This window comes from Spinacia oleracea, chromosome 1, assembly GCF_020520425.1.
Source record: "Spinacia oleracea cultivar Varoflay chromosome 1, BTI_SOV_V1, whole genome shotgun sequence".
Taxonomy (NCBI): Eukaryota; Viridiplantae; Streptophyta; class Magnoliopsida; order Caryophyllales; family Amaranthaceae; genus Spinacia; species Spinacia oleracea.
In genome coordinates, this window is record NC_079487.1 from 128,369,009 (window position 1) to 128,830,580 (window position 461,572).

General features: G+C 35.5%; 44 protein-coding genes, 4 long non-coding RNA genes, 5 other non-coding genes and 2 pseudogenes across 71 annotated transcripts; 29 read left to right on the top strand and 26 right to left on the bottom strand.

The window, feature by feature from the left end:
* Positions 1-658: 658 nt before the first annotated feature.
* Positions 659-2,961, bottom strand: LOC110780256 (uncharacterized). Of its 2 annotated transcripts, none has more exons than XM_021984682.2 (2): positions 2,665-2,961; positions 659-2,218 (listed from the first exon to the last, which is right to left on the bottom strand). In XM_021984682.2, the coding sequence occupies exon 2, from the start codon at positions 2,178-2,180 to the stop codon at positions 1,158-1,160; it is 1,023 nt and encodes a 340-aa protein (XP_021840374.1). In that variant the 5' UTR covers positions 2,181-2,218; positions 2,665-2,961; the 3' UTR covers positions 659-1,157. The 2 variants fall into 2 exon arrangements, with proteins under 2 accessions (XP_021840374.1, XP_021840375.1); XM_021984683.2 differs by having other exon boundaries at positions 659-2,212; positions 2,665-2,925.
* Positions 2,962-12,819: 9,858 nt separating this feature from the next.
* LOC110797549 (phosphoinositide phospholipase C 6) lies at positions 12,820-16,701 on the top strand. Its single transcript, XM_022002671.2, has 9 exons — positions 12,820-13,582; positions 13,697-13,893; positions 14,015-14,150; positions 14,229-14,444; positions 14,550-14,782; positions 15,480-15,597; positions 15,786-15,938; positions 16,034-16,120; positions 16,236-16,701. Exons 1-9 carry the CDS (start codon positions 13,253-13,255, stop codon positions 16,527-16,529), a joined length of 1,764 nt encoding a protein of 587 aa, XP_021858363.2. The 5' UTR covers positions 12,820-13,252; the 3' UTR covers positions 16,530-16,701.
* Positions 16,702-16,840: 139 nt separating this feature from the next.
* On the top strand, positions 16,841-20,055 carry LOC110797550 (phosphoinositide phospholipase C 2). Of its 2 annotated transcripts, none has more exons than XM_056827740.1 (9): positions 16,841-17,238; positions 17,368-17,567; positions 17,695-17,827; positions 17,921-18,166; positions 18,254-18,444; positions 18,669-18,786; positions 18,876-19,016; positions 19,098-19,184; positions 19,595-20,055. In XM_056827740.1, exons 1-9 carry the CDS (start codon positions 16,888-16,890, stop codon positions 19,898-19,900), a joined length of 1,773 nt encoding a protein of 590 aa, XP_056683718.1. In that variant the 5' UTR covers positions 16,841-16,887; the 3' UTR covers positions 19,901-20,055. The 2 variants fall into 2 exon arrangements, with proteins under 2 accessions (XP_056683718.1, XP_056683714.1); XM_056827736.1 differs by having other exon boundaries at positions 18,251-18,444; positions 19,595-19,938.
* On the top strand, positions 19,868-23,760 carry LOC110797551 (phosphoinositide phospholipase C 2). Of its 2 annotated transcripts, XM_056827748.1 has the most exons (10): positions 19,868-19,979; positions 20,478-20,852; positions 21,056-21,252; positions 21,540-21,672; positions 21,763-22,008; positions 22,084-22,283; positions 22,581-22,698; positions 22,823-22,975; positions 23,071-23,157; positions 23,283-23,760. In XM_056827748.1, exons 2-10 carry the CDS (start codon positions 20,547-20,549, stop codon positions 23,580-23,582), a joined length of 1,740 nt encoding a protein of 579 aa, XP_056683726.1. In that variant the 5' UTR covers positions 19,868-19,979; positions 20,478-20,546; the 3' UTR covers positions 23,583-23,760. The 2 variants fall into 2 exon arrangements, with proteins under 2 accessions (XP_056683726.1, XP_056683725.1); XM_056827747.1 differs by lacking the exon at positions 19,868-19,979 and having other exon boundaries at positions 20,296-20,852.
* A 788-nt stretch (positions 23,761-24,548) lies between these two features.
* On the bottom strand, positions 24,549-28,063 carry LOC110797552 (putative serine/threonine-protein kinase-like protein CCR3). Its single transcript, XM_022002673.2, has one exon. The coding sequence runs from the start codon at positions 27,496-27,498 to the stop codon at positions 25,009-25,011; it is 2,490 nt and encodes an 829-aa protein (XP_021858365.1). The 5' UTR covers positions 27,499-28,063; the 3' UTR covers positions 24,549-25,008.
* Positions 28,064-28,216: 153 nt separating this feature from the next.
* LOC110797553 (uncharacterized) lies at positions 28,217-31,452 on the bottom strand. 2 transcript variants are annotated; one of them, XM_022002674.2, is made up of 7 exons: positions 31,263-31,452; positions 30,719-30,898; positions 30,383-30,503; positions 29,488-29,795; positions 29,016-29,111; positions 28,826-28,885; positions 28,217-28,735 (listed from the first exon to the last, which is right to left on the bottom strand). In XM_022002674.2, the coding sequence occupies exons 3-7, from the start codon at positions 30,492-30,494 to the stop codon at positions 28,535-28,537; spliced, it is 777 nt and encodes a 258-aa protein (XP_021858366.1). In that variant the 5' UTR covers positions 30,495-30,503; positions 30,719-30,898; positions 31,263-31,452; the 3' UTR covers positions 28,217-28,534. The 2 variants fall into 2 exon arrangements, with proteins under 2 accessions (XP_021858366.1, XP_021858367.1); XM_022002675.2 differs by lacking the exon at positions 30,719-30,898.
* A 17,133-nt stretch (positions 31,453-48,585) lies between these two features.
* Positions 48,586-53,549, top strand: LOC110777415 (protein SMAX1-LIKE 7). The gene is made up of 3 exons (XM_021982018.2): positions 48,586-50,202; positions 51,102-51,351; positions 51,495-53,549. Exons 1-3 carry the CDS (start codon positions 48,953-48,955, stop codon positions 53,292-53,294), a joined length of 3,300 nt encoding a protein of 1,099 aa, XP_021837710.2. The 5' UTR covers positions 48,586-48,952; the 3' UTR covers positions 53,295-53,549.
* A 1,003-nt stretch (positions 53,550-54,552) lies between these two features.
* LOC130466211 (uncharacterized) lies at positions 54,553-56,889 on the top strand. The gene is made up of 2 exons (XR_008926221.1): positions 54,553-54,764; positions 56,604-56,889. It is a non-coding gene; the product is annotated as an uncharacterized lncRNA (long non-coding RNA).
* Positions 56,890-64,119: 7,230 nt separating this feature from the next.
* Positions 64,120-66,197, bottom strand: LOC110777414 (uncharacterized). 2 transcript variants are annotated; one of them, XM_056834912.1, is made up of 2 exons: positions 64,820-66,197; positions 64,120-64,706 (listed from the first exon to the last, which is right to left on the bottom strand). In XM_056834912.1, the coding sequence occupies exons 1-2, from the start codon at positions 65,703-65,705 to the stop codon at positions 64,375-64,377; spliced, it is 1,218 nt and encodes a 405-aa protein (XP_056690890.1). In that variant the 5' UTR covers positions 65,706-66,197; the 3' UTR covers positions 64,120-64,374. The 2 variants fall into 2 exon arrangements, with proteins under 2 accessions (XP_056690890.1, XP_021837709.2); XM_021982017.2 differs by having other exon boundaries at positions 64,120-64,709; positions 64,820-66,190.
* Positions 66,198-68,762: 2,565 nt separating this feature from the next.
* LOC110777413 (nucleolar complex-associated protein 2-like) lies at positions 68,763-73,618 on the top strand. 2 transcript variants are annotated; one of them, XM_056827768.1, is made up of 13 exons: positions 68,776-68,966; positions 69,095-69,131; positions 69,259-69,350; positions 69,456-69,527; positions 69,608-70,228; positions 70,547-70,849; positions 71,032-71,361; positions 71,442-71,648; positions 71,846-71,932; positions 72,339-72,433; positions 72,518-72,646; positions 72,781-73,018; positions 73,393-73,618. In XM_056827768.1, the coding sequence occupies exons 2-13, from the start codon at positions 69,113-69,115 to the stop codon at positions 73,438-73,440; spliced, it is 2,241 nt and encodes a 746-aa protein (XP_056683746.1). In that variant the 5' UTR covers positions 68,776-68,966; positions 69,095-69,112; the 3' UTR covers positions 73,441-73,618. The 2 variants fall into 2 exon arrangements, with proteins under 2 accessions (XP_021837708.1, XP_056683746.1); XM_021982016.2 differs by lacking the exon at positions 73,393-73,618 and having other exon boundaries at positions 68,763-68,966; positions 72,781-73,292.
* A 15,572-nt stretch (positions 73,619-89,190) lies between these two features.
* LOC130465670 (uncharacterized) lies at positions 89,191-89,952 on the bottom strand. The gene has a single exon (XM_056834528.1). It carries the CDS (start codon positions 89,950-89,952, stop codon positions 89,191-89,193), a length of 762 nt encoding a protein of 253 aa, XP_056690506.1.
* A 1,102-nt stretch (positions 89,953-91,054) lies between these two features.
* Positions 91,055-96,579, bottom strand: LOC110777412 (U-box domain-containing protein 44). The gene is made up of 5 exons (XM_021982015.2): positions 95,940-96,579; positions 94,232-95,023; positions 93,483-93,789; positions 92,657-93,121; positions 91,055-92,326 (listed from the first exon to the last, which is right to left on the bottom strand). The coding sequence occupies exons 1-5, from the start codon at positions 96,369-96,371 to the stop codon at positions 91,212-91,214; spliced, it is 3,111 nt and encodes a 1,036-aa protein (XP_021837707.1). The 5' UTR covers positions 96,372-96,579; the 3' UTR covers positions 91,055-91,211.
* A 2,790-nt stretch (positions 96,580-99,369) lies between these two features.
* On the bottom strand, positions 99,370-105,012 carry LOC110777418 (internal alternative NAD(P)H-ubiquinone oxidoreductase A1, mitochondrial). The gene is made up of 9 exons (XM_021982020.2): positions 104,338-105,012; positions 103,263-103,476; positions 102,998-103,158; positions 102,721-102,786; positions 101,940-102,103; positions 101,577-101,691; positions 100,323-100,502; positions 100,052-100,229; positions 99,370-99,703 (listed from the first exon to the last, which is right to left on the bottom strand). Exons 1-8 carry the CDS (start codon positions 104,782-104,784, stop codon positions 100,077-100,079), a joined length of 1,500 nt encoding a protein of 499 aa, XP_021837712.1. The 5' UTR covers positions 104,785-105,012; the 3' UTR covers positions 99,370-99,703; positions 100,052-100,076.
* A 5,115-nt stretch (positions 105,013-110,127) lies between these two features.
* On the bottom strand, positions 110,128-115,910 carry LOC110777416 (PHD finger-like domain-containing protein 5A). 2 transcript variants are annotated; one of them, XM_056827783.1, is made up of 2 exons: positions 115,788-115,910; positions 110,128-110,753 (listed from the first exon to the last, which is right to left on the bottom strand). In XM_056827783.1, the coding sequence occupies exon 2, from the start codon at positions 110,717-110,719 to the stop codon at positions 110,387-110,389; it is 333 nt and encodes a 110-aa protein (XP_056683761.1). In that variant the 5' UTR covers positions 110,720-110,753; positions 115,788-115,910; the 3' UTR covers positions 110,128-110,386. The 2 variants fall into 2 exon arrangements, with proteins under 2 accessions (XP_056683761.1, XP_021837711.1); XM_021982019.2 differs by lacking the exon at positions 115,788-115,910 and adding an exon at positions 114,726-114,883.
* Positions 115,911-118,040: 2,130 nt separating this feature from the next.
* On the top strand, positions 118,041-122,100 carry LOC110794517 (gibberellin 2-beta-dioxygenase 8). The gene is made up of 3 exons (XM_021999492.2): positions 118,041-118,738; positions 120,934-121,255; positions 121,686-122,100. The coding sequence occupies exons 1-3, from the start codon at positions 118,056-118,058 to the stop codon at positions 121,923-121,925; spliced, it is 1,245 nt and encodes a 414-aa protein (XP_021855184.2). The 5' UTR covers positions 118,041-118,055; the 3' UTR covers positions 121,926-122,100.
* A 2,943-nt stretch (positions 122,101-125,043) lies between these two features.
* Positions 125,044-133,011, top strand: LOC110794519 (uncharacterized). Of its 4 annotated transcripts, XR_008920066.1 has the most exons (12): positions 125,044-125,647; positions 126,707-129,142; positions 129,246-129,375; positions 129,477-129,565; positions 130,590-130,834; positions 130,967-131,053; positions 131,149-131,248; positions 131,358-131,574; positions 131,668-131,785; positions 131,946-132,249; positions 132,333-132,393; positions 132,481-132,556. XR_008920066.1 is itself a non-coding variant. In XM_021999493.2 (11 exons), exons 1-11 carry the CDS (start codon positions 125,570-125,572, stop codon positions 132,658-132,660), a joined length of 3,741 nt encoding a protein of 1,246 aa, XP_021855185.1. In that variant the 5' UTR covers positions 125,046-125,569; the 3' UTR covers positions 132,661-133,011. The 4 variants fall into 4 exon arrangements, 1 of the variants encoding a protein (XP_021855185.1); XR_008920065.1 differs by having other exon boundaries at positions 131,946-132,393; positions 132,481-132,568; XR_008920067.1 differs by lacking the exon at positions 132,481-132,556 and having other exon boundaries at positions 131,946-132,073; positions 132,333-132,385.
* Positions 133,012-134,098: 1,087 nt separating this feature from the next.
* Positions 134,099-156,387, top strand: LOC110794521 (protein PMR5-like). Its single transcript, XM_021999497.2, has 5 exons — positions 134,099-134,567; positions 134,652-134,826; positions 136,061-136,239; positions 155,754-155,912; positions 156,030-156,387. The coding sequence occupies exons 1-5, from the start codon at positions 134,230-134,232 to the stop codon at positions 156,376-156,378; spliced, it is 1,200 nt and encodes a 399-aa protein (XP_021855189.1). The 5' UTR covers positions 134,099-134,229; the 3' UTR covers positions 156,379-156,387.
* Positions 136,628-155,743, bottom strand: LOC130460124 (uncharacterized). 2 transcript variants are annotated; one of them, XM_056827807.1, is made up of 13 exons: positions 155,072-155,743; positions 154,874-154,970; positions 154,680-154,775; positions 153,959-154,023; positions 147,018-151,007; positions 146,820-146,916; positions 146,626-146,721; positions 145,905-145,969; positions 138,967-142,956; positions 138,769-138,865; positions 138,575-138,670; positions 137,854-137,918; positions 136,628-136,862 (listed from the first exon to the last, which is right to left on the bottom strand). In XM_056827807.1, exon 5 carries the CDS (start codon positions 150,992-150,994, stop codon positions 149,783-149,785), a length of 1,212 nt encoding a protein of 403 aa, XP_056683785.1. In that variant the 5' UTR covers positions 150,995-151,007; positions 153,959-154,023; positions 154,680-154,775; positions 154,874-154,970; positions 155,072-155,743; the 3' UTR covers positions 136,628-136,862; positions 137,854-137,918; positions 138,575-138,670; positions 138,769-138,865; positions 138,967-142,956; positions 145,905-145,969; positions 146,626-146,721; positions 146,820-146,916; positions 147,018-149,782. The 2 variants fall into 2 exon arrangements, with proteins under 2 accessions (XP_056683785.1, XP_056683786.1); XM_056827808.1 differs by lacking the exons at positions 136,628-136,862; positions 137,854-137,918; positions 138,575-138,670; positions 138,769-138,865; positions 138,967-142,956 and adding an exon at positions 144,679-144,913.
* LOC130460134 (uncharacterized) lies at positions 136,911-153,944 on the bottom strand. The gene is made up of 3 exons (XR_008920080.1): positions 153,067-153,944; positions 145,013-145,904; positions 136,911-137,853 (listed from the first exon to the last, which is right to left on the bottom strand). It is a non-coding gene; the product is annotated as an uncharacterized lncRNA (long non-coding RNA).
* Positions 156,388-156,486: 99 nt separating the features above from the next.
* Positions 156,487-168,868, bottom strand: LOC110794520 (potassium transporter 7). Its single transcript, XM_021999495.2, has 10 exons — positions 168,323-168,868; positions 165,176-165,404; positions 164,797-165,045; positions 164,660-164,710; positions 164,009-164,269; positions 162,214-162,266; positions 161,996-162,110; positions 160,915-161,169; positions 157,585-158,107; positions 156,487-157,446 (listed from the first exon to the last, which is right to left on the bottom strand). Exons 1-10 carry the CDS (start codon positions 168,590-168,592, stop codon positions 156,912-156,914), a joined length of 2,541 nt encoding a protein of 846 aa, XP_021855187.1. The 5' UTR covers positions 168,593-168,868; the 3' UTR covers positions 156,487-156,911.
* Positions 168,869-170,038: 1,170 nt separating this feature from the next.
* On the bottom strand, positions 170,039-175,090 carry LOC110794522 (asparagine synthetase [glutamine-hydrolyzing]). Its single transcript, XM_021999498.2, has 12 exons — positions 174,800-175,090; positions 173,161-173,299; positions 172,645-172,740; positions 172,383-172,524; positions 172,087-172,277; positions 171,762-172,004; positions 171,438-171,659; positions 171,204-171,338; positions 171,008-171,088; positions 170,832-170,918; positions 170,629-170,736; positions 170,039-170,541 (listed from the first exon to the last, which is right to left on the bottom strand). The coding sequence occupies exons 1-12, from the start codon at positions 174,877-174,879 to the stop codon at positions 170,299-170,301; spliced, it is 1,767 nt and encodes a 588-aa protein (XP_021855190.2). The 5' UTR covers positions 174,880-175,090; the 3' UTR covers positions 170,039-170,298.
* Positions 175,091-184,050: 8,960 nt separating this feature from the next.
* LOC110794523 (multiple organellar RNA editing factor 8, chloroplastic/mitochondrial-like) lies at positions 184,051-188,323 on the top strand. The gene is made up of 4 exons (XM_021999499.2): positions 184,051-184,960; positions 185,042-185,139; positions 185,501-185,566; positions 186,270-188,323. The coding sequence occupies exons 1-4, from the start codon at positions 184,554-184,556 to the stop codon at positions 187,736-187,738; spliced, it is 2,040 nt and encodes a 679-aa protein (XP_021855191.1). The 5' UTR covers positions 184,051-184,553; the 3' UTR covers positions 187,739-188,323.
* Positions 187,787-189,917, bottom strand: LOC130465671 (uncharacterized). The gene is made up of 2 exons (XM_056834529.1): positions 189,396-189,917; positions 187,787-187,930 (listed from the first exon to the last, which is right to left on the bottom strand). Exons 1-2 carry the CDS (start codon positions 189,915-189,917, stop codon positions 187,787-187,789), a joined length of 666 nt encoding a protein of 221 aa, XP_056690507.1.
* Positions 189,918-189,979: 62 nt separating this feature from the next.
* LOC110794524 (60S ribosomal protein L12-1) lies at positions 189,980-190,709 on the top strand. The gene has a single exon (XM_021999500.2). It carries the CDS (start codon positions 190,145-190,147, stop codon positions 190,643-190,645), a length of 501 nt encoding a protein of 166 aa, XP_021855192.1. The 5' UTR covers positions 189,980-190,144; the 3' UTR covers positions 190,646-190,709.
* A 498-nt stretch (positions 190,710-191,207) lies between these two features.
* On the top strand, positions 191,208-191,299 carry LOC130466446 (small nucleolar RNA SNORD25). The gene has a single exon (XR_008926673.1). It is a non-coding gene; the product is annotated as a small nucleolar RNA SNORD25 (small nucleolar RNA).
* Positions 191,300-194,525: 3,226 nt separating this feature from the next.
* On the top strand, positions 194,526-195,907 carry LOC130466212 (uncharacterized). Its single transcript, XR_008926222.1, has 4 exons — positions 194,526-194,892; positions 194,993-195,029; positions 195,130-195,231; positions 195,866-195,907. It is a non-coding gene; the product is annotated as an uncharacterized lncRNA (long non-coding RNA).
* A 5,810-nt stretch (positions 195,908-201,717) lies between these two features.
* LOC130466213 (uncharacterized) lies at positions 201,718-203,352 on the top strand. Its single transcript, XR_008926223.1, has 4 exons — positions 201,718-202,337; positions 202,438-202,474; positions 202,575-202,676; positions 203,311-203,352. It is a non-coding gene; the product is annotated as an uncharacterized lncRNA (long non-coding RNA).
* A 2,765-nt stretch (positions 203,353-206,117) lies between these two features.
* Positions 206,118-206,209, top strand: LOC130466447 (small nucleolar RNA SNORD25). Its single transcript, XR_008926674.1, has one exon. It is a non-coding gene; the product is annotated as a small nucleolar RNA SNORD25 (small nucleolar RNA).
* Positions 206,210-206,281: 72 nt separating this feature from the next.
* On the top strand, positions 206,282-206,423 carry LOC130466693 (small nucleolar RNA snoR136). Its single transcript, XR_008926861.1, has one exon. It is a non-coding gene; the product is annotated as a small nucleolar RNA snoR136 (small nucleolar RNA).
* Positions 206,424-210,761: 4,338 nt separating this feature from the next.
* On the top strand, positions 210,762-210,853 carry LOC130466445 (small nucleolar RNA SNORD25). The gene has a single exon (XR_008926672.1). It is a non-coding gene; the product is annotated as a small nucleolar RNA SNORD25 (small nucleolar RNA).
* A 67-nt stretch (positions 210,854-210,920) lies between these two features.
* On the top strand, positions 210,921-211,069 carry LOC130466694 (small nucleolar RNA snoR136). The gene has a single exon (XR_008926862.1). It is a non-coding gene; the product is annotated as a small nucleolar RNA snoR136 (small nucleolar RNA).
* Positions 211,070-215,679: 4,610 nt separating this feature from the next.
* On the top strand, positions 215,680-217,850 carry LOC110794525 (probable protein phosphatase 2C 25). Its single transcript, XM_021999501.2, has 4 exons — positions 215,680-216,155; positions 216,678-217,016; positions 217,117-217,296; positions 217,395-217,850. The coding sequence occupies exons 1-4, from the start codon at positions 215,775-215,777 to the stop codon at positions 217,560-217,562; spliced, it is 1,068 nt and encodes a 355-aa protein (XP_021855193.1). The 5' UTR covers positions 215,680-215,774; the 3' UTR covers positions 217,563-217,850.
* Positions 217,851-235,041: 17,191 nt separating this feature from the next.
* LOC110794512 (mitogen-activated protein kinase kinase kinase 18-like) lies at positions 235,042-236,832 on the top strand. Its single transcript, XM_021999487.2, has one exon. The coding sequence runs from the start codon at positions 235,164-235,166 to the stop codon at positions 236,805-236,807; it is 1,644 nt and encodes a 547-aa protein (XP_021855179.2). The 5' UTR covers positions 235,042-235,163; the 3' UTR covers positions 236,808-236,832.
* Positions 236,833-242,990: 6,158 nt separating this feature from the next.
* On the top strand, positions 242,991-255,180 carry LOC110794526 (clathrin heavy chain 1). The gene is made up of 30 exons (XM_021999502.2): positions 242,991-243,245; positions 243,883-244,087; positions 244,523-244,611; positions 244,685-244,763; positions 244,852-244,979; positions 245,734-245,832; positions 245,946-246,054; positions 246,390-246,469; positions 246,554-246,781; positions 246,865-246,930; positions 248,152-248,268; positions 248,507-248,704; positions 248,816-248,932; positions 249,178-249,237; positions 249,323-249,409; positions 249,619-249,702; positions 249,789-249,923; positions 250,005-250,067; positions 250,145-250,249; positions 250,327-250,439; positions 250,529-250,781; positions 250,881-251,017; positions 251,100-251,378; positions 251,508-252,510; positions 252,957-253,442; positions 253,528-253,698; positions 253,789-253,974; positions 254,095-254,217; positions 254,319-254,429; positions 254,560-255,180. The coding sequence occupies exons 1-30, from the start codon at positions 243,198-243,200 to the stop codon at positions 254,716-254,718; spliced, it is 5,118 nt and encodes a 1,705-aa protein (XP_021855194.1). The 5' UTR covers positions 242,991-243,197; the 3' UTR covers positions 254,719-255,180.
* Positions 255,181-256,658: 1,478 nt separating this feature from the next.
* On the bottom strand, positions 256,659-260,221 carry LOC110794527 (DNA-directed RNA polymerases I, II, and III subunit RPABC5). The gene is made up of 4 exons (XM_021999503.2): positions 259,979-260,221; positions 259,837-259,895; positions 258,144-258,238; positions 256,659-256,957 (listed from the first exon to the last, which is right to left on the bottom strand). Exons 1-4 carry the CDS (start codon positions 260,012-260,014, stop codon positions 256,932-256,934), a joined length of 216 nt encoding a protein of 71 aa, XP_021855195.1. The 5' UTR covers positions 260,015-260,221; the 3' UTR covers positions 256,659-256,931.
* A 2,679-nt stretch (positions 260,222-262,900) lies between these two features.
* LOC110794582 (uncharacterized) lies at positions 262,901-266,520 on the bottom strand. The gene is made up of 6 exons (XM_021999557.2): positions 266,217-266,520; positions 265,908-266,104; positions 264,755-264,835; positions 263,888-264,124; positions 263,570-263,647; positions 262,901-263,484 (listed from the first exon to the last, which is right to left on the bottom strand). Exons 1-6 carry the CDS (start codon positions 266,329-266,331, stop codon positions 263,233-263,235), a joined length of 960 nt encoding a protein of 319 aa, XP_021855249.1. The 5' UTR covers positions 266,332-266,520; the 3' UTR covers positions 262,901-263,232.
* Positions 266,521-268,907: 2,387 nt separating this feature from the next.
* Positions 268,908-275,063, top strand: LOC110794529 (uncharacterized). The gene is made up of 3 exons (XM_021999504.2): positions 268,908-269,220; positions 273,411-273,738; positions 274,610-275,063. Exons 1-3 carry the CDS (start codon positions 269,067-269,069, stop codon positions 274,836-274,838), a joined length of 711 nt encoding a protein of 236 aa, XP_021855196.1. The 5' UTR covers positions 268,908-269,066; the 3' UTR covers positions 274,839-275,063.
* A 397-nt stretch (positions 275,064-275,460) lies between these two features.
* Positions 275,461-289,397, bottom strand: LOC110794513 (serine carboxypeptidase 1-like; annotated as a pseudogene).
* A 9,030-nt stretch (positions 289,398-298,427) lies between these two features.
* LOC110794530 (uncharacterized) lies at positions 298,428-304,792 on the bottom strand. Its single transcript, XM_021999505.2, has 12 exons — positions 304,428-304,792; positions 304,017-304,145; positions 303,407-303,601; positions 302,369-302,416; positions 302,169-302,297; positions 301,066-301,190; positions 300,138-300,248; positions 299,791-299,899; positions 299,549-299,667; positions 299,231-299,384; positions 298,936-299,080; positions 298,428-298,800 (listed from the first exon to the last, which is right to left on the bottom strand). Exons 1-12 carry the CDS (start codon positions 304,548-304,550, stop codon positions 298,736-298,738), a joined length of 1,452 nt encoding a protein of 483 aa, XP_021855197.1. The 5' UTR covers positions 304,551-304,792; the 3' UTR covers positions 298,428-298,735.
* Positions 304,793-305,839: 1,047 nt separating this feature from the next.
* On the bottom strand, positions 305,840-328,781 carry LOC110794514 (ankyrin repeat-containing protein At5g02620-like; annotated as a pseudogene).
* A 2,315-nt stretch (positions 328,782-331,096) lies between these two features.
* LOC110794531 (chaperonin 60 subunit beta 4, chloroplastic) lies at positions 331,097-336,443 on the top strand. Of its 2 annotated transcripts, none has more exons than XM_021999508.2 (14): positions 331,097-331,404; positions 331,507-331,632; positions 332,307-332,444; positions 332,563-332,658; positions 332,752-332,994; positions 333,075-333,309; positions 333,633-333,802; positions 334,106-334,183; positions 334,261-334,332; positions 335,035-335,139; positions 335,344-335,436; positions 335,537-335,629; positions 335,723-335,858; positions 335,986-336,443. In XM_021999508.2, the coding sequence occupies exons 1-14, from the start codon at positions 331,261-331,263 to the stop codon at positions 336,006-336,008; spliced, it is 1,752 nt and encodes a 583-aa protein (XP_021855200.1). In that variant the 5' UTR covers positions 331,097-331,260; the 3' UTR covers positions 336,009-336,443. The 2 variants fall into 2 exon arrangements, with proteins under 2 accessions (XP_021855200.1, XP_021855201.1); XM_021999509.2 differs by having other exon boundaries at positions 331,098-331,404; positions 331,507-331,612.
* A 339-nt stretch (positions 336,444-336,782) lies between these two features.
* Positions 336,783-343,166, bottom strand: LOC110794532 (26S proteasome non-ATPase regulatory subunit 6 homolog). Its single transcript, XM_021999510.2, has 8 exons — positions 342,902-343,166; positions 342,697-342,811; positions 338,552-338,642; positions 338,286-338,431; positions 337,953-338,172; positions 337,743-337,851; positions 337,250-337,418; positions 336,783-337,087 (listed from the first exon to the last, which is right to left on the bottom strand). Exons 1-8 carry the CDS (start codon positions 343,035-343,037, stop codon positions 336,913-336,915), a joined length of 1,161 nt encoding a protein of 386 aa, XP_021855202.2. The 5' UTR covers positions 343,038-343,166; the 3' UTR covers positions 336,783-336,912.
* A 1,634-nt stretch (positions 343,167-344,800) lies between these two features.
* Positions 344,801-347,903, bottom strand: LOC110794583 (30S ribosomal protein S21, chloroplastic-like). The gene is made up of 2 exons (XM_021999558.2): positions 347,281-347,903; positions 344,801-345,184 (listed from the first exon to the last, which is right to left on the bottom strand). Exons 1-2 carry the CDS (start codon positions 347,643-347,645, stop codon positions 345,073-345,075), a joined length of 477 nt encoding a protein of 158 aa, XP_021855250.2. The 5' UTR covers positions 347,646-347,903; the 3' UTR covers positions 344,801-345,072.
* A 1,207-nt stretch (positions 347,904-349,110) lies between these two features.
* Positions 349,111-358,235, bottom strand: LOC110794533 (uncharacterized). The gene is made up of 14 exons (XM_021999512.2): positions 358,129-358,235; positions 357,865-358,047; positions 357,526-357,554; positions 357,007-357,112; positions 356,105-356,258; positions 355,746-355,931; positions 355,274-355,434; positions 353,853-354,129; positions 353,099-353,313; positions 352,229-352,327; positions 351,622-352,148; positions 350,013-350,785; positions 349,644-349,842; positions 349,111-349,547 (listed from the first exon to the last, which is right to left on the bottom strand). The coding sequence occupies exons 2-14, from the start codon at positions 358,031-358,033 to the stop codon at positions 349,386-349,388; spliced, it is 3,057 nt and encodes a 1,018-aa protein (XP_021855204.2). The 5' UTR covers positions 358,034-358,047; positions 358,129-358,235; the 3' UTR covers positions 349,111-349,385.
* A 3,219-nt stretch (positions 358,236-361,454) lies between these two features.
* On the top strand, positions 361,455-367,646 carry LOC110794534 (elongator complex protein 3). Its single transcript, XM_021999514.2, has 8 exons — positions 361,455-362,033; positions 363,845-364,087; positions 364,345-364,519; positions 364,903-365,069; positions 366,261-366,480; positions 366,566-366,670; positions 367,013-367,165; positions 367,275-367,646. The coding sequence occupies exons 1-8, from the start codon at positions 361,558-361,560 to the stop codon at positions 367,431-367,433; spliced, it is 1,698 nt and encodes a 565-aa protein (XP_021855206.1). The 5' UTR covers positions 361,455-361,557; the 3' UTR covers positions 367,434-367,646.
* An 893-nt stretch (positions 367,647-368,539) lies between these two features.
* LOC110794535 (uncharacterized) lies at positions 368,540-370,470 on the top strand. The gene is made up of 2 exons (XM_021999515.2): positions 368,540-369,588; positions 369,687-370,470. The coding sequence occupies exons 1-2, from the start codon at positions 368,801-368,803 to the stop codon at positions 370,312-370,314; spliced, it is 1,416 nt and encodes a 471-aa protein (XP_021855207.1). The 5' UTR covers positions 368,540-368,800; the 3' UTR covers positions 370,315-370,470.
* Positions 370,471-370,839: 369 nt separating this feature from the next.
* Positions 370,840-374,741, bottom strand: LOC110794537 (uncharacterized). The gene is made up of 10 exons (XM_021999516.2): positions 374,504-374,741; positions 374,151-374,176; positions 373,929-374,013; positions 373,623-373,832; positions 372,931-373,053; positions 372,504-372,561; positions 372,208-372,281; positions 371,606-371,694; positions 371,436-371,518; positions 370,840-371,327 (listed from the first exon to the last, which is right to left on the bottom strand). The coding sequence occupies exons 1-9, from the start codon at positions 374,621-374,623 to the stop codon at positions 371,449-371,451; spliced, it is 855 nt and encodes a 284-aa protein (XP_021855208.2). The 5' UTR covers positions 374,624-374,741; the 3' UTR covers positions 370,840-371,327; positions 371,436-371,448.
* Positions 374,742-376,958: 2,217 nt separating this feature from the next.
* Positions 376,959-391,119, top strand: LOC110794538 (uncharacterized). Its single transcript, XM_021999517.2, has 20 exons — positions 376,959-377,238; positions 377,611-377,697; positions 377,788-377,856; positions 377,950-378,082; positions 378,187-378,233; positions 378,320-378,406; positions 379,071-379,132; positions 381,277-381,319; positions 381,408-381,488; positions 382,649-382,765; positions 383,905-384,010; positions 384,454-384,517; positions 385,407-385,449; positions 386,457-386,720; positions 386,802-386,963; positions 387,302-387,436; positions 388,043-388,195; positions 388,417-388,503; positions 390,538-390,606; positions 390,728-391,119. Exons 1-20 carry the CDS (start codon positions 377,107-377,109, stop codon positions 390,833-390,835), a joined length of 2,049 nt encoding a protein of 682 aa, XP_021855209.1. The 5' UTR covers positions 376,959-377,106; the 3' UTR covers positions 390,836-391,119.
* An 8,671-nt stretch (positions 391,120-399,790) lies between these two features.
* Positions 399,791-401,679, top strand: LOC110794585 (adenine/guanine permease AZG2). The gene has a single exon (XM_021999559.2). It carries the CDS (start codon positions 399,869-399,871, stop codon positions 401,474-401,476), a length of 1,608 nt encoding a protein of 535 aa, XP_021855251.2. The 5' UTR covers positions 399,791-399,868; the 3' UTR covers positions 401,477-401,679.
* A 12,658-nt stretch (positions 401,680-414,337) lies between these two features.
* LOC110794539 (uncharacterized) lies at positions 414,338-419,399 on the bottom strand. Of its 3 annotated transcripts, none has more exons than XM_056827837.1 (7): positions 419,220-419,399; positions 417,161-417,318; positions 416,309-417,026; positions 415,981-416,139; positions 415,331-415,492; positions 414,988-415,241; positions 414,338-414,776 (listed from the first exon to the last, which is right to left on the bottom strand). In XM_056827837.1, the coding sequence occupies exons 2-7, from the start codon at positions 417,293-417,295 to the stop codon at positions 414,534-414,536; spliced, it is 1,671 nt and encodes a 556-aa protein (XP_056683815.1). In that variant the 5' UTR covers positions 417,296-417,318; positions 419,220-419,399; the 3' UTR covers positions 414,338-414,533. The 3 variants fall into 3 exon arrangements, with proteins under 3 accessions (XP_056683815.1, XP_021855210.1, XP_056683814.1); XM_021999518.2 differs by having other exon boundaries at positions 416,225-417,026; positions 419,220-419,396; XM_056827836.1 differs by lacking the exon at positions 419,220-419,399 and adding an exon at positions 419,058-419,201 and having other exon boundaries at positions 416,225-417,026.
* Positions 419,400-420,957: 1,558 nt separating this feature from the next.
* Positions 420,958-425,140, bottom strand: LOC110794586 (B3 domain-containing protein Os01g0905400). 4 transcript variants are annotated; one of them, XM_021999561.2, is made up of 6 exons: positions 424,870-425,140; positions 423,540-423,713; positions 422,681-423,428; positions 422,439-422,591; positions 422,051-422,328; positions 420,958-421,445 (listed from the first exon to the last, which is right to left on the bottom strand). In XM_021999561.2, exons 2-6 carry the CDS (start codon positions 423,672-423,674, stop codon positions 421,185-421,187), a joined length of 1,575 nt encoding a protein of 524 aa, XP_021855253.1. In that variant the 5' UTR covers positions 423,675-423,713; positions 424,870-425,140; the 3' UTR covers positions 420,958-421,184. The 4 variants fall into 4 exon arrangements, with proteins under 4 accessions (XP_021855253.1, XP_056683816.1, XP_021855252.1 ...); XM_056827838.1 differs by lacking the exon at positions 424,870-425,140 and adding an exon at positions 423,822-424,066 and having other exon boundaries at positions 423,540-423,691; XM_021999560.2 differs by lacking the exon at positions 424,870-425,140 and adding an exon at positions 423,822-424,065.
* A 5,436-nt stretch (positions 425,141-430,576) lies between these two features.
* On the top strand, positions 430,577-434,797 carry LOC110794540 (E3 ubiquitin-protein ligase AIRP2). Its single transcript, XM_021999519.2, has 5 exons — positions 430,577-431,034; positions 431,827-431,989; positions 432,094-432,160; positions 434,065-434,299; positions 434,414-434,797. The coding sequence occupies exons 1-5, from the start codon at positions 430,949-430,951 to the stop codon at positions 434,622-434,624; spliced, it is 762 nt and encodes a 253-aa protein (XP_021855211.2). The 5' UTR covers positions 430,577-430,948; the 3' UTR covers positions 434,625-434,797.
* A 921-nt stretch (positions 434,798-435,718) lies between these two features.
* On the bottom strand, positions 435,719-437,799 carry LOC110794541 (GDSL esterase/lipase At3g48460). Its single transcript, XM_021999520.2, has 2 exons — positions 436,974-437,799; positions 435,719-436,371 (listed from the first exon to the last, which is right to left on the bottom strand). Exons 1-2 carry the CDS (start codon positions 437,652-437,654, stop codon positions 435,868-435,870), a joined length of 1,185 nt encoding a protein of 394 aa, XP_021855212.1. The 5' UTR covers positions 437,655-437,799; the 3' UTR covers positions 435,719-435,867.
* A 3,316-nt stretch (positions 437,800-441,115) lies between these two features.
* Positions 441,116-442,329, bottom strand: LOC110794587 (uncharacterized). The gene is made up of 3 exons (XM_021999562.2): positions 442,202-442,329; positions 441,876-442,031; positions 441,116-441,511 (listed from the first exon to the last, which is right to left on the bottom strand). The coding sequence occupies exons 1-3, from the start codon at positions 442,260-442,262 to the stop codon at positions 441,378-441,380; spliced, it is 351 nt and encodes a 116-aa protein (XP_021855254.1). The 5' UTR covers positions 442,263-442,329; the 3' UTR covers positions 441,116-441,377.
* A 4,902-nt stretch (positions 442,330-447,231) lies between these two features.
* Positions 447,232-448,518, top strand: LOC130460477 (uncharacterized mitochondrial protein AtMg00810-like). 2 transcript variants are annotated; one of them, XM_056827840.1, is made up of 2 exons: positions 447,232-447,608; positions 447,689-448,518. In XM_056827840.1, the coding sequence occupies exons 1-2, from the start codon at positions 447,338-447,340 to the stop codon at positions 447,802-447,804; spliced, it is 387 nt and encodes a 128-aa protein (XP_056683818.1). In that variant the 5' UTR covers positions 447,232-447,337; the 3' UTR covers positions 447,805-448,518. The 2 variants fall into 2 exon arrangements, with proteins under 2 accessions (XP_056683818.1, XP_056683819.1); XM_056827841.1 differs by having other exon boundaries at positions 447,801-448,518.
* Positions 448,519-461,572: the final 13,054 nt, after the last annotated feature.

Here is a 461,572-nt window from a genome sequence, read left to right on the forward strand (position 1 = left end):
ACTCTGAATTGCATAGAAATAATAAGATTTATAATAAGAGATCAAGAGCCAAATCAAGTATGGCAGAGTTTGGCTGTCCATTCAAACCAATTTTTCAGGGGTGTGACCGAAGGTGATAGCATATTTCACCGTTCTTAGGCCAGCCTGCCTGAATTCCTCAGGCCTAATTAGTTCTACTTATCCCTAGCTTGAAACCTACTAAAATCTAATGCTGAAAAAGCAGGAGCATGATGTGAAAGCTTTACTCGCGCATTATTTTGTGTACACAAAGCCATTTTTCCTAGTTGAAACAGAAAGTAACCCGAAATCATATCAGATTTACTGCAAAGGGGTTTAAAGATCACTGGCAATAACACATCAGATGAAAAGAAGCAGAATACAACATCACATTAATTGAGAAGGCCTTGAAGTATGGCTTCAGAGTTATTGAATTGGATTCGTGCCTAAGCTCAGATAAATTAGATACTGATGTTTCTCATCTGGGTTGGTTTTTAGTTCTCTTGTATTTAACTAGAATTTAAGCACAAACAACATATGACAGGACAGTATGCCAATCACATCCTTAAGTTAACACTCAGAAAAGTCTCAAGTCTTCAGAAAAGGATAAAACAGGTGAGTGGTTTATTCAGGAGAAAAGGATAGCACAACTCGATCCCAATGGAGTAGTAAATTGAACAATTGATGAAACCTCGATTCATGAAAGTTCGGATATTGTAGAATCTAAACAGATTGTCTTACATTAATTTGCATCCTTAGAAAAAACTTAGGTATACAAACAACTCACACTCAGGCAAATGTTCCCTTCCATAATCAAACTCATCTAACAGCATAATAGACTAAGAAGGGAATTAAACACTAAATCAAAATGACAAAAACAAGGTACACAAAAACAAAATCAACCAATATTGGTAGAAACTAGAGAAGTAAGCGTAGGAAATATTTGTTGCAGAGAGGGCGTTTCGTTTCAACTGAAAGAATAGAAGTTGGGGGGAGAGAAGGTACCAGAGCTTCCTTTACAAAGAGTTAAAGCCCTCTCCAAATTGGAAACTACATCAGACATTGTTGGTCTCTCTTTCCCTTCCAAGTTAACACACATCATCGCGGTATAATCCAGGAGCTCAACAGCCTCAGACTCGTTCATCACTGGATCTCTACCATTAAAATGACGAGTATTTGGGAACCTGGGATCCATACGTCCAGCTAACTATCACCCGAATACCAAAGTTAGCATCTCCCCTAATATAACCAGCACTATAACCATCATTATAAGCTGCCAATTCCACCTTACCTTTAGCAATTTTGAAACCAGAAGTATCCCACAAGTCTGCCTCAATTATCAATGAACTATACGCGGGCACAGCAATGATGGATCTTGATAGTTGAAGTTCTGCGCAACGCTTAGATTTCAATAGTTGTAAATCACCAGATTTCAAAAGTGTTATTTTACAGTAATCCTTGATCGCAGAATCATTGCCACACCAAAAGTTACCATATCTGGCAGATATACTCCCCCGAAAATTGAATTCAGCAACAGGCGCGGTACCAAGATCAACAATTTCAATTTGAATCTGTGCTTGTACAGCATGATAGAATATGGAATAATACATGGTGATGCAACACCCATTAGGACTTTCAAAGACGGCAGAAAGTGGTTGCTCATATCCAGCTGATTGATTTTTGACACTCGCTTGAGATAATAACAGCTTAGGGTCATCAGAGAAGTCTATCAAGAACGGGCCTCTAGCGATTTTGGCAATTTCAGGTTTGTAAACATTCCATGACAATTGCCATTTGCTAAGTACAATATCCTCTAAATCACCGCATAGTCGGAGATCAACATTAATAGAAAAGCCAGTGGTAAAGGGGATAGCACAAGGGGGGCTTGTTAAAGTTACGTTGCAATTAGCACGTATATGTTCCGGGTTTGCCCTATCTCGATGGTACAGGGTAATAGGACCATCTAAATCAACCACCTCAATATTTCCATATAGTTCTCCTCGTCTCTCCACGTCATCAAACTTATCCACACAAACTTGGAACACCTCAATCAAGCGACGTGTACTTACGTAATCTGGACAAATAGTTGTAGTACTCCATGGAGGAAACGTTTGCATTTTATGAAATTCTCTAGCTTTTTTCCGTCTCGTAGTAGGACAAGGTTTTAGTGGAAATGTTGACATAGTTGATTCTCAAAACCTCGAGAGTGTATAAGCTGGAACTAGCAATATAATCAAAAGAACATAATTACATAACTGACATCATATGGACAAACACTAAGTTACAGAATCTACAATCCTGGTATAATTTCTTTGCTAATTATTTCCCCAATTTAAGAACCCTAATTTTCGAAAAATCCCCATTTTTCGACTCAATTACCAGAAATATTGAATAATCCCCAATCGAAAACCCTAATTTTCGAAAAATCCCCAATTTTCGACTCAATTGCCAGAAATATTGAATAATCCCCAATCGAAGAACCCTAATTTTCGCAAAAGCCCCAATATAAAACCCTAATTTTCAAGAACCATACATTTCGAAGAACCTAATTTTTGAAAAAGCCCATTTGAAGAACCATAAATATCGATAAAACCCCCAATTTCAGCGTCGATTTTTTTAGAAACTCCCAATTCAACGATAGGAGGAGTTAAGGAGAGGGATTATTACCTGTTATCACGTTGAAGCTTCCAATCTTCAACCGCGCCCGATGTTCACGTAATATAGAGAGCACACTGAAAGAGAATAGAGGGAACCGATTTATTAAAGAGAATCAAACTAATAATCTCAGCATTGAAGTTTGGTAGTCAGGAGATGAGTTATTAAGGAGGGAGGGGAGTTGAGCAGAGATTAAAGATTTAAAGGGAGGAGGACGTTGTGAACTTGTAATCGAAAAATGGGTAGGGTGAAAGGAAAAAGTACGTATTTGAGATTTTGGGGATTCCTTGTTTTAATTTATGACTATGTTATTTATTTATTTTTGGAATTATTAATTAGCTTTAAAATATATTTATGATATCATAATTCGATCGTTTTCACTGGAATACGATCTCGGGTTCCAATTTAAAGTACGGGATTAAGTTTGAAGTTGCGTTGTAATTTGTAAAAATGAAAGTTTGAAATTGTAATCGGTAAAGTGCAAATTTTTTTGGGTTGTATTGGCAAATATTTCTATTATATTTATAGTTATGCAAAACAAACATGATACACATGTTAATTGTTCCTCTCAAACTTGTAAATAAAATTAATTGCAAGGAGAGCTCGTGAGATTTCATTCAATCCAACGATAAATAAAAATAAAAAGTGCGCACAACAAACCCGAACCCTAATTGATATGTACAACGATTCAACTAATTAGTCATCAATTCTAAACAACACTAACCCCAAATCATGATTCATAAAGATAGTCATTTTAATGTCGTCTACTAGTTACTACTACTACTATCATGATTCATAAAGATAGTCATGCTAATGTTTACTCGCACAATATCAGAAAGACCAAACTCCGAGGAAAATTTAAACATTTTAGTGATAAAACTTAGGAAAAATGGATTCTAAAAATACAACCTTTAAGCGATCTGCTTAAAAGGGGCTGACTTTATGTTTATCTAATAATAACACAACCTTTTAGACCTATCTTCTTTTAAAAGGCTCCACTCTATAATAAATTGCTAATATAGGTAATATGCTACCATATTTTTTAATCTCATTGTCGATTATATAAAGAAAAAATGTTTAATTTGTGAGGTTGGTTTTCATATTACCTATTGTAGCAAGTCATTTATGAGGGGAGCCCTTTAAAAGAAGATATATCTAAAAGGTTGTGTTATTCTTAATTAAACGGAAAGTCAGCCCTTTTCTGACTGTTTATTGTAACTTAGACACTTTTTTTTACTGATTTCATATCATTTTTGTCATGATTTTTCTTTCAAAATCATCCACACCCTATGAATCCACATATGTAACGAGATCTCCGTAGATCAAGTCCACGTCTTACCCGCAAAAATAATCCTTTTTTTCCCGGAAGATTAGAGGTTTAAGATATTAGATAGTCGATACTCGTTAGTATTGACGTTAATCAACTAACATAGAAAACAATGTAACATCGGTCAGTCTATACAAGAAACTTCTAACATGAAACTGCAATAAAACAAGAAAACTAACGGCGAATACAATGTATATGTAACACCAGCATAGAAGTCAAGTAACATCAGTCTATACAAATAACCTCTAACATGAAATTGAAGAACTGCAATAACTAAAAGTAACACCAGCATAGAAAATCAAGTAACTTCAGTCTATACCAGGAATCTCTAACATGGAATTGAAGAACCATCGATAATACAAGAAAAGTAACAATGAATACAATATATTAGTAACACCAACATAGAAAGTCAAGTAATACCAATATATACAAGGAACCTCTAACATGAAAATGGATAAACTACAATAAACCAAGATAAGTAATTGCGAATACAATGTATAAATAACACCAGGATAGAAAGTCAAGTAACACCAGTTTATACAAGGAAACTCTAACATGAAATTGCAATAAAACAAGAACAGTAACAACGAATACAATGTATAAGTAACACCATCATTAGATATTCAAGTAACACCAGTCTACAAGGAACCTCTAACATGAAATTAAGAAGTTGCAGTAAAACAAAAAAAGTAACAACGAGTAAATGTACAAGTAACACCAGTATAGAAAATCAAGTAACACCAGTCAATAGCCTTCTCTGTAGCAGATGTGCTCGAGGGAATTGCACACACACACGTTGCAGCATCAAGTTGATAGTGTTGTTAGTTATACAGAAGACGCGATCTTTTCCATGATTTAACAAGTTATTATGTGTTAATTGAGAATTGTGGAATATAGCATTGATGACGAGATGTTATGGCGGTCTTTACCCCGTGTATGATTTGTTTTGAAATTTTTTACTCCGGAAATTATTTTTTATAGTTTTAGAAACCAACAATGCTCTCAATTTTTTATATAATATATTTTATGCAAAGTAAGAAAACTCTTAGTGGTTTGTACGTGTATATGACACAAAGCAATCACAAATTCTTATTTACACGGGCTGTACAATAAATATTATACACAGAAGTAAAAGTTAATCCAAAATGCTTAAATGTTAAGCTATATGTAAAAGTTATCTATTTTTTAATGATAATTTTTTTTATTTTAATAAAACTTATTTCTTCAAAATCACTAATAATGTATAAAATTAATCATTTAACTATTTAAAATGTTTATCTTTCAACTTTTTTTACTAATATAAAAGTTAATCAAAACTAGGTTAAAGTTACAAAAAAAATGGGTAAAAGTTATTGTACACCTGGTGCGCGAAAGACCTTTTGCAAAACAATAAGATAATTCACCAGGTAATACCCCCGAGGTTTAAGATATTTCACCAGGTATCCTCGTTGTTTCAGTAATCTACCAGGTACCCCTCAGGTTTCATTTTCTCGCATGACTTAACCCTGCCGTTAAGTGGCCGTTAGAAACTTTTTTTCACCAGGTACCCTCGTAATTTATTTCACCAGGTACCCCTGAGGTTTTTTAGATTTTCACCAGGTGCTCTTGTGCTTTATGGTAATTTCACCAGATACCCCTACTCACCAACGGCTAGTTTCACCAGGTTTTGTTCTGTAACAGTTGCTGGGGGAGGGGAATATGAAGTGAAAGAGGGGGCTGTCAAATACCCTATTAAGTTTGATGCAAGGACTTGTGGTTGTGGAGTATGGCAAATATCTGGCATACCTTGCAGACATGGCCTTAGGGTTATTTACCACCAAAGACTTGAGGCTACTGATTTTGTGTCTCACTACTTCAAAGGGCAAGCATACAAGTTAACTTACTCAGAGCACATACACCCCATGCCTGACCCAACCCAATGGCCTTCTTTTGACCTTTCTATTATCCTCCCACCACCCATGAAGAGAGCATCAGGTAGACCCCCTAAACTGAGAAAAAGAGGTAAACATGATCCAAAAAGGGGAAAGAGAAATAGCACTGTGAGGTGTGGTAAGTGCAAGGAGGTGGGACACAATGCAAGGACATGCAGAGGTGGGGCCACTGCAAAGCAAAAGAAGGATGCTGCTGCTGCTGCTGCTGCTGCTGCTGGTGCTGGTGCTTCTGGTTCTGCTGGTGCAGCTGGTGCAGCTGGTTCTGGTGCAACTGGTTCACAGCAAGGGGGAGATCAAGGTGCTTCCAGTTCACAGCAACAACGTAATGCATCAAGTAAGGGAAAAAGGAAGCATACTTGATTTTGTGATTTATGCATAACTTTTTGCTAAACTTATCATGTATATCTTTTGCCAATGGGAGCAAGTTTTTGTAGAGCTGCACTTAAAGTTTTTGCGTGTCGGGGACACACTTTTGTAAAGCTACTTAATTCGGAAATGAAATATCATATTATTGATGAAATGTCATCATTCACTTTCTCATTACAAATACTAGAATAAAAAACATTACAATGCCAATATTGATAGTTCCATGCATTAATTTCTTTTGCTGCTTGAGTTTCTTCTTCATTTGGTGAATTTCTTCATCCAAGCTTCTGTTTTCTTCAATTTCTCCTTCCTTTGTGCTACCTCAGTTGTTTCTGATTGGCAGTGGTTGCTCAATGCTTCCCTTGCACCACTTGAAGTTGTCACATAAGTCACACTTGTAATATAGTCTTTGAGGATTTTTCATTGTTTCAGAACTTCTTATTGCAAATTTTTTCCCACATATGTTGCATGTTTTGTTTGGAACTACAACGTATGAGGATTCATACGTTGTAGAAGAAGATTGGGATTGAGAATATGAGCTCATTTGAAGGTGAGTTGGGAATTAGGGAAAATATGAGTTGGTTAAGGGGAAGAACAGAAATTTGTAGTGAAGAGTTGCAGCGGCTCCCCCTTTAAATAGAGAAGGCTTACCAGCGGCTAGTTTTTTTTAAAAAAAATTAGTCGTTGGTGAGCAGGGGTATATGGTGAAATTACTATAAAGCACAAGGGCACCTGGTGAAAATCTAAAAAACCTCAGGGGTACCTGGTGAAATAAATTACGAGGGTACCTGGTGAAAAAAAGTTTCTAACGGCCACTTAACGGCAGGGTTAAGTCATGCGAGAAAATGAAACCTGAGGGGTACCTGGTACATTACTGAAACAACGAGGGTACCTGGTGAATTAACATAAACCTCGGGGGTATTTCATGAAATATCCGAATCGCAAATTATAATGACTTAATGAGAAACAACGTACCACAAGTATGAAATCAAAACTTTAATAAAGACACTAATTACATCATCATTAATTGGGAGATTACTTGAGCATGTCCAACATTAGAAACATAATAATAAGTTGGTGGTCGGGCATATTCTTTGATAATAATAACTAGTGCATATAATGCCAAATCCACCATTGTGGCATTAACTTTTATATAAATCACCACTTGTTAAATTAATCTTTGTCCTTGTTTATCATCATCGTCATTTTTAATTAAAACAAGATTACAACAATTGGGATAAGACCTATAAGGGATTAACGAGACCTTATTATGTACACATATGAAACAATTCTTAATAGAAAACTAATTGAGTTAAGATAGATGGTGAATAATTTGTGAAGGTGATAGACTTAACTTTCACATAGTTACACTTTTTACTTAATTTTAAAACGTTATTTGGGAACAACGAACATTAATGACCTATCGAATATTGTACACAATCCAGTCCATTGTCTTTGTCACTAGACCAACACCTTATTGCCAAGCACTTTTTTTTTTACTAATGGTTAAGGCTGAAACAGTTTAGTGTTAGATTGAGGTCAATTGTTAAAATAGTAAGTAGGGAAGTATAAATATTTAGGAAATTAACAAGGTATTATATATGTTTAGGTGTATTTATTCAAGGGTATTTTTTTTTTTTTTTGCAAATGAGCCACGAAGGCAATGTAAATTACAAATGGGGGTGGGGGAATCAAACCTGAGACCTATTGTACACAGATCCGGTCTTAACCTACCACTAGGCTAAGACATCATTTGTATTTATCCAAGAGTAATCACTGGCTACCAAGACTTTGCATCTATGCATAATAAACTGATTAGGTAACTAATACTAAACTCCTAAAGACATCAAACTACCTAAAATATAATATCTTGTCAATTCCTAAACACTTACGGAGTACTCCGTAATATCTTAACATCAATACTGTAGTAGAACATACTCCTCCGATTTTTTTTAGTTGCAAAATTTTGCTTTTCACGCTTGTCATTGCAAATCTTGAACAATTAATATATTTAATTATCGTTAAGTAAAAATTAAAAATAAATGATTTTCGCAAAACATACATTAAAACGATCTAATAAGATCCCACATGAATTTTTCTTTTTTTTTTCTAAAGTATAGATCATCAAAAATAAACGAAGTAGATTTTATGAATAGTACAAAACCCAAAATATTGCAACTATTTTGAACCGGAGGAAGTATTACATACATCCAGGTGTACGTCGTACGATACACCCTCTCACATTTCTCCTTACATGTGAAGAGAAAAATGTTATAGAAACTACTAGCTAGATGACATAAAAAAACCATTAGGTGCTTGATGCACCCAGATGCACCTACTAATTTTCAACTAAGTAGAGCATTAGTATTTGAAAGATGCTTATTTTTATTTTAAAGGTACATGTAAAAATCCAAAGTGAATTTATATACTTACTTATTTTAGACATAAGTTCATCATGCACTAACTTAAAAGGAATTTACAAAATACTTGGTACAACATAACCAAACAAAAATAACATAAGTTATTATTACTTTTGGCTATTACAACAAGTGACACCATAAGTATAACACAAATTAGGGCCAACAATGGCCATTGACTTTAGGCTATTACAAGTGACACTATAGTTTACAGTAGAATGCTCGATCAAGGGAGTTGAAAACTCGATCCCCAAAAGATACGAAGTTTTAAGTTGTAACCTTAGCAGGACAAAAGCAAGTTTAACAACGGTATGATAAAAACTTGAAGTTATTCATAGAATTAATTGGCTATATCTATACTAATATTTTAAAACACAAAAACTTACATGCCACTTGTAATCTTTTAAAAACTCCATTTATTTTCATTTTTTTTTTAAAATAATAAAGATAATAATTATCTCTTCTTAAATTTTAATTAAAGCTCTTTGTATTCATAACCTCTCTTAATTCATTATCTTTAATTTTTCATTAACATTTTTGTTACTCTTTCAGATTATTTTTTGAGGGGAAGATAAAGCCGGAAATTTTATTAATTGTTAAATTTTCAGATAAATGTTGAATGAGTTGGTTTTCGAGTACCAAATCCATATAAACATAATTGTAAAAAAAATATGTACTGTAACCTGTGCGTCGCACGGGCTAAAAACTAGTTATACTTCATTTTGTCATTTTCTATGGTAATAACGAAGTACTTGGTATATAAATATATAATCTACACGGAAAGAGTGGATTTTAGACAACTTCATAAATTAGATTGGAAAAATGGAGTGGGTTACAACTGAATTTGTCGTCTCATACTCCCATAGATATAAAACTCTTAGACAATGTTTGGTTGCAAACAATTATCTTAAGAAGTGGATATTTATCATGTTGTGTTACTTGTGTGGTTGATATAAAATATGTAAAATGAGAGAAGTGAAACTTCCTTGTTAATTTAAACTTCTTATGGATATGGAAAGTGAAACCTCCTCTTAGTCAATTCATAGGAAGAAAAAATGTTTGGTGCCAATCAAACGAGTATAACTGTATAAGTCATTTCCTAGAATTTTACAAGGGAATTACTTCCTATGAAAATAAATATTTCACGAGAATTTAATTCCAATATGAACCAAAACAAAAAAGTCGAGTATTGCAAAATAGCACATGTTTGATTTATCTTGAATACTCCGTAGAAAGATACTATTACTCCCATATTAATTCCACAAAGTCCATGAACACCGTCTTCTTCACGAACACAAAATTGGGTGTCTAGTGTACTTGTTAAATGTGAGATTGTGAAAGGAAGAAAATAGATTTTTGCACAAAAGTAGGTTGACAAGTCAGCAGTTGAAAATTAATTATGAAGTACTTGTATCTGTTTTAGCCTCTCTCAGTTGGACAAGTGGGCAGTGTTTTAGAGTACACGTCTCAAGTTTGCAACACAACTCCACAACACAACGCTTATCACATGGATGATGGACTACTGTATTATCTCCCGTGCATTACGGTGATTATTAACGTCAAGTATTATTTTTACGAATATTAGATTTTTATAAGGAGTATCAACTTTATTTTTTGTTGTTGTTGTTTCGACAGCAATAGTGATTAGTGAGTGATCATATTCGCCTAGCTGGCATTTCCTCGCCATTAAAAAAGAACGAATTATGTAGGGTTAATTTGTAACATTAATGAAAGTATGTATCCAATATAGGCTGGTGGAGTTGGTGGGAAACTCATCTTGTGACTTGGAGATCACACGGTTGAGTACCATCAACTATGAAATGTTTGGGAGTGGTTCAAGTGAATACCTGTATAGTTGAGCTGGTTAACATGTGATCGATATTGGTTCAGTAGGGTCTCATGTAGACCGGCTTACTCAAAGTGATCGTTTGATTGAAAGTAGAAAATTCAAATATCTAGGAAGTATTTGTAGTTTTTTTCCACATAAATAACTTTCCTAAAAAGTGTTTAATGTTGTTTGATTGAACATGAGAAAGTTCAACTTATCTAGATAAACCCATATAAACAACTTCCCATATTTGTGGGAAGTGAAATTTATACGATTTGTCAACCAAACAATTTCACTTCCTCTCAAATCTCAATTTCTAAGAAGTTACTTTCCTAATTTCTGTTTACTTTTCCTCCTTAAAAAAATAAAAAATAAAAAATAAAAAATTCTAAGAAGTTAAACTACCCATGATTTTAGATGTCCACTACATCATATTAACTTTATAACTTATGAAGTTATGATCAATGTGTGTAGTAAAGACTAACTTGTGCAATTGTGCCTAATTAAAAACAGAACTTATGGATTAATGGTTGATTTGTGGGAATGAGAATTTGAATTGGTGATTAGAGAATGAGATTGAGAATGCGAATTTGCGAGTGTGAGTTTATTGAATATTTGCTCATGGACTTGTTAGGCTAATGAGAAAATAGGTTGAGAATACATTTTGAAATTATTTCATATTTCCTTTTTTGTTAATGGCAATTTGGACAATTTGTTCCTTTCTCAATTCCCTCCTTAATCCATGGGAGTTGAGGCAACATCCCACTCTCACCTATAGAGTATCAAACATTAATTTTGTTTCAAGTTATGATATACTTCGTACGTAGTAGTTCCCATTTTCAACGACATTTTTCACCAAATAAACACCCTATTGAATAACATAGCAACTAGCAAGGAGTGTCATTGTATTTTATAGCTTTCAAACTTTGATCTTCAATAACGGAGTATTTTCAAGCAATTAAGCCTGTACGCAAATATTTACATACTCATATACTTCGTACTACGGAGTACTATGTTGGAAATAATGCAAAGAAAGAGTTTTACCATATTGTAAAAATGTCCCACATTGGTAGAAATGAAAATTAGGTTTTTCAAGTGAATTTAAAGAAAAGGGTTTTGTCCCACATGGAAAGAAATCAAACTTTTCCCTTTGTTTAAATATAGGGAAGTCATGTTTATACTTTGAAGTACTTCCCCAAGTGATGTGGGCTAGAAGTAGGTATCCCTACACGCGCAAATTAAACTTTAGTTGTGGTACACCGGAACAATCATTCTCCTCTTCATCTCTGTTTTATAACACGTCACAGCTTTACATACATCAAATATTCGGCCCACATTTTATTCTCATTTTCGGATTTTACAGTATTCTTTCCTACATACTATACTTATGAGTTATGAGGTTATGATAATACTTTGTAATAAGGACCAACTTCTCTACTTGTACCTATTTAATTTTACGGATGTTTACCGGTATGTAGGAATGAAAATTTGGTGATTAGAGGGAGGGAATTGTTTAACTTGTGTTGTGAAATGGATTGAGAAAACATTTTAAAATTACTCAAATACCCTTAATATTATCCGGCTTTCGTTTCCTTTTTTGTTAATGCCAATTTGGAGATATTGTTTCTTTCTAAATTCTCGTCCCTCTTGTGCCATTAACTAAGACAACATTTCCCATTCCCATCTACAGAGTAACAAATATTGGAAATTGTTTCAAATTTGAATATACGAAGTATATTTCTATTTTCAACAATATTTTGCACCAAACAAGCATTATGTTATTAGATTCGGAGTAACATGAATTAAAGAAAAAGAAACTAGTCGTATAAGTTACGAAGTATAACATTTCAATTTACAAGGAAGATCAAACCCGAACCAGATCCAAATCCAAATAACTCAAATGAGCGAAACCTGATCCAAGTGAGCTATAAATAGTTCCAACACGAGTTACACGATAATAGACCCACAAAACATCATGTCTTACTTAGCCTTGGTTAATGGTCACAGCCTCACAAGAGTGCGACGTTTCTGGCTTTATGGATTAATTGGCAATCACCACATGCCATGTGAGTATGTGACCATTAAATATCAAACTAATCAATCAATTACCACTCAAGGTTTAATACTTATAAAATTAAACCACCAAGCAATTAAATGCCAACAACTACATATGAGTGAGACCTACCCTTAATTTCAACTTCTTGTCTAGTCAACCTATTTTTTATATTATCATTTAACTGTAATTCAATGTTACATGTCATTTTTATTACTTCGTGGATGTGGAGGTGGAGGTGGAGGTGGAGGTGGATGGAGTTTCCTAGTTCCTACATCTTGTATTGTTTGCCACATTTTATTAACCATTTAGGGTGAGTTTATCCCTTGTATTTAATCTTAATTTTCAAATTCTATCATATAAGTTTTCGACTAATTTTTACCTACTTTTTTTTTAATTATTCAGAATCACAAAAAAATCTTCTTATTTTTACACATTATCACAAAAAAATCTTCTTCAGAATCGCAAATAGGAGTAGCTCATTTTATTTAGCTCTGCCTACCCTGCGAATTGTCCCTGCCTCAACACAGAGTATTGACTTGTCCTTGTGATTTGTGAAAACACATACTCTGACTTGTAATACTTCTATCTTCTGCTTCCCCTGCTTTCAAAACAGAGAAAATAACAAGGCATTTCATTTCACTTGAGCCTTTATTTTTCTGGGTCAAGAAATCAACAATGGAGAATTACATGATTTGTGGATGCTTTGCAAGAAAATTCGAAAAGGCCGAGCTACAGCCACCGTCAGACATCAAACAACTTTTCGACAAATACGCCGAATGTGGTCCCCACATGACGGCGGAACACCTCCAGAAGTTCATCGTCGAAGTGCAAGGTGATCCTAACGCGACGGTTGCCGAGGCGGAGAGGATTATAGAGGATATCAAGTCAAGAAGAAAGCATCCTCACATGCCTTTGTTTAGTACTACTGCTAGAAAGACTTCTAATCTCGATGAGTTTTTCTCTTACCTCTTCTCCATCGATCTTAATCCGCCCATAAATCCTAAGGTAAGGTTAATTAATGCATTGTTTAATGTTTAACCACTTTCAATTTACCATTTTCGAGTTTGTTAATTTAGTGAAAGTTTGAAATCAAACCTTTTTTTATTTTGGGTATTGAAGGTTCATCAAGACATGACAGCCCCGTTATCCCATTATTTCATATACACCGGTCACAATTCATACCTGACCGGAAATCAACTCAGTAGCGATTGCAGCGATGTTCCGATCATCCAAGCATTGAAGAAAGGTGTTCGAGTTATAGAGCTTGATCTTTGGCCAACTGCGAACAAACAAGATGTTCATGTTTTGCATGGAAAGTATGCAATCATTATCATAACTTGATATACAAACTTCTTTTGCCAGTTTCCTTTTTTGGATTTATATCGTTTTACATGAGAAAATAAAACATTTGTTCTTTTGTTTGTTCTGTTTTTTTAGGACTCTTACAACTCCAGTAGAGCTAATGAAATGCCTTAAATCCATCAAAGAATACGCCTTTTGCGCGTCTCCTTATCCTGTGATTTTGACTCTTGAAGATCACCTCAATCCAACTCTACAAGCCAAAGTCGCTCAAGTATGTATAGTTACTCAATGATCGTAGTTTTGATTAATGAATTAATTCTTATGATAATTTGTTGTTCGATATTTGAAGATGATCACAGAAGTTTACGGGGATATGATCTTCTACCCCGAATCGGAGATTTTGAACTACTTTCCTTCACCGGAAGAATTGAAGTATAAGGTCATCATCTCAACAAAGCCACCCAAGGAGTATCTTGCAGGTGAAAATGGGATTAAAAATGAAGGTAGTGGATCACAAAAGGAGCAACTTCCTAGAGAAGAACAACTATCAATAGAGGATAATAAGGTAATTTTTAGTGTTTTTTTGTTTATGGTTTTAAAGTTTCAATGAATTATTTTAACTAGGTACTGTAGTTGTTGACATTTTTGTATTTTTTAAAAAAATTAACAGACTAATGGTGACAAAGTTGATGATGGAAGTGTTGATAAAGAAGTATGCAATGGTGATGAGGCGTCTTCACCCGAAAGACCGGTGGAGTATAAGAAAATGATATCGATTCCGGGTGTGAAAAGGGGTGAATTGAAGGAGTCACTTAAGATAGATCCTAATAAGGTCAGCCGTCTTAGTTGGAGTGAACAACTTCTTGCTAAGGCAGCCACTTCTCATGAAAGTGATATTATAAGGTACGGAATACCTCATTATTTCACTATTATTATTAGAGCAACTCCACTTGGTTTTGGAGTAGATGTAGTTGTGTTCTACTGGTCCAGGCAGGGTTGGTTTGAGATTGGGATGGGCCTTAATGGGCCGGTTCATGCCTGTGCTGGATTCTAGATATACTTTGTCCATGCCTCGAGAGTCGAGTAATAAAGCTGGGGCATGTGCCGGGACACATAGCCCACGTGTGGGCCCCCTTGTGCCCTAACATGCCTAGAACGAGCCAAGAAAAAGTCGTGTCGTGTTGGAATCGTGCCTCTCTTCCGTAAATGAGGCTCATGCAAGGCCTAACCTATGTGCTGTGTCGGGCCGGATTGTGCCGTGCTAGCAAGCTTCCATATTAATTTAAAGATTTTATGGGAATTGCTTAAAAAATAAGCGTGCTGACGTGCTGTCGGCCTCGTGTCAAATTTCTAAAAGCCCATGCAAAACCCATGGCCCATTGTGTGCCGTGTCGGGTTTGCAACTGGCTCGAGCAGCCCGCACGCATGTTGGTCAGGCCCATGCCTAGCTCTAATTGCCAATGAAGATGACTTGGCTAATGGTTTCTTTAGTAACCTTTGATTTTGTAACCTTTCCCAACAATAAACCTCTTATTGTTATTCCCCTTATAGTGTAATGGTTCTATAAAACTTGTAATGAATGTTGTTCATTAATTTGCAGGTATACCCAGAAAAATATCCTGAGGATATTTCCAAAGGTTACGCGGATCGACTCTTCCAACTACGAGCCTATTCTTGGTTGGATGCATGGAGCTCAAATGGTTGCTTTTAACATGCAGGTTAGTTGCCCTAAACAATATAGTCATATGTAATTTATGATAAATTGATAATACTATGTATGTATCATGTATGTATTTAGCTTATTTTCTGAGTACTGACTAGTCAATTTTATTTATATACAAGGAGCTAGTATTTTTAACTAACATCAAATACATAATGTTTAATCAATCTCTTATTATTATGACAGGGTCATGGGAAACCACTTTGGTTGATGCATGGGATGTTTAGAGCCAATGGAAACTGTGGTTACATTAAAAAGCCTGATTATCTCTTGAATTCGGGTCCTGATAACCAGAATTCTGATCCAAAAGCAGATTTAACAATCAAGACAACATTAAAGGTGACTAAATCTCAAAACATGATTTAGTTTTTCCATCTCTTAAATATAGTTGATCCAAGAAAGAAATCAAATACAATCATATCTGGATTGTGTAGGTGAAAGTGTACATTGGGGATGGATGGCGCGAAGATTTCAGACAAACTCATTTTGACACATTTTCTCCACCAGATTTCTATGTTAAGGTAACTACTAAACTATAATCAATCTTAACACTTTTATGTTCTGTACTTCTGGCTTCTGATAAACTTAAGCTTAACATGAAAATTCGAGTAATAATATTGTACGATGAATTGACAGGTGGGGATAGCAGGAGTACCAGCAGACAAACTGATGAAGAAAACAAAGGTGATAGAGGATCACTGGAGACCTTCTTGGAACGAAGAATTCAGCTTCCCGTTAACAATCCCTGAATTAGCTTTGCTGAGGGTTGAAGTTCATGAATATGACAAAACTGAGAAGGATGATTTTGCTGGACAAACTTGCTTACCTGTCCGTGAACTTCTACCAGGAATTCATGCAGTCCCTCTTTATGATTTTAAAGGAGAAAAATATGCTTCGGTTAAGCTTCTTATGCAGTTTATATTCGCCTAAATTTTCTTATACTGTCAAAATCTTGTGCATGTTACCTCTTCTTTCCTTGAAGTTCTGTTATATGTGCAAAATTTTGGCTTCATTTTGCGGTTTAATATGAGATTGATTTACTATTGTAAAGAACAATGAGAACACCTTGTTTGTCAACCAAGATTGGATTGTTTTCACTTGACTCGTTTGAGATTAACCGGTATTGTTAGTACACAAAAAAAGAAGTACGTATATATTCTCACTTTAGGAAGAGGCAATACCAAAGCACAATATTTAACTAACCAACAAGTAACCTTTTCACTTTCTTTATATTTACCTAAATCATGAAGTATGTAAGAAAGAAACACCAATCTGTTAATAAAAAGAAATGGAAGAAATAAAACGATTTCTTACATTAAAAGGTGACCAGGGAAGAAAATCTAAGCAGGCATATAAGTTCTGTTTCTGTTTCCGGCGTATTTTCAAGCTGAAAATGGCAGAGCCTCCGCAAGATATAGTGGATTTGTTCAATGATTACTCTGACAATGGTGTGATGACAGTTGAAAATCTGCACAAGTTTTTGACAGAATTTCAAGGTGAAAATCATACCATTGAGAGTGCTCAAGATTTATTCAATCGTATTAAGCATCTTCCCGTCTTCCTCAGGAGAGGTCTAAACCTTGACGCCTTTTTCCTATATCTTCTCGGGGAACAGAATCCTCCTCTTGATCCTCCTATGGTATTTCTCCAATCTTTCAAATGATTAATAATATATGATACTATATTTGCTGTAATATCAGTTTTAAGCATACTTATTTGGACAAAGCATGCTTAATTTAATCTTGTTACATATATATTTGGCTTATAGGTGCACCATAACATGAATAAACCTCTGGCTCATTACTTCATGTACACTGGCCATAATTCCTACTTGACCGGTAATCAACTCAGCAGCGCAAGCAGCATTGAGCCGATCATTAAGGCCTTAAAAAGCGGTGTCAAGGTCATCGAGCTAGATTTGTGGCCTAGCAAGAGAAACAAAAATGATATTGTAGTTTGTCATGGAGGGTATGCTAATCCATTCTATGATTCACATTATCACTTTTGTGATTAAAGTAAAGGTTATATGGGATTGTATAGCCCTTGTGCTAGTTCTGTGTAATTGTCAAAATGATTGAAGTTTTCAGACTTACAGGACTATGACTTCTCCAGTGGAACTCAACAAATGTTTGGAAGCAATCAAGGAAAATGCTTTCGATGTATCGGAGTACCCTGTCATCATTACTTTTGAAGATCACTTGGATCATTTGCTTCAAGCTAAAGTTGCCCAGGAGAGTTGTTAGAATATATATGTACTCTTATGTTTTTTTAATCTGTCATTAGAATTATTCTATATTCCTGAGATTAACTTTTCTTTGATTCAGATGGTCAGTGATATATTTGGAGAAATGTTGTATCCTGGAGTGGAATTTGTTGAATTCCCTTCACCTGAAGAGTTGAAAAGAAGGATTCTGATATCAACTAAGCCACCAAAAGAATCACTTGATAGTTTCAACGAACAAGAAAACCAGGAACAGAAGATTAAGAATTCAACTGATAGATCAGGAGCAGTATTGGGAAATGTCAGTGGATACAGGAATTATGATGAAGTTGATATACCTATTAAGGTTTATCTTTATGTTCATCCCAAAATTTATTTTAATTACTATGTATGATAAAGATGTTGATATATATCTGCAAGAAAACACTAGCAGGACAATGAGGAAGCCGAGGAGGAGGCTGCGGCTCCTGAGTATAAGCACTTGATTGCAATTCATGCTCACAAATTGGAACATGGTCTGGATAACTTGCTGAATGACAACAATTCTAGGAGAGTTGCTCGGTTGAGTATGAGCGAGGAGAAGCTGAAAAACTCTGTAAAAACTCATGCAACTGATATTGTCAGGTTAGTAAGACGGCCAAATAAAGGGCTTTGTATACCATTGTTACTGGTGTAAAGGCATTCAGAGTTTCAGACTTCAGGTTCTTTGAAAACTGAAACAAGATTTTGGAAATCGTCTGTTGTCAGTTTTCAAAATTAACACGGTCATGTATAGCTGTATAAGTATGACTCATTATGAGTCCACTGCTAAAGTATATGTTCACTCACCAAAATCCTCTTTCCTCCAGGTTTACTCAGAAGAACCTACTGAGGGTATATCCGAAGGGAACACGCATTTTGTCTTCAAATTACAATCCTCTAATTGGTTGGACACACGGGGCTCAAATGGTAGCATTCAACATGCAGGTTTGACATGGAAATCTATGGTTTCTGCAGTCGAAGCTAGAGATAATGATTCTGCTAGATGCTGATTTTAATCCTCTGGGTCTTGACAGGGTTACGAGAAAAACACTTGGATCATGCAAGGGATGTTTAGAGCCAATGGTGGTTGTGGTTATGTTAAAAAGCCAGATTTCTTGTTAAGTAATAAGGCCTTTGATCCCAGTATAAAAAGACCAGTCAAGAAAACTTTGAAGGTCTTTCTTCTAGCATTGGTCTACTAAAACTAAGGATCAGATACAACACTTCAGCTAAGCCTTGTGATTTTTATTGCACAGGTAACACTTTATATGGGGGATGGATGGCATTTGGAATTTCGCCGAACACATTTTGATCCATTTTCTCCACCAGATTTCTTTACCAAGGTCAGCTAATATACACTTGCTTTTTCATAATTTGAGCAAGTTCCAAGATTCTTCAGTTGAGCAACCTGAGATTCTGAGAACTTGAATCTGCTTCACCAGAGTTTGACTGTCTTGCCACATTGTCTGAAACTTTCTGTAATTTCCTTCCCTCCCATATCAAATACATAACAGAAATGCTCAACACGTACCATCTTATAAACCTGATGATAGCCAACATTGTTCTGTAAACAGCTTGAACAATCTGAATCCCGGACTGACAATACCAAGCCAAATTCTGTGAACACCAAGCCAGGAAGTTTTCTGACAGACAACACCGTGTTTCCTACTCTTTCTTGCAAAAAGCAAATTGTTTCTGACAGACAACACCGTGTTTCAACATGTTATCACAAGTTTGTGTTTTTGCTGTGTAGGTTGAAATCTGCGGAGTTCCAGCAGACATAAAGAAGGAGCAAACAGTGCCTATTGAGGATCAGTGGGTGCCAATGTGGAACAAGAAGTTTGAGTTCCCCTTGACAGCACCTGATATTGCTCTCCTAAGAATTGAAGTTTGTGAATTTGATTTAGACAGAAGGCATGGCTTTGGAGGCCAGACTTGCTTGCCAGTCTCCGAGCTAAAGAGTGGCATCCGAGCTGTTCCATTGTTTGGTAAAAAAGGAGAGAAATTTGAGCATGTCAAACTTCTGATGCGATTTCAGTTGTTACCAGGAGTTTACTGATTGTAACCTTTTCATCATTACTACAACTTCCTGCTATATGTATGCTGTCTGAAGTCTGAACTGCATCTGATGTGAATTTGTAATACTCAAATAACTCAGTAAAAGATTCTCTTTCCACTTATTAGCACATGCAGATTCTAAGTATTTAACTTGAATCAGCAGTTTTCACAACGCCGAAAATAAACAAAGTTTGTATATAAACAAATATACTTGGCTTGGTTGTTTTGGCAAGATTTAAGGAAAGATTGATTAAATTACCAAAAGAGTGAGAAAAGATGGTCTTAACACTTTTGCAACTGGTAAACTACTCACACGTTAACTGGAAACATTCCTTTGCTTTCTTATTAAACTTTATTTTGAAGGGAAACGTGAATACTGATAGTGATAAACAATACAGAAAGAAATGAAAACAACAAGAGAATTTATTCCCACTTTGGAAAAAGGCAAATTCCATAAGAAAATAATTTTGCAGCAGTATAACAAAAGAGCAAAATTCTTTCAGAATATCAGCAACAAATCTTTCTTCTTTATTCAATGAAAAGCAACTAATCTCTGTCACTCCTTTAATACATGATAGGCAACTTCTTGGATCAAGGATCAAGAAATTGCGCAGTTTCTACCGTGACAAAAAATCTATCAGACAAAAATGACTAAACAGGCATATGAGTTCTGTTTCTGTTACCGGCGCATGTTCAAGCTGAGAATGGCGGAGCCACCAGAGGATATTGTGAGCTTGTTCAACGAGTACTCTGACAACGGAGTGATGACTGTCGAAAGACTGCACAAATTTTTGGTAGAATTTCAAGGCGAAGATAAGGCTACACTTGAATATGCTCAAGCTATTTTCAACAGTCTCAAACATCACCATGTCTTCCACAGGAGGGGCCTTCACCTTGACGCCTTCTTCAGATATCTATTTGGGGACCTAAATCCTCCTCTTGCACCTGTTGGGGTAAGTGTAACACTTTCACCTTTTACAAATACTGGAAATTAGAAGATTTGATGGATTTGATAAAATTCTCTGTGAAAGCTGATTTGACACTCTTCCTTTAGATAAAGTTCTGTTTCCATAATTTTGTCAAAATTCTTCGACATAGTACTACTGTGGCTTGTTCTGAATTTCTGAGCATCTAGTAACATTTTGGTTCCTATCAGGTGCACCATGACATGAAAGCCCCTTTGGCTCACTATTTCCTGTACACAGGCCACAATTCTTACTTGACAGGGAATCAGCTCAGCAGTGCAAGTAGTATTGATCCGATCATTAAAGCCTTAAGAAGCGGTGTCAGGGTCATTGAGCTAGATTTGTGGCCTAATTCGAAAAAGAATGATGTGGAAGTTTACCATGGAGGGTATGTACACTTGACAAAGTCTATCCAGATTAAGTTGAGTTATATGTTAGCTTGATTAAGCCTTTTGATTAGTTCAGAATTTCACAAATTCTAATATGAGACCGAAAATGTCATCCCATAGTCCCTAGTTATTTATAGAAGTCACCTTTATTTTACCATGCACCCATCCCACACAAGAATTATTCTATGATTATAAGGACTAATTGGATGGTCAGAAAACATATAAAACGCGTGTATATGAGCTTGTGCTACTTCCTGGTGAACTAAAACTTTGTTGAAACCAACAGGACAATGACTTCTCCAGTTGAACTTATCAAGTGTCTGGAAGCAATCAAGGAAAATGCATTTTATGCTTCAGACTACCCTGTCATTATTACATTTGAAGATCACTTAGACTCTTTTCTTCAGGCTAAAGTCGCCCAGGAAAGTTTGCCCAAATAGACCAACTTTTTCATTAAATTGTAAAATCAGTTGTGTTGATCATAAAATGACCTCTTTTTTTCTTTAATTCAGATGGTCAATACAACATTTGGAAATATACTCTTTCCAGGCACAGATTTTATAGAATTCCCTTCACCGGAATCTTTGAAAAGAAAGATTCTGATATCGACCAAACCACCAAAAGAATCTGGTGACAATATCAGGGAAGAAGAAACAAATGAACAAAAGGTTAAGGATTTTACCGACATTTCAGCACTTACATTAGGAGATAAAAGTGAATCCAGAAACATGATCAAAGACGATGAACAAATTCAGGTTAGTAATTGTTTTTACTGTGCCCTTGTAATGCTTAAACTTTAGTCTAAATGATTACAGTAACCAATGTTGCAGGAAAATGGGATGGAAGAAGAAGAGGAAGAGGAGGAAGCAGTAATTCCTGAATATAAGAAGCTGATTTCAATTCATGCTGTGAAGCAGAAAGGTGGTCTGGAAAGCTTACTCAAAGGTGATTCCAAGAGGGTTGCACGTTTGAGTCTGAAAGAGCAGAAGCTGGAAACTGCAGTAAGGACTCGTGCAACTGATATCATCAGGTTAGTCATAAACTAGAACATATTCTTTTCCTGGACTGATCTTTAGTGATATTTTCTTATACCGAATGAAGAAATTTGCCTCTAAACATAGAAAGTTGGCTACAAACTATGATCAAAGACCACTACTTCAGACCAAACAGAAGCATTTAGAATATAATTGGTCATTGCTTTACTGTCTGTAATATACTAATATCAGTTATGTAAAAAACAGAATGATCCGAAACAGGTTATGCTGTTCTTAAAGAATTTTTTAACTCCAATCAGTAAAAAGAAATACGTAACAATTTTTCACTTCAGATTTACCCAGAAGAATCTTCTAAGAGTATATCCAAAAGGTACGCGGATATTATCCTCAAACTACGATCCTTTCATTGGCTGGACACACGGAGCTCAAATGGTTGCATTCAATATGCAGGTTTGTATCTCAAATTTTTGTCACCTTCACTTTCTGCTAGTTCAAATTATTACATTTAGCAAGCAAAGGGAATAAAAGGAACGGATAACTGTCTTATATTTATTTCTAACTTTTCGGTTGAAAGGGATACGGAAGGTACCTATGGATGATGCAAGGAATGTTTAGAGCAAATGGTGGTTGTGGCTATCTGAAAAAGCCAGATTTCCTTTTGAAAAATGGTCCAAATAATGAGGTTTTTGATCCCAGCATAAAAGGGAAAGTCAAGAAAACTTTAAAGGTTTGTGGTTTCATGTAACAGTCTCAAATATTAATAGGACAAATGTTCTTTATTTCACAAGTATCATCCTCATCTATAAAAACTCTAATGAACAGATAAAGTTATACATGGGGGATGGATGGCATTTGGAATTCCACCACACACATTTTAACCAATATTCGCCGCCAGATTTCTTCACTAAGGTCAGCTGATACCAAATATCCACTCAGAATCATTTACAGTCAAGGAAAGAAGAAGAAATCTATTGCCTACTATTTTGCCAAAATGAACTGATTTAAGATTTTTTGTGTTTCATTTATGGTTGTAGCTTCAAATATTGGGAGTACCAGTCGATAGGAGGAAGGTGAAGACGGTGCCTATAGAAGATCAGTGGGTCCCCCTATGGAACGAGGAGTTTGAGTTCCAATTAACGGTTCCTGAACTAGCCCTCTTAAGAATTGAAGTTCGTGATTATAACATGAGCAGAAGGCATGACTTTGGTGGGCAGACTTGCTTGCCTATCTCAGAGCTTCAGGGTGGCATCCGAGCAATTCCATTGTATAACAAGAAGGGGGAGAAATACAAGTATGTAAAACTTCTTATGTGTATTCAGTTAATAGGAAAGTAGGGAACTAACTTACAATAATTTGTAGTTTTTTCGCCATAGTCCATAGTTGAGATGGGGATCACAGTGTCCTGAGATGTGTTATGTGAACCCAGGAATATAGAAAGTATATGATTGTTGTATCCAATGATGCTTCCATTGCTGAGAACCTCCTTTTATCTTATATAGGGAAGTTATCTTATACGGAGTACTTCGAATTGATGTATAATTGCTAAGAAAAACATAAAAAGGCCAGTTCTAGGAAAAGACAGTCCTATTCAAACCAGTTTCAAGGGAAAACAGCATTTTACTCTGATAATAAGAATTAAAATAAGAGATCAAGTTGCAAAACAAGTATGGCCGAGTTTGGCACTTTGGCTGTACATTCAGACCATTTCTTCAGGGGTGTGACCGAAGGTGATAGCATATTTCACCGTTCTTAGGCCAGCCAGCCTGAATTCCTCGGGCAGGCCTCTTAATTTTTGGCTGCGCCCCTGACCATGATTATAAGGAAGAAAACTAGAAAAGTGATTCATGAAAATTGAAAAATAAGACATTGCCTCAAGTATTATAAGCGGTTTCTTTCAGTAAGTTCTCAGTCACCTAAACCATCCCTTAGTTAAAATGGTATATTTACTTTGGTTAGCTAATTAGTTCTACTTATCCCTAGCTTGAAACCTACTAAAATCTAATGCTGAAAAGGCAGGAGCATGATGTGAAAGCTTTACTCGCGCATTATTTTGTGTACACAAAGCTCGTTTTTCCTACTTGGGACAGAAAGTAGCCCAAAATCTTATCAGATTTACTGGAAAGGGTTTTAAAGATCACTAGCAATAACACATCAGATGAAAAGGAGCAGAAGACAGCATCACCAGCAATTGAGAAGGCCTTGAAGAATGGCTTCAGAGTTATTGAATTGGATTCGTGCCTAAGCTCAGATAAATTAGATATTGATGTTTCTCATCGGGGTTGGTTTTTAGTTAGTTCTCTTGTATTTAACTGGATTTTAAGCACAAACAACATATGACAGGACAGTATGCCAATCACATCCTTAAGTTAACACTCAGAAAAGTCTCAAGTCTTCAGAAAAGGATCAAACAGGTGAGTGGTTTATTCAGAAGAAAAGGATAGCACAACTCGATCCCAATGGAGTAGTAAATTGAACAATTGATGAAACCCCGATTCACGAAAGTTCCGATATTGTAGAATCTAAACAGATTGTCTTAAATTTATTTCATCTTAGAAAAAAACTTAGGTATACAAACAACTCACACTCAGGCAAAAGTTCCCTTCCAAAATCAAACTCAGCTAACATTTCTTCATTTACACTAATTTAGTATAATAAGCACTAAATCAAATGACAAAAAAAGTTAAACAAAAACAAAATCAACCAATATTGGTAGAAACTAGAGAAGTAACCGTAGGAAATATTTGTTGCAGAGAGGGCATTTCAACTGAAAGAATAGAAGTTGGGGGGAGAGAAGGTACCAGAGCTTCCTTTACAAAGAGTTAAAGCCCTCTCCAAATTGGAAACTACATCAGACATTGTTGGTCTCTCTTTCCCTTCCAAGTTAACACACATCATCGCGGTGTAAGCCAGCAGCTCAACAGCCTCAGACTCATTCATCACTGGAATCTCTACCCGTTTATCCAACACCTTCCACACTTCCCCGGATACAATGAAAGGACCTGCGTACTCTACCACCCCGGTGGGCCCACTTTTCTCACCCTCCTTGAATACCGCCTTCTTTCCTGTCAAAAGTTCCAACAAAACCACCCCGAAACCATACACATCACTCTTGGTTGTCAAAACCTTTAAAACATAGTACTCAGGATCGATATACCCAACTGTCCCAACTGGTTTTATTGACATGCTCCCTTCCTGATTCTCCGGACCCTTTAATGACAAACCAAAGTCAGAGACTCTACCGACCCAATTTGCATCGAGAAGGATGTTTGAGCTTTTAATATCCCGGTGAATAATGGGTGGGACTGCGTAGTTATGAAGGTACTCAATCCCTCTTGCAGCATCTAAAGCAATATTAATCCTAATCTTCCAGGAGTTCACGGATCCGTTACTTTTATGAGTGTTCTTGGTATGCAAATGATCATGTAGCGCTCCATTACTCATATACTCGTAAACCAAAAGCCTCTCGTTCTGTTCTTCACAAAACCCAACTAAACTCACCAAGTGCTTGTGGTGAACCCGAGTTAAGAGCACCAATTCTGACTCAAAAGCATTTCCTCTTTCCTTTCTTGTGCAGATTTCTTCCCTCTTAATGGCAACTTCACAACCAATATTAGAGAGTTTTCCTTTATACACGGTTCCGAAACTCCCTCTCCCAATCCTGTTCTCTAAGGAGAAATTCTTTGTAGCAGCAGCAAGCTCAAATAGGGTGAACACCTCTGATTTCTCCACGTGTTTTGAAGAATAGTCCCAACTCCTAGCACGCCCCAAGGTCATAGAACTAAGCTGTGTGATCGACGATGATCTTGACTGAGGTGCACTTGAAGCATTACTTGCTATAAAAGCTGAATCACCAGTATTGCTACTACCAACAGAATCATGCTGTTTATCCCTCGCAACATCCAGAACCTTCTTCCCGTCTTTTGAGGAACCTGGTCTTTTAAGGTATATGAAGTAAGCAAAGGCAAACATTCCAGAAAGGATACCAACAAACCCAAATACCTCATACGCCCAGAGAGGCCGGAGTGTTTCCTTCTTCGATGGTGGTGATGAAATTGGATATGATGATGGTGAAATTGCCGTTGGTGATGGTATAGGCTCAGGAACATTTCCTGCCTCTAGTTTTATTTTAGGCTTTAATGGAAGTGGAAGCTCAATTACACATGATCTGCAAATAACTGTATCACCACTACAGAGTGACTCTGAATCCGGAAGCACACCACAAAGTTGACAAGATTCACGGACACATCTACCAGGTACCATACTTGGCAGTGAAACTGAAGTATTAAGCTTACCAGACAAACCAGGACCCCAGCAAATCACAGTAAAATCGTCAGTTCTCAGACCACAGATATAATCTACACCAGAAATGATTGACTGAAATGAGAGATTCTGAACTTTTTGATCGGTGGTGATAACTGATGTATTAATATTTCCTCTATTGCCCCAGCAGATGAGCGAGCCATTGCTCCTTTGCAAGGCACAGGAGTAGGTCCTACCAAGAGCAAGCTCTGAAAAATGGAAAGGTCTTTCTAAAGGGACATTAAGTTGGCCTGAATCATTGATTCCTTTACATATTAATAACCCAGAAAAAGCAATCCCACAAACATGAGATTTCCCAGCAACTAAACTCAGCATTGACATATTACCAAACTCTCTCTCAATAAAGTCTCCTATCCCACTTTCACCCCAACACAAGACATTCCTCTCATCCTTAACTATCCCGCACGAAAACCCTTTACCTGATGTGAGGGCAAGGAAAGCAGTTTCTTCCACACGAGGTAAAGTTGGGGTGAGTAGACCGAGTCTTGCTTCCCTTTCCCAACATCGGATGTTTCCTGTTCTGGCCTGCACTGCACAAACTTGATCATCTCCAACTGTTAGATCAGTCAACGGGAAACGAGTATTATGGTAAATTCTCTTGCCATGGAAATTGAAACTGGGAAATATCGTGTCCCAGCAGAAGAGATCGAAACCACCAGAACTCAGTCCACAGAAGAAGTCCTGCCCGCCAGAAATGGCTTCGTAAGAGATGTTTGGCAGAACTGAAAATGTTTTACCCTGTTGAAAACATTGGATACCCTGATATTTTCCCGCAAGAATGCCACACACGGTGTTAGAACCATGGCTGGCAGCAATAGTCGAAGAGGAGCCAAAGCCGCTGACCATGGTTATAAAGAAAAAGAGAGTTAAGAGAACAAGAAAGAACTGACATCTTTCAAGAGGAGAAAAACAGCTGGCTTTCTTCTTCATGGGAAGAGTTTCAAGGAAAAACAGATTGCAGGCATGGTAGCAAGTAGAAGAAGAATGATCGGACAAGGAAGACAGAAAATGAAAGGGATGAATGCAGACCCATTGAAAAAAAAACAAAAAAAATAGGGTCTACGATGAATTCTGAAATCAAGAAGAAGAATACAAGACAGCAATATGTCAAAATTCCGACCTTTTTTTTGTAAGTTGATGGGTGTTTGCAGATTCAATTAGGACTAAAGTTATAGAGGCAACCTTCGATAAACAACCATTGGAGTTGACCGGAAATTATCAGGTAGCTGGACATAATATGGCAAAGAACTGAGTTTGAGAGAGGGAGAGTTTATAATGGCCTGCACGAATTCTTCTTTTATTATTATCTTAACATAATATAACTACCATTGTTGGAATACCATGTCGTGCTCAGATATGAGCTTGATTTTATAGTTATTTAATAAAAAGAAGAACAAGTTTACTTGGAAACGTCACAGGCAGGATGCGGGAGACAGCTACTAAAATTTCCCTATCTAACCAGCCCAAGGCAATAATAGGCATTGACTAGTAAACTGCCAATATTTGGCAACAACAAATGAGTGCTAATACAAATGGAAATGTGGGTGATTTAATTTCATTAGATGACTTAAAGATGAGTGCTACAAATATAAACAGCAATACCAAGAAACTAAAGCAAAATGAAGATCATAACAAAAGAAGGCAGAGGTAGCAGAAGAAAGAAATAGTATAGATCATTGAACTTGTATAACAAGAGCAAGTTTAATGACATAGTTCTGCATCTCATCTTCATTATCAGACGATGTGAATAAATATTCTACAGACATCTAGAACCACAAGTAACCCACCAAGCAATCCATAATGGAGAAATCAAAACGAAAAGCAAGTAATGATGCATCATAACGGCCATATAATTTCACTAGCTTGCCTGAATACAAAAGACTACACACCGTCAAGCTTGTTGAATTGGGGTCATGTGCTGACTTAAATACTCTGAAATTTAACAGTTATCATAGGCGAGCAGCTATCATTCAACAGGATCCTGAACCAAGTCAGCAGCTCGGGTGTCATACTCCTCTTCCAACCGAAAATCCTCATCAAGATCCTCCATCGTTCGCCCAAATGCAAATTGTTTTGTCCCCATTGTTGTGAAAGGCAACAATCCAAAAGCACGGGCTGTCTTGATCTCCCTTGCAACTTTCCTTTGGGCTTTCGCACTAATTCCAGTCTTCATAGTAGATTAAGGTATACTAGTGTTCAGAATTCACATTCCAGGGGAGAAAATATTTCAGCCAAGATAGAGATGATATGTGTTTACCTTGCTCCTCTTGTTGAGTATTCCAGCATCAGTCAAAAAGTTCGCAAGGAATCTCACATTCTGCACAATATAAATTGATTTGAGCACCAGTTCTATTCAAGATTTGAAGAGACAGGTTTAACCAGTAGGAAATACTTATTCCATTACTCGAAACAAACAAAAGAATATACTGAAGATCATCCATGCTTACCCGGAAATCTGCTTGCCTTAGAACCTCCTCTGTAGTTACTTGAAACTCAGGCCGTTTGCTAGGTTTCCAAACTCCTGGTTTTCTAAGATCAAGATCCTACAGTGAAGAATATCACAGCAAATTCACAAAGATATAAATTTAGTTTGTACGCCAAAACAAATAGCACAAAGACAAAAACTGTTTTAAGCAGGCAGTCAAAACTCAAGATGAAGGGCAAAAATGGGTACTTGTCCAAGTTTCAAATTCGGCTATTCATCAAATTTTTGTACACTTTGGTCCAAAATGAAGTGTTAAGTATCCAAAACAGGTTCTAAGGTGTGTTTTAAGCAACGATAAAGTACAGATCTAAGGAAGATAAATGAGCTAAGTAGCATGAAGTTTTAAATTTCTGGAGGTATGCATGACACGTTTGATAGAATCAATAACCAGCAGATAGCTTAACACCTTAACTGCCGTACATTCAGATACATACCTCGGGGTTATATGTCACACCAGGCTTAAAATTCATGTCTGTTCTAAAGGTATAATCTTCTTGGTTAATCTCATCCGGATTGAATTCAAAGTATTTAGCTGCATCATTCAGTTTCTTCTCCATCCCATCAAGCAACGTACTGTAATCACCTCCGAATTCAGTAGAACCCGTCCCCATTCCAAACCGAGCCTTCTCAATACTGTCAAGATTCTGAATGAAGGCATTATCCTCAGAGATCCCACCAAAAATGCGACGCACAACATTGGACTCAGATGAATTGGTATCCTTGTTCTCATCATTCCCTTGACCTATTACAAAGTTCAGGGCAATCCAAAAGCATTACAACATGGAAGATAAGGCCTCTCAAACTTACATTGTATGTACAACGTCAGAAGAATAGGTAAAACCCAATATCAATATACTACTATGAACTACATAAAAGGTAAACATGTAACTATGTAAGCAATCTCTTTACAGTTTACACTAAACTGAAATACTATTAACTCGTGCAATTCCAGAATGCAATTTTCCACAATCTACAAAACCCGCCAGAATGGCCTTAAAACTCTAATGTAACATCTACGAAGTACTAGATTAGTTAGTTAAAAAAAAAAAATCAACTGTCATGTTCTCAACTTAGAATTTCGACTATCTCACTATTCATCTGTTCCTTGAATACATGCAAAACTAATATGATCTACAATCATCACAAACTGTGATTCCATATCAATTCTCTATCATAGTACAATACCAACCTAAATTCCAACTTCCCTGCAATAATTTATAGACTTACAGCAAGAATTTTTCAATAGGAACTGGGAAATAAAGTACTCCGTAATAAAAATGCCGAAATAAATAAACAAATAAAGATAAAACATCACAAAATAAAAATTACCATGATTTAAATCGGTGGAAAGGGTTCGGGCAGTGATGGACCGATGAAATTGATGATGATGATGATAGAATCCATCACTTAGAGATCGTATTGCTACCCGAATAAGCTTCATTTCTGGCTCCTGAAATTATTACAGAAGAAAAAGGATATTCAATCAAACTGATTAATGAGAAAACCCCATAAATTATAAGTTCAATTTTTTTTTAGGGTCATTAATCAAAACAACATCTCCCATATTTTATAAGGAAATTCCCAAAAAAAATCAAATTTAAGAATCGCAAAGAACTTGAAGATTTGAAGCTACGAAGCACGGAAACGCCAAAAATCACGACGTACCGTTTCCGAAACGTCCTGAAACGGGGAAACCGGGAAACGCGATTCGGAACGCGCCGAAACCCTTTCAGAAAAATAGAGACGTGTTTGAAACTGAATTTATCCCGGAAACGAAATTTCAATCTAATATTCACGTTTCCCAAGAAAACTTGCTGATTGTATGAAAGTTTTTCCGCCAGAAAACTGAAATTAGGTTGAAGAAGATAGGTTGAAGAAGATATCAATTACTCTGTATTTCACACTTGCATAGCCTATATTCGAAACCGTGCTACAAATTTGGGCCTGGCCCAAGTAGACAAATGGAAATTAAATCATAAAGGGTGTATTTGGTTCAGCATAATTTAGAATCAGGTATGGGTTTGAAATTATCAAACCCTATACTTATGTTTGGTACTTTGGTTAACTATTTTTGTAAATTTTAAAATTTGGAGACTCACCTCCAAAATCCCTACGGTATCAAAACAACATCTCCCATATTTTATCAGGAAATTCCCAAAATAATCAAATTTAAGAATCGCAAAGAACTTGAAGATTTGAAGTCACTAACCCACTAGTTGAAGTTCCTTTCTTCTTGTTCCACTGATCTATACGCAACTGGTGATCACCATGTACGACGAAGTTAGCGGAACGTCGACGTTTTGAACGAGCAATGAGCTGATAAAAATGGCGGATAAACGAAGCGAAGATCGAAAGGGATTTTGATCTTTGAGTAGGGTTTTAGACTGCCATTGCAAAATGATCAAACCGTAAATTTGGGCTTGTTGTGGATTTAGCCCATTTATTATTTTGGCCATTTACCTAATTTTGGAGCCCGCCTTACATGAATCTGCTATTTCTTTCTTGGTTTCCAACTTTTAATTTTGAAATATAGACCTTGTTTGACAATTGGCGGTTGGTTGTTGGCTGTTGGATGATTTACTTGACTTATTTGACTGGTTGTTAGTGTTGGATTTTTTTTGTTGGATGTTTGACTATATATTTTCTAAAAATGTGTTTGGTAAAGTTGGTTTTTTACTACTGGTTGTTTCATAAAATGTACTTAGTAAAATGAAAAGCCAACAGCCAATGTTAAGAAGCTACTCTTCCTAACTTTTGGGTTTTGGCGGAAAATCCGGCTTTTTAGCCAAGGAACTAAGCAACTTACCAAACATCTATATTGGTTGTTTGAACACATAAAAAAGCCAAAAAGTCAAAAGCCAATGAAAAAGTAAACAAAAGGCCAATTACCAAACAAGTCAAAAGTTTCATTATAAAGTACTCTTCTAAAAGTAACGGTTTGATCATAACTAATTCGATCGTATATACCAATGAATTCTTGACCAAGTGATTAATACTAAAGTTTTATGTAAGATAGGTCACTGGTTCAAGCAGGAAACTATTTGATGACACTGCTAGTGTATTTTCTTTGACCTACTTGTGCTTGTTGTTCACTGGCCTTTGTCTCTCAATCTTGTCGTCAATAAAAAAAAGTGCTTCCTTTTAAAAATCTTCACTCGCGCATGATCCACGAGTCATTTAACTCAGTTTAGCAGAAGACTTGCATCCTTACCACCAAATTAACAAGTGCAAACCATGATACATGGTGTCCTAGGTGCCCTTCATTAATTGTCAGATAACAATATACTACGTGCTAGTAATATGTGTTGGAAGTAAAGCGTGGAAAAGTGCTTCGCGATGTAGTACCAGGCGCGAGTGCTAAGGGCAAAACTGGAAAGATTAAGTCGACCGATCAGACAGGGTTCGCCTGGGCGAGCGAATATACATGTTGTTTTGTTGTTGCACGCATGCCCGACCGGGCGGAGGCCAATTGTTGGTTTTCCTTGTGTTTGTTTGCTTCCTCTAGATTCTTGTGTAACAACTTGTTTAGTGGTCTTAATTGGCATTAATTCTTTGATGATTATAATCATAAGTGATTCCCTTTTATTGTTTGGGGGTTACATGTCTTTCATGTTCTTGAGTTAAAGATCTCATTACACTCTCTTAATAGCATTAATCTCTTATAGCCTTTGGTCATCTTTGGTTGTTACAAATTGATGTTTCCCCTTCTCCTTCCTTTGTAATTTTGGTGAGTGGGTTTGGTGGTTATTCTCCCTGTTTAATTAATCATGCACTATTATGAGTTATTACTCTTGATTGTCATTGATTGCTCTTGGTCTTTGGAGTTCTTTAAGTGTTTGATTTCCCCCCCCCCCCCCCCTCATTCTTTATATATATTCTCTCACTTCTTTGAGTAGAGATATAGAAAATCAATTTTGGATTCTTCTTGTAATTACACATATCCCTTCAAGCTTTTTTGTTTCCTTGTTCTTTTGGGTATAAGTTTATGTGCCACCTCATCAAGAAAACGTGTCTTTGTGATGAGAGTCGTGCAAAACTTAGGAAACGAATCGGTGAATACAATTGTGCACCCCGGTTGCACCAGACTCGTTTTCAAGGCAATAGTTTGGTTACCACCGTGCAACAATTTTCTAAACACGTCCTTTTTCGTATTTTAGTATTTTGGCTTGAAAACTCAATTATTAGAACAATACTTCCTCCGTCTTTTAATACTCGCAACGTTTAGACTTTTGTCACTATTCATATAATCTACTTTGACTATTCGTAGTGTTTTTTATATAAGATAAAACGCAGTCATATGGGATCTTGTTAGATTCGTCTCAATGTGTATTTTCAAAATATCAACTTTTTATAATTTTTGCATAAAGAGAATTTAAGATATAAATGATCAAAGTTGTGCATCGGCATGCGTGAAACTAACAAACGTTGCGAGTATTAAAAGACGGAGGAAGTATGTTATCTTGAAGGTATGTTCTGCTTAATTACAGTCCATGGAGCATGCTTCTTCAGTTCCTTGGTAGCCGGAAAGGAAGGTGTGATTGAGCCATACCGATCAAGTCATTGTTAACCACCATTGATCAAAGATAAGGCAACTTATTAAAGTAAATAAAAAGGAGGTTATGCCTATGATATGTCATATATCAATTGCGTGTTAGTTATTCGAATCATAACTATAGTCTATATAGCTTAAATCTCAAAGATTCTAATTAGTGGTGAATCTTGTGATCAATAACTATCAACTAGAAAATCAGAATCTATTTGGAAAAAAAAAATTATTAGGAGTGACACGTGTCATTTATTGGTGTAAAAAAAACACCAAAAACTTTTTTCCTAAAAATTCCCTATTTCATTCATTTTTAAAATTTTCTATCTCTTTCTATTTACTATTTATATAAGAGAAAATATGTGTACATATATTATGAAAATAATATATGCTATATATAATAATAATAATAATAATAATAATAATAATAATAATAATAATAATAATTTGCTCAAAATGATTTTTTGTAATATTTTAGTCAAATCGTATATTAATAATGGATAATATATTTACTCAAAATTTTGATTAAATAATGCGGAGTATTATTTTGGTCAAATTAGCACATCAATAAGCATATAAAATATGTAATACGTAGCAGCACGAAAGTTGCATATATAATATGTATTAGATGATTAAATGAGTACGTTCAAGATTTACTAATTATGAGGTAACTTTAAGGAGAGATATATTTTCGTCATACTTCGTACATGTAGAGGACCTAATCTATAATGTTAATATCCTCTCCATTTTGTTCATCCATTTCTAAATTGAGATGATTAGGCTTAACCTACCCCCAAAAAAAAAAAAATAACCCTACCCCCTTAATTTCCTATTCATTTATAACCACTAGATAGAGATGATTAACATGGGCCCGGCCCGCTTGCGTGATCCGGCTCGACCCGAAAATAACCGAGTTTTGGGCAGAATAGTTTGGCCCGATTTTCGGGTTCGGCCCGACCCGACCCAAATTTTTTGAAAAAAGTGCAGGCTTTGGGCAACATAGAACAACATTTTTAGTTATAAATTTGGCCCGACCCGCAATTGGCCCGAAAAACCCGCTATTTTTGGCCTGAAATAGTGGGTTTTGGGCATACAAAATTGGCCCGAAGCTTGGCCCGGACCGGCCCGACATTATAGGCAGATTTTTATGTCCTCGACCCAGCCTGGCCCGCCTTTTGATCAGGTCTACCACTGGTAAAGAAATGTTAGATCTTATTTCTCTTGTAAATATCGTATCACTCTTTATTAATGAATTAATTTTTTTTAAAAAAACCATCGATTAACAAATGGGCCATACATTTCTTTTAAGTAAAGATGATCCCCTCCAATACAGAAATGCTAACAAAAATCCTCCTTGGGATTTGCTTTTGCTTCCTAAAGTAATTCAAGATATACTTATGTTTTTGCTTTCATATTTTTCAGGAGTCACATGTTGATCGGCACAAGTATTAAGTAAATATAGTTGACTTTGATATAATAAAGATATAAGTGGGTTAGTCGACAATAAATAAATATATAAAAAGAAACAAGTGGGATGCAAAAGTTATCAAAAATGAAATTATTTATGATTTAAGTGGGCTCATAGAAAGTAAAAAATAGTAAATAATTGGGAAGTGGGTGTAAAAGTTTCCAAAAATGAAATTGTGACTCTTAAAAAAAATACGGTTGAAATTAGTAATTGTGACTTATAAAAAGAATATGGAGAGAGTACATGAATTCAAGAAGTTACTAACTTGCTACTCCCTCCGTCCCTTAATACTCGCACCGTTTTGACTGGACATGTTTGCCAATACACATCTTTGGCCACCAATATCTTCAACTACATATTATAAAAACTTATTTTTTTTCAATATTATGAAAATATATATTAAGATGAAGCCAACAATATACTATATACTAACATTTATTTCCATATACTAAAAATAAAATAGGGTCAAAGTGAATTATGTGAATAGTGCAAAAAGTCAAAACGGTGCGAGTATTAAGGGACAGAGGGAGTATATGCTAGTTGACAAATACATTGGAAAATATTGTAAAAAACATAGTAATAATAAATCTTGAATACAAAATTATTGTAAAAAATCTCCTATTGATGAGTAAATTGTCATACTAAATTTTATGTCAAGCACCTACTATCCAACTAACAAATATTGAGAATCATTTGATAGTTAAGTACTCCGTAGCAAATAGTCTGATATATATAACTCATCTTCTACCCACATCTTAACCTCTTTTTTTTTGATAATTACCCACATCTTAACCTCTTATTTGTTCTTTTCTTGATTTACAATTATTGTTGAATATTTTTATATGTATGTTTACTCTTACTGGAAAAATCTTTTATAGTAACAAGCGTTTTGTTAGGAAAGAGATGTGTCTTAAACACTTAATCGTCATAGAAAAAAGTACGAAGTACTCCGTAAGTCAATTAAAAGATTAGGTTTTCAATAAGTTAATTAGTGGGAGGTTGAATATATTCGTGCACAAGGAATATGTATAAAAAAGAATTAGAGAAGCCAATGGCAAGGTGTCACAATATCATTCTAAAGTTGTTGGTCCTCCTCGAGGGTCACATTTGACATCTTATCTTTTCATATTTATAGGAGTCTAAATTCGTTTAATCCCTATTATTTTCACCTAGAAGGAAAAAAAATAGTTATGGATAATAAATAATAGAATTAGTATGTAGCAACAAAAACTAACATACTCCGATACAAAAGTGGGATGATATCACCAAAGAGAAACATACAAGTACAAAGTATATGGTTGAAGTAGAATTGACTTACCTGATATTGACAAAAAAAAAATTGACTAGTTAATACTAACATGTTAAATCGGCCCCAACATTCATAATAATTAATTAATTAAGACACCCTAACCCGAGGATTTGAGTGAAAGAGTCCAAAATCAAATGGTCTTAATTTTATCGAGTAATTGCATAAACCTAAATTATAAGGGTACTAGCATCTAGCAAGTGTTAAATTCCACAAAACATTGAGGAGCTATGATGATTCTATCTCCAAATAGCAAGACTAAAAGCCATGTTGTGCCCTCTTATAGTAACCCAAATAAAGCAAAGGCAGAGGTAGGTCTATTTTCCTCTTCGTCTGCCAACAAAAGTGCAAATCATTTGAGCAAGAAATTGTTTTTTTCTTTGATGACCAAATATTGTGGACGGGAAAAGCCTAAAAGGGTATAAAAAAATTATAAAAAAAATAAATTAAAAAAATTAAAAACATCATTTAAAAAAAAAAAAAAGGAGAAATTGATATTAGGCTATTAGCAAGTTGAACAATTTTTTTTTTTAAAATATCACAATTTTTTTTTAACTGGGGTCAATCCCAACTTTTAGGGGTATCAGTCAAAAGATTCTCATTCATAATTAACATGCTCAACCGTTAATATACCTATCAAAATCCGGCACTACCAACCTTATTTATTTATTTATTTATGTGGCTATATTAACCGAATGAAGAGACCGTTTTGAGATGATACCTCGAAATGTTAGGAATGGCAAACTGGCAAAAATCAAAGATTAAGATATTTTAAGGCGAACTGTCTATGAAACTAATGAAGAAGAAAAAAAATTGCAACTTTTAGTAGAAAGTAAGGTTCATTGATAAGCTATTATCAAAGACAGTTACACCCTTCACCACTAAAAGCCTTTAATTTGATGGTGGACATTTAGACAAGAACAATCCCTTCAATTGTACGGTGTGTGTATGACTCACTGCTTATGACGCAGATTTATGGCGCGTGGGTTTTGTCTTCCTCTTCTTGTTGATGGCACCGTGGACCTTGTTCTCCTTTCTAAAGATCTTCAAATCTCTAAAATTTGCCCATAGCTTTATGCTTGATTATGACCCTTCGGCCTTCGCCCTTCATGTCATTGCCCTCCATTTCTTTTTAATGTATCCATTTGAAATCTGGTGTGATTTTTAAGAAAATTGGAATCTTGATTTGTATGGGTATAAGTGTAATGATTGGGTGTAAGAGAAATGATTGGGTGTAAGATATTATAATAAATAAAGGAGTGAAAAAATAATAAAGAAATAAGGTAAGAGAGAAGAGTGATAGTGATGGGTGATAAAGGAGGTGAGAGAGTGGGTATATGGGGAAGGGAAAAGAATTAAATATTATGGGTGGGGAAAATTAGGTGGAAATATGGGTAGAATCTTTAGGTATTTTGGTAATTAGATAGAAATGTAAGGGTATTTTAGATAAAATGTATGTCCAAAAATAGAATAGATTCTAAATGGATACAACAATATGAAACGCTTAAAATGGAAACGGATACAACAAAAAGAAACGGAGGGAGTACCATATTGGAGAATAATTATTACTCTCTGTATTTTAATTCTAAAAGTTGTTGCACGTATAAAGTTTTTACAAAATTAAAATAATTTTTACTTAATATCTTTTATAACTTTTACCTAGTTTTGCAATTTTTAATATATTTTGATTAACTTTTATGTTATATAAAAAAAGTTGAAAGATAAACATTTTAAAGGGTTAAATGAATTAATTATACATTATTAGTAAGTCTGAATAAATTTTTTATTAAAATGAAAAAATTTACCACTAAACAATAAATTATTTTTACCTATATAGCCGTAGCTTTTAACTATTTTGACATAACTTTTACTTAAGAATTTGTGTTTTCATACTCTGTATGATTCCCCCCCCCCCCTTTTTTTTTCTTCGTATGTTTCCCCGTATGAAATATTTTATTATTTCTTCCTTACCTTAATCTTTCTATCTCTTTCATGATCTCTACACTTATTCACACCAATTTTTTCCAAAATAAATAATTCACCCACTATTGATTTCTTACAAAATATAGTTAGCCCACTACCCCATTTGAAATTAGTTTATTAAATTCAACCAAAACTCATAAAACTTTGTGTCGATCAAAGTATTAAAATATGGAGTGAGTATAAGTCCCTCTGTTCTTGATTATTTGTCACTTTGCAATCTTGTCACTATTTACAATTGAAGAGAATCTTCTAATTAATTGTCAATACGTATTTCAAAATATATTCATGTTCGATCTTGTTTTGTCATTCTCAATGTGTAGTTTAATAATATCAAATATTTATATTTCTTTAACGTACGTATTTGGAGATATTTACTTTTAAATATTGAGTTGAAACAGATTAAAAAGTCAAAACGGAACTAATATTTAAGAACGAAGGGAGTATAGTACTTCGTATTAAGTACCAAAATACATCACTAAATGTTCCTTGCCTCGTTGGCTATTTCTAGTGTATTAACTCATGTGGTCTCTTTGATCAAGAGTTCGAATCTTTTACTCTTTCTGTCCCTTAATATTCGCACCGCTTTTCTCGGGCCGTCCCTTAATACTTGCACAGCTTCTATAAATGAAAAAATTTACCAATATTATATTATTTCTCACACTCACCACACCCCACCCCACCCACCCCTTACACATTTTCCACTAACTATATTGAAAAAATACCCCACTATTAACTATAATAAGTCAATTCAAATATGTTAAACTCGGTACCGATCAAACCGATATAAATATTAAAGAAGGAACGGATTATACTACCATTATAACTATGCCTTTTTTATTTCTCTAGAGGTAAAGGAGATAAGATTTTTTTGCACACTTGCACAGGCCCTGAAGAATTTATACTTTTAGATCTTTTTACAGTTTTACATCCATCAATGTCGTACAAAATCTGCACTTACCATACAGGCCCTGGAGTATTTTCATAATTGCCCCCACAAATCCAATACGGAGTACTCCATATTCCATAATCCATATTCATAATGTTTTTTTTTGGTGCAAATGAGCCACAAGAGCGGGGATGGGAATCGATCCTAGCCTCCCAGGATCACCTGGAATCGGGATGGAAGCTCTAACCAACTGAGCTATCCATCACTCTCGTCCATATTCATAATGTCATATGCATGGAAGAAAAAAATATAAGTTACCCCGTAAAAACTGAACTATAAGGGCCCGCCTGATTTAGAGTATTGATTAAGGGATAATGATTAGGCTGCAACAGTTACTTGGGTACTACCTCCGTTCCGCAATAGATGTATCATTTCTTTTTTCACGTATCACAGCATGCTTCTTTGAACATTAATATCTCTAATTGTGTGTAAGTAAAAATTATAAAAAAAATTGATATTAATTATAAAAAATCAATTTTGAACATTGATATTCTTTCACATTATCCGTTATATTTTTTGCCGTATCTTGTCAAGGGTATTTTATGATTTTTTTATTTGAGAAGTAAAAGAGACTTTAATTATCCCAGGGAATGCCACATGTACCTTGCTAATTTTCTGTAAAAACTTGATCCTTAGGTGATGTTTGGTTGACATGAAAAAATATAGGAAGTATGACTTAATCGGAAGTGAAATATTAAAGTATTGTTTGTTTGACAAAACATGAGAAGTCACACTTCATACAAAATGGAAGAAATTTCTTACCTAGGTTCCCCTGGATAAGTGAAACTTCCCATGGAATTTTACTTCTCATGCTTAACCAAACAATGTCACCCACTTCTTAGGAAATGTTTATACTCCCTCCGTCCCGGAATACTCGACCCGGTTTGACCGGCACAGAGTTTAAGAGACTTTAATTGACTTATTTATTTTAATAGGTAGTAGTTGATAGTGGGGTATTATTTTAATGTTTTAGTGGGAGTTGGGTTAAGAGGTGGGGTTGGGTGAGAGTAGGGGTTGAATTTTTAATTATTTTTTGTATGGAGTAGGGGGTAGGTGGGTTAATAGGGGTGGAGTGAGAAACAATATAATATTGTTAGAATATTTCCATTTTTAGAAACAGGTCAAGTATTAAGGGACGGCCCGATAAGGAAAACAGGTCAAGTATTCCGGGACGGAGGGAGGACATGATAAAAGATTTTTCCTAGCAAGTTCTACTTCTCACGATCAACCAAACGACCCTTATTATACTCAATGAGAACATTGACACCAATATTAATTTGGATGTTTCCCTGAAACTTACTCAAAACTAAATAGTGTAGATCAACGGAATTCAACACCAAATCTTAAATATTCCTTTAAAATTTGCTGACTAGTCATGCCAAATCTTATACTTACTCCGTTTCGAAAATAACGCACTTTGGTTGACTTTTACTATTCTAACCATTACTTTATTTGACTCTTAATATCTCAAAGCGTGTGCAAATAAAAATTATAAAAATTAATATTTAGAAAATATATATCGATACGAATCTAACATGACCTCACATGACTAATATTTCCTTACATAAAAAAAAATGGCAAAAGTACATGGTAGTGTGAATAGTGTAAAAAACAAGTGGTGCGATATTTCCAAAACGGATGAAATATACATTTCCTTTAAAATTTGCTAACTAAGAAAACATCGGTTCTTGGCTTTTGTTAATTAATTCAAGATTTAATTTCTTTCAATAATTGATTTCAAGTATTATCTTCTTTTCTCTCAATCTCTTTAATTATTCATCTCTCTTTTTATAATCTATTTTGTTTATTCAATTACCATGTGTGAGTCATTGTTATTAGAATCGCGGTCCGGATTGTACGATCCTACAATCCATTTTTTTTGCAAAACAATCCAGATCGCAAGCAGAATCGCATGGATGGTGGGATCGTAGCAGGATCGGCCAGAATCAGTAGGATCGTATAGGATCGGTAGGATTTGAATAGGATCGTAAGATCCTACTTTTCACTTAGATTGGTGCAAGATCGGTCAGGATTGGAGCAGGATCGTGCAGAATCGTTTAGGATCGACCGACCTAACTTCTTTACGTATTAAAATGATCCCTAAAGCAACTAACTTTCTCTTCAAGCCTAACAATTGATAACCCAACTTCATAAACGAAAATATTTATCTTCTCTAATCTATATAACTATTACGAAGCCATATCAACTTTAAGATATCAATACTATGTGAGAAAAAAAATGTATTTAGCTTTCATATTGTTTCAAATATATGTATTTATTCATGTAAGATCCTACCATCCGATTCTACCGATTTGATCATACCCTCATCACCGATCCAAGGTAGGTTACGATCCTAACAACTTTGGTGTGAGTAGTTCTTTATTCTAGGGTTAGGTTGAACCCTAACATGGATTGATGCACAAGTAGTTTCCTTATCCCTAAGGCATGTTCGGTATCCTTTTTTGTTTCCAATTTTCTGTTTTTCATAAAACTAAAAAACAAAATATGAAAACAACAAAATCTAATTTCCATTTTGTTGTTGTAAGTTTTCAAAATCAACATGATTACTATATATATGAATATTTTTTAATTTATAATTTAATCTAAATCACATGACTTACAAAAATAAAAAAACTAAAAACTGGCAGTGACACCGAACTAAATAAACCATATGAGTTATTTGTTAGTGTTTCTTTGGGGTTGACAAAATAAAACGCGGGAATTAAAATAATGGCCTTATTAGGCCAAAACCTTTTTAGTGGAATGGTTCAGATTAACGGACTAAACATGAAAGAAGGGCCTAGGGTGTCAGTGGGGTGGGTTTCGCGGGAGACCCACCCCGTATCCGTCCCAAGTAGGCGGGGATGGAGGTAGGTTTGGCGGGTGATGGGGCGGGGATGGGTATAAAAATTGTACCCGCCACGGGTGATGGGGCGGGTGTAGGTTTTGTGTTGAACCCGCCCCATCCCCGCCCGCCCCGTCCCATCCCCACCCGCCCCGTCCCATCCCCACTCGCCCCGCTTCATACCCGCCATGGGTGATGGATTTATTTGCATCTTTAGGTGATAATATAAATTTAGTTGAGATTTTTATGTTTTTTGTTTGGATTTTTATTGTTATGACGAGCATTTTTTCTGATTATATAGGTTACTTTAGTCATAAGGTATTTTTTTTTCTATAGTTAACTTTGATTACTCCGTATATATGACAAATGTTTGTTAAATAAGAAAAATTAGGCGGGTATTAGCGCGGGTATGAAGCGGGGATAAGACGAGGATGGATATCCAGTTGGGTGGCGGGACGGGAATGAATTTTAGCTTACACCCGTTAGGGCGGGGATGGAGATGAATTTTGTACCCGCCATGGGTGATGGGACGGGGATGGGGATGAAAATTTTAGGTGGGGATGGAGATGGAGGGACCTACATCCGCATCCGCATCCGCATCCGCTCTACCCCGCCCCATTGACATCCCTTGCCGATCTAATGTCTATTAAACCAATTTTGTTTGCAACTAAGAGCATCTCCAATGGTTACATATAAGGACTAGCTTGCAATTTTCATAAAGTTTCTAGCTACTAGCCAACCATTGGAGTACATATGAACAATTAGCCAAGTTAAGCAAATTAGCTCTATAAAGCTAATTAGCTTGGAAAAAAAAAAGAACGGACAAATTTGTTTATTTGATAAACATGTGAATTGAATAATAAAAATAAATTAAAAAAAATTGTTAAAAGATTTCAAGCAACTTGTTTACCATTGGAGCAAAATACACATGAAAAAAGAGTAGTTTGAAAATCTGATGTGGCATATGAAAGCAACTTACCAATTTGCTCACCATTAGAGATGCTCTAATGTTGCGTCTTGCGTCTATTACGGAGTTACCTCCGTGTTACGGGGTACTCCATATATGAATTTTCAAGTAAAAATACGAGTAGGTACCAGAGAGTAGAAAGAAAAAGACAAGTCATAGATAGGGACATAAAGGTGTACTAAAATGATAAGAAGCATGTCAAATCAAACACCTTTTACTTGTCCATAGTAATAAAGGATGTCCTACGCAAATTAATTGAAGTTGCCACGGACATTAACGTCTACTTTTGTTGATTGCAAAAATGCTACAGTAAATAATACTGCTTGTGTTCCTTATTACTCCCTCCGTCCCTTAATATTTGCACCGTTTTTTTTTACGGGTCGTCCCTTAATACTTGCAGTGTTTCTATAAATGGAAATTTTTACCAATATTATATTATTTCTCATACTTACATACTAACCCACCTACACCACTATTCCTTACCAAAAATCATTTAAAAATTCACATACCCCACTCACCGGTCACCACTCCCCACCCCTTACACATTTCCCACTAACCATATTAAAATAATACTCCACTACCAACTAACCCTATTAAATTAATAAGTCAATTCAAATATCTTAAACTCCCACCAGTGCGAGTATCAAGGGGAGGGAGTAGTTTTCTGTTTGTAGAAAGACACGAGTATTATGAAATAAGAAGAGTGTATAAGAAAGAAAGACACGGGTATTAAGAAATTGGAAGAGTGCATAAGAAAAACAACGATTGAGAGTTTTTTAAAACAATTTTTTACCACTTTTTTTTAGGTGTTATCATCCGGTTTACCCTTATAGTTAATCCAGATTCGGGACGAGTTTTGGGTGAATATGTTTCAATCTCCTTCCAATTGTTAATGCGGGACATCGAATACGCGATCCTCCCTAACAAGTTCAATCCCAATCACCACTAAACCAATAGTAAATTGATAAACTTTTACCATTATGGCACAATAAAAAAAGAGCATAATGTCATGTTCTTGGCCACAATGAGAGACCGAAAGACCATCTAGATGCACAACCGGGCCCAAAATGAATGATGTACCAGTGTACCACTGTGGCACTATGGAAAATATCGAAATCAAGATTTGTTATCAAATCAAACGTAGATATCGGTTTGGCATTTTAGAAAGTCGATGGCTATGCTAACAGTTCATTTTCACCAACTTTTCATTTTTTTTTTTATTTTTTTTTTTTTTTACATCAACAATGGAGTACTCCATACTAACCAACACAAACTTTTGTTGAAACATAGGATATGTTTTCTAATTTTTATTTAATGTAGTCTATTTACAAGGCTTAGATAAGCATTTGGATTTCATGACGAATAATTATAGTTAAAAAATTATACAAGTATTCCAATTGAATTTTGTATTAATTTGACGGCTCGTCTCCTATTAGATTATATGACACTTATTTAATTGGCGACTATGTTTAATAGTTTCTCTTACTATTAACTAAGTGGATGGTGTGATATGTGTCAAACTTACGCTTAGGGGTGTCTAGTATGAAGAAAAAAGAGTTTTTGAGGCGTATTAAAGACTTGCCAATTACAAAAAATTAATGAAAGTGTTTGATTAGAAAAGGTTTGGACAAGATTTTTTTGATAAAAAAAGCTAATTTTGCAAAAGTTCAATAGAATAGGTTTTTGCATTGGAGGTTATAAGAAATGAGTGTAAAATGACTACTTTGTCATAATATTGGTTAAAGTTGTAATCCTTATCAACCTAAATTATTTGTTGTCAATGTCATTAATGATCATTTTACGCATACTAACTTATGGAGTTGTAGCTAGTGATAATTCAACTAGATAGTCGGATCAAATAAGACGGACAACTAACAACTAGTCAAACCAATTAATAGCTACTCCCTCCGTATTTTTTTAAGGGGATACACTTGCCTTTTCCGGCCGTATTTATTTAAGAGATACACTTGCTATTTTTAGTAACTTATCAACCCCACCATCTAATTAAATAATACATCTAATATATCCTATCACCCACCATCATATTAAACAAATAATTTCATAAACCCACCCCACCCTCCACCCACCAAAATGACTTGGTCCCCACATGTTTAATTATTAAAATATCTATCCAACCCCACTTGCTTTATTATTTTATTTCATTCAATTATTCTTCTTAATATCCATGCCCGGCCAAGTGTATCTCTTAAAAAAATACGGAGGGAGTAGTTGTCAAACAACGCCTTATTCTCTATACATTTATAGCTCTCGCGGAAGAGGAAATAATCAAAAAATTGACTCGAGTTACTTAGGTACATACTACAATATACTCGGATATGTATACTCCTTTTGTCTCTTAAAGATTATCCTAATATAAATATCTCTAATTTTACATGCATAAAAATAATCTAAAAATTGATATTTTAAAATATATATTGAAACAAATCTAATAAAATACTCCGTATCACATCTTTTAAGAATGGAGAGAGTAGAACAGTAAAATTAGAGCGGGATGAAAGAGATGAAAGCTACCGAAAAAACAAGAGTGGGGAAGACGGGAATAAGTGGTGGTGGAAAGCGGAGCCAAGGTTGCTAAGTGCTAACCCTTCCCTTATCAGCATGCAATAAAAACCTTTTAGTCTTTACAAATTGATGATTTGATTTGATAGCTTTTATGAGAAAGGGGGTGTTTCATTTTCACGCCCAAAAGGTAGACAACGACTCAAGTGCCTTCCATGGCCCACCCCTCCCTACTAGTCCGTATTTAAGTGGACACGGCATCTGCCATCTACTTCTTCTATTTATTTTACCCCCACCCTTGCATTTCCATTTGAATTATTGCGGATTAATGGATTATACATAGGTCGGTAATTTAATTAATTATTATAAAATTATTGTGGATTAAAATTATTATGAATAGGCCATCCTTTTATTTTTCTCAGGAATTGTGTGTTTTTTTACTCCGTCCTAACTTATGCTATATTTTTTTAATGAAAAATATCTTTACATCTACGGAATACTAGTATTTTATGCACCTTATGCGTGTATGGATTTCAGAATGCATGTAAACCAGCATTAATAAATCAGTATTTATTATCGTAGAATGACTACCTTTTTTATTTTTCTTCAGAAAATATTTTAACCATTGGTTTAATATCTATTGGAAGATTTAATCACAAATGCATGGTCGAAAACTTAAGAATTTTTTTAAAAGTATCTATACAATCCAATTTATACGTGTTTTTTGTTGTCAAATAAAAGTTATACATGTTATTCATCACGGTTTCGATTTTAATTTTTAATTTTTTATGAAAAGCGTAATTTCTTTGGTCATTTTTTTTTTCTGGTTTTATAGTTGACAGATTACCACTATCAAAGGAAAAGAAAAAAAAATCCAGATTGTCAGTATCTTTTTAAAGGCGTTTCTTGTAATAATGAGTCATAATCAATTTAGTATTACGGAGTACACGTTTTTTTTTAAAGAAAAACGATTCAGACATTGTGATTGATGAGAATGATAGAATCTCCGTTGAATCAGTGCTTTAACAATAACATATAATTAAAAAAATGTAGTAGAAAAGCGATTATAATGTGAAAAATGTTGTACAAACCAGAGTAACAAATGACATATGAAAATCATTTTCATCTACCTCTTTAGTTTCTACAAAAAAATTGTAACAGAAAAATAAAGAACTTGATTAGTAATTACGGAATAATAATCAATTTGAAAATATTAAGCAATAACAGGGTTTCGTTGAAAACTTTAAAATAAAATGATAGATCGAAACCCACTAAGTGTGTGATAATTGTAAGATCTTAACTATAAAAGAAAGTGATATTGTATTTGTATAATTAATAGCTATTCAACTACAACCAATATCAATAATAATGCTTTAACATGGTCATACATTAGAGATCACATAAAGGGAGATCGAAATATATATTAGAGATCACATAATACATAGTACTTTCTTCCGCTTCTTGAGAGGAGATTGACGCAAAATATGTGTTAATTATCGTTATCCTCAAATTAGCTTAATCATAATTTACAATTGCAACAATCATAAAGATGATTGAATTTATTTAATTTATTTTCAAATTGGCAATTACTTCATTTGTTCTTATTTACATGACACAATTGGATTATGGACAATATTCATACAAACTCCTTTGACTTCATTTTGTGATTTATAATTAAGAAAAAATATAGTTGAGTGAGGTCTTATTAAATTCGTCTCAATAAATATTATTTAAATATCAACTTTTTATAATTTTTTCTTATCCATAATCGAAGATATTAGTGTTTGAAATCGTGCGTTGGCAAACATGCCTAAATAATTGTGTCATTTAAATAAGAACGGAGGAAGTATGTTATAATTATTCTTGATTTAATTTAAGTAACAGTTGTTATTAATTCTATTGTGAGAGGGGGTATAATAGATTGTTATATAAGGGGGACACCAAAAGTGCAATTTCTAAATTGATCTCAAAAGTTCCCTTATATAATAGAGATAAATTTAGTATCAAAATCAAAATTTAAATCTTCATTTTTGTGGAAGAGGAAGAGTTTACTTTTAAAAGGTTTGATTCCATATAATGGTAGAGCATAAGAATTTTATGGGGGGAAAAGCATGGAATTTAATAAGAATTTTGACTTTTACAATCAAGTTACAAATACTTGGCTTTTATTAGTTAGCAAAAATGACAAAGGAAAGCTACTCATAAATTTACTCATATGAACTTAACAATTTTCTTATGCTCACACTGACTACGAATTACATGATTAAATCTCATGCGCAATTTCAGTTATATTATCAATAAACTCTGAAAAAATTCTCTTTGCAATTTTAGCACAAACAAAAACACATACCGACATATAAGTTGCATTAGAATTGCAATTGCAATTGTTTTTTTTTTAAACAATTCCAATTATGTAATATCGTAACTAATAGAGTATTGTCGGTTCAATCAATTATACTTCCATTTCCTAGCCTATCAAAATCACTAGTGAAAGAAAATACAAGTATGATAGAATTAGTACTTGCAAATATCTTAATTACTTATATAACAAATTGAGTGTCATTTTCAAACTAAAATGATAAATTTGTTTAAATTAATACTTTTAAGTATATTGAGGCAAAACATTTACAATCTATGAAGTACAACATTAGTAAACAACATAAATTTGTCACTTAGAGCGAAAATTTTCAATTTGACCTTTATAAAACATGTGAAAATGTAACTTAAAGTTGTTACCGTATAAGTTTAAATGAGTCTAGTTCAGATAAGTCTAATCTAGTTTTTTTTACAGACAATTTACACATATATAAGATTTTCCCACAAAAATAAATCCAGATAAGTTAATTTTAGTTGATTTTTATTGAACTAAAACATAGCCTTATGAAAGGGGAAAAAAGAATTAAACATTTTAACCTTAAGAAAGTGAAACAATAGTATGCAAAGTCAACTTAAACACAACCCACGAAATGAACCAATTTCAATCAAAATCAAACCCCCAAATAAAAATGTTCCATCAACCAAAAAGTTATGGTGGGGAACAAAACAAAAACAAAAACAATTAAAATAAAAAATAAAAGATCTTTTACACAGTAAAGAAGGATCTAATACTCACCAAGCGTTTTTTGTTCACTGGACAATTTCATATTTCTCTCTCCACCCATCTCATTTTTTTTAATGCTACTCCATTTTTTTTTACTATTATCTTACAATTTTTAATTCCCTCTCTAACTTGATTGATTTCAAGAATTTTCATTTTTAATTTGAAAAAACTTAATTATATTCCGGTGAAGAATTCTCGCCGGAGAGCCACCGTAGGAGGGGATGCCGACGGCGGTGACAACGGCGAGACAATGTTTAACAGAGGAAGCAGCAAAAGCGTTAGACGACGCAGTATCAGTAGCCAAACGAAGGAACCACGCACAAACGACGTCGCTTCATGCAGTATCAGCTTTACTCTCTCCATCTTTCTCTCTCGTCCGAGAATCTCTGACACGTTGTCGGAGCTCCGCTTACTCGCCACGTCTGCAATTCCGAGCACTGGAGCTCTGTGTGGGCGTCTCACTGGATCGTCTCCCTTCTTCCAAAATTACCCCTCAAGAGAATGACGATTTTGCCCCTCCTATCTCCAACTCTCTCATGGCTGCCATCAAACGGTCGCAGGCGAATCAACGGCGGCAACCTGAGATGTATCACTTTAATCCGTTACACGTCAGCAACATCCATGGAAGTTGTAGTACTAGCTCCAGCAACAACAACAATAATAATATAAACAATAATACTTTTAATAACAATAATATTTCAATTTCTTCGATAAAAGTGGAGTTGAAGCATTTCGTGCTATCGATTTTGGATGATCCAATTGTGAGTCGGGTATTCGGGGAAGCGGGTTTTCGGAGCTCCGAGATAAAGCTATCGATACTTCACCCACCGAGATGGGCCCCAAGCCCAAGCTTAAGCCCAGGTTCGAGATGTCCTCCATTGTTTCTCTGTAATTTGATGGATTTTCCGGGGTACTTCGGGGAGATTGATGAGAATTGTAAGAGGATAGGGGAGGTGATGGTGAAGAAGAAGGAAAAGAATCCTCTGCTTGTGGGTGTATGCGCTAAGGATGCACTCGCAAAGTTTAAAGAGTGTGTTTGGAAGCAGAAGTTTGATGGGTTTCCAGTGGGAATTCATGGGTTGAAGTTGTTTTGCTTGGAAAAGGAGATTAAGGAGTTTGTTCTTGGGAAGAGTGAGAAAAATGAAGTGCTGGATTTGAGGATTAAGGAAGTTAGATCAATGGTGGAGAATTGTAGTTTGGTTGGACCTGGAATTGTGATTAATTTGGGAGAATTGAAGGTTTTGGTTGATGATGAAAATGAAAATGATATGATGAATCAAGTGGTTTTGAAGTTGAGTAATTTGGTTGAAGTTCATGGGAAGAAGATTTGGTTGATTGGTTTTGCTGCTAATTATGAAACTTACTCTAATTTTGTGGCTAAGTTTCCAACTCTCGAGAAAGATTGGGATCTTCATCCTCTGCCTATTACTTCCTCTAGATCTTCATTCGACGGATTTAATTCTAAATCCAGGTCAGTCATTTTATTATTATTGTTTCATTTTTGTTTGGCTGCGTAGATGTACACGGATTGATCAGGTCATGACTCATGAAGTCATGAGTCATGAGTACGAGCCTCGAGTTTTAAACATGTGACTTGTGTATTTTATAATATGGTTGTGGATTTCCTATGTACGGAGTAATATGAAGTGGTGCTTATTATACTAGTAAAATAAAATAGTACTGCTGTCACATTTTCTTGATGGAAATTGAATTGAATATTAACTCCAACTTACAAATAATTTTTGTCACTATATTTATTGATAATTATATAATATCAGTATGACAGTGTGACATGGGGAGGATTATAAAAATGAAGAGAAGAATGGTAAACCGGGAAAGTGTTGATTATGGCTGTGTTACTTATGCAAGTTGATGACAATTTTGCTGGTCTTTCATTTGAGTAAAGATAAATAAGTTTCCCTGGGAGTGGAAGAAATGGTCTCTCTTAGGGGTATTTTGGTAATTTTCTTGGTTAAAGATCCGATGGACTAACAATTTTCGAAATAGCAATTTAACATTTCTTTAAAAAATAAATAGCAATTCAAGTAAATACCTTGGAAAGTTGATCATTTTATCAAATCTTTTAAAATAGTCCACAGTTCCTGCTTTCATTCTTGCCAAACCATAAGTTATGAATCAGGCCATAACACTGTGAGTCTGTATTAAGTTCCTTGCTTCATGATTTATGCGTTTATATCATTATGATCACCCAATTGTGAGTATGATGCAGAAGTTATTGGCTTACTGTAATTGTAAATGATTGTGCGCTGGAACATGTAACCACTAACCAATGTGTTATGTGTGCATGTTTGAGCACCTGACTCATTTTCTACTGAATCTGACAGTCGCATGTACATGATATACTTACAGCTTGATGGGGTCCTTTGTTCCCTTTGGTGGTTTCTTTCCAACACCTTCTGACTACAGACCTCCGATAACTGCTGTTCAACACTCATTTACTCGTTGTAATGCATGTAATGACAAGTATGAGCAAGAGCTTGACACTATCCTGAGAGAAGGATCATCTATTTCATCTGCTGATCAGGACTCTGTAACTTTGCCTTCCTGGTTGCAGAGATCAAAATCAGACTTGGGTAAGGGAGGAGATATCGTCACACAGGTGTGTAACTCCTTTTCGATTTTTCTACTTCTTTTTACCATTACATATATGGATAAATCCGCGTAGTATTTGGACTAATTTTAGTATTGGTCATGAATTTGTTGGTAGTAGTTTTATATGAACTGCTCGTCCATTCAGTGCAGGTCAAGGATGTGAAAACAGCATCAAATGAAAAAACTAAACAGCTGCAGAAAAAATGGGATGATCATTGTCGGCATGTTCATCAAAGTCCCATGTTTCCTTCTCCAGGAGTTTCTTTAGCCAGGTTGCAATCGGGCTTCCCATTTACACCAGATAATAGGCAGGGTGGCAGCTGCAGCAGTGGAGATTCTTCTCTGAATGAGAGAGCATGCTCCAATTCCAGTTCCGGAATGCAGAATGTGTCTCCTCATCAGCAGTCTACAAAACCCGACTTCCCAAAACCAGCCGTAGTAGAAGTACCACAATGCCAATCAGCTGAGAGAGAGCGCATAGCTCCCCCGGTGTATCCCATTGATAAATCAAGACTGCCTCCAAACCAAATCACAGCTATTTCTGTCACTACTGATTTAGGTTTGGGGACAATCTATGCATCTAAATGCGAGTTAAAGAAGCCGTTCTTGCAAGCTCATTTGCAGCCTTCTCCAGGCCCCATTTCAACTAATCAAGGGATCTTTAACAAGAAAGATTCTTCACAAACTGCTCAATCTTCCTTCTATGGACTGGACCCTGATTACAAACCACTTCTGAAAAAATTGAGTGAGGCAGTTGCATGGCAAGGTGAAGCCATCAGCAGAATTACTGAAATAGTGTCTTGTTGTAAAAGTGGAAACGGACGTCAACGGGCTGCAAACATCAGAGGGAATAATATGTGGCTCAGTTTTCTTGGACCTGATAAAATTGGAAAAAAGAGGATAGCTGAAGCACTTGCTGATTCAATTTTTGCTGGAAGCAGAGACCGCCTGATATCTGTGGATTTGAGTGCCCAAGATAAGATTGACAAGGTTAACTCCCTCTTTCATTGTCAAGGATCACAAGATTTTGACATAAATATGAGCAGAATAACAGTTGTGGATCATATAGCCCAGGAATTGTGTAAGAAGCCACATTCTGTTGTCTTCCTTGAAAATATAGATGAGGCAGATTTAGTGGTGCAAAATAGCTTGTCCCATGCCATTCAGACAGGTAAATTTCAGGATTCACGTGGCAGAGAAATCGGGATAAATAATGTGATATTTGTTACAACTTCTTCCATTACCAAGGATGAGAGAAGTCTCTCTCCAAGGAAGGAATTCATCAAATTTCAGGAGGAAAAGATTTTGGAAGCTAAAAACTGGCAAATGCAGCTAGCTACCAGAAGTGTGTTAGCTGATACAAATAGAAGTAACGAGGCAACTGTTTCACTTTTGCCCTCAAAATGTTCCTCAAACCAAGAGTTCTCAGCTAAGAGGAAGCTTTCCCACATCATCAATGACAGCTCGGAGAACTTAGAGGTATCAAAACGTGCCCAGAAAACCCCGAAAAGTTCTCTTGATTTGAATTTGCCATTGGAAGATACAGAAGAGGGTGATGAGATGGACATTTGTGGAAGAGCTTGGCTGGAAGGTTTCTTTGGCCAAGTGGATGGAAATGTAATATTTAAGCCCTTTGATTTTGATGCTGTTGCAGACAAGTTATTAAGGAAGGTGCGGTCGAAGTTTGAGGACACATATAGAGGGGAAAGAATATCACTAGAAATTGAACATGAAGTGATGGTTCAGATTCTAGCAGCAGCCTGGTTTTCAGACAAGGAGGGCCTTGAGCATTGGATTGAACAGGTTCTATACACAAGTTTCTCGGAAGCCCGGGAAAAATACGGTTTATCAGCTGATTCAGTTGTAAGATTAAGCTGTGTTGAAGGTGTTCCTGTAAAAGAATGGGTTTCTGGCATTCGTCTTCCCAAGAGAATAAATATCGGTATCTGAGTTTCGTCCATTCGATCTCCTAGCTTTTTGGTTTAGTGTAATCCCCAGATTACAGCCATGATTTGGCTAAGTGATCTGATATATATATTTTTTTCCTGGGTGGTTTTTGCATGTATGTATTATATGTGCTGCACTTTTGACCACAGTTTAGAAAAAGAAAAGATGTATAAAGCTATGCTAGTCTTTAGATATACTGTATGTATATTTCTAAGTCCCCTTCTTTGACTTAAATTTAGCTGATACAGCTTGCTCCAATGTCGTATAGTGCAATACTTGAAGGTTGTGTTCGTCAAGAATAACCGAACAGATGAAGCTATAATCTAATCCAAGAGTCAGGTAGTAATAACATTTGAATAAGAATTGTTTTAGTAGTGGTTATAATATTAAACAATTAGTCTAGAAATAATGATCATAATCAACTAGACCCGATTAAATCAGTTAGAAAAACATGTTCAAAACAGATAAAGAGATCAACCCTTGCGCCGGAAAAATGCAAAACAAGACAGAATCGCAGATATTACAGACGAAGCGAAACCGTTGTTTTTGTCATTGCAACACTGAACACTAGTAAGTTGGTGAAATTTGTACGTTTACCTTTAACTTTCTCTTGTAATTGAATCCAAAACTTCGATTTCCTAATGATTTCTGCCTCATATTTCTCGAATATATATACTATTATTTGGATTCATTCTGAAATTGCAGCAGTTGGGATTTGTCAGTTGAGAACAAACCCTATGGAAGCCCTCCCCGGTTATACTTTGTGAAATGACCAACTAAAATTCACCAAACTGGGTTCATCCCGTATAGTGAATTAGTGATTGTGGACTCGTACAAGGGCAATTTTCCTACCATCCTTGACCACTGGAGCCAAAAAAAATGCAGAGTTGTACCTTTTGAAGCTAGTTTAGCTCCCATTTTCGGGTTGATTCAACTCAAATAATCCAAAAAAGTCGCTTCCTTCTCTACTCTACATAGGGCGAATCTCTTTTTTTACGGGGAAAAACAATATCATTAATAATAGGCAAAATTCACATAAACAGTCCCAACTATTAACATCCTTCTTTAAACGATCCCAACTATCGATTAACTATGATTGGACCGAATTATATATCCTATTTTATAACAATGGGCTTTAATAAAAACATGACCTGCTATAGCAGGTAAAAACTCCTGTGATGTTTAATGAAACAAAAAATTTATTTTTATTTTTATTTTTTCTCCTTCACTTTTCTTTTCCACTTTTTTTTCTCTCCTTCCTTTCCCTTATTATGCTGTTGTTAACTTTTCATTTCTTCGTACCAAATACCAGTGAGTCATAAATAACTCCCTCTTCTTCTTTCTAATGTTAGACACCATTACCCCATTAACACAGAGGTTTTTCTTTTTCTTTTTCAAAATTCGAATGTGTGTGTGTGAAGCTGTGCAAAGGTCCATTTATGCGGGAATTAAATGGAATTTCGGCAAACAATGGTAATTTAAGTAACTCAGTACTCTTGTTTTCTGGGTTAAAGATTGAGAATTCAAAACCAATATTTTGGGATAGATAATTTGTTGTTTTGATTAGATTAGTTTTGTTTGATTACACGATATAGTGGGCAAGCATGGTTTGATTATTTGATTGACCTTTGCAAGGTTGTCACTTGTCAGGACTCACTCAGGTGTTAGACATTGATCTAGTGGGTAAGCTTAATTAGTCTAGTTAATTGGTTTAATTTATTATCACAATTACATAATTGGAATTAAACTTTGAAGCCATAGCCATGGAGGCTATGAATAATTTTGAAGAGAAAAAGACCCAATATATATACCAAAACCAATGAGGTGAAAGAATTAAAGAGGGGGAGAAAAGAGGGTTTCTAAACCTCAAGTGACTTGTGTCCACATGGACACAAGTGATCCAAATACAATCATCTTGAGTATTAACACATAATATATCAGTACCAAAATGCAAAATTGCTTAGAAATACCACCAATATAAGTCATATGTGTTATTATTAATATTCCCATGATTTGTATTGGTACTAACATATTCTGTATTGGTACTCCAAATTCTGTATTGGTACTCACTTGTGTCCAATATGGACACAAGTCACTTGTGACAAAGACTTCCTCGGGGAGAAAAATAAAATACAGAAGAAAAATGGAAAAGGAAAGGGAAAGACAAAAGTTAAAAATAAAAAGATATTTTTGTTTCATTAAACATCACGTGCTATGCACGTGTATAGGTTTTTACCTGCTACAACAGGTCGTTTTTTTATTAAGGCCCATTGTTATAAAATAGAATAAATAGTTCAGCCCAGTCACAATTAATCGATACTTGGGACTGTTTAAAGAAGAATGTTGATAGTTGGGACTGTTTACGTGAATTTTGCCTTAATAATAAGCCATACGACATCTACAATGATAACATACATCTGCATACTACAGATTCAAAGAATATACATAACTGTTACAATCAAAGCAATTACTATTCTGCATCCTAAAGCACATCTCGTATTCCACCGCTTCTAGCTTGACACGAGCAGTGATTTTCGATGATTTCACATATTTTCAAGTAGAGCCCTTCGCAATCTGCACACGAATTGTTCTGATTGACGAGTTGATGATAAACTCTAAACCTGTATGAATCCATCCTTCCCAATTATTGAAACCCTAAAAAAATTCTCATCCATGAATGAGAATCAAGAACCTAGAAAACTCTAGGAAAACCCCAAATAAATTGGGAACAACCCAAAAATCAGGCCCGCACGATAGGGCGAATCTGTATTCCTCAGTTATCGTTATCTAAGGGCCTGCAATTCAAAAGTTAGGCCCGCACGATATAATGCTCCATAACCCCTAATTGTTATACCTGGGTACAACTATCTCTTGCTATAGGAACCCCCCAAAACGACGCGTCTGTGTTGTTTGCTCTTTCTCGTTGTATCGTTTGTTCTTTCATGTTGTTTTTTTAATTTATCATAAAATTGTTCACAATTGTTGTATTGTTTGTTCTTTCTTCTGAAATTTTATGTTCTTTTTTATATTGTTTGTTCTTTTTTGTTGAATTGTTTGTTCTTTTTTGTTTGTTCATAATAATTATCCGTTTAATGTTCATAATGAAATCGTTCATACTTTTTGTTTTATTTGTTAATACCTTTTGTATTGTTTGTTCTTTCTTGTTCTATTCCTGAGCATCTTTTATACCCTTGTTCTTTCTTTTTAACCTATTTGTTTTCTTTACATGCTCATCATTTTCAAATCAATAAATGTTCATTTTTAAGTTACTTGTGATCATCATATCAAATTACTTACTATTTTCATTTTCAGCCTACAACAATGAGGAAATTGAAACCGCGAAAGTCAAATATTATGTTCAAATCACACTTCATACACACATTCAAAAATATAAGAACTCGAGACTACATCAAAAGCAAGATTCAAGATTGAAGATATAGAAAAATAAGTGAATGATTTCTACCAATATCCTGTAATTCAAGTACAATTTTACATAGGCAATGCCTAAAATGTTCAATTTTTTTTTAGTAAAATATGTTATTTGACATGTTTTAATTGCTCAATATATGTTCAAAGTAAAAACATAGTAATGCAATAACTAAGTTCATTTTAAAATTAGTAAATACTCATTTCACAATCAGTAGATAAATGTTCATTTCTAAATTAGTTGAATAAATGAAGCTTGACAAATAATTAGATAAACGTTCATATTTGAATGAGTAGATAATTCATTTTCAAATAAATCAATAAATAACCATTTCCAAAATAGTAAATATTCATTTCCAAAATAATAAATATTCATTTTGGATGGGGGTACAATCAGCTCTGACTGTAGACGAATCCAACCAAAAATTTGCAAATCTATACTATTAAGTATTAACACATCTGGCCCATGATTAGAGAGAATCCATAGACAAAAAAGTCCAACAGCAACAAATAGGTGTTGATGGGCTTTAACGAGATCATGCACCATAAAAGTGCGCACAACCACATGTTGAATTGTTGAAATACGGGGAGTACTATCGCAGTCTGATTTTACTTGGCGCAATCCTTTTTACTTTTATTTTTTTCATTCTAAAAAAAATTCCACCCTAACTTTTATTATTTTCTCTCAACCTTTTTTATATTATTTTGGTTTAATAAAATTTGATTTTTTTTAGTTTCATGTGTATCTAATCGAATTATAGAATAAATATTTAGATTGCAATGGACCATATTTTTGACTTGGAATTGAGGTAATTTTCGTTTTTTTCCTGTTTTGTCGAGGCTTTTCATACAACTTGTATGACATTAACACTTCTATTTTGTACATATTGAACAAAATGTAGTTAACTATTTCGTCCAGATTGAACAAAATATAATTAACCATTTTGTACAGATTCAACATAACAGAACTAAGTATTTCGTATAAATTGAACAAAACATAAATCCGTTCAAAATTGAACATAACATAAATAAGTTTTATCATCACTATTAATGTATAAAAAACAATCACTACATGACCAGTCGACAACTCTTTCATGGTAGACAGTTGAAATAACTAGTATCATCATTTTGTTCAACTTGTAGGGAATACTTAGTTCTGTTATGTTCAATCTGTATGGAATAGTTGATTATATTTTGTTCAATGTATAAGAAATAGTTAATTATATTATGTTCAATATGTACAAAATGGAAGTACTTATTTCATACCAATTGCATGAAAAGACTCAAAGAATAGGAAAAAAAACGAAAATTACCACAATTCCAAGGTCTTCCAAGTCAAAATTATCGTACATTGCAATCAAATTATGTATTCTAATTTGATTAGCTATTGTGACCTTAATAAAAAAAAAATCAAATGCATTTAAACCAAAATAATATCAAAAAAGTAGAGAGAAAATAGTAAAAGTGGGAGTTAGAGTTTTTTTAGAATGAAAAAAATGAAAGTAAAAAGGTTTGCGTCGAGTAAAATCAGGTTGCATTTAGCAACGGTGTTAATAAGTAGTATTATTTGCCAAATTTTTTAGGGGTTTTATTGGGTTTATTTTGTTCGTCTTTAGATTTGAGTTAATTGGTACAATACTTGTTAATTTTGTGAGTTTTTGTTCCCCTCAAAAAAATAATTGTGATTTTTTGTGAGATTAATGATTGAATTGGTTAATTGTGTGATTTTGTATGATATTAATGCTGCTAAATTTTATTGTTTTTGTGTTGATTTTGATCTATTTGTTATTGTTTGATTTTTTATTTTTTATGTATACTTCGTGATGACCTTAATCACTTAAGGATAGCAAAAATTTTGCATACTTTATAAATTGATTGAAAGTAAAATGAGGTTCGACCGTTGTTTCAAATGAAGATGCCTTTTAAAGGGGTGACATACAGTGAGAAGTATGATAGATTGATACAGACAACGAAGTATTTTTAGGATGTGACTCGTATACTCATTTTCTTTTAAAAAATCATGGGTCTGGACGGGCTGGGCTATGCTAAATAGGTCACTTTTTTTTTTGGTTAACTACGTTACCCAAACATGCTAAATAGGTCACTTGAACTAACTAAATATGACTTGTTTATGACCCGAACAGACCAATTTCATTAAGTTTGGGCCGTAGCCGCCCTTGACATGACCCATTTTATAGCTCTATGTTAAAACATTCAAGGGAACATTTTGGTTTTGTTGGTTTCGAAGTAAAATTATGTAAATATTAGAAATTAGTTACTTAACATTTGTTTTATCAATTTATTGTTGGACTGTGAACTATAAATCTATAATGGACGAACTTCATTGATAAAGAAAATAGAAATTAATGTGGTGTTGGTAGTTTCAGATGATGTTTGTTTAAGAGGGGGATATTGGAGGTGTAAGAATAACAATTAATTAATCAAATTAGTTTTGTATTTTTGCAAAAATAAAATGTTATAATTATATTGAGTTAAGCCTATGATTGGGGGTCTAAGTTTTGCAAAAAATCACCAATTGAGACCTCACTTTTTTTTGATCAATAATTGGGACCTAAGGTTAGATTTGTGGTAGTTTAACTCACCTTTAATTCAAGGTTGACTATTCAAACTAATAAAATAAATCAAAAATAAATTATAAGAGTTATGAGTTAATAAGTAATATTATTTGCCAATTTTTTAAGGGTTTTATTGGGTTTATTTTGTTCGTCTTTAGATTTGAGTACATTGGTACTTGTTAATTTTGTGATATTTTGTTCCCCTAAAAAAATGTGATTTTTTGTGAGATTAGTGATTGAAATTGGTTAATTTTGTGATTTTGTATGATATTAATGCTGCTAAGTTTTATTGTTCTTGTGTTGATTTTGATCGATTTGTTATGGTTATTTGATTTTTTTTATTTTTTTATTTTTTATGTTCACTTTGTGATTTTATACCTTACTCACATAAGAAGAGCAAACTTTTTGCATGGTTTCTAAATTGATTGAAAGTAAAATGACATTCGGCCATTGTTTCGAATGAAGATGTTTTTTAAAGGGGTGACATGCAGTGAGAAATATGATAGATTGATACACTTTCTTTCGTTTTCTTTACTGCTTCACTAGAGTACGAAGTATTTTAAGTTGTGACTCGTATACTAATTTTCTTTTTTAAAAAAATGGGTCGGAGCGGGTTGGGTTATGTTAAATGGGTCACTTGAACTGACTAAATATGACCCGAATAGACCAACTTCATAAAGTATGGGCCCGACCCGTCCGTGACATGACCCATTTTATAGTTCTATGTTAAAACATTCCGGCGAACATTTTGGTTTTGTTGGGTTTCTATGTAAAATTATGTGAATATTAGAAATTAGTTACTTAACATTTTTTGATCAATTTATCGTTAACCTGTTAACTACAATGGACGAACTTCATTAATAAAAAATAAATTAATGTGGTGTTGATAGTTTCCGTTGATGTTTGTTCAAGAGGGGGATATTGGAGGTGTAAGAATTACAATTAATTAATTTAATTAGTTTTGTATTTTTGAAAATAAAATGTTATTATTATATTTCTTCTTTCTTAACCCAAGGACTAAACATTTTTTTAACCACCATAGTTAACTTTGGCTAGAAAAGTAAGATGAGGTCCCAATTATTGACCAAAAAAAAGTGAGGTCCCAATTGGTGATTTTTTGTAAAACTTGAACCCCAATCATGGGGTTAACTCTAATTATATTTCTTATTTCTTAACCCAAGGACTTAACATTTTTTTAACCACCATAGTTAACTTTGGCTAAAAAAGTAAGATGAGGTACCAATTATTGACCAAAAAAAAGTGAGGTCCCAATTGGTGATTTTTTGTAAAACTTGGACCCCAATCATGGGGTAACTCTAAAAATAGATGATTTAGAATTAGCACCTAAGGAAAACTTATTATATACTCCCCCCGTCCCTTAATACTTGCACCGCTTTCCTTTTCGGGTCGTCCCTTAATACTTGCACCGCTTCTATAAATGGAAATCTTTACTAATATTATATTATTTCTCACACTTACCTACTACCCCACCTACACCCCTATTACCTACAAAAAATCATTTAAAAATCAACACCCCTCACTCACCACTCCCACCCCTTACACATTTCCCACTAACTATATTAAAAAAAATACTCCACTATCAACAAACACCCATTAAATTAATAAGTCAATTCAAATGTCTTAAACTCCGCACCGTTCAAACCGGTACGAGTATTAAGGGACGGAGGGAGTAGACTTTAACTTTGCATGCCCAGTTTTTCTGATAGTGGGATGAGCACTAATTGCACAACTGTTTGGTTGAGAAGAACTAATAAGTAATAACACCACATTTAGTGATTTAGATCACTCAAAACCCTTTTTCTTTTCTTTGATGATGTAATTATGTGGACCAGTAGTTATCTCGTTACAAAAAAAAGACTAACCAAAGTCTTAAAGTTCTGTGATCAATGAATTAATTTTAGAAAAAAAATATGTTATACAAAATTCTTTGGCTAATGGTCTTAGTTTATTGTGGATGGATATATACAAAATTGTGATTTGTAACCTACAAAGCATAAAGCAATTTTTTATATAATTGTGGTTTTGTTCCTTTGGCAACCATTTCTACCCTTTTTTTTTCTTTGTACAACACACAGCTGAGTTTGATGGTACTTTAATGAGTATGATTTTCCAAATTATATACTCCCTCTTTTTTTTTTTTTTTTTCTTCGATGGTCTTTTTTTTCTTTACATTTGGTATTTTGCACGTTTATTAACGACTGATTAATGTGCATTGAGATTGCTCTATTTTTTTTATTTAAACAAGAAAAATTACGTTTATTTATAACGTTTTCACTTTTATCAAAAGTCTGTTATTGGGAATATGAGAAATTTTAATGTCCTAATAGAAATGTGTGAGAAATTAAATAACCCAATGTATTTAATTGGCTAAAATAATCATTTGACACAAATTTTGATAGAATATTAACGAATTTATGTGATGATATAAAAGAAAATGTAAAGAACATTTTGAGACACCAAAAAAAAAAAAACGTAAAAAACAAAAAGAGACAGAGGGAGTAGTACAGAGTAGATCGATTAAGTTGAACTTCAGTCATGTTCGGATTTTAAATTAGTACATGGTACGTGGGTTACAAAATAACGATTAAAGTTGGACATTAATTAGCGACACTCTAGTTTATACGAGTAATGTGAAATCACTTTGGCAATTAAGCATCGGGAGAAATGTGAATTTAACCATTACTTATGTAGTCATGTTCTTAATCGCGGATTTTGACAACCCAGTTAGAAGTCCTAAATCATAAGTTAAGAACAAAACATAAACATAGAAAATAATAACGGTTTTTTCATGAAATGCCCCTGAGGTTTCACGAAATTCACCAAATACCCCTGCGTGTTTCAAAATACATAATATACCCCTATTTTTTTCATACTGTTCACCAAATACCCTTATTTTGACTTTCCGTTAGTCCTCCGTTAAGTCATGTTTATAATTCACCAATTGCACATATTTATAAACTTTTTGCACAATATACACTTATTTGTAAATTTGTTTGCACCAAATACCCAAATAGTGAAGAGCATAGGTTAAGGCTGGGTGAGGAGGCTCCGATATATCTTCAGTAACAACAGCCATATCGATACTCATCCCGCAAATATCATCTTCCCTGTTGAAGCTGTCATTACCAGTACCAAACTCAACACCATCCAAGGGACAATTGAAACAGACACCTCCATCATTCACCATATGTCCAAATTCTACCTCTTGAAGGTACCCATCATCTTTAGTAATCTTACAATGACAATCAATCTTGTAAATGCTATCATTATCTGCAGAACCAATGGTAGGACGCCAAAATTCCTCTGCAGGGAAATAACTATTATCCCAGGCATCTTTTAGTATCCTATCATCACACTTATTTTTTTTTTGGGAACTTCTGGAATTCCATAGGCGTGTTATTCCACCAGAAATTCCATCCAGCGAAAAGAGGGTAATCCCCTTTACAATAAGCACCATAATCAGCTCCTAGATCTTCAAGCCACCCCGTAATGGCGGTTAATGTGGAGCTAATATCCATCCCAAAAGGATCAGCAGGCAACAATTCACGAATGTCCCTATCCTCTGAACCACCATGAACCATATTCTCTTTAGGAAGATGGACCGGAAAGATCCGATGCAAAAAATTCAAAGCCATCCCCAAAATAACAACAAATCAACAAACTCTCTCCTCCAACAATCAACCCGAGCAAATATACGATGTAGCCGCCTCCCAAATATGGTTCTGAACATTATGAATCGAAACCCTAGAAACTGTAGCTGACAATGGCGGTGGCGAAATCAATGGAGATGGCGGTGGCGGCAACATTACCAGATTAGACCCAGGACTCGGAGGAGGATATGGGTTTAAGGTTGGATTCGAATCAGGAGGCGGGTACGGATTCGTGTTGGGGTTAGTGCTAATCAATGGGCTAGACATATTATTGTTTTTTAACAGAGCAAAAATGGCAGGAGTGAGAAAATGGAGTGAAGAAGATGATGAAATAGGAAATTGGGAATCTGGGATGAAGATGAATGGGTCTAGGAACAGGAGAGGAGAGAAGAGAAGAAGTGTTTTTTTATTTTTTTTTATTTTTAAGTGAATTGTAGAATATTGGATGAGTAAGGGTATAAAGGTAAAATAACACTAACGGAACATTAACGGTCGTTAAGTTCAAGGGTATTTGGTGCAAAATAAGTTTAAATAGGGGTATATTATGTATTTTGAAACACGTAGGGGTATTTGGTGAATTTCGTGAAACCTCATGGGCATATCATGAAAAAACCGAAATAATAACGCATGCTAGTTTGAGAATGAATCATCATCAGTAGCTCAAAATTAGTTATAAATGACGTACAAGAAATTAGACAACTTTTAGTTCTTATGATTTGATGCATCACAATCACAACAAACACTTGTAACAACATCAAGCTAGATTTTCCACCATCATGTTGTCTGATTATTATTTGTTTTTAAGGAAATGTTTTTCTACCTAATTTTCAACCATGCTGAATTTTTGTCTGATAATTAAAATTTATGTGACTGTTGATTAAGAATTTCTGAGATGAAGTTGATTCAGATTTCATATGAATATTCGACATCCCGTCTAGTTACAATTTAGTGATTTCGACGGGAATACAGGTGAGTACTTAAAGTACCGTCATTTATATAGGAGTACCCCTAAATGATGCGTAGTAACTTCTGTCACTTCTCTTGTAACGATGATGCTACTCCGTAGTACTCCCTCTTTCTTGTATCTTGAGAAGATTAATTTGCCAAGTTACTTCGTGAAAATGAGAATTACAGTACAAAATTTGACCAGAAAACTTAAAATTCAAAATTGAAATCACATCGACCTAGTCAAATTATTAAAAGTTACGGAGTACTACTCTACAAGACTACAACCAAATACCAATTAAATTCATTTTTCTTTCTTCAGTGTTACTATAACCAATTAACCACTTCTATGATATATTTATATACACGATAATGAAAGGGATCGTGCTCCCCACATCAGAGTCTCGTACCTAGTACAACAAAGATTTCTCCCTTCTACTCCACCCACCTAACAAAAATTTAAAATCAAATTTGTTGGCATTCAAGTCCAACAAGTTGATCTATCAACTCAGTAACCAACTGGTCAAAAATCCTTTGACTAAAATCTAATGCAGTATCTTCCAACTCATCAGCCTTCAACAATCTCCTGTATTTCCAATTTGAATTATGTACTTCAGACTCAGCCATTCTGCATATTCTCCTCAACATTTCTGCATTTTCATGTATTTTGTAATCTCTTCTTTTTAACCCAACATTTCTCTCTCCATTTCCATCTGTTTCCCTTTTACAGTTTTCATTACTTTGAGATGTTGTGCAATTTCTGCTCACTGACTCACACCCTTCCAATCTTGCATCTTCTTCTGTGAGAAAAGCGAAAAAAAGGCGAAAATTTTAGGAAAAAGTTGCACAAAACATGAACATATGCTAAAATTCAAATTCAAATTCAAATTCATGAATATAAGAATAATACCTGATGTTGTAACTTCAGGATCACTGATGATGAAGTCGGTAATATGATCAAGAACAGAAACTGGGCTAGAATTATCTGAATCACATTCTGCTTCATCTGTACTCGAAAAAATCTCTTTCTTTTTCTTTCTTCTTGCTTTAATTCCATCCAATTCTTCCTTTTTGCGACTAATATTATCTTTAATTGGAGAAAGATGATAACTTTGCTTTTGAGCATCAAAAAAGGCATCAATTTTTGGAGGATTTTGAGGTGATAATTTCAAAGTAAGCCTCTCTTCATTTGAAAATACTCTGTCTTTGCTCTGTTCATCTCTGTTTCTCCTCTGTTTTCTCCCACATTTATCTCTCCTCCTCCTCCTACGTGTATTCCCTTTAATACCCACTTCAGAATACCCAAAATTGGATCCATTGATCTGATTTTTGCCTCTTTTTTCAAAGTTGAGAACAAAGAAATCGCCGTCTTCGAGCTCAAAAAAATCCGGTGTCTCCCTAAATGAAACAGAAGTCTTGACTCTCCTGTGCTGCATCTCCTCTGTTTTCTCTCTGAAATCATCTGAATCCATTGATTTGCTCCTTGTAATCGGAATCGGAACCGGAAAAATCTGGGATAAATTAGAGCTCATTTCCGGCATAGAATCCAAACCCATTAGCCTTGCTACTACATTAGGGGTTGCAGAACCATCTACACCAATTTTATCAATCTTCGAGAAATGCTGGTTGATATCAGTCTCAATTGGATCAGAAGGGTGAGTTGGTAGGCTTTTAGAACAGAGAATTCTGCTCAAAACAGCTGAAAAACACCCAAAGACATTGCCTTTACTTTTACACAAGTTTTCATTGAAAGAAGAAGATGAAGAAGACGAAGCAGAGGAAGGAGTGAACTTCATTTCAGTAGAGAGAGAAAATGAAGAGAGAGAGAGAGTGAGAAGGGTAATTAGTTTAATTTTGGCTTTTGGTGTTGAAATTCAAGCAAAAGGAATGGGAACATGCAGAAGAAGAAAAAAAAGGGAAAGATTAGAGGAGGGAAAAAGGGAAAAGAAAAGAGAAATTTGAATGAGATAGTCATCATATAAAAAGGAGGCAAAGGGTGAAAAAAAAGTAAAGATCATGTTTTGGATCAGTAAAAGAATGGTCAAAGGAAGTTAGGGATTGTTGTTTAATTTTTTTGTAAAGTTGTTACTAGGGTTGGCAAAAGAATAGTGATAAACAATAGTATAGGTTAACAAAAGTAAAGAGAGTTGTATAATAAATGATGTAAATTCTAGACGGGATTCGATTTCGAGATATGGATATAGATCATAAACTTAATCAATTAAGTTATTTAACATCATAAATTAGAGCAAATGATGTAAATGAGATTCGATTTTGAGTCGTGAGTACGACCCTGTGATTTTTATCTAAGTCAAACTGATGTAGATAACATGTAGATTTGTATTACTCTTATAGATCATTTCCACCATTGATAAGTAAAATGTTCCAATTAATGGTTAAGTGAGTTTACATGTTTGGGTGTGAAAGAAAGATGGCGGGTTGAAGATTTGAAAAAAGTGGGTTATTATGGAAACGCCCTTTGAAGTGTCATTTTATTGGTGAAGAATTTGTCTAAAATGGTGAGAATGCAGGGAGTGTTCTGTAATTTTCAGATTAAATAGTATAAATCCAAATAAGAAGAATTGTGGAACAGGAAGTTGTCCCCTTATCTTTATTGGTAGGACCTGGACCAAATTTTATTCTTCAACTTTTTTTTTGCAAGGTTTATTCTTCAACTTACCAACAATATTTCAAATGGGTCTAGGCTACTGGCTAAGTAGATTGGGGTTTAAGTATGTCGACTGGCATGCGCATGTTATTAGAATTTTTTTTTTTGATAAATAAGAAAGAAGATTTAGGTCCTGTTTAGTTTAGTTCAGATCAGATCTGATAAGATTAGATCTAATTTTTTCTGATCTAATCTGACTTGAACTTATTTTTTCTGATCTGATATGATCTGATCTGATATGATCTGATTCTTTATAATTAAATTTAAACAAAAATTTACATTTATTAATATTAAACGACTTACATGTGAAATAAATGTTACACAAATTTATAATATTGTCATTATATATTTGACTTTGCTCATGATTTAACTATTCCTTATATTAGATAGACCTAGACATGATCTAGATAGATCGGTTATGATCTAGACATATAAGTTCTGATCTGGATATGATCTGTATAGATCGGTTTTGATCTGGACATGATTTGTACATATTTGTTCTGTTCTGGATATGATCAGTTCTGATCTGGACATGATCTGTACATACCAGTTCTGATCTGGACATGATCTGTACATATTAGTTCTGATCTAGACATAATTTTTACAGATCAGTTCTAATCTGGAAAGATCAGTTCTGATCTAGACAGATCTATCTGGACAAATCAATTCTGCTCTAGACATGATCTATACAGATTATTTCTAATCTGGACAGATCAGTTCTGATCTAGACAGATCTATCTGGACAAATCAATTCTGCTCTGGACATGATATGTACATATCATTTCTAATCTGGACATGATTTGTACAAATTAGTTCTGATCTGGTTCTGATCTGTACAAACCCGTTCTAATCTAGTCATGATCAGTACAAATCAATTCTGATATGGACATGATTTTTGCAGATAAATTATGATCTGAGCATAATCTGTACAGAGTCGATATCTACACCCGTTATAATATGGACATATCGATCTGATTTGGACATGATCTGTACAAATCAGTTTTGATCTGAACATATTGGTTATGTAAGGATCGATTTTGATGTAGACAAGAACTTTGCAAATTTGAACATGGTCTGGATATGATATGTACAGATCAGTTATGATATGGTATTATCTGATCCTATCAGTTCTAGTCTAGATTTATAATGGTTATGATCTATAAAAATCAGTTTTGATATGGACATGACCTGATCATATCGTTTCTGATCTGAACTTAATGGTTTTAATTTGGACATAATAAATTTAAATGTTCTGTTAATGGTTTTTTATGCCTTAAGTAATACCCCCTCCCTAATTTTATGTGTTTCTACAATTCCACTTTACTAACCGCTCCTTAAATGCAAGATGTTTACTCAAAAAAATAAAATAAAATGGAAGATGTGAGGTTCGAGGAAATTACATTGGTTAGACCATGTGCATCCTTGACCTTCGGTCAAATGGAAAATAATTTCTCTCTCATCCTTCTCCTTCTTCCACCTCATATTCCACTAACTTGACATACCACTTACTTAAATCTCTCCTTTTGCTTCTACAATCTTGACTCAAGGTCATTAATTTCTCTTACCTACTTTTTTTACTTTTACATATATAATCCACTCTAAATTCACCTTCAAACACAATTATAAATTTTAACAAAGGAATACATATGAAATTAAATTAACATTACATATAAATAAAAAATGTAACGTATAATCTTAAACATAAATATATAGCACAATGAAGTAAAATTGATACATAACTAACTATTAATTTTTTTTTATTAAGTATCAATAGTCAGTCAAAAATAAAATTAATTACATGCTTGCATGCTGGCAGGTTCACATGAGCCCAACAACTTGATATATTTGTTGCATGCATACAATCACGGTACAAATTGCGTTAAATATTTGCATGCAAACACCCAAAGCAACTGCAAGTAGAGTTGATGTCGGTCCCACCTCCAATTTTTATGCATTTGACATTGGGTCACATATGTGACCCGGGTTAAGGAAATTAATTTTTAACCCTTGTACACTGTCAACATTATAGTCATTTTGTCATATCAATTATCACTTGACCCAATCTATATGTCAAGGTTGTGCGTTCTCTTAGCAACTTAAGCATGTAAAATGTTTGGAATATCAAATTATCGGTACTTTGTGACAATTAAATTTTGGACCGGGCCTGCGTTGTATATTTGTGTGTCTCTTTCTCTCACCTCAATTAAAAGCCCACTAATGGAATCGTGACTACTCTCTGACCTCCTCGTCGTGCTCCACAGCATTACTGTTCTTGTTTCAGTCTGATAAACCCTAAATTTGAGGGTTTAAGCTTATTTCTCCATCTTCGTTCTTGTTAGCTCTCTAAAAGTTCATATCTTTAGTGCTCCCTTTCCCATATTTCTCTCAGGTATACTACTCAATCCAGCTCTTTAATTACCAATTCGTCGAAATCAATTGTCACCCTTCTATTTCTTTTTGGGGGATATTATTCATCAATTAGTAAGTTCCTGAGAACTGTTTGAATTGTTTATGCAGTTAATTGATTCGAAGATCATGGGTTCAAAGAAAAAAGGTAATTTCACCTTCCAATTCTATATACTTTTAGGATTTTATCCATTTTTATTTATGCCCAATTAGCTAGTTTAGCTGATTATGATGTTTTTAAAGGTGGTTTTTTTTTGTTTGAATTTGAATTGCAGTAAAGAAATCAACTAATGTTGTATCAGATGAAGTGGGGGATAAGATGGAAGCTAAAGAACATAAGAAAGAGTTGGAAAGTCTTAAGGAATCGGTTAGACCTTTTACTATTTTTTTGGTTAATCATAGATTTTGTCTAGATGAGCATGATACAATTTGGGGGGTTTTGAAGGTTAATTGATCATTAATTTTGGTGCAGCAACCGGAATTTTATGAGTATTTGAAAGAGGTGGACAAGGAGCTCCTAGAGTTTGATGATGAGGGCAATGAAGTAAGTTTTACTGCCTGTTGGATATATTAGCTTGTATTTCATGATTGGTTGTAGTTATTCAAGTATTGTCTTTTGGGTAGGATGATGATGATGCTGAAATTGATGGGGAGGATGATGAAATTGATGGAGATGATGATGAAATTGATGGGGATGATGACGCCGGGATTGAAGATGGGGAGGATTTCGACGATAGTGATGTTGAAGAAGAGGAGGCGGTTGTTAGGTCAAAAAAGGAAGAAAGCTCGGGTAGAACTATTATCACTATGGAAATGGTTGAATCCTGGTGTAAGGGTATTCAGGAAAATGAAAAAATTGCTCCTGTACGCTCTCTGCTGAAAGCCTATAGGGTAGCTTGTCATCTTGCAGAAGAAAGTGATGAAAAATCCTCAGAAAAGTTAACTACAATGTCTAAAGCTGTTATGAACAAAGTTATGGTAGAAACTTTGACTAATATCGATGGGATTCTTCGCAATTTGATGAATCTTCCTGCTTATGGAGGAAAGAAAGAGAAGTTAATTGAGGTAAAGAACACAAAAAGTTGGAAGAAGTATCAGCATTTGGTGAAGTCATATCTTGGAAATTCGTTGCATGCTTTGAACCAAATGACAGACGCAAAGGATATCTCGTTTACTTTGAAGCACTTAACTAAGTCATCCTTGTTCTTGGCTGCTTTCCCAGCCTTTTTGAGGAAGTATATTAAGGTATGCCCCAATTCTTTCATCATTTTCCTTTTTACTTTTATGGTAAAATTTTCCTTATCAGAAACCACTCTTGCATTGGTTCACGTTTCTCTTGACAAGTTTATGTATGACAGTGCAAATTACAACTCTGTTGCTTATCATGACGAAGCATGCTTATTTTGCTTAATATAGAGTACTCTTCTAAATGCTATAATCATTTCCTTGTCATCTGATTCAACTATTTCCTTACTTAACAATTAACATAGTAAGATTTACAGTCTTCTATTGATTGTTCAATGACAAATGAATTTGTGAATGCGATCTTTGTGATTTTGTCAGGTTGTTCTGCACTTTTGGGGTACCGGAAGCCGAGACCTTTCATTTGCAGCATTTTGGTTCCTAAGAACTCTATGTGTCCAACTTGGCACTGATTGTTTGGATGAGTGCTTTAAAGGGTTGTACAAAGCTTATGTCATGAACTGTCAGTTTGTAAATGCAACTAAGTTGCAGCATATCCAATTTCTTAGGCAATTGTTTGTTGAATTTATGTTGGTGGACCTTCCAACCGCTTACCAACATGCCTTCGTCTTCATTCGACAATTAGCAATGATTTTGCGGGAGGCGTTGAACACAAAGACAAAGGTTAGTCTTTTTGTGCAAAATCACTCTTGATTCGGAAGTATTTGTTTTGGTTTTACATGCCTCGTTATTTTCGAATGGAGTTGTATACCAGTCGTCTTTCTTGAACATAGTTTGAAGCATTTGGCCCTAAAAATTTAAGATGGATGCTTACACTTCTGTTATTTCTGCTGTCATTTTTTTAGGAATCATTCAGGAAGGTTTATGAGTGGAAGTTTATCAATTGTATTGAGCTTTGGACTGTAGCAATCCGTAAATATGGTCTGGAACCTGACTTTCAACCCCTTGCTTATCCATTGACTCAAATAATTTCTGGAGTAGCCCGTTTAGTTCCAACTGCTCGTTACTTTCCTCTTCGAATGCGTTGTGTTAGAATGCTCAACTGTATTGCTGCTGCAACTGACACTTTCATACCAGTTTCCATGCTACTTTTGGATATGTTAGAGATGAAAGAACTGAACTGTCCACCTAGTGGAGGTGTTGGCAAAGCTGTTGACTTGCGGACAATACTCAAGGTACAACTTTCTCTTATCGGGGTACTCCAAGCGTGTGATCACTTTTTCCTCTCTCTTAACTCATGACTTCCTTTTTATAGGTCAGCAAACAAGCACTTAAGACTCGGTCATTTCAGGAAGCATGTGTGTCTTCTGTGATTGACGAATTGGGTGAACATTTGGCTCAATGGAGCTATTCTGTTGCTTTCTTCGAATTATCTTTTATACCAGCTGTTAGATTGCGTAATTTTTGCAAATGCACCAAAGTTGAGAGGTTCCGTAAAGACATGAAAGAACTTATTCGACAGGTATAACAATGTCTGTGATGAATAGTAATTGTACCTTCATAAACAGAACTCGGAACACAACATATAGCATCATAGAACATTTATTTGTTTTTTTTTTCTTTTTTTTTTCTGTTTCTTCTTTTTCCTTTTATCCCTTGCTTATAACATTTATTTGCTTATACTGATGATGTGCAAACTGCTAACTGTAATGCCTGCAGATTGAGGCCAACTCAGAATTTGCAAACAAAAAACGTGCAACAATCTCTTTCTTGCCAAGTGATCCAGCTATTTCGTCTTTCCTCGAGGTTTGCTATTCATATGTATTCTTTATCTGCCAGTAGCCAAATTCATGCATACATCAAATGTAATCTACGGATGTTTACTTGTATCAAAGGGTAAATTCGACAGATACTCCTATGCTTAATTGTTTTTCATACTTGGGTTGGCACAAAGATTCAAAATATTGGGTAGAGAGAGAAACATAAGAGAAAGTGTAGAGATGGAGAGAGATTAATTAAGTGAGAAAAAGAGTAAGACTCCTTGAAAAGACGAGTATTATTTTTTACCATGGGACACCCGTGTTTAAGGGTAGTGTATAATCTATTAGGGACGCAGGGTTATTTGTTTTCTATTGTTTCCCTTTCCCTTTCCCTTTCTACTATGAGTTTCCCATGTAATACGAAGTATAAACAAATTTCATGGTTCTTTCAGGAGGAGAAGCAGTCTGGTGCTAGTCCCTTGTCGAAGTATGTTGCTACATTACGCCAAAAAGCTCAACAGAGGAACGTCTCTGTATCAGAATCCAGGTTCACTACTGTGCTTCTTCTTATATACATTTGTGGATATATGTTTATTCTGTAAGAACACTAAATTTTATCATTATCATCCAGTGTCCTTTATGGTGCGGAGCCACCCATTTCCGATAAAATGCTCGCAGAAAGTGATGATGAAGATGAAGATGAAGGAGACAAAGGTGAAGCAGTCTTTAATTCCTTCTGGACACAACAGAAAGAAACCAGGTATGACATTGTCAGAGTTTAGTATTATATTTTACATGCCACGTTTTACAGGACTATACAGCCTTTTCAGGTTGAATATAGTAAGCCTTTGGTTTTCTACTTTCTGATCCTACGTGACTTGTTTGCAATTGCAGGGATAAGCCTCCCCCCGAGGATGAAAAAACACAGAAAAACAAGAAGAAATCGAAGAGCTCGCCAAAGGACGCAATAGATGAAGATATTGTAGAGGATTTGGTGCTAAGTTCAGATGAAGAAGGCGAACCCATGGATGACTCTCCTCTGCCTGAAGAAACTGTTAAAACAGAAAAGGGGACCCCGAAAAGACGGAACAAGCGAAAGCCTACTATAGATGGTTCAGTGAAGAATGAACGGGTAAGTAAGAAGGGGGGAAAGAAGAGAAAGCGAAGTCACTAGCCATACGCAGAGTATAATTTGGAAATTTGGATTTTTTTTTGGGAGGCTTGATTAATAGAGGGATGTTATTAAGCATGTTCTTAAGGATCAAAGGTACTTTTTGCACGTTAGAAGAAGCACATCACCAGAAAATGTAAAAATAATAGAATATCATAATTCTTTTTTGGTCTAAGGTCTGTTAATGGATTGATTTGGTATTATTTCTAGTTTTGATCATGAGTTTAAGCATTGATCATTCCGGTTCTTGGTTATTTTCTGAGAATAAAGGCCATTGGAGAAGATTATATGTGGAGTTTTAATTGTTTTTTTCTTTTTTCTTTTTTTGGTGTTAGCACCGGTTCATCCTTAGGTATAATCCGGATTCAGGGCAAGGTGGTTAGGTTCCAGTCCCCTCTCAATTGTTGCGAGGGATCGAACACGAGTTCTCCTTATCAAGTTTAGCCCCAATCACCATTGAACCAACTAGTAATTGGTTGGAGTTTTAATTGTACGAAGGGAAAGATGATTGATGGTGGTCAAGTGCTCCGTAATCCGTATTATTATTCTTGAAGTGTTAAATTCACCTTTTTACGTTATTTTTGTTTGGTAATCAATGTTGGTATGATTATTGAATGAGACCCCTCCTAAAAGTGAATTTTTTTGCAACATTCAACTAACAAAACGATTTGCGTGTAATCATCTCACTGCTTAATAATCCTCTTAGCTACTGAATTCAAATTTGTATTAGATAGTATTAGTTAATTAGTTAAGCAATATTCAAATTTGCAAACCTAAATACCAAGAACAAATTACAAAATTAAGTTGTTGGAAAGGGCTTACCTTCTAGGAAGGGCCTCCCTACCAAAAACTTACGCGTTACAATCAAATTAAACTACTATACCGATTGAATATCTATCTATCTATCTATCTATCTATGTATCATTGTATCTGTAGCTGAAATTAACTTGCAATTTTCTCCAACCGCGTCTGCAAGCGTAGCTGGCGCTGGTACCACCGCTGCAAGTGAACTTGTGATCTTGATTCATGATCAATATCTGCCACCGTATCTGGTAATTCACGAACCATCCCATTAAAGACTTCAACCATACGACCGTTACGTATCATATAACCACCAAAAACAGGAACCCAATTAACAATATCATGTATCTGTATCTGTATCTGTTGTTGTTGATGTTGGTCAAGCCCTGCTCTAGACGGGCCAGGCCCGACTTCATCAAAGTGATGTTGGTCGAGCCCTGCTCTAGACGGGCCAGGCCCGACTTTATCAAAGTGATCACGCTTCGTGTGTTTGCACAACTCATCATAGTTACCTACAAACGTGCAATATTCTTTTGCACAGTCTCGAGTCTTGGAATTCATGTAATTTTTAGCAGCCTCTTCGACATCCCTCACCTCTAAAACATCTCCCCTACACAGAGGACATCTTTTATTGATGTTGAGTTCCTGAAATTGACGGAGGCAATTGGAATGCCAGTGAGTTGGATTGCAGATGTAAGGTTTACAGCCTTTAGCATGGGAACTACATATTAGAAGAGCTGCATTATGAGGATGTTCTAAGCAGATTGTGCACAATTCAACATCCCATTCTTTTTCTTTTTCTTTTTCTTTTTCTTTTTCTTTTTGCAGGCGAGTTGTGTCCTCCATAGCTGATCGATTAAGAGTTTGTGATTAAAATCTCTGAAGAATTACTTTTATATATATAGAACAAATATTAATAAAACCAACTTCAACTCGGTGTTGAATTTAGTAATCTAGACGGAGTAGGATCATAATAATGTACGTTTTAACAATTTTACTTTCCTAAACCGGCCTACTACTAAGTACTCCGTGTTGAGATAGTGAGTATTTGTTTAGTATATAATTAGTTAATTACTGCATGTTTAGGAAACTACGGAATTACGTTTGCTTTTTATGGGTGGCTGGCAGAGTCTTGGTGCTCAAGACTTGTTTTCAACTCCTTGAATAATAAACCCGTTATGTAACAATTTTACTTTCCTAAACCTAGTAAATTACTTGCTGAATAACAATTTTACTCCGTCTTCAAATAGTAATTACTATAGAATTTCAAGAACACACGTTTTAATAAGAATACCTCTCTTATTATCTTTAAGGTAAAATTACTCAAAAACCTTAAACTCACAAATCTCATAAGTTGTGCTACAACCTAGCACCTCCTTATATAAGAAAACCCAACTTATTCCTAATCCTATTAGGTCTCTATTTATATTTAGATAACTCCTAAATACAATCCTATTAGATACCTCTTATATTTAGATAACTCCTAAATATACATAGCTTGATCCTCCAGCTATTTCAAGTTTACAACAACATTCTCCCCCTTAAGCTTGAAATAATCTTCTTTCACATCTCGAATTCCAACAAGACTCCCCATTTCCTTGAATTTATTGTTTCCAAGTGCCTTTGTCAAGATGTCAGCCTTTTGCATATTACCTGGAACGTGCTCAACTTCCACTTGTTCATTCTCAACACATTCACGGATAAAATGATATCTCGTGTGTATATGTTTACTGCGTTCATGGAAAACTGGATTCTTGGTAAGGGCTATTGCAGATTTGTTGTCAACTCGAATTGTCACCTTTTCACATTCTCTACCAGTTACTTCAGCAAAGAGTTCTTGAAGCCAAATAGCTTGTTTTGCAGCTTCCGTGGCTGCCATGAATTCTGCTTCACAAGAGGAGAGTGCTACTGTTTCTTGCTTTTGCGAACACCACGTGATAGGACACTCATCAAAGTAGAAAACATGGCCAGTTGTGCTCTTCCCATCATCCACGTCAACATTGTGGCTGCTGTCACTATACCCTACTAGTCCCGTACCATTGGATCGCTTAAAAGTAAGTCCAAAAGACAATGTTCCTCGTAAGTACCTTAGAACTTGTTTTAGGGCTGCTCCATGAGACTCCTTTGGTTCTTGCATGTATCGACTAAGAACACCAACACTGAAAGAGAGATCAGGTCTTGTGTGAAGTAAGTATCGGAGACACCCAATACTCCTTCTATAATCCTTTTCATCAATGCAACGTTCTTCAAGTCTCTTTGATAGCTTTATATTTTGATCCATTGGTACTTGAGATGTATTGCACTCATTCATTCCAGCTTCTTCCAGAATTTTAGACGCATACCTTTCCTGGTTTAGTGTTATACCATCCTTGTGTTGGAGTACTTCAATACCAAGATAATACGTTAGCTTTCCAAGATCACTCATCTCAAACTTTGTTGCCATTTCTTTCTTAAACTCGAGTATCATATCAAGATTTGAACCCGTAACTAAGAGATCATCTACATATACGGCTACAACCAAAAGGTGTCCTTTCTCCTCCTTTCTATACAGTGATGGTTCCTTGGAACACTTATTAAAGCCTAACTCTTTAAGAATATTGTTCAATTTCTCATTCCACGCCCTAGGTGCTTGCTTTAATCCGTAAAGTGCTTTGTTCAGTTTGTACACCTTATCTTCACTTCCTTTGATCTCGAACCCTTCTGGTTGGGTGACATATACTACTTCCTTCAATTCTCCATGTAGAAACGCGGTTTTTACATCCAGATGATGTATCTCCCAACCATTTGAGGCAGCTAGAGCAATGATGAATCGAATTGTCTCAATGCGTGCTACCGGGGCAAAGACTTCATCAAAATCAATACCAAATCTTTGTACATACCCTTTCGCAACTAATCTTGCTTTATGTTTGTTGATACTTTTGTCAGGATTACGTTTTGTCTTGAAAACCCATTTCAGCCCAATTGCCTTGGCTCCAACTGGTAGATCAACCAAGTTCCATGTCTTATTCTTGGTTATCGATGAGAGCTCATCTTCACAAGCCTTTACCCAATGCTTTGTTTTCTTTGCTTCATTAAAGTCCCAAGGTTCCTCATTAATCAAGATTAGAAGACGTTCACACTCAACTTCCGCAAGACAAACATAATCATTCAAATATGCCGGTTTCACACTCGGTCTTGATGATCTTCTTACAGGAGCTTGGTCATCAGCTAAGTCTTCACTGATTTCACGATCGGAGCTTTCTGTTTCATAGTTTGGAGCTCTTTCTGGGTTGTCCTCGTTATCACTCATAATTCGAGTGTTACAATCCCCTCCTTCATTATGATCAACTCCTTCAATTTCTATGGTGCTTACATCTTCACTTATACCTCTATTACCAAATTCTCCTAAGTCAATAATGAACGTTCCTGAGTCTTTACTTGCTTCTCCTTCAATGTTGTTCCAGCTCCAACTTTTATCTTCATCGAATATTACATCACGACTCACTATTATTTTTGAGGTTGAAGGATCAAATAGACGATAGGCCTTTGACCCCGGTTCTGTCCCTAAGTGTACCAATTTTCTTGATCTATCATCTAGCTTCTTCCTTCCTATAGCTTCTGTCCTTGTATACCCGATACAACCAAATACTCTAAGGTGTTCAATGTTAGGTTTCTTCCCCTTAAGCACTTCGTATGGAGTTTGTGTAGCTAAAGATCTAGTTGCAACTCTATTGATTAGGTAAGTAGCATGCCTCACAGCCTCTCCCCATAGATAGTTTGGTAAACTCTTGTGTTTTAAGATACACCTAGTCATCTCTAAGAGTGTTCGATTGCGTCTTTCGACTACCCCGTTTTGTTGAGGTGAATAGGGTGCAGTCAAGTGTCTTTTTATGCCATTTTTATCACAGTAAGCTTGAAACTCGTGTGACATAAACTCTCCACCCCTATCAGTTCGGAACGTTTTGATTACAGTTCTCGTTTCCTGTTCAGCAAGCATCTTGAAGTTCTTGAATTTATCAAGAGCTTCACTCTTCTCCTTTAACAAAATAGTCCACATGTAGCGTGAGTAATCATCAATGAGTACGAATACATACCTCTTATGAGCTGGTGTACAGGGTGTGATAGGGCCACATAGATCCCCATGAATAAGTTCAAGAATTTGAGTAGCTCGATAAGAGGTGGCTTGTGGAAAGGGCTGCCTTGTTTGTTTCCCACGAAGACATGATTCACACGTTTCCTTTTCTACTACGACTTTTGGTATACCAGTTACTAACTCTTTGTTGATCATTAGTTTCATTGTCTCCAAGTTAACGTGACCTAGTCGTGCGTGCCACTTTGATGATTCACTTGATGTTGTTAACTGCAAACACTTGATGTTTTCTACCTCCAATATGACCTTGTAAAGACGATTCTTTGATCTGGTTGTCTTCACCAATAATTGACCTAATCGATTATAGAGCATCAATTGATCTTCTTTCATACTTACTTCACATCCTGCTTCTGTCGCTTGACCAAGGCTTATGATATTACTTCTCAAATCTGGTATATAGTATATGTTGCTCAAGACCTTCTTTTCACCGGTTTTGAACAAGAATCGAATAGAACCTTTACCTTTTATATCGATACGGGAATCATCTCCAAATCTCACTTTTCCCTTGACTGTTTCATCAAGATCCAGGAAGAACTTACGATTTCCACACATATGATTGCTTGCACCATTATCGAGGTACCATATATCCTTTGTGTCTAGTTCACCTTCAAACTTGCTTGGTTGCACCTTTTGCTCATTGAGATACACCACCTCGTGCATCATCAATCCATCGGCTTCTTGAGTGTCATCATCTTTCTTCTCCATGGCTTCTTGGAGTTTAAGCAGTCTATCAGGGCATTCAGAAGCATAGTGACCTTTCTTATCACAACGATAGCATGTTATAGATTCTTTGTCTCGTTTTTGATAATTCCCATATCGTCCACGTGAAGGAAATAATGCCCTTGGTCCAAGTATGCATTTTATGTTAAGTCTAATAAATGCGGTTCAGTATTAATTAACAAGTTAATAATTCAGTGAGATCAAGTGAGCTGAATGCCTAGCTAGAGGCCGCTTCAGTTCAAGTGGAATTAATGATATTAATCCACAGCTTACTCTTGACTGAACCCGTAGGGTCACACAAATAGTACGTAAACGGATCAAGTATTTAATGGCATTAAATACTCCATCTATGAATATTCGGAACCGACGGATCTTGGTTTCAGTGGGAGCTAAGATCGTCACAGGCAAGAAATGAATACTCCGGAAACGATGATATTGCCGGAAACGGAAATATGGATCGTATCGGAAATATGAATATTATCCAAGTCGTAGATGTTGCCGGAAACGGAAACATGGTACGTATCGGAAAATATTATTGGAAATGGAAATATTACCAGAATCGGAAATATTGCCGGAAACGGAAATATTGTCAGAATCGGAAATATTACCGGAATCGGAAAATAATTCCGGAAACGGAAATATTAAATATTTGTTCGAAACGGAAATTAATTCCGGAATCGGAAATATTAAATATTGTTCGTATCGGAAATAGATTCCGGAAATGGAAATTTAATCGGAAGCGTATCGTACGAATTAGCATCGGACGAGGCCTGCCGGACGAAGGCCCAGCACGAAGCCAGGCCATCGCCCAGCAAGCACGCACGCCACAGCCCAGCGCGCACAAGGCCGCGCATGCGTGGGCCGCGCTGCGTGGGCTGCTGCTCGCATGCATGGGCAGCCCTTGTGGCTGCCGTGTGTGTGTGAGTTTCAGCTCATGCGAGATTCCTGAATCTGCAAGAGTCAGTGTGTGATTAAATGTCTATTCCTATTGGATAAATTGATTAAGTAGAATTCATGTAGAATTCTAATTCCAATTAATTCGCATCCTACTAGGATTACGATTCCTTTTCCATAACTCTATAAATAAAGGCCTAGGGGTCATAATTTATACACAAGTTTTCAAGTATTCAAAAGTGAGTTTTTGAGAGAAAATCAAACACACATCTTGCTCAAAAGTGCCGAATTTTCTGAGTACCTTAAGGGCGATTCTAGTTGGTCAATCTTAAGGCGGATCCGGACGTGCTGTGGACTTTCTACGGAGGGACGACACTTGGAGTCCTAAAAGACTTGTTCTTGTTCGGTTCGGGCGCAGCTAGGGAAGGCACGCAACAAAGAGTATGCATCTAATTATGCTATATGATTATGTGTAAATAATATGTTTCCTGGGTTAATGGTTGTTTCCGCATGATCCATGTATATGTCATATGTATCATAACCTAACAGTGGTATCACGAGCCCCTTATTATTTTCATAATCTAAATTGCATGAACATGGTTAAATATTACAAATTTGCAAGAATTAAAAGGGGTGATTAATTTTCGTAATTGTTAATTAATTGCAAATTGCGTTTATTTAATTATATGTACGCAGTTTTTCGGCAGTTTCTTCATTACTCATCCGAATTGAGTGATTTTTGTGTCAATTCCGCATGTAAAAGGCATTCTAAAATTTTGACAAAAATAGTATTTTTCTGCCGAACCCAGAATTCTCAAATTCGAAGCCTAACTATGACTTTTCGAAGGTTTTAGTTTTTCGGATGCAAAATTTCGTAAATTTAAGATGTTAAATTAAATATTTGCGATTCCTGTTGATAAATCTTGAATTTTTGATTGACCTACTGCATATGTTTAACAAGTTTGAATGCCTAGTCTTGTTAATTATGCAATCTAATTTGTAATTATGATTAATTTGTTGAAAATTAGAATAATTTAGAATTAATTTGATTTTCATAATTAATTGTAATTTAATTAGAAACCTATGATTAAAAACCACCATAAAAATTGTAAATTTACGATAAATTTTAAATTTTTATGACCTAGACTTGAATCCATATCAATCGGAAATCAATTGGATAATAAATTTTCGATTTTTTCGCCCTAAAATTATGAAATTAATATTATTTATTAATTTGTCATTAATTTTAAATATAAATTTTAAATTTTTATGCGATTCGTTCAAATAACTTGCACGCACGAAGCAATGGACGCTTCGTGTTACCCTTAAGGGGTGTTGTATAATGCGGGCATGCGACGACGAGCAAGGGAGCTCGTCGCCCGTGCGGCACGAATGCAATGAGCAAGGGCGTAGTGCACGAGCACAAGGCAGCAGCCCTGCCTTGTGTCGTGTGCCACGAGCAATGAACGGATGGGCATGGGCGAAGGGCGAGCCAAGGCAGTCGCGTGTGGGCAGCAAGCGAGCTGCGCCACAACGCGCGCTGCCTCGCACAAGTGCGCGCAGCCTCGCGCGCAGCGAGCGCAAGCTCGCGTGCCACGAGCGCTGCGCCCAGCACTGCTTGCGCGCGCAGCGCGCGATGTCGCTCGCCCAGCGAGCGATGTCGCGCACCAGCGAGCGATCTCGCGCGCGCGCAGCGAGCGATCTCGCGCGCCAGCGAGCGATGGCTCGCGCGCACCAGCGCGCGATCTCGCGCGCCAGCGAGCGATGGCTCGCGCGCACCAGCGAGCGATCTCGCGCACCAGCGAGCGCGGTAACGCGCGCGCGCTGCGAGCGATAGCTCGCGTGCGGTGGGCGCTGTGCGGAGGCTTGCGTATGGGACAGCAGCAGCTATGCAACGAGCGCATGGGCTGCGCGCACATGGCCAGCAATGGCTGTGTGCGTACGGCCCATGGGCGTGCAACGCGTAGGGTGTTTGCGTTTCGATTAGATCGTTTTGAATGTTTAATTTGAAAATTTCAGTTCACGTAATTTTAATTAATTTTAAAATTAATAATTTGAATTAATTTCTTGGATTTTAATTTTGAATATTATAATTATAATAAATAGAATTTATTCTAATTATTTTACTAAAATTAAAATCATGAATTAATTTAAATACGACTGAAATTAAATTAAATTTTGGATTCAATTATAAATTTATATGAGCTTTAAATTTTAATTAAATTTGTATGTTTCCGGTTAGACTAGAAATACAATTTTATGTTTAAAATTAGTAAAGCATATGAATTTATTGGTTTGAGTGGGAGCACTTTTTAGTCATAAACTCTTGATTGGGTCTACAAATCCTTAAGGTTAAAACAACTCGATTAGAATTAATAAGGACTGAATAATTGGTAGATTATTGGTGCCCTTGATTAATTGCTGCAAATGTTTACGTGATGCATAATGTGTTTTACTAACCAGCTATGTGGGCCATTCATGATAATGAATGGGTGAATGGTATATATTGTATATGTACTGTTTTGCAGGTTATGAAGTGACTAGTATGGCCCAAATAGGATAGAAAATATGGTCTGCGTACCATTAATTTGAATGTAATTGGTCTAAAGTACCAAAGTTGTTTTTCAATTCAAATATGGTCTGCGTACCATCAAATAGTTGTAATTAGTTATAACTTATCCTATTTGAAGAAAATGGTGCCTCCCACGGAGATTTTCAAGACGGACTTTGAAGTCAAAGCTTCAAGATGAAGTCGGGCCATACTAGATCACAAATATCTTATGCATGTTTTAAGTTATTTATTGCTTTAAATATGTCTTAAAATGCATGAGATCAAAAGCTTGATTATGTTGCATGATTAAGGATTTTAGTTCACTTAAAATCTAACCAACATAGTAAGAGCCTTAAGTTCCAAACTTAAAAATTGAGTTAAAAGGTGCCATGCCAAAATATACACTTGCTTGGATATCCTTTACATCAATCTAGTAATAGTTTTCGCTCAGCGAGGTGTTACTTATTGGTCCTAAAGGGGCAAGGTACACAAATAATTGTGAGTACATGTTAGTTTTGGTGAAACTCAACGATATAAGTAAGGAGTCCTTTTATGTCGTGGAAAATTCGATAGGTTTACCTAATAAGTTCTTAGACGTACCTATCAACCAAGAATAGTTTCTAGACTATTAGCAAAAGGCTTTTGCTTACCTAAGATGTTCTAGGATTAAGTCGACAAACTGTGCTTAGTTCTTCAATGATTTTAGGATCTTGGAATCATTTTATTCACACCTGCCGGAACACATAACTTGAATAAAATGCTTAATAAACATTGAATTATGCATGAATGCTAGAATTTAAGTTTATTAAGAGAAACTGTGAATGGTTATTTATTTGTTTATTCTTTTCAATTGTAGTTTTAATATGGCAAACAACAATCAAAACATCATCATGGGTTCTGAGCTTATGGTCAAGCTGAACCTGACAAATTTTCTTGAATGGGAAGCTAAGCTAGTTGAAATAGTCAAACTCAATGGACTTGAGTATGTACTATCACATCCCATGCCAAGCTACTATGCCAGAGACATGACCCCTGAGAGATTTTACGCCTGGGATGCGGATCTCAAAAAGGTTATGAGTCTCATGCTGAACAATATCCCTGATGATTGGGCTAGAAGGTTTGTAGCCTATGAACCTTTTACGCTCATCAAGAATCTGAGGGATATCTGTCGTGGAAGTACGGAGGACAGGGACCTGAACGTCCATGAGTTGATTGAATCAATGTCTGGGCTAAAGGTTAGTTCTCCCAACAGGTGTTATAGGATGGAGGTCCAAGAAACACATGTTCAGCTCCTTCGCACTAAACAGAGGGTAGGCGTCCCACTGAGGTTCCATGTGGATCTTATGTGTTCATATTTTGATCGCCTAAGTCTACTAGGAACACCAATAAGCGAAAGGATGGCAGTCTCTGTCTTGCTCAATTCACTACACAGTGGGTTTGGTCGCTTCAAGCAACAATACCTAAGTGAACCAAGAGAAGAAACAGTTGCAGAATTTATTCACCTTGTCAGAAAGGCTGAAATAGTACTGGACTGTGAAGCCAAAGATTTACTCAAGGCTAGAAAGAGACCATTCAAGAAAGGTGGAAAGTCCAAGGGCAATGCTAAATCAAAGCAGGACAAGTCCACATCAAGCTGTCTTTATTGTGATGGAATAGGCCATTACAAAAGAGAATGTCCAAAGCTAAAGGAAGATCAGAAGAACGGAACAGTCGTTCCATCTTCAGGTATTTTCGTTATAGACTGTATACTTGCTAATTCAACTTCTTGGGTATTAGATACTGGTTGTGGCTCACACTTATGTTCCAATCCACAGGGACTAAGAAGAAGTAGAAAGTTAAGCAAGGGAGAAGTCGACCTACGAGTGGGAAATGGAGCACGGATTGCTGCATTAGCCGTAGGAACTTACTATTTGTCGTTGCCCTCCGGGCTAGTTTTGGAACTGGAAGAATGTTTCCATGTTCCAAGTCTTACTAAAAACATCATTTCAGTTTCTTGCTTGGATGCTAAGGGATTTTCCTTTATAATAAAAGACAATAGTTGTTCGTTTTATTTTAAAGAGATGTTTTATGGATCTGCTAGATTAGTCAATGGACTTTATTTATTAGATCACGACAAACAAGTATATAACATAAATACCAAAAGGGCCAAAAAGGATGATTCAGATCTCACCTATCTGTGGCATTGTCGATTAGGCCATATAAACTTGAAACGCTTAGAAAGACTTCAAAGGGAAGGAATTCTAGAACCATTTGACTTAGAGGATTATGGTAAATGCGAATCATGTTTACTTGGCAAAATGACAAAGCAACCTTTCTCTAAAGTTGGAGAAAGAGCAAATGAACTATTGGGTTTAATCCATACAGATGTATGTGGACCAATGAGTACAAATGCTAGAGGTGGTTTCAGCTACTTTATCACTTTCACTAATGACTTCAGTAGGTATGGTTATGTCTACCTAATGAAGCATAAGTCTGAATCCTTTGACAAATTCAAGGAATTTCAGAGTGAAGTAGAGAATCAATTAGGCAAGAAGATCAAGGCACTGCGGTCTGATAGAGGCGGTGAATATCTGAGCTATGAATTTGATGACCATCTGAAAGAATGTGGAATTCTATCAGAATTGACTCCTCCTGGAACACCACAATGGAACGGTGTGTCAGAACGGAGGAACAGAACCTTGCTAGACATGGTCAGGTCAATGATGGGTCAGGCCGAACTTCCATTAGAATTTTGGGGACATGCACTAAATACAGCTGCACTCACTATAAATAGAGCTCCGTCTAAAGCTGTCGAAAAGACTCCATACGAATTATGGTTTGGAAAGCCTCCAAATGTGTCTTTTCTTAAGATTTGGGGATGTGAAGTATACGTCAAACGATTAATTTCAGACAAACTTCATCCAAAATCTGACAAATGTATCCTTGTGGGCTATCCAAAGGAAACAAAGGGGTATTACTTCTACAATACATCTGAGAACAAAGTGTTTGTTGCTCGAGATGGTGTCTTTTTGGAGAAAGATCACATTTCCAAAATGACAAGTGGGAGAAAAGTAGACCTCGAAGAAATTCGAGTCGAACAACAAACTCTAGAGAATGCTCAAGATGACATTCAGGATGAAACTCAGAGACCTTTAGAAGAATCTGGTGAGAATCATGGTCAATCTAGAAATGTTACCCCGCGTAGATCGCAAAGATATAGATCTCAACCGGAAAGGTACTTAGGTATTTTGACGAACGAGAGCTATGACGTTCTATTACTTGAAAGTGATGAACCTGCGACTTACAAGCAAGCTATGACGAGCCCTAGCTCCAAGCAATGGCAAGAAGCCATGCAATCTGAATTAGACTCCATGTCTGAAAACCAAGTATGGGATTTGGTCGATTTGCCAGATGGCTACCAAGCCATTGGAAGCAAATGGGTTTTCAAACTGAAAAAGGACAAGGATGGGAAACTTGAAGTTTTCAAAGCTAGATTGGTTGCGAAAGGTTACAGGCAAGTCCACGGTGTGGATTACGATGAAACCTTTTCACCAGTTGCAATGCTAAAGTCTATTCGAATAATGTTAGCAATCGCTGCATATTACGATTACGAAATATGGCAGATGGATGTCAAAACTGCTTTCTTAAACGGCATTTTAACAGAAACCGTGTTTATGACACAGCCTGAAGGTTTTGAGGATCCAAAGAATGCTAAAAAGGTATGCAAGCTAAAGAAGTCAATCTACGGATTGAAGCAGGCATCCAGGAGCTGGAATATACGTTTTGATGAAGCAGTCAGTGACTTTGGTTTCATCAAGAACGCAGACGAATCTTGTGTATACAAGAAGGTCAGTGGGAGCAAAATTGCTTTCCTAGTATTATATGTCGACGACATATTGCTTATCGGAAATGACATTCCTATGTTGAACTCTGTCAAGATTTGGCTTGGGAAATGTTTTTCGATGAAGGATCTAGGGGAAGCACAGTACATATTGGGCATCAAGATTTACAGAGATAGATCTAAAAAGATGATTGGACTTAGTCAAAGCACTTATATCAATAAGGTGCTTGATAGGTTCAAGATGGCGGACTCCAAGCGAGGCTACCTACCCATGTCTCATGGAATGACTCTAAGCAAGACTCAGTGCCCAAAAACACTTGATGAGCGTAGACGAATGAATGGGATTCCATATGCATCATTGATTGGTTCAATAATGTATGCTATGATATGTACACGCCCGGATGTTGCGTACGCACTCAGTGCTACGAGCAGATACCAGTCAGACCCAGGAGAGGCGCATTGGACTGCTGCCAAGAATATTCTGAAGTACCTGAAAAGGCACAAAGATGACTTCCTGGTCTATGGTGGAGATGATGAATTAATTGTTAAAGGCTATACGGACGCAAGTTTCCAAACCGACAAAGATGATTTCAGATCACAGTCTGGGTTTGTCTTCTGCCTCAACGGAGGAGCAGTAAGCTGGAAAAGTGCTAAGCAAAGCACCATTGCGGATTCTACAACTGAAGCGGAGTACATTGCTGCACATGAAGCAGCAAAGGAAGCTATATGGCTAAGGAAGTTCATAGGAGAACTTGGTGTAGTCCCCTCCATTAAAGGACCAATAGCCCTGTATTGTGATAATAACGGAGCTATTGCACAGGCAAAAGAGCCTAGACACCACCAGAGAGTCAAGCATGTACTTCGTAGATTTCACCTTCTACGAGAGTTCGTTGAAAGAAAAGAAGTCGAGATAAGCAAAATTGGAACTGATGACAACATATCAGATCCATTAACTAAACCTCTGCCGCAAGCGAAGCACAACTCGCACACTGCAGCTATGGGAATCAAGCATATTGGAGAATGGCTTTGATGTCTCTGTTTAATGTTTTAAAGTTTTAGAGTTTAAATCTTTGTAAAACATTATTGGTTAATCATTCACAATAAATGAAAGAAATTCATTTTTCCATTTAATTTGTGGTTTATTAAATGATGAGTCCCTTCAACTTGACGATATATTCAAGATAGACTGTCAGGACCAGTCCTGTGACTAAGAAATGTCTATCAAGTGAACTTGAATGTCAAAGGTTGAAAATGGTCCCTAATTGGAGTTTTCTATAAAATTGGACGCATAGAAAACGTTAGACGATTAGAGTGCAAGATGACTAGTAGTTCTGTTTCTTGAACTATGTGGACATGGCAATGTCATAATCATTTGCATAGATACTTACTTTGGGAAGACTAGTATCGGACAAGACCTATGAAACTTTACTGTAAGAGATGAAAGTCTGTCATAAGTAAATTTCATTAAATTATTAGACACTAAATCCTCAATACCTGAGTGATTTGAGATTACTTGTTTGAGAACTGGTTGCTTTGACGTTGACCAACCGTCGCACCGTAAAAGGAGGCTATAAAGGCAACGCTCAGGTAATCACCTATCAAACGAAGTCTAATCTCAAGATCGCAAGATTGGGATTGTCCTCCCATAAATCGGGATGAGATGCTTAAAAGTTGTACAAGGCCACTCGGAGAGCTAGAAACTGTGAAATGCATGGCCGTGCTCGGATGAATCATAGGCTATGATTATCTGTTTATTTGATCAGTTGAACTCTGAAACCGAGGAACACCTCTGGACATAATAAGGATGACAACTCTTACCTTATGTTCAAGAGCAAGCATCGAGCGACAAAGGAATTAGGAAATGCACACTTGTCCCTAAGGACAAGTGGGAGACTGAAGGAAATAATGCCCTTGGTCCAAGTATGCATTCTATGTTAAGTCTAATAAATGCGGTTCAGTATTAATTAACAAGTTAATAATTCAGTGAGATCAAGTGAGCTGAATGCCTAGCTAGAGGCCGCTTCAGTTCAAGTGGAATTAATGATATTAATCCACAGCTTACTCTTGACTGAACCCGTAGGGTCACACAAATAGTACGTAAACGGATCAAGTATTTAATGGCATTAAATACTCCATCTATGAATATTCGGAACCGACGGATCTTGGTTTCAGTGGGAGCTAAGATCGTCACAGGCAAGAAATGAATACTCCGGAAACGATGATATTGCCGGAAACGGAAATATGGATCGTATCGGAAATATGAATATTATCCAAGTCGTAGATGTTGCCGGAAACGGAAACATGGTACGTATCGGAAAATATTATTGGAAATGGAAATATTACCAGAATCGGAAATATTGCCGGAAACGGAAATATTGTCAGAATCGGAAATATTACCGGAATCGGAAAATAATTCCGGAAACGGAAATATTAAATATTTGTTCGAAACGGAAATTAATTCCGGAATCGGAAATATTAAATATTGTTCGTATCGGAAATAGATTCCGGAAATGGAAATTTAATCGGAAGCGTATCGTACGAATTAGCATCGGACGAGGCCTGCCGGACGAAGGCCCAGCACGAAGCCAGGCCATCGCCCAGCAAGCACGCACGCCACAGCCCAGCGCGCACAAGGCCGCGCATGCGTGGGCCGCGCTGCGTGGGCTGCTGCTCGCATGCATGGGCAGCCCTTGTGGCTGCCGTGTGTGTGTGAGTTTCAGCTCATGCGAGATTCCTGAATCTGCAAGAGTCAGTGTGTGATTAAATGTCTATTCCTATTGGATAAATTGATTAAGTAGAATTCATGTAGAATTCTAATTCCAATTAATTCGCATCCTACTAGGATTACGATTCCTTTTCCATAACTCTATAAATAAAGGCCTAGGGGTCATAATTTATACACAAGTTTTCAAGTATTCAAAAGTGAGTTTTTGAGAGAAAATCAAACACACATCTTGCTCAAAAGTGCCGAATTTTCTGAGTACCTTAAGGGCGATTCTAGTTGGTCAATCTTAAGGCGGATCCGGACGTGCTGTGGACTTTCTACGGAGGGACGACACTTGGAGTCCTAAAAGACTTGTTCTTGTTCGGTTCGGGCGCAGCTAGGGAAGGCACGCAACAAAGAGTATGCATCTAATTATGCTATATGATTATGTGTAAATAATATGTTTCCTGGGTTAATGGTTGTTTCCGCATGATCCATGTATATGTCATATGTATCATAACCTAACACCACGACCTCTTCCTCTCCATTGAAAGCTACCCCCTCGTCCTCTTCCTCTATTGCCTCCATAGTTATCTTGATTATATTGTGGAGAATTAGTGTTGACATACATGAGTTTGCCTTGATCATTGTACTCAGTTTGATCTTCTTCTTCTACTTTCTCACTGATTCTTTCTTCATAGGCCTTTAGTCTCCCAACAATATCCTCAAAGCTTGTGGTATTGAGGTCAAGAACTTGTTCGAGAGAGGCAACAATGTGTATGTATCTCTTTCTTGGTAGACTCTTAAGAAATTTCTTAACCAGTTTTGGTTCCTCAATGGTTTGTCCCAAAGCAACAGATTTTGAGGAAAGTTCTGAGATCTTACCGACAAAGTCATCAATCTTGTCAGTTTCTTTCATCTTTAATCTATCGAACTCGGCCATTAGGGTTTGTAGTCTGGCTTCTTTCACTCGATCAGCTCCAACATGCCTAGCCTTTATAGCATCCCAGACTCCTTTTGAAGTGTCAAGATCTCCAACTTGTAAAATCAGTGCCTCGGGTATAGATTGGAACAGTAAGGCTATGGCCATGTTGTTCTTGTCATCATCCTTTGTTCCCGGGTCAATGGTTTCCCATACTTTGTGAACCTTGAGTGCCACCTTCATACGTATAGACCAAACTGTGTAGTTTGTGTTATTGAGCATTGGACACTTAATGGATGAAGGTCCGATTTCTTTGGCTTTGATTGCCGCATCCTTTTCTTCGTCGTCTCCCATGGTTGTTTCTCCTTGGATCTTACTGTGGTCGACTTCTTTGGCTCTGATACCAAGTATAGAATTTCAAGAACACACGTTTTAATAAGAATACCTCTCTTATTATCTTTAAGGTAAAATTACTCAAAAACCTTAAACTCACAAATCTCATAAGTTGTGCTACAACCTAGCACCTCCTTATATAAGAAAACCCAACTTATTCCTAATCCTATTAGGTCTCTATTTATATTTAGATAACTCCTAAATACAATCCTATTAGATACCTCTTATATTTAGATAACTCCTAAATATACATAGCTTGATCCTCCAGCTATTTCAAGTTTACAACAACAATTACTTGCTGATTAAGGGTTTCAGATTAAAATCTTGAGTTAGAAATTTAGAAATTTCGATTTTTTTAGGAGGCATGTTTAATAGAGGGATGTTATGGTAGTGGATTTTTTTTTTCTTTTTTTCTTTTTTTCTAATTTTTTTTTTTTTTGCGTATACTCTTACTACTTAATAATCCTCTTAGCTACATAATTCAAATTTGTATGTCCTCATACTCAAGTTTTTTGGAATTTGACTTTGGAAAACAAATTGCAATATAACATGGAAACTGAACTCAGAAAAGGGTTTGATCCTTATAAAAACACTACTTAATAATCTTTATACTACCATTAAAAAGTTGTACGATGGAGTACTATCTTATTCTAATCCAACAGGATTTCATAATCGAGCTATATTTCCATATTAGCGATATCAATTATTGTACGTTCTTTTTACAAGTAGATACATGACATAAACAGCTCTATATTAGACGGATTTAGACCAAATGGTGAAGTTGAACGCATTTAAAAAACACGTAATATGGAATAACTTTTTGTTGTTTCATAATAACGTTGTACATAGTAGTTAATTAGTTACTTATATGACACCAAATTTTATCTCATCATCCCCGTGTTATTAAGATAGTACTCCGTATTTTGTTATATCTCACTCGAAGTTACACTTTACTTATTTCAACAAGTGCTTTTACAAGAAATAGTGTGTCAAGTACCAAACACTGATAGTTGGCTGGTTTAAGGAATCATAAAATAAAAATCAAACCACATTGAAGCAGCAATTAACCATACTACAGTAAACGAACTGATTTCTAGGATTACAGTACAATTTACATTGTGTATAGACACCAATTCATTATACAAAGCTGTGGATTTCAAAAATACATCCACTACCTAATGTGAAAAATTACAACAGAATATAACCATGAAGAAAATAAATTACCTCCAAGGACGTATCGGACCTGAAATCTTGCCACTAGCACCAGATAACTGCTTCAAGTTAGTAAGTGTGTCTTGAGCAAGTTTTCTTGTGTTGGCATTTCCGAGCTTTAAGGCTTCCCCTAATGCCCTAACTAAAGTCTGGTTAAGAGCATATGTGTGACTTGCGCTTTCCCCTCGTAAGAGCCTCTCCACCATCCATATTGCTTTTTCTTGAAGCTCTCCAGGCCTCACTTCAATGAAAAGGTTAACTACACCATCTACAACACCAAGCCGATCAAGTTCATCAGCAGCACGCCTGAAATTATAAAGAGTATCTGGGACGAGCGTTGAAAGTGCCTCTACAGCAGCTATTTGAACTTCAGTCTGGTCATCTAGGAGGAGATTAACCAAGGGTTTGATGCAGTTGCTCTTGAGCAAGCACAGTTCACTATCTTCCTCGCAAGGAGCATTGTGCAGTGGACATGAGGAGAACTCGGGTGAAAATCTTCCGCACATGAACACCATCGAGGAGCAGAATCCTTGTGGAGGTAATGGTTCTGATTCTCCATCGGAAACAATAACTCTTCCAGATTCTGACAAGTGTTTTAATCCAAGGACTGCCAGCTGTTTACATCTAGGTTGTGAAAGGAAACTCAGCTGCTCACGGAAGATTGCAATCAGGTGATGCTCCTTGACCCAAGCAAGCGTCTGTGTGTCTGTACTCCTGGCAAAGTGGAGTAAAAGACCAAGGAGCCCTTCTAGCATACTTGATGATGACCTTGAACTTCTTCCACTGGAAACCCCTTGATGTTCTTTCAGGGTCATAACTGTCCATTTCAGGAAACCAGCTCCTAGAACAGTCCTCACTTCGTCTTCTGACAGGGGAATGTTTGCAATTATGCAAGCAACATCAGACCGTTCGCTATTTGTTGTCTGGTTGTCTAGTAATTTCTCTTTTAAAAGGACGAGTTTGTTCAGATGTCTGAGCTCGTCAAAAAATTCTCCACCTGGACTTTCTGATAGTATTCTCATAAGTTTGAGAGCATATATTCTAAGTTCAGTTTCAGGATGTTCAAGATATTCCATAATGCTTTTGATGCCATCCCCCGATTTTATGTCAGTTGCTACCTGTTCTGATACAAGAGTAGAAAACTAAAATGTTAGGGTATGTGTGTCAATCGAAGTACAGACATGATAACATGTAAAACATGTCCAGGGAATGAGACTTAATTTGTAGTACAATGTGCAGAAGATAGTGCACAAGACTTGGAAATACCCTTGAGAATTTCAAACTACCAAATATTGAAGTTTCGAGAAGTGTGGGAACTCAATTTGCTTTACGAACACAAGTAATGATGCTAAATCGGCAGATGACCATGATGCTAAATAGGAACAAGAATCAAGTTGAGCGGAAATTTGAAACAATTCACAACTTTGTACACGAGAAGTCGGGGAGAACTTACCAGATGCCTTAGGAGAAGAAGCAATTCCACAGAGGATACGAAGAATAGACACTTGGCACTGAGGGGTCACTTGAGATATGAGTAGCATCAGGTGAGAGACAAAGAAGGACGAAAGCATTGAATGTCCTTCCTTGTTTATCTCTGCCAATTCCCAGTGCCCTGGATTTGACACAATGTTGGCAATTATTGCAGCAGACAGCTCCTTCTGCTCAGGAAGGGCATCCTGAGATTCAAGGAAAATGTATGTGACGGCTGGAAGTACAGAGGCTTCAACAAGAATAGTAGCATTGTCATCCAAAGATGAAAGGTTGCACAATGCATGAAGACTTGCTGTTCGAGTTTCTGGTATATGAAGCATTTCCCCAAGAACTTTTGCACTTCGCTTTGCAATTTTTTCTTTACTGCAATTGGTCAAAGTCATCTTCCCCAACAATGATGCCATCTGTATTTGGATGTTATAAGAACCTGCTTACCATCAAAACAATATCTGATAACATGAGCAGGCAAGCATAATAGATCTGGTAAAGAATAGGCATATTAGCCTTACGGAAAATTAACAGGTTGATCAAACATGTACACTGTCATACAATGAGAGTGTTTTAAGTAAATATTAAAAGCACTCAGGAAATGTACAAGAAGATCAATTCCAATAAATAGTGTAGACCAGGAGAAAACACAACTCCCAGTAAATATTAAAAGCACTCAGGAAATGCACGAGGTTAAGCCATTCCAATAAATAGTAGACCAGGAGAAAACATGACCCCAAGTAGTAAATACAGTAGTATGTAATGGAAAATGATGAATGGGATCTTACAACCATACCCACCTTCACAAAGCCGAGAAAGTAGAGGTTCAAATCGTCCGGCTGCAGCTAAATGTTCAACATTTTCGTCAATCACTTCCAGACGTTTCAGCACATCCTCTGCTAAGTTGGACAAAGTGGGGTACTCCAAATTCTCTGCCGTGCTTGAAAGAAGAAGAAAAGCACCTTTCTCAGATGCAATTTTTGCACAATAAGCTTCATTGTCTGAAAGATTAATCAGCAACCTCAGGGCATTTTCTTTTTCTTTCTCTGTGCTCCCCACGAGACTTTTTATTGCCAATTTTGTAATGCCTTCCCCAATCAAAATTGTCTACAAGTATACACAGATTAGTTAGAAGATCAAGCCATCAGAAAGAAATGGCACAGAGCTACTATAAATGTTTAAAGAAGAAAGTGGTTAATCTAGTTTTACAGTGAACAGAATGCCAGAACTTGAGTTCAAACTGAGAAAGAGTAAACGCCCAAGAAACATCTCATCTTCACTAGAAAAAAAGTGCAAGCACCCCACAAACAGGAGTACAAAAATAAAAATACTCAAGGATGTCATTCATTCATCTAAGAATATGAAAATTCGCTACAATAACATAGAAGGATTAATAACATTTAATAAAATTCCTTTCAAATTCACAATTGCCAAATGTTTCCCTCACCAACCCAGCCAACCAAAATCCTCCAAACAACCCTCCCTCTTCATGAAAAATAATGTGGCGTGATCCATAGGAACTTTTTAAAATAGAACAGTAAGCACTAACCTTGCTATCTTCATCCTTTGCCATACTAAGTAAAGCCATAAGAGCTTTGGATTTCAAAGCAGAACTGATGCTCTTGGAGGAGCAATTCTTTAGAAAAGAAACGATCTGAACGACTACACCAGCATTCCTAACTTTGTATCGGCTTGATGGATGCTCTTCTGATATCTTATAAATGGTATCCAAAACCCGTTCAACACAATCTACAGATGGTGCATCCTCACTAAGATGTTTCACAGCTGACTTAATATGAATGTCAACATTTCTATTAACCCACTCTTCAATCGCCCCAGATAAACCAATGTTTGGCTTCTGCTCCAACGAGCACAGCACCTGGCCTGTGACAGGGCAAGTAGGATCTCGACCATCCTCCAAGCAACGCTGAAACCAGTAATCAATTGCAGCCCTCTCATAAGTCTGCCCTGACTCCAGCACCACAGGCTCCTTCATAACTTCCTTGGTTAATGGACATAGAAAATTTTTGAAAGGCAAAATCTGAGATTCATCTTCCAGATCAAAATCTAAACTGAGAGCTGATATGTTTGGCTCAGCAGACCAGCTGTCAATAATTCTCTGCAAAGACATAAGAATTCGCCTCTCAGACACTGAATTTGAACGAGCAAGGTCATTTTTCAAGAGCTTAACATGTCCCAATAACTCGGCATGGTTAGTGTGGTCAATCCCAAGAGCTCGAGCCAAATCCATAATTATAGCACTCTGAACTGGTTTGGTAGTTGGCTTCCCTTGCCCTTCTTTTTGTAAAGTGCAGTACACTCTCGCTTCGTTCTCTGTCACCTAATCCAAATTTTTATGCCTCAAAAGTTAGGTATGGAACCCGTAAAAAATAAACTAGTAGAAGCACACAGAAAACAAAATCTCAACCACAAGAAATGATCAAAGGGTGATGTATGAATAGTGTAAAAACACAATTGCTGCAATAAATAAAGAATGGAGGAAGTATCTTTATTTTCTAATTTTATGGGATAGGCAAGATCAAGATTCATTCATAAAGAGAACCCTCCAAAACTTTTACAATCCACTCTCCCTTCCTCATAACTGCCTAGGGGCTACCATATTCTTCTTCAATTTTACTTGAGAAAGTGAGCATGAGCTAACATTAACTACAAGCCTAAGGATATCTGAGACGACGCTACCAAAACTGGAAGCTTCTTTCACATTCCTCTTGATATGATTTTAGAAAAAGATATCTTGACCCCCCAGTGCCCAATTCCCCCCAACCCACCTTCCCCTCCACACGCACACAATAATACTCCGTGTAACAAAATCATGTATGGATAAAAAAAACCTCCAATTAAATAATCTTTCCATCAACCGAAAAGGAATTAAATGAGCTCAAAAACAATTTTCTCCATAGAAAAATTTAAAAGAAGAAAAAAACATTGTGCAACAACCTCGGAGTTACTAAATACGGAGAATAGAAACTCAGTATTAAATTCTGAACAACTATTTTAGCAACAAATAATACACCAAAAATACAGCCAAAAACAGTAAACAAGTACTCCAATGATCCAATCTAAACTATAAAATTTCCATAGAATTGACAGTTAACCTAATTTTTAAATTTCTGTAGACTGCATAACCTAAAAACGAAAGAAAAATAATAATCAAGCTCAATAACGTGGTGAAATTAACAAAATAAATCCAACAAAAATAATTAATCAAAAAATTAAATTGTAGAGAGAGAATTTACAGAGAACTGAGCTTGCTTCATGTCTCTAGAAAGATCCGAAACCTTCTTCCGAACATCCGGAACATCTTTCAGTCCAGTCTCAAGCAACGCAAGCCATCCGCCAATCCCAGCCGTTCGATCCTGGAGAGAAGAGCACAACGAGCGGCAATTGATGAGGACGTAAATCTTACTTCTCTCCCTATAAACCGAGATTATTTCAGCAGATTTAACAAGGTCACCGGAAATTCCTTTAAGAGCAGTATGAACCGAAGGAGAAGAGAGAATCTCCGGCTGAAGACGGAGAATGTTACTGGTAATGCGGTGAAGGCGACCGGCGTAGGAGGTAAAGCGGCGAGGAGTATCCCATGGTATTGATTCTTCGGAGTTACAGAGGTGTGCCAGCTGCCGGTTGATCGTCTCCGCTGGCGACGGCAGTGGTGGCTTATCCTCCATTTTACCATTTACATTGACGGAAATTCTCTCTCCTAGGGTTTTAGAGGTCTTTGGCGTAATTGGCAAAATTTACAGGTTACTCTCTCCTTTGGAATTTGTTCGTGAGAGTGAAAATGCCGCGTTTTTTAGTTCGTCTGAAAAAAAAAAATGGGGGCGTTTTTGGAGGAGAGAGAAAGAGGAGGAAACAAGCAGATGAGTTACTTATGAGGAGAGGAGAGGAGAGGGAGTCAAACGTTGACTGAGCAAGTCCTTTATCTTTTACCGTTGCGATTTTCGGTAAATTTGACGGTGCAAATTATACTCCGTAGTCCGTACCCCGTACGTGCTAAGTCAATTTTCATCGTCAACTATCGACAAATCATCCATATTTCCAAAAGCTCAATTGTGATACATCGTTTCTGAAAATTGGGGAAAATGCTAGTGTTGCCGGAATTTTTAGAGATGCATATGGTGAATAGGTGCTCAGTTTTTACCAGAAATGTAAACTCCAATCTGTTTTGATGGGTGACATTCTAGCAATTTGTGTGGGCTTTGTAGGTTATCAAAAGGAAAAATTGGCAAAGGATGATCATCAATACGGACTCACATCAAGCCGTTCAAAATTTGGCTAATTAACATATTAACCTTATAATTGCAAAACAATGCACGGACCTCTTGAAGGAAATTCCTAAAATTGAGATTGTGTATGCCTCGATGTACCAACAAGGTGGCGATATGATAGCTAAAATGTGTCGTTCGCATGTAATAGCTAGTTTTAATTTAGAGTATTTCAAACAATATTCTTATGTTTGTTGCGGATATAATTTTGGAGGACGAACCTCCTTAAACCCTCTCTTATAACTCTCTTAACTTTTTAATCTAATGTTCCATGCTTGTACCAAGAAAAAAAAAAAATCAACAATCCTCCCCTCATTGTTACTCCGTGCTAAAGCAACTAATGAACATTCGCAACTCAAACTACAAATGAAACTTTGGTACTATTAGTCTAACTTTTGACCGATTATCTTTTATTAAGCCTTACATATGAGAATTTTTTGAAGTTCAATGGCTCAAAAGTCAAAACTGTAGATAAAGTTATCAACTCTTACCATTTTCTTAAGTTCAAGTATTTCGGTTTCCTTAAAATTTTCTCTGCCTTCTCTCTTCTTCCACCGCTCAACTCCACCGCCTACTTTCCTTTTGCTTCCTCGCCGGCGATCGGTGATTTATCGTCAATTCGCCATCGCCGGCGAGCGATTCGTGTTAATTTAGTTTTGTTTCCTTGTTTTCTAGGTCTCTTTTGCTTTTTAGTGGCCGATCGGTGCTCTCGAAGGTTCTCACGCCCGGTTTCACCCTCCGTTTGCGGCGGCCAGTTGTTTTCTTTGCGGTGGTTGGGTTGTCTCGTCGGCGGCGCGGTGGTCTCAGTTGGGTACCGTGAATCATACACCGCCTGGTTCGGTGGTGTCTGGGTTGCTTGGGCCGCCTAGTTTCTTCACCGTCTCCTCCGTCCTTTATGTCGGGTTGCCCGTTTTGCAGCCTTCCAGGAGGTTTTTCCGGCCGCTTTTTTGGTGCAGATGGGTTAGTTCTTTTAATGTCCTCTTTTTTCTTGTTGTTAATTAGTGTTTGTGTCTGGGTTAGGTTTAGTTTGCTTTGGTGTATGGAGGGTTTAAGAGGATGTCAAAATTTTGATTGCCTGTGGTCATGTGACCTTGTTGGTTTGTTCCTGTTATGGGTATTCCCTCAGTTTGGGGAAGTTTGGTTTAATTGGTTGTTACATGTGAGAGAAGAGATTAAAGAGGTTAAGGTTTTGGGGGTTCGAGTGTCGAATTTGGAGGTTATGTTGCAGGTTCCAATAATTGTATTTTGGTTCCTTGGTTGGTTTGTGCCGCTAGTGGATGTTCAAGGCAGTATTCTAATTCGGTTGGCTGTCTTAGATGTGGGTGTCTGTTCTTCAGTTCAGGTTGCCAAGTTCGATTGGGGGTGTTCAAGGAAACCCTCAACTTTGTGTCTGGTGATGGCCAGTCCAGCCATCGTTGTTAATCAAATCTTGAAGGAGGCTCCTCAATTGGATAAGTTGAGGGAAGCAAGTTTCCCTCGGTCAGGCATTCTCGTAATCCGGGGATGTCAAGTGTTGAGTTGCTAGGGAAAGTAACTCACGTTCAAAGATCCCAAGATGTTCGCTCGTTAGGGCCTTGGGATAATGTTTTAGGCGAGTGTCAGTTCTCGCCTAGTGAGTCATGGCAATTTGGGGTTGAAGGCGTCTCTTGCTTGCATCGTCGTCCATTGTTAGGGTCTTCTAGCTTTCTGGTTATGTTCCTTCGCTGTATTCGGCTTCAGTTCTCCCGTTTTTCTCGGTCTCTTCCGTTCTCCAACGGATGGTCGCATTTGCTGGTTCATGTTGTCAACGTTAGTTGATAACAAGCAGGTAAGTTCTAACGGGGTTTGTGTCGCAGGTTTTAGTTCATATAAGGTGGGATGTTGGTGGCTTGCTCTCCTCCGTAGTTGTTGTATAACCGAAGCTTGTAAATTTAGTTTGCGGCATGTTATACTGCTTTCTAGTTTAGGTTGTAATCGTTATTTCATTTATAGAATCCTTTGTCAAAAAAAAAAGAAAAAGTATACCGGTTCAAACTCTCCTCAATATAAGGGCTAGTACGCTGGTAAACTTGTTGCTTCACCATGCTAACATATCAACTTTGCTCGAGCAGTTCTGTCAAGGATGCAGTCATGACCATCTGGCATTACCATGGAGGTTGCCAGGTTGGAAGAGTGGTGGATTCTGATGATCCATTTAACACACACACACCGACACACTGTAGGAGGTTGATGACCTCAAATGCACGTCTACAAACTACAGAGTATTCAGAAGAGAGATACATACGAAGTATCTAAGAAGAATCAATCCTTAACCAAATAAGTATGAATTCAAACAACATAATCACAAGAAAAGGCCAGGTGCATGGAAAAGAAGACTGAATGATACACAGAGGGAAGAAATAGAAACGCCAAGATGCAAACATGAAGCTAAAAATGAAAAAGCTGATTTCAAACATTTAAAACCTTGAACTAAAGCTTTTGTGCATCTTCCTAAAATCCAATGGAAAAAATGTGAAGAAATTTACAATTACACCAAAAATCAGAGTATTAACTTAACTACATACAGAAACCATGTCTATCCTTCCTCAGTTGCTCTTCATTATTGTCAGTCTATAAGTGGAAATTTAAAGCTGAACACTAACAAAAAATACAACCAAAAAGTGGTAGTAATTTTCAGTATTTATTTGGTTTTGCATTTCTGTATTCACTGCTGATCGATTGCTGAAAGTCTGAAACCCGGGTGTAATATGAGAGTCCTGAGATCAATGCATGAAAGAAATCAGATAATTAACATTGAGAGAACCATGCATTACACAATAATCATGTTCTTCCTCGGTCTACAATTAGTAGTCATGTTTTCTCAACTTCTCATGACTAAGGCTATAGAAGATTTTACCAGAATACCATTTTTAATCGCATTTATTTTTATTTTTTTATGATCTTCAATCACTTGAATTTGAGTGAGAGCATGCCATTGCCAATCTTCACTATGATCATCTGAGTTAATATTGACTAATCCTAGCAAATGTCAGGTGTTTACTGAAGTATCATAAAACATCTAAAGGCACAAAAAAGTTTGATACAGGAAAAAAGAAGACTCTTACAGTGGCAGGTGGCAGGTGGCAGTTTCTATATTCGGCTTATGTCACGACCAAAAAGAAGAGTAGTCAACCAGTTTATGGCCACGTAAAATCGATTCCTCCAACTTATAACACGAGTAAGATATGCAGATCGCCAGATAAACCAACTAGGGAAACCTTTCAGTGATAAGCCCTTTGCATCCTGAATAAAATGAAGTAAAATGTGAATATTGTGTTTTTATAGAAGGAATTAACCCTAGGTTTTTATATACCAATAGCATATCCACTAGATCACCTTGCTCTGCCGAAGGTCCACAAGTGCCTTGTATCTACCAATAGTTGCCATTGATCCTAAATGTCTGTACACAAAAGGTTTCCCCATATCAACATCCAGTGCATTGTTGGCATGCCCTCCACCAGCTTTACCGATCCTGTTCAAAAACTTGGCTAAATATTTTCCTTGCCGCTCGGCTACCTGTTGCAACAAGGTGCAATCACGAATTTCATTAGGTGAATTATCATGACCAAAAGATGAAGGAGAAAGCTAGAAAAAAAAAATCCTTCCAATAATTCAGTCAAGCTACATAGGCAAAGCAAGAAAATGGTTCAACTTAAAGAAGTGATACCACTTCTTGGTAATTTTGGCGATTTGTCAAATTTTATGTTCAATCTACCCAGATAATATCACTGTTATTAGGGATTGAGGAGTGTACTGTCTTCCAGTAAGAATTTCTCTTCTCTTAACAGAAGTAATAAGGGATGTAGTTTCTGGATTGATTTAACTGGATATGGTCTTCTATGACATGCTGAATCTCTTTGGCAAGAAAGCTTTTTATTTCAAAGTTCAAACAAAAATGCAAATCTACTTTCTTGAAAGCAGCACCAACAAACAACAAACTAGTGGAAGGATGAGCGTTAAACAGGTAAGCAATTACCTTGGCGGAGCAAAGAATGCATTGCATATAAACAAATGAAATTTGATTTTCCATTACAGCCGACTTATGATATACGAAGTATATGATATGAATTTAAACGATATTAAGAACTGATTCAAAACGTGTCATCTAACTCCCACCAAACACATCAAGATTCATGAGATAGGACAATCTTCAGTCAGAAGTCAGAACAGAACTTACAATGTGAAGCCTCACCGTCTCCTAGGTTGCCTATGATTGAGGTATAGTACCTTGGAGTAACCTGATGTTTTGTAGACGCTTTGCAAGTTCTCATTACGTACCCACATAAGTTGCTCATCATTTTGGCATAGCACACTTACACTTTTTAATCTAAACTAAAAGGATAAAAAAAGATAGCCGACTATGACAGGTAGACACACACTCAAATACTCAATCAATCATGTTGGATGTAGGTTGTAGCTAAGGCCAAGTCCTTAGATATTATGAACTTAGATGCCACTAGATAATGCCTACATATATAGTCACATCCTTCATTTAATCCAATGCATAACTTCTTAAAAATCTACCCAGATAGTCTAAAAGATAAACAAAAATTAACTTTTTCGCACATGAATTCAACTTTTGCATTATACCTGCGCCAAAGCAGGGAGAACCGGTTTTCCTGTGCTTTCAAGAAACCCTGCACAATCACCAATTGCATACATATCTTGAACAGAAGGAATGCGAAGCCAATCATCAACACCAATCCTGTAAAAACAGGCAAATATTATCTGCATTTAGTAAATTTTTTGTAATTCAACACAAACCAAGAAAGTTAAGACATAATATGAGATTGAAATCGGAGATAAATAGATTGACCTGGTATCTGTGGAGATCTAATAGTGATAACTTAGATTTTTTTTTTTTACTTTAGCTAAAATTTTAAAATAGACTTTGGAATAAATAAGAAGTACGTGAGATACACAAGAAGAAATTCAAGGGTAAATAAGACTCACCTTCCACCAGGTGACTTTTCCAATTCAAGTTTTTTCACAAACGGCGAAGGACCAACACCTGTAGACCATACTAAAAGGCCATAAGGAACTTCTGAACCATCGCTAAGAATTATCTTATCAGGTTGTACGTCTTTGACAATTCCACGGACTAGTCGAACTCCTGACTGAGAAATTTTGCAATTAATTAAAACCAGAGAGTGATGAAGTGAAAATTGCTTCAGTAACATCTATGCTCTGCACTCGTGCATAAGGACTATAGTACTCTGTTTTTTTATTTAATTTAAGATATTCCACCTGCCAAAGCATAAAATAGTTGACTTTCTTTGCGACTGACATTAAAGAGATTGGACAACAGAATCAGTAAAGCTCTAATATGCTCCAAATCATTACATCTTGTTGCTGCGGTTCTGTTATATATGAACCTAATAACAAGTAACAACCATTCGATAATAATAATCCAGACTGGAGCTCAATAGTCACAAAACAAAATAACTTTGTTCAAAGAGAACCATGTAGGCAGTAAGTCAGTAACCAGTGCCATAATGTCTTTCTCCATTTTTCTAGAGCTAGGTGAGGAATTCTGTTGCAGAAATTTCCAGAGAAATTTACACAGGAGGTAATTATCTGATGAAAAGACCCAATAAATGGTGTTAACTTAGTTTTAACTAGAGAATGTGACAATATAACCATGGGGATGACATGAACACATGATTAACATCTTCCAGAGAATATGAATGCAAGGAAGCAAGCACTTAGATTCAAAGAAAGGAGTTGATCTCACCTTAGTAAGCTGTTTCGCAGCATAGTGTCTGAGGCGGTCATCGAAGGAAGATAGAATTTCATTTGCCTGCAAAGAAAGGGAAACTTTGCTCAGTAAATCATCATATAAGGAATGAAATTGATGAAAATTGCAGGACCTCTAAAGAAACAGTCCCAGACCAACAGTTTTACAGATATAGGTTAAACTAAAGCTTCGATAAAACACCGAAATGAGCTAGGAAATAGTTTCTCTAGTAAAATATTAAAATTATTACTCCGCGGATATCTAATGTTCAGACCTCAATTAAGGTGACATGGATGTAATCTTTGACATGTGAATATCTTTGGCGGACATCCTTCATAATGAAATCACTAAGCTCGCCACTGAACTCAACACCAGTAGGACCACCACCCACAACAACACAGTGAAGGAGTCTTTTTTTCTCCTCCTCGGAAACACCTAGTAGCAGGTCAAGAAAGCCAGACAAAAGATCAGCTGTCTCATGCAGTGAGCTTAAAACCTAGTCCGAGAAGATGACAACATGTTTTATTGTTTTTCCATACCAGGTATATCAGATAACATCAGATTCAACAGTAATTTTCTACGGATCTCCTGAGCATGATGAACTTCACGGAGAAAAATTGCATGCTCGTGCACCCCATGGATTCCAAATGTTGAGGCTTCAGCCCCAGATGCAACAACCAATTTGTCATATGATATTTTGAACTTCCACGGGTCCAATGACTGCGCCCCATCTGTAACAGTTTGACAATGTACCTAACATACATATCACCAAGCCTGAATTAGCCAATTAGATATCAGCGTAGAAAAACAAGAACACCTTGATTGAGCTCCTAAGCCAATATGCCATTAACTGTACAGCTTCAAAGTAACACATGTGCAGTTCATAACTTTAAGCTAGCAATTCACAAGCTATTTCATTCCCTTGCTATCCAACTCAATTTTGGAATTGTTCAAACTTCAAAATCATCCAAATGAGATATATTTCGTAATTTTCAACAATGACCATAAGATTTTTCCAACTTTCACAAACTTAGCTACATCATTACTCAATAATGACACAGAAATGAAAGATTTTGTTCCTGATTCGCATCCGAAATTCCATTAAACAAAATAGTAACAACCCAATAGAATGCTCTCAATTAAATCAAACAATATAATTACTTTCTTTGGAAATGTAAAACACAAAATGACCCAGAATTCCAAAATGATACTCCATTTTCTATCAATATAATTAATGTTTAATACTCCGTATTATCAAAAATATCATTACCGCTTAATAAATAGACATACGGAGTATTTATGATCTAAAAATTATCAAAATCCATAAATTAAATGCTCAAAATCCTCAAAAAATTATTGACAGATGTTTGAATGTCCCAATCACATAATCCTACACTATATGGGCACCACCTAACTTACTTAGTAAAATCTTGAAGGGTGATACAAATGACAATACCCACTACCCAAAACCTGGGATCAAATCTAGTCTACATCATTGTCCCTCCTACATTATCAATTTATTCACTTAACGGTCACACCCATGACCTATAAACTAAAACTTCCCGAATTCATTGGCAATCAAACAACAAATTAGCAGAGAAATTAACAACATACCACATGATCATCGGTATCAACAGAAGTGCAATTGGCAAGAAAATAGTAAGATCCAGGTTCCCTATTTATCGCGGGTTGAATTCTCCCAATAGGTTCAGCAACAGACCGAAACTCAAGAGTTCCAACACAAGTTGACGCTAACAATGGAGTAAACACCATATGATTCCTCGGTGACACACAAACGATGTCGTATATCTTTGTATCAATCTCCTTGATGAGCCTACACCCGGCCCATCCAGAGCCCAGCACAACCACTCTGGGTTTCTCATTGGGTTTAGTGGGTTCAAGCCCAGCATACATCTTCGTGTTCCCAGCATCTGCAGAGGTGGAGTAGTGGTGGGAAGCAGAGAAGAGAGAATTGTAGAGTGTTGAAGATGATGATGGAAATGGAAAGTGGGTTTTTGATTTCAGGATTGAGGGTTTTAGAATGTTTCTCAAAAATGACATCTTCCTTTCTATTTTTAGAAAGTGTTGATCTGAATTCGTTGTTCATGATGAAATGAAAATCTGGGGTTTTATTGATTTATTTTTCATTTTTAAATTATAAAATTAAACTAGTCCGTAAGAAAATTGGATTTTTTTCTTGCTTTATTTATTTGTACGTTTTCTCCCTTTTTTGTGGGAGGATAATTGGTAAAGAAAAAACAAAACAAACATAGTTAGGGATGAATATGCTGCGTGATGTAAGACGTGACTACATATGTGGCGGCTATATAGATATACCAGCTGGCCTCAGCCATTCATTTGCTTTCCTGGATTTTTTATTTTTTTGGTTCTGAGTTTTTCCTAGAAATTAATTTTACAAACTTGGTTGATTTTTGGGTAAGATCCAAGTTCCCGGGTTATTTTGGTTCATTCACATATTATCTCTAATTTTTATTCAATCTGTCATTTTAAAAGGTCATGATACATATATGATATATATTTAGTGTATTTAGTGAAGTGAAATAAAATATTCAAATAACGTATTGATAATTTTCTTTAAAATATTTTCCGTATTTGAGATCTGGGTTTGAATGTGACGGTCAACCCCTTACCTCACTCTCTTTAAACTTTAAGATCGTAAGAGGGTAAGAGTCGTAAGACTATCTCATGAAAATGTTAATGGTTATGAATTTATGATTAGTTACTTGTTACAACCATTTTCGAATTTATACTTAGTTGCTTATTACGAGGTAGTTATTACATCCATTTATATAAAACTTTGTAAATTGATCGTCAGGAAAATCGATGTTACATAGTTTGAGTAGAAACATGTTTATTATTCTAACTAAAAAATAAAAAATAAAAATATTACTTTGTATACGAAATATCAATGTATTAATAATAAGTTTTTTATTCTGAATTTCTAGCATTCTACCTGTAATTTTCTGGTTCCACCTATAAACATATGAAGTGAGAATGTGAAAAAGATTTACGTGGACAACAGAAAGGGTGAGATCCCCTTGTAGAGTTGTAGTACTGATGTATGCTAATACGCTATACAATAAAAGATCCAATCGATCAATCAATTTCGTTAATTATGTAACATATTGAAATAGTAACACATGATCAAAACCACGAACGCGCTGCAAGCTAGTTATTTGATCAGTATATCATTATTTGTAAATAATTAAGATTATACAGTTCTCTGCAATATACTTATATAAATATATATAAATTCCGACTGCCACATCACGTCATGCATGCATGAAGTAACAACTATTTGAGTAATACAAGTATATATTCCGTATAATATACCAAATAGTAAATACTCCATAGTTTAGGTTTAGTCAACGAGATACATACATACTACGCACTACATAGTTAATTAAACAAACATTAAATTAATCAAACAAAGAGCTTAATTTAAGATCAAAATTAATTAATAACACGCCTAATGTCGATGTTTACCGCCACCCCCACGACCACCCTTACGGCTAGGAGGATTATGCACAGAGTTTGCGGACGGCTTATCATAATCATCAAGGAAATACGTCCTCAAAATTCTTGACTTGACGACCACCCTCTCTTCTGTTCGTACCACCAAAAACACAACAATGTTAACTCAGATGCTCTAAAATTATGTAATAAAGTACTTCGTATTAAAGATAAGATAACCTATATAACACACAACTTTATAGTCATACCTCTTTTATATAATTAAGTGCCTTTTAACCTAACCTAACCTAACCTACAAAGTTTAAAGCTATATAGTTGTACAGCTAAATAACAAGTGTACATCATGAATTTGAGTAAGAGCCGTATAAAAAGTGTAGTAAATTAAATTAAATTAAAAATAGATACAAGGCCTACATGGGAATTGTGATTTTGTTACGATATGATTGTTAACAAAACTTGTCTTAATTTTATCTCCCCTAAATTCAGTAATTTATGTGGATTTCAGTTCCATTATCTCGGTACTTTTAAACTCCCTAGAAGAATCAAAGACGGTGTTAAATTTTTTTTTTTTTTAGTGATAATAACAAATACTCAGTACTCGTAAGGCTTAGATTTATATTTAGTTTCTTACTAAAGTTTTTAAATCTGTGCGTGAGTAATCTTAAAAGACCGACTTTAGTTTGTGACAAATTCTAATTTGTCACACAAACCATAAGTTGAACATATGTAAATCAGAAATGATGAAATAAAATAGTTTCTTATTTGGTTTAGTGTTTTTTTTTTCCTTTTTCTAAACAATTAATGCAACTTCATTCAATAATACTATCATGAATTTATGATCATATAGATCAACATGTTGGAATTAATTTTAACTTTGTTCCTCCAAACGATGGCTCGATTTTGTTTGTACATCTAAAAAAAATACAACAATCTTTAAAGGGATCGAGCTGACTTCAGTATGTAGTAGGATCATAGAGTAGAAAAATACCTGAAGAGAGGAAGAAAGTGGGACGAGCAGAAGCCGAAAGAACGAAAGAGACGATGACCAACAACAACAAAAACAAACACTTCTTTCCAACTTCAACCATCATTCTCCAATGGGCCTACTTCAATACTTTAGGTCCAGAACGAGTATTAATGAAGGAACAATTAATTACTGGTAAAGTGTAAAGAACATTTAGAAACAAACGGAAGGAGTATGAGATTGAAAGTTGAAATTATAAATGAGTATATTTAGTAGAGTTTGTACGTAGTGGTATATATAAGCAGGGGAGAAGGGGTGCGTTGACTTGATAGTATTATAAGTGAGAGATATGAACCGTTGGATCTTATTTTCACATAAGTCAACGCTTTCTCTTATTGCCTTGTTTAGGTTTTTCCTTGTAATTTTGGTTTTACTCTTTTCTTTATTTTTCAGGTTTCAATTGTCATACAAGCTTTTAGTAGTTGCTACTCTGTTGAATTGAAAGCTTCGATTAATAATGTCAACGCCTCAAAAGGTTGCTCCCTCTTCTTACTTCTTAGCTAGCTTTTTCCTTGTAAACCAAATATAATATTTCTATAAGTAATCATGCATTAATGTTCCCGATATGAAATAAGCAGTATCGGATGAGGCTGATTCGTTGGATAAAGAAGACCTTGCTTGAATGTGTATGGGGTCGAATGTACCTGTATATGAGTAAGTCACTGGCCTGTGAGGTGTTCTGACTTCTGAGAAAAGCCCTTCCGATGTAATAGTATTAGTTTTTAAAAATGTTTCAATGTTTTAAAATATGTATAAAAATGTATATTACTTAAGTTCCAAAAATGAATTGTGACTAATAATGGCATTATATAGCATATTCATCAATCCATCGATCATCATATGGGAGATATATATGGCTGTCAATTTGTCAAAAAACTCGTGAGATGTTGAGAGCTGACCTATATGGAGAATTATAGAAATTAAATGCAAAATCTCAAGTATGATTTCATTCTATGAACATAGACCAAAACCTTCTTCACTTGATATGTTAGAATAACAAGTATAAAATCTCAAGTATGATTTCATTCTATGAACATACTACGACGGAGTATGTATATACCATTAAGAATTTGTTACACACCCTCTAACATTTACGGAGTATTAACTATCGCACTGACTCACACCCTACTTAGTTACTTTGTATTGAGAATTATGTCAAGATCGATCAATATATGATTTGCCATTTAAATAAGTGTCCTACTATCTTTTTATTTGAGAATTTTTTTAATTTATGATGCTATGACTCTATTAGTTTATGAGCCAAAAAATAAATATTTGTTTGAAGGAACAAGAAATAAATTATGATCCTCATTAAAACCATGTCAGACAAGGAGATGTATTATGACCCAAATATCATTAAGTAGTTGACTTTATCAATATAAATCAAACTAGAGTCGATCCATTATTACTTACTACGTATTTCGTCTTACAGAAAATTTTGACGCAAATTGTGTATCGGCATATGACTGAGTTTCTAGTTCTTAGTAAAATTCTTTTCTTAATTTCTGTTGGGATTAGCCCTTCATTTGCATCAAAAAAACAAACGAACTATGAGTTACGGAGTACTCTTGAATGTCCGTCTAAAACTCTTAATTTTATGACTAATAGGTATAATTGCAGCAGAAAATTAAACATATACTGATATACAATACGTAGTACTCCGTACTTAGGCCCTGTTTTGTTCGACTTATTTTTACTTATTTCAGACAAAATAAGTTCAGATAAGTTCAAATAAGTTCAAATAAATTCAAATAAATTCAGATAAGTTCAGATAAGTTCAAATAAGTTCAGTTACGTTCAGATAAGATAAGTTCAACAAAAATAAGTTTTTTTCAGACATTTTCACACATAAATAAATTTATTTCAGATAAAATAAGTTCAGATAATTCAGTTAAGTTCAGATAATATAAGTTCAATCAAAATAAGTCCAATAGAACGGAGTCTTACTTACAGAAATATCACACTTGTGTTGAAAGAGATAGCGTAAAACAAATATTCTACATAATTTAACATACAGAAATTAAATATGACATTCCTTTTATAACGTGAACGTTGTATTGTATATTTGTATGGTATGTGACGTCCAAGTGAATTTCATTATCAACTTCAACTTGTTTTGTTTTTACATGAAACTTTATTTTTAAATTCTACATCCCACTTGCACCAGGTTTCAGCTGGGGGTACAACAAAGTCAACATACCCTTTAATTATAATTAGTGCCACCAAATAACTTGATGACTTCTTTTTAACATGTTTTTAGTTCAATAGATGCCATGTTTTTAGGATTGTTGTTAAACTAAATTGATACTCACCCATTTGTTTGCTTGTGTTCAAATCGTTACTTTAAAGTTTGAACTTGTAACCTCTCCATTATAATTAAACAAGTTCTATTGTATGTTAGCTATTTGAGACTCATTACATATAAAGTCTTGACAAAAAGAGTATAAAATATTGTATTCATTTGCAGGTTAGTATAAAGCCAATAAAAGGGACGAAGATAAGCTGAAGTAATCTAGAATGTCATCTTCCTTGAAAAAAGATAAAGAAGTATAAGTGTATCTTAATTTAGTTGAATTGGAATGCATGCATGCAGTTGAATATTTTTCTTTTGGTGAAAAATGAAAATGAGTTGAATATTTCCAGTCCAGCAAAGTTTGCGGCTCCACCAACTCAACTTCCTTACAGCTTTTCAAACAAGTATAATATGTTTACACAAGATTACTCAGCTAATTTCATGGGTAAGCCAATATTTCTGAGTAATTTTAATGCTTATTTAACTATTGAAAGAAGTAATCAACCAGATAATACATGTTCACATACAAAGAGAAGCAATTAATCATCAACTAATACAATCTGTCCTCGTCTAAGGCGCGGAAATACCAAAATGCTTCGAGGAGGAAATCGAATTCCATAACCCAGCAAAATGTGCGGCTCAATCATCTGAGCTTTCTTAAAACAGTACATTAAACAGCAATATATCTAACTCTCATCCACATTCATAAGTTTAGTCAGCTAATTTCATGGGTAAGCCAAAGTTACATATACCACAAGTATCAGAAATAATAACCAGATAATACAAACTTGTACTACAGTTTAATCTTCAATAGCAGTCTGAAACAAGTAAAGTGATACATCTTCTTATCATCATCGTTTCTTAAAACCGTATTTCTTCCGTTCATAGAAAAGATCTGTTTTTGCACTTCCCAGATTCACAATTTTCGGACACCCATCTCTATCCTTCTCCTGTTGAGTACATTCCTTGCAGTAATAAGCATCTGAAATTCCAACACCTCCACAGATAACACATCTCCCCTGAAATGATCCGTAATTGCATTCATCACAAACTCGCACCAGTGTGCATGGACGCACATATGAATCACATATTACGCATTTTCCATCGCACTTCTCACAAAGTCGTCCGATAGCAATGCCTGGCTGCTTCCTGCACATGATAAGATCCGGATGATGCTTTGCCATGGCTTCTGGAAAGACCTTAGTATCTTAACTAGTACTGCAACAACCGTATCCAAGTGTCAATAATAGAACTGAAACCTAACACAAAAAATTGCTGATACCACTGAAAATTGGAGGTGCTGTAAGTGTGATTCAAGAAATGGGCAATGCATTTATCTATTGGGTACTTCAGTTCTTACGGTAAACACAATTACGAGATTACTATAGACTATAATGGAACAATCAATCACCACGTGTACAGTTACCAACAAGTAAATGAAATATTGAAATGTCTCTCCAACTCTCAGGCCTCTGCCAAAGAACAGCCCCTTATATACATACTAACTAGAAGAAGAATAAAACCAAGCATTTGGCAATTGGTTTAGACTTTAGAGTACCGTAATGATAGAAGAGAGCTCATCAAACCAGGAGCAAAGAAAGGGGAAGGCTAAGTAATTTCTTTTTCAAGTTAAAATCCAGAGACTTCAGAAGATGATTATTATACTCACGAAGTCACAATTGGGAAAGAAGTCACAGAAACAGCAATTCATAGCAGAAAACTTAAAAAATAGTGTCTTAACGAGACGATTGATTGAACAACAGGATCCCTTAAACTTTGTGATACTTCTTGTTCCATGGAAACATACATGGGAAGAGAAGGGAACTAAATCAATGAGAGCTACGGGCTCCAACAATGATATTTTGGTTTGGCAGCCATGTATTATTCATTTATTCCTATGGTTAGTGATGGTCTTTATGGTGGGTTAGAGTAATGTCCTACGCCATGTTGTTGGGCCTGTGGCTACAACCGATGTTCACCCATATTCAAACTTTAAACGAATTAAAAGAACAGAAAGGAGAAAATTGAATGAACCAAAACACTTGGGACTACTCTTGTCCAATCCCCATACTTGGGAGCATAAAGCAGAGCAATTGAAGGCATCAGGCATTCCTAATAGAAAAGTGAAACACAGATAAAAATCAGAACCAAGATGACACTAATTGTCAGGTGCAATAAATGATCAAAGCCAGTGAAACTTACGACTCTCCTTACATGCGCCTCATTTGTTTCAACTGTTGCATATACTATGCATGAATTGACTACCACTTACACCTGACTTATATAAGAGAAAACAATAATCTCACTGTAATTTTTTGTAATCGTTCAACTCTGAGGTACTTGTACCCAAGATATTGACTTTAGGGCCAAAATGTGAAAGAGGTGTGATGACTAGGACGGAGAAACCTCGTGTTCAATGTATTCACTCAAGGAGAAGTCATTTCTCAAGAGATGACCAGTTTAGTAGTCCAAGCTTTTGAAAGAAGGGGCGAAGGATTAAAGGGAAAACCTTATCCAACACGTGCCCAAAGTTACTGATAAATGAAGAAAGTGGTGTGACTGTGTGAGTGAGTAACTGGGTACTGAGTAGGTTTGCCTGAAGGTCCTAGAGCTTGAGTCAACCACCAGTCATTATACAGCTTTATAAAGCTGGAGAAACCAATGATGGTTGATTATTCAAAAAATTATGATCCAATTCCATTGCATCCATCCGACTTATATTATTTACTGAAAAATGACTTGAACCTTTCACAGGCTAACCCTCTGATGATGTACAGTCTCAGGAAGGTAGTAACAAATCCATCTAACTAGTATCGAGTTTCAGGTCAATCATTCACAAAACCTACCACAAGAGCCCTAAGCACAAATTACTCATCACAATTCCGCATATATGATGATTCTAACAATATGGTTATGGTCTATCCTAACTTGAGATTTCTAAACAAAAGCTAGTATTAGGATAAATGAACCGGGTTGGTACCGGGTAGCATAGTTGATAACTTGATATATGATCGGGTCAGACCACTAAAAATGGGTCCAGCCATGGTCAGCCCAAACGATATTTCTTGCAGTCTCTACTCTTTAGGCCCACATTAAATGATGCATCATACCCAGTGTTACCTAATTCCCTAATCACCCCACGAACCGGAAAGGCAAATTATAACATCAAAATGGTAGTTTTTGGTCTAATTTAGCAAATTATGGAGCGAATTGCAGACCCGTACCCAATCTCATACTAGCAAATCAGGTAACAATGATCATACCTACATGTATTGCTTGATGATAGAAATATGCACCATTTGATGAAGTTATAGAAAAATTATTTATGACGGGAAATATGTTGTTCACTTTATGATTAATGCGATACATCTGTAGCTAATGCCTATTACACTGTAGGTTGATTTGGCTAGACCACCCGTTGAAGTTTTTAATCTCATTATTTGATTCCAGAATTTCCCATTTCCAATTATGACAGAAGTTGCATTTTTTCGAGCACCTTAAATGGGACTTGGTGAGCAAATGAGAAGAGGAAAGAACAGTGGAGAGGAAAAGTCGAGTCAAACAAGAAATTGAAATCCCACTTGGGACAGAATTCACAGAAACAGCAACTCGTGAAGCTTGTGGATTTTTTCACAAGACAATTATACTCATAATTGGGAAAGAAGTCACAGAACGAGCAATTCATAGCAGCAAACTAAAAAAAATGAGTCTTAACGAGACAATTGATTGAAAAGAGGATCCCTAACTTTTTTATATTTCCTGTTTCATGGAAGCATACATGGGAAGAGAAGGGAACAAAACCAAAGAGAGCTTCCAGCTACAACAACGAGATTGCTGTTTGGCACCCATCTACTATTCCTGTGGTTAGTGATGGTGTTTATGATGGGTTGGAAAAGTGGTCTACGCCATGTTGTTGATCCTGTTGGCTACAGCTGATATCCGCCCCCTCAACCCTAGAAAGAATTAAAAGAAATAGAAAGAAGAAAAAAAGGAATTCCTTTTATAAAGAAGGATGCCACATTTTCCACTATATTTCCTTCATGTTTTCCCTTGAAAATCATTTTCCTTTGAAAATGTTTTCGTTGAAACATACGAAGACTAAAAAACACCATATATTTCCACTACAAGAATTGGTCACTCAACCAAAATGCAAAACAGATTCAGTTTATCGAGAACTGTAAAATTATCCTCATTACAAACCCTTCGGGATGTGCCCTAGATTACAATTCCCTCCACATAATAACTTACCTTTGTTTCTTTAGACGCTTTAATACACTAGATGAAAATATTTACTTGTTTTAATTACTATTAGTTAAGCTCCATAACCTGCTCTTCAGTCTTCAACTCAACCACCCCCCAAAACAACAGACTGACATGATAGTTCCCTTACCTAGAATACTAACAACAAACTCTAATCACCTCATGGGCCAAAGGAACGAATTATGATTATATCTTCATAGAAATTGCAGAAAACGTGAGACAACCCACACAATTATGATCTTCTCATCCTTGAAAGAGTACCAGTAAGCTAGATTACTAGAGTTCAAACAACATTTTAAAATTTTACTTCCAGAAACAACACAAGAAGCAAGACAATGTCACAAATTATGTAGAACTTCATAAAACTACCCATTGAAGTTTTAATAAGCCAAGGAATTGGCTGCTCAAAGCCTCAAACGACTAGAAATTTGTAAGTCGAACACGTCCTAGTCTTATTTCATTGGATTGAACAACGGAATTCAGGGCTTACTCCGCCAAACACAATGGTCACAAATATATCAGAATGGCAATGCCCAAAACAAATCTTCCAATTAAACCTACAACACCATAAAATTTTCTAAATACTGACAGCGCTCAAATGGAGTCTAATCTACAAAGCCCTCCTAGACATTTAAATAGTCAATTACAATTTAAGGAAAACCCAGAAATTATAACCTAACTAAGTGTTTGAGCTCAAAGTGGCCCATAAACCAAACCCAACCCTAAATTACTGTAGAAGTAATTAAGCAAAAATCAAGAAATCCCAGTATAAATTACAAGAAATCGAGAACAAATACTTGAAACATATCACTAACAGAAAACTAAAATGTCTTCAATACCATAACCATAAAGTAGCACTCAATTAACGAAATCACGATGAATTAACAGTATGTCATAATATCAAATGAAGGAGTTCTTGAAGGAAATTACCTCGACGGAGTAAGAAACGGCGATCGTTGCCGCTCCGGAGGGGAGAGGAGAGAGAAAACGAGGAGGCTTTTGTTGAAGAATGCAGAGAGCAGAAGAGAAATACTAGAAATAATGAAGATTTTAATTTTTAAGCCCATATGAAAATTTTAAACCTCTATGTGGGCTTCTAACACATAAAGCCCCTAGGTAAAGTCAATCAGGGGTCGGGTCTAATTAGTTCGGTTATTAACTATACGGTTTGACTATATTAAACTAGCCATATATGCACGCATTGTGTAAGGGATGGCAAACGGGCGGGGCGGATGCGGGTACCCCTCCCCCGTACCCGCCAAAATATTTTTCACCTGTCACCTACCTGCCACCCGCAGCGGGTATAATTTTCACATCTATGCGGGTATAATTTTCACATCGCACCCGCTCCACCACCCAAGTGGATATCCATTGTCCACCTGTACCCGCCTGCCGCCCTGCCCCATAATATAAACAAATCATCTTTTAAGCTACTAATATGCGCAAGATGACAATACACAACCAATTTTAAAAAATCCATCATATTTCTCAAGTAAAAATAAATCAGTATTACAAGTTAAAAATCTGAATACTTAGAGAAATAAACAAAGCTCAATAGATACAATGCAACATTTGCTCCATATCCAATCTTGTATCATCTTCATCATCGTCGTCCTCTAATTATACAATTAGAGTGTTACCGTAGTGATTAATTTATTTCAAAGTTAACACGAAGTCCAACTTTAAACTGTCACATGTCATCTATTTATCAAACAAACAAACAAATCAACCCAACATAGTATGAAATAATAATCAAAACACCCACCTAGTTCCTGTTACAAGAACAAAAACTAGAAAATAAACAAAACCCTAACTCATGTTTTAACTTCAATTAACAACAAGAAACTAATGTGAATTACCAAGAAATTCAACCAAACACTAAAACCATCAAGTTAATCTGTTAATATTAATAAATTTATTCAAATTACCAAATGGTGTTCAAACTTAAACGAAAAGGCAAGAGAAAAGGGATTTCTATACGTATTAAATTACCTACGATTTTGCGATCGATGACACCTCTATCATCCGCGGTGGCCGGCTGCAAAAACAGAGATTGAGAATAGATAGGTCGGGGGCGGCAGTGTCCGACGATAATGGTGGTGGGACGGTGGTGGGACGGTGAGGGAGAGGGGGAGGCGTGAACAACAGGGAGTCAGGGGCTTGTAATGGGCTTGTAATATTTGGGCTTTAGGTAAAACGTAAATACTTCCTCCGTTTTTTTAATACTCGCAACGTTTGTTACATTCACGCATGTCAATGCACAACTTTGGTCATTTATATCAAAAAGTTGATATTTTGAAAATACACGTTGAAACGAATTTAACAATATCTCACATGACTATGTTTTATCTTATATAAAAAACAACAAGAATAGTCAAAGTAAATTATAGAATAGTGTAAAAAGTCCATTGCGAGTATTAAAAGACGGAGAAAGTATAAAGTTTCATTTTGCGGGTACAATACAGGCGGGTGGGGCGGGCGGGTGGATGCGGGGCGGGGTAGGCGGGTATGTCCTCATATCCACCACCTACTCGTCACCTATGGCGGGTATGACTATTCATATCCATACCCGCCCACTACCCACCAAAGTCATATCCATACCCGCTCCAATTGGAGCGGGTGCGGTACGAAACCCACGAAATTGTACCCACTTGCCATCCCTAATTGTGTTAGTCAATCTATTACTATATACTAAAAGAGACACCAGGAATGACACATGTTAATTCCTGGTGCGATTTTTTCCAGCCAAAAATCACTTTCCCAAAAAGTGAATCTGTTTTCTTTTATTTTTATTCTCTACCTTTTTTATAAACTATTTTTGTATGAAAACAAAATTTAGTTTATAAATTATGGAAATAATAGATACGACGTAATAATATTTATTCTAGATTGGTAATATTTTAGTCAAATCGCTATAAAATATATCACTCAATATTTTGGTTAAATTACCATATTAGCATTTTAAATATACATATTAGATGAATTAATTTAAATGAATATGTTAAAAATGTTATAACTATGCAGTAGTTTGCGGGATATTCAGTTAAATATTTTGTGAAAAAATTATCAAAATCCGTGCATGTACGGGATCTAATCTAGTTAAATAATAAATTTTACTTGGTATTTAATATTGATTAATAATGAAGGATAATAAGAAAATTCACCATTTGTTTGGAGTCACTTGTAAACAAAGATTTTTTGATAATCAAAACACATAGATTATTTTTTTTGTATAAAAGAAATTATATTTCATACTTTGTATAAGTTAGTTTTTTGTTTACGAAATAAAAGATTGATTTTTAATATTAAAAAAAGAATTTAAATGAAAGGTAAAAACGGCATTTCACAAAATACGCCGCCTCAAGCGTACCTTTATAATAGAGATTTTTATTGGGTCATTTCTTTTTTGTCGACTTGCTGCCAAAATCAGGTCAGGTTTTTTTTAGCTCTAGTTGATTTTTTATGGATTGATTGTTATTCGGGTGATTTTTTTTCCCGATTAAGTCTAATTAGTTAATAGACTGTTGTCAATGAGTTTATTTGGAGGAGAAATCGGTTTCAACACTCTACGACAACGTATAAGTTTGACGCTATTCATGACACAACTTTCTTAGCATCCCCGAAATCACGACTTGAGTTGAATCGTGTCAATTCAATATACTATCCACCACTAAATTCAGTTGATCAAATAATATCTAAATTAACTACGCTCCTACAATACAAAGAAGTTTGGTAGTGTTGTCAATCAACACCTAGTTTCTTACACCACTACGACAATCTAGCCTATGCAATGTTGTGAGTCATTAGATATGTTATTTATTGAGTTTCCTTGCATAGAAAATTCATCACTATTTTTATACTCATAATTATCAAGATATAGAGTGTTCAGTGCGGTGGACAACACATATCACCTCCTAATATAGTTATTGCATCACCCTCCACGAGCAGACAAACTATTGTGTGCATGTGTTACTTCAAGAGAGTTATATGTGTCATTTTACACATCATTTTATCTCCTTATCAAAGAAAATAACACTTTAATCATTACTTATCACGCAAACATAGATGTCTAAGCCTCAACTCCATTACTTATTTTGTGATCAAAATTACTTAAAATGATTGTAGTTGAGCATTGTGTCACATTAAATTCATGTAAATTTCAAAGAAGTAGCAAAATATCAAAACAGAGACATTAGGTCCCAAAAACCTAAATAGTTGGCCCCACCCTTGATCTCATGTTCCTATCTCCCAAGCCCATATATGGACCCAAACATTATTGCTGCCTCTTCAACCTCAAATATCCAATCTTTCTCAATACAATTTCATATTTTCAACTTGTTAAGTCTGTCAAATACCAACCCACTTTACAACATCACCAGAGCAACAAACAGTGAGAATCCCTCATCAATCAAACCCTTCTCCATAATATTCCCTCAAAAAGTCATGTCAGAATCCAATATTATTGAAAATCATTCTTACCCACCTATATTTCGCTCACCATTCAATGACACGACCAGAAAACTCGACCTGAAAGACGAGCAGGGAGAAGGGGCAGAGAGTACAGGGACCTTAGACCCTCTGCCCCTACCCCTGCCCTTAATTGATTTCCAGTGTTTGGACGATGAAAAACTCGACACGGCATGCAAGGAATGGGGAATATTTAGGTTGGAGAATCATGGGGTTCCAAGTAGTCTATTGAGGCAGCTACAGGAGCATGCCAAAACGTTGTTTCGGCTACCCTTTGAAGCCAAACAAGGCCTTGCTAAAAGATGCCCTATAAAATACTTTTGGGGTACCCCTGCCCTTACTTCTTCAGGGGTAGCCCTTCTAAGAACAAGTGATGCCCTTAATATGGATTGGGTTGAAGGTCTTAATGTTCCTGTTTCTCAACTTCATCAACATCTCCAACACATTCATCATGATCCCTTGATTAATGATTTCAGGTATTTAGTTTAATACTAATCCTTTTATTTTCCCATTATTATGTTGTTAAATGTTTTGTTTGGATATGTAAGATAAAAAAATAATACGGGGAGGTGGATTCAAACATATGATTTATCGTACACAGTTCTTGCTCTAACCATTAAGTTAAGTTATCATTAATAATGTTATGCTAAATGTTATTATAAAGTCAGTCATCATAGTACTAGTTTGTGTCAGCATAAAATATAAATTAGTCAAAATATTTTATTAGTATGATGTAATGTAATGTAATGTAATGCATTAATCTGCACGTAAATCTCCACCATTTTTGCTTACAACTTTGTCACTTAGTCACCTACTACAATTTATGTTTCCATGGTCATCAATTGTTTCAAGTTACTAGATTTAATTTTTTATTATTATTATTATTATTATTATTATTATTATTATTATTATTATTTATTATTATTATTACTATATTTATTTTAAGAAGGATTAAGAAGACTCCATAATCATCATGCAAATTGCCTTACGTCTCATCCGCACAAAAGATTGTAATATTGAAAATCCAAAACTACGGATTAGGTGTTTGTGAAGATGGATGTGGGCCGGCCCGGCCCAAAGCCCGATCCGACCCGACACGAAAAAAGTCCGGCGGCACGGCACGAGCACGAAAAAAGCACGATCCGGCACGGGCACGAAGTCGTGGGCCGGGCCTGGGCCTTAATTTTTTGGAAAAAGCACGACAAGGCACGGCACGACAAAGCACACTAAATTTAGTAAAATTAGCCTTAGGCACGACGGGCCGGCCCGGCCTGACACGAAAGCCCGTGGCTTGGGCCGCGCCGGGCCTTGGGCCCTTTTTTAACTTTTCGGCCCAACTCGGCACGACACGAAACAACGTAGGCCTGGCGTGGGCCCGGCCCAATTAGACACACGGTATGTGGGCTCGACCCGAAGCCCAACCCGACCCACGGCCATCTTTAGGTGTTTGTAGTCTCAAATGTATTCTGAAAAGAATGTACCGGTCAAGGATGCAATTTGAGGTTGTGCATAAATCAAATTCAATCTACTGAATTGCAAATATTGGAATCGCATGTGACACTCATTTAGGCCCTGTTCGACAAAATTAGCGGTAGTGGATAGCGGGTAGCGGTTAGCTGTTAAAGTAGCGGCTAACTGATATGTGTTCGGTTAAAGTAGTGGTTGATATTTTAAAATAAAATAAAAGGTAAAATGTTGTTTAAAAATTTATTATAAATATGTCAAAAGCTACCCGTTACCTTAAAAGTTACTAATTTTAACGTTTGACAAAAGCTACCAAAACGCTACCTTTACCGCCAACCGCTACCTAAACCGCCACCTTGCCAAACACTTACAAATTTTACCAGTAGCGTCTTGACTAGGCCAACGCTACCCGCTACCTCAAACGCTACCGCCGAACACGCCCTTAGTAGTATCCGATCTGAACAATATTCTCCATCAAAACCCAATTTAAAAGTTGAACTTTAAGGTTTATTATGTGGAATATGTTGATCATGGTGCGTTCTATTAACCTGATTTTCACATATCTTATCTTATCTGAACTTATTTTAGTTATAAATTGTACTTGGTCAACCTTATTTTTCCTGAACTTATCTTATCTGAACTTATTTTACTGAAATAAGTAGAAATAAGGTGAACAGAACAGAGACTAAGACTTGCTTTTGAATCCATATAAAAAGGAGAAGGGGAGACGTGTCTCCATTTTGGGATACTTTTAGAATAATTATTTTGAGGCGGAGTAAGTAATATTACGTACAAAATAGCATACTTAATTAATGTTACATGCTCAAAATAATTGCAAAATGCATTAAGAAATGAAATTAATCATCTAATTTTGTTATAGAAACTAGAAAGCAAATTGCAAATTGCAAATTGCAAATTGCAAATGATCTAATACAAACAAAAACAAGACTCGGAGTACTCGTGTAATCGTGAAATATTTTAGGCCCCTACCTATTTTTATTGGGGACCAAACTATGATCTTTGGAATGTACGTTACATACAATTCATTTACCTTATTAGTTTGTTTTGATTGAAAATAATTGGTCACTAAAATCGTGAAGGTTGAGATCTGGTTTCGAGTCAAATGTTTTACACCGAATTGTCCAAGTCCAATTTATTAATTTTTTGTAATGCAAATGTACCTAAATTCATATTGTTGCTTCCACAGAGACTTATTGGAAGACTATAGAGGACATCTAACGAGAATAGCCTCCACATTATTTGAAGCCATGATTAACAACCTCAAACTTGATTTACAACAAGTTAAACCATGTTTAGACGAATCAACGGGGTTAATTCGAGTTTACCGGTACCCTCGTCATACAATTAACGAGCATGTTAAGGGTTTGCATGAACACACAGACAGTTCTATTATCTCAATATTGAGTGAAGATCAAGTAGGAGGCCTCCAACTTTTGAAGGATGATAAGTGGCTCAAAGTTGAGCCTATCCCAAACACATTGGTTGTTAATCTCGGAGATATGATGCAGGTATATTATATACATGTGCACAGTACTCACTGCAAATTTAAAAATAATAACGTAAATTTGTAAAAAACTATCTTATAAAATTGATCTTTATGAAAAACTATCTTATAAAAAAATGATGTAATTAACTAACTTTTAAAAAATTTATGTTGTAAATACTACATTTCGTAGGATTGCGAACGTTAATTCAAGAATCCGGGATTGACTTTATTAGATGTATCTCACGTGGTATCTAACGGGAAAAAGAGTAATTAAGTGACACATAAGATGCATATGGTAAAGTCAATCCCGAAATTTTGAGTCAACTTTCATAATTCGGAAAAATGTAGTATCTTTCAACATAATTTTTTTATAATCATATGCACGACATTTTGATAAAAGAATATGAGAATTATTTACTTAATTCGTTTTCGGTTTTAATTATGATGTGCAGGTTTTGAGTGATGACGAGTATAAGAGCGTGAAGCACAAGGTAGAGCTAAACAAAAACAAGGAAAGAGTGTCAATAGGCTATTTTGTGTTCCCAGAAGAGAACACTTTGATAAATAGCTCAAAATACAAGCCTTTTAGTTACAACCAATTTCGAGCTCAAGTTCAACAAGATATCAAATTACATGGTACTAAAATTGGGCTCCAAAACTTCAAGCTTCCCCATACAAGTCAGACTGTATAATCCTTGATTAACTGTCATACGACTCATACCATGCTCAGTAAATTGTTAACTAGATATGAGATGTGGACTATTGTAATTTGTAAGTAATGCTCAATCCGGACAAGATAATAATGTTATAATTTCCAAATATAGTTTTTTTTCCCCAGTGGAAGTTTACCTTTTCCCGTAAACTAAAGTTTAGATTTTATACCATAACATGAATAAATTAAGTTTAGTGTAAATGTGATTGTATTATTAAGGACAAATATGTTTTTTTTTACTATAACGTTAATCACAAATTCACAATGGGTAACCAATTGAGGTTGGCATGAGTGGTTAAGGGTCTCTTGCTCCTTAACCAAGGTCTCGAGTTCGAGCCTTAGGTATGGAAAAAATCTCAACTGGGAGGGATGCTGCCCATCGAGGTACCCATGCAAACTCCTGCGGGAGATTAATCCACTCGCCGAATGCGATAGGAACTCCTCGTAGTAGAACCAAAAAAAAAAAATCACAATGGGTTCAATCATATTCCCGGTAAGGGCACTTTGGGGTCGGGGTTCCTTATCCTTCATGCCACTTTTAAAAGGCCTTGCCCGCAAACACAAGTGAGTCCTCGTGCGAGGTTCGAACTTCCAACCCAATATAGATGTTCTTAATCTTCTTACTTAACAAAACAATCTACTTATTATACATATATAGGGCATGTTCGGCAGTAGCGTTTGAGATAGCGGATGACCTAATCAAGACGCTACTTAACCGCTACCCGCTACCGCTAATTTTTCCAAACAAGACAATCGTATCATTCGTAATAACTCTTTACTCAAGACGACACAAATTCTTCTCAAATACTTGAACAGTCGCATGTTTATGCCGGCCTAACGTTTCCCTCAAAAAATAATTTAAAAGCTCTTCAATCTTCACTCACCTTCAATCTTCAGACTCTGCCACATCAGCTTTTCACTAACTTTTTCATTATCCAGACTCACACAAAACTCACCCTATTTTTACACATTATCCCCAGACTCACCTCAGACTCACCTAACTCTTAAAATAATATTTTATGTATATATCTTTTTTTTGGTACATTTGCTAAATAATGTTGAAACTATGTTTTCTTATATATAAACAAAGTAGACCCGATCAAAAGGCGGGTCGGGTCGAGGACATAAAAATTTGTCCATTATGTCGGGGCGGGGCAGACCGGGCCAAGCTTTGGGCCAATTTGTATACCCAGAACCCGCTATTTCGGGCTAAAAATAGTGGGCTTTTCAGGCCAATTTTGGGACGGGCCAAATTTATAACGAAAATGGTTGTTTTGCGTTGTCCAAAGGCCGTAATTTTTTTTAAAAAAAATCGGGTCGGGCCTTCTGCCCAACATCCGGTAATTTTCGAACCGGGTCAGGTCGGGCCAGCGGGCTAGGCCCATGTTGATCAGCTCTAAAACAAAGTAATTTATAATTCGAGAAAAAATGAAAAAAAACATAAAATGTTAATTTTGAAGTTGACATATATTCCGTACAAATTAGAAACAATGATACAACATATTAAATTCAAAAGATCTAGAATATAAATTTAAAGGCAAATGAAACAAAATAATACATAAACCATCAATAATTTAGTTGGGTGAAATAAGATAAATTAAGTTTGATGATGTGACATGATTTGGTTGGAGGAATAAAAAAGTGGAGTCTTAAGTGAGTCTTGAGTGAGTCTTGGATTTTCAAACTCACTTCAAGACTTAGGATAAACTCACCCTAATACACATACGTGCCCGATGTACAATGCAGGAGCATGATAATAGTAACTAATAAGGGTCATGCCTTTGAAATCGGGCTAAGAAAGTTCAATCAAAATGATGAAACAAATGAATAAGTAAACAATTGGAGAATGAGGGTCTGCATTTTTTGCTTCGTTCTTCCACTGCTGCCATTTGGGAAATGGTTTAACTCTTAAAATGAATGTACACAATTGGAGAAATTAGGGTTTATCAATACAGGAATACAGGATTAAATGAAGTATATATTAACTCCCAATTTCTCTGTATATAATTGGCATGGTTGTTTACGAAACAAACTTTGTAATTGAAAGTGGTGGTTCAAATATCTTAATCTCTCTATACTATCTCCCCAAATGACAATATACTTGTACCACGTAATAATTGTGTGGCCACCTTAAATAATTAAGTTAGTGAGATTGAGAAGATTCATAGTTGATGTCCTCAAAAAAAAATAAAAAATTAGTTGTTGAATGAAAATATTTTATCCTCGTTGAACCTAATTGATTTTCATTATAATTACCTTTTATCGACTAATTAAAAGTTATTTTTATATTTGCATTGATTTAAATGAATATTACTAAGGTCCTGTTCTGTTCGACTTATTTTGACTTATTTCAGACAAAATAAGTTCAGATAAGTTCAGTTAAGTTCAGATAAGTTCAGATAATATAAGTTCAGCAAAAATAAGTTTTTTTCAGACATTTTCACACGCAAATAAGTCTATTTTAGACAAAATCTTCTAGATAAAATAAGTTCAGATAAGTTCATTTAAATTCAGATAAGTTCAGTTAAGTTCAGATAATATAAGTTCAGTCAAAATAAGTCCAATAAAACAGAGCCTTACTAAGTAGTTCTTTGAGTGGGTATACACTTACACTGTTCTATTATATATATAGTTTTTTTTTTTTTCTTTTCTTGAATGGTGAAACAATGATTATGAATTATATCGGAATTTAAATTAGAAATTACTTTAGTATGAAATGCAATTCAGGATTCAACATCAAATTTTCAATTTTGTTTGATTTATATTGCCAAAACACATTAACCATTAATTTATAGTAACAATTTATAAAATTATCTGAAACCTACCTTATACTCCATATATGGGAAGTTTTATCTTTTAACTATTGAAACTCGAGATTTTCTGCCATATAAAGATGCATTCGGCGAAATCTATTACAACCTTACAAGTAACAAAAAGAACCAGACCTTTTAAAACATAAATTATATTATTATTCTTTTAAAAAGTAGTTATTTTGCTTTCAAAAACGATTCTCTAACACCGCTCTCTTTCGCCGATAAAATATTTATTTATTGATAATCCGCCATAGCTCAACCAGCTCCATTCAACAATTCTTACGCGAACTCGAGCCTTCTCTCAACTATCCAACAATCCTCTAGTATCGAATTTTAACATCCTAAAAAACTCCCAAACACATGAAATTCCTATAAATAGACAAACAAATGTTTATTTAATTAACTAATCATACAACATAACAATATTAGAGTAGGACACCGATTTCCCATGTATTTTTTTTGATAAAAAAGTAATGAGAATCAATGTATCATAATTTTACCAACACATGTAAAAATCTTAGCTAAGAACAAGGACGTTTAGTAACAAAATTCAAGAAATTTAACAAAAAATAAAAAAGGGAAAGAAAAAAAGAGTATCCCAAAGCAAGAAAGCTAAAGAATAGTTCAGCTTGGGGCACAAGGACTAAAAATAATAAAAATAAAAATAAAAATAAAAATAATAAGAATAAAATGAATAATTAACTAACCCTTGGGAAGCTGAGACTGTTGTTGTTTTTGTTGTTGTATTTCTCTATTTTCATGTTTTCTCTCTCCTCTGTTGCTGACTGAAAAGAGCCGTACATACACTTCAATGGCGGAGTCTGGGAACCACAGAAAGAGACGGCGATTACTTTGCACAGAAAAGTTTCTTTTGGATGATTTGGTTGAGGTATTTTCCACTCTCAATTTCTCTTTAATTTCGTTTCTCTAGTTTTTAACAATTTTGGGTAATTCTTGGTTTCTTCTTTCCTCTGTTTTGTTTAATCGACATTATGGAGATTAAATCTTCGATTTTTAATGTGTTTTTTGAAGTTTTGTAATGAGAATCGAATACCCTCTTGTCTCTTGTTTGATGGGGTTTTCTCTGATTTTTTTTTTTTTTGATAATCTGATCAGATTTTCAATTTTGGCGTCAAATTCTCATGCAATGCTTGAAATTGGGGTTTCGTGTGTGTGGGTATTGATCAGTATTGTTGCATTGGTGATCAGAATATCTTTATTGTCATTTTAATTTTACATGCATTAGCCAATTTGAGCTATATTGTCTATATTGGCGTACTCCAATTTTGTTCTTTTGGGGTTTGATTTTAATGTTCCTGTTCTTGCAATTGATGACTAGGGTTTGTGATTAATTCTGTTTTTCTTAATTTTCCTTTTTGAAATATTTTTAAAAATTTATGATTTTTGTAAAAATATCCCGTTGGATCAGAGAATACTGTTATTTGGTTAATATTTCTGGGTTCAATTTTTATTTGTCTGATTGCTTGTTCAAATTTCGGCATTGTACAGTTTTGATTTTGTCGAAAACGATCACACTTTGCATGTTTGTGTTGCTGGCACTCTTCTTGATTAAGAGTTCATAGAAATTATTACGGAGTATGTATCTTGGGTTGGTTTAATATATTATTTGGGCTGTTATCTCCAGTATTAAAGTTTTTGATCAGGAATATTAACTGAAATTTTAGCTTAGAATTAATATAGATAATTCTCTCAAGAGTATCAACTGTAAATGATAGAAGTAATGGCGTTTGTTCAGTGCAATCTGAGGTGAATTGGAATTTATATTATGTCTTTTCTGATTTTGGGTTGTTGCCAGTAATACGGATTACATCAGCACAAGAAAGGGGAGATCTTGTTGATTATGGTAGAAATTTGCTTGAATATTCCTGTTTAACTGCTTTAGTGGAGTTCATTTTTTACCTGTAAAATGAATGTGTAATTGGTGCAGGTTAGAAGTGTTGAAGATGGATTCCAAGGGTCATGGCATGCTGGATCTATCATTGGTGTTGATGGTAGATATAGAGAAATAAAATATACAAATCTTCTTCATGATGCTGATGATGATTATGACTTTTTAACTGATACTGTGGAAGTTCCTAGTTCAATTGACGGAACCTCCACCTCCACCTCCACCTCATCAAAAACATGTAACCGAGGCAGGATTAGACCAAACCCTACATTTGGGGATATGGCAATAGAGAATCTCCCTTATGGCCTCTGTGTTGATTGTTGGGTCAACGAAGCATGGTGGGAAGGTGTGGTTTTTGACAATGATTGTGATGCCAGTAAAAGGAAGATTTTCTTTCCCGATTTAGGCGATGAAGTGATAGTTGATCTTAAAAGCTTGCGATTAACTCACGACTGGGATGAGGTTACAGGAGAGTGGAATTGTAGAGGAAATTGGATGTTTCTGGAGATCATCGATAAGCTTGGGTTGGATACTTATATTCCTGTTTCCCTAAAGCAAATATGGTATGATGTGAGAGGGAAAAAAGATTTTGTTAATACTGGGGAGTGGCCTTTCCCTGTCAAGGATAAGTTGGAAAACCTGGTGGCGCAGGTCATCCAGGAGAATTTACGGATTACTTTAGATTCATTTCTGAAAGGATGTTTCTCTTCCGAAACCATGTCAGAAAATCATGAAGTCGTATCCGGTAATGATGTTCCTCCTAAAGATATTGACTTTCAAGATGTTGATTTAATGAGAGAGAATGATGCTGCCGTTACAACCATTGGCGACTTGTGCGGAACTGCTGAACTGGCAACAGAGTTGCAGGATTCTGCTCTCACCAACAATCAAGTGGTTCCTGTACAACCCATGGCCCTGTCAATTATATGTTCAGGTCAGACAGGGTTTGGTGTTAACACGAGACCTTCTGCTGCAGAGTCCCAGTTTTGTAACAATTCTAAACCTGATGAGAAAAAACAGCTTAGAAAAAGTAAGCGGAAGTTGCAGTTTGATGATCATAATGAATTGAGCATTGAATCTGAGTACTGCCCGCAGTCCATGTATGATTATGCTCAACAAGACAGGCCTGCAAATAGTTTGACTAGAAAAGTCAGGCGTCATCTCCGTTATTTGGGTTATCAAATAGAACAATGTGATAATCTGAAAACGGTACGTTATACCTCTCCTGAAGGAAGAACCTACTATAATCTTCGCCTTTGTGTAAACTATGAGAAGAAAGAGGCAGAGAAATCCTCCTTAGCAGCAGAAGATGTTCGGAGTGGAGACCTTTCATTTCCTTCTAAGTTGAAGCGTACTCTAAAGCTTAAGGTATCAAATAGGGGGAAAGTGCTGAACCTAAATATTGAACCTAAATATTGCCCAGAAGCTGTATCCAAATATGTGAGAGCATCGGAGACAAAGTGCACCTTGAAGGCTCGTAATGAGATGCAGGATGAAGCTAGGGGACACTTGTCAGCTATGGGGTGGAAATTCTGGCCTCAAGCGAAGAAAGACAAGAAGGACGAGTGGCGCTATGATTCCCCTACTTCTAACAAGACATATAATTCACTATTGTCCGCTTGTAGGGCGATTGTAAAAGGTGCGGAGATGCATAGTTCTGGCCCAATTGTAGATGCAAAAAGTCAAAACCCCGAAGGGCTCTCAGGTGAACATTCATTATCTGATAATGAGGATCGTCGACATTGCTTAACTCAAAAATACCCTCGGGCTCTCATGAAGTGTAAGACAGGGAAAGTTCAGAGGAGGAAGCGGAATGGTTTTGTACCCTCGATGCCTTCTCTACTTGAAAGCAGAAGAGCAGAACATGAAGTTGAAGATAATGGGCTTGCAAAGCGTCGCTCTTTCAAGAAATTGAGCACTAGTTTCTTACCCAAGAAAAGGAAAGCCTTGGGTAAAGTAAAGACCAGTTCGGACAGCAGTAACTTGTCTCGAGTTCTGCGGTCAAGCAAAAGAGTTCGGCAGGTTGGGACTTCTAGTTCATCACAGGCACCTCGGACAGTACTTTCGTGGCTGATGGACAATGGTGTGGTGTTAGGAAGGGAAAAAATTTATTACTACAGACAAGGAGATAATAAGCCTTCAGCTGAAGGGCGGATTACTCTAAATGGGATAAGCTGCAGTTGTTGCACAGAGGTTTTTAGTGTTAGTAGCTTTGAAGCACATGCTGAAAGAAACTCCAACCGACCAACTGGAAATATAATTTTTCACAGTGATAAGAAATCTTTGGTGGAACGTCAAGTGTTATTTATGAATACAAAGTTGGAGAGCTTCTCTAAAGTACCACTGGAAAGGCCTAGAGGGAAACGGCATAAAAGCTGGAATGACCACATATGTTCAGTTTGTCATTATGGAGGTGAATTAATTTTATGTGATCGGTGTCCATCATCATTCCATGCACAATGCCTTAATTTGCAGGTTGGCACCCCCCTAACACCAACCTCAATCCATTTACCTCATATAATACTTTGGATGTTTCATCATTTATCATTTTGGTTATAATTTTCATTTTTCTTTCCAGGACATTCCTAAAGGTGATTGGTTCTGTCCATCATGCTGTTGTGGTATTTGTGGTGAAATATACTTTGATACGAATACAGAATGCTCTACTGACAAAAGCATGCTATCTTGTCACCAATGCGAGCGGCAATGTAAGTTTTGTTGTTGTCTTCTCTTTCCCACTCATCTTGTCTATTTCTATAGTTAAATGGAAACACTTTGGTTCTTAATTAATTAACTGCACTCCCTGCAGATCATGCTTGCTGTATAAGAGAAAGAGATATGGTTAAAGTCGATGTTCATCTTACAGAAAATTGGTTTTGCTGTAAAATATGTGAAAAGGTACTTGCCATTTTACATTTTAGTTCACATATACCTGTCAATACAAGGTTTTAAAGGCATAAACCTTTAAAATTATTTTCAGTTAAATTTCTCCATCCAAGCTTTCATGCTTTACTACTTTGCCGATGAATTCTGATTTAGCGGGAGTTTCATGATTCAGGAGATTACAAGTCCTGTAATTTGAAAAGAGATGTTTTACTTATTTATTTATGTTCCGGTGCGATGAAAATGTAATTTGATTTAAGGACATCCAAAATGTTGAAGGCTACAACAGATCGGTATATGTTATACTATCCCCATCCCCCGCTCCCGACTGTGAGCAGAAATACCAATGGATTGACATTGGACTAATATCTAATACGAAGTAGTAAATATGGAGTTATTCATTGCTTAATTTGCTTGTTCTATCTCTGTTTGAAATGCTATGGATTTTGTTTTAAAAATATCCATAATCGTTGAGCATAAATATATATTACCTTTTAAATTTTTATTTAGTTATAATTTCCTTGTGTTATATATTTATTCAGATCTTCTATCAAAATTCTTTTACAATGTTTCTGGATAAGAGGATTTTAAGGACAGTTTAAGGGGTTGGAGGAGACTGTTGGATTTAAAAAACTTCTTTGTTTGGATATGGATCGGGGTAAGGGGGGAAGGGAAGGGGAAAAAATGATAGGATCCAATTTCCTTTCCCTTTCAATAAGCCGGTAAACACATGCCCACTTTCTCTTCCCTCTCTTTCTTTCCCCTCCCTTTCCATCCATGTTTGATGTCAAAACGCTCTGTTAATCTTTGTAATAAGTCTTGTAAATGTGTGCACAATCAGATTAAAATTTTCTTATTTTGTCCCTATGTTTTAATCCTGACCCCTTTGCTTAGACAGTCTTCTAATAAATAATTTTCTATAGCTAGTTTAAAATTCATTTTGTGGATCAAGTGAGTAAAGGTAACAATATAAGGGTGGGTTTGAAATAAAAGTGATCTTGGTTGTCTTTTCTGGTTCTGATTACATGCTATCTTTTAGGTGTACTGGGGTCTCCAGCAGCTTCTCGACAATCCCATTCGTGTTGGTCATAATGATTTAACTTGGACATTGATCAAACCCATGGACTACCTGGCTAATGACTCTGCTGATTACGATGCCGTTGCCACGGCACAGAATTACAGCAAGCTTAGTGTGGCTCTTGAAGTGATGCATGAGTGCTTTGAGCCTGTGAAAGAACCTAGAACCAAACGAGATCTTGTTGAAGATGTTATTTTCTGCAGAGGGTGAGATGCTTTAATCTATTTCTCTACTTAGAGTAGAATAAGTGAATCACTGAAAAAAGAACTCTTGTTTTATACTTTCTCATCTTTTAGTATGTATCCACTTGTAATGCCAGTGTTTAATTTTATGTCCAGGTCTCAACTGAATAGACTTAACTTCAGAGGATTCTACACAGTGCTTCTGGAAAGAAATGATGAGCTGATTACTGTGGCCATTTTGAGGTATGTATTGCTTTTATTGACTCCAAATCAATCATATTTTGTATCTTGAATTTTCAACACTTTCTTGAGCCTGAACTCAATTTTCTCTCGTGGAGGGTGTATGGTGACAAAGTGGCAGAAATTCCACTCATTGGTACCCGCTTTAAGCATCGCCGGCTTGGAATGTGTCGAATTGTTATGCAAGAGATTGAGAAGGTATCCTTGCCTCCTTGTATGTTGTTTTCTTTTAAAATGAGATACTTGGTATATCATGCATTTCCAAACTGTCACAAGTTATTCACCCATTTACTTTTTTTTTACTCAGAACTTGATCAAACTAGGAGTAACAAGGCTGGTTCTTCCTGCCGCAGCAAGTGTATTAAACACTTGGACTAGTGCGTTTGGTTTTACTCCAGTTTCCAATACCGAAAGACTTGAGTTTCTGAGTTACAGCTTCTTGGATTTTCAAGATACTGTTATGTGCCAAAAACGTTTGGGAAAGCTTCCTTTCCCTCTACCACACTTGTCAAGGGATACATCTGGTATGCAATTAATTTCATTCTGATTGATAAAACAAGATTCGGATTAATCATTCATTCATTTGAAATGTATAATTATCTTTTGGCTTGCTACAGGTGTCCATCTTCAAGTTTATCGCAACATAGAAGGAAACAGTATCAGTGACGACCCTGAAGGGAACAGTCCCATATCTGAAGTTTCTCAAGAAGATCAAATTGAAAGAGAATTAGTGGAGTATGCCCTTCCTTTCTTGCTTGATATAGACAAATTGTAGATCTCTGCATCTAAAACCTGGTTATAAAAATGAGTGTTGGATTTTTAAATTTTGATAACCTAGTCAGCTATACACGACCCTTTAATATGTGTAGAATTGTAATTTAAATATTACTTCCAGGGAAAACTCGGGCATACGTGGATAGTAAAATCTCGGAAAAAGTTCACCTTCACCTTCCTGTCCCATCCAAAGAGAAACATCAGCAAAAATGAAAACGATCTTGCATTTACTCATCATGAATTATGAAGGCATGTAGACTCCTTATGGAATGTTCTTCAAACAAAACTCAACATGAAGGATATAAACTAGCATCAGTACATAATCCTGTGAAGCAGCAAGATTTTTATATCTTTAAAACGAGGCAACATCTTGACTTTTATTTATTTATTTTCCAGATGGGAAGCATAATCATTATCCTAATTAGGTTATTGAGCCCCCAAAGTTTCTGTTTCTTTGGTTTCTGAAGTCTGATTATGCTGTTAATCATTGTTCTTTTTATATTGCTAGTGGCTCGTGTGAAAAATCAAATGGTGGTATCAATGATCAAGACACCACCATTGCTATTATGGTATTAAGCTTCTTTTTCCCAGAGTAGTTAAACTTAAACCTTTGCGTATGTGAAATGTGATGTTTTGACAAAGTTTCGTGTGTATAGGTGACTGATCCAACCAATCAAGAATATGAAGCATGCAACTCATTGTCGTTAAAGGAGCAGAAGATAGAACGCGATAAATGTGATGAAAATTTAAAGTTTTACACGAGAAAGAAGGCTGTGGAGTTGAGACCTCCTGTTCCTCAAGCGAACATTCCTAAAGTAGAAGTAAGTTGTAGATAGTTATAGTTATGGCTTCTGGAAGAGTAGAGACTGTTATTCCTCGTATGCTTGTGTCTTATACAGGATTCGATAAAATTTTATCAAGCGTAATCTGTTAAGAGTCGGTATTGTAACGCCAGGATTTCTGTGCAGAAATCCAATTTTGTAACTTCCCTATGCATTAGGATAGTTTTAAGGTGAAGCTGAAACAGAATTTTAGGTTTCTGTTACTGGTGCACCCCTTTTTTTTTAGTTTCTGTATAGTTTCTGACATAAACCCATGAGAGCTTATTTTGGGTTAATCTTCTGTCTGTAAATGCTCTCAAGTGGAAATGAATGTTATCTATAATATTTACTGGTAATTTTTCACCACATTTTGTTAGCCGTCCCGGACGCCCCCTCCTCCTCCCCTCTCTTTCTTGAGCAGGTACCATGTTTGAGGAAATGATTGCAGCATTTGCAAGTAATCACAAACAAAGCAAAAACAAGATGAACTAATTCAAAGTGACTAGAGAGATGAAAGTATGAACAACTGAACAAGTAAGAAATTCTACAATTATGGCTCTTTGATATACAAAGGGGTAAAAAACCAATGATGCCCTATGCATGAAGGTGAAGGAAAGCAAAGAACATTTGTAATTAAATCTTTTATGTCACAAAAGTAATCCATTGCTTTCTACAAGAACCATGCAGTTGTTCCTCTCTTCACATTTTGTGCTGATGTTAAGATTCTTATCATAAGCACATAGAAGTACTTTTCCCATGTATAAAAACCGGAATAATATTATACTCCCTGCTGTGAGCTGTCTGCCTGTCTTTGAGCAATTCATATTTTCCTTTTTTTATCCTTTCGTTTTAAAATTGCAACAATTGTCTAAAAAGAATGTTCGAAAACAATTGCAATATTTGACATCAAATTGTAATAAACTAACTTTATAGTAGCGCAAAAGGCCTCAAGGCTCTCAATCAGGGTGCGCTCTCCTTAACTTATATTGTAGCCCCGTCTTGCAATTTATCCCTCTTCTCCTCGTGTGAGAGGGTGTTAACGGGCCGAGTTGAGATCCTATTAAATATTAATTAATAAACATGTTTAACAAACTTTCCAGGTTTTATATGTTAAAAACAAAATTTCTACAGTATTTATGTACAAAAACTATTTTATACGGAGTAAAAAATATCAGTACTATAAAACTCGCGTTCATCCATGACTTTTCGAGCCGAGCTTTTTGATAGTTTAGGCTTGGCTTTGTAAGATCTCGAGTAGAATCCGAACTCGAGTCAAGTCTGCTCGAGTTGTAGACTTAAATCAAGCTTTATCCGACCCTAACTCGAATAGTTCACGAGCAAGATCGGCTCGATCACACTCATACTCACGTGTGCCTTTTACATTGTGACATGCACAAACATATTCTTTCCTTTCATAACAGTATAACACTCACTTAACACCAAATTCTCTCCCATATTTATTTTCCAAAGTATCTTTTTCTTTCTTTCTCTCTCTCTCACTTTTTTCCCCCTTCCAAAAACCTGTTTTCCAACTCTAAAAAAAGCCCTCCACAAATCCCATCAAACAAGAAAAAGCCTCTTAAAATGGCTTTTTCTTCATCATCTTCATACTCTGTATTTTTGTGCACAATTCTAACACTTAGCTTACATTTTAGACCAAATTCATCAGCTTTGTTAGTGAAATTAAGTCACCATTATAGAAATCACCACAAACTACAAAGCGAAAACCCAATAGTTCAAACTAACCAAACATATTCATGCAATCTTTTTGTAGGAAGTTGGGTTTATGATATTTCTTACCCTATTTATCAATTTTCTCATTGCCCTTTCATTGACCCTGAATTTAATTGCAAATTATATGGCCGTCCTGACTCTAATTACCTCAAGTACCGCTGGAAACCCGCCACTTGTGACCTTCCTAGGTAAGTCCAGATTGATTTTATTTGAACTAGTAATGACACCTGAATCAATTTTTTTATTAACTTATTGTTTACTGGGGATTTCAGGTTTAATGGGGTTGAGTTTTTGGAGAGGATGAGAGAAAGAACAGTGATGTTTGTAGGAGATTCATTAGGGAGAAATCAATGGGAGTCTTTGATTTGTATGATTTCATCTGCATTGCCAAGATCATCTCCTACCCACATTATCAAAGGGGACCCACTTACCACCTTTAAGTTCCTGGTAAGCATTTTTATTAACAAATTCAATTACTCCTATATTTTTGTTGTGTTTTTGTTTTTATTTTCTGCTTGAATGAGGCACAAGGGCATAATTTATTGTGTTTATGATTGTTGTTATAATACCAAGGAGTTGGCTCAAGTGATAAGCAGCTTGATGCCGCTTAAGGGAGGTCTCGGGTTCGAGCCTCGCCGTATGCAGAAATTCTTGTTGGGAGACTCACCCACCATAAGCAAGGTGTGCGACCCAGGTCGGACCCAGATGTAGTCGGAGCTAAGGTCCGGTGAACCGGGTATGCTATGCATAAAAAAAAATGATTGTTGTTGTTATAATGTTATGTGATGAATGAAAATATACTGGAAAGCAAAAAACACTCCTTTAAGTTAAAAGTGGAAACATTAACTTTATTTGAACGTTAATTACACCGATCAATGCATAATTTTCACACGATTTCAACTTAGAAAATACGGTTAAATGCTTATTTTGCTACCCTTGTTTCATACCGAAGATTTGGATGTATAGTTTTAAAATTTATTTTTGTATTGCATTATTGCAACATGAAGTGTAATTGAAATTATTATGTACAAATTTGGAACAAACTTCAAAAAATTTGTATGCTGGATGGAATGGAAGTCAAATATTTCTGAGAACAGTTGGGTCCAGTTTGAGAGTTCTGTTTTATGGAGGCTTGTGAAATCTGATCATGAAAAGAACAAGATTTTAAACTTTTTGACGTGATGCTTCTTCAATTATCAAATTTTCTTCATTTTAAGGCCCCACTACACTGATAACCTATTTGTTTTTTTGGCATGGATTACGAAAAGGTTATGGAGGAATAATTTAAAATACGGACTACTTCGTATTATCTTAACTAAATCTTTTTCATGTTATTGGTCATTTAAAATATCAGAGCATTATTAATCAAAAATATGTTGTACATAACTCCATAGTCTAAAAAGTTGCATGCCAAAATCAACTGACTGGAATAAACTTAAAAAATGAAGAAAATAGGATGGTTGAGCTTTGTGCAATTGTGCTACGAGTCAAACATGGAACATTGGAGTAACATGTTCTTTCTCCAAGGTTTATGTTGGAAGTCCCACAATTCAAACATATTCCATAAATTATCCAATCTTCTAATATTGTTTATTTTATGGGTTTGCTTAATTTAAGGAGACAGTAATTTTAAGATTATAAATATAAAAGTTAATTAGAAATGGGGGTGTTTTTGATGCAGGATTATGGAGTGACAATATCATATTATAAAGCAACATATTTAGTGGACATAGATATTGTTCAAGGCAAACGAATATTAAAGCTTGATGAGATTTCAGGCAATGGCAATGCTTGGCGTGGTGTTGATGTCCTCATTTTTAATACTGGTCATTGGTGGACCCACAAAGGATCTCTCCAAGGGTTAGTTCTTACTACTTCTATCCTAACTTTAAATAATACTCCTTCCTCGCACACCCTTGTCTAGTTGTCCACCATCTAAATTACGCTCCTCATCAACTTATGTTGTCGTGCATTCACACACATAAGCGCGCATGGTGCACTCGTTGGTATAAACTAAGGAGTAGAGCTGTCAAATCGGCTCATCAGTCGATTACGGATCGGGTATAATCGGATAACATAGTTGTACGAGGTCATTGTGCTTATTCAGATTGAAGAATGCGTGATTTTTTTTTTCTGGGTGTAACACCCCAACAATTCCCATTTTCTAAAATAACCCCTTTTTAAATATAACTGTAGGGAATTATCAAAGTATTATCGCCCGTGTGAAAACGTTACGGCTTATTCAGAATTTTGCAGCGGAAAACATAAAACTAACTTTTAGGTTCATAAATAATCTATTACATATTAGGTCCAAACCAATTAACTGAATTAAGGAAATACGAATAGTACGACAAATTTCAAATCCAAGTTAACAAATTAAATCACTTAATTAAACGAATAGAACTACAAGCTCTCTAATCCCGATCCCAATGATGCATCATCTTCAAACCTGTAGATGGGCAACGCTTATTGATCCTTAGAGACTGCTCACCAAAGATGGGTCATCACAGGATCAATAAGGCATAGCCATGATCAACACACACAAACAAAGCACGTAATCAGCAAAGCTGAGTACTACATACTAAAACAACAACAATCCTAGCATGATACTATCAAACCAACAACCCTAACATGATACTAATAAATATAAGTAAGGACAGACAAAACATAATAATTTGACGACCATACTCGACTAGGCTAAGCTAGACTTAATGACAATGATATTATTTTAGTTGAAATAGACAATGGACCGAGTTGTCCAACCAAAAGTCTTCCCCAAGGAAGACGAGGTACGGGCGCGACTCCGTAACCTCAGTGACCTGCGATATCGAGGAACGTTTGAATAAAAATAGAACACGGTGATCAATCCGGTCCCAGAAAAGGCCATGGGCTACCACCATGAACCCCAACTCCTGTTTGTCCGTCACTTCAGACGTGCACAGTCTAAAGCTATTGCTATTCGGTTTCACTTTACATGATTTACAAATTGAGATTCCGTTATGACTCAACCATTACATAAGACATACAATTCACATTTGTTCACAACTGTTTTTATCTTGGAATTAAGTAAGTGATCATAAAAGCATCAATCAAGACTCATTCCAATTTATCCAACCTTTCCTTTAACCATGAGCAACCCTGTATATGGGCATAAAGTTTCAACTTACTAAACAAGGTCCTCCGCCCTCATAAAGTAGTGAAAAGATAGAAAGGGAACAACAACCAATCGATCCAAACCAATCATATAGAATAATCTAGTGTTCCCAACCAACATGTTTGTATCAATCATCCATACTAACATGTTACAGTTCTCATAGTGCAAAATAAGTTCAATAAGTTTGTCCAACAGTATTAAACATGCACATTCAATATAACCCAGTTCGTCCATAATATCAACATAACCAAGTTCAACAACAAGATTCAACATGGTTTCAACAATTAGCACACATTCCAAGCACACAGGTATGTACGTACCTTGTGTAAACAAACTGATAGGCCACTTTAACACTTTCAAAAGTCGCCTAAAGAGAATTCTCCGCCTAAAACAACCAACAAATAATCCCAATAAATTCCTAATCATTGACAACCATAAGAAAGCATTCTAAATGCATCCTAAACATATTTAGAACTTTCCCCAATATCAAAACTTAAACATTTGATTTCCTAGAATCATGATTATTGAATTAGTGATTGAAATTCGTTGAAAACTTTTGCAAACATCGTACTTTAAATTTTCAGCAATATAATTTCATTTAAAAGCTTCACCATGGTCAATCTACGTTCCTAGTATCTCAACACAACCAATTCAATGATCCATACTCAACCCATCATGATTAATAATCATAAAAACCTTGAATTTCATACTTTAAATAATCAAAAATCAATATTTCAATGTAATTAGATAATCTGAAAATTAATAACTTTATTATAAAATCCATATAATCTCAAATTTATAATTTAAATCACAAAACCCATAACTTTAATTCAAGAAAACATAATTCAAGTTAATAAATTATGATTAAGCCCTAATCTTAATTTTAATTAATCAAAACTGAAAATTAATTCGTTTTTAATCTCAACATCAAATCTGAAAATCATATTTACCATAAAAATTATAAATTTAATTTAAGAACATAATCTAAATTAACAAACTTTAATTTAAAATAATTAGTTACTTAGGGTTTAAGAAAGTTACCAATTCAAGAAGGAGGAGAGAGAGTTGGCTGGCGGACAGAGGTGGCTTGCGGCAGGGCTGAGAGACGGCGGCACACGGTGGTGCTACTTGCGGTGGCTGCGCGAACGAGTGGTGGTCATCCACAATCAGTTGAATACACAACCACAACAAAAGAATAAAAGAGAAAAGAGAAAGGGAGGAGGAAAGAGAACTACCGGCGAGCAGGGACAAGGCAGCGGCGGCGCAGGCTGGGTGGCGACGCGGGGGCTGCGCGAGCAAGGTGGTGGTGAGAGCTGGTGGTCAGCGACGTGGCTGTTGGCTCGGGCAACAAAGAACGAGTGAGAAAGAGAGTCACACAAAAAGGAGAACGGAAGAGAAAGAAAGAAGGAGAAGGGGATGAAGCGGTGGCTTACCGGCGAGGTGGTCTGGCGGCCTTGGTGGCGTGCTCGTGGTGGTCGGCGGCTGGGCAGAGGGAGGAAGAGGAAGCAGGAAAGGAGAGAGATGGGTTTTGCCCTTTTTGGTTTTTACGTGAAGTAGGAATAGAGGGGTTTGGTGTTTTGTGTTTTGTGTTTTACATGGAGTAGAAGTATGGGGTTATGGGTTTATAATATTGGGCTTTATTCAATTGGGCTAGACTTAGGAATTTAGTTTTAGGATTCGAATCCAAAATCGGATAGGATCGTTTTCTAAATTTAATCGATTTTCGTAATTCGAATTCGTTTTAACGTAAAATTCGAAAATACATTTTGATTTCGTAAGTCATTAAAGTATTCAAAATGAGATAAAATAATTATATTTTAATTACATATTCATTTCTAAAATCCGCAAATTGTACTTAAATATATTAAATATACGTAAAAAATATAAACAATGTATAAAATTACGGGGGATTACAATCTACCCCTCTTAAAAGAAGTTTCGTCCCGAAACTTGACACGAAAATTCACCTATCTTTCCAAACTTTTCAACTCATTCTCATTGGAGAAATACTTGTGGCATTTATGTACACTCTTTTGCCAACTTAAAGTTTCTTGAATTACTCATGAACACCTATTTGTTACGCGAAGAATCTATTTACTTGCATCGACATGAATAATTTGCTAAAATAAGCATAAAAATGCATAAAAACACCATAAAATTAGGTAAAAAGCGCGAATTTATATCGTATTCTACCCCTCTTAAAGAAAACGAGTTACGCCCTCGTAACTCATCTCAGGGAATAACTTTGGGTATTTCCTTTCTTCAACGAATTCTGCCCCCAATACTATATTTTCACTAAAATCATCCCAACAAGTGGAACCTCTACACTTCTTTCCCATACAATGCCTCAACATGTGACATCTTACTGTTCGTATGGTAACTATCTTTCAAGAAATCCAATCGAATCTAGGTGGTTCCCCAGTTACTCTTAAAGTCAATAACACGGGCTCTCAACATATATTCCGTAGTTTGGTTAGTCCTCCCAGGCTGACCATCAATTGCAGGGTGGAAAGCAGTATATTTTTCGATGTTGTCCCCAAGATTCAACTGGGCCTTATTGCCAAAGTTTCAGACTTTTGTGCTCGGTAAGGATCTTACGTGTTGCCCTATAAAGGTAATGTCTCCAAATATTCGCAGGTAACACAATAGCAGCTAACTTTAGGTCATGGGTTTGGTAATTAGGCTTACAAGGTTTCAATTGACGCGACAACAGTTGCGGAGGTCAAATTCTCTTTTAAAATCTAGAAGCTTCCTCACTTTTCTCACTTCACTCAAATTTTGATTCCTTTTTCAACAAGTTTGCCATTGGTTTTGCTCTCTTCTAAAGTCTTCACAACCTCTTATAACAGTCAAATAGGCCTAGGAAACTTCAAATATTAGACACGTTCTTTGGAGTAGGTCACTCACTCACAGCTCGAACCTTAGCAGGATCTACAGACACTCCTTCTGCTCAACTTTCCTTTTCTACTGAACCTCATTACGCCTTTCATGGATTTATAACTCTTGGGCTTAAATCCTAGTATTTCACCAATTCATATATTCCCCTCTTTTCAAGACAACAAATTTCTAACAATCCTGGACCACTCGAATCTTCTCTTAATTTTACTCCCTTACGTAACGTGGTTTTCGATCAATATAGTCCTTCACTTTTCCACCGGTGTCACTTATACGCACATGACTTCAAGATTTGTGTACTTCATTCACATAAAACTAGATTCTATCTAAGCGTCTCCAAAGTAATCCTCAAGATTTCATTATGCTCTTTTCATTCCTTGAATAAATCAGGATACCATCAGTAACATAATAACGAACTTAATTCGGGATTCGTAGAAAATCTTATTCATCAAATCCATAATTATGGCAGGTGCATTGGTTAACCCAAAAGACATTACTCTAAACCCATAATGACAATAACGAGTCCTAATGAGGTCTTAGGTATATCTTTATCAGCTATCCTCAATTGGTGATACTTCAAACACAAATCATTCTTCGATAACACACTCGCCCAGTTCAATTGATCCAATAGATACTTGCTCTTGATGATGTTTAGCTCCCTAAAATCGATGCATAATTCCATACTCTTATCTTTCTCCTTAACAAACAACACAGGAGCTCCCCACGGTGATGCACTAGGCCTAATATATTCCTTGACCAAACAACTCTTGCAACTTTTTCTTAATTAGCTCATTTCAGGAGGTGTCATTCTATATGGTGCTCTAGATATATGCGTCATTCTAGGAACTAAGTCTATAGGGGACTCAACGGCTCTTAGCAAGTGGCATACCTGCAATCTCACTAGGAAACACATCCATGAATTCATTCACAGTTGGAACATCCTCGATCTTCATTCCGACTTCTTAACTCACATCTAGCTCCTACAGAAAAATAGTTCACACTCCTTATCATCAATTTCCTCACTTGCATTGCAGAAATAACCCCAAGGTTCTTGGTCTTCCCAAAACGTTTATATGAGGTCAAATTTCCAATAGGGTTCCTTATACTTAGTTTCTGAATTACAAACTCTAACTTGGCCCTGAACAAACTTAGCCAATCCATCCCCAAAATTACATATAGGTTTCCCAGATTAAACTCTATCAAATCGGAAAGAAAACGCAATCTTTTATCTTAAAAGGCGGATTCTTAAACAACTTGGTACACCTTATGGTTACACTAGTAGGTATACTAACAGGTAAATCAATTACTCAAAATCTACCAAATTCAGACTCTTAACAACAGATGACGAAACAAAAGAATAAGTTGCTCCCGAATCACATAATGTTTTAACTAGCACAGAGTTAATAGAAAAAGTACCATGAACTACGTCTGCAGAATATTCAGCTTCATTTCTAGACATCAAGAACGGTTTGCCCGGAGTCTTATTCTGGTTGTTGTTATCATTTGCGGGCTTATTATAGTTTCCTTGATTGTTTTGTGCCCCTCCAGGCTTTGAATCTTGTCTTCCAGACTGGTTAAACCTCACTTGATTTTCACTTCCATTACCATTTTGTTCCTTTTTCTGCTTGGTGAAGCACTCATACTCCCTATGGCCCCTTTTCTGACAATAGTTGCATGTCACTAATTCTCCCTTGCAGTTTTTACCAGGATGGTTGTTGTTGCATCTCTTACAGTGATGCACTCTCTCAGATTGGTTGCTATTGTTGTGCCCCTGATTGTTCCTCTGTTGAAAATTTCCATTTCCACCCTCATTCCTGTTCACTTTCGTACTTTTCTTGAAATTCCCTTGGTTTTTCCCAGCATTAAACTCTTTTCTTTTCTCCCCAACCACATTTTTCTTGTCCCTTCTAGACTGCAATTCATAAATATGGGTGGTTTTCTCACGCACATTATCTAGGGATGTAAAGGTTTCTCCATCTAATCCCAACTGAATCTCATCGGTCAACCCTTGCTCAAACCTCTGAGCCTTTAGCTCCTCAGTAGCTACCACCTCAGGTGCAAACCTCGACAAAGTTATAAACTTACTATAGTATTCAGCGATAGTCATACTCCCCATCCCAAGGTTTATGAATTCTTGCGCTTTTCGTTTTGTTATGAAAGGAGGATAAAACTTTTCCCTCAATGCAACAACAAATGAGTCCCAATTAAATCCTTCAACAACACTTAGCCTAGTTCCATTCTCTTTCCAGCATAGATCGGCCTCATCTTTTAGGTAAAGGACAGCTTGACCTATTTTCATATTTTCAGGACAGTTTACCACCCAAAATAGTTTTTCAAACTCCCTAATCCAGTTTTCTAGGAAGGTCGGGTCTGCTTGCCCCTTGAAGTATGGTGGCTTAACTTTCGCAAGCCTTTCAAACATGTCTCCTGCAGAATTGGGGCGCTCAGTTCTTTCCTGGGCTAGTTTTTCCGCCAAGAGGCGAAAGACAGCAGCTAGGTCATTACTGTTGGTCATCCTAGAACGCGACCTGAAATTAATATACTCTAATTCAGGTTCAAAACTTTACTTATATTATCCTCTAGCAATGTAATATCACACCAACATCCAAAATTCACATAAAATGAACAATCATCTACGAATGATATTTGCATGCAGAACATTCAGCTGAGAAACAAGGAATAACTTCAATCATCACGAATAATAAGGTTGAATAAAGAAGAAAACATTCCCCTTGCGTGCCCGTAATAAACTTTGATCCTTTGGATAATCCATAATCTAACTTTTATTCCTCAAAAGAATGTCGATAACAATCCTAAATATTAACACACACCTGTTCTCAAAATAAAGTAAAAAGGTTCTACGATATAAACATAAACTATGGTTGGGCGAATTGTCCAACATTTTCTCACACGCAACTAAATATGTAAGCAAAGTTAAAGGGAGACATCATCGGACTTGTCCTTTGATTCGTTATAATCGTCTAGGGTGAACAACTCATACTTAAGTTCATCATCATCATCCATATCACAATAATAAGCTTCTTTTCTTGGCCTTGAGGATCTTCGTAGACCTTGAAGTTGATGATTATTTTCCTCTAGCTCAGGCTCGGGCTCGGGCTCAGGTTCAGGCTCAAACTCAAACTCAATCTCAGGCTCAGAATCAGATTCAACCCTCAGAAAGGCTTTGTAGATATCCATTTTTGTTTGACCCACAGCACGGTCATACTCACGAATTGCCTCATCATCACTACCATATGCACTTGTTTTCATTACTTCGCGACAAATGTGCTATAGACTACGAATTCTACTGTCAGGTTCATAATTCATCACCTTTTCATCATCACTCATAATAAGATTGGAGTCACCATCACTTAGAACGATAGGGCTGGAGTCATCATCACTCAGAACGATAGGGTTAGAGTTGCTCCCTACTCTATTCTCTTCTATGTCAGACATGATTAGTGATCTATGACGATTAAACATAGTTTCTATGTTAGTAATTAGTACTCTCACTTACCGTACGATCCCACAATACACCATAAGTAAGAATAAATAGCAATCGCAAAGCATAGGAAGGACACAAACAGTTAGTAGGCAGATAAAGTACAATCATGTTGATATAATGCAAACACAATGCTTCTATTCTATATGCCCTTTCCTATACTACCCATCTCTCATAATAAATCATAGTAAAACACTGAAATGTTTAAAGAATAAAACAAGAATGAATAATAAAAACGATTTTTTTTATATATATATATATATATATATATATATATATATATATATATATATATATATATATATATATATATATATATATATATATATATATATATATATTTCGAATATATTTAATTAAATTTCGAAAAGAAAAGGAACGTACTTAATTCGAATAAATGAAAAGTTTCAAATTAATAAGTTAATTTCGAATTTAAATAAGAAATATAAATATGCTTTCAAACAAAATTAAAATGAATTTGGTCCCCCAAAAAAAAAGTACGCATTTTTTGAATGATATAATAAGTAGAAGCTCAATTCTAGGAAATTTGTTTTAGGAACCTAGCTAGTTTAGGCGCCTAATAATTTGAAAAGCAGACACGAAAATTCAGTAAAACCTTTAGCTCAAAAATACCACTTTGTAACACCCCAACAATTCCCATTTTCTAAAATAACCCCTTTTTAAATATAACTGTAGGGAATTATCAAAGTATTATCGCCCGTGTGAAAACGTTACGGCTTATTCAGAATTTTGCAGCGGAAAACATAAAACTAACTTTTAGGTTCATAAATAATCTATTACATATTAGGTCCAAACCAATTAACTGAATTAAGGAAATACGAATAGTACGACAAATTTCAAATCCAAGTTAACAAATTAAATCACTTAATTAAACGAATAGAACTACAAGCTCTCTAATCCCGATCCCAATGATGCATCATCTTCAAACCTGTAGATGGGCAACGCTTATTGATCCTTAGAGACTGCTCACCAAAGATGGGTCATCACAGGATCAATAAGGCATAGCCATGATCAACACACACAAACAAAGCACGTAATCAGCAAAGCTGAGTACTACATACTAAAACAACAACAATCCTAGCATGATACTATCAAACCAACAACCCTAACATGATACTAATAAATATAAGTAAGGACAGACAAAACATAATAATTTGACGACCATACTCGACTAGGCTAAGCTAGACTTAATGACAATGATATTATTTTAGTTGAAATAGACAATGGACCGAGTTGTCCAACCAAAAGTCTTCCCCAAGGAAGACGAGGTACGGGCGCGACTCCGTAACCTCAGTGACCTGCGATATCGAGGAACGTTTGAATAAAAATAGAACACGGTGATCAATCCGGTCCCAGAAAAGGCCATGGGCTACCACCATGAACCCCAACTCCTGTTTGTCCGTCACTTCAGACGTGCACAGTCTAAAGCTATTGCTATTCGGTTTCACTTTACATGATTTACAAATTGAGATTCCGTTATGACTCAACCATTACATAAGACATACAATTCACATTTGTTCACAACTGTTTTTATCTTGGAATTAAGTAAGTGATCATAAAAGCATCAATCAAGACTCATTCCAATTTATCCAACCTTTCCTTTAACCATGAGCAACCCTGTATATGGGCATAAAGTTTCAACTTACTAAACAAGGTCCTCCGCCCTCATAAAGTAGTGAAAAGATAGAAAGGGAACAACAACCAATCGATCCAAACCAATCATATAGAATAATCTAGTGTTCCCAACCAACATGTTTGTATCAATCATCCATACTAACATGTTACAGTTCTCATAGTGCAAAATAAGTTCAATAAGTTTGTCCAACAGTATTAAACATGCACATTCAATATAACCCAGTTCGTCCATAATATCAACATAACCAAGTTCAACAACAAGATTCAACATGGTTTCAACAATTAGCACACATTCCAAGCACACAGGTATGTACGTACCTTGTGTAAACAAACTGATAGGCCACTTTAACACTTTCAAAAGTCGCCTAAAGAGAATTCTCCGCCTAAAACAACCAACAAATAATCCCAATAAATTCCTAATCATTGACAACCATAAGAAAGCATTCTAAATGCATCCTAAACATATTTAGAACTTTCCCCAATATCAAAACTTAAACATTTGATTTCCTAGAATCATGATTATTGAATTAGTGATTGAAATTCGTTGAAAACTTTTGCAAACATCGTACTTTAAATTTTCAGCAATATAATTTCATTTAAAAGCTTCACCATGGTCAATCTACGTTCCTAGTATCTCAACACAACCAATTCAATGATCCATACTCAACCCATCATGATTAATAATCATAAAAACCTTGAATTTCATACTTTAAATAATCAAAAATCAATATTTCAATGTAATTAGATAATCTGAAAATTAATAACTTTATTATAAAATCCATATAATCTCAAATTTATAATTTAAATCACAAAACCCATAACTTTAATTCAAGAAAACATAATTCAAGTTAATAAATTATGATTAAGCCCTAATCTTAATTTTAATTAATCAAAACTGAAAATTAATTCGTTTTTAATCTCAACATCAAATCTGAAAATCATATTTACCATAAAAATTATAAATTTAATTTAAGAACATAATCTAAATTAACAAACTTTAATTTAAAATAATTAGTTACTTAGGGTTTAAGAAAGTTACCAATTCAAGAAGGAGGAGAGAGAGTTGGCTGGCGGACAGAGGTGGCTTGCGGCAGGGCTGAGAGACGGCGGCACACGGTGGTGCTACTTGCGGTGGCTGCGCGAACGAGTGGTGGTCATCCACAATCAGTTGAATACACAACCACAACAAAAGAATAAAAGAGAAAAGAGAAAGGGAGGAGGAAAGAGAACTACCGGCGAGCAGGGACAAGGCAGCGGCGGCGCAGGCTGGGTGGCGACGCGGGGGCTGCGCGAGCAAGGTGGTGGTGAGAGCTGGTGGTCAGCGACGTGGCTGTTGGCTCGGGCAACAAAGAACGAGTGAGAAAGAGAGTCACACAAAAAGGAGAACGGAAGAGAAAGAAAGAAGGAGAAGGGGATGAAGCGGTGGCTTACCGGCGAGGTGGTCTGGCGGCCTTGGTGGCGTGCTCGTGGTGGTCGGCGGCTGGGCAGAGGGAGGAAGAGGAAGCAGGAAAGGAGAGAGATGGGTTTTGCCCTTTTTGGTTTTTACGTGAAGTAGGAATAGAGGGGTTTGGTGTTTTGTGTTTTGTGTTTTACATGGAGTAGAAGTATGGGGTTATGGGTTTATAATATTGGGCTTTATTCAATTGGGCTAGACTTAGGAATTTAGTTTTAGGATTCGAATCCAAAATCGGATAGGATCGTTTTCTAAATTTAATCGATTTTCGTAATTCGAATTCGTTTTAACGTAAAATTCGAAAATACATTTTGATTTCGTAAGTCATTAAAGTATTCAAAATGAGATAAAATAATTATATTTTAATTACATATTCATTTCTAAAATCCGCAAATTGTACTTAAATATATTAAATATACGTAAAAAATATAAACAATGTATAAAATTACGGGGGATTACAATCTACCCCTCTTAAAAGAAGTTTCGTCCCGAAACTTGACACGAAAATTCACCTATCTTTCCAAACTTTTCAACTCATTCTCATTGGAGAAATACTTGTGGCATTTATGTACACTCTTTTGCCAACTTAAAGTTTCTTGAATTACTCATGAACACCTATTTGTTACGCGAAGAATCTATTTACTTGCATCGACATGAATAATTTGCTAAAATAAGCATAAAAATGCATAAAAACACCATAAAATTAGGTAAAAAGCGCGAATTTATATCGTATTCTACCCCTCTTAAAGAAAACGAGTTACGCCCTCGTAACTCATCTCAGGGAATAACTTTGGGTATTTCCTTTCTTCAACGAATTCTGCCCCCAATACTATATTTTCACTAAAATCATCCCAACAAGTGGAACCTCTACACTTCTTTCCCATACAATGCCTCAACATGTGACATCTTACTGTTCGTATGGTAACTATCTTTCAAGAAATCCAATCGAATCTAGGTGGTTCCCCAGTTACTCTTAAAGTCAATAACACGGGCTCTCAACATATATTCCGTAGTTTGGTTAGTCCTCCCAGGCTGACCATCAATTGCAGGGTGGAAAGCAGTATATTTTTCGATGTTGTCCCCAAGATTCAACTGGGCCTTATTGCCAAAGTTTCAGACTTTTGTGCTCGGTAAGGATCTTACGTGTTGCCCTATAAAGGTAATGTCTCCAAATATTCGCAGGTAACACAATAGCAGCTAACTTTAGGTCATGGGTTTGGTAATTAGGCTTACAAGGTTTCAATTGACGCGACAACAGTTGCGGAGGTCAAATTCTCTTTTAAAATCTAGAAGCTTCCTCACTTTTCTCACTTCACTCAAATTTTGATTCCTTTTTCAACAAGTTTGCCATTGGTTTTGCTCTCTTCTAAAGTCTTCACAACCTCTTATAACAGTCAAATAGGCCTAGGAAACTTCAAATATTAGACACGTTCTTTGGAGTAGGTCACTCACTCACAGCTCGAACCTTAGCAGGATCTACAGACACTCCTTCTGCTCAACTTTCCTTTTCTACTGAACCTCATTACGCCTTTCATGGATTTATAACTCTTGGGCTTAAATCCTAGTATTTCACCAATTCATATATTCCCCTCTTTTCAAGACAACAAATTTCTAACAATCCTGGACCACTCGAATCTTCTCTTAATTTTACTCCCTTACGTAACGTGGTTTTCGATCAATATAGTCCTTCACTTTTCCACCGGTGTCACTTATACGCACATGACTTCAAGATTTGTGTACTTCATTCACATAAAACTAGATTCTATCTAAGCGTCTCCAAAGTAATCCTCAAGATTTCATTATGCTCTTTTCATTCCTTGAATAAATCAGGATACCATCAGTAACATAATAACGAACTTAATTCGGGATTCGTAGAAAATCTTATTCATCAAATCCATAATTATGGCAGGTGCATTGGTTAACCCAAAAGACATTACTCTAAACCCATAATGACAATAACGAGTCCTAATGAGGTCTTAGGTATATCTTTATCAGCTATCCTCAATTGGTGATACTTCAAACACAAATCATTCTTCGATAACACACTCGCCCAGTTCAATTGATCCAATAGATACTTGCTCTTGATGATGTTTAGCTCCCTAAAATCGATGCATAATTCCATACTCTTATCTTTCTCCTTAACAAACAACACAGGAGCTCCCCACGGTGATGCACTAGGCCTAATATATTCCTTGACCAAACAACTCTTGCAACTTTTTCTTAATTAGCTCATTTCAGGAGGTGTCATTCTATATGGTGCTCTAGATATATGCGTCATTCTAGGAACTAAGTCTATAGGGGACTCAACGGCTCTTAGCAAGTGGCATACCTGCAATCTCACTAGGAAACACATCCATGAATTCATTCACAGTTGGAACATCCTCGATCTTCATTCCGACTTCTTAACTCACATCTAGCTCCTACAGAAAAATAGTTCACACTCCTTATCATCAATTTCCTCACTTGCATTGCAGAAATAACCCCAAGGTTCTTGGTCTTCCCAAAACGTTTATATGAGGTCAAATTTCCAATAGGGTTCCTTATACTTAGTTTCTGAATTACAAACTCTAACTTGGCCCTGAACAAACTTAGCCAATCCATCCCCAAAATTACATATAGGTTTCCCAGATTAAACTCTATCAAATCGGAAAGAAAACGCAATCTTTTATCTTAAAAGGCGGATTCTTAAACAACTTGGTACACCTTATGGTTACACTAGTAGGTATACTAACAGGTAAATCAATTACTCAAAATCTACCAAATTCAGACTCTTAACAACAGATGACGAAACAAAAGAATAAGTTGCTCCCGAATCACATAATGTTTTAACTAGCACAGAGTTAATAGAAAAAGTACCATGAACTACGTCTGCAGAATATTCAGCTTCATTTCTAGACATCAAGAACGGTTTGCCCGGAGTCTTATTCTGGTTGTTGTTATCATTTGCGGGCTTATTATAGTTTCCTTGATTGTTTTGTGCCCCTCCAGGCTTTGAATCTTGTCTTCCAGACTGGTTAAACCTCACTTGATTTTCACTTCCATTACCATTTTGTTCCTTTTTCTGCTTGGTGAAGCACTCATACTCCCTATGGCCCCTTTTCTGACAATAGTTGCATGTCACTAATTCTCCCTTGCAGTTTTTACCAGGATGGTTGTTGTTGCATCTCTTACAGTGATGCACTCTCTCAGATTGGTTGCTATTGTTGTGCCCCTGATTGTTCCTCTGTTGAAAATTTCCATTTCCACCCTCATTCCTGTTCACTTTCGTACTTTTCTTGAAATTCCCTTGGTTTTTCCCAGCATTAAACTCTTTTCTTTTCTCCCCAACCACATTTTTCTTGTCCCTTCTAGACTGCAATTCATAAATATGGGTGGTTTTCTCACGCACATTATCTAGGGATGTAAAGGTTTCTCCATCTAATCCCAACTGAATCTCATCGGTCAACCCTTGCTCAAACCTCTGAGCCTTTAGCTCCTCAGTAGCTACCACCTCAGGTGCAAACCTCGACAAAGTTATAAACTTACTATAGTATTCAGCGATAGTCATACTCCCCATCCCAAGGTTTATGAATTCTTGCGCTTTTCGTTTTGTTATGAAAGGAGGATAAAACTTTTCCCTCAATGCAACAACAAATGAGTCCCAATTAAATCCTTCAACAACACTTAGCCTAGTTCCATTCTCTTTCCAGCATAGATCGGCCTCATCTTTTAGGTAAAGGACAGCTTGACCTATTTTCATATTTTCAGGACAGTTTACCACCCAAAATAGTTTTTCAAACTCCCTAATCCAGTTTTCTAGGAAGGTCGGGTCTGCTTGCCCCTTGAAGTATGGTGGCTTAACTTTCGCAAGCCTTTCAAACATGTCTCCTGCAGAATTGGGGCGCTCAGTTCTTTCCTGGGCTAGTTTTTCCGCCAAGAGGCGAAAGACAGCAGCTAGGTCATTACTGTTGGTCATCCTAGAACGCGACCTGAAATTAATATACTCTAATTCAGGTTCAAAACTTTACTTATATTATCCTCTAGCAATGTAATATCACACCAACATCCAAAATTCACATAAAATGAACAATCATCTACGAATGATATTTGCATGCAGAACATTCAGCTGAGAAACAAGGAATAACTTCAATCATCACGAATAATAAGGTTGAATAAAGAAGAAAACATTCCCCTTGCGTGCCCGTAATAAACTTTGATCCTTTGGATAATCCATAATCTAACTTTTATTCCTCAAAAGAATGTCGATAACAATCCTAAATATTAACACACACCTGTTCTCAAAATAAAGTAAAAAGGTTCTACGATATAAACATAAACTATGGTTGGGCGAATTGTCCAACATTTTCTCACACGCAACTAAATATGTAAGCAAAGTTAAAGGGAGACATCATCGGACTTGTCCTTTGATTCGTTATAATCGTCTAGGGTGAACAACTCATACTTAAGTTCATCATCATCATCCATATCACAATAATAAGCTTCTTTTCTTGGCCTTGAGGATCTTCGTAGACCTTGAAGTTGATGATTATTTTCCTCTAGCTCAGGCTCGGGCTCGGGCTCAGGTTCAGGCTCAAACTCAAACTCAATCTCAGGCTCAGAATCAGATTCAACCCTCAGAAAGGCTTTGTAGATATCCATTTTTGTTTGACCCACAGCACGGTCATACTCACGAATTGCCTCATCATCACTACCATATGCACTTGTTTTCATTACTTCGCGACAAATGTGCTATAGACTACGAATTCTACTGTCAGGTTCATAATTCATCACCTTTTCATCATCACTCATAATAAGATTGGAGTCACCATCACTTAGAACGATAGGGCTGGAGTCATCATCACTCAGAACGATAGGGTTAGAGTTGCTCCCTACTCTATTCTCTTCTATGTCAGACATGATTAGTGATCTATGACGATTAAACATAGTTTCTATGTTAGTAATTAGTACTCTCACTTACCGTACGATCCCACAATACACCATAAGTAAGAATAAATAGCAATCGCAAAGCATAGGAAGGACACAAACAGTTAGTAGGCAGATAAAGTACAATCATGTTGATATAATGCAAACACAATGCTTCTATTCTATATGCCCTTTCCTATACTACCCATCTCTCATAATAAATCATAGTAAAACACTGAAATGTTTAAAGAATAAAACAAGAATGAATAATAAAAACGATTTTTTTTTATATATATATATATATATATATATATATATATATATATATATATATATATATATATATATATATATATATATATATATATATATATATATATATATTTCGAATATATTTAATTAAATTTCGAAAAGAAAAGGAACGTACTTAATTCGAATAAATGAAAAGTTTCAAATTAATAAGTTAATTTCGAATTTAAATAAGAAATATAAATATGCTTTCAAACAAAATTAAAATGAATTTGGTCCCCCAAAAAAAAAGTACGCATTTTTTGAATGATATAATAAGTAGAAGCTCAATTCTAGGAAATTTGTTTTAGGAACCTAGCTAGTTTAGGCGCCTAATAATTTGAAAAGCAGACACGAAAATTCAGTAAAACCTTTAGCTCAAAAATACCACTTTGTAACACCCCAACAATTCCCATTTTCTAAAATAACCCCTTTTTAAATATAACTGTAGGGAATTATCAAAGTATTATCGCCCGTGTGAAAACGTTACGGCTTATTCAGAATTTTGCAGCGGAAAACATAAAACTAACTTTTAGGTTCATAAATAATCTATTACATATTAGGTCCAAACCAATTAACTGAATTAAGGAAATACGAATAGTACGACAAATTTCAAATCCAAGTTAACAAATTAAATCACTTAATTAAACGAATAGAACTACAAGCTCTCTAATCCCGATCCCAATGATGCATCATCTTCAAACCTGTAGATGGGCAACGCTTATTGATCCTTAGAGACTGCTCACCAAAGATGGGTCATCACAGGATCAATAAGGCATAGCCATGATCAACACACACAAACAAAGCACGTAATCAGCAAAGCTGAGTACTACATACTAAAACAACAACAATCCTAGCATGATACTATCAAACCAACAACCCTAACATGATACTAATAAATATAAGTAAGGACAGACAAAACATAATAATTTGACGACCATACTCGACTAGGCTAAGCTAGACTTAATGACAATGATATTATTTTAGTTGAAATAGACAATGGACCGAGTTGTCCAACCAAAAGTCTTCCCCAAGGAAGACGAGGTACGGGCGCGACTCCGTAACCTCAGTGACCTGCGATATCGAGGAACGTTTGAATAAAAATAGAACACGGTGATCAATCCGGTCCCAGAAAAGGCCATGGGCTACCACCATGAACCCCAACTCCTGTTTGTCCGTCACTTCAGACGTGCACAGTCTAAAGCTATTGCTATTCGGTTTCACTTTACATGATTTACAAATTGAGATTCCGTTATGACTCAACCATTACATAAGACATACAATTCACATTTGTTCACAACTGTTTTTATCTTGGAATTAAGTAAGTGATCATAAAAGCATCAATCAAGACTCATTCCAATTTATCCAACCTTTCCTTTAACCATGAGCAACCCTGTATATGGGCATAAAGTTTCAACTTACTAAACAAGGTCCTCCGCCCTCATAAAGTAGTGAAAAGATAGAAAGGGAACAACAACCAATCGATCCAAACCAATCATATAGAATAATCTAGTGTTCCCAACCAACATGTTTGTATCAATCATCCATACTAACATGTTACAGTTCTCATAGTGCAAAATAAGTTCAATAAGTTTGTCCAACAGTATTAAACATGCACATTCAATATAACCCAGTTCGTCCATAATATCAACATAACCAAGTTCAACAACAAGATTCAACATGGTTTCAACAATTAGCACACATTCCAAGCACACAGGTATGTACGTACCTTGTGTAAACAAACTGATAGGCCACTTTAACACTTTCAAAAGTCGCCTAAAGAGAATTCTCCGCCTAAAACAACCAACAAATAATCCCAATAAATTCCTAATCATTGACAACCATAAGAAAGCATTCTAAATGCATCCTAAACATATTTAGAACTTTCCCCAATATCAAAACTTAAACATTTGATTTCCTAGAATCATGATTATTGAATTAGTGATTGAAATTCGTTGAAAACTTTTGCAAACATCGTACTTTAAATTTTCAGCAATATAATTTCATTTAAAAGCTTCACCATGGTCAATCTACGTTCCTAGTATCTCAACACAACCAATTCAATGATCCATACTCAACCCATCATGATTAATAATCATAAAAACCTTGAATTTCATACTTTAAATAATCAAAAATCAATATTTCAATGTAATTAGATAATCTGAAAATTAATAACTTTATTATAAAATCCATATAATCTCAAATTTATAATTTAAATCACAAAACCCATAACTTTAATTCAAGAAAACATAATTCAAGTTAATAAATTATGATTAAGCCCTAATCTTAATTTTAATTAATCAAAACTGAAAATTAATTCGTTTTTAATCTCAACATCAAATCTGAAAATCATATTTACCATAAAAATTATAAATTTAATTTAAGAACATAATCTAAATTAACAAACTTTAATTTAAAATAATTAGTTACTTAGGGTTTAAGAAAGTTACCAATTCAAGAAGGAGGAGAGAGAGTTGGCTGGCGGACAGAGGTGGCTTGCGGCAGGGCTGAGAGACGGCGGCACACGGTGGTGCTACTTGCGGTGGCTGCGCGAACGAGTGGTGGTCATCCACAATCAGTTGAATACACAACCACAACAAAAGAATAAAAGAGAAAAGAGAAAGGGAGGAGGAAAGAGAACTACCGGCGAGCAGGGACAAGGCAGCGGCGGCGCAGGCTGGGTGGCGACGCGGGGGCTGCGCGAGCAAGGTGGTGGTGAGAGCTGGTGGTCAGCGACGTGGCTGTTGGCTCGGGCAACAAAGAACGAGTGAGAAAGAGAGTCACACAAAAAGGAGAACGGAAGAGAAAGAAAGAAGGAGAAGGGGATGAAGCGGTGGCTTACCGGCGAGGTGGTCTGGCGGCCTTGGTGGCGTGCTCGTGGTGGTCGGCGGCTGGGCAGAGGGAGGAAGAGGAAGCAGGAAAGGAGAGAGATGGGTTTTGCCCTTTTTGGTTTTTACGTGAAGTAGGAATAGAGGGGTTTGGTGTTTTGTGTTTTGTGTTTTACATGGAGTAGAAGTATGGGGTTATGGGTTTATAATATTGGGCTTTATTCAATTGGGCTAGACTTAGGAATTTAGTTTTAGGATTCGAATCCAAAATCGGATAGGATCGTTTTCTAAATTTAATCGATTTTCGTAATTCGAATTCGTTTTAACGTAAAATTCGAAAATACATTTTGATTTCGTAAGTCATTAAAGTATTCAAAATGAGATAAAATAATTATATTTTAATTACATATTCATTTCTAAAATCCGCAAATTGTACTTAAATATATTAAATATACGTAAAAAATATAAACAATGTATAAAATTACGGGGGATTACACTGGGTCACTTCGATTTTTGTCAGAACGATTGGATTGGGCCAGTTTTTTTACAGCCCTACTAGGGAGCATCATTTGAGGGTACTCCTCGATTAGCAAAATGCCCTTAACTATATGGGAAGAAGACAATTAGTAAAAAAAAATATAGTCCGTGAGGTTGAATAAGTATAGGTTTTGAATGTGAAAATGTGATTTCTGGCAGATGGGATTATATGGAATCAGGAAGAATGCTGTATAAGGACATGGATCGTTTGACAGCCTTAGATCAAGGCCTGACGACGTGGGCCAGATGGGTTGACGCCAATGTCGACAGCACCCGAACCCGGGTGTTCTTTCAGTCCATCTCTCCCACACATTTCAAGTAAATTCTCCATCATCCCTCTCTCTTTCCCACTTGAACCCCAAAACAAATGATACTTAACTCTTCTACAGTATATAAGAGTACTGAATGATTTTTGTATATACTGTACTGTGGCAGCCCATCAGAATGGAGTTCTTCTGCAGCACTATCAATGACGAAAAACTGTTACGGCGAGACATCACCGGTCAGCGGAATGGTGTACGCCACTGATGGTTATCCTGCAGAGGATGCAGATAAAATGAGAGTAGTTGATACAGTACTTCAAGAAATGAGCTTCCCTATATATCTGCTTGACATTACACAGCTCTCGGCTATGAGAAAGGATGCACATCCTTCCATTTACAGCGGCGATCTAACCCCGCAACAAAGGGCTAACCCTCAAAGGTCTGCTGATTGTAGCCACTGGTGCCTCCCTGGCTTGCCTGATACTTGGAATCAAATTTTTTACACTGCATTGTTATATTAATCAAACCCCAGAAACCGGGAATGAAATTTATTGTCTAATTGTAATTTGTACAGTAGCAATACAACAAACTATCTTTGACTATACAAGAAATGTAGTATTAGAATTAACTCTAGCAAAGGCACAGCAGAAAGGCCACATATATTGATCAAACTCGACTTTACAAACTGTTAGAGCATATATAAATTACATTCTCAGACAACAAGAAAAATTCCTCTATGGGTGAAAGAATATTGCATGTTACAAGTAGCTACTGAGTAGTATATGCCTCGTTTAATACATTCGAAATCATGTAAGTTGAACCTTGTTGGAGTGTGTATGACAGTTGAAACCTTCCAAAATTTGACATGTTCAAAACTAGGAAGAGAGAACCAAGTAGAAAGGAGCAGTTACTCGAGTCTGGTAGGCGTAGACTCTTTTAGAAAACTGAAAAACCCGCTTTTGGAAAAACGAAAGCCTGTTTTTGAGCTCCAACCCCCTTTGGTCCAGTCTTGATGATATACAAAAAAAAACTCACTTTTTTTCCTACAGCATATTCAAACCATGTATGTCATGCCTACCTGCATCAAATGTGAATGAGGCACACTCAAGTTTGCAGTTCCTCTGCGGCTGTTTTTCCGTAAGAAGGCGTAGAAATAATTTACGACAAGCTTTTTGAGGAACCAAGACTCTTTTCTTGCCCTAATATCACCGTGACCTAAAAGATAAACAACCCCGGATTCCTTAGCCTGTCGAATGAAGGACAGCTCCCTCTCAAGACTTTGGTCCGGGTCAAATGTATCTGATGCAGTGTCTGACCTTACCTCTCTTGAAGTACTTGGCTCTGAAATGCGCATATGTGTGTCGTTGAAATCTGCTAGAAGAGGAACACCAAGTGAAAAGGCACTTCCATTTGGGGCAATAAGGAAATTTGAAAAAGATTCATCATCTGTATCTGTATGCTCATCCCCATCACCATCACTTTCTAGTGACCGTTCTTGTGCTTCTCTGCGAATAAATTTCTCAAGACTCTCAATAAGTAACTGCTCGAATATCTGATGAGTCTCTTTGCGAACATCTTTATACCCATACCTGTCCATTATCAAACCAGTTTGACTCAAAACACTACATTTCCTTATTAAAATTTTACCATTTCTATCTCCCCGGAATCTGCACGTCATACTTTGATAAATGAAACAAGCACTGTTTTCAACAAAAGAGGCATCTTACCGGGCAATGCAACGAAACATGTGATAGCCCTTAGAGCACACACGTCGGAAGAGGAATCTTTCATTTTGTGGGACCATCGGGACCGGAACATACTTGATGCAGACAAAAATAATCATGGAGTGAATAGCAGGAAGGGTGGTTATAAAATGACCAAATATGGCTGGTATTCCCCTTACTAGCTCATTGTAAACCAAACCTATACCTGGAGCCCTAATAGTCCCAAGATTTGGCCCCAACTGCCGGAGAAGTTCCATTGACATCTTTTGCTTGACTTCAGTCTCGTATTTCAGTTTACTCCCGTAGTTCCATATCAACATTATAAGAAACATAACTACAGCAAATAGCAGTATAATCCAACTTCCATCACCCACAAAACATAAAAGTGAGGAGAAGAAAGTTAATTCTATCCCCATGAAGAGAACAAGAAAGCCCACAACAGTGATGATATTTATCTGCCATATAAGAAGCATAACAAGGGTTACCAATATTGTTGTCATCATCATTACTCCCAGCTCAGCAATGCCTGCCAAACAAAAACACTATTAGAGTAGAATTTGTAAATTAAGTTCGAAAAGTAGTGACAACATAACACAGGCAGGACAGCGTCAACTTGAACACTCAGATTGAAATCACAGAAAGATATGGTTCATCCTCATCATTTGTTAAAACCAAGATGAAAAGGAAATTCCTAAGGGATTGAAGTGAACGTAAGAAATAACAGAATAAACGACCATCAAAGTTCTAGTTTATGACAGTAAACCATAACTCTGCTCCATCGACAAGAAATTATAGAGATGCCACATGTCACACTACTTGTAACATATTCTGCTGAATTTATTTTCAGGGGAATGGAATTTCAGAAGTCACCTGTTTCCAACAACCAAGTTAAAATAAAGCAAGTGAAAGCTTCGCTACAAATCTACAACAACTATTTGTTGCACAATAATGATCATTATTAATCCGGAATCATTGGCAAAGCAAACGATACAACAAAATTTAAATCGGTAGTCCATTCTGAAGGATAGGAAACCACACTCTTCAACTCACTGTGTAATGAACTAAACTTAATGAGACCTAAAAGAACAGCCACAACAGCAGACAGCAGACTGCAACCCAAAGCAGACAACAACACCAACAACACCACCAACAAGTGAAGCTGTTGCCACTTCTTGACAAATAAAAGCAGCAGCAGCAATTAATGTTGTACTTGCAAGAAGGAGAGAGCACAATAGTATAAGTAAAGTAGGAGAGGAAAGAGAAAGGGTGTGGAAAAATTAGTAAAGCTTAGGCTTTGGAGAGTGGTGACCTCAAGTCACTAACCCTTGGAGATTGGTGGCCTCAAGTCACTACTTTGGTATCTCAGTTTGGTGTTCTTCATCTTTCAATCAAATTAAACATATTTCTGTCATTATTTTTCTGCCCAAAATATTCAGTTCTTTACACACTGTTCTCCCATGTCCTATCCTCACTCAAATCTAGAAAGCTTATTCCTCAGTATACTTTGGACTGCGGGCGACTAAAAAACTTAGTATTAGGTCAAGAACTAAGATCAGGACTTTCTTTTAGCTGTTTATTTTGGATTTGGCAAGAGAGCTTTAGGGATGTTTCAAAGAACGTTAATCGGGCCAGAGCTAGAGAACTAAAGGTTTTAGGGCTTTCTTCCTTTACAGGAGATCCCCTTTCTACTTCCTCCATCCCTACAAGATCGCCCCAAATCACATTTTTCACTTTATTAAGAAATAAGGCAAAGGAAAAACAAGTGGGTTGGTAGTTTTGTCTTTTTGCTAATTTAAATACTTCGTAATAGAATGTGAGAGGTGACATGTGAGGACCACATACTATAAATGATATGAGGCAAACTCAAAGGGACGAACCGAAAAGGAAAATGGGGCAATCTTTTAGGGACGGAGGGAGTAGTCGTTATCATTTTGATGGTAAAAGAAAATTGTGAACATAGAAGCAAAGGTAATTGCTAGCCGTAGAGGTAGAGCTAGAAGCAAACACCTATCTCCTCTTAGCCTACCAGCATAATCTCCCAAAACATCTCTGCTCCACATAATCTTGGCCTGGAGGGATGTTCATACTCCAGATATTTTTCCTCTTCATAACAACCAAAAGAGCTTTGCTGTTGCAGCTTTGTTCCAAGTGCTTAACTCCTTCAAATTGAGCCCACCAGCTGTTTTTGGCTTGCACATTTGATCCCAGGATATAGGACCTTTTTTAGAAGGGTTATCAGACCCTTTCCAAAGGAACAACCTACAGCATCTTTGAATCTCTCTTAAGACTTTCTTAGGCAAAAGGAAAAGCTGGCTCCAGTAGGCTATTAGATGTAAAAAGGAAAATATAGTTTCAGGCCTTTCGGCAATACACCATCAAAGCAAGGAGTGCAAGATAGAAGTATATGAATTTTGCATTTCTCCTCTCCATAATCAATAGCATAGCACTGTGCAGAATTTTCCGAACCAGCTTTTACCATTCGATTCAAGCAATGATGGAAAAGACTGGCTTCATCCCAGACCAAATCGTATATGGAACAACTAATCTTCATGAGAACCACGAACTAACAAGCTTACTCTTGTTGCAGTGTCTACTCAAGCAAAATAAGCTAGAAAATAAAGCATCAAACCATAAATCTACCAAAGAAATGCCTCACTCACCAAATTACCAAGACCTAGACCCCTCAGTGGCCCACCCATCAGTAGGCAGTGGCATATCTTCGTTGTATAATTGTGTAAATCTCATACTATATTGCTTAATTCGTCTATTGCCCCCCCCCCCCCAGTATTAAACGGTTGAAGATCAGCCACTGTCAGTAGGTGGACTCCCAATATTCATGATCCACCCACTGCATCACCTTCTGAATACCAGGATAACTCACATGACCGCTTACCAACATTAGTTACCACAACACTTTTTTCAGTTGAAGAATCATTAGGCATATAACAGACTTAATATTAAGACACCTCACTCAGTCACTCTCAGTTCAGCTCTTTGTAAGCGTACCTCCATGGCTCTACTGTTCTACAATGGATATATTCAGAATACTTAAATATTCGAATATCCAAACTATTTTGGGCATCACTTGCATTTCATTTTTCATATGTTTCGCCTTACTTGATCCCAGATAATTTAATTTGGGTACTTAATCAATATGTAGACCATGTAACCAGCAAAAACATCTTCATTTCTACATTTCTTTATAGTGACAGAGAAATTAAGTATTGCACGTCCTAATGCTTGTAGATGTTTTGTCACTCTTTCAGCTCAAAGATTCACTAACAAAAACAGGAAAGCAATTTGAGAGACCAGCACCAGAGAATAAGAAATTACCATAAGAATTCCCAATCTCTGTAATACTTGGAACAGAGCATACCAACACCACACATGCCGCAAGCAAAAACCAGTTCAGAACAGGAATATAGATCTGGCCCATGAATTTTCGAGAGGTATGGATGATTTTAAGTCGGGGAAAACAGCCAAGTGCGGTTGATTGCTTTATACACGAAAAAGTAGCAGTAGTCATTGCTCGACTAGCAATCAGTGCAGCAATATTAGCAATGATGAAAACTGGCCAGAAAACCCCACCTGGAGAAAGAAAATGAACATTTTTTTGTTAGTGTTTAAGTTTTCCTGGAACTGAAGTGCTGTATTTTTGTTCTATCAGATTAGGGCCTAATCCTTCATCTGACCCCGAGTAGAGTAAAAGGAGAACCTATGTTCCTCCAACTAGCCCATGCTAGAAAATAAATAGGCTGTAAGCTACCTAGTGTCCTAGTGAAGGAATATCGAGTTGCTAAATAGTTACAAAGAAGTAAGAAAGGAAAGCACAACCAAGGGACAAAGGACGGTTCGAAACACACACACACACACACATAAAAAGCACAATAAGCTGAGAGGGGTGTAAGGCCAACAACAGCTTATCTGTCCATAATCTATATAGCTCATCACTATTGAAAATTTACCATTAAGCTGTTTAGCTATCAAAGACCATAATGTTTGAATCATTCACATTGAAGCTGATTGAGCAGGTCCAGGGCTCCAGACAAACCTAACTTTATAACAAACAGAATACCCATCCTCCCTGAAGATAAGACTGAAAGGAAAAGAGCCCTAGTGGAATCTATTTTACCAATGCTTAATCAAAGGTAAGAAAAGGAAATGCCAGAACATGCACATGACCAAAGTATTATAGCACTAGAATTTAGAAAAGATAAGAAAAAGCTCCTTTCACATCTCTCAAACTTCCATTCTAGTACAGAAAGTGTTGAAGTATGACTGAAAAAGAAGCCAGAGGTGAAATGGCTAATGATACGATGACTAGATTATGACATTATGCCAACACGTATGATGATGAACAGTAGGTTTATGGGGAACTCAGAAATCTCTGATAAAAGCAGAGGATAAAACTCACTGGGTACTGAGGAGTAAAATGCTCGGGCGGAGTCCCCTTGATTCTGCATGAGGTAAGCTGCCTGGCCAAAATAACCCAAAAGGAGGCAAGGAAAGACAAGAAGCACAAAAGTGAACTGCAAACAACCAACATAAGATCAGTGACATATTACATGATTCTGTCTTAAGTTTTCTTAAATCTAATAGAACAAAAAGAGGTTATAGCCCTATCCACTTTACCTGAACTGATCTCACTGAAAAGTAGCAAAGGTCAGCAAACATAGCTTCAGAACCTGGACAACAATAGTAAATAATAAATAAAAGAAAAATAAGCAAATAAAATGATTTTGAACAAATAATCAATGCCACTGCAAATTTAGCTACTTCTTATAAGGTTCCTAGCAAAAAAAAAAGCACCTGATAGTCTGCTACCACTATCGGCATCTTATATGACATACCGAAACTAGACTGTCAACCCAGTGGCTCCCACAGGGCTACTACTTACGGTGACACCTAGATTGAAGATCAACAGCGTTAATCTTGGTCTGTAGCAGGGAAACGGGAATGGGAAACGGAAATTCTCAGAAACTGGGAAAAGCATACCGCCATTAGAGCATGAATAAGGGGAGTCTCTTAGATGACTCTTAAGGAGAGACAAAAAATAAGAGCTAGCTCTTAGGTGTGTAATGAGAGTCTCTAATTTGGAGATTGTAAGAGAAATTTCTGAAATAAGAGCTAGCTCTTATAAATAAGAGCTAGTGCCACATCATTGCTTTTGTATAAAATTAAAATAAAAAAAGAGGGTAAGAGAGTATAAGAGCTAGTGTTAAGAGTTGGTCCATTTCCACAATTTTTGGGAGGGGCTCTTATTTAGAGTTGAAGCTTATGTGGACATAGGAGAGAGACTAAGAGTCACCAAAATAAGAGTCTCCCCTTATTGATGCTCTTATAAGTTTATAACCAGTGCCACTGGCCCACTATTGACATGTAAAAAAAAAGCTATTCCTTGCGGTCCAATTACCATCAAGCTCAATTAATAGAAAGGTACAAACACCTAACTCTTTACACATGTGGACCACATAGACATAGGTACAGAGAAAATCCAGACAAAGAAAAAAGAGAGAGAAGTCCACCCAAGGGCCGAGGAGAGAGGGCTACAGAGTGTCAGAGACTGAGTAGCAGAGAGTTCCGGCGAGTTCCGCACCATAGTCAGGCAACAGAGAGAATCACAGACAGAGTAGAGGGAGTCGGTGGGTGTAGTTCAACAGCATATCGCCACAAGAAGGTGCTGAAAGAAGATCAGCACCTGTGACCAGCATGATAGGGACAGAGATCAAAGAAGTCAAAAGAAATTAGAGGCTTGGATCAGCTCAGGTATATAGTTTTTTAAGCTTAAAATAGGGATAAAAGTGAAGCATGGTTGTACACATGTTTCGAAAAGTTACGCCATAAACATTTTTGAATATTTCAAACAGCTGAAACATTCTCCTAAAGAATGCTGTTGGGGATACAATCTGATCAATTTTTAAGCAACTTACAATGTTTCCCGTTTGGGGAACATCTACCTTTACCCTGTGGACGTTTCTAAGCTGCAGAGTTCCAAGCCCCTGGAAGTGCAGACCATTGAAGGATCAGAAATGCTATGCGCGGGTTCTATAAATATAAGTAGAGGTTATTAGTTCCATTAGAATCCGAATCTGAAGCTTTCCACATTTATACCTCCTCCACTTCTATCTAACAGCAGGCCACTCCAGATACTGGAATTCAAAGTGGGTTAGGTTTTCTGAAGTCCAACGTTCTACAAATACGTTCTACAAATAAAAGGTCGTAATCCATATAATTACGTAAGATTGCAACTTAAAACCTTTCTAAAGTGTGTGGTACTCCAACCGAGCAACAGTAATTGCTGACAAACAAATAAAGGAGCAAGTGCAACAAATTAGCAGTACAATCATCTGCCATGATTTGGGAAATTTTTAAAAGATCCACCACAAAATAGCAATAGTCATCATCAATGTTTTACTGATGTGCATACCTGTTACACATAGGAGACAACCCCCGAGAGCATACCAAGCCTCTATTTTGTTTCTTTTGAAGTAGTAGTAGATGTAGATAGGGTTAAAAGCCTTCCAGACACCTCGATCATACTTCAGGATGTTGTGGATTCCAATGCCAGCCAAACAGCAAAACCATATAAATAACGCAGGGCCAACTATAAATCCCATTTTACTTGTACCATATCGCTGTACACTGAACAGTAATATGAGAAATGCCACTGCAACCATCAACACTTCCTCTGCAAACAGAAAGATTATAGATGATTATAGCAAGCTGTAAGGTTGGACTAAGCATAAAATGCACCAGTCAACTAGTCAAGTTGAACAGATGTAACAACATGAAGGAAAGGATCCAAGCAATGTAACGATGATAAGTGTTCTACATTACAGTATGAATGCAACAGAACATGGATAAAGAGGAAAATGCTTGCAATTTGCAGAAAAGAACATCTCATCAATATTGGCGATAACAAGGAAGACACAGAAAACATAAGGACCAAATAGACACCAACAAAAGTGACTATTCAAAATACAGGTGTAGACTACAAAAATGTAGCAGAAAAAGGGGCAAATATGGTATACAAAGGTTCCAAGAAAAAAAAAACAGAGTATTAAGTAACATGATATACCGTGCTTTATGCCAGATATTCCAACCTTCAAACCTTCAACAGCTGACATCACTGCAATGAGGGAATGAAACAAAAATAAGTATAACTACTTGAACATAAACAAGCACAAAGGGTAGCACAAGGAGCAGCATAAGCACCTGACATTGCTGGGGTAACAACCCCATCAGCTATGACCATGGAGGTACCAGCAAGAACCAACATCAACAGAAACTTCTTCAGACCTAAGGAATTCTCCAGACGCTCCTTGATCTTAAGTGATCTCTCAAGCTCTGGAGATGGCACCTTTAGCCTGAAGCTTGATATACGGGCATCTGATGGAAGTTGATTAGGAACGACACTAACCTTTGCGTGCCTACAGATCAGTGAATATAAAGCAAATGTACCACCTGCAGCATTACAAGTCAGAAAGGGGGGAAACTCGATATCAGTCAATTGAAAAAACAGCACAGAGAAGTCTGAAACAAAGTCAAAAAAGAAATCCAAGAAGATTTGGCTAGTAAAATAAATAAAAAATACCTTCACCATCATCATTTGCCCATAAAACAACAAGTATATACTTGACTAGCGAAATTAGGATTAAGGTGTACAGAACAAGGGATAAAGCGCCAAGCACATCCTCCTTTTCTTTGATAGGGGCCTTGTCAAACATTACACTGAAGGTGTATAATTGACTTGTTCCAACATCACCAAATACAACCCCAAGTGTCTGGAAAACAAGTACAATATACCTCCAAGGACCAAATTCCTGCAAATAAAACTTTCAGATATCAATTTCACTTTCTGACAATCTGACCAATTGACCATGAGTTCGGTGTTAATAATCACTCAGGGGTTGTTTTCATCGTACTGTATTTACAGAAGGCATGATTTCACCCTAGGAATAACTGTCAAACCGTCACACCTGATAATAGACCAGTTAACAAGTATCCTAGAGCCTCAATAAGGCACCTGCCTACAGTGGAATAAGGGTGAGGGACAAGTGCTTCCTCACAGCTTTGGTGAACCGGCTGGTACTCTGTACTCTGTAGCCTACATTACCCTATACTCTTCTACAGAAGGACACAATAAAAAGTAAGATATAAGCATAAAGTGCATGCCAAAGTTGAAAATCTAGACAGGTGCCTCCATTGTCGATATCACGTCAGAATTAACATTCCCAAACTCCACTAATTCTCTAATCTCTATAAGCATCATATCATGAGGTGACTATGATTAGCCTCCCAAATAGCATCAAGCTCATAATTTCCCATCAATTTCAGGCTTTCAGCGGCAGACAGTCTTGCGACTCAAGATATGTTAAGATCGTTTAATAAACTATAATACATAACATAATTTCCCCTTAAAACTTGGAAGTGAAAAAACGAAGAACAAATAACAATGGGTTTAAACCTACGACATTGTTGGAGATTTACACTCTAACGAGTACAACTAAGAATGACATTCTTATCACAATAGATAAGAGACACATAATAATTGGATTCTCTTGTTACTTTGCACCACCAAATGTAGAAAATCGACACAGCAGTTCCATCAAAACCCCAAAATTATTATGACTTAGTTCTGTGCTTTACTCATTTTGGGAGTCCTGAAATCAATTAGCAGAAATCTCAGTTTGATTCAATTCCTCCATGTTATCAGGAAAATATATATTCTAACATTAGCGTGAAAACAAGTCATCTGTTGCAGTCTAATTGTATCTTTGTAAGATTATGGAATAGCAATACTATGAGTGTTTCAGCTGCTTCTCTAACTTGGGTGTAGCAAAAGAGTGGAATAAATAATCAATTAACTTGATGAGTCCTATTTCTTGATGCTCTATGGTAGGGGATCAGACAGTGGAGGGTAGAACAACTTCAGTTCAAGTTAATCGCCTGCAATGATCGGCGTGATGTGAAATTTGAAATCAGCTAAAGGGTGTAAATCATAGAATTGATTAACAATTCTTGTATGCTAACTTTGAGATGTAGACGCATGCATATCCTAGCAGCACTGATTCACACACACCCAACGCAACCCCAAAACACACACACACACACACACACAATAGGAAAGTTAAAAAATAAAGAAACCCGGAAATGACCTTCCAGTTACTATTCCTTCATTCCTGTTCTTTTATTGCTATTGCTATTGCTATTGCTATTGCTTAAAAAAAAAGATTTTACCAATAAATAAAATTATGATTGTATTCTTCTTTACCACTCTCCCTTCCTCAACGGCCTTCAACTATTTATTTCACTACCCTATTCTGATTCTTGCAACAATTTTCAATAGCCCTCTTGAAACAGGCTATGTACAAGTTGAATAACAGCCAGGGATCATGGATGTATATATCTAGACCCTCCCAAAGATTTCTGTTGATATTTTGTTACATGAGGTAGAATGTATTAGTAATTGTTATTGACCTTACTGTCCTCAATCTAACTTGTCAGGAAGCAGCACACCAAAAATTGTTTTCCAATCTATGTTCTAGCAGCAACAGCCTTACTGCAATAGCTTGTGAAATTGAGGAGCTAATGCTACTTTTCTTTTGTTTTATTTGAATAGTTGGACAGCATACCTCTTTACAAGAAAGAACCTCATGAAAGACATTGAGTACGGTAACACATCAGATGATTATTTCAACAATAGTCTTACAGTGTGTTTAGTTGGGAGATGGTGAAAGGAAAAGGGACTTTCCAATTTCCTTCGTCGTTAATCAACAACCAATACCTTCCAAAGTTGGACAATCAATTCTTAGAAGATACATTCTATTGCCTTCATTGATAATAGGAAAAAATATCGGTCGTATATTATTATTATTCCAACTTCATGAGTGGTCGGAATTTTGAGAAAAAAATGTGGTCCTACATGGCTACTTCTCCTTTCACCACACCTTTCTTCCCCTCCTCCCGTCCCCTCCCTTATTTTCCTTGCTGCTATCCAAACATATTCAAAAAGATGATCTTTGCTATCAGATGAGCAGAAATGTACTGCCGTGAACAAACAATTTAGCTTTACCAAAAATTATTATCCTAAATAAACTATGTGCACATCTTTAAAGGGAAGGTGTTTTAACTCTTCATCCACACCAAGATCATCTTCCTCTGTTCAGCAATCTAATTCTAATTTTGCTTTAAATGCCAGATTGAAGCAAGTCCTAATTCAATCCCAAAGCACAATTCTGTAGCAAATACAACCACACCTTCCATGGGGAAAGAAAACGCATTTCCAAATATATACATCAGTCTTCAATAACAGCCCCTTACTTTACCCTAGTAGGGCTTCCGCCCTGTAGGTAAGTAAGCAACCTCACCCCTATGCGCGTATGACAACAAAGGTTTCAATTGAACCTTAACGAAACAAGCAACAACAGTAACATCGCTTCACTCACAATAAAAGCCATTCCTTTTAATCATAGTAATTCCGGCGTGGTAGCTAATGAATAGTGGTGGATGCAATTTACCCTCCTATCACTTCACTTAGTAGGGGATTTGAATCATAAATACAACGCAGGTGTTCAAAATATTCAGAATCCATCCAATTTCATTTCATTTAATCCACATTTCCCCAACCAGAAACAGTGCTAATCCTATCAATTACAATAAAACACTAAACACGGAATCGAAAAATCACGAGAAACTGAAACAATTAACGAGTGAGAAAGAGAGAGAGAAAGTGACGAACCTCAAAGTCATGTCGATGAGTACCAGGAACTTCAAGAGCCTCAACATCAAAAGAATCAACCCTAGGACCAGTACGAATCAACCTATGCGCAACAACATCTTCATCCTCGGAATCTATGCCAATCTTCGATTCCGATTCTATCCCATCACCTTCTTCATCGTCGTCTTCATATTCGATCTCCGAATCGTCGTCGGGTTGGTACACCCAACGAGACTCCATTGAATCAGTTTTCACCAGGCTTTCTCTCTCCTCCCCATCTTCCTCAGCCATTGAACGACGAACCGAATCAATTCCCGATTCTAAAATCGGTGTAAGAGTGCAAACCCTGCGAAATTGGGGATCGAGAAATTGCGCAAATGATGTTTAATTTAACGAAAAGGTTTGATTTTTGAAGAACTGAGCTGAAAATAGAGTACGATGATGGTCGGAATTGCTGCGAAATGTGTGTTTTCTAATATTTTAACTGTTCTAACATCGACAGGTCCAAGATTTGTGTTTGGATTTCAACATGGACAGGTGGTTGTTGTTACACCTTTGTCTTTGATTACTTCTTCTCACACTAGTACCAGAGTTCACTGTAACTACTGCCCTAGTACCTGCTAAAGATGGTTGTGGGCGGGTTGGGTTGAGCCCGTGTGCTGTGGGTCGGGTCGAGCCCATGGGTCATGGATCTAACCGGGCCGTGTACACGTTGTATTGTGTTGGGCCGAAAAGTTCGAAATATGGCTCAGGCCCGGCCCAAGCTCACGGGATTTCGTGTCGAGACGAGTTAGGTCGTCGTGCCTAAAGCTAATTCTACTAAATTTAGCGTGTTTTGCCGTGCCGGGTCGAGTCGTGTCGTGTTTTACCGTGTTTTTTTCCAAAAAATTAAGGCCTGGGCTCGGTCCACGACTGCGTGCCCGTGTGGAGCCGTGCTTTTTCGTGCTCTGGCCGGGCCGGACTTTTTTCGTGTCGGTTTGGGCTTTCGAGTTGGCCCTGCCCACAACCATCTTTAGTGCCTACTAGTGCTCGGCAATGTGTGGGGTTTGGAGTTCCGAGTTTGACTAGTTTGAATAGAGAATTGGGAGATGCGGACTTATAAGTTGATGGATTTGGATCATGTTCATGATAATTAAATGTTAAAATGAAATGTATGTATGCGTTACCCGCTAGACATGATTTCATGCCTTATTTACAGATTGTGGTTATCAGAAATCGAAGAAGGGGGGTTTTCGTGTTATAGTTACTTAGACATACTAGGGTCTTGAATTGCAAACTCTTATTAAGTCCAAATGCTTTAATCGTATTTAATACAAAAACAAAAACAAACATAATTGTGGAACTAAACGGTTATTTGGTTTGACTAAATATATTGACTAAGCGGTCTAAACAAGACATCCTACTCATTTTGGATGGAAAACAATTCAAGTACCACATCTGTTACAATACGTACAACCATGGTGTGATGTATCGTCATTATTAAAAAGGACTACCACACAGCGAAGTCTTGTGCCGAATTGAATAAGTTTTTTTTTTTTTTCGAAAAAGATTGGATAAGATCACCAATTCAGCATCAAATGTTAGCATTTGACATTATTGATTTGGTTTGTAAAATGTCTCGACTTTTAAAGGACAATATTACAAACATGTTTTTAGATCTTTCAACTTTAAGGACAACGTGGTACTTGAGTGAGTAATACATAAGACTTCTGCAAATATACATTTTCCATCCACAAATAAGAAATTGAAGTAGGATAATTTGATATCTAAACTTTATTTGCTCCACATACTTAAACACAAACATCTACATCCTTCATACATTCACACCTAAAACCACTACTATTAATATCATAAATCTTCAGATTCGCCACCTGTCTGACGTTTCTCGCTTCGTACATTTTCATAGTGCAATATTTATAGGACTAATTAATACCAAAAGGCAAAGATTATGTTACATATTACTATTAATTATTGTATAGGTTTAACCATCAGCTTAACTAGCTCTTAATAACAAGTTCTGGAGCAGAAACTCCAATCATCCGAGGCATGTCACCGATAATCTTAGCTGGGATATTTATGTTTGAGCCACTAGGTTGTCGTTCATAGGCCGAGTTGTGGACTCCGTGGGCAGCCCTACCCGATGGATCAAGGTTCGTCGACCAAGATTGGTCCCACTCAATAGCCTTGGCTGTGCTACATGCCACACTAGGGCCTCCAGGAACTGTCAGCCTAGCAGAGTTCTGCAACAGTATAACATAACACACTTTAGTGAATCATATTTCACAATTAGAAATGGAGTAAAACACCAAAAGTCATCATCATATCACCTGTGGGAATAACCTCTCAAAGATCATCCTGTAGTAGCAGGCTTCTTTAGTCTTTGGAGTGTTATGTGGGAAGATATGTTCAGCTTGCTGCATCATCTTATCTGTCACCTGCAACAACAATTTTCCCAAAGTAAATTTAAGCACAACTAATTAATAGATTATGGAGTATGTATTTTGGTGTTCTAAAGAAGTTCATTAATTACCTGTTGTTCAGCATGTGCTTTGAGTCCGTCAATCCAACTGTATCCTACACCATCACTGAATTGCTCCTTCTGCCTGTACAATATGTGCTGCACCAGAAAGACCTCAGGTTACAGATCGATGTTAAACAGAAACTATTCTTTTTTAACAAATTTCGGAGTTGAATGAAACTGGTTACCTTTGGCAAGTAAGGCTGCTTCTCATCATCAAAAGCCTTCCTAAGAATCCATTTCTCCAGACGCCTTTCTTCCGGTTTAATCTACAACAAGTTCATCAAATTTCAGTAGAAGTACCAAATGTGGCTTAATCAAGCCATGTTCTCACATCTTATAATCAGATTATGTTAGGTGTTTAGACTAAGATTGTTTTAGTACCATCTTCCACTCGGGATCAATAGACATGGCAACATCGATGAACTCCTTATCAAGGAAAGGAACCCGAGCCTCCAAACCCCAAGCAGAAGTTGACTTGTTTGCTCTTAAGCAATCATATAAATGAAGGGCTTTTATCTGCAAAGATTATACATTGGACTATTAATTAAGATAACCATGTACTCAAATTTATATGTTAAGCTAACTCTTAAAGGGAAAGGGTGAAATGATAATTACCTTGCGGCATGTTTCTTGGTGAAACTCTTCCTTGTTAGGTGCCTTATGAAAGTAGAGGTACCCACCAAAGATCTCATCGGCCCCTTCTCCTGACATGACCATTTTGACCCCAAGCGACTTGATTTTCCGTGACATGAGGAACATAGGTGTGCTAGCTCTAATGGTTGTGACATCATAAGTCTCAATGTGGTAGATTACATCATCAATAGCATCAATACCATCCTGTCCAAATAGCCAAATTGTTAACTATACTTTACTCTGTATCACTGTATGTACATGAAAGTTGATTACTGCATAAACTAACAGATTTTACACTAATTTTACCTGAACAGTGAAGTTAAATTCATGGTGGACAGTACCCAAATAGTCAGCCACCTCTCGAGCAGCCACCAGATCGGGTGATCCCTCAAGTCCAACACAGAAGGAATGGAGTTGTGATCCCCATTGCCTAGCAGCCTTCGTGCCAGCCAAGTGACGTGAAGTAATCGAGGCAACCAACGATGAATCTAAGCCTCCGGATAAAAGTACTCCAAAGGGAACGTCAGTCATCAGCCTCTTGATTACAGCCTGCATTGCATACATAGTAATATATGTGAGAAAACATTATAAATTGAGTACTATTAAGAGTTTTAAATTAGCTAAAACTTACATCTTCAAAGGCTTTTCTTAAGATTAGAGGGTCATATGTGACAGAAGGAATAGCCTCAGAGAACCAAAGAGGGTTGTACCAACGGCGAAAACTACCAGTTTTGCTTGAGTACAGATGACCAGGAGGAAAGGATTCAAAATGTTCACAGTCATCATGTAAACCTTTTAGCTCTGATGAGATCCAAACTGAACCTGAATTCCAACAACAAACTCAAATACATCAGTGTTATTACAGGATGAATGAAAAACCACTTCTATATTTACTGTAGTAAAAAGGGAGAGAAAACAATGCATTACCATCAAGACCCCAACCAATATAAAGGGAGGTAATGCCAATAGCATCCCGAGCTGCAATATAACTGTTGTCTCGTGTGTCCAACAACACGAAAGAGAACACTCCATCCAGCATATCAATGAAGTTTTCTCCATGCTCCTCGTACTGATTATTTTGGCGAAAAATTAGCAAGTTGTGAAAGTACTTAATAGGATCATTATTATATCATATTCATGCAAAAGAAGGAACATTATGAAGCAAATATGTAGTGCTTCTTAGACTCACAAGATGCGCGATAACATCACAGTCACTCCCAGTTCGGAACTTGTGATTAGGAAGACTCTTCCTTAGTACCTCATGATTGTAAATTTCACCATTAACCTGTTCAATGTAATAAATCAATATGTAAACTGTCTACGAAAATGATAAAGGTCGCAACAGCCGTGTCATGTGGCATGCTTATGTGTCATAATTTAAATTGGAAATTAAAATATTTAACTTGTATTTTTTATTATACATGTTATAAAAAAAGGTAGGAAAATCTTAATATTCTAATTTTTTTCCTTTTTTATATCGACTACCTTATTTACATATTTTCGTAGTAGAAATATTGAATTAATAGTAAAAATATTATGATGACGCGTAGCCTACGTGGCGCTTATATGTACCAATTAAACTGCGACACGTAAGATTGCGATAACTAAATGTTGTCGCAACTTGCGACCTTTATCATCGTCCAACTGTCTATCTTTGGTAGGACTTGATGATCATAAGAATGAATGAATGAATGAATGGACTTACAGTGACAACAATAGTTTTGCTCTCATTGTAAAGAGGTTGATCACCGGAAGCAGGGTCAATAATAGCTAGGCGTTGGTGAGACAAATAACAATCTCCATTTTGATAGATCCCACTCCAGTCAGGACCACGGTGCTTCAATCTTCAACACGTACATTTTCATACAAAGTTAGCAACCATAATCATATATACAAATACACTAGTATTAGTTGTTAAATTTGCATGAGCATATGAATTTAGTTGCCTAACTAAATTTGGGCCAACATTTAGCAACGTAATTATTCGGGGACCTATACTCGAAAAATGTCTATTGAACAGCTCAAATGTCATTATCTGATTGTAAATAAAATGAGTACTCCGTACAAGTCTAAAATGTATTGAAATTAAATGATTAGGCGATTACGAATGTGATTGTTCTACTCTAACACAAGTTATTATCTTAAGAAGATGCAAATGTCTCAATCAATGAACTTCTTTTATCCATCAATGTCATCCTAATTAACTTCTAAAAACTGATATAGAAATCAAACTGGTCTCCATCCCAGGCTAGCAGATTTTTAGTGGTTGAAAAACCTCTAATTCAGTGATGTCATATTGTCATGCGTTCGTGTTATAAATTTTGAGGTCTTAACCGTAACAAGAAACTTCAACTTAGTTCCACCACCCCCAATGTACGTCTCTAAAATAAATTCTCGTGCACACAATATGACAATACACATTGTTAGAGTATATCCGCATATTCTATGTCTTGACTTGACTCGACTCGACTCGACTCAGCTCAAAGATTAGAACTCCGCCTAGATATCAAGTAGGTAATACGTACTACTCCATTTTAATAATTACGCATTAACTTTCCACGAGTTCATATTAACCATTTAATATAAAAAATTAGTATTTTATAGTACGTATTTATTTTGACGAACACACTAACGTATCTAATAATGAGATACCAATGTTGAATTTATTAGTATGAATATATAAAAGGTCAAGTTAAGTTCAAAATGTTTGACCTCGAACAAGTTGAACAATTAAAAGAGGAACTAGTTTTATAATATTAATACTGACAAATTTAATTTAATACATGAGAATTTGAGATTCAGTTTGATCTTAGATGGTGATTGACTCCTTTCTTTACGGGTCTCCTCGTCTAAGAATCTAAAGATCCATATAGAGTATCGTTAATTTAGCAGTTTGCTAGCAGAATCTCCGACCACAAATAACGAGGCGAATGTAAGGCTTCGTTTGGGATATCGTAAAAATACTTTTCCATTCGAAATGGAAGGAAATCATTTTTCCTTCTTTCCTCTTTACCTCTCTCCTTTCTTCCCCTTAATTTTCACCATCTTTTCCCATTTTCCTTTAAAGTACCAAACAAATTAAAACTAAGTTGAAATTAGGTTTTTCCTTAAAAAATATTTTCCATGAAAAATCATTTTACAATGAAAACGTTTTACGCTCTACCAAACAGGGCCTAAAATAATGAAATGTTAACTTGGATTATTTCATCAAAAATTGTCCTATTTATTCGAAACAATGTGACAATTAATTAGTTTTATAGGCACATATATAAACGCCGAAAACAAAATAAAGTAGTCGGTAAAAAATTAGGATGGTATTCAAACATAATAAAGAAGATGATTACCGGCGAGAAAGCTCAAGAACACGGGTTCTTTTGGCCTGAGAATCATCAGAACAACCCAGAACAGCGAGAATTCCACACATTTTGATAGAATGTTAAATGGATATTGATACGAGTAGGTTTCTGGTATGACAAATGTTTATAAATTCGGATTAATTTGTGGGTAGCCGTTACATAAGATTTTATTGGGAATGAGATAATTGATGGAAATAGACACGTATTTATAAGCACTTGGTTGTTATTGGGGAGTTAAGCATTTCGCACGACGACGGAGATCACTATCACCATTCACCGACCAGGTCACCGAATAACAAGTTAACGGCGTCGTTTTATTCATCTTTTATTATGGATAAAGTCATGTCCGTGAATCCCACCACTTTACTGGCCATCCTAACTCTCTCCTACTGCCACGTGAAGCTTATTTATTGACTTTGGATTATGGTTTTTTCATCGTTTACTTATTTGTCTTATCTAAATTTAAACCAAATAATTTTATCTAAATTTATCTTAATTTATCTTAACTAATTTTATCCAGAAAAAAATTATAGACGAAAATATTTGTAAAAAAATTTATTGCTTGACATACATTTATATGTGGGATTTTTCGAAAAACTTATTTGTTCTCAAAGTATTTTATTTAATAAGTCGGATAGAATAGACATGGGCGGATTTTAGTTAGGTTTGGGGTGGGCCCAACCCTTCTGAACGATAAATTTTATAGTGTATTTTTAGTTACGTCACTCTTAAAATTTGTGTATAATTGTATAATTACATACTACATAGTATATTGCTTAACTTTTTTCTACTAGTGCCTCATTAAAACTCATTTATCTTATAATACGTTACCGGTGTACTTACTTCAACACAAGAAGCGTGGGCCTCTTCGATAGAAGCACTTTCCAAAAGCATAGCTTTAGATATTACAAATCCGAAAGCTTCACTTAAGCTCAAAACCTCGAAGAAGGTTATTTAAATGCTTAAACTTCGCTCCGATCGCTTAAGCGACTACGTTCCTTTGTCTTGGTCCCAATTTAAATCCGCTATAGCATTTCAAAAAATTATTGAGTTCGCGGAACACAAACTTCATCTTCAAGTTCAGATAGCAGGACGGTGAACAAGAGGTCAAAATTCGATTCTCTTTGGTATTCATCATTGTTAGATTTCATTCAATCGATTGTGGTTTTGCCAAATTAGAATTTCGTTTGATCCAAATTATTTTGTATTTTCTAGTTATGTTTTCTATCAGATATGTTGTATGACTATTTTATTAATGAAATAATTTTACCATCAAAAAGAAAAACTTCAACTTGATCTTTTTACCAACTTCTTTTTAAAATGTTATCATATACTACACGTAGTAATATGTTGTTAGATTAGTCACATTATTATTTTCATAGTATCAACCTTTTATAACCTTTTATACCTCCGTTCATAATATATGCAACATTTCTCATTTTTGACACTATTTATCAACCAATTTTGACAATCTTTCTTTCACTATTATGTAAGAAAAAACGTGATCAAATAAGATGTTGTTAAATTCGTATCAATGCGATGATTCCAAATACGGAGTATTAATTAACTTTTTATAACCTTTTAACTATATGCAATTAGAGATATTAATGACCAAGCGAAACTTATTAGAATACGTGGAAAAAAAATGTTGCATGTATTGCGAAACAGAAATAGTAAACAATTAGATATATTAATACTTAAATTATGACAATTTTGACGGTCAAACTTATCATAACTGGACGAAGAATTGTAGTATTAGCTTAATTGAAATTGCATGAGTTGAATAGTAAACGGGATATGTTATGGTCTTATTCTAATCTTAGGAGTTTAAATTGGTGACTCATCAGCTGGTCATTCGATACGGTGATTGTGCAATGTGCATGTCTTTAACAGAGTACTCCGTAATGTACATCCGTTTTCTTGAATTTGGTAAATAGTCTTGTGATAATATCTAGCACATGTATAAAATGTGGTCCCGCCTTTATTTTTATTGAAGTAACACGTCGGTATTGATTTTTTTTTTTTTTTTTGTGTTAGCATTCGATTCACCCTTAACGCTAATCTGGTTTCGGGTGAGTTCTAGGTGTATAGGTTCGTTATTGTTGCAGGGGATCAAACATGAGTTCTCTCTACCAATTTCAGCCCCAATCATCATTGCAGAATACTTAATGGCCTCACATTTGGGGAATACTTAATTCGCCCGGGGTTGTATTGTTTCATTATTTTTACGGATTTTTCATGAAATACCCCTGAGTTTTTACGAAATTCACCAAATGCCCCTCGACTTTCAGAAATTCACCAAATGCCCCTCACTTTTAACTTAATACCCAAACTACCCTTACACTTAACGGACGTTAAGTCGCCGTTAGCTGCCTTTTACTATTTTACCCTTATTTTTCTTGTAGGCGCTATAACCCTTCCCTATCACCTCCTTCCTTTCTACAGTTATAAAAAAAACACTACTCCAACAGTCCAACTACCCCTCTCTCTCTCTCCCCTGTTCTTCCTCATTCATCCACCATAACTGCATCCTTCAATCACCCAAAAGCTTCAGAATTTCGTGTTCTTAGGTTCACGCATCGTGTAAGGTATGTAATGATAATTGCACTGATTTTTTTTTCGATTTTTCAAACATCTGTTGCGCAAATTTTGAGGTTTAGGGTTTCTGGAACTTTGATGTTGGAGATGACTTGTTTGTTTGCATTTTCATGAAATTAAGTATTGCATTTTCATGAAATAAAGTATGAATTAGTTGTTCCTCACGTTGAATTGGATCATCAATTTCCCCATTTCCCCCCAAATGTTTTGTCCTGCCTTCTTCGATTTAATCGCCTTTTTTTCCCCTAATTCATCTTTTTCCGCATTGTTAGATTGATCCTCATGTTTTTTCTGATCAATTTCTAGTTATAATCGAGGGTTTTGATTATGAGAAAATTGCTTGAATTTTTCAGCATTTGGCAATTTTTTTATTCCATTAAGTTCAAAGATGATGAGTATTGAATTGAACTGAGGAATTAATTGGACTGATAAATTAGGAGTGAGAAATGAGCTCATAGGCAATTGGTGATTGCTCGTGAGTTATTGATTTTCATTTTATTGTTTTTCATTTTCTTAAATTTATTTGAGTTATTGTCCCTTTGAATTCAAGCTCAATCTACCACGGAGAACCATCCTTACAAACTATGCAAGACCTGAAATTGACGCACCTTCAGTGCTTCTTACAACAAGGTAACTGATAGAATATTTATTAATGCCGCATATACCTTGGAACATTACATTAACAAGATACACGTATGGGAAGAGAAAATTTGCGAATGTTACTCAGAAAAAATAAGTATTCCTAGCAATGAATTCATTGAAATGATATTGGTTGATGCTGCATTTATCATTTACCTATTTATGCTGTCGAGTTCTCAATTTTTGTTAATTTTTGTTAGAAGATGATCATATAGGAAACAAGGTAGTAGGACTGTTGTTCTATTTAGAAAGAGTCTTGTAATTACAAGAGAACCAACTCCCTTTCTTTTTTCTGCAAACTCTATACAACGAAGCATTTGGTACATCTTACCCCAATATCACATTCATTGAGGTCGCTAGTATTGTTATAAACAATGGTTTGTTTCCTGGAAGAGAGCCTTCAACTACAACTGTTCTTGATAAAATAACAAGCTCTCCAAAATTAACCATTTCGTCGATATGTTGAGGATCTGTTGTTTACCTTCCAACCTCCGAAGACAAGTTCTGCTTGATTTGTGCAGACTGGTTGCTCTGTAAGAGGTGGTTGTAGGCTGTTTTTGTGCTGTGTGATGCTATTTTGTTCTCTTGCTGCAGTCTGTTGTTGTGGTGTTGTTGTTGGTTGTTTATTGCAGCTTATGTTTATGTTGGTTTGTGTAGTGTGTGGTTGTTACAGCCGTTGTGTATCTCTGCAGGTTGTTTCAAGTACACTGTCTGCTGCCGTGTTTCTTTCTGGCTGTTGGTTCTGTTGTGACATGTGCTGCTGTTTTTATGCTTCCGGCTGCTCCCCCTTGTAGTTGCTAGTTGTGTTTTTTTGGTTTGGGTTGCGGCCTGTGCACCCTTTTCTGTAGATTGTTGTTTCTTTGTTTGGTTTCAACTGAAAGTAAAACTTCTAAATCTTGCAACATCTGCTTTTTAAAAAATTTCTCCCCTACCTGATGATGCAATTTAACTTTAAGCTATACAGAAATAGAGGCAGCTAGCCATGCAGCAGGCTCCTATTAATACTAAAACATGAATCATTAATCATGAATTAATATCGCTAAACAAGTGTATTAATTTAGCAACTTCCTTAAATAATCTCTAGTTTTTTTCCCCTTCAAGTGCTGCTTACAATCCCTTCATCACTTCCGTTAACCAAGAAAAGCTTGATGGGGTTATGAGTTTTCTTAAATGGGTAAGATGGATGCATCACTATCCCACATTTTCCAGTGAGCTTATGGACGTTATGGCAAAGCCTAATGTATCCCACATTCCCATTTGTATGACAATTTTGAATGAAAGCTCACGACAAAAATGACATGAAACTATAACAAAACAATTTCTAAGCTACAATAAACACTTTGATCATGGTTATTTATAACCCTATAATAAGCAACAACTACTTTTCAAACCCAAAAACTAGCCGTTGGGCTTTTAAATGCTAATTTTCAGTTTTGGGTATTTGGTGAATTATGTTTACATTTAGGGGTATTTGGTGAATTAATTTAAATTTTAGGGGCATTTGGTGAATTTGAAACTAGGCTAACGGAGGACTAACGGCGCGTCATTAGTAGGGGTAGTTTGGGTATTAAGTTAAAAGTGAGGGGCATTTGGTGAATTTCTGAAAGTCGAGGGGCATTTGGTGAATTTCGTAAAAACTCGGGGGTATTTCATGAAAAATCCGTTATTTTTAATTTTCTAAATCTATCCTCCATGCATAATCTCATGATAAACTCCAAATTTAATAACATGGATGGATCATTAGTCATAGGGAGCATTTAAATAAAATATAAACTGTACACATTATATTTTAAATAAGTCTTAAAATGAATGGAGCTTTCATCTAAAATCATAAAAGAATGAGAAACATATAACAAAATCAACGCCAAATAGCTACATTTCTAAAATGTTTAAAGCACGAAAAGCCCACTAAAGTGAATGGTTTAAACTTAAAATGTGTTAATCAAATACAGGCTATAAATTAAGATAAAATGTATAAATCGATGTACTTATTTTAGAAACAGAGAGCGTATAAAAAATATTTTAAAAGGAGGAAGTATCAATGTAGCACACAACCGTCCCATAATCGTTACTAACTGAAGTGTTTATAGACATTCATATACTCATGTAAATAAACAAATTGTAATTAAATCAAGTACAGAGTAACATTTTTTTAGTATTCAAAAAAGGAAATAAAGTGTGATAATCTAAAATACTACGGAGTATTACCAGTGTTTCTGCGAAGAAATTGCTAAGTGTGAAAATAAGGGAATTCTCGTCAACCAGGGCTGTTGTTTTTCTCCAATCGGCTGTCGTTTTCCTTCAAAAGGGCAAACGTAAACTGGCTCGGGGGGTTCCCGAGAAAACTCCCTCCGACGCTCAAGTCAGTTCTCGTAGAGAGAGAAAGTAGTGAGAGAGTCAGTGTGAGAATAACTGCATACCTGAGTAATGATTAGGTGAGACATATTTATAGTAATGCAGGATGGCATTATTAGTAAATATGGGCAAGTGTAGGGGTATGAAATCTTGGACCTGTAGGAGGTTGAGATATAGGCCCCTAAGTTCTGGTTTGAGCCCATATCTCTTGATGGGTAATTTGGTAATTTGGTAAAAAGATGGGTCCCACAGGAGTGCCTGAACAAATCCACCGCACATTAACCATGATGAAAAAATGTGGATTACCTTCACCATTCACTCCGAACTTGTCACACACTTTCGCCTCTTCCACTGTCATTGCTTCAACTTTTTTTTTTTTTTTTTTTGTGTATGAGCCACGAAGATAATATGATTAATAAATGTAGGAGAATCTAAAACCTACCATATGCATACACTCAAGTTTAAAACACCATTGGTACGTACTTCCTCTGTCCCTTAATACTCGCACCGTTTTGACTTTTTGCACTATTCACATAATTCACTTTGACCCTATTTTATTTCTAGTATATGAAAACAAATGTTAGTATATAATATATTGTTGGGTTCATCTTAATATATATTTTCAAAATATTAATATTTTTATAAGTTTTTGTAATATGTAGTTGAAGATATTGGTGGTCAAAGTTGTGCATTGGCAAACGTGTCCAGTCAAAATGGTGTGAGTATTAAGGGACGGAGGGAGTAGTACTTTCCTTGCCTCGTAGTTCGGATTACAAATGATCCATCGCACCAATAATTTGTTGATATGCAGATTATTAACAACAACAATTGATCAACACGTTGGAAGTGATGACACGCAAGCAAGTCTTATCTTGACCATCTTATGTGATAAGGCATGTGACTCATAAATCATAATACATACTCCACTCCACTTCGTACATCGATACTTAATTGGACCATTCAATTCGTAACTTAATTTCCTGCCATTAACGTATGCGAATTCATCACTGCAGCCAATTACAGAGTACTCCCTACTGGAAGTCCAATTCAATGCATCTTGTACGGGGACTAAGAAGCTATTATAATGGTGCCAAAGTTTAATCAATAATAATAGATTAATAGTTCATAGTCGACCTCCACATTCCATGCTCTACTGTTAGTTCGTTGCATACCCATATAGGAAAGAAGGACCTACTTTGTAATGCTTATCAACTTATCACTTATCACTTATCGTCTAATTTGATGCGCTAGCTGCATCACATCGATTTCAAATTTTCATACTACTTTTATTCACTTTATTTCCACTTAGCTGTATTTGGTGCATTATTGCAAACCTCAGGGGCATTTCATGAACTTAGTTAATTTCATATAAGATAAATTTTTTTAAAAAAAGGCTACCAAGCATGGCCGTATAAGGCAATTTGGAGGCCCTGTGCTAAAATACAGATGTTGGACCCCTATAAATTTTTACGGACAATTATTTAATGTGAAACACTGAAACACATAATTATTATATTAATATTATTTTATTTATACAAAATATAGAGTCAAATTGGGAACATGTTGCAACAAGTTATGATTCGTTTTTCAGTATTTTGGAACGGGTACCTGTAAACACCAATTCTAAAATCGAGTACCCAAATTATGGAACCGAAACCTAATAAATACGTTACATGAGCCCAAAATATAAAACAGTTCAAGCCCAAACTACAAAACAATCAAAACCCAAACCAAAAATTAGATTTAATTTAATAAAGTGACAATAATTTATTTAAACTTTAAAATGTAACATGAACTGGAACTTGTTGCAACATATCGTGTTCGGTTCTCATTTTTTGGAACTTGTTGCAACAAGTTTCGGTTTCAGTTTTAATTTCCATGAACCTGTTGCAATATGTTTTGGTTCCAGTTCTTAAAATTTCAGCAGGGTACCCAGTTGTGTTCACTCACTTATATATTTTAATTGTTATTAGCTTATATATTTTTCAAAATATTTATTTTCATGAAGTTTATCACAAATTTTTCATGAATACCCCGAGCTTTAACTTAATTCACCAAATATCCTCATATTTTCAATAATTCACCATATACCCCATGAGGTTTTAAAAAAATTCACGACTTACCCTTGCCGTTAAGTCATCGTTAGAATATAGGAGTTGCATCTTCTTCGTCCCTCATTCTTCATCTTCGCTCTCCACCTTCTTCATAGTTTCACTCCTACTTCTCTATAATGACATTTTATACTCTAAAGAACAAACCCAATAATCTCTAACGATCTAATTCAATTAAGTTGTCCCAAAAGAAAAAGAAAAAAAAGAACAAGTAAGCATGAAATCAAAATTTAATTAGCATAAAATATGAAAAAATCACGAAAACAAATAAATTGGTAAACCCATATTGAATAATCAACCTTAGCTTCAAATTCGATAAACGATTTGCTGGAAAACTCAATAGCTTCAAAACCTCCCTCCAAAATCCACATAAAAAAGGAAAGAAAAGAAGACGTTAAAACCAAACCCATCCAAAACCCACACAACCAGACCGTCCTTCCCTTTTGTCTTCTTCGCTGCTACCAATGGAGCTTTTGCTCCCTCCTTAGCATATCTTCATCATCTCATCGTCCATCATGATCAATTCTCCACCGTCAACCAATCATCAGCGCCCATCAACATCTTTAATCATATTTAATGTTGGTGGAAACTCATTTAACACACAAAATTGACGATTCAACGAATACCCATTTTCATTTATCAACCTTAGCTTTGGATTCGAATGCTACAGCACTCCCGCCGATGCGGCTCTTACTGTGGAGGAGAAGACGGAGTTTGATGTTTCAATTGATGAAGTTCGAGCAATGTTATGATATCAGTGGTTAAGGCCGTTTCAATTGAGGAAGTTTGATTGCAAGTGGAGAGAGAATATGGAGAACGAGTGATTTGGTGGGTTGTAACTTTAAAATTGTGAAATCATGAAATACGGGTTTTAATTGATTTTATATTTTAATTTGTTGAAATTACTTGTTTAATTGCTCCATTAAAATTTGAAGAAGGTGGAGCTTTGGAGCCGTGGAGGTCTATGGGATATGATGAACACAATAATAACGGGGCGAAGGATCTGGTTTTATGGTGCTTGAGGTGTGAATCAAGGAGGGAGAAACAAGATGGTGTAAACTAACAGAAAATTTGACGACGTTAGAGAAAACAGGCAAATTGTGATTTTTTTAGAAACCTCAAGGGTATATGGTGAATTATTGAAAATAAGGAGGTATTTGGTGAATTAAGTTAAGCATTGGGGATATTTCATGAAAATTCCGATTTTATTAAAACATTCATGCGGTTTCGATTTTCAAGAACTTGTTACAAATAGGTTCTGGTACCGTGTTGTGTTCATCCCCACTTATATATTATAATTTTTATTAGCTTATATATTTTCAAAATATTATTTTTATAAAATTTTATTAATATGTATTTAAAACATTCGTGCGGTTCCGATTTTCAGGAACTTGTTACAACAGGTTCTGGTGCCGGAAATTTCACCAAGGTACCTTGTTGTGGTCACCCTTAGTTATCTATTTTAATTGTTATTGGCTTACATTTTCAAAATTATTTTTATAAATTTTATTAATATTGTAATTAAAAATATTGGTGTCGTTCCCCTTGTCCTTGTGGATAAGTTGGGTTTAGTTGAAATATAATCAAGCGAGCTTTCTCGTGAAAAAAACAACATTGATGTCTTGTATGTATTTCCGAAAGATTTTTTTTGTCATTTAACAGCTTTTAAAAAATAATTTTAAAATTTAACACCTTATTTAATTTTTTATTTTTAAAATATTTAAATACAATAGAATTAAGTAATGTGTTAAATTACAAAAGTTGGTTTTTTTTAAGGGTGTTAAATGTCAAATAAATCAATTTCCGAATGTACAATGGGAATTAGATTTTATTGGATTGGGCCTTTTATGTTCTTTCCTCAAATCAGCCCAATACTACTCATGAACTCCCAAATAAAAATGACCAATCCCAAACCCGTAAACCATCGATTCCTTCTTCAGTTCTTCCTCAACCTCCAGGTTTATGCAGGGTTTTAGCCGGGTGACGAGAGGGAGAGAACGTGAGAAGTAGAGGACTAGAGGGAGAAGGAAGAAGCAACAATGGCGATTTACGCTCACAGACGACTTATTTTCTCTCTTCGTCAACCATTTCAATCCAATTTCAATTATATTTACTCAATTTATCGCCCCTATTCACCTTCTCTTCATTTTCGATCATCTTCATTTTCTTCAACCTCAGCTCTTCGGAAATCCCTGTCATCTTTCAATTTGTCTCAATTGAAACATGACTTTAACTTCAGAGGCAGCTTCAATGGAGGCGTTCGAAGCTTCGCTACTCGATTATCTGAGTCATCTTCTAGAAACAATGGACCGCCTAAAGAGACGATTATGCTGGAAGGTTGCGATTTCGAGCATTGGCTTGTTGTTGTAGAAAATCCTGATCCGCAGCTCACTCGCGATGATATCATTGATGGTTATATCAAAACCCTAGCTCAGATTATTGGAAGGTATCTCCTTTTATCTGTCTTCTTTGATTATTGCGTTAAATTTAGGGTTTTGATCTTTGAATGATTTCTGGATTGGTGCAGTGAAGAAGAAGCCAGAATGAAGATTTATGCCGTTTCTACACGCCATTACTTTGCTTTTAGTGCTTTAATTTCAGAGGAGCTCAGTTATAAGCTCAAAGGTATGCCAAATTATAAATTCAACAAAGTATTAATTTTGTAAATGCATTATCTTTTTATTGGAAAATTTTCTTTTATACTAATGTTATATCATGTTAAATAATTAGTACTTTATGTTTGGAATTGTAATAACTTGCTGAATTTTGGTTATTAGATTGCATAATTACCAGAAACCAGCTTATATCATTATCATTATCATTTTCTATCCGGTAGTTTTAATTTGGGATGTTAAGTAAAAGTTATCTTTCCTAAAAATAATAATCATTCTCAATTTACTGGTGTTCGATTGTGATGATGCTCTACATCATTTATGTTTAGGAAACTGCTAGATGCTAATCATTTTTCTATTTTTATTTGGATCAGAGCTGCCAAATGTTAAATGGGTTCTCCCAGATTCTTACATGGATGTTAAGAACAAAACCTATGCTGGTAAGATCAAAAAAATTCATTGTTGAGTTTTATGTCATAAGAGTATGTTGTTTGAATTTGTCATACGAGTATGATGTTTTTACTTGTTGCACCTTTGTCACTGGATTATTGTATTGTGCTCTGATTGTTGTCTTCTATTATATCACGATAGTATCGTATTTCTGGTTTTCTTTGTTTCTGTCGTTATGCCCCTTTGGTTGTTGTTTTGAGTATGTAACTACATATATTTCCCTTGGAAACTTAACTCATACTCCGTGTGTATCCATTGTGGTCGCAATTGCATTTTGTGTTGTTACTCACTCTTTGCCTAGAGGCTGGAAGTGCTGGGACCTTGGACGGTTATTTGGTCCCGGACCATGTATCAGTTTCTCCTTGGAAGGGCTTTGTTTCCTATTTGTAATTTGTACATGCTTCCTGTGGACACTCTCAGTTTTTAATTTCCCGGGTGCCTAGTTAAATGCCTTGCTAAACATACTTGTGATTCCACTTGTTTTGAAAACTGTACACGAGTAAGCATTGCAATAACTTTCCCTAACCCCGTTGTGCCTGTTCTGGACAAAACCAAAGAGACCAAATTAAAAGACAATTAAGGGGAAGCAGAGGAGATTGCTCTAGAGATGTAGAAGTTTTGGTTTAATTTCGAATTTATTGTCTGACTTCATATATATCTGTTCCTTTCTCGTTTAATTTGCTTAAATTACAGGAGAGCCTTTCATCAATGGGCAGCCAGTTCCATATGACCCAAAATATCATGAGATATGGGTTCGAAACCATGCTGAATCCCAGAGAAATAAAAACAGAAGTTCGAGAAGGCCAAGGGATCCAAACTCGCGATCAAGATCACCCACATCTGTATCTGCACGTGACAATTCGAATCAAAACTGGATATCTGAGCCTAATCCTCAAAATCAGGCCCTACAGACACAGACATCAAACAGGCATAACCAGACTTCTCAGCCTTCATCTTTATCAGGTCCTGGTAATCACCAGCAGAACCAGATATCTTCTGTTGATTCTTTAAATGAAGCTGCACGTTCATCTCAATTGCAGATGCCTCCCCGCTGGCAAAGCCAAGTTCAGAATCAAGCTCCGCCAACCTATTCACAAAACCAGGCCCCTCCAACCTATTCTCAGAATCAGGCTCCTCTAGCATATTCTCAGAATCAGGCTCCTCCAACCTATGCCCAGAATAAAGCTCCTCTTACTTATGCTCAGAATCATCAAGCTCCTTCAACCTATGCTCAGAATCATCAAGCTCCTCCAACCTATGCTCAGAATCAGCAAGCTCCTCCGACCTATTTTCAGAATCAGCAAGCTCCTCCAACCTATTCTCAGAACCATCAAACTCCTTCAATCTACCCTCAGAACCAGGCTCTTCAACCTTCCCTCGTGCATAACCATTCTATGCCCACGACCCCACCTCCTCCACTTCAGCATTCTGGTTCAATGAATCGAAACTCACACGGCTGGGGCGGCCAAAGCCATAGCTGGGCACCTCCAGAAGGATCTACAAATCAAGCCCGTCATCCATCTCACATGCTGAACCAAACACCTCCAAGGTCGTCCGCATCGAACTCGTATGATCCAGCAAATGTTCAGAGCCAGAGTCAGAAGACTGCCACTAGATACCAAAGTCACCCTCCACAACCCCCAAGCCCAGAACCTTCAAATCTTGCAAGTAAAAATCCGTATCTAGTGGCATTGAAGGGGTTATGTGTTGAAGGAGAATACCAAAGTCGGTCATCCCAACCCCAAACTTCGAACAGTTACATGAACGACAATATCTCACCTTCAGCTCCAGCTGGCGACATGCCGAACACAAACTTCTATGGAGGAAGCATGCCATCAAATGTTCAACAGAACAATTACCCATTCAGGGATATTCCGCGTCATGCTCAAAGTGTCGGTTCCTCAAACGGTCATCCTTCACAGTCTTTGCAACAGCAACAATATCAGGACAGTCACAGAACTTACAGAGACATGCCAAGTTCGACGTCAATGGTTCCTCCAGCTCCTGCAAGGGACATGCCCTCTCACATGTGGAACCCGAATCTCCCTAGATGGGATGTTCCAGCTGATGTTCAGCAGAATGGTTACTCCGGAAATATATCACATGTGCAAAATGGCGGAGCACATACTGGCCGCTATCCACCACATACATTTCAAGATTAGCAGTACGAGAACACCTCTAGAGACCTCCAATATACAAACGAGACAGCATCACCTCAAAAATGGAACCACCTGAGCATAACCCCATCGATGCAGAACAGCGTCCTCCAATATGTAAGTGTGACAGCATGACCTCAAAAATGGAACCAGCTGAGCATAACCCCTTTGACGAAGAACAGTGTCAGCCCTAACATCCTGGTGCAGAGTCATCAGTACCATGGTAAAGATATACCAGGGCAATTTCAACATAACATGGGACTATGGAGACCATGCAGACAAAAGACCACCAGGAGCGCGAGAGTCCTACCGGTATGCATCAAAATGATGGATAATTTTGTGACAAATACAAAGTCATATAAATACTTGCATATGATATGAAGTTTTGTATAAAAGGTGTATCTCCATTGATGCTTTACTAATTAAGCTGCTTTGGTTATCACTCATAACAGTCATAAATACTGTTACATCTTAGAAGTAGGGGAAAAGGGGGGAGGGAAACCTGTCAAGAATGCGGAATTAGACAGAATGACCGAAAGACATAATGCCTTCAAGTTGGCGATTTTCTGTAGTAAAGTTTACTTCCTATGATTGTAGTGAGTGTCTATTGAATTGGTGGCGCGGAGGTGACCTAGCTCACGAGTTAACCACTATTAATGACTTAGCTAATGGTACATAGCAGTATAGCACGACATTGGATTCTTTAATTTTAGTTTGTAAAGGATGTAAATAATACATTTATCCGAGGCATAATGAGAACTTGATAAGCTACACACGGTTGCTGAATATGGTGATTAAAAGAATGAAGAATCCAAGCAATAAACACTCGGGTGCATGTTATATGTAATACAAATTAATAACCCAGGACTTCAAAAACATCAACGATTAACTTGCATAGAATGAAATGTAGAACACCCAGAAACATAAAAGCAATAGACACTTGGGTGCATGTTATATGTAATACAATTAATAATCCAGAACTTCAAAAACAACTCATTCAAAAAAATTGAAAAAAATACCAAAATTGAGCCGAGCCAAAATTAGACTACAATTTCAGGGGGAATTCCAACTTTTTTGTGTGTGTGGAGTACAAGAGTGTTAACAGTCGACCATTTTAGGCTAGACTCTTTGAGAGCGGGGGTGGAAAGGGGATTCCTCTCCCTAAGTGTCCCTAGTGGGATTGAATCCCCTAACTTTTTGGTTGGAAGGTGAAATCCTTTCCACTAGGCCAAGACATAGTTAAAAAGTTCCAATATACAAAGTAAATCATTTACGTATTTTTTAGTGAAATCTTCTACAGTACTTTGTACGTAGGTACTCCGTAATAAAAGTAATTGTACTCCGTATATGAAGTATTTGTATTTGAGTCATTTTTTTTTTTAAGGTAAGGAAAAAGTACTTAGGTTCCCCTTCGCACAAGGGTGAAACCTAAGCAATCAGTTTGGACAATATTATCTAAATTGGGGCTGGAGTTCGGGGTGATACACATGGGATCAATGATAAGATGACCAACATTAGCTATCCAATCTGCTGCTCTATTTGCTTCTCGGAAAATATGCTTGATATGCGTAAAGCTGAAGTGTTGAAGTAGCAACTTACTATCTTGAATAATGTTCTGGAGTTTCCAAGGGGGCTTCTAGGTACCAGACAAGGAGTTGATAACCAGTAAATTGTCACCCTCAATGTAAATATCTTTAATGCCAAGGTTGATCGCCTCTTGAATGCCCTTGTGCAGTGCAAGGACTTCTGCCATGTAGACTTGAGAATCACCAAAATTGAAGGATTTTGCAATGATTGCTTTCCCTGTGCTGTCTCTGATGATGATGCCGCCAGCTGCTGACGAAGCTTTACGTGAACCGTCGAAATTGAGTTTGAAGGCGCCCGGCGGGGGCGGAAACCACCTCACAAGGATGGGTTGCGAGGTGGTAGGAGGAGAGGAAGGGGAAGAAGGGAAACCTTTAAATTGTTGATCATCTATCCGGAGCCTGAGCTCCCGTTCTTTGAAGGTGTTAAGGGCTCGGTAGTAGTAGCGACAAGGGGATACTTTGGTGTTTGAGAAAACCATGACATTCCTTTCCTTCCAAATTGTCCAGCATAAGGTAATGAACTTTCGCAAAGCTACCTGGTTACGTCTAAGATAGTCCAGGGTTTTAAAAAAGTCTGTCATTGAGAAGGAGAAACCCATCCAGTTCTTAGTTAATATATGTAACACAGGTTTAGCATTCTTCCAAGGGTTGGCTAAATGGTTACAAACAATAAAGCCCAAAAAATACAGAGGGGCCTTCGTTCAACCTCTGTAAAACCCTAGTTTTATATCATTCCATACCCCCTCCCTCAGTCGCCTCTTCTCTCCCTTATTTTTGCCCTCTCTCTCATTTTCTCTCTCTCCTCCGTCGAATCCACCACACAAAGATGCCGCCAAAGCTCGACCCCTCCCAAGTTGTCGAAGTCTACGTCCGAGTGACCGGTGGCGAAGTCGGCGCCGCCTCCTCACTCGCTCCCAAGATCGGTCCACTCGGTCTCTCCCCCAAGAAGATAGGAGAAGACATCGCCAAGGAAACCGCCAAGGACTGGAAGGGTCTCCGTGTCACCGTCAAGCTTACCGTTCAAAACCGTCAGGCTAAAGTCAGCGTTGTTCCTTCCGCCGCTGCTCTGGTTATCAAGGCATTGAAAGAGCCGGAGCGCGACCGCAAGAAGGTGAAGAATATCAAGCACACTGGTAACATCTCCATTGAGGACGTCATCGAGATTGCTAAGATTATGAAGCCGAGATCTATGGCGAAGGAATTGAAGGGCACTGTGAAGGAGATTCTGGGTACTTGTGTATCTGTTGGTTGTACTGTTGATGGCAAGGATCCTAAGGATTTGCAGCAAGAGATTGCTGATGATGAGGTTGAAATTCCTGAGAACTAAATTTTATAGTTTGTAATGTTATGTTTTTTAATGAAAATTTTAACCACATTTTGTGTGTTCTTAATGTTTGTTTAATTTTGGTGAATTTCTGAAATCGGAGTATCGGTTTAGGTGATTTGGAGACATAGTTGTGGATGAGACTGGTTATACGACGAAATCACGGTAGTTTTTAACTCGGTATTCCTGCTTTAAATGTTAGTTGGATTAAGGAAAAAAAATCAATCATCCGCCGTATTTCTCAGGCCTCCCGATCTAGGGTTTCTGCTATTCTTTCTTATGTTTTCTCATGATTTTGTTTAGTTCCAGAAAATTAATTCTTTCTGTTTTTGAAAATCTCTCTTTTTATACAATTGAAAAACAAATCAGATTCCATGGAAAATAGAGCTTCATTTGTTGGTTGATATGGAGAATATATATTCCTATTGACTCGTTCCCTTGAAGCTACATTAATTCGTGTTGTTTTCTTTTATTTTCTTCCTTGCATTTTTAATGGCGACGAAGATAATCGAAAGCAGCTAAATTTCAGATTTAGTTTACTTTGTTTTTTGAATTGGCAAGAAAATGAAACGATGATGAGTCAATTACAGTACACAGACCTGTAATGATTAGCGGATATGATCGCAATTCATTGAACATCTAAGGGACTGAGTTCCATTTTTCTTGCTTTTTTAATAATATATTTTCAAAATTAATTTTCTATTATTTTTGTTAAAAAAAATGAAATGTTTAAATAGTTTCTTAGAAACCTGTAAATTGGACAATATTGGTAAGTTAATGGATAAAAGTTAAAAGTCGCGGTTTCAATGACTGTTAAAAAAATGCAAATGTTAATGATACAGGACTCTCTTACTCTTAATAAACGTATAAGTTACTGTTGCAATTAAGGAAACTGCATGAACAAATTTGATATGCCTAATTGTAAACGACTTTGTTAATCAAATATTTTACCAAGAATTTGATATGCTTAGGACAATGACAACGGCTCATTTGTATCCAAACGGAATTGGAGTACATACAAGGAAATATGGCGCTTATCGTTTTGGTCCCTTGTTTACATAAGGCATTACCGTATCAAGGCCACTTGTGGTAGTGATTTGAGCAACCAATTTCTATAAATAAAAGAATTTTTGCACGAGAATATACTTACGAGTTAACCAATATTAGTGACTTGGCTAATGATAGCGCACGACATTGAATTCTTTAATTTTAGTTTCTAAAGAATATAAATGTACACCAGATTGCTTAATATAGTGAATCTTTCGGCTATTCCGTACGATATTTTGAGGGAAAAAAGAGACATCCAGACACAAATCCTATTTGAATTCTACTTGTTCTTGTAACTTGGAGGAGGGGAGCGAAGCTTCGCTCCTCGGCCGCCGGATATAGTCACGAGGGAAAAAGAACACATTAATTGTTGAACTCCTTTTAACCCAAAAATAAATAAATAACAATAAAGATTCACATATAACAGGACAACCAAAGGCATATACTACCTCCGTCAAAATAAAATTTAGTGGGAAGAGAGACAATATAATAATTGAGGAGTATTTTCTAATTTAGAAATGTAACAACTAATCTGGGACGGACGAAAAAAAAAGTGTAACAACTAATCTGGGACAGATGGAGTACAAGTTTTAGGGAAGCGGCGCCATCATCTTCATAGTGGTTTTCGGAAGCAAAGAAAATTATCTTAACTTCAATGGAATGGGAGGAAAGGGAAGAAATAATTCCTAAGGGAGAATTAGTTGTTCAGTTTGACAAGATCACACTAAGGCTGAGATCGCTCTGAAAGTGAACGTTAATGGGTTAATGTATGGGAATTAATACTAAATCAAGTTTCTTGGAAGCTAGAGTAGGAGCGATGTGGAAAATTAAAGGATCGTTAGAGGTGATTGATTGATTTATTTTTTTTTATTTTTATTTTGACACTGGCAAAAAACACTTATTCTATTACTAAACATGAGACCTTCTTTCTTGCATTTGTTTGCGATGTTGTGCGCATCTCCAACGTTATTCCTGTTTGTTTTCAAGAGTACACGTGTTAAACCTTAAAGCTATCTCCCTAATTCCTTGTAGAATCCAGTGGATGTCAGTTGTGTTCCCGTTTTTCCCTTTCAAGTTTGTAATCAAATTGGAAGAGTCCGTAAGGGCCATAATGTCCCTAATTCCCTGATCCTCGGCCCATTGCAACAATATTTATTTATTTCGCTTTGTTCAAACTGATGATTATGAAAGAGCGTTGTTTTGGGGGTCTTTGGCTTATTGTAGATCATTACTTGATGTTAACTATGTGAAAACCAAATTTCAGACCTTCGGGTAATAGCTATACTACATTAGTTTGGGTTCGAATTGAAGAACTTCCAGTTGAATATTATGATGAGGATGTGTTGTTTGAAATTGCTAATCAATTAGGGTTGATTATGCTACAGATAAGTTAACCCGAGCAAGATACGCTAAAGTAGCGTGTTAAAATATATTTAACCAAGCCTTTAATAACCAAGGTATGGGTAGGGGCCTAGGGGGTATTGGCAATCTATAGTTTATGAAAGCATAAGTTTGTTGTGTTGTACGTCCGGAAGAATAGGTCACGAGAAGCAAGCTTGTAAAGAGGTTGTACACGATGAGTCTTGGGCCAGTAGTGTGGATAAAGATTGTACGAGCAAAGTTGGGTTTGATAATCAAACTTCAGAAGTAATGGGCCACATTGAAAAAGTTGGTGAGGTCGAGGTGGGAAGTCCATCTGATTACGGACCTTGAACTTTGGTGAATAATAAAAGAAATACGAGGCAATGCGTACGGTAACTTTTGTGTAAGATCGCCTTATCGGAAAGACCAATTTGACTGTTTAACTAATTGGTTCTATTGGTTAACTAATTAGTTCTAGTGATTAACTAATTATTTTTATTGTTTAACTAATTGGTTTCAATCCTTAACTAATTAGTTCAAGTGTTTAACTAATTGATTTCATTGCTTAACTTATATGACATCAATGTGGTCTTTTGTGTTAGACCGCCTTATATAAAAGTTTGCACAACGCTTATTACATCAGAAAGAAAATTCGAAGATAAATCAGTACAAAAGGAGTACTTCTTGAAAAATTGGAAATGGGAAGCAAATTGCATGTCCAGCAGAAAACCTATCAAAGAAAGACGAGGCAAGATTGGGTTCAATGAGGGCTTAGGAACTTTAAGGGCAAGAGAAATCGATCGAACCAGTTGGAGAAACAACAATCGCAGGAGAGGAAAGTCCAGTCTCCGTTATTGACTATTTTTCCAAAGATACTAACAATGAGTGCATGCATGACGCTGAAGGAGCAAATACCCACTCGTGGCATATGGTGTCCACCAAGGGAGTTGTTGGTAAATTTGAAACGGAGAAAAGGGATGGAGATGGGACAATCAATGTCTCAACCGAGGTTGGAATGGGGAGAAATTCGGTGGAATGAGTTATTGGGTTTCCAGCAAAATGAATAAAGGTGACACGTGGTAGCAAGACGATTGAAGGTATAATTCTCTCACACTATTGATAAGAATAAAACAAGAAAAATTAAGGTACCAAGTGAGGGCAGAATAATAAGTGCATTATTGGGTGAATAGTAATAGATGTTCAAGGCTTTATATAAGTGTTAGGATTTGAATTTTTCAAAACGTATTTATTGATGTATAAACTATACAATTATCATTTTATTATGAAATGTCTCTAGGTCCTGTAAGGTTTAACAAAATGCACTGAATACAATCAAGTTTTTCCAAATACCCACGAGGTTTTAAATTGTAATCCCCCGTAATTTTATATATTTCATTTATATATTTTAACGTATATTTAATATATTTAAATAAGAATTTATGAATTTTGGAAATAAATATATAGTTAACGTATATTTATTTATTACATTTTAATATTTTCAACGATTTACGAAATCGAAAATGATTTTAGAATTTTAAGTTGAAAAGAATTTGAATTACGAAAATTGATTGAATTTAGAAAACGATCCTATTCAGTTTTGGACTCGAATCATTAAAGCTAAATCCTAAGTCTAGCCCACTTGAAAAGCCCAACATTAAAACCCAAACTCAAACCCTCCCCTTCTTTCTTCTAATTCACGTGAAAGCTAGGAAGAGAAAAACAAAACCCTCCTTCACTATTCACGTAAGTTTTCAAACCCTCAAGAACTCATCCTCTCTCTCTCCTCGTCGCTGCTCTCCTCCTTCACGCCGTTGCTCCAGCCGCCGGTCTCCTCGCCGTCGGTAAGTATCCTTCGACCTTCTCCTTCGTCGTCCTTTTTTCCCCTGTTTTCGTTCTTCCTTGCGTTTCCTCTCCTCCTTAATGCTTTGTCTTCTTGAACAGCCACCAAGGCCGCCGGACCGCGTCGCTGTCCTCGCCGGTAAGCCACCGCTTCATCTCCTCGTCGTTCCCTTCTTTTCTTTCGATTCACTGCTGTTCATCCTCCCTCACTCCCCTCCTCTTGTTCGACTTGCGCACAGCACCACCCGCGACAGCAACCACCGCTGCCGCCACGTCAACAACCCAGCCGGCCGCCGCTGACCGCGTCGTGCACCGCCCAGCTTTTCCTCTCCTCTTTCTTGGTTATTTCTTAAACCCTAAGTAACTAATTATTTTAATTATAGTTTGTTAATTTAAATGATGTTCTTGGATTAAATTTATAATTTTGTTGTTGAATATGATTTCCAGATTTGGGTGTTGATATTATAAACCAATTATTTTCAGTTTTGGTTAATTAAAAATAAGTTAGGGCTTAATGAGGTTTTATTAATTTGAATTACGTTTTCGTGAATTAAAGTTATGGTTTTTGTGATTAAATTATAAATTTCAGATTATGCAAATTATATAATAAAGTTATTAATTTTCAGATTATCAAATTACTTTGAAATATTAATTTTGATTGTTTAAAGTATGAAATTCAAGGTTTTTATGATTATTAATCATGGTAAGTTGAGTATGGATTATTGAATTCGTCGTTTTGAGATACTAGGAACATAGATTGACCTCGGTGAAGCTTTTAAATGAATTTATATTGCTGAAAATTTAAAGTACGATGTTTGCAAAAAGTTTTCAACGAATTTCAATGATGCTAGGAAATCAAATGTCTAAGTTTAGATATTGGGGAAAGTTCTAAATATGTTTAGGATGCATTTAGAATGCTTTATTATGGTTGCCAATGATTAGAAATTGATTGGGATTACTTGCTGGTTATTTTAGGCGGAGAATTCTCTTTAGGCGACTTTTGAAAGTGTTAAAGTGGCCTATCAATTTGTTTACACAAGGTACGTACATACCTGCGTGCTTGGAATGTGTGCTAATTGTTGAAATCATGTTGATATTATTGTTGAACTTGGTGATGTTGATATTATAGACAAACTTGGTTATATGGAATGTGCATGTTTAATACTGTTGGACAAACTTATTGAACTTATTTTGCACTATAAGAACTGTAACATGTTAGTATGGATGTTTGATACAAACATGTTGGTTGGGGACACTAGATTATTCTATATGATTGGGTTGGATCAATTGGTTGTTGTTCCCTTTCTATCTTTTCACTACTTTATAAGGGCGGAGGACCTTGTTTAGTAAGTTGAAACTTTATGCCCATATAAAGGGTTGCTCATGGTTAAAGGAAAGGTTGGTTAAGTTGGAATGAGTCTTGATTGATGCTGTTATGATCACTTACTTAATTCCAAGATAAAAAAAACAGTTGTGAACAAATGTGAATTGTCTGTCTTATGTAATGGTTGAGTCATAACGGGATCTCAATTTGTAAATCATGTAAAGTGAAACTGAATAGCAATAGCTTTAGACTGTGCACGTCTGAAGTGACGGACAAACAGGAGTTGGGGTTCATGGTGGTAGCCCATGGCCTTTAATTCGGACCGGATTGATCACCGTGTCCTATTTTTATTTAAACGTTCCTCGATATCGCAGGTCACTGAGGTTACGGAGTCGCGCCCGTACCTCGTCTTCCTTAGTGAAGACTTCTGGATGGTCAACTCGGTCCATTGTCTATTTCAACTAAAATAATATTATTGCTAAAAGTCTAGCCTAGTCTAGTCTGGTCAAGTATGGTCGTCAAACTATCATGTTTTGTCTACCCTTGTTTGTGTTCATTAGTATCATGTTAGGGTGTTTCGTTTAATAGAATCATGTTAGGATTATTATTGATTTAGTATGTAGTACTCAGCTTTGCTGATTACGTGCTTTTGCTTGTGCATGTTGATCATGGCTATGCCTTATTGATCCTGTGATGACCCAATCTTTGGTGAGCAGTCTCTAAGGATCAATAAGCATTGTCCATCTGCAGGTTTGAAGATGTTGCATCATTGGGATCGGGAATAGAGAGCTTGTATTTAGTTTTGATTTGCTAAGTTGACTTGGGTTTGTTTAAATGGACTTTAAACTTGTCATACTATTTATATTTCCTTATTTTCGTTGGTTGATTTTTGAGACTAAACCTGTAATCGATTATTTATAAACCTAAAGTTAGTTTTATGTTTTCCGCTGCAAAATTCTGAATAAGCCGTTACGTTTTCACACGGGCGATAATGCCTTGATAATTCTCTATGTTTTATATTAAAAGGTTATTTTAGAAAAGAGAGAATTGTCGGGGTGTTACAAAGTGGTATCTAGAAGCTAAGGTTTTACTTTAATAAATTTTTAGGCGCCTAACTATCTAGTTATTTAAAATAAATTTCTTAAAAATCGAGATTCTACGTATTATAGTGTTCAAAAATTGGTACTTTTTTTTTGGGGGGGCAGATCTCCTTTTATCTTGTTTGAAAGTATATAATATTTCTTATTTAAGTTCGAAATCAAATTATTTATTCGAATTAAATTGACTTTCGAAATTTTTATTCTTTTTCTTATTAATTATTATTCAAAAAAAGGAGTACAATTTTTTTTTTAGAAGTTCAATTTTTTTTTTTAAATTGTTTCAAGAGTTAGAATTCGTTATTTAAAAAAAAAAATATATATATATAAATCTTCTTCGAATTAATAACTTTATTTTCGAATTTATTCGCTACGCATTTCCTTAATTTATTTTACTTTATTTATTTTATATTTTTATTCTATGTTATAATTTTATTATATTATCGTCCTTTTAATTTGTTATTTAAACTATTTCAATGCTTTAGTTTATGAGAGATGGGTAGTATAAGAAGGGCATATAAGATAGAATTATATGTGCATTAGTAGCTAGTCAATGCTAGCATAAGAAATTGATTGTTATGTACGTGCGTATGCTAATTGTTTAATGTTACATTTAAATGTGCATAAAGAATTGTTTGCTTCCACCAAACTTATTGCATTATTGAACTTTGTTTATGATTTGGCTGGAAAATCGTTAGTGAGACCTTGAATTGTTTATTTCAGGAATAAAATGTTTCTTTCCAAGTATACCAACATAGGATCCTTCGAGAAACTTGATATAGAAACCCCTGATATTTACGTGAAGAAAATTGTGTTTGGATGTGAATATTATGCTAAAGTTCAAGGGCAACCTATCTTAATGAGAAAGGATATCATAGCAGCCACTATCATTAATTGTTTACCTAACCAAAATGCCATACCTAGAACTCAAATATAGGTTTAAAGACATGCATTCTGATGATGGAACACCAAAGTTGATTAAGTATGGGACTAGGGATGGTAGGTAGAGATATGACGTAGAGATCCTGACCACCATTATTGAGGTCGTAGAAAATGGGTTCAAGGAGGGTAGAAACTCATGGAGTCATGCTTGGGATGCAGTTATAGAAGAACCTATTAGAGTTGTAAATATCTAGAGGGAAATGATGTAACCGTGGAGAATGAGAATGTAGTGGTTGAGGCAAATAACCCTAACCCAGTGGCCCATGAGCCTACCATTGAGATTCCTAGTGAGTCGGATGTGGAACCTAAAGGTGATGGTGAGGTGGCAAGTGAGTCTCATCAAGATAAAGACATGAAAGAAGACTCATACTCGGAAGAAGAATTCGACGAATATTGAAGATCTAGATCTTACTCCACAAGTTTCCAAGGAAAGAATAGGTAGGCAAGATGCCTTAAACATTTGAAGTTGTAATAGTTAGTTAGTTCTTTTATGTTTTAAAGAATAAGTGGCATATCAGCAACGGTTTAAAGTTAAAGCAATAAGAGTTTGAGTTATTCTTTATTCTCTTCAAGGATATAATAAGCCTTTATAGAGTTAGCAATAGAAGTTAAAGTATTCATTTCCAGTTTGAGAGTTTCGTTATTCAACAACAATAGTTTATGTTTGTGTCGTAGAACCTTTATGTTAATTTGAGGACAAGTGCGTTATTATGGTTTAGAAATTGTTATTAACATTCTTTTGAGGAATAGAGTTAGATTATTGATAATCCAAATGATCAAAAGTTTATTTTGGGCACGCGAATGGGAATATTATTACTTATTTGTTGTGATTGAACTTCCATTCATTGGTTTTCAAATTTTATGTCCTTGATAGGGATATTTTCTTGAATGAGTGACAATGATTGCTCTATTATTGGTGTACATTCTTGAATAAGTGTTTGTTGATGCGATCTCTATGATCAAATCTAAAATTCTTTCGTAGAGGGGACATATGAGTTATGTATCGTAGAGTAATTAATTTTAGGTCGCACACTAGAATGTCAAGCAATAGTGAGTTAGTTGCTACTATTCGCCTTTTGGCGGGAAGACTGGCTGAAGAGAGAACTGAGCGTCCTGATTCTACTGGGGACATGTTTGAGAGACTAACCAAAGTTAAGCCATCATACTTTAAGAAGCAAGCTGATCCTACCTTTCTAGAGAACTGGGTTAGAGAGTTTGAGAAACTGTTTGGGGATGTGAACTGTCTTGAGAACATGAGAGTGGGTCAAGTTGCACTGTACTTGGAAGATGAAGCTGATTTGTGGTGGAGAGAAAATGGGGTTAGACTTAGCGTTGTTGAGAGATTCAATTGGGATTCATTTGTTACCGTCTTAAGGAAAAAGTTTTATCCTCTTTTTATGAGAAAACAAAAGGCACAAGAATTCATAAACCTTAGGATGGGATTGGCTAAGTTTGTACAACGCTAAGATAGACGTACTGTGAAATTCAGAAAGTAAATTTAAGGAACCATATTGGAAGATTGACCTCGTATAGATGTTTTGAGAAGTCCAAGAACCTTTAGTTATTTCTGTAATGCAAGTGAGGACTTGGTGAACAAGAAGTGTGAACTATTTTTCGATAGTGTGTTAGAGGTTAGTAAAGAAGTTAGAGTGAAAATCGAGGATGTTACCTTTGTGAATGGATTCATTGATGTGTTTCCGAGTGAAATTGCGAGTATGTCACCTGCTAGAGCCTTTGAGTTCATTATAGAGTTAAATCCTGAAACGACACCTATATCTAAGGAACCTTATAGCATGACACCTCCTGAAATGAGCTAATTAGGACACAGTTGTAAGAATTGTTTGGTCAAGGAATATATTAGGCCTAGTGCATCACCGTGGGGAGCTCCTGTGTTGTTTGTTAAGGAGAAAAACAAGAGTATGGAATTATGCATCGATTTCAGGGAGCTAAACACCATCCATAACAAGTATCCCTTGCCTAGGATAGATGACATATTGGATCAATTGAATTGGGCGAGTGTGTTCTCGAAGACTGATTTGCGTTTGAAGTACCACCAATTGGGAATAGCTGATAAGGGTCTAAGACCTCATTAGGATTCGTCATTGTCATTATGGGTCTTAGAGTAACGTCTTTTGGGTTAACCAATGCACCTGCATTAATTATGGATTTGATGAATGAGATTTTCTACGAATTCCGAATTAAGTTCGTTATTATGTTACTGATGGTATCCTGATTTATTCAAGGAATGAAAAGAGCATAATGAAATCTTGAGGATTACTTTGGAGACGCTTAAAAAGAATCTAGTTTTATTAAATGAAGTATACAAATCTTGAAGTCATATGTGTATAAGTGACATTGACGGAAAAGTGAAGGGCTAAATTGATTGAGAACTATGTTACGTAAGGGAATAAATTTAAGAGAAGATTTGAGTGGTCCAGGATCGTTAGAAATTATTTGTTGTCTGGAAAAGATGAAAAGAAATACATGAATTGGTGAAAGAGCTAAGAGTTAAGCCCAAAAGTTATACATCCGTGAAAGACATAAGGAGGTTTGGTAAAAAGGAAAAGTTGACCAGAAGGAGTCTCTGTAGATCCTGCTAAGACTCAAGCTGTAAGTGAGTGACCTATTCCAAGAACGTGTCTGGTATCTAAAGTTTTCTAGGCCTAGATGACCATTATAGGAGGTTGTGAAAGACTTTTGGAAGAAAGAAAAACCAATGAGCAACTTGTTGAAAAAGGAATCGAAATTCAAGAGTGAGAAATGTGAAGAAGCTTTCCAGATCTTAAAAGAGAGTTTGACATCCGCACCTGTTGTCGCGTCAGTTGAAACCTTGTGAGACAAATAACCCTACCCATAACCTAGAGCTAATTGTTATTGCATTCGCTGTGAAGATTTGAAGACATTACCTTTATATGAAAACGTTTGAGATCCTTACCGACCATAAAAGTCAAAAATTTTTGCAAAAAGTTCCAATTGAACCTTGGGAACAACATTGAAAATGAGTATTGCCTTTCACCCTGCGACTGATGGATAGACTGAGGGGATTAACTAAACCATGGAAGATACGTTGAGAGCCTGTACTAGTGACTTTAAAAGACAGTTGGGAACACCATATAGATTTGATTGAATTTTCGTGCAACAATAGTTATCATGCGAGCATTAAGATGTCACATTTTGAAGCATTTTATGGAAAGAAGTGCAAAAGCCCCACTTGCGGGAATAATTTTCGTAAAAATATTGTATTGGGGACAGACTTCGTTGAAGGTGAAATATCCAAAGTTATTCCCTGAGATGAGTTACGAGGGCGTAACTCGTTTTCTTTAAGGGGGGTAGAATGCGATAGAAATTCGCGCTTTTTTTACCTATTTTTATGGTATTTTATGCATTTTATGCTCATTTTTAGCAACTTATACATGTTGATGTAAAGGAAATAGATTCTCCGCATAAGAAAATGTGTTCTTGAATATTACAAGTAACTCTTAGTTGGCAAAAGAGTGCACAAGAGTGGCACAAAGTACTTCTACAATAAGAATAAGTTGAAAAGTTTGGAAAAATATGTGAATTTTCGTGTCAAGTTTCGGGACGAAACTTCTTTTAAGAGGGGTAGATTGTAATCCCCCGTAATTTTATATATTTCATTTATATATTTTAACGTATATTTAATATATTTAAATAAGAATTTATGAATTTTGGAAATAAATATATAGTTAACGTATATTTATTTATTACATTTTAATATTTTCAACGATTTACGAAATCGAAAATGATTTTAGAATTTTAAGTTGAAAAGAATTTGAATTACGAAAATTGATTGAATTTAGAAAACGATCCTATTCAGTTTTGGACTCGAATCATTAAAGCTAAATCCTAAGTCTAGCCCACTTGAAAAGCCCAACATTAAAACCCAAACTCAAACCCTCCCCTTCTTTCTTCTAATTCACGTGAAAGCTAGGAAGAGAAAAACAAAACCCTCCTTCACTATTCACGTAAGTTTTCAAACCCTCAAGAACTCATCCTCTCTCTCTCCTCGTCGCTGCTCTCCTCCTTCACGCCGTTGCTCCAGCCGCCGGTCTCCTCGCCGTCGGTAAGTATCCTTCGACCTTCTCCTTCGTCGTCCTTTTTTCCCCTGTTTTCGTTCTTCCTTGCGTTTCCTCTCCTCCTTAATGCTTTGTCTTCTTGAACAGCCACCAAGGCCGCCGGACCGCGTCGCTGTCCTCGCCGGTAAGCCACCGCTTCATCTCCTCGTCGTTCCCTTCTTTTCTTTCGATTCACTGCTGTTCATCCTCCCTCACTCCCCTCCTCTTGTTCGACTTGCGCACAGCACCACCCGCGACAGCAACCACCGCTGCCGCCACGTCAACAACCCAGCCGGCCGCCGCTGACCGCGTCGTGCACCGCCCAGCTTTTCCTCTCCTCTTTCTTGGTTATTTCTTAAACCCTAAGTAACTAATTATTTTAATTATAGTTTGTTAATTTAAATGATGTTCTTGGATTAAATTTATAATTTTGTTGTTGAATATGATTTCCAGATTTGGGTGTTGATATTATAAACCAATTATTTTCAGTTTTGGTTAATTAAAAATAAGTTAGGGCTTAATGAGGTTTTATTAATTTGAATTACGTTTTCGTGAATTAAAGTTATGGTTTTTGTGATTAAATTATAAATTTCAGATTATGCAAATTATATAATAAAGTTATTAATTTTCAGATTATCAAATTACTTTGAAATATTAATTTTGATTGTTTAAAGTATGAAATTCAAGGTTTTTATGATTATTAATCATGGTAAGTTGAGTATGGATTATTGAATTCGTCGTTTTGAGATACTAGGAACATAGATTGACCTCGGTGAAGCTTTTAAATGAATTTATATTGCTGAAAATTTAAAGTACGATGTTTGCAAAAAGTTTTCAACGAATTTCAATGATGCTAGGAAATCAAATGTCTAAGTTTAGATATTGGGGAAAGTTCTAAATATGTTTAGGATGCATTTAGAATGCTTTATTATGGTTGCCAATGATTAGAAATTGATTGGGATTACTTGCTGGTTATTTTAGGCGGAGAATTCTCTTTAGGCGACTTTTGAAAGTGTTAAAGTGGCCTATCAATTTGTTTACACAAGGTACGTACATACCTGCGTGCTTGGAATGTGTGCTAATTGTTGAAATCATGTTGATATTATTGTTGAACTTGGTGATGTTGATATTATAGACAAACTTGGTTATATGGAATGTGCATGTTTAATACTGTTGGACAAACTTATTGAACTTATTTTGCACTATAAGAACTGTAACATGTTAGTATGGATGTTTGATACAAACATGTTGGTTGGGGACACTAGATTATTCTATATGATTGGGTTGGATCAATTGGTTGTTGTTCCCTTTCTATCTTTTCACTACTTTATAAGGGCGGAGGACCTTGTTTAGTAAGTTGAAACTTTATGCCCATATAAAGGGTTGCTCATGGTTAAAGGAAAGGTTGGTTAAGTTGGAATGAGTCTTGATTGATGCTGTTATGATCACTTACTTAATTCCAAGATAAAAAAAACAGTTGTGAACAAATGTGAATTGTCTGTCTTATGTAATGGTTGAGTCATAACGGGATCTCAATTTGTAAATCATGTAAAGTGAAACTGAATAGCAATAGCTTTAGACTGTGCACGTCTGAAGTGACGGACAAACAGGAGTTGGGGTTCATGGTGGTAGCCCATGGCCTTTAATTCGGACCGGATTGATCACCGTGTCCTATTTTTATTTAAACGTTCCTCGATATCGCAGGTCACTGAGGTTACGGAGTCGCGCCCGTACCTCGTCTTCCTTAGTGAAGACTTCTGGATGGTCAACTCGGTCCATTGTCTATTTCAACTAAAATAATATTATTGCTAAAAGTCTAGCCTAGTCTAGTCTGGTCAAGTATGGTCGTCAAACTATCATGTTTTGTCTACCCTTGTTTGTGTTCATTAGTATCATGTTAGGGTGTTTCGTTTAATAGAATCATGTTAGGATTATTATTGATTTAGTATGTAGTACTCAGCTTTGCTGATTACGTGCTTTTGCTTGTGCATGTTGATCATGGCTATGCCTTATTGATCCTGTGATGACCCAATCTTTGGTGAGCAGTCTCTAAGGATCAATAAGCATTGTCCATCTGCAGGTTTGAAGATGTTGCATCATTGGGATCGGGAATAGAGAGCTTGTATTTAGTTTTGATTTGCTAAGTTGACTTGGGTTTGTTTAAATGGACTTTAAACTTGTCATACTATTTATATTTCCTTATTTTCGTTGGTTGATTTTTGAGACTAAACCTGTAATCGATTATTTATAAACCTAAAGTTAGTTTTATGTTTTCCGCTGCAAAATTCTGAATAAGCCGTTACGTTTTCACACGGGCGATAATGCCTTGATAATTCTCTATGTTTTATATTAAAAGGTTATTTTAGAAAAGAGAGAATTGTCGGGGTGTTACATAAATAATATTAAAAAATGCTTTAAAAGCTAACAGATGTATTCCCGGTTGGTTGTTGAAACCTTTTGCACCAAATACCTTATGATACAATATAATGGACCAAATTAAGTACCCCTATTAATTAAAACGACTAAAAATGCCAGATTTTGAAAAAACTAGTCGTTCAACACATCATTTCCCTTCTAAATAAACCCAACTCTTTATCTCTATCTCTCTAACATTCTCTCACACACTCTCACACTCTTTCTCAAAATTGATTTTTTGTTGTGAATTGGGACCTTTACCCAATTTTCAGTGGTTGACTCGCGCGTGCCTCGAACGTGTTTATTTAAAAAAAAGGGTTTTCCCCTTCGGTCCCCCCTGTACTACCCTAAAAACCAAAAAATAAATATAATTAACCCTTTACTTTGGACAGATTTGACGAATAAGAAGAAAAAAACATTTTTTTCAATAAACACATGTCCGACACGCGCGAGTTAATCACCGGGAAATTGAAGTCCATCTTCGAAAAATTGGAGTCAACTATCGGGAATTGGATAAAGGTCCCAATTCAAAACAAAACGTTAATTTTAGGTCTCATTTCACAATAACTTTTTTTATAAGGTTCTTTGTCACAATTTTTGGACTTTAAACGGTCCTTTTTCGACAAAAAATCCGTTTTTTATAATGTTATCACTTTCATCCAAAATATAACATTGAGAAAATGTGAATGATCTAATGCCATAGTGGGAAAATGCAAGAAATTAAATTCCCCAACAAATTTGATTGGTTAAAAGATTACCAATGTGAAGAATAAAATAAAAATCCTAAACATAATAGATAAATAACAAAAAGGGACTGAAAGAGTAGATTAAAATAGATTAGGGCCCAATTTGTTAAAATTAGGAAATAAACAACCCAAATAGCAGGAACGGGTCTGCGTAGCACAACCCATAACTTTTAACAATAACGTGTTCATAAAGCGCCGCAAACACTCGGGTCATCAAAACCCCTAATTTCCCAAATTCCCCCACCTTATATAATCTCAACTTAGATCTCATCTTCAATTCAATCATCCGCCGTATTTCCCAGGCCTCCCGATCTAGGGTTTCTGCTGTTCTTTCTTCTCATATTTTTCAAATGAATTTGTTCTAAGTTTTAGGAAATTTATGCTTTTGTTTTTTCAAATCTGTATTTTTCGTAAAATGAAAAACAGATCAGATTCCATGGAAAAGAGAGCTTCATTTGTTGGTTGATATGGAGAATATATATTCCTATTGACTCGTTCCCTTGAAGCTACATTAATTCGTGTTGTTTTCTTTTATTTTCTTCTTTGCAGTTTTAATGGCGATGAAGATAATTGAAAGCAGCTAAATTTCAGATTTAGTTTACTTTGTTTTTTGAATTGGCAAGAAAATGAAACGATGATGAGTCAATTACAGTACACAGACCTGTAATGATTAGCGGATATGATCGCAATTCATTGAACATCTAAGGGACTGAGTTCCATTTTACTTGCTTTTTTAAAAATATATTTTCAAAATTATTTGAATGGTTTTATGCTAATAATTATGAATAATACTGGGTTCACTTTAATTGAGGTTAAAATGGTGCTAATACAAAATGGGCATTGTTAATAAATGTGAATCCAAAAGTGATTTGTTCCCCTCGCTATCCAGTGTAGATTTTTTATGCTGCATTTGGACGTTGGGTAACTACATTTTTTAATTACCTTTTTATTAAAAAGAAATTGAATTGTTTTGACAGTTTCTTCGCATTATTGTTTGTAAAAATTAGTAGAAACCCGGAAAATGGGGCAGTAGTTTTGATGTAAAGGAGAGAAGTTAACTCGGGATTACGATGATTGTTCAAAAAAATTAAAATGTTAATGATACGAATCTCTTGATAAACGTGTAAGTTACTGTTTCAAATAAGGACGCTGCCTAAACAAATCTTTAATTGATATGCCGAATTGCAAATGACGTAATCAAATATTTTACCCAGAATTCTTGTTTGGGTTTGTTATGGACTTTGGTTAGGGATGTTAAAGACTTGATCCAACCGATTTATGAATTTATGAAAAAAATTAAAGTGACCCGAAATAAAAATATCCCAGATTCAATCTGCAAAACCAAAATGGTTCAATACAACTACATTATCCGATAGTGCAACTACATGTCTGATTATATCCGACTCGTAATAACCGATAACCAGATTTGACACCCCTAACTTCAGCCAACCTATGGAGTGATTAGTCTCGTGCCAGGCCAATGGGTCTAGTTCTCGGATGGTCCTTTGTTTGACGCAAAAAATCCGCAGAGAGCACACTCCTAGACTTGTAGGTAGGGTTGTCAATCGATTGTGGTGTATATCAGATTGGATACTGTTTTGTACTGGGTCATTGTGCTTATGCAGATTGATTTTGCGAATTTTTTTTTCGGGTCACTTCGTTGTGCCAGACATTATTTAGATACTTTTCCGCGCTAGGAAGGTAAAGATGAGCCGATTCGCACTAGGAAGGTCCTTGAATATTGAATCCCAATGAAACGAGGTGCAACGTCAAATAAAGTTTTGTCAAAGCAATGAGAACAAATCTGACCAAACAACAAAAAAATCCTCAAAGCACCCCACCTGAAAGAGAGAAACAATGTATATTGTAAGGTTATTTTAAATTTATAAGTGTATAATTTGGGACGGATGAAAAAAAATATAACAAATAATATGGGATGAAAGGGGTAGCATTTAGCGAATTTTCATAATTTACAAGAACTTTATATAAGAGAGTATAAAAAAATATGATAAACTAATGTTTACTTGATTTTTTTTAGCACATAAATTGAAACAAGAAGATTAGCAAATTTTCAAATTTTAGTAGAGTTTATATTAGGAATGAGTATAAAAAGATCTTAGAACAGAAGTGAAAACTTTAAGTCTGGAAAGGATATGAGAAATTAAAAATTAATAAAAATATACGTGGTATCGCTCCTCCTTCCTCTCTCTCCCTCTCAAAGCCTCCATTAGTGAATTTTGAAGGGGCTTCCATCGATTTTACCGGTGGAAAGCCCAAACTTTATTATTTTGTTAGTTTATTCCTTTAATGCTTCCTCCTTGTGCGAGGACCTTTTCTCCCTTGAAAAACGGGGCTTTTCTTTTCCTTCAAGGAAACTTGTTTCTTAGGTTATTTCGTAGATCTATGTGTATTAGGGAAGAATATCACTGGAAGATCAAGAACGTCAAGATGAAGGTCAGATTTCAATTGCTAACATCAGGCATTAAAGATATTGAGTTATCAAAAGTCGATTATGGTTGGAATACTACCATATCAAAGAAGCGGTTCCGAAGCGTGCATACTAGTAAATTGGATGAAGAATTTCATATTGATGTTTTAGATTATATGTTATTTGGGGCTAATTATTGTTGTAGATGCCGTATGGCAATTTATTAATGATAATTTTCCTACTCCCTTAAAAAAAAAAAGCTTAGAACAAAAAAAAATAAAAACATGTAGCCTAATTTCCCCAACCAAAGAAGAGGATAAGTAAAAGAAATAAAAACTGACATAATTAACCAACAAGTATCGAACCTGCGATGTGGAGCAGCAACTTTAGTGAACGAGAGAATACTCTGTGGAGTACTATATTTCGCTGAACAGACGACTTTACCCCAACCCCCCCCCCCCCCCTCCCCTTGTATTTTGCCAATATGGGTTCACTTGAACCCGCCGAGCTCATATTGGCACCGCCACTGAACCAGTCCACCAATCAAAACCTCCACAAACCAACCAACAAATCCCAATTCCTTTACTACCTTATATCTCCATCATAGACAAACAATACTCCGTACAATTTAAAATAACCCACAATAGAGTTGGTAGTGGGTTGGGTTGGGTTGGGTTGGAATCAGGTCGACCCATATATAAACGGGTTGATATTTTCCCATCCCAACCCGACCTATTTAGTTAAACTGGTTGAAATTCTCAACCAAAATCAAACCGATTATAAACGGGGTACTTAAAGTTGACCCCCCCCCCCCCCCTTTTTTTTTTGTTATTTTATCTTTATAAGTTAAATTGACTGTACTATATAATTGTGGGGTGGTTTTATGAAGCAAATCTCATAGAAAAATTAATACTCTAATACGTATTTGACATGAATCAAAACGTTAAATAATTATTCAATGTCAAGGTAAAAACGAGAAACAAAATCTTTCAAATAACATTTTACATATCTATAGTATATACTAGCTTGAACTTAAACAGGTTAGGCGGGTTATTTTCGGGTTGAAAATTTCAACATGACCCAACCCATTTAATTCAATGGTTGACCCATTTAAACAATTAGAAAATTTTAACCCAACCTTTTATTATTGGGTTGAGTTAGTTTTTGCTAGTTCTAACTCTCACAAACTGAAACCGCAACACCCAATCCAGTAATCAACAACCTTAAAAGGACAATTTCCAACAAAACTGTAAAGAGACCTAATTAAAACTACCCTCACCAGCTTACTAAAACACAATAAACAAAAATAAATCAAGCCAAACAAGAGAACTAAAATGGCAACAAATAGGGAGAAAACCATGGCAAGTACTCCATAACATATTTTTGACACATCTTATGTTGACTTTTGTTGAATTGCCCCTTCAAATACTTCAACATGCGGGGACCTTTATGAGTATAGAATAGAAAACTATGTCTCACAGTGATTGTGCCAAAATCAATTTTTATTTGCTAATTCGAACTTGTTCACGAGTTGTTCACATACATATCAACGCAGTGACATCTCTAGCTAAATTCATTTTCCTAAAAACCCAATAGAAACAAGTTCGTCCAAATTAAAAACAAAAAACATTTTTACAAAGAGAAACAAAGTACGTTAAGACACCAAGTTGGTGAGTTTACATGTAAGAGAATTGACCAAACGTCCAAACCTACCCATGAAACTATGACCTGATATGAATCAATATGCCCCAAATTCATCTTCTTTTACTTTACGAGCTTATGTTGCCTGATTTTAATGTTCAAAAACTTATATTATCTGAACTAATTAGATAAAAATTACGGAGTACTAAATTAGTGAAATTAAGGTGAGTGAATCGAATTTAAGTATTTACGAAGGTCGTATGATTATTCTGTTTGTAACATGAATCCAGCTCGACTCCGCAATGTCAATGGAAAAACCTCACAAGTGTCACAACTCGCAAGTCACTACGACTAGGATTTTCAGTTTTTCACAAACTTCGTACTAAGAGCAAGATTAGCGGTAGTCTGAACAATAGTCTGAGCAATAGTCTTATTGAGTATTAACTTAAGATCTCCTATTTAAGTGGGAGAGTATGACAAAAATCTGAGCAAACAGTAAATTCAATCTTAATTATTATTATTTATTCTTTTTTATTTTATTATTTTCATAAGTTTGAGGAGTTTTGAATTAGTACGAGGGGTGAAGTGGAAAAATTAAGTAAATCTGAAAGGGTCTTAAAAAAATTTGATTAATTAAAAATTAATAAAAAAAATGACGTGAAAGTCTTAGCTTATACTAGCGCTAATCTTGCTCTAAACTATTAACAAACTCTACTCCATACACGAATAATTAGGGTGAAGACTTGGGTAATTGGGTTGGACTTATGTAGTTAACGGTGCATTACTAACCTAGCCCATTAACGGATTTAACCTAGCAACAAAACGGAATTTTAAATCGCCGCTAAGCAAAAATACAAAACCCCTAATTTCCCACTTTATATAAAGTTATAAACCCCAATTCATCTTCGTAATTTAATCATCGTCGTCTTTCTCCCTTTCTTCGGTTTCTTTTATGTTTTTCATGAAAAAATAATTTATGTTTTTCATTTTCTGTTAGAAAATCAATTGTTAAAGACAAAGAAGCTTCATTTGTTGGTTGATATGGAGAATATATATTCCTATTGACTCGTTCCCTTGAAGCTACATTCATTCGTGTTGTTTTCTTTTATTCTTCTTCTTCGCAGTTTTAATGGCGATGAAGATAATTGAAAGCAGCTAAATTTCAGATTTAATTTATTTTGTTTTTGGAATTGGCAAGAAAATGAAACGATGATGAGTCAATTACAGTACACAGACCTGTAATGATTAGCGGATATGATCGCAATTCATTGAACATCTAAGGGACTGAGTTCTTCTTTCTGGCACTTTCTTATTTTTTTTAAATTAATTTAAATGATTATTGTTAATAATTATGAACAATATTGGGTTCACTTCAGTTTAGTTAAGATTAAAAATGGTGCTAATACGATATGTGCATTGTTAGTAAATATGAATCCTATAATAATTGGTTCCCCTCGCTATCCAGTGTTGATTATTTTGTGCTACATTTGGACGTTGGGTAACTACATGGAGTATTTTACCTTTCAATTTTTTTGACTAGTTTGTGGGACAGACTTTACTCTGGGTACAGTATAGAAGTACACCAAAAAAATGGCAAAACAAATTAAATTTTTAAGGAAAATTTGTTAGAAAATACATTTTGTGAAAAAAGTAACCTTTTTAGTTAATTTTATGAGAAAACACTTTATATGTTAATATTTTTTAATAATCATATTTTAAGGTATGATTCCAGCCAAAAAGGCAAGTTTTAGGGCATTGATTTTCGTCTTTCCCTTCTAACTGGAAATAAGTGAGAATCAATGACCTTTTTCACCGAAATCAGATATTAAAATAATTAACATATAAGATGTTTTCTCACTAAAATAGTTTTAATATGTGTTTATTTTTGACAAAAAGTGAGATATAAAAAATACTTACAAACTTTTATATAAGGCGGTCTTACACAAAAGACTATCTTGGTGTCATATAAGTTAATACTTGCTTGCAAATTTGAAAATTTAAATTGAGTTATAATTTATCTGTTGTGGATAATTTTTTAATTTCAGATGAAAAGCAGGGCTTGGAAAGGCCCAAACAGAACCCTGGAATTGTGGTTACTTTATAATATTTCAGGCCCATTACCGTTTTGGATGTTTCATTGATCATACTTGTAGGAAGGCAGGACTACACGAGTACACGTAAATTAATTTCCTTGTTAATTAATGAATCGTTATAAAGTTAATCTAATAATGTTTGTGGAATGGAAAGGTATACGAAGCTTACATGGTCCATGTTCCCTATCTTGGAGTACGGAGGATAATACTAATTGGATCGATAATTAATTAATGGTCAACTTGCAAAGTGTGTTGAAAAAGCTTGACTTGTTGTACAGTTAATTGTACGTGTTTAAGGTTGTATTGTTAATTTTGTGTGTTTAATTAATTGGAAATCAAAGTGTGGTGAGTAGAAAATATTTGTGGACTAAGTTCACTGTAACACGACGGCAGGACTTGTATACTATGGAGTATATGAAAGGGGTGTCTTAAAGTCCATCAATTTGATGGGTTTATTTCTAGTCCATCATCTTAATATTTTCTACGTTTCTGAATATTTGTAACAGTTTAATTGATATACTTGCCAAAATATTAATTTGACAGTAATTATAAGTAATTAAATATTAGTGAAAACTTTTAAAAATTGATACTTGAAACATACACATGCATCAAGACTAATCATCAATACATTACACAATGGTTATTTGATTTTTATATATTAATAAGAAATTTTGGTTAAAGTTAATGTATAGATAGTGCAAAAGTCAAACTGTTGCAAATATTTAGGAACAGAGCAGGCAAGTTATTATCGTTTGGAGTCTAAGAAGTTTGTAGAAGCCCTTGCTCTTGCGAGGTTGATCCATTTGCGCTTATAGGCAAATCGTCCCTTTATTAATGCACTAATCGATGGTTCCTCCTACCCTAAAAGAATGACCACAATATACAAAATATTTTTTATTTGTACTTGTAAATTACAACCTATGAAAACATGAGAATCTTAATGTTATTGTTACTGTTGTGACGAGACATAGTAAATGAATAAACATATTCCGTAAGTTTGAAAGAGGATAATATACATCAGAGAATTTACGATACAAACTTAAAAGGGGACATTTAAAATGATGAAATACAAAAAGAACAATCGGACTGAGGGAAGAAGTAGTGTGACATGATTTGGGCTTAAAAGTCTTATCTTCAACAACTAATCCCGTGTTAGGGGTTGGGCTTAATACAAGTACGGAGTAGTTGTGATGTAAACGCAACGGTCAATAAAAAAACAAAAAGGACAAAAAAGAGGGAATGTGATAACGGTAAGTTCGAAGCAACTTCTCAGGGATGTTACCCAATGATGGGGGGCAATCAATCAAATGGACAGCACATCAACTTGACAATCTCAACCGTGTGATTATAACAGGTGTCGCCAGCAAGTAGGGTGACAATTCTAGTCAATGGATAGGATTCGATTTTGGTTTTAGATCGATTGAATTATGGTTAAAAATATACTTTTTCTGTTACGGAAATATTACACCATGGTTAACTTTTACTCTTCCAACAACAATGTTATTTAAGATTTAGAACTCTATTAACTTTTACTCTTCTAATATCTCAAATCGTGTGAAAGTAAAAATTAAAAAAAGTAATATTTAGAAAATATATATCGATAAAGATCTAACATAACCCACATGACTAAAATTTCCTTACGTACGAATCACAAAAAATGGTCAAAGTTGTAATGTGAATAACGTACAAAACAATCGGTGCGATGTTTCCGGAACGGAGGAAGTATTAATTTTTTTTTAACTTAACATTGTTATAAAAATATGATAAATAGATAACATTAGGTAAATTCGGATAGTTAAAAGATCAGTCCAGGTTGAGTTTATATTTTCCTCGATAACTTCAAATAAAATTTACGGTGGATTATCGGGTCGTAAAAGGACCAACCATCCAAATATCTTAATACTCCTATTTTATTTTATATTGCGTACTTCCTTAAAAGCTTCCAAATGTGTGTAAAATGTGTGTGTTCACTACTGTACTAGTATTAAACGTGCTTGACCATCTTCATTAGCCGTTGCTTTCAAACTTATATCACTTAACAACCTAAAACATTTTCGTTTGCTTATGCCACTCTTCCACCTTTTGTAATGACCTTATTACCCTCCGTTTTTTCAATTTGATTAATGACAGCCTCAACAATTTTAAAGGTCAAGGAAATATTTGTATTTAGTCATTATAAAAATCACTTCAATATTATGTTGTCATGCATCTATATTTTCATTAGATTATCTTGAAGATTTGAACAAAATGCGTAGTGATTGTCATAGTTATTGCCGCTAAATATAATGAGAACTCACAAAGTTGTCTTGGACATTTAATATGTTGCTTGACAACCAGTGGCGGTGCCAGAAAATCCGTGTTAAGGGTTCGAAAATTAAAACATAAGTCATTTTTTTGTGCAAAACATACATTGGCATATTTTATTGACTTTTATGTGTAAATAACAGATTTATACATACTATAGTACATAACATATTTAATTATAAAAAATACTTTCAAAGAAAATGACTAAACAAAATCTTTTTTTTCTAGTGCATTATATAATTTTCAAAATCTGAAAGAAATTTAGTAACAGAAAAGTATAAAAATTTGTATTTATTAAAAGTTCAAAACTATTGCTACTTCTTTGTAGAAGGTGTAAGAAACAAAATATTACTCCAACCAAAAGAAGAAAGAAAAATAAATCAAAATCTGAAATAACAGATTTATACATACTATAGTACATAACATAATTAATTATAAAAAATACTTTCAAAGAAAATGACTAAACAAAATCTTTTTTTTCTAGTGCATTATATAATTTTCAAAATCTGAAAGAAATTTAGTAACAGAAAAGTATAAAAATTTGTATTTATTAAAAGTTCAAAACTATTGCTACTTCTTTGTAGAAGGTGTAAGAAACAAAATATTACTCCAACCAAAAGAAGAAAGAAAAATAAATCAAAAGTCAAGTGCCACTCGCTAAGAATCGAACCCGCTATCAATATGTTCGATCAACAGGTATATCACCCGCTTCAACCAATGTGCCAACATACATTTGTTGTCTATTAGCAGCGTTGAAACAGTATAAGACTTTTATTTAATAGCTTCAGAAACTGCTATATGCTTTTTTTTCAGGCCAGTATGGGTTCAGTTGAACCCACTGAACCCATACTGGCACCGCCACTGTTGACAACTAGTTAAGTATGCGTTGTCAAGTAGGATATCTAAAGAAGCTAGACATTTCTTCTAATATAAGTTAATAGATTTCTAACTCTTAAATAACATTGTTGTTTACCGTCAATATGAAAATTGTCACGAGCTAACATATTTGTACATTCAATAAACTAAAAGATTTATTTGATGCAACTTTCTTTTTGTTAATTTACAATGTCTCTTTCGCAAAAGATTGCACGAACATTGCCTGATGGCCTAAAGTCACTTGCATTGTATTACTAACCTAAATACTGTCAAGATCATAAAACATTACTCCGTACAAGTTTTCGGTATGGTTAAAACCTAAATAATAACTTATGCGATTCTTCAACATAGAGAAGTTGTAAGGTATGAAAGTAATATTGATGTAAGACACACCCACATACTCACGTAGAATTGAAGCTTACGAGTATTAAAAAAAATCTTAACTACATCAATTGCATTATCAAATCCAATTAAAATCAACTACCATATGGAGATTATCGAGTTCACACCTCCAAACATGCCTTTCATATAAAATTTCCATAGACAAAGTATTAGATTCAATCATAGAAGTCAAGTCCTCAAAGATATTCAATTACCAATCTTTCCCATAATCCTTAAACCCATTACCACTTTCCTAAGGCAAGCTTGTAGGCAAGGGACAAAATAGGAAACTTCAAACAAAAAAATGTGTTCACAATATTTTAATTGGGTCAAATTTTCAAAATCAGGATAATAAAATAATAATACTCTTATCAATCAACACGGATATCAACGCAGTTTTACAACTTGACCCCACTTTTTGACTTGCTTTCTTCTCCCCTTTTATACCTCCACAATTCTTTCTCCTCTCTTTTCTCATACTCACAAGAACCAACATTGAAGAACAAAAAGAAGAAGCACAAAATTCACAATTTAATTACTTTTTCTTAAAAGACTAAAAAAATGTCAGTTGTAGTGTCAAATTCCCCTGTTTTTTCCCCATCTCATCACAAATCGATCTTCTCAACTTCAACTCTTTCTCCTCGCTCTCGGATTTCGCCTTCAACAAGCACTTTCCGGCAGAGTTTTGGCGGCGGTGATGGGCCGTCGACGTCTGGATCTTCGCCACCTTCGGCGCTTGTTAAGAGGAAAAGGCCGGCGAGGTTGGATATTCCGATTATGAATATGGGTTTCGGAGGTCCGGGAACGCCTAGAGGTGTGCAGGAAACGATGGTGGAAGAGGAGAGAGATGGGTTTTACTCTGTTTGTTGTAAGAAAGGAAGGAGAGCTGTTATGGAGGATCGGTTTTCTGCTGTTGTTGATATTCATGGTGACTCTAAACAGGTAATTTTTATTTAATTCTCTTTGGGTTTTAATTTTCTCATTCATTGATGGTTTTTTTTGCGAAAGTTTTGATATTTTGTTTTGATCGAGTAATATATGCGAAAAACCCAGATTGTATTTTTAATAGAAATGTGTGGTATGTCAAGGATTTGTTAGACTTGTGTGCAAAAGTTTGCAACTTTATTGATTAACTATTTTGAAAGTTTGTGATTTTCTGACTTTGGATTTGTTTAGAAATATCATACTGATTGTTTATACTCCGTATGATGGAGCAGAATGAACATGTGTATTTATTGAATTTGGGAGAAAAAAACCCAGTTTTTAATTTCGATGAGAAAAACTGGTAGATTAAGATTTAGGAAATTATGAACATGTGAATTTTTTGATTGCTTACGAACTCGAATGGTTTCTTTACTTGATGAATTATGCTAGGATGCAATATCAGAGCTGATTGTTTAAGGTCTTAAATGATTTATTGAGTGATATCTGATAAATTTTATTGCAAATTTTTGTGTTGTGTAGGCTTTCTTTGGTGTATTTGATGGTCATGGTGGTGTTAAAGCCGCTGATTATGTGGCTGAAAACCTAAACAAAAACATTATGGCTGAAGTTGCTAGGAAGGATGAGAACAGTGTTGAGGATGCAGTAAAACACGGTTACCTGAAAACTGATACCGACTTTTTGGAGCAAGAATTGCTCGGTGGCTCGTGCTGTGTTACTGCCTTGATCAACAAGGGTGACCTTATCGTGTCTAATGCTGGTGATTGTCGGGCTGTGTTAAGCCGGGGTGGTGCCGCTGAGGCACTTACGACCGACCATAGACCCTCGAGGCAAGACGAGAAGGACAGAATTGAAGCATTGGTAAGAAGTCATACTCCATTCTTTAATTTGAAGCATTAGTGTTGTATGAAATGTTGGTTGAAAAATTGGCTTACGGATGCAAATTGTTTGTTTTTGATAGGGCGGATACATTGATTCTTACAATGGTGTTTGGAGAATCCAAGGATCTCTTGCCGTGTCTAGAGGAATCGGAGACAGGCAGCTTAAGCAATGGGTGATTGCTGAACCTGAAACCAAAGTTCTCAAAATCAAATCCGATGATGAGTTCTTGATCCTTGCATCTGACGGCTTATGGGATAAGGTACTGAATCTTGAACTTACTACTCATCTTAATCACTGCTTTGTCAATCCTTGTTCTTTGCATTAACTAATTCCTGGTTCTTTATGTTATTGGTACAGGTTACTAATCAGGAAGCTGTAGATATTGCCCGTCCTTTGTGCACAGGAAGTAACTCACAAACTCAGCCATTAGCAGCTTGTAAGAAACTGGTGGAATTATCTGTTTCTCGAGGTTCTCTTGATGATGTTAGTGTAATGGTAATCCAATTGCCGCAGTACATGCAGTAGAAGGCAAGATAACTCTATAACAAAGATGAGACAATTAGGTTACATTGCTTGGGTTGTAGCTAAATGCAAGATTTTGTAATATGTTTCTCTATTGAAATTGATTTAGATATAGCTTTAATCAGTGTTTGTAGGTAGGGTTATTCTTAGAAAATCTAATTACTATTCTTTTGGGGGGGAGTATTCATGCCCCTTCAGATGTAGGCACAAGTGACTAGCTCTTGGCCTAATTCATTGTAATGAACTAATAATGGTTAATAAAATTGCACTAACAGATTCTTTTGTCACAAACGAATTCCTTCCGTTCTAAACTATGTATGTTCTACTTCTGCATTGTTGCATCAGTGTTGTCATGTTGTGTGAGTTGATTTTACTGTGAATTCTGAATTGTGGGATTTTCGTTAACTTGTTGCGTTTAGATTCTGTACTCAGATTATCTGTGAAGTTTCAGGTGTTAGGAGATGGGTAATACTATACAAGACTTTTGAATTCACTCAATTCAAGCATGGTCTTGCTACTATCATGTCAGGTTTAGGAGATTCCACGTTCTTGGTTTCCTTGTCTATGTTCCCCAGGTTCCATCGGTTCTTTCTCATCTCGGAGCAACTTCCGGCATTTTACTCTCTGCTGCGAGCCTTTGAGAGGTTGTCATGGATTAGCAGAGAGCTTTTTTCAAAAGATATGCTTTGCTTGTTGAAAAAGGACTCATCCTTTGTTGCATGTAGCACGAGATGATAAAGAGAGAGCTTCGTCTATCAATAAACAATGAATTGGCGGAGCTCTTGAGTTGTTCTCTTTTTCTTTCCTTTCCTATGTCACTGTGGAATGTGGATACGGATCTGAAGGACCAGACTGGAGACGCCATTGTCATTGCTGAAGAATAGTTGAGTGTATTCAATAACAAAGATGATTGTTGCATAAATATTTCAAGGATGATTACGTTATAATAATCATAGACTCATAGTAGTCATATATACTGATTATGACAATGGTGGAAAATCAAGACGATGTTCCTACCTCAGTAGATATGACATTACCATACTATTGCATCTATCCCAAGCTTGATAATCAGCATGTCCAATGGATGGCTTGGGTAAAGAACCATCAATAAAACCCACTTTGTTCTTGATTGCAAAGGCCAGTAAAACACCCCTTTTCCATTCTGCATAACCTTCCCCATCAAATTTATCTGAAACAATTGCTGCATATGGATTTTTTGAGGAATGTATAAAGTAAACACTGCTAGGATCTTGCATAGGAGGAAGAACTGCTGTCATCTTGATTTCAGTAAAACAGTAACCAAATCAGATACTGAACAATTCAAGTTGTTTTGAACTTGATCTCTAATTGAATTTTCTGCTGAATTGTAGCAGTTTTAATGAATTGCGGAAAAGAAAATTGGCAGGATCTTATGCCTGCTCTGATACCATGTAGAAGTTCTGAAACTAAGAACTTTGAATTTAGGGAGAAGAGAAGAAGAAGTAGCTTTATTGATTGTAGAATAAAAGTATTTACATTACATTGCATCTGACTAATTGCAGGAGTATTTATACTAAGTGTGTAAGCTTGTAACTACAACTGATTAGGGAAATGAGTTAGTTACAACTAACTCTTACAAGTTGTAACAACCTTGTACAAGTCATCAATCTGTGTATTGATGAGACATGTCAGCAATCTGTGTATCACAATCTTCAATGCTTAGCAGTCGAGCCACAAGAACTGTGAGCAGCTGATCCTTGTGCTTGTTGCTGTGTTTGTTGTTGCTGCTGTTGCCTGCTGCAACAGGTACTCCAATACTGATGTATATGTAGATGATACAACTGTAGTTAAGAATATGGCACTGAATGATGATCAATACAGGTGGAGTAAGGACTTGCCAGCTTATTCGAATTATCCCAATGTCGAATTCCAGTATGATGATGGAAGCAGACTACAGCATGATGAAGAAAGATGCAGTTGGAGAAATCTGAAACAAAGCGTGGAAGAAGATTCATCTCCAGATTGCAAAACATATTTAGGAGCAAAACATATTGTGGTAATTTTTGTTGCTCCAGTATAGCAACCATGAGTTCTCTGGGCTTTTCTATGCCGAGAAAGTCCTCCCTAATTATACAAGTAGACTAAACTTGTGCTGATAGATTGACAACTTACTACAAAAACCAGGTTTTGGTGTAGAACTGTAGACTATGTGCAGGGCAGGATGTAGTTTAATGCTGCTGGTGGCACTCAATCTTCTAAAGAAATTCGACTGCGAAATTAGTGGTTCCATGTATTGGTTACATCATGTTACTGATACACCATAGTACCATACACAAGCTTAATATTTTATGGTATGCTATTGTTAAAAACTATAGCAAGCATTGAAATTCTTTTGATACAGATATGTGCAAGAGCAACCAGGCAAAGTTACATTGTATGTACTACTTCGTATATCCAACCCAGTTAAATCAAAACCTTCAACATTTCTGTACTCTTGATTCTATGCAATATAATAATATGAGTATATGACTTATCTTTAATATTAATTATATTAATATAATTGAAAGTGAGGACCAAAACATGTCAAAAAAAGAAAGCGTATATCTTTTTCAAATATGTACGTTTAAGAAAGAGTTTCTCTTTTTAAAATACGGAGGGAGTACTATAGATTACATGTTTTTTTTTTAAATAATAATTTCATGTTTTTTAATGGATGAGAATGATAGAATCTTCGACGCATTAATGCTTTAAAATGACATGTGATTAAAAAAAATATAGTAAAAAGGTCAATTGTAATGTGAAAAATGTATACCGAACAGAGTAGTAAATGACATATGAACATTATTTTCATCAAACACTTTAGTTTCTACAAAAAAATTGTAACAAAAAAATAAATAACTTGATTAATTAGAATATAAACAATTTGAAAATATTAAGCAATAAAAGGGATAGGTTGAAAACTTTAAAATGAAATGATAATTGAGATCCACCAAGTGTGTTATCGTTAATTGTAAGATCATAACTATAAAAGAAAGTGATATTGTATTTGTGTAATTAGTAGCTATTCAACTACAACAATAATAATGTTCTAACATGGTCATACATTAGAGATCACATAAAGGGAGACGACACATATATTGTGTTTTGACTTTTGAGTGATTAGGAAGGGGAGGGGGTTAAGTTTATATTGTAAACGAATGCTACTTATTTTTGGCTTATTGAGAGGTGATTAATTGACATAAATTATGAGTTAATTGTTGTTATCCCAAGTTTAGCTTAATCATAAATTATAATTGCAATGATTATAAAGATGATTGAATTTATTTAATTTATTTCCAAATTGACAATTATGATATAATTATTCTTGATTTAATTTAAGGCAAGATTTGTTATTAATTCAATTGTGACCAAGAGTATAAGTGACTATTCCGTTAGGGGGAACCAAAAGTGTGATTACTGAAATGTTCTTAGCTCTTCCCTTATAGAATAAAGATTCATCTACTTTCAACTTAAACAACATGTTACTTTCACCCACTTACAAATACTCTGTAACTACCTAACTTGTTTACTATATCTTTTATCTTAATTCGCGTGAAAACAGTAACCGTAAATAATATATAGGAACGGAGTTAGTATGTCCCAAGAAATAAGTTACAATTATACATCAGCAATTCTGCCATTTTCATATCTTGACTCGTACAAGATGATTAACTTTTGGATCGAGAAGGAGTAGAGATAGTTGAGGCATGTGCTAACTTCTAGAATAGCAATATACTGTAGTATAATTAACCGAAAGTTTAGAAAAAGTCAAACTTTAAAAGTCAAAATATACATTTATTTAATACTCAAAGATGAATAACCAGCCACATTTATAAATATAAAAAAAATAAAAATAAAAATAAAAAAAAAGCATACGCTAGCTCAATAGAGACCTAATTAGTAGGAAGATAAGATAAGCTACTTTAAAAAGTACTCCGTATTTAAAATGAAAATGTCAAACACACAATAATTAAATAATTTAAAAGTCAACGTTGACCTCAACCAATCTCTTTTAGGCTTTTAGCAGACCATATCAACCGCACTGTGGAAGTGTGGAAGCGATGAGGATCTTCGCCTTTCGTCCTCTTCATTTGCATGTTTGGTGGCTACTCGTAGTTGTTATACATATTGACCTATTCCCTTATTTAATTTAATTTAATTGTTAAGAAACTTTCTTTTGCGTAACTTTTTATTTTAACATACATATGCAACTGGGTCTGGTATGACGGCCATGGTACTCCGTATTTGTTTAGTCGATCGGTTGAGAAAGAGGATAAGGTACATAAACGACAAAAACGATACATTGAGATAATCATAATTAGTGTGGATGTTATCTAACTTGATTTGATTGGTATATTTCAGATCGAATCTCATCTATACTCCAAATCTAAGATCGAATCTCATCTATACCTTTTGTGGCATTGTCCAATTTGCACAACAACAACAACAACAACAACAACAACAACAACAATTGGAAAAAAGAAGAAAAAAAACTAAACTATAACTAGTGACTCAATGTCAAGTTGAAGCCTTAAAACTAGTACTACTAGGTCATTTCTTTCTCAATCATGATTTCTTATTGAATACAGTAATCCCTGATTTCTACCGAAATCATAACGTCTTATTGAATAATGCCTTAATGTACAACATTGGTATAATGCTAACTTGATACTAACACACCTCCTTTCCACATGACATATGGTTGGTCATGATCTGATATTTAATTAAATATCGAAATGTTTATAAGGTTTGATTAACCATTTAATTTAAAAATATGTTAAAAAAAGTGACAAGATTTTTTTTAAAAGTTATTTAGTAGTTAAAAGAATGACCCTACTGACTTAATATCTTAATACCTATCTTATATTAGTCAGTTTAGCTACGCAGATTAACGTTTAGATCACTTCCAAGTACAACACATTTGATGGAGCTCGATATTGTGACTTTGTGAGTTTCCCAACAATTCCACCGACCTGTATTAACTTGAACTTTTATGTGTAGAAGGGGGGGAGGAGAGAGGTTATAAAGTTACATTTAGGTATTGACCAAAGAAAAGCACTCAAATTTGAAGGACAAATTCAGCTCATTTAATTAGTAATGTTAGGGCACGCAGTATTCAGTGTTTAATTGGCCCACCCTTAGGTAGGCTCTCTTGGTCCATTGGCAAGCCATGTGATAAGATTTGATGTGCCCCTTTGGCTCTATACAAACCAAAACATGTCAAGCCACCAAATGACCAAACTTAATTTGCCTGTGCAATTTGTGTTATTCCCTTGAATCACTTACGGACCATTACTTATAGTAATCACTTGTTTGATTGATTTTGTGCCGATTGTCACACCAAACTTTTGCAATTATTAGTCTGTTTTCAAATAGTGAGCCACAAAGGTGTTAAATCCATATATTTGGAGGTGGCTAATGCATGGGTTGGAATTCGGAAAGATTAGCCTATCTTAGGCTCCGATTGGTTTGATGTAAAACCTTTTCAATTTGAAAGTGAGGGAAACTACTTTTTCACTTTTATTTCTTACCTTTGTCTTCATTTTTTACATCAATCTTCTCTTATCTTCTCCCAATTTTCTTTTTCTATTAATTTTCTTGTAACGAACCAAACAAATGAAAACTAGTTTGAAATTGTATTTTTTTTCTTAAAAAAATTTTTCATGGAAACAGATGAATGTTTTTGGACCGCATGTTCGTTCAGGTGTCCAACATTCTTATAGCATGTGCGGAGATGGAGCATAAGTCGCCTAGAAGAATAGAAGGGATTGACTCGCAAGATCCGATCTTTAAATTTATTCATGAATAACAATCCATCATCTAATTAGTCTTAACTCTTAATATTTCTGAAATTAGTTTGATTCCAAACATTATGCTTTATGCAATAAAAAAAAACCGCAACACAAGTTAAATAAATTTGTTAGGTGCATCGTACACAAAGGAGTAATATGTTAAAAAGCTTTTGTAAGAGCAACTCCATGGTTAGAAAATTGGTACAACAATGATATAAGAAACTGTTAAAACCTTGTAGCTATTTTGGGCAGGTAGCTCAAAAAAAAGGTACTCAAATAAATAAATTGTTTAAATTAAATATTACAGTGAGCGACAAGTTATTGTAGCCCACCAATGTGAAAATGTGTAGCTTAAATTAATTATAGCTTAAAATTTGATATGGCAAACTTAACCACAATACCTTGTAGTTCACCAATGGAGTTGTTCTAAGAAAGTTTATTGTGTCATGTGGTGCTCTCCTCCAATTCGACACATGTCATTCTATGTCATCAACATATATTTCAAAATCCCAAAATTATTGTAATATCACCAAGCGTATGTAATTTACCAGAAAAGGTGTATCAGGTTATCTGTCTGGTTTTCTTGCTTAATAATAATAAAAATTTACTTAATTAAAGTAGCTTAGGAGTTTATATATTATATTTTATATTTAGCAAAAAGGTATAGTTAAAGTTATTCAAACAATGACTCGGGGCATAGTCCAAACCCAAAAACTAGTTTTAGTCCTTCTCACAATTTCATCTCACTCCCAAGGAAAAAATATAAGACGGTATGTCCATACGTGCCCCTTAGATATGTTGCATATTGAATTAGGCAATTACTTAGCTCTTAGTTTCCACGTACAACACTACTTTTGCTAGTAATTGCTAGTCGTGTACGGAGTATAACGATTACAATAAGCACATTTTTTTTTCTTTATTACCGCGGGAAACATTGTCATCAATATAATGTGCAAAAAACTCATAACAAAACTAATTAAGAAAATAATTAATTAAAGTATTTTTGTTAATTCTATTATTATTATTATTATTATTATTATTATTATTATTATTATTATTATTATTCCTAGAAGATGCAATTTGTATTTGTTTATATATTCTCTAAATAATGATGAAGCACATTAGTTTGAATTCAAGTGACAAACATTGTACGTAGCTAGTGATCATAAATTATTTATTATAAAAAAAAAATACAAAAGAAGTGATCGATTGAGATGGAAAATGGTGGAGGCTGCGGGCTGCCTACTTTCAATTCGTCCCCACAGATCCAGGAATGGAATCTAAATGAGATCACCCCCAATCAATTAATTAGATACCGTACAATTCAAGTATATTACCAAAAATATAAAATATAAAAATAAAAATGCACGTATAATTATTTTTTTATAAAAAGGGGTATATAAATACAACTATACAAGATTACAAGTATACAGCTAGCTTGGTTGAGTGATGTTCGTAGATGCGTATTTTTACAACTAAGCCAGAAAGATTCTAAGTAGACCAAACTACGTGAATTAGTGGACAACTAATTACTAATTAAAGGAGAGGTGTGTTTTGCATGTCATTTCTCATTTTTAGCCTCTACTTTTGAGTCTCTCACGTTTACATTGTCGGTCTTCTGTTTTTTTCAGATTTGGAACTTGGAAGGGTGTTAAATGCATGTTATAGAGTTAGTTACCAAGTAACTTCAAAGGATTCGGGTTCAGGTTCGGGCTCGAATTCGAATTGGGTTCAAAATCGAGTACCTAATACACATGTACAGAGTACATGTTATGAAGTATTAGTGAAGTTTTGGCCTGGTGCTAAACACAACGAAAGATTAGGGTACGATAGTTATTATAACTTATTGTAACACTATTGGTGGCTCATTCAGGTTGAAAAACGATAGTAGGACAGAATAATATTCATAACATTGGAAATGTCCTTAAAATTTCAATCTGTCATTAACAAAATTACGTAGTACATTGGACAAAAGCTAATCTTACATATTCATCGCCTTTAATCCTCACCTTGTTTCTTCATGTGGGACAACTCATGAAGTGTTATTGTTTAAACACGTGTATTACGTTTTTCCACAGACATGGTATACGTTAATTTAGGTAAATTAGGTAGTGAAATCATCGTTAGAGTGTCATTCTTGCTCGGGACAACAAACAAGTCTATTCGAACAGAACCTTAACTTCTTGCTTAACCATCTAACCTCAGTTAATTTAAACTGCCCTAAGTTTTAACTAATCTAAAATTGGGACCATAATTCAGTTGGATATGGGCCCACTTTAACCATGTCAACTGAGTGCTGCTATCTACTTACTACCCTTAAACATTAGTCTAATTTTATGAATGGCCACTAAAATTAAAGTCGCTAACATATTAATTAGTAGTAAAGATAATTGCGGTAGGTAATTTGAGAATTTGGTGTTTAATTAATTATTAAGTCACTGAATTTCGTGTTATAATTTGTATCTATTCATGTTGATTGAGTGCTTAATCAACGGTTGGATCAGATGTTAGCATCGAATTAGAGGTTTGTTGTCGATGAACACAAAGTAGCAAGTTAGTGATTTAATGTTGGTGGGTTTGTATGGATGTTTTACCATAATTTAAGCTACATTTCTTACAATCTGTTGCCCCTTCGTCAACAATGCTCCCACTTAGGCTCTGCTTGTTTTGAAAGAAGTTTTTTCCGTTTTTAAATTTTTAATAAATGGTTGCTCTTTAATAATTGTGTGTTCGAAATAAAAATTGATTAATCCTTGTTTTAGTTGAGCACGTCAATACAAAAATCTATATAAGTCGGTCTTATGTATAATGTGAATTTCTTACTAAATAGTTATACTTTTAATCAAATAGTTAATCAATATGATCAAATAGTTATATTCTACTATTATTAGTTATACTTTCTGATCAAATAGTTATACCTTTAATCAAATAGTTTATATCAACGGTTTTATGCATATGGCGTTCTCATAGGAGACATGTTTGTACATCAATGCATCCGATATACTCTGTACTTTGTATATAATGACCTAAATACTACTCCCTTCGTCACTTAATACTCACACATGTTTAACCGGTGCGGAGTTTAAAACATTTGAATTGACTTATTAATTTAATGGGTGTTACTTGATAGTGGAGTATTTTTTTAATATAGTTAGTAGGAAATGTGTAAGGGGTGGGAAGTGGTGAGTGTGGAGTGTGAATTTTTAAATGATTTTTTGTAGGGAGTATGGGTGTAGTGAGTTAGTATGTAAGTGTGAGAAATAATATGATATTGGTAAAAATTTCCATTTATAAAAGCGGTGCAAGTATTAAGGGACAGTCCAAAAAGGAAAGCGGTGCCAGTGTTAAGGGAAGGAGGGAGTAAACAATTTTCCTTGATAGAGTTGGTTTTCTCAACTGGATTAATTAAAGGTAATATCTTTTCTTATATACCAATTTATCATTGATCGTCGGATCAGTAGACCTGACTAATGGTCGTTTGGATCAGTTAGAAATTTTCGGGTCTCCTAATTTGAGTCGGTTACTAGTTTAGATCGAGTCCATCTGAATATCGGGCTTACTTTGTTTTGTGGTTAGTCAGATCGGTCTGATTTGGGTTAATATTAGTTCAGGTCATATCGGATTGTCTCATATAAGATCATATTTTTTTCGAATATATTAGTCAAGTAATTGTTTATAAAACTATCTAGTTTCAGGTCAAACCAGCCAGGATACTTGGTTCAGATCGATTACGATGTGAACCATTTTCAATTTCGAGGCAAATTCGAGTTATCATTTCAGGTCAAAATCGGGTATCGAATCGGGTGAATGTGATGGAGTCAATTTTGCAAGGTTTAAGTTCGTCGGTCATTAATATTTATAATGGATAAGATGGGAGTTCTAAATAATTAGAAAACTATATGATATTTGTGTATTGACCCACCAAATGATTTTAGAATAAGACTCACTTGGATTTATGTATTGTCGTTCTTTCCTACTCCGTATATGTTTCAATAGTCCAACAAAGCTCCACATACTCCGTAACTTAAATTTGGCAATTCCGATAACAAAAAAACGAGAGAAAGAAAATGGGAAAACAAAAATTGTGGTAGTAATAAGATCTTATAACTTGGATCAGTTTTCACGTGCTCGATCATGAATGTGACTTTTCAAATTTTGCGAGATTCATTATATTTTTAAAACAAAAAATCTTTCGTAAATAAATGTTAGACAAAAATTGTCAGAACTTATTGTTTTTTTTGTTGGTTGCCCTTAAAGCCAATTGCATGTGTTTTAGCTACTTATCTTGGCTGTCTAAGCCTTCAAATTTGTGGTTGTATATGTGGGGAATCCCTCTTTTCCCTATCACTTTCTCTATGATTCTCACTATCAATTCAAACCGGCAAATTCATACTTATCTCCGAGTTTTTCCTATTACAGTATCACACCCATGTAGTACTACCATATATTATAGTCGGTTTATATGTTAAAATTACGTCATGCAATCAATAGTCCCTATCTGCCACGCACAATTCAATTCTCAACATTGAATTGGTGTGAGTGATATACTTGTATAGTCGTATATGACACTGTAAAAACCATCTATAGTAATTAGATGGTCAAACTCGTCTAATCCCAACCAGATCCACTCGACCAGTACATTTCAACATGTACGTTTCAATTTTTTCTGACCCAACCCACCCTGACCCTCACTCGTGCTGGTCAACCAACTCCGACCAACAATCCAACAGTTTCATCCAAAATCCACCCGACCTGCCTCGTTGGCCATTTCAAGTCATAATAATGGTGTATGGATGAGAAAATATCACGAAAAGGCAAAGACTAGTGAAACAATGGAGTAAAAGAATCTAAAAGTTCAAATTGAATTTGTCCGAACCACAAAGGATGGAATGGCCCCTTATCCTATCATCAACAACTTTGGGTAGCTTTTCGGTTGGCGTACGGGCTAACTCCTTTGGTATTATTCATTAGATTTTTCCATCAAATTAACCAAAACAAAAAATGAGGAAATTTCTTGTATCTTAAGGTTTATGATGTTGTTAATTAGGTACGGAAATTTAGATACTGAATACGTCCATGTTAAGGGTCCTTTTTTAGTATAAGAAAGTAACAAGAAGAATATATTTTTGCTTCCTTTTCTTCTATTTTGGGAAATTTCCCTCCTAGTAAAACAAAGGTATTTGGAACCATTTTCCCATTTTGGAGAGAAAATTAAGAGCGTATGTCTTATGTAAACAAAAAATTTAAATGAAAATAAGTTAAAAAGTAAAAATTGGTTAAAAAAACAAGTTATATGTGTTCTTACAATGCGCTGGTTAAGACCAATGATGTTTTGGCCTGGTGGTTAAGACTGAGGGTATGTGCATAGGTCTCAGGTTCGAATCCTCCGCCCCCATTTGTAATTTATATTGCCCTTGTGGCTCATTTGACCAAAAACAATGCGTTGATTAATTAATAGCTTACATAAACATTTTAATAAATCGAGCGCACATTAAGTAATTGAATGACGGCTCGCTCTATTCCTCTCTTCTATTTCTCTATTTTAGCTCACATCTCCTACCTCCTCCATTTTCACCCTAATATATGAACTTTTAAGTAATTTAGTAACGGCGAATTGAGGAATTAAAAATCAAGCTCGGACTTTATCGGTGTCGCATAATATAACGCTGATCTTATGATTTTATTAGGAAATTTGTATAATTTTTCAAGATAATTGTTTACTTTATGCTTAATAAGCTATACCGTGCAGGATAATTTTAGTATAAACCGAAGACAGTCAATAAATTTTGAATACGAACAACTTAATACGGAATTCGATTAGGTAAATGGATAACCAATCCTTCCAAATATAGAGATGATTTATTTTTAAAACAAAACTGAAAAAAAGCAAAGCCTAAGAAACAATACAAATTTGGTAAGCTTCCCCATAGTGTGATCCTTGACATGCTCTTATCCACATAAGTAGTGGGCAATTAGGCAAAGTTCTTGCCACCACCAAGTGTCGCGATTCCCAAGGCTTATCACTAAAATACAAATCACAAAAAAAAGTATTATTACTCCGTAGTTAGTAAGTAATTAAATTAATACATGTAATTAAACTACCAATGATTTGTACCAAGTATTTTAGTCTTATAGAATTTTAGGAAAAGACATGTCATGAACCGCATGTTTACGACAAGCTAAAGGCAAGCCACATCTACGCAACCAAACACCCAAAATTAAATATGATTTGATTAATACGGATCGACTACTTTGTATCGTTTTTTGGTTGGTTGCTACAATTATTACTTAATTAGGTTTTGTGGCCAAGTACTATGAATGTCAATCACTTTGGTTTACCTTAATTTTGTCGTGCTTTATTCCTGCGGACGTACAATACGTACTATAATTTATCCGCAATAACAATAGTTTGATCGATTAATATAAATGTTTATATGTATAGATTAGACGTATTATACAAAGTGTGAGAATTTTAAAATTATCTCCAATTATTAAGTATAAGTGGAGGAGAAATGTTGAGATTGAGCAATGATCGATGATGAGGAGTGAAATGTATGTTCTACTAATTATACCATGTATATTCATTGAACATAATGTTTAAAGTAGTTTTTTCTAATTAACTCTTTAAGATAATGAAGGCAGCACATAAGCCAGATTCGGTCAATAAACCTAATCATGTATTTGTAATTTGATTCTTTGAAGTTAGTATAAAAAAACGAATTATATGTGTAAATATGATAGTAAGAAGGTGTAATAAACGGGCAAAAGGATAAACGCTTAAAGCTAGCGGTACAATGTGCAAGGATTTTGAGCTACTTTCATCTATGGAGTAGCAGGTATGATCATACTAGTAAATGGAAATGAATTACGGAGTACTTCATACCATGTATAATGTTCGACCAACAACAACATTCTATAAATATCCGTTTTAAGGTAGTTAGGTACCATCAAAACAGTGAAAATAAAATCTTTCTTAATACTGATAAAACACATTTTATCTAGGGTGAAAATAACGGAGAAGGGGAAGTATAATAAACGCAATTGCCGGCCCAATAATGTAACGAGCCCTACAAATTGATCTCGTTACTTCTTGTAGGATAAATTAGTTGTAGAATGACGAGTGTATAAATGCCAGAGTGTGTACAACACAAAGTGATTGTACAATTGTAAGACAAATGACAATTGTTTTTGCTTTTAATTTGGGTAAGAAGGGGTTACGTGGAAGTATAAGATGCATGACAAATGGCAAAGGGATAAAAAGGAGTAAAAAAATAAATAAGGTGATGAACTAGTGCACGTCAACGGCAGCGTAGAAGTACTCACTACTCACTTCCCAACCAATCACCACATTCAGATACTCTCTCTCTCTCCTCTTACTAGCCTCGTATTCTGAGTTAGCCAATCATTTTGCTCCACCTCATTCTTCATCTCTGAGTAATAAATATTTTTTATTTTTTTAATAAAATAATGGGTAAAATGACCTTTGCATAAAATTGCCCCTATGTTGTGGTCTATATATGTCAACTACCTGCATCCTTTTTGGCCCAACTATCTCATGCCCATTTCTGTGGACCCCATTTCTAAAAGGAGCTGGAGCTGTTCTTCCAGATCAGATTTAGATCTTTAATTTTGCAGCCGTAAAACAAATTAGTGACAAGTGGCTTACTTATTTACTGCGTAATGGATGAACTCATCATAAAGTTTAAGGTTACGTTCCAACTTTGGACACCTCCCTTTCATTTTTGGAAAGGTTATTAAGGAACTCAATGCATCCGCCCTTTTTTTTTAACTGAATGAATTTGTATGGAATTGAATTGGACTATGATATTATTAAAACTCTAAAGTAAAATATGTCATATATATTATTATTTTGTTCTATATGATATCACATCATACATCTATATAAACGAATAAGCGGTGTGATTTTAGCAATTCAAATTAAATTCCACTTAAAATAAAAACAAAAGTCTGACTTGAACCTGTAATCTCTCATTAACAATGTGAAATAAATATCATATAAGTTAGGCATTTCTAAACAAGTTTATGTGCCACATGACGCTCTGTTTGTGAATATTTCATTTCACGTAAACTTTATATATTTAAAAATTTAGAAATGGAGCATGTATAAGATTCGATCCCGCAAGCTCACGTTTAAACAATGAAGTGTTTGCCATTGAGCTATAACACATTACATGCTATCATTGTTAAAAAAAAAACTAATAAATGTAATAAAAATGAATTGATTAATAATTTTTCAAAATACAAAATAAGAATAATATAAATGTTACTAATGCAGTAACCCGAGGCATCGCCCAGACCTAAAAACTAGTTTTATATTTAAAATGAGTGACTTTAGTATCAAAACTATAAAACAAAGACTAAGGTGAATCTGAACAAAGTGCAAAACACTAATTCTTAATTCTTAAATGGATATAGTCTACACTAAATTTATTATGACCCATGCGTAAAACAAGTCAACACTTAAATTACTAAAGTCAATGGATTTTTAATTTAACCCTTGGGAAATTGAAAAACCGAGATGTTATGGTGGCGTAATTGATGACAAATTCATCAATCTAATAAGTGACTGGTAAGTGATAAGCTTGAATCGTTGATGTTTATCACCGTCCTGTTTCTTGTTTTAGTTCCTTCACGCATTTGTTATGCGGTATGCCTTATTGTAGTGTATGCGATGATCATATAGTGTTGGATGGGCATTGACTCGATCTATAATAGTATTATCCATCATATGTGGAAAAAGCTACTTTTAGAAGGAAAAGGTTGATGGCCATGGAATCTTTTACACTTCTAGCCGAACTAACTATTGTATTAGCACCTTAAAAAAAAAAAACTATTGTGTTAGTACTTCGTAAGCAATTGATTGTTGGCGGTTGGATGGTTTATTTTACTTATTTAACTGACAATTTAACTATTTTATTTGTTATAAAATATGTTTGATAAAATTTGTTGTTGGATCTAATTAACAACTTCTACCACTAAATTTAAGTTAAAAGGAGCTCAAAGTAGCTTTCTCACTTTGATTGTTTGACCAAATGAGAAACACAAAAGTCAAGTCAAAAAAATAAAACCCAATAAATTTAAAAGTTATTCATCAAACAAGGTCTAATTTTAAGTCGATGTCAGGTCGTGAGAGATTAGCTTAAATTTACATTTACATTTATACTAGGATTTCATTAATTAGCGGGTAATATCTTTTTGAGTTGTTTCCTAATAAGGAGATTAGCTAGAATCTCTCTTGTTTAATGTTTTATCTTGAATTATGATTTATGAAATAGAACTTAAATTGAGTACGAAGTAGTTAAAAACTATGGAGTACAAGCTTAAGACTGTATGGATTATTTAATTATTTACTAGAATCCTATTACGTGTTATTAAGTAAAATAATCAGGTATGGGTTGATCCGACCATAAAGATTCTTAAACCGCGCACTATGTGTTTCTACTTTCTAGTACATCGTAAATTAGAGCTTATTCAAGCAACATATCATATTGTTAATTATGTGCTCCCTCTCCCCTCCTCCCGCGAAAAAATATAAAAAACATAAATTAGGTATGAAATTAATAACTACATACTTTGTACCAACTACCAAGTATGTAGTATCTTTGTTAGACATAATCAGTGTGAATGGGTGATGGTCTTGCATAGATGATATATGATCATGAACTACGTAGTAAAAACATTTTTTGTTTTGAGATTTACGACTGAACAACCCTATAATAAAAACTTTAGTTAACAAATTGACTAAAAAAAATAAAAAAATCATAAAAAATCGAACGATGCATCATTTATTTATCTATTGTTCTAGCTGGAATGGACAAAATAGAGGAGTCATGAAATGTAGTGGTATCACATATCATACTCCATACATTCACATTTTAAAAACACTTCCCCAAAATGCAATCTAAACCTTATCATTGTGATTTATAATTCAATGTTTTAGAAGATATGCGATCTCTTTCGTGCTTGTAGTAAAATCTTTACTTAAGATCATATTCTTGTTGCTCCTCAACAAGCAAAATCACGATCCTTATATAATATTATTATTATTATAAAATAAACAAAATACAACTGCATGCATCGAATAATTATTAGCACTTGTAGACCAAGTATTAGTAGTAGTGAGATTATTATAATCATATCATAAACTTGGTTTAATTTTATTAGAAACAGGGGATGAACAGGGCAAAGATTTATTATGTCACACAAAATATTTTATACAACCCCCAAATATTTGGAGATGGATTTTTAATATAAATTTATCTTATTTTGGTAATCCAAAGTGTTGCTAGGTTGTTGTTGTTCGAGAACCCATCTAACTTTCCTAGAACCATCCATATTAACCACGTGTCCAAATATATTCAAGAAACGTAAACTAAAGCTTACCAACCAACCAATATTGACCCTCCTCTTTCCAAATATTTTTGGTGAAAATCCTACTCTAGAAACCAATCTATTTATAAAGATTATAAAATCTAGTTAATCTACAATATCTAGTGAAATTGTCGTATATTTTGACGTAGTGTAAACATATTACAAATTTTCGTTTATAGTTATACTATGGTATAAACCAACATAAGTTGGTGGAGTTGGTGGGAAACTCACCTTAGGTCGAGTCCCATCAGCTACAAAAATGCTTGGAGTGACTTAAGTGAATACCTGCGTAGCTGGACTGGTTAACCTGTGCGAGGTGTTACTCCGCATTCTATTGGACTTATTTGACTGAACTTATTTTATCTGAAATAAGTCTAACTGAACAAAGCCTAATTATTGCTTGAAACATACTCCATATTTCTTTCTATTTCTATTTCATTAGAAAATTCCAAAAGAACGTTTTTGACATGAAATAAAATAATCTATATACACTACAACAAATCATACTTTCTCCGTCTTTTAATACTCGCAACGTTTGTTAGTTTCACGCATGCCAATGCACAACTTTGATCATTTATATTTTAAATTCTCTTTATGCAAAAATTATAAAAATTTGATATTTTGAAAATACACATTGAGACGAATCTAACAAGATCCCACATGACTATGTTTTATCTTATATAAAAAGCAATAAGAATAGTCAAAGTAGATTATATGAATAGTGAAAAAAGTCCAAACGTTGCGAGTATTAAAAGACGGAGGAAGTATTATTTTTCGAGGGTACCACCTCGACGTTGTAGTGAGAGTTGATTTCATAAATGGTAAATAGGTCATTTTAAAGTGATATATAACTTCCTGATGGAATGATTTACTTATTTGATGGACTAAAAATATTTCATATTAGCAATTGTAAAAGGGTTGCATTTTTAATGCCTTTTTCTTAACTATTATACACATACTCTCCGTTTTAACTACTATGTCAAATTCTTACTAGTATGTTGCGCGCATAGCTAATGGGAACATAGTCGTAGTTCAAATGTAGAATGAGTCTTTGAGAAGTAGGCAGATACAACTAATGAACTACTATAAAACATACTAGCATTCCTAATAGTAAATATGAATGGGTTAATAATAAGGATTTGTGATTTTCCTTCTACGTCAACGAAAGTTCTTATTCTTAACCAACTTTGGTGAGAATTTACCTTACGTCATCGTTTAAGAAACTTTCCTTTTTTATTTTTTTCCTTTTTCACACCTCTATATATACCACACGCCCTCTCTCTTTATTTGGTCCATGTCAAAAACACTTTTAAAAAAAAAAATCAGAGCCGAAAAGAAAAACAGAGTAAATTAAAAAACAGAGTAAATTAAAAAAACAAGAAAGCTTAACATCGAAGCTATAATGGAAGTTGAGAAGAAGCAAAGCTCAAACTGGGTCCGTGGGAAGTTGATTGGAAGAGGTTCGTACGGTTCAGTTTGCATCGGAATTAGAGAATCAGACGGCGGTCGTTTCGCGGTGAAGTCTGCGGACAAGAATTCCCCTTCTTCAATGGAAGCACTACAGAACGAGATTGAAATCCTCCGCTTTCTCTCTTCATCATCACCGTTCATCGTGGAGTGTTACGGCGATGACGAAACGGGGAATCTTCACTTGGAGTATCTCCCCGGTAGCGACGTGGCGAAATCCGGCGGAATTGGCGTCGGCATCGACGACGTGGAGTTAATCCGATCGTACGCGTGGTGTTTGGTGATGGCGTTGAAGGAGGTTCATTCAAAAGGGGTTGTCCACTGTGATGTGAAGGGGGGTAATGTTTTAGTGGGGTCCACTAAGGGAGTCGTTAAACTATCTGATTTTGGTTCGGCGAAGAAACTTGATGATCATCATGATCAAAAGATTGTGCCACGTGGGAGTCCACTTTGGATGGCCCCTGAGGTTGTCCGAGGTGAATCACAGGGTTGCGAGTCGGATATTTGGTCTCTTGGTTGCACGGTGCTCGAGATGTTCACCGGAGTGCCAGCGTGGAAGGATTGCGGGGTGGCCCACACTCTGTTTCAAATTGGGTACTCTGATGACCTGCCTGAGTACCCTCCTCACCTACCCGAACTCGCTAAAGACTTCTTAAATAAGTGCTTGATTCGCAACCCCGAACAACGATGGAGCTGCGATCAGCTGTTGCAACACCCATTCTTACTCCCTGTACCCGCCTCTATGATTGCTGAATCTTCTCCAAGAAGCATCTTTGATTGGCAGAATCTTGATTTCTCAGATGACGAGGAAGAATCATCACCATCACCATCCCCATCATCATCATCATCGTGCTATGATGTAGTCGATGAAATTTCAGTTAGGGACAGAATTGGTGAATTGGCAACAATGTCAGGGGCAAATTGGGAAAGTGACGGTTGGGTGGAGGTAAGAAACTTGAGGAAGGAGAAAGAAGAGGTTTCGGAGGGGACAAGTTGGGAATATTCCGATTCGGAGGAGGAGAATGTATTAAGTGGAGGGGTAAATTGGGAAACTCACGATGATGATTATCCCACGTGGTTTAATTTAAGTTGTGATAATGATAATGGAGAAGATGATGAGGAGAGCAGTATTAGCGGTGTAGACGGCGGTGATCGGTGCGGTCACGGTGATTCATATGGTGGGGATAGGAGAGAGAAATTAGTATCATTAGTTTTATCTTCATTGATTTTATTAGTTCTATTGTATTCTTCTTCCTCCAGAAATAAAAATAGTGACAGTAAATATGAATACTTCATTGGATCGTATTATTATTTCATCTATATTTCACGTTTCTTAATTTCAATAAATAACTCGATTTACAATAATGTCTCTCCATATCTTAAAAAAAAAAATTGTGAAATTAGTCGGGATATTGGAGCAAGTAGCAGTAGACTACCAGTATTATTAATTCTGAAGGATCGAACGAGTTTACTAATCAAAAGTCAATACCTGTTTTTTTTTTTTTTTTTGATAATCAGTCAATACCAAGTCAAAGTCTACCACATTGGTGTGCTACCTATTTTAGATAAGTATTCCTAAGTTTCTATTAGATCAATAGGTGATAAGCGGTTGTTTGGTTATTAATTGTTATTTTATTAAAAAAGTAGATATGATAGGAGTTAGTGGTTTATTTTTTTAATTGGTTGAAAGAGTGTGTGGGAACAAAAAAAAATTAGTGAGAAGAGAAAAAATATAATAATTGTGGGTTCGTTCATAATTTAGAAGTATAACAACTAATATGGGACGGATGAGATATTTCTATTTGCAACGTGATGATTTATTTGTTATAAATAGACTTGTATGCTTAATACGGAGTATACGTGATACGTCAATTCAAAACAATTGGGCTGTTATTATAAATGGGAAAATAACCAACAATTTAAGTCATACTAAATCAAACTAAACTAAACCATCACATTCCTTTAAAAAAATAAATAAAAAAAAACTAAAAAAAAACTAAACCATCATTAAAATAGTTGGAAGAATGATAATACAAGGTATAAGCGCGCAAGGTGAATCATTATGAAGTCGAAATTCAAAATCACATGAGGAACTAGACTCAATAACAAGTTGGACAAGACAAATAAGTTGGGTTAGCTATGAGTTAGTTAGTTGTAACCTCTAAGTTAGAAAATTACAACAAAAAAGAAGAAAAGTCATTAGTAGTATATACTATATACCAATGGGCATCAGTTAGGTGTGCATGTATATAATGTGGGTTGCTAGTAATATGGAGATTAGGTACACTGCAACTCGAAAACAAAGCAAGTAGCTAGTAATATTCAAAATGAATGGTACAACGAACCTAGCTAAGCAAAGTCAAGAAACAAAGAATTGACCAAATTAGTTAGATATTTTTCAAAGTTATTTCTTTTATATGAAAAATAAGTTAAGAAAAGTCTTCTTTCAAACTGTAACCCAATTTATTAAGAAAAAGAAAATAAGAAAACTTACTATCTAGAACGGTCAATGCCTTGATGGGTCTAAACAAAATGATCTACCGCCGCAACTGACAACATAGTCAGTTGCACAATTGACTTATCGATACATATATTTCGAACTTACAATGTCTAAATCAATTAACAACTGCTTGATATCATCTAATAGTAGTACGCTTTACCCTATAAAATATTAATGACCAATAAGTTACTCCCTCCGTCCCTTAATACTCGCACCGTTTTGACTGGACAAGTTTGCCAATGCACAACTTTGACCACCAATATCTTTAACTACATATCATAAAAACTTATAAAAATATTAATATTTTAAAAATATATATTGAGATGAAGCCAACAAAATATTATATACTAACATTTGTTTTCATATACTATAAATAAAATAGGGTTAAAAAGAATTATGTGAATAGTGCAAAAAGTCAAACGGTGCGAATATTAAGGGATAGAAGGAGTATATTTCTCTTTGAAAATATGTTTAATATTATGGTCTATAGTATAACCAAGTAAAATATCATTGAGGAGGGCCATGGCTTAATAGATATTTATCCAAGTTGGGTCCAATTTGCATGGGGAATAATAAATTAAATATACTCCTAGGTTAATTAAGAGTATGTTTCGGAAGTGATAGAGAAAGCAAGAAATAGCAGCCACTAATGAGCAGAGCAAAAGTAATGGGTGTTTGGCTATTGGGAATAATGAGAAGACCCGGGCCAAGTGTGAGCACATTACAATTTACAACTAGGCAAAAGACGGGTTCAAAAAACAACCACACAAACAACAAGTAATATGACTTGGATTTTATCTCTTTATTCAAAGTGTGAATTCAATTGTGTTTGAGTATATCTTGTTAATATGAAATCACGTGTGGATAACATAACAGGGAACTATGGTTCATAAACAGCTAGCCAGAGCCACACTTAAATGGGGTTGCCTCTCTTTCACATGCCTATGGTTCCCTTCCTATTTCCTCATCTCACATTCTCACATGCTTTGCTTTCTTTCTATCTTTCCATCCTTTTGACAAGCCGACTTTTTTTTTTTTTTTTTTTTATAATATAAATCCACGTTTCGTTCCTGATTTAACACTTTACTGATTAACTTATTATATTCATTTGTAGTGTTGTTCATATATCGAGTCAGAATAAACCTTAAACGAAATCATGTATAGTTATTTGGATATAAAGTCTAATTAATGTCCAAATTAACCCAGAAAATCATGTGAAAAACGCATTAGGAACTCATAATATGCTCAGAATAAGATAGAGGGCAGAATCAATTTTCGGTGTCTCAAAACTGAACTGCCCAACTGATTTTATAGGGATTAGTGAATAAAATCAGATATTCAAAATCAAAACGGAAGTGGAAATCATGGAACCGTTTTCGTAATAAATGCGACAGTTACGTTTTTAATTTAAGAATGTGGAGTGAGCTACGTAACTGAACGGTCTCATAATAACTGGACCGTCTGTTACGACTTGGCCCAAAAAGAAGGCCCCACCACACCGCACACGTGCCACGATCCGGCCGATGGCGGTGCGCATGTGGGGATTCCCTTCCTAACCCAACACTTCCCTATCTTTAAACACTTCAAGAAGTAAACAACACTTCCCTATATTTAAACAAGGAGAAAAGTTCATTTTCTTTCCATGTACGTAGGACAAAACCCTTTTCTTTAAATACTCCACTTGAAAATGCTACTTTTCATTTCCACCAATGTGAGACTTTTTCACAATATGATAAAACTCTTTCTTTGCATTGTTTCCAACACGATCGAGTTAAGTTGAACTCAAGATGCATCATGTGTTGTGATTTGAACATGATATTCAATGTTTGGACGAGTGAACCTAATAATTATCGGTAAAGTCGATTTTAGTATGATGTAGTTAATTCTTGTCAGTATTTAGTATCGTCTAAAATTAACATTTTGGGTAGGAGTGAGTAGTAGAACTAACAAGGCACATGTAGTGTAGATTTTGTCATCCAATCTCGACTCAAAAAAAACAAGCGAGCCTAGCGGGTCTTTATTTGGGCTCAATTAATTAGTAGGTTGTCGACTTATCATACTATGTTGTTCTTGTTGATTTTATACACGAATGAGATTAATTAGGAGAACATGGTCATTTATGGATCACATGGTTAAATAAAAAATAGTTTTTTATATTAAATTAAGTGTATCATGAATTAATCTAAAAATAAATTTTGGACAATCTTTGGCATGGCCTAGAGTGTAATTGTTTGTTGGGTGGGGGTGTGAACAATTCCATATTTCCATCCCAACCCTAGCTAATTGAAGAAACAAGGGATTATTGTTTGATTTGGATGGTTGCTTCCTTGCTTGGATGTAATCAAGAAATAAAGGAACACTTGGTTGGTCGCATCTTAGGATGGTTTCCTAAGTATACTACATATTATTATCCTATCCTCCTAACCTAATTAATCCAGTTCTTTGAATTCCTCCTTAATTAGTACATAATATTCCGATCAAATCAAAGAAATTAGGCTAATTGTGTGCCCTTAATAATGTGCATTAATTCATGAAGTAAGTTTCGGATCGAACTTTAGGGTTGTTGTAAAAGTAATCTACACATAACATCAAGCAAATAATCTTGTTCACATATGGTGGTTGATCGATCTGTTTGATTTAAATGCCTATGAAGAAAAGATGAAAGGTTGAGGGGGGGGAGTATTAGGATTCAAGAATTATGCTGAAAAAATTAGTGTACCACTTGGGTTGTAAAACCCTTGTTTAGTTACGCAAGAATGCATCGTAAAAAGATCCGTATTTATATGAGAATATCCCATCTTTGGTCTTGGTCAATTTGATCCATTATAAGTCTATATAAAAGTAGTTGATATAATTTTATTTAGAGATTGTATAATTTTACCAAATACTAATAGACGAGTAATGTTTTGAGTGTTATAATTCATTAACTACTCGTTATTTATTGTGAGATACATGTGAATTTGCTAAAAGCTAAGTCCAGTCCAGTTCTGCTCAGCTAAAAAGAACAATGTCTAATAGGTAAGAAGAACTCTGTACCGAAGTCTTCTAGAATGATCACTGGTCTGATGGATGGAAATGGGTGGGATTTGGATCGGGTGGAGCATCACCCGCATCCATCACCCGCTTTCATCCGCTCCACCCGGTCCATCCGTCACCCGCTTTACTCATCACCCGCATTCCGTCCATCCATCACCCGCGGGTGAACCGGGTGGATCGGGTGATATTCGGGTGAAAACTATTAACCACTACAAATTCACCACCTAAGAATATGCATAATAATTAACCCAAAAAAAAATTCTTATATACCTACATTTACTACCGAAACATATAATTGTTTCTCGTCATGCATAACTTGTAACCCAAAAAAATTAAACAAACACTAACTTTGATAAATAATGGATTTACTAACACATTTTTATGTTTAAAACAAAAATAAAAATAAAATATATAAAATAAATGGGTGATGGATCGGGTGATAAAACGGGTGGTGGGTCGGGTGATGGATGAAAAAACATCACCCGCATCCGACCCGCACCCATCACCCGCTTTTCATCCATTTATTTCGAGTTTTCATCCGTTTAATTAGAGCGGGTGACCGGGTTATTGGATCATCCACTGGATATTTCCAGAGTGGAGATGGGGAGAACTTTTCTTATGACTAAAAGATCACAGATCCGAGGGCTCACGATTTGTTTGTGTTTGGGAGTAGAGATTTTCTTAGAGTCTTGTGTTGATTTGCCTAATAGTTGGGCCCACTGAGTTGGTGTGCACTATGTTGGGTAGTGGATGGGTCATTAGGTCATATGGTATTTTTTTCTGGGCCTTTGTTGGTTGATAGCACAAATGGCGTAAGAGACATCATTAAGATTGGGCTTAGCCCATAGGCAAGAATGGCCAACGTGGACATATGGGCCTTTGCTTTGGGAAGAAACGCCAGATGCCTTGGAATTTTTGGTAGTTTGACACCTTGAACGACTAGAAAAGTTGAAGGCAGCTAGATTTCTTCCAAGACGTGCGTTTTTTTTTTTGTAACTTGTGAGGCCGTGATTACTTCATCTGATGATCAGGTGTAGTCGTGTAGACATCGTGCTGTGGCTCGTTGTGGTGGTTCGACAATCTATGGGTAAGACCGTAAGACACCGTTGAAGTTTTATAACATATGTGTTGTCAAGAATGTCAACTTGTTACTGTATATTATTTCATCTTCACTTATCAAATTCCGATACAGAAAGAGGGTCAATATACTTAGATTTCCTAGTACCGAATATTTGTTATGGGTTGTATAGTTAATTAACACGACTTTTGTGTTATAGCTAGATTATTGATTGTTAAAGTTGTTTTTTTCTTTTTTGTATTATCATTAATTAATCAAAATAAAGTCTATCCAACAATTTCGGCAAAGTTAATAGCCGCTTTAACAAATTAATTGTTGTTGTAAGTAAATAAATGCATTGAAAATGGTACGAAACAACATAAAGGACTTCCTAGATATCAAATATGTTAACATATACAGAGTAATTCTTAAGCAATTAAGTCCAATAAAACACTGGAACCATTTTTTTTATTACCATGATTTATTGCAAAGGATGATGATAAAGGTCGCAAGTTGCGACGACATTTAATTGTCGCAATCTTACGTGTCAGAGTTTAATGGGTACATATAGGCGCCACGTAGGCTATGCATTATCATAATATTTTTACTATCAATGCAATATTTTTACTATGAAAATATGTAAATAAGGTAATCGATATAAAGAAGGAAACAAATTAGAATATTAAGGTTTTCCTACATTTTTTTGTAACATGTATTTCAGATTATATAAGTTAAATATTTTAGTTTCCATTTTAAATCATGACACATAAGTATGCCATGTAATCATTGTGACACGGCTTAAAGGTCGCATGTTGCGACCTTTATCATTTTCGTATTGTGCAAATATTCAATTCAAATGTGTATCTTCTTCTCATTATCACAAACCACAATATATAAGCATACAAAGAATCTCACACAACTTAGAAAGCTATCGACTTTACTGTATAAGCTAAATCAATCAATTAGAAGTCTTAAAATTATTATTCTTACAACTCCCCAAAAATATATCGACTCAATATATAAAGTACATTTACCGAGTAATATCGTAACAAAATTTGAAAAATAATATGGCAATGCCTATTATTCCTATCATTAATTCATTATAGATGTTTAGCAATGTTGTCTACATGAAATGAAAAATGGTTAGTGGAGTCATAAACTCATAATATTGGGAGTCGACTGGTATCATTTGCGGAAACACACAGATCTCTCCTCACTTTCTTCTTCTTTCATTTCCCCTTAGTTTCTCTCTCTAACACAGACAGATCTTTCTCTCTCCTCTGGTTGTTCATCACCCAAGAACCCTCGCTTTCAGGAGGGAGGGTTCACACTTCCCTATTTCTCATTCGGAGATCTACTCACTCGCTCATTAAACCATGGCTGCCGCCGCTAATGCTCCTATCGTCATGAAGGAAGTCCTTACGGTAAACTCCTCCTCATTCCCTAATTAAGCTTCAATTTCTCAATTTATTCATCGTTTTTGTTGTTTCGTTTAATCAATTCGAGTTTTGAAGTTGAACCCTAGTGATTTTGTGGTTTTTGCTTTGCTTAGGTTATGTGTCGGATCTACTCAGATCTTTGCCGAGATTTAGCATTTTTGTTTGATTCGAACTTTGTTTTATTGGCTTTGGCCTAGATGTGATCGGAAATTCAGTTAAATTTTAGTCGATAGATTGGAGTGAAGTTAGGTTGGGTTCATTTTGTTGGAAATTGCAAAATTTGGGCTGTTGGTTAGGTTTGCTCATTGATTTTGATCAGTACGCTGTAGTTAAGTAAACTCACGAGGAATTTCAGCTATTTTGTTAATGTTGGACTGAAGTTGAGTTGTGGAAATGTATTGGAATTTTAAAATTGATGCAGTTTGGTTTACTCGGTTTTAAAATATGATATACTCCAGAGTATAAATCAGTAAATTAGGATGAGTTGGTGTATTTTTTTGAAACTTACTACTTCTGATACTATAATTTAGTAAAATTAGGGTGATTGTATAGTTTTATGAAGCGGGATTGAAGCTGAGATTTTAATTATTATTTTTTTGTAATTTTTGTTTGGAATATGCAGCTTCCAAGCGTAGGGATCAATCAACAGTTCATCACTTTTACGCATGTAACTATGGAATCAGACAAGTACATTTGCGTGAGAGAGACTTCGCCGCAGAATAGCGTTGTTATTATTGATATGAACTTGCCAAATCAACCTTTGCGACGTCCCATCACTGCCGATTCTGCTTTGATGAATCCTAACTCCAGAATTCTTGCCCTTAAAGGTAGGGTTAATTTTCATATGCTCTTTTTTCAGCAGATTGTTTACAGAGAACTGGGACATATATTTTTAAATTTGAAGGTTACTTGCATGTTTAATTGCCCGTGACCTTTGTCTTGTCTGATATGTCATATTTGATGGTTGAATTGTTCATTTTGGGATAACTTATTGCTTCTATTGATGACCTTATTTATGTTTTGCCTCCTACTATCGTGTTAGGTTTTGAATTAACTTTGTACGATGTTTTTAAATTGTTTCGTTTCTCAATGTTGTTTCTTATATCATCAGATCAACCCAAGTTAATTTATGTGCTCTAAATTATGATTTCTTTGGTATGTCTGTTTAAGTTACTAGTAATAAGTTCATAACAATTCTGCCAGTGCATTTGGGGAAGGAGGGGGTTTGGAATGTTGTCTGATTTTCGATTTTTTAAATGAAGCTCAACTTCCGGGAACTACTCAGGATCACCTTCAGATTTTCAATATTGAAGCAAAAGCGAAGATAAAGTCCCATCAAATGCCTGAGATGGTATGCTGCTAGTTGATTGTTTGCTTTTTTGATCTGGAGAAGTTAATGTAGTCTAATGGTGTTTTCTCTTTAGGTTGTCTTCTGGAAATGGATTACCCCTAAAATGTTAGGCCTTGTAACACAGACATCAGTTTACCACTGGTCAATCGAAGGCAAGACTTTTTGCTCACAGAAAATTACTGTTTCTTTGGTCATATTTCCCTCACTGCAATAATTTAAAAAACTGCGTGTTATGTTTAGGTGATTCTGAGCCTGTAAAAATGTTCGAGCGGACTGCAAATCTTACAAACAATCAAATAATCAATTACCGTTGTGATCCTTCTGAGAAATGGTTGGTTCTGATTGGAATTGCTCCTGGCGCTCCTGAGGTTGGACTTACCTTATTTATAGTCTTTTGCCACTGTTGGTATATTAAAGGTCACATTATGGGGGCGGTTCTTTCTTTAATAACACTACATTGTACCAATTATTTCTTAAGTACATACGATGGTCGATGCATTATAGGATTTATAGCTGAAGTGAAATGATCCACCCATCATTTTAAGTTTAATAATCCACCCATCATTGCAGGCATACCATTAAAAGTTATTTACAAGTGGTCAGCCATTTTGAAAACATATAATGTTTATTTAATATAACAGTTTCATTCAGCACTCTAACAGTGTGGTTGGTAACTTCACTTTAATTAGGAAAACTAAGTTAAATTGTAGAATTGTACGAGTTCCTCAATTTTACCATATTTGTTTATTTGGAGAGAAAACTATGTGATTGTGTGGAAATCCTTTTAGTTACAATTAGGCTATTTAGGTTTCTGTAGTTTTTCTTTCAAAATCAGTGGAAAACTAGGGAAATCATAAAATCTCTTATTAATTTCAATAGTTTTTCTCATTAAACTAACCAAACATTGGAAAACTAGGTAATATTTTACTTTTCAATAGCTTTTCTCATTAAACAATCAAACAAGTGAACACCAGCAATTTCTTTAATTTTTCTTTTCCATAAATTTCACCACTAATTGTGTTCCCAAACACAATGTAAATGTTTTGTTGTACTATTGTTACAAGTCAAGTGGCCTCCCTTCACCTGATGGTATAATTGATTACTTACCTTATCTTATTGTAGAGGCCGCAATTGGTTAAGGGAAACATGCAGCTGTTTTCAGTGGACCAACAGCGTAGTCAAGCTCTTGAAGCTCATGCAGCATCGTTTGCACAATTTAAGGTTTGCATCTATTTCTCTTAAAAGAATATTCCTATCTATTTTCTCAGTCAATTACTGTTATTGACCCCCCCCCACCCTTCTTTATTACTCACCGGTTTCCGTATTTTGTGTAGGTTCCTGGAAACGAAAATTCATCGACTCTTATTGCGTTTGCCAGCAAGACGTCTAACGCTGGACAAGTTACTTCAAAATTGCATGTCATCGAGCTTGGTGCCCAGCCTGGTATGGTTTTTATCCAGTTTTGTTTTGTTTTATCGCAGACCTTTTCATGCTTGCCAATCACTAGTTCTGGATCTGGAATAGTAAAAGGGTTTTATCGAGATATATGTTTTGTTTCAATGGTTGGTACTTTTTAAAGTATTTTAATTGTAGCCATAACAGAAGTTAGACAAAGGATTGAGTTTTGCATTGTTGCTAGGCATTTGCCAAAATCTCTCTTTCCTTTGTTGGGGGGTTGCATTTTCTTGGTTGATTGCTTGTCTAGAAATTCAATTGATGTTCTGTTCGTAATTTTCGCACTTTAATTATTGGATTATTTGTTTGACAAATATTCTCAGGGAAACCCGGATTTAGTAAGAAACAAGCTGATCTTTTCTTCCCGCCTGATTTTGCGGATGATTTTCCTGTGTCAATGCAGGTAACTTCAGTGTGTTCTCTTTATTTTGCTGCATGTAAAGTCAATAGGTAATTATATTAACCACTTGTGTTTTGTGTTTGACAGATATCACAGAAGTATGGTTTGATATATGTTATCACAAAGCTTGGGCTTCTGTTTGTATACGATCTGGAGACAGCTAGTGCAGTTTACAGAAACAGGATTAGTCCTGATCCAATATTTTTGACATCTGAAGCATCCTCAGTTGGTGGATTTTATGCTGTCAATAGACGCGGTCAGGTGTTGTTAGCTACTGTAAACGAAGCATCAATTGTGCCATTTGTTAGTGGCCAGGTAGGATTTTAAATTACTTGTTTTCTCAGTGTAATAAGCAAAAACACGACTTTCCCAATTGACGTTTTCTTGGTGCTTTGCAGCTTAACAATTTGGAGCTTGCAGTTAATCTTGCAAAGCGAGGAAACCTTCCTGGTGCAGAAAACTTGGTAAGTATTAGTCAGTGTTTAAAAAAGCGCGCTTAAAGCACGCTTAAGCCCTGAAGCTCGAATCTCTAGGGCAAAACGCTTAATTAGGACTGAGCGAAGCTCTTGTGATTAAGCCCGCCGAAGCGCGCTTAAGCGCATGAAGCCCGCGAAGTGCAAAAAGCACGCTTTGGGCGCTTCATTGAAATTCTTTTTTTTTATTATTATTATTTTATGTTGAAAGCTTTTTTATATGTTGTTATTGTGTTTTGGACCACTCCCTATTAATCCTTTACAATAGAAAGTATACCAACAGCCCAAAAAAGAAGAAAAGAGAAGACAACCGTCACAACAGCCAACCGTAGCTTCTAGCTTCTGGATAAACACTATGTTATATGCTTTATTTTTGTTAAAGCAAGGAGTAATATGTTTTTGTTAAAGCAAGGAGTAATATATTTTTGGAAGCAAATCTGATGTTTATATATTTTTGTGGTTATTTTAGTAAGATATATATTCATAATAGTAAAAAATTTTAATTCTTAAAAAGTGCGCTTCACTTCGATGAAGCCCGCGCCTTGCGCTTGCGCTTTGCGCTTAAGCTCTAGGACTCATATCGCTTTAGTGCGCTTTGCACTTTTTTATACACTGGTATTAGTTCTTAATTTATCCATTCAACTATTCCCAGTATTTGTCTGTTCAGTTGCTTAGATGTAATTGATCCACTCTGCTATGACCAACGTAATTTTTGGTTTAGCCGTTTAGGAATGTGAGCCATTTCATTTGTGTTTTTCTTTGATACTATACATTTTTAATGACCTTTCCTTGTAAACAAACCTGGTTTTAGGTTAATCTAATGTGATTTAAATCATTTTTTGTTGATATTTATGTTACTAACTGCAGCACACTTGTCAATACTATCAGGAAGGAATTAATTGTTGTAGGGTAGGCTTGTGGGTGAGATGGGAGGATGGATAGGCTTTATTATCTGTTATTAAACATCTAGCAAGTCTTTGAATGTTTCCCCATGTTAACATGAATATCAATGACCCAAAACTTCATTTTTTGTGGTATGCACAAAATGACCGCAAGATCCTCTATTCCATACTATTATTGTTATCATTAATAGCGAAGCCCCCAAACAATCATTTTATACAATTGAGAATTCTACATTTTGGAAGTTGTGATTTTATTGGAAAACTCCATTGATCTGTAGCAAGCTTACCGATTTCTCTCTTTTTTGTTCAGGTTGTCCAGCGATTCCAGGAATTATTTGCTCAGACAAAGTACAAAGAGGCAGCTGAGCTTGCTGCAGAATCTCCACAAGGCATTTTGCGTACTCCTGATACCGTTGCTAAGTTTCAGGTTTCTCAAAAATTCTTCTTACTAGTATTTTTTCTTAAACGCAAAGGCACTTATTTCTCTTTGGTGGAAAAAATATCGTGTGGATTGGGGGGGGGGGGGGGGGGGGCAATGGACTGAATCGTCTGTGCCTTTCTGAATTGGAATTTATTCTGTGAATGAGTGGCTCAATTTTTTGTGAGGTTTGTTTTATTGTGTTGCATCTCGTAATTCTTTGTCTTGTTATTATTACTGTTTGCAGAGTGTTCCTGTTCAATCTGGGCAAACACCACCATTGTTGCAATACTTTGGAACATTGCTAACCAGAGGAAAACTCAATGCCTTTGAGTCACTGGAATTATCTAGACTGGTTGTTAATCAGAATAAAAAGAATCTATTAGAGAATTGGTTGGCAGAGGACAAGCTTGAATGTAGTGAGGAGCTTGGAGATCTTGTGAAGGTATACTTACTTGTTTGATCCTCTGGTTCGTCATCTGATATTTATTTATTCCTGCTGTCTTTGAGGCAATGTCCTGTGCCTTTCTGATATCCTATTTTTCTATATACGCAGACAGTTGATACTGACCTTGCTCTCAAAATATACATCAAAGCTAGAGCGACTCCGAAAGTTGTAGCGGCATTTGCCGAGAGGAGAGAGTTCGACAAGATTTTGATATATTCAAAGCAGGTTTGCTCACAATCTTTGTACAAGTAATGTAGAAAATCTTGAGTGTTGGCCTTGAGATTCTTTTGGTGCCTTGTTAAAACAAACTTTACATATTAATACAATACGGAGTTTAGGACACTTGCGTTTCTCAGTCAGTCAGTGTTCCGTCTATCTTATATATGTGTCTGTCATGTGATGTCTACATGGGAGAAATGCTGGTTATATTATTTTAGTATTCGATGCTGATTATCAGTTCCATCGCGCAGGTCGGATACACGCCTGATTATTTGTTCCTCTTGCAAACCATTTTGCGGACTGACCCTCAGGTAATGTACCCATTGGGAGGTGGTTGTCCAGTGAGTGAGAGATGAAGATCAATGTAGGATCTAATATTTGCAATTGTATTGACAGGGAGCTGTTAATTTTGCTTTGATGCTGTCTCAAATGGAGGGAGGATGCCCTATTGATTACAATACTATCACAGACCTGTTCCTTCAGGTGCTTTATATGTATCTAATTTTCAAGCACATATTTGTTGTTGATTCTGAATATCAGATGATGATTCGCATTTGTTATAGAATCTGCTTAGCCTTTTATTTATTTATTTATTTGAGTGATAGTTGCCTACTTTGACTGTGTTTTCTGTTGTCAAATCGTTATAACTTATCAGTGCCAAAAGGATGATAAGATTTCCTTTATTTTATCAGAGAAATTTGATTCGGGAGGCAACAGCGTTTTTGCTAGATGTGCTCAAGCCCAATTTACCAGAACATGGTCATCTCCAAACCAAAGTGAGAAATTTTGTTTTATGTACACTCTTGTAAAATCTTATTTGTTATTTGCATCCATTTGTTTGCTCACACAACCTTAAATTCAGGTATTGGAAATAAATCTTGTAACATTTCCCAATGTTGCGGAAGCAATCTTAGCTAATGGCATGTTCAGCCATTATGATCGTCCCCGAATTGCACAACTTTGTGAAAAGGCTGGCCAGTATTTGCAAGCCCTCAAGGTAACATATGTTCTCTTTTATGGGCAGCATTTCTTGTTATCTTTTGATTATTTCTTGGACTAAACGCCTCTCAATATGCAGCATTACACTGAGTTGCCGGATGTGAAGCGTGTCATAGTCAATACCCATGCCATTGAGCCACAGGTTCGGTAACCTTGTTTTTCAGTGACTGGGTTTATGGATGCTTGTTTCATTGCCTCTAAGTATGTATTTATATTCAGGCACTTGTAGAATTCTTTGGAACACTTTCTAAGGAATGGGCCCTTGAATGTATGAAAGATCTTTTGCTTGTTAATCTCAGAGGCAATCTGCAGATTATTGTTCAGGTATATGTTATTCCTTATCTCTCTGCCTTTAATCCTTTGCTTTAAGGGGTCTGACACACTGACATGTTGATGTGCAGGTTGCCAAAGAATATTGTGAGCAGTTGGGCGTTGATGGTTGCATGAAGCTGTTTGAGCAGTTCAAATCTTATGAAGGATTATATTTCTTCTTGGGCTCATATCTGAGTTCTAGGTATTGTCTAGCCTTGACAATCTAGATCGATACAATTTTGTATTATTTCTTTGAGCACATTTTCTAATGTGATCATCTTGTTTTGACAGCGAGGATCCAGAAATCCATTTTAAGTATATTGAAGCTGCAGCTAAAACTGGGCAAATTAAGGAAGTGGAACGAGTAACTCGTGAGTCGAATTTCTACGATCCTGAGAAAACAAAGAATTTCTTGATGGAAGCCAAGCTTCCAGATGCAAGACCTCTGATAAACGTATGTGACCGTTTTGGGTTTGTACCGGATCTTACTCACTACCTATACAGGAACAATATGCTCCGCTACATTGAAGGATATGTTCAGAAGGTAGGCCATTTTGACTCCATAAGTTAGGAATACGGAACATTCATCTTAAGCATGCATGATCTCATAATGATTCTTGAGTTCTGTACTTTTGTTCAATAGGTCAACCCTTCAAATGCTCCTCTAGTTGTAGGGCAGCTGCTAGATGATGAATGCCCTGAAGATTTTATTAAAGGCCTCATTCTCTCTGTGCGATCTCTTCTTCCTGTAGAGCCTCTTGTGGAGGAATGTGAGAAGAGGTGGGGCAGGCCTCTTTTTATTCTGTAACCCTTTCCTTTAGTTGCATTTGTGTAAGTCTGCTAATTTTATCTTCCTAAACAGGAACCGCCTGCGCTTGCTCACCCAGTTCCTGGAGCACCTTGTTAGTGAGGGGAGCACTGATGTGCATGTTCACAATGCTCTTGGTAAAATCATTATTGACAGCAATAACAACCCAGAGCACTTCCTCACGACCAATCCATACTATGATTCCCGTGTTGTGGGTAAATATTGCGAGAAAAGGGACCCTACTCTCGCTGTTGTTGCGTATAGGCGAGGACAATGTGACGACGAGCTTATTATTGTCACAAATAAGAACTCTTTATTCAAATTGCAGGCCAGGTTGGTTTCAGTTTTAACCTTGCACAAATGGTTATTCTTACCTCAATGGAGAAGTCGAGGAAAATGGTTATTACAACTTTTCTAATTGGTGCTTGTTTTTACTAATCCTGCGATTATGTGTCTTTTCAGATACGTTGTGGAGAGAATGGAAGGTGATCTCTGGGAGAAGGTCCTCACTTCTGAGAATGAGTACAGGAGGCAATTAATAGATCAAGTTGTTTCAACTGCTCTGCCGGAAAGCAAGAGTCCCGAGCAGGTTTCTGCTGCTGTTAAGGCCTTTATGACCGCTGATCTTCCCCATGAGTTGATTGAACTTCTTGAAAAGATTGTGCTTCAAAACTCTGCTTTCAGTGGAAACTTTAATTTGCAAAATCTGCTTATCTTAACTGCTATTAAAGCAGATCCTTCTAGAGTTATGGATTACATCAATAGGTTGGACAACTTTGATGGACCTGCAGTTGGTGAAGTGGCTGTAGAAGCACAGTTGTATGAGGAAGCATTTGCAATCTTTAAAAAATTCAACTTAAATGTTCAGGCAGTGAATGTCCTACTTGACAACATCCGCAACATTGACCGGGCTGTGGAGTTTGCGTTCCGTGTTGAAGAGGATTCTGTGTGGAGTGAGGTTGCAAAGGCCCAACTCAGGGAAGGTCTAGTCAGTGATGCAATAGAGTCATTTATCCGAGCTGAGGATTCCACCCATTTCTTGGAAGTTATTAAAGCTTCTGAGGATGCAGATGTTTACCATGACTTGGTGAAGTATCTGTTGATGGTTAGGCAGAAGGTCAAGGAGCCCAGAGTTGACAGTGAACTTATATACGCTTACGCCAAGATTGATAGACTCAGTGAAATTGAGGAGTTCATTCTTATGCCCAATGTTGCCAATCTTCAACATGTTGGAGACCGTCTGTATGATGAAGCCTTATATGAGGCGGCAAAGATTATATATGCATTCATTTCTAACTGGGCTAAGCTTGCGGTCACTTTGGTGAAGTTGAAACAGTTCCAAGGTGCTGTAGATGCAGCTCGCAAGGCTAACAGTGCAAAGACATGGAAGGAAGTTTGTTTTGCTTGTGTAGATGCTGAGGAATTTCGGTTGGCTCAGATATGTGGTCTTAATGTCATCATACAGGTAGTGTAGTTACTACTTGTGTCTTATCTATTTGTTCAATAATGTTTCAAAAGGTCTTGCGCGCACAAGTGTACAATAAATTTATTGTACACCAAGATAACTTTTATGCAGTTTTTCGTAACTTTAACCTATTTTTCTGTAACTTTTATATTGTAAAATTAAAAAGTTGAGAGATAAACATTTTAAAGGGTTAAGTGATTAATTTATACATTATTAGTGATTTTGAAGAAATAATTTTTTATTCAAATGAAAAATTTATCATTAAAAAATAGATAACTTTTACATATATAAATGTAACTTTAAAGCATTTTAAGTCAACTTCTACTTCGGTGTACAATATTTATTGTACACCCATTGTAAATAAGAATTTGTGATAACGTTTTCGCTGACAAATCTCATTTGATTTGTACATATACTATTTTCTCAATTGTGAATCCTTGCTATAGGTTGATGATTTGGAAGAGGTTAGTGAATACTATCAAAACAGGGGATGCTTTAACGAGCTCATCTCCCTTATGGAAAGTGGATTGGGACTGGAACGTGCACACATGGGTATCTTCACCGAATTGGGGGTTCTCTATGCTAGATACCGCCCTGAGAAGCTCATGGAACATATCAAATTGTTCTCAACCCGTCTTAACATACCTAAGCTGATTAGGGCTTGCGATGAACAACAGCACTGGAAGGAGCTTACTTATTTGTATATTCAGTATGATGAGTATGACAATGCTGCCACCACTGTGATGAATCATTCTCCAGAAGCATGGGATCACATGCAATTTAAAGACATTATTGTTAAGGTTGCAAATGTGGAGCTTTACTACAAGGCAGTACACTTCTACTTGCAAGAACATCCTGATCTTATTAATGATGTACTTAATGTTCTTGCACTTCGTGTGGACCATACACGTGTTGTGGACATCATGAGAAAGGTGCCGCTTGCTCCTGTCCTTTATTTAGATTAAGGTTGGTATTTTTTGTTATATTAATCTAATGTCATTTACTGTGATATTACAGGCTGGTCAACTTCCCCTTGTGAAGCCATATATGGTAGCTGTCCAAAGCAATAATGTATCTGCTGTGAATGAAGCGTTGAATGAGATATATCTTGAGGAAGAAGACTATGACCGGCTTCGTGAATCCATTGACTTGCATGATAACTTTGACCAGATAGGTCTTGCCCAGAAGGTAGAATTGTCGACTGTATCTTGACTTCATATAGTATCTTTATTTTAAAGACATTGCTTCAACCAGTGGTCTGATAAATGGTTCAAACAGGTGGAGAAACATGAGTTGCTAGAGATGAGGCGTATTGCGGCTTATATATACAAGAAGGCCAACAGATGGAAGCAGTCCATCTCACTGTCAAAGAAAGACAGTCTTTACAAGGATGCAATGGAGACCGCTTCTCAGTCTGGTGATCGTGAACTTGCTGAGGAGTTGCTGGTATACTTCATTGAGCAGGTATAGATCATTTGCTTATTTTTCAGTGATGAGCGTTGCCCGGAAGAAAGCTCAAGTGATTTTTCATTAATTGTTATCTTTTTTCTGACGTGTTTATGGTGGTGCCCAATGTCTTTGCAGGGAAAGAAAGAGTGTTTTGCATCATGTCTTTTTGTTTGTTACGATTTAATCAGAGCTGATGTTGCATTGGAGCTCGCTTGGTTGAACAACATGATGGACTTTGCCTTCCCATACTTATTACAGGTCAGTAAAGAAACCCCTGTTCTGTATTTTACTCTAGACGTTGGCTACTACTTTAGTTTCACTCATACTTTTTGTTCTTGTACCCTATTTCTCCTCTACAGTTTATTCGAGAGTACACAGGCAAGGTGGATGAGTTGATCAAAGCCAGACTTGAAGCTCAAAAAGAGGTTAAAGCGAAAGAAACAGAGGAGAAAGACATGGTTGCTCAGCAGGTATGGTTTAAGAAGATGCCTTGACGTTTTAAACGACTCTGGTTTTGAGTATGCTTCATTGTTTCTTATGTTTGTTTTAATCCTTTTCATTGACGTTTCCTTTGTTTTCCCCCCTTTAAATATTGTGCAGAATATGTATGCACAGTTGCTCCCTCTTGCTTTACCGGCACCACCAATGCCTGGAATGGGAGGTGGAATGGGTGGCGGTTATGCTCCACCTCATCCTATGGGCAACATGGGCATGCCTCCGATGCCTGCTTATGGCATGCCTCCAATGGGCTCGTACTAAAAATATCGATTCATCCAAGTAATATGAGATTATAGGTGCTAGAAGATTTTGCAAACTTGCTGTCTGTGCTTGCGGCATTATCAATATTTCTTGTAGCTGGGTTATTGAGGTGAAGGTTTCTGGGTTGTCAAGGTGAAGTTTCTGGCGTCTTGCGTTGGGGATTTCTGTGGTTTGTGTATCCTCTAATTAGCAGTAGGATTTGTGGATATGTCTTTTCATTTCCTATTCTTTATTTAGCCGAGACAGTTTTTTTAAACTTTGGGTAGTACAGGACTCTGGGTTGTTCATTAGGTTACCCTCGTATGTTTTATAGTGCTGGCTTGTTGACATTTTCGAATCTTGTGGATTTTGTTGTGCAAGTGGCAGATTTGCCATTGTGTATAGGTTATATAGGTCATGGAATTTAATGTTGAACAATTTGGTTTATAAATATGATAATCATCTGATAGTTTCCATTTGTAAGCTGCAATGTACGGGGCAAACAGATGTTTCTGTACTTCTTTTTGATATTTTTTTTTTCAAGTAGTCAGGTGATTATATTTTCTTTTGGCAAGCTTTGATGGTTAATTCGTATCACACGATATAAATGATGCAATGTGTGTTTTACCCGTAATTAGAACACAAGGTTTAAATGATACAATGCGTGTCTTATATTTTAAAAACATGTACGATAACTCATTACATTACATTAAAAAATACTAAAAATAAGAGTAGATGAAAGTCTGGGTAATTTAGTTATTTTTTATGCACATGAACTCCGCAAGAAGTGTCTTATATAGTGGAGAGTTTCTTTGTTATGGTAACAAATGAACAAACTTTATGCAATTTAATTTCTTCAAAACATGATTGGAATGAATGAAAAGGATATCATTTGGTAATGAATAAAAGCATGATTTCTTTCCTTTTGAGACATCAAAGTTAGCATATCCGTTACTAGGCAGTAGCATTACTAGCATATGAGTCAATCATCAATACTCATACCCATCACAAAACACAGCCATGGCTCAGCGTTTCCTCTCGTACTCTACCCTTTTTGTAGCCATCCTCTTAATTATCCTTCTACATTACTTTGGCCGTATAGAACCATTAGTGGCTTCGCTTTCCACCAACGATCACGAGACACGAAGAATTCGAAACATTTGCAGTGAAACCTTGGAGCCATTCGAATGTTTCAAGTGCATAACTGCAGACCCAAGTAGAGATTCCAATGATACCCCTGAACTCATACATTCTCTTTTGTACTGCTTGTATTCTGAGGCCAATGGTGCTCATGTTAATGCAGATCTCCTATCTCAGAATGCAACTATTCCAATTCTGAAAAACAAACTTTCTAGGTGTTCTTCATTATTGTTTGATGCTGCAAATCTTGCAGTGGATGCAATGTCATCTATGGAGAGTAACAAGTATGTACAAGCATGGGATTTCTCCAAAACTGCAAGAAGATCAATATTTGGATGTGCTAAACAGTTTCTTGGAGAAACTAACCCCACTATTCCATCTTCTGTACTTCAGCATATGATCCCTGCGAAACACCTCTATGATTCTATGCATATTTTGTTTCAACTTATTGTTCGGTAACTGTTTTTTCTAACAATTATCCAATTCGAATAAATAAATATTTAGCACTCCAGTTCTAGTCTGCTATATTTACTGTTGTTTAATCTTTACATAATTCATTACCAGAAATACTGTGGGCACTCTATACTCTGAATTATCTGCTTTAAAAAGAAAAATGGGAATAGAATTATCAGTTGCCAGAGAATTACTAAAATGAAGATTTACAGTGTGAAATCTGTTGAGATATAGTTCACAAGGACACGGTAGAAAACCAACGCCATTAATGGCGTTAGCGAAATCAGCAGTTTGCAAATCCAGCTCTCAAGGGAAAGGATCACGGTGAACTGTACATTGGCTAATGTGGTAACTGGTAATGTATCAACTTATTCAAAAACAAAGGGGAAAACTTCATCTATAACAACTAACATGGAGCACAATCACAATTTTACATGCACAATGAACTGTATTAATTTAGTAGATGGGCACTGGTTCATGAATACAACAAACCACAATGTTTACTGCTCAAGATAATATTCATACTTGTGTCCAGAACTGTAGCAATCTTCATGTCTTTAACCTACCAAAATCAGTCCTAAATCCCAATATACTATTCGGCAAGAGATGGTCATTCTTCTACCATTGTTTCACAAGCTTCATCAACTAGTATCCGACTTGTCTAGAGCTGCAAGAGACAGGTATGGAAACTGGTCAGATGGCTGGTAAGTAAAGATGACTTAAATATAAAATTCCGATACTGTAAACAGAATTGAAACATTTAAGATCATTACGAATTGATTAACACCAAGGGGGAAAAGGGATCAGTGTGCCACTGTAAAAAGAAACAAAGGGAGAACCCTATAACGGAAAGGAAACCAGGCTATGTTCAATTGGGCAGAAGTTGGTGTTTCCCTGTATGCATCAGCAAATTAGGGGACATGGTTTTGTGTCTTAGGTCCATCGATTAGCTATTTATCTTAAGCCCATTCCACCTAGACATTAGCCTTACTCCTACAAGGGAATAATTGAAATTATACAAGAATTAAGTTTCTTTTCAACTAAAAAAAACACGACATAAAGAGCATAAAAAAAATATTATTGGTCTTCTCAAGTCCACCAAACCAAATGGAGCTAACTGAAATCAGGCAATCAAATAATATTTGTTCTGAAACTGAGAAAAGTCTATACGCTCAGGTCTAGTTTTTGTAATCTTGAAACATGGAAAAGAAAGAATATCCTTAGCTAGACTAATTACCAGGGAGAAGATTCCATGAAAGGACTTTGCACCACTCAATGTTGTACATTAAGCAAACATATACGATCTGTTATATTCTCATAGATAGTCTATCAGAATAACATGTTAGTATCAGCCAACAACCACACGAAAAAATGAGATGATTCGGCATATTATGACCTCTTCTACAATATGCCCACTAAAACAGCAAGAACAGATCACTAGGTGTGAAAATGTACAACTGAAGCAAAACAGAGGCATTGTTTAGTGTTATATGTAACCAATAACGCCTAGTCAACCATTTTTCGATTGGAGGTCAGGATCAGATTTACATGATGATCATTCCCGGCTAACCGTGAATAGAGAGAAGGGTGGGCCAAGTTTAGTACTTTGGAGAGTACCACGCACACACATAATATATTGGGCGGTAGTGAACTAGAAAGAGTTGACTACAAAGGTAAGCACACTTGAATACAAATAAAAACTCAACATGGATGCATTTGTAATTTTATATGTGTGAAGTTGTGAACAACACTTAAGATGCACATGTAAGCAGCTACAGCCATACAGGTATGAAAATTCTTGAGTGCATGAGTGTGAGAGCATGACTGAGTGAGCAAGGAAGGAAGAAAATTACTGTTGTAGTTCAAGAGCTTCTCAATCAAGTCGACATGGGTCATTAGCATTCTCCTGCAACAATAGCGGACCAGTCCCAGTGCATCAAGGGCATCTCTGTGCAGAAGCATTAAATGTCAGCGAAGGACCTTTAATCTCTGTTATATGGAATTAGTACTGAATAATCAGTCCTAATGTATAACTAAGAAATTCGGCCTCTTTGGACACCTAATATATTGCAGGTCATCGTAAAAAAAAGACAGAGCATCCATGCAAGGTTTTAGAGAAGATGAACCCCCACTGTTAAGTCTAACCTCATATCTACGACAAAAACAATGAAAGAGAACCACTTCGAATCTTCCAACGATGCAAGCCTTCTTGAAAGAAAACAGAACACTCATACAAACTAAGTACATGATATATCACAAACTACAATTACATCTTTAAGCCTCAGTTTCACAGACACATGCTAGTGTGATTCACCAACTAAGTAAAAATATCAAGTTTTATCCAAACAACTGAATTAAAGAGGTATATTCTTAAGCACCAATACAATCCCAATCCAATAAGCATCACCACCCCACCCCCCTTACTTTATTCTTCGGAAGCTATGACTTTGACGGCTCGTTTGGTAGCCGGTAATAAATAATGGTAATAATAATGAACTTAAGTGTAATTCGAGAAGAAAAACAACATCATAATATCCATGGTAATGCAATTTATTCCCAAAATTGAGTTTTTCTTCATAAAATTTCATTCTCACCCAATACCACTCCTAAAATGGTAATAGATGGTAGTGAAGAAAATGAGATGTATATTTAGGAGAATTAACATTTCCCATGGACACATGTATATGAGTTTTCTTACATTTTACACTAAGGCTCCGTTTGGTAAGGCGTAAAACATTTTCATTGTAAAATAATTTTCCATGGAAAATATTTTTCAAGGAAAAATACAATTCCAAACTAGTTTTCTTTTATTTGGTACCTTAAAAGAAAATGGGAGAAGATGGTGAAGATTGAGGGGAAGAAAGGAGAGGGAAGTAAGGAGGAAAGAAGGAAATGTGTTTCCCTCCCTTTCAAATGAAAAAGGGTTTTCCACCTTTAAGGGAGTCATGAAAAATTATTTTTCATCACTTACCCAACTAAACAACATAAAATGATTGAAAAGGGGAAAATTCTAGGTCCTACCAAACAGAGCCTAAGAATTCCAGGTCTATTGTTGCTGCCCTAATAGCAAATTGATACTCCGTACCAAGCAAGAAAAAAAGAAGATGTATCAAAGTGGATATATTAGCTGATCAAATGCATGCAGAAGTACTGACTTGATTATACTTTACTTCAAATTAAATTCCATGGCGTAGATTAACTTCCATCCCTAAATTCTATTTAACTTTTAAGCATATTTTTGAAACTTGATTTTTTGTTTGTTTGTTTTGTGAGAGTGGGTATGTTTCTGGACAAGATGCATACCATATACGGAGTAGGAAACTAGGAACTCATATAGATTCTTCAGTTTTGATGTTTTTCACTCTTCCTGATCTTAAGTTTAAAGTTTCTTACCCATGTTCTGGAACCAAAATCACAAAAACCCACTCAAATACGTACATATTTTCATCAAAATACTCGAAAATCAATACATATAGCAGCTGTTCATTATGATTTAAGTAATCAAATTAGACCAAAGCGAGAAGGAGAGTTAGTGAATGAAGTTACCCTTCTGTGTAATCAGCTTGAAGAAGATCAAGGTAGGTATCCCATTTATTTCCGATCACCTAAAACATTCACCACCAAAATTTAATTGAAAATTTAAACCCTAAGACAAATTGGTTAACGGGTAAAACCCTAAAGAAGTTACCTTGCCGCAGGTGAAGCAACGAACTGGAATAATCATGGTTACAAGGCCTTTGTTTCCGGTTTCCCTAGTACTTCACACTTCACGGCAGAAGAAAGAGATGGTTTTCCGGTAGAACTATCAATTGCGGCGGCGACGTAGTGGGGGAAAACTCCGCGCGCGCCGGGAAGTGAGGGATGCTGTGGTGAAAAGGTTTCGAAAAGAGAGGTGTGTTTCCGATTTTTCCAATTAATGGAGTATCTCTTTTACAAACATAAAAAAAATCTAACACATCAAGTGACAATTTCGTAATAAAAGAAAAATAATACTTCGTATACATTTAAAGTTATTATTTTCTTTTGGAAAAGGCAAAATTGTCATAAATGACGTTGTTTTAGGTCCATTTGCAAACTACTCGTAATACCTTATTAATTTACTTTTGTCAAAAGTATCTTGAATTAAAATTTTGTATTAAAAATAGGATCTTTGGCCAACATTCCAGCCAAACAGTTCACATTTCGTCCATTGACTCCGACTATTGGCAAAAATTATATGGGAAAATAGCGAGTTGCACACGCGCAATTGTATAAGAACCAAAATCAAAGTTTTTGCCACCAAAACACTCAAATGGCACCTTTGGATATGAGAATTTTGGTGTGTTACTGCCTATTCATATAACATAAATAGTGGTGCGTCGATTTGCTTTGTCAAGTGTGTTACGCGCACATTTTTTTTGGAGGGAAAGTGAAGTCAATGGATGGAATGTTGACTGTTTGGCCGGAATTTGGCCAAATGCCTCGTTTTTAACACAACTTTTTCATTCAAGGTGCTTTTTGCCAAAATCAAAGCAATAAGTTACCAGTTTACAAACCGACCTAAAAACAAGGTACTTTTTGACAATTTTTCCATATTATTAAGTGTACCTTTTTTCTTGTATCGGTAATTTTTTTTTTTTGTATGGTTAGAAGTTAAGAGAAGCGTCTTCTAAGGCTGAAATTTCGTATGAGTCAACAAAGTCCTATTTAACGATTAAATTTTATGTGTAGAGTGGTAACATAATCTTTCATCTTCAAAATTTTGCTAATGTGATTGATTTTAGAACTTGAATAGCCCAAAGTTTTAAGACTTGAGTTTTGCTAACATATGCGTTACCTAATTTTAAGTCAAGACAAAACAATTTACAACAATAATGGATGGAGTGAGTCTTGACAAAATCTAAATTACGTCTTGTAAAACAAAAAACTCAACTTAAGACTCAATGTGTGAGGTCTTGATTTAGTGGTTAAAACTGAAGGTTTGTATACGATAGGTCTTAATATGTGCCAATGCTACTAAACTTGTATTTAATTGAGCTAAAACATCATACGAAAGTAATTATATTTTAAAGTAAGTGATCATTCATAATTTATTTTTTACCTTTTTGTAGTTGATCTTTTGAGATTCCATCCCAAACCCATAAACAAAAATCATGATACAATATAACATATCAAAAGAAACAAATCAAAATTATTGATGGGTCTTCCTAATCAATCAATTTTCTTACTTAATTTGCCACTTTTTGAAAAACAATAATTTTCCATCCAAGTTAACACTCATGTTTAAAAAAAAAAAAAAAAAAAGTAGTATAAAGGGACATGCATTCTAACAACATAATTCGTGTTAATTTATTGAAATTCCTCACAACTATATACAAAGTATTCATAAACAACCACTAAATAGACACATACATACATCTATAGTCTTAGCCATGAGACCTTCAAGAGACATCACTCTTATGTTCATACTATTTTTCCTTATTATCGCTTCAGGTAAATATTATTAATTCATTCCTTAATTTTTAATACATAGTAAAGTACGAGTAATATTTATTTATTTTTAAACAATTATGTTCTTAATCTTATAGACGAAAAGAGCTCTCTATTTGCTGCAAAACAATTTAGAAGTGTTATTAATCCCAATACGATAGGGTCAGTTGATGTGCGTACCCGTACCCGTACCCGTACCCCTACAATATGCTAATTATGTTACATTGGGATTGTTGTATATGGTGAAAACAGGTATATTAGCAATACCATTTGGTTTGGAAGCGGGTTTACCCCATGGAAAACATGATCAGTGCAAAGGCCCAGTACTTGGGTGTGACACATCTGCATCCGAATGTGAACCGGATACGTGCGAAGAAATTTGTCACCATGAATACTCCTACGACGCCAAGGGTTGCTGTGAGTCTGGACAATCTGAGCCAACTTGTTGCTGCCGTGCTTATTAACCTTCATGTTACGACTAGATCGTGCTACATACAAGTATACAACTACGCAACCTTATTTTATCTTATATAAACTTCCGGTAGTTTCAAATTTGTCAAAGCCCCAAACATGTGTGTAGTTTGATCTAATTTCAAAGCTACTAGTAACAAGGAAATAAAGTGCAAAATGTTGTTTTATGTTGTACCAAGTATGAATGTTATTTCGGCTATAGATTTGATGAATGCTATTTCGGCTATGGATTTGATGGGGCGGGCGTAATAACAATTTGTACTTCATAAGAATGAATTGTTATAGAAAATGGAGTAAGTAAAATTAGACGGATATAATATTTCGTTATATTTTCAGTTAAACGATCACTAATAGAACGTACGTACGGAGTAAATTGTAATCAATTTTCACTATAAGTCGCTGGCTACCAAGCTTCCAAAGCAGAGGCCATTTCTGTTAAGAATAATTAAAGAAAACAATAAGTATGAAAACAAACTATTCTTACTTTATTCTAATGATTCATTGGCTACATACATTAATACACAGGGAAGAACAACAATAACTCATCCCATGATCTAGTCATGATCGAATAATACCTTAGAACGCAAAGTAATTAACTACTCCTACACCAATCCACCACCAATAACGAACACTTGCTTATAGACTAATCTAACTTGCTCTTAAGTCTTAATATTAGGAAACAAATTGACCATAACTCTTACTTCGATGGAATACTCACAATAAGTTCAAGTGTATAGAAGGAGAAGTAGATCACTAAATAATTACATAAGCATTAAAATTCCTTTTGCTACATGAGGTAAAAATCCTAGAAACTCATTCCAAGAAGAAGCTACTGATCTCAGTGATACCCGAAATCCAATCTTTGGCTATGTTTTCTACCTTGCAGCACGATTTTGATTCTGACAATGACAATGTCTTCGGGAGTTGCAGACAACTATTTACAACACTAAACTATGCATTAATCAAATCTCCAAAAGCTCCTAAAAGTTAATATTGATAATGTTAGCCAATGCGGGAAGATCTCCTCAATCTAGTTGTCTTAGAGGATACACCATTTGCGGAATCCTGAGTCTGAGTCTGAGTCTGAAACTGGGAGTTCCTTCTCCTTTTTCTCTGACTTCCATTTGAAGGTTGCCCCTCTGTTGCCTCGTTTTGCTCATCCTCATCCTCACTCTCTACCAGTTCTGCTTTCAGTTCTGCTTTGGTAACTGTATATGGCCAAGGTTTTTGACAACCAGGACAAACCTTTTCGACCTGAAAATGATACATATGAATAGTTTTTATCAAACACGAATAGCCTGATTAAAAAAACAAGGCCACCTGAAGATTGATGTATTACCGTTCTTTGAGAAAACTTCTTAACGAGACAATACTTGTGAATTCGGATGGAACAACCTTCATTTGGGCACAAATCCGCCTATTAGAAAAGTAGCACCCAAATACGTAAGGATTGGTGAATTTTCAGTGCTAAAAGGAAAACTTGAACAGATGCAAACTCTTCAGTTCTGACATATAGTTTATAGGAAGAGAAGCTTTTTTCAAGATAACTTCTTTTGGAAAAGAGAGTTAAAACTTAAAAAGGGAGAAAATTTAATCCACAAAAACGAAACAGTTAAGAAATAAGGAAGTAAAAACCTAAGGTACAGAAATAGCCTACCTTCACCCCAGCCTCATTGCAAACCTCACATGAAGGGACCTCATTAAGGTGGAACCAACTTTTGAGATCAAGGAATGATCGAATTCCAAGTCCAATATTACCATCTAGCTTGGTGAGCCATCCATCCTGAACAAACTCCTCAAGAGCCTTTTCTTTTTGAGACATTGAGAAATTCCTCAGTGCAGCAGGCACATCCTGGAACTGTGATTCTGACTGTGATTGTGAACCACTAGGGATCTGTAACTTAGCCATAACAATTGTCATCCACCAGAATAAGTACAATCTAAGAGTAGGACTAGCACAACAAAGACGCCACCACATACTCTACTACGTTCAAGTTGACTAAGCAAAAGGAGAATTAGAGAGTACAGACAGAAGCAGCTAGCAAGAAACATCAGACTGGAAGTATATGAAACGCCAGCAGAAGGTATCACTGATATGAAGCTAGAGTTCAATAATTACCAACAAGTCTAAATAAAACAAGTTGACACCGTCCCACTCCCATGAACAAATTTAAGCTAGTAAATGATAACTATTTCATCTTTAAGGCCGAGGATCACAGGTACTTAACAGATTCAGCAGTCGATACAAACATCCACACCCTGTAGCCCTGGATCCCAGATGTCATGGTCCATCTACCTGTACCATATCTCTTTCATAGTATTATCCCTTTGGGCCGTAAGATCCCCATTCCACTCTTAAGAAAAGGGGGGGGGGGGGGGGGGGTGGAGGGGCCATCATAATTGACTGGAAATGTATTGTAAATCAATAGGACAAAACATCAAAGGACGAGGAGCACGTATAGTTAATAACGAACTAGATTCCCAAAATTTGAAAACTGGTATCTGCAGAGAGAAGTTGACAAACCTGACTGTCCAATTTTATATGGAGGGCATCAATATTAGTGATGCAACCCTGGCCTGCAGCATCTTGTGCAATTGCTTCTATCTGTCATTAGACATTAAAAGCAAAAGTCAGCAAATCAACAAAAATTCTAGGAGTAATCACTCAGTTTACACTTTCCACTTTCCATCATACATTTCATGACAACCAAACAAAGCTAGTTTTGTCTAGCACAGATTAGCCAATTTCAAAACCACACCACCCACATGATGTCTTACATACTACTCAGAACAGCAAACCCCAAATAACCAACAAATTTCCAACTTAGAACCATTAATTTTGCGTTCAACCTATCATGAATAAACACATTGTAACATGAAATTCACACAAAGAGACTACCCCCTCTCATTCCCAAGCATAAGAGCATGTACATTGGGGCTCTCCAAGTAGCTTTCCAACAAGAACTATCTCTTGACCAACATTGAGGCTCTTGAGTGGTTCTTGATGGGCTCTTGAGTGATTCTTGAGGGGCTCTTGAGTAGCTCTTTATGGAGAGCTACTTCAAAGTAGCTCTTGCCCAAGTGGATAGTGGGGAGTAACTTTGAAAAGTGGATAGTGACTTTGGTTAAAAAGACAATTTAATTATGGACCACCAATGGTAAAAAGAGATTGGAGAGCTCACTTGAGAAACCAACCAATGTTGGTTGTTTTTAGGAATGAATTCTTGAGTGTATCATGTAGAGAGATAGTGGTAGAGAGAGAGTGGAGAGTCCTCCAAGAGCTCTTTTGAAGAGTTAACCAATTTACATGCTCCAAGGCACCCACACTTTTGGACATCATAAAAACAGTACCATTAGATTTGGTTTAAAAGCTACTCTCACATTTTTCCATCCATTGATTTAACCACTTAACTTATTTAAGTCACTTAACATACAATGTACTATACCTAAGTCAATTGAATATGGTACAATAAACATTGCCCTAAAACTTAAGCATAACCTTCAGCGACAACTAACCCTCCTCCGCCCCACCCCCACCTTTAAACACAGCAGACAAAATATGTGAATAAAGCAATTCAGTAATTCAATTAGTCTCCAATAAACCAAAAATCCGGCAAAAACAAACATATTCATTAAATTGAAGAAAAAACTGAAATTCACAGGGAGATGTGGCTTACAATTCCCTTATAAAAGGCAATTTGAGGAACTGAGTACTTAGAGCCAAGCTTGGATTGTTCGTCAGCGACATTGTTGACGACGCCATAATAAACTTTGCCATCATACTGATTTGTACACGCTCGCAACTCAAATTGAACAAAGGAAAGCTCTTTGTTTATCTTCAATAAATAATCATTAAACAATTTGTCATTAACACCTGAAGAAAACGGTTACAATTACAAATTCAGAGGCGTTAGGGTTCACAATACTAATTTTATAACTCAAATTTTAAGAAACAGAATTAAAAGAAGGAGAAAGAAGATCGAAACCTGGTTTCCTTCCGGTAACTTTCTCGTACATTTTGTTGAACTCATCGGCCTTAAGAGGGCCGCGAGAGAGTAGAGACTGAATTAGAGTGTGGTGCTTCCAGCTTAATTCCGGCATTTTGAATACGATTTCTTATCCCCAAGACCTAATTGGCGACAAGAAGTATAATTGGAGGGTGGAAATTTGCAAAGGGGGAAATCAATTGTGAGGAGAGAAACCCTAATTTGAGCTCCCTTTGTTTATTTTGGCTTTCTGAAAATTTCTTTTTCGCGCCAATCACCTATACTGCTAATCTGCTATACAACTGTAGCAGTGTAGTTGTTGTTTTGCCCGTAAAAAAAATAAAATAAATAAAATAAAAACTGTAGTTGTTTCATTTCGTACTCCCTCCGTGATTCAATAGTTACACTTTTTTTTTTACATTGTTTTAAATTTATCATTTGTGATTTATACGTAAGGAAATAATAACACTCTATAGTCGTTTGTGATCTTGTTTGATCTGTTTTAATATAGTTCATAATTTTTAGAGATATTAGAGTAATATTCAATCCATCAAATATTTACATCGACATACGTGTAAAAGTTAAGTGTAAGTAGTGTGTAACCATTAAATTGAAATGGAGAGAGAGAAGGCAGTAACTTTGCAAGTCAGTAAGGGCGTTAGCAATAAGGGTTTGTGGGGTAGTTTGTTAACAAACTTTGCTATTGTTGGATGAGGTTACAAATAAAGAGGTTTGTTTGAGGTTTGTAAAAACAAACCTCATACAAACCTCAAATGGAATAGTTGATGCACGGGAGTAGTTGACACATGGCAAAGTGTTAAGGATAACGTAGTTATCCTAGAGGATAGAATATCATATGAGATAGAGTTATGTTATATGATATGAGATAGAAGTCTATAGGACTTAATAATCCTACGAAGTGTAGGACATCTAGTTTGTAGGACTTTTAAGTCCTATAGATTTCTATCTCATATCATATAACATAACTCTATCTCATATGATATTCTATCCTCTAAATCCAAAGGCTTTGTGGAGGATTTGCAAAAGATGGTCCCCTAGACAAACTTTTGTTTATTATTGGTGAAAGGTTTGTAGAGGTTTGTTCTATTGCTCATGCCCTAATGTAAGCAAAGGATTGTTGGTTAGAGTTAGGAATGGAAATTCATGCGAGGGTGGTATGAATTTGTAATATGGACCAACCAATTTTATTTTTTTTAGAATTGATTATATTTTATACCCCGTATTTGCTTTTTGATATGAATGATGTTTTGGTCTAATGGTTTAGATTGAAGACTTGCATATGGTAGTTTATTTTTTAGAATCATCCTTCGATCCCCAACTGTAATTTGTATTACCCCAGGGCGTTGTGGCTCATACGAAAAACGAAAAATCTGTCTTTTTAGGTTGAACGCGGAGAATATAATTATATTTATACCATGCTGGAGAAGTAAGACATTATGAAATTGATCAACGTATGATCAATATAATATTAGTGGTCGAAAATACAAATTAAAATCAAAATACTAGCTAGCTTAGCAAGACATAATACAGTACGGTCAATATTAGTAAATCGTAAATACAACATCAAAACACTAGTTAGACATAAGAAAGTACGTAAGGGTTAAGACTTAAGACAAAATCTATCGTTGTAGTCAGGTAAATTAATAGGCATGTATGTGGTTAGACTTTCTTCCGCTGTGAACTTATGATTAGACTAATATTGAAATTTATCGTACAAAGTACAATAATACAAAGTACAATGTAGGAGGAGTAAATAAAAATTAGGGAGCAGGAGTAGAACATATTTACCTGAAAATCCAGACTCGTACGTTAGAGGAAATGAGCTTTTGGATGAGTGGTAAAACAGTTGTGGGGCTATCTTACCAATCAAATATACTGAACATTTGAATGTGTCATGTCAAGCAACTTTCATAAAGAACCTAATTACTAATGTTTCCAATAAATAATATTTGAAGTAGCATACTCCATACGTCTCATTTTACTTGCTCTACCATCTTAGCTAGCTAGCTACAATATCTATTACTCCGTATATATTTTCATACAAAATGTAATATTTCAAAAATAAATAATTATAAATTAAAGAAAAATGAACGCCAATAAAATAAAGGGAATAAATAACTTTATAAATGTATAATTTTCCCCTTCCCTTCCAATCTTTAGCTTGAAAAACAAAAAAACTTGAGGTAATGGAATGTACGTAATTATGGATACGGAAGATAAAGAGCATTGACGAAGGTATAATAATCAACTAATCACGAAGAAGATGATTCAAGTTTGTTTTGATGTTTGGATATTGGGTTTCAGATTCAATGATTGTTGACCAACTACTGATCTTACGTCACCACGCCATTCTGATCACGACACACAAATATTTACAAAAAAGTCAAAAAGTAAACCCCACTGAAAATAAAATCTAGAGCAACATCCCTGGCCAGACACTAGTGAAATATTAAATCACGTGGCCAACTCTACTTATTAGTTTTTTTTTGGTTCTACTACGAATTCGGAGCGAGTTCCGGATGGATAGGTTTAATTCTCCTCACAATTGTTGTTGCGGGGTTTGAACACGGGATCCTCCCTACTCAGTAACTCAGCCTCATTCACCACTGAACCAATGGACGATTCATTACCTATTAGTCGGTTTATTTTACTTTGTGGGTTTATTGTTAAAAAAGAACTTATCAGATTTTGCTGCAATTACAAGCCAATAATCAAGAAATCAAACGCCAGAAAAGGGGTAAAACTCAGAGAGAGATGATTCTGGTTTGCAACTGTTAAGTTTGAAACTTGTAAATTTAGGGCAAGAAATTAGAGTGGTGGATCTTAAAAATGATATTGGAAGGCATAGGACCTGAAGATTTATCAACAATCGGAGGGATCGCAACAGTTTCCCTTCTTCATTCCTTCATTCCTACTCATTGGTTACCCTTTTCCATCGTCGGCCGTGCGCAAAAATGGACTCTTTCTCGAACCCTTTTAGTCAGTAAGCTCCCTTTTCATTTCATCGTCTTCCAATTACTACTTTTTTTTAGTAATTAGGTTTCTTTATTTTTTTTGCTGAATCCAGCATCCGTTGTTGTTGAATCTTCTGGGTTTGCTCTAATCTTTGTATTAATTGCTTAATTGATGGGGGTGATATAGCTGCCATTTATGATACGATGTGGTAAATATGACAAAATGTTTGTGTAACTTGTTTAATTGACATGCCATCTGATAAAGTTTGGACTTTTTTTGAATTTTGATAGGTGATAAAGTTGTATAGTTTCCCATACTTGTTTGTTTTACTTGAATTGTTCATTTTAGTTGATAATTGAGTACTGCGGACGATTTTTGTTGTCAGACGAATCAATGGTTTCTCGCCAGAAAAACTTATCCTCAATAGAGTAATGATTCCTCAAATAAATCTATTATAGAGCCATAGAGGGGGTAATTTGATTTTTGAGGATTATTAGTTGTTGTATTTCTAAAAGTCTGGGATCCGGTGCTTAATAGTTCTCCAAAATCCACAGTGGAGTCCGACATTGGCGAGTTCACATTTTTTTTAGTAAATGATTGATAGGATTTGGTTGGGGATTGTTTGTCTTCAGTTTTATTCATCAAATGTAATTTGTTGTAAAGATTTTTCAAGGTGCTTTGGCAACTCAAACTATTTCCCATGTGAATGATATGAAATATAAGGTTCAGAGTAACTTTCCGAGGGTAAGCATTGGAACTGAAAAGGAGCTGTTGAAGTAGAAAGAAGTTTTCCCTTCATGTCTCAATGAAGAGGAGGTCCTGGTTCAGGGAATTTAAGTGTGTAAAAGAATTTGGGTTATTGGCAGGTTAGGATTGAAAATGGATGCTCATGTTAATCTGGAGTTCAAAAATTGGTTTGTGGATTTATTTCTCCGGCTTATTAAGGATTTAAATGTTTTCTGGGGAATGTTGTATGATGTCTGTTACTATCCGGAGCTCGTGGTTGGCAGGAAATGGTGTTATTTTTAGGGTGAGAGTAGAAATCCAGAGGCGATTTTTTTAATAGCTCATAATCCGTAATTGATAACCCAACGTGACTGGACTCTACAATTTATAGACCGATATATCATGCAGAAGAAGAAAGAGAACTGCATATTCATTATCATTGTATCCTTTGCCTATTCCAGATTGTGTATTAGAAGCTTGGAAGAAGGCTGAATATACTATAAGGTTGACAAGAGCATTGCTTTGTCAATTATGAGTTTCGTGCAACTAGTGCAAGGTCTCAACTAATGTGGAATGATTAGAGTTGGAAAAGATCAGAGGTTCGTGATATTGCAGTAGAGGCCGATAATAGTGCTACTGCCTTTAGTTGTTGCTTATTATCTTTTTATGTACTTTCTTCCTGTCAAAAAAAAGAGCTTTTGTTCCCCCTTTCTATGCTATGAGACCTTAGGACGGCAGGACTTCAGTAAGTCAGTATTGACCAATGAAATTATGCATTGATGCAAAGTTCTGGGTCCTTGTGGCCAATAAATTTCTTTTTGCTAAGGTTGACAGATTTTCAATGGACACTGCTACCAAATGGCTGTGTGGAACACAGTTAGCTGCTTTGCAAATGGGGTCTTTATCCTGGACCAGGCAACCAGCATGCCATGGTACTGGACAGGCCTTTTGATGTTGGTTTCTGCATCCAACTTGACCATAATTGACTGTTGTGTTTAGGAAAATATTGGTTTTGGGGTGAAGTTAGTATAAAGAGTACTTGATTCGATATCAGGATGTAATATATGCTACACCTTCACTTATAATCTGGCATTGGAGGATATTGCTATTCACTAGAGATTTTGGTTAGATGCAAAAAAGGGAAGGCTTTTTCCTCCTTAATGGTGAACATGATTTGTTTTTATCGAATGAATCTGAAGAAGGGAAGACTGCTGGTTGCCTTCTAAATTAGAAATAATGAGTAGATATGTAGATGTGTTCGGTGTTCCTTAAACGATAAAAGGATTGGTTGGCAGAGAAGAGGTCACCATTCAACTTTCAAGTAAACCATCCTGGTCATGTTATGACCAAGTTAAGAAGTAAGAACACTAGCAGTCTACTGTAATCTCTAGATTACTTGGTTCCCTGCTTTTGAGAGCGTTTTCCTTTTTTGGCTGATATTTTTGTTTGTCTGCAAGTAGATTAATGTTCTAATCTCTTTTTGTAGAAGTACTACATAAAACACAACTTTCTGCCCTCTTTTTTTTTTGGTTTAAATAGAAAAGGCTTATTAAAAATACAGTACACAAAAGGCGGTGCCACACTGCCACTCATACAAAAGTAGGGCTAAGCTAAAGAAACTCATACCCTGTAGGCTGTAGCTATCATGTGACTATTTGGTATACAAACTAAGAAGCGTCCAGCCGTCCACTGCCTCCCAAACCTTACACTTGACCCCAGCTGTATAACTGTCTCAGAAAATAAAGGGAACTTAGACATTTCAAAGTTGTTGTGAGCTAGCTCAACTTCAAACAATTTACTGCCAGAAAGAAGTTATTTTTTGTTTTTTGGTTTGTTGACATTTTCTCCCACACTGTTTGGTGTTTGAACATTTTGCAGTTGATGAATCACTCTTTGAGCATCATCCCTCTGTAGTCTTGGTTTCAATTCGACATGTTCTATAGATCCACAAATCCTGTCCCATTTCGTAGTAGGGACTAGGATGCAGGTGGGCACAATGTTGCGGACTTTGTGCCGCATCCACTCCATTTGGAGCAGGTGTTGGTATGACTTTGGTGTGTAGTGGGCAGTTGTGAATATCAAAATTCATACATTCCATGAGGAGTGGGTAGGTGGTGAATTTGATATCATATCCGCTCACCGTATCCCGCACCGATCTGCATTCTTCGTACCCACCCATCTGCCCGCCTAACCCCCACCTTGTATCTACAAGAACACAACCATTTCATCGTTTTTTTATAAAGAAATACTGTAATACGCGGGTATAAGTGGGTAATAAGAGGGTATAGGTGGGTAGTGAATTTCTATTTGGGGGTGGAGGGTACAGATTCAAGGTTCACGATTCGCGGGTTGGCTCATTTTAGGTTCCCGAGAAGGGTTTGGAACTTTTTTTTACTCTTTTGTTTTAAAAAATTGTTCAAACAACAACAACAAAGCCTTAGTCCCAAAATGTTTTGGGGTCAGCTAACATGAATCGTCGTAGGAGATCCTCATTGTCACCGATCAAATCAAAAAATTGTTCAAAAGATATTATAATTTTTTTTATTTTAATACTCGCACTAAAAAACAGTTAATAAAATAAAGAAACAAAAAACCCCCACGTGAATTAACCTTTCACATCCGTCATAAAAGCATAAAAATTAAGAAGTCCAAGCTCACCAGTCCACCACCAAGAGTAAGGCACCAACACACGTGAAGAAAAATCGAAGAAATGAAATCCACTTGATAGCTGAACTTTAGATTTAGAGAAGACGAAAGAACAACGACAACAACAAGTGATGTTTGCAATCAACATGTATTCCCTTATCAAACAAAAGCCAGAAATATTTTTCCTTCTCGAGTTCTCTCGCCTTCCTTGCCTTTCAATCGGTAAAACTAGGGTTTGGGATTCGGCACGACAATACTAGAGATTTGGTTCCCAGCGAATTGGGTCGCCGGAGAAAGGCAATTCGTTACGAGGATATAAACATAGAAGAAAGTCGAGTGCCATCTGCTGCGTCTATAAAAGTCAATTCCGTAGGAAAATCTAGAAGCAAGCCCAGGTTTAAACCGTTTTGAGATTCGTGGGGGTACCAACGAATCTGGTAATGCTGGTTTGTACCCACTTGGACGGGTATGGATGTTGGATATATACCCCATGGGTGGTTAAGATGACGGGTTTTAGGAATTTTAATTAGGTATGTGTATAGGGGAGAGGGTAGTTGTACCTGACATGTCTGTTTTCCATCACTTAAATCTGAAGGTTGCACTGTCGGAGAGACGGAGAGGATGTTATTTTGTGAAGTGCGAAATTGCACATTAATTTTAGAGTCTACACTGGAGTCCTATTTTTGTGAATATGTCTATTGTTTTGCATATATTATCATAATATCATATGCTTCAACCACATCATCCATATCAAGCAGGCTTTAGCTTTTTAGAAGACCTTATACCTTTGACCTTATACCTTATACCTTTGATAACTCATTATACCTGACGTTTTTCTTCATGCAGCTGTATTCGGAGCATGTTTGCATGTGATATCTACTGCACTTCTCGGCATAACAGCTGTAACCATGGCCAATACCATCGCGGGGGAAGAAACTGTGCATAAGCTAGCTTCTTTGCTACTTGTGGTTCTTGGCGGAAGTTACATCATGTTATTTCTATTAGGAAGGGGAGGTCATAGTCATTCTCATCATCAGCCCATGGAGAAAATGGCTGTTGCTGGACTTGTCCTAGTGCCTGCGTTGTCACCTTGTGCAACCACACTTCCAGTGTTTCTAGCTGTCGGCAATTCATCCTCGATGATGATCCTAGCCATCATAGTGCTTTTATTCAGGTAAAATCCCTACTTTTGATAAACTTTTGGGACTCCACAAACTTAACAACCCAGCTAAAGAGTTGGTTTTGTACGGGCTGCTTGTTTAGGTGCTTTGCTGATAATATAGTTGCTCCAGTTGTTTCTGTCTGCTTTCCCTCTCCTCTCACCAATTTCACCCCTTATTTATTTTTTCTATTTTTTGTATCACTTGCAATGGAGAGAGACTCATGACTGTAACTACAATTGATCAACTTTCACAATTTACTGATGCACTGTGCATCATTTTATATTACCATTCTTGACACTCAGATTATGCCAATATCTTCGTTGAAGAGGCATTTTGGGATTGTCAAACTGGTCAGTACTGTCTATTTCTGACGAGGTTCATATCAGTTGCACTTCAGGTCAAAAAGATGAGTACACACCTCAAAAATAATCTGGGGTTGGTTCTTAGTTTAGATCTACTTTTGACCAGATGCTAATTGGATATTGGGTTGCTATGTCGGGATTTATTTGGTTGTGGGTCAATAAATCAGTTGGAAACCCAAAATTTGAAGCCAATTTCGGCTGCTGGCACTTCAGGCCAACATTTCTAACCTGAGGTGTCATCTTAAGCTGCCATAGTCTATGCATCTAGCCTTAGTCCCTTGTATTATGGTTGCATTTATGAAATAATCTTGTAGTAAGAGACCGTAAACAATCCATCAATTTCCTGTCTTTATTCCCATCGTACCCCCCTCCATCCTGAATTAATTGTCACATTTAACATTTTAGAATCCTAGAATGTCAAAATGAGTGTCACCTTTCCTGAAAAAATATATGGGAATAACATTATCTGGTCAAAGTTATCTGATAATGGTTGGTTATTGGGTGATGATGTTTTATGCAGTACTATCACTGTGATGACCTCTTTGGTAGCTCTCTCATATTATGGTGCAAGTCAACTGAAGTTTCACTGGGTGGAGCGATACGACAAGCTTCTTGTTGGTTCTGTTCTGTGTTTGGTAGGAATCTTAACTCTCATTTTTCATGATCATGATCATCATCACGGTCACGGTCATGGTCATGGTCATGATGGAGCCAAAGAGCAGTTGTCCAGAAAGATTCTGAATCTTTAACTTTTCTTTTGTTGTGAACTTTTGTGTATGGTTCAAAAGATTAACAAAGTATAAATTTGTTTGTATAAGAAAAATGACTAGGTGTATACGACATTGCAGATCAAAGTATCTTGTTTTCCTCTGTAGCCTGCAAGAGTGCAAGCCCTGCACTAAGCATCAGCACTTCCCTGTCTCTGTTACTTTCCACTTATTATTATTAGTTGGAAATAAAGTCTTTTTTCATAATTTTGTTATATTTTCAGATGTTATGTTTATACACATGCCACCCGTAATCCTGATATACGGATTACCTTTGTTTTGACTTTTCACAATATTATTTTGACTTTTCAGACTATTCATTTACAAACTTGGACCAAATTTATTATTAATACGTAAAGATAAATTTTGTTATTGGGGTAATCTCAATCTATAGTTTCAAAATATCTAATTTTTATAATCTTTATTAATATGTAATTAAGGATATTGATGGTCAAAGTTAGTACAAGTGTATAAATAGTATAAAAATTTAAAATGATGCAACTATTATGAAATGGAGGAAGTCTAAATTAGTGTGCATTTACAACGAATCCGGACATTAATTTTATTTTCTTCTCAACGTGTTGTGGATTTGAATTACATAGAATCATAAATCATAGATATGCTGCAAAATGGAGCATAAAAGTTTGAGTAGAAAGTAAGAACTCGGAGATATTACGATTTCTAAACCGTGCACCCTCCAACATTTTCCCCTTACATGTGAAAAATGTGAGAGAGATCACAAATAAGCATAAACTTACCCTTAATAATTTGCAGATTAATTTATGAAATAATAAAATATGCACCATAATCGGCGCTGAAATAAACCAAGTGAGAAATTGATTTATTTTAGCCAACTTCTAATGTGAATCCAGAAAAATAAAAACAATTTGAATGATAAGGAATGATTTATTGGGGGTTAATTGATTATTATTTATTATTATTATTACTAGATTGCAAATGTCGGCCATCTAGTTCAAAATTGTATGTATATCAGAATGATTGTAGTTGGACTCTAAGTAAGATTGTAGTTGGACTCTAAGTAAGATTATAGTTGATGATTATTTAGGTGTAACCCTCGAGCAGAGGGGCTCCTAAATGTATTCTTTTCCTTACCTTATAAAAAGTAAAAAAATATTTTACATGAATAAATATAATTTTGAGTAATACTCCGTACTCTATAACATCATAAAAAGTGGAGTAACTAATGATTTGGTATACGGTATACCTGATAATTGTGATACCACGGTCGCCAATGTGTCCGAATTGGAAGCTTGAGGGTCTCTATCGCATTCTTCGTTGATAATGGTGGAACGTAACCATCAAAATCCCCGCTGGAAAAAGTCCCACTTATTTTAATTGCAAATAATGAAAATACTACTCCGTACTCTATAATTATTGGTCCAGATAATATTTGATGTAGTTAGAAAACAAATTAAAGTATGTATCTTAAATGGTCGAGATACAAAATTTTGTTATATTATCAAAAGCTAAACATGCAACACCGAAAATAAAACCGGCTAGCCTCCATAGTCCTCACTTCACACATACTCCCTCCATCTTTTTCTTTCTTTACGTCTGGTATTTTACACGCGTTTTAACGATTAACTAGTGTTTGGTGTCCGGGCAATGCCCCGTGTTACTGCTTGGAATATCAAACATGTGGTATGCATTATGTAGAAAGTTTGGTGTATATTATACGCGTGGATGTTTCAAATTATATATATGATAAAGATAATATCTAATGGTTGGCTAAGATAGTAAGATATTAACTTTTCATTTGATAGATCCCATGTTCGAATCTTATTGTGGTAAATTTTTGATGTATGTTATATGTGATATATATTCTTTGCTAATCAGATGACGTGACATGTTGTAGTGATTATAGAGAGAGTTATACGTGACACGCATACGTTATTAGAGACGCTTTTTAATATATGTATAGATTAATGTGCATTGAGATTCCTCTTTTTTTTTTTTAATTTTTAAAAAGCAAATTACGCTTATTTATAATATTTTCACTTTTATCAAAATCCTAATATTGGAAAAATGAGCAAAAATTAATGGCACAATGGAACGGTGTGAGAGATGAAATAACCCAATGAATTTAATTGTTTAAAATAATATATTGGACATAAATTTTGATAGAATATTAAACAATTTATGTGATAATATAAAAGTAAATGTAAAGAATATTTCGAAACTCCCAAAAATAAAAACGTAAAAAACAAAAAGAGACGGACGGATCACCAAATATTCAATCCATTTAATGGTTAACCAATTAATAAATATTCATGTTTGTCAATAAAATGAACAAATCAAGTGCTTAACTAAAGTACCTGAAAAGCCAAATTCTCAAGTTGGTTGTAGTCAACTGTTGAATTATTGGTAACATACTGGGTGGCCTATCTTGCCAAATATAAAATAACCTGTAATTTAAGACAATCCAATGGAATGAGAACAAAAAATGTATGAATCGGAGTAGTATTATACTCCACTTTCTCCAGGGTTTTGTCTTTTTAATTGCACCATTTGGAATAGGAACAACGGCGGATCCAATACTTTTATGTTGGGTGGGCCGAAAGTCATTTTACTAATTTCTTTTTGAAAAAAATAGTGGGTTATGTTTAAATAAAATGGGTCAATTTGTTCCTTTAAATTTTAAACATTTGTTTAAATGTAAATATGAATATATGATGATTTATTCAACCTTGCTAAAATGAGAAAAATAACATGCGAGTTCAAACAATCACCAATTTTAGAGGTATATTGTTACATACATCCATCAATGTAATTATACAATTCAATGTAATTATACAATGTATATGTTTAATACTTTATAAATATATGCACTATGTATCATATTTATGTAATATATATATGTGCAATATGTGTATAATATATACTTCGTAATATATAATATATAATATATACTACTTCCTCTGTTCATTTTTACTCGCATCATTAATATCTTTAGTTCTCTTTAAGCAAAAAATATAAAAAGTTAATATTTTGAAAATACACATTAATACGAATCTAACAAGATACCACATGACTATGTTTTATCTTAAATACAAATCACCAACTATAGTCAAAGTATTATATGCGAATAGTGTAGAAATCACAAACGCTGCGAGTATTAAAAATCGGAGTAAGTATATAATTTATGTGTAAGCTGTAAATTATAATATATGTCAATCAATGTATATAATAGTATATAAATTTTTGAGCTACAGTGCAGTTGTTATGTATAAAGGTCTTCTGAATGATGGGCCCACCCAGGCCCATCCCTAAATCCGCCCCTGGTTAGGAAGAAACACCGACTAATAAACGTACGGAGTAATAGATACGTAACGGCATTGTGACCAATATGATGTGGGTCTTGCATGGAGTGCTCGGAGAACACTTTTTCTTCCAAGATAATTGTCGAGATACATTAAAGAACAAGGATCATAAACATCACCCTGGACAATTAAGTGATCTTAATTTCTAAACTTTGTGTTGTACGGATTTGAAGTAGATCGATACTTAGAAATAAAATTAAAAGAGACGTACGACGTACCGATTCAATGGCATCAGAAAGGATAGATATGTTGCAAAGTGGAGCATAAATATTAAACAAATCAATCAATCCACATTCGTCGACAATTTTGTATACTGAACGATTGCATTCTTTGGTGTGACTGGAAACTATGAAGTCTGAGAAATTGCAGTTTCAAAACATATCATCATGTCCTTCCTTGGAGCACATATCACGTCTCCACATGTTATCGTACAACCCCGCCCAATTCATTGTATCATCAATCCACGCACTTGCAATCTACAATTTAACCTGATCCATTAAAATATACTATATCTGTTTCAAAAAGATCTTTTCGCTTTCTTTTTTAGCCGTTTCATAATGTTTTTTACATTTTGCTTTACTTTATTTTTGGACACGAAAATTTACTACCATATCCTTCCTACCCTACAATATTTATCATTTTCTACTCACTTTCTCTTACAACTATCGACCTTTTTACACATTTATCTTACTTTATCTATATTTTATTATATTCAATCAACTTTAATTCCTATTTTTGTCTTAATATTTGTACAAATAGCAACTATAAAGATATTTCGGAAGCGGAGGTAGTAATAATCAAATTTCACTGAAAATGTTATTTTAGTAAAATAAACGCACCGCTAAGCCCTTGAGATTGATGGGAGGGTAGGAGGCATTGTTGTTATAGTGTAAAACTAGTGTAATACCCGTGCGATGCACGGTTCACAATATAAATATCAAACTTTCATGAATTCTAAACTATATTTGTAGACAATCAACCAAAATAGAGCCTTTAGATAGTCTTCTAATCTAAACCGAGTATTTAAAAAAGCAAAACCGTAGATGAATATATGACACGTGACATCTTCTCTTTTCCTCCATCAATTTGTTTTTTTTTCAATTGTTCCTTCAACTTTTTGCTATATTTTACAACACATGATAACGTCTGTTCCACTTCATCTTCCACATTCAAAATCAATTACCATTTAATTCATATATTCATTCAACATCTTTCACTCCACCCCCTCTTGGGCTCCTTAACACTCAATATTAAATCACTATTTAATATAATTTATATGTATTTTTCAACCTTCAATTTTTACCTCTGATTAAATTATGTATTCCCACTAAAATCACAAGCCCTATACAAAGTTAGGACTTTATAAGACATTTAAACAACTACAAATTGTCCGTTCTTTAAAATTAATGATGGATTTAATTCGTTATTGCCCCATTCCATATCTTATTTTATTGAAAGAATAAAAAAACAAAAAAAGGGTACGTAGATAAAATTATTTCCATTCCCTTTCATCATCCGTGTCAAACGTAAAGTTATTCTCGTATACCCTTTATTTCGATAGTCATACCCACCTAGTTGAAATTCTTATATTATACTCTACCCGTTCCATAATGATATTCCAATTTCTAGTTTTCATGGTTTTTAATGCACAATTTGAATTATTTAAATCCCTAATTATTCATTAGCATAAAAAAAATTACTACGCCCCTGTATGTATCCCGTAGTACGCATGCATATCCATTTGGAACAAACATACACTCTAGTATATTTATTTTGGTTATAACTTTACGTTAAGAAAAATTTAAAAAAATATACTTTTTGAGCAACTAAATAAACATACATTCTAGTATGGAGCATATGTATTTCATAAATTGATTTATTAATAAATTTTTGTTAAGTATCTTGTTCGTTACTGTATAAAGAAGTCAAATGAGTATATTATTCTGGTACTCTACATGTATTCTATCAATAAATATATTCCATAATATCTTTGTGATAAACAATAGAAGTCAGTAGTATATTTAAAATAAATAGTTTCTTTAATTTAGTAAATAGAGATTATTTTATACGGTACATTTAATAATATAGATTGTGTATTTAGTAAGTAGTACAAATGATATACATTTAGAAATTAAAAATATAAAGTAAAAAAAATGTCACGTGTTAGCACCACATTGAGGTACTCTCTCTTTTAATATAGTATATAGATAGATAATTGGATAGATAGATAGATAGATAGATAGATAGATAGATAGATAGATAGATAGAAATTGAATTTATATATACGAATATATTAAATGGAGGTATTGAGTATGTCAAGGCTCCATATCTTATTTTATTGAAAGAATAAAAAAAACAAAAAAAGGGTACGTAGATAAAATTATTTCCATTCCCTTTCATCATCCGTGTCAAACGTAAAGTTATTCCCGTATACCCTTTATTTCGATAGTCATACCCGCCTAGTTGAAATTCTTATATTATACTCTACCCGTTCCATAATGATATTCCAATTTCTAGTTTTAATGGTTTTTAATGCACAATTTGAATTATTTAAATCCCTAATTATTCATTAGCATAAAAAAAATTACTACGCCCCTGTATGTATCCCGTAGTACGCATGCATATCCATTTAGAACAAACATACACTCTAGCTAGTATATTTATTTTGGTTAAAACTTTACGTTAAGAAAAATTAAAAAAAATATACTTTTTGAGCAACTAAATAAACATACATTCTAGTATGGAGCATATGTATTTCATAAATTAATTTATTAATAAACTTTTGTTAAGTATCTTGTTCGTTACTGTATAAAGAAGTCAAATGAGTATATTATTCTGGTACTCTACATGTATTCTATCAATAAATATATTCCATAATATCTTTGTGATAAACAATAGAAGTCAATAGTATATTTAAAATAAATAGTTTCTTTAATTTAGTAAATAGAGATTATTTTATACGGTACATTCAATAATATAGATTGTGTATTTAGTAAGTAGTACAAATGATATACATTTAGAAATTAAAAATATAAAGTAAAAAAAATGTCACGTGTTAGCACCACATTGAGGTACTCTCTCTTTTAATATAGTATATAGATAGATAATTGGATAGATAGATAGATAGATAGATAGAAATTGAATTTATATATACGAATATATTAAATGGAGGTATTGAGTATGTCAAGGCTACATAAGATTTCTTACGGACATGCTTTGCCTAACAGTTAGCGTCCTGCCAAAAAGTATAGTACAAAATATACATGGATAGATAGAATAGACATAGATATATAGATTTATAGGATATTCATTTTACATATATAGGGATTCTCCATATAAGTTAGGGCTTGTTTGGTATCACTATCACTTTTCAGTTTTTGATTTTCTGGTTATAAAAGTCACGTGGTTTAGATTCAATCATGAATTAAAAAATAGTCATAGTTATAGTAATCATATTTATTTTGAAAACTGACAACAAAAAACTGGAAACTACTTTTACTGGTTTTCATATTTTGGTTTTTAGTTTTGTAAAAACAGAAACTAAAAACTAAAAACAATATCGAACGGGGCCTTAGAAAAAATATTGATGAATCTATTATTCTTATAGATTTTTCCATGTCAGTTTTTGTTACCATAGAATAAGCATACGTAGGGCTATTTTTGGGAGAATTTTATCACATCTAGTAATTAAAATATGTGATGTTTAATTATTTTTATATTAAATTTAATTATTTATATTAAAAGAGAGGCAAATCATAGAGTGTCATTTGTCAACACCATATTAACGCCATTTTATGTTTATCATCAAGGAAAATCATATGAATGGAAATCATTAACATTAGCTATGTGACTTAATAATTTCCGTTTGTATAATCATTTCCAATCACATAGCTAATGTTATCATTTTTTTAGTTTATCAACATGAGTTCACCGAGCTGGTGTAGATGAAATTTTTGGTAATTTATATTTTTTCGTAATATTATAAGGATGTTTATTATCCACGGAATCAAAAAAATTTGGTAATTTATATTTTTTCGTAATATTTTTAGGATGTTTATTATCCACATAATCTTTAAGATTTATAATGACAATCAATAATATTTTATTTGTGCATGTTTTCCTTAAATAAAGCAAAGTAATTTTGACCAATAATTTTAATTAATTTTTTAATTAAAAGAGAGGCGAATCAATGAGTGACATTTGTCATCACCACATTGATTTCCTCTCTTTTAGTATATTATATAGATAGATAGTATAAGCAAGTTGAGGTGCATAATGTCCTGCGTAACTCTCTCCGGTAATGTAGAAATCGCGGTTTTTATATTCAGGAAACCTCTCCAACCACTTAATGAGAAACATATACGTGTCTCTAGTTGTGCTTATATCTCCTGTTTGGTTAGCTACAACACTTTCGTTCCCATATGAGAATCCAACTCCCGCTGGAGAATCCAAAAATAACATATTCGCCGCTGCACCCATAATAACCCAAATATATAATCAAGATCTAATACATTGTACGTACATAATTAATATTATGAATCTAATCTAACATACTTGGTGTATATTATATCTGTTTCAAAATTATCTATACAGTTACTATTTGTACAAATATTAAGACAAAGTAGAAAAAATGTGGGTGAATATAATTGTAAACACAAATTTACGAGTCTGTAAAATAACCAACTCAAAATAATGTGAACAAAATATTTTGTATTGATTTTTGTATTTGGGTACAATCTCTAATGTTTTCTCCTCTGATTCGATCTCCACTTTGTATTTGACTTGGTTCACGGACTGGATTGATTTGTACTTGAATGAGGGCCTTCGGGCTTGACCTCGTTCAAGAATGTTGATGTAGAAAAAGAACGGCACGTCAGTTTTGTATGCTTGTTGTTCTTCTCCCACCGGGATTATTTGATGTTGTTCACGAACTGGCTTGATATTCTTGAATAAGGGCCTCCGGGCTTGATCTCGTCCAAGGTTGATCTTCTAGAATGGAACGGCACGTCGATTTGAATGCTTGATGTTCTTCTTCTAAGGAGAGAGTTGTGACTTGACTGGCAGGGAGAGATTTGAGAGTGACCCGTTTATAACAGTTTTGACCTATTTATTGGGTTTAAACCGTTAAAAATATTTGAGTTTGATTAAAATAACTAAAAATGGGCCAAATTAATTTAGAAAACCAAATTAATTACTTTTATTGACTGTCAAATAATAATTGAGTCAATATTTTGACTTTTGACCCGAATAATATCCGACGTGGCACGCATTTCAAAATTTTCGTGCCTACAAATTGCCCCTTCGAGACTGTATCACGTACACATTTTTACGTGTTTGCTCGTGATTAAGTCTCGAACTTTTTCTAAAACGAAATTAACTCATGCACTTGACCCAATAACCACTTTCTTGTACTTGGACTTTGAAGTTACATTCTTTAATGGGCCGACTTGCTATCAATTTTTTTTTTTCCTTTGATTGAATTCTGGCCTAAATAATGAATTTAGCCACTTAGGAGTTAGAAGTTGCAAAACCCACGAAATGTTGAGCTTATAACGTAGTATTTCATATCCTTGATTCCTTGTTGGTGATAAGCTAGTTCATCAGAATCCATGTAATACCCAACTAACCTTTATTTTTTTTATGTTTTTTAATTGATCAATGATGAGGAGTCCTCGACTCCTCGCTGCTTCAATTCCCAAACTCAATTTTGAGGATAATTAAATTTTGTAAACAATCTAATTATCTTTTGAGAGTTCTAATTTGTATAATCTTCTGGAAACTTATCATGACTTGGCCTTAGGCTATAAATATAGACCCTTGGGATGCCTTTTCTTTTCAAATTATAGAATACGAAGACAAGTTGAAGAGCCCGATCAATGATGAAAGCAACCGACGAAGGAGCCCTCTCGAAGCTACCACCCAAACTCGATCAATAATATGCATGGAATAAGCAGGCACGACGAAGACGCTCTTTTTCTATTCTAGACACCGCTAAGGAGGACATGACATTCCCGCCTATGTTGGACGCCGTGAAGGAGGAGCCATGGAGGAGGTCTCGTTAACTTTTTGTGCTTGTTTTTTTTTTCAAGTTCTTGCAGGTTTATGACCAAAGGAGTTGAAGCCAAGCAGAAGATTGAAGGAGAGTCCGCAACTCGATCTCAGTCCTTAGTTTCCTCATTGTTCTTGGTCCGAGCTGCTTGATCGTCCGAAGACCAGAGAAGGAGTTGTCCTAGCTTGAGTCCGAGAAGGAGAGGCCTTGTCCGACATTTGCTACCGCGGAGCCAAGCATCGCTACCGAGCAGTCGAGCCACATTACCTTCACCTTGAAGAAGACGACACCTTCTTGATCATCTAGTAGTCTCAATCTTTTGATGATACGGCTGGTTCCCTCGTCCTTGACGTGTTGTTTGAAGACCTGAGACTAGAGACGGACAAGACCGAAGGAGAAGCCCCATCCTCTATCTTCTGTCCTTGAGATATAACGAGCACCGCTACCATCGGAGCAGAATATAGCTACGTGCCTACGTTACAGGTATACTTCTTGTTCGTGTGTTTCAACTCCGTATTTGATTCTATATGGACATTGCTCTCGAAAGCTCAACTTCTTTGTTTTCGTCCTCCTTCACGTGAACAATTGAACCCGTTGCTCAACTTTATGATGATTATGAATTTATGATACTGATAAGTGATAATTGATGATGGCCGTAAGAGTAAAACATGTTTTTTTATTTCTTGCCTCAGCCCATTTACGTGAACTTGCTGTTTCCTTCTCTTTTTTTTTTTTTGTTATCATAACATCAAAAACATGATCATGATGATAAAGGTGGGCTCAAAGCACAAACATGGCCACTTTTTTTTTTCTTATCAGTAATTTGATCCAAGTTGTATTTTTTTTTTTTTTTTTTTTTTTTAAAGAGCAGTCTTGATCAACGTGACTACTACCATGATAGCCTTAAAACACCTTGACACCCTTGATAATAATCTCGTTTGTTGTCACGTATAGGGTCTTTTTTTGCTTTTTGCTTCTCCATGCAACCATCTGATGTTAAATTTCGATAATCAAGGCATGTTGACACATCTCGTATTTGTTTTAGCAGCTTCAAATACATATAACTTGATAAAAATTTATTTTTTTTTGCTTTTATATCAAACAAGATACCCAAGCTCTTGCATTTGTCAGGAACGCACTAATTTGAAATATTTTATGACTTTGTAGGAATAAAATCACCATGGTTTATTTCAATTATCATGGTACTCCTGGAGAATAGGCATTGTCACTCATAAAAGATGCTAATGTGGTCGATGGAAGACACTTTCGTTCGTTTCCTCCTATGACCGGTCGTTTTGCAAAAATCAATCCACGTACATATGGAGTTCTCAGGCCCATATGCTTCCATACTTGATCAAGATTTTTGTTGTTGCTTCGTTTGTTTAATTTGCATTTGGGAAGAACGATAACATCTTTTGCAAATCCCTGGTGCTTGAAATCTTTCTCCGTCGATATTGCTTTATATTTCGACAGATTTTCGGCGCTTGGAAGCTATTTCAATATTTTCAAAAAATGAGTATGTGTTTTGAGGTTTTCTCCAATCTTCATGTCAACATTTTGGCGAATTACTGGCGCTTGATGGCTTTCTCCAGGTCTTCAAGAAAATTTGATAGCGTGTTGGAGCTTTAGACCTTTCTCCAATCTCCCTTTGAACAATTTGGTGGATCCCTGGTGCTTGACGGCTTTCTCCAGGTCTTCAAGGAATTTTGGTGAAGTTTCGGTCCTTTTGAACTTTGATACAGGATGGTGTTTGGATCTTTCTCCATCCCTGCAGCCTGAAATATTAGGTTGATCGATCTCCGGTGCTTTGAAGCTTTCTCCAGATTTCAAAGAACTTCGATGAGATGTTGCTGCTTTTGAGCTTTCTTCAGACTTCATGTTTAACATTTGGTGGATTCCTGGTGCTTGGTGGCTTTCTCCAAGAAATTTGACGAATTCATTCTCTTTCAGTAAAACTCTGGTGCTTGGAAGCTTTCTCCAGATCTCAATGTAGTTGAACCCCTGGTGCTTGGAAGCTTTCTCCAGATCGCTGGTTCGAGGTGTTTGGTGCTTTTGAGCTTTCTCCAAACTTTGAGTAAATGACGACAACTTTCATGGGCATCATTCGAAAAATAAATTTTGAAGATAAAGCAACAAAATTTAAATTCTTTTACTAATGCCCCCAATGTCGTACTTCGTTTTTTTTAAAAAAAAAACGTTTTGTGTTTTTCAAAACATACGTACTCCTTTAATGATTTTCATTTTTTTTTGATGTGGCTGCACTTGAATTTGTTGATTATCCAAGATGCCTACGTACCAATAAAGTGATTGTTTTTTACACTTTTTTGGATCAAGCCATACGTAGTTCCAATTTTTTTTTGTTATGCAGTTTAGGCTCGTGCTTAGGAGCTTTGAGGATGATGTTTTTGACCTTTGCCCCCAGGATCATTGTTGAAACTTCTTGCAGACTTGTGGACCCAAATCGTCAAAATCTTAACAAATGCCCGACTAATCAGATTTTTCTTCATGATTGGCTAACGAATTCTCCATTTCATGAGCTCGAGTTGCCAAATCCTGGAAATTTTTGGGCTTTTTTCCTTGCAAGATGTAAACCAAGTCCCAATGCATGCCTTGGGTGCACATCTCAACTGCAAAAGTTTCGGGCAAATGATCCTTGCATTGAAGACTTAGTGTCCGCCAGCGATCGATGTATTCCACGACTGGTTCATCCTCCAACTGGTTTATTTGTGTCAACTCCAGCATGCTGACAATACGACGAGTGTTGATGAAGCGATTCAGGAATAATTCTTCCATTTGGTCCCAGCTATCAATCGATCCAGATTCTAATTCGTCGGCATACCAATCGAAGGCAACTTCTTTTAGCGATCGAACAAACTGTTTCACGAGCAAGTCTCCTTCGGTGCCTGCGCTATTACACGTTTCAATAAAATGTGCAACATGTTGCTTCGGATTGCCTTTTCCATCAAACTGCATGAATTTTGGAGGTTGATAAGCGTCAGGCATCTCCAATGCATCAATTCTTTTTGTGTACGGTTTGATGTAATGACCACTTTCGCCAGGATCTACGCCAAGTTGATGTTTGATAGTTTTGGCTATCATATCTTGAATTTGACGGAAGCAGGACGAATCAACATGGGGATTTCTTCTCCTTCTTGGCTTGGACTTCACAGTCGATTTAGATTCGTCGCTTTTGCCGTCACTTTCGGTTTCACCATTTTCACATGATTCACCAATTGGACGTTTTTCAAGCTACTTCCTCAAATTGGCAATTCGTTCATCTTGACGTTTGATTTGGGCTTCCTGTTTTTTGCCATCTTTGACGAGTTTTTCAAGGACATTCTTCATATTTGCCAATTCTTCCTCGATGGTGTTTGCTTCAATCGCCATGACATTTACAACGACAACGTTTATTGCTCCATTGCTTGGCTCCTGCGACGGACCCTGGACCGCTCCGTTGCTTGGCTCCTGTAACGGACTTTGGAACGCTCCATCACTTGGCTCCTGTGACGGACCTTGGATTGATGTTGGAGGGAAGAACTTGTTGCTTTTGTAGCCACCGCCGGGGTTTCCTAGCGACGACGAATTAAAGTTGCATCAAAATGAATGGATCTCTTCTTGGCCACCATGATTGAATCTTCTTTCTTCATCGTCATGAATTTATGGCTCAGAAGTGCTTCAATATTTTGATTTTGGAGAAAGAGATGAGAGGTAGAAATCGTCCCACCGAGCGTGCCAAATTTGTAAACACAAATTTACGAGTCTGTAAAATAACGAACTCAAAATAATGTGAACAAAATATTTTGTATTGATTTTTGTATTTGGGTACAATCTCTAATGTTTTCTCCTCTGATTCGATCTCCACTTTGTATTTGACTTGGTTCACGGACTGGATTGATTTGTACTTGAATGAGGGCCTTCGGGCTTGACCTCGTTCAAGAATGTTGATGTAGAAAAAGAACGGCACGTCAGTTTTGTATGCTTGTTGTTCTTCTCCCACCGGGATTATTTGATGTTGCTCACGAACTGGCTTGATCTTCTTGAATAAGGGCCTCCGGGCTTGATCTCGTCCAAGGTTGATCTTCTAGAATGGAACGACACGTCGATTTGAATGCTTGATGTTCTTCTTCTAGGGAGAGAGTTGTGACTTGACTGGCAGGGAGAGATTTGAGAGTTTTAGGTTTTGCCGTCTGTTTCTCCTCCCTTCAAATGATGCAGGAAACTCCTATTTATAGGAGTGAATGGAACTTAATTAATTTTAGGGTTTTAGTGTTTTGGGCTTCTTGAATTGGACTTAATAGTCATGACCCGTTTATAACAGTTTTGACCTATTTGTTGGGTTTAAACCGTTAAAAATATTTGAGTTTGATTAAAATAACTAAAAATGGGCCAAATTAATTTAGGAAACCAAATTAATTACTTTTATTGACTGTCAAATAATAATTGAGTCAATATTTTGACTTTTGACCCGAATAATATCCGACGTGGCACGCATTTCAAAATTTTCGTGCCTACAATAATAAACTATGGATAATGTATGGAAGATGGGTACAAAAGTGGGTGGGTGTAAATGAATAAAGTAAGAGAAAGCAGTGAAACTTTGTAAATGTTATGGGGGTAAGAGGGGTAAGATAAAAAAATCCATATCCAAGAATAGAATAAAGTATAATTAAAGAACATTATGAAAACGGACTAAAACGAAAAATGTAAATATATCATTTTGAAATGAAGTTAGTATATAATTTGGTACCATTATGCCAGGAGTACGGATTGAGCATCAACGTCTTGCCATCCCTTTTGAGTTTTGATCCTAAAGGGTCCTAGCTCTAGAAATGCACTACCAATTGAGGAGCATCCTGGTCCTGCAAATTTCAAATCGTTACCTCTTTTAATTACAACTTAATTGGAAGTATAATACGAATTATGCAACAAATTAACAGTACGTAACACCAATTTACCTCCATTAAGCCATAATACCAAGGGTTTTGTTGAAGAATTAAGCGGAGACTCGACAAAGTAGTAGAATAGTGTTTTCGGGGCATCTTCATCCACCGTTACATATCCACTATACTGATCAAAATCTACCCCAACAGGCTCATCCGGCAACTTATCGATCTTGTCTATGTTTATGTAGGAAGCTATTGAATCGGCCATTTTAACCATTAAATCTCTCATATTTTCCCTTTGAAACATTAAGATCTTTTTTGGCAATTGGTTGTTGCCTGTTTTATTTGACTTGTTTGACTGGTTATTGATTATTAATTATTAATTATTAAGTAAAATAAAGGATAAAAAAGTAATTTAGATAAGAGAAGCCAAAAGCCAACTCCAAAAAGCTAGTGATACTAGCTTTTCATTTTTGGCGGAAAAGCTGTCTTTTCAACTAGCTAAAAACCAGTTACCAAACATATATTTTAGCTGCTTGATCAGATAAAAAATCCAACAACCAAAAAGCCAGCAAGAAGCCATCAACCAAACAGGGGTTAAATCTTTCTCATTTTTTCAATGTCAATTTTTTTGGTAAAAGTAAAAATATTATGAATAAACATAATTTGCATTGTTTAAATTCAACAAAAGGGAATCTTTATCCACATGAACTATTTTGTTAAATCACATGCATGACTCCAGACATAAAGAATAAGAAAGGACAGGGGAATAATTTGTTTGAGATGAATGTGTTGGAATTAATGCAAATCATGGAAGTAGCCCAGCAAGCTAAAGGTAGTTGGACGTGAGGCCCACAAACTTACCAGCCTTATTTGCTTTATTTGTCTAACCTTATTAATATTTTCCACACTACCTTTTATCTTATGTACGGTGAAAATTATGTTTATCCAAAAAACACATCAAACACAAACCTAAATCCTAAAAGAGATATGAGCCGTTACATTTACACTTTTCAAGTTCTGGTACACTAATTTGAAAAAGAGTTGTGTTAACCTTGTTTGCTGGAGAAGAATTAACGTAACCGTGGTGAATTAGTGCAGATTAATTATTTTTTGGATTTTTTTTTTTGAATTGTTCCGTCTTGTTGCTGCGGTGGTGCCGTTGTTGCGTGTGGTGAAAGAGGTGGTGGGGGTCGTGATATGGTGGTGAAGGAGATGGTGGTGAAGGTGATCGAACGAGATGGCGGTGGAGTCGCTGTTGCGTGTGGTGAAAGAGGTGGTGGGGGTTGTGGTATGGTGGGAGTAAATACTAAGTAAAACATTAATTTATTATTTAAATGACATGACTAGATACTTGTTGCCCCAATAGTTGAATACTTGTCAATTATTTTTTGTTAACTTTTTTTTTTTTTCCATTTTCAAGCAAAATTTATGTTTCCAGAATTTTCCAAGGTAATTAGCTTTATAAAACTAAAATTTGTCAAACAAATCTAATTTAGAAAGTGTGCAACACGGTGTAGCTATTAGGTTAAGAGTTCAAACATTTGTGGCCTAAAAACACAAAAGGCCACTATAAGCATGGAATCATGCTTCTATGATTCTATCCACATTACCGGCCTTTTGATGATGCGAATATTAGCCTTTAGTACTCCGTAGTCCGTACAATGCAGGCCTTTATTCACTACGGAGTAATATGGACATGTGCCAAATTGTTTTATGTACGTAGTATAAAGTAGTAGCGATTAGGGGTGTCAAATCGGATCAACGGATTGGGTTTGGGTCCGACTCATCGGATTCGGGTTGAAACGGATCGGATTGGAACGGATTAATTTGGCTAACGGGTCGGATCGGATCGGATTGAAAACTTAACGGACCGGATCGGGTCGGAGTTTTTATTCACGGATTCATATCGGATCGGGTTGTAAACGGGTCGGATTGTAGTCGGTTTGGGTCGGATCGGATCGGATTGGAATACGACGGATTGTTAACGGGTTTAGTCGGACTATAACGGGTTCGGGTTCATGTCGGTCGGATTCATATCGGATCGAATTCATTTCGGGTCGGATTCATATCGGATCGGATTCATTTCGGATCGGATTCATATCGGATCGGATTAATCGGTAACAGACTAAAACGGGTTGGATTGAAACTAATTTAGCCTGGTTACATTGGATTCAGTTTTATATTGGTTCGGGTAATTATCGGATCGGGTTATTTGGTAGCGGGTTGGAATTTGGTTCAGTTTAGTTCCAAATTATATATTATCATATCGATGACTTAATTAGGGGACGAAAATAATAACTAACTTTTAAAAGTAATAAGAATTTAAGATTAGTAATATAAGTTATTGAATATATTATTATATCGATGGTTGGAATTAGTTCGGATTAAACAGGTCACGGATTAAAAACGGATCGGATTAAAAACGGATCGGATTAAACGGGTCACGGGTTGAAACGAGTCGGATTAAACGGGTCATAGATTAAAAATGGATCGGATTAAACGGATATTCCTCGGGTTGGAACGGATTCGGATTGAAACGGATCGGATCATAAACGGGTTTCGGATCGCTTCGGATCGGATTAAATGGATCCGGATTGTCACGGATCGGTCTGTTAACGGATTCAGATCTTAATCGGATCAATACTAACGGGTTGGGTCGGATTCGGGTTGAATATAATCGGATCGGATCGGATTTCGGATTTTAACTCGCGGGTTCTAAACGGTTCGGATTCTAAACGGTCGGACAAACCCATCGGGTTCACTGGGTCGGATTGAGAATTGACACCCCTAGTAGCGATTCAACATAATATCGACAAATAACTAAGAACAAATTATTATTATTCCTTTTCTTGTAAGAAAGGTCTGAAAATCAAAGCATCAACTGATCAACGGTCGTCATCAATACCACTCCGTATTTATAAATTAACAACAACAAGTACTTATTACGTGAGTGGGATCAGTTACGCAGTTACAAGCACATGCACTACATGTGGCGACCTTATTACAATTAGCACCAGCGGTAATAATGGCATCCACATTAACCGGTGATCCTGCTGGTAATCTAGCTGCTGATATGCCACCTGTACGTTAATTTCATCATTAATTACCACCACAACTTATATTATATTTGTACATGGATAAATAATTTAATTTAATTTAACTTGTTAAGCAAAATACATAAAATATTAAAATGGTTAGGACCAAAACGAGGGATTAGTTGGTGTACCGGATGAAGCAGCAATGAATAGTAGGAGCAACAAGACAGGGACGAACTGTGATGATTTCATGATTCAGATTGGAATTATTTCACTATGCTATTATCTTAATTATAATGTAATTCTTGTTGGTAATTGTATATGTGCAACCCTACAATGTGCATATTTATACTATCAATTTTGGTAAAGTTAATTAGTAAATTAAACTATGAGCCAGAATCTCGCTGATTTATTTACCATAATTAATCTTCTGTTATTTCTAATTTATATCATTAATTATGGTTAATTATCCCATATTTCTTGGCATGTTTAGGTGTTTTCCTTAGTTAAACGTGATATGTGAATTGAAGAATATACGTATGTCTGCCTTTCTCATTGAATATATTATGTAGGCATGTAGCATATAAAAAAGACATGAATCAAGCTAGACAGCTAGTGTGTGTAGATGCAATATTTTGAAACCAAAATCTTCACTGCTTGATACTCGAATTCAAAGTTCTTAAGAAAGTACTCATAATGATAATAATACTCCGTAATAAATTACCCAAAAAATAAATTCATTCCTTATTATTCAAATTGTTTTTATTTTTTTGATTCATATTAGGAAGTTGGCTAAAATAAATCAAGTGAGAAATTAGGGGATTTTTTTTGATAAAACTGATTCTAGTTAAAATATAGTAGCATACTAGTATAGTACCTGTGCAATTACACGCGCGGTTTAAAAAGTTTAAAAATTAAGTTTATACTAAACTAAAAATATAGATATTTTCATTAGTGATGATATGGAATATTAAACTTGTTCACGAAGTTATACGTACATTATTATATAATAAAAAATAATTACAATTTAGCTGAAAATCAAATTTTTACGCCTTAATTTGTACGCAGTACTACCCGTGCAACACAAAAATTCATAGCACAAGTATACGTTACTATGTACATTATTAGTTTCTCTATTTTTTAATGTCATAAAGGATGTTATTGTGTACTCCGTACAAGTTTCAATATTTTATTTATTAAACTACCTATAAATTCATTCGTTCTATAAAGTTCCACAAGTTTTACTATTCATATGGATAAAGTTTGTAAACTTTGGCCGTAATTGATAGTTAAATATTACAAAAAGTTATTTTTGTTCTTGGATCTCATTGGATCAGTTTCAAAATAAAATTTTCAAATATCTCTTTTTCTATCAATTCTATTACCCGTGGCAAGAAAAATAATCTGACGTGTTTGGTGGACGTGTGGAAATGTATTCATTGATTGCAATGAATTTATTTCATTCAAATATTTGGTTGGGCCTTTTTAGATATATCATGCCAGAGGATCTCTATTTCCATATATTCCTCTAAAATTCCATACGCACTTCCCCTCTAAGACTCAAACTTTAATCTCTCTAGATTATACATTTAATTCCAAAATTTGCACGGAGTATATATGAAGTGTTATGTTATTTTGAATACATACCTCCCTTGAATATAACTCCATATACTTAATCCGATTTTGGATCCTATAGAATTCTAAAATAACTCTACAAGGTAGAGTTTGAACATATATCAACCATTGAATGAAAAATCAATGGTTCATATATTATCTTTCCAAAATTCCCCCTAATTTTTCTCATCATATGAGCCATTGATTTTAAAATGTCTGGTTTAGATACAACTCTACCTTGTAGAATTTTATTAAAACTCTAGAGGATCCGGACTCACCTAATCCTAGTCTAGTTAAGTAACCAAACAACCCTGCAATTATTTTTCCATACCCCTGTTTAGGTATACTCATAAATCTGTAATACATATCTTACCCGTTGTGATCAGAACTTTAGCCACTCGAATAACCACGTTACTACTTTAGTCACTAAATGTTCTCTCGTGTTAACAATAAAATACAAAAAAGAATGTTGCGAGGGGTCATATTAAAATGAGACCAACTTTTATACCCCTGTTAAAAAAAAATTGACAAGTAAAATTAGGAATTCATTATCACCAATTCACCACAATAAAACATCAATTTAATATTTAATTGCAACAAAAAAGCAAACCAAGTTCCACTAAGCAAACCTTCTAGGAAGGTAATAATATTAATTCATTGTATTTACACAAATTCTGAATTAATGCAGTGTATAATGATTATGTACACCAATTTAAAATTACTGATCAAAATACTTAAAAGTTGTCCCGTTATATGTAAAAGTTTAGTTGATTTATTAAAGGTAAAATTTTTCTCGTTAATATAAATTACCCCTACAATATCACTCATAATGTATATGGAGTAACGGTAATCATATGCTCATTAAAAATTTATTCATAATGTAAAACGTTAATTAAAACATGTTAGAGATTATGAAAAACTTATTAACACTTACCCATCATATGATAAATTTATTATACACCAAGTGCACGTAAGACATTTTATTGTATTTAAAGGTTGGAAAGATAGTCTACGCGTATTTAGGACATGCATAAAAATGGTTAGTTATTTTAGTTTCCTTGAGTTTGATCGAGGTTAAAGGTTGAAAAAATTATACGAAGTGTGTATTATACTGTTAAACAACGTCTACGCAGTAGAATCATCGATCGTAGTATTAGCTTATTAACAACGTCTACGCTGTAGAATCATCGATCATATATAGTAAGTGAGCTCCCTCAACAATAATACAAAGTTGAGGCATGAGATATTATATAGGGGTATATCAACCTGTGTTTTTCGTAAACATTCGCCCGGGCTTGGTCAATATCTTTGATTCTTAATATATTAAGTATGTAGTATTTACGTACTTCAGCCCTGTAATTTATTGAAGAAAACGGAAAGTTAACGTAGAATATCAAAATACTATTAAATAAGATATGATATGATGAAATTAAATATACATTTTTATGGGACTATTTGGATGTGGTTTTTATAATTTAAAATTACTTGATCTTTTTTCTTTGGTTTCTCTGTCGCCTGTGTCAATTGTAGTTTCCCAATAATGGCAATTCTCATTTCTTTTAATTTCCCTCTTGGGGAGGGGAGACCATTGATTATCGTTATTGAATGAGCAATAATAATGAATGAATTTTGGACAATAAAGATTAAAATGGATGAAATCGTAATTTGCGTAATATTGAAGGACTTATATAATGACATGTGTTATTGGTTTATACGATACACTCCGTATATTTTAAAAATTACAACATCATATTTAATTTCATGCCAACCTAGATAGAAATAATTCAAATAAAATAAGAAGGCAAATTTGTCAAAAACTACCTTATAAAATATGATTTTTGCGAAAAACTACCTTATAAATAAAATGTTGTAATAAACTACCTTATAAAATTTTTATGTTGTAAGATACTACCTTTGGCCATATTATAAGGTAGTTTTTGACAAATCATAATATACAATTTTATGTATATTTTCAAAGGATTTTTTGATTAATATGGTATAAAATAATTTTAAATAACTGGAAAAATTGTAAACCTTAAAAAAAACACCCTTTCAATTGGTAAATTTTTTAGGCTTAACATTTTCATTAATTTTAGTAGAACAAATTTGTTTTGGCTACACGTTAGGGGATCAATAACCACGATATCTTTCTTATGTGAATAAATTAATTTTAAAATAATATTGATTCTACAGACATATTATATATAACGGTCATACACTATATAAAATGCAACAAATATGACAGAATAATTTTAAATATATGAACATTATACGATAATATTATGTTATTAAATCATTTTATTTAGGCATAGATAAATTGTAATGGTTTCCTTATGAAAAATCATTTAGTACTTTATTTAAGTAATATATGACATAATATATTAATAGCTAAGATAGCGGTTTTATAAGTTAAAAACAATTACATAAGTGAATGCGTTTTATTAGGAAGGATAAAAGAGCGGAATTTTTTTTAATGAGAGCGTGACATGTGTCAGATGTGGTTTTAGGGCCTTTCTTTTAGTATAGTTATAGATTTATTATTTCACAAATATCAATATTTAACCTACGTAATAAATTCTTCAATATCAAATACAAAGTACCAATCATAACTATATTAGATTAGGTCCCGTGTATGCACGAATATTATAAAATTATCATTTGATACAGATTAATTTTTTAATAAAATATTTAACTGAAACATTTCTTCCATAAAGTTATTACATACTTCGTAATAATAAATATTGAACAAACTAATTTAATCATATACGAGTACTCCGTAATATGAAACTTTCGTTCTACTAAATACGTATTATATGTTTTATTATATATGCTTAATATATGCTAATTTGACCAATTATATTTAGTAAATATATTTTTTTCATTATTAAATGTACCGATTTGACTAAAATATCCAAAATTCATTTTCGTAAATTAGTGCTACATATATCCATAATCTTTAAACCAATATTTTTTGTATACTTAAAAAGTTTATATAAAAGGATAGAAAAGAAAAGTAAAATATAGATAGAAAATAAAATAAAAAGTAAAGTAGAGAATTTTGTAGGACAAATGTTTTTGGCGTGAAAATTTTGCATCAAGAAGTGACACGTGTCACTCTTGTGACTTTTTTAGTATAATGTAATAGACAGATATTTATTAAAAGACATATTAAGAATGACATGTGTTAACTCCAGGGGAGTCCTTGGGTTTTTGTTTTTTGTTTTTTATTTTCTATTTTATTAAAATATTTAAATTTAAGAATCTTTTGAAAACTCAATATTTACCGAAATTAAAATATTTCCTTTCCTTCTGCTCTGAATATTACATGCGACATAAACATATGGCATAACTCTCAAGAAGGGGCGGATCCAGGAATTTACAAATGAAGGTCCAAAAAAGATTTATGATTTTCTTTCTAATTTCTCATATTTGCTCTTTTTAGAGGGTTAAAGTCGAGAGGTGAATACTCGGAATATTAAAAACACCATAATAAAATAGGTGGAGGATTTATGTACTTTAATTTTGGATTTTCATAATAATAAAACTTAACATATAGTCCACATTGCAACAATAACTTGGCGCAATTTAAATTTAAAATGGAAAAAATGAGTTTTCATATTTTGAAGGAGATTTACTTTATTTGCAATAGTTGCCACTGAACAAATAGTACACAAAGACACTAACAAAAAAAGAAAAGGAACATCATTCTTAACCCTTATGTGGCATTATGCAATTATATACGAAAGAATTAATTAAGCCTCTAAGTCTAAGAAAAAGGCTACTATAAGTCTATAAAAGTGGAGCATAAAAATACATTATTAAAGTATATATATCTTATGAAAATTACAAAATCTTTTTGAAGAAAAAATAACATTACTATTTTTTTTGTGTTTTTGTAAAAGCAAAATCATGAACCATTATAGGGGGAAGAAAAAAAGAAGCTGTGAAGGAAAAGGACTTGCAAGGAGAAAAGGAAAAATAAATAAATTTAGATGATCAACTAAGGACAAGTAAAAGACAAAAAGAAGCGAAAAAATAATACGGAGTATTAACCTTTGTTCAAGAGGATTTGAAACCAGACAATGATCGTTGCATTAGTAATCAAGCAACCATTATGCTACAAGTATATTTCATGGTCATTAATGCAAGTTAATTACACATAAGTTAACTATTTCAAGTACAATTAATTACCCCAATATCAATTTTACAGTTTTTTTTTCCAAACATAATTGGGGTCCCTTTGGACCCCCTGGACTCCGGATATAAGTCCGCCCCTGGCCTCAAGCGTTCCTTTATAAAATAGATATTCATTTGTTCAATGCACGAGACCTAACCTACTTTATTACAAAATTTGTTTTTTTAATTAGAAAACAAAAATATCCGTATGTTTTTAAAACATAGTTTAAAATATATATTACCTCGTAGAAAGTAATAGAAACATCCGTATGAATAAGTGATTAGTTAAACCTGTTTATAAAAGAAGTACGAAGTACTAGACCTTGTTCTTTTGGATATTGTTTCAGTTCAATTTAATTATGCTTCATTCAGTTTAGTTCAATTCAGTTAATTTAAATTAACCTCACAAGAACATGACCTTAAATTGCAAAAAATTATAGGAACTATTACTGAAACCAAAAGAAAAAAAGTGGAAAAAATAACCATATTGGGAATAAGACATTTAAAAGTAAATTAAATTAATTAGGAGTACATACTATCGAATATCGATTGGACCTAATACTTGTCTTGTACAATTACAAAAATGATTTGAACAAGGATAATTTGATCCCTGTAGCATTTTTAAAAAGAAGTACTAAAAGTATTCAAAATGAGCCGCTTTGCAGTCTCTCTTCCTTTCTCTGTAATAACCCAATGAAGAATGTTTACAAGACAGTAAGGGGATTAACATGAAAAAAGAGATCACGAGGCGGTGTTCTAGCCCGGCTATCACTTTCAACTATCGCCTGCGGAATGTCCTTCTGAACCAGCCGTGTCTTTGTGTTTTCTCCTTGATATCTTTAGCTGTACCACCATTTACAGTTGGTTAATGTTTTAACAAATTTAGAGTAAACTTTGAAAGTGCAAAATAACTCATTTTAGAGAATCTACAAAGGCAACACACTGTTGCGTTGCCGCCAACAGAGATTTGAGGGCTACCTTCAAGTCTACCAGCGCGATATAAAGCTTCCTCTGCAATAGGTCGCCATTCTTCAGCACAGGAAAAGTTCATGCCCATCCCAACACTTAGCCCTCTTAAAAGGTGCACAGTTCGAAGAACAGAGAACAATTCTTCAGGAAAAGCCTTCAATATAACAACCAAATAACACAACAGAAAAAACTTCTTTAGGAATTTCTTTTGTGAAAAATACAATGCAACGTTTATGGGAAAGAAACAAAACAGAGTTAGGATTGAAAAGCGCCGTAGACAATCAGTAAGACAATAGTGCAGTACCTCTACAGAAATCTTTTTAATAGAGGATCCTTCGGAGAAAGGTTGCAGCATTGTTACTCCAGGAGGCAGCTTTGTGTCGAACATAGTCTGTGCTAACTTTAGCATCTCATCTTGTTCATTCTCACACTTACTCAAGGTGCCGATACCAAGCTCCCTATACACGGACAATACAAGAAAGACGTAAGTATAAGAAACAAACGCATAAGATTACATTTACATGGTAGATTTTATCATCTATATTTACTTTCCTATCTATGGGAAAACTAAAACCATTAAACTCAGAGGAATTTATCCGCGAGTTTGTAAATTTGCAACAACCTATAGCTTTCAATTGCTCTTATAGGATCATTATCAGCCATAGCAAGAACTAGATTTGCATATCCAAGCCTCAGGTTCTCTGGGAGATCTTTCACTTGCCCATAGTCCAGCAATGCAACCTAAATAGCAGACAAATTCAATCGTAAATTTACAATTAATGTAAACGAGCTCACTTCACATAACATAGAGCGGTTCAATGCTCGTAAATTTAAATGTAATAGGTCTCTCAATCTGCCACTCACCTCGGAACCTTTACAGATGAGAATATTTCCTGGATGAGGATCTGCATGGAAGAAGCCACTCTTCAATATCATCTGCCCGTATGCTAAAGCCAAACTTTTGAGGATATTCCTGCATGCAAAGATATTTGCACAAACCCATTACAGGTTCAACTACGCTGGAGTTTTATCCCACTAACAAAACTGGATGTGGAAAATTGTAACGCATTTTCAAAGAGCATGGAAGGGAAATATAAAATGAATGTGAAGCTAAATAGATGTACTGATTCCATCCATTAGCAGCCATAAAATCGATCAGTAGGAAAGGGGCAAAAAAAGATTTTATGTTTCCAGATGAAAGGTGGACATACTGCTTTGCTGCAACCGCCACCCTGCCAGTAGGGTTGAAGCCTCTTTTGGTCATTTCATCACCGAGTTTCAAGATTGGGATCCCGTCAATGTAGTCCATCACCAATACCCTCCTAATAAAAGAAAAAAAAGCCAGTTTTAGAAGAGATGCTTTACTTCTGCAAAAACCCAGACCATCCACCACATATTTAACCATTAATGCAGTCATCATATGTCATTGCAAAGTAGAAGTCATTCTAACAATTAAAATAAATAACTAAGAAGCTGGGCAACAATATTCTCCAGTTCGAATACACATAAAAGATGCAAAATAAAAAAAAAGCATTATGATCATGTCTGATACGAATTACTTATAACCAAAACAAATTTCAATTTCTTATGAAGTCATTCTTTTTTTATTCCAGTGAACTGGTAGCACAAAAAAAAACTATGTACAACTTAGAAACAGAAAATTTTATACCAAGTTAGGCTCCATTTGGTAGGGCGTAAAACGTTTTCATGTAAAACAATTTTCCCCTTTTCAATCATTTTACGTTGTTTGGTTGGGCAAGGGATGAATTTTTTTTTTCCATAATTCTCTCCAAGGTGGAAAACCCTTTTCCATTTGAAAGGGAGGGAAACCACTTTTCCTTCTTTCCTTCTTACCTCCCTCTCCTTTCTTCCCCTCAATCTTCAACATCTTCTCCCATTTTCTTTTAGGTACCAGACAAAGGAGAACTAGTTTGGAATTGTGTTTCCCCTTGATTTTTTTTTCCATGGAAAATCATTTTGCAATGAAGATGTTTTACACCAAACAAAACGGAGCCTTAGACTGACATAAGAAAGACAAAAAGTTTGGATATGGTCAAAGCTGTCTAAGCTAACAAATCTAAACGGTGCAAGAGTGGACGGGATTGGATCCACTCGTAATAATCACAGTGAACAGCTTACCTACTCACTATGTCCTTCATAACTCGTGGTACCAAGACAGGACTCTTCTTGTTATTCTCATACAGGAATTGCCTGATCCTATCCATCGCGTTTGCCTCTCTCGTAAAGTCAAATTCAAATGCAATCTTATGAAGCAAAAAAAACATGGATTAAACTTTCCAGTCAGGAAACAACAGGAGCAAACAGACAACTGCTTGAAGAGGCAGAATATGATCAACCTTGATACCACTAAACATGATCGATAATAAAGTCCATTTGGAAGTATATGTTTTGAAACCAAGAAGTTACCTATGATAGTTGATAATAAACTTATATAAATCAGAACTTGAATCTAGAAGAGAAAGAGAACTTGAATCTAGAAGAGAAAGAGAACTTGAATCTAGAAGAGAAAGAAAGCCTTGGGAAGGATTTAGCATGTCTCTCGAAAGTTAAAAAAGAAAGGCAGTTTTGGATATATCAGACAAGAATAAGATAGTTAAACTAGTCTTGAAGCATTTCTCATCTAGCACAGATAAAGAAATGTACAAAAATTTGAAATTAATTGACTAGCTGCATCAGCATACATCTCCGTCAGGTACGGAATTTAAGTTGGAAGTATGATTTGTCCATTGACAATTCGATATACAAATTGGATAATAATGGGAAGCATAGGCCTCTTTAAATATGGAAAAAGCATGAAGCATTGTATATTTGTATCTCCAAAACTAAATGCAGCAACAATATATCCATCCATTCAGACCCAAATAAAACTAACTCCCAAACAGTCAAACATATTAAATATGCTGGACTGGTGTAAAATACGCAGTATATGTTAATCTCTTGTGAACATGAGATTGAGATTTAAGACCGTTGTAACTGCTCGTATAAAAAAGTACCTATTTTATAAAAAATCAATTTGATGGTAATAAAACAGCTATAGAAATTTGATATTCATGTACACACATGTTTTGCAAAGAAATCATATCATCACTCAAGGACAAGGGAATTACTAAAAATTATATATAATGGTCAACTTCCTTCATTACCCTTTACTTAACCTAAGGTGTAGGTTTAAAGAATGATGATAAAGATAGGAGTTAAAAAAAGCATATGTATAATTTCACCTGTTTCTCCATTTCCTTTGTCACAGAATAGAGATCAAATTTGATATCTGTCTTTTGCATGTATAGAGCAAAAGCTTGCAAATTACGAATATCAGTCATCATCAATTCCTGAACTCCAGGATGTTGGACCTAGAAGATTTTCAGGAATCAGATAATAGTCACACCATTAAAGCTTCTAAAGATACATCCAAATTATCTACCTTAACAACGACATCGCTCGAGTTACCCTTCAATTTTGCACGATGAACCTACAATAAAAGAGAACACAAGAATATTCATAAGATTCAGCAAGCCTTTTCAAGCAAACTTGAGTATAGAGAAATTCTCACTTTACCCTCATAAGGCATGTTCAACACAGCCTATAGCGTAAATTCGAACACAAGAAAATTCATAAGATTCAGGAAGCCTGTTCAGGCAAACTTGAGTATAGAGAAATGCTCTTTTTACTCTCATAAGAGCAATTCAATAGAAACAGCTTAGCTGAATCTTAGATATATCTATGTGAGAACAAGGCATGGTGCAGAAGGCAGCCCTAAACTACGGAAACAACTTATGTGTATCCTCATAGTGCTCTCAATAACCATGACATCCAGAGAAGTCTACAGTAAACAAAATAACACACTTATACCTAAACAGGCCTTAAAACATTCGCAAACGGTATAGACCAAATTGTTCGCTCACACCAGCTGCCTGATGGACTTCACCAATCGCTACTTGTATTCATATTGATTACATCACTATAAGACATAAGTGCTTTACTCAGATGACACCATGCACCTCTGTCGCCTTTATGCATATGGCATACCAACTCCTGTTTTTCCAAGGTCAATTAAGATCGAGACTAGAGAGAAGATAGAAGTGGCACCCACACAACAAAATTGCTGATATTCCTAATTTTCTGTCCAATGCCTTACAAACTATCCTGACTGAGGGAAATTTATTGTCTTTTGGTTCTATGAGATTTCGACATTTCACCTTGTAGCTAAAGTTAAATCTTAAAAAGTGATAGCTGTATCTTTGCGGACCTTCAAGCTTCACTATATTATGCACAACAGCACAAAGAGAAACATCCAATAATAAGGAATAAGCTCGAATTACAAATCTATCAGAGTAGTGAGAGAACAGACATGATACTCTCACAGGACAACTAATTTCTTCTAAGAAAAAATGCATCAACATAACAGAAGTACTCAAACGTGATAGGAGAGACTTCAGTATCTATAACATAAAAGCTGTACCTGTGCAATGGAAGCAGAACCAAGAGGATGCTCATCAAACATATTAAACATTTCGCCAATGCTTTTACCTAACTCTTTCTCTAGCACACGTTGAACAACATCATAAGGTGTAGCGGGAGCTTGATCACAAAGTGTCACCAGCCGCCTTACCCAAGCAGCTGGGGCCAAATCAGGTTTCCCAATAATTTGAGCAACCTAATCAAAGCCTCATCACCAAAAGCATTCAATATTAGTCATTTTTTTTGATAAGTATTCAATATTAGCCATTTGCCAAATACAAGGCCACAATCTTTTCCACATTTCACAAAACCTGATATGATAATGAATGTAATTCATCAAATTCGTGGCTCGACTATAGTAATAAAAGGACACAACCCAATAAACATAAACCATTCTTAAAATCATCCAGTTAACCAATTTAATTACACTCCTAAGTGATCAATATCCATTAAAATTATAGACTAATGAAGGATGCCTCAACATTAGAAAAATCTTCAATTACAACATAAGTACATAACTCCATCATTGATGAATGAGATTCAATTGAATTTTTTAAATTGAATTGGAAAACAAAATTTCATAGGAAATGACGAGCAGAAAAGTAAAATACCTTAAGAAAGAACCCACCAAGGTCATAGCACATGTTGTAAATCTTATCAGCAGCAACCTCATGTTGCCTCTCCCACATTTCTTCTTGCTTTTTCACATCCTTCACAAAACTCACTTTAACTTGAAACACCTAAAATTTCCCACCATAATTTAACAAAGAACAACAAAAATGGGATTAAACCCGCTTCAGATTATAACCCAGAAGCATAATTATGCAAAAATTCCCAAAAGAAAATAAAAAAATTGCAAACAAGACACCAGAAAAATAATAGAAAACCCAGAAATTAAAAACTTGCATCCAATTAAACCCATTTCAGATAATAAACCAGAAACATAATTATGCTACAAATTCTCCCCAAAAACAATTGCAAGCAAAACCCCACAATAAAAATTGAAACCCAGAAAATGAAACCTTATAGCCAGTGTAGATTTCAGCAGTACGAGTCCAGAACTGAAAGGATCGTTGCCAAGGTCTCAATTGTGAACACAGTTTTTCTCGAAATTCATCAAATGGAGGAGCTGCAACAAAAGGCATCTCCTTTATACGATATTAGGTATTGGATTCAACTAGTAATGATTTTGCCAAGGTCTCAATTGAGAACACAATTTTAATTTGATTGTGGATGAACAATAATTTGATGAAAATAGAAGTAGGAGGCCTCTTTGAAACTTTGGTTGAAGTATTACACAGTGATGGAGTTAGAAAAGCGAGTAACAGAATACCAGAAAAGGAGAGTGGTAAAATTGTGGTTCACAAAATCACGAGGGAATGCAAATTGGATTGGATATTGGCTTATTGCTTAACTAGGTAGTTTAGTAATGTTTGACAAGGGACAAAAGGGTTTTGTCTTGACCTATCACACCAGTTCCCGGATCGGGTTGAGGCTGAAAATTTTAATTTTGGACGGATATTTTTGAGTTTAGAGGTTGAGAATTTTAATATTGAACTAGCTTTTGAGCCCGTTCTATTGTATAGTGGTTGTTCAGATGTCTTGTGAAGTTTTAATTAGTGATTACGTGTGTTTTTTTGGTAATATATGAATTAATAGAGGTGTAATTTGAAGGTTGGAAAAATATAAAAATTATATGTTGAATAAATATATATTGCATGTTAAAGGGGTGGAGTGGAAGAGACTAATGAGTATATTAGACTATTAATAACTTGATGTTGAATAAGGAAAATGAAGTGAAAGAGGCATTAGAAGTTGTAAATCATAGAAACAATAAAAAAAAGTTGGAAAAAAACAAAATAAAATGATGGATGAAAGGAGAGATGCCACAAATGAGATGCCACATGACTTCTAATAATCTATGATGTTCCTTTTTAAATACTAGGTATAGATTGTTACTTTCGGATCTGAATTGTACAATAATTGTTCTTTAAATTTTCACCTCCCGAAGGTTGAAGGGGTCAATCCATATTAGGGGCATTTTGAAGGAGGTGTTCTTCCTATTCCCCCACTCTCAAAAGGTTTAACCCTTTTAGTTTAACCCGTGCGGAATTTCGACCCGATAGAACATTTCATCTTACCTTAAAAAAAGTTACCATTTCGGGTAACATATTTTTGTACAAATTAAAATCCATTAATTTAGTTTTATTTTGAATTGGTTTTCGAGTATGGTAGATTTTTTTTCATAGGTTCAAGTAACCTTGTCTCTTTTATTTTATATGGCTAGGATAGTTGGGACTACTTACGGAGTACTGAACGCTAATGCAGTAATGCATGCTACAATTATTATTATTAGGGGTGGACATAATTAAGAATTCACAGTGTTGATGTTTATGTCTTCCTAAAATAATCAGCACATTGAAAAAACGTTCCATACACATAACTGACATAATTGTTTGAAGCATTAGTGATGACAACATATCAAAAATCTCACAACAATGAACCGCAAGGGCAATTAAAATTACAAACCCGAATCTCATAACAAGCTAACCTTTACTTACACACAATAATAGTAATGTTTATGTATAAAGTTGAGGAGTAACACAATTGATTTTTAATTAAGCTTAATTAAACATTAATCATGGAAAGTTGACGAGTCATAACTTGACCTCCTCCCTTGCTTGTCTTTGCTGCACACCATTTTCTGAATTTGGTACGAGCAAACCGCAAAAACATCCATACAAAATAAAGTGTAGCCTTCTTGAAAGGAATAAGCAACTTGATAACAAGAAATTTATGGACAAGCAACATAAGCAAAGAGCATAGAACCAAAGTGACTATAGCAATCCATGGCTTATCAGAGAACATTGTTGCAAAAAGACCTGCCATGAATGTAACAATAGTCGCGTAGAATGATGCTAGGAGCAACGTTATACTGAAATCGAGTATCATTACTGAATTATGCTTGTTGTTAGTTGCCATGATCCAAAGCAGGCAAAATAAAACCATCATTGATAAACACATTGCTAACACGTCCGAGATCATAAAAACATGAAATGCTGCTCTTTCTATCAGAACTGGAGTCCCTTCGTCTTGGATTAGTCCACCAGGTACGGTGAATGCTGTTGTGAATGTTATTGTGGTAAGAAGTGTTGCGATTAAAGCGAAAATTAGAACAAACTTATCTGATTCGATGAACTGAACGAAGAACAATTGTTGCGTCGTGGACACCCACTGTCCTAAAAGACGATTCCGCGCTACCTCCCGGTGCAGTAGAACAGAATGCGGTCGCCCTCCAGGATTAGCGCAACTCCGACGTTGTGTGCACTCACAAAGCCGGATGGAGTCAGAACGTATGCCCAAAACCGAGAGCAATTTTGTATGAGAGTAAGAATGTGTTTTCGTATTTTGTGTGTATAATTTTCTGTGTGAAGGGAACTGAAACTCTGATTTAAATAATTAGAAGGAAAGCATTGCAACAGACAAAAACGGCTGAGGGAATGAATGTTGCAACAGCCAAAAACGGTCAGAGACATTGAATGTAGTAACGGACGTAATTAATCCAGTTACCAAAAAGAATAGGGTTGACCCACAAAACCCACCCCACGCCCGCGAACCGCATTCCCAAGTACCAAGTACCAAGTACCAAGTACCAAGTACCAAGGCCCAAGGCCCACGGCCCGCGGCCCGCGGCCCGCGCCCGCGTGTGTGTGATGTGTCCACCCATACCATTCTCACACTTTCTTAAACAAGAGTTACACTCATTCCCCAATTAATAAACAAGAGGAATATGAAGAGTTTTTCCAATGTGGGACTCTTGAATTTTCACTCACCCTTTTTTCCTTTGTGTTTCCCAATGAGAATTTCCAACAAGAAGTACAAGTGATGAACAAACCTCTATGTTAGTGTTTCTTTTAGTAGTATAGGAGACAGACTAAACTCACGGTTTTTCATACTGCAAAGTACAATCAAGACTATTTTTTTGTACTTATTTGTACCTTATGAGAACTTGGAGTCCAGAGCATAAGGACTTCTAAGGACTAAAAGCTCGTGTCATTCAACATCTTCCCTATGTCTTCCTGAGTTCTACTCACTTTCCATTTTGAGATTCTTTTCCCTAAGTTCTACTCATATTTACTTTATTCCATCATCATCATTATCATTACCCCATTGCCTCAAAGAGGCTCCCGCCAGAAGCGGGGTAAAAGGTGTCGGACGTACGCAACCTTACCCCTGTAATTGCAGAGAGGTTGTTTCAAATTGACCCAAAGCAATAACGGGATGACCATCTTCTAATTCATGGAAAAGAAGCGAAGAGGTTTTAAGAGTCATTTTAATTTAGTCCATTACATCGCACAACCAAAAGAACAAATGAACCTTTGGCTCCATTGGAAATGGACATAATTTACTTTATTCCTCCAAAGATCGCCCCATTTTTCTTTTTACAGTCTTCAACACACGACTTAAAATGTAAACATCTCTAATTTTACACGCGGAAAAAGGTTGATATTTCAAAAATATATATTGAAACGAATCTAACACGATACTACATGACTATATTATTATTTACGAGCTAATGGGAATTCGTGATCAAAATTTTACCGAAAACATTGCAATGAAGCCATCTTTTACGGACGAAGGGACTATATGTCAACCTTTTATTCATATTTTATCATCTCTCAACCTCTTTTATGGGACCTAAACAATCTTATTTAATATTTCTCTTACTCTCTCAATCTCTTGGTATTCTCGATTGTGAGTTGTCTTGGATTCTGTTGCTACAGTAATTGAGCTTAAAAACAGAGGAATTAAGAAGTTTAATTGAATTACTCACTTTGGGAGGAAGACTTAATGATTCTGCAATAAAATCGCAAGGGGTTTTACCACTACCAGCTTTGTTTCTTATTTCCAAAAGATCCACAAGCCACCGATGTTTTCCCTTGAATGAGTCACGTTCATGTCCCCAAGTATCCAAGAAAACTTGTACTATGTCAAAACGATTACCTTCAATTGCCAGATGCAACAGTGTGTTACCGTTCTTGTCTGTTAATCCCAACAGTTCTCTTAATGCTTGATTCTGAAGAAGGCGGTAAACATAGTAGTCCGATGGGTTGTTTAACTAGCAAGTGCCAAAATGTCTGACCATTGGCGTCAGAAATTCTTGCTGCTTCAGGGGAAACACTACATAGTATTGTAGCAGTAGACATATTACAAGTCTGAAACGCTCTTAGTAAGGGTGTCAGACCATTCTGGTCTGGCCAAAATGCCGCTTCAAGCATTGATTCTATGTCTTCTCTCTTGAATTGTTCCATGTCTTTGGCTAAACAAACATACAGTACGTTATCAAATCAAACACCAGAATGTAAAATAAGGTATGTACTGATATAGTGATGTGAGATATATTGAAAGACTTACAAACAGGATGTCCACCAATGAGATGAAGAGGTGTTTCCTTAGATTTGTTAACCAAACAAGCTGATCTCTTATCATGTTCTAACAACCTTCTAAGTTCTAACAATAACATTGTTGTTTGCTATGTATAATGGCTTCGTGTAGAGGCGTATTGCCTACTGCATTTTGCACCAACCAAGGTGGGTCGTAACGAGCTCCCTTGAGTGTTGTCTCTGCTTGAATTTTAACGACACACTGATTGCATAACTCTAGTAGTGCTGATAAAAGGCCTGATCTCCCCAACGAAGAGAAAACAGAATCGTCGCCCCAATATTTTGTTGTTGGGTGTTATTTTCTGAAGCAACATAAATTGTGGAATTAGGATTATTTCGAACAAGGACATGAACTGGAGTGTCTCCGTTAAGATCTGTTTCAGAAACAAGTGTAGGAAAGCTTCCGAGAACTTGTTGGATGAAATCTACAAACTCATCTTGAGTTATTTTGTTAAAATAGTTTGTAACATAAATGTTTAACTCAAGTACTCAACCCATTAAAAAAAATTGATTCAAGTGGTGTCAAACCATTTGTATCGGGCCAACACGCGACGCGACTAGCTTTCTCTAATAGACAATTGATCAAACTTGACATATCTTCTCCAGGTATAAATTTGATCACCAAAGCTGCTCCCAACGCGCGGTACGTGCAGGGGCCTGCACGTAGATCTACGTGCACCTGCACCAAAACGCAAAAAATACAAAAATACAAAAAGAACATAAGAAACTAAACAGAAAGAACATAATAGAGTAAACGAAAAGAACATTAACCAAAAGCTGAAAAGAACACTAATGTTAAAAAACTAAAGAAAATGTACAAAATTGAAAATAACATATTCTCTCTTCTGATACACTATAAAAAGAACAATTATTTTACAAAAAGAACATCATGTGAAAAATGCAACAGAAAAAAAAAATATTATCGATAATATTATAAAAAATTAAAAAACAGTAAAAAAAGTTAAAAAGTTAAAAAGAACACAAAATAATTAAAAAAAGAACAACAACTTTTTTAGAAAACACAAAGAACAAAATCAAAAGAAAAATAAAATAACAAAAACTCAAAAAATTTTAAGAAAAAGACAACAAAAAAAGAACAAGAGAACAAAACACATGAAAAAGAACAACATTTTCTTTTTCCTTATCAAACAAAAGAACATAATGAAAGGGACGAAAAGAACAACAAATCTATGTTCTTTTATTAGTTGTATTTGTTCTTTTCAAACCAAACCACTTAGTGTTCTAATTAAAAAGACAAAAACGACGAAATTTTGATGCACTTAAAACGAGATCTATATTTAAATGTATTTTTGTTCTTATCCAACGCATCAGATCTATGTTCTTTTATTAAGTGTTATTTGTTCTATTCAAACGATTTTATGTTCTAATTAAAAAAAGACGAAACGACGATTTTTTGATGCACTTAAAACTAAATCTATATTTAAAAAAAAAGTATTTTTGTTCTTTTACCACGAATCAGACTATGTTCTTTTTTAAGTGTTATGTGTTCTTTTCAAACCATTATATGTTCTTTTTTTAACAATATATGTACGTTGATATAAAAGAACAAACTATTTTGATTTAAAAGAACAAACTATGTTGATGCCACAATAAAAGTAAAGTTGTGAAAAGAAAATTACAATTTGAAAAGAACATTAGAGAAAGAACAAGGAAACGTACCTTAAACACTTGATCAACATTTATCAGGAGCAGCAATATCTTTTAATAAATCTTAAAAAACTGTTCTCAATCCTCGAAAAATATCACGCTCTCCAGATATTCTCTTGCTTTGAAAACTAGCCAAATTGAACTAATGTTTTTCTTAATTCACTCATTTTTCAACAAAGGAGAAACATTCAGAAGGAATTTTAGAGAGAGAATAAGGAGAAAATATATTTTTTACTCTTTCACTCACCATCTCACTCTTTCTCTCTCAAAAAATCTCTCTTATGTTGAGAGAATATAAATCCTCTTCTCCTTCGGTCTCTAAAATGTATTTATAAAATAACTAATGGTTATGATCCATAAGTACAATTATTATATATATAGTTGCTGAAAAATAGAAAATGAAAAAAATAGGAAGTAGAATCAAAGAATAACAGAGAAGGAGAAAGAAAAAATTCTTAAAGAGTGCATAATGAGAACTATGCACGTGTTTTTATTTTGTTCTTTTAACAGAATATTATAAAAAGAACAAATGAAAAGACTAAAAGAACAAATAGAGAGACTAAAAGAACAAGTCAAGTACCTTGTTCAACAATAATATATGATTCGGAATCATCATTTTCATCATTCTATTATGAATTATCAAGCACATTATTCATAATATCTGAAAAAATAATAGGTTAACATGTATTAAACCAAGAAAAAGAACGCAACCAAAAGAACAAAGGATAAATAAAAAGTAAGAAGAAAAATAACACAATAAAATAAAAAGAACAAGTTATGAAACACAAATGAAATTGAAAATAATAAAAAAGAAGAACACAATAGAATGAAAGAACAAATTATGAAACGAAAATGGTCTATTTTTCTACTATAATGAAACTGTTCTTTTAATACGAGCATAAAGAAACTGTTCTTTTAATACAAGCATATGTTCTTTATTACGTAAAACTGTTCTTTTCTGGAAAAAAAATCGTAATTACATAATCCAAATCTTCAAAATCAGCGATTTCAATGAAATCAACGTGTTGTTACATAATTTGATTCATTAAAATCATCAAAACCACCAAAACTCGATTATTACAAAAACAAAATCATCAAAATCATCAAACACACGATTATTACAAAATCAAAATCTTCAAAACCTAGAATTTATTTTTTCAAAATTGAAAAATTACCTCCCAAAATCTGATTATCAGCTGCAGAATTCAGATTTGAAGAAGAAGAATCGATTTAATTGGATGTTGAAGCAGAAAAATCAACGAATTTTTGGGAATTTTCACTACTTTCTCTCTCTAAGAACTATTTTAGAAAACCTAGTTCATACTTTCTCTCTCCTCTTCACAATTTGAGTTCAAAACATAAAATCTAGAAGAATATATATCGCAAGAAGAAAGCAAATCGAATAAAAATCGCGAAAAACAGAGCTGAAAAGAACAGAGCCTTTAATGTTCTTTTGTTCTAGGGTATTGTTCTTTTGTTCAAGGAAAATGTTCTTTTGTTCCCAGGATTTAATGAAACACGCGCGTTTTATGTGTTTTTTATGTCGTTTTGTTTCAGGTGCACCTAGAGCACGGTGCACACGCCTGCACCATCAAATTTGCGAGCTGCTCCTCCTTCGTTGATCGGTTGTTTAATTCTGGTCATTATTGATTCACTCTCGGCTAAGTATCACACAAATACGCAACATAAGTTAGATATGGTTGTTTAATTCCGGTCATTCTTGATTCACAAATCAAAAACATACCTAAGGGTATTTTTATGCCCATTTTTATGCTCATTGATTTGATTGGCTATTCGCATTGGATTGTAGTTGGATGTTTGACTTATAAAGATGTTTGGTAAACTTATTTATTGGCGGTTGGCTGTGAGCCTGTTACTATGTAAAATGACATTTATGGACATTATTATATTTTATTATCCATTTATTATATTCTTAGTAATTAACTTTTGAGTTTACTAATATTTTGAGTTGGGTTGGTTACGGGTTGGACAAGAGTTTAGAATTCCTCGAATCGAACCAAGTAGGTGAAATAGAGGTGTCAAAACGGTTACTCGAGTCGGGTCCGGATCTGGTTATCTCGGGTCTCGGGTCATGATCTGGTCGGGTCATGTCGGGTCATTTTATTGTCAGGTGCAGGTCGGGTTCAGGTCGGGTTCGGTCAGGTTGAAAATTTGTCGGGTCATGTCGGGTTATTTTTCCGTTTCGGTATAGGTCGGGTTCGGTTCGGGTCGGGTCGGGTCTTTTTCTAGTCGGGTACAATTACGGGTCCGGGTCTTGACGAGTCGGATCAAGTTCGGATCGGATAAGTACCGGTCGGTTAAAAGTCAGGTCTGGTTCACTATCGTGCACGGGTTAAGACCGGGTTTGGTAGCTATCAGGTTTAGTCAAGTTTTAACCTTATAATTAACTTTTATAACCTTTTGGTTAAATTTGGTTTAACGCTTTTCACTTGTTCTAGATTACGTAATTATAAAAAATAATATTAACTTGATTTAAGTTATTATTTAGTTAGGTCAATGACAAATCGGGTTGTCAACAGGTCGCGTAAATTCAGGTAACGGGTTGTCACGAATTGAGTCAATAACAGGGTTTCGTCGGCTTATAATCGGTTTCGGGTTGACATCGGGTCGGGTGTTGAATCGGGTTCGGGTCATTATTCGGTCGGGTAAGCTTACTCAGGTTTGTTATCGGATATATTTCGGTCGGGTGTCAGATTCGGGTCCGGGTCATGCGTTAACGGGTCGAAATCGATCATCGGTTTTAACGGGTTGGATACAGTCGGGATACGGGTTTCCTATTTTAACAAAATTTCGGGTCTCGGGTCGGGTCCGGATCTTTAAAAATACAGGTCGGTTCAGGTCGATTTTTCGGATCGGGTCAATTTTTGACATCTCTAGGTGAAACTCGAATATGAATCACTTCACAGGGCGAATCATTTTTGACACCCATATACGACACTGTAGTAAGAAGGATTCAATATCACGTGAAACAAAGGGAGTGGAAAATAAGGATGGTAATTATAAAAAGAAAAATGAAGGAAACGTCTTACTAAGTTACTAAAGAAGAAAAAAAAGAAAGGTATGTACTTGTTAGTTATTAAATTTTCTTATCTGAGGAATATACAATTAAGGTCTAACTTAGATTTTGTTTTGATTTGCTTAACATGAGGTTGATGTTTGGGTGCACGTAACACACCGTTTTATTCTTTTAATATTTTTGCTTAACATGAGATGATTTGATTCGTTCAATTAGTGACACATTTTAATATGAGGACTAATTTTAGGACAATCATCTTTAGTCTTATTGAATGCTCTCCGTCATTCTCATACTATATGTTACAAATTTCAAATAAGGAGTAAAAGGTTCGAAGATCTATTATGTATTCATACACATGTCGTTAATTAGCTAATCTTTCCCGCTAGATCAAAATTTCATTAGTAATATTCTAGTAGTACTACATAATAATCAGGAGGATTCACATCAACCAAACTTGCTTGTGAGTTGTGACAATCAAATTGTAATTAAGAAGGATTAGTCATTAGTCAACACTACAGTAGAAGATAACGTGTTGAGTTAAGATTATTCCTTCACTTTCACATTTTATAGATAAAAACATTTTTAAAAGACAAGTAAACATCGTTACACTAAAGTCAAATTACGTGCGTATTATATATTTATATGATGTGTCTTCGAGAACGTATCACATGCCGTTGCATAATTACGGCTGCGCATTAGAGCTGTTAAAAATTAACCCGACTTGAGAAATCGACCTGTATTTTTAAAGATCCGGACTCGACTCGAGACCCAGAATTTTGTTAAAATAAGAACCCATAACCCGACCGTATCAAACCCGTTAAATTCGACGACCGATTTCGACCCGTTAATGCATGACCAGGACCCGAACCTGACACCCGATCGAAATATAACCGATAACAAAACTGAGTCAGCTTACCCGACCGAAAAATGACCCGAACCCGATTCAACCCCCGACCCGATGTCAACCCGAAACCGATTATAACCCGATGAAACTTGTTATTGACTCAATTCGTGACAACCCATTACCTGAATTTACGCGACCTGTTGACAACCCGATTTGTCATTGACCTAACTAAATAATAACTTAAATCAAGTTAATATTATTTTTTAGAATTACCTAATCTAGAACAAGTGAAAAGCGTTAAACCAAATTTAACCAAATTTATAAAAGTTAAACTTGACTAGACCTGATAGCTATCGTACCCGGTCTTAACCCGTGTACGATGGTGAACCCGACCTGAATTTTAACCGACCTGATAATTATCCGATCCGAACTTGACCCGACTTGTTAAGACCGGAACCCGTAATTGTACCCGACTAGAAAAAGACCCGACCCGAACCCGAACCGAACCCGACCTATACCGAAATGGAAAAATAACCCGACGTGACCCGACAAATTTTCAACCTGACCGAACTCGACCTACACCCGGTGATAAAATGACCCATGACCCGAGATGACCAGACTCGGACCCGACTCAAGTAACCGTTTTGACAGCTCCACTGTGCATCGGTAAAAAAGCAGACCGGCCAGATGACAACTTGGATGGAAACCGGGATCGCATGTTTATTTCGGCGGACTGAACTTTTCACGTCTAATATCGTTTGGCCCATTCCGCAAATTATAATGCCAAATTGCTAATACACAAGTCAATGTTCAAATAAAACATATCCATTTAACTAAAAAAGATATACTACGTAAATAGATACACAACCTTTTAACATTGTTTAAAATTAGCGGTTAGCGGATAGCCGTTAATTGATTTGAATAACAGTTATTACGTAAGTATTTTGTAGTTGTATAGTTTGTTTTGGTGCCAATGAGTTACAACGGCGGGGATGAGAATCGATCCCACGATCATCTGGAACTGGGCTGGAATCTCTAACCAACTGAGTTATCCATCCCTCTCTTTGTAGTTGTATTGTAGTTGTTTGTATTAGTTGGTTAAATTAGCTTAGTTGTTTGTGTAAATTAATTATTTGTTAAATTAGTTATTTAACGTTTAAAATGAGCATTAAGAACAACGAAAAATGTAGGTTGAAATGTTGTAATTTTAGACAATATTATGACAAAGTTGTCATCTTACACCAACTATTTCGAACCTCTAATGTAAAACTTTCTTATATTAAGCTTTTTCAAAATCAATTTCTTTATCTGAAACCTCTACTGACCAAAAACTCTCGTTAAGTTCTTAAAATGATCAAACCTCTACTTCATCCTAAAAAGCTTTCTTTCCCGATATTTTGGTTGGATTGTGTACACGTATCCCTAGACACAACAACGACACTACACATCAAAAAAGTTTTACCAAACTAAAATGGAGATGCATGCATGATACGATTACGGAGTAACATATAAGAAGAAGAAGAAGAAACTTACAATAATTAAAATGATGTTTGATAGCAAGATGAAGTGGTGCTTCCTTTAAGTTGTTAACAATACGAGCCAAGTAAGGATCTTTCTCCAACAAAAACCTTGCAATTTTCACATTATCATGAATTATTGCAACATGAACCGGAGTATTACCCTTCGAGTTTTGCACCCTCCATAGATATGGCATCGGAGTCTGATCACCGTCACCGTCACCGTCACCGCCTTTTATCCAATCCACTGAACAAAGTAGGCTCATAATGGCTAAGTTTCCCACCTCAGCTGCAACATGAAATGACGTGTTGCCTTTGGAATTTTGAATCAATTCGTTAGTATTGGAAAATTTCCTTAGACATGCTTCTATAAACTCATGTTGCTAAGGATGACATAAGTTGAAGAGAACATACCTGAGCTACTACTTGATATAATGTAACTAAGGATGACTTACATTGGGAGGAAGACTGGGTGATTCTCTTATTAGATCAGCAGGGGTTTTACCAGCTTTGTTTTGTATTTGTAGAAGATTAACTAGCCATTGATCTTTACCCTTTGGTAACAACTCACGTTCTCGCTCCCAAATGTCAAGGAAATCTTTAACAAGATCATAACGGTTACCTTCAATTGCAAGATGCAATGGTGTGTTTCCCTTTTTGTCCTTCAATTTCAATAGATCTCTTAAAACCTCATTCTGTAGAAGACGGAATACAAAGTATCCTGATGGATGATGTACTAGCAGGTGCCAAAATGTTTGCCCGTTAGCATCACAGGTTCCTGCTGCTTCAGAGGAAATGGTGCACAGTTCTGTAGCTGTTGATAGGTTACCAGTTTGAAAGGCTCTGAATAAGGGGGTGAGACCATCCTTGTCAAGCCAATGACTCGCTTCATCTTTTGCCTTTACCATTGACTCTATGTCTTCTTTCTTGAATGTCTCTTCGGTGTCTTAGGCAAGAGAAACATATATTGGAGATGTTATAACGAAAGCAAGATAGATTATAAATAACGTAAATAAAGAACACATAGATTTAACGTGTTTCACTAACAATGTGTTACCTACGTTCACAAGAGAGGAAAGTGTTATTAATCTCGAGAAACACAGATTACAGAATACAACTAGGTATTATATATATAATATTTACACAGATACTAGAAAACCTAAAAATAGGTTCAAAACAGATAACCCTAGTATATAATAACATATACCGTAAAGTTCGGGGGCAACCCTTAACCCCTAAACCTGAGACCCCCGTGATGTGGTGTTGCAGTAAGTGATTTGACCGATTTAAGGCATATTCAAACAGGAAAAGAAACGGATGAATGAAAGTTAAAAAAAACATGAATGTGTTGGAGTTGAAGAACTAGGGATGTCAATGGGGCGGGTTTCGCGGGAGACCCGCCCCGCATCCGCCCCAAATAGGCGGGGATGGAGGTAGGTTTGGCGGGTGATGGGGCGGGGATGGGTATAAAATTCGTACCCGCCATGGGTGATGGGGCGGGTGTGGATTTTGTGTTGAACCCGCCCCATCCCCGCCCGCCCCGCCCCATCCCCACTCGCCCCGCCCCATCTCCACTCGCCCCGCTTTATACCCGCCATGGGTGATGGGGTGAGTTTGGATTTATTTGCATATTTAGGTGATAATATAAATTTATGTGAGATTTTATGTTTTTTGTTTGGATTTTTTTGTTATGACGAGTATTTTGTTTGATTATATAGGTTACTTTAGTCATAAGGTATTTTTTTTCTATAGTTAACTTTTATTACTCCGTATATATGGCAAATGTTTGCTAAATAATAAAAATTAGGCGGGTATTAGCACGGGTATGAAGCGGGGATAAGACGGGGATGGATACCCAGTTGGGTGGCGGGGCGGGGATGGATTTTAGCTTACACCCGTTGGGGCGGGGATGGGGATGAATTTTGTACCCGCCATGGGTGATGGGGCGGGGATGGGGATGAAAATTTTAGGTGGGGATGGGGATGGAGGGACCTACATCCGCATCCGCCCCGCCCCATTAACATCCCTATGAAGAACTTACTCATGGGACATCCAGCAAGAAGATGAAGAGGTGCTTCTTTACATTTGTTGACTAAACCAGCCGATCTTGGATCGTGAGATAACAATGTCCTCACCAATTTTATGTTATTTGCTAGGAGAGCTTCGTGCAGAGGTGTATTACCTTCTGTATTCTGCACCAACCATGGCGATGGTGTATCTTCTTGAATTTTAAGGATACACTGATTGCATAGCTCTAGTAGTAATGACAAAAGTCCTGATTGCAACAATGATAAGATATCATAAGTGTATGTCATCTCAGAGTTATTTCGATTTCCTGAAGCAACTTGAATCGTAGTGATAGTTCAGTAGGAACACTTGACAAGAGGGGGGGTGAATTGTTTCTTGGGAACTTGAGTAAGTTTCTTGCGGAATTTAAACAATAAAGAGACTGAGAACAATGAGCGAAGAAAGATATAAAACGGAGGAACCTTCTTGACCCTAATCAAGAAGAACCTCACTACTCTTTTGTATTAATGCAATAACTCTATTACAAATACACTCTTTAACTCGAGTTCCTCTCGAACACGAGTTCCCCACAGCAATCCCCTTCGATTACTGTGCTACTCTTTCTCTCTCTGACTTAACTCTAAGTCGCTCCTTTTCTCTTTGACTTAACTCTAAGTCGCTGTTTCTCTCTTTGACTAAACTCTTAGTCGCTCTTTCTCTCTTTGACTTAACTCTAAGTCACTCAAGGATCACTCAATCCTTAAACCCAAAATACAATATGATAGATAGATTCTAGTACGTAATAAAGCTTATAATAATAAGGAACTCAAGGAACACTCTATTTTGCCAACTGATTCTTTTAAAACGTTTAAGCTCTTTAAGATAGATTTTGTAGAAATCGGTTGTGTTTTGAAAAGCCAAAACTCTTCTCCTTTTATAGGAGAGTTTTACTTAGGGTTGGGTACCCATGTTCTCCTCAACTACCCACTAACAGTTACTGCTCAGTAACATGGGCATAGTTGGAGAGAAACAAGGGATACCAAATCAAAACACTAAATGTACGTTAAACAGAAATACGTGGGGAGAGTTTCAAGGAACATGGAAAATCTTTTACTTGAGAAACAAGGATAATAAACCAGAATCCTATGTTTCATTTATTAATTAAATTCATTTTATTTATTAAAAAGATTTTCCAAGTTAAAACTCTTTTATAATTACAGTTAACATATTTCATTTAAAACGTACCAAAATACTTAGGTTCCTTTCGTTCCAAATTACGTATAAACAATATTAAATACTTACATAAATCCTAAACATAAACTCATATGTTGTAGTCTTCATGTTGCACCTTTAGAAGCTTCACTCGAAAACTTCCCAATTTGTTCCTTCTCTGGAACATCGAGGATCCACATAATATATGAGGATCTCGCCTTAGGAACTCGCCTAAGGATCTCGCCTTGCTTAATGATTATTTCTTCAATGTAGTGTCTGACATGGGTCAATTACTTGCTTATATTCCACGTTGCTTAGTTTATCCAACTCAGGATCTCCTTAACTTAGCATTATCCCTCTAAGGATCTCGGAACCTATTATGCAACATAACTTAACCAATTGTCAGGAGTTTGCTTTGTCATCATCAAAACTTTAGGGTCAACAATATTCCCCCTTTTTGGTGATGACAACATAAGCAAACTTTCACTAAATGCAATAATAATCAATTAGCATAAATATAAAGCAATAAATTAAATAAAGTATTTTTATAAAAATTAATCTAAATTTCCTAAATGAAATTAAGGAAAATTGAAATTAATTTTAATAAACGAAAATAAAATTAAGAACGAGAAATAAAATTTTATAAACTTACATCGAGAAGAGAGTAGTGAGACGGACTCAAGTGATCAATTTAAGTTAAGTTTGCATTCATTTCCCCCTGTTGGCATTAACAAAAAGTAGAAATACACAATACTAATATATACCGATTATAGCGCCCTCCGATCAACAGTTGGCAAACTAAGTTAGCCTCAAAGTTAAGTTCCAACGTACTAAATTCGAATATAAAACATAATAATTAACAAGCCAAGTTTTTAGAGATACGATCTTTTAGGAGTTCCACAGAAATAAAGGAAGAGAAATTGTATGTTTCCCAACAGATGGTTACATACAAAAAAAATAAAAAAAAATAAAATAAAAAGTTCCAAAAAAAATCAAAAGCGTAATGTAACACAAATGGATAGGATCAGGAAAGATGGCTTGGGTATGTAGCAAGTTTAGGTTGTTCCTTTTTCAACTGCATATAGATCCATATCCTTTCTCAATTGCGTCTTTTCATTCTTCCACTTTCTCATCATCATTCTCATTATCATAATATATATCAACAAACAACAGAGAATATTTCACCTTGGAACCACTTTGTGAACCCTGTCATACTCTTTTTTGTTTTTTTTGTTTTGTTTTTTTTTTTTTTTTTTTTTAATTTTTTTTTTAATTTTTTTTTTTTTTTTTTTTTGGTATAACAACGTCCCCTTAGTATATACATCATAACCCATTCTTGTTCCCCCTGAGAACGTGCTGCCTTTTTTTTTCTTTCATTCGGGTTTTTAAAAGCACCCCCACCACCCGACCTCCGCTGTAATTCGCGGGTCGGTGAAGCTCCCTCTTTTTTCGGGTGGTTCGAACTAGACAGAGAGGCAGGGGGAGTTTCGGGTCTGGGTGGGTTCGGATCTGGGTGGGTTCTGTGGGGGTTGGCGTTAGCGACCGGGTCAGGGCGAGTAGGGAGGGTCGCGAACTGGGTGGGGGGAGTTCGTTCGCGAGCGGTTGCTTGTGGAGGGACGTCGCGAGCGGGTTTGGGTTTGTGGGTTTCGGTGAGGACGGTGGCCATGGAGTCGGACGGCTGGGAGGTGGAGCCGCCGTCGTTGGTTGTTGTGGAGGGTTGGAGGGTTGGAGAAGCTCGGTTGCTGTGGTATCAGTGGTCGGTCGGTCGGCCGGGTTGGGTCCGGTCGCCGAGCCACTGCCGCCGGCGGTTGCTTGAGGCTGGCCGCCGCTCATGGTGGCTAGGGTTTCAGATTGGGGATTTTTAATTTCTAGGGTTTTGTGGTGTTTGAATTTGGGGATTTTTATTTTTGGGTTCCTTGTGTTTGAATTGGTGAGATGTGAATTTGTGGTGGTTTTGGGTATGAGATCCATAGGGGCGATCCATTAGCTTTTAATTTTGGAAAAATAAAATTTAATGGAATAAGAAAAATTATGGATATATAGAAGGAAATAAAAGATAAAAATAATTTGTGGAAAAATAAAAGATATGAAAAAAAATTGTAACAAACAAAATATATCCATGATCCTTTTATTTTAGCGGAACTTTTGATTTACGTATCTCATATTACTGACTAATTAAATACACATTTTAATTCTAAATTTTTGGTTGTTCCTTAACGATGGTAAACTTCAGTTATGCTTTACGCACATGTATTTATAATGGTATACAGTAGTTCTGCATAAATCTATAAAAGTCATACCTTGTGAGGAACTGTCCTGCTTACTTTTCTTATCTTGATCATCCCGATATCGAATCTCATTTTCCCGTGCTTCTCTCTGCTTGTTTACTTTGCAAGATTCTTGCAAAAACTTTCATTAGTTGTACGAAACAGTAAATTATCAAAGTAAATTTGTACAACTAGTGAGTCAGATCCTTTTGATTTTAAAAATAGAATTTTATCAATTCTTCCTCGTTTAAAATCATTTTGTAAAAGAAACTTGCATAATCTCTCGTACCACGATATAGGAGCCTGCATTAACCCATATAGAGCTTTGTCAGGCTTGTAGATGTGATTCGGAAATTCGTGATTCTCGAAACCTGGGGGTTGTTCCACATAGACGTCTTCTTCAAGAAAATCATTTAAGAAAGCACATTTGACGTCCATCTGATACAACTTAAATCCCATAAAGGCTTCCTGTTGATTGTAGCCTTCGACTACTAACCTTGCCTTGTTCCTGACGATCGTTGTATGTTCATCGAGCTTGTTCCTGAACACCCACATCGATCCTATGACCTTTTGATTCTTTGGTTTGGATTCCAGATGCCATACCTTGTTCCTTTGGAACTCGTTTAACTCATTTTGCTTGGCAGTGATCCAATCAGTATCTTTCAAAGATTCAGTGTGGTTCCTTGGCTCGATTATGGAGAGGAACGCATGAAAAGTACAAAAGTTCCTTAGTTGAGACCTTGTTTGAGTTCCTTTCCTAATATCACTGATAATCAGATCCATTGGGTGAGAACTTTGATGTTTCCAGGGCTTAGGTTGAAATTGTGCCACTGGAACATCTAAGGTCTCCTCAGTTCCTTCTGTTTCCTGAGATCCTTGTTCCTCTGCATCAGAGGTTTCTTGATCTTCTTCCGGTTCCTCAGAATCAGCATTTTCTAGTTCCTCAGGATCAGGGGCTCTTGGATTTCTTTGTACAGGAACTTTTTGGTTAGAAGCAGTTTCTTGTGTTTGTGGATCTGCTATTCCATTTTGATGTCTTCCAGGAGAGATTTCCTCATCATTATCTGTAAAACGAATTAAACCAATTTCGAAATCTTCTTGTTCCTGAATTTCATCAACATTGTTAGCTTCATCAAGCATAATATATACATTTTTAACTCTTTTAAAAGAGTCTTTAAGAGAGGTGTTCCTGTCAGGCAACTGAAAGAACCTACCATGTACATCAGATTTAACATTATCGAGGTAGGTTGTGTGTTCTTTGCTAAGTTCCACTGCCTTGTCACTTTGAGCCTTTATTACGATAAGCTTTTTAAAATTGTCTAGAGTTTCTATCAATAATTCCACTAATTTAATTTTAGACAGAGATAGAAGAGTTGAGGACATTACTTCACTTGATGGATCTTGGGTTGATTCATCGATCTTTGCCATAAGACAAAGGTTTGCTGTTTCTTCTGGTTGATCCTCATCTTCTTCCGAGTCAGTGGCTTCTTCCCAAGCTTCGATCATTGCCTTCTTGAAGTTGGGCTTGGCAAATGTGGATTTGTTGAATCTTTCCTTATATTGATCCTCTCCCTTGCCTTTCCCTTTTTCATTTTCCCACTGAGGGCAGTCTTTGATTTGATGGTCAGAATCACCGCACTTGAAACATCCTTGGTCAGACTTGGAACCGCTTAGTTTTCTCATTGAGTTCCTTCCTCTTAGATTTCCAGGTTTAGAGTTCCTGTAAAATCTTTTCATTCTTCTGACCAACGTAGCAACCTCATCTTCATCAGGTTCTGAGTCCTCCTGTTCCTCAGCCTTGAGAGCAAGGCCTCGGTTCTCAGGAACAACTGCTCCTAGATGTAATTCGTGAGTCATCAAGGATCCCGCCAATTGTTCAATGTTGAATTTGGTGAAATCCTTTGTTTCGAACAATGCTGTGACCTTGGTTCTCCATCTATCATCCTGTGGCATGCTCCTTAGGATCTTCCTAACCTGTTCATCAGAGGGAATATTTCTTCCAAGAGAAACTAGTTCATTAGTAATATTAGTGAAACGAGTAAACATTTCCTGTATTGTTTCTCTTGGTTGCATTTCAAAACGTTCATACTTAGACATTAATAAATCAATTTTTGAACGTTTGACCTCATTAGTTCCTTCATGAGTTATTTGAAGGAGATCCCAGATTTGCTTTGCGCTCTTGCACCCCATAACTCTGTTATGTTCATGAGGTCCAAGGCCGCAATGCAAGATTTTCACAGCCATTGCATTGATTTCAAATTTCTCAAAATCTTCCTTAGTAAATTCAGACATGGGTTTAGGAACTACCTCATTTTGAGCATTTGTCATTGTTACCTCGAAATCACCGACTTCTATGACTCGCCAGACTTGATAGTTCTCTGCCTTGATATAGATCTCCATCCTGTTCTTCCAGTAGGTGTAGAACTTCCCATTGAACATTGGAGGTCTTTGAGTGGAATAACCTTCCTCGAGTTTCTCGTAAGCGTTCATACTTTCCAGGAACTTTTTCTCAACAGGGTTTCCTGTATTTTTGTGAGATCCTGCTCTGATACCAACTGATAGTTCAGTAGGAACACTTGACAAGAGGGGGGGTGAATTGTTTCTTGGGAACTTGAGTAAGTTTCTTGCGGAATTTAAACAATAAAGAGACTGAGAACAATGAGCGAAGAAAGATATAAAACGGAGGAACCTTCTTGACCCTAATCAAGAAGAACCTCACTACTCTTTTGTATTAATGCAATAACTCTATTACAAATACACTCTTTAACTCGAGTTCCTCTCGAACACGAGTTCCCCACAGCAATCCCCTTCGATTACTGTGCTACTCTTTCTCTCTCTGACTTAACTCTAAGTCGCTCCTTTTCTCTTTGACTTAACTCTAAGTCGCTGTTTCTCTCTTTGACTAAACTCTTAGTCGCTCTTTCTCTCTTTGACTTAACTCTAAGTCACTCAAGGATCACTCAATCCTTAAACCCAAAATACAATATGATAGATAGATTCTAGTACGTAATAAAGCTTATAATAATAAGGAACTCAAGGAACACTCTATTTTGCCAACTGATTCTTTTAAAACGTTTAAGCTCTTTAAGATAGATTTTGTAGAAATCGGTTGTGTTTTGAAAAGCCAAAACTCTTCTCCTTTTATAGGAGAGTTTTACTTAGGGTTGGGTACCCATGTTCTCCTCAACTACCCACTAACAGTTACTGCTCAGTAACATGGGCATAGTTGGAGAGAAACAAGGGAGACCAAATCAAAACACTAAATGTACGTTAAACAGAAATACGTGGGGAGAGTTTCAAGGAACATGGAAAATCTTTTACTTGAGAAACAAGGATAATAAACCAGAATCCTATGTTTCATTTATTAATTAAATTCATTTTATTTATTAAAAAGATTTTCCAAGTTAAAACTCTTTTATAATTACAGTTAACATATTTCATTTAAAACGTACCAAAATACTTAGGTTCCTTTCGTTCCAAATTACGTATAAACAATATTAAATACTTACATAAATCCTAAACATAAACTCATATGTTGTAGTCTTCATGTTGCACCTTTAGAAGCTTCACTCGAAAACTTCCCAATTTGTTCCTTCTCTGGAACATCGAGGATCCACATAATATATGAGGATCTCGCCTTAGGAACTCGCCTAAGGATCTCGCCTTGCTTAATGATTATTTCTTCAATGTAGTGTCTGACATGGGTCAATTACTTGCTTATATTCCACGTTGCTTAGTTTATCCAACTCAGGATCTCCTTAACTTAGCATTATCCCTCTAAGGATCTCGGAACCTATTATGCAACATAACTTAACCAATTGTCAGGAGTTTGCTTTGTCATCATCAAAACTTTAGGGTCAACACGTAGTATCAGGATGATTCCGCACTAGGACATGAATAGGAGTGTCCCCCTTAAGGTCTGTTTGACAGATCAGAGAAGGAAAGTTTCCAAGAACTTGTTGGATGAAATCTACAAAGTCATCATGCAGTATACGACTTCCATTCTTAATCTGCATTAATATATGAAAGACATTCCTTCCCTTTGAATCCTGTGAGAGTAAGAAATCCATTCCTGATTTACTCATCCTTTCCCTTAGAAAGGTTATGTCTGCTCTGTCCACTGCTTCAGATTCCTCACATGTCATGTTTCGTTTCCTTAGCATCTGAAACACAAAAGTCGCGTATATATGAAACTAAAAACAGCTTTTAATTGCATTAATTGTAATTAAAAAGATAGCATTAATATATAAGCATATATACCTGAAGCAGATTATGTTGCTGAATCAAAGATGCTGCAGAGTTACCTTCCATGTTTTTAATACTGAGTTTTGTGGAGGATTCCAACAGAACTCGAACCATGTTAATGTCCAAATTAATAGCAGCAATATGTAATGGTGTATTTCCTTGTTGATCCTGATAATTTCTCAACGCGTATATCTCTTTAAATTTAAGCAAGTTTGTAGCTTCTTGGTAGCTAGGCATTCTATTAATCATAAGGTGTAAGATGGTCTTGCCAGAAGCATCACACACCTCTGCAGACTGTGGCCAATGGTAAAGAATAGTTCTTATGACCTGAAGATTGTAAGGAGTGTTTAGTGATGCTGCTTGATGAAGAGGAGTTGAACCATTTGCATCAGGCCAACATGTGACATGACTCCATTTCTCTACCAGAAAAGTTATCACAGTTGACATGTCCTCTCCTGGTACAAATTTAATCCACAAGGCGGCTCCTCCTTCGTTGATCGGTTGTTTTATTCTGGCCATTATTGATTCACTCTCCGCTAGTTTATAAAAGAACACACACAACTACACAAGTTAGAAATTCCTTCATAGTTCATACTACATATGTTATTTCATAGTACTATGTTGCGGATGGTAATGTAACCAACTCTAGTCCTACGTACGGCACAACACTCAGTAGACTAGCTGTTTAAGGTTGGAACTCTAAGCTCTTCTAAGGTCAGAAAACTACTCGTTCAATTCGTGTACAAAGTTAGGCTTGAATGTCACTTAATTAAACAGAAAGAAAAAGCAAGTGAGCTTGTATTATTAAGCTAATTATTTTTTTTTGTAAGGAGAATTCATTCATTAATAAAGAGTCATACAACATCTATATGAAAAAATATAAATCTAACAAATACATGACAAATTGAATTAAATAAAGGTTTCCTTCATCAAAACTACATTCGTTGAATGAATCCATGCAGCGTTTTCAGAGATAGGATCTAACGATTTATTGTAGCCGCGAGAATGGACGAACTCAGCCCCTATGGTGAAAATTTATTGAATTTAGGAAACAATAACTAAATTAAATGAAGGGAAAGGGTCGAAAATATCTAATTTCCGAACAAATTAGACTATTTTCGGCATACGACGGCCAAGAAAATAAACCTTAGAAAATGAGGGAGGGAGAGAATAAGTGAATTAATTAGCTTAACAAAAAAAAAAAGCTAATTAATTCACTTAGATTATCAACGTTTCCCTAAAAAAAAATCAGATTATTGACGTAAAAAATATTTAAATTACTAAAGTCTAATTCATTTTCCGTTCATCTACTTTCCACTTATTTAAAAAAAAAAAATACAAGTAGAAATGTAAAACATCTTCCAACTTAAGGTGGGGAGTCCCTCGTTATATATCATTCCTTAACTTTAAACGATCTAGTCTGCTAATTGAACCGGGATATTCAAAATGGATTCCGACCCCAATAAGAGCATATTGATCATTTATTTTCAGTTATCCTCTCAGCAACGTAACTGGCATTTAATTTGTTGGTCAGTTGGTCACACTTATTATTACGTTATCAATGTGGAAATTGGTTGCATGCATGATGCATGAAGTCAAATGCTGAAAGATTTTTATGTAACATGTGGTCAAAATTTATGAAGCGAAAATATCATTTTCAATGTCGGTGGAGAAAATTAGAGAGGTCAAAAATAGCGCATATGTATGAATTATATGGAAACTCGATGTTATGTATTGGGCGTCTATGTACGGTGTACCAATGTTTTAATCATTTAACGTTGTTTAAAAATATAATTTTGTTGTACTCCGTATATATTTTCTTCATTTATAAATTTTATAACTACTCTTTATTTATGTTAGTTTCTATTTACATTGTGCGGGAATAATTATTTTTAAAAATAATAAAATACACTTTATCATTATTAGCTTTCTAATTTAATAAAAATTATACAGAGTATGTATTCGTACGAGCACAAATTAGTTATAAATAAATTAATAAACAAACAAAGATGTTGAAAAATGGAAGTGTGTGTTGGTTAGAATTGTTGTACGAATGAATATGAAATATGGTGATTGGTGAAGTGTTATTGTGTATTTGTGTATACACCAAAAAAAAAGTTGTGTATTTGCGTTGGTGAGGTTTAGTGGTTGAAATAAATGCTCTAATAGTCTCACCAAGCTTAGTTACCCCCACAGGGCACAGGCCCATACCAACAAGTCAACAACCACCACCATGAAAAAAGAAAAAAAAAACACGCTTGCGCGTGTATAAGTGTACACAACACATAAGGATATGTTTGGTTCACCTTAAAATAAAATAGTACAATATATTTAAATCCGTATAAACCGAGCTCTAAAATAATAAAGTAGAAACCATTTTAATTCAGATAAATTAATTTAAGTCAAATTTAGTTGAATCAAACACAACCTAAATACATGTACGATGCGAGATGAGAAGAAATTGAGAAAGAAGAAACTTACAATAATTAACATGGTGTTTGATCGATAGCAAGATGAAGTGGTGCTTCCTTAAATTGATTAACAACACAAGCCAAAGAAGGATCTTTTTCCAATAAAAACCTTGCAACCTTAACATTATCATGAACGAGTGCAACATGAAGAGGAGTGTTACCCTTTGAATTCTTCACCCTCCATATTATCATCTTCTCATCACTTAATAATAATAATAATAAGTAATCATGGAGTAACTTCACTATACTTAAATTTCCGACCTCGGCCGCGATATGAAGAGGGGTGTTTCCTTTGGTATTCTTCTCACTAATTAACAACTCAAACTTATTTTTGGGTAATCTATTCATAGATGCTAATATAAATTCATGTTGCTCGTGTCGAATCGCAATGTGGGTGATAGATATTGTTGTTTTCATAGGTTTTTCTAAGTAAATACTCGTCGTTTTCAACTTCTTGGAGGAACTCTTTGTTGCCTTTGACGGATGCAACGTAGAGGTTCTTATCCATTTCTACTACCTTTGCATTTTCCATGGCTTCTAATTATTTCTCAAGACATTGATTTTTTTTTTTTGTGTTTTTGGGGAGGGTGAGACTCGAGAGTCGAGACTGAGTTTATGACCATTTATAGAATTCAACTAATTTTGTTGACTTTCTACAATTCATTTATCACAAATTCTTATTTACAATGGGTGTACAATAAATATTGTACACCGAAGTAAAAGTTGATTTAAAATGCTTTAAAGTTACATTTATATATGTAAAAGTTATCTATTTTTTAATGATAAATTTTTTCATTTGAATAAAAAATTATTTCTTCAAAATCACTAATAATGTATAAATTAATCATTTAACCCTTTAAAATGTTTATCTATCAACTTTTTAATTTTATAATATAAAAGTTACATAAAAATAGGTTAAAGTTACGAAAAACTGCATAAAAGTTATCTTGGTGTACAATAAATTTATTGTACACCTTGTGCGCGCAAGACCTTTTGTTCATTTATTTTATGTCATTTTAGAAATCAAATCAGTAACTAGAGAGAGAAAAGGAGATAAGATTATTTATGTTTCTTTTGGGATGATATGTTAGATTGTGTAGGCCCAATTGTTGGGTTATTGGGCCTTGTTCAAGATAAAGTCTTGTCATGTCGGGTTACATTGATTTCTATTAAAGAGGTTCATACATAGTCGATTCTTCACCCTCTAAGGAAATTTTTACTTCGTTCAAGAAAATCCACAATTTTTCAAAGTTGATTTTCTTAGAAGAAGTGAATTCTTCCTTTTATTTATCATTTTCCTTCACTGACGTATCAACAAAGTTCCCTACTAATTTATTTTTGTTTTACCACTGGCCAGAAATAAGCGAACCCCTAAACTCGTGTCAAAGATCAAAATGATTTCCATCCATGATCCACTGACTTGCCTCTCATGTTGGGCCTAGCCATTGATCTATTTTTTGTTGTTCCAACATTCATCACTTCACTAAAGTTAATCCATTCTAAAGAGTGTCACTTTCATATTTCTCTTAACAATTTGCGTAGTTTATATGGGGTTATATGACAATATCCTCTATCTTAATGTGACCTTTCTCCTTACCTACCAAAAACATATCAATCATATGCCACAAGAAGGCCAATTTCCGGCTAAAATGCTAGAAGGTGCCAAATTTTCCGAAATATAGCATTTTCCATAAATTTTCCAGTCTACCGTCCACATCACTAAGAGATGAGTCTATTAATTTAATGAGTCAACACAAAATTTTCAGTTCAATCAACTATTTACTTAGCAAATCGACAATTTAATTGGAAAAAAAAATCACTTGTTGTTGCGTCTAAGGGCGTCGCAAATTGTTTTGTACGGGATATTGCAACGACATCCTCGTTGCAAAAAAAAAACATGCCATATTCTTTCGTTGTAAAAGGCCATATTCTTTCGCAACGACATGTGATTATTGCAACCAAAATTTGTCGTAGCTAAAAGCGGCTTTGACTCGGCAATTGAATTGTCAGTTTGCTTAAAATAAAATCACTAATTTAGGGTCGTTCGACACTGTTTTTTCTTATAAAACTAAAACAAAAAAAATATGAAACCATAAAAAGTGGTGTTCAGTTTTATGTTATTAGTTTTAAAAATCAACCTGATTATTATAAGTATGACTAAGGTGATGTTTGGTTGCAAGTAAATAGAGGGAAGTGTGAGTTCCTAGGAATTGCATATATATCAAGTTGTTTGGTTGGCATTAAATAAGTATAATGGAGGAATTGGAACTTCCTTGGGAAGTTGTAATTCCCATGGAACATGGGAAGTGACTTACTTACCCTCCCCTTGGTAAGTCACATTTCCCATGCCATTTCCCATAAACTACAAATGTCTAAGGTCAACCAAACATCATCAAGCTACTTCCTAGGAAGTTAACTAAGGAATTAAGTCCCCATAAAATGAAACTTTCCATGGAAAGTAACTTAGTTACTACCCAAGTCAACCAAACATCACCTAACTTTCAAAATCAAAAATCCATAAACTTAAAATTGGGAGAGATATCGAACAAGCCCTTAATTGTGACATTTTGGCAAACCGGAAAAAAATTATCTCTACAAACTTTAACGAACGTGGATGGTAAATCGAGAATTTTATGAAAAGGGGCGTAAATCGTAATTCAGAAATTTGGATCTCTTTTGGCATGTTAGACAGGAGGAAGTCATTTCGGCATGCTGTGATGTGTTTCAAAACACATCACAGGGGCATTTCTGTAAATAAATTGAATTTCAATGGTACATGTTTTTATCGTAATGGTACATGTTTTTATCGTAATGATACTCCGTTTCACGAAATGGTACTTTCTTTTTAATGAATGGTACACAAAATGCCTTGTGATGTACATCACAGCATGCCGAAATTCCGCTCCCGCGGTTAGACAGAAGTCGGTGACTTACGTAGTTATGTGTATTCTTGCAAAATTTCCACACAAAATAATCCTAACATCTATCCCGATTCCCGAGTCTCGACCGTTGGGGCGTCTGTTTTCATTATCCACATCTATCTCCAAATTATCGAAGAAAACCCCATTACCCACAAACAACTCCAAATTAAGAACATACCCAAATTTCCCAGAAGAAAAAAAAAAATCAAACAATTCAATTCAATGGGTTCAATACCGAACCCAGTTTCTCTAATTTATCAAACAACATTACACAAAACTTCTACAAAACCATTTTCGATGAGCATCAAAGCCATGGCTAAAGAGCTCTATTTTAACCATGATGGTTCAGTCACTAAGAAACTTCAGGTTAATTTAACCATTCATTGACAAATTTGACCACTATATCTTATTTCTTTTTGTTTAATTTACTTAACATTGTTTTCTTTGTGTGTGTGTGTGGGATTTTAGGCAGGGGTGGATTTGGTGGGAGATTTGTTAGGAGTGACATTGGGTCCAAAAGGAAGAAATGTGGTTTTGCCAAATAAGTATGGACCTCCAAAGATTGTCAATGATGGTGAGACTGTTCTTAAAGAGGTTATCTACTTGCTTAATTCAATTCCCTTTTGTTTAACTTTAAACCGTTCTCTTTCATTGATTATGTTAGTGTGTTGATATGTTCAATGATATTTCATGTCCGCCCCTAAATAGCCACATTTCTATTTTGGATTGTCATCTTTTTTAATTGGTGACCTTTGTATAGTTTATTGTATGTCAAAATTTGAACGCTTTCATATTACCTTTAATGATACCCTTTGTTGAAGAATTATTATTAAGATGTATACAGAACATTTGTTTGAGCTCCGGCCAGTCAATCTCCATGATTGCCGAGCAAAGCATATCAAGGCGTATTTTCGTAAATAAATTGTCAAAATATACAATCTTAGTATCAAATATACAATCTTTTTATATTAAAATTATTTTCTTTTATTTTTTATTTTTTTAAAGTATCAAATAAACTGAACATTGCAATTTTCAGATTGTATATTATTCGTTATAATTTTGAGAATACCATTTGATATGCCAATCAATGGTTTTGTTTTGAAATTTCTCCAGTTGTATGGTATTTTGACTAAATATCCTTTCAAATGACCTTGAATCAAATGTAGTTTATTATCTAGGAATCAATATGGACTAGCAATAATAATTTTAAGGATGCACTATAGAATTTTTAATGAGTTTTAGTTTATTGTTACTTTGTCATGCTTTAGATTGAGTTGGAGGATCCTCTAGAGAATGTTGGAGTGAAGTTAGTGAGACAAGCCGGTGCTAAAACTAATGATCTTGCTGGTGATGGTTCCACGACATCGATAGTTCTAGCCCGTGGTCTCATTGATGAGGGTGTGAAGGTAATCATATCCCTATCCAAAAGGGTTACTGCTAAACTGAGTATTGAACTGAATGTCTTGTTCTGGTATTGTTGTTTTTAGCTTCTTCATTCCTTGCACTAAAGTTGCAACTCTTAAGGTCATTGTAGCAGGCAGGAATCCTATCCAAATCTCACGTGGGATCGAGAAGACTGCAAAGGCCCTTGTTTCTCAGCTAAAATTAATGTCTAGAAAGGTGGATGTTACTGAGTTTTTCTTGTGTTCTACATTGCCAATGTGTACCGTTTCTCATTCTTACTACTTAAAATGAATTTGCAAAAAATTGCAGATAGAAGATCATGAAATTGCAGATGTGGCTGCTGTTAGTGCAGGAAATGATTATGATGTAGGGAATATGATTGCTGAAGCTCTTGAAAAAGTAGGGAGGAAAGGAGTTGTAAGAGTTGAGAGAGGAGCATACACAGAAAACAGACTGCAGATTGTAGAAGGAATGCAGTTTGATCGCGGATACTTGTCTCCTTATTTTGTCACAGATAGGCGAAAAATGACAGTAGAGTACGACAATTGCAAGGCAAGTTTCATATATTAGTATCCTGTTTTCCACAATCTTCTGATCAGGAGTTATCAAAGGATCAATTGTTTACCTGACAGGTTCTTCTGGTGGACAAAAAGATCACTCATCCGAAGGAGGTGTTCAAAATGTTAGAAAATGCGGTTAAGGGAGACTTTCCAATTTTGATTATTGCAGAGGGCATAGAAAAGGAAGCTCTGGCTCCAATAATTAGGAATAAACTGAAGGGTTCTCTGAAAGCTGTTGCAATCAAAGCTCCTGCCTTTGGAGAACGTAAAAGTCATTGCATGGATGACATTGCTATTTTAACGAGAGGTAGTTCATCAAAGTTATACTTGTGTTATCCTAAAACAGCCATAGTCTAGTTTTAATTTATCCTAGTGTCTTAGCCTATGTTGCTTCATTGCTTGGCCTCTTCTTTCTTCTTCAAGTATGTACACTTGTTGAATCCTTGAACTCTGACATGGGAATGGGTGGTTGACACTTCATTTTGGACCTAAAAGAAGGACATTTTCATAAAATAGCCGAGCCTGATGTTTACTCTCTCCGTGTCAGACCTGAGTTCTTGAGTCCAGATAACGTAAATCATAGATTTTTTTTCTTAAAATGCTCGATTTAAGTTCTCACGCACTGTACAGGAACTGTCATCAGAGATGATGTAGGCCTCAATCTAGAAAAAGTTGGAATTGATGTATTAGGAAGTGCTACTAAAGTGGTCATAACAGACACAACTACTCTAATTGTTACTGATGGAAGCACACGGAAAGATGTTGAGAAGCGAGTTTCTGAACTCAAAGCATATGCAGAGGTAAGGTCTCAAGTTCTTCACATATAATAGAATATTACAGAGTTCTTCACTTATAGAACTTTGATGTGTTTGTATTTTTTATTTTTTTTCTCCATTGCATTATCAATGGTATCGTTGCTGTTAATATGAAAAAATGTATGCTTCTAGCTCCTGTGAAAAACTTTGCTATGTTCTGTTTGAGTTAAAAGCTTTTTGTATGTAAGAGGATATCTGGATATGTGCAGAAGATATTAGATGACAGTGTTTTATACGGACTTCCTTGCATGATGTTTAAATGTTAAGATATGATTGCTTACTGTGCAGAACGTCGAAGAAAGTTTTCAACAGAACATTCTGTATGAGAGAATGGCAAGATTATCTGGCGGAATTGCTATCATAGAGGTATGCACTACTTCATTACAAATAAAAAGTTACACTTGTCATGGACATATTGTTAAAAAGAAATGAGCATTTTGCAGGTGGGAGCTCATACACAGATTGAGCTGAAGGATAAACATCTAAGGATTGAAGATTCTTTGAATGCAGCCAAGGTACCGTTATTGATCTTTTCTGTCTCATGTGAATTTCACTTCGCTGTCTGTTTACCTGTAGAAGTATTTAAATTTTTGGCACTAGTTTTTCACACCCATGCTCTTGTGGTAAGAGTTAATCAGTTTATGTCTTTCATGTCTTCCGGAAAAGAAGAAAAAAAACTCTTTGTAAGGTAATTGAAAAGATGTAAGTAACCTGGTATGATATCTCATCCAATAAAAATGTCAGAAATTACCAAGTTCCTATCTCATGAAGCGTTATCATAGTCTGTTTTACAGACTTTTATGTAGGAATTTCTCTTTACGTTTTATGCACCCTTGCAATACAGCTACAAATAGGAAAAAAGACATAAGCGAAGAGGGATGCAGATAACAGTATAACACCCTTTTCTCCTCATTTGTATTTTTATTAACGACAGTAATTTCTTGTTGTAGAAGGCCTAACAGCGCAAGAAATAAGATATGAGAAGAAAAACAGCATGATTTTTCACACCAGGGTAGCGTGTGAAAAGAATATCTACCAACATAAAATAGGTATAAGAAAAATGTAAAACTTATTATTATTATTGTTATTAGGCTAAAAAGACCCGAACCAAATCCTTGTCATCTGTTATTCTAGCATCTTGTACTTTTGAACAACCTTGATATTTGTCATTAAGTCTTGTGACCGTGTCTCTAACCACCCGAAATGACATTTTGCAGGCTGCTATTGAAGAAGGTGTGGTAGTTGGTGGTGGATGTACCCTTTTACGTCTGTCGTTGAAGATTGATGAAATCAAAGAGCAGCTAGATAATGAGGAGCAACAGGTACAGAATGCAGCATTCACCTTTCCTGTTCCTATGTTCATCTTTACAATAGGAAAACTGCTCTTCCTTGTTTATTACGTAGAATAAACACATGAGTTCTAAATTATAAATGAAGTGTGTATTTAAAGTAATTATTCGTTACAGTTTTCCACTTTTCCACAAGCATTTCTTGGCATATGTGCTCAATATATGTTTTTCCTACAGATTGGAGCAGAGATCTTCAGACGGGCTTTGGCCTACCCAATAAGAAAGATAGCGGAAAATGCAGGTGTTAGTGGCAGTGTGGTTGTACAAAAGGTCCTGCGTACTGTTCTGCTGTTTTCTGTTCTGTACAAAATTTGTTGACATCTTGCTTAAAATTAAAATTAAAATTTAATATATGAAACAATTGTGGCAGGTGCTTGCAAATGATAACTTGAGATACGGTTACAATGCTGCAAGTAACTGTTATCAGGATCTAATGGAAGCTGGGATTATAGATCCTACAAAGGTATATAAGATCCAAATTTGCTTTTGTATAATTATAATATTAATGTGCTTACTCGGGTTTCTTGGATGATAATTTTTGACGTTTTCATCTCAGGTAGTCAGATGCTGCTTGGAGCATGCAGCATCTGTGGCAAAGACATTTCTTACATCTGATGCTGTAGCTGTTGACATTGAGGAAAAACGCCCATTTCCTAGGAGACCTCCAATGCCACCACCAATGCCCATGTCAGGTAATTTGATATTAACATATAAACAAGTGATCACTTCTCTAGTATTCCTCCTGTAAAAGTCTAGCAGACATTCTAAATTGTACAATTTATCTGGTGAAACAAACTCAAACTGCATCTTTTCTTTCAGGTGTTGGACCTCTTGGGATGTAATCGATTCATACAACACAGGATGTGTCACAACCAAACTTGGCTCTTTTCCGAGTTGGAGATGACCTCAAACTATGAAACAAATTGAAGTTCTTCCACAATTTCACTTTCAGAGAGTTATATATGCTGCTTTTCACCTCAGATGATGATCTTCTGCAATGCCTGCGGGCTATCAGAGCTTTTCTAGAAGAACTCGGATTAAGGACCGTAACCAACATATCATTCATTCCAAAATCCAAATATTGATCTTTGTACATATTTTATAGCATATATTTTGATATATATGTAATCAGTAGCACTGTGTAGTCTGCAAAGCTTACTGTGTAGTGATGACAAAATAATTTATTTACAAGTGGTGTACAATAAATATTATGCACTGGAATAAAAGTTAACTCAAAATGCTTTAAAGTTATCATGGTGTAGAATAAATTTATTATACATCTCGTGCATGCAAGACGTTTTAAATACTGATTAAAGCTTATTTTGTTAATTAGAAATGACTTTTACCACCACAATCACATATTATAACTGTTTTTTTTTTTTTGCTAATTAGCTCTTCAAGCACAAGAAGTTATATTTCGACATACAAGAAGATTGTAACATGGGTTCGAAACCTATTAGTACGAGATCGCTTCACATCTCCAACTCTCGCAGTGCTAGTTCCTATCCGAGGACAAGCCGTGTACTGGTATAACTGCAAGATCGGTATTCCGGTTGTGTACTCGCTCAATATTTTCTTTTTAAAACAAGTCTTGAAACATCAACACTTTGATAAAATTGACAAGGAAAGGACGAACTTAAATAAAATTGAAAAATTAATTAGCAATGGCTAATTTTCTCCAAAAATAATGCAGAAACATTAACACTTAAATCCCGAAATACAAGTTGAATACAAGTAGCTAAAAGTTTACAAATCAATAACACGAGAAAGCTTCTGGATTCTATTGAGCAAGAAATCCCCTTGCTTTATGGTTGCCTGATACAGAGCATTTTTGGCATCTGGCCGGTTGGTCTCCAACACGCCGACCACCTTGTCGATTTTGCAGTGCAGTTTTCCTGCAGCAATAAAACGAGACAACTCCCTGGGGATACACCAACAAGTTTGGACATTAGAAAAGTTAGAAAATAGATACAGGGAGCGATTACTAACATTTTAAACACTGATGTAGAATTAATATGCCCTCTAAAAACAATTTTTCTCAAGAGCAACTTCCAAAAATAAAAGTAGAAAAAAGAATACTCACAGGTCAATAAACTCCACGGTTACACCAAAAGCCTTGGCCATTGCCTCAATTGTAACACTTTTGTACGACTCCAGAAACTGAGAGTAGACAACAGTCCTGACCTCCCTCATGTAATAGCGGAAGTGTCGATGCAAATAGCGGTCAAACTTTATCTGTTCGGTCAGACCAGCTGCGCATCAACATAGAGAAATTTGATTATCAATATTTCCAACTAAACTGCTACAGCAACTATATGAAAAAATAATTTTGGCGAGTGGGGAGGGGCACCCAATGAACTAACAGGCTAAGCACACAAGATGAGAGCTAAACTAGTACAGAGTATGTTGAAGGTCAAAAGAGGCAAAAGCCGTGAAGGACATCACCAAGAAAGATGACTAGTATCAGAAAACAGGTGAAAATTGCAATAGACAAGACATGATGTGATAATTTCTCTCCACTCGTTGAAAAAAGGGATCACGGGCACAAAAGTAAAAAAATAACTAATATAACTCACCAAATGCTGAGAAAAATGACTTGTATTGGCAATCATAAAGTGAATTCAGGAACTCAGATAAATAAGGGATCTTTCCGATCACAGTCAATATCTCAGGAGCATCCACAACCTGTCACGTGTCCATGAACATAATTAATATATAACACTATGTCAATAAAATAACAAATTCAGAAGGACAAACAGATAATACAAACACTACAGCCGAATTACCTTTTGTTTCAAGGAAACTCTATCAAGGGAAATGATACTGGTAAGGACAGTGTAGAATATAAAGGTGTCATAAGGAAACAGCTCGTATGTTGTGAAAGTTGAGATGGAGTCCAAAAACAAACTAGCTGCTTTCTTGAAATCTCGGGTAGACATGCAATACAACCCCTCATACACCTTCAATCGATTCTTTCTTTCCCAATCACCTCCCTCCTCGAACAAACTGGAATCAAGAAATGAGAAGCATGAAAAATATAACACAAAAACTTATCAAGGGCCAAAACAGCAATTAACTGTTGAGAAATACGAAGTACGATGATTCATGCAATAACTTACTTTTTGGCTTTATCTATGCTTCTGGAAATCAGGTCAAAGTCCATGTCAAACAATCCAACTTGAAGAGTAAAGAACACCAGATCCATTTTCTGCCCAACTGCAACAGTTTTGGTCTCAGTTACCTTGAGCTGTTCCAATGCTTTATCCTACATATAAAACAGGTAAAAGAGCACAACGAAGTAATGTTACAAGTTGGAACAGTTAGATTAACAAGCCCTAACCCCCAAAGAAAATCAACACGAACGATCTGCTGAAAAAGTCCTTACCTTATCCCCAATTCTTATGTAAAATAGAGATTTGGCCAAATGAGCTTCTCGAACTTCACTTTCGCCCAAATTCTCTTCAGCGTCAGCTATCCTGTGCAGAAAAGAAAAGATACAAACAAAGGTTATATAGTGGTCAAATTATTATATCAATGTGCCTCGTAGTACTAGATAGTAAATGCACGAAGCATAACCACGCAATAGGCAAACAGATTAAACAAACTAATTATCTAGTACCCATGTGCTATTCACATCTTAACATTTACCCTCTCGAGTCTCGGCCAAAAGGAAAACAGCACAGCGACCACTGACCAGATTAGAACATAATGATCCATGGCAAGCATCATTATAACAGAATAAAAATATTGAATTACTATTATTGCATTATTGAATAAGCAGATGATATTACAAGAGGTAAAATCATATTGATCAGAAACTGAGAAGTCCTTCCACTACATTCAAGATCTGAATAATCTTTTGCTACAGGTCACCATAACTAATTTGAGGTGCATTCCAGAAGATCTTCTGGTAGTGTTACCCCACACCCTGCATATAGACAAATCTAATATATATATATATATAAAGGGGAGTTTTTTCAAGAGATTTTGGAGCGCCACGTATGATTTCCACGTCATCAAATATAATTCACTAATATATTATTTAAGATTTATTAATTAGTATTCTTTATCATTTATGTACGAAATAAAAGATAAATTTATCAAATCTTATCATTTCTTCAAATTCAAGCCGATCATCATAAAAATACATTTACCCCCTATATAAGGAAGATATATTGATGCCGGTAGGCATGACGATATTGAGGAATCATTATATATAGTATTAGTACGGAGTATACATTTTATATTTAGTTAACTAAACAATTCGATTTTGTCAATATTTAATATGTTCTTTGATGATTGAATTCTACTGACCATTAACAATGCCTTTTTATAATTTTTTTATCGAAAGACTAAGCTAGGAATCTAGGATCGTTTCAAAGATGAACTTGACCACGGGTGTATGCGAGCCTATTGGTTAACATTCTAACGAACAAATACTCAAGAGGTATGGTCACTAACTACATTGTTAATATACTGTCATTTTAATGCATAACATATATATTTTAGAGTCCATTGTAACATTGTTAATATACAGTCATTTTAATGTATAACATATATATTTTAGAGTCCATTGTAAACAATGGCTACTAAGGAGTTACCCCGGACGGAGGGGCTCCTAAGTTTTTATCCTTATCTTTTCAAAAAAATAAAAATATGTATATAGGGTTAACAACTTAATAAAAATTTATTTGTAAAATATGTAAAAATATTTCCTTATACTAAATAGAACAAATTAGTAAAATCTATAATTCTATTGTTTGATTATTATGGTAGACCCGTGCATCGCACGGGCTTAAATCTAGTTCATTTACCATTTCTGAGATAATTAGGTAATAGATAGGCAATAAATGCAATAATCTTCGACATTTGCATGCATATAAAGTGCATCTACACTCCGACAATACATTCCATCAAACTGAAGTCATGTTTTTGGCATTCATTCTTCTTACTTTCAGAGAGAGGAGATGTTATGAGGAGGGAATGAAGGACCACTGTTGTTCCAAAAAAATAAAATAACCATACACTATCACTTTTATTTATGACTAAAAAACCCATTTCATGCTTCCATCATTTGCTCCATCAAAGCTACCTATGCAAGTGAAAAGGGGCCAATATTCAGGCACGACGTATGTGCTATCTATTGTAGTCCGGGAAAAACAAGGAACTCTATTGAATACAAGTAGTTGAATAATTGTGTAATTGAGGAAAACTAGAAGGCATGGATCCTCAGATGTCTCTTCATTTCATCCTCTCGGACTTTACCAAAGATGATAAAGCCCTATTTTCAGGAATTGGAACGACATCAACAAGTATCACACATCATTGGATCCTTACACTTCATCTTAAAAACCGCAGGAAGCTTTCATCATAGAAGTCAATTTCCAAAACAAATTCACAATTGGGGGAATTAATGGAAGGTAATCATGACACAATTCATCAGATAATGCACGTTATACATCACAATGAAACAGAAGAAAACATAACCTATCTAGCTTATGCAGTAATGAAACCAAGAAACACCACCCACTTCTCTTATCAATTAACCAAATACTATGCCATCTTCTAAAAATAACTCAATAATTTGTAACAAAATATTCCCTTCCTAGATTCTTTTCTTTGCGAAGTTCATCGTACTGTCTAGCAGCTTTAGTTATAGAGCTAAACTGTTAAAATAAATGGAAAAACAACACCAAGTAAAAACCCTAGCTCAGCAGTCAGCACCCATGAAACTCGTACTTACGCTTACGCATAAAGATCAACCTAGTTCTCCACAAAAAATCTCCCCCTCCCCCAATCTATTACAAATCCTACCTAAGATTCAGCACTCCATGAAGAAATCCAATTAAAACAACCCTACAAGCAACACTACGAACACAACCCAAGAGTTCAGGAGGCCCAAAAATGCTCTAAGACTGCCGTAACCACATCATAAGTTACTGAACAATGAAAATCCATAGCTAAACCAATCCATAAGACCATAATAACATCAAACAACAGTCATTACTAACAATGCACATCCCTTAAATAAACATATGGCCTGTTTGGAAACTTGCATTTCATTTGAAATTTTGGAATTGGGTCAAATCACTTGTTTGGCTAATTCAGGAATTTGTTATTGCATTTGGCCCAAATCCAAGTGTTGCAGAAATTATGCCCAATGTCAGGAATTTGAAATGCAAAATAAAAACCTGTCATTTCAAATTCATTTTATTTGTCTATCCTCTACTCACAAAAAATGCCTACATTTTTTTTACAACTTCCCTTTCTCACTCTTCATTCCTCCATTGATGACCTGTCAAGCTCCTTTAATTCTCTCTCCTTCTCTAGTTCAAATTCTATCTCCTCAATCTCTCTCTCCTCTAAGGCTCACTTACCTACAATTTCGCTCTCCTCACAGCGAGAAAGTCGAGGAAGATAACACCGAAGGAGATTGATGAAAGAGATGATCAAGGAGAATTTGATTTTTTATTATTTTTTAGGTGAGATCAAGTTCTTCAGTTCTTGTAATTCTTCATCACCTACGACATGTTGGTCGGCATCAATATAGAAGGTCCAAAACATTAATTATTCTGTTTGTATTTTATTTTTAAGGTTGCGTACGTCCGACCCCCCCTTACCCCGCTTCTTGCGGGAGCCTCTTTGAGGCAATGGGGTAATGATAATGATAATGAATGTATTTTATTTTTAAGGGTTGATTATGTATAATTCTGAATTTAGTTTTCATCATTCTATGGGATTTGAAATGATAGATTTAGAATTCTTATTTTTCCCAAACACATCATTTGGAATTGAAAGTCTGAATTTGAAATAAGGCATTTGAAATGAAAGGCTCATATCCAAACACTACCATAGGGAATTGGAGATTCAAGAGCAACCCACAGAGGAACTAAATGGTTGTAAGAGAACTTCACAAAGTTATCAACTAATACTGACAGTAAGAACTGATCATTATTTATTACCATGGAGCAGGGCAGACAATTTAGACGGTTCAAATCTCAGTTGCCTAAGCCCCTCAGATGTGTAGCACCACCCTACGTTGCTCGGACTTTACTTTTACCTCAAGTACCCAGGTATTATCCTAAAGACTCCGACATGGGCATGGACACTTGATTTGATCAAAATCTTACAAAAAATTCATTTGTCCAACACGAGTATTCGAATCAAAGTAACATAGGTAGCACCCTTCACTAATCAAACAACTACCACACAAAAACGATGTCCCTATATCACAAACTTGAAATCAATACATAATGCAACATAACAAAGCATATTCTAGTCAGTTTTTCAGATAGTAGAATTCGCAAAGCAATGCACATGTCCCCCATCAAACGATTATTGTGTTTCAGGATTTCAGCTAAAAGAACCTGAATCGCGTTACCTTTATCTTACAATTTCCCTCCAATACACCATAAAACAAACCCTAAGAAATAAAATCAGCTTGCATTCGACAATGGCAACTAGAAATCACAAAAATCTCAAATAAAACATCCATCAAACCCTAAATCACCAAGTCAGAAACAAACTCACTTCTCATCAAGCTTCTTTAGCTCATCCTCAATGCTTTGCCTCATCGAATCAAGCAGCGCCTGATCCAACTCTAAAACCCCATTACCAGCTAGGGTTTCATACAGTGATACCATAACTGCAAATCAAATCGACGCAATTACACATAGAAATTCATAAAATTTGAGTGGAAACCAAAAAGAGTGAAGAATTAGGGTTAACAACTTACAGTTAGATTTGATTGCAGATAAAACCTCTTCCTTCAGACTAACTTTCTCGATGTCCTCAACATCTGGATGAGTTAGGTGAAAGATTTTGTTAGCGAGCTTGAGATGCTCGTTCTGTGAACCTTCTTGAGCTTCCATGGCTACCGCGCTTCTACTTTCGCTGCTTTGCTTTCTCTTTCTCTCTCCTGAGTTTCTGGTGTTCGTTGCTTGGAGAAGGAGAAAGCGCAAATAAACAAGAACGGACTTTCTGGACTCGGACTCAGACTCACTCTTGGAAAATGAAGTACAAGTTTCATTCACCTAGGAAACGGATGACTTTTGGGCCGGACTAGAATGCAACTTATGAATAGTTATGAACTTATGATTAATCGGATCCGGTTGCAATCCGATAAAAATCAAAGTGATCCGAAAAACTTTTATTTGGATTCGTAGGAAACAACTCACAATGGGTGTGATCCGACCCGGTACGAAAAAAGTCTGGCCCAGCACGAGCACGAAAAAGCACGGTCCGACACGGGCACGAAGTCATGGGTCGGGTCTGGGATTTATTTTTTTGGACTCGACCCGGCACAACAAAGCACGCTAAATTTAGTAAAATTAGCCTTGGGCACGACGGGCCTGGTCCGGCACGTGGGCTTGGGCCGGGCCTCGGCCCTGTTTTTAACTTTTCGGCACGGCACGACACGAAACAACGTGGGCCCGGTCCGGTTAGGCCACGACCCGTGGGCTCGACCCGAATCCCGACCCGGCCCACGACCATCTTTACTCACAAGCACAAATATGCCCCAATTGATTATTATCCAACCGCAAACCTGATTTAACTTTTCTAAATCTAATAAATACACCACATTTTGTTACGGTACATAAAATTTCAAAGATAAACTCAGGTTAACTCTAGAGGGGTTTCGATAGGGTTAGGCACTTGATTCCCCTATAAATAAATTCATTGGATAAGTTTCATATTGTGATATTTTTTATGCGTCTTTAACTATTCTATTCGACGTATTTTGACAAAACTTATATTATCTGAACTTATTTGAAGTTATCTGAACTTTACCGTGACATTAGTTGTTTTTATGTATTATTCATTATAGCATAATTTATTTTTAGTGTATTAGTCATTGTAGCATAATTATTTTCATTGAATCATACCACATTTTGATTGTACATACCTGAACTTATCTGGAGTTATTTGTCTGAAATAAATCATCGTGTTTAATTGTTCTACTTTGCCTTTCACATATTCACCAATTAATTTAAGCACTGAATTATAATAAGAATACAAAGTAGTCAAAGTTAACATTTTAAATTATTCATAGAGACCAATTTAACGTGTTTTATTGTATAGGTCGTGTGGCCGTGCCTTATTAGGTTTGCCATACAAGAAAAAAAATAGTTACTCAAGCCTGCCCACATCCCAACACACACAGTGCTCATCTACTTAGATGGGCACCAGATTTTCTTGGGTATTCCTTTAGGGGTACTCTTTCTTATCTTAACAAAAAACAAAAAACATCCCAACACACACAGTAATATGTCACGCTTTGTGTTGGATTGCGCTATACCATGGCCCGGCCCAGTGTCATCTTTGCATACTCCTTAATCCCTTTGACCCCTTTTCACATGTACGATGTACATACCTAATTTGCTTCCCAGTTCCCACACCATCAACAATGGCCTGTTAAACTAACTTAAAAAGTAAAATCTGGAGTAAAACAGTAGTTGCTAAATGAACTCCTCCAAACAATCATCGCTCTCAATACTCCCCCTTCATATAAATGTATAAATTCATCAAATTACAGTAATACCGATTAGGATCAAGGAAAAATGAGTTACGTGTACAGTAAGAGTTTCAGGAATCCTGCTTATATGAATACGAACCACAGGAAGATATAAAAGCATTCATCTAGGAACATAACTGATCTGCTGATACATCTTCGAATACTCGAGTAGACATGGCATGATATTAGCATTACTAATAATAATATTATACTCCTATGGACATTCAAACAATATTTGGTGATAACATATCCTGTTTTAGTGTTCGTGCTATACTGCTCTTTACAGTGTCATAATCTAAAAACTCAGGTCAAAATGTACCAAAAACTTAGTAATGTATCTGTCAATGTCACTTATTCAGCATGTCACCCTGCTAAAAGTTGCATCAGCTTGGTCAATAGGGAAGGTCACCTTCAGGAAGATCCCAGTTATCATTATCAAAGTCATCAACAACTTCCTTCGTAGTTTCAGTATCATTCTGCTTCACAACTCTTGGCTGAAAACGCCTGCATGTTACAACAGGAGCAATAAGAAGGAAGCACAAATGGTATAGGAAATTAGGAACGTCGATTTCAATAAGAAAGCAACAGAAAATCAAGATCACACTCACAAACAAGTAGAAGGCATCATAAAAAGTACACAGTAGTAACTACAAGATGCTATTTTAAGAATCCTGTAAGAACTAATGAGGATGTCACAGTATTACTGAGGAGGCTTTTTATCCGGTCAAAGCCGTATAATGATCTCTCAGACAGATTTATAACTATACAGAGATACAAGTAGAGGGACTAAATAACACTAACCATAACATTCAAAATTCATATCATATCACAACATCAAGGCAAAATTATAGATTAATGAATTATAGATGCTAATTTGTTACTAGAGATTCCACATGAACAATCCCACATAGTTGGTGAAATATCTGTTTGATTGGTTGTGAAGTTGCATGACATAAGACTTCAAATAATCCATTCATTTTTCAAATTAAGTATTACATCGAGCAGAGTGGATAGCTCTAATACTTCTTTCGCAAAGAAGCACAGCAAAACTGGTAACCACAGAGACCAAGTTTCGTACAAGGAAACAAGGGAAAAAGCAACGTTATCAATGAACCTCAGATTTGTTTAGTGAGCAAGGGAAACTGTCAGTCTTCTATTAAAACTTTGCAACTTACTTTGAAGATTTTGCATCACCTAATTTATAAAATGATATTTGCACAATACAAGAAAATCCACCACAAGATCCCTTGTAACACCACTATGGAAAAAGCAATATCCACACAGATTTATTTTGACTCGTGAACAACTTGAAGTCCTCGGGATACCAAACTCACTAAGACTCGGCCAAGAGTGCTTTGGTCAAAGGAATAATTGAGTAAATCAGAACACTCCAGGCTAAAGGAATGGAGGTGTATAATATGTCTGTCCAAGAAATGGGACTTTCCTAATATCATGTTTATCCAAGCGGAGTCAACACCAGAATGCATTCATCCCCACTAAGCTAAGTAGAGATAGGTTAGAATAATCTAAGCAATAACCCACGTTTTCCTCACTCTAAAAGGAATTCAGCTACGAATCACCCATCTATTGGAGCTGATACTAATGTTTTCATTTGTGCACCTCCTATTCTTTCTTTCTGTAAGTCCACTATAACTCTACAAGTATTCAATAGAATCCAAAACCTTCAGTCACTCCTTAGAAAATGTACAAGAAGACCTTAATTTATCAATCTTTCACTTCCATTTCTTCATGCTCATCCCACATGTTTAAATATGAAGTATATAGTAAGACAAACTCTATAAAATAATCAATTTAGGGGTGAAATCCCAAAAGAGAGACAAACTTCTGTAGTTTTTCGTTGGCTAAAGTTCGGTCCAAAAGCCCATCACTCCACAAAGTACAAAAATCCTTTAAAATGACAATACAGCAAGAGGAGAAAGTGCAGCTAAACCTTCTACTTCCCATCATTAAATTTTCCTAAATCATATAAGAGTCAAGTTTCCAAGTTTGAAACGGATATCAGTTGCTGCTCACAAAATGCAACACCATGTTAATCTCAGTCAAGATCGATTAAGCAATATAAACCTGAAGAAGACCCGGAACATTCCACATACCCACCACCTAACCTCACATTTTCTAATCAAACGCTAAACCTATTTTGCTTCAATTATTAAGGTTCTTATTTTAACCATAAAACCCACCATAGAAGCCCCCTTTCATTCTTCCCTCTTCATTTTCAATTTGCTAATTTAAGGTTTGTTTGATCCTTTGATGATTGAAGTTCTGACATTTTCTACATAATTCTAATTATCAAGACAAGACCAAACCCCAACAACACAAACAAAATCCTAATATCCTATTAAAAAAACTCAAAATTTCCATAACTTTGCAGCCTCAATCAAACAAAAGCCAAAAATCCATCAACTCAAAAAACAGGTATTCCTGGGAAATACCGACATAGAGTAGAGTCCCGTCTACATCAATCTTCGTGGCTCTCCATATACCCAAAAAGCTGAAATCGAATGTCCGGCTCTCTATACACCCAAAACAAGATACAAACAAAATGTACAACAATCAAAACAAAATAAAAGGAATCAAACCTCTTGCTATTCCTCTTAGCAGCTTCTCGAGACTTGCGCTTCTTCTTATCATGAGGATTCTCAAAAAATCTCCGTCTCTTAGACTCTTGAATCACACCAGCTCTCATTACTTCTCTTCTAAACCTGCTAAGAAGCCTCTCTTCGTGTTCGTTTTCTTCGACAATAACCTGCACATTATAAGTACCCATTGATGTAATAAACAACTCATTTCGATTTCTAGTGTTTTCTGGGGCTTTGAGTGAGATTGAAGGGCAAGAAAGTGGATATGAGAGGTGGGTTTTTTGGGTAGAAGGGATTAGGGTTTTGTGTTTCTGGGTTTGAGGGAATAATGCGATGAATTTTGATGTTGTTGAAGTGGCAGCCATGGCGGATTTTTGTTCAACTTTTTTTGTTGAAAAGGTGGGAACTTGATTTTGATGGGAGTATTTGTTTTGTATTGGTGATTTTGTGGGGTTTTTCTCTGGGTTTAAGGTGGTGGCCGTCTACTTGGTTGAGACTTGAGAGGGTCCCAAAAACACCGGTAACTTTTGTGTAAGACCGTCTTACCGGAAAAACCACTTTAATTGCTTAACTAATTGGTTTCATTGCTTAACTAATTGGTTTAATTTCTTAACTAATTAGTTTCATTGCTTAACTATTTGGTTTCAGTGCTTAACTAATTAGTTTCATTGCTTAACTATTTGGTTTCAGTGCTTAACTAATTAGTTTCAGTGCTTAACTAATTGATTTTATTCCTTAACTTATATGATACCAAGGTGGTCTTTTGTGTGAGACCGCCTTATAGAAAAGTTTGTACAAAAACAATAAGAAATTTTTCAAGCACCCCTAAATGATCGTTCCTCTCATCTCGCATGCTCCAATTGAGGAAGTCTATTTTAAAAGTTTTGTGTCTAAATGGATGCAAATGACATATTGTTGGTATTACTCATAAGTCATTTGATGTTTAAAAAACTTCTGCTTCAAAGTTAATTAAGGTGGCGATTGACACGAGGAATAAGGATATGAATTATGAATTTGTTAGTTAATGTGTGGAATGTTTGTTTAGGGATAAGGGTAAGGGGGTGAGGACGTAACAAATCATTTGTTTGTTTGAGACTTTGAGGGGGTGAGCAAGTGAGGATTTGAGGGTTTTGGTACAAGGATAAGGATAGGGATAGGGATAGGGATAAGGATAAGGAATTAGTGAGTGAGATAAGGATAAGATACGTATTTTATCCATGTTTGTCATGGAATGAGAATAAGATTGGGATAAGTGAGAAAATTATTAAATGACCTTACTAACTTTCTTAATTCGTCACTTCTTTTTCGTTAAGGGTAAATTAATCATCTACGTAGTATAATTTATTTCTTACCCTCCCCTATACCACTCCCTCACTAGGTACTTATCCCTATCCCTTTCCTCCCTCTTATCCCTATCCCCTAAATAAACACTATATTAGTCTAATCCCTACCCTCCCCTCTTATCCCTCCCCTCTTATCCCTCCAAACAAACACTAGCTCACCAATTAATTTTTTGAATTTCCAAATGTTAGAATATCAATTGCTTAAGAGACAAAGTGAACCACTATCTTATAAAGACTAACTTGGTTAAAATATTCTCCATATGACAATAGGAAAACTACGCACATATCACAATTACTTCTTTTCTGTGAATCTTAGCTCATATATATGATTCTGATTGCATGATTAAATTTGTTTATGTGGTATTTTTTTTACTTTTACTTTAACCGTGCTATTTTAAAGAGTAATTACGCGAATAAATTTTAGAAAAAGCACGGAAAATATGCTTAATGAAGAACTAGAATGAAAACATGACTCACACATGAAAACTGATATTAACACACCACCTTATGAGTAGAGCACGGAAAACCGTATCTCACAATTGTGTGCCAAAATCATTTCTTCCCACACACTATTTCCTACATAATTTTGGCCTAGTCTAAAACAAGACTGCATATTGCTTCATATATTAATCGTTGTGGACATCAATATACTTCTGTTGTGACACTTTAGTAGCTACCTATGAGATAACTTTTTACATTCAAATCCAGGTATGGATTGAAACAATCCCTATACATCACAACCTTATCAAAATCAAAATCCAATTAGCCAAGAAAACTGTTGGATCCAGGAATCCTGATAACCCCCTTTGACATATTAGACGGAAGTCCGATGCTTTTCTTCTGCAAACTACTTTCAGCAGTGTTGAAAGCTCGGGAAGCTTGGAGAGACATCTCTGCATGCAGTTGAAGACATGCCATGGCCATCTATATGCACCAACAACCATTAAAACAGTTAAAACATGTATAAATTGTGAAGAATCACCCTTTCTTTCACCAAATCATTTAACAATTGTCACTCACCGCACAACATTCTGTATCGGTGTCTGATTCTGCTATCCGAAGTGCCCATGTCCGAACCCATTCAAGTCCTCTGGAAACCTCCTCGTTCCCTTCCATTATGGCAGATGCTATAAATGAGGGATGAAGTGCCTTCAAAGAGCATGATACAGCAAAGAGGACTGATCTTCTAACAAATGCTTCCTTGTGGTGGCATATCTCCCTGCATCCAAGTAAACCCATTTGTTCATCATTAATCATTAGATTTCACACATAATTTCCATATGAATTAGGCTTGGAAGTGTGCTTAACTAAGTCGTACTTCTTTTGAGAAATGCAGACAACTATCATAGTGATGGAGAAAGTACTGTTCAATAATCATTCAATACCTACCTTGAGCTTATCATGTCTAAAAGTGAAGGAGCCAAAGCAGATGCTTCTGGATGCAGAGCAGTGCATCTGATACAAACACCAAGCATATAAATAAGTTTCCCCAAAACGAGGAAATCCCTTCCAAGCAAGTCAACACCATGGCTTTTCTTATCAAACCCTTGCATAGCAGGAAGCATAAATGCTGCTGCATAAAGGGGAAACTTGTTCTGAGACCAGTTAATCTCATTAGCCTGCAAATTTATGGGTTTATGACCCCATCGACGTGTTTTTCCTTTGATTACACCGGGTTTTGAAGGAAGTTCTCTCTCAAACCGGTTGGTCAAATTCAATGCAGAGAAAGGAAGTGTATCTGGAATCTCTTTCCAGGATCCAGCTCCAGGTGGCCGTTTGCTACTTGGCAAGAACCAGGGTTGAGGTTCGGATGCGGATGATATCAAAGATTTTGGCTGATTTTTTCGAACAATGGTTTTAGCATTGGCAAGTTCCTCCGCTGCATCTGTCATTACATCGAGTATCATGATGCGTTGGCTCACATCCAAATGAGGAGAAAATAAAAGTTTGTTTATTGCATTTAAAGATTCAAAGGGGCACATCACAAGCAATGCAACCAGTGCCTTCTGCCTTTTTTCTTCAGCTGATTCTTCTTCTTCTTCTAATACTGTATCAGCGCAACGAACTTGTACAAGTGTTCTTACTAGATCACTGGCTATATGCCGCAGTTCATCTGGTGATGCTCGAACAAGCTTTTCAGCAACATCAAGTGCACTTTCCACCTGCATAAAAAGTGACTCATAACCATCTGAACATATTTTAATGCGGGGTTGCGTTTTTAAGTCATATTTTGACAGGAAGGTTAACATCCTTTCTACTAACAATGTAAATAAGAATGCATAGATGAGATTAAGAGAGTTCCAGAAGTAAGGAGATCCACGACCAAGAGCAGCAAAAACTTTACTAGATTCAAGTATCCAACAAACGACAGGCACAACAAGTAACACATTACGTCATTACCACATAATGAAGAATTGGAAAGTTTAGACTTGGCTTGAAAAAATTTTGTGTTACGTGACGGATATTAGCAGATGACTGATAATATATCCGATTTCAACCTCTTGATTGACTTCAGTCTTCAGGTATGATTTTTAGGATATGAAATGCCATCTTCGGAGAGAGCTCCCAGCACCCACATCCACACACACACGGACAAAAAAAGGAACACTCACAAATCTTACTTGCTCAAGGATTATCTCAGTCAATAGGTCCCCTTCAGCATGACTGGATTAAATCTAGAAAAAATCCCTTCTGTTGACTGCAAGATTTACAGAAAACAGACGTTTCAGGAATTGTGTTGGAAGACGCTTTATCATTTAACTTATGATGTGTGTTAGCCTAAGATTGATTATAAAAGAAGCTGAAATATGTGATGCAGAACTATAATGGTCTGCAGAGGAAGAGGGAAAAAATTTAAAAAAATTAACACTCAAGCATGTTTTATAAAAGAGCCTTTGTTTATCTAATGCATATAGAAGCTCTGAGCTTATTGAACCGAAGGTCAAGACAAAGATCTAACTAGACGTAATGAAATGAGGTGAAAGATTGAAAGGCTTACTCCATCAGCATCATCAGGTTTTCGAAGAGCACCAACGACGTCCACCAACTGAGATATCCTCTTTTTAAGATCAGTGTCATCATCTGTCATGTCATAAGGCTGTAATGATGAGTCACTTGAGGCTTCAGAATCTTCACTTGCGTTATCATCCACCTCTTCACCAGAGAGAAGCTCATCGTTTAACGATGCTGGATCAACAATTTCATCAGGATCAACCAACTTATGCCCAAATGGTTTCTTTTTTCCAGGATTCGACTTGCTTTCTCTTTCATGTGTGTCTCCATGGTTTTGTTCTTTCATATGAACACCTTTGTCAATTGTTTTTGTATTTTTCAGGTTATCAGAGGTTCTATCTTTACTATTCAAAGCACTGTTTGAGGAGGCCGATCCAAACTCCCAGTCTACATTTCCTTCTTTGCAGCTATCATCAAGGTAAAGAGGATTTTTCGGATCAACGACCTTAGAAAATACAAGTGCGATATTGCTAGCCATTCTTCTGACTAATTCATCAGGGCTCTCCAGTCTACCTGTCAAGAGAACACACTCTAAGGCAAGCCTGTCCAGGTAATAATTTGCAAGAGAAATCAAAGAAAGGTCGAGAATGTACAGCTAACTCCTTCGAGAATTGAGCGCATTACATCCTTGGTTGAGTCTAGATCTTCCCTTGACATATTCTCCAGCAAAAGACCTGCTACAGCTGTTACATCTGCAGCTCGGGTTAAGGTGAAACACAATGCAAAGCATAAAGAAAAATATCAATAACAGAGGCATTCGGTGTTTGAAAATTGGCAGTCTATAAATATATGTGGAATTATGTACAAAGGATGCTAAATCCAAGGTATGAAATTCCCTGGATCAACACAATCCAAGGTATGAAATTCCCATCACCAATATATGTGAGTGAGGAGAATAGATGGGCATCTCCAAGGAATCAAATGAGCATATACAAGCACTGTCAAACAGTGAAAGGGCTTTTGAATTGAACAAATAACCAACAAGAAATCTAGGCATTCATTTTTTTAGATAATGCTGCAATTGAGAATACTTCCGAGTTCTGATTATGTTAAGGATCCTTTTGCACATGTACTAACTCTAAGATGAGATACCCAACACTGAAGAACTGCATCCTAATAAGGATTACTATAGTGATAAAACAGAGTTTATGTCATGTAAAATCCATGCCACAGCTCATAATCAATCCAACAACACCCTCCAAGCCTACCCCCCTTTTATTCCTCTCCTGAATCTCTTTGGTGCATGTGCAAAAATACTTGAGTGTTATGACTGGAAATCAACATCTGATACTTTTCGAAATTGCCAATTTCAGAGCTTTTCAACTCTTCCCAAGTACCGTTAACAGAATCATGATTATTTTTAAAAAATAAATAAATGGAGGAAGTATGATAGAAAAAAAATAAAGAAAACAGGTTAGAAAAGGTTAAGAAAATTACACAGAAACATATCCCGTAAAGGATACATACTTGTTGCTCCAAAGGAGCTGATTGCACAAATTCTCGTCTGGACCACATTTGTACGACGCGTTGGGCAGCTTCTAACAGGACATGATTGTTATCACCTTTTTTCAACTTGCGATCATCAAAAGGGCAACCAAATATAGCAAACTGGAGTATCCATCTCAAGCAACGAAAAGGAAATACTTTTGATAATAAAAAGTTCTCAACAAACATGGCCCTGAGGAGAAAATAGATAACAAGATAAGTGTGCTTGTAAAAAAAATTATTCAGGATAGAAAACATAGTTATCAACAGATCCATTTTTTGGACAATGTCTACAGACCCATTTTTTGGACATGAACATTTCAAAACTACATATTGATCAATGTTACTCAGACTTGGGTATTAAAAACATGTATGTGTTCAAGTGTCACCAGAAATTTTATGAAAGTTTTTACATATTTTTTGCTTAAAATGAAGTATCAGGTGCCCACACTTGTATGGCAGTGTTGAGGATCGGACACATGTTCTTTAAGTGAAATCTAGATTCTAGAGTCCTAGAAACATAAATCTAACACTGATTCAGTCCAAATTCCATATTCAGTTATTCACAATGTTCTCAGCGCAATGCAATTCATCACCAATAGAAGTATCAATCATATTCCAACTGAAGTGAACAGATCAAACAAACAAAAAAAGAAGCAAGAGAATACTAACATTAACACCGTCAAATCGTCCAATCTCTATCAAACACATCAGCAGAACTATTAATCTCACCTGATTGTTATTTGATGTTGGAATGCCCGATGGAACAATATCCACAGTATCCAATATGCTTCGGTGTCATGTTCACATTCAGCTGCCAGCTGATGCAGGATTTTCTCAATCATTTTCTCCACAACATAGGCATCTCTAAGGATTTCTATCATCAAGAACCAGAACTGGAAATCAGAGTTTGACTTGAAACTGTTCTCGGTGATTGTATCCTTATGGGACAATAAAAACCTTTGTATACGTCTGCGGATTCGGAGGATCACCTCATTTACTAGCAATTCTGCAGTTAACATTTCAAGTCAGCATAAAAGAATGTTCCCCTATATAGGCAGATATCTAATTGCTTCACATGGTCACTAGTAGTAGCTAATAAGAAAAGAAAAAACAATTTCCACAGGGTCACTTTGTTGAAAAGAAAAGTGATAACTTCCTGATAACTACCAAAATGCTGAGTTAAGTGGCTAACAAAAAGGCTGGTAGTAGAAGTTCCCCAGAAGTTTTACTGTCTACCAGCCAAAAGTGTGAAAGTTGCTTCTTCTGAAGTTAAACTTCATGTCAAAATGCAAGTCTGAAACTTCCTAAAACCAACCAAATGAGTCAATGACGCAGAGAGCCCTATTGATGAATGAAAGAAAAGGTTTATGAGTCCTAGCCCTGTAAGCCTAGGCTGCACCTATGGAGCTTGAGTGACCCTGGGAACCTAAGACATTAGCTATTAGTGAAGAATTGGCTGAGAAAGTTGTGCAATTGTAGTTTTTGTTTTTTGTCAGTTCTTGTCAGATGTATGTAAATTGTTGCCATAAAGGAAAGCAGCACTACGCATGAAAAGTACCAATACTTGAATTAGATATTTGAAGGTGGAAAGGAGTAAGCTAGCAAGAGAGGTAGAAATGGAGAGTGCTATATACTGTACAACTAAGAATGCTGAATATTAGAAAAGCTTCTGAATCCTCCCTCCCAAAGCAAACCAAGAAATGGAAAATTTTCTCATCTTCATTTAGTTTCTCTGTATCTCAAACAAAAAATCCCTATTCCGAATCCCTATTCCCTACTATGGGACAGATATTACGTATCCCAAAAGTAACCATTCAACCAGCATTCTCTCAAAGATCATGAATGATCTTTGAGAGATTCTCCATAATTCACTAGGACTGGAATCATAAGCATTCCATAAAATAAAATGCAAATGTATCAAAACTATGAATCTAAGAAATCTACAGTTATGCTCAGAAGTTTCAGCAACTGGTTTCACAAGAAACAGTGAAATCCATTGTTAAAGAGCTAAAATCACAAGCTTAACAGTAGCCCAAGGCAAACGCAACATTGATGTTTTCCAACCAAAGCTTATTACTAAATTTGACCCCTAATGAAAACACAAAGAAGTTGAGTAATGACACATTTTAGTGAGAAAATTTCTGTCTTACCAGTTGATCCACGCCGACAAATGCGAGCAAACATTTCTGCAACAAACTGGAAGGTACCATCCACATCAGTGCCATGAAATAAAACTTCTTTATCATATAACTCCCAGCTTTTTTCTTCTGCTCCATCCAGAAGCTGAATAGTAACGCTCTTGAAAAATAAACTAAGAACCTTAGTCAAGAATAAACAAAGAACATAGTTGCCCAACTTAAGATCTAGATACAGGCAAATACGCAGCACATGTTTTTTCCCATGACACAGAGACTGAAAGAAGCAGATTCAAACCAAGTCAACTGTCAACAATCCTTCATAAATAGCATGCATATTTAGTATAGTATGAAAGGATACTGAGATGAAAGAGATTTAGGAGTTAATATAATTCCAACGACACAAAGACTGAAGATAACTGATTTTAACCAAGTCAACAATTCACAAATATTAAGCATGCACATTTAGTTGAATATGAAAGGATACTGAGATGAAAGAGATTTAGGAGCTCCTAGTCGTGCTTTGTCAGGGACAGACGCAACAAGCTGTGCCACTCTAGACACTGTCAACTTGACTAAAGAATTAGAGCTGTCTTTAGATTCATGGTAAGCACCAAGTTCCCTAGCCAGCTGAAGAACGCCTTCATTTTCTAACAAGCAGAGTTCAACTAATCTGTAAATAATTGGAGAGAAACAAAATGTTAGTATTAGATAAATTCATGATTGCATCATGTAGACAAATTGCCATCAAACTTTCAGTAAGAACACGACAGAATTATACGCTAGATCATCCTTAGCAAGAATAAATCTGAAAATCAACAAGTGCATCATCAACTTAATGACAACCTTTCAGCATTTGATCTTACTACACTGACATTGTGACCTAGAGAAGGAATCAAGGCTTGGACGATCTCAAGAACGAGACCCTCTACGAAAAATATATCATAAACCAGCTTCCTTGCAGTCAAAGGGAAGCAAGGTAGCCAATTGGAAGCAACATCTGCAAATAATCAAAAGAAGAAGAATTGTAATTATTATTTGAATAATTTTAGCTGCAGATAATTGTTTCAACCAAGCCAAGCTTCTCGGTCTCACTCAGGTAGCTTAATTTGAAAACAATTACAACTGGTAGTCATAAGTGGCGAATCCTTTATTCACACAAATGGAAAACAACCCCAACTAGACTACAAATCCAGCTTTAGTCTTGGCAAACCTCTCATATATTCCCATGTCACGTTTTACTTCGTTGGCATCAATGGCCACAAGCTTCGACATAACCTCTCTATCACTTATATATTAAACCATCCTTCATAATTACCACTTAATTGTATTCATGTGCAAGCCATTTGTCTCCTCTTCTGACCTATTCTTTATAAGTTAATAGATTAGATTAAGGAAATTGCACTAGTTATAAAATTTTGGAAAGAGAATGTAAAGCATCTTGATTAGCATGGAATATTGTATTTGCTTATGTAAGGTTTACTTTTACGGAGCAGTGGAAGCAAGAACCTTTAACAAAATAACAGAGCATAAGCATTTTTCTTATTGAAAGGCATTCCCCTCATGCATCCATTCGCTCAACAAAAAGATCCTACTCTCCTAGTAGGTTATGAATTTATGATTCCACATTTTACTTCTAGCAAGTAGTAACCTGACTTCATTTCATCATAAAAATGTAACAAAAGAACACTGAACATGGCAACATCACTGAATTAGATTTAAAACAGAAGAAATGAAAGGAAAGTTACCATAGATCAAAAATCTTGATAATGTAGGAAAAGAGACTCCTTTATAGAAGACTTCCCACACTTGATTCCTCCTCTCACTCGTATAGGTTGTTTCTGCTTGATTGAGCTGAAATGTCAATTCCAAGGACATTATTACATCAACAAAAGCTAAAATTCTACAACTGTAACCCCGAAAGACACACGAACACCCCCACCCCCTCCTGTGAGTTGGGGTTAATAGTCTACAAATGCAACTTTCTTAAAGGCAAGGGTATATCGTCGAGAGAAGGTAAATTAGAAAGAATTGCAACAATTTGTACAATATACACTCATTTACTAGCATTCATCTAGTAAACAGTAAACAACAAAGATTCATGAATTCTTGAACAATATATCGGCTTTGTTCTCTTCGCCTAAAATTACAAGTTTCAGTAAAAATTAGTTCGCATTCAGGCTAATAGTTCCAATAAGGGTTTTCGAGGCGACAAAGAATGAACATTGATAACTTATTATAAGTCAGATAACAATAATAATAGTTACCTGATCCCTGTATTTCTCTGAGATTACTCCTGCAAAATCAATGAGCACACAAATACAAGATTATTAGCAAAACCCCATGTTTTCTTCTTTAATTCAATGCTTAAATCAATTCCCAAAATTAAGCCAACACCCCAGAAATTTAAGAATTAGGATTTCCCCAGAATAATTAAACAGGCATCTTCTCGAGTTTTCCAGATTAATATAGTTCAAAATTACGATTTTTTCAACATTTTTGAATAATGGGTGCTTCAAAAGTAATGAACTTGGGAAGAAAAATTGCAAACAATGGAGATATTAAATTTAATTAAACGAAAAATTGGAGTTGTTTTTGTTCCCCACCTGAAAGAGAGGAAGTGTCGATAGGGAAAATGAGGACAGCGACGGAATGAAGAGCTAAAATGACATCATCGACATATTTGGCCGTGGAAACGGCGGAGATGGTGGCGGAGACCGTTTCCAGGAGTTGGGTTTGTTCTTCACTCTTCTTTAACTTCTCCTCCGTCGCCATTTTTAGTCCTTTGCCTGCGTTAATGCTTGGTTTAGCACTAAAAAATTACGGAGTATTCTTCAAGACACCTCCAAATAATAGAATTATAGAATTACCTAAAATTAAAAAATATAGACAATGGCTTCTCTGTTTTCTTTGGAGAATTTAGTCAATAGGGCAAAAAATTACAGTGAAATATGTGTATTGGTATGTACTCCACACTAACGAATAAGAGCATCAGCAGTGGTTGACAATAAGGACATGCTTGTAATGTAAATAGTTGGAGTTAGAAGCTCAACTACAGTTGAAAATACAAGCTTGTAGCTTGGGAAAAGCTACAAGATTTGTGCATCCTAAGTAGTCCCAAACAACCTCGTTAGAGAGTAAAATGGACATGTGGGATCCAACAAAGCCAAAAAGATTGTAGTTTACCATTGTGAGAGGTTGTAGTTTGATTTGATAAGTTGATGTGACCAATCAATGCAACAAAGGTTGTTGGTTACCATTGCTCATGCTATAACAACTACTAATGTGGTAAATCGTATAATTTCACAAAAAGGGATGTATATTTCTACGTACCATTATGCACCACTACTAATTCAGAGAGTAATTCGTGATGCAAGTGAATTTGATTAAGGCAGTGGAAACCATGGAAGGAAGTTCTTGGATTTCAAAGATTTTGAGTTGTTTGGTAGTTAGATGAATTGAAATAGAATAGATTTATGATTAATCCCTGGTGTAATGATATTTATAATTATATTAAGCAATAACAGTAGCTTTTCTATCAGGCGGCCTGACGCTCACGCGACTGTCAGACCGCCTATTTGCCCACGCGCGCGTGTGCTCACGCGCGGTTATATAATATTTTTTTTCATTTTCCAGTTGGAGCTCTCCTCTCCTCCTCTTGTCTTCTCCTCTCTCCTGGTTCAAAATTCCTCAAACCGGTGGAGGTTAATCGATCTCGCCGCGGACCTCTCGCCATCCTCAAACTCGTAGATCTCTCTCGCTCGTCAAGCCCGCTGTTGATTTAGATTTGGTTTTAAGATTTTGATTTAGTTTTTTGATTTTTGATTTTTGATTTAGGTTTACTTGGATATTGCTGAAATTTATCGATCTTACTCTCATGAAGAAGGACAATAAGATCGGTGAATCGGAAAGGAAGGCGGCGTTTTTTGTCGCCAGATTCATTTGAGCAGCGGCGAGTTTTGGTGGCGCTCTAAGGTGTTTCGGCAGCGAGAATGGTGGTCGACGGCACATGAAAGCGGGGAGCAGAGGTTTATTAAATCTACCTTTGAGTTGTTGAGCTCTAGTCAAGCAAGAATCTGAACACATCGCACATGAATGCCTTCAACACTCTTGCTGCCTACTGACATCTGAACACAAGGATCAAGCAATACCTGGATTTGCTAGCCGCTTCATGACCTACAATTGATTTCTTGTTTTCGTCCTTCTGGGCTTTGTTATTAGTCATGGTTTCTAACTTTTAGTTAAGATTTTTGATTTTTAGTTATGAATATGTGATTTTTAGTTATTTTTTTTGTGCCCTTTTTTGGGTTTGTTTTTAGTTGAGATTTTATTAGATTTAGTTTTGTGTTTATGAGTTCCAAGCTTACAGTTATGTGTTTTTTAGTTTTATGAGTTTTAGTTAAGATTTTAGAAGTTTTAGTTAAGGTTTTATGAGTTTAGTTAAGAATTATCGTGTTTTAGTTAAGCTTTTGTTATATTTAGTTATGAGAAAAATGGTTTAGTTATATTTTTGTGCATTTAAGTTATTTTTAAATTTATTATTAACTAAAATGAAAACGAAATTGTTCTTAACTAATATGAAATGATTTTTAACTAAAACAAATATAATCTTTACTAAAACATATTTAATTTAAATAAATTATTTGAAACAATAAGTAAAACTCGGAAAACTCAGCAAAATCTAAACTAATTGGTGTCATTGCTTAACTAATTAGTTCCAATGTTTAACTAATTGGTTCCATTGATATTATTTCTAATGCTTAACTATTTGGTTTCATTACTTAACTAATTGAAGTTCAGACTTAACAATCAAACATGGAAAGCTCATCAATCGTGTTCATTACATTAGTGTCCCATTTTAGGGTGTAAGGCCTACTCTTTTCACGTTGTAACTTGAATTCCTCGACAATTTCATCCTCGTCTTTAAACATATGTGTAAAATTTATAGGATCATTGCTTAACTAATTGAATTTTAGGCTTAACTAATTGGTTCCATTGTTTTAACTAATTCGCTTTGTTGATTAACTAATTGATTCCATTGCTTAACTAATTGAATTTCAGGCTTAAGTAATTAGTTATATTACTGAACTAATTAGTTCTAGTGCTTAACTAATTGGTTATGTTGCTTAACTAATTGAATTTCAGGCTTAACTAATTGGTTCTATTACTTAACTAATTGGTTTCAGTGCTTAACTAATTGGTTCCGGTGCTTAACTAATTGGTTACGTTGCTTAACTAATTGGTTCTGTAACTTAACTAATTGGTTTCAGTGCTTAACTAATTGGTTATGTTGCTTAACTAATTGGTTCTGTTGCTTAACTAATTGGATTTCAGGCTTAACTATTTGGTTTCATCGCTTAACTAATTGGTTCTATTACTTAACTAATTGGTTGCAGTGCTTAACAAATTGGTTATGTTGCTTAACTAATTGGTTTCGTTGCTTAACTAATTGAACTTCAGGCTTAACTAATTGGTTACATGGCTTAACTAATTGGTTCTATTACTTAACTAATTGGTTCCATTGCTTAACTAATTGGTTCTGTTGCTTAACTAATTGGTTTCGTTGCTTAACTAATTGAACTTTAGGCTTAACTAATTGGTTACATGGCTTAACTAATTGGTTCTATTACTTAACTAATTGGTTCCATTGCTTAACTAATTGGTTCTGCTGCTTAACTAATTGGTTCCGTTGCTTAACTAATTGAACTTCAGGCTTAACTAATTAATTGGTTATGTTGCATAACTAATTGGTTATGTTGCATAACTAATTGGTTCTGTTGCATAACTAATTGGTTTTGTTGCTTAACTAATTGAATTTCAGACTAAACTAATTGGTTCTGGTGCATAACTAAGTGGTTTCGGTGGGAGGTGATAAATCCAAAGAAATTTTACCCAACAACTTTTATTGGGCCCAACAGGTTATAAAACTGTTGTAAGCCGCATTATTTCTCTACATGGCAGTACTCTCTCTCGATATATTCAGTCATCATCATCAATTCATCACCATCTCGTTGACTTTTTCACCGATTACCGGCCACTTAAGCCCAATAAAAGTCGTTGGGTAGTAAAGGTGGGATTATTAAAAAATATGTCGTAGGTGGGATTAATAAAAGAAAATCGGCCAAAGGTTGGATTAATATTACCAAATTTTCCTAATTGATAATCGAGATTAATTCACAATTTCTCCTCCCTTGGAACCCAAATTCTAGCTGCATACAGTCGCACCCCAACTCCATCTGCAACAAACAAAAGCCCCTCGTTTCCTCTCTGAACTCCACATTTTCTTTCTCCTATCAACTATGGCGACAGCAGTAGTAGCACCTTCTCAACCCCGTAAACTCCCACGGCCAGGCCGCGGCGGCGTAGTCTCACACGGCCTAACCGAGGAAGAAGCCCGTGTCAAAGCAATCGCCGAAATCGTCTCACAAATGGTAGACCTCTCAAGGAAAGGCGAAACTGTAGACCTTAACTTCATCAAATCCGCCGCCTGCCGTAAGTACGGCCTCTCCCGCGCGCCCAAGCTCGTGGAAATGATCGCCGCCGTGCCGGACTCGGACCGCGAAGCTCTCCTCCCTAAACTCCGGGCTAAGCCCGTGCGAACCGCCTCCGGTATTGCGGTTGTTGCGGTGATGTCGAAGCCTCATAGGTGTCCACACATTGCTACTACTGGGAATATTTGTGTGTATTGCCCAGGTGGCCCAGATTCTGATTTTGAGTATAGTACTCAGAGTTATACTGGGTATGAACCCACCAGTATGCGAGCTATTCGTGCCAGGTATAAATGGTATTATCAAATTTGTAATTATTTGTTGATTTTAGCTGTTTAATTTGGTTGCTTGGTGTGTTTGGGGAAGTTGGTAGTTTCTAATTTGGTTTGGTGATATATGGGGTTTGGGTTGTTTGATTAAAGGGTTTGAATTTATTGAGGTCTGTAGCATTTTATCTTCTTTTGTTGATTGTCAACTGTCAAGTTTGCAAAAGTGGATTTTATTAGCTCCTCACATAGTAAATTTTACGGTGTTTGTAGAATCGGGTGATGTTTTTGCTGATCACTGTTAGTTTATGGTTTCTTTTACAGTTAGAGAGGTTTGCGAAACAGGTTTTGTTTAGGGGTTGATTTTTGTGATTTGTATTTGGTTGATTGTGGGATCTTATGGGATTGATTTTCAATTGTTTGAATATAGTTATTCTTAAGCTACAAAAATGTAGCTACTTTATTGTTTTTGGAGAATTTTCGGATATGAGCTTATCAATTTTTTTGCATTTTAGTGGGATGAGAGTGATACTTGATATTTTAGGCACATTATGCTTTGTGGAACAGCATAGAAGTACTTGACTCAGAATTCTTTATGTTGGAGTGGCACGTTCAAATTATGTTTATGAAGATTAGGACTTAAGTTGTCAAGATAGTGTGCCAGTTTTTGTAACAAACAATTGGCTTAGAATTTTTTGGTTTGGGCATTCCATTGGACATGTTTGTGTTGTAATTTTGCGCATCGTAATAATTTCGTTTGCACTTGTTGAAAGTTGAAACAGTAAACTTCAATGAATTTTAGATAAATTAAGGCTTCTGTGCTCATGAACTTTATCCTGATGATGTTTTAGCAATCCTGTCGTTATTTATCACCAGATGCATATCAAGATGGCGATTGCATTTTTTGTCTTTCATATGGAGAAATGACCTGGAAATGCTTTGAGGGTACAGGTGATTTACTTGGCACCGGCAGCGGTATAAAAGAATAGAACTGATGCATAACGATGTGTTTATGGAAATAGATAAGTTTCTTTTCTGTTCTAGAGATGAAGGTTAATGCATGAATTAAGGGCGATATCTCTAGGTTTTAAATGTCTATCTTAGAAATCCTATCAGAGGCAGGATATTAAATATCGGCATACCATCGCGAGATTCGCAACTTCTATGTAAAGGTTTTTAAGCTCACACAACTAGTATGATAATAGGCCGCAACAGCCGTAAAACGTATGCATGCCTGCAACTGTTATTGTGAATGCAATAACATTCAATATTTGATTCCCTGATCACAAGTGAAGAGAATAGGAAATGAGCTTTTTTATTTGAGGAAATAAACTAGGATAAGGTATTAAGGTTTGATAAAATTTCTACGCCTTGGATCTATTTGTCTTGGTTAAACTTGCATCAGTCCTAGCAATGATGCTTGTTTGGTAATTGAAATTTAATGTTCTTGTTTATGTTGTGGTGTAAGTTAAGATTCTTAAGAGAGAAGGGTATAGCTTGTATTGGCTTTGAGTTCCATGCAAATGCTTACATACTGGACAGACTTGGGAACTGGCATTTAACATGCTATAAGTTTTCGCTAATGTGATTAGGGGAGTCGAAGTAATTCTTCGGAGATGATTTATGTCATTGTCGAGTTTCAAGGCAATGATTCTCTATCTATAGCATGTCGATTGTGACTGTGCTGATAGTTTGAAGATTTTCAGCTCACTGTTGGTTAAAACATGAGTTGCTTATTTTCTTAAGCTGATGGTATGTAATAGATGGTGTATGGTTACTTCAAGGTTGCATTACTGAGAAGCATTTCATTGTTTTTATTTGTGTGATTTCAGATATAACCCTTATGTCCAGGCCAGAAGCAGGATTGATCAGCTCAAGCGATTGGGTCACAGTGTGGATAAGGTTGAGTTCATCTTGATGGGTGGTACTTTTATGTCACTGCCGGCAGACTACCGTGATTATTTTACAAGGAACCTGCACGATGCCTTATCTGGACACACATCTGCAAATATTGAAGAAGCTGTTGCATACTCTGAACACAGTTCAGTAAAATGTATTGGAATGACTATTGAGACGTAAGCAGCCATTTCAATTTAGTTGTCAGAATTTTGATCTCTGTTTTCTGAGCTAATGGTATATGACTCCTTTTTAATTGGTGATTCGGTGTTCCTTGCTTCCTGTTTGGTTAGCTGTTCCTGTTTCCTGTAATGTTTTCATTGGCAGTGTCATTTTCTGTCAACCGTCAAGTCTTTAAGGACACTTTATGTTTGATGTTCTACCTTTTTTCCATTCATTTCATCCTCAAGATGTATATGCCTCAATCAAATTTCAGGAGACCGGACTACTGCCTTGGCCCTCATTTGCGGCAGATGCTATCATATGGGTGCACGCGACTGGAGATAGGAGTTCAAAGCACATACGAGGATGTTGCGCGGGACTCGAATAGAGGTCATACAGTAGCTGCCGTAGCTGATTGCTTTTGCTTGGCTAAGGATGCTGGTTTCAAGGTACATCATTTGGTCCGACTTCTACATTTCTTGGAACTTGATTGATTTATGAATTCCTTTTGTATGTGTTGTACGGTTAGTGTGGTGGTCAACCTTGGCGTTATACTTACTTAAGTGGATAATTCTTTATTTCATATTGCTAGCAGATTATCAGGTCTCAAAACTGTTTTACTGAAGAAATAAACTGTGTTGATTTGCTTCCCTGTGAAACTGGTGCTTGTGTTCATATTTGTGAATTTTCACATCGAGAATTGCATTGGTTCTGTTCCAAGATTTTTTTTAATGTGTTGGAAGTTGGATGTTAATGAGTACAGTTGGCCTGAGCTTACTTTATGTTTACGCTCTATGTTGGATGCCCCGCTTATCCACATTCCTTTTGTCAGATTGTTGCTCATATGATGCCCGATCTTCCAAATGTGGGGGTTGAGAGGGATATGGAAAGCTTCAAGGAATTCTTTGAGAGCCCTGCTTTTAGAGCTGATGGACTTAAAATATATCCAACTCTTGTTATTCGTGGAACTGGGCTTTACGAGCTCTGGAAAACTGGCAGGTATTTCCTCTTAAACTTCTTTTTTGTATATCCTATCTGTATCATGGCGATATTGTATTCCAGCAGGCATTAGATGGTAAAAAAAAGACATGGGTTAATTTTAATGGCCAGAAGATTTGATTTAGAAAGGCCTTAGTTCAGTTTGTTACTACTTACTAGTGCATAGCAACTTTCTTTAGGTGGTCTTTGGTTTCAGCTTTGATCTTGTTCTATGAATATGGTCCAAATTCTATCGTGTTTAGGTTTTCAATCCATCAAACTTTAAGAGAAGAAATTTCCTAATTCCCTTAGTCTGACGTTTACCGCCTTCCTAACACCTGAGAATTCTGCTTATGAATTTGAATTACAGACTTGGAGTACTCATGATCATGTACTAAATTTATGATCCCTACGGATATAGCGGCAGGTTAGCACAAAGTTGCTTCATCCATCAAGATTCCAAGGAATCTATTTGTTTACTGTTTTAAGAGATGTGAACCAAAAGACATGACAGATTGACAGACACCCCAACCTACTGTCTGGTTCAAACTATTGTTTTTTATTCTGTTTACATGCCTGATTCCACGTGTATTTTCAAACTTTTCAAATTCCGTTACCTAAGGGTAATGCAAATGCATGTCGTCACTATCACCTCCATACCAGTGCCAATGCCACATCACACCAGGACCACCGTTCATGGGTGTCATCACAGCACTACGGTCACTACCACCACATCAATTAATAGTTGTAGAAAACAGGCATGAGAATTTGAATCATAGAAATCACATGAGAAAACAGGAAAGGGAGAGGTGAACCTCATTCCACAGTTTCAGAGAAGTCATTTAGCTATTTGCCTAGTCAACCAATTATTGCCGTGGTTATGATTTACTCGGAACATTTATGGTTAAGAACACATCATTTGTGATTTGAGTGGAGAGAGAATGAGTGGCCGTCACTATTATGATGGTGGCAGCCATGGATAATGCAGGTGGCGTTAAGCCGTGTAGAGTGTTTATGAGATGTGAGTAGGGAGAGAGATGAGGGCAGAGGTGGTTTGGAGATAGGGGAATCAATTTTTAGAAAAACAAACCAATAACTTTCATGAAGGGATAGTATGGGCTAAAATCATTCCTTTCCTCTGCCATTTGCTTATATCTGATACCATTTATCTAGCCTTCAACTTACCTCTTTTTTTTTATAATAAATATGCAGGTATAGAAATTACCCTCCCGAACAACTTGTGGATATTATAGCTAGGATTTTGGCTATGGTGCCTCCTTGGACCCGTGTTTATCGAGTACAGCGTGACATACCTATGCCTTTGGTTACTTCCGGTGTTGAGAAAGGAAATCTTCGTGAATTGGCTTTAGCTCGAATGGATGATCTAGGACTCAAATGTCGTGATGTGCGAACAAGAGAAGCTGGAATTCAGGTACATTGGCTGGCTTAGTACTATCGGCTATCGAGTCAGATGGGATGATAGTGTTATCATGTAGTAATTTGTTTGATGTGTTCAGGATATTCACCACAAGATAAGACCAGAAGAAGTGGAGCTTGTTCGTCGTGATTATGCAGCCAATGAGGGCTGGGAAACGTTCCTCTCTTATGAAGATACACGACAGGTATTGAATGTTTGACGATCAACATGTTATGATCATGTAAATAACTATTGCTTGAATTGTTGGTTGTATTTTTTTATCCTAATAACTTTGAAGAACTATTAGTTATATGTTACATGTTACATGTTTTCATGTACTTCGTATTAAATTTCTCATGCTTTCTCTTGCTAATCATAGCTCTGATCACAGCAAACCCTTGCAATTAGTTTTCGTTGCTGACTTTCTTATACTGATCAGTAGTTATTCTTTGGAATATGTACACTTGCTATTGTCTTGAACCTTTAATTCTATGGAATTTGGGTACCTAATTATATTTAGTAATCATTAGAAATCTTTTCCCCACAGGACATTCTTGTAGGTCTCCTCCGTCTAAGGAAATGTGGTAGGAATGTCACTTGTCCTGAACTCACTGGGAAGTGTTCAATTGTTCGTGAACTTCACGTTTATGGAACTGCAGTTCCTGTCCATGGACGGGAAGCAGATAAGTTACAACACCAGGTAACAAACTAAGAACATCGATACTTCTGAGTCTGAGAGCTTGGACTCGGGATTTCAATTTCAATTTCTTTGTCATATAGATTGATATTATCTGTTTGTTTGGCCTTAGGGTTATGGTACTCTACTAATGGAAGAGGCGGAACATATTGCCCGAAGGGAGCATAGGTCAACGAAGATGGCTGTTATCTCTGGTGTTGGAACCCGGCATTACTACAGGAAATTGGGTTATGAACTTGAGGGACCTTACATGGTGAAATATCTTGTGTAATGGGCATCCTCATAGCAACGAAGATTTTGTTGTACACTTTGCCATAGATCTAGATCAGACTAACTAACCATATGTATATTGTGAATTTTGATAGTTGCCTATCATTTAGTTGGTTGTCATTTTAGTCTTGTTATATTGCTGATTTTGATGTACCAGAAAAGTGAAATGAAAAGAGAGCATTTCGATTCAATAATGAATTATGCATATGTGAAATGTTATGTAGGTGTACAGATTGGTACTTGGTAGTGAATCTTAGGGTGCAATTGAATGCAAAACTTTTTACTTCTTAATCATGTTCTATTTGTACGCAATCGATACTACCAATCATTCCAGGAAATTCCCGCTCTTGGTTTTGATGAAGGATCTTCCGTAAGTTTTCATTCGTTTGACTCCTTAAATATTCAGTTTTAAAGTGCGCGATTACCACACTAATAAAAGTAATAGCGAGTGTCTTCCTGTTGATTGGCATGTAGGTATTTGCCATCTGAATCTAAGTGGTATGATAACATTTTTATAGCCGCCGTGCACTTTTGTAAACCGGATAGAGCTAACCTTCCGGTAGCATTCGTCATTTGCCGGAAGAAAACAACATATGCCACCGAGGTGTCCATGATACGACAAAAAAGAAGTCTAGTCATTAGAAACCTCCGTCGAAACATGTCATCATTTGTACACCGGAGTAAGATCAAAGTAATCTTTTTACAAGCGGTGAACGCCTTCTTCTCGATCTCGATCTTGCGGGATGATAATGTTGTTGTTGTTGACTTGTTGTCCCTGTTTTATAAACTCTTAGATCTCTTCTAGGTGGTGGGGGTAATAGCATGTTTGGAAGTGATTAAGCGCGAAAGTATCAACCATTTGGTCATTTTTTCTACTAATGTTCATCAGAATGAGGGGTTGAGCTATAACTTTTTTTGAAACAACGAGTTTTTTCAATTAATTGGTGAGGAAAGAAATGTGATGTGGTGGAAAAAGAAGCACAAATGTATGGTTATATACCTAGTGTGAACCATCAATATTGATTTATTGTTCTTGCATTAGATGTCAAACATTATTGTAGGAGGTATGCAAATGTTAAGATGTCATGTCAGATAGTATATGATTTTGACAATACACAAAAAACATAAAGAAATCGGATAAACCGATAAAGCATACAAGTTCACTGAATCCATATTTAATTATTGACTAAAATATTGCTAATCACTTGAAAAATATGTTATAGAATTGCAATAATTGAAAAACCATCTTAAGGCTTGCATATTAACTAGAATAACTATAAGAGGTTGAACATCTCCTCCCAAAATAACTGCTTTGAGACCGTTGCTTCTCCCTCCAAAAATCGCCTGGTCTCAACAAAGAGTTAAACCATGCTCAGAACAACTCTTTCACCCTTCATATCTACTCTTCAATTGAAATTCAAAGCCCCCAAATTTTCCATAACCGTAAGAAATGTTCATACACAATGCACACCAACTGTTCGACAAAATACCCCAACGAATCCAACTCCTCTGTTTCAACTTCCTCCAACCTCAGCCTACATCCACCTTCCTTTCTGTAGGAAACGTTGTCATTACTGCGATTTCCCTATCGTCGCTCTAGGATCATCCATGAATCAATCCCACGACGATGACCCTCGAATCGTAGATTACATAGAGTTGATATGCAGGGAAATTAAGGCTACAAGATCAGATTTTGATCAATGCCCACCTCTTGAAACTGTGTTCTTTGGAGGGGGTACTCCTTCTTTAGTCCCACCAAGGCTTGTTTCTTTGGTTCTTGATACACTAAAATCAAAATTTGGGGTGTGTTTGAATGCTGAGATAAGTATGGAAATGGATCCTGGTACTTTCACCACTGATAAACTGAAGGGCTTCATGGGGTTGGGTGTGAATAGAGTGTCTCTTGGTGTGCAGGCATTTCAAGAGGAGTTGTTAAAGTCTTGTGGGAGAGCTCATGGTCTTAAGGAGGTTTTCGAGGCAATCGAGATTGTCAAATCATGTCAAGTTGAAAATTGGAGCATGGACTTGATATCTTCCCTCCCTCACCAGACACCAAACATGTGGACTGAAAGTTTGCAGCTCACAGTTGATGCAAATCCCAACCATGTATCTGTGTATGATTTGCAAGTCGAGAAAGATACTAAATTTGCAGTATTGTAAGTTACTGTTTATGCTTTTTCCATATGGTTGTTTGTTTCTGAAATGTCATGTATGATGAATGAATGAAGCTGAAAATGGCTATATATATATACAGGTATACACCAGGAGAGTTGCCTTTACCATCTGAATCCCAATCTGCAGACTTTTACAAAATGGCTTCAGAGACACTTACAGGCGCGGGATATGATCATTATGAAATCAGTAGTTATTCAAAGAGTGGGTTTAAGTGTCAACACAATCTCACTTATTGGAAGAACAGGTCATACTATGCCTTTGGTCTTGGTTCTGCAAGTTACCTCAATGGTTTGCGATTTTCAAGACCGAGGAGGATGAGAGACTATAAAACTTATGTGGCAAACTTGGAAAATGGGTTGGTACTCAATCAAGAGAAGGTTAATGTTGATACTAAAGATAGAGCTTTGGATGTTGTGATGTTATCACTCAGAACTGCAACAGGTTTAGATATCAAGTCATTTATACAAGATTTTGGTGCCTCACTTGCGGTTTCTCTTTGCCAAGCTTATAAACCTTATGTAGAAAGTGGGCATGTCTTGTGCCTAGATGAAGAGAGGAAGATTATGCCGGCGTTTGAAGTTAACTCATTGTTTATCGAGGAAGACAAGTTAGAAGAAAAGGTTGCATTCATCCGGCTAAGTGATCCTGAGGGTTTTCTTCTTTCCAATGAGTTGATATCAACTGCATTTGGGGTTATTTCCCCATGAAGGGAGAATTTTCTTTAATTTTCTACTTGCATGTCAAATTGGATTATTAGGCTAAATTAATCTAAATTTTGTATTAACTATAGAAGAGAATTATCGAACTTTCTATCTAATACTTGTATAATGTACTAAACACAGTGCAATGTTGTTAAACTGACTCTTGATGCCCTTGTTCTCTCTGTCCACTGTTTAAGGTAAGCTAAAACACTTTCAAGGAGGTTGCAGGCAGTCTTCTTGCCCCTATTGGCCCTATGCATTTCGTAAACTCGAAGAAAATGACACATTTCTCGTACATTATATTAGATTCAGGTTTGGCAACCATCTTCCTAGACTTGGAATTGGAGCTTTTAAATGGAGGCAAGGAATCCATGCACAACGCTTTCCCTAGGGTTTTAAGGGCTTGAATCTATCAACTACAGCCGTTTGAGATGATTTATCAAAGAAATCGATGTTAATGGATATTTTTCAAAGATTTTATCCAATACATCAACTGTTGTCTCATTTCAGAACTATATTCAGGAACAAATGTGTTACAATCATTTATGTTTATTTGCTTGTATTCACTTCTGCAATGTCCAGTTAAAAAAGATGAACAGAAACATAGCTGAATGACAATCTACAGTCTAATCCAAGTATAAAATTCAATACAATGGTCACTGCTAACTTGAACATGGAACGTAAATTCAGAATCGACCTACAACAAAAATAAAATGCTAGTATTTGATGCTCCATGAAACGTTGAAGCAAGTCGGTGGTTAGAACTTGCTGGGTGCTTTGGACAATGCCAGACAATAAGCTGGTGTGCTGAAGTGCGTCCTCAAAAAGTTAGCGTTCTGTAAATCTTCTGCAATTCTTAGGTGACCCTCGAATCCTCGATCCTCTTTAATCAATAAGCCACCCAGTAACATATTCAGTTTCTCAAGGAAGAGAAACAACGAATATGTCAGCTGCACCAGCTTCGAAATCCAAGAGCATGAACCAGTGTCTACTATGTATCAGTTTGTTATCGCAATTTCCTAGATTAAATGAAGCAGAATGAAATGCGTGAGTTTTACCAACCAAGCTTAATAGGGGGAGTGGGGGGGGGGGGGGGGGGGGGGGGGAGTTGGTTAGAATGTTCTAACATTTTTTTACTGATCACATAGGTTTTGCTTTGCGGCCCAGTCTTGAGATTCTCTTAAGCTCTTGGGTATCCTTTCGTGTTTCACTGAAATACAGAAAAAACATCATCACAGTTCTAATTGAAAACATTGCAGAAGAGGAAACATCTTGGTTATATTAACTTATTAAATACCTCTGGTGCAAACACACCAAAACGTAGAAAAGGGGAAGTAGCATTAATGTCAATACTGAAGCGGCAAAGTAAAGCACACTTGTTTCCTTCTGTACAGGTGAAAAACAAAACAATCAAATATTAAAAAAAAGTTGGTTCGGTCAGATTACAGATTAGTTCTCAGTAATGACGAGAAATCAAAAGTCAAAACTCTACTATGGAGTACAAAGTTTGGCTCGGTTCTTTCACCTCTTGTTTGTAGCCCAAATACTATTCAATTTTGTTCAGAAAAGTATTTCACCAGTCAACAAGTGCTCCATAGATTATTTTTACTAAGTATCAACCATACCCTCAAGTCCTCAATAGTGTTTTAATAAAATAAAATAAAATGAAAAAATACTTCGTACTCAATAGTGACTGACATGTATTGTATTTGTATCAGATTTTCCTAGAAGTATGTCAGATTGAAAAGTCATTAAAACCATATCAGCATGCTCTTGCAATACCAGAGAGGAGAGGGTACAAAGATAAAGAAATAAGCCAGTTTCCTAGTTACTATTCGCAAGGATAGAACTTCATTAGTTATTAGAAATATTAGCTGACCAGTAAGAACAAGATCTTACCCTTCCTCCTTTTGAGAATGGTTTTATTCCTCCTGTGCATGTGTGAGCATAACAGAATTGTTGCAAAAATAACTCTGTCACGAAATGTAAAAAATTCAAGAATGAAAATCCAAGGCAATGAGTAGTGCGTTGAGTAAATAAAATAATAAAATTCCTGGTTTCAGCCATAAAATCCTTATCACACTCCTATCTCACCCCTCCACAACCTCCACCCTTCTCAAAATATAAAAGAAGAGGGACAAAAGAAAATTAATGCAAAAGAACAACAAATAAATCTTGGTATGAGACAACAATACCATGAAGACGGCTTGCGGATGGTCCTTGACTAACAGGAAAGCAGGCATCAGCTAGACTCTGCACGTAATGTCCCAAGTATTAAAACAAAAGCAGCCAATGAAAAGTTATTAACAGTGTGTTCGGATGAGGGATTTGGAGGGAAGAAGAGGAGAGGGAGAGTGAGGGGTCCATATTCTTTTCTTGGATATGGATGGGAAAGGGAAGAAAAGGGAATTGCAAATATCAAATTTCCTTCCTCTTGTGATAGGTTCAATTCTTTCAATGCTGAAAGATTTGGAAGGAAACTGCAAGTTCATTTCCTCCCTTCTCTTCCCCTTTCCCTTCCCCTTCCCCTTCCCCTTCCCCTTCCCCTTCCCCTTTCCCTTCGTCTTCCTTCTGTAATTGCTACCCAAACACACTGTGAGGCTCAAACATCTCAAAAGTAACCTCACACAAGTGGCGATTCCTTGCAGCTGCTGCAGGATTGCACTTAGCTCTAGGTGATTTTGAACCCAGAACATGATCACAATGCAATGCACCACATAAATCTGCCAAGCACTTGCTTCCAGTCTGCAGTAGAAACATAATATGCAATGCATAAGCCCTCTTTGCAAGTGACAGAACACCAATGTAGTGAACACTTAATTAGAATTTAATGTAAAGGGAAAAAAATGAACTTTTGAGACTGCAAATTTGAAACCTAAATTCAACATTTATTCTTCACTATCTAGCTGAATTGTGGCCAACTCTTTTGTGTAAAAAGAAGGTTGTATTGGTCCATTGGAAGTCCAAGTTATGAGATACATGAGGTATCTGTCCTTTATAAAGAATAATGCAAAGCACAACCACTGTGTTTTGGGGCTGTCCTGAAAAAAATGTGCCTCCCCCAAATAGCAAACTACCCTCTGAGTCATCATACCCTAACTAAACTCATTCCATTGTATTCAATCAATATCTACTCATAACTACACAGTCACAACTCACAAAGCCATAGTATTTTTTAAACAAGTAGGACTTTCCTCCATGTTTCACCAAGTCAAAGATGACAATTGATGCAATGAAAATGAGGATTTACAGTTCTCAAGCACCACAATAAGAAAATCCACATAAATAGGGACCGAAAAGGAGTTCAAGCTTACAAAATTCAGAAGATTGTAATGTCTGCTGTCAAAATGCCGGTCAATGAATTCTTCTGATAAGAAGCTTTTCTTACAATATCCACATTGCCATTCGTTTACATCCTCTTTAATCTTGTGATTCTCCTGATCTCTAAAGAGATCATTGTCTGGATGGAGTCTACAATTCCTCGAAATTTCGTACCTTTCCCGCTCCACAAAATGCATCAAATACTGTCAAATATTAAGTTTGGAATAACATCAATAAAAATTCCAGCTACACAACAAGCAGCTTATATCTAATAACAACAATGCATTCCAACAAGCTACCTTTTCGACAATTTCCCACGCCGCCCTGCTTCTTTCCCTGGAGCAGTGTACCTCATGAATGTGTTCGTGTTCTTTTTTTAAATCTCTGAACATCAAAGCAGTGAAGTAATAGGAAAAAAATCAACTTTTACAGATACAAAAAAATCCACATGATAGACAGCAGATTATCTCATATGTGTAACAAAATTCCAATTGCAAAACTTGAAAAATACAGAATTTTACCTAGATTCAGCATTTTCGCCCAAACCCTGATGACAAAATGACAATAGTGTCATCACTAATTTATGAAATTTGTGAACATAATAACAAATTGCAAAAAAAAAACACGGGCGTCTCAAATTAGACAGTTCCCACAAATAATATTTGATTAATATCGAGTATAGGGTATAATTTTCTGAATTATGTCAATGATTATCAAACGTTCAGCAAATTACTCAAGAAATTAAAACATACCCATTAAGCTCAATCAACTACTTTCTTGATTTCAATCCATAATTTCCCCAAAATTAATTATTAAAATTAGACCTCTGAAATGGAATTACAAAAGAAAATTCAAACGAAGAAAATTTCAGAACCTGATCTTGATGATGGAGAGGTTCAGCAGCAGAAATTCCAAGTATTGATGAATTTGTGAGCATAACAAAAAGTAAGAAGCAAGTAAATCCAATTGATTTCTTGCTTCTGATTGTCACCATCGCTAACTTTTTTCTGGTGTTTGGAGCTTATACTGGAGTTGAAGAGATCCTTTGTGACAGTAATTTAAACGGGTTGAAGACGCTGTAGTTCGGACTTTCAGGTGTGGGTGTGGGTGTGGGTGTGGGTGTGGGTGTGTGGCTTAACTGTTCGTTCAGTTGGTTCGGGCGAGATTTGGCGGTTATACACTTATACTTAGGATATGGGTCAGATGGTTCAGGCTGGATGATGTTCGGTTTGTTTTGTGATAAATAATTAAATATGCGGTTTTTATTGTCAATAAGCTCATTATGAGTATTAAGGAGTATTGCGAAGGGGAACCTAAGTTCTTTTTTCTTACCTTTATATAAAAAAAAAGTATTAAGGAGTATTATTAAGGCATACTCCGTATTTGAGTGTCGAGACAATTTGGTTTGACTCAAGTAATTTCGAGTAGGTCCGTACCATTTGGTACTTTGAATCGGATAATCAAGTTCGAGTAATTTTTTTCAGCTCTAGTTTATTGCCTATATGTTACTCAGGGTACATGTCAGATAGTCTAGGTTGGGTCATTGGGTGATGTTCGATTTGATTTAAAATAAGGTTATAAGCTATTTTACTATCAATAAGCTCATTACAATAAAAATAATAATAAAAGAAAAGATGATTATTATTAGCCACCTTGAGTGTTGAGCCAAATTGGTTAGTAAAGTTCGGGTTAGGTCTGGTACTTTAGAACATATAATCAGGTTTGAGTTAGTGTTTCTAACTTTAGTTTTATTGTCCATATATATGTTAACTAAGCGGTTAGTCAATCGAAAGTATATTATGTTAAATTTCAGAGAAATGTGAAATGGGTCTGTGCAACCCAATAAGGAAGATGAGAGTTTGGTATATTATAAGTCCAATAGAGGTTTCATACTAAACACAATTGGCAATAGTAGGGAGCGACTTCACAAGCTTATAAGGTGGTATTTGCTCTTTTTTTTTCTCCAACGTGGGACAACTCACATGTGTACAACATAGATTTCAACACTCCCCCTCATGTACATGTGAGTGTCCTTAGAATTTAGAGCACACCAGAAGGTATTACAGCTCTCATTGGGATTGAACATCCAATAGAGGTCCCTTAACTAGTGGCTTAGAAATGCTCAGTTACGAAAGGCCCAACAAACATGGCTCTGACACCATATTAAACTCACCGAGCCTAACACAAGCCCGAATATGAGAAGTGATTGACTGCATATAAGTTTGACGGAGCTCCATCCTAAAACCAATTGGTGATAGGTGGAGTAGCCCACCAATCTTATATGTTAGTCAATATCTCTCTATTTTTTCCATGTGGGACAATTAGTTCCAACTCACATGTAGGTTAATCTTATTAACACTCCCCATCACATGTGAGCCCATATATTTCTCTTGCAATTTGGAAAAGTCATCACTTCCTTAGTCTTCTTTAGTATTCCAACTTGAGGTTAAATGCCCCTATCCGGAGCAATCAATTCTGTTGGGCTTATTGCTCCAAACATATCTTCAAATCCTCTCCATCTTGCATTTTTCAATTCACTAGGCCCTCCCTTCTTGGGTGTTAATAATGGGTGAGAAACCTCACTCTGATACCATGTTAAATATCAGAGAAATATGAAATGTGTTTGGGCAAACCAATAAGGAGGAAGAGAGTTCAGTCTATTTAAAATTCTAATGGAGGTTTCACACTAAAACCAATTGGCAATAGTGGGATTAATGGGAGTGAATACACAAGCTTATAAGATGGTATTTGCTCTCCTTTTCCTCCAATGCTGGACAATTCACATGTGAACAATACAAGGTTTCAACATTTCACTAATTAAATCTACTATTACAATTGAGTGACGTTAAAGGTACTCCTATTTTTAATATTCATATTCGTCCACTACCCACCAAAGTCATGACCATACTGCCATACATGATCCAATATGGAGTAAAATCCGTGAAATTGTACCCACCTATCATTCATAACGTTGGAATTGTTGTGCCATGATTAGGTGGCTCAAGGAGATTGACCAAGGCATCATCTTGATGATTTTTCGTTTTGTTTTGTCACGGTTTACTAGGTAAACTTCCTCAAGATTAAAATTGGAATGCAAACAAGATCGATATTTACAAATACAAAGTAATCTTTACGGAATATCATTTTATCAAACCATATGCGGTCTATTATAAAATTTTGACACTTCAAATTTACCAACAGTATTAATTCGGAAAAAAGTAATTTTAAACTAAAATTAATTTGTGCAAACCAAAGTTGTTTTACTCCGTATTTATCAATTTTACTCTTTAAAACTATTTTTTAACATTTGGAATTGATTTTATTAATCATAGCAATTTAGCAAGGCCGCCGTCTAGCAAATAGCAATGCTACTAAAGTGAACTGCAACCCAAACCGTATTCCGACGCCCTGCTTTGCTCTTGTTTCAGCAACTCTCTCTCTGCCTCCGAAGAACAGCAAACAGAAGAAGAGCAAAAAATGGGGAAGAAGCAGAAGAAACCAGGAAAAGGTAAGGAAAAAACTGAGAAGAAAACAATGAAAGCAGAGGAGAAAAAAGCTCGCCGTGAGACTAAGAAGCTTTCTCCTGAAGATGACATTGACGCCATTTTGGTTATTTCTCTTTCTCTCTCTTAAAAAAAAACCTATTTTTATCATCTACTGTAACTATTACTATCTGGGTATTTTGTATTTTAATCAATGAATGATTGAATGGTAGTTTATGGTGTTCACATTCTAAATTTGGGGTTTTTGTGTGGTTTATGATGATGGATATTTTCCCTTTCTAATTGGGTGTATGTCAATTTGTGGCACACTATGTTCTGAGTTTAAATTACACTATCAATGTGACTATTAATTCCAGCCAGGGTTGGGGTTTTGAGGGATAGTTTTACAGTGAAGAGTACTTTACATTTTATGTTTTTCAAGAGCTCAATTTTCATGGGACATGATAAGCTAATATGGGATTTGTGTGTAATTATGCAGTTAAGTATACAGAAAGAGGAGGCTAAGAAGAAGGAAGTTCATGTTGAGGAAAATGTGCCTGCGCCATCGGCCCGGTCCAATGGCTCGGTATTTCTCTTGCATTTCGGATTTGTTATTTGAGGTTTCTTTCATGTATTTCTAGACAACTGATTAAATGTGTGCTTGATGGTTATGTAGATGAATATAAATCCATTAAAAGAGACGGAGTTGATCTTTTATGGTGGTGAATTCTACAATGGCAATAAGGTTAAGTTGTGTGAAATTGTTAAGATAAATCAATATTGTGATATTTTTGGCTCCTTTGTGGTGATGTTTGGATTTCTTTTATGATGAAAGCAGACGTTTGTTTATGGTGATCTTTATCGTTATGATGTCGAAAAGCAAGATTGGAAATTGGTATCAAGCCCTAACAGCCCTCCACCTCGTAGTGCTCATCAAGCTGTTGCTTGGAAGAATTACCTCTATATCTTTGGTACTAACTTGTATAGATTCAAGTTTTGACGTTTCTTTGCCTTTTCTGAATTATATTTCACCTAGCAACACTTTCTTAACGGCTTGTACTAATGACTGATACAGGAGGTGAATTCACATCACCAAATCAGGAGAGATTTCATCACTACAAAGTGAGATGCTGATATCACTTACTACTTTTTTTTTTGACTCCATTCTATATTCATTGCTAATGGAGGGAATCTTAATTACATAACAGGATTTTTGGGTATTAGACCTCAAGACAAATCAATGGGAGCAATTGAATTACAAGGGAGCTCCAAGTCCGCGGTCTGGCCATCGGATGGTAAGCTTAGAAAGATAGCATAGATTGAGTTCTTCAATTTTAGGAGGAGTTTAGGACTATTAGCTACTTCAAGTTTTGAAGCGGTTAATATAATAACTAATTTCATATAATGAGATGGACATTGGTGTGTTTCTGTTCCTTCTGCATTCAGCTTCCATGTCTACATTTGGAGGTTTTATTGGACTCAAGGATAGATTATCTGTTGATAGTAGACTTGTAACTCTGTAAGCATCTAAGAGAAGTGAATCACGATGTTGTAAACTGTCGAGAGATACAATAACTTGTTGAGCATAGCTGTGGGCCTGTGACCAATACTAATTTTGTCAAACACGTGGCAGCTTTTAGGTATTTCAGTCAATTCGGTAGAACATTTATTTGATTTGGTTAGCGTCAAAAGACTCTAATCATGTTATGGACCTTTGTTTCCTTCTATTGAAAAACTTGTTTTGCTTTTGCAATGTTTATTTTATTTGCTAATTCTGTAAATTGTAAACTTCTTTAATTATTTTCTCCCGTGTATAAATTGGTAGCTGTATGCCTGTATGCCTGTATCTAACTTTGTTGATGTGTAAATATCTGCCTGCTATCATCTGGTCTATTTATACAAGTTACTTTGACCGTTGCGGTTCTGGCTATTATCTTACTTATAAGCAACGGTTTGCAGGTTCTGTACAAGCACAAAATCATAGTGTTTGGTGGATTTTATGACACTCTTAGAGAAGTAAGGTTTGTATTTCAATCCTTTGTTTTATGAATTATGTTGAAGTTGTATCAAGAAACAAATTTTTTTCCATGAACAGACAAAGGAAGAAGACCTATTGGCATATCACACTCCAAACTATTTTTTGTGAATGCATTGAACTGAAATAATTTAATGATAATTTTACTTATAAAAGTACAATATCATTACTCTAATACCTCTAACAAGGCTTATGCTTTGCCCAGGTTAAGCGTAGTTCTTTTAGATTCGTGATTGAAATATCATTGACTGACTTTCTACTTCATGATAAACATGAAGCAAATTGTAATTCACCTGGCATTTACTGCCTCCGTTTCAAAATAATCTTTACACTTTCCGTTTAGTCCGTTTCATAATGTTCTTTACACTTTGCTTTATTCTACTTTTGACATGAAAATTTATTATCTTACCCCGCTTACCCCACAACATTTACAACTTTCAACTCACTTTCTCTTACTTTATTATTTTTTGTCTTACACTCACCCACCTTTTTACCCATCTACCATACTTTATCCATTTTTATTATATCCACCCACCTTTCTACACGCTTATCCTATTTTGTCTTAATATTGGCGCAAATAGTAACCGTAAAGATCATTTTGAAACGGAGGTGTAGTTTTTGAACAGGTTTGGATAATTTCAGACTTTCAAGTAGGATGTATGACTCTTATACAGACTTGCCTTTATATTATTTCCTGTACTTGCTTTCCTTTTTTAAGAAACCAGTTGGTGTTACAATTTTAGTTTTGGGGTGGAGGAGCGAATAGATCACCTTATGAGCCGGGATTGTATCTGTAAGTCTAAGAAAGAGGGAAGCTTGAATTTTGTGTTAGGTGTCTAAAACATCTCTTTAGTGGGAGATTTTTGGTATTTCCCAGTTTTCACAAGGATTTTCTTTGGCATAGTGTGCTTATGAGCAGATATGCTTTTCAGAGGAATGGCTTGAATGAATTAACTTTACTAATGCTCATTGACCTTGGAAGTTTAATTCACAGTTATCTTCTATTTTCTCTCTTGGTTAGGTTGGAGATTGGTTTAGGTATAAACTTTTTTTTTAAAAAAGGGCGGTGATCCTACCACCCTTGCTGCCACTATGTGATGTGTAGTAGGGTTGGTCCTTTTTGGAATTTCACTTGAGGAGGGAAGTTAAAATTATTGCGGAATTTCGTGTTCGGAGGACTTACTAAGTTGCTGAATATTCTTGAAGCCTCTTTCTTTGTCAAATTCCTAGCTTGTCACCTTCTCTATTTCTTCGTTCATTTGGTAGACAAGGTTTCGGAGCAGGTTAAGGCTTTTGTGTGGGTTGCTACTTGCTAGTCAGCTAGTCTGTAGAGGCTCACTAGTGAGATATGCTGTTTTGTTGGCCAAACAAGTGTCTCCTCATGTGCGTATTTTCTGTTTTGCTTGTGCTGGGCTTGGAAAATTTTGTTTATTGTCAGTTGGAGTTAGTGGCTTATTGCCAGAGGCTTTTCGATGCTGTTGGTGTTAGTTCGGGTGCTCTATTCTTTTATTTAGTTGCGGATTATTTTCAACTCCAGTGTATGAGATTTGGATGACATAGGCTTTTTCATTATCTTTCATGGGGTATTTATCTTGATAGGAATGATAGGTCTTTTGGGGTGTTTTCTTTGGTTGCCTTAGAGGTACTAGGTGATGTATATAGCCTCTCTTTCAGATGTGACTCGGAAGTGGCATTCTTTTTTTCTTGTTGCTTGATGTTGAAGGATTTCTGATCTCCCTCTCCTTCTCCTTCTTATCTTTATTTTCCTTATCAAAAATTTTGCTATAGTAAAAGCATTAACAATTTCACCAAATATATTTCTCCATAGTACAAAATATCAAATCCTTGCAGTTCATTTTGGAAGGTATTATTGACAAATCTTTATTTAGAGTTCCTTTTTTATTGGGAATCATCTGGATAACATTTATTGCTGATACAGTAGTACTGTTTGAGATTGATAACTGCGGATTAGAAAGAAACGGTTGGGACGTCAATAACTCATTGTTTATGGTTTACAATTGAATATTTAATACATCTGTATCAAACAGTTGTGTTTAAGTTGTGAGTTTAACAGGTTGCCGATCAGCAATGATTGATCTTGACGAGTTCTTTTCATAAATATCTTTTCAGGTACCTTAATGATTTGCATGTATTTGACCTGGATCAATTTAAGGTGCACACTAATCAGCTCATTTGCATGTCATTGTATTTTTCTATCATTTCCTTCTTTCCAAAAATTCACATGTTTTTTTGAACTGCAGTGGCAAGAAATAAAGCCTCGACCTGGGTGCATGTGGCCCAGTGCGAGGAGTGGTTTCCAGCTTGCTGTATATCAAGACGAGGTTAGACTATTGACTTCTTTTGTTCTAGGTTTAGAATCACTTGCTCTGTTATATGTTACGCATGCAGTTCCGAATTTCCCATTTCCCCTTATTCTGTTGTCGATGTGGTGCGTACAAGGAACAAACTAGGGTTATTGCTTGTAGAATGTAGATCAATGCCCGACAGTCTTGTGTGAACTTAACTTCCTGAATCATGTTATCTTCTTTGGCTTTATTGCTAATATGATGAGAAGTAGCCTCTCATGGACACTTTTTCTTGAGGTGTCATTCATGATTTCATGGTATGATTGGCGACATAGATCTACCTTCTTAAACCAATAAAAGTTTTATTAGATTCATTGCTAGCCCACGTGGTGATTTATTCACCTTTCAAGCTTTGGAGGATTGGACATAAAGTAAATGGGATTACTGGGTAAGGTGCTTCATGTCAAGGTTATTCTACCCCAAACGACAGGAGCGTTGACTTCCACCCATGCAAGTCTTTTCTGGAACCTCACAAGCAGCTGTTTTTTTTCTTCTTTTTTCTGGAACCTCTCAATAATCCAAAGTCCAAACAGATTAACATTTGACAGTTGAATGCTGTACTTTAGAAAGAATGTGGTCAGTGTTTGGGTAAAGTCAATTTTTACTATTTCTTGGTGGCATAATATAGCTATTCCATTGGATCGAAATCATCATTATTATCACTACCCTATTGCCTCAAATAGGCTCCCGCAACAAGCAGGGTAAGGGGGGGTCGGACGTACGCAACCTTACCCCTGCAATTGCAGAGGTTGTTTCCAGTTGACCCAAAAGCGATAACGGGACAACGGGACGACCATCTCTTCATGGAAAGGAAGCGAAGAGGTTTTAAGAGATAGCAGATCTAAATTTTCTAGTATTAGATATAGAATTGAGTTTGTTCACTGGAATTATGCTGAAATGAGGCACCAAGGAATTCTGTTGGTTGATGGATAAGGATAAAGGTTGTTGAAATTAAGTACTTTTCTGGTCATTCTGTGATGAGGAGACTGACTGTGCCTGAACGGTTTTTTAATTTTTGTTTTTAATACTCATATTTTATGCTGTTCACTTGATATGACTGTCAAGCTTAATATGTTTTATGTCTTCTTAACTCCTGCACAATAATTTTTCATAACATCATTGTGATGACAATGCAGATATTTTTGTACGGAGGTTATTTCAAAGAAGTTTCGTCGGATAAAAACAGCTCTGAAAAGGGAGTAGTTCACTCTGACATGTGGTCTTTAGACCCGAGAACCTGGGAATGGAACAAGGTTCGAGCATATCACATAACTATGAATGTTGATTGCTTACATTTCCCATGCATCAACTTATGCATATGTACAATGCGCATGGCCTTTATTATTTTAATTGTTTTATATTGCCATATGCTTTATAGCTTATTGTTGTTGACTACTAAACTTCTTTCTTAATCTGAAACATCAAAGTTGGTGCTAAACTGCTTAGTCCCATTGGCCAGTCTTGGTTTAAGGTTGATGCTAAAATTCAGTTGTTGAGCACCAAAATTGAAACAGAAACCAAAATTAGGTGATCTTCAGTTATTGTCACTAACTCACTACCTGTCCTCTAATGTGATACTAAAATAGTATAAACAAGAGAATGCATAATCCCTGAATGAGTCAGGCAGTTTTCTAATACTGAAGTTGGAATGAAATAGACCCTTGTAATACCAATTAAATCTCATATTGGAGATTTAAAAAGGTCAACTTTGATTTCTTTGGATCAGCGTTGGACAGCATATCTTGAAATTTGTTGCGTGGATTTGCCGTCTTGGAATCCTTTTCAGTCTTTTCATCTCCATATAACTATATAAGCATGTATTGTCAAACTCACTATTTGTGTATGAAACTATGAATTCTTGATCAATGTCATAGTTGTGTGTATCTATAGTAGTCGAGCCTTTCTGCTTTTGATGAACGAAGATTCACTTAGATAGTTCCTTTGACAATTTGATGGTGAACATGGAAATAAGGAAATCAGAGATTTTTTGAGAGGAGAGCTTGCTTGTATCAAGGTTCAAGTTCCGTTCTTTTGAGGCTTTTATGTTTTGATTGACACTTGCCTTTTCTTGCTTTTGTAGTGTCTAGTGTGTCTTGATTGCTGAAAGGCATTATATTTTTTGGCTCTTGCCCTCCTTCACACCTTGGGGGTGTCCTTGAACATTTACTTGCAAAATAAAAAATGGCACCAGCTGCCCAGATGTGTGAGGCTGCTTAAATATTTTTCTATGAAAAAGAATGATATAAGAGAAGTAATTTTTCCGTAAAACCTGTATCTTGTATTCTTACCTTTTACAACCGTGTTTCTCATAGCTGTCTATCGTTTCAGCCAGAATTTCAATTCCCAAAGTTGTGCTCTATTAAAATTATATTTCTTTGTCTCCTCTGATCAGGTAAAGAAAAGTGGGATGCCCCCAGGACTTCGTGCTGGTTTTTCTATGTGTGTGCACAAGAAAAGAGCTGTACTTTTTGGAGGAGTGGTAGATATGGAAGCTGGTGGTTAGTTTATTAATTACTTTTGCATAAGAAATGTTTTTTGTTCTCTGATTTTTTTCATTTACTTGAGTATTCCGACTTCCAAGTAATTGTGCAAAGTTGAAGAGGTAATATTTGTAAAGACTTGGTCCAAGTTCTTCCTAAATTTATCTCCTTCTTGATTCTATTTTGTAGTTTAATTTGCCAGTCTAAATTGTTAAGAAAAACCTTGAATTTTTGTTTAGGAATGGAATAAATGAAAACTAGAATACCCTGTCAAAAAAATTTATGCATCTTGTAGGTGGATGAAAGTGAGGGTAACTTTAAAACAAATTAAATAATTGTTACATTTGCAGTTAAACATTTTTAGTAAAATATTAACGTGTTTGGTATTTCCCAAGTATGTACCAGTCTATTCTTTTATGACTACAAAGTTCTCTTGCTGACCTGCTTTGTATATTTAACAGGTGATGTGATGATGAGTCTATTTCTAAATGAGCTATACGGTTTCCAATTGGACAATCACCGCTGGTAAATATCATCATAATTTATTCTGGATGGTTCCACTGTTCCAGTATTTTTCATTTTGGAGACATAACTTTTTCTTGTTCTGACCTTGCGAATAGCCTTGAATCCCGGATTCATACCAGAACTGTGACGATTCAGTCAACCTTAACACTATGTTTGGAGATTAAAATAGAAGGGAAAAGGAAAGAGGAGGATGGAGAGGGGAAGGAAAGGGAGGGGTGGGGTGGGGGGCCCGGGGGGGGGGGGGGTGGAGTTCCATTTTCCCTTCAAATATCTCTCCAATTCTTTGAAGATTAGAATATCTTCAAAGAGGAGGGAAATGGATCCCTCCCTCTCCCTCCCCTTCCTTCCCCCAAACCCTTATCCAAACAACGGAACTTGTTCCCCCCTCTCTCTCCTTTCCCTCCCTTTCTCCCCATTTCCTCTTATCCAAAAGAAATCGTAAAGCTAAGCACAAAGATTCCTTGAGAAAAAATAAATTAGATCATCAGGATTCAGGATAGGTATGCCTCGGACTTAAAAAACAATGTACAATATGGAGTTTGAAATATGTAAATTTTGATTCTACTGTGGCGAAGTCAAGAAATCAATTTAGGAAATCCGTTTATAGTATGGCTCTTTTCTCGGAAACCAAATATGCTTAGGAGCAACCTTTACCCGCTTTATGTGGAGTGGATTGGTAGGGCCCTTCTTTGGGAGCAATGTTGTCATCCCTAGATTTTACTGTGAGACATAATTCTTCTCTTAAAAAATTTTGAGTGGCATTGTGCATTTCTTATATAATTATCAATTGTATGGGATCAGTGCGATGGTACTGATCTTTTCTCTTCTGACACAAACAAATGGTTTGACAAGTACTAGTTACTGGGACTAACACATCTCCTTTAATTAGGTACCCGCTGGAGATCCGGAAGGAAAAGTCCAGCAAAGATAAGGTATTTACTTATAAAACCTTGATGTGGATCTTCGATGTGTTTGATTTATCTTCCAACAGTAGATAGTTAGGGCAGTGAAAACCTTTATTCCTTTTCTTGAATACTATTACCATTCTCTGTCTAGGTTATGTTTTGTCATGGACTTAATCGGCAATTGCAGCAATTCTATTTTGTTACACCTTTGATTGAAAAAGTGTAAATACCTACCAACTAACCCCACTTGATATTTTTTTGGTTCTTCAGCCTAGGGTTCTGGATGAAGTAAAACATGTGAAAGTGGTGTTTGTGAGAACTTATTTGGTCATTGAATTAGTTGGTTTGACTAAATGCATAAGCTGATTGATTGCGGGTTGTTTGGTAAATTAGTTGTAGGCTATAAGCTGATAGCTGTTCGAAATTGTAAAAATAGATCAGATCCGTGACTATTTTGATATGTGTTTTAACAGGCTGCATTTTAGCTCTTTCAATAAGCTTCAAATTTGTGTTTCTTGAAAACAGCTTATTGGATATAATATACTCCCTTCGTCCCTTTTTATTACCCCACAGAGCAAAGTTCACTTTGTTAAGGCTCGGGCAAAAAATTTGCACATGGGTTGGTATTTTGTCCTTTTGTGAGTTTTCAAGTGTAAAAACTTACCGTATAAGGTATGGGAGAACTCAAAGGGACAACCAAAGAGGAATACGGCGTAAACAAAAAGGGACGGAGGGAGTACTATTTAGCTTCTCCAATTAGCCTTTTACCAAACACCTAAAAAGAGCCTTTAGAATTGGTCAAACAGCTAATCCCCGCAATTTACGAGCTCTTCTGTAATTTTTTTTCCAAATACCTGAGTATTTGCAAAAGGTAGTGGGGTAACCAATACTTGAATAAGACGCTTCATTCTGCATGTTTTTTCCCCTTGAATTCTTTCCTCTTGTTTGTGGCTCACAAGGTTATTCAATTGGGCTGGTGAAGCCAACTCTTCTAATGTTGCATCTAATTGGGGCTTCTTCTTTTTGATTTGCAGTTGAAAAAAATGGCTGATGAGAAACTTAATAAATCTTTACCTGAAAACAAGGATAGCTCCTCAGATATAGATATCGGTGAAGCAAATAGAGTTAATGCAGCTATGGAAGACCAAGAAGCAGGAAATGATTTGGAGGAGAGCGTTGGTGAGATGTCTCTCGAGACAGACAATATTAGCAGCAGTGGAAGGTTGGGCTCAAAAAATGATAGGAGGTCCAATGAACCTGGCACCAGCAAGGAATCACTAAATATTGCTTTACCAGAGGTTTGTAGTACATAATGCTTGGCTATTGCACTCTATGATTGTTGCTTTAGTTCTGTATTGTAATGTGATACACATATTCAGGTTATCAAGCCTTGTGGACGCATCAATGCGTGCATGACTGTTGGAAGAGATACCTTATATTTGTATGGAGGCATGATGGAGGTCAAAGATCGTGAAATTACACTCGATGATCTTTACACACTCAATCTCAGCAAACTGGATGAATGGAAGTGCATAATACCAGTAAGTTTTGGCCTTTCTTTCTTTTTGTTTAGATATTGTTCTGCTTGGCAGCTGGTGAAGTAGTAATTACCATCTTTGTCTGAGTTTGAGTTGTGCCTTGTAAGGTCGCTGCTTCTTTTAATGCAGATTTCATGAAGATCCCCTTCCTTAGGACTATTTCCTGACCCAATCTACTTGTAACATGTAATTAATAGTATCATGGATGGTGGTCATCTCATGAGAAATAGGACATATGTATGATGTATCACATTCAGTGCTGTAGAAATGTTAACCCATATAAAACATGTGCGTATTATACCATCTATTGATATAATTTTCTTTATTCTATTCAATATCAGGCTTCTGAATCTGAATGGGTTGAAGCTTCGGAGGATGAAGATGAAGACGAGGATGAGGAGGATGAAGATGATGATAGTGAAGATGGTGAAAGCAGCGAAGAGGACACTGATGATGATGATGATGATGTAATGGAGGTGCTTCCCTACTCTTTTTTACATTTGAAGAGGATCTTTTCACTGGCTCCCTCATTTCTACTTTCTTGTTATTGTTTGCAACTCTTGTGTTGTCACTTACGTTGAGCTGATTATTTGTCCCTTCTGTATCCCTCTGTAGTTAGGTCAAGTTTTATGTTGGTATTGAACTCTTGAAACTCGGAATCAACTCCGAAATAAGTATAACACTTTCTTAAAATTTGGTTGTGGTTTCGTTGGAAAATGTGGAAGTTCATGTATGATGTAACACAGACCACAGTCCACCACTAAAGATATAATAGGTGGCCGGAGTAGCTGTCTGGTTAGTGGTTATTGTCAGTTTTGAATAGTGTCTTGGAAGGGTAAACTTTCAACTTTGTTTTACAATGTCTGACCAAGTAAATAGGCCCTTGTTTGCTGTAAGTATTAGGTCAGTCAGTCACCTTTACAAGCAAGGATCTTAAATGAGAACAGCTTCAGGTGCAATTGTGCAGCTAACACAGAGCACCCCTGTCACCACACCTAACGTGTGAGCCTTATGGACAGAGAATACAAGTTCACTGGAATTGCTTTATCATTCTGAGTAATTATATTTGTTCTTTTGTGAAGGCTGTGGATGCTGATGGAAAGTCGCGTCAAGTTGGAGACGCTGTTGCTTTAATAAAAGGAGAAGGAAAGACTCTCCGGAGGAAGGAAAAACGAGCAAGAATAGATCAGATCAGAGCTAGTCTTGGCCTATCAGATTCAATGAGAACACCAGTGGTACTTGCAGTTCTTTGCACCCTTCGCTAACTAGTGATTAATTCTTATGTCAGTCACTTTCAGTCATGTATGCAATGCTCACCTATTTTGTGGCAACAGTCATGCTGGGAATTTTCTGGCAGAGTTTATAAGATATACTGCTGTAGTTTCTGTTGTTTGGTAACCGTTATCTTGGAGGTCTGATTTCCTGCACTTATTGATTCTTTTTGTCTCTTGTGAAGCCTGGTGAGTCATTGAGGGACTTCTATAAGCGCACCAATATGTACTGGCAAATGGCAGCATATGAACACACTCAACATACTGGCAAGGTCAGAACTTTTTCCTTTCCTTCATGATGTAATTGCACTCTTGAGTTTGTATTTCATTATTGTTTGCTGACAGGGTGACTGTGTCTATTCGTCTTTTCCCTTAGATTGCAAGTCAAACTAGTTTGGCATAGGTTTATGAAATAGTGGAATGGTAATGAAAGGGATTATATTACCAGAATCTATCATCCGTAGACATCTGAGAAGGATTGGTAGTCAAATGAGGTGAAGAAAAACACAACGTAGTTCTCCCTCTAATAAAAAATAGTTGGATTTTCAAGCTATGCACACATATTAAGAAATACAGTGGTATTTATAAGTTATAATAACAAATAATATTGCTTTCACGTTAGAAACTGACAAATTATAGGGATTAACGAATTCACCGCCGTATGGCTGACCGGCGAGTTGTTTTTTTTTGTGTTTTGGTAAAGAAGAGCTTTTATTACACCAAAAAGTGGCAGAGTATTTACAAACAATAGCTACAACCAACATGCAAGGCATGATTAAAAAAAAACAGAGCTTAAATCACGAAACATAACTTCAATCACGAAGCAGAAATGAACAACTTACTAAAAAGTAAGCATCTTTCATAAGTCATCACTTGGATTTGTTTGAAGATTACCGAGGCTCCTGCTTCGTATTTTGAAATCTTCTAGCGTCTTTCCCTCCAAATCAGGGAAAGAGAAATATTAACAACTATTCTGTAGACTTCGTGTGTTCCAGAACTGGACTTGATCTACTGCATATGAATAACTTCCTGTTCCCAGTTCCCAGGCCTCCTCTGAAATCTGAATGCCAAGCCACCTGAGGAAACAACTTCATATCTTAGCAGTAAATTCACAAAAAGCAAAGAATGAATTAGAGGCACTCGCATTCTCTTTTGATAAAAACCCACAAATTTGATCACATTCAACGCCGTATCATCTTATCACAACTTGAAAATCTTCCCCATAATGTCCAACCATACAATGAATTTGCAGTTTGGAGCAGGATGCCATCATCTTCTTCCAAGGCACATCAATAATCACTCCTCTGAACTCTTTATTCACCTTACTGAAATACCGATAAGCACCCAAAATCTTAGCAAGCTGCCTGAATCAGCTATAAAACCTTCTGACGGACACGGAAAAACTTGGGACCAAAATTGTGAACACTAAAACACGGACTTGATAAGTTGGCACTCTTCCTGCACAAGAAAGGAGCTCTGCAGACCAGTTATCAATCCCTGCCAAGACTTCCTTTTTAGAGGCTGATATTGCATAATTTTTGGAGGAAAGAGGTACCTGGAAGACAAATAAAAGGGATTTGCAATATCCTGGTAACGTTTGTGATTCCTGAGATATCCCTTCCAAAATAACCAAAAATTATTATCTCTCTAACTTTCCAATATCCATAATTCCATCACAAGGCTTCCTTCCCCCTGCCCCATCACCAAAAGCTTTGTGTATGAATACTGGATAGCTGCACGGCCTGCACCTGTACAAGCACCATATTAAAGGGGTCCGACTTCCGAGTCTTCAAGCAACTTTACCTCTTTATAGAAAATTGTGGGAGGGGTAAGTTAGATAATACTTTGTACCCTGAAATTTTTGTCTAGTCTACATTAAAAACGTCTATTGTTCCCATTCATGTGACCTGATCATTCCCTTTTTTGTACTCCCTCCGTATTTATTTAAGGGATACACTTTCCTTTTCCGGCCGTATTTATTTAAGAGATACACTTGCTATTTTTAGTAACTTATCAACCCCACCATCTAATTAAATAATCTATCTACACCCCACCCCCACCTCCCACCCCCTAAAATGACATGGTCCCCACTTGTTTTACTCATTAAAATATCTATCCAACCTCACTTGTTTTATTACTTTATGTCATTCAATTCTTATTCTTAATACCCGTGCCCAACCAAGTGTATCTCTTAAATAAATACGGAGGGAGTACAATGCAAAGGATATATTGTGAAGCAACATCTGCCTCTTCATCATCTTCTTGTGATTTTTATCTTGAAGTTGTAAGTTTTGTATATCTTTCAGGAGCTCCGGAAAGATGGTTTTGATTTTGCTGAAGCTCGGTATAGGGAGCTCAAACCGATTTTGGACGAGGTACTTGAGACTGTTGCTGCTCTTATGTTCTTATGTATTCAAGAGTTTCCAAACTGTTGATATACTCTAGCTTTTATCTTGCCAAATTCACCATAATAATCACTTTGGTTTCTATCTGTAGCTGGCTGTGTTAGAGGAGGAACAGAAGGCAGTAGAGCAGGAAGCGGCTGAAACAAGCTCTAAAAGAGTAGGCAACAAGAAAAACAGACATTCATCCTCACAAAAATAATCCTTGGGTATGCACATCTTGAAGAATCAAGTGTTTTCCTTCCCATTTGTGAGTTGTCCATAAACAAAATTTTGACTCATCCCTTTTACTTGTTTGTTTCCTTGTAAAAGTCGCTCAAAATTAGTTACTCCGCAGTTTTCTGCGAAGTGTATCATTATCATTGTTATCACACTTCCATATCTATCTTAGAAATCTACTAGCCAGTGACGCGGCCTCCATACCTTTGTAAACATGCCTATATAAGGTGAAATTGTTTTTTCCATGTGCTGTTTTATTTTAGGTGATTGGTGTTATTCTGATTAAAATCTGCAGTCTTTTACGCGAGAGACGGTGGTCTAATGTGGCAAATTTCAGTCCAGCTCGTAAACTTAGCCAATTCAAAGTCAATACTTCGTAAAATAGCACCAACATTCTCCTATTCCTCAGTGAGGAACTGAACTACTTTTAACAATTTTACTTCACTTTCTAGTTTTTCTTACAAGCAGGTATGGCTAAAGATGGCCGTGGGCCGGGCTTCAGGCCCAGTCCATGAGCCTATGGCAGGCCCACATATTGTATCGGGTGGGGCAATAAGTTCAAAACGAGTCCATGCCCGACCCGAGCCAACGGGCTTTAGTATTGGCGCGAGCAAGCCCGTCGTGCCTAAGGCTAACTTTACTAAATTTAGCGTGTTTTTTCGTACCGGGCCGAGTCTTGTCGTGTTTTTTCCAAAAAAATAAGGCACATCCCCGGCTTTTTGTGCTCGGGCCGGGCCGGATTATTTGGGCCGACTTGGGTTTGGGCTGCGCCATCTTTAGGCATGGCCTCAAGTTAGCCAGCCCATCTCGGAACCGACTACAGAATACTGAAGTAACTTTCTAGTTTCGACGAAAAGAGGCATCCTTTTTGATTAGTTTGGTAAGGCAGCACTAATTCTGGTCCTCTCAAAAAAAAAAAAAATCTGGTTGAGATGTCAAACAAAACATGATACATTGATACTACTCGTAAATCGTAATACCTTTTATATAATATGATTACTTCGCCCATTATAGAGATACTTGGATATCAGGTGGTTCTGAATCTAGACACATGCCTTGTGTTTTTCTTTTGTGTATGTTAATGATGTTTTTCTTTGAAACCTACAAAGACAACTTGAATGTTTTTTTTTTTTTCATTTGGAACTTTGAATTTTAAATAAAAAGAAATTGAGTGAAAAAATGTTGACTATGTTTGATACATCACTAGGTTTGTTTTTGAATTTATTTTCAACCCTTTGTCCCCTTTATCAACTAACAAAAGAGCCCCACTGCCTTTACAAAATGGTACCCTTGGCTTTATATTAATCTTCCTATTTTGACTTGTGTGCGCGCATTTATCAATGTATATTTTTGACGAATTTTATTGAAACGAATCAAACAATACCTCATATGACTGTTTTTTTAATAATCCTATAATTAAATAGTAAATTCTTTAATGTTCTAAATAATTGTAAGATTTCAGACATAGAGAATATTAATGGACGGAAGGAGTACTTTAATAGATTTTTTAAATAAAATATGTTTTTAATCCTTTGTCCCCTTAATCAAGTAACAAAAGAGCCCACCACCTTTACAAAATGGTAGTAATTATGAATTTGGGACGAAAGTCTAATTTCAGCATCTATGTTCCTACTACGAAAAGAAAGATTTGGCCTAATTAAAACCCACATAAACATGTTTAATTTCACCATATGTATAATTAATTAGATTCCGTATTTTGACCATAAGTTTAGCGAAATACTCGTTTGTTTGTAAAATCTTATTTTAACTATATATATGGAGTATCACCTTTCAAATAGGAAAAAAATGCTTGATTATTTGACTTATTTGACATCGTGGACAAAATTAGCGTATGTGAAAAATAACTGCTAGAGTGGTGACAAAAAAATTCATTTGTTTTGTATTGTCTAATTGATAATTTGTTCCTTAAAATTCGAGGAAAATTTAAGTTGGAGTATATTCTGAACATGGCTAATCAATTTATTTTGCCATACTTATTAATTTTCACATTGGATTCAATTGAATTGGAACATAATTTGGATTTTTAGCTTTTTATCAAAAGGTTCGACAATCGTTGGTAAGTTACAATACCTAATTTTATTCAATCTTAATCCATTGTCTTATCCAACAACTTTTTCTCAACTTCTATGGCGTTTTGACCACTAAAATATTTTAGTGATTTGTAGTGAGTATTGTACTAAAGGAAGGAGTGGTGTAATGATGCCAAACGCCAAAATATAATGCTAGTAAAACGCTTAAAAGACGAGCTCTTAGATTCTCTATAATTAACTTAAGGTTCCAAGGCCAAACTTCCTGTTCTAAACCATCTTTTTCAGTTGTAAGTTACAGTTGATTAGCTCTTCAGTTTTGCTTAATTGTTTTTTAATTTATAAAATAATTCTCTTCTCATTCCTTAAAAGGATATACTCTGCACTTTTTAAGCAACCAATAAACTTTTCCCTTGGCTTGCGCATGTCACTGTCATATAAATCATCATTAGAGTTGCTTGCATTTTGTGGAATTATATTTGGTATCATGGTCAGTTTTTGTCAAATATTGTGTAATCTCGTATCATTCTCATTAATAACACACGTATATATATAGTACAACTCATTACCTAAACCCTAGATTACATATTAGGTAACATACCATATGTAGGACTCATATTAGTTAACATACCATATTTAGAACTCTACAGAATATTCACAATATAATATCTCCTATATTCTATCTTAACATCCCCCTCAAGGTGGAGCATGAAGATCTCGAATGCCCATCTTGTTCAAAAAAAACTCAAATTGCGCTTTCCCCAACGCTTTAGTGAAGATATCTGCTAACTGAACCTTCGTTGACACATACGACGGGCTGATGACTGCCTTGTCTCGCTCTCATCACTACCCGTCGTCTCATCGACACCTGTCGTTGGTGAGACGACGTCTGATTCTACTCGACTTGGTGTATAATGTTGTTGTTCCTCCCTCACAGTCGACGCCACCCCTTCGTCGACGCCACTAGTCAACGACACGTCCTCATTGTCACATGTATGCGACAACACTTCCTCAGTATCACCCGTAGGTGACGACACTCCCTCAGTATCTCATATCATATAACATAACTTTATCTCATATGATATTCTATCCTCTAGGATAACTACGTTATCCTTTACTCCCTCCCTCAATCGTAACGGCAGTCTCACGAACGTTGCGATTGGAAACACCATTCTTCAATTAAAAAAAATCGAGCAAGAACGCCATTCTTTTCGAACCTGCACTTTTTTTTTTTTCTTGATGAGAACGCCCTTCTTTTCGAACTCACCAATTATCTCAATACAACGGGAACGCCTTCCGGCTTCTCTTGAGCAAAATCATGCTCAATCCGTCATTGGTTTTTCGGAGCAAAACCAAACTCAGATCCACACTCGAATCCGATCAGCAGAAGGCTTCATGCACTAACCCATACTCTAAAATATCACCAAAAAAAAAAATTAACATCAATAATTTTCTAACATTCACGTACCAACCCCACAATACTCCTACTTTCTTCAACCATATTCACAGCGGAACTCTTCGAATCCCGCCGGTGGGTTGTATTTTCTAACCCACCGGCAGGGAATGATTTTTGTAAAAGGTCCTTAGGATCTCCCTAAGCTCTTGATACCATGTCAAATATTGTGTAATCTCGTATCATTCTCATTAATAACACACGTATATATATAGTACAACTCATTACCTAAACCCTAGATTACATATTAGGTAACATACCATATGTAGGACTCATATTAGGTAACATACCATATTTAGGACTCTACAGAATATTCACAATATAATATCTCCTATATTCTATCTTAACAGTTTTCCACGAGTAGTTTTAAAATTTAGGAAAAAATCTGATTTAAATTGAATCATAAATTTAAATTACTCGTACATATATTAACAAAAATAATAGAAACAAAAAAGAGATACAAAACGTACATTTAGCTTAGTAATGCTCTTGTTTTTTTTTCTTCCAATTGACACATTTTTCTTCTGAAACTTAGCTGAAGTACTGTAATATTTAGGGTTTGTTTTTCAACTTATTTTAAATTATTTTAACCATTTAAGCAAGAATAAGTTCAGGTAAGTTAATACTTCACCCTTTCCTTAAATATTGCATCATGGTTGACTTTTCTTTTTTCTAAGACATACTTTGGCTCTTATTATCTGGAATTAGATATGAGTAAAAATTATAAAAATTTGATATTTAAAAAATATATAACGATACGAATCTAACAAGATCTTACACGACTATAATTTTTTTTATGTATGAATCACAAAAGATGACCAAAGGTCTAGTATGAATGGTAAAAAAGCCAAGATGATGCGATATTTACGGAACGAACGAAGTATAAGTTTAAATAAGTTCATTTCAACAAAAATGAGTTTCTCATACACACGTAAATAAATTCATAAAAGTTAGTTTCAATCAAATACAGTTGAACCAAACACAACTCCAATAACTAGAATAATACATTAGTAAACGTGACATCGAAACGTGTCAACCGAAAAAGCGTAATGGCATATTAGTTGAATACTCTAGCTAAGAGAAGTCTAAAGAGATCGAAATGAATCGAGTATAAAAATAGAGCGCAGCCCTTTACAAGATAGAGTATCAGGCAAATGCACGCGTTAGTTGGAACTAGGGAAGAAATATTACTTGACTGATAGAAGTTTAGAATTGAAGAAAGCATCAATATAAAATTGAAAACCACGTGTAACAAGTTTTATAAGGAAACTTAATTATGTCATTTTATTTTGAACTAGAATAAATAAAAATTAAAAATGATATAGGTACTGAGAAAAAGAGAAAGCAAAACTTTGTTGAGATAAGTTGATATCAAAGTTTATTAAAGCATATGAAACATAGATGATATGTCTAAACTATGAGTAATAAATATGTGGAGTACTTGTTTGATTCTTCTTTTTACGAGAACGCAAAAATAGGTTGATTGAATCATAAAGCAAGAGTGATTATACTCAAAATTCAAATGATTTGTCAATTCAAGTTAGTAAATAAAACAAGTAAAGTGGTGAAAGCTTGATATTTGCTAAACTAAATGTTGGATTATTAATAAAAATGCATTAAATTCAAACTAATTAGCTCGAACACTAATAATTACTAGGCTAAGCGCTTTGATAGACATAAGTCATCAGATTAATTAATCAATCATTAGCATAAAACCATACTATCAACTTATCATTTTCTATAATTATGACCTTGAATTTTTGATATTGTTTAATGGGTATCATCGATAATCAATATTGATTAGTTTCTCAAACCCCAATTTAGATATTCAACAAAATCCAATAATTATTTGGGTAACAGTAGGCATGATGTTGGAGCGTTTGTATGTGTAAGAAGCCATCATTCACCTCATTGCTAATAAGTCAAACTCCCATTACCATTAACATACTTTTGTAAAATTAAAATCTTTGTTACCACTTACCAATGTCAATGTTACCATAATTTACAACTTTTGTGGATGTCGTTTATTAAGAAAGAAATAAATAAATAAAATTCTCCACGTATAAGGTTAAACTATCATTGGGATCCCACGATGTCCTAGATGATTATTATTATTATTATTATTATTATTATTATTATTATTATTATTATTATTATTATTATGTGGATATAATTACTTATTATATTTTTGATAAATTATGTTTTAATATTTTAACAAGATAATTTTTCTTTATTATATTAATTATAAGTATAACTTTTACAAAGAGAACATGTAAAAAGTCAATTGGATAAGACTCTATGTTAAAACGGGAGGGTGAAGTGCAGGCGTGCATGTTTAAATCCTATGCAAACTATATTTCTTAATTTTTCTTAATGAAAGTGGATCGATAGCATGAATTGAGGGAAAATGCCACATGACACGTAGATTTATATGAACGCCTTTTAATATATATTATAGATGTCTTATATTTTTTTTTAAATCTTGTGCTCCCTGGGGAAAAAAACACTAGAGGGTCAGGTTTCCCAATGAGTCATCTGGAGTGCGTTCTACTCACGTAATTTTCCCACTTTTCTGAATTTATCTTATATAAACTTATATAAACTTATTAAATCTTATTTGTAGTAATAAATTGTACACTTATTTTTATTTTAACTGCACTTATCTTAACTGAATTTATTTAGATTTTTTTTTTAAATAAGTGAAAACTAGATGAAAATAACAGAGTCTAATAATACTGGTGGTCAAAATGTGTCAGAAAAATGTGAAAAGGCATATGGGCAAATACTCAAATCACGTGGAGCATACATTCGCATCAAGATCAGAAAATTAATTAAGAGCTACTTGAAAAATAAAATAACATGATTAAGGCCCTGTTAGTTCACCTTATTTCTCCTGATCTAATCTGATCTGATCTGATCTGGTCTGGTCTGATCTGATCTGAACTTATTTTTTCTGATCTGATCTGATCTGATCTGGTCTGACCTGATCTGATCTGATCTAATCTGATTCTTCATAATTAAGTTTAAACAAAAATCTACATTTATTAATATTAAACGACTAACGTGTAAAATAAATGTTACACAAATTTATAATATTGATATTATTTATTTGACTTTGCTCATGATTTAACTATTCCTTATATTAGATAGACCTAGACATGATCTAGATAGATCGGTTATGATCTATACATATAAGTTCTGATCTGGATATGATCTGTACAAATCGATTCTGATCTGGACATGATTTGTACAGATCGATTCTGATCTGGACATGATTTGTACAGATCGATTCTGATCTGGACATGATTTGTACAGATCGATTCTGATCTGGACATGATTTGTACAGATCGATTCTAATCTGGACATGATTTGTACAGATCTGTTCTGTTTGGACATGATCAGTTCTGATCTGGAAATGATTTGTACAGTTCAGTTCTGATCTGGACATGATCTGTACAGATCAGTTCTGGACATGATTTGTACACACCAATTCTGATCTGGACATGATCTGTAGAGACCAATTCTGATCTGGACATGAGCTGTACAGTTCAGTTCTGATCTGGACATGATCTGTACAGATCAGGTCTGATCTGGACATGATCTGTATCTGTACATATCATTTCTGATCTGGTCATGATCTGTACATACCAGTTCTGATCTGGTCATGATCACTATTAATCAATTCTGATATGAACATGATCTTTGCCTATCAATTCCGATCTGACATAATCTGTACAGAGTCGATATCTAGACCAGTTATAATCTGGACATATCGATTCTGATCTGGACATGATCTGTACAAATCGGTTTTGATCTGAACATATTGGTTATGTAAGAATTGGTTCTGATGTAGACAAGATCTTTGCAGATTTGAACATGATCTGGACATGATCTGTACAGATCAATTATGATATGGATATTATCTGATTCTATCAGTTCTGGTCTAGATATATACTCCGTAATAGTTTTGATCTATAAAAATCAGTTTTGATATGGACATGACCTGATCATATCGTTTCTGATCTGGACTTATTGGTTTTAATTTGGACATGATGAATTTGAATGTTTTGTTAATGTTTTTTTATGCCTTAAGTAATAGATTTTAATTGCACCGACAACAAATTTCTTTTTTTTTTATTAAAGCAATAATAGTAATAAATATTAAATATAATAACAATGATATAAATAATAATAATAATCATCATCATAATAATCTGGTCTGGTCTGATCTGATCTGGTCTGATCTGATCTGATCTAGTCTGGTCTAGTCTGATCTGATCGGATATGATCTGAACTTATTTTTTCTGATCTGATCTGATCTGATCTGGTTTGATCTGATCTGATTAAATCTAAAATAAGTAATAAGGTCCTGAAATAAGGTGAACTAAACAGGGCCTAAGATTTTTTTTATTTAGACTTTCACTACAAATTCAACCAAGAATAAGACTGTTGAATAATACAACATGCATCTAATGCACGTGGATGCGAACGCATCCCGAAACCAGGGGGGTTAAAAACTTTAAACTCTCCCACTTGATTATTATTTTTGTATTAACGAACCTTGATCATCAAAGACTTTCCATAATTAAATGGGTAGATAAATATTTTGATTTATTTGAAGAAGAAAATCAGGTTCGAATGATAGTGTATAATTAAACAAGGAATTTGGAGTTTCTTGTATTGACTTTCTGCCCTATTTCAAAGATAATGTGAACTAAGATTGAAAAAACGGCCGTTAAAATGTATCTAAAGTAAAGCGTATTAAAAAAATATAAATATAGACCGATCTTTTTAAACTCACTAAAATGATTAAAGAGTGGAAAATAAGCAAATAGTCGATAAAAAGCTATACACCCGGATGGACTTAGATGTACGCATTTCTAAAATAGTTTTCTTAATGAGTCAGAGTGGGATGACAAGAAATGCATCGTTATTCCATTTTTTAGCATCTTTTTTTCTTCTAGAAAAATATAAAATGCGTTTATAATAAGCCATCAATCTCAAAACCCTTATGTATTAAGGTATCATGGCAGTCGAGGTTTTGAACTTAATTATGCCTAGCTTTTATTGATTTAATATATACTTCGTATATACTTGTATTAACCTTCTAGTTTTCTACTCCTATTTCACACGTAATACTAACTAAGTACGTGTCAACATTTAACGTGTAACCATTACTCTGTATCTTATAACGGAGGAAGCACTACAGCCTACAGGTATGTATGTCTATTAAACCCTTTATTTGATGCACTCGTTGTTTAATTTTAAGATCAATTTCTTAGGCTTTTTATTTAATTAATATAAATAAAATATAAATACTAACCTAATTAATAATCTATTAATAGAATCCCCACCCATTACACAATCCCAAAAGTGGACAAAGTTGCCCCCCACTATCCTTTCTTACCTTTCTACTCAACCTTCAACGTTCTATAAATTAGCACGTCCAACTTTGACGTTCTTCCTTCACACATTTCATGTAATAACCACATAAAAAATATTAGTGTGGAAAAAAATGGGGAGAGATTTATGTGTAGGAAATGGGTTTTGCGCAAAGTTGAGCAACAAATGGAAAGCATTTGAAAAACGTATCAATGAAGCTGTTTCAAATAGCATTATTGGTAAGTTTTTCAAGTTAGATGCTAGAAATACTTGTTTTACTAAAGAGTTACGTGCCGCGACCACGACTTTCTTGACTATGTTGTACATTATTACGGTTAATGCTAGTGTTATTGCTGATTCTGGCGGCCGTTGCTCGGCCGCCGACTGCTCGCCCCCGGGTGGGGCGGAATGTGTTCTTAAGCCCAACCCGGGGTACGAGAGGTGTTTGGGCCAACTCAAGAGAGACCTCGTTGTGGGGACCGCTTTGTCGTCTTTTGTGGGCTCCGTTGCAATGGGCTTGTTTGCTAATCTCCCTTTTGGGTTAGCCCCAGGGATGGGGTCCAATGCTTACTTGGCTTACAGCTTGGTGGGCTTTCACGGGACAGGGCCCATGTCGTACGAGACCACCCTTGCTGTGGTTCTTGTTGAAGGGGTTGCTTTCCTTCTTATTGCCATGCTCGGGCTTCGGGCCAAGATGGCCCGATGTATACCTCCACCTGTCCGTCTTGCTTGTGCCGGGGGAATCGGGCTTTTCATCGCGTTTACCGGGCTACAATCCCATCTTGGATTGGGCCTAGTAGGGCCTGATTCGTCCACGTTATTGACCCTCACGGGTTGTCGTACCACCGACCCCGTTACGGGTAAGTGTGTTGAAGGGATGATGCAAAACCCAACCTTATGGTTAGGTTTAGTGGGCCTCTTGATAATCTCATTTGGGCTTATGAAGAACATCAAAGGTAGCATGATATATGGTATACTTTTTGTAACATTTATATCATGGTTTAGAGGAACTAGTGTTACATATTTCCCATACACAACAATTGGTGATGCAAGCTTCAATTACTTCAAAAAAGTAGTGGACTTTCACATGATAAAGTCCACATTAGGTGCAATTAGCTTTGCACACTTTAATACTAGTCAAGTTTGGGTAGCTTTGGTGACATTATTATACGTAGATGTGTTAGCTACAACGGGTACATTGTACACAATGGCCGAAGTTGGTGGTTTTATAGACGAAAAAGGTAGTTTTGAAGGCGAATATGCTGCTTACATGGTTGATGCAAGTTCAACCATAGTGGGGTCCGCCCTCGGCGTCTCCCCTATCGCCACTTTCGTCGAATCAACGGCCGGGATCCAAGAAGGGGGGCGAACAGGATTAACCGCGGTAATTATTGGGATTTACTTTCTCTTGTCAATATTTTTCACCCCACTAATGACTAGTGTGCCACCATGGGCTTTAGGGCCAGGATTAATAGTGGTTGGTGTTTTGATGATGAAAGTGGTAAAAGAAATTGATTGGAATAACATCAAGGAAGCAATGCCAGCCTTTATTACCATTATCCTTATGCCCTTGACTTACTCAATATCCAATGGGATAATTGGGGGAATTGGATTTTACGTCGCGCTTAATTTGTATGATTATGGTGTAAGGGTGATTAAGTGGTTGATTAAGATGAGACGGGCCGTGATTAGGGAAGAAAATCAAGTATTAGCGGCCCCAGTGCCGGATATTCAAGCTTGATGTTGAAGTTTTAAGCATGTTTAGGAGGTTTCTTTTAACTATTATTAGTAACTTAATTAGCTTAATTAGTGAAAATCTATATGTATGCACAAGGTTCAATGAGAGCATCACATCCTTGTAGTGAGTAGATCAGACATAGGTTTAGTAATCTTTCAAGGCTTCTTGTGCATGCATTATGAATATATGAAATCTACATTTCGTCATTTGTTTGGATTATGGTTTTTTTTTTCTTTTTCTTTTTATATCATTAGATATGACATCAGTCCTATGTGTATGCACGCGATTTTTGCTTGAAGTTTATATGTACGATAATAACGTAAATTGATGATAAAGTAGTATAATTGAACTAAATTAAATAAGATGGTGTATAAATTATAATACTTCATACGGAACTAAAGATATAAATGATACTCTCTCCGTATTTATTTAAGAGATACACTTGTTCAGACACGGGTATTAAGAAAAAGAATTGAATGAAATAAAATAATAAAGCAAGTGGGGTTTGGTAGATATTTTAATAAGTAAACAAGTGGAGACCATGTCATTTTGGTGGGGTGGAATGTGGGGTGGGTTTATGAAATTATTTATTTAATAAGATGGTGTGTCATAAGGTAAATTAGATGTATTATTTAATTAGATGGTGGGGTTGATAAATTACTACAAATGACAAGTGTATCTCTTAAATAAATACGACCGGAAAAGGCAAGTGTATCCCTTAAATAAATACGGAGGGAGTACATGATACATGATACACGATACACATAAAAGACCATGAAAATAAAAATAAAGGGTGCAACTAAAAGAATAAGGTTTAGCTTCAAAATTACTCCTAAAAAGAAACTAACCATTATATTAAAATGGTAAATAATTTACCTATCACCATATATTGAAACAGGGAAACAGCGTAGGATGTTTTTTGTTTTCACTTATTTCAGAAAATAAATTCAACAAAAAGGTAAGTTCCAAAGCTAGTATTATCTTAGACTAAAATAAATTTTTACAAGAATATTCAAGTCAAAATATCTACAAGAATGAAAGATTGAAAGGTTGTATACTTTAACATTATACCTTTTCCTCTTCTTGATCAATTATGATTAATACAGGCTATCGAATCCTGTTTGCATTATCGCCCGACATTGTAAAGGTTCTTGAACTAGCCTCAAACATGTGTGAATACCATATGCGATTACATGTGATCGCTCGGGATATATATCAATTATTTTATTTTATTTTTTTGTTTTTCATTGGAAATATTTAATGTCATTAATTTTCGCGATATGTATACTTTTATCTATTTTGTATATTTAATGTCATATTTTGCAATATGTAATCACTATTCACCATCAATAATCTCCAAAATGTAAAAACAACAAATAATTCTCCAAAGTCTCACACCAATAATTGGAACTAAACTCATTAAGCAATTTCCATACCACCACTTTTGTTTTCTTCATCTGTTGCATACTTGCATCCTCTTGCTTGAACAAATATTCAAACCCATAGCTCATAGTTAAAAAAAAGCCCACTACGGCCAGCCACAAAGTTAATGCTCATAATTAAGCTGCTGGAATTTCACTATAGAATTTGGGTCAGGCCCTATTAGACCCACAACCTTGATAAGACTGGAGTCCAACAAAAGACACGAACAACCTGACTGTTTGCAAGTTCAGTAAGACATCGATCAATAAAACACATCTTAATGTTGCATATTAGGCATTCATAGAACAACGCGTCTCATGTGTGACCAGCCACATTATCAACTTGATGATGTGGCGCGTGTAGTTAATAATGAGAAAGTTATTGACAGGTGTTACTTGACTTTTTATGCTGGTGTTACTTATACATTATATTCGTTGTTACTTTTCTTGTTTTTCCTGCAGTTTCTTGAATTTAATGTCAGAGGTTCCTTGTATAGACTGGTATTACTGATTCTCTATGCTGGTGTTACTTATACATTGTATTCGTTGTTACTGTTTTATTGCAGTTTCATGTTAGAGGTTCCTTGTATATAGACCGATGTTACTTGACTTTCTATGATAATGTTACTTATACGTTATATTCGTTGTTATTTTCTTGTTTTACTACAATTTCTTGAATTTCATATTCGAGGTTCCTTATGTATATGGATGTTACTTGACTTTTTATGTCGGTGTTACCTTTTAGTTATTGCAATTTATTCAAATTCATGTTAGAGGTTTATTGTATAACTGATGTTACTTGACTTTCTATGCTAGTGTTACTTATACATTGTTTTCGCTGTTACTTTCCTTGTTTTATTACTTTCTTCAATTTCATGTTAGAGGTTCTTTGTATATTTTGATGTTACTTTATTTTCTATGCTGATGTTACTTTATATTCTTTGCTGATGTTACTTTATTTTCTGGGCTTTAAACACATTGGGCTTATCTATAAGTGTGAATATATCACACCGTCAAGTTGATGGTATGGCTGGTCACATACTCCCTCCGTCCCAGAATACTCGCAACGATTTGACTTTTTGCGTTATTTACATAATTTACTTTGACCCTATTTTATTTAAAATATATGTAAATAAGTGTTAGCATATAATATATTGTTGGCTTCATCTTAATATATATTTTCAAAATATTAATACTTTATAAGTTTTTATAATATATAATTGAAGATATTAATGGTTGTTCCGGTGTTGAAGTGGATGAAACAATGGGCTTCGAATGAAGGCCCTTTTGTGTGTGTTGAAGATCTTGCTAGCTCGAATGTGTCGTGTCCAAATCAACCTGCACAATAAGCAAGTTACTAGCCTCGGGGTGTTTCCGAGGAAAAGCCCCTCTGATGCCTAAGTAAGAACGATGCTCGGATTCTAGAGAGAGAAATTCTCTAGAAGAGTAGTCTTAAGGCGTGAAATGGGCGTACCTTGGTATGTGAGCCATGACGGCTTATTTATAGTGTTTGTACAATAAATTCCCTTAGGTTATTTATTGTAAGTGGGCCTTGAGCCTTGATTGGTGGCTGAATAGCCTTTTTGGAATATAGTGCTTGTGGGTTTGATGCTGCTGTATTGAGCCATTGGGCTTTGGACTTAGTGGCCCAATTAATAGTCAATTGGGAGCCCAAACAATGGTTAAAGTTGTGTATTGGCAAGCGTGTTCGGTCAAACCATTGCGAGTTTGAAGTTCATAGAATCACTGATAGTTCAGTAGGAACACTTGACAAGAGGGGGGTGAATTGTTTCTTGGGAACTTGGGTAAGTTTCTTGCGGAATTTAAACAATAAAGAAACTGAGAATAATGAGCGAAGAAAGATATAAAATGGAGGAACCTTCTTGACCCTAATCAAGAAGAACCTCACTACTCTTTTGTATTAATGTAATAACTCTATTACAAATACACTCTCTAACTCGAGTTCCTCTCGAACACGAGTTCCCCACAGCAATCCCCTTTGATTACTGTGCTCCTCTTTCTCTCTCTGACTTAACTCTAAGTCGCTCCTTTTCTCTTTGACTTAACTCTAAGTCGCTCTGTTTCTCTTTGACTTAACTCTAAGTCAATTAAGGATCACTCAACCCTTAAACCCAAAATACAATTTGATATAAAACTCTAGTACGTAATAAAGCTCAAAGCAATAAGGAACTCAAGGGACACTCTTTTGAAAACTGATTCTCTTTTAAAACGTTTAAGCTCTTAAAATATATTTTGCAAAGATCAGTTGTGTGTTTTGAAAAGCTAAAACTCTTCTCCTTTTATAGGAGAGTTTTACTTAGGGTTTGGTACCCATGTTTCCCTCAACCACCCACTAGCAGTTACTGCTCAGTAACATGGGCATAGTTGGAGAGAAACAAGGGAGACCAAATCAAAACACTAAATGTACGTTGAACAGAAATACGTGGGGAGAGTTTCAAGGAACGTGGAAAAACTTTTACTTGAGAAACAAGGAGAGTAAATCAGAATCCTATGTTTCATTTATTAATTAAATACATTTTATTTATTAAAAAGATTTTCCAAGTTAAAACTCTTTTATAATTACAGTTAACATATTTCATTTAAAACGTACCAAAATACTATGTCCCTTTCATACCAAATTACTTATAAACTTTATTAAATACTTACATAAATCCTAAAACATAAACTCATATGTTGTAGTCTTCATGTTGCACCTTTAGAAGCTTCACTCGAAGACTTCCCGATTTGTTCCTTCTCTGGAACGCCGAGGATCCACATAATATATGAGGATCTCGCCTTAGGAACTCGCCTAAGGATCTCGCCTTGCATAATGATTATTTCTTCAATGTAGTGTCTGACATGGATCAATTACTTGCTTATATTCCACGTTGCTTAGTTTATCCAACTCAGGATCTCCTTAACTTAGCATTATCCCTCTAAGGATCTCGGAACCTATTATGCAACATAACTTAACCAATTGTCAGGAGTTTGCTTTTTCATCATCAAAACTTTAGGATCAACAATATTCCCCCTTTTTGGTGATGACAACAAAAGCAAACTTTCACTAAATGCAGCAATAATCAATTAGAATAAATATAAAGCAATAAACTAAATAAACTAAATAAATTATTTTTATAAAAATTAATCTAAACTTCCTAAATGAAATTAAGGAAAATTTAAAATTAATTTTAATAAACGAAAATAAAATTAGAAACGAGAAATAAATTTTTTATAAACTTACATCGAGAAGAGAGTAGTGAGACGGATTCAAGTGATCAATTTAAGTTAAGTTTGCATTCATTTCCCCCTGTTGGCATTAACAAAAAGTAGAAATACACAATACTAATATATACCGATTAGAGCGCCCTCCGATCAACGGTTGGCAAACTAAGTTAGCCTCAAAGTTAAGTTCCAACGTACTAGATTTGAATAGAAAACATAATAAATAACTAGTCATGATTTTAGAGATACGTTTGTTTATGAGTTCCACAGAAATAAAAGAATAAAAATCGTTATGTTTCCCAACAGAGGGTTACATACCAAAAAGAATATAAAAAATAAAATAAAAAGTTCCAAAAAAAAAATCAAAAGCGTAATGTAACACAAATGGATAGGATCAGGAATGACGGCTTGGGTATGTAGCAAGTTTAGGTTGTTCCTGTTTCAACTGCATATAGATACATATCCTTTCTCAATTTCCATTGCGTCTTTTCATTCTTCCATTTTCTCATCATCATTCTCATTATCATAATATATATCAACAGACAACAGAGAACTGTTCACCTTAGGAACCACGTTGTTAACCCATAATTTTTTTTTTTTTTTTTTTTTTTTTTTTTTTTTTTTGGGTAACAACTGCATCCCTTTAATATAATTCACAACCCAAAAAAAAATTCTCATAAACCAAATTTGCATCATCAACCGAAGGAACACGGAATGAGGTAAGTTCCCCCTTAGAACAATCCGTCTTATTTCTTTTTCGTTTTCCTCTTTTTTTTTTTTTTTTTTTTTTTTTTTTTTTTTGGAGCCCTTCCTTGCTGTTTTGCGTCGAACAGAAACCCAGAGGTGGGTGGGTGGGTAGGATCGCAATCGGGTCTGGGCGACAGATATGGGTTGCGAACGGCAGGGTGGTTGGTTTGTTGGGTTCGCGAACAGGCTGGGGGCGAGTGGATCTGGGTTTGGGTTGTGGGTCGCGAACAGGTTTTGGGCGATATGGTTGGTGGAGTTGGACGGTGACGGTGAATGTGGGTGGCCGGCGTCGAGGGCAAGCTGGACGGTGGTTCTGGGCTGGGCGGAGATGGGTCGCGAACTGGGTGGTGAAAGGGTGTTCGCGAGCGGGTGTGGGTGGAGGGTTTTGGGGGGTGTTTGTCGGAAGTGGTGGTGTGGGTTTCGGCGACGACGGTGCTGCGATGCTTAGGGTTGAGCCGCTGCCGCCGGTGGTCGAGGCTGCTTGAGTCCGGCCGCCGGTGGTGGTGGTTATTTTCAATTTGGGCATTTTTCATGGCTAGGGTTTGAATTTGGGGATTTTTAATTTTTAGGGTTTCTTGTGTTTTGAATTGGTGAGATTGGTGTGATCCATAGGTGTGAGAGATCCATAGGTGTGATCCATTTGCTTTTAATTTTGGAAAAGATAAAATTTAATGGAATAAATGAAAAGTTGAAGGATATATTTATAAGAGAAAAAAAAACTTAATTTGTGGAAAAATAAAATTTGTGGAAAAATAAAATAAAATGAGTAAATAGAAATTTGTAACAAAAAAAAAAAAACCATGATCCTCCTAGATTAGTGGAACTTTGTGAATTACGTATCTCATATTACTGACTAATTAAATACACATTTTTAATTCGAAATTTTTAGTTGTTCCTCAACGATGGTAAACTTCAGTTATGCTTTACGCACATGTATTTATAATGGTATACAGTAGTAATGCATAAATCTAAAAGAGTCATACCTCATGAGGATCTGTCAGCTTACTTATCTTATTTTGATCATCCCGAGTTCCATTCTCATTTTCTCATGCTTCTCTCTGCTTAAAGGTTTAGTCATAATATCTGCAATTTGATTCTCGGTTTGACAAAAGTCCAACTTGATTAAACCTTTTTCAACATTATCCTTAAGAAAGTGATGCCTAATATGAATATGCTTAACCCGGGAATGATGTACCGGATCCTTAGAAATGCAGATTGCGCTAGTGTTATCACAGTAAATAGGAACACAATCATATATGATCCCAAAATCCCTTAACTGTTGCTTTATCCACAGTATTTGAGAGCAACATGCAGCAGCTGCTACATATTCAGCTTCTGCTGTGGATAAAGCAACGGTATTCTGTTTCTTGGAACCCCAAGAAACCATGCAAGATCCTAGGAATTGAACCATACCTGATGTGCTCTTTCGGTTTACTAAATCACCTGCATAGTCTGCATCTGCATATCCTTTTAAATCGAAAGTTCCACTTCTTGGATAAAACAGACATAGATCGTCTGTTCCTTTGAGGTATCTGAATATCCTCTTCACTGCAGTCATGAGGGACTCCTTTGGGTTTGATTGAAATCTTGCACACAACCCAACACTGAATGATATGTCTGGTCTGCTTGCGGTTAGGTATAGCAGAGATCCAATCATTCCTCTGTACGTCGTTTGATTCACACTTTTTCCTGTGGGATCCTCATCTAGTCTTGTGGCTGTTCCCATGGGAGTGTGATTTGTTTTCACTGAATCTAGCTCGTACTTTTTGAGGAGTTCCTTCACATATTTTTGTTGGTGGATCATAATTCCTTCCTTAGTTTGTTTGATTTGCAAACCAAGAAAGAAATTGAGTTCCCCCATCATACTCATTTCAAACTCACTGCACATTAAATTAGCAAAATCCTTGCACAAATTTTCGTTAGTAGCACCAAATAATATATCATCGACATAAATTTGTACAACTAATAAGTCAGATCCTTTTGATTTTAAAAATAGAGTTTTATCGATTCTTCCACGTTTAAAATCATTTTGTAAAAGAAACTTTGATAATCTCTCGTACCACGATCTAGGAGCTTGCTTTAACCCATAAAGAGCTTTATCAAGCTTATAGATGTGGTTCGGAAATTTGGGATTCTCAAAACCAGGGGGTTGTTCCACATAGACGTCTTCCTCAAGAAAACCATTTAAGAAAGCACATTTGACGTCCATCTGATACAACTTGAATCCCATAAAGGCTGCAAAAGCAATTAGAATACGAATAGCTTCTAATCTAGCAACAGGAGCAAAGGTTTCTTCGAAATCAATACCTTCCTGTTGATTGTAGCCCTTGACTACTAACCTTGCCTTGTTCCTGATGATTGTAGTATGTTCATCGAGCTTGTTCCTGAACACCCACTTTAATCCTATGACTTTCTGATTCTTTGGCTTGGGTTCCAGATGCCATACCTTGTTCCTTTGGAACTCATTTAACTCATCTTGCATGGCAGTGATCCAATCAGCATCTTCCAAAGCTTCGGTGTGGTTCCTTGGCTCGATTGTGGAGAGGAACGCATGAAAAGCACAGAAGTTCCTTAGTTGAGACCTTGTTTGAGTTCCTTTCCTAATATTACTGATAATCAGATCCATTGGGTGAGAACTTTGATGTTTCCAGGGCTTAGGTTGAAATTGTGCCACTGGAACATCTAAGGTCTCCTCAGTTCCTTCTGTTTCCTGAGATCCTTGTTCCTCTGCATCAGAGGTCTCTTGATCTTCTTCTGGTTCCTCAGAATTTGCATTTTCTTGTTCCTCATGATCAACATTTTCTGGTTCCTCAGGATCAGGGGTTCTTCTTCCAGGAACTCCTTGGTTAGTAGCAGTTTCTTGTGTTTGTGGATCTGCTATTCCATTTTGCTTTCTTCCAGGAGAGATTTCCTCATCATAATCTGTAAAACGAGTTAATCCAATTTCGAAATCTTCCTGTTCCCGAATCTCATCAACATTGTTAGCTTCATCAAATATTATATGTACACTCTCTTCAATACACATCGACCTTTTATTATAAACTCTATATGCTTTACTGTTTAAGGCGTATCCTAGGAACACGGCCTCATCACTTCTTTCATCGAATTTCCCTAAGTTTCTTTTGCCATTGTTGTGAACAAAGCATTTACACCCAAAGGCTCTAAAGTAAGAGATATTGGGTTTGTTTCCTTTTAATAACTCATAGGGAGTCTTGTTTAAAATGGCCCTGATCATTACTCTATTAACAATATAGCAAGCTGTGTTTACTGCTTCAGCCCAGAAGTTCCTTGGTAAGGAACTGGCAATTAACATGGTTCTAGCCATGTCTTCCAAGGTTCTATTTTTCCTTTCAACGACTCCATTTTGTTGTGGAGTCCTAGGTGCAGAAAAGTTGTGATCCATACCTTGTTCCTTGCAGTATTCATCAAACTTGTGATTCTCGAATTCAGTTCCATGATCTGACCTTATATGTATTAGCTGACGTCCTGTGGATCTTTGTATTCTCTTAGCAAAAGCAACAAATTCATTAAACGTTTCATCTTTACTTGCTAAGAAAATAACCCAGGTAAATCGAGAAAAATCGTCAACAATAACCAAGACATAACGTTTTCCACTTCTACTTTGAATTCTCATAGGTCCACACAAATCCATATGGATGAGTTCCAATGGTTTAGTTGTGCTGACCATTTTCTTAGGCTTGAAAGAGCTCCTGACATGCTTTCCTTTGGCACATGCTTCACAAACTTTGTCTTTAAGGAACTTGATGGAAGGTAGACCTCTCACTAGTTCCTTTGATCTCAGTTTGTCAAGCAATGAAAAGCTAGCATGTCCGAATCTCTTGTGCCATAGAAGTGGATCCTCCTCAATAACACTAAGACAAGTTAAGTTGTTCCTTGGAACTTTGTTGAGATCCACAGTATACGTGTTCCCTTTGCGAGTTCCTTCCAAAATAACTTCCTTACTGTTATTGTTAATAATTCGACAACTTTCTGAAGTAAAGCTTACCGAGTTTCCTTTGTCACAGAATTGTGAAATACTAAGCAGACTGTGCATTAAACCTTCTACCAGGAACACATTATCAATTGAATGGGAACTTGACCTTCCTACTTTTCCAATGGCGATGATTTCACCTTTCTTGTTGTCTCCAAAGGTCACAGTTCCTCCGTTGTAGGCCTCTAGTGAGAGAAATTTGGTTTTATCTCCTGTCATGTGCTTGGAACACCCGCTATCAAGATACCACGAGTTGTTCCCCCTCACTAGGACCTGCAATATTATCAATTGTTAGATACAGGAACTCGGGTTTCCTCGAGTTCCTTTTCTACTAAAGGATCATCTTTCTTAATCCATATCTTCTTGACAATGTTCTGGTTTTTATTGAACAGATCCTTCTTTTTGGAACACTCAGTCACAACATGATCACCAGTACCACAAAAGGAACAAACTTTGACACTAGGCAGTTCCACATAATTTTTCTTTTTACCATTGTTCCTTTTATAGTAAAAACCTAGGCCTTCAGTTCTCTTAGATTGAGCCTTCTCAATCCACTTAGGCGTGATTCTAGGAGATTGTTTATGTGCATTTGCTAAGGCTAGTTCCTTGGTTAATTTCTCCTTTTGTTCCTTTACTGTGACCAACTCACTGTTTAATTTTTCCAAATCAACGTTAAAGACCCCCATGCTAATCTCAGTGGACTTGCTAGGATCTAGGCTTAAATTAAACAGTTTATATTGACTGAGTTCCACTTTGAGAAGAATGTTTTCATTTTTGACTCTCTCAAAGGAGTTTTGAAGAGCAGTGTTTCTATCAAGCAAGTCAAAGAACCTACCCTGTACATCAGATCTAACATTATTAAGGTAGGTCATGTGTCCCTTGGTGAGTTCCAAGGCTTTGTCACTTTGAGCCTTTATTACATTGAGCTTTTTAAAGTTATCTAGAGTTTCTATCAATAATTCCACTAACTTATTTTTAGACAGAGATTGAAGAGTTGAGGAACTTACTTCTTTTGATGGATCTTGGGTTGTTCCATCAATCTTTGCCATAAGACAAAGGTTTGCTGTTTCTTCATTTGGTTGATCCTCATCTTCTTCCGAGTCAGTAGCATCTCCCCAAGCTGCGATCATAGCCTTCTTGAAGTTGGGTTTGGCAAAGGTTGATTTGTTGAATCTTTCCTTGGACAGATCCTTTCCCTTGCCTTTCCCTTTTTCATTTTCCCACTGAGGGCAGTCTTTGATTAGATGGTCTGATTCTCCGCACTTGAAACATCCTTGGTCAGGCTTGGAACCGCTTGGTTTTCTCATTGAGTTCCTTCCTCTTAGATTTCCAGGTTTAGAGTTCCTGTAAAATCTTTTCATTCTTCTGACCAACATGGCAGCTTCTTCTTCATCAGGATCCGAGTCCTCCTGTTCCTCAGCCTTAAGAGCAAGGCCTCGATTCTTGGGATTCTCAGGAACAGCTGCTCCTAGATGTAATTCATGCGTCATCAAGGATCCCGCCAATTGTTCAATGTTGAATTTGGTGAAATCCTTTGTTTCGAACAATGCCGTGACCTTGGTTCTCCATCTATCATCCTGTGGCATGCTCCTTAGGATCTTCCTAACCTGTTCATCAGAGGGAATATTTCTTCCAAGAGAAACTAGTTCATTAGTGATATTAGTGAAACGAGTAAACATTTCCTGTATTGTTTCTCTTGGTTGCATTTCAAAACGTTCATACTTAGACATTAATAAATCAATTTTTGAACGTTTGACCTCATTAGTTCCTTCATGAGTTATTTGAAGGAGATCCCAGATTTGCTTTGCGCTCTTGCACCCCATAACTCTGTTATGTTCATGAGGTCCAAGGCCGCAATGCAAGATTTTCACAGCCATTGCGTTGATTTCGAATTTCTCAAAATCTTCCTTAGTAAAATCAGACATAGGTTTAGGAACTACCTCATTTTGAGCATTGGTCATTGTTACCTCGAAATCGCCGACTTCTATGACTCGCCAGACTTGATAATTCTCTGCCTTGATGTAGATCTCCATCCTGTTCTTCCAGTAGGTGTAGAATTTTCCGTTGAACATTGGAGGTCTTTGAGTGGAATAACCTTCCTCGAGTTTCTCGTAAGCGTTCATATTTTCCAGGAACTTTTTCTCAACAGGGTTTCCTGTATTTTTGTGAGATCCTGCTCTGATACCAACTGATAGTTCAGTAGGAACACTTGACAAGAGGGGGGGGGTGAATTGTTTCTTGGGAACTTGGGTAAGTTTCTTGCGGAATTTAAACAATAAAGAAACTGAGAATAATGAGCGAAGAAAGATATAAAATGGAGGAACCTTCTTGACCCTAATCAAGAAGAACCTCACTACTCTTTTGTATTAATGTAATAACTCTATTACAAATACACTCTCTAACTCGAGTTCCTCTCGAACACGAGTTCCCCACAGCAATCCCCTTTGATTACTGTGCTCCTCTTTCTCTCTCTGACTTAACTCTAAGTCGCTCCTTTTCTCTTTGACTTAACTCTAAGTCGCTCTGTTTCTCTTTGACTTAACTCTAAGTCAATTAAGGATCACTCAACCCTTAAACCCAAAATACAATTTGATATAAAACTCTAGTACGTAATAAAGCTCAAAGCAATAAGGAACTCAAGGGACACTCTTTTGAAAACTGATTCTCTTTTGAAACGTTTAAGCTCTTAAAATATATTTTGCAAAGATCAGTTGTGTGTTTTGAAAAGCTAAAACTCTTCTCCTTTTATAGGAGAGTTTTACTTAGGGTTTGGTACCCATGTTTCCCTCAACCACCCACTAGCAGTTACTGCTCAGTAACATGGGCATAGTTGGAGAGAAACAAGGGAGACCAAATCAAAACACTAAATGTACGTTGAACAGAAATACGTGGGGAGAGTTTCAAGGAACGTGGAAAAACTTTTACTTGAGAAACAAGGAGAGTAAATCAGAATCCTATGTTTCATTTATTAATTAAATACATTTTATTTATTAAAAAGATTTTCCAAGTTAAAACTCTTTTATAATTACAGTTAACATATTTCATTTAAAACGTACCAAAATACTATGTCCCTTTCATACCAAATTACTTATAAACTTTATTAAATACTTACATAAATCCTAAAACATAAACTCATATGTTGTAGTCTTCATGTTGCACCTTTAGAAGCTTCACTCGAAGACTTCCCGATTTGTTCCTTCTCTGGAACGCCGAGGATCCACATAATATATGAGGATCTCGCCTTAGGAACTCGCCTAAGGATCTCGCCTTGCATAATGATTATTTCTTCAATGTAGTGTCTGACATGGATCAATTACTTGCTTATATTCCACGTTGCTTAGTTTATCCAACTCAGGATCTCCTTAACTTAGCATTATCCCTCTAAGGATCTCGGAACCTATTATGCAACATAACTTAACCAATTGTCAGGAGTTTGCTTTGTCATCAGCAAAACTTTAGGATCAACAATCATAGACTAAAATATAACGATAAATATACATGACCATTTCATTCACAAAAGTAAACCCATGTCCCAACTACAACGATGCACTAGACAATACGTTTCTACGCATACAACAACACTAGCAAAAAGAAATGTGAATACGCAATCAATAATCTAAATCAGTTGATAATTGATGATCACTTAACCACCAACAAATGTTTATCAGGTTTTAGGCAACTAAGAAAATTGGACTCGGAATTCTCCCATGTCAAGGTCGTCAGCCAGAAAAACACATTCATTTTGGGGAAGAATGTTGTTTGCATACTGAAATTCCTTCCAACCATCTGTCAAAACATTGATGTTGTTTCTCTTATGGTATAACACAGGCCAATCTCTTCCGGATGGATCCTTAAGTATGACCAGCTTCTGCTTCACATACAATCTTTGCCGCCACATCATCGGCAATTCCCCAGGCAACTCCTGCAAAAGAACGGCAAGCAGTTATTTTTACTGATGTACTGCTTGAAAAGAATCTCCAATTCTAGTCTGTTTTGATAAAAGAAAATACGAAAAATGATGAAGGTCGTAACATGCGACCTTTAACCCGTGTCACAATGATGACATGACATGCTTATGTGTCATGATTTAAATTGGAAACTAAAGTCGAAAACTGAGACAAAAGCTAACATACCAGGTAAGATGCATTTTCTGGTGATGCTAAGCAAGTCATTCTGAATGCAGCTGCAGCTTCAAGATCGCAGAAATCGGCAGGTTCTTGCTTCACAACTCTGTTTGCCTCATCATCATCTTTCATAGGATTTGCATTACCCTTAACCTTCCTCTTTAAAGACATGTTAGAATCAAATGAGGTATCAGGCGACACATTCCCAGAAATCTCTTGTTTGAATTCTTTTGGTTCTTGCTTGACTACCCTCAATTTTCCACCTGATCAGCAGAGAACTGAATTAAAACAAGAATATCGGAGGTTGTTTGCAGTTAAATTTAAGTCACAGCAACATGAACGGATCAAGAACCTGGTGGTGGCTGACTAAAACCTGATGCAGCTGAAGCATCCCATGTGCGTGATTCGTGAATAGTTTTCGAGGGAGGAACTGGTCTGGAAGGCATGTTAAGACTTGGATAAACGCTGGGAAATGGTTGGTTTACAGAACCCGACAACTTTTCTTCATAATTTTCTGACAGAAGAAGAAGGAAACAGAATGAGGGAAGTTTCAAATGCAATTCATCTACATAAAGATAAAAGCCCAAGTTCACTTGAAGGTAATACAAATACTTTACAGTTAAATTTAAGTCACACCACGGCAAACAACGATACTACATTTACCATGAAGTTGGAGAGGCGGCATTTTATGGTATGCTGGTAATTTCGCATCATATAACAGGGGCACGGTATATCATTGTTATTTTTTTATACCATTCTTTTTTTCTATATCATTGTTTTCATTTTTGATACCATTTTTTATACTATTGAAAGTTCAATGTATTTACAGAATTGCCATGTTACGTATTTGGCTGGCAATACATAACCGTTATGGGAATTTACTTCCTCCATTTACCATTTCTACGAAAACCAGATAGAGAAAGAGAACTTTGTGTGACCATTTTCAACAGAATATGAGCAAAGAAATTACTTATAAGATTTAAACACAAAGGGATCAAGAACCTGGTGTCTGACTAAAATCTGATGTTGCTGAAGGCTTCCAAGTGTGTGATTCACGGATAGTTTTCGAGGGACGAACCAAACTGGAAGGCATGCTAAGTCTTGGAGAAACGCTGGGAAATGGTTTGTTTACAGAATTTGGCAACTTTTCTTGATTATTTTCTGACATAAAACAAAGGAAACAACAGAATGAGGAAAATGCAATTCACCTAAATAAAGATAAAAGGCCAAGGTCACAATCACTAACTTGAAGGTACTACATTTCCTTGAATAAGTGGGAACTTATTTGTATCAATTGAAGGATCTCCATTATGAGCTTCATGAAATGCACCTTGACTAAGTGGGTACTTCTTTGTATCAATTGAAGCATTTCCAGTATGAGCTTTACCGGTCTTGTTGGAGGTGAAACTTGGTTCCATGCCGGAAAACTCCAAGGCAGATAGATCAAGTAAGCGTTCCCTATCGTCTTCTCTAGCTAAACTTGATTCTCTGTCAGTCATGAAGCATGGCTCCATTAGAAAATCAACCTCCGGAACCAGCTGGGGCCTTTCAATGCCGTATTCCTGCCTTCCAACCTTTTCTGCTACCACAACGGACTTCTGTACATCATTTACATCATCATGAGTCCAAATGATGTCACTCATGTCAACCTCGGATTGGGGAACAGCATAGGTATTGCAACAGTCGTTTCCTTGTGATGGTTTTTGTTTCTCATACAAGGGATCTGAAGGAGATTTCCTGGTAATAGAATTTCTTGTAGTTTTAGGTATCTTGTTCTTAAAGCTGTGTACACCAGTATGTGTTTTTTCATATCCACTTCTTCCATAAATTTCAACAAAGAAGCACGAATCCATGGTGTAACGGAATAACAGAAAATCCCCTTGCTCAAGGTCATGATCCTTGGTAAATTTATACCATCCTGTATTGAAGCTAAGAGAGCCATTTACTTTAGACAGGTTAACTTCCCATTGCTTGCCTGTTGAATCCTCCAGATATGCCTTTCTTCCAACTTCTGAAGTAAGAATTTTGCTAAATTTTGGAGGCACAAACTGCAAAAACAGATAGGATATTAGAAACAACATCTGCTATACAAATATACAATAGCTCATTAAAACAGTAAAATCAGTGGACAGAAAATAATTGAATGAAAGTAGGGAGAAATAGGGCCTTTAAAACCACACACCAGACACTCAGCAAAACCCTTGCCAAACATGACTTTAAAAAACGGAGGAATCTTTGGCGGAAGACCACACTTTCCTCGATGGAACAGCAAACACTTTCTCGAACATTCACCACAAGCCTTAACCTCGTAATCCATCTGGCACAATGGTAAGCACCTAACTGAAAAGACATTATTGACCATTAGCAAGTAAGTTTCACTCACATTAAAAGGAAGAAGACGATACAACAAGCTCACAGAGTAACAAAGTCAATATCCAAATATCCAATATATACATTGCAGTGCATGACAATAATAGAAAGATACATTGACTACAGTAGTTTTCAGCAACATTGGGACAAGGTAAGAGTCGTCTACTACTTTACTATGTGACCTTTGTCATTCTATAGCACGAGAGATGGCTCTAAAGCTCTAAGTTGTCACTTCTAAAAGCAACATTTACAAATAACCAAAGATATAATGCCATTATACGAAGTAAATTCCAAGAAAGTAATTCAAGCATATGAACTTGAGAAACCATGACAGGAGGAAATTGAAAAAATGCTTCCTAGTAAAAGCACATCCAAAGAGTGGCATTACGTTCTAATCATGCTTATTGCATCGGTTAAGCTCTTATATCAACATTGATGAAACAACATCCAAAGTTAAACTAACTCCCCACCACAGCAACGTACTAGTAAGGAACACATTATCTAACTTGAACCTTGGCTTCCACAGTCAAAATGATAATAATAAAACCAACAAAACTAACTAAACACTCTGGATTGTCATTGAATATCGTCTAATTTTTTAGCTTAATCATCCGTGAACTGATCATTGATTAGAAGAGAACAACTGACATTCATATAAGACTTTAAAGAACTCCACGTAGAGGTCACAAGTTCAAGTCTCCTAACACACTACAATTGCGGATACAAGTTCAAGTCTCCTTTGCACACTATAATTGTCTATACAAGTTCAAGTCTCCTTTGCACACTATAATCGTCGATACAAGTTCAAGTCTCCTTAACCACGATTTAATGTACCCAACATAACACAACAAATTACCAACGACTCGTTAGATAGACCCAAATACCATAGCATCCTCAGTGAATAATTTCTTGTTTTGGGCTCACATAATATACAAGCAATACAATAAAATATACATACAATTGAAGGGCATAAAACTAAAGTTCACAAACTAGGATCAAATGTACTTAGTACCCAATATAAAGCACGGTCGAATAACTATAGATCTATCAAACTAATACTTGAAGGATAAAAAAAAACATTAATGATTTGTGCTTTACAATGCAGAATTGTAATTGTAACCGTTATGTATTTTTTCTAAATTTGTATATGATATATCTATTTTATCATTGTAGAGGTAGTATGACTCATTATTAATTATATTGTACTTTACCTTTCAAAAAAAACATGAACTCAACCTACTTTTTTCTCATTTTAAGTGCTTGCTTTTGTAAATCCTAGGTAAATAAAAGTATAATTGATCCTAAAAATCCAAAAAAAAAATTATCAAAGAAAGAACAAGTTTTTTTTTTTTGTTTGACAGGAAGAACTATTCCATTAATAACTTGTCCTCAATGACAATGAGAGCAATGTTTGGGTGACATCAAAGAAAGAACAAGTTACTGCACTTGCAGAACAAACATGAAAGCCAAAGCTTCTAAAACAGCGTTTGGTTCAACATATATTAAAAAAGTTCCATCTTTTTGCAAAGAAATTTAAACGGAATTATGCTAATAATTCTAAGAGAAAATTACCCCAGATACATAAAAACAAATGCCACAATTCGGAGAAAACTAAACATGTATTTCTCTCTCAAAAAATTGAAAACGAGAAATTAAGCACACCCAAAAAAAATTACAATTTCCATAATTTTCTGTATATTTTTTCTCACCTCCTGTATCACACCCTCTCTTCAAATGGTGCCCAAGAAAGCGAAAATGGTTAACAGTGAAGATTTAAACAAGAAATGAACAAAATTGCAAGTACAATTCAAGCAGAAATTAAGCACATTTAAGCAAAATTGAGTAAAAATGAAAGAAATGTAGAACAGTGCCTTAAGTTAGAGTGAGAGAGATGGTTTAGCTGGTTGGTTCTCGGTTGTCAGAGTTTAAAGACTCTGAATTCTGAACTCAAATCGCTACAAGAATCTCCAAAAGATAGAGTACACACTTTGGGAAAGGAAAAAAATTAAGTAGTTCCATTATGATGACATTTTTGGTTACCGACTTACCGTTTCCTTTTTTCCTAAAATGCATGGAGGGAGTACAGATTAGGACCATTAGGTGAGGGTGTGAGTCTGGGGGTTGAAAATTTTAAATGACGTGATAGGAATATGAAGTGTTAAAAGTCGTCCCAATATAGTACATAAGTTTGTATCATGATACAAGCTTAAAATGCATAAATTTGTACCATAATACAAGCTTGAAATGTATAAATCATAGTATCCAAATCTGTTTCAATCTATCCCATTATTAGTGTTATTCTTGAGATTTAATGCTACCTGTTTTTTCAATGTTTCACGTTAAAGTTTTTAATTGGTGAAGAGTACTAGACAACAGCATTTCTAGAAGAAAAAAAAAAATGAGCAATCAAAATTCTCGGTATGGAATCCACTAGCAATAGCAATTTATATTACCAAAACATTTTACAAATATACAAGGTTGGAATGATCTTGATCTTAACCTCTTAAAGTCCGTCGCCAACGAATGATTATCTTTCCCTTTTTTTTCTTTTTTTTTGGAAAGAACAATTTCATTAGTAATTAGTCATACGACATCTACAATGATAAAATAGATCTGCATATCACAGATTCAAAGAAAATACATAACTATTACAATCAAAACAATTAGTCTCCCCTCTCGACCGGGCACATCATATTTTTTTTTTTTAGTGGAATAATCGACGGACTTTAAAATGTTACCATCAAGATTTTTGCGAGGGCAAAAATTAGTCTCCCCCTCGCTACCTAAGTCCATTATTTGTCTCTATTTCCAAAGGCTGTTGCCGCTAAGCTAGCTATGACGCCTAAAAGAAGTCTATCAAAATGTTATCCCATATTTATTCTTTTTACATTGAAAGTTGTACTGGTGGATAAGATATCAATCAACACAAATTCTTATTTACAAAGGTTGTACAATAAATATTGTACACCGGAGTAAAAGTTAACTCAAAATGTTTAAAAGTTAAGCTTATATATGTAAAAGTTATCTATTTGTAAGTGATTTTTTTTTTCATTTTAATAAAACTTATTTCTTCAAAATCACTAATAATGTATAAAATCAATCATTTAACCCTTTAGAATATTTATCTATCAATTTTTTTTACTAATATAAAAGTTAATCAAAACTAGGTTAAAGTTACAAAAAAATGAGTAAAAGTTATCTTGGTGTACAATAAATTTATTGTACACCTTGTGCGCGCAAGACCTTTTTGATCAATCAATGTAGAGTACCAGAAAGATTTTTAATTTTAACAAATGAAAATGACATACATGCATAAGATCACCTCAAAATTGTTTGGCAATTTAATCTTAGAAATCTGAAAAACCTAACAAAATGATTATCTCACATTAACTTCAACTCATCTAACTATCAAATTTATTCCTTTGTCTCTAAACCAAAAACATAATTTCACGAGTGTACAATACTACTAGTCTACTAGTGTGCTAGTACAAATCATGAATGATTAAACTCGGAAAGATAACTGATGAATATATTCATTTATTTACGAAAAAATCTGCTTCATATGACAAGCTCAACTTAACTGATACTATGATAGTAATAATCATCAGGTAATGAAACTAATACCAAGATAAAAAAAAAAGCATACATTCAACCATTACAATGTACTTCAGTCTGATCTCCTGCTGTTAGAATATGTACAACAACAACAGCAGCAAATCACTTTATCAGATAAAAAAGAGAATCATTATCTGGATTTTGGTTCACAAATCCTAAATTCGATTCGATCTTTAGAAATCTAGGATAAACATACTACGATCAACTGGCCTAACAGAAATTTATTCAGATAAAGGCGACACAATTTGGACACGAATTATACCCTCATCCTTATTCTCGACTTCAAAAGTACACTCATCACCAGGTTGGATGCTATTAGACTTCCTAAATTCTTTCCACCCACTACCCAAAACCTCAAAGCCTTTCCTCAGATGGTGTACAACTGGCCAAAGTCTTCCAACAGGATCTCGAAGTAAAACCAGGTTCTGTTCCAAATTTTCATCTTGTCTGTGTATCTTTACTGGTAAAGGCTTCGGTAACTCCTGCAGAAGTTAAAATAATGGGTTATAGATGAACTGCACCACAGGAAGTTAGAAACTTGCAAAATGTACAAAAGTTCTGCTAAAGAAGTGGAAAGCAAAGTTTGTAGATACAGAAGTTTCTCAACAGACCAAAATGAAATGACTTAGGGGGAGTTCAGTTCACTCTATTCTGGAATCAGATATGGGTTTGAAATCGACAAATTCCATATTGTTGTTTGGTTCAGAAAACTTACAACATTAAAATCTGAGGGGTAACCAACAAATTGGCAGTAGTATACTACTATAGACTATAGTATGAGTCACTTTTATTGATCTTAGACACAGACCAAACACGAAAAAGAAGTCCAGAACTTTCTGAACAGTTTAAAGGTTTTGAGTTTATTGCAAGGTTGTCAAAGAATTCCATATTACTTTGTACTACATATAAGTCAATATTGTGCAACAGAAGAAAAAATCAGGAAACAAAGCATCATGGTTCATGAACAATAACAGGAACAGGACAGAATTTATTAAAGATCAGCATGATTTACTAGCAGTAAAAATCAACAAAATGCTAACATGAAAGCAGGATATCAGGCTATGAGAACTGAGAAGTCAGAACTTACAAGGAAATATTCACTGTCTTGCTGCACCAAACATGTGATTTTGATGTCTGGTACAGATGAAGAATCACACAACTCGGGAGCTTCTTTCTTCAAACTCATGTCTGTGTTACCTTTATATTCGACTATAGCAGTCGAGTGACTGCCAATATATTTGTTCTTAGCCTTGTGACCCTTATTGCCAAATAAGACTGCACTATCCCTCGAAAGAGTATTAGCGTTAAGGGCACAAATGACGTCACCAGGTTGCGGTTCTTGCTTGACTATTCTCATTCTTTCACCTGATACAATAGATAAACTAAATCAACAGAGAAAGACAAATATCATATATGTACATTTGAAAACTGTTAAAATTATGCTAACACAGAAAAGGAATATATACGAGGAGGACCTGGAGGCTCAAAGGGAGATGCTAGAGCTGAGAACTCATTCGGATTTGGAAATGTGAGAGAATCCAGGGGCATACTGAAGTTCAAAGGCATGTCGACCCTATTGTTGGGTAGCGCTACAACTACACATTCCTTTCTTGACCAGTCTGCTTCATCTGTAAAAGAAGCCAATCAACTATATAGATAAGTGAGAAGAAACAGAACAATGTAAATCCACAAATAGACACAAACTCAAGGAACTAACTTGAGAGCTCAAAAGTATTTTCAGTCATTTGGTATTTCACAACATCAGGCGAGGCCTCTTCAATTTGAGTTTCTTGCAACGCGGTGCACACTTTAGAGCATGTATTCCCTATTAGCATACTCATTTTATCAGTATCAACTCTATTTCCGGGCTTCTCAAAAACAGACAGATCATATAAATCGCTCCTATCATCTTCTTTTCCTGAACTTGTGTTTCTGTTAGTCATGAAGAATGACTCTAACAGAAAATCTGTTGCAGGAACTACTTTAGGCCGCTTATTGGTATTCCCTTGCCTTGTAACATTATCAACATTTACTCCTATATCAGCTGATTTTTCTACATTACACAAATCATCCTTCCTTTGAGTGACATTAACCGCAGGACTAGCATCCTTGAAAGAATCTAAGCATTCTGTTGCTGGTGTTTCTTTATCAGTCGAATCACAAGGATCGGCAAGTTTAGTTCTCTTGTTCTGATAGTTCATGCCACTGTAAATCATTGGCTTCTCACACCCACTTCTACCAAAAATTTGAACAATAAAATGTGATCCCTTGAAATAATGTAATACCACAAAATCACCCAGCTCAATGGCATGATCCACACAAAATTCATTCCATCCCTTTTGAAAGGCAAGTGAGCCGTTTACATTAGACAGGTTAACTTCCCATTTTTGCCCTGTTGAATCCTCAAAATAAGTGTTTTTACCTTCCATTGCCATGATAGTTTTGGCAAATCTAGGAGGTACAATCTGCAAACATATATATAGGAACTATACTGAAATACAAGTTGAAAAAAGTACTTCAGATGCCAAACAAGAAAACTCAGTGAGGTTGATTGAACAAGGTTAATGTGATCATACCAGAAGTTGAGAAAATTGGATACCAAACATGATTTTGAAGAATGAAGAAACTATTGGGTAAGGATCAAGCTTCGACCTATGGAGTGACGAACAGCTACGCGAGCACTCAGCACATGCCTCCATCTTGCCACCCATGATTCTCCGATTGCAGACTGTTGACAGACGGTTGAACAACTGCATAAGAAATCCCCAGTCATCACAAACTTAACAATGTCATAGAAATCAACAGAACAACAAAGCACAGGAATTGGTTGAGATTTCTTCCATACAAACATCACATACCATTAGCTGGTAAAACTCTATGAATTGGTTTAACCCTTTTCACAAACACAACTTTAACAAACTAATTAACATTAGTAAACAAGGTTGAATCTCTTCACATCACTGAAACTTGTGGCTACCTAAATACCCAAAGAGTAAACTTCAAAACACTCTACAGTCTATATTGAATGAAATAACATGAGTGTCAGAAAATAGTATTAATTTCCAATTCAAGCAATTAATGTCAATAACATTGATAGCATTTTTTTTACATTTTACTACAGTTGGTAAATATTACTCCACTAAAAAAAATCTGCAAAGGAATGCCAATTGTAAGGTAGATGAAAAACAAACATTTCCCAAGGATCTGTATTCTGTAACCTGACTATTGCAGACTTGCAGTATTCCATATTAGACAAGGACAACCCACATTCCAAATACTCATACCCAACATGTTCAACCAAACATAATTTACGCCAAAAGGGGTCATATAAACATAATATCCACTTCTTCATGGGTATTCGAAAGTTTTAAATTTTCATCTAATGATCTATATAGTGAGACATGGTGTACAAGGTTAAAGTACAACCAATCAAAATAGTCAAAACGGAGCGACCGGAGTACTTGAATTATATAATCTTCTACATCGATTCAGGTATCGAACACCTGTGGCTAAAAACTCATTGAAACAACTATGAAAATAATTCATGTCTTGTGAACTCTTTCGGGTTAAGCTTAGGGAACATCAAATTCACGTCTCGTAACGTTTTATGTAACAAATTTTAGGTATCAAAGTTACAGTAATTCTATATTAACATTCAATACATATTCTAGCTATATAAATCAACATAAGGAATAGAAAATTAAGAATCTGAATATCTGATAACGCCATTATCCAAATTAAATGAAAATTCAATAGAAGTGCATGTAACAATAAAAAAATTAATGAAATGAATTCTGAAATACGAAATTAAATTAAATTAAATGAGCATAATAATTCATACTCCGTAATAGTAAAACCCTAAATGAATAGAAGAGTAAAATTGTACAAAATTAGTTGAAAATCTACCTTTAGATGAATTCGAATTGATGACGAGCAGTGGAACTGTAGAAGAAAATGGTTTGTTTTAATTCAGCGCAAGAAAACACCAAAAAATCAATTTCAGTCGCCTTTTCCTTTTTTTTTCTTAAAGGTTTTTATTTTATTTTATTTTATTAGCATCAATTTTATTACTTCAGTGTGCACAAATGCCGATAGGCGACTGTGAATGGTGGTCTTGACGGCGGCGATTTGTGTGAAAAGATGATTAAGGTGTGTTCGGAGGTAGGTTTATTAGCACTCCGTCGCGGTTAGTGTTTTGATGGGTAAAATACTGACGTTTTTTAGTGTAAATGAGTCCAAAAGTCAATATAATATCTTAATTCTTGACCATTAGATCAATACATCATCAGTAAATACTAATGTCTTTCAAAAATTTCATTTGAGAACTCGTGTAATCATATATTTTTTTTTAGATGTATCCGAATTCACCTTAAATATTCAGGAGATTAAATTGAATTTTGAGTTGGGGTGATCATGAGTTTCATTATGCTAAAACAAAGTCTCAATGAAAACGTCATGGAGTCACGTTCTATATAGTCACCTAAATCTAGACATACGTTGAGTCGTCATACCGATATGCTAAAACAAAGTCTCAATTGTGTCATGTATGCTCATGCAATGGCCAATTTTGTGTCTCACTCGAACAACCCGCATGACGACCCAACATATGTCTAGATTTAGGTAACATAAACGAGTTACATATAACATAACATAACAAGTTTCGTTTCCTAAAATTTAGACAGTGTCCAAAGAGTGAAGATCTCTTCATGATTCAGGAAACAAGGGATTGGTTAAACGATAAACGAAGATGCAAAGAGTGTGTGAAAGAGCCAACTAAAGACATTGAACATTGGATGCAAATGGGAATCGTTATTAAAATAGATGGACAAAACAAACAAATATAATAACCTTAACAACAATTTTTTGTATTTTCTGACCATCATTCTAATCATTACGTGTAAGAAAAAGCAAATTAGCAAGAGAACAAGGGTAGTTTGCGTTTACTATCATGAATTTAGACTCGGCCCTAAACCGGCTTAAAAAGGGACACGGAAGAGGGTCTCCGATAGAAAAGGGCCCCAAAATTTAAATTTGGTTTTACTGTATATTAAAAATAAAATTTTAAACTCAAAGATCTCCAAATACGTGAAAGAGAGAGAAGTGTAATTTATTTATTTTCTTTTTCATCCCTATAAAAGAAAAGAGAAGTGTTAGAGTATGAAAAATAGTGTATTATAACTTTTTTTCATTTTTATTAGTTAATTTGATTACGGTTTCATATTTTTTACATGAACTTTTCATTAGTATATGAGTAGTTTACTGTATTTTTTTGATATGGACTAAAAACTAATACAAACATCTAACAACTAATCTTTTAATGACTATTTTGTTTTGATAAGAACCTTTAATTACTAGGTAGGCCAAATTTTAATAAGGTTTCATTTTATTCGATTTATTTTGTCTAAATTTTATCTTAACTTATCTGAACTTATTCGAACTTAACTTCTTCTTTTTTTGAATTAAAATTAATTCATTAATAAAAAGTCATACGACATCTACAAAAGAAATCTGAATCTATCAAATACATAACAAATCGAATCAAATAAAACTCGTTTTCTGCAAAACTACGATCATCGCGCATCGAACATCTTGTATACCCTCTAACACATCGTTGTTTGATACAACCTTCAACGAGGGGGTCTTTTGATCTGTTGTAATTTTGATATCGAATTAAATCAGATTCAATTGATTGTAGATGTAGAACTGACATCTGCTGCGACACCGCACAAATCAATTTTTCCTGCGAAATTAAATAATATTTTCCCTCGTACACCAGAAATTTAGAATCCTCTAACCTAAGAAAATTTCTCCCTAAAAGGAGAAGAAAAACCCTGTCTTTCGAGGGAGAACAATTCCTCGCACAAGGAGGAAGTATTATTAAAACCCAAAAAATCAAACAAAATTAGAAAAAGAACAACAAGATAAAAAGATCGAGGCTTTCCACCGATAAAATCGATGGAAGCCCCTTCGAAATTCACTTATTCGAACTTAACTTAACTTATCTGAACTTAATTTATCTGAAAAAAACTTATTTTATTTAAAATAAACTTATTTGTGTGTGAAAATGTATAAAAAAACTATTTTTCCTGAAATTATTGTGTCGAAAATAAAGCAAAATAAGCCGAACATAATCGAATCCAGCTAATACAAACATCTAACGACTAAATTCAAGTCACACCATCAAAGATGCTAACCCAAGTCACTGCATCAAAAAAAAAAAATCAACATTACAAACATATATTGGGATCATTTATGCCTAGAACGCTCTTTTTTTTTTTTTTAAGGGAAGAATGCACATATCTTTTCTTGATTCATTCTAATTACTCCACAACAACCAAGACCATTGACCAAATAATAGCTCATTTACTTTTCTGTTTTTTTTCCTTAATAATTTGGCTAACTTATTAAAGAAAAAAAATAGGATCAACAATGTCTAGCCAAACATTGAAAATACACCGTTTATTTAGCGAGACGAGTAGACGACTTCATTACAATGTCCAAAACGAAAAGAGAAATAAGGCCCTGTTCTTTTTGGTTTAATTTCAGTTTCAGGACTTATATGGCAGTTCAGTTCAGTTCAGTTCAGTTTAATTCAGTTTAACTCAATTCAATTTAATTTAATTTAATTTAATAATAATAATAATAATAATAATATTATCATTATTATTATTATTATTAATATTACTTATATTATTATTTATATTATTGTATTACTTATTATTTATATTTATATTTATATTAATATTATTATTTATATTATTATTTATTATTAATTATTTATTATTTATTATTTATTATTTATTATTTATTATTTATTATTTATTATTTATTATTTATTATTTATTATTTATTATTTATTATTTATTATTTATTATTTATTATTATTATTTATTATTTATTATTTATTATTATTATTTATTATTATTATTTATTATTTATTATTTATTATTTATTATTTATTATTTATTATTTATTATTTATTATTTATTATTTATTATTTATTATTTATTATTTATTATTATTATTATTATATTATTTATTATTTATTATTTATTATTTATTATTTATTATTTATTATTTATTATTTATTATTATTATTATTTATTATTTATTATTTATTATTTATTATTTATTATTTATTATTTATTATTTATTATTTATTATTTATTATTTATTATTTATTATTTATTATTTATTATTTATTATTTATTATTTATTATTATTTATTATTTATTATTTATTATTTATTATTTATTATTTATTATTTATTATTTATTATTTATTATTTATTATTTATTATTTATTATTTATTATTTATTATTTATTATTATATTATTATTTATTATTTATTATTTATTATTTATTATTTATTATTTATTATTTATTATTTATTATTTATTATTTATTATTTATTATTTATTATTTATTATTTATTATTTATTATTTATTATTTATTATTTATTATTTATTTCGGTAATAAATATTCTGTTAAGTTCAGTTCAGTTCAATTCAGTTCAGTCCAGTTCAGTTCAGTTCAGTTCAGTTCAGCTCTAAAGAACAGGGCCTAACTTGATTTGAAAGAAGGCTTTAACACTACCACGGCACCACCACACGTTATCAATAATAGGTCATTTACTTTGACACTTTGTTACAATTGTTGTTGCAGTTCAATCAAATATCGAAGAGCTTGAGAAATGCAATAAACAAAGATCAAGGGCTTGTTTTTTGAGCTTTGACTGGCTGAACTAAATTAAGTTGAACTCAAGTTGAACTCAATCGAACTGAATTGAATGGAACTAAATGAAACTGAACTTAATAAAATGGAATGAATAATAAATAATAAGTAATATATACGAAGTAATAAATACAAAGTAATAAATAATAAGTAATTAATAAATAAAAAATAAATAAATAATAAAAATAAGGATTAATAAATGAGTAATAAATAACAAATACGTAGTACTCCGGAGTAAATGAGTAATCAACTACGTATTTACTCCGGAGTAATAAATAACAAATACGTAGTACTCCGGAGTAATAAATAACAAATACGTAGTACTCCGTTGATTACTCATTTACTCCGTATTATAACAAATAAATGAGTAATAAATAATACGGAGTAAATGAGTAAATAATAAATAATGATTGTGAAGAAAAGAAACGAAAGAGAAGAGAAAAGAGAGAGGAGGAAAGGGAGATGCTTGATCAGTTGATTACTTGATTGTACTGTGGAGAAAAGATGCTAGAGAAAATATGCTAGGAGAGGAAAGCTCTATTAAGTTCAGTTTAGTTCAGTTCAGTAAAAAAAAGCTTAGAAAAATAGGGCCTAAATAAATAAAAAATGTGTTTGATGGATGACTTGATAAATTTGTCCATTATTCCGAATTATATTTCTTGTTCAATGTTTGTATAAAATTCTTGTATAAAATTCTAATTTTCTCACACTAAATTTTACTCATTTCATGAAAAGTAATTTTAGGGGGGAAAACAACAAGTTCAAGAAAAATATACAAGGGCTATCGAAATACTCCCTCCATTTCTTTTGATGTATCCATTTGGAATCTGGTGTGGTTTTTAAGAAAATTGGAAAATTGGTTTGTATGGGTGTAAGTGTAATGATTGGGTGTAAGAGATTATAATAAATAAAGGAGTGAAAAAATAATAAAGAAATAAGGTAAGAGAGAGGAGTGATAATGATGGGTGATAAAGGAGGTGAGAGGGTGGGTATATGGAGAAGGGAAAATAATTAAATATTATGGGTGAGGAAAATTAGGTGGGAATATGAGTAGAATCTTTAGGTATTTTGGTAATTAGATAGAAATGTAAGGGTATTTTAGGATAAAATGTATGTCCAATAATAGAATAGATATTAAATGGATACAACAATATGAAACGCTTAAAATGGAAACGGATACAACAAAAAGAAACGGAGGGAGTACAATTTACCATCATAATATGTTCCAATAAGTATAGACAGGTTCAGTTAAGTTTAACTTAGGTAGATATAATACGGATTATTAATGTTATTTCTTATTCCTGTAAAACAAAAAAGAGATAATTTAGATAAGTTCAAGTAAGTACAGTAAAATCGGGTGAATAAAGCACACCCTGATTCAAAATAAGTTAATAAAATAAATTGAGGTTATTGTAAAAATAAGAGTTGCCCCATTCACCCTAAATTGTGTAATTAGTGATATTTCCATCTTTATGTTCAACTGCTAAATCATCCTGTCTACTTCAATTTACGACATGTTTACAACCCTATAGGTCTAGATCATACATGTATGTGATAGACCTAATGTCAACGTTAAGTTAACTTATTGACTCGCCGAATATTTTTGATCATTATTTTCTTATTACTACATACGGAGTATAATTTTCGTACAATATTGTTGATAATGAATCTATCAGAAAAATAATTTAAAAAATATATACAAGTAAAATTTAATTTGGCATAAAACTCGTTTTTCAAAGGTGGTTTCTAACAAATTTCCGGAAAGGAATTCCTCTCACCGTGTCAATGTGTCACGGTTCATGAAATGGAGGATACGTACATCCTCCTTATCTCCACAGTCCACAGTTGAAAATGCGAACAATCATAAAGGCCAATCCGCAAAAGACCACTTCAGAACTTTCAAGAACAAAATTGAAAAAATTGGGGTTTACTTTACCAGTTTACCCACAATTATTAAAAAAAAAACAGATTAGGTTTCATTGTTGTCAAAACACCAGGCTGTGACGCTGACTCATCAAACATACCAAACCAAACCCTTCCGAAAACTACCAAAGAAAAACCTCCATTTTTCTTCAAAAAAAAGCTCCATAAATTTTCAAAATTTTCAATTTATTTAGTCCATTTTCGTAAAATTAAAGGCCGAATCTTTTGTGGGTTTCCTTTAATTTGCATAATTTGGGCGTTTTATGCCTTATAATTGACTGAATTGGAGATAAAGAGTGAGCAATTGAGTTTTGTTTTTGCTCATCAATGGTGGGTTATCAGCTAGTAAAGTCCTCAACTTGCAATGAATCTCTCAAAGTCATCGAAGCTGATATTCAACATGCTAATATTCTGTAAAGTTTCTTCCTTTTTCCCCAATAATTTTTTTCTTATTTCTTTTATTTTATTTTATTTTGTTGTACTTGCTAACTTCATTTCTGGGTTTATTTGTTAAACTAATTTCTGCTGGTCTAATTTTGTGCTACATAGACATGAGTTGGACTTTTCTGATGTCAAATTATTGACTTTGTATTCAAGTTCATATTATTTTATGATGTTATTGACTTGTTCAAGGGGAGAAATAGTTTTCAAGTTCAATTTATTGATGAAAATGTGTGACCATTAAATTTCAAGTTCATGAAATTTGTGAGAATCATAATAAGTTATACGTGGTAATTTGTAATTTTCTGTGGTTATGATTTTGATGGCATAAACCAAAATGGAGGTTCATAGTAAGGTGAATGAAGTTAAATACATATGCTGCAGTACTTGATATTCTAAATTCAGAGTTTGTTTTTCCCGGTTCTTTGATGTTTGAGTTTGTTGTTATACTGTTATGACGTATATTTGTAGGCAGTAGGGTTGATTTTGAATCTGTGTTAAAAATTGAGATGTTTATGAATATTGGACTATGAAGGATTTTTGGAGAAAACATTGTATATAGTGATTCCTTTGGGTTTGATCATAGTTATCGTGTAAACAAGTGGATTTTCTGTGAATTATTTTGTTCCTTCTAAAACGCCGTTACCATTCTTTTGATTTGATTGTATGTAAAGGAAATAACTAAAGAATTTGCTGTTATAAGGTTCCTTACACCTAAAGTTGATTGTAATTGTTGCCTGACCTGCTGTTTTTCCCTGTCCTAGGGCTGCTTCTATTCCAAGAAACAAAAGTGGGAATTGGCTTCAGATGAAACTAGTTCACAATGACTTGGCACCCCTTATCCTTTACTTGCTCCAGTGGATTGATTGCTCTTGTACATGTCTACTTCCAAGCTGCTTGAATCTTTTCTATGTTGTAGTATACAAGGTTAGTTTTTCGGGTCTTGCTTTGTTGTTTTATGTTCGAGAAATAAAATGAATATGAAGTAGATGATTATGTTGCACCGAATAATATGTTTTCATAGCTTACAGGTAAATTCAGATGGTAGACCAGATATCTCATCATATGGAAGGAGAGCAACACTAAGGGAATTCTATGGTATGTTCCCTACTCTTGCAGCGGCCAACTTTACGCTTCTTTTCTATAAGCACAATGGGAAATCTTCTCGTACTTCAGTTTCAAGTTGTCGTAAAGATACCAATTGAGAATTGTCGTGATATATAATGACAATCGTCATTCAGAAAACTATTGCTGAGTTTGGATTTTTCAAATATGGAATTCTTTTAACTGAGATAAATATGAGAATACTTTTCTTTACTATCTGTTGTATGTGTACAAATGATGACTCCTGACTTCTACTTACCCCCCCCCCCCCCCCGGGTCTATCCAAATGTTACCTATGACAGTTTGCTACATTTTGATATCTTGTTATAATTGGCACAGAAGATCTTATGGTGTTAATAATGTGTGCAAAATGTTATTTTCTCTCCTAAATAAGAACCGAAATTTAGGTACAAATAAGCAATACAAAGCATAAGACAAGTTGTCTTTAATGAACTCGAATACTTATTGCCAGCCGAGGCTTTGAGAAAGTTCTTAAGCCTATGCCTCTCACAGTTGCTTGATGTTTATCAATTTCCAGCTTTCTATGACTCTTGAATGGCAGGATATATTAAAATACTTGCTAACTTAAATCCAGAATTTTGTATAAGAGCTTGAGCCTGGTCGCCTTCCTGTTTTCGTTTTAATGTGAACTGGGCAAGTGTGTGTTGTGGGAAAAATCTCATCCCCTTTTACCCACTGTTCATGACTCTTAATATTAAGTTCCTTGGCAAACATTTGGCTCTGCTGCTCACTGTGTTACATTTTGAAGATCTGGGTACTAAGCCAAATTTGTTTCTTCTCTAGCTTGCCCTGCCTCTGGAAAATAAAAAAACCTATCCCCGTTTCTCTGTGAACTGCATCAACAAACTTACTAAAGGAAGTCATGTTTTCTGTCATGGTCTGTTTTCTTTCCTAAAGTCTTGGAACTCCTTTTTTTCGCTCACTTGTTTTACAATAAGCGTTGTTTTCATGTGTAATACCTATTTCAGGATGGCTTTCGACCTCAGTCCAACTCTGCTGACTTCTACCATTCTGTTTAGATTCAGCCTGCTGATCTCTTTGTTAGTCTTTATTAGATTCAAGACATAAGAAAGGACAAAGGAGAATCTTCATGTCTTCACGTCTTATCACCTACCTTTAAAGAGTATAAGTCTAAACACTTCTGTTAGGTGGATCCCCATGTATTTCCAACCTAGGGAAACCTCGTACTAGATCTCTCATCTACCAGGCAACTACTTCCTTTACCCTTCTCACTTCTATGTCCATTCTTCAAGATATATTCGAGTAATTGATGGCTGATTGTCAGGTGAATTATTTGTCCAATTAGCTTGGTGTAATTTGAAGGGAGCAGAACTGAGATACACTCTGATCCTCTTTATGGATTGATGCTATTGCTTGTTGGGCTACTTTTCTTATTGCTTGCTTGAAATTGCTTAAACAATCTTCATTTGTTGCATCTAGAAAACCAATCTCACATTATTTTCATTAGTTTACACTTTACATGATATTTTCTTCCGTAAAAGCAAAATTAAAAAGTTATGGCAAAACTAGACATAGATGCTAAAGTATGCATTCTGCACTTTTGCAGTTGATTTAACACAACTTAATTATATAGTTACTTTCTCAAACCTAAAAGGCAGCACAATACACCAATTTCCCCGTTAATAGCCAAAGATTTCCATATGTTTTGCGGTTGTTTGATAGAGAAACATATATCTGTTGGAGTAGTGCTGATGCTGGATGCCTGAACATGTTTTTTTATATAGGATGTTGCTTGTAAAACTGGCATCATGTTGCTTCTCTTACTTGTCACAAGAAATCATAATTACTTCCTGGTAGACACTTTCATATAGACTTTGCAAGAAGTCATAATTTCATCCTTGAATGTTTCTCTGCAGCTGTTATCTTACCCTATCTTCAGCGACTCCATGGGAATTTATCTGAGCTAGACGATGTTGCAAATGTGAGTAACAGTTCAGAGTTGGCAGTTAGGAAGATTGCTCAGGAAAGTAGAAAGCTTTCAGACATTGATTTTGATAGGGAAGACGAGTGTGGAATCTGCTTGGAGCCTTGCACCAAAATGGTGTTGCCTAATTGCTGTCATTCAATGTGCATCAACTGTTACCGGGACTGGTAAGTTAATTTGTAAAAATAATTTTGCCTTTGAAAACCTGAATAAAGTGATAACAAATATTCCATGCTGGCATTGTCTAAGTAATTGGAATCCTCGAATTTTGCATATTGTAGGAATTTGAGGTCAGAATCGTGTCCATTCTGTCGGGGTAGTATAAAGAGAGTTCAGTCAGGTGACCTCTGGGTTCTGACCTGCGGGACTGATGTGGTTGACCCGAAAACTGTTATGAAGGAGGATATATTGCGTTTGTATCTCTATATTAACAGTCTGCCAAAGGATGTTCCTGATGCTCTGTTCTTAATGTATTATGAGTACTTAATCTAATGATGCTAAAACCAGGAAGACATTTGTACAGAGTTAAAAATGAAAACGAATTCAAACAATTGTAAATATTGTTCAAAGGCTGTTTCATCAAAATGTAGAATAATGTATATGGTTCAGTGTACAATCAACTATCGGGCTGCATATAATTCATGCTTCATTGCTGAAAGTTCTGACACATGGTGCAAATCTTTGTTATACTTGCATATTCTGCATTTGAATTTGTACTATGTAGGTTTTTATCTTGAGTTCTTAGATACACTATATGATATGACAATTTTAGAATCAGGGATGGCTTGGTGGTTTATCCCGGCATCTCCCCTGTGGGTAAGACAAGATCATAATTAGATTCCCGTTAGCAGGTTGGCGGACTTGGTTCGGCTTTTTAATCAAGCCCGATTAATCCTTGCATGTGGCTAAACTGGCCCTAGCGGCCGAGCCCTTACCTCTGTGGTGAGGCGGGTGTTCAGTGTTCTAAGTTGGGGGTTAGATGGTTTTGATAAAACTGGAAGTAATTACCCCACAAAACGATATGTGAATTAGCCTTTCCATTTATGTAAAACAAATTGCTCGAAAGAGATCAGCTTGGAGGCTGGGGCAAAACGTATGGGATTAGATGATCAGTCTGATCCTTGGTTCTTTGAGGCTTAAACTTGACCGGCTGGTGCTGTGGTGCAGAATACTGTCTCGCAGGTCCAAAGTGGTCCTCTTGATTCTGTAGCTACCTTAGGGTGCGTTTTATTCACCTGGTTTTCACTTATTTTCCTGAACTTATCTTATCTGAACTTATTTGAACTTAGATTGTATTTGGTGAACCTTTATTTTTCTTGAACTTAACTGTACTTATCTGAACTTATGTTTCCTAAAATAAGTGAAAATAAGGTGAACAGAGCAAAACCTTAATGCCCTGTATGGTTGTATGCAAGAATAGGGTACAACTTAGACTAGGAGATGCTCACGCTACTCACGAGGGGAACTCTTAATGTGTCGGATACAAGAATAGGGTACGACTTCGAACAGTTACAGTAATGTTACTGCCCCTGGGAAGTTATACCTTTTAGTTATAGTCAAGATGTCTTAGAAAAATCTTCCTGTCCTTCACCTAACAAATCACTCTTATTTCTTTGATTCATATTGGAGTGTCTGGAAACAATAATAATCCAAGTACAAGCTAAACTTACAAGGCCCCTGAACCCTAAAAGGCCCGAAGTGAATACTATTGGTAATATGTAAAACTCGAGAGAACTCATACATGTCCCTTCTTATTAAGCAAGTCTAGAAACGAAGGATGAGAGTACCCTCCTTGCAGGAGCAATCCTGATACAGCCTTATTCATGGCTTCAGTCAAGTGTACCCCATCCCAATTTATGTACTGAGAAGGGTTGGGGCACGACTTTGCAGTGGCGGACCCACACACGGAGAAGAAACCGTAGTTGTAGGGGGGTTCCCCGGACCCACAACACACCTTGAAGGCCTCCTTGAACCCATACTTGCTCGAGCTCTTCATGATATCGCGGTATGCATTGTAGTAATCAGCGTAGATAATGTTCGACTGAGGGAACTTCTTTCTAAGGTTATGGATTTTGGCTTGGAGGAGGGTGTTGTGGGTGTAGCTCTGGTTGTTGGAGCTTCGAACACAGCCTAAGTCGTCTCTGTCATTTGTTGGAGCCAAATACATTGCTAGTGTTAGGCATCCTGTAGGAGGTAAGCCTTGTACGACTACATGTTTTGCTCCTTTCTTTAGTATTGCCTGCAGTTTGCATAAGATACAGGAATTTAGTATGATGTAATCAATAATGTTAGACCTGGTAATGAAATTGATACCCTTTTCCCGGAAACTGATTTGGCACACTACTTTGTGAACAGAGTACGGAAAACTAACATAGTGGGTGTGCCAAAATCATTTCCCCCCACTTACAAATACAGGCGGGTAATGGGTTACTTCAGTCTGAATTTAAGGTTATGTTTACGCCTAACCGAACCCACCCCGATAGTTGGTCCCATCTGACTCGACTCAGACCCGGAGCTGAGCCTTGCTCAACTACTTTTACTTATGTTATGTGTTCATGTATTCCTATTAATGAGCAAGTTGTCTGACATTTATGAGTTTCATCACTTAGGCAGTTGGTAGTAGTTGGACAGTGATTACTTCTACAAGTTGTGCTGAAAGTTAGTTGATGTTTGAAAATTTTGCCATACTCCCTTCGTCCAGATTTAATAGTCGCCGACTCGCCGCATTATACGCATTGATAGTGTAATTTGAACTAGTTAACGTGACAATTAAATTCTGACACATGAATTGAGGTCTCAGGAATGATAAGTGGTAGATCAAGATTATGAGTAATTAATTACCTCAAGGAAGTTAGAAATCCTTGTAATGGCCAAATTCTGAATGAGACTCTTGCTTACGCCAGTCTCAGCAGAATAAGCATAATCATTGGCTCCGATTTCTCCAACCCAAATCAGTGCATCATTAAACAATGCAACGCATCTCACCGGATCATTCCCACTACACCCACCTTGCTTTTCCAAATACTTGTTAAACCAGCTCAACTGAGTCCCAAGTGACTCAGGGGTAATGTCAAAGGTGAGATTGTTCTTAACAAAGAATCTATGCTCTATCGCTGTCGACCCTGCCACCGCGAAGTTTACACCGTTGGAGAATCCCCCGCCGGAGCGATAAGCGGGGAGGAACGGAAGGGATAGGGTTTGGGTAACGAAGTCGATGACTAAGCGGCCATCGGAGTAGCGGTTGGTGGGGTGGTGGAAGTATGTGACGCCATAAGGAAGGTTAGAAACGAAGTTGAACCCTGATGGTCCTGTCGCTGATACTGTGTTGCCAGTATCGGTGTAGGAGTCGCCAAAGGCGTAGACTTTGGCGAATGGTTTTCGGTGGGTTGGTTGTGATCCCTTTTTTGGTGGTGCGACGGAGGCGGATGATTGGGTGGATGAGAGGAGGAAGATGAGTAGTAGTGTGATGAGTGTTGGGAGAGGAATGTGGGAATAGTGAGAAAAAGAGAGTTTTGAAGTCATTTTTTGTTATTGTTTGTTGGATTTGAGAGTAATAGTGTGGAATAGTATTAAAGTTATGGAACTTGTGTGGGGTGTTTGGGTGGATTTATACTTTTATAGGACCTCCCTTCTCTTGTAGTGAACGCATTCGGAGTGATTAGAGCTACTTTGTGAGTAAGATACCCATAAGACCATAATATTTATACACGTACATACATAACATAAATAGCCGGGTTTGAATAAATGCACTCGTCTTTTTTTAACTTTTTTTGTGATTTATCACCTAATAATAATGTTTTATCGTATCAGATAGGTAATCTATTTATTAATCATACCCTAAGTCCCTAACAACTTAACAAGTACGTAGTACGAAGTAATAAAGTTTCATTTCAATCTTTCATAAAAATATGTCCTCCCATTTTGTGCCATTATCAATACAAGTTCACTTGCATTGCATTTCCATAATCATAATAAATAAAAATACTCCATAAATGCACTTTTTAAATGTTAATCTTTGTTCTTAAAACAACGATTAAATTATTACAATTCTACAGCTACTAAACTAGTTTCATCAACAATCTATTCTTTAATTAGACTATTTGAACTTATCTAGCTAAATTTACTTTTTTCTGAAATAAGTGAAAAATATGGGAACATACATAATGCATCTTTTAGTGAATTACTATGGTTTATTTTCTTTTCGTTAATCATTTGAGGGCTAATTTTATGGTACTTCGGTAAAATTTTTAGGTAAGTAAAAAATATTTATTTCGTACTCAGTAAAAGAATTGAAGTTGCAGGGCAAGCTAATGAAAACAGTAATGCATGTATTCCATCTGGTAGGTTGCAAATTGCATTAGAAGCTAGTATTAATTGTGAGCCGCAAGTAATTGCTACCAAGTACTAATATTTTACTAATCATAAATGCCTTGTCTATTGTCTCCCATAAAATCCTTTTTTCCTCATCTCTTGAGCAACCCATTTACCCAGGAGATGATCAGGCGCCACCCGCACCACAGCACCCGATCAAAAGGATTCCGGGACGGAGGGAGTATATTGCATGTGTAGAGTATTTTTTGTTGGTGAGAAAATCAATTAGCTCCGAAAAGAAATAACGAAACTATTCTGTAACGGACAGAAAATCAAGATTATTTTTAAACCAAAACAAAACATCCGGGTAGTAAAAACGGCTACAACCACTAACCATCGGTTATAGCCACCTCTCTTGTCTTTGTTTTCTACTAGTAAGAGAATGAATACGTGGGGGTAACTCCAGAATTTTGTCATTGTGAGATAAAAGAGCTTTTTAGCCGGTTTTAAAGAAAACACTCATATGGAGAAGAAACTCCAACCCTCATCAACACTATTTATTGCCTTATTGGTACAACATTAACCATTACTTATTGTCCCACTTAATTTCAATTCACACCCAGACCCTTCTTCCTTTGTGCAAATAGCAACGTGTAAAGAATGTTGGAAGTGTAGGAAGCAAAGTAGCATAACATTATTAACGAAGACACATCGTCCCATCATTATGTCCATTTCGAGATGGATGGAGTATTTTTCGGAGGTATTGTCAAAATAACTTAGGACCAAGAGCAGATATAACGTAACCCGACGAGCATATTACCAAAGTGTAAACGGCATTCCCGGGTACGTTGAACATAGATGGTTGTAACAACGTACGCCCACCGTGAAAGTCAGAAGACGTACTAGTGTAGAAACGTAGATGGAATGATTGAGACGGGGGGTAAATTAATTATATGTGTATGATATGCTTAGAAACAATGTTGCGCAACAACAAAAGCGTGTATACAACCATAATACATAAATACATGTAGGTATGTAACATAACATACATTGTCAAATTACTATAGACGTGGTCTCATAATTGATGAGACGGAGAAAGTATATCATCATGTGGCCTATCAAATCCTTCTTTTTTACGAAGTATGATTTTCCAGGAACCGAAAAATAGATGAACAAAAGAATAAACAACTCAATCGAACAATAGGTCCAAGAAATTAACTTGAGGACAAGATACTTCTGCATGAGTAACATGAGCAAAGAGTATATTACCAAAGTGTAGACAGCAATCCAGGGTTGAACATGGATGGTTACGTAGACGCCCGCCATGAAAGCCAATAGAGTAATATTGAATGAAATCGAGAGTAATAAGATACTAAAATCAGTCCACCAGGAACTGTGAATGCTGCTGTAAATGTTATTGTCGTCAAAAGTGCAGCTATTACGCCCATTGTCACATAATCTTTCATGTCTCTTGTTGAAATACCATACACACTTCGGTAACCTACCAATTTTGGATTGTTACCCACTATTTTTTCCAACTGCATTAAAATGAAATTCAACAAATTTATCAATCTAAATAGAAAATACTGATGCTCAAATAATTGGCCATTGGAAACTGTTAGTTTTTTTTTTTATATATATATATATATATTTATCACTTTTTTTAATCTTAGTTTTTGTACCATTAAATAAATTTTAATTTCATATTTTTCACCTTAATTTTATGAAACGTTTTATATTCAGCCCTTCTTAACAAACTTCATCCAACTTTCCGTTCACGTGGATAAAAATTGGATTAAGTCCGTTAAAAGATAGTGATTGAATACAAAATGTTTCATAAATTTAGAGTGGTAAATATGCAATTACATTTTATATAAGATGGTGAATATAAACTTAAAAGTTGGTAAATATTTGAGAAAATGTCACTACAAGAAATCGTACCATTAACGATGGGAAATCCTGTCGTTAAAGGCCAATAATCGTTGATTAACACGAGATTTCCTGCCGCGAACCCGTTATAAAAGGGGGCCGTTATTAATGGAAAATACGGTTGTTAACCCGTCGTAAAAGACATTTGCGACGGTTGTTAGCCCCGTCGCAAAATTAAAGGCTTTGGGGACAGGATTTTTGACCCGTCGTTATTAGGTTGTCATTAAAGATACAAATTCTTGTAGTGGGTAGATGTAACAAACAAATTTTTTAAAAGAAAATGAATAAAGTAAATGAGTGGAATTAACATGTAAATTTTTGTGGAGTAAGAGAGAAAAGATACACACGTTTTTGTCCAAATTAAACGAAAATGATAAAGGTCATCAAATGCGACCTTTAAGTCTTGTAACAATGATGACTTTATTTTGGGTACTACATATTAGAATTAGTGTGAACAGGGTACCCATCAGGGTACCCGTTCCAAAACATTTAGAACCCGAACCGGATTCTGTTGTTTGTTACCCGGAACCGGAACCTGTTGTACAGGTTCCGGTTCTAAAACCGTATATATGTTATGAATTCGATTCAGAGTACCCTAATTGTTTGCTCACCCCTAATTTTAGATACTAAATTCGGAAGGGTTATATTTGTTATAATACGTAGTATATGATAGAGATTAAACATATTCTTATAAGAAATGCGTTCAGAGTAGTTCATAGAAAATATATTGCAAGATGGCAAACTATACAAGGCTACTAGTTTGATCAAACTAGTAGCCAACCATCAAATACACATCGATCGTTTGATTGAAGAAAGATCACAAATAAATGCAAATACAATATTGGTTGACCGATGCGGGGTTCCGACCTGATAGGCCTTTCGGTCTCACCTAAAAAAACAGGAAAAAAAAAAAAACGAATACAAGATGGAAAGTAATAACCAATCAAACAAAATACTTGAAATTATAATATTATATATAGCTGAACCTGATGGGTCGTCGGCCCATCATATTATGGAGAATGCAAGATTATTGCTGTTTAGGTCACTACATCCATCATTTGTACACACACTTTTTCCACAACAACTACCAGCCCAAAAACCGCATGGTTGTCCTAAATGCCTGCATGGTGAGTAAGGATCTGCCAAAAAAATAAAAGTATAAAAACACCTTCTTCAAATATCTACAATCAGTTGCAATTTTATGCGGTACAACTAAATCCATCTCATACAATCGTTCAATCAAATTAATCATTATTGAAGTTAATAGATAATATATTAATTTTCCTGATCGAATTTCTTCTTAGATTTAGAATATGTATAATATGATCATTATCACGTCAAGTTTCATATCACTATTAGGAATTTAGGATTATAGTATTGAAACCATTTGCAAATTAGGATATTTATACAATACAATATAAGATGGTGTCAGATCGAGCAAGACTACCCATTTATCGTTGTAATAATAAAATAAACAAGGGTTATATAATTTCAATCACATACCATGAACACATGTTCCTGCACTAAAAGTAGATGTGCATTGCGTTCCAGGACAACAAGGGTGTACCCCATCACAGTATTCGCCGTAATAAGGACATGACAGTGGTTTTCCGAGCAACATTTGTGGAGGGTAAAGTTTCGCAGCCGTCGTTAATTGCACTGTAAAGTAAACAATTTCCAAAACAAATGTTGTAAATCATTAAGAAATGAGAATTAGATAGATAGATAGATAGATAGATATATAAATAAAGATCTACGGAGTATATCATCAAATTATAAGGCTTAGTTTTATTTATAAGCAAAAACTATAATGCAAATGGCATAATTACCTACGGAAAGGATGAGAACAACTGCAAAAAAGGACTTGTTAGAAACTAGCTTGCCTTCCATTTTTTGCTATAAAATCTAATGTTTTTCTTATGAGATATATGTTGATTGAATGATTGGTAACATTTACACCCTATTTGTAGTAGTTTACTGACATGGAAATCCAATATTATAATTAAGTATTTAATTAGTGAATAGCCAATAATGCATGAATCATGAGTCATGATATTTACCCAAATTCATATTTAAATGTGGTGTACAATAAATACTTAAAAGTTTGTATTACGTTGTAAAAGTTATTTAATTACTTTTTTTGGGATAAAACTTTTCGCTTGAATACAAATTATCCTTTCCAAATCACTAATAATCTAATATATATATTTAAAAAGGAGGCATATTTGTTCAATTATTAGAGCGCCACCTTTGAAATCTAATTGTTTCGTCCAGTGAAAAATAAGATTTCTAATTTATTTTTGAATTAAAAAAATCAAGTGTCTTGTAGATAATTAATTATGTACCACATTGATATTTTAATTAATTAATTACTAATAATTAAAACACTCTAATAATTGAAACTAATAAAATTCAATCCAAAATCAAACACTAATCTAAAATAATATACGTATACACCATGTAGCGCCATGTAGGATTTCCACGTCATCATATACATATAACTAATACTTCGTATTATTTTAGATTTATTAAAATAAAAATAGAAATAAAGACCCGGTAAAAGATAATAACATATTAATAGATAAATAAGTACTTAATAAAAGATAAGAAGAGATAATTTAATAGGAGTCAACTACTGGTAAAAGATAATAAGAGATAAATTTTGCTACAAAAGCTTTTGTGTCAGGCGGCCTGACACGCGCGTGGGCGTCAGACCACGCTGACGTCAGCACACTTCCCCACGCGCAGGTGAATCACGCGCGTATAAATGCCCAATTTCATTACTCTCCTGCTCGGTTTCTCCGTGACCCAAACTCTCTTCCTCCTCCCACTTCATTTTCTCTCTCTTCCTCCCCCACCCCATTTTCTCTCTCTACGTCCTTCCACGCAACCACACCTCCTGCGGTGGTCTTACACCCTCGCCACCGTCCCAGACTACAACCTCACATCGTCAACCTCGATTCTCCAGGTTCGGGGTCGGATCAACAAATCGGGCCAAACTCTTCGATCTAGAGGAGATTAATCCACCGCACTCCTAACCCTAACCCTACCTCGACTTCTTGTGACGGAGACGGAGAGGAGTTGATGGCGACAGCGGCAAGGAGGCGATGAGACTTGAAATTGCCCGGGTGGGTCGCTTATCCAGACACTCCATTTAGGCTTTGCCGCTCAACGAGCTCGGGAAGTAGAATTATGTGGTCAAAGAGTCGTAACTATTAGAGGCAAACAATTGAATCTTGACTTGAATGTTTTTTACTGGTGATTTTTGAAATTGCGGTAGCCATAGATGCTGAATTCCAATGTGAAGGGAATCAAGTCAACAGTGGAATTATTGTTTTATGTGTAATACATTAATAATTACACATAAAACAATACAAATCTTCTTATTAGTCGTTGAATCACAATCTGATTCCAATATCAAAGCAACCAAGTAAAACCAACATCATCTGTCCCACTGTAAGCCTACGCAAGATTTGTGAGGTGCAGCTGATGTTCCTTCGCAACGCAGCCACCAGCAGGGGATACACCAGGCCACACTAACAAGTAACAACGCAGCAGCCAAAGTATTTTCCTTCACTGACGAATTGCAACAGCTACTCCAATTCTTAACTAAAGCTAAAAAATTATTAACTAAACCCTCATCTAACTGAAAACTCAGAAACATGAAACTAAAAGTAAGAAAATCTTAACTATAACTCAGAAATCCATAACTAAACTTCAAAATTATAATCTTAACTAAATTAGAAATATTCTTAACTAAAACTAAATTATCCCTAACTAAAACCAATTTATTCATAACAAATAATAAATAAACAAAATTGTTTTAATTTTACAATTACGATATATACTGGAAATCAAATTACAAGATGATTTGTCCTCCAATTAACCACCACCGCCGGTAGTAGCAGCATCAACAACAAGAGACCACCGCATCCAAACTCATCAAAGCTTTTATTATCCCAATCACCTACTTGTACCACCTGACCTCTATTCCAGAAAATTAAGATGCGACGCCGGCGGCTTCAACGATGCTTCCACCTCCGACATCCTCCTCCACCTCTTCTACGACCCCGATTCTCCCTCTTTCGTTGTCGAAACCTACGATTTATCATGAGAAATTGAAAAATAAAAAACCTAAACAGAATTGAAATTTCTAGAATCTAAAAGAATTGAAGAGAGGAGGAAAGAGATGGAAAACTTAGCCGCCGGCGCTCCTCGCCGAATCAACCGCATTCCAACTTCAATGCCGCCGAATTCTTGTTCTCGAACCTTGCCGGAGGAAAATTTGAGCGGCGAGGTTGAGGAGAGGGAGGGAGGCAGAGACGTTGAGCGGTGAGGTTGAATAGAAAAGGGGAGGCGGATAGAGTTTGAGGAGAGAGAAAGAAGCAGGGAGTTTAGGAGAGAGGGAGGCAGAGAGCTTGAGGAGAGAGGGAGAATTAGGGCTTCGAAATAGGCTAAAAATAGATATTTATATGACCCGTAAATAAAACCCGCGAATTCTTACGACCCGCGGACTGATCCGCGAGAGACCCATGGATAGGTAGGTCTGACGCGTCAGACCGTCTTATTAAAAAATTTATAATTTTGCTAAAATTCCAAAAAGATAAATACATAACTAGTAAAAGATAATAAGAGAAAAAGTTTACTAGGAGTCAACTACCATGTTATATTTAATGCAATGAGGTCGATTATGACGACCCTCTTTCAATCTTTTAAGTAAAACACTATCTAATTATCAGTCTTTTAAGTTAAACATTATCTAATTACCGACATTATCTAAACATAATAAATTATGACGACCCATGTTGTAATTGTTCTTTTAGCAAATCCCGTCGTTAATACTTTTACCCCATAAAAAGTAACAAATTATTCATTAATTTCCTATGTAAATTATACTTTATTGATTGATGCATCGAACGTCAAACACTAATCCAATATTAGAGAGCCGTGTAGGAAATCTAATGGTTTTGACCAATGAAAATAAGATTTCGAGATTACTTATGAATTATAAAAGTCGAGTGCCACGTAGATAAATAATTAGGTGGCACATAGATATTTTTATTAATTAATTACTATACTGTATTACAACTCCATCCAAAATCAAACACGATAATAATTAAAAAAATAAATCTAAAATAAAATTCAATCCAAAATCAAACACTAATCTAATATAATATAGAATATAGCAGTGAGTACGTATATCGGTATATGTAGGAGTTTTTTTTTTAACTTAACAATTTAATAGAATTCGAAAATCTAGTTTATATATAAAAGTAACTATGTAACTCTTAAAAACATTTATCTAGCAAAAAAATATAATACTACGTATAAAGTTACCAAAAAAGTGGATAAAAGTTACTTCGATGTACAATAATATTATTGTACACCTTATGCGTACAGAACCTTTTGCATGATATTTGATCTGATTTAATTTCGTATGATCTATTTTGATATGATTTGATATTTTTTACTTTTTCAAATAAAGATTTGAATAAAAAATATTATTATTATCAATAATTTATATGATTAATATCATAATCATTGTTAAAATAATTTTATTCAAACCTAATCCAACAAACAGAAAAATAATCTTAATAACATCAACTAGGCAATTACAGAGTATGACTTTAATCATTGTACCACCACAATTTGAATTTTAATAATCAGTACTCCTATGAGGTGTTTGTCCATAATTGGAATTTTAATAATCAGTACTCCTATCAGTTGATTGTTCATAATTGGAATATTAACGCTGGTTTTTCTTTTTCGTTTTTCTTTTTTCTTTTTCGACATCAGCTAACGTTGGTTTTTCGATCCTTGTACGTACTAGTTGTTGGACCGCGCGCTAGCGCGCGCGGTCCCCCAAGATATCGAAATCAAATGGCAAAACGAACTAAACAAATAGATAGAACAATTAATATAACAATAAGCTATTAGTTGAGTTTCAAGAGTCCTATTTGCAAAAGGCATTAGTAAAGAACATATATGTAGCATATAGCTACTTATTCTTATAGAAATTCTCAAAACTAAAGAAAGTTTATACACAACAATTAGTTCGTGGTATACTAAACAAATGGAAAGGTTTACTGACGTTCCAAAATGCTCTTCTGCTTCTTCATGAACAAATGTCTTGAGGCGCAATTGCAGAACAATGTTCCTAGAAAGAGTCGTCGCTAGGTTAATTTTGATTAGGAAGTAGAACGTGCCTAGTGTTTCGAGCACATCTTTGAAGTCGTTTTGATCAACCTGACAATAGACATGCTTCACCAGTTGGTAAGTATATCACAAAATTAAATTTTAGAAGTAAATTGAAAGTATAAGTTCGAGAATAGGTTAGAGGGCAGATCTTGTATATTCTAAATATTTTTTTAGAATTTTTAGAGAACGTGTTAAAAAGGCATTGTGTCGGTATGCCAGTTCCATCACAGAATCGAAGTTCAAAGTATCTTCCCTTTCTTATGTCTTGTGTGGGTTGACAAGTTTTAAAGGTTCTTTTTAATTGCTTGAGAAATAATTGTTTTTGGATAAATAATAGCATACTAAAAGCTCTTATCCTAACTTAAACTGGTATCCCTATACCCCCCCCCCCCCCTAATTTTTAGATCATATCACAGTGAGATGAGATTATACACTTCCTTAATTTGTTCCCAAAGGAGTTTCAATATATCTGTTTTCAGGGATTCCAACGAATATATACCAAACTATAATTTCATTCCTTTCCATCTCTCCCTCTCCTTCCCAATCCCCTTATCTTCTTCTCTATTTGTGTTTTATGGTTTGTGAATTCTGAAAGGTTTCTTCAGAATTGCCTATGCGTTTTGGTTATGTATGCATTGAGGTTGCGAGGAGTGATCAGGATTATTTTTGTGTCAACGGAAGTATACTCTTGATATTATTTCGGAAGCAGGTTTTGCGGCTTTACCATTGAACAAAATCATCGTCTTGGCCTAGCTGATGGGTCGTTAATGAAGGAGCCTGAGGCTTACCGCCGGCTTGTAGGCCGCCTGGTCTATTTAGTTGTGACTCTTCCGGACCTTGCTTATTCGGTCTATATCTTATCACAATTCATGCAGGAGCCTCGAGTTGACCATTGGGATGCAACATTGAGAGTTGTTCGGTACTTGAAGGGTACACCAGGGCAGGGTATCCTATTACGTGCTGACAGTAATTTAACTTTGCAAGGATGGTGCGACTCAGATTGGGCAGTGTGTCCCATCACTCGTCGTTCTTTAACAGGTTGGTTTGTGTTTTTAGGTCATTCGCCTATTTCATGGAAGACAAAAAAAACCAACACACTGTTTCTCGCTCTTCCGCAGAGGCAGAATATCGCTCCATGGCCGCGATTACATGTGAATTAAAATGGTTAAAGGGATTGTTGTTGAGTTTAGGAGTTCATCATCCTAAAGTTATTCCATTATTTTGTGACAGTTAGTCCGCTTTGCACATGGCTAAGAATCCGATTTTTCATGAGCGCACAAAGCACATTGAGGTTGATTGTCATTTTGTTCGTGATGCTATAGTAGATGGTGTAATTGAACCATCTTATGTATCCACTTCCTCACAGCTCGCTGACATGTTTACTAAAGCTCTTGGGAAGCAACAATTTGATTTTCTTTTTTCCAAGTTGGGCATTTTTAATCCCCACACATGCTCCAACTTGAGGGAGGGTGTTACGAAAATTAAATGTTATACCTAATTAATTAAGAAAGTAATAATGTTCTAGCTGTTATGTAAGTTACAAAGTATTAAAAGTATTAATGTTGTAGTTGTTACGTAAGTTAGAAAGTATTAGGAAGGTTAGTGGGTTTAGGAAACTCTTTGATTTTCTTATCCTAGTTGTTTCGTACGCCCTGCTTGGAAATTGTGGGTGTATAAATACTCTTGTTCATCAATAATATTGGGGGAAAGCTTTTCCCTTATATAATATTTATCACTTATGAATCAGAAAACAGAAAAGAGAGAAAGTGAAAAAAAAATGTGGAAATTTGTTGCTTACAAGGTTTGAACCTTAGTTGATTGAAGAAGTATGATAGAGCTTGCAAAGGGAAGGAATGCAAAACATTTCCTTAGGAATAGTGAATTTCATGAATTTGTGACTCAAAACACTATTGATAAGCATAGTGTTGCAAATGTGAGTATTTTAAAGGTTAGAGATGCGCATATATCAAAAAGTTTTAAATATGATTTTCACAAAATCTTGTTTATAATGGGTGTACATTAAATTATTGTACACCAAGCCCATATAACAAACTTGGTTGGACTCACATGTGTGAGTATGAAAGAACACTTTTCTTTTTTTCACGCTTCTCTAGTCATTTTCTGTTCATTCATCCTTTCTCTCTCCTCTCCCTCTCCCTCTCCCTCTCCCTCTCCTCCTCTCTAGCTTGGGATTGTTCTGCGATTTTCTGTGATTTTTGCGGCGAATTTCTCTGCGATTTTTGCGTACTATTTTCTCTGCAATTGTTGTTAATTGATTCCACTCCATAATCAGGGTTAGTTTTCTACTTTTGTGTGTGTTTTCCTGAATATTGATTCCACTCATTGTTGATTAATGTTTTTGATTATTCCACATATTTTGTTTTAAGGATGGATTAATGAATTTGTACAATAGATTGGGGAGAAAGGACTGGATTCAATCGCATGATTCCACTGTTTAATAAGATTTCACAATAATTAATGGAAGATGCTTTTGTTCGTTCAAACCCTAAATACAGGTAATGAACTACTGCTCGCTCTTCTTATCAAACTAATGACTAATCCATCCATCCTTGTTTCATTGTCTAAGTCTCTTATTATGAATTATGCGTTATCAATTATGAAGAAGTATTATATATTGGGTTTCTCTTGTTTTGAGTTTTGATGTTGCGCGCATACTTAGTACTCGGCAAACTTATTCAGAGCTAAATACTTTGCTACATTCTTTGTGGTTCGTAGGGAGTTAGATAATGAGCTGCAAGATTCACTTTATGAATTCTTGGAAGAAAGACAAATAGATGATTTACTTTACCCAACCTTTAGTACATAAAAGTCTTATGTCAGTGAAGAATTATTGATATAAAATAATACCGCGTAACAGTTAAAAATTTCAATGTAAAAGTTAACTCTGTTGTAGTAAAAGTTAAGAAAAGTCTTATATCAGTTTAAATAACTTTTACTACATGAACGCTAACTTTTAATGCAAAAAGGCTAACTTTTACTCTCTTTACTCAAAAAGGCTAACTTGGGTTCACTTAAGTGAAGAAATAGGGATATAAATAATACCCCGTAAAAGTTAAAAATATCAATGTAAAAGTTTACTCTGTTGTATTAGTAAAAGTTAAGAAAAATCTTATATTAGTTTACCTAACTTTTACTACTTGAACGCTAACTTTTTCATTTGTTAAAGTTGTGGTTATGTTGGTTAAAGTTATGTAAATTGTTCTAAAAGTTAAGACAGTCTTCCGTCGACTCAAACCTAACTTTTACTTTTAATAACTTAACTTAACTGCTAAAAGTCTGACTTTTATATTTTTACCTTTCTTCAGCTAATGTGAGTCGTGCATTATTTTTATTTCACATATTGTAATTTTATGTGTTAAAGTTGTAGTTATGTAGGTTAAAGTTATGAAAATTGTTCTAAAAGTTAAGGCAGTTTTTCGTCGTCTCAAACCTAACTTTTACTTTTATTAATTTAACTTTAACTACTAAAAGTCTAACTTTTTATATTTCTACCTTTCTTCGGCTAATGTGAGTCATGCAATCTGTTTTATTTCACACCTTGTAATTTTATGTGTTAAAGTTGTTGTTATGTTGGTTAAAGTTGTGGAAATTGTTCTAAAAGTTAAGACAGTCTTCCGTCGACTCAAGCCTAACTTTTACTTTTAATAACTTAACTTTAACTGCTAAAAGTCCGACTTTTATATTTTTACCTTTATTCAGCTAATGTGAGTCGTGCATTATTTTTATTTCACACATTGTAATTTTATGTGTTAAAGTTGTGGTTATGTAGGTTAAAGTTATGGAAATTGTTCTAAAAGTTAAGGCAGTTTTTCGTCGTCTCAAACCTAACTTTTACTTTTATTAATTTAACTTTAACTACTAAAAGTCTGACTTTTATATTTCTACCTTTCTTCGGCTAATGTGAGTCATGCAATCTGTTTTAATCCACACTTTGTAATTTTATGTGTTAAAGTTGTGGTTATGTTGGTTAAAGTTATGGAAATTGTTCTAAAAGTTAAGACAGTCTTCCGTCGACTCAAGCTTAACTTTTACTTTTAATAACTTAACTTAACTGCTAAAAGTCTGACTTTTATATTTTTACTTTTCTTCAGCTAATGTGAGTCGTGCATTATTTTTATTTCACACATTGTAATTTTTTGTGTTAAAGTTGTGTTTATGTAGGTTAAAGTTATGGAAATTGTTCTAAAAGTTAAGGCAGTTTTTCGTCGTCTCAAACCTAACTTTTACTTTTATTAATTTAACTTTAACTACTAAAAGTCTAACTTTTTATATTTCTACCTTTCTTCGGCTAATGTGAGTCATGCAATCTGTTTTATTCCACAACTTGTAATTTTATGTGTTAAAGTTGTTGTTATGTTGGTTAAAGTTATGGAAATTGTTCTAAAAGTTAAGACAGTCTTCCGTCGACTCAAGCCTAACTTTTACTTTTAATAACTTAACTTTAACTGTTAAAAGTCTGACTTTTATATTTTACCTTTCTTCAGCTAATGTGAGTCGTGCATTATTTTTATTTCACACATTGAACTTGTCTGTGTTAAAGTTGTGGTTCTATAGGTTAAAGTTATGGAAATTGTTCTAAAGGTTAGGGCAATTTTCCGTCGTCTCAAACCTAACTTTTACTTTTATTAACTTAACTTTAACTACTAAAAGTCTGACTTTTATAATTCTACCTTTTTTCTGCTAATGTGAGTCATGCAATCTGTTTTATTCCACACCTTATAATTTTATGTGTTAAAGTTGTGGTTATGTTGGTTAAAGTTATGGAAATTGTTCTAAAAGTTAAGACAGTCTTCCGTCGACTCAAGCCTAACTTTTAGTTTTAATAACTTAACTTTAACTGCTAAAAGTCTAACTTTTATATTTCTACCTTTCTTCAGCTAATGTGAGTCGTGCATTCTTTTTATTTCACACATTGTACTTTAATGTGTTAAATTTGTAGTTTTATAGGTTAAAGTTATAGTAATTGTTCTAAAAGTTAAGGCATTCTTCCGTCATTAATGTGAGTCGTGAATTCTTTTTATTTCACACATTGTACTTTTATATGTTAAATTTGTAGTTTTATAGGTTAAAGTTATGGAAATTGTTCTAAAAGTTAAGGCAGTGTTCCGTAATCTCAAACCTAACTTATAATTTTAATAACTTAACTTTAACTGCTAAAAAAGTGTGACTTTTATATTTTTACCTTTCTTAAGCTAATGTGAGTCATGCATTATTTTTATTTTCACGCATTGTACTTTTCTGTGTTAAAGTTGTAATTTTATAGGTTAAAGTTATGGAAATTGTTAAAAGTTAAGAAAAGTTTTGTACCAGTCTACCCAATATGCAATTGTTTGAACACTAAGGCTATTAGCTCAAATGGTAGAGCAATGTGCATATATGTACATGGTGTGGGTTCAAGTCCCATATAGCCTACATACTATTAGGTTGTGTTTTGGTTCGATATAGTGAAAAATGACTAACAGTATAAAGTCATCCCAAAATAGGTAAAAGTTACCCAAAATGTCGATATTTTTTTCATAATAAAACAATAGCCTATGTAGGATTTGAACCTACATCTCCGCGCAAGGTGCACGGTGCTCGGCCTGTTGAGCTAATAGGCTTACAAAAATAAATACACACAATGTAGAACATATTTCAAACTTTTTAAGTTCCAAAGAGTTCAAAGCACACAATAAGGTTTACCTATTGTAGTTTTCCCCCCTGCTCATTAATGAGCCCAAAAGAAGGATTTGAACCTACATCTCCGCACAAGCTGTACGGTGCTCGACCAATTGAACTAATAGGCTTATAAAAATAAAAACACACAATGTACAACATATATAACCATCAAACAGATTATGCAGGGGAATACAACCCGGCCAACTAGTAACAAGTTAAATGTTTACTGATGAAGCACATTTTATCAACGGTAAGAACTAAGAAGGAACACAATTTTCTATGTTGATTGCTAGATAAGCATCACCACTTAGTCACTTGCTACATTCATTTAACGATATGAACTCACCTATTATCATATTGGGCCACAAATGTCTTGTACTCTTGTTCCAGCCACCACTGCCCATGTTATCACCAACCATTTTGGGATTACGAGTGTCACAACAGGTCGTATTATGACAGTATGTGGGGAAGAAACAGAGGATAATTTAGAGGGCTTGATTATAAAATACTAAAGTATACGGTGATGTAAAACTTGCGACCTAATGAAGCTCCCAGAACAACACTAATCTAATTCAATAGAAAACAACTTTTTTTAAAGAATATGTTACGATTCTTACAATTTCTTATAAAACATCTGATCTCGAGATTAATATACACAATTAAGTAACTAATACCCAAAAAAATTATGAAATTTCCAAATCTAGGTCTTTGATTGTGTAGTTCAAATAAACCACAAAAAAATTATTCATTTGCAGATGATTGAAGATAACAAAAAAAAATAGATGTAAAGTTTGATATTCGCAAAGAAAAGATCGCATACAGTAGAAATTTCTCATAGAATTGAAAGAATTTTCACGATTTCAAAGTTTTTCCCCCAATTTTCTCACCTGAATTTTGCAGCTTCTCTCTCCTATGGTTTTGCGGCTTCTAGTTCTCTTTCCTCTGTTCTGCGTTTTGTTCTCTCTCTTCAATTGAGTTGTTTTTTTCTTCTATTAATAATTTCGCACGTGTAAAACTTTGGTGTACGTTAATATTAATGTACACCTGTTGCGCGCAAGACCGATTGTATGATTTTTGGGAAAAAGCTATATGTACGCTTAGTGTACAAGATTCTCTTGTACATCACCATTAATTTGTTGACGCATAATCAAATCCACTAAAAAATGAGAATGAAAGACAATAAATATGTCATTTAAACCAATAGAAAATCATGATGTACAAGATGACTTGTACACTAGGTGTACATGTAGTAGGATCCTGATTTTTGTGTTAACAATGCTTGGTGGAAATATATACGGGTATTAAGAAGAAGAATTGAATGAAATAAACTAATAAAACAAGTGGGGTTGAGTAGATATTTTAATAGGAAAAACAAGTGGGGGCCATGTCATTTTAGGGAGTGGAAGGTGGGGTGTAGATGTATTATTTAATTAGATTGTAGGGTTGATAAGTTAATAAAAATAACAAGTGTATCTCTTAAATAAATACGGCCGGAAAAAACAAGTGTATCTCTTAAATAAATACAGAGGGAGTACTGTATTTAGGGGTGTTCATCGGTCCAAACCCGACCCGGACCGGACCGACCCGGACCGGAACGAAGGCCGAAATTTGATAATTTGAGACCCAAAGACCGGACCGATTATGCTTGGACCGAACCCGGACCGGACTGATAAAATCGGTCCAAAACCCGGACCGGACCGATTTGGACCGGTTGTAGACCTTTTTATTTTTCTAAAAATTATGGTAAAAAAGAAAAAATATATATAAAAAAATAAATTTTTTAAGGCCTTTTTTGGAAGCTAAAATAAAACATATCACAATATAATAATATTTACAACATATTAAAGGAGAGAATTAACTTTTTAAGTATTTTATAATATATTTTATTAAGAAAAAATCGGTCCGGTCCAAAATCGGGTTTTGGACCGGACCAGACCGAAGACCAGAAATTGATATTTCTCGACCCGATGACCGGACCGATTGTCTTCGGTCCGATCTGATCCGGTCTGGGTCGGTCCGGTCCGGTCCATTTTTTCGGTCCGGATCAATTTTTGCACACCCCTAACTGTATTGGGTTCCAAAAATGCAAAACTACACGTAGGAACCAGCTAGGAAAGTAGGATCCACCTATACTTTTATAATGCGTAATTAAGAAGTAGTAGTATATAGCCAATCAATTAGTGGGAGTGATGGATAGCTCAGTTGGTTAGAGCTTCCATCCCGGTTCCAGGAGATCCTGGGATCGATTCTCACCCCCGCCCCTGTGGCTCATTTGCACCCAAAAAAAAAATAAAAAAAAAATAGAGCCAATCAATTAACAACGTACATAACACAACTGAGTACAATAGATATTAATCAATCAGAGGGCTAATGTTTGAAATCAATTATAATCGAACATCAAATTAATCAACCAATCCCCATCTTTTACCAAACATGATAGTCGAGGGGATAATGGATTGCTTCAGTAAGAGAACATTTCACCGTTGATGGTGGCACATCTAACATAAACAGGATGAATCAGGATTTGCATAAGAATATCGATCACAGTTCCAACGATCTGTATCATCTACGAAGTAGTATATTTCTGGCTCCAGCACCGCAACGTGACCATTTCGTGATGAACCTTTAGTTTTAACCCAAAAGTCGAGGGAAAGTGGTGCTCAACCCAAAAACCAGAGAATAAAAATTGAGATGAAATTAGTGGAATTGTATTTTGAATGAAGATTTCGGTGTAAATTGAGTAAGAGTTGGTAAAGAAATTGAGTTAGGGTTGGTATCTTTGGTGGAATGGATTGTGAATCTTAGGATAAGAGGTGGGTATGGGATTTCATGGGTGTTGGGGGAGATAAAACCCCCTTGGTACGAGACTTCATTCCAAACAATAAAATGGATGGAATGGATTCTAACTGCATTCCAACCCATTCCAAAATGTCCAACCAAACGATCCCTAAAATAATGGGAACTAGTTTTTGGGCTCGGACTATGCCCCGGGTTAGTACATTAATGACATTCACATATACTTATGTATAATTTTTTTTGCAATTGTAACATCAAACATCTAATAGCTTAGTGGTAAAAGCTTTAATGTTTAAACTCAAGGTCAAGGGTTCAAACCTTATGCAAAACATGTTTGACATTTTTATTATGTACATGGAGCGAACGATGACTCATAAGCAGAGTGCCACGTGTCACGTAAACTTTCGATTGAGGCTGAATTTGGTAGGGATGACCCCGTGTTCGATCCTTCCCAACAACAATTGAGAGGGAACTGGAACCCTATCCATCTAAAACTCGTACCGAATTCGGATTAGCGCTAAAAATGAATCGAGTGGTTACACCAAAAAAACAAATGGACAATCAAGAGGCTATTATGATCTCGAAGTGGTCCCATCTTTGAAGCTATGATGTATTTTACATGAAGTTAGCCTAGGATTGGCTTTGCCACATATTACTGTTATTTAGTTTGTTTGTTTTTTTTGTTGGGGTTTTCCCCTTTTTGCACCAAAAAAAAACTAGCATATAAGCTTAATGCCTCATTTAGCCCAATAATTTAGGCCCATCTCAATACAATATACTTCCTCCGTTTCGGAAATATCGCACCATTTAGTTTTTACACTATTCACTCTACGAATTTGGCCATTTTTTGTGATTCGTACTTAAGATTTTAGTCATGTGGGGTTATGTTAGATCCGTATCGACATATATTTCCTAAATAATATTTTTTTATAACTTTTAGTTGCACACGATTTGAGATATTAAGAGTCAAAATAATGGTTTGAGGAGTAAAAGTCAACCATGTTGCAATATTTTCGAAACGGAGAAAGTATATATTTTTTTTTTTTGTGAAGATGAGGGGCATATCCCTAAATAAAAAGGCAACCAAATAATGTAAACAACGTCATACAAAAAACAAAGCAAAATGTAAGCAAGAAAATTACAACTATTGACTCCATGCCTCCTCGAGTTAGCCTCCTCCAACTGGCACCAAGTGAGATTGGGTCACTCCACACAATTCCTCCAATAAAACGGCTTGAAGATTCGTCGGGACCGCCTCGAGAATCACCATTTTTTTATCCCAATTGACTCCATAGGTGGCCAACCAATCAACCGCTCGGTTAACTTCCCTATAACAGTGAGTAATAGTAACTTCCCATTCTCGTCGGCGAATGAGAGCCTTGCATTTTTTATTAATATGATTGTACGGAGAATGTGGTGGGACCGCCTCCACCAACATACAAATTACTACTTCCGAGTCAACTGTCAATTGGACTCGCGATGGCCACCATTCCAAGCAATAGTTAGGTCCCGAAGAACTCCAAACAACTCAGCCTTAGTACACGAACATATACCACAATTAGTAGAGAAAATTTCATGCTGTTCACCCATGTGTCCTCTAATAATATCACCAGCACCACTGCACCAGCACTCCCGGCATTACCCTTCGATGCACCATCCGTATTTAGACGTACCCGACCTTCACGTGGATGAGACCATCTAATAAACTACTCAACTCGTTTCCTCTTCCTTTCGCCATACCCAATCAGGTTGTTCTCCATACCTCACATAATATCTCTCATTCTAGACAAAATAAACACAACTTGGTCTAATGGTATACTAGTCTCCCTCTTAAAGCATCTCCCGTTTCGCCATCGCCATAACCACCATGTTGTGACATTAGATCGATAATACAATACCTTCCTCATTAGACAAAGGATTGTCCGCGTCAATATTAATTGTGAGCCACTCCTTAATAGACGCTTAAAGATTGTTATCCCTCTAATATATAGCACATGCAAGAACAATAAGGAACTTAAAACTAATGGACTGACTCAAGAACGTAGAAACAAAACATTTTTCTTTTAAAACATTTTTCCTCTTAAACCAAATCTGCTGAAATGACTGTGAGAGTCATACAATTTGGAATGAATGTTAAGATCTTCTTTAATTTTATAGTGTTGGAACTCCTAACCACCCCCCCCCCCCCTTAATCTCCTCAACTGGCGGCCATGTTGCCATGATTCTAGGCATGGTCCCTTGACCTATTCAGTTGCTGAGAACGTAGAAGTCAATGCTAGACGTGCCTGAATTTTCTCAACATAAGTTCCTTTTGAAAGACCATAAATAGGAAAACATGATTAAATAAAAGGGAAATTCTCTTTGGTAACCCTAAGTTCCTTATTTTTCTCTTTGGTAAAATAAAAATAAGAATGTTCTCTTTGATAACCTTAAGTTTTTGTACATAATTAAACAATGACATTAATATAGTTTGACCAATTTGATTAACCGTGATTAACATCCGGATGTACCAAAGTATCCTCTTTAATGGGATAGCACACCATTCACCTATACTCACTGGCTTTTCATCGATTGAAGCATTTCAAACAAAAACCGTGCAAATCAATGAAAGTGTTATCCGAATGAAAATGTGGGAAACTAAAGATGATTATTTAAAAACATTGCAAATTTAACATTTGTGATGATGTAAGCAACTACTTGGTTGCACAATAATGAGTTGGGTGTTAAGGTTTATCAGTTTGGGTTTATATAAGAGGAAATGATTGGGAGGGAAATACTATTTTCATCTGGGAGGGAAAACTACGTTTTAAGGGTATTTAGGTAACTTCATCGTTAATTAATTATAGATAACTACAGTTAGTATAATAATGTAGTTTTTAACCAAAAATAAGATAAAACCATCATTTAATTGTGTATACAAACTTGAGGCTACCAGAGAGAAAATTTTTGTTTTCATTTTACCAGATAGAAAATTAAGAAAGTTAAGGTTACCAAAGAGAATTTCTCAATTAAGAACGTTAATTCACTATTTAGTAAGTCTTACGGTACTAAGATCCAATTCTACTAATCAAATTTCACCTCTTTATCGATCCAAGATATGATATCGATGTTGAAAATCTTGATTATATTACTAGTACAAAGTTCTCAACTAAGATTGACATGGATGAGTCTAACTCACTTCCAATTATCTCCCAACAAAATTCTACTAACAACGTACAACGATTCTTATAGACATGTCAAAACATATTTAAAGCACTACAAAATAATCATTTTGTAGAGATGATGAATTTTGTCTCTACATAGTCCAAATCCGTCACAAAATGATGATTAGAGACGGAATTGGGACGGAAATATGACGTCTTTATAGAAGGCGTCTCAAAATTTTTGAAACGGAATTTTGGCAAATCCATTACAAATTTGAGATGAAAATTTTGAAACTTCATATACAATTCCATCTCAATTTTAATTTAGAGACAAAATTTTAGTATTCCGTCTCAAAAATTAAAGATGTTTATAGTATCCGTCTCAAAATTCGTCTTTTAATAATGCATTATTTTGTAGTGAAGGTTACACCACCAAATATTATAACTTAAAAGTAAAGACATTTACGACCATGGTTATGACATTAATTTATGTAGCAATGTAACTACTACTAATTTAGTAATTTACTATCATATGTTGCATGAGCCATTCGAAAGCTTTAACCTTAATCAATCCTCTTAGTTTTCGCTTTCTCTCTACATTTGCATTAGCACTAACACATGAATAATTAAAGCAAATAGCCAAGTCACCCAAAGCCTTAAGACACACAAATCACTACGAAAAACAATAATCTAACTAGTTAGTGGCTCGATCAGGTGATACCTCAGATAGTCAGATAATAGAAAATAGATCAGTTAATTATATAACCTGTTTTGAGTTTAGTTTAAATTTAATTTGTTAGATCGTAGTATATCTTGCTTTGAGTATGCTTAAATTAATTTTATCCTGTAAGGATTAATAATTCGTAAAATGTAATGAGTAATTTAGTGATGTGAGACTATTAAGTAAAGATTGAGATAACTTTCTAATTATATTGATTTAATATATTTTTGAACATATAAGAAATCACAAAATGACTTATGGCGGACATGGTGGTTAGAATGGTTTTAATAATATAACTAGTGTGTGTCTCGGGCGTTGCCCCGAGTTACATTATTGAATACATGCAAAATGTTTTTCTACTCACTGTTTACATGGATTGCATATATATGCGAGTTTGACTTTTTATATATATAATAACTTTACGAAAATCTTTTATTTTATTTGGATGTGATGTATTGTATATAGTATCATTTTTCAGTAAGAGTGTTCTTCCTTTTTTGAGTTGTAAGTATTTGTAAATCATGTCTAATATCCAATAAATGTTTTGGATATATGTTATGGACCATATATGCTAGCACAATTGTTGACTAATGAATGAAAAAACATGTTCTATTATATGTGGAAATGTACAAATTAAAAATGTAATAATTAGTCCAAACCATTTTCAATAATGGTAACAAAATTAAATTTTCTTGCAATCATTATGTTCTGAAAATTAGCAAATAACATAAAACATGTGAAAAAATAGTATAAATACACATTAATCCTATCCCCCTTAAATATATTTAAATGGAGTTAAAAGGCATAAATGATAGTATAGTTAAGATGGTAAGCTTTCTACTGTATTTCTTGTTTGTTCCATGTTCGAACCCTAACAAAAACATTTTGTTCATCAATATGAAAAGCAAAAGCACATCCTTCATGTCATTGTTGAAGTGGCGCCTTGTCATCTTTAAAGATGGTGACACATAGTATAGATAGTGTTCCGGTGTTGAAACAATGGGCTTCGTATGAAGGCCCTTTCGTTAGTGTTGAAGATCTTGTTTGCTTGAGTGAGTTGTGTCCGAATTTACCTGCACAATGACAATGTTACTAGCCTCGGGGTGTTTCCGAGGAAAGCCCCTTCCGATGCCTAAGTAAGAACGATGCTCGGATTCTAGAGAGAGTTCTCTAGAGAGTAGTCCTAAGGCAATAAATTGGACGTACCTTGAGGTGTGAGTCTTGACGGTCTATTTATAGTGTTTGTCTAATAAATGTCTATAGGTCATTTATTGTAATTGGGCCTTGGGCCTTTGTTGGTGGCTGATAAGCCAAGTAGGTCAGAATGGGGTTGATGTTGTTGTGTAGAGCCAATGAGATTTGGACTGTTGGCCCAATTGATGTCCAATTGAGAGCCTGCAAACATATAGTATACATGTCATGAATTTGAGCAAAACGGAGAAAATTAAACGAAGGCATTCGAGTCCGACATTTGACTAAGCACCCCAAATTAACTTTTAATGTCAAATTAAGCCTATCTCAATTGTGTACTTATACTACTGCAGATGTTAAAACATAACCAACTAGTCTCCCTCAAACGAAACTTTATTAAGCAGATAATTCATGTTTCTATAAAAGTGATTTAGAGTTTAGGTCTATTTCCATACGTTATTTTTGTGACCGTGTAATGTGCTCTATTTTTTTTGACATAAAAAGTACATTAATGTTAGGATGGTTTTATCTGAAAATTGTACTGTATTCTATTTTAATACTGATTACTGTTGATAAAAAGGATTAATGTTCTTCTTGTTTGACATTCTAAAGGATTAATGTTTTATTTTTTATAATATTTTTTTAGGTAAGAAGAAAAGACTCTCTGAGCCAACAACTATTACATGTTAGTCAGCACAACTACGTAGGTCTATGCTTGAGCCACTCCAAACCATTTCGCAGCTGATAAGGTCCGACCATGTGACCTCCAAATCAAAATGTTAGGGTTAGAAGGATCAACGTTTTAGTGGAACAGAATGTAATGATCAATGGCTGCAACATATGTAGAATACTGCACTTTTATCTCCTCGATAAGCAAATTATTATTTTTTAGGCTTTATTTGGTTCAACATTTGTAAAGGAAAGGAAGAGGAAAAAAAGGGAAGTGAAAAGAAACTAAAAGAAGGGAAAAAGGAAAAAGAGAAGAAATTTTTATTTTTCAATGTAAAGTTTAATGGAAGGAATGGAGTAAAAAGCAAAAAAGAAAAAAGAAAATGTAATTAACAACTTTTAATTTTTCTCTCTCCCCTCAAATTCTTTGAAAAAAGACTGATATTTTATTAGAGAAGTTTTCCACTTATTTCCTTTTGTCCATCAAATCTAAGTCATTTATTAAAACTAGATTAGATCCCGTGGATGCACGGATTTTGATCATTTTTTCACAAAATACTTAACGGATTATCTTCCAAACTACTGCATAGTTATAACATTTTTAACATACTAATTTAAATTTATTCATCTAATGTGCATATTTAAAATGCTAATATGGTAATTTGACCAAAATATTGAGTGATATATTTTCATTATTAATATAGCGATTTGACTAAAATATTAACAATTTAGAATCATTATTATTACATTGTACTGTATCTATTATTGACATAATTTATAAACTAAATTTTGTTTCCATACAT

What these genes read in the sequence shown, in the direction of transcription:
- LOC110794522 (XM_021999498.2), bottom strand. Translation starts at nt 174,879, where the DNA reads ATGTGTGGAATTCTCGCTGTTCTGGGTTGTTCTGATGATTCTCAGGCC. An exon ending in TATTGGTTGGGGTCTTGATG is followed by an intron (nt 172,278 to 172,382) that starts GTAATGCATTGT and finishes GTTGGAATTCAG; the next exon opens with GTTCAGTTTGGATCTCATCA. An exon ending in AATTTAACTTCACTGTTCAG is followed by an intron (nt 171,660 to 171,761) that starts GTAAAATTAGTG and finishes CTATTTGGACAG; the next exon opens with GATGGTATTGATGCTATTGA.
- LOC110794530 (XM_021999505.2), bottom strand. Translation starts at nt 304,550, where the DNA reads ATGCCTTTTGTTGCAGCTCCTCCATTTGATGAATTTCGAGAAAAACTG. An exon ending in ATGAAGGACATAGTGAGTAG is followed by an intron (nt 300,249 to 301,065) that starts GTAAGCTGTTCA and finishes TTCTTTTATTAG; the next exon opens with GAGGGTATTGGTGATGGACT. An exon ending in TCGCGCTGGTAGACTTGAAG is followed by an intron (nt 298,801 to 298,935) that starts GTAGCCCTCAAA and finishes ATGGTGGTACAG; the next exon opens with CTAAAGATATCAAGGAGAAA.
- LOC110794517 (XM_021999492.2), top strand. Translation starts at nt 118,056, where the DNA reads ATGGACCCAAACATTATTGCTGCCTCTTCAACCTCAAATATCCAATCT. An exon ending in CCCTTGATTAATGATTTCAG is followed by an intron (nt 118,739 to 120,933) that starts GTATTTAGTTTA and finishes TTGCTTCCACAG; the next exon opens with AGACTTATTGGAAGACTATA. An exon ending in ATCTCGGAGATATGATGCAG is followed by an intron (nt 121,256 to 121,685) that starts GTATATTATATA and finishes TATGATGTGCAG; the next exon opens with GTTTTGAGTGATGACGAGTA.
- LOC110797553 (XM_022002675.2), bottom strand. Translation starts at nt 30,494, where the DNA reads ATGAAGCTTATTCGGGTAGCAATACGATCTCTAAGTGATGGATTCTAT. An exon ending in TAAGGCAAGCAGATTTCCGG is followed by an intron (nt 28,886 to 29,015) that starts GTAAGCATGGAT and finishes TATATTGTGCAG; the next exon opens with AATGTGAGATTCCTTGCGAA. An exon ending in TACTCAACAAGAGGAGCAAG is followed by an intron (nt 28,736 to 28,825) that starts GTAAACACATAT and finishes TCTACTATGAAG; the next exon opens with ACTGGAATTAGTGCGAAAGC.
- LOC110794540 (XM_021999519.2), top strand. Translation starts at nt 430,949, where the DNA reads ATGGTGGGTTATCAGCTAGTAAAGTCCTCAACTTGCAATGAATCTCTC. An exon ending in ATTCAACATGCTAATATTCT is followed by an intron (nt 431,035 to 431,826) that starts GTAAAGTTTCTT and finishes TCCCTGTCCTAG; the next exon opens with GGCTGCTTCTATTCCAAGAA. An exon ending in TCTATGTTGTAGTATACAAG is followed by an intron (nt 431,990 to 432,093) that starts GTTAGTTTTTCG and finishes CATAGCTTACAG; the next exon opens with GTAAATTCAGATGGTAGACC.
- LOC110797551 (XM_056827748.1), top strand. Translation starts at nt 20,547, where the DNA reads ATGACTAAACAGGCATATGAGTTCTGTTTCTGTTACCGGCGCATGTTC. An exon ending in TGGTTGCATTCAATATGCAG is followed by an intron (nt 22,699 to 22,822) that starts GTTTGTATCTCA and finishes TTCGGTTGAAAG; the next exon opens with GGATACGGAAGGTACCTATG. An exon ending in CGCCAGATTTCTTCACTAAG is followed by an intron (nt 23,158 to 23,282) that starts GTCAGCTGATAC and finishes TTATGGTTGTAG; the next exon opens with CTTCAAATATTGGGAGTACC.
- LOC110794538 (XM_021999517.2), top strand. Translation starts at nt 377,107, where the DNA reads ATGGGGAAGAAGCAGAAGAAACCAGGAAAAGGTAAGGAAAAAACTGAG. An exon ending in AATTCTACAATGGCAATAAG is followed by an intron (nt 377,857 to 377,949) that starts GTTAAGTTGTGT and finishes TGATGAAAGCAG; the next exon opens with ACGTTTGTTTATGGTGATCT. An exon ending in GACACTCTTAGAGAAGTAAG is followed by an intron (nt 379,133 to 381,276) that starts GTTTGTATTTCA and finishes ATATCTTTTCAG; the next exon opens with GTACCTTAATGATTTGCATG.
- LOC110794524 (XM_021999500.2), top strand. Translation starts at nt 190,145, where the DNA reads ATGCCGCCAAAGCTCGACCCCTCCCAAGTTGTCGAAGTCTACGTCCGA.
- LOC110794585 (XM_021999559.2), top strand. Translation starts at nt 399,869, where the DNA reads ATGGGGAGAGATTTATGTGTAGGAAATGGGTTTTGCGCAAAGTTGAGC.
- LOC110794525 (XM_021999501.2), top strand. Translation starts at nt 215,775, where the DNA reads ATGTCAGTTGTAGTGTCAAATTCCCCTGTTTTTTCCCCATCTCATCAC. An exon ending in TTCATGGTGACTCTAAACAG is followed by an intron (nt 216,156 to 216,677) that starts GTAATTTTTATT and finishes TGTGTTGTGTAG; the next exon opens with GCTTTCTTTGGTGTATTTGA. An exon ending in CTGACGGCTTATGGGATAAG is followed by an intron (nt 217,297 to 217,394) that starts GTACTGAATCTT and finishes TTATTGGTACAG; the next exon opens with GTTACTAATCAGGAAGCTGT.
- LOC110794529 (XM_021999504.2), top strand. Translation starts at nt 269,067, where the DNA reads ATGATATTGGAAGGCATAGGACCTGAAGATTTATCAACAATCGGAGGG. An exon ending in TTCTCGAACCCTTTTAGTCA is followed by an intron (nt 269,221 to 273,410) that starts GTAAGCTCCCTT and finishes TTCTTCATGCAG; the next exon opens with CTGTATTCGGAGCATGTTTG. An exon ending in ATCATAGTGCTTTTATTCAG is followed by an intron (nt 273,739 to 274,609) that starts GTAAAATCCCTA and finishes TGTTTTATGCAG; the next exon opens with TACTATCACTGTGATGACCT.
- LOC130460477 (XM_056827840.1), top strand. Translation starts at nt 447,338, where the DNA reads ATGAAGGAGCCTGAGGCTTACCGCCGGCTTGTAGGCCGCCTGGTCTAT. An exon ending in CACTCGTCGTTCTTTAACAG is followed by an intron (nt 447,609 to 447,688) that starts GTTGGTTTGTGT and finishes GCTCTTCCGCAG; the next exon opens with AGGCAGAATATCGCTCCATG.
- LOC110777415 (XM_021982018.2), top strand. Translation starts at nt 48,953, where the DNA reads ATGCCGACGGCGGTGACAACGGCGAGACAATGTTTAACAGAGGAAGCA. An exon ending in GGATTTAATTCTAAATCCAG is followed by an intron (nt 50,203 to 51,101) that starts GTCAGTCATTTT and finishes ATATACTTACAG; the next exon opens with CTTGATGGGGTCCTTTGTTC. An exon ending in GAGGAGATATCGTCACACAG is followed by an intron (nt 51,352 to 51,494) that starts GTGTGTAACTCC and finishes CATTCAGTGCAG; the next exon opens with GTCAAGGATGTGAAAACAGC.
- LOC110794582 (XM_021999557.2), bottom strand. Translation starts at nt 266,331, where the DNA reads ATGCCGGAATTAAGCTGGAAGCACCACACTCTAATTCAGTCTCTACTC. An exon ending in ATATAAAATTGGACAGTCAG is followed by an intron (nt 264,125 to 264,754) that starts GTTTGTCAACTT and finishes GCTAAGTTACAG; the next exon opens with ATCCCTAGTGGTTCACAATC. An exon ending in GCAATGAGGCTGGGGTGAAG is followed by an intron (nt 263,648 to 263,887) that starts GTAGGCTATTTC and finishes CTTTTCTAATAG; the next exon opens with GCGGATTTGTGCCCAAATGA.
- LOC110794519 (XM_021999493.2), top strand. Translation starts at nt 125,570, where the DNA reads ATGGCGGAGTCTGGGAACCACAGAAAGAGACGGCGATTACTTTGCACA. An exon ending in TTTTGGATGATTTGGTTGAG is followed by an intron (nt 125,648 to 126,706) that starts GTATTTTCCACT and finishes TAATTGGTGCAG; the next exon opens with GTTAGAAGTGTTGAAGATGG. An exon ending in CTTGTCAAGGGATACATCTG is followed by an intron (nt 131,575 to 131,667) that starts GTATGCAATTAA and finishes GGCTTGCTACAG; the next exon opens with GTGTCCATCTTCAAGTTTAT.
- LOC110777418 (XM_021982020.2), bottom strand. Translation starts at nt 104,784, where the DNA reads ATGTCATTTTTGAGAAACATTCTAAAACCCTCAATCCTGAAATCAAAA. An exon ending in GATGTTATCTGATATACCTG is followed by an intron (nt 103,159 to 103,262) that starts GTATGGAAAAAC and finishes ACCTGCTACTAG; the next exon opens with GTGTTTCCGAGGAGGAGAAA. An exon ending in GAAAAGTCACCTGGTGGAAG is followed by an intron (nt 101,692 to 101,939) that starts GTGAGTCTTATT and finishes CTGTTTTTACAG; the next exon opens with GATTGGTGTTGATGATTGGC.
- LOC110794537 (XM_021999516.2), bottom strand. Translation starts at nt 374,623, where the DNA reads ATGGTGACAATCAGAAGCAAGAAATCAATTGGATTTACTTGCTTCTTA. An exon ending in CTCTCCATCATCAAGATCAG is followed by an intron (nt 374,177 to 374,503) that starts GTTCTGAAATTT and finishes TTTTGTCATCAG; the next exon opens with GGTTTGGGCGAAAATGCTGA. An exon ending in GGCGAAAATGCTGAATCTAG is followed by an intron (nt 374,014 to 374,150) that starts GTAAAATTCTGT and finishes TTTGATGTTCAG; the next exon opens with AGATTTAAAAAAAGAACACG.
- LOC110794534 (XM_021999514.2), top strand. Translation starts at nt 361,558, where the DNA reads ATGGCGACAGCAGTAGTAGCACCTTCTCAACCCCGTAAACTCCCACGG. An exon ending in ATTGGAATGACTATTGAGAC is followed by an intron (nt 364,088 to 364,344) that starts GTAAGCAGCCAT and finishes ATCAAATTTCAG; the next exon opens with GAGACCGGACTACTGCCTTG. An exon ending in GAGCTCTGGAAAACTGGCAG is followed by an intron (nt 365,070 to 366,260) that starts GTATTTCCTCTT and finishes ATAAATATGCAG; the next exon opens with GTATAGAAATTACCCTCCCG.
- LOC110794523 (XM_021999499.2), top strand. Translation starts at nt 184,554, where the DNA reads ATGGCGATTTACGCTCACAGACGACTTATTTTCTCTCTTCGTCAACCA. An exon ending in CTAGCTCAGATTATTGGAAG is followed by an intron (nt 184,961 to 185,041) that starts GTATCTCCTTTT and finishes GGATTGGTGCAG; the next exon opens with TGAAGAAGAAGCCAGAATGA. An exon ending in GCTCAGTTATAAGCTCAAAG is followed by an intron (nt 185,140 to 185,500) that starts GTATGCCAAATT and finishes TATTTGGATCAG; the next exon opens with AGCTGCCAAATGTTAAATGG.
- LOC110794539 (XM_021999518.2), bottom strand. Translation starts at nt 417,295, where the DNA reads ATGGATTACGAGGTTAAGGCTTGTGGTGAATGTTCGAGAAAGTGTTTG. An exon ending in AGGAAATGTAGTACCTTCAA is followed by an intron (nt 416,140 to 416,224) that starts GTTAGTGATTGT and finishes GTTTTATGTCAG; the next exon opens with AAAATAATCAAGAAAAGTTG. An exon ending in AGATTTTAGTCAGACACCAG is followed by an intron (nt 415,493 to 415,980) that starts GTTCTTGATCCC and finishes TTCTTCTGTCAG; the next exon opens with AAAATTATGAAGAAAAGTTG.
- LOC110797549 (XM_022002671.2), top strand. Translation starts at nt 13,253, where the DNA reads ATGGAGAATTACATGATTTGTGGATGCTTTGCAAGAAAATTCGAAAAG. An exon ending in ATCCGCCCATAAATCCTAAG is followed by an intron (nt 13,583 to 13,696) that starts GTAAGGTTAATT and finishes TGGGTATTGAAG; the next exon opens with GTTCATCAAGACATGACAGC. An exon ending in CAATCAAGACAACATTAAAG is followed by an intron (nt 15,939 to 16,033) that starts GTGACTAAATCT and finishes TGGATTGTGTAG; the next exon opens with GTGAAAGTGTACATTGGGGA.
- LOC110780256 (XM_021984682.2), bottom strand. Translation starts at nt 2,180, where the DNA reads ATGTCAACATTTCCACTAAAACCTTGTCCTACTACGAGACGGAAAAAA.
- LOC110777413 (XM_056827768.1), top strand. An exon ending in TTGATGATGAGGGCAATGAA is followed by an intron (nt 69,528 to 69,607) that starts GTAAGTTTTACT and finishes TCTTTTGGGTAG; the next exon opens with GATGATGATGATGCTGAAAT. An exon ending in GTTCAGTGAAGAATGAACGG is followed by an intron (nt 73,019 to 73,392) that starts GTAAGTAAGAAG and finishes TTTTGGTGTTAG; the next exon opens with CACCGGTTCATCCTTAGGTA.
- LOC130465670 (XM_056834528.1), bottom strand. Translation starts at nt 89,952, where the DNA reads ATGGGAGACGACGAAGAAAAGGATGCGGCAATCAAAGCCAAAGAAATC.
- LOC110794531 (XM_021999508.2), top strand. Translation starts at nt 331,261, where the DNA reads ATGGGTTCAATACCGAACCCAGTTTCTCTAATTTATCAAACAACATTA. An exon ending in GCAGTGTGGTTGTACAAAAG is followed by an intron (nt 335,437 to 335,536) that starts GTCCTGCGTACT and finishes CAATTGTGGCAG; the next exon opens with GTGCTTGCAAATGATAACTT. An exon ending in GGATTATAGATCCTACAAAG is followed by an intron (nt 335,630 to 335,722) that starts GTATATAAGATC and finishes TTTTCATCTCAG; the next exon opens with GTAGTCAGATGCTGCTTGGA.
- LOC110794535 (XM_021999515.2), top strand. Translation starts at nt 368,801, where the DNA reads ATGCTCAGAACAACTCTTTCACCCTTCATATCTACTCTTCAATTGAAA. An exon ending in GATACTAAATTTGCAGTATT is followed by an intron (nt 369,589 to 369,686) that starts GTAAGTTACTGT and finishes ATATATATACAG; the next exon opens with GTATACACCAGGAGAGTTGC.
- LOC110794586 (XM_021999560.2), bottom strand. An exon ending in AAATACTTTTGAGCTCTCAA is followed by an intron (nt 422,592 to 422,680) that starts GTTAGTTCCTTG and finishes CTTCTTTTACAG; the next exon opens with ATGAAGCAGACTGGTCAAGA. An exon ending in ATCTCCCTTTGAGCCTCCAG is followed by an intron (nt 422,329 to 422,438) that starts GTCCTCCTCGTA and finishes CTATTGTATCAG; the next exon opens with GTGAAAGAATGAGAATAGTC.
- LOC110777412 (XM_021982015.2), bottom strand. Translation starts at nt 96,371, where the DNA reads ATGGAGGATAAGCCACCACTGCCGTCGCCAGCGGAGACGATCAACCGG. An exon ending in TGAAGCAAGCTCAGTTCTCT is followed by an intron (nt 95,024 to 95,939) that starts GTAAATTCTCTC and finishes AATTTGGATTAG; the next exon opens with GTGACAGAGAACGAAGCGAG. An exon ending in TTCTTCTCCTAAGGCATCTG is followed by an intron (nt 92,327 to 92,656) that starts GTAAGTTCTCCC and finishes CTCTTGTATCAG; the next exon opens with AACAGGTAGCAACTGACATA.
- LOC130465671 (XM_056834529.1), bottom strand. Translation starts at nt 189,917, where the DNA reads ATGGGTTTCTCCTTCTCAATGACAGACTTTTTTAAAACCCTGGACTAT. An exon ending in TTGAGGGTGACAATTTACTG is followed by an intron (nt 187,931 to 189,395) that starts GTTATCAACTCC and finishes ACTCTGCACCAG; the next exon opens with GATGTTAGGGCTGACACTGT.
- LOC110794587 (XM_021999562.2), bottom strand. Translation starts at nt 442,262, where the DNA reads ATGGAAGGCAAGCTAGTTTCTAACAAGTCCTTTTTTGCAGTTGTTCTC. An exon ending in TGTTCTCATCCTTTCCGTAG is followed by an intron (nt 442,032 to 442,201) that starts GTAATTATGCCA and finishes TTTACTTTACAG; the next exon opens with TGCAATTAACGACGGCTGCG. An exon ending in TGCAGGAACATGTGTTCATG is followed by an intron (nt 441,512 to 441,875) that starts GTATGTGATTGA and finishes TTTTTTTGGCAG; the next exon opens with ATCCTTACTCACCATGCAGG.
- LOC110794583 (XM_021999558.2), bottom strand. Translation starts at nt 347,645, where the DNA reads ATGGCTGCCACTTCAACAACATCAAAATTCATCGCATTATTCCCTCAA. An exon ending in GCTAAGAGGAATAGCAAGAG is followed by an intron (nt 345,185 to 347,280) that starts GTTTGATTCCTT and finishes TGTAACATGCAG; the next exon opens with GCGTTTTCAGCCAAGAGTTG.
- LOC110794512 (XM_021999487.2), top strand. Translation starts at nt 235,164, where the DNA reads ATGGAAGTTGAGAAGAAGCAAAGCTCAAACTGGGTCCGTGGGAAGTTG.
- LOC110794541 (XM_021999520.2), bottom strand. Translation starts at nt 437,654, where the DNA reads ATGACTTCAAAACTCTCTTTTTCTCACTATTCCCACATTCCTCTCCCA. An exon ending in GGATTTCTAACTTCCTTGAG is followed by an intron (nt 436,372 to 436,973) that starts GTAATTAATTAC and finishes TGCAAACTGCAG; the next exon opens with GCAATACTAAAGAAAGGAGC.
- LOC110794521 (XM_021999497.2), top strand. Translation starts at nt 134,230, where the DNA reads ATGGCTTTTTCTTCATCATCTTCATACTCTGTATTTTTGTGCACAATT. An exon ending in GCCACTTGTGACCTTCCTAG is followed by an intron (nt 134,568 to 134,651) that starts GTAAGTCCAGAT and finishes TGGGGATTTCAG; the next exon opens with GTTTAATGGGGTTGAGTTTT. An exon ending in ATCTCTCCCACACATTTCAA is followed by an intron (nt 155,913 to 156,029) that starts GTAAATTCTCCA and finishes GTACTGTGGCAG; the next exon opens with CCCATCAGAATGGAGTTCTT.
- LOC110794533 (XM_021999512.2), bottom strand. Translation starts at nt 358,033, where the DNA reads ATGGCGACGGAGGAGAAGTTAAAGAAGAGTGAAGAACAAACCCAACTC. An exon ending in ATCAAGATTTTTGATCTATG is followed by an intron (nt 356,259 to 357,006) that starts GTAACTTTCCTT and finishes GATTATTTGCAG; the next exon opens with ATGTTGCTTCCAATTGGCTA. An exon ending in TTGTCGGCGTGGATCAACTG is followed by an intron (nt 354,130 to 355,273) that starts GTAAGACAGAAA and finishes TGTTAACTGCAG; the next exon opens with AATTGCTAGTAAATGAGGTG.
- LOC110797550 (XM_056827736.1), top strand. Translation starts at nt 16,888, where the DNA reads ATGGAAGAAATAAAACGATTTCTTACATTAAAAGGTGACCAGGGAAGA. An exon ending in CTCCTCTTGATCCTCCTATG is followed by an intron (nt 17,239 to 17,367) that starts GTATTTCTCCAA and finishes TTTGGCTTATAG; the next exon opens with GTGCACCATAACATGAATAA. An exon ending in AAGTTGATATACCTATTAAG is followed by an intron (nt 18,167 to 18,250) that starts GTTTATCTTTAT and finishes AGAAAACACTAG; the next exon opens with CAGGACAATGAGGAAGCCGA.
- LOC130460124 (XM_056827807.1), bottom strand. Translation starts at nt 150,994, where the DNA reads ATGACCAACAGTAATGACCTAGCTGCTGTCTTTCGCCTCTTGGCGGAA.
- LOC110797552 (XM_022002673.2), bottom strand. Translation starts at nt 27,498, where the DNA reads ATGAAGAAGAAAGCCAGCTGTTTTTCTCCTCTTGAAAGATGTCAGTTC.
- LOC110794532 (XM_021999510.2), bottom strand. Translation starts at nt 343,037, where the DNA reads ATGGAAGCTCAAGAAGGTTCACAGAACGAGCATCTCAAGCTCGCTAAC. An exon ending in CTAAAGAAGCTTGATGAGAA is followed by an intron (nt 338,643 to 342,696) that starts GTGAGTTTGTTT and finishes TTTTCTGCACAG; the next exon opens with GATAGCTGACGCTGAAGAGA. An exon ending in ACATAAGAATTGGGGATAAG is followed by an intron (nt 338,432 to 338,551) that starts GTAAGGACTTTT and finishes TTTTATATGTAG; the next exon opens with GATAAAGCATTGGAACAGCT.
- LOC110794520 (XM_021999495.2), bottom strand. Translation starts at nt 168,592, where the DNA reads ATGGCTGAGGAAGATGGGGAGGAGAGAGAAAGCCTGGTGAAAACTGAT. An exon ending in GGCAAATGATGATGGTGAAG is followed by an intron (nt 165,046 to 165,175) that starts GTATTTTTTATT and finishes GTAATGCTGCAG; the next exon opens with GTGGTACATTTGCTTTATAT. An exon ending in AATATCTGGCATAAAGCACG is followed by an intron (nt 164,270 to 164,659) that starts GTATATCATGTT and finishes TTCTGTTTGCAG; the next exon opens with AGGAAGTGTTGATGGTTGCA.
- LOC110777416 (XM_056827783.1), bottom strand. Translation starts at nt 110,719, where the DNA reads ATGGCAAAGCATCATCCGGATCTTATCATGTGCAGGAAGCAGCCAGGC.
- LOC110777414 (XM_021982017.2), bottom strand. Translation starts at nt 65,705, where the DNA reads ATGAAGTTCACTCCTTCCTCTGCTTCGTCTTCTTCATCTTCTTCTTTC. An exon ending in TCCTGAAGTTACAACATCAG is followed by an intron (nt 64,710 to 64,819) that starts GTATTATTCTTA and finishes CTTTTCTCACAG; the next exon opens with AAGAAGATGCAAGATTGGAA.
- LOC110794527 (XM_021999503.2), bottom strand. Translation starts at nt 260,014, where the DNA reads ATGATTATTCCAGTTCGTTGCTTCACCTGCGGCAAG. An exon ending in GTTGCTTCACCTGCGGCAAG is followed by an intron (nt 259,896 to 259,978) that starts GTAACTTCTTTA and finishes TGAATGTTTTAG; the next exon opens with GTGATCGGAAATAAATGGGA. An exon ending in CAAGCTGATTACACAGAAGG is followed by an intron (nt 258,239 to 259,836) that starts GTAACTTCATTC and finishes GCTTCTGCACAG; the next exon opens with AGATGCCCTTGATGCACTGG.
- LOC110794526 (XM_021999502.2), top strand. Translation starts at nt 243,198, where the DNA reads ATGGCTGCCGCCGCTAATGCTCCTATCGTCATGAAGGAAGTCCTTACG. An exon ending in TTTTGCGGACTGACCCTCAG is followed by an intron (nt 249,238 to 249,322) that starts GTAATGTACCCA and finishes TTGTATTGACAG; the next exon opens with GGAGCTGTTAATTTTGCTTT. An exon ending in AGTATTTGCAAGCCCTCAAG is followed by an intron (nt 249,924 to 250,004) that starts GTAACATATGTT and finishes CTCAATATGCAG; the next exon opens with CATTACACTGAGTTGCCGGA.